Source organism: Camellia sinensis, chromosome 11 (assembly GCF_055761805.1).
Source record: "Camellia sinensis isolate YWXY chromosome 11, ASM5576180v1, whole genome shotgun sequence".
In the NCBI taxonomy this organism is placed as follows: domain Eukaryota; kingdom Viridiplantae; phylum Streptophyta; class Magnoliopsida; order Ericales; family Theaceae; genus Camellia; species Camellia sinensis.
In genome coordinates, this window is record NC_138971.1 from 78,734,190 (window position 1) to 79,310,905 (window position 576,716).

At 38.8% G+C, this 576,716-nt stretch overlaps 2 protein-coding genes, 4 long non-coding RNA genes and 1 pseudogene across 11 annotated transcripts; 5 read left to right on the forward strand and 2 right to left on the reverse strand.

The window, feature by feature from the left end:
- Positions 1-87,770: 87,770 nt before the first annotated feature.
- On the reverse strand, positions 87,771-88,457 carry LOC114262667 (uncharacterized). The gene has a single exon (XM_028203041.2). The coding sequence runs from the start codon at positions 88,455-88,457 to the stop codon at positions 87,771-87,773; it is 687 nt and encodes a 228-aa protein (XP_028058842.2).
- Positions 88,458-112,183: 23,726 nt separating this feature from the next.
- On the forward strand, positions 112,184-121,174 carry LOC114278116 (cytochrome P450 CYP749A22-like; annotated as a pseudogene). The gene is made up of 5 exons (XR_014344171.1): positions 112,184-112,522; positions 117,742-117,965; positions 118,078-118,295; positions 119,769-120,162; positions 120,631-121,174. The product of XR_014344171.1 is annotated as a cytochrome P450 CYP749A22-like (transcript).
- A 4,236-nt stretch (positions 121,175-125,410) lies between these two features.
- On the forward strand, positions 125,411-127,598 carry LOC145802017 (uncharacterized). Its single transcript, XR_014344172.1, has 3 exons — positions 125,411-125,488; positions 126,415-126,468; positions 127,235-127,598. It is a non-coding gene; the product is annotated as an uncharacterized LOC145802017 (long non-coding RNA).
- Positions 127,599-131,553: 3,955 nt separating this feature from the next.
- LOC145802018 (uncharacterized) lies at positions 131,554-406,557 on the forward strand. 2 transcript variants are annotated; one of them, XR_014344173.1, is made up of 3 exons: positions 131,554-131,625; positions 132,553-132,606; positions 406,314-406,557. It is a non-coding gene; the product is annotated as an uncharacterized LOC145802018 (long non-coding RNA). The 2 variants fall into 2 exon arrangements; XR_014344174.1 differs by lacking the exons at positions 131,554-131,625; positions 132,553-132,606 and adding an exon at positions 405,343-405,548.
- Positions 134,243-135,952, reverse strand: LOC114262673 (uncharacterized). The gene is made up of 3 exons (XR_003629441.2): positions 135,897-135,952; positions 134,807-134,920; positions 134,243-134,637 (listed from the first exon to the last, which is right to left on the reverse strand). It is a non-coding gene; the product is annotated as an uncharacterized LOC114262673 (long non-coding RNA).
- Positions 378,757-397,172, forward strand: LOC114261173 (putative inactive purple acid phosphatase 1). Of its 4 annotated transcripts, none has more exons than XM_082894185.1 (13): positions 378,757-378,900; positions 379,454-379,636; positions 379,944-380,035; positions 380,136-380,202; positions 380,324-380,446; positions 381,218-381,310; positions 382,418-382,547; positions 384,449-384,530; positions 385,154-385,286; positions 389,942-390,147; positions 390,250-390,375; positions 395,732-396,041; positions 396,682-397,172. In XM_082894185.1, the coding sequence occupies exons 2-13, from the start codon at positions 379,466-379,468 to the stop codon at positions 396,985-396,987; spliced, it is 1,839 nt and encodes a 612-aa protein (XP_082750311.1). In that variant the 5' UTR covers positions 378,757-378,900; positions 379,454-379,465; the 3' UTR covers positions 396,988-397,172. The 4 variants fall into 4 exon arrangements, with proteins under 4 accessions (XP_082750311.1, XP_082750310.1, XP_082750309.1 ...); XM_082894184.1 differs by having other exon boundaries at positions 378,817-378,993; XM_082894183.1 differs by lacking the exon at positions 378,757-378,900 and adding an exon at positions 379,040-379,181.
- On the forward strand, positions 399,323-400,469 carry LOC145803165 (uncharacterized). Its single transcript, XR_014345283.1, has 2 exons — positions 399,323-399,429; positions 400,195-400,469. It is a non-coding gene; the product is annotated as an uncharacterized LOC145803165 (long non-coding RNA).
- Positions 406,558-576,716: the final 170,159 nt, after the last annotated feature.

Here is a 576,716-nt window from a genome sequence, read left to right on the forward strand (position 1 = left end):
AACACGAACATCATTTGAGGACTGTTTTACAAATACTTCGGGAAAGAAAACTATTTGCTAAGTTAAAGAAATGTGAGTTTTGGTTGGATGAGGTTATTTTCTTAGGGCACGTGGTCAACAAGGAAGGAATTTCAGTGGACCCGCAGAAAATAGAAGCAATTGTGAATTGGCCTACACCAACTAATGTGACAGAAGTTCGCAGTTTCATGGGCTTAGCTGGGTACTACAGAAGGTTTGTAAAGGACTTTTCGAAATTAGCTGTGCCTCTTACCCAATTGACACGTAAAGGACAACCATTTGAGTGGAATAGTGAAAGAGAATCAGCCTTTCATGAATTGAAGACAAGATTGACCACTGCACCAATTTTGACACTACCTTCAGGTACGGAAAATTTTGTGATTTTCAGTGACGCATCTTATAAGGGTTTGGGTTGTGTGTTAATGCAGAACGGAAAGGTTATTGCTTACGCCTCCCGACAGTTGAGGCCACATGAGAAGAATTATCCAACACATGACCTAGAATTGGCCGCAGTTGTTTTTGCTTTGAAAATCTGGCGGCATTATTTGTATGGGGCAAAGTGTGAAGTCTACACAGATCATAAAAGCCTAAAATACTTCTTCACGCAGAAAGAGTTGAATATGCGTCAGAGAAGATGGCTGGAATTGATAAAAGATTACGACCTAGAAATTCAGTATCACCCCGGAAAAGCTAATACAGTGGCTGATGCCTTGAGCAGGAAATCAACAGGGAGTATGGCTTGCTTGCTTACTGAACAAAGGGAGATTTTGCAAGACTTTGAAAAGTCTGAAATTGAAGTGGTAGTGTGCGAACAGGGCGGATTGATAGCCGCTATTACAGCCGAGCCGGCAATTGTTGATGAAATCAAGCAAAAACAGAAAGAGGATGAGTTCCTCAGAAAGGTAATTGATGAATTTGAAGTCAGCCCAAAAGCAGAGTTCAGTATCGTGAATGGAATGTTGAAATTTCGAAACCGAATATGTGTTCCAGTTATTCCGGAGCTAAAGAAGAGGGTCTTAGACGAAGCCCACAGATCCGTATTTGCTATGCATCCGGGTAACAATAAAATGTATCGGGATTTGAAACAAACCTATTGGTGGCCTAAAATGAAGAAAGAGATTGCAGAACATGTGTCCAAGTGCCTTCAGTGTCAGCAAGTTAAGGCTGAACATCAGAAACCAGGCGGTCTACTTCAACCTCTCCCCATTCCTGAGTGGAAGTGGGAACATGTGACCATGGATTTCGTTGTTGGCCTACCTCGGACTTCCCGCGGTATGGATTCTGTTTGGGTTGTAGTTGATAGACTGACTAAATCTGCACATTTTCTGCCTGTCAAAACTACATTTACTGCTTACAGGTTGGCTACTATTTATGTTGATGAAATTGTCCGCTTACATGGAGTTCCAGTATCCATTGTGTCGGATAGAGATCCGAAGTTTGTATCTAGATTGTGGAAGAGTTTGCAGGAAGCTATGGGAACAGAACTAAGGTTCAGCACTGCATTCCACCCACAGACAGATGGGCAGTCAGAACGAACAATACAGACTTTGGAAGATATGCTTCGCATGTGTGCTTTGGATTTTCAGGGGAGTTGGGAAGATTACCTGCCTCTTGCAGAATTTACCTATAATAATAGCTTCCACTCCAGCATCGGTATGGCACCATACGAGGCTTTGTATGGTAGGAGGTGTAGATCACCTATTTGTTGGACAGAGGTCGGGGACAGAGCTTTGCTCGGGCCTGAAATTGTACAAGACACCTCTGAAAAGATCAAAACTATTCGGCAAAGGCTCAAAAACAGCTCAAGACCGACAGAAGAGTTATGCAGATGTCCGGAGAAGACCTCTTGAGTATGAGGTCGGCGACCATGTGTTCATCCGTGTTTCTCCAATGAAAGGCCAAGTCAGGTTTGGGAAAAAGGGCAAGTTGACGCCCCGTTATATTGGGCCGTTTCAAATTTTGGAGAAACTTGGTCCAGTTGCTTATAGAGTTGCTTTGCCACCGGGATTTGAGCAAATCCACAATGTGTTTCATGTGTCAATGTTGAGGGGTTACCTCCGAGACCCGTTGCATGTGATTGATTATCACCGGATTGCTATTGATGAAAATATGGAATATGCTGAATGGCCGGAAAGAATTGTTGACCGACAAGTGAAAGAATTGAGAAACAAATCCATTCCAATGGTGAAAGTGGAATGGAAGGAACACTATGGGACAGATGCTACATGGGAAAAAGAGGAGGAAATGCGTCTACGCTATCCACATTTGTTTTCCCGACGAAGGTAAGTTAAGTTTGGAGGACCAAACTTCCTAAAGGGGGGAAGACTATGACACCCCTGTTCCGTAGTATGTTAATTAGTCCTTAACATGATGTGATTATGTATTTTGATATGATTTTGTGTTCCACTATGTGAAAATATGTGGTTTGAAATTTTATCTGTTCATCGTAGGAATATCTGTTTGAGTAGTCTGTTTTGGAAATTTAATTGAGGGCCTTATCGGCCACGGAACCCGAAATTGATTACGCCATTGTGGTTGGCATAATTTTTAGGGCCTACGGTGAAATTTAATTGAAATTTGATTCTGGTCAATTTAAACTGATTAAATTGAGAAATTAAGTACCCCATTATTTTATATTAAAATATTTGTTAGTGGGGCTTGTTGTATATTTGTATTGCACTCTCCTTTAGCTCTCTTAAAACTCAAAATCTGAGTTAGACAATTGAGAGTGAGAGAGAGGCCGGCCATGGAGAGAAAAAGGGAGAGATTTGTGTAATTTGGGCTCAAGACTTGGGAATTTGAAGATCTAGCTCAAGATTTGGCTAGGGCTTGAGTGTTGAAGCTCTTAGGTAAGTGATTTCATGAAATCTTACTTGTAATTTGTAAGTTCAAGGGTTGTTTGTGATCAAGAACATGTAATGAGTTGATTTTTGTTGAGATTGAAGTCTTAGAACTCATGCATGTAAGAAATTACTTTGAATTTGCATGTTTGAGCTTGAAACACATGATTCATGTGGAGTTTTGGGTAAAGCTCATATTGTAGTCACCATTTGTACCATCTAAGTTGAGAATGATGAGCATCTCCCACATGCATGTACAAATCATGGGAGTATAAGTCTTGAATGTTGAATTTGAGCATGTTGATGATGGGTTTGAGACAATTTGGGACATGCATGTAGATAATTCATGTAATTGAGCTTCCTAATGTGGTAATCTGCATTAGTAGCATGTTAGCATGTGTAAATGTGTAATTTGAACCATTGCATGCAAGAAATGTAGATGGAAAACTGATTTGGAGCTCAAGAACACGATCTGGGAAACCCAGATTTTTGAGGTCCGCTCGAGCGGGGTAATGGCCGCTCGAGCGGGAAAATCGTGCTCCCAGCATTTTTGCAGAGTTGGATGCCCGCTCGAGCGGGACATTTCACGCTCGAGCGTGGATTTTTGTAGACGGACCTTCAGCTCGAGCGCATCTTTTGTGCAACCAGTACCTTGCAGGCCTTAAGGGTCCGCTCGAGCGGAGAATCTTACGCTCGAGCGGGGACCCTGTTTCCTGGAATTTTGTTCATGCATTTTGTGATTCGTTTTCCGTTCTCTTTCACTTGTAAGCACTCCTAGGCATGTGTTAAGCATTGTAAATGAGTTAATGAGATAAGAACAAAGCCTAAAGAGGAATATGTGGATTAAAGAACGAATTGAACTGTTAGTGACCCTTTTGTATTCATGAAATGTGTAGGGTCAAGCTCCAGGGCGCATCCACAAGCCGATCACTGTGAGTAACATCAATATTTGAAAACTTGTCAATGTCCAATTGTTATTCCCCTATAAATATTATGAGTTGTTAATTGGGATTGTGGACAAAAGTTTGACATGAATGAATGGGCCAAAGGCCGTTTGACATGAATGAATGGGCCAAAGGCCGTTTGACATAAATGAATGGGCCAAAGGCCGTTTGACATGAATGAATGGGCCAAAGGCCGTTTGACATGAATGAATGGGCCAAAGGCCGTTTGACATAAATGAATGGGCCAAAGGCCGTTTGACATAAATGAATGGGCCAAAGGCCGTTTGACATGAATGAATGGGCCAAAGGCCGTTTGACATGAATGAATGGGCCAAAGGCCGTTTGACATGAATGAATGGGCCAAAGGCCGTTTGACATGAATGAATGGGCCAAAGGCCGTTTGACATGAATGAATGGGCCGAAGGCCGTTTTGCCATGAATGGAAACCCGGATGGGCCAAAGGCCAGAATGTTTGGAACTACAGTTACTTGACTTGCATTTCGTATAGTTATATATATATTTTGCTGTTAAACAGAAGTATGAATTGGGCCCAAGGCCGTTTGGAGCATGTTGATCTACATATTGTTATGTAACTGTTATATTTGATATTATTCACTGGGCTATCGCTCACGCTCATTCATGTATTTGTAGGTGAGCCAAGGGAAGTCCAAACCCAGCCCCAGTGAAGTCTGCTAGGAACAACAGGAGTTTTGGGAGAGTCAGCCTTGTGCCTCGCGCATGAGACCATCCTTGCCCTTTTACTATGTACCTATGTTTTGTCTTGTTGGCAAGGACCCAGTGCATGTCTGTACATAGTCTGTTATAGGTTGACTCGTTTTGGACGATCCTGTCTGTAATGAATTTTGTGAAGCTGTACTTTTGATGTGAGTTATTAACGTATCTGAGTATGGTTTGTTTGATGTGCATATAAGCACGGCTCTATGGACAAAGTTTTTAATTTTGCTTCCGTTTGGCCCCCATTAACTCTGTTAAAATACGTTTAGGACAGTTTGAGGCCGTAGGTAATCTCATGATTACTGGCCGGTTACGTCCTTAACCCACGGGGGCGGGTTCGGGTCGTGACAGGAAGAGACTGCCTTTACTTGGTGCAACCACGGCCGCCCCAAGAGCATATTGAAGGTTGCGGGAACGTCCAAGACATGGAATTCAATATTGTGTTGTCCGGGACCAACCTGGGTCTGAATTTTGACAGTCCCCATCACTTCTCTGCTAGTATTATCATATGCTCTGATCACCTGAGCAGTCGGCACGAAGTCCGCGGGTTTCATCCCAATTGTATACGCTGTTCTGGCTGGGCAGACATTGATGGCGGACCCGGTATCAATAAGTACCACCGGTATCCACTTGCCTCTACATTCCACGGAAACATAGAGGGGTTTGTTGTGATTTGTGCCCTCAGGCGGTAGCTCTTTGTCTGAAAAGGTTAATGCCGGGGGACCTCCTCCCGAAAAAACTAGGCCCACCAGCTGTTCGGGCGTGGTGTCTATAGAAAGCTTGCCTTTGTCCATGGCTGAAAGGACAGCCTGTCTATATACTCGAGAAGCCATAAGCAGCCCCCAGATGGAGATGTCTGCTTGTATCTTCTTCAATTGTCTCAATACGGCCTCATCCTCGAGTTGCTTTTCTTTTTGCTTCTCTGCCTCCTTATCTTTTCCAGACGCCTCTGGTTGATCTAGGTGTGGAGGCTTGAAGTACCGTCCACTCCTAGTCATGTGATCGACTTCGCCGATATACCAGGTATCATCTGGTTGGTTACCCCCCCCCCCCCAATCCTCGTCTGTGTGGGCAAGACATAGATCGTCATCTTCCCACCACATTCCATCTGCAGCTGACAGGCACCTGTCCGGTTCCGGCATGACTGTTCCGATACTTGTAGTACCTTTTATTCCTATGCTCGCGGCATTCTCCATTTCTGTACTTGCGGCAGTCTCAACCCCCACGTGGGCTTTTGCTTTCCTGATTCTCTCGGAATCTCCGAATCTTTCCTGTTCTGACTGTGTCAATGCAGTAGATTGTTCAATAATCCCTGTACTCAAAATGCTCCATTCCCAAGCGAAACTCTTGACACCGGCGCTCTCCGGCGATGTACTCTGTTCTTCGACCTTCCCGGCTGTTACTGACATTCCTGCCCCTGCCGGGCCTTGTTCTGACTGAAAGTCTCCTACCCCATCTGGCTGATCGTCCAACCATCCCATGGCCTCTGTCGATTCCTCATAATCGAACCAGTTGACGGCTGACTCTCTTAGATCTTGGTTACTGTAAAACTGGAACTTGGCAAGATCCTCTTCCACAACCGTCAAATCATCCGTTCCCTGTCCTGGACTGTCCCATTGGATTGCACACAGCTCTCCTCCTGCTGGAAATTCCACATCTGGTCCATTCTGGCCCATCGGTAAAATGTAGTCACTCGGACTATAAGCATTTCCAACACCATTCCCAGATTCCGCAGACTCTGGCTCAACAACCCCCTTTTCCTTTGGAGTCTTCTCTCTCCTGCTCTTGATAGTCACCACCGCTGGCTCGGGTTGGGTTATGGAGACGTCCATCAGACACAAATCGGTGCAATCGCGAAGAAAAACCTCCGGCTTAGGCAGATAGGAGGGTGTGATATAAATACTAGGATCGTAGGGCACGACCCCAGTATGGATGAGATTGATTCTTTTGGGCGGTGGAGCATGGTTATGTGTGGGGAGAGGATTTGTAGTAACATTGGGTTTTTCAGGAGGTAAAATCACCCCATTATCAATGAGATCTTGAATCTCATGACGTAACCGAAAGCACAGATCGGTGTCGTGACCGTGCTGCTGGTGAAATGCACAATACTTGGCTGGGTTGTGGGCAGCGGGGAGTCTTTCTGGTAAGGGCCACGGCTCTAGGGGCTTCAGATGCCCTTTTCTGATCAAAACTCCCAAAGCTTTGGACAGCGGCATATAAAGCGGAGCGAAGGTTCTGGTATTTTTGAGAGGGTATTTGGCTGTTTGTGGGTTGCTTCCGAACGCACCGGAGAATGATGTGGTTGCCATAGTTCTCGGGGAAGGATTGGTGGTGACCATACTCACTTCGGAGGTCCTGGTAGTTGTAGCGCCACTCGGGCCTACATTAGTATTACGATTGAAAGTTCTGCGGGGTTGCTCCCGGTCATTATCAATCAAGCCTTGTTTTACGGCATCCTCAATCTGCACCCCCATTTCATGTAGATCAGAAAAGGTAGGGAAGGGGAGTACAATCATCTTTTGCATTAGCTTCGGCTGAAGATTGCGCACAATCATCCGAATCTGGTCTTTGTCCATGGGTCTTAAGGTCATCATCGAAGCCTTAGCCCGCTATCTGGTTACGAATTTTAAGAAGCTCTCCTTGGGTTCTTGCCTCGTTGTCTCGAGATCCCGGGTCGTGATCTCGATTTGTGTATTGTATGAGTACTGCAAGATGAAGGCCTCAGCCATCTCGTCCCAACTTCTCTTGACGTCATCCTCCAATTTGGCATACCATATGGCCGCTACACCCGACAGGGTCCGGCCAAATAGAGACAGCTTCTGCAGTCTAGTGAGGCCCATTGGCCTTAGGATGTCTGAAAATAGTCGCAGGTGCACCATGGGATCCCCGGATCTGTCAAAACGATCAATTTGTGGCATCTTAAACCGATCTGGCAGCGTCACTACTGCGTCGGTGTATCCGTCTTTAATATCCGGAATGGACTTCACACCTTGAGATTTCTTGAACAGCTTTTCAAGCTTGCTCATTTTTAATGCCACGGGGTCCACCTCGGACTCGAAGGGAGAATCCGATTGATTGATAGGAGTGGGTGCCTTGGATAGTTGAGGCAGAATCGGGGGTGGAGCCAGCCCCGTTGGGATGTATGTATCTTCTTGGACATTCCAGGCATTTGGCGTCTCTTCGGGTATCGGAACCCTTAGTAGGGGAGGGACTTACTGTGAAGCAGATGCTCCAGTTTGCTGCTACAATCTCACGATTAACTCCGCTTGCTCATTCATAACTGTGGCTTGTTGTTTGGCGAATTCTGCCTGTCGGACAGCATCCTGCTGCATTACTTTCATGCTTTCTTGGAGTTGGCGCACCATCTCTTCTAAACTAGCCATGCTGTTCTGTTCTGACTGAATTGTCGGTATAAGTTCCCTTTCTGTGGGTGAAACAGGATCCTGATCCCTACTGTACACAGGTGGGGTAGATAAAGCCCTCTGTACTGACTGTTAAACTGATGCCCTCTGCCTAGTTGTCCTCCGTTTGGTAACCGGGGGTAGAGAGTGGTACACTGGTTGTCCGTCTACCAGATCCTCAGATCGATGGAGCTGACAACCTCTAATCCAGAGTGCTTGGGGAATATCTACCGGGTTGGAAGCAATGATGCTAAACTACCTAGCAAAAAGATAAATAAAGCAGTAAATAAACTAACAATCGGACAGCACAACGGCATAAAATAAACACATACAACGCACAGTTAGGTATCCATAATACACAGTTGGTAAGCCGAACACACTGTTCCTCGACACTGATCACTGTTCCCCAGAATCACTGTTCCCAAAACTGAACCTGATACCCGCAGATAACTGATTCTCATAAACTGATACTGATGCCTTCAGGTCTAATACTCAATCTTGCAAACTGATATGTACGTTCCTGCAGAGCAACACTCTAAAAGCACATAGCAAGTAAAGAGAGCCAAAACACCCCTATGTTGGGGTAGGGTTTCCCTGTCCTATTTTGTCAGGAGCTAGGGTTCCACTATGCACGCAGCAGTTTTCAAACAACCTAACATCGGGTAAGCAGCCTGTCCTAACTTGGAATGGTCACTATGGATCCGAATATACACAAGGTCGAATGGTCGAAAAGGGTGCCCCGGTAAAACCGGGGTTTGTGTTCCCATACTGTCAGAGCCCATAACCGGTCAGCCTTATGGTCATGCCTTGACAAGACAAGCCTCCGGCAAACCGTTCAGGAATGGCAGATGGTAAACACTGTGTTCCTAGGCGCACCAATGCACATGCAATGCAAAGAGACACATAAATGAAATCAAAATAGGATATCACGAGTTCGAGTCAAGCTCTCTAAATCCCCAGCAGAGTCGCCATAAACTATAGACGCGCCCGCGTGGGGGGCCCTCGCTGCTACAGTTCGGACTCGATTTGTGTCACGGTTCTTAATCTGAACCAAAGAGTCCAAGTCCGGTAAATCGTTTTGAGAAACAGATTTTTTGAAAAGAAGTGCCAAACATGGACTGCTTTGCCAGATACAGAGTCGTCACCTAAATATTTTTAAAATGGAAAAATTTAGGAAACACTGACTCGGTGCCAAAGGCCACGTGTCCGTCATTGCCAAAGTTGCCTCGGCTCGGGAGCTTGGGTACGATTGGGGAAGGTCAGCTATGAGCACCCCCTCTCGCCCGATCCGAAGATCGGCCTCTACTAACCGTGATATCCATTTTTGAAAACATTATGTGTTCTTATTCCATTTATTAGCCTATAATTACTATGTTATGCGTACAGCACACAAGTATAGACTAGATCGCCTAATTTGGAAATAAGCATTGCATATCCGTTTATTTTGGAAAACGTTTTGGAATTTGCTACTCGCGAGTAGACTAAAATACGGATTTCAACGAGTTTTTTCCAACTCAAGCAATCCAACCTTCACCCACAGGCAATCAATTAGTAATATCACGTAAGCATTTAGCCGTATGGCAAATATACTGTCATGGCAACACTCACATGCATGCGGTATGCTAAAGCATAAATACTTACAATGTACTCCGTGCCAAAACAATAAACTAGTTAGCAAACATGCGTGATCCTAGTTCATGTCAAGTTGACTAATGCAACACATGCAAGATGCAATTAGAGTAGGCTCGGCTAACCTAAACATGGCATGTGAAATGCAACCAATTGATGCACGTATTCAATTTGGAATTGAAATACAAATGCAGTTAGCGTGATGTACCGAGCCCGGTGCATGCGGGACAAATGTATGGATGCACGCATGCATAGCATAAGGTATGCTAATCTTAAAGATGCCCAAGTCTACCATCAAAAGCGGGTAAATAAAAGGGAAGAAAGACGTGGGGTTGGAAGACATACACCCACTCACGCACACTTATTACACGATTGCCCTCACTCGGAGGGTACAAATAAATATTACAGTCTGAATAATAAATACATTAGTTATTACAGAATTTCTACTTAATTGATAGAAAGAATGCAAAAAAAGGAGAAAGGTGGCCACAGCCTCCGCCTCGGGATGCGCGAATGATGCATGCTCGAACCCGCCTTGCCCGGAAAGTCCGTACCATACCAAGGCTGCCTCTATTTACACTGCCCTGCTTCTCTGAAAAATGCCAAAGTTCTGAGACAGGTTTCTTGCATACTGCAGAATACCACCGGCTGGGGGAAATGCCCACCGGCCGTGTATAATTTCCATCGGCTGCTGTTGGAGTTATCGGCCATTAGACTATGGCCGGTCGGCATTGAATACTGACGGTCGGCAGAAACTTCCTGCAGAAGACAGTTTTGACAGCAACAGAGGACAGATAGTATATGGCATGGGATTTCAGGCACATGTGAGCATGGTCATGTTTCCCATCATGTGTTGAGCTCAAGGAAGCATGGCCCTCGATCCTCGAGCCATCAATGGTGCATGATAGCCCAAGAGATCAAGCTTGCCACTTGATGTAAAAATGCATGCAACACACAAATGAGGACCAAGACCCTATCATGCCGAAGTCAAGGGCCTCGATGACCGAGAGTCAAGGCGCATTACATCACTTATAGTATGAACGCTCCTTAACCCTCAAACTTGGTTTGACACCCCAAACCAAGTAATGCAATGCATGTTATGCAAACATGACTCAAAGATACAACATAAGATTGAAAATGCAAGGCATGCCAAATGCCATGCAACTAGTATGGCAAGTATGCAATGCTAGGCATGCAAGATGCAAATGCAATGCAAACATGGACAATTGAAGCAATAGGATCAACATGTTACAACACCTAATGAAGCAATTATGCAATGGACATGAGACAAGCATGCAATGGTGGACTTAAACCATAAAGGGGCAGACCTTAATCCACCCCAAAACAGTGGCCAAAAGTGCCCAAAAAGGTGGATAAACACTCATGCCAACAAGCAAGCCAATGGTCTTAAGGTTAAGGCACAAAAGGGGGCACTTTACTTCCACCAACATGACCACTCATGGCATGAATTAGACAAGCAAAAACAAAAACTTAGCATGCAAAAATGGACTCCAAAACCCACAATATGGCAGATAAAGTGGCTCCAATGAGATGCATGCATCAAGACTCATGTTTAGGCATAGAAGGGCATATCCTTAAAGCATGAAAGAGGTCACATATGCACACATACAAACATGATTCATGGACTGAAATACAATCCTAAATGATGCCAAATCATGAGGATGGTCATAGCTACGCATGCTAGAGGTCAATATGCTCAAAACTTACAAGCCAAAACACAAAGAGATGACACCAAACAAGGTGACCATGACTGAAATAAATGGCCAACAGACCTAAAACATGGTAAAGTAAGGCCAATACCTTCATGAAATTAGGCTAATACATGCAAGAACCATGACCTAAACATAAGATGCATTTCTAGGCCAAATGGAGGAATGTAAAGCAAGTATGTTAAGCATGCAAAAGGGCAAAAATCCGACCAAAAACAGAGATGGCATGTGACCTAGAGACACCAAAAAAAACTCTGAAATAGGGCCAAAATTAGTCAAGCATGCATGTTGCCCTTTAAGCCAAAAGGCAAGGAAATAAAGCAATGAAGGGAGAGGGGTGTCCCTCCCCTATACAAGACTTCAAACCACCTTCCTTACCACTGAAAATTCACTGGTTTTCAGTGGTGAGAAGACCAAAACACTCAAGCAAACAAGGCCTCACAAAGGAAGCACCAAAAGGGCCAAATAAGGCCTAACAGGGTGAGTTTGAACTCAAACCACAAAACAACCTTAATGAAAGTTCTTAAGCATGAAAATATAAGCCTTTTTTATGTTATGCACAAAAACTAAATCAGCAAGCAAGATAGGTAAAAGACTAGTGCAAGTTTGGGGAAACTAAAACAAAGTGCTTACCCTTGAAGCACACCTCAAGAACAGCCAATGCAGCCCTCTTCTTTTGATCAAAAACAATCCAAAAACTCAAGAATCAACCCTCAAAGCCCCTCAATCTCGGCGCAAGGTGTAATAGTGTGTGTGTTAGTGCAAAAGTAAGGTAAAAGTACACTTTTAGGCCATGAAACACACACAAGGGAGGAGAGAGAGGGAAATATTGAGAGAGAGTGTATCTATATGTATAAGCTCTGGTTTTTGCCTTCAAACTTTCTAACCTAGAACAAGGAGAAGACCTCTCCTCTTATAGAAGTCCCTCTTGCCAAGCTTACACAACAAGCTTGCTTAGAGGGAAATCCCTCCATACACGTGTATGGAGGGAAACAGAGTTGGTGCCAGCTATCACAGCTGGCACAAAATATCTACATAAAGTAGACGAACAGTAGTCGGCTACTCAAAATTGCCATTTTGACAAAAAGGAGTGCCGACCGGCAGCAAAGAATGCCGACCGGCAATAAACATTGCCGACGGCAACAAAACACCAGCCGGTGGCCTCTGGCCATGGCCGGTGGTGTGTGGGGATGCCTCACAAGGCATTCCCTGCCTTTCCAAAGCAAAACACAAGTGTTTTGGTGCAAAACCAGACACTAAACAGTCGAGTTCGGAGATCCTGAGGCAAGGCGCGCCAGCCGAGACCTCCGGGAACTCCAAACGAACACAAACATGGATGATCACCGGGTGTTCAAACAGTGACGTCCAAATCTTGAGGACGGTCAAAAATGGGGTGTCTACACAAGGCTTTATCAAAACTTTATAACATAACTTTATTAAAAATATCACTCACATAGTTCTTTCGAGTGAGGGGATCACAAGCAAGGATCCAAGGCTTACAAGCACATAATAAATTCCATTGAATGCATTTCAAGAAGACAAGGAGAAATGCTCAAACATGGGTATGAAATGCATTCTTAAAACAAGCTTTACATGACAAGAAAGGATCTCGGCATTTCTTTCAAAACTAGGTCAAGTCAAAGCAAAACATGCTAGAAGTTAAAACACTGTTTTGCATCTCGGGGAAAACATGCTGGATACCAACCAGGCCTTGGCCGAGGTCCCACACCCCGTGGCCAAGGTATAGTCCCAACGGCCACATTCGAGGAAATGAAGTCGGGAAAACCTGGGTTTCCCTTTGAAGAACATGAAGAACATGAAATGCTAAAATCATAACTTCTTTATTCAAAATCTGAGATTTCATGAAATGAGTTCGAAAACATGGACCTAGGTACCCATACTTGAAGATCTTACGAAAACAAACACAAAAACATGGATCTTGATACAAACTTTCGGATCAAAACATGGTTTTCTTTCAAGAACACAAGAACACCATTTTCTCTTTCTAAAACTGAATTTCAAAGCAATGCATGGCTCATGAATCATGCTAGATCATGCAATGTAGTCAGATGAACATAAGGAACAACAAGAGCAAAACAAGAATCTAACCTCAAAACACGAATCCAATAGTTCAAACTCTAAGGATCAAGCTTGGAAATCTATTCTCACTCTAAGAACTCTTCTTCTTCTTTTCCTAGAGTTCTATCTCTACCATGCGAAAGATACGACAAAATGATATGTTTTCTCTACTACCAGCTGACTTAACCCTCTGCTGGGACACGTGGCACCACCGGATTAGGTTTCCTCAAAAAGGTGATTGAAAGACAAGACATGAGCATGACAAAGCGTGTTCAACAAGTAAGGTGACATGAGCACTCCGGTAGGTAAGGACCTTGGATTAGGACAAGATTTGGCAAGTAAGGTCTCAATGATCTCGGCTAAGAAGGTTAACACTTGGCCTAGCTGTGCCACACCTCGGCCTAGATGTGCCACACCTCGGTCAAGGTCATACCAATCCAGGAACAAGATCACCAGGTGCAGGGATCAAAGATTTAGGATGTCTAGATGATAATATCTCGGCCTAGATGATACACATCTCGGCCTAGGTGATGCACACCTCGGCCTAGATGACGGCATCTCAGCCAATATGCCAGGGTGAAGGTGGAGGTCAGCCAAGGTAGTTCCAAGATGGTCCTAGGTGTAAAAGGTCCAAAGGCGTGACCTAGGCTTAAGATGACCTCGGCTACACACACCAAGCAAGGGACAAGACGTACAAACAATACTCAAGTCAAAACACATAGGTACAAAACAAGATGGAACCCTTACTTTAGGCAAAACAAGTCAAAACCACAAGTGCAAGCTTAACAAAACAAAGCATGCAGATGCACATGAACATGACTAAGACGAGGATGAGGGTCACTACAGTCTACCCTCCTTAAAGAAGTTTGGTCCCCAAACTTAAGTTACCTTGCCCCGAAAACAACTCCGGATGTTGGATTTTCATTTCTTCTTCCATTTCCCATGTAGCATCCTTGCCATAATGCTCTTTCCATTCAACTTTCACCATCAGTATTGACTTGTTCCTCAATTGCTTCACTTGCCTATCAAGAATCCGTATCGGCTTTTTCTCGTAACCCAAATCTTCATTAATCACAATCCCGAAGTAATTAATCACATGCAATGGATCCCGAATATACTTCCTCAACATCGAAATGTGAAACACATTGTGGACTTGACTTAATTCTGGCGGCAAAGCAAGTCTGTAAGCAATTGGGTTAACTCTTTCAAGGATTTCAAACGGTCCAATATAACGAGGTGCTAGTTTACCTTTCTTCCCAAATCTTGAAACTCCCTTCATCGGCGAAATCTTCAGGAATACATGACCCCCAACTTCAAATTCTAACTCTCTTCTCCTTTGGTCGGCGTAACTCTTATGTCGACTCTAAGCAGTCCTAATTCTTTGTCGGATAAGTTTAATCTTCTCAGTTGTCACTTGAATTAGTTTGGAACCGATTAAAGCTTTGTCTCCTACTTCGGTCCAACATATCGGCGATCTGCACTTCCTTCCATACAAAGCTTCATACGGCGCCATGCCAATGCTAGCTTGATAACTGTTGTTGTAGACGAATTCCACCAATGGCAAATGCACTTCCCAACTTCCCTTGAAGTCCAATACACATAGTCTGAGCATATCTTCAAGCGTCTGAATTGTTCTCTCTGTTTGCCCATCGGTCTGGGGATGAAAAGCTGTGCTAAACCTCAACTCGGTTCCCAAGGCTCCTTGTAGACTTGCCAAAATCTAGAAACAAACTTCGGATCTTGGTCTGATACAATAGACATCGGCACTCCATGAAGTCTTACGATCTCATTCATATACAACAAAGCGAGTTGATCGGCATTAAAGGTAGTCTTAACAGGCAAGAAGTGTGCTGACTTAGTTAACCTATCAACTACAACCCAAATTGAATCCATACTCCTCCGTGTCCTCGGCAAACCAACCACAAAATCCATGGAGATGTGTTCCCATTTCCACTCGGGAATTGACAAAGGTCGAAGAAGTCCTGCTGGCCTCTGATGCTCTGCTTTCTCTTGTTGACAATATAGGCACTGGGATACGAACTCGGCTATTTCTCTGTTCATATTTGGCCACCAAAAATTCTGCTTCACATCTTGATACATCTTGGTGTTTCCTGGATGTACTGCAAATCTAGAACCATGGGATTCCTGCAAAATTCTCCTTTTTAACTCTGGGACGTCGTCCACACACAACCTTCCTTCAAACTTAAGTACCTGCTTCTCAATGGTGTACCCTGACCTTGGCTTAGTGACAAACTCATCAATCACTTTCTTGAAGAATTCATCCTCCATCTGACTGGTCTTCACTTCCTCAATAATAGTCGGCTCCACTGAAATCATTGCCAAACATGCCGAACTCCCAACTAACTTCCTGCTCAAAGCGTCAGCTACCGAATTTGCTTTACCAGGATGATACTGGATCTGTATGTCGTAGTCTTTCAATAACTCAAGCCATCTTCTCTACCTCATATTTAATTCCTTCTAGGTTAACAAGTACTTCAAACTCTTGTGATTTGTGAAAACATGGCAAGAAGCTCCATACAAGTAATGGCGCCAAATTTTCAAGGCGAATACTACGGCTGCTAGTTCCAAATCATGGGTAGGATAATTCTTTTCATGGGGTTTCAACTGGCGAGACGCATATGCTATAACCTTACCCCCTTGCATTAATACACAACCTAAACCCTTATGTGAAGCATCACTATAAATCTGAAATTCTTCATTTCCTGATGGTAGTACAAGAACTGGTGTTGTGACTAACCTCGTCTTTAGCCCCCGGAAAGCTAATTCCCTATCCTCGGTCCATTCATACGCTACTCCCTTCAGAGTTAGTTGTGTCAATGGCACTGCAATCCTTGAGAAGTCCTTCACAAACTTTCTGTAATAACCTGCTAAACCCAGAAAACTACGAACCTCGAATACATTAGTCGGCCTCAGCCGATTCACAACGGCTTCAACTTTGCTAGGATCAACCGAAATACCTTCTTCATTGATCACATGCCCCAAAAATGAAATGCTGGAAAGCCAAAACTCACACTTGCTAAACTTGGCATACAACTTTCTGTCCCTCAAAATCTGTAAGGCAAGTCTCAGATGCTTCTCATGGTCAACTTCACTCTTGGAATAGATCAATATATCGTCAATGAAGACAACCACAAATTCGTCTAGGTAAGGCTTAAAGGCTCTATTCATCAAGTCCATGAATGTTGCAGGAGCATTAGTCACTCCAAAAGGCATTACCAAAAATTCGTAATGGCCATACCTAGTCCGAAAAACAGTCTTCTCAACATCTTTGGCTTTAACCTTGAGCTGATGGTAGCCCGACCTGAGATCAATTTTAGAAAAGACCCATGCTCCTTGTAGTTGATCAAGCAAATCGTCGATCCTCGGCAACGAGTACTTATTCTTAATGGTTATTTTATTCAGTTCTCTGTAATCAATGCAAAGATGAAGTGTACCATCCTTTTTCTTAACAAATAGAACTGGTGCTCCCCCAGGTGAAGTGCTCAGCCTGATGAAGCCCTTATCTAATAGCTCTTGTAATTGCAGCTTCAACTCTTTAAGCTCGGCTGGGGCCATTCTATAGGGTGTTTTGGAGACAGGCTGGGTTCCCGACATAACACCAACAGTAAAGTCTACTTCTTTATCAACTAAGTGGCCAGGCAAATCATTTGGAAAGACGTCGGGGAATTCATTAACAATTGGGATATCGGCCATTTCGATGTTTCCCTTCGGATTACTTAGTACACTACACAGATAACCTCGACAACCTTTTTGGATTAACTTATAAGCTTTCATGGATGAGATCAAGTAAGGTGGGGGTACTACTCCCTTACCCCGAAATGTAACCTCAGCTTGGTTTGGGGGTCTCAATATGACACTTTTGGAAACACAATTAATGGATGCATGATTTTCTACTAACCAATCCATTCCCAATATAACATCAAAATGAGCTATGTCCAACGACATCAAATCAACTAATAATTCAACATTCTTAATTATAACAACACATGCTCTATAAATGGATGTAATAGTCATAGTTCTTCTAGACAGAGTAGACACAGATAACACATAATCAAGGGGTTCTAATTCCCTATTCAACTTCTTGGCAAACTTAGTAGATACAAATGAATGTGTAGAACCTGAATTAATCAATATATATACATCTTCAGAGCAAATAGGAAGTATACCTGACACTACTGTCTCGGCACTCTGAGTGTCTCCTGGCACCAATGCAAAAACTCTGCCCTGTCTCATTTGTCCTTTCCCGACGTTACCTTTTTGCGCCGAACCTGAGGTGTTCCCATTCTTCTTACCATCGTCAGCCTTCACCTTCGGACAGTCTTTCACACGATGACCCGTTTCGCCACATTCAAAGCAAGCCCATGGCGCCCAACGACAGACCCCAAAATGTGGATCCCCACAACTCACACACGTTGGCTTAGCGTCACCTTCCTGATTTGAGTTGCTGGAACCGCCCGTGTTCGCTTTCCTCTTGGCATTAAACGGTACTCGACGATTCTCATAGTTCTGTCTCTTCCTCTGGTTCTCTGCTGAACTCTGGTATCGATTCAAGTTAGCTTCTGCTAGAATGGCCTTGTCTAACACTCCGACGTAAGTCTGCTTTCAAACGCAGTCCGCTTTCAAACTTCCTCGCTTTCCTATATTCATCATCGACCATATGAGGCGCATATCTCACCAACTCAGTAAAAGCACGGTCATATTCTGCTATTGTCTTGTTACCTTGTGTCAGAGTCTGAAACTCTGTGGTCTTATGATCTCGGACACTAAGGGGAAAATGCTTGTTGTAGAACAATTCCAAAAATCTAGCCAAGTCAACCATGGGTTACCTTCTCGAATCATCATCCACCATCTTCGAGCGTCGTCGTCCAACGTGAATGCTGCTAATGACACCTTCTGGGCGTCGGTGCTGGGAAAATCCTCGAACAACTTCTCCATTTCCAAAACCCATGCTTCGGCTTTCATCGGCTCTATACCCCCTTTGAATCTCGGCGGGTTCATCTTCTTGAACTCTTTGATTAAGGTTATCGTACTGTTCCCATATAAAGCTTGCTGTGGAGGCACTTGCGGCACTGGAGGAGGTGGATGTGGAGCTTCATGTCGGCCGTTTGTCTGCACGGCCTGAGTAGAGGTGGTGCTAGCGTCTTGCGGCTTAGGTTGCCTCAACTCATGGACCAAACCTTCGACCAATCTTTCTAATCTATCCAATCTGTCCTCAGAATGATCTCGGCCAACCGGAGGTCTACCCTTTCTCATGACGCTAGGAGTATGCAAAATATGACTTTGAAACAAAATGAGCAAATAAACATGTATGCAAGTAACAAATAATTATGCCGAGATGATACACACCTTGTCAAGTAGCAAGCAATATGATGCAATCCTAACATCATTCTAAGGGACATCCTATGCCTTTTAGGACTCAAAGTGTGTGAATAAACATACTATAAGGAACCCGTGCTCTGATACCAATCTGTCACGACCACATTCTGCCCCTAGTAGAATGGTGCCGTGATGGCCAGTAATCCGAGATTACCAAAGGCCAACTTACAAAGATTCACACCCAATCAGAGAATAAATATATGGGGCCTACATATGCAGAAGCAAATTTAAATCTAAATAGTCCATAAGAGCTGTGGATAGATCAAATGAAATGTCATACATCTTAACATGGTTTACAACTTGGATACAATTAAAATAAAGTACATATTACATCTTGATCAAAAGGCTTCTCAAGCTGACATATACAAAATGAACTACAATGACCAAGCCAAGAAGCATAATCTTCAAGATGCTACAAAAGTATGAATCCAAAACATCATGCAAAACACATTTAGGTGTCACCGCCTTCTTGCTCATCACCTACATATATATAAGGAGAGGGTGAGCTTGGATAATCAGTGAATGATATTAGGAATAAAGGTTTGCATGACTGATAATCAAGATCTGATCAAAACAATACATATCATAACTTGTACAAAATCAAGGGATGAACCAAGTTCATCTATCAAATCTTTCAAAGCTTCAAGGGATGCTTACTAGCATCAATATAATAAAAGGGATGACATTCCGGACAAACAAACCCACGCGGAAAACCGTCAGTGGCAAAACAAGGGTGCAGTCGCATTATAGTCCCTTGACACGAAGGACTTTCAAAACAAGGGTGCAGTTGCATTATAGTCCCCTGGCACTAAGGACTTTCAAAACAAGGGTGCAGTTGCATTATAGTCCCCTGGCACTAAGGACTTCCCAGAATGTCATCAAAACAATATAATACTAGATACAAAACTAGGGACAATCATTCATACTTGATCAAATACTTTTCCAAAACGAATCAAGGCTTTATCAAAACTTTATAACATAACTTTATTAAAAGTACCACTCACATAGTTCTTTCGGGTGAGGGGATCACAAGCAAGGATCCAAAGCCTACAAGAACATAATAAATTCCATTGAATGCATTTCAAGAAGACAAGGAGAAATGCTCAAATATGGGTATGAAATGCATTCTTAAAACAAGCTTTACATGACAAGAAAGGATCACGACATTTCTTTCAAAACTACGTCAAGTCAAAGCAAAACATGCTGGAAGTTAAAACATTGTTTTTCATCTAGGGGAAAACATGCTGGATACCAACCAGGTCTTGGCCGAGGTCCCACACCCCTTGGCCGAGGTATGGTCCCAGCGGCCACATTCGAGAAAATGAAGTCGGGAAAACCTGGGTTTCCCTTTGAAGAACATGAAGGACAAGAACATGAAGAACATGAAATGCTAAAATCATAACTTCTTTATTCAAAATATGAGATTTCATGGGATGAGTTCGAAAACATGGACCTGGGTACCCATACTTGAAGATCTTACGAAAACAAACACAAAAACATGGATCTTGATACAAACTTTCGGATCAAAATATGGTTTTCTTTCAAGAACACAAGAACATCATTTTCTCTTTGTAAAACCGAATTTCAAAACAATGCATGGCTCATGAAACATGCTAGATCGTGCAATGTAGTTAGATGAACATGAGGAACAACAAGAGCAAAACAAGAATCTAACCTCAAAACACGAATCCAACGATTCAAACTCAAAGGATCAAGCTTGGAAATCTATTCTCACTCTAAGAACTCTTCTTTTCTCTTCCTAGAGCTTCTCTCTCTACCATGCAAAAGATATGACAAAATGATATGTTCTCTCTACTGCCAGTAGACTTAACCGTCTGCTGGGACACGTGGCACCACCGAATTGGGTTTCCTCAAAAAGGTGATTGAAAGACAAGACATGAGCATGACAAAGGGTGTTCAATAAGTAAGGTGACATGGGCACTCCGACAGGTAAGGACCTCGGATTAGGACGAGACTTCAGCAAGTAAGGTGTCAATGATCTCTGCTAGGACGGTTAACACTTGGCCTAGCTGTGCCACACCTCAGCCTAGATGTGCTGCAGCTCGGTCTAGGTCATACCAATCCAAGAACAAGATCACTAGGTGCAGGGATCAAAGATTTAGGATGTCTAGATGATAACATCTCGGCCTAGATGATACACATCTCGACCTAGGTGATGCACACCTCGACCTAGATGATGGCATCTCAGCCAATATGCCAGAGTGAAGGTGGAGGTCAGCCAAGGTAGTTCCAAGATGGTCCTAGGTGTAAAAGGTCCAAAGGCATGACCTAGGCTTAAGATGACCTCGACTACACACACCAAGCAAGGGACAAGACGTACAAACAATACTCAAGTCAAAACACATAGGTACAAAACAAGATGGAACCCTTACTTTAGGCAAAACAAGTCAAAACCGCAAGTGCAAGCTTAACAGAACAAAACATGCAGATGCACATGAACATGACTAAGACGAGGATGAGGGTCACTACAGAGAGTGAGTGAGTTCATTCTATGGGGAGAGAAGGAGCTTTGTGAAGAAGAGAAATGAAGTTGAAGGAAATTAACTTGTAGAAGTTCAAATTCAATCTCTAGGTATGTAATTAACTCCAAAATTTTGAAGTTAAGACACCTAAAAGTTGAATTCATGAACCAATAAGGCTTATTAACTTGTAATTTGTTGTGTATTAACGAAATTGGAGGGACCATGGACCTAAATTATAGAAATTGGAAATTTAAGTTAGAATTCATCATTTTTTAGTTTGGTTTTCAAAATCCTTACATGCATGAAGTTCATACTTGTCGTTTTTCATAATTTTTCATAAGTTTGCACTCATTAGTTCATATTTGGACATTTTAAAAGAAATGGGTTGAAGTCTTCACATGCATGGCCAATTTAGGAAGTTTTGAGTTTGGTTTTCTGAATTGAAGAAGATTTTAGGCTTTTGACTTGTAATTGATCAAATATCCATGATTTACAAAGTGTTTTTAAGTGTTTATACCAGATATGCAAGATTTTATATTTTAGATTCATGTTTTGAAGCTAAAAATCCTATTTTGAAAACCCAGAATTTGATGTCATCACTCGAGCGATGAAGCTACCACTCGAGTGCACAATGACAGCTGTAAGTATTTTTGGAGAGCATTGCACATCGCTTGTGTGACGACCCCAACACATACATTATTTTTATGTATTTATTTGTATGAATTTAATTACGTAATTATAAGGTTAAGTGTGAATATATGTTTGTTTATGGAACACCTATTAGAATTGCTGAGTTAGAAACAGAAATTGACAGCCTTAACGGCTTAATTAACTTAAGCTAATCGCCTATATATATATATATATATGAGCTACACAAGATCAAATGAGCTCATAAACATAATTTGGCTAAGATTTTGAGAAAGAGAGAGGAAGGACTCAACACTTTAGAGAGAGAAAGGAGAAATTGAAGGGCATTGGTAAAGAACTTGAAGGATCAAGCTAGGATATACTTGAATTCACACTCTAGGTATGAGATTCTCTCCCAATTTTTGTAAATAAACATGTAGTACATGAGTTTAACAAGTTATAGACTCATTTACATGTAGTTTACAAAGATAAGCTATCGTTTCTATGAATTATGAAAGAAATGAACAAATTATATACATGCATGCGTAAATTCTTAACGCTGAGGTTGAATTTCATCAAGTCACCACGTGCATGGGTTGTAGACACATAATCTTGAAGAATTCTACATGGTTTCACATCTTTTATATCATTTTGTTGAACTTTGAAAAGAAGAGAATCAAATTCAAGACATGCAATGTTTATATCATGAAGTTCTAAGTTTGGTTTGAGAATTTGTTATGATTTTGAGTAATTGGTTTCAAATTGACTATGTTCTCATATTCTACAATGTTTTTCCATGTTTTTGTACCAAATATGCAAGTTTTGAACTTTTGAATTCATATTTTGAGCTTCAAACACAATTTTGTAAATTCCAGAAATCGACTAGTTTGCTCGAGCAATGGAAGTGTTGCTCGAGCATAAATTTCAAGCTCCCAGCAGTTTTCCAGACAATTGCAAGGTGGATCGAGCGACAAAGTGTGTGCTCGAGCGAACCCACATTTAGTCAGTACTTGGCTCGAGCAACTATCGAGCAACCATTGAGCATAAAAATTGAGCATCCGGTACTTTTGTAGCCTTTACAAACAGCTCGAGTGACCAAGTGTGCGCTCAAGTGACAAAATGTGCACTCAAGCGAAGACCCTGTTTTCAACAACTTTTAAAAAGCTTTCATAAGTGCATCATTGGATCCTCATGCTTATTTGAGCATTCTTAGACATTGATTCAGACAACAATAATGAGGAATCGATATAGAAACATGCAAGAAGCGAATTGAAATAAGATAGAACATTAAATCAAAAAGGAACCTCAATACATATTTGTTGTGTATTTTGTATAGGTGGATGTCCGAGGCCTAACATTGATAGTAACTTTATAAAGATATGTTCAAGTTATATTTATTTTCAAAACCGTTATTGTTTTCGGAATCGATATATGATTGATGGAATGGTTTATTGAAACGTTATTTTCTTATGAATTAATGAAGTTTCCTTTTGAAAATGTATTTGTGTCATTCTTTAGTGAAGCCCTTGCCTAGGGGAAACAATACCAAAGCCTATTGGCCCTCGCCTAAGGGAAACAATACCGTAGCCCATTGTATTAATTGAAACACAGAGATCTCTAATGTTAGATGCTCGTGGTCTCATTGAATATGAAATATTGAATGACCCATCATAGTCCCATTGATTGACCCATGTGCTCCCATTGTCATTGATGCATTTTTACTCTATTGGATGTACCACGTAAATTGATTAAAATGACTATTGATATCGAGATTCGAATAGAATTGGAGTTGATATTTGATATGTTACCGAACATCATTCTTATAACCTCTTTATTATGTTATTAGTCATGAGCCCTAGCTCACTATTTATATGTAGGTGAGCAAGCTGAGCATCAAGGTTAGGGAAAGCCCCGGGGTCTACCCTTTCGTTTATGATTTACTTTTATTTTGCTACTGGGGGTTGTTTAAATTTAAAGCTTTGGATATTTGGAACGTGTATTAAATGTTAAAATTTTATTGTGATAAATGAATGCTCATATGTAAAGAATGGATGTATAATTATGCTATGAGGATGTTTTCATATATGCAAAGCTCAATGGATCATCTTTATGCCATAAATTGGCTTCCGTTAAGCCCCGTAAATTATACTAAGATTTATTTTGTTTATAGAGGCTGTATGTAATCTAAAGATTATTGTTCGGTCATGACGCTAAATCTATAGAGGCGGGTTCAGGTCGTACCAACTTGAGCAACCCATAGGCCGCTCGAACAAACTCAGTTTTCATTACACTTGGTTCAAGTGACCGTCGGGCCTAGATTTCGAGCATCCAGTACTTTTGCAGGTTAACCATACTGCTCGAGTGACCAAAGGTCCGCTCGAACGAACGTCTTGTTTGTAGCAACTTTTGAAAAAGACTTTCATGTGCATATTTTCACTTCCATGTTCTTTTAGGCATTTTTAGGCATTGTTTAGACTTCATTAAGAAGGAATAGACTAGGAAATCATTTAAGAAATTGAATTAAGATACAATGTTTGTTTGGACATTGTGTTTCAATGTGTATTTGTTATGTATTTTGTGTTGGTTGGTCACTCGAAGGCTAATATTTGTTCAAGCCCACTGTGAGTAATATCTCTATAAAGATATGTTCGATATGTATTTGAAAATTGTTATGTGAATGATATTTTGAAATCTTATTTTTATATGAATGAATGAATGAATGTCTTTTTTGAAATGTATTCGTGACATCTTTTAGTGAGGCCCTTGCTTGGGGGATACAATACCATGGCCCTTCGATGTTAGACTTTATGGTGCTTTCATTTAGACCTTGATGGTCCCTTTGAGCCTTTTGACCCCTTTGTTACTCTATTGGATATACCGCGTATGATGTTTTGATAATGGATTTCGATATGACAAATGCTCTATTTGAATTCAATATATGATTCATTTGGAAATGTAAGACTTGTTTTATATTGTTATTGTGATAACCCTGGTCCGTATTATGCTAATTACTCTTAATTGTGATTGTGATTATGTGTTTGATATAATTTTGAGTGTCATTTATATGAATATATGTGGTTTTGAATTTCTATTTGTTCACCGTAGGAATACATGTTTAACTTACTGTTATAAACTGGAAATTGAAGGCCTTATCAGCCACAGAAACCGAAATTGATTACGCCATTGTGATCAGTGTAATTTTTAGAGCCTATGGTGAAATTTAATTGAAAATTGATTCGGATCAAATTAAATAGATTAAATTAATGAAATGGTGCTCAATTATTTAATATTAAAGAAATGTGATTAGGGGAGCTTATATAAAGGGCCAATTACACTCTCATTTTGTTGTTTGGAGCTCAAAAATCAGATTTTACACCTTAGAGTGAGAGAGGATCGGCTAGAGAGAGAGAGGGTGAAGGAAATTGAAGTTTTGATCTTGAAGCTTGAATAATTTGAAGACCAACTCAAGAATTAAGCATAAGCTTGGGAAGATTGAGCCTCTAGGTGAGTAAATTCATGGATTCTAGTTTGTAACTTTTTGAATTCAAAGTTGAATAATGATCAAGAACATGAATTGAATTGATTATGGTGAAATTGAGTTGGTTTTGTTGAATTAGAAGTCAATATACACATGCATGTGAGAAATTGCTATGAAATTGCATGTTTGAGCATAAAATGTATAATCGATGTGAGATTTTAGTTAAAGCTCATATTTTTTACCATCTCTTCATCATCTAAGTTGAGAATAGAAGTTGTGTTCCACATGCATGTACAATTCATAAGAGTATGAGTTTTGAATACATGAAATTGTTATGTTGGAAACAAGTTTGGTGTAATTTGGAGCATGCATGTAATTAATTCATGAAATTGAGCTTCATAATGTGATAAATTTGGTGTTGTATCATGTTAGTAAATGTATATGTGAAGTTTGAGTCATAATATGCAAGATATGTTGATTTGAATGTAAGTTTGAAGCTCAAGAACAATTATAGATTTTCCAGAATTTGGCATGTTCGCTCGAGCGGGGGAAAGCGCCGCTCGAGCAGGAAATACGAGCTCCTAGAACTTTTTGCAGACATGGATGTCCGCTCGACTGGAGAAGTTCACGCTCGAGTGGGGAGCTATGTAGAGTGACTTTCAGCTCGAGCATCCGAATTCACGCTCAAGCATAAAAATAAGGCAACCAGTACTTTTGCAGATTTAATAGGTCCGCTCAAGCGGGAGAGTCCACGCTAGAGCGGGGACCCCTGTTTCAAAAAATTTCTAAAAGTGTTCTGTGTTTCATTTTCCGTTATCTTTCACTTCTAAGTACTCTTAGGTATGCATTGAGCATTATGAATTAAAAAAATAAGAAAGAAGCCTAAGAGGGATGTATGAATTAAGAACGGACTGAATTGATTGTGGCCAATATGTGTTATGTAATGTGTAGGGTCAAGCTCAAGGGTGAATCCACCGGCAGAACACTATGAGTAATATCTTAATAAAGATATCTGAAGTATGTTATTTGTCCAATTGCTTACTTCCATATAAGTCTTGTAAGTTTGTTATATTGAATTGGGGACAAATATTTGTTATGCCATATGATTGGGCCAAAGGCCGTTGGATACAAATGACTGGGCCAAAGGCCGTCTGACATGAATAATAGTATGACATGACTAGATGGCCCAGAGGCCGTATGACATGAATGAATGGGCTAGGGGGCGTATGACATATGAATGAATGGGCCAGAGGCCGTATGACAAGAATGAATTGGGCCAAGGGCTGTTTGATACGAATGTTTGGGCCAAAGGCCGTCGGACAGGAACGGTAGATACGAATGAATTGGGCCCGAGGCCGTTTGATGTGTTTGGAACTGCGGTCACTTGACCAATATATATATATATATTAGATAGAAATGTGAATTGGGCCCAAGGCCGTCTGTTGTATATTGTTCTAATGTATCTTCTTTACTTGATATTATTCACTGGGCTTTCACTCACGCTCATTCATGAGTCTGTAGGTGAGCCAAGGGAGCTTCAAACCCAGCCTTAGTGAAGTTTGTGTGTAACAGTCGAGGTTTTGAAGAGTCAGCCCAAACGTCTCACGCACAAGACTTGTCTTCGCCTCTTTTGCTCTTTTGATATGGTTTTGGTTATATTGGCGAAAACATTGGATCGCTTTTGTATATAAATTTTGGGTTTGACCAACTTGGACTTAATGATCTTGTATGTACAGAACTTTGTTTTATTACTTATTTTGACGTGAGTTATTAACATGTATGTATATGGCTTGTTATTATGTGCCATGTAAGCACAGCTCTATGGAGAATTTGTCAAATTGCTTCCGTTTGGCCCCTTTACTCTGATGAGTTATGTCTGGTTTGGTTTGAGGCCATAGGTAATCCCTTGATTACTGGCTGGTTATGTCCTTAACCCATAGGGGCAGGTTCGGGTCATGACAGTTATGGACTTTATTCATTTACCTCTTTATTTTGGTATTACCCACTGAGCTCACCCGTTTTCTTTATTTATCTATAGGTGAGCATGAGGATCGTCATATTTAGAGTTGCGTCCGGGAGTCCACCCGTTTTGGGAAGCCGACCGAGAAGTGCCTCTATGATGGGGCATTACTTGGTCTCTAGCAGAGCCAAGCTTTTGTCAACCCCTTTTGTTTAGTCGTTTTGTTATTGTTATTTGAAGAACATGTTATATGTATGATGTTGAAGCAGAAGTTTAAGTTTATTGTGAATATTAATGTGGAATGGGTTTAAAGTTTCTTATGAAGATTATCATATAAGCACCGCTCAATGGACTTGTTTATTTATTGTTATTGCTTCCGCTAGTTCCCACTTATAACAATGGGCTATTTTGGGAAGATGGTTATAATTGGTTTTTTGGTTAAAAGCTGATTATAATTAGCTTTTTGTGAGAGAGGGAGGTGGGTTATAATCTGGGAAGTGGATTATAACCCAATTCCCAAAAGACCCCTATGTAATTTGATTTTGTCTTTGAGGCCGTAGGTAATCTATGATTATTGGCCGGTCATGACCTAGACCTCTAGGGGCGAGTTCGGGTCATGACAAGGTGGTACGCATTCTAGCACAAATATGAAATGACATTTGTAATTGTATATATGAATATGTGTGCATACATTTGTGTATATTATAATACAAGTTTATATAGATCATGGTAAGAACTAGAACAGATGAGTTGGAGGAGTCTACCTCATCACCTTGACAGAATGGAAAGAATGATTCAAGATATGGCATAAACCTTAAAGTATCAGCAACAATAATAGCAACAACCACCGCTGCCGCCACCAATGTATGTACCACCTCCGATACAAGATCATCAAGCAGATGATTGTACTATTGTACTCACTAAGGAGTTCAAGAAGATGAAATCACCCTTGTTCTATGGAGGAGTGGACCCACTAAAAGTCGAAGCTTGGGTCCTATGGATTGAAAAACTTTTTAAAGTGTTCCCATGTACAGAAGCATAGAAAGTTCTATTGGCTGCATTCACCCTAGAAGATGAAGCTAGAACATGGTGGATGTTAATTCAAGATTAAAACAAGGGCATTGATTGGGCCTAATTTCTAGAGATTTTCTATGAGAAATATTTTATGTAGTGCATTTGGGACAGAAAAGTGTTTGCATTTGAGAGGCTTAGACAAGGAAACTCGATAGTATCAAAGTATGAAGTACAATTTACCGAGCTGGTATGCTTTGCGCCACACATGATTAATACAGATTACAAGAAGGCTAGAAAGTTTGAAGGAGGGCTTCGTGATTTGACTCAGGAAAGGATCAATGTACTAAAACTATCGAAATATGTTGATGTTTTGGATAGGGCATTGATGTCAGAATCAAATATGGTTACTCTTAACTAGAATGTTCAATGGAGAGTCAAGAGACAAAATTTAAATACAAACAAAGGCATGACATCTTCAATGAATAAGAAGGCAAAATTAGGAACTTTAGCAATTGAAATTAGAGTAGTAATATAGCACCTACTTGTCCAGATTGTGGAAAAGAACACCGAGGTGTATTTTATCAAACTTCAGGGGCTTGTTTTCAGTGTGGAAAGATAGGTCATATGGCTAGGGATTGTTCGCAACCACGTCAAGGTGGTAATTAGGGTACTACAAGTTCAACCGGATCAGTTCCAATAGTGAAGCCCACTACAACATCTGGTGCAGGGAGAGAGAATCTTAGACAAGGGAGAGTTTTCGCACTCGTCCTTTGGGACACCCAAAATATAGAAGCTGATATTTCTAGTACACTTTCTATTTCTGGTGAAAATGCTTACATGTTAATTGATTCGGGATCCGCACATTCTTTTGTGTCCATGATGTTTGCTCACAAATTGAATAGACCGTTGGAATCTCTGGATTATACATTATGTGTTTCGTCACCATTGGGGAGGTTATATGTTGTGTTCATCTATATATCCTATATGTGAAATTCTGATTGGGAATTCCATCTTGTATGCTGATTTGTTACATTTAGACATCCATTTTAATGTTATTTTGGATATGGATTGGTTATCTAAATATCATGCAACTATCGATTGTGTATCTAAACCGGTGTTTTTTCGACCTTTGGGACAAAATGAGTTTTATTTTGAGGGTAAGGGTGTAATTCCTCAACTATACTTAATTTCTACAATGAAAGCTTGTAAGTTGATTAATAAGGGGTGTTAAGGGTACTTATGCAGTGTGTTGAGTCTTTAGACTATAGATGTTACCTTAGATAGTAATCTAGTAGTGAAGGACTTCCCGGATGTATTTTCGAAAGAATTACTAGAAAATTTGATTGATCGAAAAATAGAGTTTGTGATTGATGTGGTACCGAGTACGCAACCGATCTCTAAAGCTCCATATCGTATATCAACTGCTGAAATGAAAGAATTGAAAGTTCAATTGTATGAATTGCTTGATAAGGGGTCTATTCGTCCTAGCACATCACCGTGGGGCGTGCCACTTTGTTTGTGAAAAAGAAGGGTGGAACACTGTATTTGTGCATTAACTATCAACAGTTGAACAAGGTAACTATCAAAAAAAATACCCCTTTCCTTGAATTGGAGATTTGTTTGATCAGGTACAGGGAGCTCAAGTGTTCTCTAAGAATGATTTGAGATCTGGATATCATCACTTGAAAGTTAAAGCCAAGGTCATTGAGAAAATTGCTTTTCGAACTAGGTATGGAAATTATGAAGTCTTAGTCATGCCATTTGGAGTTACTAATGCACCTGCTGCTTTTATGGACTCAATGAATTGGATTCAAACCATTTTTGGATGAATTTGTGGTTATGTTCATAGATGACATTTTGATTTATTCTAAGAGTTAAAAAGGCCATGAATAGCATTTGAGAACAATTCTCCAAACACTTAGAGAGAAATAGTTATATGAGAAACTTAAGAAATGAATTTTCGCTACATGAAATTACTTTCCTGGGACATGTTATTAATAGACATGGTATATCCGTTGACCCATAGAAAATTGAGGCAATTGTGAATTGGTCTGCTCCAACTAATGTAACAGAGATTCAGAGTTTTATGTGTTTAGCATGTTACTATAGAAGATTTGTGAAAGATTTTTCAAAGATAACTGTGCGGCTCACTCAACTTACTCAGAAAGGAGAACCATTTGAATGGTCAGACCAAAGAAAGTCTACTTTTTAAGAGTTAAAGACAAGGCTAACCACGACATCGATTTTTGCATTGCCATCAGGTATAGAGGGATTTGTTAGATATAGTGACGCTTCTTACAACGGTTTGGGTTGTGTTTTAATGCAGAATGGTAAGGTAATTGCTTATGCATCTCAGCAATTGAAGCCACATGAAAAGAACTACCCAACACATGACCTAGAACTCGCTGCCGTTGTCTTTGCATTGAAAATTTGACGCTATTATATTTATAGGGAAAAATGTGAAGTATATACAGAACACAAAAGCCTAAAGAACTTATTCACTTAGAAGGAATTGAATATGCACCAAAGGAGATGGCTAGAGTTAATCAAAGACCACGAGTTGCAAATTTAATACCATTCGGGGAAAACCAACACTATAGTTGATGCACGGAGCACAAAGAAGGAAAAAATTTAGCATGTCTACTTATAGAACAGAAAGAGCTTTTGTTGGAATTGGAAAGGCTTGAAATTGAGGTTGTACATCATGAGCAAAATAGTATATTAGCCGCAATATCTGCACAATCGACAATCATAGAAGAAATCAAACAGAAACAAGTGGAAGATGAATTCCTCAAGAGAGTATGTGATGAGTTTGAAACCAAGCCAAGATTGGGATATAAAATAGAAGATCAAGTGTTGAAATTTCACGAAAGACTTTGTGTTCATAATATTCCCGAGTTGAAAAGAAGAATTTTGGAGGAAGCTCACAAATCGAAGTTTGCAATGCATCCTGGGAATACCAAAATGAATCAAGTTCTAAAGCAAGTGTATTGATGGCCTAATATGAAAAGGAAAATTGCTGATTTTAATTCTAAGTGTCTCCATTGTCAACAAGTCAAAGCAGAACACCAAAGACTAGCGGGACTACTTCAACCTCTCCTTATTCCAGAATGGAAATAGGAACATATTGCTATGGATTTTGTTGTGGGACTACCTCGGACACGTAGAGGTATGAATTCTATATGGGTTATTATGGATAGATTAACTAAATTTGCTCACTTTTTACCTGTTAAGATGTTCTATAATGCTAATAGACTTAATGAGATTGTACATTTTCATGGAGTACTAGTTTCTATTGGATCATATAGGGATTCCAAATTTGTTTCTAGATTTTGGTAAAGTCTTCAGAAAGCAATGGGAACAGAGTTGAGGTTTAGTACCACCTTTCATCCACAAACCGATGGGCAAACCAAGAGAACCATTCAAACTTTAGAAGATATGCTTCGTATGTGTGCATTGGAATTTCAAGGTAGTTGGGAAACTTACTTACCATTAGCAGAGTTTGCATATAATAATGGTTTCCAAGCTACTATTGGCATGGCACCATATAAGGCACTGTATGGAAGGAAGTGTAGGTCTCTAATTTGTTGGACAAAAGTTGGAGATAAAGCTTTGTATGGGCAAAACTTGTGCAAGCAACAACTGAAAGGATAAAGATCATATAGCTAATGCTCAAGACTACTCAGAGCTGACATAAAAGTTATACGGACCAGAGGAGAGGGAATTTAGAATATGAAGTGGGTGATCATGTATTCATTAGAGTCACATCGATGAAAGGGCAAACGAGGTTTGGTAGAAAAGGGAAATTGGCTCCTCGCTACATCGGACTATTTTCGATTCTAGAGAGACTCGACCCAGCTGCTTACCGAATAGCCTTACCACCGAGAATGGAACATGTACATAATGTGCTGCACGTGTCAATGCTTCAGGGTTATCTTCGAGATTCATTTCATATCATAGATTATCACCGAATAGCCTTAGATGATGATATGAAAAACGAAGAATGGTTGATTTAGATCATTAATTAACAAGTGAAGTAGTTAAGGAATAGATCAATTCCTACGGTGAAGGTGGAGTGGAAAGAACACTATGGAAGAAAAGCTACATGGGAGAAGGTGGATGAAATATGACAATGTTATCACATTTGTTTTCAAATGAAGGTAACTTAGGTTTAGAGGACCAAACTTTCTAAGGAAGAGAGATTGGCAAGACCTTAACATGCATATCATTATTGCATTTATATTATTATGTGAATTTGAATGTTTAAGTGCTTAATTTTGTTTATACCTGTTTGATTATGGAATATCTATTGGAATACATGATTTGAATAAAAAATTGAAGGCCTAAATGAAATCAACAACCCAAATTGACAAGTTGACTAAACTAATTTGAATATTTAGAACTTTTTAAGAAGTTTAATTAAAATTTGATTCAGATTAAAATTAATCAGAATTGAGTGGGGTTATTTAGCCTAAAGCTTACTTAATTAACTTATGTTAATCTATGCTAGATATATGTTAAGAGAAGGGAGCTACTCATATTTTGATATACAATTTGCTGGAAAAGAGTTATAGAGAGACTGAATTCATTTTAGAGGGAGATAAAGAGTTTTGTGAAGAGAAGAAGTGAAGTTGTAACACCCCAAACCCGAGTATGATCGGCTGTGGCCCACAAGGCCTAGGCCTAAGGCACATGTAAGCCTAAACACAAATCCATAATCACATTGAACAACTATACGATAGTCCAATAATAAATAACCAAAACTCAATCTAGTGATATGCCACAAGTATAAACAGCAAAACTAACCATAATCAATACCATCCAAACTTATGGGATATAAATAGCCCACATATCAAAATAATCCTCAATAATCCTAAATAAACCTCAATAAAAATAAAAATAAATATGCACAAACTTGACATAACAATCTTAAACAAAATAAATGAATGTCCTAGAGGTCCATGCAATTGACTCCCAACTGCACCATGAGTCCACTCTAAGTCCTAACACCTGGAAATGATAAACAGCTAAATCAGCTGATAGCTCAGTGAGTAGCAACATGGATAGTAAATACAGTTTCGAAAATAGGGTTCAATTCCAAAATAAGATATATATATCACAGAAACTAGATTGGCATACAGTTTTGATAAAGATAATTTATTCCAAAAAGAATGTTCCACATTTCAACAGTTAAAATGCTCATGTCTCTCAAGAAGATGATAAATGACATTTTCTAACACCAATAATTTTCTGGATACCAAGAATAACAAGTAACATGCCACAAATATCAAACCAAGAGTCATCATCGGGGTGGCAACTTGGGCCTTCTCTCTAAGACAATCCGATTTAAGATCACCTAGCCTAGCTTAGGTCTTTTCCTTATTATCATTGAGCACTAGAGTCATCATGGCCAAACCCGAATCTGCTCCTTAGTGGCCAGAGTCACCACACACAGTGAAATAATTTCCGTGGACTAAAATATACAGATTGTCCCGATAATCAATACAATTCAGTTTTGCAAAACATGATAGTTCACCATTATAAACATGAGTCCATAACAAATAGTTTACAGTATGCCAAGTTTACTCATGTTTTAGAATACTTTAGTTCCATTGATAATATAATAATTTATCAAAATAGTTTAGCCCTGAAACAACAATTTAATTTCCCAACAGTTTAGGGTAGGGGAACATTTATAAAAATATGTAGCACGCAACTGCTCACCTGAAGACAGAATAATGTAATGCCCGAATAGAGTATACGTCACTACTAATTTAAAAATACTAGAGAATAAGAAACTAAGCAACCCCAAACTAAAGCGCACTAACACGGCCCAACCCAACTCATCGTTACTCTTAAATATTACATAATCTCATGTTCTTCGAGGTCTAAAATCACCCAAGACATGGGTTCAAATCGAAACTTGATTAAAAGTAACTTCAAGATAAAACAGAATATTAAACAAGCTTTCCCGATTTATTCGCTAACTTTGAAAATTACAAAACCCACTCCATGACGTTCAAAAAATTCCAAAACCCTCCAGATATCAACTAATATATCCTAAGTTTCAAACCCAATTGGTTTTACTTGATTTTCTTATCAAAATGATTATTTGCCTTTTATTATATCCAATCAGGTCGCTTTTTGCAGTACTTTAAAGAAATTAATGATCCTCTTAGTGTACATGAGCAATCAATGCAAGGCTAAAAATCTAAGAAACTAGACTCGTAACCAGCTCTAAGATGCTAATTTGATAATTTCCGGATATATACCCAAAGAGAACGACACTTTCAAAGTTGTTGTTTTAAACCAGTTTTGTGGATAGATTTGAACGCACCAGTTAATATAGATTTTGACTCCCAAAAATTATGAGAAAACTCTTATATGCAATTCAATATGTAATTAATCTATAGAAAAACTTTCAGTTCAAAATTCATTCACTCCAGTCCATAAATTAGAAAATATCTAAATGAATAATCCATGCAGTTTAACGAACTCGACTACTGGAAGATCAAAAGATAAAATAAAAGTGAGAATAAACAATTGTCTTACCCACAGTGGTGATTACACAGAACCCAATACTAAATTCCTCTCTCTCCTTGTTGTTCGCCACAAACTTCGTCGCCTTTCTCTCAGTTATGGAGAGTTATGGTCTGATATTGTGAATATAAAACCCTAATAAGCTTCCTCACAAACATCCACTCCCATGTTTCTTTGTAATATTTAATTCTATTTTTTATTATCTTTTCACTAATTAAATTAAATGTAACTATTAGATTAATATATACTTAATAATTTGTTCCCTATTATTATTATTACTATTTTTTAACAATAAATCTTGACTCTAAATTAAAGACCTCCACCATAAATTTATATTAGGTTTAAAATTAATTAAATGACTATCTAATAATATTTAGTTTGCGCTTAGAGATTCACAATCAAAATATTTACGATTGTAAAATAATTATTACTTAATTATTTATTTGATTTGTATATTCGAGTTCTCATATTCTCCCCTTCTAAAAGAAAAGTTTCATCCTCGAAACTAACCTGAGTAAATCACGAGAATAGATGTAGGTACTTCTCACACATCTCGTCCTCGCGTTCCTAAGTTGCCTCTTCAACTAGATGACTAAGCTATAGTACCTTAACCAATTCAATGGCCTTTGTACGCAACATTTTCTGTTTCGAATCCAAAATCTGAACAGGCATCTCCTCATACGAAAAATCCTCTCTAATCTGAAGCGGCTCATAATCTATCACATGCGACGGATTGTGCAGATATTTTCTCAGCATAGACACGTGAAACACATTATGCACTTCTGCCAACATAGTGGGTAGAGCAACACAGTACATAACCTCACCAACATTCTTAAATACCTCAAATGGACCAATGTATCTAGGACTCAACAAACCTGATGACTCCTTTCCATGGTGATACTTTCAACAATACCCTATCCCTCACATGAAACTCTAAATCTCTCCTATGATGATCAACATAACTTTTTTGCCTATTCTAAGCAATCAATAATCTCTCTCTGATGGTGATAATTTTCTGTGTAGCATCCTCCACCAAATCATGTCACAACATTTTCCTCTCACCAACCTCATACCAACACAAAAGTGACCCACACTTCCTCTCATACAAAGCCTCATAAGGAGCTACTCCCAAACTAGAATGATAACTACTATTATACGCAAACTCCATGAGCGGCAAATAATCATCCCAATACCCTCTCCACTCCAAAGCATAAGCCCTCAACATATTCTCAAGGGTTTGAATAGTCCTCTCTTATTGCCTATCTGTCAGAGGGTGATAAGATGAACTAAAATTTAACCGAGTACCCATGGCTGATTGTAACACACCCCAAAACGTAGACACAAAATGAGGGTCCTGATCTGACACTATTGACACAGGTGCACCATGCAATCTAGCAATCTCCTTCACATACAACTGTGCAAATTGAGCTAGAGAATAGTTCATCCAAATTGCAATAAAATGTGCTAGCTTGGTTAATCTATCAACAACTACCCAAACTGCATTGTGATTACTACTAGTACGAGGTAATCCGCACACGAAGTCCATGGTAACATGATCCCACTTTCACTCTTGTATAGGTAAGGTTGTAGTTTCCTCGCGGGTTTCTGATGTTCTACTTTAACTTGTTGACACACCAAACACTGAGCCACAAATTCTGCAATATTTTTGCAATATCTCCCTTCATACCGTTCCACCAAAAATGTTCATGAAGATCCCGATACATATTAGTGCTTCCAGGATGAATGTTGTAACTAGAACTATGTGCCTCTGTCATAATCTCCATCTTCAAATCGCCTCTAGTAGGTATACAAACTCGACTACGGAATCTAAGCAACCCATCATCACTAACCACAAAGTCAACATTCTTGCCCTTTGCTATCTCTCCTTTAATATACTCACACTGGGGATCAATCTCCTGAGCTAAACAAATCCGTTCTCTCAATGTCGGCTGAACTGTCAATTGACTACAATAAGTCGTATCACAAGGCATAACAACCTCAAGCCTCAAACGTCTCATGTCTTCAACCAAACAACTCTCAATAGACAAAGTAGCTACATCTCCAACTGTGACATTCCTATTGAAGGCGTCTATCACCACATTTGCCTTCCCCGGATGAAACAAAATATTCACATCGTAATCTTTTAGCAACTCAAGCTATCTTCCTTGCCTCAAATTTAGTACCTTCTGTGTGAAATATACTTCAAAATCTTATGATCAGTGTAAATCTCGCATGACTCTCCATACAGATAATGTCGCCAGATCTTAAGAAAAAAATCACTGTTGCTAACTCCAAGTCGAGCGTAGGATAATTTCTCTCGTGTACTTTCAACCGTCGTGAAGCATAAGCAATCACCTTCCCATGTTGCATGAGCATACATCCTAAACCCTGTCGTGAATCATCGCTATAAATCACAAAACCACCCCCATCTGTAGGTAAGACAAGGATTGGAGCTGATGTCAACCTCTGCTTAAACTCTTGGAAGCTACACTCATAACCATTATTCCACTCAAACTTTACCCCTTTCTTGGGGAGATTGGTAAGTGGCAAAGCAATACGAGAGAATCCTTTCACAAACCATCTATAATATCCAACAAGCCCTAAAAAACTGTGTACCTCTGTCACAGAAGTAGGTAGTAATCAACAATTGCTGCCACCTTCGTGCTATCCACAGATACCCCATCTTTACTCACCACATGACCCAAAAAGGATACACTGCTCAACCAAAATTCACACTTCTTAGATTTTACATACAATCTATTCTCCCTAAGGATCTGAAGTACTACCCTCAAATGTTGCTTATGCTCCTCCTTGCTCCTCGAATAAATTAGGATGTCATCAATAAACACCACCACAAATCTATCCAGCTGGGGTTTAAATACTTTGTTCATCAAATCCATGAATGTAGCTGGTGCATTTGTGAGGCCAAAAGGCATCACCAAGAACTCATAATGCCCATAACGAGTTCTAAAAGTTGTCTTAGAAACTTCCTCATCCCTTACCTTCAATTAGTGGTAGCTTGACCTCAAGTCAATCTTAGAGAATACCTAAGCTCCTTGCAATTGGTCAAATAGGTCATCAATGCGTGGGAAAGGATATCTATTCTTCACTGTGACTTTGTTCAGTTCCCTATAATCAATACACAATCCCATAGACCCATCATTCTTCTTCACAGATAACACAAGTGCTTCCCAAGGTGAAACACTAGGCCTGATAAAACCTTTGTTTAGCAACTCCTATAGTTGAGTTTGTAACTCCCTCAACTCCAACGATGCCATTCTATAGGGCGCTTTAGAGATAGGAGTTGTATTGGAGACCAAGTCAATGGAAAATTTTACCTCACGATCTGGAGGAAGTCCAAGTAGATCCTCTGGGAAAAAAAAAAAATCAACACATTCACTCACTACAGGTAACTCCTCTAACTTCTGTCCTGGTTGTTCGATACTCACCACACATGCTAAGTAACCAAGACACCCTTTCCTCAACATTCAGTTAGCATGAAGGGAAGACATAAAATAGATAGAAGACCCTTTCCTATCTCCTTGAAAGAAAAACTCATATTGTCTTGGCATAGCAAAAACTACCATTTTTATAAAACAATCAATAGAGGCATGATACTACATCAACAAATCGATCTCCAAAATCATGTCAAAATCCTTCATCTCTAAGGAAATCAAATCCACTTGAAAAATCCTACCATACAAGTTTACCTCACAAGATCTACAGACATCTCGCAATATTATTATTTCTCCTAATGGAGTGGACACGGTAATACAAACATCCAAAGGCTCACAAGGAATAGACAATCCATGAAAATATCTAGGTGCCAACTCTTAACCTTCAAAATGAAATCAAGAAAAACTTAACACAAGCTTAAACAAAATGGACACAACCACACACTACTAAGGACTATAGGGACTCAGATCTCGTCTAAATGATGAAATACAAGATATGTAACTTGATAAACCACGGCTTTTATACCACAATTGTCACACCCTAAATTCGGGTACGATTGGCCGTGGCCCACAAGGTCTAAGCCCAAGGCACACATAAGCCTTAACACGAATCCATAATCACATTGAACAACTATACAATAGTCCAGTAATAAATAACCAAAACTCAATCCAGTGATATGCCACAAGTATAAACGACAAAACCAATCGTAATTAATACCATCCAAACTTATGGGATATAAACAGCCCACATATCAAAATAATCCTAAATAAATCTCAATAAAAATAAAAAGAAATATGCACAAACTTGACATAACAATTTAAAACAAAATAAATAAATGTCCTAGAGGTCCATGCAATTGAGTCCCTGGTACACCATGAGTCCACTCTAAGTCCTTCTAACACCTGGGAATGATAAAGAACTACGTCAGCTGATAGATCAGTGAGTAGCAACATGGATAGTAAATACAGTTTTGAAAACAGTGTTCAATTCCAAAATAAGATATATATATATATATATATCATAGAAACTAGATTGGCATACATTTTTGATAAAGATAATCTGTTTAAAAAAGAAGGTTCCACAATTCAACAGTTAAAATGCTCAGGTCTCTCAAGAACATGATAAATGACATTTTTCACTTAAAACAGATTAAAACATGAACACCAATAACTTTCTGGGTACCAAGAATAGCAAGTAACATACCACAAAGTTCTTAAGGCAATAAGCCCGTTGGACCCAATATCAAACCAAAAGTCACCCTCGGGGTGGCAACCCAGGCCTTTTCTCTAAGACGATCCGATTGAAGGTTACCTAGCCTAGCCTAAGTCTTTTCTATTTAATCATTGAGCACTAGGGTCATCACAGCCTAACCCAGTTCTATTCCCTAATGGCCAGAGTCACCATACACAATGGAATAATTTCCCTAGACTAAAATATATAGATGGTCCCAATAATCAATACAATTCAGTTTCGCAAAACATAGTAGTTCACCATTATAAACATGAGACCATAACAGATAGGTTACAGTATGCCAAGTTTATACATGTTTCAGAAATAATTTAATTCTATTGATAAGATAATAATTTGTCAAAACTGTTTAGTACTAAAGACAACAATTTAATTTTTCAACAGTTCAAGGAAGGGGAACATTTATAAAAATATGTAGCATGCAACTACTCACCTGAAAATGGAATAATGTAATCCTCGAATAGAGTATAAAAGTCCAACTAGTGCCCTGAACCAAGTATGAAAACTACATGTCACTACTAATTTAAAAATACTAAAGAATAAGAAACTAAGCAACCCCAAACTAAAGCATATTAACACGGCCCAACCCAACTCACCATTACTCTTAAATATTACCTAAGCTCATGTTCTTCGGTGTCTAAAATCACCAAAGACATGGGTTCAGATGGAAACTTAATTAAAAGTAATTTCAAGATAAAACAAAATTTTAAACAAGCTTTTCCAATCTGTTTACTAACTTTGAAAATTACAAAACCCACTCCATGCTGTTTAGAAACTTCCAAAACCCTCCAGATATCAACTAATATATCCTAAGTTTAAAACCCAACTGGTTTTACTTGATTTTCTCATCAAAATAATTATTTACAATTAATTATATCCAAGCGTGTCGCTTTCTGCAGCCCTTCAAAGAAATTAATGGTTCTCTTAGTATACACGAGCAATCAATGCGTGGCAAAAAATGTAAGAAACTAAACTTGTTAATATAGATTTTGACTCCCAAAAATCAGTCAATATAGATTTTGACTTCCAAAAATTATGAGAAAATTCTTATATGCAATTCAATATGTAATTAATTTATAGTAAAACTTTCAATTCAAAATTCATTCACACCAGCCACAAATTAAAAAAATACCTAAATGAATAACCCATGCGATTTCATGAACTTGACTATTGGAAGATCAAAAGATAAAATAAAAGTGAGAATAAACAATTGTCTTATCCACAGTGGTGATTACACAGAACCCAATACTAAATTCCTCTTTCTCTCCTTGATGTTGGCCACAACCTTCATCGCCTCTCTCTCAGTTATGGAGGCTTATGGTCTGATATAGTGAACATAAAACCCTAATAAGCTTCCTCACAAACATCCACTCCCACGTTTCTTTGTAATATTTAATTCTATTTTTTATTATCTTTTCACTAATTAAATTAAATATAACTATTAGATCAAAACATACTTAATAATTTGTTCCTTATTATTATTATTACTAGTTTTTAACAATAAATCTTGACTCTAAATTAAAGACTTCCACCATAAATTTATTTTAGGTTTAAATTAATTAAAAGACCCTCCAATAATATTTAGTTTGCACTTAGAGATTCACAAGCAAAATATTTGAGATTTAAAATAATTATTACTTAATTATTTATTTGATTTGTATATTCGGGTTCTCACAGAAGTTGAAGGAAATTAACTTGTAAAACTTCAAATTCAGGCTCTGGGTACGTAATTAACTTTAAATTCTTGAAGTTATGCTGCCTAAAGTTGAATTCATGAACCAATTAGGCTTATTAACATGTAATTTGTTGTGAATTAAGGAAATTGGAAATTTAAGTTAGAATTCATCATTTTTTTAGTTTGGTTTTAAAAACCCTTACATGCATGTAGTTCATACTTGTTGTTTTTCATAATTTTTCATGAGTTTACACTCATTAGTTCATATTTAGACATTTTGAAAGAAATGACTTGAAGTCTTTACAAGCATAGCTAGTTTATGAAGTTTTGAATTTGGTTTTGTGAATTGAAGAATATTTTGTGGTTTTGACTTGTAATTGATCAAATATCCATGATTTACAAAGTGTTTTTAAGTGTTTAAACCAGCCATGCAAGCTTTTACATTTTAGACTCAAGTTTTTAAGCTAAAAATCCTGTTTCGAAAATGCAAAATTCAGCCTCATCGCCTGGGCGATAAAGTTACTGCTTGAGCGCACAATGAGAGCTTCAAGTATTTTTACAAAGCATTGCACACTGCTCGAGCAACCAATAGTCCGCTCGAGCAAACTCAGTTTCATTGCACTTGGCTCAAGTGACCATCGGGTCTAAATTTCAAGCATCTAGTACTTTTGCAAACTAACCACACCGCTCAAGTGACCAAAGGTCTGCTCGAGCGAACATCCTAGTTTCAACAACTTTTGAAAAACACTTCCATGTGCATATTTTCGCTTCCATGTTCTTTTAGGCACTCTTCGGCATTGTTTAGACTTCACTAGGACGAAATAAGATAGGAACTCATTTAAGAAATTGAATTAAGATGTAATGTTTGTTTGGACATTGTGTTTCAATGTGTATTTACGACGTGTTTTGTATAGGTTGGTCACCTGAAGCCAAACATTTGTTCAAGCCCACTGTGAGTAATGTCTAGATAAAAATATGCTCGAAATGTATTTGAAAATTATTATATGAATGACATTTTGAAATCATATTTTTATATGAATGAATGAATGTCTTTTTTAAATGTATTCGTGGCATCCTTTAGTGAGGCCCTTGCTTGGGGGACACAATACCATGACCTTTCAATTATTGAATTTACAAAGATCTCTAATGTTAGATTCGAGTGGTCCCTTCGTTAGACCTTTATGGTGCCTTCATTTAGACCTTGATGGTCCCTTTACTAGACCTTGATGGTCCCTTTGATTTAGGTCTTTTGGCCCCTTCATTATTCTATTGAATGTACCACATATGATGTTTTGATAATGGATGTCGATATGGCAAATGCTCTATTTAAATTAGATAGATGATTCATTTGGAAATGTAAGCCATGTTTTATATTGTGATGGACTTCATTCGTTAACCTCTTTATTTTGGTATTACTCACTAGGCTCTAGTGCACCCCTCTCCCTTATATATATATATATATATATATATGTAGGTAAACATGTGGATTGTCAAGCTTAGAGTTGCTTTCAAGAGTCCATCTGTTTTGAGAAGCTAATTAAGAAGTGCCTCCATGATGGGGCGTTACTTGGTCTCTAGCGGAGACAAGCTTTTGTCAACCCTTTTTGTTTAGTCGTTTCGTTTTTGTTATTTGAAGAACATGTTATATGTATGATGTTAAAGTCAAAGTTTAAGTTTGTCGTGAATATTACTATGGAATGGGTTTAAAGTTTCTTATGAAGATTATAATATAAGCACTACTCAATGGACTTGTTTATTTATTGTTATTGCTTTCGCTAAGCCCCACTTATAACTATGTAATTTGATTTTGTCTTTGAGGTCATAGGTAATCTATGATTACTGGTCGGTCATGACCTAGACCTTTAGGGGCGGGTTTGTGTCATGACATTTACCTTGGTGTTACTCATTGGGCTTTAGCTCACCCCTTTTTCCCTATATATATGTAGGTGTGCAACATGAGGATTAGCCATAGAGTTTTTCTTTGGAGTTCACCCCCTTTCAGAAGCCATCGATGATGCACCTTCGAATCGAGGCTTTGCTTTTTCTTTTGTAAAAGTCAACTTTTCGTACTATGAACTAATGTATCGATGTTTGCACCTTGTACTTAGTATAATTATCCAAGTTCTTCTAATGCAATGGTTGTATGTTTTATCCATATCATTTATGCGTTGCTCAATGGACTAGATTGTTGTTTGTTTTTAGGCCCCATTATATTAAATATTTGTGATTTGTTAGGTTAGGCCGTATGTGATCTATGATTACTGGCCAATCACCGCTCTAACCTCTAAGGGCGAGTTAGGGTCGTGACACAAGAGTGCATTTGTTAAGCATTCAATTTTAGTTACTTGACATATTGTAATGTATATTTTCTCTTTGTAGGCGTTTGAGCTTATGATACTAAAATGTCTATTATTTTACAGTTTTTGAAAGCTCAATAGAACATACATTGAAGCCTAAATCAAGTCAAGGAGATGAAGTTTTGAAAGTTTGAAAGAGTGAACAATTGTGCGTTCTTGTGCACAAGCACAAAGTCTGAGTGCTCGAACACTTGAGTTACTGAAGAGAAAAAGATTATGCCTCTGTGTGCTGGAGCATAGACGTAGCGTGCTCAAGTATAACTTGTTATGAATTTTATTATTTTGAGAATTGTTTTTAGCACATAAAAAACTATTGTCGTTTCTTTTGAGAGGAGGATTTTGGAAAAGGGCGGAAGGGAGGGGGGGGAGGGGGCTCAAGTATTGAGGAGGCACAATAGAAAAGAAAGAGAAGGAGATCCAAACGTCATAGAGATTCAACCCAATCTTTGGGTTCCTCTGCCATGAGTGATAGACTCTCCATCAAGTAGGGTTGTGTATTTTCTTCATGGATTTGATTTATTATGATAATGATAGTATAACATTTATAATTTTTTAGTTTATTCAAATTCATACGAATATAAGTTTTGTGATTTTAAATACATACTTATACAATGGTATTTTTTTTTATTTTACATATATTGAAATCGTTTGATGAGTCATATCTACGGAAGATAAGGTGTGCCTATGACCATAGTATCGCATAGACGCTTTGTGTCAATCGATGATGATTCATGCCCGTGATTCAAATGCATGAATTTTCTTGAAGATACTATTAGAGCCTGTAGCCACAATACATCATTATCATTATAATAGTGATTTTTTATAATGCAAATTAATAAACCCTAATTAGGAGATTTGTGGTAGAGTTAATAACCTTATGACACACTTCCATACCTAACCTTAATTTTATATTGCTTTGTTTATTTTTAGTTTTTAATTTATTTAGTTATCATCATCTGAATAATTTTTGTTTAATTAGTCTAGGAATTAATCTAAAATTAGTGTACACTAAATTTCTTTATGCTCGTTGGAGTAATGCCCATCAAATATCAACAATTTTATAAAACAGTAGCTTATGGAAATAAAGATTTTATACAGTTCAAAACATGTTTTTTCAAGATCTTCAATCAAAATGGATCGTATCTTATCAAAAGCTTTAATCAAAGCATGTCCTGTTTTTAGCAAAAGCTTTGAACATTCCAACGCATGATAATACACATCTAACAGAGGCATATGAAACAAAACAAAGTTATAACCGGTCCGTACACCGATTGGACTATCCACCCGCAGGTGGTGAAGCAGATCTAAAACACTAGGCTATTAGCATATTAGGGTCTCCTAGTACTTAGGACTAATCCCAGGGTTCCATCTGTATACATTTGATATGAAAACATATAATATCCACTCATAATGAAATATTTCAATGTATAACAAACCATAACCCGTACTAGTACAAAATGCAAACCATTAAATGAAATATGGTTCAAGGCGATGCAATGCTATGCTATTCAGGTCTACTTCAAGTGTACTAGTCTATATTCAATTTCTTTCCTTTAATTATGCACTTTTAAGTCAAATTTCAATCTTATTCAACTTGATTTCAGGTCCCGATTGTATGAAATGAGGCCCGACGCGTCAAAGTGTTGAAAAGACGATGGAACAGGCTAGGTTGCACGTGCAAATTCAAGCAGTCCACACAAAGGGCTTGTAACAATGCTGAAAAATCAGGTTCGTTCGAGTGGTCTTTTATGTCATCCAGTACTTTGCTCTGTAGATTGAGATTTTGAGGGCTTGCGCATTTCATTCGAGTGTGGGAATTACTGCTTGAGTGATCTGCCCCTCACACGACTTGAGATACTGGGAGCCTTCATTCTCTACTCGAGCACAAGAGTAACCACTCTAGCAGTTTGTTCAAGATCAGTCACTTAAAAGTCACTTTTTCATCCAAACTTTTCACTGTTTGTCCCCCTTCTCTCTCTCGCTTTCCTCTATTTCCAAAAACACTAAGCTTTCAAGCCTAGATTTCATCTTCTTTTTCCAAAAATCTACCCCTGGTTCCTCAATCAAAAGCATAAAGCACGAAAAGATTGACATTTCGTACTGATTGGATCGCGTTATTGTCGAAATCACCTCTTTGGTTTTTTCTCATTCTCCTTTTCTCTTGAGGTAGGAATACTTTTAACTTAGTACATATATGGTTGATGCAAATATGTGGTATTTTTTTTTAATTATAATGATGTATGAGTAGAAGTTCTTGATGTAAAAAATGTTATAGCTTGATGATGGTGTTTTTACTCAAAATTTTACAAAGTTTTGTGTTTATTTACATAAAAACGAGATCATATTTGGTGATTTGAAAGTTTATGAGAAAAGAGAAGGAAAACCCTAAATTTTCTTTAAAACCCTAGTTTTGTAAATTGTTTTGAAAGAGGGTTTTGGTACAATTGAGTGTTGTAACATAAAAATTGAGTTTGTTATGATGTTTATGTATGTAAACATGTTGAATTGGTGTGATGTTCAAAACCTTGTTTGAATTGATGTTGAACACGGAATGTGTTGAGGTTAATGAAATTGAGTTCTTCTTAATTAAGAGTTTTATCACTATTTCTTGCAGAAATGAATTCAACTCTAGTTAAATCGGAACATTTGCAAACTCATGCATTACATTATCATTGACATGGTGTTTTGAAATGAAAAATGGTTATGATTTGGAAAGTGTGGAAACGTTGGAAAGGGGTAAATAGCTTATTAATCTGGTTAATAGAGTCAGGATTTGGGAAATGAGTTGTACCTATGTGGGGAGTCAAGGTGCACACTTGCCTTGTCTTGTGCTTGATGCAAGGCAAATGTGGGAAATGTTTTTGGGTATCCACTAGACCTGTGATATTGTGAGCCAGCAAATGTGGAAAAGATGTTTGTTTTAGGTCTCCATTGTGATAACCATACCATGCATAACTTAATTACGTTAATTTAACTATGTGGAATTTGAATTTGAATTATGTGTTTTGTGTTTAATTTGTAGGTATCTGTCTGATTGTGAAGTATCTATTAGGATTTATGTTCTAAATCAGAAATTGAAAGTCTAGACAAGTTCATAAACCAAAATTGGTTAGTTTAATTAGTTTGATAAAATATTTAGAGCCTTTCGGAAAATTTAATTAAAATTTGATTCAGTTTAGTAAAATTAAGATTTATTTAATTAGCTTTATGTCTTGATTAATTAGCTTAATGTTAAATTAAGTGTTTAAGATAATCTAATATATATATATAACACAAGAGAGGAGATTAGGAGAGTTTCTAATCATATTTGTGCTGGAGGAGTTTAGAGAGAAAGTGAGCTTTCTTTCTAGAGAGAGAGAAGCTAGAGAATTGAAGAATTAAGAAGAGAAGATCAAGATTTTTCTAGAACAAACTAAATTCAAGACTCTAGGTAAGAGTTTAATCCCGAAATTCATGTAATTAATTTAGTTAGCTAATGAATTCATGGAGAATTTGAGATTAAACACAAGAAATTAGGTTAAAGATATAGCGACCCCGGTCTTTTCCCACTTGATTATTGTATCCGGACTTAGGTTCCGTAGATTCTGTCATTGTATAATTGTTGTTGTTGTCCCTTATTTTCTCATTTGGAATTATAGGATGTGTTGGGCAGGTTTGTTTCAGGTAGGTTGGGTTTAGAAACCAAGTGTTGCTGTCCAGGTTTTTGGTTCTTCGCTCGAGCGAGGAGTTGTTCGCTCGAGCGAGTGGTTGCGTTTGATTTGGACCTGTAGCTGTGCATTCTTGGCTCGAGTGAGATTTTCCTGGCTCGAGCGAGTTAGTTCGTCCGTCGCTCGAGCAGTAGTTCCTTCGCTCGAGCGTGTGTCTTGTTGCAGACCTGAGGGTTTGAGTTCTTCGCTCGATCGAGCTTTCTTTCGCTCGAGCGAGCTTTTGAGTTGTTGGCTCGAGCAAGGCTTCCTTGGCTCGAGCGTAGTTTCTCTGTGTCTGGTCGCTCGAGCGACCAAGTCTTCGCTCGAGCGAGCCTGTCCAGTTTATATACGCAGCAGCGGGTTTTGATTAGTCTTTTCTTATTCTTTTTGGTTCTAAACCCTAGGTCTGACTTCTCTCCCTCAAAACTCATCTTCTCTTTAGGTGTTCATCTACTTCTAGTGTGAATCCATCTTAAGTTCTTTGTAAGAAAGATAGAGGGCGGCTTGGGCTTCATTCTAATCTGAACATTTGGTGATTTGGAGCACATTGGAATTTGGGCATTCATCTCTATCTTCTCCATTCGGGTTATTTTCTTCAAGGTAGGGATTTCCTACTCCATTTTATAGGTTTTGTTCTAAGCTTTGGTAATTTGATATGTTGGGGATACTTTGGTAAATTTTGGGAAAAACCCTAGTTGTATTATTGAATTAATTTGTATAAGTAATTCATGGAATTGGGAAAAGATGGTTAAATTCATGGAATTGAGGAATTCATTGGCTAAATAGCGTAATTGGGTAATTGGAATTATTTGTCTATTGAATTGTTGACATAGTTATTTTCAGTTTAGAAATAACTGTTTTGGGCTATCGGTGGAGGATAGTCGTGATTGTTGTAGACATTGCATGTGGATTAGGAATAACTGAAACTAATCACATTGGTTAAGTCATTAATTTTGACTATGGCATTGATACAGAAAATATGTGTATTGATTGAGCATTGCATTTGCATACATTGTTTTGTGTGTGGGAGGAGATAGGGGATGTACTCCACGGTTTAGGGAAAGATAGGGGATGGACCTCTAAACCGGATTTTGTTTGGGAGGAGATAGGGGATGGACTCCATTAGCATCACTTTTATGTGTGCTTATTTATATAGAAGTGTTTTATTGATACAGCACTAAAATGTGTATCAATTTGGAAGTATGAAGTGTTTGATTTGAGCTTGAGTCTCATTTGTTTGTTGATATTGGAAGGATGTGAATATGATATATGTGATTCACTGTTATAAGTTTGGCCAGGTTCTGAGCCATGTTGATAAAATTGGAAAGTAAAACGTATCTTTGGCAATAGTGTCATGAGACTGTAAAATGAAGTAATTGATTATTTTGGTTAACCATCTGTTGAATGCTATTGCTTTATTCATTGCTTATATGTGGTTTAGTATATTTCTACTGGGCTGTGGCTCACCCTTTATGGGAACATCATTTCAGGTTCAGGTGATAAACTACCTCCAAGGACTTAGCTTGGGAGGGTTTGGCTTCTGGATTGAAGAAGACTACCTTTAGTTAATAGTTTTTTTTATTTATTAGTACATGTAAACATTCAAGCCTAGGGCTTTTCTTGTATTGAGATTAGCACTCGTATTTTTGAATCCAAGTGTTGGCTTGGAAAGATGTAAGCCTGTAGGGCATTTTATTCGATGTTACATGTAATGCTCTATTTAGTAATACTCTGATGAATGAATTAGTAAATTATCTTCTTTAAATAATGCATGTCAATGATATATAATGGGTTATTTTTGAGGGCGTTACAACTTGGTATCAGAGCGTACCGGGTTTGAATACTTTGGGTACGTGGGACGTGATTAGCATCACATTAGATTCGTCTCGTTTGATAGAGACTTAGTATAATGTTATATGCTTATGTGATAACATGTTTATGTGATTATGTGGGTATGGAATGTAGTTTCTGGGATGTTGATTGGACCCTTGAGTTTCTAGTAGTCTTGTTGGAAAGGCACTTGATCACTGCTGCTTCCAACCGGAACTATAGTAACGCATTGGGGCTATCATTATCCGGGAATGAAATTCGTAGGTGCTTATGTGATTATGTGCTTACGTGGAATGTATTATTGTTGTCCATTGCATTAGGACGCGAGTGTTTAGCTTCGGCACATTTATTAATGTGCTAATGTCTCTGTTTCCTTTATTAGGATGTCAGGACGAGGACGAGGACGCGGTAGGCGTGGTAGGCCGGGTAGGCAGGAGGTGCCTGTGCCAGAGGAGATTCCGGCAGTTCAGGAGGGAATTGGCCAGGCTAATGTGGCCGAGCCAGTAGGCCAACAGGCTATGGGCGCTTTAGCTCGAGAGATAGCAGGAGCATTCAGGGAGTCAGTAGGCATTCTCAGAGCTGAGAATCAAGCTCAGGTTGTTGCTGCTGATGCAGGACCTTCCTTTCTGAAGAGGGAGTTCTTCCGGTCTAATCCGGATGAATTTGTGGGTGATCCAAAAGAGCCGCTTAAGGCAGATGAATGGCTCGAACAGACAACGAAGACGTTTGAGATGCTTGGCATCGAAGACGAGGGGTTGAGAGTGACCTTGGCATCTTTCCAGTTGAAGGGGGATGCAGGTCAGTGGTGGAAGTTTACTAAGGGGCGTATAGGAGGTACGTGGGAGGCTTTTGTGAATGCTTTCCAGGAGAAGTTCTTATCTCCAGCTGTCAGGGAGAAGCTGCGAGATCAGTTTTGTCAGCTTAAGCAGTCGAGTTCTTCAGTGGCCGAGTTTGAGGCTGCATTTACCAGTTTGTCCAGGTTTGCACCTGAGTTGGTGGCGTCTGAGGAACGCCGTTGTATTGAGTTTGAGAAGAAGTTGAGGCGTGGCCTCAAGCTGAGAGTTGGGGGAACTATGATTAGGGATTATGGGCGTATGGTTGATGCTGCAGCACACATGGAAATCATGATGCAGGAGGAGGAGGAAGGGCAGAAGGGCTCCAAGAGGAGTCAGGATGGTCAGAATGATGGTAGGAGACAGAAGGGTTTTAATCCCCAGCAGTCTCAGGGTAGCTTTTCTAGATCGACTTTTCCTGTACCGAGTGCTAGTTCGGGGAAAGGCAGTCAGGGGGACATTACCTGTTTCAAGTGTGGTCAGCTGGGCCACAAGTCTCCAGTTTGTCCTCAGAGGGGAGGAGTTCAGAGAGCAGCATCTTCTTCGGCTCGATCTCAGAGCCAGAGTCAGGGTAGAGGTCAGCCACTCTCGTGTTATCAGTGTGGTCAGCCAGGGCATATGAAGAGGTATTGCCCGCAGTTGGGTGGCACATCTGGTGCATTTGGTTTGAGGCCGATTTAGGGTCAGCAGCCAGCTCAGTCGGGTCAGACCTCGAAGGCCAATCAGGGAGGGGTTTCATCGTCTCAGTCGGTGCAGCAATCTTATGCTCCTAGGGTTGAGCAAGTTGATCAGAGGTCGTCTGGGCGCGTGTATGCTGTTACCGCGCAGGATCTTGTGCCAGCACCATCAGTTGTGAGAGGTACCTTCTTGTTTTGCAACTCGGTTGCTAATGTTTTGATTGATACGGGTGCATCTCATTCCTTTGTGTCTGCTGCATTTGCATCTGTTTTGGAGTTGGAGTTAGCACAGCTAGCATCTCCTATTTGTGTAGTGTCACCTCTTGGGGGTGAATTGATTTTGAAACAAGGCGTTAGGGGTTGTGATATAGAGGTTGATTATCATAGAATCCCATTTTCCTTTGTAGTTATGCCTATGAGGGGTTTCGATGTTATTTTGGGTATGGACTGGTTATCGTCATACCGGGCAGTTATTGATTGCTACCGCCAGAGGGTCACTTGTTGTACCGTGAGCGGAGAGTATTTTCATTTTCTGGGGGACCGGGTTGGTGATGTGTTGCCACCGGGGTATGTTCCACGAGGACGGTGTGAGCTTAGTGGTCTACTTGCTAACCTGTCGATTAGTGAGGATGTGGAGACTCAGATTGTGTTGCCAAGGGTGGTTTGTGAGTACTCGGACGTTTTTCCCGAGGATCTTGTTGGTTTGCCACCGCATCGAGAGATTGAGTTCTCTATTGACCTGGTGCCCGGCACGGCGCCGATTTCTATGGCACCTTACCGTTTTGCCCCAGCTGAGTTAGTTGAGTTGAAGATCCAACTCCAGGAGTTGCTAGATAAGGGCTTTATACGTCCTAGTGTTTCGCCGTGGGGAGCACCAGCTCTCTTTGTTAAAAAGAAAGGAGGCGCTTTGAGACTGTGTATAGATTACCGAAAATTGAATCGGGCTACGGTTAAGAATAAGTACCCTATGCCTCGTATAGATGATCTGTTTGACCAGTTGAAGGGTTCCCGTTGTTTCTCTAAAATAGACTTGAGATCAGGTTACCACCAGTTGAGGGTCAGAGAGGAGGATTTTTCGAAGACGGCATTCCATACGCGGTATGGCCATTATGAGTTTCTGGTGATGCCATTTGGACTCACCAATGCACCGGCAGTCTTTATGGACTTGATGAACCGGATCTTCCGGGAATTCTTGGATCGGTTTGTAGTCGTTTTTGTGGACGACATCCTTATCTATTCGCCTTCTGAGGAGGAGCATGAGTCACACTTGAGGGTGGTGCTTGAGTTACTTAGAGCCCATAGGCTGTATGCCAAGTTTGGGAAGTGTGAGTTCTGGCTGAGAGAAGTCAAATTCTTAGGCCATGTAGTATCCGGTGAAGGAGTGTCTGTTGATACATCCAAGGTAGAGGCAGTGCAGGATTGGGCACAACCTAAGAGTGTATTTGAGATCCGCAGTTTTCTGGGATTAGCTGGGTATTACCGTCGGTTTGTGAAAGATTTCTCCAGATTAGCATCACCGTTGACTAGACTGACTCGGAAGGGAGTCAAATTTGTATGGAGTGAGACTTGTGAAAAGTCGTTTCAGGAGTTGAAAGTTAGACTAACTACCGCTCCAGTATTGATTATTCCAGAGAGAGGGTTGGGTTATACAGTCTATTGTGACGCCTCACGAGAGGGTCTGGGTGGTGTGTTAATGCAAGAGGGGAAAGTAGTTGCCTATGGCTCACGTCAGTTGAAAATTCACGAGCAGAATTACCCTACACATGACTTAGAGTTAGCAGCTGTGATATTTGCCTTGAAGATTTGGAGGCATTATCTTTATGGTGAGAGGTTCGAGGTGTTCTCGGATCATAAGAGTTTGAAGTATTTGTTTACACAAAAAGACTTGAACTTGAGGCAGAGGAGGTGGATGGAGTTCATAGAGGATTATGACTTTGAGTTGCATTATCATCCGGGAAAGGCCAATGTGGTGGCCGATGCCCTTAGCAGGAAACCTGTTGGTGACATAGCTAGTATAGCCATTCGAGAATGGGAGATGTTGGGTGCACTTGGGGATTTTGATTTATTTCTGGGCGAATCCGTTGAGGCTGCGGCCTTGTTTTCTGTTGTTGTTCAGCCTACGCTTGTGACTCGAGTGTTAGAGGCTCAGAGAGGTGACCTTGAGGTAGAATCTCTCCGTGAGAAGATTTCCGGTGGAAAGGTTGAGAAAGGCTTGACGGTGTATCCTGACCTCAGTGTGAGATACCGAGACCGTCTGTTTGTGCTAGAGTCTTGCCGAGAGGAAGTACTCCGAGAGTTCCACCATTCACGCCTTGCGGTGCATCCGGGAGGCACTAAGATGTATCGGGATTTGGGTCGCCAGTTTTGGTGGCGGGGTATGAAGAGAGATGTGGCAGCTTTCGTATCTAAGTGCCTTACTTGCCAGCAAGTGAAGGCCGAGCATCAGAGGCCAGCCGGTTTGTTGCAACCCTTGCCTATTGCCGAGTGGAAGTGGGAGCATGTCACTATGGACTTCGTTGTAGGTCTTCCGAGGACTCAGCGGGGTAGTGATGCTATTTGGGTGGTCGTAGACCGATTGACTAAGTCGGCGCACTTTATTCCTATGCGCGTGAGAGATACGGTAAATCATCTTGCCGACTTGTATATTCGGGACATAGTGAGATTGCACGGGGTCCCAGTGACGATCGTCTCAGATAGAGATCCTCGTTTTACTGCCAGGTTGTGGCAGAGTTTGCAGAGTGCCTTAGGCACTAAGTTGACCTTTAGCACGGCTTATCATCCTCAGACTGATGGACAGTCCGAGCGTACTATTCAGATACTTGAGGATATGCTTCGGGGTTGTGTTCTAGACTTTAGTGGGTCGTGGGAGAGGCACTTGCCATTGGTGGAGTTTGCCTACAACAACAGTTTCCAGTCTAGTATCGGTATGGCACCATTTGAGGCCTTGTATGGCCGACCGTGTAGATCTCCTGTGTGTTGGGCTGAGGTGGGTGATGCACCTCTGTTGGGTCTAGAGTTGGTGAGAGAAACGACGGAGAAAGTTGAGCTTATCCGTAAGAGGCTTGTTACAGCACAGAGTCGTCAGAAATCGTATGCCGACCGTAGGAGGAGACCTTTGGTGTTTGAGGCAGGTGATCATGTCTTTCTGAAGATATCACCTAGACGGGGTTTGATGAGGTTTGGGAAGAGTGGGAAGTTGTCCCCTCGGTTCATTGGTCCGTTCGAGATCCTTGAGAGGATTGGCGAGGCTGCTTATCGTTTAGCTTTGCCGCCGCAGTTGTCCGGAGTACATGACGTGTTTCATGTGAGTATGCTTCGGAAGTATGAGCCGGATCCATCACATGTGTTGGATTGGAGCGATTTAGTGGTTGATGAGGATGTCTCGTATGAGGAGAGACCGGTTCGCGTATTGGATAGGCGCGATCAAGTTTTGCGAGGCAAGACCATCCCTTTGGTAAAAGTTTTGTGGAAACATCATGGAGTGGAGGAAGCCACTTGGGAGCGTGAATTGGAAGTCCGCGAAAAATACCCGGACATGTTTATCCATTTGTAATCTTGTATTTAGATTTTGTAATGTTGTTGAACTTAAGAGCTTTACATATGTCTTAAGTTGTAAAACGTTGAGTATGTTTTGGTAAATGGGTGTATCTTGAAACTTGCTTCATTATAGAAGTTTAGTATAGCATTGCATATGTTGATTACATTGCTGAGTGTGTTATATATATCATGCAATTGAATATGATATGGGGATTGTTAACATTGAAAGGAATAATGCATAATAATAACACAGGTTGAGATATATGTTGTGTTATATATTTAATATGAGATGCCTCTTGATAAAGAGATGAAATGACCAGTTTTGGGTCAAGATGTTTACTAATGAATTGTAAAAAAAAAATTTGTTTTCAAAAACTTATGCTTAATTTCGAGGACGAAATTCTTTGAAGGGGGGGAGGTTATAGCGACCCCGGTCTTTTCCCACTTGATTATTGTATCCGGACTTAGGTTCCGTAGATTCTGTCATTGTATAATTGTTGTTGTTGTCCCTTATTTTCTCATTTGGAATTATAGGATGTGTTGGGCAGGTTTGTTTCAGGTTGGTTGGGTTTAGAAACCAAGTGTTGCTGTCCAGGTTCTTGGTTCTTCGCTCGAGCGAGGAGTTGTTCGCTCGAGCGAGTGGTTGCGTTTGATTTGGACCTGTAGCTGTGCATTCTTGGCTCGAGCGAAATTTTCTTGGCTCGAGCGAGTTAGTTCGTCCATCGCTCGAGCAATAGTTCCTTCGCTCGAGCGTGTGTCTTGTTGCAGACCTGAGGGTTTGAGTTCTTCGCTCGATCGAGCTTTCTTTCGCTCGAGCGAGCTTTTGAGTTGTTGGTTTGAGCAAGGCTTCCTTGGCTCGAGCGTAGTTTCTCTGTGTCTGGTCGCTCGAGCGACCAAGTCTTCGCTCGAGCGAGCCTGTCCAGTTTATATACGCAGCAGCGGGTTTTGATCAGTCTTTTCTTATTCTTTTTGGTTCTAAACCCTAGGTCTGACTTCTCTCCCTCAAAACTCATCTTCTCTTTAGGTGTTCATCTACTTCTAGTGTGAATCCATCTTAAGTTCTTTGTAAGAAAGATAGAGGGCGGCTTGGGCTTCATTCTAATCTGAACATTTGGTGATTTGGAGCACATTGGAATTTGGGCATTCATCTCTATCTTCTCCATTCGGGTTATTTTCTTCAAGGTAGGGATTTCCTACTCCATTTTATAGGTTTTGTTCTAAGCTTTGGTAATTTGATATGTTGGGGATACTTTGGTAAATTTTGGGAAAAACCCTAGTTGTATTATTGAATTAATTTGTATAAGTAATTCATGGAATTGGGAAAAGATGGTTAAATTCATGGAATTGAGGAATTCATTGGCTAAATAGCGTAATTGGGTAATTGGAATTATTTGTCTATTGAATTGTTGACATAGTTATTTTCAGTTTAGAAATAACTGTTTTGGGCTATCGGTGGAGGATAGTCGTGATTGTTGTAGACATTGCATGTGGATTAGGAATAACTGAAACTAATCACATTGGTTAAGTCATTAATTTTGACTATGGCATTGATACAGAAAATATGTGTATTGATTGAGCATTGCATTTGCATACATTGTTTTGTGTGTGGGAGGAGATAGGGGATGTACTCCACGGTTTAGGGAAAGATAGGGGATGGACCTCTAAACCGGATTTTGTTTGGGAGGAGATAGGGGATGGACTCCATTAGCATCACTTTTATGTGTGCTTATTTATATAGAAGTGTTTTATTGATACAGCACTAAAATGTGTATCAATTTGGAAGTATGAAGTGTTTGATTTGAGCTTGAGTCTCATTTGTTTGTTGATATTGGAAGGATGTGAATATGATATATGTGATTCACTGTTATAAGTTTGGCCAGGTTCTGAGCCATGTTGATAAAATTGGAAAGTAAAACGTATCTTTGGCAATAGTGTCATGAGACTGTAAAATGAAGTAATTGATTATTTTGGTTAACCATCTGTTGAATGCTATTGCTTTATTCATTGCTTATATGTGGTTTAGTATATTTCTACTGGGCTGTGGCTCACCCTTTATGGGAACATCATTTTCAGGTTCAGGTGATAAACTACCTCCAAGGACTTAGCTTGGGAGGGTTTGGCTTCTGGATTGAAGAAGACTACCTTTAGTTAATAGTTTTTTTTATTTATTAGTACATGTAAACATTCAGGCCTAGGGATTTTCTTGTATTGAGATTAGAACTCGTATTTTTGAATCCAAGTGTTGGCTTGGAAAGATGTAAGCCTGTAGGGCATTTTATTCGATGTTACATGTAATGCTCTATTTAGTAATACTCTGATGAATGAATTAGTAAATTATCTTCTTTAAATAATGCATGTCAATGATATATAATGGGTTATTTTTGAGGGCGTTACAAAAGATGATAAAAATTAAGTTAGACATACATGCATGCATAAATATGTAGTGTTCCATCATTTTGAGCATGAATTCTATCATCTTTATTGAATTTGGGAGTTAAATTGAACATGCATCATTGATTTCTAAAGTTTTCAAGGTTTTACTTTATGAAATTATGAGTCAAGTTCATAATTTGAAAAAGAAGAAAATAATTTGAAAATCTTACATGCATGGAGTTTTTAATTTCAAATTTGTTAAATTGATAAAGTTTTGAGCAATAGTGTCATGACCTAAACCCATCCCTAGAGGTTTGGATCCTAACCAGCCGGTAATCATAAGATTACCTGCAGCTTCAAATAGAATACAAAATATTACATATAATGGGGCTGAAAGCGGAAGCAGAAATACAATAATTAAAGTCCATTGAGCAGTGCATAAATGATAAAGACAAACTCTCATTCATATCATTGAGCCCATACAGAGAACATATATAATAAGTACAAAGATAAACTTTCATACATTAGGTTCAAACATCCAAAACTCAACTTTACAAAAACAAAAACTTAACAAAGAAAATACAAAAGCCCCATCTCAGAGGCGTGACATCACAGGTTCACAAAAGGTAAATCCTCAAGCTGACTCTACGGTTGATCTCCACATTGACCACCTACATACATATAGGCGTAGCTTGACTTTTTTGCGCCCCCTTTTGGAAGTTGAAATAAGCCCTACAGTTCAGACTCCCACGGTTTTGAATCTAATCTCACAAGTGCAATATGAAATTGTTCCAAAGTCGGAAAATCTTTTGGAAAATCGATTTTGAATCAAAATGTCAAAAATGGACTACTTTGCCAGATACAGAGTCACCACCTAAATATTTTTTGAGAAATTTAGGAAACCTATGACTCGTGCCAAAAGCCACGTGTCCGTCATCACCAAGATTGTTTTGGCTCAGGAACTTGGGTACGAGAGGGGAAGGTCATGAATGAATTTGAGCACCCTCGCTTGCCCAATCAATGATCGGCCTATACTAATCATGATATGAATCTTATGTACATTATATGCTCTTATTCCGATTTATTATGCTAGCATTACTATGTGATGCGCACACACACAAGTATAGACTAAATTGCAAGAGTTGGAACATTTCGAGCCATGTTTGTTTTGAAAAATTGTTTCGAAAGATGTACCACTTGGAAAAGTGATTGCATATGAACACTACTCAAATTATTCCAATTCAAACAACAAACCTTCATCCACAAGCATTCAAACAATTATAGCACTCAAGCAATTAGCCTCATGGCAAGCATGCTAAACATGGCAACAATCACACTCATGCAATTATGCTAAAGCGAGTAAAGGCTCACTTAGTACTTCAAGCAAAAAAAGAAATGAGTTAGAAAAAAAAATGCATGATTCTTAACTATGCAATATAACTAATGCAACGTATACAAAAATGCAACTAATAGGCTCGGCTACTAATACGACATATGAATCAATTAAATAACATGCGGTCTAAGCACGTATTCAAAGGAGTATTTTAAACTAACAATGCAAGTTAGAATGATGAACCGAGCCTCGGTGCATGCAATACAAATTGATGCAAACATGAAGTATGCTAAACAAAACGTGATGCTGCTAAACTAACCATTATAAGCTAGTAAATAAAATGGAGAAAGACGTGTGGTTGGAAGACATACACATTATTACATTGCGCTCTCACAAAGGAGAATCCGAATGAACTAACTAGCTAACTAACTAAGCTAAGCTAATTATTACAAAACCAAATGAAATTAGCTAAACTACTTAACTAATCATTACAAACTGAATCAATTAACTCACCATTCTAGATAATCAAATTACAACACTTTACAAAATTAACTAGCTACAACTAATTAATTACAACAAATATTTAACCTAAATATTTAAACTTTAAACAAGCTTGGAATGCGAGGCATGCTCATGCACGTGCTTGCTTTCCACCCGAAAAAGCCACTATTTTGCTTCCGGAGAGCCTCTGTTGTATAATAGAACACTAACATTGTTGCCCACTTCCAGAATAACTCTATTTTGCCTCACAAACACACTGTTGAATTTTGCATCAGTGGCAGACCGGCCAGTGATGAGGGTTGCCGGCCACCAGTGATAGTTGGCTGACCATCAAAAGTGGTCTACCGGCCACCTGCCAGCCGTGGAAAGTGCCCTACCGGTCACTGCTGCCCAGTTCACCTTGCTGCAATAGAGGACAAATAAAGCATGCACAAGGTTTTCTCAAGGGTTGTCTGCACAACTCACCCCTCATTTTCATAAACAAATCAAAGGAGTGGTAAGCTTAAGCCATAAACTACCAACTCAAGCAATTTCATTGCATGATGGCTTGTGAACGAAAGGGTGCAAGTTCAATAAATGCAATGAAATGAGACTCTCAAAGCCACCTCCCTATCATGGAAGATCAAGGGAAATGGTGACCTTGGAAACTTGAATCATTTCATCACTAGTAAGTATGAAATGGCCCAAGTTCCATGTGTTCAATTAACATCTGATTGAACACAATACTTTTTATTATCTTGCACCTTTTTAGCTTCAATTTTATTACATCATTTTAGATTACCAACCATTCTTTAATGAATTAAGTCCAAATGGTGAGTTTAAGTCCTCTAATGGAAAGAGGGCTCAAACCAAGAGTTGTCTTGGGCATGAAAGAGACATCATACTGTTGGTAATGAACCCCCTAAGGGATTAAACCATTAAGCATGACACGTCAATCTTAGTAAATTCCTCAGTAAATCCTTAGTAAATTCCCAATAAATTCTCAGTAAATTACTCAGTAAATTCTTCATAAATTACTCATTAAATTACTCAGTAAATTCTTTGTAAATTTCCTATAAATTCTCAGTAAATTCTTAGTAAATTACTCAGTAATTTCTCGGAAAATTACTCATCAAATTCCCATTAAATTTTTAAAAATTACTCAGCAAATTACTGAGTAAATTATTCAGTAAATTCCCAGTAAATTACTGAGTAAATTACTCAACAAATTCTCAGTAAATTCTGAGTAAATTCTCAATAAATTACTAAGTAAATTCCCAGCAAATTGTAATTAAATTACTCAGTAAATTGTGAAGTAAATTACACTGTAAATTGTCAATAAATTACAAAGTAAATTCTCAGTAAATTACTCAGTAAATTCTCGGTAAGTTCCAAGTAAATTCTCTGTAAATTCTAAGTAAATTGCTCAGTAAATTACCAGTAAGTTCTCAGTAAATAACTCAGTAAATTCCCTGTAAGTTACTCAGTAAATTACTAGTAAATTCTCAAAAAATTACTCAATAAATTCTCTGTAAATTCTGAGTGATTTACTCAGTAAATTTTCACTAAATTACTCAGTAAATTCCCTGTAAATTCTTAGTGCATTTCTCAGTAAATTACTTTGTAAATTTGAAGGAAATTCTCAATAAATTCTCAGCAAGTTACTTAATAAATTCCCACTAAATTTTCAATAAATTCTCAGTAAATTCCTAGTAAATTTTTAGAAAATTACTCAGTAAATCTCACTAAGTTGCTCAGTAAATTCTCAGTACATTACTTAGTAAATTTTTAGTAAATTACTCAATAAATTCTCAGCAAATTACTCAATAAATTCACCCTAAATTCTAAGTAAGTTACTCAGCAAATTCTCCGCAAATTTCTCAGTAAATTCCCAGTAAATTACTTAGCAAATTCCTAGTTAATTCCCCGTAAATTGTCTGAAAATTGCACAGCATATTACTATGTAAATTGTCGGTACATTACTTAGTAAATTACTCAGTAAATTCCAAGAAAATTCTCAGTAAATTACTCGGAAAATTCTATGTAAATTACTCAGTAAATTTTCAGTAAACTCCATGTTAATTCCTAGTGAATTCCCAACAAACTGTGTAAAAATTACACAGTATATTACTAAGTAAATTGTCAGTACATTGCTCAATAAATTACTCTGCAAATTCCCAGTAAATTCTTAGTAAATTACTCAGTAAATTCCCAGTCAATTCTCAATAAATTTTTCGTAAATTATTCAGTAAATTCTTCATAAATTACTCAGTAAATTCAAGTAAATTCTTAGTATATTACTCAATAAGTTCTCAGTAAATTAGTTAGTTAATTCCCAGTAAATTCTCATTAAACTACACAGTAAATTACCCAATAAATTCCCCGTAAATTCTCAGTAAATTACTCTGAAAATTCTAAGTAAATTACTCATTAAATTCCCAGTAAATTATCAATAAACTCCCTATAAATTCTTAGTCAATTACTCAGTAAATTGTTTGAAAATTACACAGTATATTACTAAGTAAATTGTCAATACATTACTCGGTAAATTACTCAGTAAATTTCAAATAAATTCTCAGTAAATTACACAAAAAATTCAAAGTAAATTACCCTGTAAATTCTCAATAAATTTTCAGTAAACTCCATATTAGTTCCCAGTCAATTCCTAGTAAATTCTCTAAAAATTACACAGTATATTACTAAGTAAATTGTCAGTACGTTACTCAATAAATTACTCAGTAAATTTCAAGTAAATTATAAGTAAATCACTCTGAAAATTCTAAGTAAATTACTCAGTAAATTCTCAGTAAACTCCCTGTTAATTCCCAGTAAATTTTCTGAAAATTACACAGTATATTACTAAGTAAATTGTCAATACATTACTCAGTAAATTCCAAGTAAATTTTCAGTAAATTACTCGGTAAATTCTCAGCAAATTACTCAGTAAAGTACTAGTAAATTACTTAATAAATTCTCAGCAAATAACTCAGTAATTACTCAGTAAATTACCCAGTAAATTTATAGTACATTACTCAGCAAATTACTCTGTAAATTTCAAGTAATTCTCAGAAAATTAATCAGTAAATTGTTTTGTAAATTCTTCATAAATTACTCAGTAAATTCCCTGTAAATTCTCAGTAAATTACTCAGTAAATTATTCAGTAAATTCTCAGTAACTTCATAGTAATTTACCTACAAATTTCTCAGTAAATTACTAAGTAAACTCTCAATAAATTAGTCAGTAAAATCCCAGTAAATTCCTAGTAAATTCTCAATAAATTACTCAATAAATTATCTATAAATTCCCAGTAAATTAGTCAGTAAATTCTCAAAAAATTCCCTATAAATTTTCAGTTAATTCCTAGTAAATTACTCCAAAAATTCTCGGTAAATCATTCAATAAATTCCCAGTAAATTCTCAGTAAATTCCCAAAAAATTCTCAACAAATTGCTCAGTAAATTGTCTGTAAATAACTCAGTAAATTCTCAATAAATTATTCAGTAAATTCCCACCAAATTCACAATAAATTACTCGATAAATTCTCAGTACATTACTCAGTAAATTCTCAGCAAATTACTCAGTAAATTCTCATTAAATTACTGAGTAAATTTCCAGTAAATTACTCACTAAATTCTTTGCAAATTACTAATAATATTACTAAGTAAATTTTCATTTAATTCTCAGTACATTACGCAGTAAATTACTCAGTAAATTTCCAATAAATTCTCAGTAAATTACTCACTAAATTCTCTGTAATTACTAAGTATATTTTCATTAAATTCTCAGTAAATTACTCCGTACATTACGTAGTAAATTATCCAGTAAATTCTCCGTAAATTACTCAGTAAATTCTCAGAAAATTACTCAGTAAATTCCCAATAAATTCTCAGAAAATTACTCAGTAAATTCGTAGTAAATTACTCTGTAAATTACTCGGCAAATTACTCATCAAATTCTCAATAAATTACTCAGTACATTACTTTGAAAATTACTCAGTAAAATACAAAGTAAATTCTCAGGAAATTATTCAATAAAATCTTAGTAAATTACTCATTAAATTTCTTGAAAATTCTCAATAAATTCTTGGCAAATTACTCAATAAATTACTCAGTACATTACGTAGTAAATTACTTAGTAAATTTCCCGTAAAATTTCAGCAAATTACTCAGTAAATTCTGGATTAATTCCCAGTAAATTACTAAATAAATTCTCCGTAAATTACTCAGTAAATTTCTCGTAAATTCTCAGTAAATTCACAGTAAATTACTTTATAAATTACTCAGCAAATTACTCAATATATTCTCAATAAATTACTTTGTAAATTACTAAATAAATTCCTAGTAAATTACTTAGTAAATTTTCAGTAAATTCCTAGTAAATTCTGAGTAAATTACTCAGTATTTTACTAAGTAAATTTTTAGTAAATTCTCTGTAAATTACTCAGTACATTATGTAGTAAATTACTCAGTAAATTACTTAGTAAATTCTCTGCAAATTACTCAGTAAATTCCAAATAAATTCCCAGTAAATTACTCAGTAAATTCCTAATCAATTCCCAGTAAATTCACCGTAAATTACTCAGTAAATTCTTTGTAAATTACTCAATAAATTTAGAGTAAATTCTCAATAAATTCTCAGTAAATTACTTAGTAAATTGTCGGCAAATTACTCAGTTAATTCCCAGCAAATTTTCATTAAATTCTTGGTAAATTACTAAGTAAATTCCCTGTAAATTCTCAGAAAATTACTTTGTCAATTCTCAGTAAATTACTCAGTAAATTCCCAATAAGTTCTCAGTAAATTCCTTGTAAATTCTCAGTAAATTACTCAGTAAATTCCTAGGAAATTCTCAATATATTCCCTGTAAAGTACTTAGGAAATTACTTAGAAAATTCTCGGTAAATTAATTAGTAGATTCCCAGTAAATTCTTAGAAAATTCCCTGTAAATTCTCAGAAAATTATTCAGTAAATTCCCGGTAAATTCTCAGTAAATTCTTAGTAAATTACTCATTAAATTTCAATTAAATTCATAGTAAATTTCTCAGTACATTACTCAGTAAACTGCTCAATAAATTACTAAGCAAATCCTAGTAAATTACTTAGTAAATTACTCAGTAAATTCTAGTAAATTCACATTAAATTACCCAGTAAATTCTCAGTAAATTCGTAGTAAATTCTCAGTGAATTCCCAGAAAATTACTCAGTAAATTACTTTGTAAATTCAGAGTAAAGTAATCAGTACATTCCTTATAAATTCTCAGTAAATTTCTCTATAAATTCTCAGTATATTACTAAATAAATTCCCTATAAATTCTCAATAAATTATTAAGTAAATTCACAGAAAATTATCAGTAAATTACTTAGCAAATTCTCAACAAATTACTTAATATATTCTCAGTAAATTTTCAGTAAATTTTCAGTAAATTACATAGTAAATTTTCAATTAATTACTTTGTAAATCAATTAATAAATACCCAATAAATTCTCAGTAATTTACTCAGAAAATTATCGGTAAATTCCAAATAAATTCTAAATAAATTCCTTAGTAAATTACTTAGTAAATTCCCAGTAAATTCTTAATAAATTATTCAGTAAATTCTAATTAAAGTACTCAGTAACTTACTCAATAAATTCTCAGTAAATTACTCAGTAAATTCTCAGTAAATTACTCAGTAAATTCTCAGTAAATTCTCTATAAATTACTCAGTAAATTATCAATAAATTACTCAGTAAATTACTAAGTAAATTCTCAGGAAATTCCCAGTAAATTCTCAGTAAAATACTACGTAAATTCTTAGTAAACTTCAAGTAAATTCTCAGTAATTTACTTAGTAAATTATATGTAAATTCATAGTAAATTCCAAGTAAATTCTTAGGAAATTACTTAGTAAAATACTAAGTAAATTCTAAGTAAATTATTCTGTAAATTTTCAGTAAATTCTCAGTTAATTACTAAGTAAATTTCCAGTAAATTCTTAATAAATTCTCAGTAAATTCCCAGTAAATTAATCAGTAAATTACCAGTAAATTCTCAGTAAATTACTAAGTAAATTCCTAGTAAATTCTCAGTAAATTATTCAATAAATTCCCTACAAATTCTCAGTAAATTACTTAGTAAATAACGGAGTGAATTGCCAGTATATTCCTTGTAAATTCTTAGTAAATTACCAATTAAATTCTCAGTAAATTACTCAGTAAATTCACAGTAAACTACTCTATAAATTACTCAGCAAATTACGCAGTAAATTCTCAGTGAATTACACAATACATTACTCAGTAAATTATCCAGTAAATCCTTATTAAATTACTCAGTAAATTTCTGTAAATCCCTTAGACAATTACTTAGTAAATTCACAGAAAATTAGTCAGTACATTCCCAGTAAATTCTCAATAAATTACTCAGTAAATTCTCAATAAATTACTTAGTAAATTCATTGGAAATTTCCCGTCAATTCTCAGTACATTCCCAGCAAATTACTTAGAAAATTCCCAGTAAATTACTCAGTAAATTCCCAGTAAATTTTCAATAAATTACTAAAGAAATTCCTAGTAAATTCTCAGTAAATTCTTACTAAAGTACTCACTAAATTCCGAGTAAATTCTCAGTAATTTACTCAGTAAATTCTCAGTAAATTCCATGTAAATTTTTAGTTAATTACTAAGTAAGCTCTAAGGAAATTACTTAGTAAATCCTCAGTAAATTACACAGTAAATTCCTGGTAAAATCTCAATAAATTCTCAATAAATTACTCAGTAAATTCTCTGTAAATTCCCAATGAATTTCACGGTAAATTACTTAGTAAATTCCCAATAAATTACTCAGTAAATTCTCAGTAAATTATTCATTAAATTACTTAGTAAATAACTTAGTAAATTCTCAGTATATTCGTAGTAAATTCTCAATAAATTTCTAGGAAATTACTCAGTAATTCCCACTAAATTCGAAATAAATTACCCGACAAATTCTCAATAAATTACTTAATAAATTACTCAGTAAATTCCTTGTAAATTCTCAGAAAATTCCCAATAAAGTACTTAGTAAATTCACACTAAATTTTGAGTAAATTACTCACTAAATTTTCTGTAAATTACTTAGTATATTACTAAGTAAATTTTCATTATATTCTTAGTGAATTAATAAGTACATTTCGCAGTATGTTACGCGGTAAATTCTCAGTAAATATTAATTAAATTACTCAGTAAATTCTTTGTAAATTCCTCATAAATTCTAAGTAAATTCTAAGTACATTGCTCAGAAAATTCTCAGTAAATTCTTAGTAAATTACTCAGTAAGTTCCCAATAAATTTTCTCTAAATTACTTAGTAAATTCCCAGTAAATTCTCAATAAATTACAAAGTAAATTACTCAGTAAATTCTCATAAAATTATAAGTAAATTACTAAGTAAATCCCAGTAAATTCTAAGTAAATTACACAGTAAATTTCTCAGAAAATTACGAGTAAATTCTAAGTAAATTACTCAGTACATTCTTAGTAAATTACTCTGTGAATTCCTAGTAAATTCTCAGTAAATTATTCAGTAAATTTTCAGTAAATTCTCAGTAAATTCCACGTTAAATTCTAGTAAATTAACAAAAAATTACTAAGTAAATTACTCAGTAAATTACTAGTAAATTACTTGGTAAATTATCCGTAACTTACTTAGTAAATTTGCGCTAAATTCTCTATATAGTACTCAGTAAATTCTCAGTAAATTCCTTATAAATTCCCGATAAATTTTCCGTAAATTTTCAGTAAATTACTTAGTAAATTTGCAATAAAATCTCAGTAAATAACTCAATAAATTTCCAGTAAATTAAACAATAAATTACTCAGTAAATTCTATGTAAATTACTCAATAAACTTTCAGTAAATTCCTGGTAAATTCTTGGTAAATTTCGAGTGAACTACTCAGTAAATTGTTAGTAGATTACTCATTAAATTCCCAATAAATTACTGAGGAAATTCTCTGTACATTACTCAGAAATTACTTAGAAAATTCCCGGTAAATTTTTAAAAAATTCTCAGTAAATTATTCAATACATTACTCAGTAAATTCCCAGTATATTCTCAATAAATTGCTCAATAAATTACCCAGTAAATTCTCAGCAAGTTACTCAGAAAATTCCGAATAAATTTTAAAAAATTCTCAGTAAATTATTAGTACATCACTCAGTAAATTCCCAGTAAATTCTAAGAAAATTACTCAGTACATTCTCACTAAATTGCCAGTAAATTAGTCAGTACATTACTTAGTAAATTCGCAGTAAATTACTCAGTAAATTCCAGTACTTCAGTGGTAACTGTTGTTGTATGCAAATTCCACCAACGGTAGGTGAGTTTCCCAACTTCCTTTGAAGTCCAAGGCATACATCCGAAACATGTCTTCCAATGTTTGTATAGTTCTCTCAGATTGTCCATCGGTTTGAGGGTGGAAGGTTGTACTGAATTTCAATTCTATTCCCAAGGCCTCCTGCAGACTTCGCCAAAATCTTGATACGAACTTCGGATCTCTATCAGAAACGATTGAAACTGGAATACCATGTAGTTGCACAATTTCATCCACATATAAGGTGGCCAGCTTATCTGCATTGTATTGAGTCTTTACAGGGAGAAAATGAGCTGACTTGGTTAGTCTGTCAATGATAACCCATATAGAGTTCATACCCCGGGGAGTTCGCGGTAAACCCACAATAAAATCCATAGTTAAGTGTTCCCATTTCCATTCTGGAATTGAGAGGGGTTGTAGTAGGCCTGCCGGTCGTTGGTGCTCTGCTTTCACCCGTTGACAATGCAAACATTTTGAGACAAATTCTGCAATTTCCTTCTTCATTCCCGGCCACCAAAAATTCTACTTCAGATCATGGTACATTTTTGTGTTACCCGGATGCATTGCAAATTTGGAGCTATGCGCTTTCTCCATGATTCTCTTCTTGACTTCTGGTACATTGGGGACACACCACCTACCCTGGAATTTTACCATCGAATTTTCAGTTATGAACCCAGGCCTTGGTTTCGTTTCCATTTCGCCATAAATTTTCTGTAGAAATTCATCTTCCAGTTGCCGTTGCTTAATTTCCTCCAGAAGTATTAGTTGAATTGACACCATTGCCAGTACCGCATCATGGCCATGAAACACAATTTCCATATTCATTCTTTCCAAATCATGTAATAGCTCTTTCTGTCTTGTAAGTAAACTCGCTAAATTCCCTGTACCTTTTCAACTAAGGGCATTTGCAACCGTATTACCTTTACCGGGGTGGTAATCAATTTGTAGGTCATAGTCTTTAATAAGCTCTAACCACCATCTTTGTCGTATGTTCAGCTCTTTTTGAGTGAAAAAGTACTTAAGACTCTTATGATCAGTATAAACCTCACATCTAGCCCCATATAGATAGTGACGCCATATTTTCAAAGCAAAGACCACTGTAGCTAGCTCAAGGTTGTGTGTGGGGTAGTTCTTTTCATGGGGTTTAAGTTGATGAGAGGCGTATGCAATAACCCTCCCATTTTGCATAAGTACACAGCCCAAACCATTGTGGGAAGCGTCACTATAAATCTCAAATCCTTCATTACCAGATGGCAAGGCCAGAACAGGTGTTGTAGTTAATCTTGTCTTCAATTCCTGAAAGGCAAATTCCCGTTGCTCCGACCACTCAAATAATACACCTTTCTGGGTTAACTGAGTAAGCGGCACCATAATTTTGGAAAAGTCTTGAACAAACCGCCGGTAGTATCCAGCTAAACCCAGGAAACTACACACTTCTGACACATTTGTAGGCGTCGGCCACTTCACAATAGCTTCAATCTTGTGCAGATCAACGACATCACCCTCCTTTGTCACCACATGTCCCAAAAATCCTACTTCATGTAACCAAAATTCATATTTCTTTAATTTCACATACAGTTTCTTATCCCGAAGAGTTTGAAGAATTATCGATAGATGGTTCTCATGAGCTGCTACACTTGTTGAGTAGATAAGGATATCATCAATAAACACAACTACAAAGTCATCCAGGTAGGGCTTAAAAACTCGGTTCATCAAATCCATGAAGGCCGCTGGTGCATTAGTGACCCCGAATGGCATAACTAAAAAATCATAATGTCCATAACGGGTCCGGAAGGCAGTTTTCTTGACATCCTCAGCTTTAACCTTCAATTGGTGATACCCAGACCGCAAATCTATTTTAGAAAAGACTTGTGCACCTTGTAATTGGTCAAACAGATCATCGATCCTGGGCAAAGGATATTTATTCTTTATGGTTACTTTATTAAGCTCTCTATAATCCATGCATAGCCGAAGGGTCCTGTAAAAAGCCCGCGCGGGCCTCGCGCTACAGTTCGGATTCGATTTGTGTCACGGTTCTTAATCTGAACCAAAGAGTCCAAATCTGGCAAATCGTCTTGAGAAACAGATTTTTGAAAAAGTAGTGCCAAACATGGACTGCTTTGCCAGATGCAGAGTCGCCACCTAAATATTTTTAAAATGGGGAAATTTAGGAAACCCTGACTCGGTGCCGAAGGCCACGTGTCCGTCATCACCGGAGTTGTCTCGGCTCGGGAGCTTGGGTACGATCGGGGAAGGTCAGCTATGAGCACCCCCTTTCGCCCGGTCCGAAGACCGGCCTCTACTAACCGTGATATCCGTTTTTGAAAACTCTACATGTTCTTAAACCAATTATTAGCCTAGAATTACTATGTTATGCGCACGGCAAACAAGTATAGACTAGATTGCCTAATTTGGAAAGAAACGTTGCATATCCGTTCGGTTTGAAAATGCTTTGGAATTTGCTACTCGCAAGTAGGCTAAAAGACGGATTTCAACGAGTTTTTCCAACTCAAACAATCCAACCTTCACCCACAGGCATTCGAAACAGTTTAACACATAAGCATCTAGCCACATGTTAAGCATGCTGTCATGGCAACATTCACACTCATGCGATATGCTAAAGCGGAAATACTTACATAGTACTCCGTGCCAAAACAGAGAACTTGTTAGCAAACATGCATGATCCAAGTCCATGTTAAGTGCCTAATGCGTCGCATACAAAATGTCGCTAAGATAGGCTCGGCTAATCCTAGACATGTCATGTGAAAATGCACAATTATCACATATTCAATTTTTTTGATTTGAAGTACGAATGCAATTAGCATGATGTACCGAGCCTAATGCATGCAATACAAATGCATGGATGCACACATGCATATCATGAGGTATGCTAAATTAAACGTGCCCTAATCTACCACCGTAAGCAGGTAAATAAAAGGGCAGAAAGAAGTGGGGTTGGAAGACATACACACCACCCACACACACTTATTACAGATTTACCCTCACTCGGAGGGATCGAATAAATATTACAAATTAATTAACTACGCAAGCTAATTAATATTACAAATTAACTAATTTAATTAACAAATTAAATAAATTAATTAAAGCAGGAAAACGCCTCGGGAAGCGTGCCACCATGCATGGGCTGCCTCTGTTTTCCTTCTTTTCCTTCTCTGGAGGCTGTCAAAGCCTCAGGACTGATCCCTTGGACAGAGAGGATCACCACCGGCTGATTGAAATTGCCACCGGCAGTGTGGTATGGCCATCGGCACAAAATTGAATCTGTCGGCAGAGAAAATGGTGCCGGTCGGCACATTACACTGCCGGTCGGCAGAGTATTCCTGCAGAACCTGCAACTCACAGCAACAGAGGGCAAAACAAAGCATGGCAACACAATTCAAGGCATGTATGCACCAACCATGTCCCTTATCATTGTGATGACTCAAAGGGGCATGTGCCTCGATTCTCGGGCCACCAATCACGCATTTCCATGCATGATGGCCTAAAGAACCAAGTATGCAACTTTGATTTCAAATGCGATGCAAACCAATCAAACAAACAAGGCCCTATTCCTATCACCAATTCAAGGAACAAGGCATGCATGCAAGATGCAATGTGACCTAGGCATACAAGCTAGGAATGCAACATGACATGGCAAGGCACTTATGCAATCATGCAAGCATACATATGGCAATGCAAATGGATGGCAAGATGGACTTATACATGAATTAGGCAGCTCTAAAAAAGGCCTAAAACAGTAGCCAATGTGCTAAAAAGTGAGGGCTAAATGGCATGCACACACACATGTACATAAGGACCAACACTTAAGCATAAATCAAACAACATTCAAGCACACTTGAAAGAGAGAATCATGGACAATTAGTATGCATTATAAGTCTTGAAATCATGCTAATACATGGTGCCAAACCAAGCAACAAATCAGGCCAAAACATGCAACAAATAGTCCAAGTGTTCAAAGCAAACCAATGGGGGATTGAACTACACTTAGCAAGACCAAACATGGCATGCATTAAACAACTAAAAACAGATTTTTTGCATGTTAAAACAAAGCCAAGGGACTCCTTAGATGGCATCTAAGTGGCTCAAATACAAAGGCATACACCATGGCCAAAACATGGAGCATTGCAACACATGCTTCCAAAGCATTAAAGAGATATGCAAGGCAATCAAACAAGCATGGAAATGGGACTGAAATAGCATGTAGGATGATTCCAAATCATCAAAACAATGCAAAGATGCCATGCTACACATGCACATACTCAAGGCCAACAAGCCCAAATACAAAGGAGTTATATAATGCATGCCAAAATCAACCCAAATACTTATGGACAGATTTAAAACATGGCAAAATAAGCACATAATCTTCACAAATGCAAACCTAAAACATGCTCCAACAAAGGCTAACAACCTAGAACATGTCAAGGCACAAATAAGGCATTATATGGCAACTATGCTAAACATGCATGGAGTTCCAAAACCAACTTTAAATCATGTTATATTATGGATATATAAGCATGAAAAACAAACCAAACATGCTCAACACACACTCAAGCATAGGCTTCCTTAAGAGGCCAAAATATGCCCTTTTCAAGGACAACAAGGAGAGGGGGTGGCCCTCTCCTTCTTGGGACTTCAAAGCATCATCTTCACCACTGAAATCCCTCAAGATTTCAGTGGTGAAGAGACCTCAACACCAAAATCCCGGAGCTAGCACAAAATGGCTCAAAATGAGGCCTTTTGAGGCCTAAGGGTGGTCAACAACCATCAAACAACAAAACACTCTTAATAAACAATAAAGAGGGCCTAAAAACAGAACTTTTTTATGTTATACAATAATCACAAAAACAGCTCTAAGACAGGTGGAAAATCAATGCAAAAATGGGGGAAAAAAAAGGACTAGTTTCTTACCCTTGTAGTCCTCTTCAACAATGATGCTCCAATGGCCTCCTTGAGCTTGAATCCAACACCAAAATCTCAAAACAAACCCTTTAGAACCTCAGCTCCAAGAGGAAGGTGAAACACTAGGTGTTTGTGTGCAATAGTGAGACACAAAACACCTAGTGAACAAAATGAGAGGGAAAGAGAGATAGAAAGTGTATATCTAACCCTAACCCTAGAAAAACCAGAGCTCTCCTCTGTCTTTTTCTCTCCCAAAAATGTCTAAAAAGCTTCTTTTGCCTTAGAGAGAGCCTCTCTCTATATGCCTCTTGTAAAGCTTCCAAGACAAGCTTTGCAAGAGGGAGATCCCTCCATACACGTGTATGGAGGGGAGCAAAAGCATTACAGCTGTCTAAAAATATCTGCAAAAGCAGATGAACAGCAATCGGCCGGCCAAAAATGCCATCTTGGCCAAACAGAGTGCCGGTCGGCAACAAATAGTGCTGACCGGCAACAAAGAGTGCCGGCCGGAAAACTATATTGCCGGTGGCAACAAAAACCAGCCGGTGGCATCTAGCCACTGCCGGTGGTGGGTAGGGATGGTCTACAAGCCCTACCCTGCCTCTCAAAGGCAAGATGCAAGTGTTTGGTGCAAAACCAGACACTAAACGGTCGAATTCGGGGATCCTGAGGCAAGGCGCGCGAGCCGAGACCTCCGGGAACTCCAAACGAACACAAACAAGGATAATCACCGAGTGTTCAAACGGTGACGTCCAAGTCTTGAGGACGGTCAAAAATGGGGTGTCTACAGTTGCCCCTCTTTGACAGAACTCGAAAGTCATAACAATGAAGGGAGTGAATGTCAGAGCCCAGAGACGACCCATTTTTGACAAGGCCGAAGACTTAGACAAACATACAAGACAAATAAGATATGCGCCCGGAGGCAGGGGCAAGATGCAAGACAATGCACGAAGCCGAGCATAACTTATGATCATGCAAAGAAAGCTGTAATGAAGCAAACATGCGACAATTCTAAGCTAGCATACCAAACTACACTACAATGCAGAAAGGGATGTAAGAGAATTATGGAATCCTCAATACGTCTCACTCGGGAGATACAATACCTGTGCGGCTCGTCTGGTTGCACCAGCTTCAAATGAACCGTACATACAATATCGTGCCTGAAAAGAAAACAAACTTAACAGGTACAATATTGTTAGCGACATGCAAAGTAGCGTACTCGAAATGCGTGACAGCGCAAAGCAAGTGGGGAGCATGACAATGCTGTGAAGATACAAATAGGTACGTGGAGCAAGCGGTCTACGCAGGCGACAAAATTGATCATGAACATGCGGTCTACGCAGTTGAAACATGCGGTCTACGCAGGTGATAAAACTAAACATGCGGTATACGCGATCAAAACATGCGGTCTACGCAGATAATGAAACTAAACATGCGGTCTACGCAAGTAATGAAATTAAACATGCGGTCTACGCGATCAAAACATGCGGTCTATGCAAGTATTGAAATTAAGCATGCGGTCTACGCAATCAAAACATGCGGTCTACGCAGGTAATGGAATTAGCATGTGGTCTACGCAATCAAAACATGCGGTCTACGCAGGTAATGGAATTAAACATGCGGTCTACGCAATCAAAACATGCGGTCTACGCAGGTAATGGAATTAAACATGCGGTCTACGCAATCAAAACATGCGGTCTACGCAGGTAATGGAATTAAGCATGCGGTCTACGCAATCAAAACATGCGGTCTACGCAGGTAATGGAATTAAGCATGCGGTCTACGCAATCAAAACATGCGGTCTACGCAAATATTGGAATTAAGCATGCGGTCTACGCAATCAAAACATGCGGTCTACGCAAGTATTGTAATGAACATGCGGTCTACGCAATCAAAACATGCGGTCTACGCAGGTAATGGAATTAAACATGCGGTCTACGCAATCAAAACATGCGGTCTACGCAGGTAATGGAATTAAGCATGCGGTCTACGCAATCAAAACATGCGGTCTACGCAAGTATTGTAATGAACATGCGGTCTACGCAATCAAAACATGCGGTCTACGCAGGTAATGGAATTAAGCATGCGGTCTACGCAATCAAAACATGCGGTCTACGCAAGTATTGTAATGAACATGCGGTCTACGCAATCAAAACATGCGGTCTACGCAGGTAATGGAATTAAACATGCGGTCTACGCAATCAAAACATGCGGTCTACGCAAGTAATACATGCGGTCTACGCAGGTAAAGAATTGACATGCGGTCTACGCAAATAAAGAATTAACATGCGGTCTACGCAAGTAAAGAATTAACATGCGGTCTACGCAAGTAAAGAATTAACATGCGGTCTACGCAAATAAAGAGACGATTACAAACATGCGGTCTACGCAGGTAATGTAATGAGATGCGCAAAACCGCGCAACGGAATGCAATGCACAAAACAGTGCGACGATTTGAAATGCACAAAACAGTGCGACAGTTTGAAATGCACAAAACAGTGCGACAGTTTGAAATGAACAAAGCAGTGCGACAGTTTGAAATGCACAAAACAGTGCGATAGTTTGAAATGCACAAAACAGTGCGATAGTTTGAAATGCACAAAACAGTGCAATGCTAAGTGCGACATGCATGCCACACGGAATGTAAATGGGCTTAAATGCGCAACAACGCACGGATTCCGGGATGCATGACAATGCACGGAATGGAAATGCAATGATGATGCATGAGAAATGTGCATGACAATGCAAAGGGGTGCGTGTTGCAACGCATGTAACACGTGCATGACAATGCAAATGTGTGGCGCGCGACAGCGCGATGTAATGCATCGAAGTAGTGTGATGAACTTGTGCAACACACATGGGGTAACTTTTGAATTCAAAAGGATACAAAAAGGATACACCTTGTACGAATTTGAGTGCCACGCACTGGAGACACGGCCCGCGGTCAGAACGGAGGCCGGTTGAGCGTCGGAGATGCACTTTCTTGCACTTTCTTGAGCTATGAAGACCAAAAACAACTCAAATGGCCTAAACAAGGCTGTGGGAACCCCACCGGCCGAAAGATGAGGCCACCGGCTGGCCATCGGCACAAAAACAATTCCATCGGCATAAAAAAGTGCCGGCCGGCACAAAACATTGCCGACCGGCAAACAGTTGCTGGTGCGGGGTAGTTTTGACTTTTCACCTTGGGTGTTATAAAATAGGGCTTCAAGCCTTATTTTCTCATTCTTTGGCCGCCGAAAACTCTTGCTCTCTCTCTCTAGAGCCTTTTCCCTTCCCCGTTTCTCCGTTTCTTCGCGTTCTACGCCCGTTTCGTCGTCGGATTCGCGTTTCTCTTCGCGTTTCGGACGTTTTCCACCGATCACATTTTCGTTTCGGTGCCTCGTTTGGCGTTCTCGCCTCTTCGGGGTTCGTTCCCCTCACTTTCCTCTTCCTTTCCGTGCTCTTTCACATTCCGGCCTTCCCGGCCATTTCCGACCCTCTCGGGAGTTGACTTTTCAGTTGACTCTTCGTATTCTGACTCGGTTTTCCTTTTCCGGGCCATTTTCACACCATTCTCTACATGGCGGACGACATTCCACGTGGCGGGACTCCCCCGGACCACGAGATGGATCCCGGGGTCGAGCTCTTACCACTGAGCGAGCGCCCGTTCGACCCGGCGACCTACCGGCCGGCGATCCACGTTCTGCCCCCAGACGGCCTACGTCAGTTCCGGAGCTTTGAGAGGTATGCGGCGCCTGAGCTACTACTGCGTGAGCCTACCTCCCACCTTTCATTCGGCACTTCCGAGGTAACTCTCTTCTTTCTGCTTTACTTTCCGCAATGTAGGATACAAAACTACCATAGTTAGTTGTACTCTTTAACTGCTGAAATCTGATATGCCGTAGACCGTAGTTGACTGTAAACATACATACAACTGATATCTGCTTGAGACTGACACATGCACACACACTGCACTAGCCCCGAATTACCCAAACACACAGCACACACTGTATTTCACTGCATACACTGGCATCCAGTATTTATCTGAATCTGTTAGATTTGCACACACGCTACATCTGTTCTGAAACACCAAAACACGCTGACACAGCACACGTATTTTACTGTAAGCACACCGGCACCCGGTATTTGCCTGAATCTGACAAACTTGCATACATGCCATATCTGTCTTTTCAAAACTGCATTTTGAATGTTGTCTTGCAATTGTCATTTTCTGTTTGCAGGAGGGTTCCCATACCATTCGCGGGTATGGGAATACTGGTGCACGGGAGTGGTATGATGAGCTCCCTGATGCGGTCCAACGCATCGTGGACCGGGCGGGCTTCGGCACCTTCTGCCGAGGGCTCTCCAGGTTGTCCACATGCAGGCCTCTTCTTGCTGCTTTGGCAGAGAGGTGGTGGGACACCACCGATTCGTTCCACTTTTCTGCTGCAGGGGACATGACGATGACCCCTTATGACTTCTCGATGCTCACAGGCATCGGGGTAGGGGGGGATCCGATCCCTTTCGACACCGACATGGATGAGTGGACCGCCGCTCAGGTCCATTTACTGGGGGAGGCCCCACCACTAGCTCGTCCAGGTTTTGTGCGATACTCCTGGTTCGAGACACAGTTTAGGGTTCAGCCCGTTTTGGAGGAGGTGCAGATGACCCCAGAGGACGAGGAGAGGTATGCTCGCGGCTTCCTCATGTTCTTGTTCGGGACTACTATCTTCGCCGACCGGGCGAACACCGTGCCTCTCTGCCTTCTCAGCGCACTGGTGGACGTCCGGGATATCTTGCACTACGATTGGGGCGGCGCTGCTCTGGCCACCCTGTACGGATACATGAGCTCGGCTTCTCGTGGCAGCGGCCAGCTGCTTGGAGGCTACTGGCGGGCTTGGGAGGTACATTTCTTCTCCACTTTTTCATTCCTGTCTCGTACTTTCTGTACTCAGTACACTGCACACACTGTGGTCTGGTCTATACTTGTTGTATACTGTACACACGGCACACACATACATTCTGCTTTACACTGACTGTACACTGTTCACACTGTACACTGCACATAATACACTGCACAACACACGGCTCTGCGCTTTCTGCTTTATTCTGTGTATTCTGCTTTTTCTGATAGTCATACTGACATCTGTTTTGCAGCTGTGGGTTTACGCCTACTTTCCTAGACTTGCACCCGTACCAGTCGCGGAGCCTCCTCCGGCTGTCCCGTTTTCGAGTCGCTTTGACGGGAGATGCACCCGGCGACCACGGGAGACGTTCGGCTTCTTCCGCCGATATTTCGACACCATCACCCCCACGAAGGTATGCTTTACTTTCAGTTTATTTAGCTTCGCTTTCCCACTGCATATTTCAATAACAGTAGATAACAAACTGTCTGTCACTTTCAGATCACATGGCGGCCATGGGCCTCCTTGCCGTCGACGATGCGGGGTCGGTTCCCTGGTGCTGAGGAGACCTCGCGTTTCCGGATCTTGCTAGAGGGCCCGGTCTGTCGGGCTTGGTACCTGGGGGAGCGTTTTCTACGCCAAACCCGCGGGTTACCTGAGCAGATAGTCCCGGCTCACCCTCCTGCAGAGATGAGGGAGACCGAGGGGCTTACCACTGAGCAGCTGGATGATTACTCCATCGGCTGGGAGGAGGCCGGCTTCCGAGGCACCAGCGACTATCAGGAGTATGTGCGGACGTACCTGATGCGCCCCCTGAGCGGTCGTCGAGCAGAGGGGGCCAGGCCTGTGGCATCGGCGGCTGGGGCCGGAGCGGGAGCAGGGGCTGGATCTTCGAGGAGGGCCCGGGTTCGTGGTAGGGGCGGAGTGCGGGGAGGACGAGGAGCTGGCTGGCCTGCCCTGCCTGCTGTACTGACTTTCCAGGGGCAGGGTGGGTCGACCTATCAGATCCCCTTCGTCCCTCCACCGGCTGGTCATGAGTTCATTGATGTCCCCGACTTACCTCCGGTACGTTCTACTGCATTTTGTACAGTCATTCATTTCAGTTTACTTGATATTCCACAGAATACTAATGCATCTGATACTTTTACAGGCTTCTTCTGAGTACACCCGTCAGTCATTGGCGATGAATGCCTCGATGATGGGGATGCTCCAGCGGACTTTTGACCTCCTAGCCGTCTACAGCATACCGGTTTGTCCTTCTGACACTGGCCTCAAACCATTCATACACTGATTCGCGTAATCTGATGCACGGCACAACACCTGATACACTGATCTCACAGCATCTGACACACTGCATACACTGCATTCTGCACTGTACCCTACACTGATAAACTGCTCACGACATTCTCATACTGCACTTATACACCGCATTCTGCACTGATAGACTGCTCACTGCATTCTCATACTGTACTCATACACTGCATTCTGCATTGATAAACTGCTCACGGCATTCATACCCTCTACTCTGCATTGCATTCTGCACTGATAAACTGTCTACAGTATACTGATGCATTTCCTTTTCATGTACTTTTCAGCCTCCTTTTCAGATTCCCATGGCGGGAGGTGCTCCAGCTAGACCTTCTGTCCCTGCCCGGGGGAGAGATGAGGAGGGCCGGATATTTCCCCGTACCAGGGGAGGGCGTACTCACGTCGGGAGTAGCTCGCGAGCTCCAGTCCCGGACGATGACGACGACGACGACGAAGAGTCAGAGGCGGAGGGAGGGTCATCGGAGGAGGAGACCGGAGGCGATTCTAGCTCGGACTCTGACGACGACGCTGATGATGCTCCTGGACCCTCGTCCAGGAAGAGGACCAGGACAGACTGACGGCCCTTCGGAGTGCTTGACACAGATGCAGATTTTTGCTATCTTTTCTTTCTTTCTTGTACTTTTCTTTTTGGTTGGTAGATAGATTACCTTGTACTGCCGCAGGCAGATTTTGTTTCCAAAACTTGTACATTTGAAAAGATAGTTAAATGAAACGGACTTTTTATCTGAAAAAGTGTTTACATTTACACATTTCATGCATTGCATCGCATCTCATCATGTTACACCTCAATGTGAACGAAATTGATTGGTTGTCTGAAAATTGAACACTTGCACTTGTAATAATCAGATAACTAAACAGCCAACAGCAAAATAACCCAAGCAACCCACTGCCTGATTCTGGACACACAGCCCTTGCTTTACTGGGGATTAATCTGCACACAGCCCATAACACAGCATTCGATTCATTCTGCACACGGCAAATTCTCAAACAAACAGCCCAATCTGACAGGACGGACCTCAAAGATGGAACCGGTTGGAGTCAAAATGCGTTCAAATGTAGAGAATGGCACAGCATTCTGAGCATAAGCGATTTTTGAAATCGAATGAGGGTTTTTCAAACCGGGATATCGAGCCTACAACTGAACACAGCGGGGCGGACTCAAACAAAGAGGTACACGACCTAAACACAACGAGGCACGCTCGGGAGAGACTCAAAACAAAAGACGAGACCGTCAAATAAAAGAGACACGACACACAGACGCGTAAACGAAGGTGGGAGACCTCAGACCACGAGAAGCCAGTTTCTCTAGGCATTGTTTCCCACCCTTTCTCATTTGTGATCCTCACATCACTCGACTCTCAAGCTCGGATTTTCTCTCAAAACCCTTTTCCTCACTTTTCTCTCAACTTACACCTCTCTATTCTTCATATCTCTCATTTTTCATCCCTCCCCGGGGTGATTGATGGATAAACAGGAAGTTGCGGGTTCACGCCCGATGCCGTTAGCTCACAGCTATTTCTTCTGGCGGGTAGAGCGCTTTTCTGGCAAGTACGTCGATGACGGGGGAAAGACAGAACGCCTGGCTCAACTGTGCCCCTAGTTCATCATTTTAACCATTCTTTCGTTTTTGCCTTCTACTAAAACGGTTTTGATCAAAACGAGAGTCGGATTAACGTACTTGTTCAATTTTTGATTTGAAAAACATGCAAGTCAGGCTGCAAGCACTGAAAATTTTCCTTTTGGGTCCAAGACAATGGTCCGGTTTTGGAAAATGAAATAGTTTTCGAGAAAATAGTCAACCTCAGTAAAAATTTTCAAAAACTATTTTTCAAACAGCTGATGCTCAACAAGCATGTGACTTACTCTTCGAGATGTGCGACCTCGGATCGGAGGCAATGGAAAATTGCCCCTGGTTTGAAGGGGGGGTGTGAGGCAACGGAAAGTTGCCCCTAGTTTGAATGGCGTCTCACGACGGCTTGTAGCAACGGAAAGTTGCCCATTGTTTGGGATGGTGCCGCAGCAATCCGCAGACAGTCTTCATTGGCGGTGGCCGAACTCTTGGACACAGAGGTGACGAAGATGGTCATAACAGATATATGGACACAGTCACCTTGGAAGGTGTTGGCGACCAGACTTTGAGATGAAGTCGAAACCATTGCATGGACTGAGACGCTATGAAAGCGTTGGGGGCTGGACTTCATGATGAAGTTGCCTACGTATCCCAAACATGGGAATCAAGCCTCACGTAGTTCCGGTTAAGGTCCACTCGGGTATTTTAACCTTCACTTTTTTTTTTTTTTTTTTTTTTTAGGCTCTCACTTTTGCCAAGGCGCCCAATGCGGGTTTTCGACCTTGCGAGCTTCTTTTCATTTTCTTTTGTTCGTTTCTTTTTCTTTTCTTTTCTTCTTTTTTTTTTTTACTTTTTTTTCTTTTCTTTCTTCTCTTCTTTCTTTTTGTATTTTTCTCTTGCTCTAACTTTTGCCTGGGCCGCCCTTCCGGGTTTTCGGCCCAGCGAGCCTCTCAAAGGGTAAAAGTGTAGCAAGTCCATGCCAAATGGTTTTTTTCTTGGAATTGAAGCCTCTCTGTGTCCAGGAGAACGGCTGTTGAACTGATTTGCAGAAGAACCCTTCACGGTTGCTCAACGAGCTTCTTTCGGCGAGATCCTCTCCTTCTGACTTGGCTTTTGGTGCCTCTTGCTCGAGGGCTACTTCAAAACTGGCCACACGGGCCTTTCATGGCGTTTGTCCGTTGAACTTTCTGAATGTTCTGAACGGGTTCAAAGTCGGAGAACAAGTAGATTGAATCTTGAGGCTGAGAGCGATCCTAGGCTGTGCAATCTCAAGAGCGATTCCACACAGGTCTTCACAGGGCCGCGTAAAACATTTGTTTTTGAAAGTTTTTAAGAAAGCGACAAATCGCTCGCGCCGAAGATAGTGTGGGACCAATCTGGATCAGGCCAGGATCCTTCTCAGTACTCACGCCGACAAGCATGATTTCATTCATAAAAAGGCTTAGCACGCCTCTCTTTCTCTCAAAATGATCAAAATTTTTACAAAACCCGAGGAATTCCTTCCTCTTCGTTTTCATCACCGTAGTGTTCAAAAGGTTTGTTTTTTTGAAAATTTTAGGTTATTGCAATGAGTTTGGCACACAGGAGAGCAGGCGAGATGTACTGTCAGCCCAATCAAATTCTCTGGCACTTATGCTGAAAGCAAGCATGAAGTTGAGATAGCAACAGCTGTTTCAAACGGTTCTGTTGGTGCAACTAGCCCCTCGGCAGAAACAGACTCAAAACAAAAACAGATAATAATTACCAAACAAAACGGTGTTCGGGACAACAACCCCAGAATCACCAGGTATTATATACAACGGGGACTGACTCGATACAACCAGACAGACCCTTAAGCAAAAGACTGACTCAAGACAAAGAGACAGACTCAAAACAAAAGACTGACTCGATATCCAAGTCAGGATTTACAAAACTCGGTTTCACCGATGCCCAAAAATGCGTGCCAGACGCTTCACCCAAAATACCCCAAATGTTGCCCGCAGGCGGTTCACTTTACATACTCGCAGTATCTGAGCCCTCGAAATCCAACAACTGAGTGGTGACGGGCTTGCCCGAGGTGGGTGGTAGGATAACCTTGTTATCAATCAAATCCTGCACTTCATGACGAAGGCGGGAACATCCATCGGTACTGTGACCGGACTGTTGATGGTACGCGCAGTACAAGGTAGCATCATGAGTGGCGGGGAGATTCTTCGGGAGTGGCCGGGGCTCCAAAGGCTTAAGATGCCCATTCTTTGCCAATATTAGCAATGCCCTAGACAAAGGCATGTGGAGGTCGTGAAAGACCCTGCGCCCTCGGGGCAGGTACTTTGCAGTTTGAGGATTCTTGCCAGATGCGCTGGCGAAAGGATCAGCCGGCGCTGCCTTGGCTTTTTGAACCTTTCCCGGTGCAGGGTTGGGAACTACAGGAACTGTCTGGGCATGACGGGGCCCATCCCGGTTTTCTGCCTGGCTTGAACTGCCTTTGATCGGAGTGGGGAAAGCATCATCCACAGCTTTGGTCACTATTGCAGACGTTTGTTGCTTGCTCATTCCTCTGGCCTTCAAAGCCTCGACTGCCCACAGCAGTTGCTCAATGGGGTCGGCATCTATCTTTGCCTTATCTTTTCCTCTGGCCTCAGCCTGGTCAAGGGTCGGGGTTGGTGCTTGCATGTCGCAGCTATAGCCGGAAGCCACCTCTGGCTGGCTGAGCTCTATCACAATCCGCCCCAGTAGCGGGGGCTCCTGTGGTACAAAATTCCCGGCATACGGCGCCGCTGGCGGTGAAGCCGACATTCCATAGGCGAGGTCTGCCACAGACCTTTGGAGGTCACCTATCATCCCCATCAATTCAAAGGTGGTGGGCTCACGAGCCTGATATAACTGGGGAGCCCAAACCGGGTGCACAACGGGCGACCTGGGCGGGCATGACATGCTGATGCTGGCCTCACTCTGCGGAGCGGTCCCCTGTTCCAATGTAGCCGTCATAACCACAATTTCTTCTGAACTTTGTGCCGCCATAAATCTTGCCTCAGCAAGGGGGAGACACTGGCTATTCTGTATCAACTCTGCAACTCTCTGAACTGAAAGGAGAAACAAACAGCATTTCAGCCTCAATCGAATCAAATACGGGTGTGGCCGAACAACTGTACCCTACTGCTGATCACTGTTCCCAGAAATCACTGTTCCCAAAAACTGAACCCGATACCCGCAGATAACTAATTCTTGATAACTGATTCTCAACAATATGGATTTTGGTGCCCTCGGGCCTGATACTCAAACGTGCAAACTGGTATATGCATTCCTGTAGAGATACACTCTAAAAGCACATAGCAAGTAAAGAGAGCCAAAACACCCCTATGTTAGGGTAGGGTTTCCCTGTCCTATTTTGTCAGGAACTAGGGTTTCACTACGCACACAGCGGTTCTCAAACAACCTAACATCGGGTAAGCAACCTGTCCTAACTTGGAATGGTCACTATGGATTCCGAATATGCACTAGGTCGAATGGTCAAAAAGGGTGCCCCGGTAAACCGGGGTTTGTGTTCCCATGCTGTCAGAGCCCATAGCCGGTCAGCCTTATGGACATGCCTTGACAAGACAAGCCTCCGGCAAACCGTTCAGGAATGGCAGATGGCAAACACTGTGTTCCTAGGCGCACCAATGCACATGCAATGCAAAGAAACACATAAATGAAGTCAAAACAGGATATCACGAGTTCGAGTCAAACTCTCTAAATGTCCCCAGCGGAGTCGCCAGAAACTGTAACAAGCCCGCGCGGGCCTCGCGCTACAGTTCAGACTCGATTTGTGTCACGGTTCTTAATCTGAACCAAAGAGTCCAAATCTGGCAAATCATCTTGAGAAACAAATTTTTGAAAAAGTAGTGCCAAACATGGACTGCTTTGCCAGATGCAGAGTCGCCACCTAAATATTTTTAAAATGGGAAAATTTAGGAAACCCTAACTCGGTGCCGAAGGCCACGTGTCCGTCATCACCGGAGTTGTCTCGGCTCGGGAGCTTGGGTACGATCGGGGAAGGTCAGCTATGAGCACCCCCTTTCGCCCGGTCCGAAGACCGGCCTCTACTAACCGTGATATCCGTTTTTGAAAACTCTACATGTTCTTAAACCAATTATTAGCCTAGAATTACTATGTTATGCGCACGGCAAACAAGTATAGACTAGATTGCCTAATTTGGAAATAAACGTTGCATATCCGTTCGGTTTGAAAATGCTTTGGAATTTGCTACTCGCAAGTAGGCTAAAAGACGGATTTCAACGAGTTTTTCCAACTCAAACAATCCAACCTTCACCCACAGGCATTCGAAACAGTTTAACACATAAGCATCTAGCCACATGTTAAGCATGCTGTCATGGCAACATTCACACTCATGCGATATGCTAAAGCGGAAATACTTACATAGTACTCCGTGCCAAAACAGAGAACTTGTTAGCAAACATGCATGATCCAAGTCCATGTTAAGTGCCTAATGCGTCGCATACAAAATGTCGCTAAGATAGGCTCGGCTAATCCTAGACATGTCATGTGAAAATGCACAATTATCACATATTCAATTTTTTTGATTTGAAGTACGAATGCAATTAGCATGATGTACCGAGCCTAATGCATGCAATACAAATGCATGGATGCACACATGCATATCATGAGGTATGCTAAATTAAACGTGCCCTAATCTACCACCGTAAGCAGGTAAATAAAAGGGAAGAAAGAAGTGGGGTTGGAAGACATACACACCACCCACACACACTTATTACAGATTTACCCTCACTCGGAGGGATCGAATAAATATTACAAATTAATTAACTACGCAAGCTAATTAATATTACAAATTAACTAATTTAATTAACAAATTAAATAAATTAATTAAAGCAGGAAAACGCCTCGGGAAGCGCGCCACCATGCATGGGCTGCCTCTGTTTTCCTTCCTTTCCTTCTCTGGAGACTGTCAAAGCCTCAGGACTGATCCCTTGGACAGAGAGGATCACCACCGGCTGATTGAAATTGCCACCGGCAGTGTGGTATGGCCATCGGCACAAAATTGAATCTGTCGGCAGAGAAAATGGTGCCGGTCGGCACATTACACTGCCGGTCGGCAGAGTATTCCTGCAGAACCTGCAACTCACAGCAACAGAGGGCAAAACAAAGCATGGCAACACAATTCAAGGCATGTATGCACCAACCATGTCCCTTATCATTGTGATGACTCAAAGGGGCATGTGCCTCGATTCTCGGGCCACCAATCACGCATTTCCATGCATGATGGCCTAAAGAACCAAGTATGCAACTTTGATTTCAAATGCGATGCAAACCAATCAAACAAACAAGGCCCTATTCCTATCACCAATTCAAGGAACAAGGCATGCATGCAAGATGCAATGTGACCTAGGCATACAAGCTAGGAATGCAACATGACATGGCAAGGCACTTATGCAATCATGCAAGCATACATATGGCAATGCAAATGGATGGCAAGATGGACTTATACATGAATTAGGCAGCTCTAAAAAAGGCCTAAAACAGTAGCCAATGTGCTAAAAAGTGAGGGCTAAATGGCATGCACACGCACATGTACATAAGGACCAACACTTAAGCATAAATCAAACAACATTCAAGCACACTTGAAAGAGAGAATCATGGACAATTAGTATGCATTATAAGTCTTGAAATCATGCTAATACATGGTGCCAAACCAAGCAACAAATCAGGCCAAAACATGCAACAAATAGTCCAAGTGTTCAAAGCAAACCAATGGGGGATTGAACTACACTTAGCAAGACCAAACATGGCATGCATTAAACAACTAAAAACAGATTTTTAGCATGTTAAAACAAAGCCAAGGGACTCCTTAGATGGCATCTAAGTGGCTCAAATACAAAGGCATACACCATGGCCAAAACATGGAGCATTGCAACACATGCTTCCAAAGCATTAAAGAGATATGCAAGGCAATCAAACAAGCATGGAAATGGGACTGAAATAGCATGTAGGATGATTCCAAATCATCAAAACAATGCAAAGATGCCATGCTACACATGCACATACTCAAGGCCAACAAGCCCAAATACAAAGGAGCTATATAATGCATGCCAAAATCAACCCAAATACTTATGGACAGATCTAAAACATGGCAAAATAAGCACATAATCTTCACAAATGCAAACCTAAAACATGCTCCAACAAAGGCTAACAACCTAGAACATGTCAAGGCACAAATAAGGCATTATATGGCAACTATGCTAAACATGCATGGAGTTCCAAAACCAACTTTAAATCATGTTATATTATGGATATATAAGCATGAAAAACAAACCAAACATGCTCAACACACACTCAAGCATAGGCTTCCTTAAGAGGCCAAAATATGCCCTTTTCAAGGACAACAAGGAGAGGGGGTGGCCCTCTCCTTCTTGGGACTTCAAAGCATCATCTTCACCACTAAAATCCCTCAAGATTTCAGTGGTGAAGAGACCTCAACACCAAAATCCCGGAGCTAGCACAAAATGGCTCAAAATGAGGCCTTTTGAGGCCTAAGGGTGGTCAACAACCCTCAAACAACAAAACACTCTTAATAAACAATAAAGAGGGCCTAAAAAAAGAACTTTTTTATGTTATACAATAATCACAAAAACAGCTCTAAGACAGGTGGAAAATCAATGCAAAAATGGGGAAAAAAAAGGACTAGTTTCTTACCCTTGTAGTCCTCTTCAACAATGATGCTCCAATGGCCTCCTTGAGCTTGAATCCAACACCAAAATCTCAAAACAAACCCTTTAGAACCTCAGCTCCAAGAGGAAGGTGAAACACTTGGTGTTTGTGTGCAATAGTGAGACACAAAACACCTAGTGAACAAAATGAGAGGGAAAGAGAGATAGAAAGTGTATATCTAACCCTAACCCTAGAAAAACCAGAGCTCTCCTCTGTATTTTTCTCTCCCAAAAATGTCTAAAAAGCTTCTTTTGCCTTAGAGAGAGCCTCTCTCTATATGCCTCTTGTAAAGCTTCCAAGACAAGCTTTGCAAGAGGGAGATCCCTCCATACACGTGTATGGAGGGGAGCAAAAGCAATACAGCTGTCTAAAAATATCTGCAAAAGCAGATGAACAGCAATCGGCCGGCCAAAAATGCCATCTTGGCCAAAAAGTGTGCCGGTCGGCAACAAATAGTGCTGACCGGCAACAAAGAGTGCCGGCCGGCAAACTATATTGCCGGTGGCAACAAAAACCAGCCGGTGGCATCTAGCCACTGCCGGTGGTGGGTAGGGATGGTCTACAAGCCCTACCCTGCCTCTCAAAGGCAAGATGCAAGTGTTTGGTGCAAAACCAGACACTAAACGGTCGAATTCGGGGATCCTGAGGCAAGGCGCGCGAGCCGAGACCTCCGGGAACTCCAAACGAACACAAACAAGGATAATCACTGAGTGTTCAAACGGTGATGTCCAAGTCTTGAGGACCGTCAAAAATGGGGTGTCTACAGGTCCCGTCTCTCTTTTTCACAAAAAGGACTGGTGCGCCCCATGGGGAAGTGCTTGAATGAATGAATCCTTTATCAAGCAGGTCTTGTAGTTGAATTTTCAACTCCTTCATTTCAGCGGGAGACATTCTATAAGGGGTTTTAGAAATGGGCTGAGTTCCTGGCATTATATCAATTGTAAACTTAATTTCACAATCAATTAGCTCTCCCGATAATTCATCTGGAAAAACATTCGAAAAATCCCACACAATTGGAATTGCATTAATGCCTCCATTCACTAGTTGTTCAGCCACGATACTACACAAATACCCTTGACTACCCTTCTGGAGTAACTTACATGCCTTTATTGCAGAAATCAGGGAGGGTGGGGAAACTACCCTCTGGTCCTTAAAAACAAACTCAGATTGTCCTGGGAGTTGGAACATAACTTGCTTCGAGACACAATCTCTAGTCACGGGATACTTACTTAACCAATCCATCCCAAAATTATGTCAAAATAAGCCATATCAAGAGGCAACAAGTTGGCATCTACCCAAACATCCCTGATTAGGATTTCACATGCAAAATAAATAGATGCACATACCATGGACTCCCCTGAAGGTGAAGATACACACAAAACATAAGGTAATGGTTCCATTGGCCTACTCAAGTAACTAGCAAATGCTTTTGATACAAAGGAATGGGTAGAGCCCGAGTCAAATAACACATGTGCAAAATGACCATTAACGAAAAATGTGCCTTATACCACAACCTTGGTATTTTGTACGTCGCCCAGAACTAGCTGAAATACCCTTCCTTGTTTGGTGGTGTCTGTAGCGTTGGAGGGTTTCGTGGCTGCCTTTGTAGCTGGGGTAGGGGTTGATCCAACTGAACTTGCGGTGGTTCTATTTCCATTTTTTCGACTCTTTTATGGACACTCTCTGGCCAAATGACCTGTCTTGCCACACTTAAAGCATGCTCCCGTTACCCGATAACAAATTCCACGGTGTCTCTTCCCATAATCCGAACAAATTGTTGCAGAATCACGGGTAGAAGCAGATGGACTAGAAGTTCCTGAATTCAACTTCTTACTTGGCGGTGTCACCGAGCCCCTTGAGGTTTGGATATTTTGTCTTTTCCCTCTCCATTTCGAGACTCGACTTTGAGCGACAACATTACCTTCCGCAATCACTACCCTTTCCAACACATCGACATACGTAGGTAGTTTCAACACATTAATTTGGTCGAGAATAGCAGTCCGTAACCCACCTTCAAACTTTCTTGCCTTCTTGTAGTCCGTATACACCATATGTGGTGCGAAACGGGCCAATTCAGCAAATTGAGCCTCATACTCTACAACAGTCCTGTTCCCCTGCCTCAAGGTCTCAAAGTCAGTCACCTTCTTATCTCGCATACTTTGAGGAAAATACTTGTCGTAAAACAGTTCCAAAAATCTATCCCATGTTAATCCTTGATGTACAGTTTTCGTGAGCATCCACCATCTTCGTGCCTCATCTTCAAGAGTGAAGGCAGCAAGTTGCACTTTTTGAGCTTCAGTACAAGGAAAAGCCTCAAATAACTTTTCTATACCCAACACCCATGCTTCTGCTTTCATTGGTTCAATTCCTCATTTGAACGAAGGCGGCTTCATCTTTTTGAATTCCTTCGTGAGTGTAATTGTATGATCCTCAGCTTGATAATCTTCCATACCTGGCGGTGGTACAGGTATGGGTGGTGGTGGTTGTTGCTGTTGCTGTTGCTGCCTCAAAGTTTCTTCCATCTCCATAATCATCCTTTCCATTCTATCCAAGCTTACGGAGGTAGGATCTTCCGGATCATCGATTCTGATTCTCACCATGATCTACATAATGGTTAGTTATAATACATACAGAAATGCACAAGTAGGCATGGATCATGATCTTTACCAATATGTATATATATCCATGATTACTGCATATGCACCGAAAGTCACATGAAAGTATGACTTAAATCTTTACTAGACGCCTTAAAGCTCAATGAACTCGTGCGTGAGGTAGCAACTCGTGCTCTGATACCAACTGTCATAATCCAAACCTGCCCTTAAAAGTTTGGACATGACCGGCCTAACTCGAGGCCTAAACTTCGTTCGTTAAATGTTACTCAATCTCGGGGCCTGAACGGAAGCAAAATAATAGAAGAATAATATTCATTGAGCTGTGTCTAAATACCAGGATCATGTCGCACTACTATACATACATAACATTCCATGCACCATTTATATTACTGAACACAAAAGGGATCAACTCGGAAGTTAAGTGTTAACAGTATCTAGAGATACACATCCATTGGTCCTAACATTATAATAAATATGCCATCATAGGGATCCTCAAAATTATAACAAAAGAGTCACTTCAGGTGGCTCATCAAAACGGTTTCAGCTACAGGCTTCTGGGCTGACCTAGGGTTGACCCGCAAGCTGGTTACCTGCAAAACATTTAGGAAAGTAGAGTGAGCAAGGCTCAGTGAATGGTAGTAATACAAATAAATCAAAAGTACGAACATGGTTAACAATGCATATTCACAAATCATAATCTTTCTCATTTTTCCTTTCCTGAACGACCTCGAGCCCACATAAGACAGAACGGCCTTAGGCCCATCATAATACGAAACGGCCTTAGGCCCAACAGAATGCAGAACGGCCTTAGGCCCAACAAAATATAGAACGGCCTTAGGCCCATCATAGTGTAGAACGGCCTTAGGCCCAATAGAATACAGAACGACCTTAGGCCCATCATAATGCAGAACGGCCTTAGGCCCAATAAGATAGTAAATCGAATGACCTCAGGTCCACATTTCACATGTCAAGGTTCAAACATACATCAAACCTACCGTATATAACATAAAGTGCTCACAAAAGTGAAGAATGTTTCGGGTAACATATATATGCACAAAACGTGAATAGAGCATCATACTACGCTACTACCACTCATTGTTATGTGGGTGAACGCTGGGTCCCTCTTATGGATGCCCTACACAGCACATAAATCGTAAGTACATTACCTTTTCATAATTGCCTTTTATTTCTCATTATTCGATTCGCTATGTTTCGTAATTAAAGGCATTATAGGAGCATCAAACGGACATAATAACATGTTCAGAGAGTCGAGAAGAGCGAAAGAAAATTACAGAATTTTCAAACTTGGGCCGCACGTGCCTTTTTAGCAGTGTAGTTCAACCATTCTCCCCTGTTTTCTGCACGTGTGGCTATGATCCCCGCACGTGTGGCCGTGCCTCCCACACGGCCATGGGCCCCCGAACATGCTGTCATTTCCTCTATTTTTCAGTCCTAAACTTCAACAATTCCAAGTTCACAAGGGGTAGTCTCATAGCCAAAAGCAAGGTAGATTTACACTAAAATCATAGCATATAAACATATAAACACGGAATTCTAGCCCTTTGGCCTTTACACCTCAAAAGTTTCATGATTCCCTCACTCACACTTTGAAAATATACATGTATAATGTCTACCTTTCCATTTATGTGAATTCAAACACTCAAAAGAGCTAGAGTAAGCAAAACATAGAGAAATCAAGTGACTAAGTTTCCCATCATACATGTTCAAGAGATACATGGTCATTTATGAGATTCAATTACTCTCAATCATAACCCTAGCTTTCATGGAGGAAGAATACTTCAAGTCAAAACTTAATTCCAACCAACTGAAGAGGAATGAAGAGTTTACTAATGATCTGTACTCACCTTAAGTTGGATTCTTCAATTGTTCCTAGCAAGTTCTTCAACCTCCAAATCTTATTGACTCTCCCCTTCTCCTTTTTCCTTTCTCTCTTCTTCAAGGTTCTCAAGATTTTCTACTTAACATATATATGTATATAAAGAGATGAGTTCAAAGAGGGGTTTATATAACACATAAGTAAGTCGTTAATTTCTAGACTTGCCAAACAAGCCCTAGCGAATCAGAAAAAATAAATTCTCAATTAAACCTGCCAAGTATCTTTAAAAATTCCCACTAGCATATGCACATGCTCAATTTCAGTTTATCGTGCCTCTACGGCTTTTAGCTTTCAAGTTAACATTTTAATTTTAACAGATGTGTTCCAATAATCAACAGATAGAAAACATGATTAAACAATTCACACATGTAAACATAACTTTGCATGAAATTTTCACATTAAACATGTAATTTTTCATAGAACTAGGGATGTAAAGCATATAAGAGGGTCGGGTCATTACAGTTACCCTGTCCTAGTTTCGTCAGGAGCTAGGGTTTTCACTATGCAAACAAGGTGTTTCGCACAATCCTATACTCGGGTAAGCATCATGTCCTAGTTTGGAACAGTCTCTATGGTTTTTGATATGCAACTAGGCCGATTGGTAAAAAAAAAGGGTACCTCAGCAAGACTACCTAATATACCTATCACACCTAACACCGAGAAGTGAAATGAGGATCAAACGGTACAGCGGTAGTCCAGATCCAAGGGTTGTGTTCCCATCGTAGCAGAGCCCGCAACCGGTCAGCCTTTTGGCAAGCTTTTCCAAGCAAGCCTCCGGCAAACCATTCAGGAATAATAGATGGCAAACACTGTGACTCGCCTTTTTTCGCGCCCCCTTTCGGACGGTTTGAAATGAAGGCCTCACAGTTCGGACTCCCACGATTTTGAATCTAGTCTCACAAGTGCAATGTGAAATTGATAAACACCAAGAGTCGAAATCCGGCAAATCTTTTTGAAAAATCAATTTTAAATCAAATAATGCCAAAATTGGACTGCTTTTCCAGATACAGAGTCGTCACCTAAATATTTTTTGTTTTGGAAAAATTTAGGAAACCCTGACTCATGCCAAAGGCCACGTGTCTGTCATCACCAAAGTTTCCTCAGCTCAGTAACTTAGGTACGAGAGGGGAAGGTCTTGAATTGAGCACCCCCGCACGCCCGATCACAGATTGGCTTCTACTAATCGTGATATGATCTTTTATAAACATTATATGCTTTTGTCCCGGTTATTAAGCTAGCTTTACTATGTGATGCACACAAGCAAATATAGACTAGTTTGCTTAAGTTGGAACAATTCAACTCATGTTTGTTTGCAAAATTGGTTTGAATTTGCCACCTCAAGTGGGCTTAAAAGATTGATGATTTGCCACCAAACATAGTGGGCTTAAAACATGATTTGCCACTCAACAAAGTGGGCTTAAAACACGCATTCATTGAATCATTCCAATTCAAACAACAAGCCTTCATCCACAGGCATTCATGCAGTTTAGCATATAAGCACATAGCCTCATGGCAAGCATGCTAGACATGGCAACATAGCAATCACACTCATGCAAGTATGCTAAAGCTTAAAAACCCACCTAGTACTCCAAGCCAAAACAGAAACTAGGTAGAAAGATGCATGATCCTAACTATGTTAAGTGTTTAATGCAACACATGCAATATGCAATTAATAGGCTTGGCTACTAATATGGCATATGATTGATTTGAACAACATGCAATTAAACACGGATTCAAAGAAGTATTGAAATAACAATGCAGTTTGAATGATGCGCCGAGCCTCGGTGCATGCAATACAAGATGAATGGATGCAAGCATAAGGCATGCTAATTGAAACATGTCCCTAATCTAACCATCAAAAGCGATTAAATAAAAAGGAGAAAGACGTGGGGTTGGAAGACATACACACACGCACGCACGCACACTTATTACAACATTACTCCCTCGCGAAGGAGGGTCCAAATGAATAAGAGCTAAGCTAATCTAAGCTAAGCTAGTCTAATTATGCTAAGTAAACTAATTATTACAAATCAAATGAATAACTAGTTAAGCTAATTACTAATTATTACAACACTTTAACTAACTAGCAAACTAATTAATTAATTTACAACACAAACTAAGCACGAACTAAGCATGTAAGACATTAATCTATGTTGCCACTACTCTGTCTCGGGAAGTGGAAGATGCACATGCTCGGTTTTCGCCTCGAAAAGACCTCTGTCTTGCTGTTGAAAGCCTTTGTTTGCAGGGTTGAGCATTTCCAGAACCTTTTTGCTTTATCTTTCCAAATCTTTGCTAAGATTTACATCAGTGGCTTGTCGGCCATGGATGGATATTGCTGGCCATCTGCCGGCCAAAAAGGTGTACTACCGGCCAGAAATGATACACTGCCAGCCACTGATGCATTGGCTCACCATGCTGCAACAATGCACAAACAGAGCAAAAAGAGGATTTTTCCAACGATTTGTTTGTACTGTATCCCTCCTTATCATCTCAAAATCTCAAAGGAGTAACACATTTGGATCCAACACCACCAATCAAGCAACTTCATTGCATGATGGCCAAAGATCCAAGTTGTACAATTTTGATAAATGCACAAACATGACCAACAAGACCACCACCCTATCATGCATGATCAAGGGCAATGGAGACCTAGGAAAGTGGCACATTTTATCACTATTGAGTATGAAATGTCCCATTTTCCTTGTGTTCAAATTAACGTTCGATTTGAACACATGCAATGCAACACAAAGACATGCTTATCTCGTCACTTTTGCTTGTTAACTTTTGTTAGACTTATTTATTTTGATGATTTATTTAATTATGTTTTAATTTGTTTGGAAGAGAAAAATAGAATCAAAATTTCTTTTGATGATTTATTTGAAAGAGAAAAATAGAATTAACATTTATTTTGATGATTTTATGTTTTAATAAAATCAAAATTTATTTTGTCCCATTATTTCTCACCTAAACCTTTATCCTAAATGTTGTTAGAATGTATTTAATATTTGATTAAATCAGGAGTTCAAACAGCCCAAAACAAAGGTTCAAACAGTCCAGCACAGCAACAAGCCAAAAGGTTCAAAAGGTTCAAGTGGAAGATATTCAAATTTCTAATGATGGACTACAACGGCTATAAATGACTATAAATTCAAATGGCTACAACGACTATAAACGGCTATAATTTTCATTATATATACCAAAGCCTTTAATGTAAACAAGTTACAAAAAAAACTTGAAAATATTCTTTGATCTATAATCACTCACATCGGTGACCTCTGATTTGCCAAGAGAATGGAAGTTTATTCATAATCATCCTAAGGATTTAATCCTAGGTGACTCTACAAAAGGTATTGAAACTCGCTCTTCATTTAGAAACATTTGTAGTAACTTGGCTTTTCTCTCACAGATTGAGCCTAAAAACTTTCAAGAAGCTGAATTCGATGAACATTGGATGATAGCTATGCATGAAGAGCTTAACCATTTTGAGAGAAACAAAGTATGGGAATTTGTGCCAAAACCTAAAGATCATACCATTATCAGTAGCAAATGGATCTTTCGAAACAAGCTTGATGAATCTGGCACAATTATAAGAAACAAGGCTAGAATTGTTGCACAAGGATACAATCAAGAAGAAGGTATTGATTTCGATGAAACCTTTGCTCCGGTTGCTAGATTAGAAGCCATTCGTATGTTACTTGCATTTGCATGTTTTAGAGATTTCAAGCTTTATCAAATGGAAGTAAAAAGTGTCTTTCTTAATGGTTTTATAAATGAGGAAGTTTATGTTAAACAACCCCCAGGTTTTGAAGATCATGCTTTTCCAAATCATGTTTTTAAACTATCAAAAGCTTTATTTGGTTTGAAACAAGCACCTCGTGCATGGTATGAACGATTAAGTAAATTTTTTATTGAAAATAATTTTTCTAGAGGAACGATTGACACAACACTTTTTGTTAAAACTAAAAATGATGATTTACTTATTGTGCAAATACATGTGGATGACATTATATTTGGTGCTACTAATGAAACCTTGTGTAAGGAATTTGCTAAGTGTATGCAAGGTGAGTTTGAGATGAGTATGATGGGGGAGCTAAATTATTTCCTTGAACTTCAAATCAAACAATGCAAGGAATAAATTTTTATCAACAAAGCTAAGCATACAAAAGAACTACTCAAAAAGTTTGGTATGTATGACTCAAAAATAGTTGGAACACCTATGAGCACATCCATTAAGCTAGACAAGGATAAAAAAGGTAAGTCCATTGATCAAACAAAATATCGAGGTATGATCGGCTCACTTCTTTATTTAACTCCAAGTAGACCCGATATTATGTTTGGTGTTTATATGTGTGCTAGATATCAATCAAATCCTAAGGAATCACATCTCAGTGCTGTTAAAAGAATTTTTAGATATCTTGTTGGTACTCAAAATTTGGGACTGTTTTAGCCTAGAGATGTTGCATTTGATTAAATTAGTTACTCGGATGACAACTTTGTCGGATGCAAACTTGATAGAAAAAACACCAGTGGCACTTGTCACTTTCTTGGTAACTCATTAGTATCTTGGTTTAGCAAAAAGCAAAATTTTGTTGCTTTATCAACGGCCGAAGCTGAATATATAGCTTCCGGAAGTTGTTGTGCCCAAATACTTTGGGTGAAACAACAATTGGAGGACTTTGATTTTTATTATGATCATATCCCTATTAAATGTGATAATACTAGTGCCACCAATTTAAGCAAAAATCCGGTTCAACACTCACGAACAAAACATATTGAAATTTGACATCATTTTTTAAGAGATCAAGTTCAAAAAGGGGATATTGTACTTGAATTTGTAAACCACGACAAGCAATTGGTGGATATTTTCACAAAACCCCTAAGCAAGGATCGCTTCAATTTTATTTGTGGCGAGCTTGTAATGTCGATTTCTACTTAAAAAGTTCTGTTATGACTGTGAAACTTGAATTTTTGTTAAAATGATATATGTGTATTGCTACATTGACATGAAAACATTTATATCAGTTGAATATTTTCAAGTCCTTCATACATTTATTCTCCTTAACAATTTACTATTCTTAATTGTGTAATTTTTTTTTTTGTTCTACATCTTGAGGTAAAGTTAACTTTGCATACATGGATTTTTTTTTAAACCCTCATGGTATTTTTTTTTCATTACCATTCTAGTAACACTAACATCCCATTAAGTTTAATTTCTGCTGGCATTATTTTATTTTAATTTTTTTTATTTTGTTATTAGGCTTAATTTCTTTTATTTTTATTTTTTTCTCATTCTGCTTTTTAATTTCATTTTTCAGTACTTAAACATAAAACTAAAACAAATCAAAATACAAATATTTACATTAAAAAAAAAACACCCTTCATATTTTTTACGGCCACACACCGATCAAAATAAACATACAAAAAAAAAAAAAACCCTTTATTTTTTCTGGCCATATGCTGATCTTACTTACACGCCTCTTCCATCGTTTTCTTCTTCTTTTTATCACCTTGGGTGACCCTTGACACCCATGCCCCTGCGCTTTCGTCGAGAGCAACGACTCCCCACTGACTATCAAAGGCCAAGAACGACGTTGCTCCAAATCGGGCCATGGAGGTGGTCTTCCGTTTAAGCTCTTTATTTTCGGCCTTCAGTGCGCCTATTTCTGCTCGCGCATTCTTATGCATGCGCTGGAGCAGAGAGAGTTGGGCGTTGACCTAATGGAGCTCACTCGTCCTGTTCTGCAATTGGTGAGCCAATTTTGTGACTGTCGCCACCGTCTCCATGCAAGACGTCAGTGTGAAATGATTGGTTTCTATGTCAGATTGAGCTGCCATGATTTGCTCAATCGACATCATATGAAGGTTAGGAAAAGGAATGACAGGAAGAGTAGGAGTAGAGGCACTTGGTCCAGTAGAGCTTATGGGATTGTTCAGGTCCAAAAATAGTGTGAGGGGACGGGATGAGGAAGCCATGGTTTAGAGGTGAGAGGTGTAAAAGAAATGAGTTGCTATAGCGATCCCGGTTGTCCCTTTACTGTTCTGTTGTGTTCCGGACTCGGTTCCGTGAAGTTGGTAGTGGTATCTATCTTGTTGCCGTCCTTTAATTCCCCTTGATTGAGTTTTAGGATGTTTTGAGCAGGGTTGTTACAGGTTGGTTAGGCCTTGGTTTCAATTCCTTGTTGTCCAGTTTTTAGGCGATCTGCTCGAGCGGGTCTTCTTGCGCTCGAGCGGGGATTGCACACCTCCAGTATTTCGTGTTCCTGCAAAACTTTTGCAGATGTGATTTTTACGCTCGAGCGGGTTTGTTTACGCTCGAGCGGTGGCGCTCGAGTGGGTAGTACTTTCGGGGTATAAGTTCTGGGCGGTGGAAATCTACGCTCGAGCGGACTGGTTTTCACGCTCGAGCGGAAATGCTTTATCCTTGTGTCTTGGCGCTCGAGCGGACTGGTTTTCACGCTCGAGCGGAAAATGCTTTATCCTTGTGTCTTGGCGCTCGAGCAGGCCTTATTGTGCTCGAGCGTGTCCAGATTTTTGTTCTTGGCGCTCGAGCGTTGTGTTCTCCGCTCGAGCGGGTCATACGTATATGAGTTGTCCACTGGGTGATTTTAAATCACTTTTTGCCTTTCTTTCTCTCTCCTACTTTTTCTAAAAACCATTTTGAGAGCCTCTCTCTCTAGAAACTCCCTTCTCTCTAGGGTTTGATCTAGTTAGAGTGTCCTCCTTCTCTTCGGCCTTTGTAAAAGTTGTGTTGATAGTCGAGGGCGTCGTTTTGATCCGAAAATCTTGGTCTTTGGAGCACTTTGGTTTTGGTCTCTTCTCCATCCAAGCTCTAACTTCGAGGTAGGAATATCCTACTCCTCTTTATGAGCTTTGTCTTTAAATTTTTGCATTTTGATATGTTGGGGGTTGTTGGGTGATTTTGAGAGAGTTTGGGCCTTTGTGTAATTTTTACAAAAGTTGGAGCTTTGGCTATATAAAACCTAGATGCATGTTTAGCATGAAAAGGTGAAATTAATGTTGAAACACTTGTGGAAATGGAACCTAAGGGTTGTAATGTTAATTATGGAATATGTCCTAATTACATTGGTTAATTAATTTGTATAATTAATTATGAGAAATGAGGAATTGATTTTGGAAAGGCTTGGGATTAAATGGGTGTAGTTGGATTATTTATCGCTCACCTAGTTGAAATGTTGATTATATATCCATTGTTGCATTTATTTTCTGTATAGAAATAACTGTTTTGGGCTATCGGTGGAGGATAGTCTTGATTGTTGTAGACAATGCATGATGATTAGGCAAACTGAAACTAATCATTGGAATGTGTCATTGAGTATGACGATTGAAAGAATACATTAAATTATGTGTTGTGTGATGATGTGTATAATTATTGTTTATATGCATTGTGTTGTGTTGGAGGAGATAGGGGATGTACTCCACGGTTTAGGGGAAGATAGGGGATGGACCTCTAAACCAGATGTTGTTGGGAGGAGATAGGAGATGGACTCCATAGATAGAGCTCATATGCTTATCTAGTAATGTGTTGACAGAGCTCATATGCTTGTCATTGGAAGTGTGATAGTTCTTTTATGCATATCTGTGGAAGTGATGATATAGCTTGTATGCTTATCTGTTGGTGTGTGTGATATAGCTAGTATGCTTATCTGTTATGAAATGGGAAAGTGCTTAATATGAGTTATTGTCTCATATAAGTTGTTTGACCCGATTCTGAGCCATGGTTATAAATTGAGAATTGAAAGGAATTGAAAAATGGATTGTAACATGGACTTGTATGTCATGAAACCGTAAAGTGTGATAAGGGAAAGTATCAGTGTTGTCCATCTATCAACTACTAATCTTTTAGCCATTGTTCATGTTTGGTTTAGTATATCTCTACTGGGCTGTGGCTCACCCTATATGGGAATATCATTTTCAGGTACAGGTAGTATGCCACCTCCAAGGACTTAGCTTGGGAGGCTAGAGGCGGACACACTTTTGTTGTCTTATTTCTTTTGATGTATTACATGTAAATTCAAGCCAAGGGCTTAATATGTAATTGAGTTAGTACTTTCTTTTGTAACCAAGTGTTAACTTGGAAAGCTGTAAGCCCGTAGGGTTTGCTTTTGTTGTTAACATGTAATACTTTTGTAATGAAGTACTCTGATGAATAGAAGAATGTGAAGCTTTTGTATATCAATGCATGTCTATATTAATGGGTTTAATGTTGTTTTTTTTAGGGCGTTACAGTTGCAGAGAAATAGAAGAGAACAGACTGAGGTTTGGCCTCCTCCGTTCAGTTTTTTTTGTCTCTCAATGAGGAAGAAGAACAGAAGAGAGTGGTGAAGAAGAGATAGAAGAGAGTGAGGTGAAGAAGAAGAAGCAGATGAGTGTGATTAAGAAGAAGGCTGAAGAGAAGAAGACAAGGAGGAAGAGATAACCGAGGCGAGCGCCAATCGAGGAGAGCTGCTTTTGTCGGTTGGCTGACGCAAAAGCGAGGCCGCGTGTTCGACACAATTTTCAACAAAAAAGAGAAGCGCAGGCGATTCATATATATATATATGTATATATATGTTTTGATTATCTATTTTTTGATGCCATTTATCACTATCATTTTCCTCCTCCTCCAGATTCTGACCCATGATTTCCTTTTGATAATGTCACAGGGGGAGAAATTATATGACGTTATGTATTATTTAGAAATGAATTCAGGGAGCATGACTTGAGGGGGAGCCTTTCTTACTCCCAAATCAAATCAAAATATCATTGTGTGCTATCATTAAAAAGGGGGAGATTGTTAGAATTATTTATTTTGATGATTTATTTAATTATGTTTAATTTATTTGAAAGAGAAAAATAGAATCAACATTTATTTTGATGATTTTATGTTTTAATAAAATCAAATTTTATTTTGTCCCATTATTTCTCACCTAAACCTTTATCCTAAATGTTATTAAAATGTATTTAATATTTGATTAAATCAGGAGTTCAAACAACCCAAAACAAAGGTTCAAACAGGCACAGCAGCAGGCCAAAAGGTTCAAAAAGTTCAAGTGGAAGATATTCAAATTTGTAATTATGGAGAGGAAGAAATTCAAATTAGTAATGAGGAAGTACAATGGCTATAAACGGCTATAAATTCAAATGGCTACAACGGCTATAAACGGCTATAATTTTCATTATATATACCAAAGCCTCTAATATAAACAAGTTACAAAAAAAAACTTGAAAATATTCTTTGATCTATAATCACTCACATCTATTCTCAGAAATTATACACTGAGCCTTATAGCTTTAAGCCCATCTTTCCTGTGTGAGGTTTATAGAAAAATCAGAGCTTTATTTTTATATCTATCTTTGGGAGATAATTCTTGTAGCTTTTGTGAAAGCAAAAACACTTTATTTTCAACCTTGTAAGAGTGTAGTACACTCAGTGTTCTTGACTTAGAAAGTCAGTGTAAAATCTGTGGATGATTGCTCCATCTGTGAAAAGGTTGCTAGCACCCTGTGAAAGCTAGAGTATAGTGAAAAATCTCAAGTAAAGCTTGAGGAGTGCACGTAGGCCGAGTTGAAGCCGAACCACTATAAATTTATTTGCCTCTCTCTCCCTTATCTCTTTATTTTATTTTAAATTGCCATAGCTATATTTCACATTTTTACTGTGCTAAAATCATTAACTAACATAGTTGTTAAGACATTTGTTTTAATTATTTTTACTTCATTAATTATATTTATCTATTGTGCTAGTCATAATTTTTGTTAGGGTATTATTAATTTTAATTATAAAAACCTAATTCACCCTCCTCTTAGGTTGTCTTTTGGGTAACAACTTTGTTTACACATTTTAATTACCAAATCATTTTTTAATCAAATTATCCATTGGTGAGTATCCTCTAAGGTGAAGGAAGTGTCAACCAAGGGATAGTGTAAGGCAAGAGAGAGATCATGCCTTTGATAATGAACCCTCAAAGAGGATTAAACCATTGAACATGGCCTCAATCTCAAGCTTAAAGGATCCCAAGTTTGAAACAACCCTCAAAAGCAAAATGAAAGAGTGAAGCAAAAATGGAGGTTGCAGAGATTTAGGTGCTGAAATTGAGTGATAAAAGCACTAAAAACATGTAGCCAAATCATACCAATGATGTTTAAAGCCTTAAAACAGCAAGCTAGTGCAAGGATTTACACTACAACTACACAAAACAAAGTTCAAATGAACCAAACAGCCCAAAACAGAGCTAAAGCAGGCTATTTCAGAGGCTAAAACATGCTGGACTTAAGCTAAGTTAAGCTAGAAAAGCATGCTAACATGTAAGGCTAACTAAGCATCCAAACAAGACACAAGGAGGGAAGGCTAACCCATCTAATTTTGGACTTCAAAATGAAATTTTTGCCACTGAAAAGCCTCTGAAATTTGGTGGTTAAAAGAGCCAAAAAAGTTGATTTGAAAGTGGTGAACACGGGCACAAAATCTTTACAAACAAAGAAGCAAGAAGGATGAACCAGTCCTTAACTGAAAATGGCCTCAAACCACCACTTTTAAGCCACAAAAACAGAGTTTTTTACAGGCCAAAAATAGCCCAAAAATAGTGGAAAGTGATAGGAAAACAATTGTGCAAACACAAGCTTAAAAGGAAAGTGTTATACCACTTGAAGCCAAGACACAATTAAGGCAATAAATCAAGCGAAGACCACCCTCTAGAGCTCAAAGAGGGTCCCCAGTAACCTCAGCCCAAAGATAAGCAACTTTGGTTAAGGGTTGATAGGCAAACTTGAAGTGTATGTAGGCTAATTTGCACAAACTTGCAAGAGAGAGAGAGAGAGAGAGAGAGAGAGAGAGAGAGAGAAATGTAGGGAGAGAGACTCCCAAAATTTTTCTAACATTGAAAACCATAGAGAATGTCCTCTATATATAGAAATATATGGCTTCAGGTCGAAAACATCAACAAATGGACAGCTGGAGCAGACTGGAGACAGCTGGAGGTAAATATCTGCAAGAAATTTGATTTTTAACACCAATGGCCGGAAAAACTCATCCATGGCCGGAAAACCTCATCAATGGCTGTCACATGGCCGAAAAACCTCCCCCATGGTGGGCACATGGCCGGAAAACCTCATTCAGTGGCTGGCTAGAAAATCTACTTTTTGGGCCCGACTTCAAATGGGAATATCTCCTTCATTTGCACTCCTTTGCATGTCATTCTTGAGTCTAAATTGAAGTCCCAGAAGTCTACTTTCAAATGGTGGAAGCCTCACATCAAAATTCCAAGTGTGCAAAAAGATATGCCTATTTTAGTGAAGACTGCTCAGTTTTGGTCCTAATCGGATTGATGCCTAACTTCTCTGAAATTAGTTTTCTTCCCTCCTCTCCTATTTTCTTCAACTCCAAATCTCTAAATAAGGTGTTTTGAAAGATTTTTCAAAGAGTTCACCTCTCTTTCATTTATTTCCACTTTGTCCTTGCTTGGTTTACCGAAAAGCGCAACCTTTAACGAAATACGAGCCTCGGAACATCGTAGAGATATTTGGAAAAAATATTTTGAAAGAGAGGGTTTTAAGGTCTAAAATAATTTTGGTAAAAAATAGCTTTGGTCCAAAAATGGGGTGTAAGGTTGGGATTTGGAGCTCTTCTTGCCGAAGAAATCGAACCTTTGCATAACATAGTCTTCATCCTCAAGCAATCAACCTGAGGCCCCCAAGTCTTAAGGGCGGTCAAAAATGGGGTGTCTACAAATGGTACCCGTATCAATTTCCGAATGGAGGTAACTTAAGTTTGGAGGACCAAACTTATTAAGGGGAAAGACTATAACAACCCCGGCCTTCGTACTATTTTTCCATAATATTTTATTGAGCACATATGCTTGATTATGTGTTTATTTGATGTTTATCTGTTTTTTGGTGAAATATTTGTTTAAATGTCAACGTGTAATGAAAAATTGAAAGCTCGAACAGGTTCAGAAACAGAAATTGATTACTTGAATAGACTAGTTGGAATTTTTAAAACCATATGGTAAGTTTAATTAAAATTTTATTCGGATCAGCATAATTGGAATAAATTAATTGTAATTGTTTAGAAGTAAGTTCAATTGATTAGACTTAATCAAGATTAATTAGCTAAGCCTAATCACCCTATATATAAATGTTAAACATACTTAAGCTTCATTTTTTGACATGAAATTGTGCTGAGAATTAAGAGTTAGAGAGAGAATTCAACATTGTAGAGAGATAGGAGAAGAATTCAAGACAAGCCAAGAGAGATTGTAGAGAATAAGCTTAGTCAAGGCCAATTCAAGCTCTAGGTAAGATTCTTATCCTTAAGTTAATAAGTTAATCCATGTAGGAAGATGAAATCACCACTTTGTAGGGCCAACTGCATGTACATGAAAGATATGAGCATGAATCATCAAGAGTTTAGTGAATTTCAATGAAATGTGTACATGCATGCATAATCTTTCATCTTTTGAACTTGATTTTGTCAAATTCACACATGAATAGGACTCACTCAACTTATTTCTTAGAATTCTTCAAGTTTTGCACTCAACATTCCATATATTCATGGTTTTTGAAAGAAAAGAGTTGAGTTAATTCCATGCATGTCAAGAACATGATGTTTTGAGATTTCTTTTGAAGAATTGAAAGAGAATTTGAAGTTATGGTTTCATACTTTCCAAAGGTACAGGTTTTATAAAGTGTTTCCAAGTGTTCCAGACCAACCATAAGAGTTTTGATCATGAAAACATTATTTTTGGACTTCAAACTCAAATTTGAAAAACCCAGAATTCGTACAATTCACTTGAGTGAAGGAACCATGGCTCGAGCGAACTTCAAAGGCATCTAGTAATTTTTCAAACATTTGGCCATCGGCTCAAGTGACAAAGTGTGCACTCGAGCGAACCCACTTTTGCTACTTGGCTCGAGCGACTATCGAGCGATCATTGAGCATAAAAATAAAATAACCAATAGTTTTTCAGTCTTTGCAGATGCTCGAGCGACCAAGTGTATGCTCGAGCGAACCCTTTGCTTACTGTTGGACAGCTTGAGCAACCTAGTGTGTGCTTGAGCGAATAACCTGTTTTCAACAAAATTTGCCCAACACATTTAAGTCCATTGTTGCATTCTCATGCTCATTTAGGCATTCTTAGGCCTCATTTGAACATCCATAAGAGAGGAACAACCTAGAACCAACCTAGAAAAACGCGTAAAGGATATGAATTAAGACACGTTACTTGTTTTGGATGTGTACTTCAATTTGTACTCATGTTATGTGTTTGTTTAGATGGTTAACCAAGGTCTACCATCAGTACCCGTCCATTGTGAGTAGTACTTATATAAAGATATGTTGTAAAATTATGCTTTGATATACCGCAAGTTCATTATTTTGAAATGTTATTTTGTTACATTGAATGATTGTCCCTTTCAAAATGTAATTGTGGCATCCTTAGTGTAGCCCTCACCTAGGGGTACCAATACCATGGCCCACGACCCTCGTCTAAGGAAAACAATACCTTGGCCGATGGCACTTGCCCGGGTAAAACAATACCGCAGCCTATAGCCCTCCCTCGAAGGAAACAATATCGCGGTCTATATTATATAGCCCTTACCTGGGGGATACAATATCGTGGCCCATTGTGACAAAGATCTCTGAAGAAGACCCAAGGGGTCCTTATGTGTGTTTAACCTATATGGTCCCATCGTACAGTATTGGATGTACCACATATGAATATGATTTGTGAACTTTGATATGATGAGCAATCGTTTATGATATGATTCGAACTCATGTGATATGGTTTTGTACAATGATAGACATCATTCATTTAACCTCGTTATACTTGTACTACTCACTGGGCTTTAGCTTACCCCTTTCCCCTATATATATGTAGGTGAGCAAATGGAGTATCAAGCATAAGGCAACCTTGGGAGTCCACCCTTTTGTCAGCCGTTTTGGAGTGCCTCCGTGATGGGGCGAACTTGGTCTTATAAGGAGCCAAATGTGTGTCTTCTTTGTGAACCATGGAATGTGTTTTAGTTCTTTTGTTTCTTTGTTTACTTCCTTTTGTTTGGAACTTGATTGGATGGATAAGCTGTATTATGTTAAGATGCTATGATGTATTTTTGGATCCGTATCTATGAAAGAATTAGAGTCTTAATTTTGAATGATTTTCATGTATGCACCATCCAATTGACATGCTTGTATTTTAATATTAGTTCTGCAGTGCCCCTTTACTTATATTAATTATCATATTTTTTTGTGATCCCGGAGGTAATCTAAGATTTCTGGCCGATGATGGCCTAAACCTTAAGGGGCAGGTTTGGGTCGTGACAGTTAATACCTGAGTAAACCTTAGCCGGAACTATGTATGGCCTGATTCATATCTGTGGGATACATAGGCAACTTCATATTGAAGATCAGCCCTAATCATTTATCAACTCACTCATCCTCGTCCATGTTTGATTGGTGTATCTTTATTTGACTCAGCTATCCTATCTGTGTTTGATTGACTCATCTCGTTCAATTCACTTGTCCTATTTCTCCTTCATGACGGGTTCAGTTGCAAGACAGATTCAGTTGTGCAACTTAAGGGTTCATTTCATGTTGGTCGGGTAGTGGTCATTTTCAAAAATAGATTTTGAGGATTTTTAATGAAGTTGATTGATTTTCTCAATAAATATTCTATTTTTGCGAAGCTTGGACCATTCTTTAAACCAAAAAGGGAAAATTTTCAATACTCGCAGCCTGACTTACATGATTTCAAAATGGAGAAGTGGAACAAGCATGCTAAGCAAACTTTCATGTTAATTAAAATCTTTTTAGTAGAAAAAAAAAAGAAAAAAAAAGGGCAAAGTGATTAACTAGGGGCACATTCAAGTTAGGTTTCCTATCTTTTCCCTGCACTCTCGAGTCCTCGTTACCAAGGTCACATTAACTTGAACTTTTTATTTAAGTCGAGCACTCCTGAAAAACGCACAGTAGTTGTCTCCGATAAGGTCCTATAGTCGGGTGGTCTACTGAGTGGTCAGCTGTTGATGTTTTGTTTTGTGTCCATATTATTCCGACAAGCGTAAAAGGGTGTGTTTAGGATGGTTTTTGTTTTGTTTTCCTTTCCTGGAATTATTTTTTTGATATGGTCAGAGATAGGCTCAATATTTAATTCAGAACTCATTGAAATGTAACTATTTTCAATTTCAAAATTCAAAACAAAATGGTTTTCATGCTCAACAGCCATTCATTCCATTCGGATTTGCAAAACAAAACTCTTTCTATTAAATGTCAGGGATCAAACCCCGATCAAAGTGGTACAGAAGAGAGATGAAGCTATAAGTGCCCACTACCAAGCCAAAAAAAAAAAAAAAACCAAAAAAATAAAAATAAAAAATAAAGATCGAGAAATGCTCTTGGATCACTGGTGACAGCTTCAAACCAATGTCATTTGCAGATGGCTTCATTATTGGACTCTCCGTCAGTTGCCTCACCACATCTTCACTCCTTGGAAGCTCTTAAAGACTTTGCTTCAACATTTGCAGAGCTTCCAAAAGAGATGACTCCTTGCCGTCCATCAAATGAGGAGCACCAAGGAGCTCTGAATCGAGCTGCAGAGCTTGTTTGTCGTGTCAACTCTGTATTTCACTTTTCAGTTGGTTAATCTCCTTTTAGGCATCTTGAAACATGCTGTGGAAAACAGAAAGTTGTGCTTTAAATTGTTGCACCTCATTTGTCTTGCTATGCAGCCAGCGAGAAAAATTGGAGACCATAGTTACGGTCTCCACATAAGATTTTAATGTATAAGAGTTAGCATCATTGTCAAATTACACTACCATAAATTGCTCAACTGACAGTGCAGGAAAACTAAAAACAAGGGCTAGGATAGGTACAAGGGCAAGGGCACTCTATCGAGGCTCAGAGGAGTTGGCGTCAGTAATCTCTATCAGGGATTCATTAAGGTTTGGAACAAGGGAAAGAGTACGGTAGGAAGAGACCATGTCAGAGAAGAGTAATGCCAAAGGGAGAAGTGGCAGAGTAATGGCAGAGAAAGTTTTGTTTAGCAGCCTTCTGCTCTGTCTCCCTTGCAAGCTGGGGTTAAGAAGAAGACAAAAGCGAAGAACAAGACAATGGAGAGATCGAGGCAATCGTTAAAGATAAGGGTAGGTCTAGCTCTGTCGGTCAGGCGCCGTGATTGTTGAAATTGTGTGCCAGACACGACAATCAAAGAAGACGATTGGGAGAGAGAGAAACTATAACAGAGGAGAGAGAGAAATATGTATATTATGTATATGTATACCGTATGTATATATTGTGTATATATGTATGTGCATCTATATGTTATGTATATGTACATATGCATGTGTCTGTATGTATGTGTGTATTTGTATGTCTGTCTGAATATGTATAGGTATCTCTATGTATTTGTATTTGTATTTGTATATGTATATGTATGTATATGTATCTGTATATACATATGCATGTATATTTTGTATGTATATGCATATGTCTGTATATATTTTCTATGTGTAGTATACTATTGTATGTTGTATATATACTGATGTATTTGTGCATCACTTAAATACGGTTAAAACCTTCCCCCTCTCCGTATGAGATACTGTTAGGTATGTCTGTTGATTACACCACCTTTTCTCCTTTCACGTGAAATGTGTTAGGCTTTGAAGCTCACTCAGTTAAAACCTTTCCCCTTCTCCGTATGACACACAGTTAGGTATGCTTGTTGGTTACATTACATTTTCTCCTTTCAAGTGAAACGTGTTAGGATTTCAAGTTTACTCGGTTAAAACTTTTCTCCTCTCCGTATGAGATATAGTCAGGAACGCATGTTGGTTACACCACCTCATCTCCTTTCACATGAAACGTGTTAGGAAGTTTACTCGGTTAAAACATTCCCTATTTTCGTATGAAATACGATTAGGTACGCCTGTTAGTTACATCACCTTTTCTCATTTCTCTTGAAACGTGTTAAGATTTCAAGTTTACTCGGTTAAAACCTTCTCCCTCTCCTTACGAGATACGGTTAGGTATGGCTATTAGTTACACCACATTTCCTCCTTTTGCGTGAAATGTGTTAGGATTTGATAAGTTTTTTTATAGGACCATATCTTGTATAAATCTTCCAAATAAGACTTATAAATAATTTACCCTAAATATTTTTCCTGTTCACTCCTCTATTTTTAACTGAAAATAATTAAGATTGGATTTTCATTATGTTTTGTTGGATTCAATTTATGATTTGTTAAATACAGATATAATTATGTTTTGATGGATTCAAAGAATGTTTTGGTTTTTAACTTTTGTTTGGCGAACGAAAAATATACTTTATGAAATAAATAAAAAAATAATTTTCATAATTATATCATCCGCAATAAAAGAGTTTGATTACCAATTTATTTTGAAATTTTTTTTGAAGAATTAATTAATATGAATACGATGTATGTGATGGATTCCACCGCCCTAGTATTTTATTTATTTGATTAAATTCTTTTTAGTATTTACAATTTTTTATATATATTTATTCTATTAAAAATCAAGAATTTGTTCAACTAGATTAAGTCATTTATTTTAAGATTGATTGATTATTTTTAACCATCAAATCCCTGTGAGTTCGACCTTGTTCTTGCCCTGTTTATACTCTAATTTCAATTGTTTACTAAATAATAGTAATACTAAATTTGTCTTTAATATTTTTTTTTACTAGATTACATAAAAAATCTATAAAAATTAAATAATGAAATTGAATAAAATATCAATTAAATAAAATACAAAGAAAAATTTACAATAAAACACCAATAAAACATCTACCAAAATCTATTTAAAAAATTAAATAAATAGGCATCAATACAAATTAAATAAATTTATTTTATTTTATTTTTTAATTCAGATTTCTATATTTTATTTTACTAAATACAATAGATAATAAAATTAAATACTTGGAGGGAAAATTTGTCATTTTATAACTTAATCCCATGGGATTCCAATCCCACAATTTTTATCCCACATCTCCCTAAAACACAATAGTCGAACATATATGGGATTCATAGTTTGGTGGGACTTCTAATCCGACCTAAAAATTCTCAACTAACTAATGAACTCCATAGTAGATTAGATATGGAGTCCAATCCCCCCCCCCCTTGCCAATCCTTCCAAACAAACACCACCCGACATTAGTGCATTATGATGGAAGAGTTGAGAGAGAATGATGACAAACGATAACGGATAGTAGGCAAATGGCTGAAGGTAGCGGGGGAGAAGGAGAAATGGGGAAGTAGTGGTGGGTGGCGAGGGAGATGGACCAGGGGAGAAGGAAAGGTTGTGTGAGGTGGTTGGTGGAGGAAGGGCCAGAGTTAGGGATTTTCGGATTAGGTTTTTACATTGATTTGGGAAAGAAAAAGAAGTTAGGGGTATGTTTATCATTTGGCATTGTATTTTGATTTAGACTTATTTATTTATCTTTTAATGTCAACTCTCAACTTAAGTGCGCGTGGTGCAAATTTTGTCAATTTTGTTAGAATTAGTAACAATAGAGATGTAAAACGTAAAATGTGCCTAGGTATTTTTTAAACATTGGGGGAGGTGAAGTGTTTTGAGCTCATATAATAAGGAGGTTAAAATAAAATTTTCAAATATATATTAATGTTTAAACAAAGATAAACATACGAAGAGTAAGTGTGAGTGTCGAAACCTCTAAGTAGAAAAAAATTCACAATGTTAATTTTTTTTTTGGTTGAAATAATTAAATAAATATTTTAAAATTGGTACATGGTTGGATTAGGAAAGAAATTGTTAGTTTAATTTGTGAAAATTTTATATGAATAAAAAACTTAATTAGATAATAAATAAGCAAATGAAGTGGGCCAAATTTGGATAGCCTTGTGACGGGATATGTGTAACCATCAAGTAGAAAACTAAGTAAATGAAGTGGGCCAAATTTGGTATTTAAAAAATATAAAACTATATTGAATGACACATAGGTAGGCAAACTTATTATCTTACCTACTTTATAGGTGTAACCAGTAAGTAGGTGGAACCATCAAGTAGAAAAATAAGTAAATGAAGTGGGCCAGCCAAATTTGATATTTAAAAAATATTAAACTATATTGAATGGCACATAGGTAGGTAAACTTATTATCTTTCTATTATCTTGCGTACTTAGGTGTCACCATAAAGTAGGAGACATCAAATAATAGGGGTAACCATTATTTTTTAATATTAGGGCTCATTGAGCTTTCATAATTTACTTTTGAATTTTTTTAACGGAATTGTTTCAGACTCCCACTGGGTGACTCCAGGACTCTCAATGGGGTCTGATTGACCAGTAATATTTTATTTTATTTTATTTTTTTTCCTTCCAATAATCAACCCCACGTGGTGTGGGGGTGGGAGGCAAGTGGGGGTTCCAATCACGGTTCTTTTTGTAAATAGAAATTAATTTGATAAAAATAAACACAAAAGAAGATATTTTTAAATTTTTAAAAAATAATATCAAGCATGTAAGAAAATATTTGTTTTTTTTTTCTTTCAAATTTTTCACCCAACAAGTTGTCAGGTTTATTTTGAGAAAACATATTTTAAAAGTCAACCAAAGAGCCTTGCGTGATCTTTTACTTTTTAGGGGTTGTTTGGAATGTTCTAAATAAGTATACTTTTTGATTTTTATAAAATATAAATTGAGTTTAAAGTGATGTGAAAGAGAGATAATGCGACTTAAATAAAATGATGTGATTTAAATAAAATAATAACTTTTTTAATTTTTTAACTTTTTTAAAGATACCAAACTTAACCTTAAACTACGATGGCGTGTATGATTGACGAAATCAAATAGTGCCTGCAGGTCAACTAAACAAATGAAGCCAATGTGTTTCACAAACAACTTATGCACCGCACCGTTTGGTAAGCATTTGAAATTATAGTTTCGCCAATTGATTTAAATACGTTATTTATTTTGAGTTTCTAAATCATAATTGTACATTCATTTCTCAAAACTTAATTTAAAACATAATCATTAATTTTCAAAACTCATAACCAAACACATAATTCAAAACTCAATTCAAATTAATATTTTAAATTTTAAAATATTTTAATTTTGTTAAGATTTTAAATATTTTAATATTTAAATATGTTACAATTTTTTTAATTTTTTAATTTTTTGAATATTTTTAAATATTTTAATTTCAAAATATTATGATTTTAATTTTTTAAATTTTAAAATATTTTATAAAAATAAATTCAAACTCTATTTTATAAAAATATTTTTAAATATTTTAATTTTTTTTGTTATGTATTTGGTTATGATTTGAGTGTAGAGTTGTGAAAGTAGTATGGAGTTTCGAATTATGTGTTTGGTTATGAGTTTTAAAAATAATTTCTTAATTGAGTTTTGTTTTATGTGTTTGGTTACGATTTGAGTGTAGAACTGTTTTTAAATTTAAAATATTAACATTTTAAATTATTTAAATTTTTTGAATATTTATTTAAATTTTTTACTTATTAAATTTTCTAGATTATTTAAATTATTTAAATATTTGTGATTTAAATTTTTTGAATATTTATTTTGAAAAAAAATTATTTCCTTTGTAGTATTTTCAATTAAAAAATTGATTAATATTATTTTCTGTTAATAATAAATTTTTTTAATTGAATTTTAAAAAGAGTTTGGTTATGTGAGTGTTGATCAGAATTTTCAATAGCGTGAAAGTAGTGTGTTTTGTTATGAATTATAACAATTTGAATTAAGTTTTGAAAACTTTTTCCAAAACTCATAACCAAATAAATTTTCTTACTTCACATGTCAAATCAAACTTTCAAAACTCAATTTCACACTCAATTCAAAACTCAATTCAACAATCTACTTAAAAATCATAACCAAATAAATTTTCTACACTCAAATTATAATTTCACAACTCACAAACTCAAAATATAACTTATACGCTCAAATCATATTTACAAAATTTTACCAAACGCAACCTTAGTTTTTGCATCTATGTCAACTTAATGATTCCCAATGCATTTATGTCAAATATGCCTGCAGGCCAACTAAAATGAAGCCAAGCAGTGTGTTTGGTTTGAATTTTTGGATTAAATTTTTTGAAAATTAATTTTTTTAGTTTTTATGTTTTTTTATTTTTAGTGAATATTTTTAAAATTTTAAACATTTTTTTTTTACTTTTTTAGATACACATTACTTAGATGTATCTAAAAAGTAAAAAAAATATGAAAAAATATTTTAAAAAATTAATAAATACATAAAAATACAAAAAATGTAGTGAATTCTTGTATTTTTTTTTTGTATTTTTATATTTTTGGTATTTAGTGAATTTTTAAAATATTTTTTTATAATTTTTTTACTTTTTAAATGTATTTATGTTAAGTGTGTCTAAAAAATAAAAAAATTATTTAAAATATTAAAAAAATTTAATAAAAATAAAAAAATACAAAAAATAAAAAAGTAACATCTTTAAAAAGTATTTTTTGAAATGTAAAAACATACGATATGTTTCACAAAACAACTTAGTTTTTGTATCTATATCAACTTAATGATTACCAATGCATTTATATATATATATATATATAAACACCGACCTTGAAATCGTCAGTTGAGTGTTGGGGGGAAGGAACATAAGGCTGTGATTGTGGAGGTAGCCATGGTAGCCTTCCTTTTAACTAGTCTCTGCGTTTTCTTCCCTTTGGCTATATTCATAATAAAGTTCCTGCACAAGGTATGGTGGACTCCGATCCGGGTACAATATATGATGGGTTTGCAGGGAATCAAAGGCCCTTCTTATAGCTTCCTTCATGGAAGCACCAAGCAGATCATGAACATGAGAAAGGAATCCTTCGCCACTGCAATGGACTTATCACATCATATATTCCCAAGAATTATGCCTCACATTGATGCATGGATCCAGCTATATGGTAAAACTTCTGTTAGTATTTTCCGTCGCAGAACTTTCTTTTTTCTTTTTTTCTTCGATAAAGAAGTATAGGAGGGGGAGACCAATGAAGAACAATTGAATCTTTTATTATTTCTTTATGATCAGATACATTGTATATTTATACAGATACCATGTAACAAACTTCCAACAAACTATAACAAACTATAACAAACTCTAACTAACTTTGAGTTAACTAACTCTAATTACTAACTAACCTGGGTTCAACAAACTAACTACTGAACTAACTATCTTGAGGTCTTGGGCTTGCTGCAGAGCTATCTGGTGCAGAGAGAGTCTTATGGGACTGCTGCAGAGAGACTGTTGCAGAGAGAGTCTTATCATCCCCCTGCAAGCGGATGGGAGGAGAAGTGACCAGCAGCTTGGACTGAAGGTATTGAAACCGAGCAACAGACAGTGGTTTGGTGAAGATATCTGCAATTTGCTCAGCAGAGGGTATGTAGTAAAGAAGAAGCTTCTTGGAAGCAATTTTGTCACGAATAAAGTGACAATCGACTTCGATATGTTTGGACCTTGTGTGAAACACAGGATTGGAGGCTAAGGCAATGGCAGATAAGTTGTCACACCAAAGAATGGGAGTGGTTACAATAGGGAGAGAAAGATCATGAAGAAGCATTTGTAACCAACTAAGTTCAGCCGTAGCATGAGCAAGAGAACGATACTCGGCTTCGGTGCTGGAGCGGGACACAGTAGGCTGCTTTTTAGCAAACCAAGAGATGATGTTAGAACCGAGGAAAACACAGTAGCCAGAGGTAGATTTGCGATCAACAGTGTCACCAGCCCAACTGGAATCAGAAAAGGCCTGAAGCTCAAACGAACTAGGATGAAAAGTCAAGCCATGAGAAAGGGAACTTTGAACAAACCGAAGAATGCGTTTAAGCAGAGTAAAGTGAGCATTAGTAGGTGCATGCATGTATTGACAAGCTTGATTGACAGCGAAAGACAGATCTGGACGAGTAAGAGTTAGATACTGTAAAGCACCTACCAAACTTCTGTATAACTGAGGCTGATGAAAAGGAAGATTTGCAGCAGGAGTATCAACAAGTTTTATTGACATAGGAGTAGGACAGGGTTTACAAGAGGTCATTCCAGCTTTAAGAAGAATATCAGAGGCATATTTAGATTGAGACAGAAAATAAGAGTCACCCACTGCTTGAATAGAAATACCCAAGAAATAAGAAAGATCACCCAATTCTTTCATGGCAAAAGCAGAGTGCATCTGGTGAATGAGAGCTTGAAGATGAGAGGGACAATTACCAGTAAGTAAAATGTCGTTGACATACACCAGAAGAACTGTTATGGTAGTGGAAGTCTTGTGAATAAAGAGAGAGTTATCACAATGACTATTGACAAACCCGTGAGATAATAAGAACTTGGAGAAAGTAGAATACCAAGCGCGAGGAGCCTGTTTGAGGCCATAAAGAGCTTTCTGAAGCTTGCATACATGATGAGGAGAGGAAGAGCTAACAAAACCTGGGGGTTGAGTCATATATACTTCCTCATCCAAAGTGCCATGAAGAAATGCATTGCTGATATCAAGTTGCTTTAATGGCCAATGATAATGTAAAGCCATACAAAGCAAAACCCGGATAGTGGGATGTTTAGCCACAGGGCTAAAAGTTTCAGTATAATCAAGGCCCTCTTGCTGTAAAAATCCCTTAGCAACCAACCGAGCTTTATATCGGGCAATAGAACCATCACTATTGCGTTTGATTCGAAAAACCCACTTACAACCAATAGCCTTCTTAGTAGAGGGAAGAGGGACAAGAGACCAAGTACCTTGAGTAAGTAAGGCATTTTATTCTTCAAGCATAGCTGAATGCCACAGAGGGGAAGCAAGAGCTTGTTGATGAGAGGAAGGTTCAATGTCTGAAAAGGAAGGAGTAGTACAAGCGACAAGACCCTTAGTTTTAGATCTGGTAAGCATAGGATGAGAATTAGTAGAAGAAGGTAAAGGAGGTAAATGAATAAAAAGAGAATCAATTGGAATAGGGTGAGAAGATGCAATAGGGTGTGAGGAAGGATTAGATAAAGGTGGAGCAGACAGTTGGTCAGCAGAAAAGGGCTGAGAAACTGGAGAAAGAACAGCAGCAGTGCTGGGAGAAGAACAAACCAGAGGAGCTGGAGAGGATGCAGGCAGAGGAGCTGGTGAGGAACATGGTTGAGGAACTGAGGAAGGAATAACAAAAGGTCTGTGAGAAGAACAGAAAGGAGGAGCACCAAAGGAAGAAGGCAAAGAGGCTGCTGGTGAACAAGGTGGAAGAGTAGCAACAGCAGATCGGGAGGAAGGTGGAGCAGGAGTAGATGGAGGCCAAAAGAAAGAATGAAGATGAGATAAAGATTGAGTAGGAGCAGATGAAGAGGTAGAAAAAGGAAAAACATTTTCATGAAATTCAACATGTCGAGTAATATAGACTTGACCCGTGGTCATGTCCATACAACGATAGCCTTTATAGGAAGAGTGATAGCCAAGAAAAACACATAAAGAAGATCGAGGCTGCAACTTAGAATGAGTGTAAGGTCTTAACCAAGGAAAGCATTGGCAGCCAAAGACCTTCAAAAAAGAATAATCAGGTAAGACATGATAAAGGAGCTCAAGAGGAGATTTGTTAGACAATTTTACACTGGGCAGTCTATTAATGAGATGAATGGCAGTAGCAACTGCATCAAACCAGAATGTAGTGGGAACAGAAGAATGATGAAGCAATGCAATAGTAGTCTCAACAATGTGTCTATGTTTACGTTCAGAGACACCATTTTGTGGGGGAGTATAAGGACAAGATAGTTGATGGACTATTCCTTGAGCTTTTAAGAATTTAGTCATGGAAGAGTTCACAAATTCAGTGCCACCATCAGTTCTTAAGACTTGAAGTTTAGTAGAAAATTGAGTCTCAACATAGGCTTTAAATTCTAAAAATTTGGAGAAAACTTCACTTTTGTAACATAGAGGATAAAGCCAAGTAAAGCGACTATAATCATCAATGAAAAGCACATAATACTTGTATTCAGATGAAGTAGAATGAAAAGGTCCCCATACATCACTATGAATGAGAGAAAATGGATTATGCACAGTAGAATTTGACAGTTTAAAGGGAAGTCTATGACTCTTAGCCATACTACAATGTGTACAAGAACTAAGATCAGACTTTGTTTTATTAAAAGAAAAAGGCAAATGCTTCTTTAAAACAGTAAACTTCAATGAAGATGGATGGCCCAATCGTTTGTGCCAAGTATCTGCAGAAGCACAGGCAGAAGTCTTTGTTAAGAAGGCAGTAGATGAGACTGAAGAAGGATGCTTAGCAGTAAGATGATGAGAAGAAGACAACAGAGATGGAAAGTGATACAGGCCATTAGCATTATATCCCTTGTGCAAAATGGCCTTGGTGGTCTTGTCCTGAACCACAAAGGAAGAAGCATCAAAAGTAATAGTGCAGTTATTATCTTTGGTGAGTTGATGAACAGAGAGAAGATTGGAAGAGATGGGAGCATGAAGAAGTTTATTTAGTTTGAAATAAAAATGAGGAGTAGGAAGGAGTCCTTTACCTGTGTGATGAATAGGAATAGAAGTGCCATTTCCAACCATAATCTGATCAGAACCAGTATAGGCTTGTGATATGTTGAGATTGGAGAGATCATTAATAATATGATCAGAGGCAGCCGAATCAAGGTACCAGGGAGCAGTCTCAGATAGAGAAGGAGAAGGAACAGAAGTAACATAGGCTCTTGGTGAAGGATAAACAGAAGAGAGTTCAGAAACAGACTGTGATGAAGAAGTCGGAGCAGAAGCATGTGGAGAAACAGTCTGATGAAAGTTCATATCTAGTCTGTGCCAACAATCAATAGCCGTATGATTACCTTTGCCACAAATTTGACAAAGTTTAGCAGATGAATAGAATCGACCTCTACCTCGAGAATTATGTCGGCCAGTACCACGAAAAGAGCCTCGATAGCCTCCTCTCTGATTTCGAAAAGAAGCTCGTCCTCCTCTTGAAGAAAAAGATCCACTGGTGGACACATAGGCAACTGTGTTTTCATGAGATTGTAATTTTTTCTGTTTGAAGTCTATATGAAGAGACTCAGAACACAAAAGAGACGATAAGTCTACCATGGAAATAGGCTCAATTCGAGCACGGACAGCAGTTTTAAGAGCATCAAACTCATCCGGCAAGCCATTCAAAGTGATCAGTACCAAATCTTCATCATCCATAGGTGATGAAGCAAGAGCTAATTTATCAGCAAGTTCTTTGATTTGAAGCAAATATTCTTCAATTGATTTGGAGCCTTTGGTTAACTGAGTCAATTGATTCTTGATTTTATGGATGTGAGAACGAGACACCATGGTGAACCGATTGCAAAGAGCAGTCCAGACCTCGAAACTGTGTTGCAGATGAAGAACAGAGGAAAAAATTGTAGGTGTAAGAGTAGCAGTTATACAACTGAGCAGATGAGCATCAGTCTTGTTCCAAATGACTCGATCTGGATTCAAAACTTCAACACCATTAGAGTTGGTGATCATCAATGAAGGACATGGAACTGATCCAATTGCAAAGTCTAACAGCTCTGTAGCTCGTAGAACATTCTGAAATTGACTTCGCCATATAAGAAAATTGGTAGAATCGAGTTTAACAGTGATAAAAGAATTCAGATTGGAAATCAAGAGATTAAGATTTGCAGGTAAAGAAGAAGAAGATGAAGAAGATGATGAAGTAGCCATATATGGATATATGGATTGAAACTATGCTCGTAGGAGCTGTATGGAAGCTCTGATACCATGAAGAACAATTGAATCTTTTATTATTTCTTTATGATCAGATACATTGTATATTTATACAGATACCATGTAACAAACTTCCAACAAACTATAACAAACTATAACAAACTCTAACTAACTTTGAGTTAACTAACTCTAATTACTAACTAACCTGGGTTCAACAAACTAACTACTGAACTAACTATCTTGAGGTCTTGAGCTTGCTGCAGAGCTATCTGGTGCAGAGAGAGTCTTATGGGACTGCTGCAGAGAGACTGTTGCAGAGAGAGTCTTATCAACCAACGCTACTGGACTTAACCATAAGAGTCCCTGCTAGCTTTAGAGCTTCGACAAGTTATAATATCTTTGGTAATACTTATCAATAATCAAGTTCGTTACTTTTATTTTAATTTTGGTTATATTTGGAGCAGGTGAAAATTATCTTCAATGGCGTGGTCCTCAACCTCAATTAGTTGTCACTGAAACTCAGCTGATTAAGGAGATATTGAACAACAAAGATGGAGCCTTTGTTAAAACGAAGCCTAGTAGTTACGGTAAGAAGCTAATTGGAGATGGGATTGTAGTAACTCGAGGTGAAAAATGGTCCAAGTTACGTAAAATCTCCAACTATGCTTTCCATGCGGAGAACTTGAAGGTAATTCTTCTTTTTACATCATCGAATTTTCTGTTCGTGAAGGATGATTAGTTATGAGGTATGCTGTAGATATTGTACCAACAATTTCAGAGAAGGGCTCGTGTGTGTGCAGGAAATGGTCCCAGCAATGACAGCAAGTGTGGAAACCATGCTAGAAAGATGGAGACATCGTGAAGGAAAGGCAATTGAAGTATACGAAGAGTTCAAGTTGCTAACATCAGAAATTATTTCACGAACAGCTTTTGAAAGTAGTTACTTGGAAGGGAAGAATATATTTGACATGTTGATTAAGTTGAGCACAATCATATCAAGGAATGAATTCAAGATTCGCTTTCCTGGCATCGGGTACACTCCTCTTCTTGAATTTCAATCCTCTCTATTTAGTAGGATTAATAAGTTAAGAGAAATGTTAGAGATCATGAAAATTTTGTCATGAAAAGGATCATGAAAAATTTGTGACCCTTAGATTACTTTGATTACTGTGTGGTGCTTTATTGTAAGTGTAATCCAAAGGTCACAAATCTTTCATGACCATTTTCATGAAAAACTTTTCATGATACCTAGCATTGCTGATAAGTTAAGGCTCAAAGCATAAGAAAGCATGAGAGTATCAAGAATCCTAACTAGTTTACATGAACTACGATCCTTGGGATTCCCCTAGTAGCATTTACTTGCACTATAATATATAAGAGTTTTAGGTACCGAACTTTTTTGTTTTGAAAAGTGAAAATTTTGGTAAAAAAAAACTTTAGAAGACAAATTATTGTCATCATGAGAGTCGTCACTAACGCTTCATTTATTTTGGCAGAAAAGATTTTCTACAAAAAAAATTTCAAAAAACATTTTCTATAGAAAACTCTTTCGAAAAATGCTTTCCACATAAAAACTTTTTTTAATGTTTGGTTGCGTTCTTGAAATTAATATACTAGTTGTTACATTAGTGGTGGTGGTAGTGGCGGCAGTAAGGTGGAGGCAAAAGTGGAGGTGTTGGAGATAGTGGTGGTGGTAGTGATGCAGCGGTGGTGGCGGCAGTGGCAGTAGTAGTGTGGTGGTAGTAATGTGGTAGAGATGGTAGTGGTGGTGGCTATGGGATAGTGGAGGTTGTGGCGGTGACTATACTGATGGTGGTGGAGGTAATGGTAATAGTGGTAATGTGGTGGCAATAATAAAATTTAAGTTTGGAAAACGTTTTTTGTCTTTTAAAAGTGAAAAACATTTTATATCCAAATATGATTATTTTTCCATTGGTCATAGGAAATATTTTCCGTTGACTTTTGTTTTCTATTGTACCATACAACAAAAAATGCGGAAAATATTTTTCTAAAAAACATTTTTGTCTAAACAAACGAAGCTTAAAAGATCATCCCAAAAAGTTAATAAAAAAACCTTTTGCAACAAAATTTTGAAAATGTCGCTAGTAAGTATACTTTTAGGAACAAAATACTTTAGTGTGAAAATGATTACTTTTTTTTTTTTCTTTCTTTCTAAAATTTTGGTCACAAAAGAACAATAATTCATCACTAAATGTCTAATTTCATCACTAAAAATATAAAAATGACACTGCCAGCAACTATAATATTTTATTCGTAAAAAGTCTGTTTCTAAAACCTTAATTTGTTGTAGGGGTGGCATCAAACATGTCTCTTTTACTTGTCAATTAATCAATTCCAAATTTGCTGAAAATTTGTGAAGTCAAATGATGACAATGAGTTGGTATCAAAAGTCCTAACTAGTTTACATGGTCTAGGATCTTTGGGGCACCCTTGCTAACAACTACTTGGCATCAGACATGCCAACTAATCAATTTCCAATTTGCAAGAAATTTGTGAAATCAAACGATGATACTGAGTCAGATAGAATAGAACACGTAATTCGAGACTTAATCATAACGATGATACAAAAAAGAGAAGAGAAAGTGGTGCAAGGAAAATCGGACAACTACGGGAGTGACTTTCTTGGATCACTTATAAAGTTTTACCATGATGCTGATGATAACAGTAATATTTCAATTGACACTGTGATAGACGAATGCAAGATATTCTGCATTGCTGGACAAGAAACCACTAATGGCTTACTAGCTTGGAGCATTTTTCTCCTAGCAATCCATTCAGATTGGCAAGAGAAAGCAAGGAAGGAGGTGCTTGAATTGTTTGGCCAACAAAACCCAAGTCCAGAAGGCATCGCAAGATTGAAGAGTGTAAGCAATTTCAACTCTCTAATCATCATCCATTAATGTATGCATATTATCATTTCATATCAAATGCAGACGATATCAATACTAAACTTCTAAGAAAACACAAAACACTTCTATCTTAGAGGCACCTGACAAAACTCGTGAAGTCAATTGCTGGACTAGCCTAGAGTGGTTAGTCTTCTACGTAGAAATTGGCCATGCGTTTTACATGTTATCATAGTTAGGTCATTCCTATGCCAAGATGGGGATGTCCCATATTGGATAAAGATGATGTCCATAATGGACTTATAAGATGACGCAAAATGAGTCTATCTTATAGGCTCTTTTTGGGCCTGGATCCTAAAGGGAGAAATTCGTGAGGCTGTTGTTGGGTTGGGATATAGAAAAACATTTTTTTAGGTACAGTTGGGTCGTAAATCTGACAATGCGAAATAAGATTAAGTTTCTAATCATTTATTTTTTTTCTTGTAGATGAGCATGATCTTAAATGAAACTCTAAGGTTGTATAATCCAGCAGCCAATATGTAGAGAAAAGTTGAGAGGGAAGTCAGATTGGGAAAGCTTGTTCTTCCAGCCAATATGGATGTCTATATTCCATCTCTAGCACTCCACCATGACCCTAATATATGGGGAAAAGATGCTCACCTTTTCAAGCCAGAGAGATTTGCCGAAGGGGTGGCTAAAGCAACTAATAACAACACAACAGCATTCATTCCATTTGGTTTAGGACCTCGAATGTGTGTGGGTTTGAACTTCGCAGCAGCTGAAACCAAGATAGCACTCTCAATGATTCTGTAACGCTATACATTCACCCTCTCGCCAACTTATGTTCACTCACCAATGCAAATGCTTACTATTCGCCCAAAACATGGAATTGAAGTCATATTCCATGCATTGTAAATTTCAGTTGTAGCTTTTCCCTTATCAATGTGAGCAAACTCGTAAACTATTGACAATATATGCTTTCCGTTGAAATAAATTTCAGAATGGACAAAAAATATCTGATATTGTGGAAGGGGCGATCCTTTTAATCTGTCCATTGCTTGGTTGTTCTCTTAAACATCTAGTGTTCTCAATAATATATATATATATATATATAACATTTTTATATCATAAAGGAGAACACAATATGCTAAATAGGACAAACCATTATTGAGGCATGGGTTGGGACACTTGAGACAATAGATTTGTCTTCATTTTTTTACCTCTCGAAAGTTTTGCTTCATCCTCCTCCAAGCTTTGCAAAATCATACCAATGAAGTTGACATTAGTCTTTTGGTTCTTATTGACTAGTTGAGTCACTCCTAAATGTTAATCAAGCAAAACATATGTCGTGGTCCAAATATATGTGAGCAAAATGAAGCTAAATTTTTGTGTGGAATATTGTGGAAATAAATTACAAAAAAGGAGAAACAATGCAACAATTTTTCCACTCACTTCTAAACACACACAAAGGCCACATGAGATGTTAAGATTGAATAGTGACACTCTTACGCTTTTGGTGAATATTGGCCATCAATCAATATAGTAAAGCTTGATTTTGGCGGTATATTTGGAGTATTGATCAACATAGTAAGGCTTGTAATGGATAACACTTTCTATGTATAGCTTTGAATTTGCTAGCTTTGTTAGATCAACGATTCTATAAAAAATTTATGCAAAAAGAAAATACACGTACTAAAAAAAACACTTTTTGCGACCGCTATAGACCGTCGCAAATAATAAAAATACAGTCGCAAAAGACCTTTTGCGACTGTCCATGCGACGGTAAATGGGGGTCGGGAATGTAGGAGTGGCAAATACTTTTTGCGACGGCAAAGCAACGGTCGCAAAATTATTCGCGACCGCTATTTTGTCGTCGCAAAAAATGAAGAAAAATGCTAACATATTTTTTGGCGACCATCTTGTTACCATCGCAAAAAAAAAAAAAAAAAAAAAAAGAAAACAAGAAACATAATAGTGTAACGTTAAGCATTTTAGGAATAGCAATGACAAGAATTCAAACAGTATAATATTATAGTTTAATCAGGCATTTCATTTGAGTCTCAAAATTGGAGCCGTATATAAAAGTTATTACAACTAAAAACTTGAAAAAAAATTCTTTTATGACATTCTAGACATTAAAACACATTTGGGACTGCACAATTTCATATTAAAACACAGGATCCTTCTTCATATTAAAAGCCCAAAACCCAAAGGATGTGAAAATAACAATTTGCTAAAGAGAATTTCCTCTTCTTGATTGCCAACATGGTTCTTCGCTCGCAAATTTTGATCTGGAAGTCACTAAACTTGTCCGAGTTCATAAACATAAGGCCATTCTTCTTCGAGTCTAAACAATAGCCCAATAAAGCATATTAGAAAATTACAGAGTCAAAAGAGCATATCAATGCTATGAAAATTGTGAGGATCTCTTGAAGCGATTTTCTTTGCACACAAACAGATATTCCAAATCCACTTACAATTACAACTTTCCTAGTATCAAATTCAGTATGGAAAGCAGATGTGAAACAATTGAAGAAAACCAGACTAATAACAAACTATATAAATCCAAAAAATCAATCTCTGAGACACAAACAACGAGTCCCACATCGAAACAATATGAGAAAAAAGTGTCACTCATAAAATTTTATGGATGACATGCAGGTTCCAAAAACAGTCAGATGAAGGTAAACTAACAAGGGTGCAGGATGTTTCTAACCATGGACAGACAAATGACATATGGTAGTAGAAAGTATAACCAAAATAAAAAAAAAAAAGCGAGAAAAAAAACATATAAAACAGAGAAAAATCAGGGAAACAATTCTCTCAAGCACTAAACTTCCAAAGGTGCTATCACAAACAAGGATATATTTGATATAAAAACAAGCTTCAAGTCACAACAGTACAATCAAGGTCTGGCTTGGAAGTCATTCTCCTAGAAAACTAATTAGAGCACATGCCATAATTTTTTATTACTATGGCATTTTAGCATCATTATCCTGATAAGTATATCACAAGAGAACCAATAAAGGACTGTAAACCTGGAGGCTATGGCATCCCTCCAAGCACAGGAGCTCATAATGAATGTCCAAGCAATCAAAAAGGGTCCATACAACTGAAAAATCCACTAGTAGATCGGATAACTTGCAATGCTAATTCAGAACCCTGTCAATTACCAATGAATCAAACCACCATTTATTGATTTACCATATAAATTAACCAAATTTATGTAGGTTCAGAATTTATTTCACACATAACCCAAGTAACATAGGAAAAGAACATACCACTATCATCGAACCATAATGGAAATGAGTGGGAGAGAGACAAATATAAGAGCTGCCAATAGACTTGCAGAAATAGCAAATTTCCATTGAATGAAGATCAAACATTTGAAAAGTCACCATTCCATATTACAAAACAAGTTCATAAACATTTATCATCCGTTAATTGTAAAAACTTAAGATTGAACATTATGAAAATCAAAATGGACAACCACAAAGTTAATACATAATCCATCCTAAAGAAAACAAACACTAACATCTGGGTGTGACATATTTGTACATACAGATTTTTTGTTTTTGTCCTAGAAGAGTAAGAAGATAGAGAAACAAAAATTGAGAAAATGACTGTATATATATACACTCACAATTTGTCTATATATATGCATGGCTTTGATGACTCTGTTAATATACTCAGAGAGACTAACATTATGCGTTCCATCCTCAAAACTTCTTTTCATCCCAAATTTATCCTATAAGGAATTTAAATATATCTAGCATATTTAAGTTAAATATATCTAGCATATTTAAATACATCCATCAGTTTCATAGATGAACCAAGATTTAAAACACAAAACAAAAATGATGTCATGTACACCTATCCTATGAGGTCCAAGAACCTTCAATTATTCAAGATACTACTCACTTTGCATCAAGGATAATTATGAATGCATAAAACAAATTAATAGGGCTTCAATCCTGAAGTAAATTAATACATAAACAAATTAATACATAAATCTAGTCCAAGAACCTTCAATTATTCAAGATACTACTCAGTTTGCGTCAATGATAATTATTTAGGATTGAAGTCCTATTAATTTAGAATCTAAACAACCCATGTTTAGACAAATGAGAACTCCAAGGCCAGATCTAGAGGATAAACAAATTTTTTTCAAATTCAACATACCACATGGACAACCGCTTTTAGCCATTTAAAGACTATGACCCTTCTATCAAAATTTCACTGGTACAACAATCTTCCTCAATTTACAGGGATGAAAATTATGCATTACCTGTGTATTGTTTTAACACTCATCATCAGAACAGAAAGATGCCCAGTGCTGAATTCCTCTTGCTCATTCTTGACCCGTCACAGGCAGTTTCAAACAAATTTTATATCATAAAAGGAGCATGAAGGCAAAAACTACAGCTACTAAAAAATGTACACAATAACTTAAAAAGTCTATTTTAGCAAGAAGATGAAAAATGATGGGTAGGTCAAATTATACATACATATATATATAGCCCTCCACGTGCAAAATTATATTACAGTAATTAAAACAAAATGCTTCGTACAAATAAAAAATTTAATCAGAAGACACATTCAATGCACACTTCACAATAAAGCATACATTGACACCCCATCCCCTCTTTTCATTATTTTCTGTAAACAAATCATGTATTATTTAGTCAATAATTCATCAAACCAAAGGCAATATAAACCATATACTTTGGAAAAATCATGCTGCAGGCCTAGTTAAAATTGACCTTCAACTCAAACCTAGTTGAGCACACATTGGGTTCCCCAAAAAAGTGAAAAACAGAAAGTACAAAGAAGGGGATGACAGAAACATTGTGAGAACCCAAATATAAAAATTAAGTAAATAATTAAATAATAACAATAATAATATTACAATCTCAAATATTTTGATGGTGAATCTTAAAGTGCAAATTAAATATTTGGAGGGTCTTTTAATTAATTTTAAAACTTAAAATAAATTTATGGTGAAAGTTTTCAATTTAAAAGCAAGATTTATTATTTTAAAAAATAAATAAATAAATAAATTAAATTAAATTAAGTGACAAATTAGTAAGCATATTTTGATCTAATAGTAGTTGTATTTTATTTAAATTAATGGAGAGATAAAATAAAATAAAATAAAACAAAGAACATTTTTGTCTAGAGTCATTTATGTTATGTATAACAAAGAAAAGAAAAGAAAAACCCCAGGTTCCTAATACATTTTATAGCAGCAGCCACAGCAGCCACAGGAAGAAAGAAGTTGAGAGAAAAGAAGAAAAAAAAAAAAAAAAAGGGGATTGCAAACAAGGAGTAATTTTTGGGTGTGGTAGGTCTTCATCTTTCTTCTTTTCTTTGTTTTTGTTCTTTATCCTTACTCTATTATTATTTAGTTCATTGATAGAGAGGTTGTAGATTTATGTATTTTGTATATATGTATACTGTTAAGAAATCTAAGGAGTTAAATTCATGTATAAAGAATCAGTGTGAATCTTAGTTCAAAAATTCTGCACATAATCGCAAACTTTTAAAATCAAGAAACAATATCAAACGGATGAATTTTAATCTGAAATTTTTACAGTAGATCAATTACATATTGAATTGCATATCTGAATTTTTTCATAATTTTTGGGAGTCAAAATTCATATAAATTGAGGTATCCAAATCTGTCCAGGAAACCAGTCCAAAACAGTAAATTCGGGAGTGTTGTTCTCTTGGGGTATAAATCCAAAAATTATCAAATTAGTGTCATTAGAACCAGTTACGAGTCTAGTTTCGTATGTTTTTGGCCTTGCATTGATTGCTCGTGTATATTAAGAGAACCGTCAATTTCTTTAAAGTGCTGCAGAAAACGATCTGTTTGGATATAATAAATTGTAGATAATTATTTTGATAAGAAAATCAAGTGAAACAAATTGAGTTTAAAACTTAGGATATATTAGTTGATATCTGGAGGTTTTTGGAATTTTTCGAATAGCGTGGAGTGGGTTTTGTAATTTTCAAAGTTAGGGAATAGATTGAGAAAATTTGTTTAAAACTCTGTTTTATCTCAAAGTGACATTTAATTAAGTTTCAACCGGAACCCATGTCTTGGGTGATTTTAAACCTTGAAGAACATGAACTTAGGTAATATTTAAGAGTAACGGTGAGTTGGGTTGAGCCGTGTTAGTGCGCTTTAGTTTGAGGTTACTTAGTTCCTATTTTTTTTAGTATTTTTAAATTAGTTGTGACGTGTAGTTTTTATACTTGGTTCAGGGCACTAGTTGGACTTTTACACTCTATACGAGGATTATATTATTTCGTTTTCAGGTGAGTAGTTTCATGCTACGTATTTTTATAAATGTTCCCCTACCCTGAACTGTTGAAAAATTAAATTGTTGTTTCATGATTAAACTGTTTTGATAAATTATTATATTATCAATTGAATGAAATTATTTCTGAAACATGTGTGAACTTGGCATACTGTAAACTATTTGTTTTGGTCTCATGTTTATAATGATGAACTACCATGTTTTGCGAAACTGATGTGTATTGATTATTGGGACCATGTGTGTATTTAGTCCAGGGAAATTATTCCACTGTGTGTGGTGACTCTGGGCACTAGGGAACAGATCTGGGTTGGACTGTGATGACTCTAGTGCTCAACGATTGTAAGGAAAAGACCTTTATAAACAACTAGGTGACCTTCAATCGGATCGTCTTTGAGAAAAGGCCCAGGTGCCACCCTGAGGATGACTCTTAGTTCGGTATTGGATGCAACGGGGCTTATAGCCTTGAGAACTGTGTGGCAGATTATTTGTTTTTCTTGGTACCCAGAAAATTATTGGTGTTCATGTTATAATCTGTTTTAAGTGGAAAATGTTGTTTATCATGTTCTTGCGAGACATGAGTATTTTAAGTGTTGAATTGTGGAACCTTCGTTTTGAAACAGATTGTATTTACCAAACTGTATGCCAATCTAGTTTCTGTGATATACATCTTATTTTTGAATTGAACCCTGTTTTCAAAACTGTATTTACTATCCATGTTGCTACTCACTGAGCTATCAGCTGACTTAGTTGTTTACCATTTCCAGGTGTTAGAAGGACTTAGAGTGGACTCATGGCGTAGCGGGGATTCAATTGCATGGACCTCTAGGGCATTCCTTTAGTTTAGAGTGTTATGTCAAGTTTGTGCATATTTATATTTATTCTTATCGAAGTTCATTTAGGATTATTTTTTATATGTGGGTTGTTTATATCCCATAAGTTTGGATGGTTTTTTATTACGGTTGATTTTGCGGTTTATAATTGTGACATGTTTGGATTGAGTTTTGGTTATTTATTATTGGACTATTGTTCAGTTGTTCAATGTGATTGGATTCGTGTTTAGGCTTACGTGTGCCTTGGGCTAAGTCCCTGTGGGCCACGGCCGGTCATGCCCGGATTTGGGGTGTGACAATTGTGGCATCAGAGCTATAGATTTGTCAAGTTACATACCTTGCATTTCATCATTTAGAAAAGGTTCGAGTCCCTATTGTACTTAGTAGTGTTTGGTTAAATTAGTTTTGTTTAAGCTTTTGTTGAATCGTTCTTGATTTCATTTTGAAGGTTAAGAGTTGGCACCTAGATATCTACACTGATTGTCTATTCCTAGTGAGCCTTTGATGTTTGTTTTACCTTGTCTACTCCATTAGGTGGAACAGTAGTATTGGGAGAAACAATGGTGTTAGGGGATGATTGTAGATCTTGTGAGATAGAGATGAATGATAGAATTTTTTCAGTAGATTTGACTTCTTTAGAGATGAAGGATTTTTATGTGATTTCGGGGATGGATTGGTTGACCAAGCATCATACCTCTGCTGATTATTTTAGAAAGATGGTAGTTTTTGCTATGTTGGGACAACTTGAGTTTTTCTTTTAGGGAGATAAGAAAGGGTCTTCTATCTGTTTTACTTCTTCCCTTTAGGCTAACCGAATCTTGAGAAAAAGGTATCATGGTTACTTAGCTTGTGTGGTGAGTATTGAACTGCCATAATGGAAGTTAGAGGAGTTGCCTGTAGTGAGTGATTGTGTTGATGTTTTTCTAAAGGATCGACCTAGACTTCCTCTAGATCGTGAGGTAGAATTTTCCATTAACTTGGTCCCTGACACAACACTTATTTCTAAAGCACCCTATAGAATGGCGCCGTTGGAGTTGAGGGAGTTACAAACTCAGTTATAGGAGTTGTTAGACAAAGGTTTTATTAGGCCTAGCATGTCACCTTGGGGAGCACCTGTGTTATTTGTGAAGAAGAATGATGGGTCTATGAGATTGTGTATTGATTATGTGGGAACCGAACAAAGTCACAATGAGACATAGGTGTCCTTTGCCATGTATTGATGACCTATTTGACCAATTGCAGGGAGCTTAGATATTCTCTAAGATGGACTTGAGGTCAAGCTATCACCAGTTGAAAGTAAGGGATGAGGATGTTCCTAAGACCGCTTTTAGAACCCGTTATAAGCATTATGAGTTCTTGGTGATACCTTTTGGTCTCACAAATGCACCAGCCACATTCATGGATTTAATGAACAGAGTATTTAAACCCCAACTGGATACAATTTGTGGTAGTGTTTATTGATGATATCCTAATTTATTCGAGGAGTAAAGAGGAGCATGAGCAGTATTTGAGGGTAGTATTTTAGATCCTTAGGGAGAAGAGACTGTATGCAAAATTTAAGAAGTGTGAATTCTGGTTGAGCAGTGTATCCTTTTTGGGTCATGTAGTGAGTAAAGATGGGGTATCTGTGGATAGCACGAAGGTGACAGCAATTGTTGATTGGCCACGACCTACTTCTGTGACGGAGGTACGTAGCTTTCTAGGGCTTACTAGGTACTACAGACGGTTTGTGGAAGGATTCTCCTGTATTGCTTTGCCACTTACCAATCTCACCAGGAAAGGGGTAAAGTTTGAGTGGAATGATGATTGTGAGCGTAGTTTCCAAGAGTTTAAACAGAGATTGACATCAGCTCCAATCCTTGCCTTACGTATAGATGGAGGTGGTTTTGTGATTTATAGTGATGCTTCACGACAGGGTTTAGGATGTGTGCTCATGCAGCATGGGAAGGTGATTGCTTATCCATCACGATAGTTGAAAATACATGAGAGAAACTATCCTACGCACGACTTGGAGTTAGCAGCAGTGATTTTTTCTCTTAAGATCTGGCGGCATAATTTGTATGGAGAGTCATGTGAGATTTACAGTAATCATAAGAGTTTGAAGTATATTTTCACACAGAAGGAACTAAATTTGAGGCAAAGAAGATGGCTTGAGTTACTAAAAGATTACGATGTGAATATTTTATACCATCCGGGGAAGGCAAATGTGGTTGCAGATGCCTTGAGTAGGAAGGTCACAGTTGGAGATGTAGTTGCTTTGTCTATTGAGAGTTGCTTGGTGGAAGACATGAGACGTTTGAGGCTTGAGGTTGTTACACCTGGTAATAGGGTTTATTGTAACAGTTCAGCCAACCTTGAGAGAACGGATTCGTTTAGCACAGGAGATTGACCCCCAGTGTGAGCGTATTAAAAGAGAGATGGCAGAGGGTAAACACGTAGACTTTGTGGTTAGTGATGATGGGTTGCTTAGATTCCGTAGCCGAATTTGTGTTCCTGCTAGTGGTGATTTGAGGAAGGAGATTATAACGGAGGCACATAGTTCTAGTTACAGCATTCATCCTGTAAGCGCACTAAGATGTATTGGGATCTTCATGAAAATTTTTGGTGGAATGGTATGAAGGGAGATATTGCAGAATTTGTGGCTCAGTGTTTGGTGTGTCAACAGGTTAAAGTAGAACATCAGAAACCTGCGGGGAAACTACAACCCTTGCCTATACCGGAGGGGAAGTGGGATCATGTTACCATGGACTTCGTGTGCGGATTACCTCGTACTAGTAGTAATCACAATGCAGTTTGGGTAGTTGTTGATAGATTAACCAAGTCAGCACATTTTATTGCAGTACGGATGACTTATTCTCTAGCTCGATTTGCACAGTTGTATGTGAAGGAGATTGTTAGATTGCATGGGGCACCAGTGTCAATAGTGTTAGATCGGGACCCTTGTTTTGTGTCTAAGTTTTGGGGTGCGTTACAATCAGCTATGGGTACTCGGTTAAAATTTAGTTCAGCTTATCACCCTCAGACAGATGGGCAATCGGAGAGGACTATTCAAACTCTTGAGGATATGTTGAGGGCTTGTGCTTTGGAGTGGAGAGGTAATCGGGATGATTATTTGCCACTTATGGAGTTTGCATATAATAATAGTTATCATTCTAGTTTGGGAGTAGCCCCTTATGAGGCTTTGTATGGAAGGAAGTGTAGGTCTCCTTTGCGTTGGTATGAGGTTGCTGAAAGGCAAATGTTGGGACCTGATTTGGTGGAGGATGCTACACAGAAAATTATCACCATCAGAGAGAGATTATTGACAGCTCAAAGTGGACAAAAAAGTTATGCTGATCATCGTAGGAGAGACTTAGAGTTTCATGTGGGGGATATGGTATTCTTGAAAGTATCACCATGGAAAGGAGTGATCAGGTTTGGAAAGAAAGGAAAGTTGAGTCCTAGATACATTGGTCCATTTGAGGTATTGGAGAAGGTTGGTGAGGTTGTGTACCGTGTTGTTCTACCCCCTAGGTTGGCAGGAGTGCATAATGTGTTTCACGTGTCTATGCTGAGGAAATATGTGCATAGTTCGTCGCATGTGATAGATTATGAGCCACTTCAGATTAGAGAGGATTTTTCGTATGAGGAGATGCTTGTTCAGATTTTGGATTCAAAAGAGAAAAGGTTGCGTACAAAGGTCCTTAAATTGGTTAAGGTACTGTGGCGTAATCATCTAGTTGAAGAGGCGACTTGGGAATGCGAGGACGAGATGCGCGAGAAGTACCCACATCTATTCTCATGATTTATTCAGGTTAGTTTCGAGGACGAAACTTTTTTTTAGTGAGGGAGAATGTGAGAACCCAAATATAAAAATTAAGTAAATAATTAAATAATAACAATAATAATATTACAATCTCAAATATTTTGATGGTGAATCTTAAAGTGCAAATTAAATATTTTGAGGGTCTTTTAATTAATTTTAAAACCTAAAATAAATTTATGGTGAAAGTCTTCAATTTAAAGGCAAGATTTATTATTTTAATAAATAAATAAATAAATAAATAAATAAAATTAAGTGTCAAATTAGTAAGCATATTTTGATCTAATAGTAGTTGTATTTTATTTAAATTAATGGAGAGATAAAATAAAATAAAATAAAACACAGAACATTTTTGTCTAGAGTCATTTATGTTATGTATAACAAAGAAAAGAAAAGAAAGACCCTAGGTTCCTATTACATTTTATAGCAACAGCCACAGCAGCCACGGGAAGAAAGAAGTTGAGAGAAAAGAAGAAAAAAAAAAAAAAGGGGGATTGCAAACAAGGAGTAATTTTTGGGTGTGGTAGGTCTTCATCTTTCTTCTTTTCTTTATTTTTGTTCTTTATCCTTACTCTATTATTATTTAGTTCATTAATGGAGAGGTTGTAGATTTATGTATTTTGTATATATGTATACTGTTAAGAAATCTAAGGAGTTAAATTCATGTATAAAGAATCGTTGTGAATCTTAGTCCAAAAATTCTGCACATAATCGCAAACTTTTAAAATCAAGAAACCATATCAAACGGATGAATTTTAATCTGAAATATTTACAGTAGATCAATTACATATCGAATTGCATATTTGAATTTTTTTCATAATTTTTGGGAGTCAAAATTCATATAAATTGAGGTATCCAAATCTGTCCAGGAAACCAGTCCAAAATAGTAAATTCGGGAGTGTTGTTCTCTTTGGGTATAAATCAAAAAATTATCAAATTAGTGTCATTAGAACCGGTTACGAGTCTAGTTTCGTAGGTTTTTGGCCCTGAATTGATTGCTCGTGTATATTAAGAGAACCGTCAATTTCTTTAAAATGCTGCAGAAAACAACCTGTTTGGATATAATAAATTGTAGATAATTATTTTGATAAGAAAATCAAGTGAAACCAATTGAGTTTAAAACTTAGGATATATTAGTTGATATCTGGAGGTTTTTGGAATTTTTCGAATAGCGTGGAGTGGGTTTTGTAATTTTCAAAGTTAGGGAATAGATTGAGAAAATTTGTTTAAAACTCTGTTTTATCTCAAAGTGACATTTAATTAAGTTTCAACCGGAACCCATGTCTTGGGTGATTTTAAACCTTGAAGAACATGAACTTAGGTAATATTTAAGAGTAACGGTGAGTTGGGTTGAGCCGTGTTAGTGCGCTTTAGTTTGAGGTTACTTAGTTCCTATTTTTTTTAGTATTTTTAAATTAGTTGTGACGTGTAGTTTTTATACTTGGTTCAGGGCACTAGTTGGACTTTTACACTCTATACGAGGATTATATTATTTCGTTTTCAGGTGAGTAGTTTCATGCTACGTATTTTTATAAATGTTCCCCTACCCTGAACTGTTGAAAAATTAAATTGTTGTTTCATGATTAAACTGTTTTGATAAATTATTATATTATCAATTGAATGAAATTATTTCTGAAACATGTGTGAACTTGGCATACTGTAAACTATTTGTTTTGGTCTCATGTTTATAATGATGAACTACCATGTTTTGCGAAACTGATGTGTATTGATTATTGGGACCATGTGTGTATTTAGTCCAGGGAAATTATTCCACTGTGTGTGGTGACTCTGGGCACTAGGGAACAGATCTGGGTTGGACTGTGATGACTCTAGTGCTCAACGATTGTAAGGAAAAGACCTTTATAAACAACTAGGTGACCTTCAATCGGATCGTCTTTGAGAAAAGGCCCAGGTGCCACCCTGAGGATGACTCTTAGTTCGGTATTGGATGCAACGGGGCTTATAGCCTTGAGAACTGTGTGGCAGATTATTTGTTTTTCTTGGTACCCAGAAAATTATTGGTGTTCATGTTATAATCTGTTTTAAGTGGAAAATGTTGTTTATCATGTTCTTGCGAGACATGAGTATTTTAAGTGTTGAATTGTGGAACCTTCGTTTTGAAACAGATTGTATTTACCAAACTGTATGCCAATCTAGTTTCTGTGATATACATCTTATTTTTGAATTGAACCCTGTTTTCAAAACTGTATTTACTATCCATGTTGCTACTCACTGAGCTATCTGCTGACTTAGTTGTTTACCATTTCCAAGTGTTAGAAGGACTTAGAGTGGACTCATGGCGTAGCGGGGATTCAATTGCATGGACCTCTAGGGCATTCCTTTAGTTTAGAGTGTTATGTCAAGTTTGTGCATATTTATATTTATTCTTATCGAAGTTCATTTAGGATTATTTTTGATATGTGGGTTGTTTATATCCCATAAGTTTGGATGGTTTTTTATTACAGTTGATTTTGACGTTTATAATTGTGACATGTTTGGATTGAGTTTTGGTTATTTATTATTGGACTATTGTTCAGTTGTTCAATGTGATTGGATTCGTGTTTAGGCTTACGTGTGCCTTGGGCTAAGTCCCTGTGGGCCACGGCCGGTCATGCCCGGATTTGGGGTGTGACAAACATCTTCCTCAAAAACATAAACACAACATATATCCAAATATCAAGCTTTGTGAACCAATGAGATGGAGTTGGGAGAGCAAGTGCTTGCAAAAATGACTATTCTCAATTGGAAAAAAAAAAAGAGTATTGATACATTGCAAGCATAAGGAAAGATGAAAACATTACTACTACTAGGCAAATAACTGTAAATAAGACAAATAATCATCTAAGGAATGAAATTGCAAATAATAATAATAACCATGACAACTTACAGTGGCATTCTCATCCATTGGATGACTGTAAAAAAAACAAAATGCAATTAGTAACTTGCACCCAAGTTAACCATAGAAAAATGATACAGTAACAAAGGTAACACAATTCTCATTCAAAACATAATAGAGCATCCCAAGTACAATAATATATCCTTGTTATGGTCATACATTCTGCCTTTATTTGAAAACTTCTTTTTTTTTTTCTTTTTTTTTTGTACTTAGCATAAATTACCTTGTAAAATAATGCCATTTTCACATCAAACAACAAATTTCAAGAAAAGGTTATGCTAATGGCCCTATGATTGTCATTTAAGGTGGAGATAATGAGCAAATAATCAGAATTCCAAATCAAACCACATTTTCTCAAAGGAATTTCTATACACTTTTCAAAAGGCACATATTGAAAACCACATATTCTTAAACCACATATTACTTCTGAGCTTCATCAAACTAAATTGATATTGAAAACCGTAGAGAGAACTTGAAATCAAAATTAAATAGAGCAATATAGAAATCACTATTGAGTTCTCCAATTAATGTTTATCATCTAAGTAAACCAGAGTAAGACAGTAAACCATACTTGAGTGCAAACCATAATAAACCTTACTTGGGTGCAAGTAGTTCCTACACAAGTCCCAGAACTCATCTCTGTCACACGACACAAATAAATGAGAAACAAATTAACAATATTTATGACAAAGACGTGGTTGTTCTGGATTCTAAATTAACAATGTTTATGACAAAGAAAGAAATAACATACAAGATGACAATGGTAAAAGGAAAACAGGGACAGAGATTGGTAAAGTTATAGTCAGACCTGACTCGAGGAAGTGTGAATAAGGAATAACCCTTAACATCAGTTTGCATGTCAAGCACAATCACTGCTAATCGTGTTAATCCCAGTGCCTCCATATCAATCAACTTCTTGATCCTAAAACAAATTTGAGATTTTACAAAATCATTTTATACAACTTAACAGGTTTAATGAACCCAAATGAAAAGGACTAAAAAAATAAAGATAAATGATATTTCACATGTCACCACAACAGCATAATCGACAAAGTAAATTGAAATGCGAATCCTGCTAATTAAGGAGAAAGAAAATCATGAATTAGATCTGCATAATGGAATGGAGAAGATCCATTCCAAAAACACAAATGAACAAAAAATAACAAGTTTTTTGTTTGGGTGAACAAGGAAATAAATGTACAGGAAGTAAAAAGGATGAGAGTAAGTTGGCCCCTATGGATCAAGTCCTATAAAAAGAGGTTTTCCCCTCCTTGAGCAGCAAGCTATTTTCAAAAGATATACAGTTTCTCTATACACCAGAGGCTCTCCTCCCTCGGTGTCACTCTATCTCTAAGATTGCTTCAGCTCCCTCCCTCTCCAACTACAAAGGGCAAGCGCCAGCTTAGTGACTACTATGATTTTCAGAGGACTCACAGTCAGTCACATCATCGATGACCGCTCACAATGCAAAACCAAACACAGGAGTAGTAAACTAAACTAAAAAGAAGTTGAAAGTTATATACAAGGCAACATGATACAACTTGATTGCATAAAGACTTAGAAAAACTCAAGGATGAAGATAAGAAAATACCAAATGAAGAAACCTAAATTTGGCATGTAGGTTTGATAAGAAAGGGTAAGAGAATCACACCCTAGTGCACTGCTTGCAGCACTATCAATTTATTACTCTCACTTCTTTTTAACCTTATTCCAACTAAAATACATTGCCTTATAAATTTAGCTCCCAAAACAAAGACTAGTTTACCAACCTATCTCAAAGACCCAAAAATAATCAAGGACCTTGACAGACTAAATAGGTAACCTTCCAACCAAAGATGCCTTACAGAGCCAGTGCCTTGACAAAATATCAAATAAAAAAATAGACTAAGATCACTTACCTGCTTGGTGTCCCACTAGCAATATTAACACGGTTCTTTAAAAAGGACACCTACATCAAATTAAATGGAATAATGATAAATAAATACATACGTTCTAAATCTACTATAATTTAATGAATAGAAAGTAAAAGAGAATGAAGAGGATAGTTCAGAAGTTGTATTCAAATAATACTTTCTTTTTGGTGTACGTCAAAATAGCACAATTACAAGTTCATGAAGGCCTACAGAAAATAAATCAATGAGTCATATTGTTGAAAATGTTTTTTTTTTTCTTTTTCTTTTCTTCTTCGTATTTAGGCAACCCAATGACTAAAGAAAAAAATATACTAACACTGAAAATCTCCATCACCAAAATTGTTCACTCTCACATTTATTTGCAATTTTTAATAATCGTAACAGTGTTGCTCTCCATTATTCAAAATTTTAATGATAATTTAAGTTGCCATAGTACACCATTTAAATAAGGGAAGGATTAAAAAAATATTTACAAAAATATGATAAACATTGTAAATATTAATAATTAAAATCATTATTTTTTTAAAAATATTTTTTCCTAATCTCACTAATGAACACTTCACCCTTTTAAATATCTCAATAATTTCCCTTTTATATGCAAATTTTATATCAATTTCCATCAATTAAGAAGCAGTATAATGTAAGTCATTCAAATGTTAAACACGTTGGTGGTGCAAAATCTAGTCATTCCACAACATGCAGCTTCTAAAGACTCATCACCAAACCATTATTAAAAATAAATAACCAATTCCTCTTCTTCAAATCCATTACTTATTCCAAACTCTCTTGTAAGTAAGTGGGAACATTGTGCGCTAGATACAATCTTTTAACAAGTGCACGTTTATCACCAACAATTAAAAATAGATAAAATAACTACTTTTTTTTAAATAAAAAAAAAAACATAAATCTTAGTCTCTAGAAACAAGATAATGGCCAACAATCACAAGAATTTCCAATGGAATGTCTTTTCAAAATTTTCACAATGCCTTTCATATAAACCAGATGATTCATTAGCGTGGGGTACAGATTTTAAGCTAACTGTTCAAAGAAAATATTTCTATGATGATGATGTTGATAATAGTTTTAATTAACTGTGAATCTCAACACAGTCAAAGCAGGGCACTATCAAAACGCTAGCAACAAATTATTGCTAACTGACTTCACTAGGATACTAATTTCGCCAACTCGTCAGTTTTGCATCAATCAAATAATAAATTGGAGCATGCACAACCATTTCGTACATACTTTTTGCTATCATGAAATAAATTCAATTTCATATCGAAAATAGAACAGCTAAGGAAATCAAAATTTATGAGAAGAAGGTTATACATACATACATACATACATACATACATACATACATATATATATATATATATATATATATATCTTCAAATACGAATTACAGTGAGGAAAAATCAATAAATTGGCGAAACCAAAGCTTGTACCTGTAGTAGATTGATTCAAACCAAAGCTTGTTTCAAGAATCAGACTACCTGGTGGAAAAATCAATAGATTGACGAAAAAGTGATCGAATTACAGTGAGTTCAGATGAAGAAGTTGAATACGAATTACAGTGAGTTCACTGAGTTCAAGTGATCGAAGTAAAGAGATGAATAAGTCGACATACGAATGAATGATTCGAAGTGACTCACTGAGACGAGAGAGAGAGAGAGAGAGAGAGAGAGAGTTCATACCGTTGGAGATCTCTTCTTCAAACGGCCATGGTGATCTATAGAGAGAAATCGAGAAAGGGAAATCAGATTTGGGGAAAATGAGAGTCTAGGGCAAGTTTTACATGATCAAATTTAGGGGAAATGAAGAAAAATATAAATTGGGCTGAGTGGGTTTCCAATAGTGGGCTCGCAAGCCTTTCCTTAGGTTGATTTGAATTGCAAATAATTTTTTTTTGCGATGGTCAAATAATCAGTCGCAAAAAAATAGACGCAAAAAGTTAGTTTTCTAGCAGGACGCACAGTATTGTATTTTAATTTATGTAGTACAATCCCTCATATGCAACTCATTGTGCTTATAGAAAGAGAAAAAATATTTGATGTTTTAGAGCAATATTCTATACTAATAAAAACGTACACCTTGGGATAAACATTTATGTAAAGTACCAGGCCCATTGACATGCACCAATCGCATTGTTGCAACAAGCAATTATAGCACTACGTAGCTTTGCTCATAACATCTCCTGGAAAGGTAACTTTTTGAACATGCAAATTAACTAAACAATGTGCAAAAATGCACAGAAGAACGTGTACTTTGTTATCATGTAAAAGTTTAGTAACACCTTACAAACTAACAAATCTTATAAAGTTTTTTTACTTGAGTTGTCAAATGAATCCCATTTCAAAGAATAAATAGGTTGCATATCATAGTCATGCCATGACCCTATTTCACCCCCAAACGGAATGGTATGGTAACCGACCAATAGTCATAGACTATCGAAGGCCTAACTAAACAAAACAAGTTAGAGTCTTGTAATAATTGGGGGTAAGATTTGTTTTAAATTGTGGAAGCCGTTTGTTTATTTGGAACATCCATCAAGGGCAGTGCATGCCTGTACGAAACAAAACGTGCAACATTTTTTATTACATTATTTAATTTTCTTGAAGAAGTATATATTTTCTACGAGGGCATCTTTTCCAAAGCTAAGTACAACTTCATGAGCATACTAAATACAACTTCTTCTTCACTAACATATACATATAACTTCAAGAGGCAAAACCTTCCATTACAAGTCTTTTTCACCAACATATACATATGGGAAATGGGTGAGCTAAAACACAATGAATAGTACTATAATAAAGTAGGAAGATGAATGTATATTGGTATGTGCTTGAATGGTTACATTTAAGCCTTCAATTGTGATAATCACACCTTGCATATCATTTTGCATTAATTTAATTATAGAAAATTTTAATTATTATTATTATTTTTTTGTTTTTGTTTTTTGCATTGTATGTGGTGTGATTTGTATGTGATTTATTTGATAGGTGATTTTGATTTGAATTAGGAATTGATAACCCATAAGACTCAGAAATCTTTGAGTGATAAGTCTAATTGATTCAGTTTAGTGTGAAGAATCTAATGGGAACTTAATTAAAAATTTAAGTGAGATTAGTATTAATTAAGAATGATTAAATTGTAATTAATAGATTAATTAAGTTAAGTGTTAATCATGATTAAGTAGAGATTAATTAAGCTAATACATGATTAGAGCCTTAAATTAATCCTAATCTAATTCTATTCAATATATAAGTTAAGGAGTGAGAAGTTGAGTGCATTATATGCATTTTGTTGGAGAAAACTTAAGAGAAACAGTGAGAGTGTAACGCCCCAAGTTTCTAACCCAAATGATAAGACAACAATCATGGCTCTTTCAAGGAAAACTGAATATAAATCTCCAAACTTACATTACATGATACAATAGTTCTTCATGCAATAATACATTAATCCAACAACAAGTAAATAAACAAATAAATACTCCCAAGGGTTTACCAGCTTCCAAGGTTTGAGCCTGGTTACACAAAACGGTTGTTCAAACCCACACAAACACAGCCCTTGGCTTATACAAAGAGTCACAGCAAAATGAGAGCATTGCACTCCCAGCACACATACTTTCACGCCCCTAGTTAGGTGGGATCACCACATCTTTTCCTGAACAAAAATCTCGTAGGGTAAGCATAAAGCCCAATAGGAAATTCTTAACAAAGTATATACATTTTATATAAGCCTCAAGAGATGAAATGCACATGCCATGTTATGCCCTTTTTGAAGATAAATCACATTTTTATCTTTTGAAAACCATCATGCTCAATGATATCATGCAATTTCAATTGTTCAAAACTTAACAATTTATTTCAAGGGCAGTAAATACGACTCTAGTAATCCCAAGGTCGGTGTCTACAAGTAGACTATACAAGTACTACCAAATTGTCATTTTTACCAGTATTAACCGGAAGGCTCGACACCTACCCACGCGGGTTTTCGGTCTTTCACCCCGGGTTCTCAGGCCAACTTATTCAATATCATTTACACCACCTATCAAGACTTACCAACGTATTTACCCCAAAACCATTCCATGAAAACTTGTTTCTCAACATTCTTTTATCAATGTAAGTTTTCAAATCAACTTTCAAAGTTTAATGTAATCAAATGAATTGATATGCCAATTTCACAAGATGAATATAAATACTTTTATTCCAATTCATCATCCAAGGAATAACACAATTCCCTCTTCTCAAGTATCCTCGACAATTAGTTATTTCAAGACTATTTCAACATTTTGAACAATAATTTTCAAAATGAACAACAATTCTCATATTCCTTGAAATTCATCATTTATATAAATATAAATAAGAAATTTTTCAAAACATTCATTTATTTTGACACACAAAATAAATATAACAATATCATTCATGGATTTTCAGTCTCCTTTAAAAAAAATCCCCAAATTCTAAGGTTTCTCACTAAAACTATACAACTTAAATCTTTTGAAAGAAAACTTTCCAAAATCATCTTTTCTTCAATCAAAGAAGATCAAAACCCATAAGATCATTTTAAAAGAACAAGCGACAAACCCACTTTCAAAATCGCTCAACTTCTTGAATCAACAATCAATTTTCAAAGCTATCGAAAGATGTTTCGAAAATCATACAGATCTTGCAAAAATATATATATATATATATATATATAACTCTAAGAAAATCCCTACCTCAAGTTTTGAAGAAGAAATGAGATGAAACCCCCAAAATCAACGGTGTCGAAACTCGATCTTCACTGCACACAACGAAGCCCTCGAGAAGTTTACCAATTTTGATAAAGAACTTATGGCAGAACTCTAATGGATCTTGTGAAATCAAGGTTTTGATCCAATTTGGTGTAGGGAAATGTAGAGAGAAGGGAGAGCAAAGGGGTTTTAAAAAGAGAGAGACATACAAAAATGATCTGAAATATTAGATTCACGAACTGATATAACATGGTCCGCTCAAGCATGGAAAGCCCGCTCGAGCGTCAAATACACTTTCCCAGTACTTTTGCAGACAGGTCAAACTTCTGGAACCAAACATTCTCTGCTCGAGCGCATAAATGGCCGCTCGAGCGGAAAAGCAATTTCTAATGCATTTTGCATTTTTGCTTCGGGGTCGTTGCCCCACAACCCTGCCAGGGCGTTGCCCTAGGACCCGCCAAGGGGCGTTGTCCCTTGGACCCCCGTGAGCTGACCAAGCAGCTCGATCCCTGACATACTCAGCGAAGTGGCAAAACTGGGATCACTATAGAGAGAGCTCAATTCTTGTGCTGGAAATTGAGAGCTTGTGACGTAGAGTTCAAGACTTAGAAGACTAGGGAGAAGAAGAAGTGAAGAGAAGAGAGGAGAATCAAGAATTCAACAAGTTAAGGTAAATTTTTAACTCAATTCATGTTAATAATTCACTTCACACTTGAATTCAGGAAGAGATTATGAACAATTGCATGTATTTATGAATGAATGAAAGAAAAAAGATGATGAACTTGAGCTAGGATTATGAACTATGGAGTTAATTTGGAAATTTGATCATTTAGGGTTTGATTTTTGTTTTATTGCGTGAATTGAGTTCATTTTCACATGCATGAGAGTTCATAACATGTAATTTTCAGAAACTTCATGAGTTCATACTATCAATTTCGTGTTTTGAAAACCAAAGAGGAGAAGAGTTGAAAAACATAACATGCATGGAGTTTTGATTTAGGTTTTGGGAAATTGAAGAAGTTTTTGAGCAAATGATTTGAAATTCATCATGTCTATATGATTTCTAGTGTATTTACAAGTTTTTGGACAAGCCATGTAAGACCCCAAGTTTTGAATTTGCATTTTGGAAACCATTTTTGACAAATTTTGAAAACAAAATTTTCACAGACCGCTCGTGCGAACAATTGAAACAACTAGAATTTATTTTGCAGACTTGAACTTTTGAGAACTTACGTTCAGCACTCGAGAGGTGAAGAGACCACTTGAGCGGATTACCCTATTCAACATGTTTTGAAGTATATCTTTTTTTTCAAATTTTATGTATTTATTTTTTTTTCAAACATCTTAGGCATGAATCAAATCTAATTAAGAGGTAATTAAGTTAGGAACCAACATGAGTGAATCAATTAGAAAAGAAAAGTGAGAATTCGTATTAATGTTTGGGTACGTGTGTATGTAGGTCGAACTTTCGTAGAGGATGACTGGAGACAACCGCACTATGAGTTATATGTTTGTAAAGTTTTGTTTGAAAGTGTATTTTGAAAAAAGCTTTGAGAATAATGTTTTATGAAATCCTTTTTTTTTGTATAAATGAATGAATGCCCTTTGTGTTAAATGTGTTCGTGGCATCTTTTAGTGAGTCCTTGCCATTGGGGGAATGTATATGTGCCATGGCCATTTGATTATCAGAGATCTCTGCTTTGCCGACCTTTGAGGTTGTTCGTTTCGTTTTGCCGATCAGATGGTCATTTCGTTTTGCCGACCTAATGGTCATTTGTTTTTCTCTATTGGATGTACCACATATCATGTTTTGAGAATGGAATTCATTTATGATAAAGGATATACATTGTAAATAAGATATGTGCTTCTAAGATTATGTTTGGACTTCATTCATTAAACTATTTTACTGTGACGAATGCAACATGCATATCATTATTGCATTTATATTATTATGTGAATTTGAATGTAATATATGTTAGAATACCGAGGCTTAAATGAAATCAAAAACCGAAATTGACAAGTTGAATAGACTAATTTGAATATTTAGAACGTTTTGAGAAGTTTAATGAAAATTTGATTCAGATTAAAATTAGTTAGAATTGAGTGGGATTAGTTAGCCTTGAGTTTACTTAATTAACTTAAGCTAATCTAACCTATATATATATATATATATATGTTAATAGAAAGGAGCTACTCATATTTTGATATACAATTTGCTGGAAAAGAATTATAGAGAGAGAGAGAGAGAGAGAGAGAGAGAGAGAGTTCATTCTAGAGGGAGAGAAGGAGCTTTATGAAGAGGAGAAATGAAGTTGAAGAAAATTAACTTGTAGAAGTTCAAATTCAAGCTCTAGGTACGTAATTAACTCTAAATTTTTGAATTTAAGACACCTAAAAGTTGAATTCACGAACCAATAAGGCTTATTACCTTGTAATTTTTTGTGAATTAAGGAAATTGGAGGGACCATGAACTTAAATTAAAGAAATTGGAAAATTAAGTTAGAATTCATCATTTTTTAGTTTGGTTTTCAAAACCCTTACATGCATGAAGTTCATACTCGTTGTTTGTTTATAATTTTTCATAAGTTTATACTCATTAGTTCATATTTAGACATTTTGAAAGAAATGAGTTGAAGTCTTCACATGCATGGCTAATTTAGGAAGTTTTGAGTTTGGTTTTGTGAATTGAAGAAGATTTTAGGCTTTTGATTTCTAATTGATCAAATTCCATGATTTACAAAGTGCTTTTAAGTGTTTGTACCAACTATGCAAGCTTTTATATTTTAGATTCATGTTTTGAAGGTAAAAATCCGGTTTTGAAAACCCAAAATTCGACATCATCACTCGAGTGATGAAGTTAGCGCTCGAGCGCACAATGATAACTTTCAGTATTTTTGCAGAGCATTGGACATCGCTTGTGTGATGACCCCAAGACGTACATTATTTTTATATATTTATTTGTATGAGTTTAATTGCTTAATTATATGGATAAGTGTGAATATCTTTTTGTTTATGGAATACCTGTTAGAATTGTGACTTAGAGACAGAAATTGAGAGCCTTAATGGCTTCAGAAATCGAAATTGACTTCCCCAATAGGCTAATTAGAATATTTAGGATTTTATTTGCAACATTAATTGAAATTTGATTCAGAAAAAATAATTAGAATTAATCAAAAATAAGTGGGATTAATTGGTCCTAAGTAAGCTTAATTAACTTAAGGTAATCACCTATATATATATATATATATATGAGCTACACAAGCTCAAATGAGCTCATAAACATAATTTGGCTGAGATTTTGAGAAAGGGAGAGGAAGAACTCAACACATTAGAGAGACAAAAGAGAAATTGAAGGGAATTGGTAAAGAACTTGAAGGAGCAAGCTAGGATATACTTGAATTCGCACTGTAGGTATGAGATTCTCACTCAATCTTTGTAAATAAACATGTAGTACATGAGTTTAACAAGTTATAGGCTCATTTACATGTAGTTGAGAAATATAAGCTAGCGTTTCCATGATTTATGAAAGAAATGAACAAATCATATACATGCATGCATAAATTCTTAACCTTGAGGTTGAATTTCATCAAAGTCACCCCATGCATGGGTTGTAGACACATTATCTTGAAGAATTCTACATGGTTTCACATCTTTTATATCATTTTGTTGAATTTTGAAAAGAAGAGAATCAAATTCAAGACATTCATAGTTTATAGCATGAAGTTCTAAGTTTGGTTTGAGAATTTGTTATGATTTTGAGTAATTGGTTTCCAATTGACTATGTTCTCACATTCTACAATGTTTTTCCATGTTTTTGTACCAAACATGCAAGTTTTGAACTTTTGAATTCATGTTTTGAGCTTCAAACACAATTCTGGAAATTTTAGAAATCGACCAGTTTGCTCGAGCGATGGAAGTGTTCCTCGAGCGTAAATTTCAAGCTCCCAACAGTTTGGCAGACAATTGCATGGTGGCTCAAGCGACAAAGTGTGCACTCGAGCGAACCCTCATTTATTCAGTACTTGGCTTGAGCGACAAAGTGTGCACTTGAGCGAACCCACATTTTCTCAGAACTTGGGTCGAGCGACCGTTGAGTGTAAAAATTGAGTATCCAGTACTTTTGCAGTCTTTACAGATGGCTCGAGTGACCAAGTGTGCGCTCAAGAGAGCCCTTTGCATATGGATAGACCGCTCGAGCGACAAAATGTGTGCTCAAGCGAACACCCTATTTTCAACAAATTTTAAAAAGCTTTCACAAGTGCATCATTGCATCCTTATGCTTAATTGAGCCTTCTTAAACATTGATTAAGATATCAATAATGAGGAATTGATATAGAAACATGCAAGAAGTGAATTGAAATAAGATAGAACGTTAAATCAAAAAGGAACCTCAACGCATATTTGTTGTGTATTTTGTATAGGTGTATGTTCAAGGCCTAACATTGATAAACCTACAGTGAGTAGTAACTTTATAAAGACAAGTTCAAGTTATATTTATTTTCGAAACCGTTATTGTTTTCAAAATCGATATATGATTGATGAAATGGTTTATTGAAATGCTATTTACTTATGAATGAATGAAGTTCCTTTTTGAAAATGTATTTGTGGCATCTTTTAGTAAGGCCCTTGCCTAAGGGAAACAATATCAAGGCCCATTGGCCCTCGCCCAGGGGAAACAATACCGTGGCCCATTGGATTAATTGAAACACAAAGATCTTTGATGTTAGACCCTTGTGGTCAGATTGAATATGGAATATTGAATGACCCATCGTGGTCCCATGGATTGACCCTTATGCTCCCATTGTCATTGATGTATAGTTACCCTATTGAGTGTACCACGTAAATTGATTGAAATGGATATTGATATCGAGATTCAAATAGAATTAGAATTGATATTTGATATGTTACCGAACTTCATTCATATAACCTCCTTATTCTATTATTCCTCACTGGGCCCTAGCTCACTATTTATATATAGGTGAGCAAGCTGAGCATCAAGGTCAGAGAAAGACCTGGGGTTTACCTTTTTGTCAGCCTTTTGATGAGCTTCCAGAATGAAGCAATCAGTGGCTTGAGCGGAGCCAAGCAAGTCAAAACCCCTTTTGTTTATGATTTACTTTTGTTTTGCTACTCGGGGTTGTTTAAATTTTAAAGCTTTGGATATTTGGAACGTGTATTAAATGTTAAAAGTCTATTGTGATAAATGAATGCTCATATGTAAGAATGGATGTATAATTATGCTATGAGGATGTTTTAGCATACGTAGAGCTCAATGGATCATCTTTATACCATAAATTTGCTTCCGCTAAGCCCCATAAATTATTCTAAGATTGATTTTGTTTATAGAGGATGAATGTAATCTAAGATTACTGGCCAATCATGATGCTAAACCTATAAGGGCGGGTTCGGGTCGTAACAACTTGAGCGACCAATAGGCTGCTCAAGCAAACTCAGTTTTCATTACACTTGGCTCGAGTGACCGTCGAGCCTAGATTTCGAGCATCTAGTACTTTTGCAGGTTGATCACACCGCTCGAGTGACCAAAGGTCTACTCGAGCGAACACCCTGTTTGTAGCAACTTTTGAAAAAGACTTTCATGTGCATATTTTTAATTCCATGTTCTTTTAGGCATTCTTAGGCATTGTTTAGACTTCATTAAGAAGGAGTAGACTAGGAACTCATTTATGAAATTGAATTAAGATACAATTTTGTTTCGATATTGTGTTTCAATGTGTATTTGTTATGTATTTTGTGTTAGTTGGTCACCCGAAGGCAAATATTTGTTCAAGCCCACTGTGAGTAATATCTCTATAAAGATATGTTCGAAATGTATTTGAAAATTGTTATATGAATGACATTTTGAAATATTATTTTTATATGAATGAATGAATGTCCTTTTTGAAATGTATTCGTGGCATCTTTTAGTGAGGCCCTTGCATGGGGAACACAATACCATGGCCCTTCGATTATTGGATTTACAGAGATCTCTGATGTTAGACTCTATGGTCCTTTCATTTAGACCTTGATGGTCCCTTTTGCTAGACCTTGATGGTCCCTTTGAGCCTTTTGGCCCCTTTGTTACTCCACCACGTATGATGTTTTAGGAATGGATGTCGATATGACAAATGCTCTATTTGAATTCGATATATTATTCATTTGGAAATGTAAAACATGTTTTATATTGTGATGGGCTTCATTCATTAATCTCTTTATTTTGGTATTACTCACTAGGCTCTAGCTTATCTCTCTTCTTTATTTATATGTAGGTGAGCATGGGGATCGTCAAGCTTGGAGTTGCGTCAGGAAGTCCACCCGGGCATTACTTGGTCTCTAGCGGAGCCAAGCTTTTGTCAACCCTTTTGTTTGGTTGTTTTGTTGTTGTTATTTGAAGAACATGTTATATGTATGATGTTAAAGCAGAAGTTTAAGTTTATTGTGAATATTACTATGGAATGGGTTTAAAGTTTCTTATGAAGATTATCATGTAAGCACCACTCAATGGACTTGTTAATTTATTGTTATTGCTTCCTCTAGTCCCCACTTATAACTATGTAATTTGATTTTGTCTTTGAGGCCGTAGGTAATCTATAATTACTGGCCGGTCGAGTTCTGGTCATGATAGGATGGTATGCATTCTAGCACAAATATGAAATGACTTTTGTAATTGTATATGTGAATATGTGTGCATACATTTGTGTATATTATAATACAAGTTTATATAGATCATGGTAAGAACAAGAACATAAGAGTTGGAGGAGTTTACCTCCTCACCTTGACAAAATGAAAAGAATGATTCAAGATATGGCAGAAACCTTAAAGTATTAGCAACAACGACACCAACAACCGTCACCACCACCAATGCATGTACCACCTCTAATACAAGATCATCAAGCAGATGACCATACTATTGCACTCACTAAGGAGTTCAAGAAGATGAAACCATCCTTGTTCTATGGAGGAGTGGACCCACTAATAGCTGAAGCTTGGGTTCTAGGGATTGAATTTTTTTTTAAAGTGTTCCCATGTATGGAAGCGCAAAAAGTTCTATCGGCTGCATTCACCCTAGAAGATGAACCTAGAACATAGTGGATGCTAATTCAAGAATAAAACAAGGGCATTGATTGGGCCTGATTTCTAGAGATTTTCTATGAGAAATATTTTTCGTAGTGCATTCGGGACAAAAAAGTGTCCGAATTTGAGAGGCTTAGACAAGAAAACCTGATAGTATTGAAGTACGAAGTACAATTTACTGAGCTGGTATGCTTTGCGCCATACATGATTGATACAGATTACAAGAAGGCTAGAAAGTTTGAAGGAGGGCTTCGTGATTCGATTCAGGAAAGGATCAATGCACTAAAACTATCGAAATATGTTGATGTTTTGGATAGGACATTGATGTCAAAATCAAATATGGTTGCTCGTAACTAGAATGTTCAATGGAGAGGCAAGAGATAGAATTTAAATGCAAACAAAGGCATGACATCTTCAACGAATAAGAAGGCAAAATTGGCAACTGTAGCAATTGAAATCAGAGTAGTAATTCAGCACCTACTTGTCACGACCCAAACCCGCCCCTAAAAGTTTGGTCCATGACCGGCCTGTACGTAGGCCTCAACACAGAAATTTTAGAATAATATTTAACCACATACGGGGCCTTAAGCGGAAGCAATATCAATAAAAGGCAACATCCATTGAGCTTGTGCATATATGATGGTTTAATTAATTTAGCATTTACATACATTCCCATAACTACATATACAATCACAGAATTATGCAGATCTCACACAAACTTAAATAAGACTCCAAAATTACATAACTCCCAGTAATCAAAATTAAGGCCTCAACACGGAGGCGTACCCCAGGCGGCTTGGCAAACAGGTTGACCCCAATACAATTATAGTGTCAATCCCTGATGGCTCACCTACATAAACATACATAAAAACAGAGTGAGCAAGGCTCAATGAATAATAGTACGTGATAATCCAATAACTAACTTGAATCACAAGGTATATAAATGTAGAGAACTTATAGTTAATCTGATTCTGTACTAATTTCAGAACGACCTTAGGCCCAGTCTTTAAACAGAATGGCTTTAAGCCCTTGAATAGAGTGGCATTAAGCCCTTAAACAGATTGGCATTAAGCCCTTTTCATGCATGTATGAAATCAAGAGGTGGCTCACACGGATTCTAGAGGTTACTCACATTGCAGCACTTAGTTCCATGCAGCACTTTGTTTCATACTAACAGATCATACAGAATGGCCATAGGCCCAGATGTCACAGTTTGGCCATAGGCCTCCCACATGTCACAGATCGGCCGTAGGCCTCTTAACTTTCACAGAACGACCATAGGCCTCAGTTCATATATGTATGGACTCAAGAGGTGGCTCGTACGGATTCTAGAGGTGACTCGTATATCAGCACTTAGTTCCGTACAGCACTTTGTTCCATACTAGAAATCCTTAGGTCTTAAAGACCGAATCATCCATATGGTATCACAGTATAGCATAACATACATGAACCACGGTATTATTACCCCCGGGCAAGGGCCATAAGACCACGGTATTTTTACCCCCGGGTAAGGGCCTTGTTCCAAGGATGCCATGAATACTTATATATATGTGGACAATCACTCATTGATTCAAAACGTAACATATCAAAAAATAGAGCATTTCTTGTCATATCATGTCACTATAGTACACTTAACAAAGACAAAATAATTCACATTCTAACGTGGGTCGCATAATGACGTTAAACCTTTGTATTCATGTCATAGGTTCTGAACGACCTTAGGTCCATATGTAACACAACAGAATAATTTTAGATTCACACAGATACCATTGCTCAAGGATGAACATAAGTTCTATCTATTCTTTAAGAAGTAACATAGTATGCTGATAACTAATAGAGGGTTAATATCCATTATTGACAGAACAGAATGATTCCCAAGTCATACCGATGTACGCAAATCTTTCAGCGTTCACATTGATTTCCAATCGTCATAAATGTTCGTGTAACACTTACAAGGAACAGAGCGTTAGTAACAATAATTATCAATGGTAAATAAAATGTACATTTCCGTACTATTACTCACAGTGGTAGGTCTCTGAAGCTGTGGAACGATGTCCTCGTCTTGACCTACAAACATAATGCACATAACAGAATATGAGAATAAAACCAATCTCTTTCTTATTCTTTTATCAGTAGCCATGGTAGTTCTAGACTCATTAGTCCACCATAGGTTATGATCCATGCCTCAAGATAAGAGGAAGCGATAGGAGAAAGGTTCAGACGAAGAAACGGTACAAAATCGATAGACAGAAGGTGAGAAACTCTCACTAATTTGGGCATAACTATTTCCGTATTTAGAATTTGGTAGTGAGACCACCACCATTGGAAACTAGACTTCCGGGGCTTCATTTTAGGCTCAAGAATCACTCAAAATAGAGTCCAGATGCAAAAGATATGCTTGTTCAAAGTTGGCTAAACAGAGCTGTCTCCCCGCACGTGTGGGAAACAGGGCCGCACGTGCGGGAGAACGTGCTTTTTTAGCGGATTCAATTTTGGTTTTGGTACTATAGCGCCACACGTGCGGCTCTGGGCAATTTGGAGTCCGAAAATGGCTCTTTTTGCTCCAACACTTGCTTCTTCCATTCTAAGCTTAGTTTCTAATATAAATCACTTAAAAACATGTAAAATTGCCCCATAACATGATAATTCAACATCAACCAAATGTATTTTCATTTCAAACAAATCAATCTTTTCTTCAAGGTTCAAGATTCATGCTTAATCTTTCATAATCTTCAAGGGTCTTAGAACACAACCCACAACCCACAAATTCACTTAATTCTTGCTTGATTTTATTCTTTGGACAATTCTAAAGTGCATTTCATATGGTATTCATAAGATTGAGCCCTAATCATAAACAAACCATAGAACCTAAGGTCTCATTCCTTATATTGAATTCAATTAAATACATGCTTAGAACCTTAACTTAAATGGTCTCAAATCTTTCCATATCATTATGATTTCATGAAATTAATGTCTTAAATACAAGGATTCAAGATAAATTATCATACCTTAGTTCAATCTTGGTCTTTTTCTCAATTCTCCTCCATTTCCTCAAGCCTCCATGGTTAATTCCCCTTCTCTTTCTTCAATACCCTTTAATCATCTCCAAACCCCCATGATTGTTGAGTTGTTTTTTCCTTCAAGAATCTTGGTCTCTTTCCCTCTTTCTCTCTCACGTTTCTCTTCTCTTCTACCTTAGATATTTTTGGCTCAAATATCTTGAGTTCCCAACGCACATAACATGCCTCCATATATATAAATATACACACACTTAAGCTTTTCACCATAAGGAGGCCAAACACGCCCTTACGAATCGCACAAAATTAAATTTCAATTAAACTTCCCAGGTGACTCTAAAAATTGAGCTGATCATAAATATGTCATCTGTTCTGATTTCTGAAGCCTCTAAGGCCTTCAATTGGCAGTATTAAGTTAACCACCCAAACGTACATTAACGAATCAGACAAGTTGGATTTCCAATTAATTTTCCCAAATAGGTCTAAAAATTCCCATTAACATACCCAAGTACTCAATTGTGATTTTTGAACCTATAAAGGTCGGTAATTTCAATTTTAAAGCCGTGACCCAACAGATAATTCTTTCATTCAAACAGATATCATTAAATTAAAAAGGCATTAACGCACAAGGGCGTAAGGGTAATTTCAGATACGGATTTTGGGGTCGTTACACTACTTGTCCAGATTATGGAAAGAAACACCGAGGTGTATGTTATCAGACTTCAAGGGGCTTGTTTTTAGTGTGGAAAGGTAGGTCATATGGCTAGGGATTGTTAGCAACCACATCAAGGTGGTAATCGGGGTACTACAAGTTCAACCGGATCAGTTCCAATAGTGAAGCCCACTACAACATCTGGTGCCGGGAGAGAGAATCTTAGACAAGGGAGAGTTTTCGCACTCGTCCCATGGGACACCCAAAATGTAGAAGCTGTTGTTTCTAGTTAAAATTCTTACATGTTAATTGATTTGAGATCCACACATTCTTTTGTGTCCATGATGTTTGGTCACAAATTGAATAGATCATTGGAATCTCTGGATTATACATTATGTGTTTCATCACTATCGAAGAGGTTCTATGTTGTGTTCATCTGTATATCCTATATGTGAAATTCTGATTGGGAATTCCATCTTGTATGCTGATTTGTTACCTTTAGACATGACTCATTTTGATGTTATTTTGGGTATGGATTGGTTATACAAATATCATGCAACTATCGATTGTGTATCTAAACGAGTGTTTTTTTGACCGCTGGAACAAAATGAGTTTTATTTTGAGGGTAAGGGTGTAATTCCTCCACTATACTTAATTTCTGCAATGAAAGCTTGTAAGTTGATTAATAAGGGGTGTCAAGGGTACTTATGTAGTGTGTTAAGTGTTTAGACTATAGATGCTACCTCAGATAGTATTCCAGCAGTGAGGGACTTCCCAGATGTATTTTCGGAAGAATTACCAGAAAATTTGATTGATCGAAAAATGGAGTTTGTGATTGATGTGGTACTAAGTACGCAACCGATCTCTAAAGCTCCATATTGTATGTCAACTACTGAAATGAAAGAATTGAAAGTTCAATTGTATGAATTGCTTGATAAGGGGTTTATTCGTCCTAGTACATCACCGTGGGACGCACCAGTTTGTTTGTGAAAAAGAAGGATGGAACACTCCATTTGTGCATTGACTATCAAGAGTTGAACAAGGTAACTATCAAGAAAAAATACCCTTCGCCTGTAATTCGTGATTTGTTTGATCAAGTACAGGGAGCTCAAGTGCTCTCCAAGAATGATTTGAGATCTGGATATCATCAGCTGAAAGTTAAAGGAGATGGCTAGAGTTAATCAAAGACTACGAGTTGCAAATCTAATACCATTTGGGGAAAGCCAACACCGTAGTTGATGTACGGAGCACAAAGAAGGAAAAAATTTAGCATGCCTACTTATAGAGCAGAAAGACCTTTTGTTGGAATTGGAAAGGCTTGAAATTGAGGTTGTACATCATGGGCAAAATGATATATTAGCCGCAATATCTGAACAACCGACAACGATAGAAGAAATCAAACAGAAACAAGTGAAAGATGAATTCCTTAAGAGAGTATGTGATGAGTTTGAAACCAAGCCAAGACCGCGGTATACAATTGAAGATCAAGTGTTGAAATTTCAAGGAAGACTTTGTGTTCCTAATGTTCCAGAGTTGAAAAGAAGAATTTTGGAGGAAGCTCACAAATCAAAGTTTGCAATGCATCTGGGAAATACCAAAATGTATCAAGATCTAAAGCAATTATATTGGAGGCCTAATATGAAGAGGAAATTGCTGATTTTAATTCTAAGTGTCTCCATTGTCAACAAGTCAAAGCAGAACACCGAAGACTAGCGGGACTATTTCAACCTCTCCTTTATTCCGGAATGGAAATAGGAACATATTGCTATGGATTTTGTTGTGGGCTACCTCGGACACCAAGAGGTATGAATTCTATATGGGTTATTGTGGATAGATTAACTAAATCTGCTCACTTTTTACCTGTTAAGATGTTCTATAATGCTAATAGACTTAATGAGATTGTACATTTGCAAGGAGTACTAGTTTCTATTGGATCATATAGGGATTCCAAATTTGTTTCTAGATTTTGGCAAAGTCTTCAGAAAGCAATGGGAATAAAGTTGAGGTTTAGTACCACCTTTCATCCACAAATCGATGGGCAAACCAAGAGAACTATTCAAACTTTAGAAGATATGGTTCGTATGTGTGCTTTAGAATTTCAAGGTAGTTGGGAAACTTATTTACCATTAGCAGAGTTTACATACAATAATGGTTTCCAAGCTAGTATTGGCATGGCACCATATAAGGCACTGTATGGAAGGAAGTGTAGGTCTCTGATTTGTTGGACAAAAGTCGGAGATAGAGCTTTGTATGGACCAAACTTGTGCAAGCAACAACTAAAAAGATAAAGATCATATAGCTAAGGCTCAAGACTGCTCAGAGTCGACATAAAAGTTATGTGGATCAGAGGAGAAGGAATTTAGAATATGAAGTGGCTGATCATGTATTCATAAGAGACACACTAATGAAAGGGCAAATGAGGTTTGGTAGAAAAGGGAAATTGGCTCCTCGCTACATTGGACTATTTTAGATTCTAGAGAGACTTGGCCCAGTTGCTTACCGAATAGCCTTACCACCGGGAATGGAACATGTATATAACATGTTTCATATGTCAATGCTTCGGGGTTATCTTTGGGATCCATTTCATATCATAGATTATCACCGTATAGCTTTTGATGATGATATGAAATACGAAGAATGGTTGATTCAGATCATTAATCAACAAGTGAAGTAGTTAAGGAATAGATCAATTCCTACGGTGAAAGTGGAGTGGAAAGAACACTATGGAAGGAAAGCTACATGGGAGAAGAAGGATGAAATGCGACAACGTTATCCACATTTGTTTTCAAATTAAGGTAACTTAAGTTTAGAGGACCAAACTTTCTAAGGGGGAGAGACTGGGACGACCCTAACATGCATATCATTATTGCATTTATATTATTATGTGAATTTGAATGTTTATGTGCTTAATTTTGCTTATACATGTTTGATTATGGAATATCTATTGGAATACCTAATTTGAATAAAAAATTGAAGGCCTAATGAAATCAAAAACCAAAATTGACAAGTTAACTAAGCTAATTTGAATATTTAGAACTTTTTAAGAAGTTTAATAAACATTTGATTCAGATTAAATTAATTAGAATTGAGTGGGGTTATTTAGTCGAAAGCTTACTTAATTTACTTATGTTAATCTAAGCTAGATATATGTTAAGAGAAGAGAGCTACTCATATTTTGATATACAATTTGCTGGAAAAGAGTCATAGAGAGATTGAATTCATTCCAGAGGGAGATAAAGAATTTTGTGAAGAGAAGAAGTGAAGTTGTCACACCCTAAACTCGGGTTATGATAGGCCGTGGCCCACAGGGCCTAAGCCCAAGGCACATATAAGCGTAAACACGAATCCATAATCACATTGAACAACTATACAATAGTCCAGTAATAAATAACACAAAACTCAATCCAATGATATGCCACAAGTATAAACGGCAAAACCAATCGTAATCAATACCATCCAAACTTATGGGATATAAACAGCCCACATATCAAAATAATCCTAAATAAACCTCAATAAAAATAAAAAGAAATATGCACAAACTTGACATAACCATCTAAAACAAAATAAATGAATGTCCAAGAGGTCCATGCAATTGAGTCTCTACTATGCCATGAGTCCACTCTAAGTCCTTCTAACACCTGGAAATGATAAACAACTAAGTCAGTTGATAGCTCAGTGAGTAGCAACATGGATAGTAAATACAGTTTTGAAAACAGGATTAGAAACTAGATTGGCATACAGTTTTGATAAAGATAATTTGTTTCAAAAGGAAGGTTCGACAGTTCAATAGTTAAAATACTCATGTCTCTCAAGAACATGATAAATGACATTTTTCACTTAAAACAGATTATAACATGAACACCAATAATTTTATGGGTACTAAGAATAACAAGTAACATGCCATAAAGTTCTCAAGAAAATAAGCCCGTTGGATCCAATATCAAACCAAGAGTCATCCTCGGGGTGGCAACCCGAGCCTTTTCTATAAGACGATCCGATTGAAGGTCACCTAGCCTAGCCTACGCTTTTTCCTTACAATCGTTGAGAGCTAGAGTCATCACGGCCCAACTCGGATCTGTTCCCTAGTGGCTAGATTCACCACACACAGTGGAATAATTTTCCTGGACTAAAATATACAGATGGTCTAGATAATCAATACAATTCAGTTTCACAAAACATGGTAGTTCACCATTATAAACATGAGACCATAACAAATAGTTTACAGTATGTCAAGTTTACACATGTTTCAGAAACAATTTAATTCCATTGATAATATAATAATTTATCAAAACAATTTAGTCCTGAAACAACAATATAATTTTCCAACAGTTCAGGGTAGGGGAACATTTATAAAAAACATGTAGAATGCAACTACTCACCTGAAAATGGAATAATGTAATTCTCGAATAGAGTATAAAAGTCCAACTAGTGCCTTGAACCAAGTATGAAAACTACACGTCACTACTAATTTAAAAAATACTAAAGAATAAGAAACTAAGTAACCCCAAACTAAAGCACACTAACATGGACCAACCCAACTCACCGTTACTCTTAAATATTACCTAAGCTCATGTTCTTCGAGGTCTAAATTCACCTAAGACATGGGTTCAAATCGAAACTTAATTAAAATAAACTTCAAGATAAAATAGAATTTTAAACAAGCTTTCCTAATCTATTCGCTAAATTTGAAAATTACAAAACCCATTCCATGCTATTCAAAAAATTCCAAAACCCTTCAGATATCAACTAATATATCCTAAATTTGAAATCCGATTGGGTTTACTTGATTTGCTTATCAAAATAATTATTTACAATTAATTATATCCAAATAGGTCACTTTCTGCAGCACTTTAAAGAAATTAATGGTTCTCTTAGTATACACGAGCAATCAATACAAGGCCAAAAATGTAAGAAACTACACTTGTAACTGGTTCTAATGATGCTAATTTGATAATTTTCAGATATATATCCAAGGAGAATGACACTTTAGAAGTTACTATTTTAAACCAGTTTTCTGGACAAATTTGAACGCATATAGATTTTGACTTCCAAAAATTATGAGAAAATTCTGATATGCAATTCAATATGTAATTAATCTACAATAAAACTTTAAGTTCAAAATTCATTCACACCAGCCCATAAATTAAAGGGGTACTTACGTGTAAGTCCGAATAAGTGGACTTATTGTCTAATAGGTCTTATGAGAAAAATTTGTCATAAAAAAAAAGTCGCTAATAGTAAGTTAGTGACAATTTGAAAAAATCATGACAAAAAAAAAAGTCACTAATTGTCAATTTTTAGCAACATATATAAAAAATTATTTTAAGCAATAATTTTACAAAAACTTATTTTCAATAGGACTTGATGGGAATTAAACCCAACAATTAGGACCTAGTGGTAGTTTACCCTTAAATTAAAAAAATACCCAAATGAATAATCCATGCAGTTTCACGAACTCGACTACTGGAAGATCAAAAGATAAAATAAAAGTGAGAATAAACAATTGTCTTACCCACAGTGGTGATTACATAGAACCCAATACTAAATTCCTCTTTCTCTCCTTGTTCGTGACAAACTTTGTCACCTCTCTCTCAATTATGGAGACTTATAGTCTGATATAGTGAACATAAAAGCCTAATAAGCTTCTTCACAAACATCCACTCCCACGATTCTTATAATATTTAATTATATTTTTTATTATCTTTTCACTAATTAAATTAAATATAACTATTAGATCAAAATATACTTAATAATTTGTTCCCTATTATTATTATTACTGTTTTTTAACAATAAATCTTGACTCTAAATTAAAGATTTCCACCATAAATTTATTTTAAGTTGAAAATTAATTAAAAGACCCTCCAATAATACTTAGTTTGCACTTAGAAATTCACAAGCAAAATATTTGAGATTGTAAAATAATTATTACTTAATTATTTATTTGATTTGTATATTCGGATTCTTACATTCTCCCCCCTTAAAAGAGAAGTTTCATCCTCGAAGCTGACTTAAGTAAATCATGAGAATAGATGCGGGTACTTTTCGCGCATCTCGTCCTCGTGTTCCCAAGTCGCCTTTGTATGCAACATTTTCTCTTTCGAATCCAAAATTTGAACAGGCATTGTAACGCCCTCAAAATAAACCCATAACATCATACATTCACGACAAACAAAAGAGATTTCATGTTACAATCATCAAAGTATTCTTACAAAAGGTATTATACGTAGACAACAAAAGTAAATGCCCTAAAGGTTTACAACTTTCCAAGTCAACACTTGGTTACAAAAAGAGAGTACTAGCTCTACACAAAATAAGCCCTTGGCTTGATATACATGTAATACAACAAAAATAACAAAAAAAGAGTCCAACAGCCTCAAGCCTCCCAAGCTATGTCCGTGGAGGTGGCATAACACCTATACCTGAAAATGATGTCTCATATAGGGTGAGCCAACGCCCAGTAGAGATATGCTAAACATAATATGAGCAAAAACTAAAACATTAGCATTTGATAAATGTTTAACTCATATATGCCAACTTATAGCACATTTCAATTCCATGACAAATATGTCCATGTTTCATTCCATTTTCCATTACTTATCCGGTTCTCAATTTATGAATAAGGCTCAGAACCTGGCCAATAATTTAATGAGACTACAGCTGATATCAACAATACTTCCGTAATTCACAATAGATACACATATTTGCTGTATTAATAACACATTTAAACACTTCCATACTTCACAATAGATACACATATTCGCTATATCAACACTTCAATAGATACACATATTTGCTGTATCAATGGAGTACATCCCTTATCTCCTCCCAAACAATGTCCGGTTTAGGAGTCCATTCCCTATCTTCCCCTAAACCGTGGAGTACATCCCTTATCTCCTCTCACACAACATAATGTATATAAGCATCTATCATATACATGTTCAATCAACACACAAATTTGATGTATTATTCCATTCATCATAATCAATGCCATACAACCGATTAATTTTAATTCGCCTAATCATCATGCAATGTCTACAACAATCAAAACTATCCTCCACCGATAGCCCAAAGCAATTATTTCTAAACAGACAATAATTATATCAATAGATAATTTATCAACATTTTCAAAGGTGAGTGATTAAGGAAACCAACTCCACCATTCTACCTTATAATGAGCCAATTTCATTATTTTCACTGAATTTCATATTCCCATAATAAATGTCATTAGTTACACTAATGACCCAAATATACCCAAACATGGCATTTTCCCCATTTTCCCAACATTGACCTAAAGGTCCAAATATTATCAACAACCTCAATAACCTCCTTTTTAGACCCAAGACACAAATGTTTGAATCAAAAGAATAAAACCCCTCTTTTCAATATAACACATCTCAAACCCTAACTTCCCAAATCAAACCATTTATACAAAAAGCTCAACATTTAGGTTAAAGCTCATAAAAATGAGTAGTTATCCCCACCTCAAAAGATGAGACCAAATGGAGAAGTTGAAGAAAACTCGAAGTGCTCCAAACCAAGGGATTTTCGGATGGATAGGTAGCCCACACCAAGCTCTACACGTTTTACAAAGGGACAAGGGTAGAAGATCACTCAAACTAGATCAAACCTTAGAGAGAAGGTGAAATGTAGTGAGAGAAGCTCTCAAAAGAGGTTTTGGAAAGGTAAGAGAGAGAGTGAGAGTGTAAAAAGTGATTTAAAATAACACAGTCCTGATCTGATATACGACTAGTCCGCTCGTGCGGAGAATAGGACGCTCGAGCGTCAAGCACAAAAACTGAACCTGCTCGAGCACAAAAATACCCGCTCGAGCATCAAGACACAACTGCAAAACACACCCGCTCGAGCACAAAGAGAAACCCGCTCGAGCGTAGATTACCGTCTCCTAGTATTTTTTACAGACAAAGAACACCCACTCGAGCGCAAGGGTACCCCCTCGAGCGCGACCCGCTCGAGCGTAAGGAAAATCGCTGGAGCGTGAAAAACACATCTGCAGCACTTTTGCGGACGGACAAACTACTGAAGGTGTGCAACCTCCACTCAAGTGCGAAGTGATCCGCTCGAGCGGACCACCAAAAATTGGGGCAACAAGAAATGGGACCAAAGCTCAACCAACCTATTCGAAACACGCCCAAGACATTTCTAAACTCCAATCCAAAGCATTAAAGGACGGAAATGAAATACAAACAACCACAACTATCAACGGAACCGAGTCCGGAATACAGTAAATAAGGAAGGAAAAACCGGGATCGCTATAACCTCCCCCCCTTAAGGAATTTCGTCCCCGAAATTAAGTACAAGTTTTCCTCAATAACATTACCAACCAACATTCGACAACCTAACCCATTACCAGTCATCCCATCTCTTTTCAAGTGGCAAATCACAATATATAACTCATTATGCATTTTTAACATGCTTTCCTTGAAATTCAACAAATTTCAATACATAATCCACAATTCAATTTCGCATTCAATGCCAATAACATATTTGCATTTCTAAAACAAAATTAACATATGCAATGTTAAAATAAACTTCCATTTCAAGGCAAGTTCCATAATACTTCCACAAATCAAAACATATACAATGTTTTACAACTTAAGACATATTCCATGCTCTCAAAGTTCATCAATATTACAAAATTCCCAATACATGATTACACATCAACAAACATATCCGGATATTTTTCACGGACCTCCAACTCACGTTCCCAAGTGGCTTCTTCCACTCATTGATGTTTCCACAAAACCTTTACTAAGGGAATGGTCTTGCCTCGCAAGACTTGATCCCGCCTATCCAAGACCCGCACCGGTCTCTTCTCATACGAGTCATCCTCGTCAACCTCTAAGTCGGTCCAATCTAATACATGCGATGGATTCAGCTCGTACTTCTGAAGCATACTTACATGAAACACGTCATGCACCCCGGACAACTGTGGCGGTAAAGCTAAACAGTAAGCAACCTCCCCAATCCTCTCAAGGATCTCAAAGGGACCAATAAACCGAGGGGACAACTTCTCACTCTTCCCAAACCTCATCAAACCCGGCGAAGGTGATATTTTTAGAAAGACGTGAGCCATAGGCTACCACTTTCCCCTCTTGCATCAACACACAACCCAAACCCCTCTCGTGAGGCATCACAATAAACCGCATAACCCAAACCTCTCTCCAGAATAATCAAAACCGGAGCGGTGGTCAATCTAATTTTCAACTCTTGGAACAACTTTTCACAAGTCTCACTCCATACAAATCTGACCCCTTTCCACATCAATCTGGTCAACGATGAAGCTAGCCTGGAGAAATCTTTCACAAACCGGCGGTAATACCTAGCTAATCCCAGAAAACTGCGGATCTCAAAAACACTCTTAGGCTGTGCCCAATCCTGCACTGCCTCAATCTTGGATGTATCAACAGACAACCCTTCCCCGGAAACCACATGGCCTAAGAATTTGACCTCTCCTAGCCAGAATTCACACTTCCCAAACTTGGCATACAGCTTATGGGCTTTAAGCAACTCAAGCACCACTCTCAAGTGTTCCTCATCCTCCTCCTCCGAAGGTGAATAAATCAAGATGTCGTCTACGAAAACGACTACAAAATGATCTACGAATTCCCAGAATATCCGGTTCATCAAGTCCATAAACACTGCCGGTGCATTGGTGAGCCCAAAAGGCATCACCAGAAACTCATAGTGGCCATACTGCGTACGGAATGCCGTCTTCGGAATATCATCCTCCCTGACCCTCAGCTGATAGTAACCCTATCTCAAGTCTGTCTTAGAAAAACAACGGGATCCCTTCAATTGAAACAGATCATCTATACGAGGCATAGGGTACTTATTCTTAACCGTAGCCCAATTCAATTTCTGGTAATCGATACAAAGTCTCAAGGCACCATCTTTCTTTTTAGTAAAGAGGGTCGGTGCTCCCCACGGCGAAACACTAGGACGAATGAAGCCCTTATCCAGCAACTCCTGGAGTTGAATCTTCAACTCACTCAACTCGGCTGGGGTGAAACGGTAAGGTGCCATAGAAATCGGCGCCGTGCCGAGCACTAAGTCAATAGAGAACTCGATCTCTCGATGTAGTGGCAAACTCACAAGATCCTCGGGAAAAAACGTCCGAATACTCACAAACCACTCTTAGCAATACAGTTTGGGTCTCATCACACTCACCAGTCATAAAGCTAGCGAGAAGACCACTAAGCTCACTCCTCCCATGCAGATCATACACCGATGGCAACACACTACCAACCCGATCCCCCAAGAAATGGAAACAATCCCCGCTCAAGGTATATACTGTGACCCGCTGGCGGTAACAATCAATAACTGCCCGGTATGACGATAGCTAGTCCATACCTAAAATAACATCAAAACCCGACATAGCCATAACTACAAATGAAAATGGAAGTCGGCGGTCGGCGACCTCTATATCGCACCCTCTACACCCTTGTTTCAAAATTAACTCACCCCTGACAGGTGATACAACACAAATAGGAGATGCTAACTACGCCAACTCTAACCCCAAAACAGATGCAAATGCAGCAGATATAAAGGAATGACATGCACCCATATCAATCAACACATTGGCAACCGAGTTGTAAAACAAAAAGGTACCTCTGACAACAGATGGAGCCGGTACTAGATCCTGCATGGTAACAGCATACACACGCTCTGTAGGCCCCTGATCTACCTGCTCACCTCTCGGAGCAAAAGACTGCTGCACAGATTAGGACGACGAAGCCCCCTGATTGGACCTCGAGGCCTAAACTGACTGAACTGGCTGAAAACTCTGCCTCGACCCAGATGCACCAGATGTGCCACTCAACTGCGGGCAAAACCTCTTCAGGTGCCCCGCCTGACCACACTGGTAACAAGAAAGCGACTGGTCTCTGCCCTGACTCTGGCTCTGAGGTTGAGCCGAAGATGAAGCTGCTCTCTGACCTCCTCCCCTCTGCCGGCACGCTGGAGACTTGTGTCCCAGCTGACCACATTTGTAACAGGTGATGTCTCCCTGACTGCCTCTCCTAGAGCCTGTACTCGGCACTGGAAAGGTCGATCTTGCAAAAGCACCCTGGGACTGCTAACTGCTGAGCGTTAGGACCCCTCTGCCTCCTACCGTCCCCCTGACTATCTTGACTCCTCTTGGAGCCCCTCTGTCTCTCCTCCTCCTCCTGCATCATAATCTCCATATGGGCCGCAGCATCCACAAGGCGCCCATAGTCCTGGGTCATAGAACCCCCAACTCTCATCTTGAGGCCATGCCTCAACTTTCTCTCAAACTCGATACAACGACGTTCCTCAGACGCCACAAGCTTAGGTACGAACCTGGATAAGCTAGTAAATGTGGTCTCAAACTCGGCCACTGATAAACTCAGCTGCTTGAGATGACAAAACTGGTCCCTCAGCTTCTCCCTGACAGCTGGGGATAAGAACTCCTCCTGGAAAGCATCTACAAAAGCCTCCCATGTACCACCAACACGACCTCTCATGAACTTCCACCACTAACCCGCATCCCCCTTAAGTTGGAAAGATGCCAAGGTCACCTTCAATGCCCCATCTTTGATGCCAAGCATCTCAAACGTCTTTGTCATCTGCTCCAGCCACTCATCAGCCTTAAGTGGCTCCTTAGGATCGCCAACAAACTCATCCGGATTAGACCGGAAGAACTCCCTCTTCAGAAAGGAAGGCCCTGCATCAACAACCTGAGCCCTACTGACCTACTAGCTCGGCCGCATTGGCCTGACCAACACCCTTCTGCTGCGCCGGAACCTCATCCGGTATAGGCATCTCCTGCCTACCTCGCCTACCACGTCTACCATCTCGTCCTCGTCCTGACATCCTAATAAAGGTAACGAAGACATTAGCACATTCACAAATGTGCCGAAGCTATAACACTCGCGTCCTAAAACATTGGACAACTGTAATTCATTCCACGTAAGCACATAATCACATAAGCACCAACGAATTTCATTTCTGGATAATGATAGTCCTGAGGCGTTACTAGAGTTCCGGTTAGAAACAGCATTGATCAAGTGTTTTTCCAACAAGACTCACAGAAACCCAAGGATCTAATCAACATCCTAGAAACTAAATCCCATACCCAAATAGTCACATAAACATGTTATCACATAAGCATATAACACTACATCTAAGTCTCTATCAAGCGAGACAAACCCATTGTGGTACTAACCACTTCCCGCGTACCCAAAGTATTCGAACTTGGTACGCTCTGATACCAAGTTGTAACGCCCTCAAAATAAACCCATAATATCATACATTCATGATAAAGAAAAGAGATTTCACATTACAATCATCAAAGTATTCTTACAAAATGTATTACAAAAGTAAATACCCTAAAGGCATACAACTTTCCAAGTCAACACTTGGTTACAAAAAGAGAGTACTAGCTCTACGCAAAATAAGCCCTTGGCTTGATATACATGTAATACAACAAAAATAACAAAAAAAGAGTTCGACAACCTCAAGCCTCCCAAGCTACGTCCTTGGAGGTAGCATAACACTTGTACCTGAAAATGATGTCCCATATAGGGTGAGCCAATGCCCAATAGAGATATGCTAAACATAATATGAGCAAAAACTAAAACATTAGAATTTGATAACTGTTTAACTCATATATGCCAACTTATAACATATTTCAATTCCATGACAAATATGTCCATGTTTCATTCCATTTTCCATTACTTATCCAGTTCTTAATTTATGAATAAGGCTCAGAACTTGGCCAATAATTTAATGAGACTACAGCTCATATCAACAATACTTCCATAATTCACAACAAATACACATATTTGATGTATCAATAACATATTTAAACACTTCCATACTTCGCAATAGATACACATATTTACTGTATCAACATTTCAATAGATACACATATTTGCTGTATCAATGGAGTACATCCCCTATCTCCTCCCAAACAATATCCGGTTTAGGAGTCCATCCCCTATCTTTCCCTAAACCGTGGAGTACATCCCCTATCTCCTCCCACACAACACAGCGTATATAAGCATCTATCATATACATGTTCAATCAATACACAAATTTGATGTATTATTTCATTCATCATAATCAATGTCATACAACCGATTAGTTTTAATTCGCCTAATCATCATGCAATGTCTACAACAATCAAGACTATCCTCCACCGATAGCCCAAAGCAATTATTTCTAAACAGACAATAATTATATCAATAGATAATTTATCAACATTTTCAAAGGTGAGTGATTAAGGAATCCAACTCCACCATTCTACCTTATAATGAGCCAATTTCATTATTTCCACTCAATTTCATATTCCCATAATAAATGTCATTAGTTACACTAATGACCCAAATATACCCAAACATGGCATTTTCCCCCTTTTCCCAACATTGACCTAAAGGTCCAAATATTATCAACAACCTCAATAACCTCCTTTATAGACCCAAGACACAAATGCTTGAATCAAAATAATAAAACCCCTCTTTCTGATATAACACATCTCAAACCCTAACTTCCCAAATCAAACCATTTATACAAAAAGCTCAACATTTAGGTTAAAGCTCACAAAAATGAGTAGTTATCCCCACCTCAAAAGATGAGACCAAATGGAGAAGTTGAAGAAAACTTGAAGTGCTCCAAACCAAGGGATTTTTGGATGGATAGGTAGCCCACACCAAGCTCTACACTTTTTACAAAGGGACAAGGGTGGAAGATCACTCAAACTAGATCAAACCTTAGAGAAAAGGTGAGATGTAGTGAGAGAAGCTCTCAAAAGAGGTTTTGGAAAAGTAAGAGAGAGAGTGAGAGTGTAAAAAGTGATTTAAAATAGCACAGTCCAGATCTGATATACGACTAGTCCGCTCGAGCGGAGAATTGGATGCTCGAGCATTAAGCACAAAAACTGAACTCGCTCGAGCGCAAAAATACCGGCTCGAGCGTCAAGACACAACTGCAAAACACACCTGCTCGAGCGCATAGAGAAACCCACTCGAGTGTAGATTACCCTCTCCCAGTATTTTTTACAGACAAAGAACATCCGCTCGAGCGCAAGGGTACCCACTCGAGCGTAAGGAAAATCGCTCGAGCGTGAAAAACACATCTGCAGCACTTTTGCTGACGGACAAACTACTGAAGGGATGCAACCTCCACTCGAGTGCGAAGGGATCTGCTCGAGCGGACCACCAAAAATCTGGGCAACAAGAAATGGGACCAAAGCTCAACCAACCTGTTCAAAACAGACCCAAGATATTTGTAAACTCCAATCCAAAGCATTAAAGGATGGAAATGAAATACTGACAACCACAACTATCAACAGAACCGAGTCCGAAATACAGTAAATAAGGAAGGAAAAACCGGGATCGCTATAGGCATCTCCTCATACGAAAAATCCTCTCTAATTTGAAGCGGCTCATAATCTATCACATGCGACGAACTGTACACATATTTCCTCAGCATAGACACGTAAAACACATTATGCACTCTTACCAACCTAGGGGGTAGAGCAACACAGTACGTAACCTCACCAACATTCTCCAATACCTCAAATGGACCAATGTATCTCGGACTCAACTTTCCTTTTTTTCCGAACCTGATGGCTCCTTTCCATGGTGATACTTTCAAGAATACCATATCCTCCATATAAAACTCTAAATCTCTCTTACGATGACCAGCATAATTTTTTTGCCTACTCTGAGCAGTCAATAATCTCTCTCTGATGGTGATAATTTTCTATGGAGCATCCTTCACCAAATCATGTCCCAACATTTGCCTCTCACCAACCTCATGCCAACACAAAGGAAACCTACGCTTCCTCCCATACAAAGCCTCATAAGGAGCTACTCCCAAACTAGAATGATAACTATTATTATACGCAAACTCCATAAGTGGCAAATAATCATCCCAATTTCCTTTCAACACCAAAGCACAGGCCTGCAACATATCCTCAAGGGTTTGAAGAGTCCTCTCCGATTGCCCATCTATCTGGGGGTGATAAGCTAAACTAAAATTTAACTGAGTACCCATAGCTGACTGTAACGCACCCCAGAAGTTAGACACAAAACGAGGGTCCCTATTTGACACTAGTGTCATAGGTGCACCATGCAATCTAATAATCTCCTTCACATACAACTGTGCAAATCGAGCTAGAGAATAGTTTATCCAAACTGCAATAAAATGTGCTGACTTCATTAATCTATCAACAACTACCCAAGCTGTATTGTGATTACTACTAGTACGAGGTAATCCGCACACGAAGTCCATGGTAACACGATCCCACTTCCAGTGTGGTATAGGTAAGGGTTGTAGTTTCCCCGCGAGTTTCTGATGTTCAACTTTAACCTGTTGACACACCAAACACTGAGCCACAAATTCTGCAATATCTCCCTTCATATCAATCCACCAAAAATGTTCATGAAGATCCCGATACATCTTAGTGCTTCCAAGATGAATGTTGTAACTAGAACTACGTGCCTCTGTCATAATCTCCTTCCTCAAATCGCCACTAGTAGGTACACAAACTCGGCTACAAAATTTAAGCAACCCATCATCACTAACCATAAAGTCTACATGCTTATCCTCTGCTATATCTCCTTTAATGCGTTCACACTAGGGGTCAATCTCTTGAGCTAAACGAATTCGTTCTCTCAAGGTCGGTTGAACTGTCAATTGACTATAATAAGCCCTATCACCAAGCGTAACAACCTCAAGCCTCAAACATCTCATATGTTACACCAAACAATTCTCAATAGACAAAGCAGCTACATCTCCAACTGTGACCTTCCTACTCAAGGCATCTGCCGCCACATTTGCCTTCCTCGGATGATACAAAATATTCATGTCGTAATCTTTTAGCAACTCAAGTCATCCTCTTTGCCTCAAATTTAGTTCCTTTTGTGTGAAAATATACTTCAAACTCTTATGATTAGTGTAAGTCTCACATGACTCTCCATACAAATAATGTTGCCAGATCTTAAGAGCAAAAATCATTATTGCTAACGCTAAGTCGTGTGTAGGATAATTTCTCTCATGTACTTTCAACTGTCGTGAAGCATAAGCAATCACCTTCCCATACTGCATGAGCGCACATCCTAAACCTTATCATGAAGCATAACTATAAATTACAAAACCACCCCCATCTGTAAGTAAGGCAAGGATTGGAGATGATGTCAACCTTTGGTTAATTTCTTGGAAGCTACGCTCACAATCATCACTCCACTCAAACTTTACCCCATTCTTGGTGAGATTGGTAAGTGGCAAAGAAATACGGGAGAATCCTTCCACAAACCGTCTGTAATATCCATCAAGCCCTAAAAAGCTGCATACCTCTGTCACAGAAGTAGGTCGTGGCCAATTAATAATTGCTGCCACCTTTGTGCTATCCATAGATACCCTAACTTTACTCACCACATGACCCAAAAAGGATACACTACTCAACCAGAATTCACACTTCTTAAATTTTGCATACAATCTCTTCTCCCTAAGGATTTGAAGTACTACCCTCAAATGCTACTCATGCTCCTCCTTACTCGAATAAATTAGGATGTCATCAATAAACACCACCACAAATTTATCCAACTGGGGTTTAAATACTTTGTTCATCAAATCCATGAACGCGGCTGGGCATTTGTGAGACCAAAAGGCATCACCAAGAACTCATAATGCCCATGACGAGTTCTAAAAGCTGTCTTAGGAACATCCTCATCTCTTACCTTCAATTGGTGGTAGTCTGACCTCAAGTGAATCTCAGAGAATGCCTGAGCACCTTGCAATTGGTCAAATAGGTCATCAATGTGTAGCAAAGGATACCTATTCTTCACTGTGACTTTGTTCAGTTCCCTATAATCAAGACACAATCTCATAGACCCATTCTTCTTCTTCACAAACAACACAGGTGATTCCCAAGGTGAAACAATAGTCCTGATAAAACATTTGTCTAGCAACTCCTATAACTGAGTTTGTAACTCCCTCAACTCCAACGAAGCCATTCTACAGGGCGCTTTAGAGATAGGTGTTGTATTGGAGACCAAGTCAATGGAAAATTCTACCTCACGATCTAGAAGAAGTCTAGGTAGATCCTCTTGAAAAAAACATCAATACATTCACTCACTACAAGTAACTCCTCTAACTTCTATCCTGGCTGTTCGATACTCACCACACAAACTAAGTAACCAACACATCCTTTCCTCAACATTCGGTTAGCCTGAAGGGAAGAGATAAAATAGATAGAAGACCCTTTCCTATCTCCTTGAAAGAAAAACTCATATTGTCTTGGCATAGCAAAAACTACCATTTTTCTAAAACAATCAATAGAGACATGATACTACATCAACAAATCCATCCCCAGAATCACGTCAAAATCCTTCATCTCTAAGGAAATCAGCTCCACTTGAAAAATCCAACCATCCAAGTTTACCTCACAAGATCAACAAACATCTCCCAATACTATTGATTCTCCTAATGAAGTAGACACGGTAATACAAACATCCAAAGGCTAACAAAGAATAGACAATCCATGAAGATATCTGGGTGCCAACTCTTAACCTTCAAAATAAAATCAAGAAAAACTCAACACAAGCTTAAACAAAACTAAGTCAACCACACACTACTAAGGACTATAGGGACTCGGACCTCGTCTAAATAATGAAATGCAAGATATGTAACTTGATAAACTACGGCTCTGATACCACAATTGTTATAGCGACCCCGGTCTTTTCCCATTCGGTTGTTGTATCCGGACTTATGTTCTGTAGACCCCGTTGTTATATAATTGTTGTTGTTGTCCTTTAATTTCTTATTTTTGAGTTATAGGATATGTTGGGCAGGTTTGAAATAGGTTGGTTGTGTTTGGAAACCAAGGGTTGATGTCCATTTAATTCCAACTAGTGTCTATTAAATTTTCATGATGGTTCATTCAATTTCAATTAGTGATCCATTCATATTCCATTAGTGGGATTTTATGACAAACTTGTCCATTCATATTTCTAACTAGTGTTCATTTAATGCTAGTTAGTGTTCATTTAATTTCAATTAGTGTTCATTTAATTTTAACTTGTCTTTTCATTTTCCAATTAATGGGCTTTAATAACAACCTTTCAATATCACTTTTTCATCTCCCTTTTGATTTCAAAACCCTAGAACCATCTTCTCTCTCTCCCTACACACCTTTTCTCTAGGTTTTCATCTCCCTCTAGTGTAAATCTATACTAAGTCCTTTGTAAGAAAGGTAGAGTGGGTTGAGGGCTTCATTTTAATCTGAAAGTTTGGCGATTTGGAGCACTTTGGTTTTTGGCCTTCATCTTCTCCATTCGGGTTATTTACTTCAAGGTAGGGATTTCCTACTCCATATTATAGGTTTTGTCCTAAGTTTTGGTATTTTGATATATTAGGGGTTGTTTGTTAATTTTGGGAAAAACTCTAATTGTTGTAATAAATTAATTTGTATAATTAATTTACGAAAAATTGGGGAATTTAGTTGAGTTCATGAAATTGAGGAATTTATTAATTAAATGGTGTGGTTGATTTGTTTAATCACTCACCTATGAAAATGTTGGAATTATATTAGTTGATTCATTTATTTCCTGTTTAGAAATAACTGTTTTGGGCTATCGGTGGAGGATAGTCGTGATTGTTGTAGACATTGCATGTGGATTAGGAAAAACTGAAACTAATCACATTGGTTAAGTCGTCGATTTTGACTGTTGAATTAATACAGAAAATACGTGTATTGATTGTGTGTTTTATATGCCAAGTGTTTAATACATTGTATATGCATTTTGTTTGGGGGGAGATAGGGGATGTACTCCACGGTTTAGGGGAAGATAGGGGATGGACCTCTAAACCGGATTTTGTTTGGGAGGAGATAGGGGATGGACTCCATTAGCACCACTATATGTGTGCTTATTGATTTATGGAAGTGTTTTTGCATGTTGTTGATACAGCACTAAAATGTGTATCAATCGGGAAGTATGGAAGTGTTTTGGTATGAGCCTTAGTCTCATTTGTTTTGTTGATATTGAAAGAAATGTTAATGTGATATTTAGTTCACTGTTATAATTTGGCCAGGTTTTGAGCCATATTGATATAAATGGAAAGTTGAACAAATAATGGAAAATGAAACGTGTCATCGACATTAATGTCCTGAAACTGTATGTTGGGAAAGTGAATAGTTGTGTTAACCATCTATTGAATACTATTGCTTTATTCAATGCTTATATTTGGTTTAGTATGTTTCTACTGGGCTGTGGCTCACCCTATACGGGAACATAATTTTCAGGTTCAGGTGATATGCTACCTCCAAGGACTTAGCTTGGAAGGAGTTGGAGTTGAAGACTCTGTTTAGTTTAGTTGTTATTTATTTTATTTGATATTACATGTAAACAATCAAGCCAAGGGCTTAATTTGTAGTTGAGTTAGTACTCACATTTTGTGTCCAAGTGTTGGCTTGGAAAGATGTAAGCCCGTAGGGCATTTACTTTTGATGTTACATGTAATGCTTTTCAAGAAGAATACTCTGATGAATGGTAAAATGGTTGGTTTTCTTTTATTAATGCATGTCAATGTTATATATTATGGGTTTATTTTGAGGGCGTTACAATTGTCACATCCCAAACCCGGATATGACCGGCTGTGGCCCACAGGGCCTAACCCCAAGGCACACGTAAGCCTAAACACGAATCCATAATCACATTGAACAACTGTACAATAGTCCAGGAATAAATAACCAAAACTCAAACCAGTGATATGCCATAAGTATAAACGGCAAAACCAACCAGAATCAATACCATCCAAACTTATGGGATATAAACTGCCTACATATCAAAATAATCCTAAATAAACCTCAATAAAAATAAAAATAAATATGCACAAACTTGACATAACGATCTAAAACAAAATAAATGAATGTCCTAGAGGTCCATGCAATTGAGTCCCCATTACGCCATGAGTCCACTCTAAGTTCTTCTAACACCTGGAAATGATAAACAACTAAGTCAGTTGATAGTTCAGTGAGTAGCAACATACATAGTAAATACAATTTTGAAAATAGGGTTCAATTCCAAAATAAGATATATATCACAGAAACTAGATTGGCATACAGTTTTGATAAAGATAATCTGTTTAAAAAAGAGTCATCCTTGGGGTGGCAACTCGAGCCCTTTCTCTAAACAATCCGATCGAAGGTCACCTAGCCTACCCTAGGTCTTTTCCTTACAATCGTTGAGCACTAGAGTCATCGGGGCCCAATCCGGATCTGTTCCCTAGTGGCCAGAGTCACCACACATAGTGGAATAATTTTCCCGGACTAAAATATACAGATGGTCCCGATAATCAATACAATTTAGTTTCACAAAACATGGTAGTTCACCATTATAAACATGAGACCATAAAAAATAATTTACAGTATGCCAAGTTTACATATGTTTTAGAAATAATTTAATTCCAGTGAGAATATAATAATTTATGAAAATAGTTTAGTCCTAAAACAATAATTTAATTTTCCAACGATTCAGGGTAGAGGAACATTTATACAAATATGTAGCATGCAGCTACTCACCTGAAAATGACATAATGCAATCCTCGAATAAAGTATTAAAGTCCAACTAGTGCCCTAAACTAAGTATGAAAATTACGCGTCACTACTAATTTAAAAATACTAATGAATAAGAAACTAAGCAACCCAAACTAAAGCGCACTAACATGGCCCAACCCAACTCACCGTTACTCTTAAATATTACCTAAGCTCATGTTCTTCAAGGTCTAAAATCACCCATGACATGGGTTCAAATTGAACCTTAATTAAAAGTAAGTTCAAGATAAAACAGAATTTTAAACAAGTTTTTCCAATCTATTCGCTAACTTTTGAAAATTACAAAACCCACTTCACGCTGTTCAAAAAATTCCAAAACCCTCCATATATCAACTAATATATCCTAAGTTTAAAATCCAATTAGTTTTACTTGATTTTCTTATCAAAATAATTATTTACAATTAATTATATCCAAACAAGTAAGTTTCTGCAGCACTTTAAAGAAATTAATTGTTCTCTTAGGACACATGAGCAATCAATGCAAGGCTAAAAAAGTAAGAAACTAGACTCGTAACTGGTTCTAATGATGCTAATTTGATATTTTTCTGATATATACCCAAAGAGAATGACACTTTCGAATTTACTGCTTGAAATCAATTTTCTGGATAGATTTGAACGCACCAGTTAATATAGATTTTGACTCCCGAAAATTATGAGAAAATTCTGATATGTAGCTCAATATGTAATTAATCTACAGTAAAACTTTCAGTTCAAAATTCATTCACACCAGCCCATAAATTAAAAAATACCTAAATGAATAATCCATGCGGTTTCACGAATTTAACTACTGGAAGATCAAAAGATAAAATAAAACTGAGAATAAACAATTGTCTTACCCACAGTGGTGATTACACAGAACCTAATACTAAATTCCTCTTTTTCTCCTTGTTGTTCGCCACAAACTTCGTCCCGCTCTCTTAGTTATAGAGACTTATGGTCTGATATAGTGAACATAAAACCCTAATAAGCTTCCTCACAAACATCCACTCCAACGTTTCTTCATATTATTTAATTCTATTTTTTTATTATCTTTTCACTAATTAAATTAAATATAACTATTAGATGAAAATATACTTAATAATTTATTCCCTATTATTATTATTATTATTACTATTTTTTAATAGTAAATCTTGATTCTAAATTATAGACTTTCACCATAAATTTATTTTATGTTTAAAATTAATTAAAAGACCCTCAAATAATATTTAGTTTGCACTTAGAGATTCACAAGTAAAATATTTGAGATTGTAAAATAATTATTACTTAATTATTTATTTGATTTGTATATTCGGGTTCTCATAGAAGTTGAAGGAAATTAACTTGTAGAACTTCAAATTCAAGCTTTGGGTACGTAATTAACTTTAAATTCTTGAAGTTATGTTGCCTAAAGTTGAATTCATGAACCAATTAGGCTTATTAACATGTAATTTGTTGTGAATTAAGGAAATTGGAAATTTAAGTTATAATTCATCATTTTTGAGTTTGGTTTGCAAAACCCTTACATGCATGAAGTTCATACTTATTGTTTTTCATAATTTTTCGTGAGTTTACACTCATTAGTTCATATTTAGATATTTTGAAAGAAATGACTTGAAGTCTTTACAAGCATGGCTAATTTATGAAGTTTTGAATTTAGTTTTGTGAATTGAACAATATTTTGGGGTTTTGACTTGTAATTGATCAAATATCCATGATTTACAAAGTGTTTTTAAGTGTTTGAACCTACCATGCAAGCTTTTACATTTTAGACTCATGTTTTTAAGCTAAAAATCCTATTTTGAAAACGCATAATTCGGCCTCATCGCTTGAGCGATAAAGTTACTGCTCGAGCACACAATGAGAGCTTCTCGCATTTTTGCAGAGCATTGTACACAGCTCGAGCGACCAATAGTCCACTCGAGCAAACTCAATTTCATTGCACTTGGCAAGAGGGACTGTTAAGTCTAAATTTCGAGCATCCAGTACTTTTGTAGACTAACCACATCGCTGAAGTGACCAAAGGTCCGCTCGAGCGAACACCCTGGTTTTAGTAACTTTTGAAAAACACTTCCATGTGCATATTTTCATTTCCATGTTCTTTTAGGTATTCTTCATCATTTTTTAGACTTCATTAAGAAGGAATAAGCTAGGAACTCATTTAAGAAATTGAATTAAGATGTAATGTTTGTTTAGACATTGTGTTTCAATGTGTATTTACTATGTGTTTTGTATAGGTTGGTCACCCGAAGCCAAACATTTGTTCAAGCCCACTCTGAGTAATGTCTCTATAAAAATATGTTTGAAATGTATTTGAAAATTGTTATATGAATCATATTTTGAAATCTTATTTTTATATGAATGAATGAATGTCTTTTTTGAAATGTATTCATGGCATCCTTTAGCGAGGCCCTTGCCTGGGGGACACAATACCATGGCCCTTCGATTATTGAATTTATAGAGATCTCTAATGTTAGACTTGAGTGGTCCCTTCATCACACCTTTATGGTTCCTTCATTTAGACCTTCATGGTGCCTTTACTAGACCTTGATAGTCCCTTTGATTTAGGTCTTTTGGCCCCTTCATTATTCTATTGGATGTACCACGTATGATGTTTTGATAATGGATGTCGATATGGCAAATGCTCTGTTTCAATTAGATATATGATTCATTTGGAAATGTAAGACATGTTTTATATTGTGATGAACTTCATTCATTAACCTCTTTATTTTGGTATTACTCACTGGGCTCTAGCTCACCTCTCTTCCTTATATATGTGTAGGTAAGCATGCAGATTGTCAAGCTTAGAGTTGCTTTCAAGAGTCCACCTATTTTGAGAAGCTAATAGAGAAGTGCCTCCGTAATAGGGAGTTACTTGGTCTCTAGTGGAGCCAAGCTTTTGTCAATCGTTTTTGTTTAGTCGTTTTGTTTTTGTTATTAGAAGAACATGTTATATGTATAACGTTAAAGTCAAAGTTTAAGTTTGTTGTGAATATTACTATGGAATGGGTTTAAAGTTTCTTATGAATATTATCATATAAGCACGGCTCAATGGACTTGTTTATTTATTATTATTGCTTTCACTAAGCTCCACTTATAACCATGTAATTTGATTTTGTCTTTGAGGCCATAGGTAATCTATGATTACTGGCCAGTCATGACCTAGACCTCTAGATGTGGGTTCATGTCGTGACATTTACCTTGGTGTTGCTCCTTGGGCCTTAGCTCACCCTCTTTTCCTATATATATGTAGGTGTGCAACGTGAGGATCAGCCATAGAGTTTTGTTTTGGAGTTCACCCCTTTTGAGAAGCCATCGATGATGCGCCTCCGAGTTGAGGCTTTGCTTTTGTTTTTGTAAAATTCAAGTTTTCGTACTGTGAACTAATGTATGGATGTTTGCTCCTTGTACTTAGTATAATTATCTAAGTTCCTGTAATGCAATGGTTGTATGTTTTATCCATATCATTTATGCATTGCTCAATGGACTAGGTGCCCCATTATATTAAATATTTGTGATTTGTCAGGTTAGGCCGTATGTAATCTGTAACACCCCAAAAATTAGGCAGGGTATATCTATTTATGCTACAAAACCCACCTGATAGACAAACACATATGTATAGCTAACTATTCTATACATCCATTTCCGTTAAATCTCACATGCCAAATACATGCTATTCACATCTCAATGCCCCAGTTCCAATCCCAAACATACATTTTACAACAAGTATGAAATGGAAGCCAAACAGATAATTAGTGGCCTATAGGCTTACAAATTTATACAAGAATATTCTTGGTTACACAAAATGGAGTTTCAACTCAACTCAAGTACAGCCCTGGGCTTACATTCAACAAATAACAATAAAACAAAAATGAAGCCACAGCTCCAAGTCCTTCCAAGTCAATGCCTTGGCGAAGGCATAGCACCTGTACTTGTAATGGTTTCCCTTATAGGATGAGCCGCAGCCCAGTAGAGACATATTACACAACATATGGACCATGATAAGACTAAAGAAGAGTATGCTCATGCCATGCTCATGATAAAACAGTTTATCTCTTTTTTTTTTTTATAAAGCATCCAATGCTAAGATGCAACAACAGATATAAAATCATTTCCATTTTAAACCATATATGTTACATGAATACAGCCCCTTGTGAATCTCAAGGTGAGTGTCTGCAAGTAGGCCCTAATGCACTACCACTGTCATTTTCACCAGTAAGTAGGAAGGCTCGACAACTAGCCGCGCGGTTCTACACCCCATACCCAGATTCACCAAGTATTCATCTTTTCGCAAACAGATATATTTCCAAACATTTCTCAAAAGCAAATGCATTTCTAATGAAATGAATGTAATGCAATGTTCAATGCAACAAATGAGGAATGTGGTTCAATTTACCTAAGTCTCATGCATTTCTACAACCATCATGGCTATCCTCCGCCAATAGCCCAAAACATATATTTTTAAACAGATATTTAAACAATTAAATTCTAAAAATTATGATAAATACAATCTATTCCACATGTCATCAAATATGAACAACTACACTAGTTTTCATATCACAATCACGTCCGGTAACCTCTCAAGGTCCATTTCTAACCGTGTCGGTTTTATTCCAACGGATACATTAAGAAAAATAATACCGTTAATACCCAAGAAAACATCATTTTCTTTCCAAACTCATTCTCCAAGCATTATTCTACTATGGCATCGACATCCTATTTTGATCGAAAGCCCCAAAAGTTAAACGTAATTCCTTTGTTTTCTTTAAAAATGCTTTTTTGGCCACAAACTGGTAAAAATTTCAAAACCAATCGAATTGAAGTCCGTTTTTGTTCAAATTTAAAACGTAACTCTTTCATAACCTTACAAACATATTCCAAGTTTACACTTCCACAATTTGGGCATCAACTTTTTATTTTTCTCAAAATTTCTCTTTTTAAGCAATTAAATCACAAATTTTTCAAAAATTCTAATTAAATTATATACAACTCTAAGCTCCCTATAATCAAGTAAAAGTGCATAAATAAGTGTAGGAAAAATCCCTACCTCAAGCTAAAAGAGGAAACAAGCAAAAATTCAAATTTTCAATTTTTTCGAATTTCGATCTTTACCGGTCAAAATGTCCCGCTCGCCAAGCTCTTCATTTTGGCCTCAAGAACTAGGGTCAAAAACTCAATGGTTCTTGCTAGATCAAGAAAATAATTAAGGGTTTGTGGTGGTGTTTAGAGAAAGATGAGAGAAATGAGGGAGTAGAGAGAGAGAGAGAGAGAGAGAGAGAGATATGTTCTTTGCCAAGAACAAAGAGGAAACAATTAAAAGCAAGGGGCACGTGGGCTCTCTCATCATTATTATACTTTATTTTATTAAATTAAAACATCTATGAATCTACATATGTATATATATATATATATATATCAATTAAAAGTATATTTTAACATCATTAATGATAAAAAGATATAATATTTTCTCACCACAAAATATATTTCGTTTAATGGTACACACCATAAAATCAACTATCATATATTTATTATAATCCTATATAATAAATAATAACAATTCCAAGGTGGTTATTACCAATCACATTTTAAAAAGACCAAACAGTTAAACATGAGTCATTAAACAAACTCAATTTAAATTAAATCTAAGTCATGGGTCTCACCCATAAGTCAAATATGGTCCAATTATATACCAAAATAGACCCAACAAATTTATCTCAAATCATGGTCCGAACACCCAAAACTCAATTTTAAATTCTACTATAAATTAAACTGAACACCAATCAGTCCGTTAATTTTCATAAAATAAATACTGATCATTAAATTCTAAAATTTTTATCCAACGTGCTAGACTCATAAGGGAACAACATATAAAAAGTTCATAATTTTCTGAGATCGGGAAATTTTTTTAAAAAATACAAAATCAAACTATTTTCGCACAAAATTTACACGGCAATCAAATTCAAAAATTTGCTCAATTAAATTATGCGCTGGCTATTTAAAAAAAAAAATTGGGTCATTACATAATCTATGATTACTGGCCAATCACTGCTCTAACCTCTAGGGGCGAGTTAGGGTCGTGACACAAAAGTGCATTTGTTAAGCATTCAATTTTAGTTACTTGACGTATTGTAATGTATTTTTGCTCTTTGTAGGCATTTGAGCTCATGATATTAAAATGTCTATTAATTTACAGTTTTTGGAAGCTTAATAGAACATATATTGAAGCCTAAATCAAGTCAAGGAGATGAAGTTTTGAAAGTTTGAAAGAGTGAACAATTGTGCATTCTTGTGCTCAAGCACAAAGTCTGAGTGCTCGAACACTTAAGTTACTGAAGAGAAAAAGATTATGCCTCTGTGTGTTGGAGCACAGACGTAACGTGCTCGAGTATAACCTATTATGAATTTTATTATTTTAAGGATTGTTTTTAGCACATATAAAACTATTGTGGTTTCTTTTGAGAGGGGGATTTTGGAAAATGGGGGAAAGGGGGAAGGGGGGGAGGGGGCTCAAGTATTGAGGAGGCACAATAGAGAAGAAAGAGAAGGAGATCCAAACAGATTTTCATAGAGATTCAACCCAAGCTTTGGGTTCCTCTGCCATGAGTGATAGACTCTCCATCTTAGGGTTTGATGAAACACCCATCAAGTAGCTAGGGTTTTGTATTTTCTTCATGGATTTGATTTATTATGATGATGATAGTATAACATTTATAAATTTTTAGTGCAATGATGTTCTTTATTCAAATTCATACGAATTTAATTTTCGTGATTTTAAATACATAGTTATACAATGATATATATATATATATATATTTACATATATTCAAATCATCTGATGAGTCATATCTATGGAAGATAAGGTGTGCCTATGACCATAGTTTACAATAGATGCTTTGTGTCAATTGATGATGATTCATGCCCGTGATTCGAATGTATGAATTTTCTTGAAGATACTATTGGAGCCTGTAGCCACAGTACATCATTATCATTATAATAGTGATTTTTTATAATGTAAATTAATAAGCCCTAGTTAGGAGATTTGTGGTAGAGTTAATAACCCTAAGACACATTTCCATACCTAACCTTAATTTTATATTGCTTTGTTTATTTTTAGTTTTTAATTTATTTAGTTATCATCATCTGAATAATTTTTGTTCAATTAGTCTAGGAATTAATCTAAAATTAGTGTACACTAAGTTTCTTTATCCTCGTTGGAGTGATACTTAGTCTTAACAACTATTCTTTAGAGTAGAAGTTTCTAGTTAGTTTTTAATATTTATTTTTGATATGAAAAATGGCCCATCAAATATCAACAATTTTATAAAATAGTAGCTTATGGTAATAGAGATTTTCTACAGTTCAAAACATGTTTTTTCAAGATCTTCAATCAAAATGTATCACATCTTCTCAAACGCTTTAATCAAAGCATGTCCTATTTTTAGCAAAAGCTTTGAACATTCTAAAGCATGATAATAGACATCTAACAGAGCCATATGTAACAAAATGAAGTTATAACCGGTCCGTACACTGATTAGACTATCCACCCGCAGGTGGTGAAGCAGATCTAAAACACTAGGCTATTAGCATGTTAGGGTCTCCTTGTATACATTTGATATAAAAACATATGATATCCATTCATAATGAAATATTTCAATGCATAACAAAGCATAACCCATACTGGTACAAAATGCAAACCATTAAATGAAATACGGTTCAAGGTGATGCAATGCTACACTATTCTGGTCTACTTCGAGTGTACTAGTCTATATTCAATTTCTTTCCTTTAACTATGCACTTTTAAGTCAAATTTCAATCTTATTCAAGTTAATTTCAGGTCCCGATTGTGCGAAATAAGGCCCGATGCATCAAAGTATTGAAAAGATGATGGAACAGGCTGGGTTGTACGTGCAGATTCAAGCAGTCCCCAAAAAGGGCTTGTAACAATGCTGAAAAATCGGGTTCGTTCGAGTGGTCATTTAGGTCATCCAGTACTTTGCTCTGTGGATTGAGATTTTGAGAGCTTGCACATTTCGCTCGAGTGTGGAAATTGCTACTTGAGCAATCTGCCCCTCATACGACCTGAGATACTGGGAGTCTTCATTCTTTGCTTGAGCACAAGAGTAACCGCTCTAGCAGTTTGTTCAACATCAGTCACTTAAAAGTCATTTTTTCATCCAAACTTTTCACTTTTTGTCCTCATTTCTCTCTCTCTCTCTCTCTCTCTCTCTATCTCTCTCATTCTCCAAAAACACTAAGCTTTCAACCCTAGATTTCATCTTCTTTTACCAAAAATCTACCCCTAGTTCCTCAAGTAAAAGCATAGAGCACAAAAAGATTGACATTTTGTAGTGATTGGATCGCGTTATTGTCGGAATCACCTCTTTGGTTTTTTTTTCTCATTCTCCCTTTCTCTTGAGGTAGTAATACTTTTAACTTAGTATATATATCGTTGATACGAATATGTGGTACTTTTTAGTTATAATGATGTATGAGTAGAAGTTCTTGATGTAAAAGATGTTATAGCTTGATGAAAAGTTTTGAGTTTAATTACATAAAAAAGGAAATTATATTTGGTGATTTGAAAGTTTATGAGAAAAGAGGAGGAAAACCCCAAATTTTCTTAAAGACCCTAGTTTTGTAAATTGTTTTGAAAGAGGGTTTTGGTACAATTGAGTGTTGTAACATAAAAATTGAGTCTGTTATGACGTTTATGTATGTAAACATGTTGAATTGGTGTGATGTTCAAAACTTGTTTGAATTGATGTTGAACATGGAATGTGTTAAGGTTAATGAAATTGAGTTCTTCTTAATTAAGAGTTTTATCACTATTTCTTGTAGAAATGAATTCAACTCTAGTTAAATTGGAACATTTGCAAACTCATTCATTACATTATCATTGACATGGTTTTTTGAAATGGAAAATGGATATGATTTGGAAAGTGTGGAAATGTTGGAAAGGGGGTAAATAGCTTAGTAATCTGGGTAATAGAGTCAGGATTTGGGAATTGAGTTGTACCTACACGGGGAGTCAATGTGCACAATTGCCCTGTCTTGTGCTTGATGCCGGGCAAATATGGGAAATGTTTTTTTGGTATCCACTAGCCCTGCGATATTGTGAGCCAGCAAAAGTGGAAAAGATGTTTGTTTTAGGTCTCCATTGTGATAACCACACCATGCATATCATAATTACATTAATTTAATTATGTGGAATTTGAATTTGAATTATGTGTTTTGTGTTTAATGTGTATGTATCTATCTGATTTGTGAAGTATCTGTTAGGATTTCTGTTCTAAATTAGAAATTGAAAGTCTAAATGAGTTCAGAAACTGAAATTGGCTAGTTTTATTAGTCTGATAAAATATTTAGAGCCTTTTGGAAAGTTTAATTAAAATTTGATTCAATTTAGTAAAATTAAGATTGATTTAATTAGCCTTAAGTCTTAATTAATTAGCCTAATGTTAAATTAAGTGTTTAAGGTAATCTAGTATATATATAACATAAGAGAGGAGATTAGGAGAGTTCCTAATCATATTTGCGCTGGAGGAGTTTTTAGAGAGAAAGTGAGTTTTCATTCTAGAAAGAGAGAAGCTAGAGAATTGAAGAATTAAGAAGAGAATATCAAGATTTTTCTAGAACAAGCTAAATTTAAGACTCTAGGTAAGAGTTTAATCCCTAAATTCATGTAATTAATTTAGCTAGCTAATGAATTCGTGGAGAATTTGAGATTAAACACAAGAAATTAGGTTACAGATGATAAAAATTAAGTTAGACATACATGCATGCATAAATATGTAGTGTTCCATCATTTTGAGCATGAATTCTATCATCTTTATTGAATTTGGGAGTTAAATTGAACATGCATCATTGATTTCTAAAGTTTTCAAGGTTTTACTTTATGAAATTATGAGTCAAGTTCATAATTTGAAAAATAAGAAAAGAGTTTGAAAATCTTACATGCATGGAGTTTTTAATTTCAAATTTGTTAAGTTGATGAAGTTTTGAGCAATAGTGTCATGACCCAAACCCACCCCTAGAGGTTTGGATCCTAACCATCTAGTAATCATAAGATTACCTACAACTTCAAATAGAATACAAAATATTTAATATAATGGGGCCGGAAGCAGAAGCAAAAATACAGTAATTAAAGTCCATTGTGCAGTCCATAAATGATAAAGACAAACTCTCATTCATATCATTGAGCCCATACATAGAATTATATAATAAACACAAAGATAAACTTTCATACATTAGGTTCAAACATCCAAAACTCAACTTTACAAAAAGAAAAACTTAACAAAGAAAATACAAAAGCCCTATCTCAGAGGCATGACATCATAGGTTCACAAAAGGTAACTCCTCAAGCTGACTCTACGGTTGATCTCCACTTTGATCACCTACATACATATAGGGGAAAAGGGGTGAGTTACTGCTCAATGAGTAATAATAAATAAGGAGTTAACGAATGAGTTTGAATTTTTAGAAAAACAACTTATCATAGTGGACATATCTTTCAGAAATAAATCATTCATAAATTAGATGAATTATGTAAATCATATATCTAAACTTGACAGAATGACCTCGGGTCCAATACAAAGTAGAATGACTTCTAGTCCAAGTTATAACAAAATGACCTCTGGTCCAATTTATAAAAATGACCTTTGTTCCAAATAGAACGACCTCTGGTCCAATTTATGCAAAATGACCTTTGTTCCAAATAGAACGACCTCTGGTCCAACATATATACATATATAACAACTGTTCAGAACCACCTTAGGTCCAACATATAGTAGATAAAAACATAACAACCTTAGGTCCAACGTACCATTCTTGGAGAATTTATCTAAGATTGCCATAAAAATTGTCAAATAGAAACTCATTCATTCGGAACAAACATAATTTCAAAAAACAAAACATATCATAATGTTTCAAAGTAACTAGTGAAGAACATATCATTACAAAATTATTACTCATAGATAGCTTGATCTTGTGAAGTCTCTCGAGCAAATGACCTACACATCATATTCATATGAATTCGATAAAATTGGAAACGTTCATTGACTTATAATTTTCCTTACTTATTCAGATTAAGTCAAATGGGATTTTAAGTGTCTTTTAATTTCCTGGTAGGTCTCATAAAGTACAAAAGAGTGTTTGGAAGGTCAAAAAGGTCGAAAGAAAGTCAAACTACACTCCCCTATTTTTCGCATGTGCGGAAGCTCCTAGCCGCATGTACAATTCAAGTAGTGGCAACAACTCTGTTTTGGCTTAACGACCGCATGTGTGGGGCTCATAGTCGCATGTGCGGTTCTGGGCAAAGTTGTGCAGTCCCAAAATTTTCAAAGTGTAAGCCTTTGAAACTCATTTTTATGACCAAAACTCATGCAATATACCATCAAAACATGAAAACATATAACAATTATGATCAATCGTCAACTTATTTGAACCAAAACTTCTTTTAATTTCAAAATAAAACTCTTAAATTTCATGGACTCATGATTTCCAAAACTTTCTTCAAAATCATTTACATACTCAATTGCATGTAATTTATTACATTCAATTCATGTATAACTTCAAGATCAAAATTGACAATTAAAAGAATTAGAACTTATATTTTCCAACCTAGCTCAATCCTACATTCAAAACCCAATTTCTATCACATTATATGATTAATCTTCAAATTACTTCTTGAATTCAAGTGATGGATGAGTTATCTTACAAGATTTTGATTTGTATTTCTTACCTTAAGCTTGAATTCTTAAATAAACTTAAAGAATCCTTCAATTTCCCTTCTTCTCTTGTTGTTCTTCCTTAGGCTCTCTTCATAGTCTTCTCTAGCAAAATGGTTTGGTAAGTTCTCTCTAACTCTAGAATTTTCTCATATACATCATGTTTTACTTTAATTGACTTGGATTAGGTTAATTGCTAATTAGACTTAATTAATCATGATTAGAGCTTAATCTAATTATTTGACTTAAGCCTCGTTTGGCATGCAACAGTTTTAGCCTAAAAGTCAAAAAGTTATTAAAAAAACTAGAAAGCCTATAACCTATACCAAAAATTCAAAGATTCCCTTTTCTCTCTACTTTTTTCATATCTTTTCATAAAAAACCAAAAAATCATTCCAAACATACTAGCTTTTTTTACCTCATACTTTAGCCAAAAAGCCAAAAAATTACTAAAATAGTTTGTTTCCAAATGAGGCCTTAATCACAATAGCTTAATCTATTATTCTTAATTTATATTATTTTGAATCAAATTTTTAATTAAGCTCTCATAAGGTGCTAAATATTCAATTAAGTTGATTAAGCTCGTCACTTAAAGATTTCTAAGTTATATAGACATTCAATTTCTGATTTGAAACATAACACCTAAAAGATAATTCCTACACACATACAAATCACAACATATATTAACATCAAAATTAAAATTTCCTACAATTAAATGAATGCAAACATGATATGGGTGGTTGGGTTATTATAATCTCTCTCCCTTAGAAAGTTTGGTCCTCCAAACTAATGTTACCTTGAGTCGAAAATAATTCTAGATATCGTTGTCTTATTTCATCTTCTCTTTCCCAAGTGGCTTCTTTTCCGTAATGTTCTTTCCATTCAACCTTCACCATAGGAATTTATTTGTTTCTCAATTGTTTGACTTGTTGATTGATAATCTGAATTGGCTTTTCCTCATCATCTATATCATCATCATGTAATGCCCCAATTTTCATGCCCAAATGGTAATACAATAGTCATGGCTCTTTAAAGTAAAACGGATAATAAATCCTCATACATGCCTTACATGATGTAAATAGTCTTAATGCGATAATACAATTAATCCAACAATAATTAATTAAAAAACAAATACCCCCAAGGGTTTATAAGTTTCCGAGGCTTGAGCCTGGTTATACAAAACGGTTATTCAAACCCACACATATAAAGCCCTTGGCTTGCAATCAAAGTCAAAGCAAATGATCACATTATGCTCTCTCCACACACTTCCACACCTTCAGTTAGGCGGAATCACCACATCTTTTCCTGCACGAAAATCCGATAGGGTGAGCATAAAGCCCAGTAGAGAATTCTTAACAAAGCATATACATTTTACACAAGTCTCAAGTGATGGAATGCTTAAGCCATGCCGTGCCATGCCTTTTGAAAGTAAAACACAACTTCATCTTTTGAAAACCAACATGTTTAATGATGTCATGCCATTTCAACTGCTCAACATTTATCAAATTTTATTCGAGGGGCGGTAAGTACAACTCTGGTAATCCCTATGTACTGTGTCCGCAAGTAGACTATATTAGTACTACCAATTTGTCATTTTTACTAGTATCAACTGGAGGGCTCGACACCCCCATAATCTGTCATTTTTATCAGTAGTAACTGGAAGGATCGACACCTATTCTCTACACTACCTTTCAAGACTTATCACCGTATTTACCCCAAAACCATTTCATGAAAACTTGATTCTCAACATTCCTTTCTCAATGCAAGTTTTCAAATCAACTTTCAAAGTTCAATGTAATCAAATGAATTGATATGCCAATGTAACAATAATCAATACGATGCAACAATTCTTCCATTTCCAATTCTTCCACACAATGCTACCATTGTGATCAAAATTTCCATTTCTCCTTTCCATGCAATTTCACAAGATGAACAAATATACAATTATTTCAATTCATCCGAGGAATAATACATCTTCCATATTTCGAGCATTTTCAACAAATTAGCTATTTCAAGACTAAATCAACATTTTGAATAACCATTTTCAAAATGATCAACAACTCTCACATTTCTCAAAATTTATCATTTATACAATATAAACAAGAAATTTTCCAAACATCACTTATTTTGGGCATTCAAAATAAATATAACAATATCAACCATGGATTTTCAACTTCTTTTAAAAGTCCCCAATTTCTAGGTTTTCTCACCAAAACCATCCATCTTCAAACATTTGAGAAAATCTCACCAAAATCCCCTTTCTTCAATCAACATAGTTCAAAACCCTCAATTTCTACTTTTAAGGAAACAAGAAAGTAAACTCACTTTCAAAATTTACTCATCTTCTTAAATCAACTACCCATTTTCAAAGCAATTCAACGAATGACTTCAAAATCATCTAGATCATGCAAAAACATATATATAACTCAAAGAAAATCCCTACCTCAAGTTTGAAGAAGGAATGAGTTGAAAATCCCAAAATCAACGACGATGAAACTCGATCTCCACTGCACACAACGTAACTCTCGCCTAGACAATCAACTTTGATGAAGAACTTTGATCTAAATCCCAATGGATTTGGAGAAATCAAAGATCTTGCGAGGTTTTTGATAGGAAATGTAGAGAGAAGGGAGAGGAAATGTTTTTAGAGAGAGAGAGATACACAAAAGTCACACTCAATCAACCCAAAAGATGAGAAAAGAGAAAAAAAAATTCGGATCCACCTACCTCCCACACTTGCGGAGCCTATTCCCGCACGTGCGGCGCGTGCTCCCTCACGTGCGGCCCTCCTCCCTCCGCACCTCAGCCGCACCTACTTATTTAGCAATGTGCTGCACACCTCGCCCCTAAAATCCGCAAGTACGGCCTAACCTCCCGCACGTGCGGCTCCTATCCCGCACGTGCAGCCCTGGTCCTCAACCCGAAAATGTCTCGACTCAACTCCCGATCCTCTAGGCTTGACCTCGTACACTCCGAGACGTGTGAAACTTGACATGGAAGCAAACAAGGACTAACCTTTTGAGAACAAATTCTAAACACAACAAACTCCAATGAACAATAATGCCCAAGTGGAACTCGTCACCTAACAAGGTAAACCAAAAGGTAAACAAAAGGAACAAAAAACGCACAACGAAACCGGTTGTCACACATCAAGTGTTATCCGGTGATAATTAATAACATGAAAAGGATCCTCGAAGGTAGTCTCGTAACATCGATACATGGAAGACATTATGCATTTGCTCCATTCCCGGCAGTAAATCTATTTGATATGCAAATGGACCCAATCTTTCCTAAATTTGAAATGGTCTTATGTACTGTGGTGACAATTTCCCCTTTTTTTTCCAAAACTTGTTTGTCCTTTCATTGGAATCACTTTGATAAATACATGATTGCCAACCTCATATTCTAAATCCCTTATTCTTCGATCAACATGCTTTTCTGACAACTTTAAGCAGTTTTTAACCTTTGCTAAATCATCATGATTTTCTTAGTTGTAACTTGCACAATTTCTAGCATAAGTAAAGCCCTATTCCCAACTTCTGTCTAACAAACTGGAGACCTACATTTTCTTCCATACAAAGCTTCATATAGTGTCGTACCAATAAAAGTGTGGAGACTATTGTTGTAAGAAAATTCCTCCAAAGGTAAATAAGTTTCCCAAGTTCCTTGAAAATCCAAAATACACATTCGGAGCATATTTTCTAAAGTTTGTATAGTCCTTTCTAATTGCCCATGCAATCGAATAATCTCATTTATATATGTAGTAGCAAGTCTATTTGTAATATAAAAAGATCTCATAGGTAAAAAATAAGCAGATTTAGTCAACCTATCCACAATAACCCATATAGAATTGATACCTCAAGGTGTTCAAGGTAATCCAACAACAAAATTCATAGTTATGTGCTCCCATTTCGATTCCGGAATAGGGAGAGACAGAAGTAACCTTGCTTGTCTTTGATGCTCCACTTTAACTTGTTGACATTGAAACATTTGGAAATGAATTCTACAATGTCTTTCTTCATGTTAGGCCACCAAAAAGCTTGCTTCAGATCTTGATACATTTTGATGTTTCTTGGACACATAGCGAACTTAGACTTGTGGACTTCCTCCGTGATTCTTCTTTTAATTTCTAGGATATTTGGAACACATAATCTTCCTTGAAACTTCAATACTTGATCTTCAAAAGTAAATCCCGGTCTTGGTTTCGATTACATTTCATCACATATTTTCTTGAAAAAGTCATCACCCACTTGCCTTCATTTGATTTCTTTAATGATAGCTGGTTGTGCTGAAATTGTGACTAACACTCCATCTTGTTCACGTAGTACAATTTCCATTTCTAATCTTTCCAAATCATCTAAAAATTCTTTTTTCCATGTAAGCAAACAAGCTAAATTCCCCATTGATTTTTTGCTAAGTGTATCAGCTATAGTATTGGCTTTCCTTAGATGATAATGAATATGTAGATCATAATATTTAATTAATTCCAACCACCTCTTTTGTTGCATGTTCAACTCCTTTTGAGTAAAGAAATATTTTAAGCTCTCGTGGTCGATGTAGACTTCATGTGACAACCCCGTCATGTATTATGCCTTTAATTCTTAATTATGCATATGTTTCGGTGCTAAGTGTGAATTTGAATGTTCATAATGTGATTAATGTGGTTTCTAACTTTATATCTATTAATCGTAGGAATATCTATTCTGAAAGGCCTTAATGGCGTTAGAAACCGAAATTGGTTAGTTTATTGAGATCGGCATAATTTTTAGAACCTAATGGGACGTTAGATTAAAATTTGATTTAGATTAAATTAATTAAACTAAGTTTTGTTTGGTTAAGTCTTAAGGTGAATTAACTAGCTTAATCCCTAATTGGTGCATTAAATTAATCAAGCCTATATATGTATTAATTGAGGTGATTAGGCTCATTCTACACTCAAAAATCTAAGAAAAAGAGCTTTAGAGAGAAAGAGAACTCAAGTTTTAGAGAGAGAAGAGCTTGCACTTGAAGAATTTGCTAAGAGGCTTGCATATTGTGAAGTAAAAGCTCAAGAACTTGCTAAATTGAGCTCAATTGAAGACCTTAGGTAAGCATTTGAACCTTAATTTATGAGATTAAGTCACCAAAAATGTGAATTTAAGAAGGATTATTAGATTGAATACAAGAATTGAGTTAAGATTGTTGGAATTAAAATCAATTCATACATGCATGCATAGTTTTGTTGAATTTCATCATTTTTTAGCATGATTTTGTCATCCGTGTTGAATTTAGAAGATAAATTGTGCATGCATGCATGATTCACAAGGTTTTGAAAGTGAATTTCATGTTTTATAAGCATTGGGTAAAGAATTTGAAGTTTGATCATACATACATGATCATTTGAGTTGAATTCATGAAGTTTGGCTAAGAGGCTTGGAAATTGGTCTTGAATCCATGTTTATAGAAGAGTTTAAAGTGTTTGTGAAGTTGTAAACAAGCCATGCAAGATTTTGATTTGAAAACACAAGTTTTGGAAGTTCAATTATGTTCTGGAAATTCAAGAATTCTGCCTCACTGCTCGAGCGAACAATCTGTCGCTCGAGCACACATTTCATGCATCTAGTAGTTTTGCAAAGTTTCGCAGTTGGCTCGAGCGACCAAGTTACCGCTCGAGCGACTGCCTTTTATTTTGCACCTTGGCTCGAGTGAACATCAAGCCTAGATTTGGACCATCCAATACTTTTGCAGACCAAGTGGTTCGCTCGAGCAACCAATGTTGCGCTTGAGTGAAGTACTCTATTTTAGCATATTGTGAAAAGACATATTCTGATCACGTGTCCATTCTCATTCCTTTCTAAGCATTCTTGGGCATGAATTGAGCATCCTAAATCCTAAGAGAATTAAATAAGTTAAAGAACAATTCGGTTAAACAATATGATCCAATGTGTATACGTTTATGAATTGTGCAAGATCATCTGCGAGGACGAGTTAACAACCAAATCACTGTGAGTAATATCTTAGTAAGGATATTTTCTTACTTACTCTATTTTCTGAATGTCCTAATGTGGTAAGCTTTTTTGAAACTGTGATTTTGCAAGTATGAATGAGTTTCTATCTGTCTAATCAATATGATATCTGTAAATGTGAACCACACTTAACAAGACCAAACATAGCATGAATTCAATGACCCAAAACAGAGTTTTAGCACATAAAACAAAGCCCAAAAGATTACTTAGATGGCATCTAAATGACTTGAATTTAAAAGCATGCACAATGACCAAAACATGGAGCATGCAACACAAGCCTTTGACACATCAAAGGGACTATGAAATGCAAGCATACAAGCATACTAAGTGGACTGAAATGACATGGAAAATGGTCCCAACCCACTAAATCAAAGCAAATAATGCATGCTATACACTCACACCCTTAAGGCCAACAAGCCAAAATGCAAAGGGGCTATACAATGCATGCCAAAGTCGACCCACACAACTAAGGACAGACCTTAATCATGGCAAAATAAACATGGAAGCATCACAAAGCCAAGCCTAAAACATGCTAGAGCAATGGTTTACAACCTATGGCATGTTAAGGCAACAAAATGGCATTACAAGGCATGTATGCTAAGCAAGCATGGTGTACCAAAACCAACTCAAAACAATGCTATTTCATGGAAAAATAAGCATAAATAACAGCTAAGGCATGGTCAACAAGAGCCTAAGCTAGGTGCTCCCTCAAGAGGCAAAAATGGTCCTTTTCAAGGACAACAAGGAGAGGGGGTGGCCCTCTCCTTCTTAGGACTTCAAGGCACCATCCTTACCACTAAAATCCCTCAAGATTTTAGTGGTGAGGAGGCCCAAACACCAAAGTCCTGGAGCTCACACAAAATAGCACAAAACAAGGGCCAAACAAGGCTTAAGAGGGGTCAAACAATCCCAAAGCTTAAAAAACTCTTAACAAACTATTTAGAGGCCTTAAAAACAGAACTTTTATGTGTTATATGCAAAGCCAAAAAACAGTTGCAAGATAGGTAAAAGTGGTGTGCAAAAATGGGGTAAAAAGGGCTAGTTTCTTACCCTTGAAGTCCTCCTTCACAAATGATGATCTTGTTGACTCCTTGAGCTCAAATCCAGTCAAGAACACCAAGAACAACCCTCTAGTCCCTCAACAACCAAGAGAAGGTGTAACACTATGTGTTTGTGTGCAATAGTATGGACAAACACACACTAGACACACAAAAGAGAGAGATATAGAGATAGGGAATATGTATCAACCCTAACCCTAATCTAGAACTCCCTCTGAAATTTTTGTAACCCTAATGCCAAGAGAGGAGCCCTCTTCTTATAGGCAACTCCCTCTTGTAAGGCTTCCAAAACAAGCCATCCAAGAGGGAAATCCCTCCATACACGTGTATGGAGGGGAGCAGAGTGGGTGCCAGCTATCACAGCTGGCACAAAATATCTACTAAAAGTAGATGAACAGTGATCGGCCACTCAAAATTGCCATTTTGACAAAATAAATGGCCGACCGGCAACAAAGAGTGCCGACCGGCAATATACATTGCCAATGGCATAAAATCACTGGCCGGTGGCCTCAAGCCATGGCCGGTGATGCGTGGAGATGCCTCACAAGGCATTCCCTGCCCCTCCAAGGCAAAACACAAGTGTTTGGTGCAAAACCAGACACAACACGGTCGAGTCGAGAGATCTTGAGGCAAGGCGCGCAACCGAGACCTCCGGGAACTCAAGACGAACACAAACAAGGGTAATCACCAAGTGTTCCAATGGTGACGTCTAAGTCTTGAGGACGGTCAAAAATGGGGTGTCTACAGTTGCCCCTCTTTGACAGAACTCGAAAGTCATAACAATGACAGGAGTGAATGCCAAAGCCCAGAGACGACCCATTTTTGACAAGGCCGAAGACTTAGACAAACATGCAAGACAAACAAGATATGCGCCCGAAGGCAGGGGCAAAATGCAAGACAATGCGCAGAGCCGGACATAACTTATGATCATGCAAAGAAAGCTGTAATGAAGCACACATGCAACAGTTTTAAGCTAGCATATACCAATGCAACTACATTACAAATGCAGAAAGGATGTAAGAGAATTATGCAATTCTCGATACGTCTCGCTCGGAGGATACAATACCTGTGCGGCTCGTCTGGTTGCACCAGCTTCAAACGAACCGTACATACAATATCGTGCCTGCAAAGAAAGCAAACTTAACAGGTACAATGTTATTAGCAACATGAATGACAATGCAAAAATGAATGCAAAATGATATGCAATATATACAAAACTATGTATGAACAATGCAAATAAAAATGCAATGCAATTGAAAGAATGCAAACTATATGCAAAGCAATTGAAAGAATGCAAACTATATGCAAAGCAATTGAATCATGGTCCAATCATGAGCGGTTCGAAACCACACCTATGTCAAATAGATTGATGGAGGTAACAAGTCCGTCTACCATAGAACGATCAACAGAACTATGAGTAATGTAGACGGACACAAGAACAAGTATTGGGGGGGAATGACAAAGGTGGGGAAACGACCCGCTGGGGAAAGGACTACGATCCTAATGTTGGATGCAAAAATTACACTACAATGAAAATGCTGGGAAAAATGGCAATGGATAAGGCACGCGGGCCAAACCAAATCTTGCCTAGGAAAGGCATGTACACATACAAGCCGTGTCTAACATAGAACGGTCTACTGAACTATATTTCGATGTGAAAAGTATGGGCACATACCAGACCAAGCTCAACATGGAAAGGCGCAAGCCATAGGCGGAGGTGATGCAGTGAATGCATGCAAGCTACAATGCAATATCTACAAATATACAATGGAATGGAAATAGATACAATGGATATGGCACGCGGGCCAAACCAAATCTTGCCTAGGAAAGGCATGTACACATACAAGCCGTGTCTAACACAGAACGGTCTACTAAACTATGTTTCGACGTGAAAAGTTTGGGCACATACCAGACCAAGCTCAATCATGGAAAGGCGCGAGCCATAGATGGAAGGTGATGCAGTGAATGCATGTAAGCTACAATGCAATGTACACTATATTACAATGATGCATGACAATGCAACTATTTACGATGGTGCATGACAATGCAATTATATATATATTTTGTTTGTTTTTTTCGAAATGCAAATGATGTATGAAACGCATGTTGCATGGAATGCGCGACAACACGCTGCTTTTGAGATGCACGTGAACTTGAATATGCGACGACGCGAGTCGCTTGAAATACATGTATAATGAAACTTATCAAAAGTCATTCGGGCACGACAAACACCGAAGGACTTGCACCTTCAGAGGATTTAGGGTCTCCTAGACCGTGGCGATTCTCGACATGTCCCACTCGGAGTATACCATACCTGTCCGGTTCGTCGGGTTGCACCAACCTTAAATGAACCGTACATACAATATCGTGCCTGCAAAGAAAACAAACTTAAAAGGTACAATGTGATTAACAACACGTATATTAATGTACTTAGAAATGCGTGACAACGCAAAGCAAGTGGGAAGCATAACAATGCTGTGAAGGCACAGACATGTAAGTGGAGCACGCGGTCTACGTAGGCAACGAAATTGATCATAAGCATGCGGTCTACGCAAGCAATGAAATTGGTTTCAAACATGCGGTCTACGCAAGAAAAACATGCGGTCTACGCAAGTAATGAAATTGGTTTCAAACGTGCGGTCTACGCAAGTAGAACATGCGGTCTACGCAAGTAATGGATTTGAACACAAGAATGCGGTCCATGCAAGCAGAATATGCGGTCTACACAGGCAAAACATGCGGTCTACGCAAGTAAAACATGCGGTCTACGCAAGCAAAACATGCGGTCTACGCAGGCAAAACATGCGGTCCACGCAAGCAAAACATGCGGTCTACGCAAGTAATGAAATTGATTGCAAACATGCGGTCTACGCAAGTAACGTAATTAATTATAAACATGCGGTCTACGCAAGCAAAACATGCGGTCTACGCAAGTAATGAAATTGGTTTCAAACATGCGGTCTACGCAAGTAGAACATGCGGTCTATGCAAGCAAAACATGCGGTCTACGCAAGTAAAACATACGGTCTACGCAAGCAAAACATGCGGTCTACGCAAGTAATGAAATTGATTGCAAACATGCGGTCTATGCAAGCAAAACACGCGGTCCACGCAAGTAATGAAATTTATTACAAACATACGGTCTACGCAAGCAAAACATGCGGTCTACACAAGTAAAACATGCGGTCTACGCAAGTAATGAAGTTGATTGCAAACATGCGGTCTACGCAAGCAAAACATGCAGTCTACGCAAGTAATGAAATTTATTACAAACATGCGGTCTACACAAGCAAAAAACGCGGTCTACGCAAGTAATGAAATTGATTACAAACATGCGGTCTACGCAAGCAAAACATGCGGTCTACGCAAGTAATGAAATTGATTGCAAACATGCGGTCTACGCAAGCAGAACATGCAGTCTACGCAAGTAAAACATGCGGTCTATGCAAGCAAAACATGTGGTCTACGCAAGGAATGAAATTGATTGCAAACATGCGGTCTACGCAAGCAGAACATGCGGTCTACGCAGGTAAAACATGCGGTCTACGCAAGCAAAACATGCGGTCTACGCAAGTAATGAAGTTGATTGCAAACATGCGGTCTACGCAAATAAAACATGCGGTCTACGCAAGTAATGAAATTGATTACAAACATGCGGTCTACGCAAGTAACGTAATTAATTATAAACATGCGGTTTACGCAAGTAAAACATGCGGTCTATGCAAGCAAAACATGCGGTCTACGCAAGTTATGAAATTGATTCGTTGTCTGAAAATTGAACACTTGCATTGTAATAATCAGATAACGAACGAGTCAACAGAAAAACAAACCATACCAACCACTGCACATTCTGAACATTCGGCTCATACTCTACTGGGGATTAATCTACATACACTCATAACACAACGCTTGGTTCATTTTGCACACAGCGGATCCTGAACAAATAGCCCACATTTGACAAGATGGACCATGAAGGTCGAATCCACTGAAGTTGAAGCACACTCAGATGCGATCTGAAAACCCAGAAGCTTCGAAGAGGCCCGTGTTTTCCTGTTCACACTTATCGGGGGTGGACCCTACAGTTTGTATGAAAGAACCAAAGCATGTTTTTGCACAAATGTGGAGAATGGCACAGCATTCTGAGCACAAAACGATTAATCTTTGAAAATGAGAAAAGGGTTCCCAACCGGGTATTGAGCCTACAACTAAACATAGCATACTATGACTCAACAAAAGGTACACGACCTAAACACATCGAGTAACACTCAGAAAAGACTCAAAACCAAGGTTGAGGTAAACAAAAGACACGACATACAGACGCGTTAACGGAGACGGGGGACCTCAGATCACGAGGAGCCAGTTTCTCTGGGTATTGTTTCCCACCCTTTTCTCATTTGTGATTCTCACATCACTCTGGCACTCAAGCTCGGTTTTTCTCTCAAAACCCTTTGGCTCGCTTTTTCTCTCAACTTACACCTCTCTATTCTTTATTCTCTCATTTTTATCCCTCCCCGGGGTGTTTGATGAATGAATAGGAAGTTGTGGGTTCATGCCCGACATGGTTAGCTCACGGCTGTTTCTTCCAGTGGTGCTTGGTCGATGCCCCAGGTAAGGGAATATAGTACCTTGATCTCTTCGGATTCGTGCTTCGCACTTGGTTCGATACCTCATTGCCCGGAGGTTGAGAGAGCTTTTAGCCCTTTAATGACAGCTTGAGTTTTGCCCTTCTGGGCAAGTATGCTGGCGATGGGGGAAAGACAGGAAGCCTGACTCAACCGTGCCCATAGTTCATCATTTTGACCATTTTTTATTTTGGTTTTCTATTAAAACAATTTTGACCAATGTGAGAGTTAGATTAACACACTTGTTCGATTTTTGATCTGAAAACCATGCAGGTCAGGCTATGAGCACTGAAAATTTTCCTTTTTTGGGTCCCTGAAAATGGTCCAAGTTTTGAAAAATAAAATAATTTTCGAGAAAACTAGTCAACCTCAGTAAAAATTCTCAAAAACTATTTTTGCAAACGACCGGTGCTAAACAAGCGTGGAACCTACCCTCGAGATGCGCAACCTCGGATCGAAGGCAATAGAAAATTGCCCCTGGCTTGGAAGGGGTGGATGGCAACAGAAAGTTGCCCCTGGTTTGAACGGCATCATCATGGCAACGGAAAGTTGCCCCTTGTCTGGATGACGCCGTAGCATTTGGTAAACAGTCTTCGTCAGTGATGATTGCAAACGAACTCTCGGATGCTGAGAAGACGGAGATGGTCAAAACCAATATATGGACACAGTCACTTTGAAAGTGCGTAGGACTGGACTTCACGGTGAAGCTGCCTAGATACTTCAAACATGGGAATCAAGGATGATTAAAAACCATTGCATGGACTTAGTCGCTATGAAAGCGTTGGGGGCTGGACTTCAGGACAAAGTTGCCTACGTATCCCAAACATGGGAATCAAGCCTTACGTAGTTCCGATTAAGGTGCACTCAGGTATTTTAACCTTTACTTTTTAGGCTCTAACTTTTGCCAAGGTGCCCGATGCGGGTTTTCGACCTTGCGAGCTTCTTTTCATTTTATTTTTTTGTATCTTTTCATTCTCTCTTCTTTTTTTTCTTTCTTTTTTCTTTTCTTTTGCATTATTTTTTTTCTTTTTTTTTATTTTTCTCTTGCTCTAACTTTTTCCTGGGTCGCCCTTCTGAGTTTTCGGCCCAACGAGCCTCTCAAAGGGTAAAAGTGTAACAAGTCCATGCCAAATGGTTTTAGGGTTTTGAAGCCATCCGTATCTAGGGGAGTGGCTGTTGTATTGATTTACTGAAGGATCCATCTTCGGCTCTTCGAGCATATCTGACATTTTTGCCCCTAGTTTGAGGGGGGGCTTCTGATCTAGCTTTACAAGCTTCCTTTGATCTGATCTTCTTGATCTGACTTTGGTGCCTCTTGTTCGAGGGCTGCTTCAAAATGGCCACACAGGCCTTACATGGCGGTTGACCGTTGAACGTTCTGAACGGGTCCAAGGTTCAAAACAAACAGGTCGAATCTTGAGGCTGAGAGCGATCCTAGGCTGCACAATCTCAAGAGCGATTCCACACAAGCCTTCACAGGGCCGCGCAAAACATTTGTTTTTGAAAGTTTTCAAGAAAGCGACAAATCGCCCGCGCCAAAGATGGTGTGGAACTGGTCTGGATCAAGCCAGGGTCCTTCCCAGTACTCACACTAACAAGCATGATTTCATTCATTAAGGGCTTGGCATGCCTCTCTTTCTCTCAATTGATCAAATTTTTACAAAACCGGAGGAATTCCTTCCTCTTCGTTTTTATCACAATGTTTCGAAAAAAGTTTTGAAGAACTTAGGTCAATGCAATAATTCTCAAGGGACAGAAGGGCAGGTAGAATGCAGGGCCGTTCCATTCAAAACCTCTGGCATAACTAGCCCAAAACAAACAATAGGCACGGAAACATGATAGTCGCAGCTATTTCATTCAGGTTTCTCGGATGTAACTGGCTCCACGGCAGAGACAGACTCAAAAAGAAAGCAAAAAGGTTAAATACAAAAACGGTGTTCGAGGCAACAATCCCAGAATCACTCGACATCCTATACAACAGGACTGACTCGGCACCACAAGATAGACACAAAAAACAAAAAGACTGACTCAAAGCAAAGAGGCAGACTCAAAAACAAAACAGAGAACTGACTTAAAACCCAAGCCAGAAGCTACAAAACTACATTTACAAATGCTCAAAAGTGCGTTCCAGACGCCACATCTGAAATACACCGAGCGCCGCCCGCAGGTGGTCCAACCCCTGATCACATATCTGCAGTATCCTCAAAGTCCAACAGCTCGGTGGTAACAGACTTCGCTGAGGTAGGTGGAAGAATGACCTCATTATCGATCAGATCCTACACTTCATGGTGAAGGCGGAAACAGTTGTCGGTGGCGTGACCGGTCTGTTGGTGGTACGCGCAGTACAAAGCAGCATCATGTGTGAGAGGGAGATTTTTCGGGAGAGGCCGAGTTTCAAGGGGTTTGAGGTGCCCCCTTTCGGCAAGAATCTGAAGTGCCTTAGACAGAGGCATGTAGAGAGCATGAAAGATCCTGCGCCCTCGGGGCAGGTACTTTGAAGTCTGAGTATTCTTACTAGACGCACTAGCAAAAGGGTCGGCAGGCACTGCTTTAGTTTTCTGATCTTTCCCAGGTGCAAGGTTGGTAATAGGAGGAACTGTTCTGGCATGACGGGGCCTATCCCGATTTTCTGACTGACTTGAACTACCCTCAAGTGGAGTGGGGAAAGCATCCTCCACAGTTTTTGCCACAACTGCGGATATCTGTTGATTGTTCATCCCCTCGATTTTCAAAGCCTCGGCTGACCGCAGCAGTTGTTCAATGGGATCGGCATCTGCCTTCATTTTGTTCTTGCCTCTCGCCTCGGCCTGATCAAGGGTTTGGGTTGCTACATCAGAGCGAAGCCCCGTTGTTGCTGACACGTCGTTGCTATAGCTGGAAGCAACCTCTGGCTGGCTGAGCTCTATCACAATCCGCCCTAGTAGCGAGGGCTCCTGTGGTATGAAATTCCCAGCATACGGTGCCGCTGGCGGTAAAGCCGACATTCCATAGGCCAGATCGGCCACTGATCTCTGGAGGTCACCAATCATTCCCATCAGCTCGAATGTAGTGAGCTCGCGAGCCTGATACAACTGGGGGGTCCAGATCGGGTGCGTGGATGCGATACATCAACATTGGTTTCATCCCGCAGGGTGATCCCTTGATCTAGCGTTGCTGTCATAACCACAATCTCTTCTGAATTCTGCGTCATCATAAGTCCTGCCTCAGCAAGGGGGAACACTAGCTATTCTGTATCAATTCTTTGGACACTCTGAACTGAAAGGAAAAACAAGCAGCATTTCAGCCCAAACAGATCAATCACAGGTGTAGCCGAACAACTACACTCTACTACTGATCACTGTTCCCCAGAATCACTGTTCCCAAAACTGAACTTGATACCCGCATATAACTGATTTCTCAACAACACTGATACTGGTGCCCTCGGGCCCGATACTCAAACTTGCAAACTGATATGTACGTTCCTGTAGAGGTGCACTCTAAAAGCACATAGCAGATAAGTGAGAGCCAAAACACCCCTATGTTGGGGTAGGGTTTCCCTGTCCTATTTTGTCAAGAGCTAGGGTTTTACTATGCACGCAGCAGTTTTCAAACAACCTAACATCGGGTAAGCAACCTGTCCTAGTTTGGAATGGTCACTATGGATTTCGATATGCACTAGGCCGAATGGTCGAAAAGGGTGCCCCGGTAAAACCGGGGTTTGTGTTCCCATACTGTCAGACCACAACCGGTCAGCCTTATGGTCATGCCTTGACAAGACAAGCCTCTAGCAAACCATTCAGGAATGGCAGATGGCAAACACGGTGTCCTAGGCGCACCGATGCACATGCAATGCAAAGAGACACATAAATGGAATCAAAACAGGAAATCACGAGTTCGAGTCAAGCTCTCTAAAAATCCCCAGCAGAGTCGCCAGAAACTGTAGACGTGCCTGCGTGAGGGCCTCGCTACAGTTCGGACTCGATTTGTGTCACGGTTCTTAATCTGAACCAAAGAGTCCAAATCCGGCAAATCGTTTTGAGAAACAGATTTTTTGAAAAGAAGTGCCAAACATGGACTGCTTTGCCAGATACAGAGTCGCCACCTAAATATTTTATTTTAGGGAATTTAGGAAACCCTGACTCGGTGCCAAAGGCCACGTGTCCGTCATCACCAAAGTTGCCTCGGCTCGGGAACTTGGGTACGATTGGGGAAGGTCAGCTATGAGCACCGCCTCTCGCCCGATCAAAGATCGGCCTCTACTAACCGTGATATCTTGTTTTGAAAACATTATGTGCTCTTATCTCGACTATTAGCCTAGAATTACTATGTTATGCGCACAGCACAAAAGTATAGACTAGATTGCCTAATTTGGAAATAAGCATTGCATATTCGTTTGTTTTGGAAAAATGTTATGGAATTTGCTACTCGCAAGTAGGCTAAGACACGGATTTCAATGAGCTATTTCCAACTCAGACAATCCAACCTTCACCCACAGGCATTCAAGCAGTTATATCATATAAGCAGCTAGCCTCATGATAATCATGCTATCATGGCAACACTCACACGCATGCAAGGATGCTAAAGCATAAATACTTACATCGTACTCCGTGCCAAAACAAAGAACTCATTAGCAATCAATGCATGATCCAAGTCCATGTTTAAATGCCTAATGCAACGCATACGGAATGTCACTATAGTAGGCTCGGCTAGTCTATAAATGACATGTGAAAATGGCAAGTAGCATGTATTCAAGTTGGATTTGAAATACTAATGTAGTTAGCATGATGCGCCGAGCCCGGTGCATGCAATACTGATGAATGATGCACGCATGCATAGCATAAGGTATAGCGACCCCGGTCTTTTCCCATTTGATTATTGTATCAGGACTTAGGTTCCGTAGATTCTGTCATCGTATAATTGTTGTTGTTGTCCCTTATTTTCTCATTTGGAACTATAGGATGTGTTGGACAGGTTTGTTTTAGGTTGGTTGGGTTTAGAAACCAAGTGTTGCTGTCCAGAATTTTGGATCTTCGCTCGAGCAAGGAGTTTGTCGCTCGAGCGAGCTGTTGTTTTTGGTTCTTCGCTCGAGCCGGGGTTTGGTAGCTCGAGCGAGAGTTTGCGTCTGGTTTGGACCTGTAGCTTTGCATTCTTGGCTTGAGCGAGCTTTTCTTCGCTCGAGCGAGTTAGTTCGTTCTTCGCTCGAGCGATAGTTCTTTCGCTCGAGCGTGTGTCTGGTTACAGACCTGAGGGTTTGAGTTCTTCGCTCGATCGAGTTTTCTTTTGCTCGAGCGAGCTTTTGGGTTGTTGGCTCGAGCAAGGCTTCCTTGGCTTGAGCGTAGTTTCTCTGTGTCTGGTCGCTCGAGCGACCAAGTCTTCGCTCGAGCGAGCCTGTCCAGTTTATATACGCAGCAGCGGGTTTTGATCAGTCTTTTTCATCTTCTTTTTGATTCCAAACCCTAGGTTCGACTTCTCTCTCTCCCTACTCACCTTCTTTCTTAGGTTTGATCTATTTAGAGTGTGTTTCTACCCTAGTTGCTTTATTAAAAAGATAGAGGGAGTCGAGGGCTTTCATTTAATCTGAACATTTGGCGATTTGGAGCACATTGGTATTTGGGCACTCATCTCTGTCTTCACCATTTGGGTTGTTTTCTTCGAGGTAGGGATTTCCTACTCCATTTTATAGGTTTTGTTCTAAGTTCTAGTATTTTGATATGTTGGGGATACTTTGGTAAATTTTGGGAAAAACCCCAGTTGTATTATTAAATTAATTCGTATAATTAATTCATGGAATTGGGGAAATATGGTTAAATTCATGGAATTGAGGAATTCATTGATTAAGAGGTGTAGTTGGGTAATTTAAATCACACACCCATTGAATTGTTGATATATTTATTTTCAGTCTAGAAATAACTGTTTTGGGCTATCGGTGGAGGATAGCTGTGATTGTTGTAGACACTGCATGTGGATTAGGGATAACTGAAACCAATCATTGATTAAGTCGTCAATTTTGACTGTTGAACTAATACAGACATTATGTGTATTGATTGTGTGCTGTATATGTTATGTGTTTACATACATTGTTTTGTGTGGGAGGAGATAGGGGATGTACTCCACGGTTTAGGGGAAGATAGGGGATGGACCTCTAAACCGGATTTTGTTTGGGAGGAGATAGGGGATGGACTCCATTAGCATCACTTTTATGTGTGCTTATTTATATAGAAGTGTTTTATTGATACAGCACTAAAATGTGTATCAATCTGGAAGTATGAAGTGTTTTGATTTGAGCTTGAGTCTCATTTGTTTGTTGACATTGGAAGAATGTGAATATGATATATATAAGTCACTGTTGTAAGTTTGGCCAGGTTCTGAGCCATATTGATAAAGTTGGAAAGTAAAACGTGTCTTAGACAATAGTGTCATGAGACTGTAAAATGAAGTAATTGATTATCTTGGTTAACCATATGTTGAATGCTATTGCTTTATTCATTGCTTATATGTGGTTTAGTATATTTCTACTGGGCTGTGGCTCACCCTTTATGGGAACATCATTTTCAGGTTCAGGTGATAAGCTACCTCCAAGGACTTAGCTTGGAAGGACTTGGATTCTGAAGACTATTTTCAGTTGTTTGCTTTTATTTGTTAGTACATGTAAACACTCAAGCCTAGGGCTTTATTTGTAATTGAGTTAGAACTCATACTTTTGTGTCCAAGTGTCGGCTTGGAAAGATGTAAGCCGGTAGGGCATTTACTTTGATGTTACATGTAATGCTTTTGTTTAGTAAGACTCTGATGGTTATTATAATGAATTATTAAAGGGTTTTCTTTAAATAATGCATGTCAATGATATATATAATGGGTTAATTCTGAGGACGTTACAACTTGGTATCAGAGCGTACCGGGTTTGAATACTTTGGGTACGTGGGAAGTGATTAGTATCACATTGGGTTCGTCTCGTTTGATAGAGACTTAGTGTAATGTTATATGCTTATGTGATAACATGCTTATGTGATTATGTGGGTATGGAATGTAGTTTCTAGGATGTTGATTGGACCTTTGAATTTCTAGTAGTCTTGTTGTAAAGGCACTCGATCACTGCTGCTTCCAACCGGAACTATAGTAACACATTGGGACTATCATTATCCGGGAATGAAATTCGTAGGTGCTTATGTGATTATGTGCTTACGTGGAATGAATTATTGTTGTCCCATGCATTAGGACGCGAGTGTTTAGCTTCGGCACATTTATTAATGTGCTAACGTCTTTGTTTCCTTCATTAGGATGTCAGGACGAGGACGGGGACGTGGTAGGCGTGGTAGGCCGGGTAGGCAGGAGGTGCCTGTGCCAGAGGAGATTCCGGCAGTTCAGGAGGGAATTGGCCAGGCCAATGTGGCCGAGCCAGTAGGCCAGCAGGCTATGGGCGCTCTAGCCCGAGAGATAGCAGGGGCATTCAGGGAGTCAGTAGGCATTCTCAGAGCTGAGAATCAAGCTCGGGATGTTGCTACCGATCCAGGACCTTCCTTTCTGAAGAGGGAGTTCTTCCGGTCTAATCCAGATGAATTTGTGGTTGATCCCAAAGAGCCGCTTAAGGCAGATGAATGGCTCGAACAGACAACGAAGACGTTTGAGATGCTTGGCATCGAAGACGAGGGGTTGAAAGTGACCTTGGCATCTTTCCAGTTGAAGGGGGATGCGGGTCAATGGTGGAAGTTTACTAAGGGTCGTATAGGAGGCACGTAGGAAGCTTTTGTGAATGCTTTCCAGGAGAAGTTCTTATCTCCAGCAGTCAGGGAGAAGCTGCGAGACCAGTTTTGTCAGCTTAAGCAGTCGAGTTCTTCAGTGGCCGAGTTTGAGGCTGCATTTACTAGCTTGTCCAGGTTTGCACCTGAGTTGGTGGCGTCTGAAGAACGCCGTTGTATTGAGTTTGAGAAGAAGTTGAGGCGTGGCCTCAAGCTGAGAGTTGGGGGAACTATGATTCGGGATTATGGGCATATGGTTGATGCTGCAGCCCACATGGAAATTATGATGCAGGAGGAGGAGGAAGGACAGAAGGGCTCCAAGAGGAGTTAGGATGGTCAGAGTGATGGTAGGAGACAGAAGGGTTTTAATCCTCAGCAGTCTCAGGGTAGCTTTTCTAGATCGACTTTTCCTGTGCCGAGTGCTAGTTCGAGGAAAGGCAGTCAGGGAGACATTACCTATTTCAAGTGTGGCCAGCAGGGCCACAAGTCTCCAGTTTGTCCTCAGAGGGGAGGAGTGCAGAGAGCAGCATCATCTTCGGCTCGATCTCAGAGCCAGAGTCAGGGTAGAGGCCAGCCACTCTCGTGTTATCAATGTGGTCAGCCAGGGCATATGAAGAGGTATTGCCCGCAGTTGGGTGGCACACCTGGTGCATCTGGTTTGAGGCCGATTCAGGGTCAGCAGCCAACTCAGTCGGGTCAGGCCTCGAGGGCCAATCAGGGGGCTTCATCGTCCCAGTCGGTACAGCAATCTTATGCTCCTAGGGTGAGCAGGTTGATCAGAGGTCGTCTGGGCGCGTGTATGCTGTTACCGCGCAGGATCTTGTGCCGGCACCATCAGTTGTGAGAGGTACCTTCTTGTTTTGCAACTCGGTTGCTAATGTTTTGATTGATACGGGTGCATCTCATTCCTTTGTGTCTGCTGCATTTGCATCTGTTTTGGAGTTGGAGTTAGCACAGTTAGCATCTCCTATTTGTGTAGTGTCACCTCTTGGGGGTGAATTGATCTTGAAACAAGGTGTTAGGGGTTGTGATATAGAGGTTGATTATCATAGAATCCCATTTTCCTTTGTAGTTATGCCTATGAGGGGTTTTGATGTTATTTTGGGTATGGACTGGTTATCGTCATATCGGGCAGTTATTGATTGCTACCGCCAGAGGGTCACTTGTTGTACTGTGAGCGGAGAGTATTTTCATTTTCTGGGGGACCGGGTTGGTAATGTGTTGCCACCGGGGTATGTTCCGCGAGGACGAAGTGAGCTTAGTGGTCTACTTGCTAACCTTTCGATTAGTGAGGATGATGAGACTCAGATTGTGTTGCCAAGGGTGGTTCGTGAGTATTCGGACGTCTTTCCTGAGGATCTTGTTGGTTTGCCACCACATCGGGAGGTTGAGTTCTCTATTGACCTAGTGCCCGGCACGGCGCCGATTTCTATGTCACCTTATCGTTTTGCCCCAGCCGAGTTAGTTGAGTTGAAGATTCAGCTCCAGGAGTTGCTAGATAAGGGCTTTATACATCCTAGTGTTTCACCGTGGGGAGCACCGGCTCTCTTTGTTAAAAAGAAAGGTGGTGCTTTGAGACTTTGTATAGATTATCAGAAGTTAAATCGGGCTACGATTAAGAATAAGTACCCTATGCCTCGTATAGATGATCTGTTCGATCAGTTGAAGGGTTCCCGTTGTTTCTCGAAGATAGATTTGAGATCGGGTTATCATCAGTTAAGAGTCAGGGAGGAGGATATTCCAAAGACGGCATTCCGTACGCGGTATGGCCACTATGAGTTTCTGGTGATGCCATTTGGGCTCACCAATGCACCGGCAGTTTTTATGGATTTGATGAACCGAATATTCCGGGAATTTTTAGATCGTTTTGTAGTCGTCTTTGTGGACGATGTCCTTATCTATTCACCTTCTGAGGAGAAGCACAAGGAACACTTGAGAGTGGTGCTTGAGTTACTTAGAGTCCATAAGCTTTATGCCAAGTTTGGGAAGTGTGAGTTCTGGCTAGAAGAGGTCAAGTTCTTAGGCCATGTAGTTTCTGGGGAAGGAGTGTCTGTTGATACATCCAAGACTGAGGCAGTGCAAGATTGGGCACAGCCTAAGAGTGTGTTTGAGATCCGCAGTTTTCTGGGGTTAGCTGGGTATTATCGTCGGTTTGTGAAAAATTTCTCCAGATTAGCTTCGCCTTTGACTAGATTGACTCGGAAGGGAGTCAAATTTATATGGAGTGAGACTTGTGAAAAGTCGTTCCAGGAGTTGAAAGTTAGACTGACCACCGCCCCAGTCTTGATTATTCCAGAGAGAGGGTTGGGTTATGCAGTCTATTGTGACGCCTCACGAGAGGGTCTGGGTTGTGTATTAATGCAAGAAGGGAAAGTAGTTGCCTTTGGCTCACGTCAGTTGAAAATTCACGAGCAGAATTACCCTACGCATGATCTAGAGTTAGCAGCTGTGATATTTGCCTTGAAGATTTGTAGGCATTATCTTTATGGTGAGAGATTTGAGGTATTCTCGGATCATAAGAGTCTAAATTATTTGTTTACACAGAAAGACTTGAACTTGAGGCAGAGGAGGTGGATGGAGTTCATAGAGGATTATGACTTTGAATTGCATTATCATCCGGGAAAGGCCAATGTGGTGGCCGATGCCCTTAGCAGGAAACCTGTTGGTGGCATAGCTAGTATAGCCATCCGAGAATGGGAGATGTTGGGTGCACTTGGGGAGTTTAATTTCCTTCTGGGCGAATCTGTTGAGGCTGCGGCCTTGTTTTCTATTGTTGCACAGCCTACACTTGTGAGTCGAGTGTTAGAGGCTCAAGGGGGTGACCTTGAGGTAGAATCCCTCCGTGAGAAGATTTCCAGTGGGAAGGTTGAGAAAGGTTTGACGGTGTATCCCGACCTCAGTTTGAGATACCGAGACCATCTGTTTGTGCTGGAGTCTTGCCGAGAGGAGGTACTCCGAGAGTTCCATCATTCACGCCTTGCGGTGCATCCGGGAGGCACTAAGATGTATCGGGATTTGGGTCGCCAGTTTTGGTGGCGGGGAATGAAGAGAGATGTGGCAGCTTTCGTATCTAAGTGCCTTACTTGTCAGCAAGTGAAAGCCGAACATCGGAGGCCAGCGGGTTTGTTGCAACCCTTGCCTATTACCGAGTGGAAGTGGGAACACGTCACTATGGACTTCGTTGTGGGTCTTCCGAGGACTCAGCGGGGCAGTGATGCTATTTGGGTAGTTGTGGACCGGTTGACTAAGTCGGCGCACTTCATTCCTTTGCGCGTGAGAGATTCGGTAGATCATCTTGCCAACTTGTACATTCGGGACATAGTGAGGTTACACGGGGTTCCAGTGACGATCGTCTCAGATAGAGATCCTCGTTTTACTGCCAGGTTGTGGCAGAGTTTGCAGAGTGCCTTAGGCACTAAGTTGACCTTTAGCATGGCTTATCATCCTCAGACTGACGGGCTGTCCGAGCGTACTATTCAGATCCTTGAGGATATGCTTCGGGGTTGTGTTCTAGACTTTAGTGGATCGTGGGAGAGGCACTTACCGTTGGTGGAGTTTGCCTACAACAACAGTTTCCAGTCTAGTATCGGTATGGCACCATTCGAGGCCTTGTATGGTCGACCGTGTAGATCTCCTGTTTGTTGGGCCGAGGTGGGTGATGCACCTCTGTTGAGTCTGGAGTTGGTGAGGGAAACGACGGAGAAAGTTGAGCTTATCCGTAAGAGGCTTGTTACAGCACAGTGTCGTTAGAAATCTTATGCCGACCGTAAGAGGAGACCTTTGGTGTTTGAGGTGGGTGATCATGTCTTTCTGAAGATATCACCTAGACGGGGTTTGATGAGGTTTGGGAAGAGCGGGAAGTTGTCCCCTCGGTTCATTGGTCCGTTTGAGATCCTTGAGAGGATTGGCGAGGCTGCTTGTCGTTTAGCTTTACCGCCGCAGCTGTCCGGAGTACATGACGTGTTTCATGTGAGTATGCTTCGGAAGTATGAGCCGGATCCATCACACGTGTTGGATTGGACCGATTTAGTGGTTGATGAGGATGTCTCGTATGAGGAGAGACCGGTTCGGGTCTTGGATAGGCGGGATCAAGTTTTGCGATGCAAAACCATCCCTTTGGTCAAAGTTTTGTGGAAACATCACGGAGTGGAAGAAGCCACTTGGGAACGTGAATTGGAAGTCCGCCAGAAATATCCGGACATGTTTGTTGATTAGTAATCTTATAATTAGATTCTGTTATATTGTTGAACTTAAGAGCTTTATATATGTCTTAACTTGTAAAACATTGAGTTTGTATTGATAAATGGGTGTATCTTGAAACTTGCTTAGTGTAACATTGCATCTGTTGAGTACATTGGTGAATGGGTGGTATATATCATGCGATTGAATATGATATGGGAATTGTTAACATTGAAAGGAATAATGCATAATAATGATACAGGTTGAGATATATGTTGTTTTATATATATAATGTGAGATGCCTCTTGATAAAGAGATGAAATGACTAGTTTTGGGTCAAGATGTTTACTAGTGAATTGTCAAAAAAAAAAAGAAGAGGAATCTGTTTTCAAAAACTTATGCTTAATTTCGGGGACGAAATTCTTTGAAGGGGGGAGGTTATAGCGACCCCGGTCTTTTCCCATTTGATTATTGTATCCGGACTTAGGTTCCGTAGATTCTGTCATCGTATAATTGTTGTTGTTGTCCCTTATTTTCTCATTTGGAACTATAGGATGTGTTGGACAGGTTTGTTTCAGGTTGGTTGGGTTTAGAAACCAAGTGTTGCTGTCCAGAATTTTGGATCTTCGCTCGAGCGAGGAGTTTGTCGCTCGAGCGAGCTGTTGTTTTTGGTTCTTCGCTCGAGCCGGGGTTTGGTAGCTCGAGCGAGAGTTTGCGTCTGGTTTGGACCTGTAGCTTTGCATTCTTGGCTCGAGCGAACTTTTCTTCGCTCGAGCGAGTTAGTTCGTTCTTCGCTCGAGCGTATGTCTGGTTACAGACCTGAGGGTTTGAGTTCTTCGCTCGATCGAGTTTTCTTTCGCTCGAGCGAGCTTTTGGGTTGTTGGCTCGAGCAAGGCTTCCTTGGCTCGAGCGTAGTTTCTCTGTGTCTGGTCGCTCGAGCGACCAAGTCTTCGCTCGAGCGAGCCTGTCCAGTTTATATACGCAGCAGCGGGTTTTGATCAGTCTTTTTCATCTTCTTTTTGATTCCAAACCCTAGGTTCGACTTCTCTCTCTCCCTACTCACCTTCTTTCTTAGGTTTGATCTATTTAGAGTGTGTTTCTACCCTAGTTGCTTTATTAAAAAGATAGAGGGAGTCGAGGGCTTTCATTTAATCTGAACATTTGGCGATTTGGAGCAAATTGGTATTTGGGCACTCATCTCTGTCTTCACCATTTGGGTTGTTTTCTTCGAGGTAGGGATTTCCTACTCCATTTTATAGGTTTTGTTCTAAGTTCTAGTATTTTGATATGTTGGGGATACTTTGGTAAATTTTGGGAAAAACCCTAGTTGTATTATTAAATTAATTCGTATAATTAGTTCATGGAATTGGGGAAATATGGTTAAATTCATGGAATTGAGGAATTCATTGATTAAGAGGTGTAGTTGGGTAATTTAAATCACACACCCATTGAATTGTTGATATATTTATTTTCAGTCTAGAAATAACTGTTTTGGGCTATCGGTGGAGGATAGTTGTGATGGTTGTAGACACTGCATGTGGATTAGGGATAACTGAAACCAATCATTGATTAAGTCGTCAATTTTGACTGTTGAACTAATACAGACATTATGTGTATTGATTGTGTGCTGTATATGTTATGTGTTTACATACATTGTTTTGTGTGGGAGGAGATAGGGGATGTACTCCACGGTTTAGGGGAAGATAGGGGATGGACCTCTAAACCGGATTTTGTTTGGGAGGAGATAGGGGATAGACTCCATTAGCATTACTTTTATGTGTGCTTATTTATATAGAAGTGTTTTATTGATACAATACTAAAATGTGTATCAATCTGGAAGTATGAAGTGTTTTGATTTGAGCTTGAGTCTCATTTGTTTGTTGACATTGGAAGAATGTGACTATGATATATATAATTCACTGTTGTAAGTTTGGCCAGGTTCTGAGCCATATTGATAATGTTGGAAAGTAAAACGTGTCTTAGACAATAGTGTCATGAGACTGTAAAATGAAGTAATTGATTATCTTGGTTAACCATCTGTTGAATGCTATTGCTTTATTCATTGCTTATATGTGGTTTAGTATATTTCTACTGGGCTGTGGCTCACCCATTATGGGAACATCATTTTCAGGTTCAGGTGATAAGCTACCTCCAAGGACTTAGCTTGGAAGGACTTGGATTCTGAAGACTATTTTCAGTTGTTTGCTTTTATTTGTTAGTACATGTAAACACTCAAGCCTAGAGCTTTATTTGTAATTGAGTTAGAACTCATACTTTTGTGTCCAAGTGTCGGCTTGGAAAGATGTAAGCCGGTAGGGCATTTACTTTGATGTTACATGTAATGCTTTTGTTTAGTAAGACTCTGATGGTTATTATAATGAATTATTAAAGGGTTTTCTTTAAATAATGCATGTCAATGATATATATAATGGGTTAATTCTGAGGGCGTTACATAAGGTATGCTAAATTAAACATGACCTATTAATGACCATCAAAGCAGGTAAGTAAAAGGGAGAAAGAAGTGGGGGTTGGAAGACATGCAAACACTCACCCACACTTATTACAAATTCGCCCTCGCTCGGAGGGACCGAAAGAATAGTACAAATTAACTAACTCGCAAGCTAATTAATTATTACAAATTACCTAATTAATTAACAAATTAACTAAGCTTAGAAAAGCAAGAAAAAGGTCCTCGAGAAGAGGGATCAATGCACGCGTGCTCGGGTCTTGCTCGGAAGTCCACTGCCATGCGTCAGCTGCCTCTGTTTTCCCTGTTTTGCCCCTCTGAAAACTGCCAAGGTCTCAAAATTGCTTCCCTGGACAGTGGGAGACACCACCGGCTGAGGAGAATGGCCACCGGCAGTAAGATGTGATCATCGGCTGTTGATGAAGCTATCGGCCACGGATTGATTACCGGTCGGCACTCTGTGCAGTTGATCGGCAAAAAGTTCCTGCAGAATCTGTTTGACAGCAGCAGAGGACAGAGCTTTGCATGGCAATGCAATTCAAGCAATGTATGCACCAACCGTATCCCTTATCATGTTTATGACTCAAAGGGACATGGTTCTTGGTTCTCGGACCATCAATCGCGCATTTCAATGCGTGATGGCCAAAGAGACCAAGTTGTGCATGTTGATTTCAAATGCAATGCAAACCAACAAACAAAGGCCCAACTCCCATCACTAAATCAAGGAACAATGCATGCATGCTAGATGGAGTGCAACCTAGGCATGTGAACTAGCATGCAACATGGGTATACAATGCATTTATGCAAGTATGCAAGCAAACATGCAAGGTAAGCATGCAAACAAGCAAAGAGATGGACTTAAACATGATTAGGCAATTCTCAAACAAGCCTAAATCAGTGGCCAAACTGCTCAAACATGGAGGCCAACACACGCGCACACATGCACATGTTAAAGGGCTAATACTTAAGCACAAAAGGGAAACTCTCAAGCACACTTGAAAGAGGCATAACATGGACAATTAGCATGTAAATTAAGCTTTGAAAATCATGCAAGAACATGGTGCCAAACCAACTCAAACAATGCAATCAAGGTATGCAAGCAAAGTCCAAGATTCAAAGAAAGCTAAAGGGGTATTGAACCACACTTAACAAGACCAAACATGGCATGAATTCAATGACCCAAAATAGAGTTTTAGCACATAAAACAAAGCCCAAAAGATTACTTAGATGGCATCTAAATGACTTGAATTTAAAAGCATGCACAATTGTAGACAGCGCCCGCGGGCCTCAATGCTACAGTTCGGACTCAATTTGTGTCACGGTTCTTAATTTGAACCAAAGAGTCCAAATCTGGCAAATCGTTTTGAGAAAACAGATTTTTGAAAAAAGTAGTGCCAAACATGGACTGCTTTGCCAGATACAGAGTCGCCACCTAAATATTTTTTAAATGGGGAAATTTAGGAAACCCTGACTCGGTGCCGAAGGCCACATGTCCGTCATCACCGGAGTTGTCTCGGCTCGGGAGCTTGGGTACGATCGGGGAAGGTCAGCTATGAGCACCCCCTTTCGCCCGGTCCGAAGACCGGCCTCTACTAACCATGATATCCAATTTTGAAAACGCTATGTGTTCTTATTCCATTTATTAGCCTAGAATTACTATGTTATGCGCGCAGCAAACAAGTATAGACTAGATTGTCTAATTTGGAAATAAACATTGCATATCCGTTTGGTTTGAAAATGCTTTGGAATTTGCTACTCGCAAGTAGGCTAAAATACGGATTTCAACGAGTTTTTTCCAACTCAAACAATCCGGCCTTCACCCACAGGCATTCAAGCAGTTATAACACATAAGCATCTAGCCACATGTTAAACATGCTGTCATGGTAACATTCACACTCATGCGATATGCTAAAGCGGAAATACTTACATAGTACTCCGTGCCAAGACAAAGAACTTGTTAGCAAACATGCATGATCCAAGTCCATGTTAAGTGCCTAATGCATCGCATACAAAATATTGCTAGAATAGGCTCGGCTATCCTAAACATGTCATGTGAAAATGCACAATTAACACATATTCAGTTCGGAATTGAAGTACTGATGCAGTTAGCGTGATGTACCGAGCCTAATGCATTTTATACAAATGCATGGATGCACACATGCATAGCATAAGGTATGCTAAATTAAACATGCCCTAATACTAACCATTAAAGCGGGTAAGTAAAAGGGAAGAAAGAAGTGAGGTTGGAAGACATACACACCACCCACACACACTTATTACAGATTTGCCCTCGCTCGGAGGGACCGAATAAATATTACAAATTAATTAACTACGCAAGCTAATTAAATATTACAAATTAATTAATTAACAAATTAACTAATTTAGGAAAACAGTAAAATGTCTCGAGAAGCGCGCCGCCATGCGCAAGCTGCCTCTGTTTTCCTCCCTTTCCTCCTCTGGAGGTTGTCAAAACCTCAGGACTACATCCTTGGACAGAGGGGATCATCACCGGCTAGATGAAATTTCCACCGGCAGTGTTGTATGGCCATCGGCACAAAGTTGAAGCTGTCGGCAGAGAAAATAGTGCCGGTCGGCACATTACACTGCCGGTCGGCAGAGTATTCCTGCAGAACCTGCAACTCACAGCAACAGAGGGCAAAACAAGGCATGGCAGCACAATTCAAGGCATGTATGCACCAACCATGTCTCTTATCATTGTAATGACTCAAAGGGACATGTGCCTCGGTTCTCGGACCACCAATCACGCATTTCCATGCATGATGGTCCAAGGAACCAAGCATGCAACTTTGGTTTCAAATGCATGCAAACCAATCAAACAAATTAGGCCCAATTCCTATCACCAATTCAAAGAACAAGGCATGCATGCAAAATGCAATGCAACCTAGGCATACAAGCTAGGAATGCAACATGGCATGGCAATTAACTCATGCAAGCATACAAGCATGCATATGGCAATACAAATAAGTGCAAAGATGGACTTAAACATGAATTAGGCAGCTCTAAAATAGGCCTAAAACAGTAGCCAAAAGTGCTATAAAATGAAGGCTAAATGGCATGCACACACGCATGCACATGAGGGCCAACACTTAAGCATGAATCAAACAACATTCAAGCACACTTGAAAGGAGGAGTCATGGACTAATTAGCATGCAACATGAGCCCTAAAATTATGTTATAAAATGATGCCAAATCAAGTTATAAATTAAGCCAAAACATGCAAAGAGTAGTCCAAGTGTTCAAGGCAAATCAATAATGCATTGAACTACACTTATCATGATCAAACATGGCATGCATTAAACAACTAAAAACAGATTTTTAGCATGTTAAAACAAGGCCAAAGGACTCCTTAGATGGCATCTAAGTGGCCCAAATACAAAGGCATACACCATGGCCAAAACATGGAGCATTGCAACACATGCTTCCAAAGCGTTAAAGAGGCATGCAAGGCAATCAAACAAGCATGGAAATGGGACTGAAATAGCATGTGGGATGATTCCAAATCACCAAAACAATGCAAAGATGGCATGCTACACATGCACATACACAAGGCCAACAAGCCCAAATACAAAGGAGCTATATAATGCATGCAAAGATCGACCCAAACGATTATGGACAGAGCTAAAACATGGCAAAATAAGCACATAATCTTCACAAATGCAAGCCTAAAACATGCTCCAACAAAGGCTAACAACCTAGAACATGTTAAGGCACAAATAAGGCATTACATGGCAACTATGCTAAACATGCATGGAGTTCCAAAACCAACTTGAAATCATGTTATATCATGGATATATAAGCATGAAAAACAAACCAAATATGCTCAACACACACTCAAGCATAGGCTTCCTTAAGAGGCCAAAATAGGTCCTCTTCAAGGACAACAAGGAGAGGGGGTGGCCCTCTCCTTCTTGGGACTTCAAAGCATCATCTTCACCACTGAAATCCCTCAAGATTTCAGTGGTGAAGAGACCTCAACACCAAAATCCCGGAGCTAACACAAAATGGCTCAAAATGAGGCCTTTTGAGGCCTAAGGGTGGTCAACAACCCTCAAACAACAAAACACTCTTAATAAACAATAAAGAGGGCTTAAAAATAGAACTTTTTTATGTTATACAATAATCACAAAAACAGCTCTAAGACTAGTAGAAAATCAATGCAAAAAAGGGGAAAAAAAGGACTAGTTTCTCACCCTTGATGCCTTCTTCAACAAAGATGCTCCAATGGCCTCCTTGAGCTTGAATCCAAGACAAAAACTTCAAAACACACTCTTTGGAACCTCAGCTCCAAGAGGAAGGTGAAACACTAGGTGTTTGTGTGCAATAATGAGACGCAAAACACCTAGTATGCAAAATGAGAGGAAAAGAGAGATAGGTTGTGTATGTCTAACCCTAACCCTAGAAAACCAGAGCTCTCCTCTGTCTTCTCTCCTCAAAAATGTCTAAAAAGCTCTCCCCTTTGCCTTAGAGAGAGTTCCTCTCTATATGCCTCTTGTAAAGCTTACAAGACAAGCTTTGCAAGAGGGAGATCCCTCCATACACATGTATGGAGGGGAGCAAAAGCTATACAGCTGTCCAAAAATATCTGCAAAAGCAGATGAACAGCAATCGGCCGGCAAAAAATGCCATCTTGGCCAAACAAAGTGCCGACCGGCACAAAATAGTGCTGACCGGCAATAAAGAGTGCCGGCCGGCAAACTATATTGCCGGTGGCAGCAAAAACCAGCCGGTGGCATCTAGCCACTGCCGGTGATGGGTGGGGATGGTCTACAAGCCCCACCCTGCCCTTCCAAGGCAGGATGCAAGTGTTTGGTGCAAAACCAGACACTAAAAGGTCAAGTTCGGAGATCCTGAGACAAGGCGCGCGAGCCGAGGCCTCCGGGAACTCCAAACGAACACAAACAAGGATAATCACCGAGTGTTCAAACAGTGACGTCCAAGTCTTGAGGACGGTCAAAAATGGGGTGTCTACAGTTGCCCCTCTTTGACAGAACTCGAAAGTCATAACAATGACGGGAGTGAATGTCAAAGCCCAGAGACGACCCATTTTTGACAAGGCCGAAGACTCAGACAAACATACAAGACAAACAAGATATGCGCCCGAAGGCAGGGGCAAAATGCAAGACAATGCACGAAGCCGAGCATAACTTATGATCATGCAAAGAAAGCTGTAATGAAGCAAACATGCGACAATTTTAAGCTAGCATACCAAACTACACTACAATGCAGAAAGGATGTAAGAGAATTATGCAATTCTCAATGCGTCTCACTCGGGAGATACAATACCTGTGCGGCTCGTCTGGTTACACCAGCTTCAAATGAACCGTACATACAATATCGTGCCTGAAAAGAAAACAAACTTAACAGGTACAATATTGTTAGCAACATGCATGACAATGCAAAATGGATGCAAAACGAAATGCAATATATACAAAACAATGTACAAACAATGCAAATGAAGATGCAATGTAATTGAAACAATGCAAGCTACATGCAAATCATTTGGATCGTGATCCAATCACAAACGGTTCGAAACCACACCTATGTCAAATAGATTGATGGAGATAACAAGTCTGTCTACCATAGAACGGTCAACTGAACTATGAGTATTGTAGACAGACGCAAGAACAAGCATTGGGTGGAATTGACATAAGTGGGGAAACAACCCGCTGGAGGAAGGGCTACGATCCTAATGCCGGATGCAAAAATTACACTACAATGTAATGGATGGATATGGCACGCAGGCCAAACCAAATCTTGCCTAGGAAAGGCATGCATACATACAAGCCATGTGTAACACAGAAAAGGTGCCGCAACCCTCAACCAACATATCAACGTGGAATCGGCGCGATACACATACAGAACTGTGTTTTAACATGAAAAGTAAGGGCACATACCGGACCAAGCTCAACCTGGAAAGGCGCAAGCCATAGGCGGAAGGTGATGCAATGAATGCATGCAATCTACAATGCAATATCTACAAATATGCAATGGAATGGATATGGATACAATGGATATGGCACGCAAGCCAAACCAAATCTTGCCTAGGAAAGGCATGCACACGTACGAGTCATGTGTAACACAGAAAAGGTGCCGCAACCCTCAACCAACATATCAGCGTGGAATCGGCGCGATACACATGCAGAACTGTGTTTTAACATGAAATGTAAGGACACATACCAGACCAAGCTCAACCTGGAAAGGCGCAAGCCATAGATGGAAGGCGATGCAATGAATGCATGCAAACTACAATGCAAGTGCATGACAATGCACTATGATGCAATGACTATGATTGCAACTTTCCCTATCTTACCAACAGGGTGATATACTAGGTTGGTTCAGTATCCAGAACTGAGGCGTAGACATGCCGTCTCAACCTATGGGGCTTCCATACAGATTTCAAGCCAAGGGTAAACCTCTGGGTATTTAAACCAGACTTTAGTCTCGGAACTCCCGAACCTTTGCGTTCTAGGCATAAGCCGTTCGAACTCTAGTTTCCACCGTCCCAGTTGGTCTTCTAGGAACTCATCGCAAGCACAGACTGGTGGCTTTACCAGACCACCGAAAAGTCGTTCGGGCACGACAAACACCGAAGGAATTGCACCTTCAGGGGATTTAAGGTCTCCTAGACCGGACGTGTTTAAGGTCTCGCCAGACCATGCGTGTTTAAGGTCTCGCCAGACCGGAATGCAAAATGTATGCATGACAATGCATGTTTTTGTTTGTTTTTTTTTGAAATGCAAATGATGCAAGTGAAATGCAAGTTGCATGAGATGCGCGACAACACGCGGCTTAAGATATGTACAAAGCAATAGTGTGCACACCAATGCAATAAAGGTCTTGCACCTTCCAAGGATTTAAGGTCTCCTAGACCGTACGTGTTTAAGGTCTCGCCAGACCATGCGTGTTTAAGGTCTCGCCAGACCACGGGGGTATTTACAAGACGCGTGACAATGCGCTGAAGGTTTCGCACCTCCAAAGGATTTAAGGTCTCCTAGACCGTGCGTGTTTAAGGTCTCGCCAGACCGTGCGTGTTTAAGGTCTCGCCAGACCACGTGTTGCACGATGGTATGATGTGCAAGATAGCGCTATGCGCGAGTGCACAGGACAGTGCGATGGAATGCATGCAAAATGCAATGAGATGCGCAAAACAGCGCGAACAATTTTGAAATGCACAAAACAGTGCAATGCGCAGAACAGCGCGAACAATTCAATGCACAAAACAGTGCGATGCGCAAAACAGCGCGAACAATACAATGCACAAAACAGTGCGATGCGCAAAACAGCGCGAACAATACAATGCACAAAACAGTGCGATGCGCAAAACAGCGCGAACAATACAATGCACAAAACAGTGCGATGCGCAGAACAACGCGAACAATTTTGAAATGCACAAAACAGTGCGATGCGCAGAACAGCGTGAACAATACAATGAAATGCACAAAAAAGTGTGATGCGCAGAACAGCGCGAACAATTTTGAAATGCACAAAACAGTGCGATGCGCAGAACAGCGCGAACAATACAATGCACAAAACAGTGCGATGCCAAGTGTGACATGCATGCCACACGGAGTGTAAATGGGCTTGAATGCGCAACAACGCACGTATTCCGGAATGCATGACAATGCAAGGAATGGAAATGCAATGATGATGCATGAGAAATGTGCACGACAATGCAAAGGGGTGCGTGTTGCAACGCATGTAACACGTGCATAACAATGCAAATGTGCGGCGCACAACAGTGCGATGTAATGCACCGAAGTAGTGTGATGAACTTGTGCAACACACATGGGGCAACTTTTGAATTCAAAAGGATACAAAAAGGATACACCTTGCATGAATTCGAGTGCCACGCACTGGAGACACGGCCTGCGGTCAAAACGGAGGTCGGTTGAGCGTCGGAGATGCACTTTCTTGCACTTTCTTGAGCTATGAAGACCACAAACTTCTCAAATGGCCTAAACAAGGCTGTGGGAACCCCACCGGCCGAAAGATGAGGCCACCGGCTGGCCATCGGCACAAAAACAATTCCATCGACACAAAAAAGTGCCGGCCGGCACAAAACATTGCCGACCGGCAAACAGTTGCTGGTACGGGGCAGTTTTGTCTTTTCACCTTGGGTGTTATAAAATAGGGCTTCAAGCCCTATTCCTTCACTTCTCCACCGCCGAAATCCCTTCCTTTCTCTCTCTAGGGTATTTCTCTCTCATTTTTCGCCCGTTTCTTCGCGTTCTACGCCCGTTTCGTCGTTGGATTCGCGATCCTCTTCGCGTTTCGGACATTTTCCACCGATCACATTCTCGTTTCGGTGCCTCGTTCGGCGTTCTCGCCTTTTCGGGGTTTGTTCCCCTCAATTTCCTCTTCATTTCCGTGCCTCTTCACGTTCCGGCCTCCCCGGCCATTTCCGACCCTCTCGGGAGTTGACTTTTCGGTTGACTCTTCATATTCCGGCTCGGTTTTCCCTTTTCCGGCCATTTTCACACCATTCTATACATGGCGGACGACATTCCACGTGGCGGGACTCCCCCGGACCACGAGATGGATCCCGGGGTCGAGGTCTTACCACTGAGCGAGCGCCCGTTCGACCCGGCGACCTACCGGCCGGCGATTCACGTTCTGCCCCCAGACGGCCTGCGTCAGTTCCGGAGCTTTGAGAGGTACGCGGCCCCTGAGCTACTGCTGCGTGAGCCTACCTCCCACCTTTCATTTGGCACTCCCGAGGTAACTCTTCATCTTCTGCTTTACTTTCTGCAATGTACGATACAAAACTGCCATAGTTAGCTGTATTCTTCAATTGCTGAAATCTGATATGCCGTAGACCGTAGTTGACTGTAAACATACATACAACTGATATCTGCTTGAGACTGACACATGCACACACACTGCACTAGCCCTGAATCACCCAAACACACGGCACACACTGTATTTCACTGCACACACACTGGTACCCAGTATTTATCTGAATCCGTTAGATTTGCACACACGCTACATCTGTTCTAAAACACCTAAACACGCTGACACAGCACACGTATTTTACTGTAAGCACACCGGCACCCGGTATTTGCCTGAATCTGACAAACTTGCATACATGCCATATCTGTCTTTTCAAAACTGCATTTTGAATGTTGTCTTGCCATTGTCATTTTCTGTTTGCAGGAGGGTTCCCATACCATTCGCGGGTATGGGAATACTGGTGCGCGGGAGTGGTATGACGAGCTCCCTGATGCGGTCCAGCGCATCGTGGACCGAGCGGGCTTCGGCACCTTCTGCCGAGGGCTCTCTAGGCTCTCCACATGCAGACCTCTCCTTGCCGCTCTGGCGGAGAGATGGTGGGACACCACCGATTCGTTACACTTTTCTGCTGCGGGGGATATGACGATGACCCCTTATGACTTCTCGATGCTCACAGGCATCGGGGTAGGGGGTGATCCGATCCCCTTCGACACTAACATGGATGAGTGGACCGCCGCTCAGGTCCATCTACTGGGGGAGGCGCCACCGCTAGCTCGTCCAGGCTTCGTCCGATACTCCTGGTTCGAGGCACAGTTCAGGGTCCAGCCCGCATTGGGGGAGGAGACTCAGATGACCGAGGAGGACGTGGAGAGGTATGCCCGCGGCTTCCTCATGTTCCTGTTCGGGACTACTATCTTCGCCGACCGGGCGAACACCGTGCCTCTCTGCCTTCTCAGCGCACTGGTGGACGTCCGAGACATCTTGCACTACGACTGGGGCGGCGCTGCTCTGGCCACCCTGTACGGCTATATGAGCTCGGCTTCTCGCGGCAGCGGCCAGCTGCTCGGAGGTTACTGGCGGGCTTGGGAGGTACATTTCTTCTCCGCTTTTCATTTCTGTCCGATATTCTCTGTACTCTGTACACTGCGTACACTGCGGTCTGCTTTACACTTGTTGTATACTGTACACACGGCACACACATACATTCTGCTTTACACTGACTGTACACTGCTCACACTGTACACTGCACACAATACACTGCACAACACACGGCTCTACCATTTCTGCTTCATTCTGTGTATCCTGCTTTATCTGATGGTCATACTGACATCTGTTTTGCAGCTGTGGGTTTACGCCTACTTCCCTAGGCTTGCACCCGTACCAGTCGCGGAGCCTCCTCCGGCTGTCCCGTTCTCGAGTCGCTTCGACGGGAGATGCACCCGGCGACCACGGGAGACATTCGGTTTCTTCCGCCGATATTTCGACACCATCACCCCCACAGAGGTATGCTTTACTTTCAGTTCGTTTAGCTTCGCTTTCCCACTGCATGTTTCAATAACAGTAGATAACAAACTGTCTATTACTTTCAGATCACATGGCGGCCATGGGCTTCCTTGCCATCGGCGATGCGGGGTCGGTTCCCTGGTGCTGAGGAGACCTCGCGTTTCCGGATCTTGCTAGAGGGCCCGGTCTGTCGGGCTTGGTACCTGGGGGAGCGTTTTCTACGCCAGACCCGCGGGTTACCTGAGCAGATAGTCCCGGCTCACCCTCCTGCAGACATGAGGGAGACCGAGGGGCTGACCACTGAACAGCTGGATGATTACTCCATCGGCTGGGAGGAGGCCGGCTTCCGAGGCACCGGCGACTATCAGGAGTACGTGCGGACGTACCTGATGCGACCTTTGAGCGGCCGTCGAGCAGAGGGGGCCAGGCCTGTGGCATCGGCGGCTGGGGCCGGAGCGGGAGCAGGGGCTGGATCTTCGAGGAGGGCCTGAGTCCGTGGCAGGGGCGGAGTGCGGGGTGGACGAGGAGCTGGCTGGCCTGCCCTGCCCGCTGTACTGACTTTCCAGGGGTAGGGTGGGGCGACCTATCAGATCCCCTTCGCCCCTCCACCGGCTGGTCACGAGTTCGTTGACGTCCCCGACTTACCGCCGGTATGTTCTACTGCATTTTGTACAGTCATTTCATTTCAGTTTGATATTCCACAGAATATTGATGCATCTGATACTTTTGCAGGCTTCTTCTGAGTACACCTGTCAGTCGTTGGCGATGAATGCCTCGATGATGGGGATGCTCCAGCGAACTTTTGACCTCCTAGCCGTCTACAGCATACCGGTATGTCCTTCTGACACTGGCCTCAAACCATTCATACACTGATTCACATAATCTGATGCACGGCACAACACGTGATACACTGATCTCACAGCATCTGACACACTACATACACTGCATTCTGCACTGTACTCTATACTGATAAACTGCTCACGGCATTCTCATACTGCACTCATACATTGCATTCTGCACTGATAAACTGCTCATGGCATTCATACACTGTACTCACACACTGCATTCTGCATTGCTAAACTGCTCACGGCATTCATACACTGTACTCGACGTTGCATTCTGCACTGATAAACTGTCTACAGTATACTGATGCATTTCACTTTTGTGTACTTTTTCAGCCTCCTTTCCAGATTCCTATGGCAGGAGGTGCTCCAGCTAGACCTTCTGTCCCTGCTCGGGGGAGAGATGAGGAGGGCAGGATATTTCCCCGTACCAGGGGAGGGCGTACTCATGTCGGGAGTAGCTCGCGAGCTCCAGTCTCGGACGATGACGACGACGAGGATTCAGAGGCGGAGGCAGGGTCATCGGAGGAGGAGACCGGAGACGGTTCTAGCTCGGGCTCTGATGACGACGCTGATGATGCTCCTGGACCCTCGTCCAGGAAGAGGACTAGGACGGACTGACAGCCCTTGGAGTGCTCGGCAGAGATGCGGATTTTTGCTATCTTCTTCTTTCTTTCTTGTACTTTTCTTTTTTGGTTGGTAGATAGATTACCTTGTACTGCCGCAGGCAGATTTTTGTTTCCAAAACTTGTACATTTGAAAAGATAGTTAAATGAAACGGACTTCTTATCTGGAAAAAGTGTTTACATTTACACATTTCATGCATTGCATCGCATCTCATCATGTTACACCTCAATGTAAATGAAATTGATTGGTTGTCTGAAAATTAAACGCTTGCACTGTAATAATCAGATAACTAAAACAGCCGACGGCGAAATAACCCAAGCAACTCACTGCCTGATTCTGGACACACAGCCCTTACTCTGTTGGGGATTGATTTGCATTCAGCCCATAACACAGCATTCGATTCATTCTGCACACGGCAATTTCTGAACAAACAGCCCAATCTGACAAGACGGCCTCAAAGGTGGAACCGGTTGAAGTTGAAACACGCTCGAATGTAGAGAATGGCACAGCATTCTTGAGCATAAATGATTTTTGAAATTGAATGAGTTTTTTTCAAACCAGGATATCGAGCCTACGACTGAACACAGCGGGGAAGACTCAAATATAGGTACACGACCTAAACACAACGAGACACGCTCGGGAGAGACTCAAAACAAAAGACGAGACCGTCAAATGAAAGAGACACGACACACAGACGCGTAAACGAAGATGGGAGACCTCGGACCACGAGGAGCCAGTTCAATCTGGGTATTGTTTCCCACCCTTTCTGATTTGTGATTCTCACATCACTCAACTCTCAAGCTCGGATTTTCTCTCGAAACCCTTTTCCTCGCTTTTCTCTCAACTTACACCTCTCTATTCTTCATTCTCTCATTTTCCATCCCTCCCCGGGGTGATTGATGGATAAATAGAAAGGTGTGGGTTCATGCTCAACACCGTTAGCTCACGGCTATTTCTTCTGGCGGGTAGAGCGCCCTCCTGGCAAGTACGTCGATGACGGGGGAAAGACAGAACGCCTGGCTCAACTGTGCCCCTAGTTCATCATTTTAACCATTCTTTCGTTTTTGCTTTCTACTAAAACGGTTTTGATCAAAATGAGAGTCAGATTAACGTACTTGTTCAATTTTTGATTTGAAAAACATGCAAGTCAGGCAGCAAGCACTGAAAATTTTCCTTTTGGATCCAAGACAATGGTCCGGTTTTGGAAAACGAAATAGTTTTCGAGAAAATAGTCAACCTCAGTAAAAATTTTCAAAAACTATTTTTTCAAACAGCTGATGCTTAACAAGTATAGAACTTACCCTTCGAGATGCGCAACCTCGGATCGGAGGCAATGGAAAATTGCCCCTGGTTTGAAGGGGGGCGGGAGGCAACGGAAAGTTGCCCCTGGTTTGAATGGCGGCTCACGGCGGCTGGTGGCAACGGAAAGTTGCCCCTTGTTTGGGATGGTGCCGTAGCAATCCGCAGACAGTCTTCATTGGCGGTGGTCGAGCTCTTGGACACAGCGATGACGAAGACGGTCACAACACATATATGGACACAATCACCTTGAAGGGTGTTGGCCACTGGACTTTGGGATGAAATCGAAACCATTGCATGGACTGAGACGCTTATGAAAGCGTTGGGGGCTGGACTTCATGATGAAGTTGCCTACGTATCCCAAACATGGGAATCAAGCCTTACGTAGTTCCGGTTAAGGTACACTCGGGTATTTTAACCTTCACTTTGTTTGGCTATCATTTTTGCCAAGGCGCCCAATGCGGGTTTTCGACCTTGCAAGCTTCTTTTCATTTTCTAGTTTTTTCTTTTTCATTTCTTTTTCTTCTTTCTTCTTTTTTTTTTTGCATTTTTTGTCTTTTTCTTTTCTTCTTTTTTGTATTTTTCTCTTCTTCTTTTTTTTGTATTTTTCTCTTGCTCTAACTTTTGCCTGGGCCGCCCTTCCGGGTTTTCGGCCCAGCGAGCCTCTCAAAGGGTAAAAAGTGTAGCAAGTCCATGCCAAATGGTTTTTTTTTGGAATTGAAGCCTCTCTGTGTCCAGGAGAACGGCTGTTGCACTGATTTGCAGAAGAATCCATCACGGTTGCTCCACGAGCTTCTTCCGGCGAGATCTACTCCTTCCGATTCGGCTTTGGTGCCTCTTGCTCGAGGGCTGCTTCAAAACTGGCCACACGGGCCTTTTCTGGCGGTTGACTGTTGAATGTTCCGGATGAGTTCGAGGTTCAAGACAACAGGTCGAATCTTGAGGCTGAGAGCGATCCTAGGCTGCACAATCTCAAGAGCGATTCCACACAGGTCTTCGCAGGGCCGCGTAAAACATTTGTTTTTGAAAGTTTTTTAAGAAAGCGACAAATCGCTCGCGCTGAAGATAGTGTGGAACCAATCTGGATTAGGCCAGGATCCTTCTCAGTACTCACGCCGACAAGCATGATTTCATTCATAAAAAGGCTTAGCACGCCTCTCTTTCTCTCAAAATGATCAAAATTTTGCAAAACCCGAGGAATTCCTTCCTCTTCGTTTTCATCACCGCAGTGTTCAAAAAGGTTTGTTTTTTTGAAAAACTTAGGTTAATGCAATGAGTTTGGGCACACAGGAGAGCAGGCGAGATGTACTGTCAGCCCATTCGAATTCTCCGCCACTTATGATGAAAGCAAGCATGAAGGTTGAGACAGCAACAACTGTTTTGATCGGCTTTGTTGGTGCAACTGGCCCCTCGGCAGAAACAGACTCAAAACAAAACAGATAATAATTACAAAACAAAATGGTGTTCGGGACAACAACCCCAGAATCACCAGGTATTATATACAACGGGGACTGACTCGATACAACAAGACAGACCCTTAAGCAAAAAAGACTGACTCAAAACAAAGAGACAGACTCAAAAACAAAAGACTGACTCGACATCCGAGCCAGGATTTACAAAACTCGGTTTCACCGATGCTCAAAAATGCGTGCCAGACGCTTTATCCAAAATGTACCAAATGTTGCCCGCAGGCGGTTCACTTTACATACTCGCAGTATCTGAGCCCTCGAAATCCAACAACTGAGTGGTGACGGGCTTGCCCGAGGTGGGTGGTAGGATAACCTTGTTATCAATCAAATCCTGCACTTCATGACGAAGACGGGAACATCCATCGGTACTGTGACCGGACTGTTGATGGTACGCGCAGTACAAGGTAGCATCATGAGTGGCGGGGAGATTCTTCGGGAGTGGCCGGGACTCCAAAGGCTTAAGATGCCCATTCTTCGCCAATATCAGCAATGCCCTAGACAAAGGCATGTGGAGGTCATGAAAAACCCTGCGCCCTCGGGGCAGGTACTTTGTATTTTGAGGATTCTTGCCAGACGCGCTGGCGAAAGGATCAGTTGGCGCTGCCTTGGCTTTTTGAACCTTTCCCGGTGCAGGGTTGGGAACTACTGGAATTGTCTGGGCATGACGGGGCCCATCCCGGTTTTCTGTCTGGCTTGAACTGCCCTTGGTCGGAGCGGGGAAAGCATCATCCACAGCTTTGGTCACTATTGTAGATGTTTGTTGCTTGTTCATCCCTCTGGCCTTCAAAGCCTCGACTGCCCACAGCAGTTGCTCAATAGGGTCGGCGTCTACCTTTGCCTTGTCCTTTCCCCTGGCCTCAGCCTGATCGAGGGTCTGGGTTGGTGCTGACATGTCGTGGCTATAGCCGGAAGCCGCCTCTGGCTGGCTGAGCTCTATCACAATCCGCCCCAGTAGCGGGGGCTCCCGTGGTACAAAATTCCCGGCGTACGGCGCCGCTGGCGGTGAAGCCGACATTCCATAGGCGAGGTCTGCCACAGACCTTTGGAGATCGCCTATCATCCCCATCAATTCGAAGGTGGTGGGCTCACGAGCCTGGTATAACTGGGGAGCCCAAACCGGGTGCACAACGGGCGACCTGGGCGGGTATGACATACTGATGCTGGCCTTACTCTGCGGAGTGGTTCCCTGCTCCGGTGCGGCTGTCATAACCACAATTTCTTCTGAACTTTGTGTCGCCATAAATCTTGCCTCAGCAAAGGGGAGACACTGGCTGTTCTGTATCAACTCTGCCACTCTCTGAACTGAAAGGAAAAAACAGACAGCATTTCAGCCCAAACTGATCAAACACGGGTGTAGCCACACAACTGTACCCTACTGCTGATCACTGTTCCCAAATTTCTGTTCCCAAAATACTGAATCTGATACCCGCGGATAACTGATTCCTGATAACTGATTCTCAACAATACTGATTCTGGCGCCTTCAGGCCCGATACTCAAACTCGTAAACTGGTATATGCGTTCCTGTAGAGATACACTCTAAAAGCACATAGCAAGTAAAGAGAACAAAACACCCCTATGTTGGGGTAGGGTTTCCCTATCCTATTTTGTCAGGAACTAGGGTTTCACTACGCACACAGCGGTTTCAAACAACCTATCGGGTAAGCAACCTGTCCTAGCTTGGAATGGTCACTATGGATCCGAATATGCACTAGGTCGAATGGTCAAAAGGGTGCCCCGGTAAACCGGGGTTTGTGTTCCCATGCTCTCAGAGCCCATAGCCGGTCAGCCTTATGGACATGTCTTGACAAGACAAGCCTCCGGCAAACCGTTCAGGAATGGCAGATGGCAAACACTGTGTTCCTAGGCGCACCAATGCACATGCAATGCAAAGAAACACATAAACGAGATCAAACAGGATATCACGAGTTCGAGTCAAGCTCTCTAAAATTCCCCAGCAGAGTCGCCAGAAACTGTAGACAGCGCCCGCGGGCCTCAATGCTACAGTTCGGACTCAATTTGTGTCACGGTTCTTAATCTGAACCAAAGAGTCCAAATCTGGCAAATCGTTTTGAGAAAACAGATTTTTGAAAAAAGTAGTGCCAAACATGGACTGCTTTGCCAGATACAGAGTCGCCACCTAAATATTTTTTAAATGGGGAAATTTAGGAAACCCTGACTCGGTGCCGAAGGCCACATGTCCGTCATCACCGGAGTTGTCTCGGCTCGGGAGCTTGGGTACGATCGGGGAAGGTCAGCTATGAGCACCCCCTTTCGCCCGGTCCGAAGACCGGCCTCTACTAACCATGATATCCAATTTTGAAAACGCTATGTGTTCTTATTCCATTTATTAGCCTAGAATTACTATGTTATGCGCGCAGCAAACAAGTATAGACTAGATTGTCTAATTTGGAAATAAACATTGCATATCCGTTTGGTTTGAAAATGCTTTGGAATTTGCTACTCGCAAGTAGGCTAAAATACGGATTTCAACGAGTTTTTTCCAACTCAAACAATCCGGCCTTCACCCACAGGCATTCAAGCAGTTATAACACATAAGCATCTAGCCACATGTTAAACATGCTGTCATGGTAACATTCACACTCATGCGATATGCTAAAGCGGAAATACTTACATAGTACTCCGTGCCAAGACAAAGAACTTGTTAGAAAACATGCATGATCCAAGTCCATGTTAAGTGCCTAATGCATCGCATACAAAATGTTGCTAGAATAGGCTCGGCTATCCTAAACATGTCATGTGAAAATGCACAATTAACACATATTCAGTTCGGAATTGAAGTACTGATGCAGTTAGCGTGATGTACCGAGCCTAATGCATGTAATACAAATGCATGGATGCACACATGCATAGCATAAGGTATGCTAAATTAAACGTGCCCTAATACTAACCATTAAAGCGGGTAAGTAAAAGGGAAGAAAGAAGTGAGGTTGGAAGACATACACACCACCCACACACACTTATTACAGATTTGCCCTCGCTCGGAGGGACCGAATAAATATTACAAATTAATTAACTACGCAAGCTAATTAAATATTACAAATTAATTAATTAACAAATTAACTAATTTAGGAAAACAGTAAAACGTCTCGAGAAACGCGCCGCCATGCGCAAGCTGCCTCTGTTTTCCTCCCTTTCCTCCTCTGGAGGTTGTCAAAACCTCAGGACTACATCCTTGGACAGAGGGGATCATCACCGGCTAGATGAAATTTCCACCGGCAGTGTTGTATGGCCATCGGCACAAAGTTGAAGCTGTCGGCAGAGAAAATAGTGCCGGTCGGCACATTACACTGCCGGTCGGCAGAGTATTCCTGCAGAACCTGCAACTCACAGCAACAGAGGGCAAAACAAGGCATGGCAGCACAATTCAAGGCATGTATGCACCAACCATGTCTCTTATCATTGTAATGACTCAAAGGGACATGTGCCTCAGTTCTCGGACCACCAATCACGCATTTCCATGCATGATGGTCCAAGGAACCAAGCATGCAACTTTGGTTTCAAATGCATGCAAACCAATCAAACAAATTAGGCCCAATTCCTATCACCAATTCAAGGAACAAGGCATGCATGCAAAATGCAATGCAACCTAGGCATACAAGCTAGGAATGCAACATGGCATGGCAATTAACTCATGCAAGCATACAAGCATGCATATGGCAATACAAATAAGTGCAAAGATGGACTTAAACATGAATTAGGCAGCTCTAAAATAGGCCTAAAACAGTAGCCAAAAGTGCTATAAAATGAAGGCTAAATGGCATGCACACACGCATGCACATGAGGGCCAACACTTAAGCATGAATCAAACAACATTCAAGCACACTTGAAAGGAGGAGTCATGGACTAATTAGCATGCAACATGAGCCCTAAAATTATGTTATAAAATGATGCCAAATCAAGTTATAAATTAAGCCAAAACATGCAAAGAGTAGTCCAAGTGTTCAAGGCAAATCAATAATGCATTGAACTACACTTATCATGATCAAACATGGCATGCATTAAACAACTAAAAACAGATTTTTAGCATGTTAAAACAAGGCCAAAGGACTCCTTAGATGGCATCTAAGTGGCCCAAATACAAAGGCATACACCATGGCCAAAACATGGAGCATTGCAACACATGCTTCCAAAGCGTTAAAGAGGCATGCAAGGCAATCAAACAAGCATGGAAATGGGACTGAAATAGCATGTGGGATGATTCCAAATCACCAAAACAATGCAAAGATGGCATGCTACACATGCACATACACAAGGCCAACAAGCCCAAATACAAAGGAGCTATATAATGCATGCAAAGATCGACCCAAACGATTATGGACAGAGCTAAAACATGGCAAAATAAGCACATAATCTTCACAAATGCAAGCCTAAAACATGCTCCAACAAAGGCTAACAACCTAGAACATGTTAAGGCACAAATAAGGCATTACATGGCAACTATGCTAAACATGCATGGAGTTCCAAAACCAACTTGAAATCATGTTATATCATGGATATATAAGCATGAAAAACAAACCAAATATGCTCAACACACACTCAAGCATAGGCTTCCTTAAGAGGCCAAAATAGGTCCTCTTCAAGGACAACAAGGAGAGGGGGTGGCCCTCTCCTTCTTGGGACTTCAAAGCATCATCTTCACCACTGAAATCCCTCAAGATTTCAGTGGTGAAGAGACCTCAACACCAAAATCCCGGAGCTAACACAAAATGGCTCAAAATGAGGCCTTTTGAGGCCTAAGGGTGGTCAACAACCCTCAAACAACAAAACACTCTTAATAAACAATAAAGATGGCTTAAAAATAGAACTTTTTTATGTTATACAATAATCACAAAAACAGCTCTAAGACTAGTAGAAAATCAATGCAAAAAAGGGGGAAAAAAGGACTAGTTTCTCACCCTTGATGCCTTCTTCAACAAAGATGCTCCAATGGCCTCCTTGAGCTTGAATCCAAGACAAAAACTTCAAAACACACTCTTTGGAACCTCAGCTCCAAGAGGAAGGTGAAACACTAGGTGTTTGTGTGCAATAATGAGACACAAAACACCTAGTATGCAAAATGAGAGGAAAAGAGAGATAGGTTGTGTATGTCTAACCCTAACCCTAGAAAACCAGAGCTCTCCTCTGTCTTCTCTCCTCAACAATGTCTAAAAAGCTCTCCCCTTTGCCTTAGAGAGAGTTCCTCTCTATATGCCTCTTGTAAAGCTTACAAGACAAGCTTTGCAAGAGGGAGATCCCTCCATACACGTGTATGGAGGGGAGCAAAAGCTATACAGCTGTCCAAAAATATCTGCAAAAGCAGATGAACAGCAATCGGCCGGCAAAAAATGCCATCTTCGCCAAACAAAGTGCCGACCGGCACAAAATAGTGCTGACCGGCAACAAAGAGTGCCGGCCGGCAAACTATATTGCCGGTGGCAGCAAAAACCAGCCGGTGGCATCTAGCCACTGCCGGTGATGGGTGGGGATGGTCTACAAGCCCCACCCTGCCCTTCCAAGGCAGGATGCAAGTGTTTGGTGCAAAACCAGACACTAAAAGGTCAAGTTCGGAGATCATGAGACAAGGCGCGCGAGCCGAGGCCTCCGGGAACTCCAAACGAACACAAACAAGGATAATCACCGAGTGTTCAAACAGTGACATCCAAGTCTTGAGGACGGTCAAAAATGGGGTGTCTACAACAATGACCAAAACATGGAGCATGCAACACAAGCCTTTGACACATCAAAGGGACTATGAAATGCAAGCATACAATCATACTAAGTGGACTGAAATGACATGGAAAATGGTCCCAACCAACTAAATCAAAGCAAGTAATGCATGCTATACACTCACACCCTTAAGGCCAACAAGCCAAAATGCAAAGGGGCTATACAATGCATGCCAAAGTCGACCCAAACAACTAAGGACAGACCTTAATCATGGCAAAATAAACATGAAAGTGTCACAAAGCCAAGCCTAAAACATGCTAGAACAATGGTTTACAACCTAAGGCATGTTAAGGCAACAAAATGGCATTACAAGGCATGTATGCTAAGCAAGCATGGTGTACCAAAACCAACTCAAAACAATGCTATTTCATGGCAAAATAAGCATAAATAACAGCTAAGGCATGGTCAACAAGAGCCTAAGCTAGGTGCTCCCTCAAGAGGCAAAAATGGTCCTTTTCAAGGACAACAAGGAGATGGGGTGGCCCTCTCCTTCTTGGGACTTCAAGGTACCATCCTTACCACTGAAATCCCTAAAGATTTCAGTGGTGAGGAGGCCCAAACACCAAAGTCCCAGAGCTCACACAAAATAGCACAAAACAAGGGCCAAACAAGGCTTAAGAGGGGTCAAACAACCCCAAAGCTTAAAACACTCTTAACAAACTATTTAGAGGCCTTAAAAACAGAACTTTTATGTGTTATATGTAAAGCCAAAAAACAGTTGCAAGATAGGTAAAAGTGGTGTGCAAAAATGGAGTAAAAAGGGCTAGTTTCTTACCCTTGAAGTCCTCCTTCACAAATGATGATCTTGTTGCCTCCTTGAGCTCAAATCCAGTCAAGAACACCAAGAACAACCCTCTGGTCCCTCAACAACCAAGAGAAGGTGTAACACTATGTGTTTGTATGCAATAGTATGGACAAACACACACTAGACACACACAAGAGAGAGATATAGAGATAGGGAATATGTATCAACCCTAACCCTAATCTAGAACTCCCTCTGAAATTTTTGTAACCCTAATGCCAAGAGAGGAGCCCTCTTCTTATAGGCAACTCCCTCTTGTAAGGCTTCCAAAACAAGCCATCCAAGAGGGAAATCCCTCCATACACGTGTATGGAGGGGAGCAGAGTGGGTGCCAGCTATCACAGCTGGCACAAAATATCTACTAAAAGTAGATGAACAGTGATCAGCCACTCAAAATTTCCATTTTGGCAAAATAAATGGCCGACCGGCAACAAAGAGTGCCGACCGGCAATATACATTGCCGATGGCATAAAATCACTGGCTGGTGGCCTCAAGCCATGGCCGGTGATGCGTGGGGATGCCTCACAAGGCATTCCCTACCCCTCCAAAGCAAAACACAAGTGTTTGGTGCAAAACTAGACACAACACGGTCGAGTTGAGAGATCCTGAGGCAAGGCGCGCAACCGAGACCTCCGGGAACTCAAGACGAACACAAACAAGGGTAATCACCAAGTGTTCCAATGGTGACGTCCAAGTTTTGAGGACGGTCAAAAATGGGGTGTCTACAGGCGTGCTGGGACTCAAAAGGAGCTTAGCTTTGTCATCCCTTCTGTCTTACATTCTTTTGTTTTGTTGTTTGAGAAGACTTTCTTTGATTTGAATGGATATTATGTAAAGGACTTAACTGAATATGGTGTATGTATATATATAGCTTGTATGGAGTTAAAGTTTTAATTAATTACGAATTTGGCATGCATGCACTGCTCACTGGTCTTAGTTATATTACATATTGGTTCCTTTAAGTCCCGTTATATATTATGATTAATTTTGCCTTTAAGGCCATAGGTAATCTAGGATTACTGGCCAGTCATGACACCTAAACCTCTAGGGGTGGGTTTGGGTCTTGACCTCTAGTATTAGAGCACGAGTTATATCTCACTCACTTGTCCTTTGAGCAATAAGATGTCTAGAAAAGACTTAAGGATTGTATTCATATGCATTTGAATATCAGAATGAGATGACTTTTGTAATTATGTATATGTATATATGCATGCATTTATTTATTATAATACAAGTTTTATATAGATAATGTTGAGAACAAGAGTGGATGAATAAGAGGAGTCAACCTCCTTAAGACTTGATCGAATGGAAAGAATGATGCATGATATGGATGACAGCTTAAGACCGCAACAACAATGGTAGCAACAACAACCACCCCACCTTTACCTCTATTGCTTATACCACCACTGGTACAAGACCATCAATCAAATGACCGAACCATTGCCCTCACCAAGGAATTTTAAAAAATGAAGCCAACTTTGTTTCATGGAGGATTAGATCCACTCAAGGCTGAAGCTTGGGTCTTGAGGATCGAGAAGTTGTTTGAAGTGTTCCCGTGCACGGAAACACAGAAGGTTCTATTAGCTCCATTCACTCTAGAGGATGAAACAAGGAGATGGTGGATGTTAGTTTGTGATGATAATAAGGGAATTGATTGGGCTCAATTTCTAGAGATTTTTTGCGAGAAGTACATCCCACAGTGTGTCCGGGATAGAAAAGTATCTGAGTTTGAGAAACTAAAGAAGAGGAACAAGAAATTGGCTAAATACAAAGCCTAATTTATAGAATTGGCACGTTTTGCGCCACATATGGTTGACATAGATCACAAAAAGGCTAGGAAGTTTGAGGGAGGCCTTCGTGATTCAATCCTAGAGAGAATTAACCTACTTAAATTGCCAAAATGTGTTGATGTACTGGATAGAGCACTGATGTCAGAAGCAAATATAGCCACTCATTACCAGAATTTTGAATGGAGAGAAAAACGACAAAATTTCAATAAGGGACTTCTAGTAATTCAGGTTCAAATTAGAGTGACAACTCAGTACCCACTTGCACTATATAAGAAAGAAGCAACGGGGTGTTATTAGTACTATGGGAGCTTGCTTTTAGTGTGGGGAGGTTGGGCATATGGCAAGAGATTGTACACAACCTTGACAAGACAGTAACCAAGGCGCTACAAGTTTGACTGGGTCAATCCCAATAGTGAGATCAAATGCAACACCTATCACAACAAGAAATTATCTAAGGCAAGGAAGAGTCTTCACACTCAATCCAGGGGATACTCAAAACACGAAGGCTATAGTTTCAAGTACACTTTCTGTTTATGGCCAAGCTGCATATGTATTGATTGATTCGAGATCCACATACTCTTTTGTTTCTATGGTATTTGCTAGTAAATTGAATAGACCCATGGAATCCTTAAGACACATATTATGTGCTGCATGACCAATGGGGGGATCTATGTTGTGTTCATCGGTTTATTCTACATGTGAATTAATGCTTGGAAATGCCATCTTATATGCTGATATGTTACCCCTTGATATGATACACTTTAATTTTATTTTGGATATGGGCTGACTATCTAAATACCATGAAATTATTAATTATACTTCTAAACGAGTGATATTTCGACCTCCGAGTCAGGATGAATTTTATTTTGAGGGTAAGGGTGTAGTTCCTCCACAATATCTAATATCTATGATGAAAACCTGTAAACTGATTAGTAAGGGATGTCAAGGGTACTTGTGTAGTGTAATAAATGATCAAACCATGGACATCACCTTGGATAGTATTCCAGTAGTAAGAGATTTTCCTAATGTGTTTTCGGAAGAATTACCTGGACAATTGATTGATAGGAAAATTGAATTTGTGATTGATGCAGTACCGGGTACTCAACCCGTATCTAAAACTCCATATCGTATGTCTACCACTTAAATGAAAGAACTGAAAGTTCAGTTGCAGGAATTACTTGATAAGGGGTTTATTCGGCCAAGTACATCGTCATGGGCTCACTGGGAACTCAGCAAGGTAACCATTAAGAATAAATATCCTTTGTCTTGGATTGATGATTTGTTTGATCAGTTACAGGGGGCTCAGATATTTTTAAAGGTTGATTTGAGATCGAGATATCATCAGTTAAAGGTTAAAGCTAAGGATATAGAGAAGATTGCTTTCCAAACCAGGTATGGATATTATGAATTCCTAGTCATGCCTTTCAGAGTCACCGATGAACCTACAACTATTTAATGAATCAAATCTTTAAACCTTTCTTGGATGACTTTGTTGTGCTGTTTATTGATGACATTTTGATCTATTCGAGAAGTAAAGATGACCATGAACAACATTTGGGAATAATTCTATAGACACTTAGGGAGAAATAACTATATGGGAAATTTAAATGGAATTTTGGTTAGATGAGCATGTTATTAACAACATGGTATTTCAGTTAACCTGAAGAGAATTGAAGCAATTATAGATTGGCCTACTCCAACTAATGTAATAGAGGCCCGAATTTATACGGGATTGGCAAGTTATAATCAGAGATTCATCAAACATTTCTCAAAGACTGTTGTACCATTAACTCAACTAACCAGGAACAGGGAACCATTTGAATGGACAGACCAAAGGGAATATGCATTCCAAGAGTTGAAAGCAAGTCTGACCACAACACCAATGGCTCAACAAGCCACACCGGCAACAAACCAAATCATGAAATTTACACAACAATTGATTATAAAACCCTTACTAGTATAAACCATTAAGTGATTCTTTTATCCACATCGATAACCCACATCAACAAAACATGATCTAATCCCTTAAGCATAACAAAATTTTGGCAAAACGACTCTCCAGAATATCAAGACACCATACTTTATTGGTGATAACCCAACTTCAACGAACTATCTCCATCGCCTAATGCACAATGCATCCCAAGGCCAAAATAACTATCACTACTCCGAGACCTTAACAAAACGAAATAATAACTCTTCAAAAGCACTAACCGCCAACTCTTATGAAACATAATGCAATCATGCCAAACACACTACTCGAAAATTCACAGCCACAACTTTAATTGCCCAACCAAGCAATTTCTGTATTATTTTTACCTATCCACTCTATTTCTTTCACTCGACAAACTGACTAACAGTTTAGGCAAACTTGTCTACATCCACCCACACATTTTCACTCCAACATAGAATTTACCCAAACGCTCACACAATGCACTTCGAGTCCACATAGAATTCATCAAGACTAGATACACATTCTAACAACACTAAGGTACTCCCAACAAAAGTTAACTCAAAGCCACTCTCATTCTTTAAAACCCAAGCCATGACACTAACTCCAAAGTTACAACACGATTCTACACCACACTAATATTACGATAATCCACGAGATCAAACCCAAATTGAACAATTCTTACTATACCAACTAACTTACCGACAAGTATTAATAGCGCTATTGAGGCTAATTAATAGAATATTTTATCTCTCACCCAAGAAGCATCTCGAACCAATCACAATGAGACACCTGTAAAGATTAACACTGAAACGACTCTAAAATTCCTGAATTGTTAATAAATTGATTAACCTCAAATTACAATAAAATCTCTCCAAAGAAATTCCATGTGCATCCCTTGCCAAAAAAAATAATTCTACACATCTGATTCAGAATTCTAATTAAAATAATATTTTCAGTACTTCAATCCAATCAGTAAGAAATTTGCTCCAAACCTGAAAAATAAACAATTTAACTCGAGAAGTAATCCACCACAGCTTACTAAGGTACAAAGAAAATAAAATTGCATCATCACAACTGCTCATTTCACAAATAACAACACCAATTACCATATTAAACCCACTATAAAAGGCATACACAACTCAAGACAAAAGGTTACACCAACAAATACTAGTTTTAGTTACATTGAAATCTTCTATGAAGTCTCTAGCCAACTCACCTTCACCTAAACTTTAAAAGATACAACCACAAGTTATAAAGCCTCTCAGTCACTCTAAGAAATTTTCTATGTCAACAATAGTCATTCCATAACAATTTCCAAGGCTAACGAAGTAACGAAAGCACTTCATACCAATTTATTCCTCAATGAGGAGTCTGCCGAATAACTTCTTCTAAAGTAATATCACCACAAAACACAATGAAACAAAATTAAAATAAGGAATCATCCTCTATTAGGCAAAACTAAATACATTTTAATTAAGAAAACACTTACTACTTAAGGTCAAATACACTCAAATTGAACTCAATGGTAATATTAGACCAACATACCAACAACACGAATTCTCACCACTTATAGCAAAATGACGGATCAATATAAGGGATTCACAACTCTTACGCCAAGGATACAAAACAATCTTATAGCTAAAGGACAAGGGATACAAAATAATCTCCATTTCCATTACATGAACCATGCCATCACGATGCACACCAAATTTAACCCAAAACACTCCCATATACCTTCCATCTTCACAATTTCTAACGCATACATAAAAGTAACTATAAAAGTTAACATCAATCACTCTCGATGAGTCAAGCATAAATTCTCATGGAAATACTCAAATTACCACCATACTAATTATCCTAAAGCACCTAATTTAGAATTATAATATCCTCACAAAGTAATCTTAAAAAAATTTCCTCTAAAAACATTGGTTGCTAACACAACTCCACAACATCCATCACATCATGTCCCTCAACACTCATTTATTGTACTTAAGAATATCAACAACCAACTCTAAGACAATGGACTCCACCAATCTCGAAGGCACTTGGAACTCGCCTACATGTTCTAAAATATCGACTCACGAATCAATGTTGTTACTACTAATAATCCCATCAAATGGTGTAACCCAAATCAAATTTAATCTCATTCCAATCTATTTCAAAATTATTTATCTCATTTGCCCTCTTAGGATTTGCAGCAAAATTATGAATAAATAAACTCTCTAAGAAACACATCTCTTACTACACGATATAATTTCTATCATGCTAAGACTACGTTTATTCCCAAACACATACAAAATAATTGGCCTAGGGCCCATCACTACCCTCACAAGTAGTCCATCAAGCAAGTGAAACAATCCAACTATAACTAACTTTGTCTATCCCAATAAAATTTAGAACTAGTTTTACGTGTTCTAATGTCAACAATCCAAAGCGTATTATCTTGGATTACTTTAAGCATTATTAAGGTTGCAACCAAACCAAACTATTAGAATAAGGTTAATCTCTAACTCACTCTACTTCTAAGTTTTTTTTCATCCAGTCCACTTCTACAAACTTGATATAAAATTGAAAAAATAATTAACTCCTCATAACAACAAACCAATTGCTACACAACACAAACTCTAAGAGACAGAATTTAGCTCAGAAGTAAGTACTCCACACTAGTTCTAACACGCTGCATACAGCTTAAACATAAACCTACACATGTATCTACTTCACATAAGGCAAACCATATATGCAAACATAGTCATATAGAGCACATACGAGATACCCCTCCAAGATATTTACTCGTTCCACAAACATTCAAAGACTTCCAAATTGAAACAGCATTAATCAGGTGCTTTTCAAAAAGGACCTCAAAGAATTTCATGGACGTAAATCACATCTTAGGAGTTTAACCCTATACCCACATAGTCACATAAACATGTTATCACATAGCATATAAGACATGCAACATTTCTGACTAGCGAAATGAACCCATTGTGATAAAAACTACTTCCCGTGAGCCCCAAGTATTCAAACCCGGTAGCTCTGATACCAAGTTGTAACCCCTCGAAAATTGGGCAGGGTATATCTATTTATGCTACGAAACCCACCTAATAGACAAACACATATGTATAGCTAACTATTCCATAATTTCATTTCCATTAAATCTCAAATGTCAAATACATGCTATTCACATCTCAATGCTCCAATTCCAATCCCAAGCATACATTTTACAACAATTATGAAATGGAAGCCAAACAGATAATAAGTGCCTTACAAGTTTACAAATTTATCCAAGAATATTCTTGGTTACACAAAATGGAGTTTCAACTCAACGCAAGTACAGCCCTGGGATTACATTCAACAAATAACAATAAAACAAAAATGAAGCCTCGGCTCTGAGTCCTCCCAAGTCAATGCCTTGGCAGAGGCATAGCACCTGTACCTGAAATGGTTTCCCTTATAGGGTGAGCCACAGCCCAGTAGAGACATACTACACAACATATGGACCATGACAAGACTAAAGAGGAGTATGCTCATGCTATGCTCATGATAAAATAGTTTATCTCTTTTTCTTTTTTTTTTATAAAGCATGCAATGCTAAGATGCAACAACAGATATAAAATCATTTCCATTTTAAACCATATATGTTACATGAATACAACCCCTGTGAATCTCTAGGTAAGTGTCTGCAAGTAGGCCCTGATGCACTACCACTGTCATTTTTACCAGTAAACCGGAAGGCTCGACACCTAACCGCGCGGTTCTACACCTCCTACCCAGATTCACTAAGTATTCATATTTTCGCAAACAGATACATTTCCAAACATTTCTCTAAAGCAGATACATTTCCAATGAAATGAATGTAATGCAATGTCCAATGCAACAAATGAGGAAAGTGGTTCAATTTACCTAAGTCTCCTGTATTTCTATAACTATCATGGCTATCCTCCACCGATAGCGCAAAACAGATATTTCTAAATAGATATTTAAACAATTAAATTCTAAAAATTTTGATAAATACAATCTATTCCACATCCCATCAAATATAAACAACTACACTAGTTTTCATATCACAATCACGTCCGGTAACCTCTCAAGGTCCATTTCTAACCAGTCGATTTTATTCTAACGGATAAATTAAGCAAAATAATGTCGTTAATGCCCAAGAAAACATCATTTTCTTTCCAAACTCATTCTCCAAGCATTATTCAACTATGACATCTTATTTTGATCGAAAGCCCCAAAAGTTAAATGTAATTCCTTTGTTTTCTTTAAAAATGCTCTTTTGGCCACAAACCGGTAAAAATTTCAAAACCAATCGAATCAAACTCCGCTTTTTGTTCAAATTTAAAATATAACTCTTTCATATCCTTAAAAACATATTCTAAGTTTACACTTTCACAATTTGGGCATCACCTTTTTTATTTTTCTCAAAATTTCTCTATTAAGCAATTAAATCACAAATTTTTCAAAAATTCTAATTAAATTGTATACAACTCTAAGCTCCCCTATAATCAAGTAAAAGTGCATAAAGAAGTGTAGGAAAAATCCCTACCTCAAGTTAGAAGAGGAAACAAGCAAAAATCCAAATTTTCGATTTTGTCAAAATTCGATCTCCACCGGTCAAAATGTTGCTCTCGCCAAGCTCTTCATTTTGGCCTCAAGAACAAGGGTCAAAAACTCAATGGATCTTGCTAAATCAAGAAAAGAATTAAGGGTTTGTGGTGGTGTTTAGAGAAAGATGAGAGAAATGAGGGAATAGAAAGGGAGAGAGAGAGAGAGAGAGAGAGAGATGTTCTCTGCCAAGAACAAAGAGGAAACAATTAAAAGCAAGGGGGAATGGGGGTAGCCCCACGTGGGCTCTCTCATCATTATTATACTTTATTTTATTATATTAAAACATCTATGAATCTACATATGTGTATATATATATAACATCATTAATAATAAATAGATATAATATTTTCTCACCACAAAATATATTTCATTTAATGGTACACACCATAAAATAAACTATCAAATATTTATTATAATCCTATATAATAAATAATAACAACTCCTAAGGTGGTTATTACCAATCACATTTTAAAAGGACCAAACAGTTAAATGTGAGTCATTAAACAAACTCAATTTAAATTAAATCTAAGTCATGGGTCTCACCCATAAGTCAAATATGGTCCAATTATATACCGAAATAGACCCAACAAATTTATCTCAAATCATGGTCCGAGCACCCAAAACTCAATTTTAAATTCTGCTATAAATTAAACTGAACACCAATCAGTCAGTGAATTTTCATAAAATAAATACTGATCATTAAATTCTAAAATTTTTATCAAACGTGCTAGCCTCATATGGGAACAACATATAAAAAGTTCATAATTTTCTGAGATCGGAAACTATTTTTAAAAAATACAAAACCAAACTGTTTTTGCACAGAATTTACACAGCAATCAAATTCGAAAATTTGCTCAATTAAATTCTGTGATGGTTATTTAAAAAAAAAAAAATTGGGTCCTTACAACCTACCCTCCTTAAAGAAATTTCGTCCTCGAAATTAAGCTCAAGTAATGTAATATATTCTACAGTCACCCACAAACTCACCCAAGTACTTACTAATGCATCAACCAAATTTCTTTGCCTACTACATGAGCCACAACAAGTCACACCGGTAACAAACCAAATCATGACATTTGCACAACAATTGATTATAAATCCCTTACTTGTATAAACCATTAAGTGATTCTTTTATCCACATCGATAACCCACATCAACAAAATATGATTTAATAATTTAAGCATAACAAAATTTTGGCAAAATGACTCTCCAGAATACCAAGACACCATACTTTATTGGTGATAACCCAACTTCAACGAACTATCTCCATCGCCTAATGCACAATGCATCCCAAGGCCAAAATAACTATCACTACTCCGAGACCTTAACAAAACGGAATAATAACTCTTCAAAAGCACTAACCACCAACTCTTATGAAACAGAATGTAATCATGCTAAAAACACTACTCGAAAATTCTCAACCACAACTTTAATTGCCCAACCAAGCAATTTCTATATTATTTTTACCTATCCACTCTATTTCTTTCACTCGACAAACGGACTAACAGTTTAGGCAAACTTGTCTACATCCACCTACACATTTTCACTCTAACATAGAATTTACCCAAACGCTCACACAATGCACTTTGAGTCCACATAGAATTCATCAAGACTAGATACACATTCTAACAACACTAAGGTACTCCCAACAAAAGTTAACTCAAAGCCACTCTCATTCTTTAAAACACAAGCCATGACACTAACTCCAAAGTTACAACACGATTCTACATCACACTAATATTACGATAATCCACGAGATCAAACCCAAATTGAACAATTCTTACTATACCAACTAACTTACCGACAAGTATTAATACCGCTATTGAGGCTAATTAACAGAATATTTTATCTCTCACCCTAGAAGCATCCCGAATCAATCACAATGAGACACCTGTAAAGATTAACACTGAAACAACTCTAAAATTCCTGAATTGTTAATAAATTGATTAACCTTAAATTACAATAAAATCTCTCCAAGGAAATTCCATGTGCATCCCTTGCCAAAAGAAATAATTCTACACTTCTGATTCAGAATTCTAATTAAAATAATCTTTTCAGTACTTCAATCCAATCAATACGAAATTTGATCCACAGCTGAAAAATAAACAATTTAACTCGAGAAGTAATCCACCACAGCTTACTAAGATAAAAAGAAAATAAAATTGAATCCTCATAACTGCTCATGTCACAAATAACAACACCAATTACCATATTAAACCCACCACAAAAAGCCTACACAACTCAAGACAAAAGGTTACACCGAAAAATACTAGTTTTAGTTACTTTGAAATCTTCTATGAAGTCTCTAGCCAACTCACCTCCACCTAAACTTTAAAAGATACAACCACAAGTTATAAACCTCTCATTCACTCTAAGAAATTTTCTATGTCAACAATAGTCATTCCATAACAATTTCCAAGGCTAACAAAGTAACAAAAGAACTTCATACCAATTTATTACTCAACGAGAGGTCTGCCGAATAACTTCTGCTAAAGTAATATCACCGCAAAACAAGATGAAACAAAATTGAAATAAGGAATCATAGTCTATTAGGCAAAACTAAATACATTTTAATTAAGAAAACACTTACTACTTAAGGTCAAATACACTCAAATTGAACTCAATGGTAATATTAGACCAACATACCAACAACACGAACTCTCACCACTTATAGCAAAACGAAGGATCGATATAAGGGATTCACAACTCTTACACCAAGGATACAAAATAATCTTATAGCTAAAGGACAAGAGATACAAAATAATCTCCATTTTCGTTACATGAACCACGCCATCACGACGCACACCAAATTTTACCCAAAACACTCTCATATACCTTCCATCTTCACAATTTCTAACTCATACATAAAAGTAACTGTAAAAGTTTACATCAATCACTCTCGATGGGTCAAGCATAAATTCCCATGGAAATACTCAAATTACCACCATACTAATTATCCTAAAGTACCTAATTTAAAATTATAATATCCTTACAAAGTAATCTTAAAAAAATTTCCTCTAAAAACATTAGTTGCTAACACAGATCCACAACATCCATCACATCATGTTCCTCAACACTCATTTATTGCACTCAAGAATATCAACAACTAACTCTAAGACAATAGACTCCACCAATCTCGAAGGCACTCGGAACTCGCCTACATGTTCTAAAATATTGACTCACGAGTCAATGTTGTTACTATTAATAATCCCATCAAATGGCGTAACCCAAATCAAATTTAATCTCATTCCAATCTATCTCAAAAATATTTATCTCATTTACCCTCTTAGGATTTGCAGCAAAATTATGAATAAAACAAACTCTCTAAGAAACACATCTCTTACTACACGATATAATTTCTATCATGCTAAGACTACGTTTATTCCCAAACACATACAAATAATTGGCCTAGGGCCCATCACTACCCTCACAAGTAGTCCATCAAGCAAGTGAAACAATCCAACTATAACTAACTTTATCTATCCCAAGAAAATTTAGAACTAGTTTTACGTGTTCTAATGTCAACAATCCAAAGCGTATTATCTTGGATTACTTTAATAATTATTAAAGTGACAACCAAACCAAACTATTAGAATAAGGTTAATCTCTAACTCACTCTACTTCTAAGTTTTTTTTTCATCTAGTCCACTTCTACAAACTTGATATAAAATTGAAAAAATAATTAACTCCTCATAACAACAAACCAGTCGCTACACAACACACTCTACTATTTTAAGGTCACATTTACACCCACAATCATACAAATCGGTTAATCTACGCTTTAAGACTAATTCCACAACATCTTGACCAATCATCACGGCCATATTACTCTAGCTTACACCTTCTTTCTGGGGAAAAGGTATCCTCCTACATGAGAACATCGCAACCACCCCAAGTGCCTCTATTACGGCCTCTCCCGCTTTATAACATCTTATATAAGGGACAGAATTTAGCTCAGAAGTAAGTACTCCACACTAGTTCTAACACGCTGCATACGGCTTAAACATAAACCTACACATGTATCTACATCACATAAGGCAAACCATATAAGCACATAGTCACGTAGAGCACATACGAGTTACCCCTCCAAGATATGGACTCGTTCCACAAACATTAAAAGACTTCCAAATAGAAATAGCATTGATCAAGTGCTTTTCAAAAAGGACCTCAAAGAATTTCATGGACGCAAATCACATCTCAGAAGTTTAACCTAACACCCACATAGTCATATAAGCATGTTATCACATAGCATATAAGACACGCAACATTTCTGACTAGCGAAATGAACCCATTGTGATAAAAACTACTTCCCGTGAGCCCCAAGTATTCAAACCCGGTAGCTTTGATACCAAGTTGTAACGCCACGAAAATTGGGCAGGGTATATCTATTTATGCTACAAAACCCACCTAATAGACAAACACATATGTATAGCTAACTATTCCATACATCCATTTCCATTAAATCCCAAATGCCAAATACATACTATTCACATCTCAATGCCCCAGTTCCAATCCCAAGCATACATTTTACAACAAGTATGAAATGAAAGCCAAATAGATAATAAGTGCCCTACAGCTGACAAATTTATCCAAGAACATTCTTGATTACACAAAATGGAGTTTCAACTCAACGCAAATACAGACCTGGGCTTACATTCAACAAATTACAATAAAACAAAAATGAAGCCTCAACTCCGAGTCCTCCCAAGTCAATGCCTTGGCAGAGGCATAGCACCTGTACCTGAAATGGTTTCCCTAATAGGGTAAGCCACAGCCCAATGGAGACATACTACACAACATATGGACCATGACAAGACTAGAGAGGAGTATGCTCATGCCATGCTCATGATAAAACAATTTATCATTGTTAACAAGATTGACTTCTGCACCGGTGTTAACATTGTCCATAGGTACGAAAGACTTTGTGATTTATAGTGCTGCTTCTTATAAAGGTTTGAGATGTGTATTAATGCAGAATGGAAGAATGATTGCTTATGCCTCCCGACAATTAAGACCACATGAGAAGAACCACCCGACACATGACCTAGAATTGGTCGCAGTTGTGTTTGCTTTGAAAATCTGAATCATTACTTGTATCGGGCAAAATGTGAAGTCTACAGGATCACAAAAGTTTGAAGTATTTCTTTACTCAGAAAGAGTTGAATATGCGGCAGAGAAGATGGCTTGAACTAATAAAAGATTATGACCTTCAGATTCAATATCACCCCGGGAAGGCCAATACAGTTGCTGATGCTTTGAGCAGAAAATCGACGGGGAGCCTAGCTTGCCTACTCACTAAACAGAAGGAGATCTTGCAAGATTTTGAAAAAGCCGGGATTAAAGTTGTGTTACCTGAACAAGCTGGGGTAATGGCTGCCATTTCTGCTAAACCAACAATAATTAATGAAATCAAGCAAAGGCAAAAAGAGGATAACTTCCTCAAGAAAAAAATTAATGATTTTGAATTAAACTCGAAACCAAAATTCAGTATTGAGAATGAAGCGTTATGATTTCAAAGCTGAATGTGTGTCCCGAACATTCTTGAACTAAAGGAAAGAATCCTTGATGAAGCTCACAAGTCGGTGTTTGTTATGCATCCAGGCAATAACAAAATGTATCGAGATCTAAAGCAAAGCTATTAGTGGCCCAAAATGAAGAAAGAAATTCAAAACTATGTGTCTAAGTGCCTTCAGTGTCAACAAGTTAAGGCTGAGCACCAAAAACCAGGTGGTTTGCTTCAACCTTTCCCTATTCTGGAATGGAAGTGGGAACAAGTGACCATGGATTTCGTTATTGGCCTACCTCGATCTTCTAGAGGTATGGACTCTATTTGGGTCATGGTTAATAGATTGACTAAATCTGCACATTTCTACCTGTAAAGACCACTTTTGATGCTTATAGATTGGCTACTATATATGTTGATGAGTTTGTTCGTTTACATGGGGTTCCGGTATCCATTGTTCCGGATAAAGATCCAAAATTTGTATCTAGATTGTGGAAAAGCTTGCAGAGAGCAATGGGAATAGAACTAAGGTTCAGTATCGCGTTCCATCCACAAACAGGCAGGCAATCAGAATGAACCATACAAACCTTGGAAGACATGCTCAGAATGTGTGCTTTAGATTTTCAAGGGAGCTGGGAAAATTATTTACCACTAGCTGAATTTGCATACAATAACATCTTCCATTCCAGCATCAGTATGGCACGGTATGAAGCATTGTATGGCAGGAAGTGTAGATCACTAATTTGTTGGACATAAGTTGGAGATAGAGCTTTACTTGGACCCAAAATTGTGCAAGACACTTCCGAGAAGAATTATGCTAATGTACGAAGAAAGCCTCCGGAGTATGAGATTGGCAATCACGTATTTATTCGTGTGATTCCAACAAAATAGAACTGGTGAACCCCACGGCAAAGTACTAGGTCAGATAAATCCCTTATCAAGCAAATCTTGTAACTAAACCATCAATTCTTTTATTTCAGTTATTGACATTCTATATGCGATCTTTGAGATAGGTTGGGTATTCGGCATAACTTCAATAGTAAATTCGATTTCTCAATCAACCAATTCCCCTGGCAATTCCTTCGAAAACACATTTGGGAATTCTGTAACTATTGCAATATCATCTAACATAGTATCCATAGATTGAACAATTAAAATACTATATAGATAAGCCTAGTATCCCCCCTTAAGTAATCTACATGCTTTCATTGCCGACATAAAATAGGGCGGAGATACTACACCATTACCCTCAAACAAAATTTATCTTGTCCCGGAGGTCTAAACAAAACTTATTTTGTCACACAATCAATGGTAGCACAATATCTTGACAACCAATCCAATCCCAAAATTACTTCAAAATGTCTCATGTCAACAGGTAATAAATCCACATATAATGTAGCATTCTTAACAATAATTTCACAAGTACGATACACAAAAGTACACAAAACAGATTCCCCAGATGGAGTAGATACACATAACACATAAGGCAGTGATTCCATAGGTGTATTCAGTCTATGTGCAAATATAGTAGATACAAAATAATGTGTCAAACCCGAGTCAATTAGCACATAAGCATCTTGATTGCAAAATAAAAAGAGTACCTGAGACAATGGCCTCGGTATTTTGTGTATCCCCTGGGATGAGTGCAAAAACTCTCCCTTGTTAGAGTGTATCTCTTGTAGCAGCAAGTCTTGCAGTGTTTTCTAGCATGGGAACTGATCCAGTCGAACTAGCAGATAGTCTTCCACTTCTTTGTTCAATTTGTGGGGCAATCTTTGACCATGTGCCCTGTCTTACCACATCTAAAGCATACCCTAGAAGTACGGTAGTAGACTCCCCGATGTTTCACATTCATTACATGTTGGTGCAGAATCTCTTGTAAAGTTGGAAGCACTAGATGTTCCCAGATTTTTCTTCTTTGAAGATATGGATCCCTTATTCGAATAAGAGCCATGCCTCTTCTCTTTTCCATTCAAATGGTTAGTTGTGTGAAGTGATATTTGATTCAAACATTAAAGCCCTGTCTAAAGCATCCACATACTTCGACAATTTCATAACATTCACTTTTTTTTACATTGCACCTTGAAGTCTACCTTCAAATTTCCTCGCCTTCTTATAATCTGTATCGACCATGTATGGTGCGAACCTGGCCAACTCAGTAAACTATGCCTCATATTCGGCTACTGTTTGATTTCCTTGCTTGAACCTTTCAAATTCAGATACATTCTAATCTTGGATGCAATGAGGAAAGTACTTCTTGTAGAAGATCTCAAGAAATCATGCCCAACTAATTCCCACATTCTGATCCTAGACTAACATCTACCATCTCATCTATGGGCTTTACCTTCCAAGGTAAAGGCCGCTAACAGAACTTTCTGTGAATTAGTGCACAGAAATACGTCGACTAGCTTTTCAACACCAAGAACCCAAGCCTCAGCTTTTAGAGGATCAACTCCTCTCTAGAACAATGGAGGTTTCATCTTTTTAAACTCTTTAGTTAAAGCAATTGTGCAGTCATCCGCTTGATTTTCTTGTAGCGGAGTAGTACAGGCATTGGTGAAGGTGGGGCAGTTGTTATTGTTATTGCCTTAGCGACTCATCCATATCCTTATCATTCTTTCCATTCTATCCAAATGAGCAGTAGAAGACCCTTCTGTCTCATCATGATCTATATGAACTTGTATTATAATAAACACAGAAAGTTTGCACATATACACATAGGCACAACAGTTCATATTTCACATATTTACATAATCTTAATACACACAAGCATACATTTTTCAAATGATTGCACTCTTAAGTCTTATCTAGACACCTTATTGCTCATTTGGACAAGTGTGTGCGAGTTATTAACTTGTGCTCTGATACCGCTTTGTCACAACCCGAACCCGTCCCTAGAGGTTTGGATCATAACTGACTAGTAATCATGAGATTACCTACAGTCTCAAACTGAAGTTCAAATCATAATTAAATATATGGACCCAAAAATGGAAGCAGAATATTTTAAATTATCCAATGAGCTATGCGTATATGGCATAAACAAAAACAAATCTTATATGTTAATAACTCATATTCAAACATATACAAGTAGATATTACATATCCAAAAATCATTCAAGAGTACATATCATCATCTTCCAACACTTAAAGAATTAAATACAAAACATGGTCAAACATGACCAACAAAAACGAAAAAGACAAAAGCCTCATTTGAGAGGCACTCTTGGCTGACTTCACAAAACATGGTAATCTTCCATAGGTTCACTAGAGTTGGATGTCCTGCCACTTACCTACATACATATATAACGGATTGAGCTAAAGCCCGGTGAATAACATTAGATTAAAGAGGTTACATGAATGAGTTCTATTATTTAATATAGTTATTCTCATAGTCAAATTCTTGTCATAGAGATTGACCTTGGTTCCAAAACTTGACAGAACAGTCTCTGGGCCATCATATCATAGATGTGTTGAACAGAATAGATCATACTTGGCGGATAATGACCATTTGGTCAATACATAACAGATATTCAAGCTTATCAGATATTCGGAACGACCTTGGGCCCATCTTACAAATATAACTAATGACCTTGGGTCCATTTCACATACTTGTACTTATTCATTTCCATTAATAGATATCATGTTGTTCGAACAGATATAAGGCTCATTCATACTTTCAAAATCAAAAGTTCATAAGACTTACTATGTTGGAACAATCAAAAAATAGAACATAAGCAAATATCTTTACTACGATATTACTCACAGCGATCAAGTTGTTGATACGTCTCCATGGATCAACTTACACAATTCATAAACATATAAATATATTGAAGCACATTGCTCAATCAGATCATACTTTTCTTAAACAATTTCCTTTATGTCCACTTCTCACTTATTAAGTCAATCATGAGGCTTAATTCATGCCTAAGAATGCTCAAAAAGAAGTGAGAACAAAGGTATGATCAGAACATAACTTTTCAAAATATGCTAAAACAAGACAGTTCGCTCGAGTGCACTATTGGTCGCTCGAGCAGACCACATGGTTTACAAAAGTACTGGATGGTCAAAATGTAGGCTTAATGATCATTCGATCCAATTGCAAAATGAATTGAGTTTGCTTGAGTGAACTCTTTATCGCTCGAGCGGTCTGCAAAACTCTGTAAAACTTTTGGATGCATGAAATGTGCACTCGATGGTCTCTAGAGCCAAATGCAATGAAGGTCGCTCGAGCAGACACTTGGTCGCTCAAGCAATGTGCAATATTTTGCAAAAATACTTGGAGGTCTCATTATGTGCTCAAGCGATGAGATCGAATTCTAGATTTTCAAACATGAAGAAAAATTATCCAAACTTAATCCCAAAATCGAAAACTCTTGCATGGTTGGTACATAGTCTTGTAAGAACTTAGAAAAACATGAATATGTAACCAATTTGAAGTCAACAACTCAAAACTCCATGAATTCTTCAAAATTGAAACTCAAATCTTCATGTATGTATGAATTGTTTACAAATTCTTTTCCACAAATCTCAAAACACGAATTTGAACTTTAAAACATTGTGAATCATGGATACATGAATGTTACAACTCTCAATTTAAAATTGGATGAGAAAAATCATGCTAAAAATGATGGAACTCAAAATCATGCATGCACGTATGCTAGCTTTCAAATTCATCAACTTCTGACTCAATTCTTGTGTTTAATCTCATAATCTTCTTGAATTCATAACTTGGATTTTTAAATTCATGAATTGATGATCAAACTCTTACCTAGAGTCTTCAATTGCACTAATTCTTGCAAAAACTTGAGTTCTTCTTCTCAATTCTCCAATCTTCTAGCCAAATCTTCAAGTTCTTCACCTCTCTCTCTCTCTCTAAATTGATCTCACTCTCTCTCTAGAATGCTGCAACAAATTTTCTTGAGCTCAAAATGATTAAGTCTCTAACTTATCACATATATATATACATGGTAATGAGCTTAGACTAATTGAGCAAGCTTAAGGTTAACTAATCTCACTTAATTCTAATTGATTTTATCTAATTAATTTAATCTAGATCAAATTTTAATCAAACTTCTGAATAGATTCTAAAAATTATGCCATCCTAATTAAACTTGTTAATTTTGATTTCTGAAATCATTAAGGCCTTCAATTTCAAATTTAAAGCAGAAATCACAACAGATAATTCATCAATGAACAAATATGCATACAAATACACATCAAACACACAATTAACTTTCAAAATTCAATGAATATAAATATACTACGTGATGGGGTTGTCACAGTTAAAGTGTCTAGAAAAGGCTTAAGGATGGATTCATTTGAAAAGTATATGCTTGTATGCATTAAGATTTTGCAAATACGAGAATATGTGAATCAAGAATTGTTATGCCTATGTATATATGTTCTGTGTCTATTATGATATGAGTTTATATAGATCATGGTGAGAACAAGGGCTGATGAAATAGAAAAGTTTTCTATTTCCTGTTTAGATAGGATAAAAGGAATGATTCAAGATATGGCCGAAGCGCTAAGGAAACAACAGCAACAACCGCCATTGTAACACCCTGAAATATATTTCACATAAACATACAACAACCAAGCATAGCCAAATACCATAGAATCTTCTTTCTCATTGAACTAAGGATTCAAATTACAAACCCCAAGGTTTACACACTAATGACAATTCAAGTCCATTATCTAGTTCAATAAGCTAGAAGACAACTCAAAAGACATTGCCATAAAGGCATACAAAAGTTGAAGATGGCACCATATACAACAAAATAAATTCTAAATGTTCGACACGTGGCGTTAAGTCATCACGATTATTATCCTTGAGCCACAATTCCTAACCAAAAACAAAATATAAGCTCCAAGTCACTGCTATGGTGGCACGTCACCAGTTCTTGAAAAGTCAGATAAGGTTGAGCTATATGCCTAGTAGAGATACATTTAACAAGGTATCTAATCATTTGAAAACATACATGGCACAATTATAATTTAGAAAAATAATAATTTAGGATTTAAGTTTGAACATTTAAAAGAAATAAAACAAATATGCTCATTGCAAGAAAACCTTTATGAATTCAGGGCAGTAAACAAGTCATGAATCCATTGTAGGAGTCCCAACACATATACATATATAAATTTGTAATAGAAATTATCCCCACATTTATCGACTACAATACGACAGGACATGGGCACCCAAAATCATCCACTTTTCCACTTTTGCTGACTATTATACAACAGGACCAGTGGACACCCAAAAATATTTTGCCACATTTGTTCGGCAATATGCACAGTCAGGGCAGTCTCCCCGCGTAGGTATCAACATACAACATAACCTTTCCAAAACCTAACTCTCTACCCGGACTCATACTCAATTTACCTCCCCTTGAAATATTTTTCAAAGAACAAAGATCCAAGAGCAAATAAAGCAAACAAAGTAGTAAAAGTTACAATCTCATCTAAGCTCAAATCACAATTCCAACTCAATAATTTTGCCATCCATAAATTCCACCCATCAATCATCATAAAATCTTAAGTATTAAGGGTAAATTTGATCATAATACCATTCTTTGTCAAAATCAAAATTAGGGTTTTTATAATTTTGGGATTTTTTACACTATTTTCATATATAAATAATTTTTTCAACCTCAATGTCCATATTTTATGAGAAATTGGGTGAAACTCAAACAGTAGTCAAATGAAAATTTCCCTTTTTGTCAAACACACAAACTTGATTTCACTTAGTCATTAATCATGACTTATATTTACAATCATACCACATAATCATCTTCAAATCAAAGAGATACTAAGTTAAAAGTAACCCTACCTCAAGAAAAAGAGCAAGAAAGCAAGATTCCTAGAAGAATCCTTCGCAAAACCAAGATCCAATCGGTAGAAGAACAAGATCTTATGTGTACTCTTTTTACAAATGATTTGGACTTAGATCTTATAGAAATAAGGGATATTTGGGTTAAGAACCCTAGGGTTTTCGGAAGAGAAGAGAAAAGGAAGAAGAGGGAAGGGAAAAGGTGAAGAAATGATCTAAAAGTGCCTTTTAAAATACTGATTTCACGCAGACCGCTTAAGCAGTCTTTTCATCGCTCGAGTGGTGAACAACATCTCTTAGTACATTTGTCTGCAAAATGAGATACTGGGAGCCCTGCATCTTTGCTCGAACGACCATTAGTTCACTCAAGCGGTCTACCTTGACCTGTAAAACTACTAGATGCTCTCAATCTTTGCTTGAGTGGTCCTTCCACCGCTCAAGCGATCACCTGGAACTAGATGTCACAATCTCTCTGCGTTAGGAAATTTCATCCCTAAAATAACGTCAACTCTTAATACGATAACAAATACAGCAACAGTAGTGTACTCATTAATCTTTAACAACCCCCAATAGACAATTGATTAATTCTAAAGTAAGGAAAGAGAAGGATTAGAAAATATGAGTCACATCCAATTTATCATATACATGGAGAGAACAATGAAATAATCACATCATAGATTCGTAAATAAGTTTGGGTATTTCTCACGGACCTTGGCTTCACGTTCCCAAGTTGTTTCTTCCATCTCATGATGGCGCCACAACACTTTGACTAGTGGAATGGTCTTACCCCTTAATACTTGCTCCCGTGTATTAAAAATTTGGATCGGTCTTTCTTCATATGATATGTCTTCATCAACTTCAATCTTTATCCAAACTAATACATGAGAGGGATCAGGCTCATATTTGCGAAGCATTGATACATGGAACACATTGTGCACCCCGAAGGCTTGAGGTGGTAAGGCAAGACGGTAAGCAATTTCTCCTATTTGCTCAATAATGTCAAAAGGGCCAATAAATCAAAGGAGATAATTTTTCACTTTTATCAAATCTCATCAATCCTTTCCTCAAAGCGATCTTCAAAAACACATGGTCTCCTACTTCAAAAGATAACAGTCGTCGCCTTCGATCGGCATAGCTTTTCTGACGGATTTGGACTGTGACCAATCTTCTTCTAATAAGAGCTACTTTCTCCGTAGTCTCACAAACTAACTCGAGCCCAAGAATAGGTGAGTCCCCTACTTCCGCCCAACATAAAGGTAATCTACAGGGACATCCATAAAGAGCTTCGAAAGGCGCCATCTCAATACTAGATTGATAACTGTTGTTATAAGCAAACTCGATCAACGGTAAGTCTCTTTCCTAAGACCCTTTGAAATCTAACACACATGCTCTCAACATATCTTCTAAGATTTGTATGGTATGCTTAGATTGCCCATCGGTCTGAGGATGGTAAGTTGTACTGAAATTCAATTGAGTACCTAAAGCACTCTGAAGACTTTGCCATAGTCTAGCTGTAAAACAAGGGTCTCTATTGGACACTATGCTTACTGGGACTCCATGGAGGCGAATAATTTCATGGATGTAAAGTCCAGCTAAATACTCTATAGAGTCCCCCACACTTATCGCGAGAAAGTGAGCTTACTTGGTAAGTCGGTCTACAATCGCCCATATCGCGTCATTACCACTTTGTGTTCTTGGAAAACCCATAACAAAGTCCATATTGACATGTTCCCATTTCCATTCGGCAATTGGAAGAGGTTATAGTAATCTCGCCGGTCTCTGATGTTCAGCCTTGACTTGTTGGCAGGTTAAACATTTGGACACAAATAATGCTACATCCTTTTTCATACCCCATCAACAGAATTGTTAACTAAGGTCATGATACATTTTGGTGCCTCCTGGATACACTGCAAGACATGAGTGATGGAATTCCCGCAAAACTCCATCCCTCATGAATCCAAGTACAAATAACCGGTCAAAATAACAAGCACTAGAGTCATTATAACTTCTCTTCTTTTCCTTTGGAGATTCTCTTTCGAATTGACTCCACTTTTGGATCATGTAGTTGTGTTTCCCTTACTCGTACAACAAGTGTGGGTTGTGCAACGGTTGCAAATAAGACAGCCTGCTCAGAAGACTCATGAAGTTGTAAATCAAATTCACTAATATCTCTCATCATCATCCATTCCCCTACCGCTAGGCTGGTGTAGACACCCCATTTTTGACCGACCTTGAGACTCAGACGTCACCGATTGAGCGCTTGGTGATGTTGCATATCGTGCTCGTTCAGAAGTTTCAGAGTCTTGGCCGCGAGCCTTGCCTCCGGACTTCCGGACTCTTTCATGCTTTGCCTCGGTTTGCGAACCAGGCTCTGTTTTCTCTGTTTTCTCTTCGCAAAGGGAGGGAGAGGTCCCGTAGATCATCTCTCAGTAGCTGTAGGCTACATTTCATGGTTGTAGGCCATTTTGCCCGTTTGGAGTCTGTTTTCTGATTTTTCGGAGTCGTTGACCGTGTGCCTCGGTTCGGGACCGCTTAACCACCTCCGTTTGCCCCGGTTTTTCGCACACATCTTATTTGCTCCCTTTTGAGGGACACTGTGGTCCGAGAGAGCAACTTCGTGGTCAGATACCACTCCCGGTGCCTAACAGTCATTTTTCGGGACCTCGAGCTGCTCGTTTCGGTCCCCGAACCTTCATTCTGCATCGGTTTGGGTTCATTTTTGGCAAGGACCTCTATTTCATTGGTAAGAAGGCCATAGAAGGGTGGAAGGCCAGTAATTTTTCTGTCAGCCAGCTTTATCCCTTCGTCGCCCTCCGTCGCCCGTTTTTCCTCACTTCAGAGCCAATGTTGACCATCCTTGGGCCCTTTTCTTGAACCCCAAACCTCATATTTGTGATGTACACATCTAGGAGGCCACCAATATTTGGTGGCCGGCCAGTAATTGTTGTTGACCCTTTTGAACCCCTTTGAAAAGTGGGTTGTTCTCTCTCCTAGTTCACTTTTTCCAGTATTTAACCACAGGGTTGTGTTGTGCACACATCAGAGGCTCTCTTTCTGTGGTGGCCGGCCACTAATCACACTTGAACCTTTTGACCCTTGGCCGGCCGGCCATGGGAGGTAGCCGGCCGGCCACCTGCAACCTAGATAAGCAGCCGGCAAAAATCCTTACATCAGCTACAGTGCAGATATGCATCTGTTTTCCCCCCAAATTCTGTATCCGGGGCGGCTGCTTTTTGGGGGAAAACTTGATGGTTTTCCCTACATTTTTTCCCCCCTTTTTGTCTATATAACAAGAGCCCCAGCTCTGATTTTAGGGTTACAAAATTCCCCCCCAAGCCCTTGCCTTGTATCTCTCTTTCTCTATACTCCCAAGCACTAAACCTCTTAAGTCCTACACCCTTCTCTACTACACCACCTAGCCCCACCCTTCCATCCTTCATTCCAGCAGCTGGAGGTTGTTCTTCAGAGCCTAGGAGTGCTGCAACTCAAGCCAAGAGGCTGTCAAGACTTGGTCTACAAGGGTGAGCTCCTTTTTCCCCTTTTCTACCCTTTTCTTGATCTATTTGTAAGCCATACTTGCTTGCTATTTTGGGCTCCGACCCTAACTAGAACTAGGCTTATTTTGATCCATTTTTCATGTTTTTTTAAGGGTCTCTCACTGTTTGAGGCCTCCTTGTTGCACTTACTTCATTATCCCTCTTGTATGCCATTGTCTTGTGTAGTATTTTTGGCCTATGAATAAACTGTTTTGAGCTCTGTCATGAACTGAAAAGTGGCTTATTTTGAGCCATTATTCAACATTGTTGAAGGGCTCATTGCTATTTGAGGCTTTCATTTATCACTTGCCATTATATTTCTCTTTTGGCCATATTTTTGCATGATTTGTTAGCCTCTTTTGCTTCTGTTTTTGGGCTGTAGTCCGAACTACAAATGGACTTATTTTGACCCCCTATTCATGTTTCATTAAGGGTCTTTCATGGTTTGAGGCATCCTTTATACACTTTGCATTATATCTCTCTTTTTGGCCTCATTTTGCATAGCATCTTAGGCTTGCATGCATACTGTTTTGGGTCCGTCCATCAACTGTAAAGTGAAATATTTTTGGTCCCTATTCAATATTGTTGAAGGGCCCCTCTGTGTTTGAGGCCAGCAACCACCACTTGCTCCTTTGTCTCTCTTTTGGCCCATTTCTTGCATGAGAGCTTAGCCATACCTGTGTTGGTTTTTGTGATTTGTTGTATACTGTAAAATATCATATTTTGGGCCCCTCTTAAACTTTGTTGAGGGTCCTCATCTGTTTGAGGTCAGAAGCTGTGAGTTACTTCTTTATCTCACATTTAGGGCCATTTTTGCATGCTAGTTTTTCCCTATTTGTGTTTACTGTTTGGCCTTGCTTAGAACTGTAAATGTGCTTATTTTTGGGCTTTCTTGACTCTGTCTTTACATTCCATGTTCAAATAGTGCATATTTTGCATAGCTATAGGCCAATGCATAGGCCTAGTTTTGTATTTCGGTTTCATTCCATGCATCGGGTACTATATCACCATGATTCGGGGCTGTTTTTCATCATATTCCAGCACTAAAATTTTGTATGTTTGCATATCATGTTTCATACCTTGCCATGTCTTGTTAGAGTGGCATTTTGTGCCTTAGGGTCGGTCCTCGATTTGCGTGCGTGCGTGCACGCATCTCGAGTGTCTCATTTTCATCTCATGGCCTCTTATGTGAATGTGACTGAGGTCCACTCATGTTGGTGTAAGCCCATATTGCATTGTGTATGCCATTTCATTTCATAGCATCGTGTATGCTAGGTTGTATGTTAGCGCATTTGTGTATGCCATGTTACCTCGTACATTGTGTACGCCATTTCATAGCATTGTGCATGCTAGGTTGTCTATTAGTTGCATTTCATGCATATCATGCATATTGCATTGTGCTTGGGATAGGAGTTAGCCCGAGCACTGGAAACGAGGTACGTTTCGTACTCCGAGTGACGGAACGTGTCTCAATTCCAAGTCACCGACACTCTGGATTATCCATGATGGAGTTAGGTCTTATTGTGTTTATATGTGCATTCATTCTATATTGAGTTGTACAATTCGACCCCTCGGCCATCATGCATCGATATGCGTGATTGGTGGCACGAGGATCGAGGCATGCATACATTTGTGAAAATACATTTCTATGCCCATTTCCTGCTCTCTGCTGCAGCAAATCAAGAATTAGCAACCTTCCGAAGCTTGGAGCGCTTTCCAAGAGTTATTGCAAAACAGAGGCTAATTGGGGCATCCCAGTGGATTTCCGCGCAAGGCAGCCCAGACATGCATCATCCATCATCTGAAGAAGAGTCAAGGCAGTCCCTGGCTTGTATGCTAGTTTATTATTTTTCTTAGTTAATTTGTAAATTAATTAGAAATTTGTTTATTTGGACTGTATTATTTGGACTGTACTATTTATTCGGACCCTCTGCGCGAGGGCATAACTGTAATAAGCGTGCGTGTGTGTGATGCATGTCTTCCAACCCCACGTCTTTCTCCCTTTTATTTATCCGCTTATGATGGTTAGATTAGGGCATGTTTCAATTAGCATACAGTATGATAGCATGTTTGCATTCATTCATCTGTTTTGCATGCACCGGGCTCAGCGCATCATACTAACTGCATTTGTATTTCAAATTCAAAGTTGAATACTTGTTAGCTGTTGCATCTCATATGCCATGTTTAGAATAGACGAGCCTGCTATAGTTGCATTTTGCATGTGTTGCATTAGGCATCTCTGTATAATTAGGATCATGCATAGATTTCTAATGAGCTTCTGTTTTGACTTGGAGTACTCGGTGAGTTTTATGCTTTAGCATCCTTGCATGTGTGTGAGTGACTGCCATGATAGCATGCTTACCATGAGGCTATATGCTTATGTGATATAACTGCCTGAATGCCTGTGGGTGAAGGTTGGGTTATTTGAACTGGGACAAATCATTGACTGTGAGTTTTAAGCCCACTAGATAGTGGCAAAACCATCTTTTCTAAGCCCACCTGAGGGTGGCAAAATCTGCATTTTAAGCCTACTTGCAAGTAGCAAACCATCTTTCAAAAAAACAAACATGAAATGTTTTGTTCCAATTCAGGCGATCCAGTCTATACTTGTATGTTGTGCGCATCACATAGTAAATCTAGGCTAATAACCAAAATAAGAACGCATAATGTTTTCAAAAATAGATATCATGGTTAGTAGAGGCCGATCTTTGATTGGGCGAGCGGGGGTGCTCACGAAGTGACCTTCCCCAATCGTACCCAAGTTCCCGAGCCGAGGCAACTTTGGTGATGATGGACACGTGGCCTTAGGCAAACGAGTCAGGGTTTCCTAAATTTCCCAAAATAAAATATTTAGGTGGCGACTCTGTATCTGGAAAAGCCGTCCATGTTTGGCACTTCTTTTCTAAAAATCTGTTTTCTCAAAACGATTTACCGGATTTGGACTCTTTGGTTCAGATTAAGAACCGTGACAATTTTAGAGTCCTGAGCTGTAGTGAGCCCAATATCGAACGGAACGGGGGAGCTCGTCCCTCCCGGGGCGTTCGGGGACGTCTACAGTTTCTGGCGACTCTGCTGGGGATTTAGAGAACTTGACACGAACTCATGATATCTTGTTTTGACTACACTTGTGTGTTTCTTTGCATTGCATTTGCATTGGTGCGCCTAGGACACCGTGTTTGCCATCTGCTATTCCTGAACGGTTTGCCGGAGGCTTGTCTTGTCAAGACATGACCATAAGGCTGACCGGTTGTGGGCTCTGCCAGTATGGGAACCCAAACCCCGGTTTTACCGGGGCACCCTTTTTGACCATTCGACCTAGTGCATATTCGGATCCATAGTGACCATTCCAAACTAGGACAGGTTGGTTACCCGTTTATAGGTTGTTTGAAACCGCTGCGTGTGTAGTGAAACCCTAGTTCCTGACAAAATAGGACAGGGAAACCCTACCCCAACATAGGGGTGTTTTGGCTCTCACTTATCTGTTATGTGCTTTAGAGTGCGTCTCTACAGGGAATGCATGTATCAATGTATGAGTTTGGGCATCAGGCCTGCGGGCATCAGTCAGTATTTGAGAATCAATTATCTGTGGGTATCAGAGATTCAGTTTTGGGGGCAGTGATTCAGGGATAATAATCAGTGTTGGAGGACAGTGTGTATTCAGCTTATCGACTGTGTGTTGTTATGCCCGGCTGTGTGTCATGCATTTACTTTAAGCTGTTATGCTGTCCGTTTATCTGTTTATTTATTTCCTTATTGCTTTATTTATCTTTTTATTAGGGCAGTTCTAGCACAATTGCTTCCAACCCAGTAGATATTCCCCAAGCACTTTGGACACGAGGTCGTCGACTCAATCGATCTGAGGATCTAATTGACGGACAGCCAGTGTTCCATTCTCTACCCCCCGTTGTCAGAAGAAAACCGAGAAAGCACAGTGTGTCAGAACAGAGGTCGCCAGAACAGTGGGTTACTCCATCAGAGGACAATAGAACTGAGGTCTCGATTGTTGCTATAGAAATAGACATACCAATTAGTCGGATGGATCAGCAAAATACATCAGGGATGGAAGCCCTAATGCGCCAAATGCAGAAGAGCATGAGGCAAATGCAGGAGGATGCCGCCCGTCAAGCGGAGTTCTCCAAACAGCTGGCCGCAATCATGGCCCAGCAGGCCGAGCTAATTATCAGATGCAACAGCAGAATGCGGCATCTGCTTCACATCGAGTCCCTCCTCCGCCAGGGGCTCCATTACCCGAGCAGGCACCTACTGTCCAGAATGCTCTTCCAAACACCCAGAACACCGTGCCAAATATCCAAAACATACAAGAGGACACGAACCTTTCAACGGGGCCAGCTCCGCCCCCGCTTCCACCTCAACTGTCTAAAACCCATACACCCAACCACTCAGACTTCCCCTTCGAGTTTGAAATAGATCATACAGCTCTGAAACTGAGCAAGCTTGAGAAGCTCTTCAAGAAATCACAAGGGGTAAAGGCTATTCCGGATATCGAGGATGGATATACCGACGTGGCCGTAACATTGCCCGATAGGTTCAAGATGCCGCAAATTGACCGCTTTGACGGGTCCGGGGACCCCATGGTCCATCTTCGGCTATTCTCAGACATCCTGCGGCCAATGGGCCTAACACAACCACAAAAGCTTTCGCTGTTCGGCCGAACCCTGTCGGGTGTGGCCGCCATCTGGTACACGAAGTTAGAGGATGAGGTAAAAAGAAGCTGGGATGAAATGGCTGAGGCCTTTGTTGCACAGTACTCGTACAATACTCAGATTGAGATTACAACTCGTGATCTCGAAACGACAAGGCAGGAGCACAAGGAAACTTTCTCAGATTTTGTAACTCGATGGAGGGCAAAGGCGTCGATGATGACTTTGAGGCCCACTGATAAGGACCAAATCCGGATGATTGTGCGCAATCTCCAACCAAAGTTGATGCAGAAAATGATTGTACTTCCCTTCCCCACTTTCTCGGATCTACATGAGATGGGGGTACAAATCGAAGACGTGATGAAGCAAGGTCTGATTGACCAGGACAGGGAGCAACCCTGGAGAACATTCAACCGTAACAACAATGCAGGCCCGAGTGGCGCTGCAACCACAAGAGCTTCGGAGGTCAGCATGGTCACCACCATTCCCCCTCCCCTTCCAAGGCCCATGGCAGCCACACCCTTCTCCGGTGCATCCGGAAGTAATACTCAAACCTCTAAATACCAGCCCAAAGGCCAAAGAACCTTCACCCCACTATACATGCCTTTGTCTAAGGCTCTGGGGGTCTTGATCAGAAAGGGGCATCTAAAACCCCTAGAGCCGAGGCCATTGCCGAATCCACTCCCTCCCTCTCACAACCCGGCCAAGTACTGTGCATATCACCAGCAGCACGGTCATGATACTGACCAATGTTTCAGGCTGCGTCACGAGATTCAAGACCTTGTTGACAAAAATGTGATTTTGCCACCAGAAAAAACCCAACGTCACAACCAACCCCCTCCCTACACACAACCAAACTCCACCTCCCAAAAGAGTCAATCTTATCCAGACTGGGGTCGTGTCTTACGATCCTAGCATCTATATTACTCCTACCCATCTACCTAAGCCGGAGGTGTTCCTTCCTGACTGCACTGATTTCTTGTGTATGTTGGACATCTCTACAACCCAACCAGAGCCGACGGTGGTGACCATCGAAGATGGGGCAGGGCAGACTTCGGGAAAGAATGAGATTATTGAGTCTGGAATTGAACAGAGTCTTGCTGGGGGAGCCTACAATCCAAGTGAGTACATCTTGCCAACAGGCCAGATTGGGCTGGGTATAGAATTGCCAGGAAAGGAAGAACTGTGCATGATCTGGGGGGATGGATTTGGGCAAGGGGCAGATGATCTAACAGTTGTAGAGGAGGACTTTGCCAACCTGTAATTTTTCGTTGACCAAGAATCAAGGGACGCGGCAGTCAACTGGTTTGACTATGAGGAATCGGCAGAGGCCACTGGATGGCTCGATGATCAACCAGATGTGGTGGGAGAATCCCAACCAGAATAGGGCCCGGCAGGGGCGAGAGTATCAGCTGTGGCCGGAAGGGCCGAAAGTCAGGTTACATTGCCGGAGAGCGCCGGCACGAAGAATTTCGCTCAGGATGGAAGCATTGTGAAGGCGAGGAAAGTTGAACAACAAACTACACTGACGCAGGTGGAACAACAGGGTTCTGAGAGAACTGGGAAAGCCAAAATCCATGAGGGGATCGGATGTGCTGCGGGCACAAGAACAGAGGATGCTGTGGGCATGCAGACTGAAGGTGCTGTGAGTACAAACATGTCTGAACCAGACAGGTGTCTTTTGAATGCCAGCGGAATGTGGTGGGAAGACGATGACTTATGTCTTGCCCACACAGATGAAGACTGGGGAAGCAGCCAACCGGACGACACTTGGTACCTCGATGAGGTGGATCACATGACAAGAAGCGGGCGGTACTTCAAGCCCCCGCACCTAGACCAACCCGAGGCATCCGGGAAAGATAAAGAAGCAGAGAAACAAAAGGAAAAGCAGATCGAAGAGGAAGCTGTGTTGAAACAGCTAAAGAAGATACAAGCAGACATCTCCATCTGGGGACTGCTTATGGCGTCGCGAGTACATAGACAAGCTATCTTATCTGCTATGGACAAGTCCAAACTCTCCATAGATACTACACCAGAACAGCTGGTTGGGCTGGTTTTTCCGGGAGGAGGTTCCCCGGCATTAACCTTTTCGGACAAAAAACTACCGCCTGAGGGAACAAATCACAACAAACCCCTCTACATTTCTGTGGAATGTAGAGACAAGTGGATACCGGTGGTACTTGTTGATACCGGGTCCGCCATTAATGTCTGCCCAACCAGAACGGCGTATGCAATCGGGTTGAAGCCCGCGGACTTCGTACCGACTACTCAAGTGATCAGAGCATACGATAACACTAGCAGGGAAGTGATGGGGACTGTCAAAATTCAGACTCAGGTTGGTCCAGGACAACACAACATTGAATTCCATCTCTTGGACGTTCCCGCAACCTTCAACCAACTTTTGGGGTGACCGTGGTTGCACCAGGTCAAGGCAGTCTCTTCCACTTTACATCAGATGTTGAAGTACCCTCATGGGAAGGGGGTGGCTATTGTCTTCGGGAATTCATCAATCCATCTGCTGCCGGAAGTGTCCACACCAGTCTTGGAAATCGAGCATGGCACTGAGGATGTGTTCATATCAGGGTTCACTTTGGCTAAGGCTCGAGTAGTGCAGAATATTATGGCTGTGAATGAGGGGGTGTACATTAATGCTCAATCCGTCTACCTCATGAACAAGCTACAACACATCCCCGGAATGGGATTGGGAAGGAGCGGCCGGAAGGGCGTCTCAGCATTGGCCGGAGTGCCACATAACCCTCGCACCTTTGGATTGGGTTATCTGCCCACCAAAGAGGACTGGGTGAGGAAGGGTAAAGAGATGGCCGGAAGAGTCAGAGCAAAGAAGGCTGGGAAGCCTTTTGAGTTAATGCATCGGCCCATTCAGGGTACCCTAAACGGACGTTTCGTCCGGGAGGGGGAAGACTTTCCGTTTTGCGGCTTCCCAGAACCATGGCTGAACGCGGAGAGGAAGCGCGTGCCTGGTTTCGAGATCTTCTTCGACCTGCAACTACCCGGGGATGACATTGCCAAAGAGCAGACAGACCCATCAGCTGAGGTTAGGCAGTGTAAGGCAGTGGATTCCGAGAGCACCGAACTTGAGATGGGGGTAGCGCTGGCGTGTCTACTTTCAGATCCTTCGATCGACCAAAAGTGCTTGGGAGATAACTCCTCGATTTCCATGATTGGGGATGAAACAGCTGCGGGCTTTCCAGCGACTATTTTGGATGCATCTATCGCACCCTCTCTCACTTGGCAGTACGAGGAGGGATTTTTGTCCAACAACACCGGGTCAGGTAGTGAGCCGGAATCTGATTCCACCGAGTCCTGTGAGTCGGAATCAGGTTCCAGCTCGACTGACTCTGAGTCTGGTAATCCTGGGGATGATAACCCGGATGCCACAGTTGTGTCCAGGTCGTCTTTTTCTTTCTCATTTGAGTCTGTTGTAATCGAGAACTCGAACGATTTGGATAAGCTTAATGAGAATCAAGTAACTGTGGTTTCTGAGTACTTTTCTGTGCCCTTAATTTATTGCATAAACTCAGACTCTCAAAATTTTGATGAAAACGACGAGGAAGAAATTCCTCCGATTTTGCAACGTTTAATTGAGCAAGAGCAGGAGAGATTTGTCAAACCCTTAACGGATGAAATCATTACCGTGAACATTGGTACTAAGGAGGACCCGCGGCTGGTCCAGATCGGGTCCACGCTGTCTTCAGAGGAACGCGAGCGTTTAGTCGCTTTACTAAAAGATTTCAAAGATTTTTTCGCGTGGTCCTACGAAGACATGCCTGGGATCAATCCTGAGATTGTACAGCACCGGATCCCCCTTGACCCCGAAACCCAACCTGTTAAGCAGAAACTCAGAAGGATCCGCCTGGACTGGGCTCTCAAGATTAAGGAAGAGGTCACCAAGCAGATCGATGCAGGCTTCCTGCTGGTATCCAAATACCCGACTTGGTTGGCCAACATCGTTCCAGTGCCGAAGAAGGATGGCAGGATCCGGGTATGCGTGGATTTCAGGGATTTGAACAGAGCTAGTCCGAAGGACGACTTTCCCTTACCGCATATTGATGAGTTGGTGGATTTCACAGTAGGGCATGCTTTGCTTTCATTCATGGATGGCTTCTCAGGGTACAATCAGATAGTGATGGCACCAGAAGATAGAGAAAAGACTGCATTCACCACCCCGTGGGGAACATATTGCTACAGAGTAATGCCGTTTGGGTTGAAGAATGCCGGAGCTACTTATCAACGGGCCGCGACCACGATATTGCACGACATGATCCACAAAGAGGTTGAGGTGTACGTGGACGACATGATTGTCAAGTCCAAAGAAAGAGAGGGCCACTACACCACCTTGCAAAAGTTCTTTCAAAGGATCAGGGAATTCCGGTTGCGGCTAAACCCTCAGAAATATACGTTCGGTGTTACAGCGGGAAAAATGCTGGGATTTCTTATTACACAAAGGGGCATCGAGGTCGACCCTTCAAAAATCAAGGCCATCTTAGAAATGCCACCACCAAGGACTGAAAATGAGGTGCAAGGCTTTCTGGGTAAAGAGCAATTCATAAGACGGTTTATCTCAAAATTAACCTTGACTTGTGAACCACTTTTTGGTCTCCTGAAGAAAGGCAAGAAATTCCAATGGGACAGCCGATGCCAAGCTGCTTTTGAACAAATCAAGAAATATTTACAAAACCCGCCCGTGTTGTCACCGCCAGAGCCGGGGAAACCGTTGATATTGTACCTCTCAGTGACTGAGACCACAATGGGCTGCATGCTCGCACAAGAATCAGAGGATAAGGTGGAGAGGGCCATCTACTATCTGAGCAAGAAGATGTTGGACTACGAGACCCGCTACACTCCGCTCGAGAAGGCTTGCTTAGCTTTGGTATGGGCTACTAGGAAGCTGCGGCACTACTTGTTAGCTCACTCCGTAATGTTGGTTTCACGACTAGATCCCATCAAATACCTTTTCGAGAAACCGGCACTTACGGGTAGGCTAGCTCGTTGGCTGCTGTTGCTATCCGAATTCGATCTGAAATAGGTAACACGCAAGTCAGTCAAAGGAAGAGCAGTGACAGAGTTCTTGGCCGACCATCCAGTCGAAGAAGGTGAAGCAGTGGAGTACTTATTCCCAGATGAAGCCATTTTGCACATCGACGACGAATATTGGACGATGTACTTTGACGGAGCATCAAATCAATACGGGTATGGGATAGGAGTGTTGCTGATAGCACCCGACAATTCCCGTATCCCTCTAGCCTTCAAACTCTGGTTCAAAGTCTCGAACAACGAAGCAGAGTATGAGGCATGCATTGCCGGTCTAGAAGCGGCCTTGGAACTAGGGGCAAGACGTTTGGACGTCATCGGAGATTCGAACCTTGTTGTATCTCAGGCAAACGGAGACTGGAAAGTCAAAGAAGAAAAGATGATGATGTACCACCAGACCTTGGACTTGTTAATTCCTCGGTTTGAAACGCTAAACTTTGCTCATCTTCCAAGAGAGAACAACAGGTTCGCAGACTCTTTAGCAACTCTATCTTCCATGATAGACATCCCGTTTGGAATCCGGATGCGTCCAGTTGTCATTGACCAGAAATTTGCGCCAGCCTATGAGTCGATCGCTGCTATAGATGAGGTTCACGACGAAAACCCCTGGTATTATGACATTTGGAATTTCTTGGAAAAGGAAGCATACCCGCCAGGGGTAAATGCCAAGGATAAAAGGGCAATTAGAAGAATGACCGTTCAGTTCATCATCTGTGGGGGTAAGCTGTATAAGAGAGGTCATCTGGGAATGCACAAGCTATGTGTTGAAGTCAAAGAATCGAAGCGCCTGATGGAGGCCATCCATGGAGGAGAATGCGGTGCGCATATGAACGGAGTAATGCTAGCACGGAAGATCCTCAGACAGGGTTACTACTGGTCCACCATGGAGGAGGATTGTATTAGTTTTGTTCGGCGATGCCACAAGTGTCAGATTCATGCAAACCGCATGAACATCCCGCCGTCGAAGCTGTACAACATGACTTCGCCATGGCCTTTTTCAGTTTGGGGAATCGATGTGATCGAGGCTGTCACTCCGAAGGGATCAAATGGGCATGAGTTCATCCTGGTTGTGATAGATTATTTCACGAAGTGGGTCGAGGCCCAATCGTATGCGGTGTTGAAGGCGTCACACATTGCAAAGTTTATCAGAAACAACATCATTTGTCGCTATGGGGTCCCGAACGAGATCGTTTCAGATAATGGTTCCCACTTCAAGAAGGAAGTGATTGACTTGTTGGAGAAATACAATGTGGCTTTTCATAAGTCATCTACATACCGGCCGCAAACCAACGAAGCGGTCGAGGCCGCCAACAAGAATATCAAACACATACTGCAGAAGATGGTGGAAACCTACCGGGATTGGCCAGATAAGCTGCCATTTGCTCTCTGGGGCTACAGGACTTCAATCAGAACTTCTACTGGAGCGACTCCGTATTCATTAGTTTATGGGATGGAGGCCGTTCTACCTATCGAGATTGAGGTTCTGTCATTACGAGTATTGGCTGAGTGTCAAATAGCCGAAGTAGATTGGCAGCAGAGCAGATTTGAGGAACTCATGCTTTTTGACGAGAGAAGACTGAAAGCACTGTACCATGTTCAAGGCTATCAGCACAGAATTGCCCGGGCTTTCAACAAGAAAGTTAAGTCCAGGAATCTAAAGGAAGGAGATTTGGTGCTCAAGGACAACCGAGCTCCCATCCACGACCCAAGGGGCAAGTTCAAACCCAATTGGACTGGTCCCTACATCATCAAAGATATCTGGTCAGGTGGAGCTGTGGTTCTGATGGATCTAGATGGCCTAGAGTTCTCCCAACCGATCAACATGGACAAGTTGAAGAAATATTACCCCTGAGAGGCTCGCTAGGCCGAAAACCCGAAAGGGCGACCTAGGCAAAAGTTAGGGCACAAAAAATTGGAAAATATAAAAACTGAGATCGCAAGGTTGAAAACCCGCAAAGGGCGACCTTGGCAAAAGTTAGAGCGTAAAAGTAGAGTGAAAATACCCGAGTGAACATAAGCCTGAACTACGTAAGGCTTGATTCCCATCTTTGGGATACGTAGGCAACTTCACCCTGAAGTTCAGCCATAAACGTTTCCCCGATCAACTTTGTCCATTTTGACCATCTCGGTCATCTTTATCCATCAGCATTTATCGTGATCTCCGGTGCAGTGCTATTCAGACTAGGGGCAACTTTCCGTTGCCACGACGGTGCAGCGTTATCCAAACTAGGGGCAACTTTCCGTTGCCATACGGTGCTGCGGTACTCTTCAGACTAGGGGCAACTTTCCAGTTGCAAGGATCCGGGGTTGTGCACCTCAGTGACAGATCTTAGGCGTATCCAGTTCTGATCCATATCGAAAATAGTTTTGAAAAGTTTTAACAAAAGTTGACTTTGTTCAAATTAATCTCTTTACAACTTAGACCATTTTTGGACCAAAGCAGAAAATGTTCAGTACCACAACCTTCAATTTCATTGATTTCAAAATAGAGTTCTCCTACTCTTGCATACAATCGAAGTTGCTTTTTATTACATTCATAAAGAAAACTTGAAAGTACTATTAAAGCAATAAATCCGGGGCATAGTCAAGTCAAGTATCTCTGCGCCCCCTCCCAGAGCTGGTCGAAGCCTCTGATTCCAAGCTAGGCCCAACCTGTGCCTCCTTGTTGAGCCAATCCAAGCACTCGTCAGACAAAGTGCAACTGAAAGTGGGAGCAGGAGCCAGAAGCTCTCTAGTCCTCCATGCTGTGGCATATCGGGCAAGCTGTGCACCCCGGATCGGGAAAGCAGCCGGGTACTCAATCCCCTCTGGTGGGCAAATCTGATCATGACCAAACTGGCGCAGGAACCGGAACGGAAAGTAGAACACACAGTGGGTCAGACCAATCAACTGGATCCTGATCAGCCGGGACATGCTATAGCTCATTGCCGGGAGATTGAGCCAAGGACAACGCCAGGCAACGCGATCTGTGGACAAATTGCACATCCAGTCAAACCACCATCTTTCATCGGGGGCATTGACTAGGCGCTGTCGAAAGAAATAGCGTCGAGCTGAGTAGGCCGGGCAAGAGTCCACAACCTGTAATTTGTCCATTAACCATACCTGGGGAGGGATGAAAAATGAGAGAATAAAGAATAGAGAGATGTACGATGAGAGAAAAGCGAGAAAAGGGTTTTTGTGAGAAAAACCGAGCCTGAGGGCCGAGTGATGTGAGCAAATACATATGTAAGATTGGGTGGGAAGCATTACCTGCAGCAGCAGTGGACTCCCAGCAAACCTAGTCGTCTCCCGGCGATAGACAGAATCCAAGCCCATCAGCGTCTCGGCCAAGGTCATGGCGATGCAGCTCTTTCCTTCTCTCAACCCTTGAGCAACTTCAATCAGACGAATGCTAGATCCGCCAAAGCCCGGGGAAAGTAGAAAGTGAGACAGCAGACACAAGCAAAGGGCGTGCTGCCGGAAACCTTACCAATAATGGTTGTGGCGATCACCGGCGTCAGAAAAGCGATGAATCAAACCAAGGATATCCAGTTCACCATTACAGATCAGAGACCGAGCATCATGCGCGGTGAGTCCACACATCCGCCCTAAAGCCTGGGCATGGCCGAAGCGGAACTGGGGCAAGATCTCTTCATGACATTCAGACTCCATCAAAACATGAAAATCTTCAAAAGTCGGACATACCTCTTGACCGCCGAAGCTAAAGACATGCGTCACTGGGTTCCAAAACCTCGCCGCGGCATGGAGGAAAGAGAGATGTAGCGAGGTGCGGCTCGGCGTGAATAGTGCATTCAAGCCAAAACCCCGGAAGTTCAACTTTTCTGAGCCATCTAGAGAAGCGATCCAAGCTGTGAGATTTTCAACGAGAAACGCCTCCATTCTTGTGCAAAACTAAGATGAATTGAATCAAAACACGAAGCTAAGGCTTTTAAAGAGGAAAAGACACTACTCAGCGGGACAAGTGTCAAAAATTGGGCGGCTGCAGAGTTAAGTGGCCGGCCGGCCATTTCTTGCTTCAAAACTGGCCGGTGGCCCCCTCTCTGCAATAAACCTGGCCGGCCGGGTCCCAAAAGTGGCCGGCCATGCTCCAATGTATGTCTTTGGCCCTGTTTTACCCTTTGGGGGAAAGTTTCAAGCATTTCCATGCAACGGATGTGTCGAAGGCCTCTATTTCCCTCCGTTTCGGATGCGCTCCGTTGCCCAGATCGTCCGAAGTACACTTCATTTTGTTAAGTTTTGTTTATCGAGTTGTTGTTTTGTTTATCGAGTTGTCGTTTTGCTTATCGAGTTGTTTGTCGAGCTGTCGTGTTTCGTGTTTTGAGTTGTTACTCTTTGTTTAAGCTTTTTGTTTGAGTCTTGTTTATCGAGTTGTCAACATTATTGTATTTTGTTTATCGAGTTGTAAACTTGCTAAGGTTTTGTTATATCTTAGAAAGTTAGGTTGTTGCGTCGGTTCACTACCAGACTGGGCAAAATGCACAATACACATTTCCATTCAATCTCATTATGATGTAGAATGAGGCGATATGATGCTAAACGTTTAAAATACAATACTTTTTTCAAAAGCTGTTTCATCCCATCATGCCTCGCTTGTTACAACATTTTACAGACTAAGGCACAAGTTTTACAGAGAATAAAACTGCCCGATAATGTACAATGTGCTACAACTACTAGCAAAAAGATAAATAAAACAGGAAACAGCCGCATCTGTGCTCTCAAGAGCAGTAATAAGAGGCCCTCTTCGTCCTCTTCTGCGGGATAGACTCTCCGCCACCATCGCCATCGTCCTCATCTGAATCGGAGCCGTCATCCTCGAGATCCCCCTCAGCCTCGCCTCCACTCCCGAAACCAAGACCGGAGCCGTCCTCTTCATCAGCAGATGTCTCTGACTGACGGTCTGCAACCTCCTCCTCCTCATCCTCACCAGGCTCCTCCTCCACAATATGTGCTCTGCGTCTGGGAGATGACCCCTCCCCTCGGAAAGGCCTGGATGGCCCAGCTCCGTGAAAAGGCCTGGATGGCCCAGCTTCGTGAAAAGGCCTGGATGGCCCAACTCCCCGAGAAGGCCCAGATGGCCCGACCTGCGGCTGATCATATACCGGGGGCATCTGAAAATAAAGAGTTCAATTCAAATACATCAGTCCAAATGTGTACATCAGATGCAGATACGAGAAAACTACATGAAGTGGGTACACACACAGTGCATAAATGAGGTGTGTGTAAGATGCGCTCTACATAAGTAGCCTATCAATGCAGTAGAAATCAGCATGTCATCAGAAGTATGAAAAATGCCAGAAAACTAAAGAGTACCTGGAAACCCATGACGGACAGCTGCGCCTCTCTCCGTAAGACCATGCCCTCAAGTGAGGCCACCAATCCGATCACCCCCTCCATGTACTCTCTGGGTGGCTGCAGATACGAGCTCATAATCATCAGTGAATAAAGGAATGTCAAAGTATTTGAATGATAGATGAAAAACAGTGGGGCATACCGGTGAGTCGGGATCAATGACGTATCGATGGTCAGGCATGGGAGGCTCTATCGGAATCGTATAGGAGGCCCCGTACCGCCATCCTGTCAACTCGGTCGGCATGTCTGGCCATCTCGGATGAGGAAAAGTCAGAGAAATCGGGGGAACCGATCCACCCCCACCTCTAGATATACCAGCTCTGCTGGTGGAAGGGGCGTCTACAGCCCGAGCCCGGGCCTAGCTCGAAGATGGCATACCAGCGGGCCTCATCATCGGAGTGCGAACTCCCGTCAATGGAGGCATCAGGTATGTGTGACGGTAAGTGGCGTAGTCCCCCTCCTCAATATATAGCAAAGCGTCAGTACCCAACATAGCATTAACGACATCCCGGGAAATGAGCACATCAGCAATCCGCATGTCGGCTGGGGGTGCTGAGGGAGGATCCTGAGAAGTGTACCCCCAAACCTGACGCAATAAGCGCTCCCCCAAAAAGAAGGCCCTACCAACTGGCCCTTCGAATAGGAGCCTGTACCGGGAAGCACCCCACCCTCCAACAAACTAGAATCGGAGACCCTCACCTAAGGGCGCCCACGGCTGCCAGGTAATCTGCAGATAACAGGTGTATAAACCAAGCAAAAATCGAAGATGTACAGGACAAATCAAAGATGAAAACAGAAAGAACTGAAAGTTCTGAAGTACCTCCGATGGGCGCACTGTGTCGAAATACTGTCGCAGGTCAAGGAGAGACTCCCGAGGTCTTGGCCGATGCCGACCTTCAAACACCAGTGAGTACGGGGTCATGAGAGGCGCCGCCACCATCAACTCTGGGGCCAATGTCGGGAAGTATGCATAGACCCACAACTGTAGAAAACAAAGCAGAATGTGAAATGCTGAGGGCAAAATGCACGATACAGAGTATAAAGTGCGCCGTGTGTGCGTGTAACAACCCTCATACTGTTTGCCGATTAATGACTGATTGATTACCGATAAACATTGATTACCGTTAAAACTGAACTGATCGTGACTGATAATTGGACTGGTAAAAGTACTGAACTGACTGACTAAAATTGGAAACCGAATTGATTGAGTATATGTTAGCTGAATTGCATTCTATCTGTCTGACTGTATGATTATCTGTTCATGCTTATATGTTTAAACTGCTAATTGAAGGCCTTATCGGCGGCCGAACTGGGAATTGATTAATGTTTTATGATCTTCATAATTAATGTGATTTTATGGTGTATTTACCTAAAAACTGATTAGGTATGACTAAATTAGATTAAATTAAGCTAATTAAAGAGTTGAACTTAATTACCATTTTGCCACCCTTAGTGGCCCACTCAATATAACATATTTGAGCCTCAATATACACTTAGGCAACATTTTGCTCAGCCATTTTCTTGCTCTAGCCGACCAAGAGAGGGAGAGAGTGAGAGAACTTGGAATTCATCTTGAAGAATTGCTTGGATTGAAGTGTAGATTTCACATTGAGCTTCCCTATCCTAAATACAAGACTTAAGGTAGCTCCATTGTCTTCTTGTTCATGTTTTGAGTGGATTCTTGCATGGTTCATGTCATATTGATGGAGTTTAGAGCCAATCATGGGTTAGATGTTGAATTGAAGCTTGATTGTTGCATGCATGTTGCCATTCTTGAGTTTTGAGGTTGTAAGTTCAAGTTTCCTCACATGCATGTCCATAATTTTGTAATGGTCCATGATTTCATCATGTTTTGGAAACAATTAGCTCCTTAGAGCATCAAATTGAAGCTTTGAAATTGGTTTGAGATCATGCATGTTGCATGTTCATATTGTTCTTGAAATTGGTTTGAAATTGGGTTTGAATAAAACACCCTTGGGCTTTGATTTCTCAAATTGAGTTTTGAATCATGTTTAACTATGAGTTTACATGTGTTTTCTGGAAATGTAGCCCAAGAGGTCGAGTTTTGATGCTTTTGAACTTGGTTTTGAGCTTGGAGGTGCAATCTGGGTTTTCCAGATTTCGCACTTCCGCTCGAGCGGGGGAAATGCCGCTCGAGCGTGGAATCCGAGCATCCAGCATCTCTCTGCACTGTTTTACAGTCCGCTCGAGCGGAGGATTAGGCGCTCGAGCGGAGTCTTGTCTCAAGCTCGAGCGGGCGTCGAGCGGAGATTTCACCCATCCAGTACTTTTACAGTACGCTCGAGCGGGTAAGTTTACGCTCGAGCGTGTACCTTTGTTGCATGTCCGCTCGAGCGGGGAAACATGCGCTCGAGCGGGACTCTGTTTTTCTGAAAATGCTTTTAAATGTGCATTTTTGCGTCCTCATCCCATCCTAGGCATTCTTAGGCCTAGTTTAAGACATCTTGATGAGGATATCGTTGTAGAACACACCAAGGCAAATTAGGGATTAAGTTATGATATTTCCCAACTGTGTAGCTTAGTGTGTTCAACCTGTGAACTGTGTAGGGTTGGCGACTGGGGAGACACGCTCTAGCATGCCGTAGCCCAAACTCTGTGAGTAACAATTGTGTAAAGATATGTTCAACTGATATCTTTTGAATACTGAACTGAACTGTTTACTGAACTGGTATTACTGAATGAATGTATGTCCTTTATTTCTGAACTGTACTGTGGCATCCTTAGTACCTACTGTTTACTGTTACTGTTACTGTTACAGAGATCTCTGTCGGTTCCCTCGTGGAACCACTACTGTTTACTGACTGATGGCCATCATTACTGTTCGGTCTTTCAAGACCTACTGTTACTGTTATGCTAATGGATGTACCACATATGACTGTTTACTGTACTGAACAACTGAAACACTGATTGAATTGAACTGTTTTCATTACTGTAAGGACATTCATTCTAAACCCCTTTACGCTTTATGTTATTCACTGGGCTTTAGCTCACTGCTCATATATATATGTAGGTGTACAGGCACCAGATCGGAGCTAGGAGCGTCAGGGTAACTCCAGTTTTGTCAAGCCAGCCTTTGTGTCTCACTGCGAGGTTCCGAGTTGCCATGCTATGGCTTGGGGGTGTTTTGTTTGTTTTTCCCCCGCCTGTCTTCATACTGTCTAACTGTTCTGCATAGACTGAATGTTTACCGTACTGTTATCAAGGGATTAGGTCCCTGTACTGTGTGACTGTAAATTCTGTATAGACTGTACTGTTTGTGTATGTATGAATGCATGAAAAATCTTTTTGGCATACAGACTGTCACAGCTCATTGGACATTGTTTAATTACTGTATTGGCTTCCGCCAGGCCCTGTACTCTGTTTTACTGTATTACTGTTAAGCAGGCCTTCGGTAATCTCGGATTACTGGCCGGTTACGGTGCTAAACCCATAGGGCCGGGTTTGGGTCGTGACAGAGTGGTATCAGAGCGATACTTAACCACGAGTTATACCGCACACACGTGTCCAAATGAGCTATAGGGTGTCCTAGAAACATAATTAGAGCATCTCATGAGCATGATAAGTGTGTGGTTATTGTATGACTGAGTTTTGACTAAATACATGCTAACGTGTTAAACTGTTAAACAAATGACTGCTTATGTTTAAAACTGTTGTAACTGCTTATAGTGAAAATGGATAATGCAAATGAACCCGAATCCTCAGCTACTGAGGCAAGAATGGAAAGAATGGAAAGAATGATGGAACTGATAACTGCTAGACTTGATCAACAAAACCAACAGCCCCCACCTCCTCCTCCTCCGGTACAGCCGGAACCTAATGTGAATGTGAATGATGGGGATATAATTGCTCTGACCCAGAAGTTCAGCAAAATGAAACCGCCATCCTTTCAGGGAGGCCTTGAACCGTTAAAAGCTGAAGCTTGGGTTCTGGAAACAGAAAAATTATTTGAAGTGTTTCCGTGCTCAGAAGCGAATAAAGTATTGTTAGCTACCTTCACCCTACAAGAAGAAGCTAGAAGGTGGTGGATGTTGATCCGCGACACAAATACTGTTATGACTTGGGCTCAGTTCAAGGAGTCCTTCTTTGAAAAATATTTCCCACAGTGTGTCAGGGATAGGAAAGTGACTGAATTCGAACAGCTGAAGCAGGGCACAATGTCCGTTGCGGAATATGAAACAAAATTTACTGAGCTTGCCCGTTATGCACCGCATATGGTGGATACTGAGTATAAGAAGGCCAGAAAATTTGAAGGCGGCCTTAATGTTGCAATCCTTGACCGAATAAATGTCTTGAAACTACCGGCTTTTGTGGGTGTTCTCGACCGAGCGTTGATGGCCGAGTCGAACATTGCAGCAGTGAAACAATCTGAAACACCAACAACTGAATGGCATGGTAAAAGGCAGGGTTTCAAATTTAAGAAAGGCAAGCACAACCCAGCCAACAAGAAACAGAATACGGGGTCAACGACTAGCCCCAGCCAAGGGAGTGGGTTCATTCCACCCTGCTCTGTATGTGGTAACAAGCATAAAGGGGTTTGTCACAAATTATCTGGAGCCTGTTACAGGTGTGGTAAGGTGGGCCACATGGTTAAAGATTGTCCTTCTGCTCCTCAGGGCACTAGCAAAGCTGCAGCCAGCGGCGCAGCATCAAACGCTCCACCAAAACCGAACCCTAAAGCTACCGGGAAAGAGCCTGTGAGGCAATGCCGAGTGTTCGCACTAGTACCGGGAGATGTGCAGAATACCGAGACCGTTGTGTCAGGTATTCTCTCTATCTGTACTCAAAATGCATATGTACTGATTGATTCGGGGTCTACGCATTCATATGTGTCGCATGCCTTTTCACGAAAATTGAATAGACCCTTGGAACCCATGAACTATCTGTTAGCTGTATCATCACCCATAGGAGGATCTATGACCTGTGCATATATGTATCCTGCTTGTGAAATTATTGTTGAAGATGCACATCTGTTTATCGATTTACTGCCATTGAACATTGACCATTTTGATGTTATATTGGGGATGGACTGGTTAACGAAATATCATGCCACCATAGACTGTGTAACGAAACAAGTAGTTTTCCGTCCACCTGGTTTACCTGAATTCGTGTTTAATGGGGTTGGAGTAGTACCTCCCCCGTATCTGATTTCATCTGTGAAAGCTGGTAAACTGATTAGAAAGGGATGTAAAGGGTATCTGTGTTCTGTATTGACTGTGCCTATTGATGATAATACTAATGTGGACTGTATCCCTATAGTCAGAGAATTCCCAGATGTATTTCCAGATAATCTGCCAGGGGGTTTGATTGACAGGGAGATTGAATTTACTGTTGACGTGATTCCCGGAACACAACCAGTTTCTAAAGCTCCTTACAGAATGGCTCCAACTGAACTGAGGGAGTTGAAAGTGCAATTGCAAGAACTGTTAGACAAGAAGTTTATCAGACCTAGTACCTCACCATGGGGTGCACCAGTTCTGTTTGTAAAGAAGAAAGACGGCTCACTGAGACTGTGCATTGATTACCGTGAATTGAACAAGGTAACTGTGAAAAATAAATACCCATTGCCACGTATTGATGATTTATTTGATCAGTTACAGGGTGCACAAGTGTTTTCCAAGATTGATCTCAGATCGGGATACCATCAACTGAAGGTTAAACCGAAAGACATTGATAAAACTGCTTTTAGAACGAGGTATGGACACTACGAATTTTTGGTTATGCCTTTCGGAGTCACGAATGCCCCTGCTGCCTTTATGGACCTCATGAACAGAATTTTTAAACCATACCTTGACGACTTTATTGTTGTATTTATTGATGATATATTGATTTACTCCAAAAGTGTAGAACAACATGAACATCATCTGACACTTGCCCTGCAAACCTTAAGAGAACAGAAACTGTATGCTAAACTGTCTAAATGTGAATTTTGGCTTGACCATGTTATGTTTTTGGGGCATGTTGTTAGCAAAGATGGGATTTCTGTTGATCCGCAGAAAATTGAAGCTGTAGTGAACTGGCCTAGACCAACAAATGTGACTGAAGTCCGAAGCTTTTTGGGTTTGGCTGGATATTACAGAAGATTTGTCAGAGATTTCTCCAAAATTGCTTTACCATTGACTCAACTGACTCAGAAGGGGACACCATTTGACTGGACTGACCAAAGGGAATCTGCCTTCCAGGAGTTGAAAACTCGATTAGTGACTGCACCGGTTCTTACCTTACCTTCAGGTACGGATGGTTATACTGTATTTAGTGATGCTTCTCATAAGGGTCTGGGGTGTGTTTTAATGCAGAATGGGAGAGTTATTGCTTATGCTTCCCGACAACTGAGACCACATGGAAAGAACTACCCGACCCATGATCTGGAACTTGCTGCAGTAGTATTTGCACTCAAAATCTGGCGTCACTATCTGTACGGGGTGACATGTGAAGTATACACCGACCATAAGAGTTTAAAATATTTCTTCACACAGAAAGAACTGAACATGAGACAGAGGAGATAGCTAGAACTGATTAAAGACTACGACCTACAGATTTTGTACCATCCGGGAAAAGCCAATACCGTTGCCGATGCATTGAGCCGGAAATCGATTGGCAACTTAGCATGTTTGCTTACCGAACAAAAAGAGTTGCTTTGTGACCTTGAAAAATCTGAAATTGAAATTGTTTTGAGAGAACAAGGTGGAATCTTAGCTGCTATTTCTGCTCAACCGGCACTGATTGAAGAGGTTAAAGAAAAACAGCAACTGGATGATTTCTTGAAGAAGATCATCGAGGAAATAGAATCCAAACCGAGACCGGGATTCAAATTTGAGAACAATGTACTGAAATTTCATGAAAGACTGTGTGTACCGAATAACACTGAACTGAAAAGAAGAGTTCTGCAAGAGGGCCACAACTCAAGATTTTCTATCCACCCGGGGAATACGAAAATGTACCAAGATCTGAAACAGAATTTCTGGTGGCCGGGAATGAAGAAAGAAATTGCTGATTTTGTATCCAAATGTCTTCATTGCCAACAGGTCAAAGCGGAACATCAACGACCCGCTGGGTTATTGCAACCCCTACCCATACCAGAATGGAAATGGGAGCATATCACGATGGATTTTATCGTTGGGTTACCTCGCTCCAGGAAAGGTATGGATTCAATTTGGGTTATTGTTGATAGACTGACTAAATCTGCTCACTTCTTACCTGTCAAGACAATTTATAATGCGGACAAATTGGCTGTTATCTATATTGATGAAATTGTTAGACTGCATGGAGTGCCTGTGTCTATTGTTTCTGACAGGGATTCGAAGTTTACATCGAGGTTTTGGCAAAGCCTACAAACTGCACTGGGTACTGAACTGAGACTGAGTAGTGCCTATCATCCTCAGACAGATGGCCAATCAGAAAGGACCATCCAAACTCTGGAGGATTTACTGAGAATGTGTGTCCTTGATTTTCAGGGAGACTGGGAAAGTCATCTGCCATTGGTTGAATTCGCCTACAACAATAGCTACCATTCGAGTATTGGTATGGCGCCTTTCGAGGCATTGTATGGCAGAAAATGTAGATCTCCGATTTGCTGGGCAGAAGTCGGAGATGGGCCTTTGCTTGGGCCCGAGATTGTGTATGAAACGACTGAGAAAGTGAAACTGATATAACAGAGACTGAAAACTGCACAGAGTAGACAGAAAAACTATGCAGATGTTAGAAGACGAGACAGAGAGTATGAAGTGGGTGATCACGTGTTTATGAAAGTGACACCAATGAAAGGCCAGACTCGTTTTGGAGTCAAAGGCAAGTTAGCACCAAGATACGTCGGACCGTATGAGATTACTGAGAAAATTAATCCGGTGGCGTATCAAGTTGCGCTCCCTCCTGAAATAGAGCATATGCATAACGTCTTCCACATTTCCATGTTGAGAGACTACCTCCGGGATCCCTTCCATGTGATTGAGCCTACTCGGATAGTGTTGAGTGATGACTACACTTACGAGGAATGGCCTATACAGATTGTAAACCGACGGATCAAGAAACTGAGAAACAAAGAGATCCCACTAGTAAAAGTTGACTGGCAGAACCACGGTGGCGTGTATGCCACTTGGGAAAGGGAAGATGACATGGCTAAACGATATCCTGAACTGTTCCCACTGAACCCTGTTTTCTTCCAGAATGAAGGTAACTCGAGTTTAGAGGACTAAACTCTCTATAAGGAGGGGAGACTGTAACAACCCTCATACTGTTTGCCGATTAATGACTGATTGATTACCGATAAACATTGATTACCGTTAAAACTGAACTGATCGTGACTGATAATTGGACTGGTAAAAGTACTGAACTGACTGACTAAAATTGGAAACCGAATTGATTGAGTATATGTTAGCTGAATTGCATTCTATCTGTCTGACTGTATGATTATCTGTTCATGCTTATATGTTTAAACTGCTAATTGAAGGCCTTATCGGCGGCCGAACTGGGAATTGATTAATGTTTTATGATCTTCATAATTAATGTGATTTTATGGTGTATTTACCTGAAAACTGATTAGGTATGACTAAATTAGATTAAATTAAGCTAATTAAAGAGTTGGACTTAATTACCATTTTGCCACCCTTAGTGGCCCACTCAATATAACATATTTGAGCCTCAATATACACTTAGGCAACATTTTGCTCAGCCATTTTCTTGCTCTAGCCGACCAAGAGAGGGAGAGAGTGAGAGAACTTGGAATTCATCTTGAAGAATTGCTTGGATTGAAGTGTAGATTTCACATTGAGCTTCCCTATCCTAAATACAAGACTTAAGGTAGCTCCATTGTCTTCTTGTTCATGTTTTGAGTGGATTCTTGCATGGTTCATGTCATATTGATGGAGTTTAGAGCCAATCATGGGTTAGATGTTGAATTGAAGCTTGATTGTTGCATGCATGTTGCCATTCTTGAGTTTTGAGGTTGTAAGTTCATGTTTCCTCACATGCATGTCCATAATTTTGTAATGGTCCATGATTTCATCATGTTTTGGAAACAATTAGCTCCTTAGAGCATCAAATTGAAGCTTTGAAATTGGTTTGAGATCATGCATGTTGCATGTTCATATTGTTCTTGAAATTGGTTTGAAATTGGGTTTGAATAAAACACCCTTGGGCTTTGATTTCTCAAATTGAGTTTTGAATCATGTTTAACTATGAGTTTACATGTGTTTTCTGGAAATTTAGCCCAAGAGGTCGAGTTTTGATGCTTTTGAACTTGGTTTTGAGCTTGGAGGTGCAATCTGGGTTTTCCAGATTTCGCACTTCCGCTCGAGCGGGGGAAATGCCGCTCGAGCGTGGAATCCGAGCATCCAGCATCTCTCTGCACTGTTTTACAGTCCGCTCGAGCGGAGGATTGGGCGCTCGAGCGGAGTCTTGTCTCAAGCTCAAGCGGGCCTCGAGCGGAGATTTCACCCATCCAGTACTTTTACGGTACGCTCGAGCGGGTAAGTTTACGCTCGAGCGTGTACCTTTGTTGCATGTCCGCTCAAGCGGGGAAACATGCGCTCGAGCGGGACTCTGTTTTTCTGAAAATGCTTTTAAATGTGCATTTTTGCATCCTCATCCCATCCTAGGCATTCTTAGGCCTAGTTTAAGACATCTTGATGAGGATATCGTTGTAGAACACACCAAGGCAAATTAGGGATTAAGTTATGATATTTCCCAACTGTGTAGCTTAGTGTGTTCAACCTGTGAACTGTGTAGGGTTGGCGACAAGGGAGACACGCTCTAGCATACCGTAGCCCAAACTTTGTGAGTAACAATTGTGTAAAGATATGTTCAACTGATATCTTTTGAATACTGAACTGAACTGTTTACTGAACTGGTATTACTGAATGAATGTATGTCCTTTATTTCTGAACTGTACTGTGGCATCCTTAGTACCTACTGTTTACTGTTACTGTTACTGTTACAGAGATCTCTGTCGGTTCCCTCGTGGAACCACTACTGTTTACTGATTGATGGCCATCATTACTATTCGGTCTTTCAAGACCTACTGTTACTGTTATGCTAATGGATGTACCACATATGACTGTTTACTGTACTGAACAACTGAAACACTGATTGAATTGAACTGTTTTCATTACTGTAAGGACATTCATTCTAAACCCCTTTACGCTTTATGTTATTCACTGGGCTTTAGCTCACTGCTCATATATATATGTAGGTGTACAGGCACCAGATCGGAGCTAGGAGCGTCAGGGTAACTCCAGTTTTGTCAAGCCAGCCTTTGTGTCTCACTGCGAGGTTCCGAGTTGCCATGCTATGGCTTGGGGGTGTTTTGTTTGTTTTTCCCCCGCCTGTCTTCATACTGTCTAACTGTTCTGTATAGACTGAATGTTTACCGTACTGTTATCAAGGGATTAGGTCCCTGTACTGTGTGACTGTAAATTCTGTATAGACTGTACTGTTTGTGTATGTATGAATGCATGAAAAATCTTTTTGGCATACAGACTGTCACAGCTCATTGGACATTGTTTAATTACTGTATTGGCTTCCGCCAGGCCCTGTACTCTGTTTTACTGTATTACTGTTAAGCAGGCCTTCGGTAATCTCGGATTACTGGCCGGTTACGGTGCTAAACCCATAGGGCCGGGTTTGGGTCGTGACAGAGTGGTATCAGAGCGATACTTAACCACGAGTTATACCGCACACACGTGTCCAAATGAGCTATAGGGTGTCCTAGAAACATAATTAGGGCATCTCATGAGCATGATAAGTGTGTGGTTATTGTATGACTGAGTTTTGACTAAATACATGCTAACGTGTTAAACTGTTAAACAAATGACTGCTTATGTTTAAAACTGTTGTAACTGCTTATAGTGAAAATGGATAATGCAAATGAACCCGAATCCTCAGCTACTGAGGCAAGAATGGAAAGAATGGAAAGAATGATGGAACTGATAACTGCTAGACTTGATCAACAAAACCAATAGCCCCCACCTCCTCCTCCTCCGGTACAGCCGGAACCTAATGTGAATGTGAATGATGGGGATATAATTGCTCTGACCCAGAAGTTCAGCAAAATGAAACCGCCATCCTTTCAGGGAGGCCTTGAACCGTTAAAAGCTGAAGCTTGGGTTCTGGAAACAGAAAAATTATTTGAAGTGTTTCCGTGCTCAGAAGCGAATAAAGTATTGTTAGCTACCTTCACCCTACAAGAAGAAGCTAGAAGGTGGTGGATGTTGATCCGCGACACAAATACTGTTATGACTTGGGCTCAGTTCAAGGAGTCCTTCTTTGAAAAATATTTCCCACAGTGTGTCAGGGATAGGAAAGTGACTGAATTCGAACAGCTGAAGCAGGGCACAATGTCCGTTGCGGAATATGAAACAAAATTTACTGAGCTTGCCCGTTATGCACCGCATATGGTGGATACTGAGTATAAGAAGGCCAGAAAATTTGAAGGCGGCCTTAATGTTGCAATCCTTGACCGAATAAATGTCTTGAAACTACCGACTTTTGTGGGTGTTCTCGACCGAGCGTTGATGGCCGAGTCGAACATTGCAGCAGTGAAACAATCTGAAACACCAACAACTAAATGGCATGGTAAAAGGCAGGGTTTCAAATTTAAGAAAGGCAAGCACAACCCAGCCAACAAGAAACAGAATACGGGGTCAACGACTAGCCCCAGCCAAGGGAGTGGGTTCATTCCACCCTGCTCTGTATGTGGTAACAAGCATAAAGGGGTTTGTCACAAATTATCTGGAGCCTGTTACAGGTGTGGTAAGGTGGGCCACATGGTTAAAGATTGTCCTTCTGCTCCTCAGGGCACTAGCAAAGCTGCAGCCAGCGGCGCAGCATCAAACGCTCCACCAAAACCGAACCCTAAAGCTACCGGGAAAGAGCCTGTGAGGCAAGGCCGAGTGTTCGCACTAGTACCGGGAGATGTGCAGAATACCGAGACCGTTGTGTCAGGTATTCTCTCTATCTGTACTCAAAATGCATATGTACTGATTGATTCGGGGTCTACGCATTCATATGTGTCGCATGCCTTTTCACGAAAATTGAATAGACCCTTGGAACCCATGAACTATCTGTTAGCTGTATCATCACCCGTAGGAGGATCTATGACCTGTGCATATATGTATCCTGCTTGTGAAATTATTGTTGAAGATGCACATCTGTTTATCGATTTACTGCCATTGAACATTGACCATTTTGATGTTATATTGGGGATGGACTGGTTAACGAAATATCATGCCACCATAGACTGTGTAACGAAACAAGTAGTTTTCCGTCCACCTGGTTTACCTGAATTCGTGTTTAATGGGGTTGGAGTAGTACCTCCCCCGTATCTGATTTCATCTGTGAAAGCTGGTAAACTGATTAGAAAGGGATGTAAAGGGTATCTGTGTTCTGTATTGACTATGCCTATTGATGATAATACTAATGTGGACTGTATCCCTATAGTCAGAGAATTCCCAGATGTATTTCCAGATAATCTGCCAGGGGGTTTGATTGACAGGGAGATTGAATTTACTGTTGACGTGATTCCCGGAACACAACCAGTTTCTAAAGCTCCTTACAGAATGGCTCCAACTGAACTGAGGGAGTTGAAAGTGCAATTGCAAGAACTGTTAGACAAGAAGTTTATCAGACCTAGTACCTCACCATGGGGTGCACCAGTTCTGTTTGTAAAGAAGAAAGACGGCTCACTGAGACTGTGCATTGATTACCGTGAATTGAACAAGGTAACTGTGAAAAATAAATACCCATTGCCACGTATTGATGATTTATTTGATCAGTTACAGGGTGCACAAGTGTTTTCCAAGATTGATCTCAGATCGGGATACCATCAACTGAAGGTTAAACCGGAAGACATTGATAAAACTGCTTTTAGAACGAGGTATGGACACTACGAATTTTTGGTTATGCCTTTCGGAGTCACGAATGCCCCTGCTGCCTTTATGGACCTCATGAACAGAATTTTTAAACCATACCTTGACGACTTTATTGTTGTATTTATTGATGATATATTGATTTACTCCAAAAGTGTAGAACAACATGAACATCATCTGACACTTGCCCTGCAAACCTTAAGAGAACAGAAACTGTATGCTAAACTGTCTAAATGTGAATTTTGGCTTGACCATGTTATGTTTTTGGGGCATGTTGTTAGCAAAGATGGGATTTCTGTTGATCCGCAGAAAATTGAAGCTGTAGTGAACTGGCCTAGACCAACAAATGTGACTGAAGTCCGAAGCTTTTTGGGTTTGGCTGGATATTACAGAAGATTTGTCAGAGATTTCTCCAAAATTGCTTTACCATTGACTCAACTGACTCAGAAGGGGACACCATTTGACTGGACTGACCAAAGGGAATCTGCCTTCCAGGAGTTGAAAACTCGATTAGTGACTGCACCGGTTCTTACCTTACCTTCAGGTACGGATGGTTATACTGTATTTAGTGATGCTTCTCATAAGGGTCTGGGGTGTGTTTTAATGCAGAATGGGAGAGTTATTGCTTATGCTTCCCGACAACTGAGACCACATGGAAAGAACTACCCGACCCATGATCTGGAACTTGCTGCAGTAGTATTTGCACTCAAAATCTGGCGTCACTATCTGTACGGGGTGACATGTGAAGTATACACCGACCATAAGAGTTTGAAATATTTCTTCACACAGAAAGAACTGAACATGAGACAGCGGAGATGGCTAGAACTGATTAAAGACTACGACCTACAGATTTTGTACCATCCGGGAAAAGCCAATACCGTTGCTGATGCATTGAGCCGGAAATCGATTGGCAACTTAGCATGTTTGCTTACCGAACAAAAAGAGTTGCTTTGTGACCTTGAAAAATCTGAAATTGAAATTGTTTTGAGAGAACAAGGTGGAATCTTAGCTGCTATTTCTGCTCAACCGGCACTGATTGAAGAGGTTAAAGAAAAACAGCAACTGGATGATTTCTTGAAGAAGATCATCGAGGAAATAGAATCCAAACCGAGACCGGGATTCAAATTTGAGAACAATGTACTGAAATTTCATGAAAGACTGTGTGTACCGAATAACACTGAACTGAAAAGAAGAGTTCTGCAAGAGGGCCACAACTCAAGATTTTCTATCCACCCGGGGAATACGAAAATGTACCAAGATCTGAAACAGAATTTCTGGTGGCCGGGAATGAAGAAAGAAATTGCTGATTTTGTATCCAAATGTCTTCATTGCCAACAGGTCAAAGCGGAACATCAACGACCCGCTGGGTTATTGCAACCCCTACCCATACCAGAATGAAAATGGGAGCATATCACGATGGATTTTATCGTTGGGTTACCTCGCTCCAGGAAAGGTATGGATTCAATTTGGGTTATTGTTGATAGACTGACTAAATCTGCTCACTTCTTACCTGTCAAGACAATTTATAATGCGGACAAATTGGCTGTTATCTATATTGATGAAATTGTTAGACTGCATGGAGTGCCTGTGTCTATTGTTTCTGACAGGGATTCGAAGTTTACATCGAGGTTTTGGCAAAGCCTACAAACTGCACTGGGTACTGAACTGAGACTGAGTAGTGCCTATCATCCTCAGACAGATGGCCAATCAGAAAGGACCATCCAAACTCTGGAGGATTTACTGAGAATGTGTGTCCTTGATTTTCAGGGAGACTGGGAAAGTCATCTGCCATTGGTTGAATTCGCCTACAACAATAGCTACCATTCGAGTATTGGTATGGCGCCTTTCGAGGCATTGTATGGCAGAAAATGTAGATCTCCGATTTGCTGGGCAGAAGTCGGAGATGGGCCTTTGCTTGGGCCCGAGATTGTGTATGAACCGACTGAGAAAGTGAAACTGATACAACAGAGACTGAAAACTGCACAAAGTAGACAGAAAAACTATGCAGATGTTAGAAGACGAGACAGAGAGTATGAAGTGGGTGATCACGTGTTTGTGAAAGTGACACCAATGAAAGGCCAGACTCGTTTTGGAGTCAAAGGCAAGTTAGCACCAAGATACGTCGGACCGTATGAGATTTGTGACGACCCAGAATTTTTCCCTCCGCTCAAGCGAAAGAGTTAACGCTCGAGCGGACTTTTGGGGGTTCCCAGTAATTGTGCAGACGGCTTGAGATTCTGGGAGTTGTGATTTCCCGCTCGAGCGGGGGAGTAGACGCTCGAACGGATTGTTTTGTTGGTCTGCACGCTCGAGCGCAAGGTTGGGCGCTCGAGCGGGTCGTCTGGTTAAGTTTGCTTCTGAGGCATGTGGGCTCATTTTTGATGTTCTTCTTCGTGTATTTGGAATGTTTTTACCTTATTTTGGGGTATTGATTGAGATGATAATATGATGGTAAAGTAAGATTGGACCAAAAACTTTAATTTGAATAATTCGTTTACGACCAACCTTCACTCATTTGCCCTTTTATTTTTCCACACTTTGAATTTGGATGTGAGGTTAGAACCATTGGAAAGCTTATTTCCGGAGCTTCAATTTGGACACAAGAACGACCTAAAACGGAGTCCGGATGGGAGAGTTACGCATGTTTGAAGTTTCAGAATCTGTGCTGGGAGCAGGTCCGCTCGAGCGGGAATAGGGACGCTCGAGCGGAAATAGCGGGTACAGCAGCTTAAAAACGGGATTTTGAGATCATTTCTTTTGTTTTCCTTTCCTCTCTTGATCCCTCTTGCCCTAAGTCCGAAAACCCTAGGGTTTTGATCCCCAAATACCTCCATTTCCCTTAGGTTTGAGCAAGATCTTCCACCAAGAAGTGAAGAAGGCAAGAAGATGAACATTTTCAACCGATTGGAATTTCGAGATTTTGGTGGATTTTTCTCAAAGCTTTGCTCCCTGCTTGGTTCTTGAGGTAGGGGTCCTTGTTCTCTTACAATACTTGCATTCATGGATGGATTTGTGGTATTTTGAGTATATAAATACAAAATCTATGGTTTTGAGCATTTTGTGTCAACTTGAGATTTGGGGTTTTATGGTTTGTGATGTTGGGAGTTAATTGTTGGGTTTAAATGATGGATTGTGAATCCTAGGTGTAGAATTATTGGGAAAATTGGAATTAAAAGTGGTGATTTAAGAAGTTTGAATTTTTGCTAAAAATCATCATTGTCCTTGAAACCCTAGGTTGATTAATGATGAAAACCAATGAATTGGTCCAAATTGAAAGTAGAGTAATGAAATTGAGATATTGAATTAGATGTGTTCAAGTTTAATTGGAATTTGGAAATGTTTGGAAATTATGTTTTAAATTTACGAATGAACTTTGTTATAAATGTTGGAATTCATGCTATCATGAAAAGGAAAAATTAGAGAAATAATCTATTAAGGATATGGATGACATAAACTCGATTTTGGAATGTTAAAATGAGATTCAAGGGTTTATTTTGAATTACGTTGAATTGTAAATGGTGTTAATGAACTAAATGATGTTGTACTATGATGGATTATGTTTGGATTACGTGATTTGTGTAGGGTTAGCTTCAAGGGCGGACCACGCACCTGAGTACTGTGAGTAATAGTACTTTGATGTACCCTTAACCATTTATCGTTATTGATGTTAAATATTCATCGTAAGAATTATGTTGACATAAATGTTATAAATGCTATGTGAGAAACACTGTGATGTTATGGAAACTTCAAAAGAGTTTATGAAGTTATGTATGTTATATGAGAAACATTATGGAATTATGAAAACATCAAAGGAACTTGTGAATGTGTGAACCCCTCAGGCCAAGGGCCCAACTGTGAAATTGTGAAACCAATAAAGTCATCTATAATCTAACGAAAATGTACTTACTTTTCGTTACTAATTATCAGGAATGTCCTGTTAACCTTACGTTAATTATGTCAACTCATGGGAATGATGTAACAGTTACCATTAGGACTATGTTAATTACAAGGCAAGGCAACTATGTTAACATATAAGAATGATTAAACAAGGCTGTATGCTATTGATAAGAGAGCACGTAAAGTAAGTCATTTACCCAAAAGAATTTATGTTCATTCTAGAAGAATGGATTCTGAGTAAATATAAGAGTAGCTGCATGTATCCAGATGAATTGAAGTTAATTTGATATGTTGCTTATGAATTGGAAGTGATCCGTAATCTACGATATAAGTGCAAAGTTTAGCATCATTATGTGACCCTCATGAGAATGTGAATTAGTCTCTCATTGTTAAGCGTACGATAATGACACGACACAACAAGAAATCCTCTAGTTATGATATGTTCCGTTTGAATTAATGAATGATGTTGAAGTATGTTTCAGGCATGTTTCCAGTATATTACAAGTTCAAGTATGTTCAGGTATGTTTCAAGTATATGTTACAAGTTTAAGTCTGTCACAAGTTTATGTATGTTACAAGTTTATGTTGTTACAAGTTGATGTATGTTACGAGTTTATGTTGTTACAAGTTGATGTATGTTACAAGTTTATGTTGTTACAAGTTCTTTGTTTTAAGGGCTTTCATGCCAACTTTTTAAGGGCTTCATACCAATCTTTCAAGGGCTTCATGCCATATGTTACAAGGGCTTTATGCCATATGTTTCAAGGGCCTTAGTGCCATATGTTACAAGGGCTTTATGCCATATGTTTCAAGGGCCTTAGTGCCATATGTTACAAGGGCTTTATGCCATATGTTTCAAGGGCCTTAGTGCCACAAGTTTTAAGGGCTTATAGCCACCATGTTTCAAGGGCCTCGTGCCACCATGTTTCAAGGGCTTATAGCCACCATGTTTCAAGGGCCTCGTGCCACCATGTTTCAAGGGCTTATAGCCACCATGTTTCAAGGGCCTCGTGCCACCATGTTTCAAGAGCTTATAGCCACCATGTTTATGTTGCAAGATTGAACTTAAGGCTGTTCTATATATATATTTCTAGGCCAAAAGGCTGTTCTGTTATATATATATATATATATGCATTTCTGGGCCTATGGCCATTTTGTATCTGCAGACCTATGGAAGTTCTGTACATACTGGGTTTAAAACTACTCTGTTAAGAAAACTGAATTCATGGCTGTTTTGAAATGATTATGGAATGAAGTTAATCATATGTCTCTGCAGTCTTATGCCTTACTATTCAGGTTACACTTTACATTATTTATGTACTATTATTCATTGAGTTTCACTCATTCTGTATTTTTTCTGTTTCTGTAGGTGATCAACTGGGAAGCCAGTCCTAACCCTTAACACTCGTCTCTCTCTTGTCAACCTCGATGTGTCCAGGCACTAACCGAAGCCTGTGTATTTGTTATTGAGTTTTTCGGGTTTATGCTTCGGTTGTCTTTCATTAATATGCTTTGTTATATGCCCAATTATGGGCTGAGTCAATGTATGTGTATGTATGTTTCTGTATATTATTTACTTTTATGATACTGTGATCCTGGCATGATAGTGGTAGCTCAATGGAATAGATTTTTGTTTATCAGGTGCTTCCGTTCAGGCCCCATAGGTTATATTTATCAGGTTTTATGTCCATTTTTTTGAGGTGGTCATGCCCAAACTTTTAGGGGCGGGTCTAGGGCGTGACAAGTGGTATTAGAGCACGAGTTGCCATCTCACACACGAATCCATTGAGCTTTAGGATGTCTAGAAAGATTTAGGCATCATGCATGATATTCTACAAGTACATGAAAAGAAAAGAATGATGGCAACGTTAACTGTCTGTTGCTAACTCTGATGACTACAACCCATATCTGTTGTATGTCCTTTTATTGCCTCTGCTTATCTTATATAGGCAGGTGAAGAATGCAAGACATGCAATGTGAATATTGCACTGCGGAAACATGTTAAGGATTTGAGCTGATCGGCAAGAACTAAATGAAATTTGTATTATTGGTTCATGGTTATCTGTAGAAATAATGATAATATGGTTGGGTTTTTAGCATTGGCTTAATTGCAACATCAAGGGAATGATATATAAGTTATTTTAATTTCTGACAAATTCTGATAAGAAATTATTGATGGTGCCTAATGAGTATGGTTTCTGCGTAATTGGGATTTGATTGTGGGAATCTGTACTCTGTACTGTACTCCGTATTCTGACTTCTGTAACCTGTAATTTGAAACCTGAAATCTGGAATTTGTACTCTGTTTTGTTTACGTTTCATCTGTAGTCTGTAATCGGGATTTTTTTATAAGAAATGGCTGAAGGACATGAAGGACCCCACCTATCTTACATGTCTGTTTATATGACACCCGTAAAAAGGTAGTTAAGGACTACCGTGAAACCAAATTAAATGAGTGGGATCTGATAATTGCCGCAAAGATAGTTTACCTTATATGTTTTTATGGTTCATATCCAAACTTAGGATATTCTGAATAATGTCTCTCATGGCGCACTTACAGGAAATTGCAAAGTATAATGCTGGTTTTGATATTACTGTAACTGTTAGATTTAGAATATGGTCCTCCTTACGTTATTGTATGTGGAAATAATACTATGTTGGGATTCTGAAAGAGATATGAAATATTTAATATGATAAGTTTTCTGAATAAGTTCCCCAAAATGTACGAAATTTTGAATGCTCAAGATATGACAGATTTTCTGACAAAGTTTAAATAAGCTTACTGCTATGGGGAAATAGTCCATTGTCTGATATCTTTGAAAGGTCTGATAAGTTTCTGACAATCTGTATTTGATTTCGCTAATAATTTACCTTGAACATGTAATTCCTTGATATGGGGGTTGAGTTGTTATTTGGAGTCTGTTAGAAATCTGATTTGGTCCGATAAGTCTAATTATGATAGTGAGCAAGAGCCACAAAGTCATTGATTTAGAACTTGTTTGTGAACCTAAAGAGGTTGAACTAGGTATGACAGCCTATGAGTCACATGTGATCAAATACTTGAGTAAACCCATTTCTGAATGTCCTTAAGATGTTATAGTATTTGGAAGGTATGACCTTTGGGTCAATAAATTGAAATATACGAGGATTGTGAATAATGAGATGATGCTTTGGTGTGTTAATGGGAATTTTTAGAACTATTGGGGAAAAGTATTTGAAATTGAGGTTTGGGCATTCACTAGACGTGGTCCGCTTAGTTGTTAATTGAGAAGTTGTTATGGACTTTGGGACTATAAATGGCTCCTTGTCGTTGAGTTTCTGATACATGTATGTTGATCGAAAGTATTTGTGATCCTTTCCTATCTCAAGTGTGGATCTAGTTTTGGAACATTACAAAATGTGTTTCCATTTATGTCTGAACTGTCTTCTATTTGGTTTTCTTCAATTTCGAGGACGAAATTTTTTCAAGGAGGGAAGGATGTGACGACCCAGAATTTTTACCTCCGCTCAAGCGAAAGAGTTAACGCTCGAGCGGACTTTTGGGGGTTCCCAGTAATTGTGCAGACGGCTTGAGATTCTGGGAGTTGTGATTTACCGCTCGAGCGGGGGAGTAGACGCTCGAACGGATTGCTTTGTTGGTCTGCACGCTCGAGCGCAAGGTTGGGCGCTCGAGCGGGTCGTCTGGTTAAGTTTGCTTCTGAGGCATGTGGGCTCATTTTTGATGTTCTTCTTCGTGTATTTGGAATGTTTTTACCTTATTTTGGGGTATTGATTGAGATGATAATATGATGGTAAAGTAAGATTGGACCAAAAACTTTAATTTGAATAATTCGTTTACGACCAACCTTCACTCATTTGCCCTTTTATTTTTCCACACTTTGAATTTGGATGTGAGGTTAGAACCATTGGAAAGCTTATTTCCGGAGCTTCAATTTGGACACAAGAACGACCTAAAACGGAGTCCGGATGGGAGAGTTACGCATGTTTGAAGTTTCAGAATCTGTGCTGGGAGCAGGTCCGCTCGAGCGGGAATAGGGACGCTCGAGCGGAAATAGCGGGTACAGCAGCTTAAAAACGGGATTTTGAGATCATTTCTTTTGTTTTCCTTTCCTCTCTTGATCCCTCTTGCCCTAAGTCCGAAAACCCTAGGGTTTTGATCCCCAAATACCTCCATTTCCCTTAGGTTTGAGCAAGATCTTCCACCAAGAAGTGAAGAAGGCAAGAAGATGAACATTTTCAACCGATTGGAATTTCGAGATTTTGGTGGATTTTTCTCAAAGCTTTGCTCCCTGCTTGGTTCTTGAGGTAGGGGTCCTTGTTCTCTTACAATACTTGCATTCATGGATGGATTTGTGGTATTTTGAGTATATAAATACAAAATCTATGGTTTTGAGCATTTTGTGTCAACTTGAGATTTGGGGTTTTATGGTTTGTGATGTTGGGAGTTAATTGTTGGGTTTAAATGATGGATTGTGAATCCTAGGTGTAGAATTATTGGGAAAATTGGAATTAAAAGTGGTGATTTAAGAAGTTTGAATTTTTGCTAAAAATCATCATTGTCCTTGAAACCCTAGGTTGATTAATGATGAAAACCAATGAATTGGTCCAAATTGAAAGTAGAGTAATGAAATTGAGATATTGAATTAGATGTGTTCAAGTTTAATTGGAATTTGGAAATGTTTGGAAATTATGTTTTAAATTTGCGAATGAACTTTGTTATAAATGTTGGAATTCATGCTATCATGAAAAGGAAAAATTAGAGAAATAATCTATTAAGGATATGGATGACATAAACTCGATTTTGGAATGTTAAAATGAGATTCAAGGGTTTATTTTGAATTACGTTGAATTGTAAATGGTGTTAATGAACTAAATGATGTTGTACTATGATGGATTATGTTTGGATTACGTGATTTGTGTAGGGTTAGCTTCAAGGGCGGACCACGCACCTGAATACTGTGAGTAATAGTACTTTGATGTACCCTTAACCATTTATCGTTATTGATGTTAAATATTCGTCGTAAGAATTATGTTGACATAAATGTTATAAATGCTATGTGAGAAACACTGTGATGTTATGGAAACTTCAAAAGAGTTTATGAAGTTATGTATGTTATATGAGAAACATTATGGAATTATGAAAACATCAAAGGAACTTGTGAATGTGTGAACCCCTCAGGCCAAGGGCCCAACTGTGAAATTGTGAAACCAATAAAGTCATCTATAATCTAACGAAAATGTACTTACTTTTCGTTACTAATTATCAGGAATGTCCTGTTAACCTTACGTTAATTATGTCAACTCATGGGAATGATGTAACAGTTACCATTAGGACTATGTTAATTACAAGGCAAGGCAACTATGTTAACATATAAGAATGATTAAACAAGGCTGTATGCTATTGATAAGAGAGCACGTAAAGTAAGTCATTTACCCAAAAGAATTTATGTTCATTCTAGAAGAATGGATTCTGAGTAAATATAAGAGTAGCTGCATGTATCCAGATGAATTGAAGTTAATTTGATATGTTGCTTATGAATTGGAAGTGATCCGTAATCTACGATATAAGTGCAAAGTTTAGCATCATTATGTGACCCTCATGAGAATGTGAATTAGTCTCTCATTGTTAAGCGTACGATAATGACACGACACAACAAGAAATCCTCTAGTTATGATATGTTCCGTTTGAATTAATGAATGATGTTGAAGTATGTTTCAGGCATGTTTCTAGTATATTACAAGTTCAAGTATGTTCAGGTATGTTTCAAGTATATGTTACAAGTTTAAGTCTGTCACAAGTTTATGTATGTTACAAGTTTATGTTGTTACAAGTTGATGTATGTTACGAGTTTATGTTGTTACAAGTTGATGTATGTTACAAGTTTATGTTGTTACAAGTTTATGTATGTTACAAGTTCTTTGTTTTAAGGGCTTTCATGCCAACTTTTTAAGGGCTTCATACCAATCTTTCAAGGGCTTCATGCCATATGTTACAAGGGCTTTATGCCATATGTTTCAAGGGCCTTAGTGCCATATGTTACAAGGGCTTTATGCCATATGTTTCAAGGGCCTTAGTGCCATATGTTACAAGGGCTTTATGCCATATGTTTCAAGGGCCTTAGTGCCACAAGTTTTAAGGGCTTATAGCCACCATGTTTCAAGGGCCTCGTGCCACCATGTTTCAAGGGCTTATAGCCACCATGTTTCAAGGGCCTCGTGCCACCATGTTTCAAGAGCTTATAGCCACCATGTTTATGTTGCAAGATTGAACTTAAGGCTGTTCTATATATATATTTCTAGGCCAAAAGGCTGTTCTGTTATATATATATATATATATATATGCATTTCTGGGCCTATGGCCATTTTGTATCTGCAGACCTATGGAAGTTCTGTACATACTGGGTTTAAAACTACTCTGTTAAGAAAACTGAATTCATGGCTGTTTTGAAATGATTATGGAATGAAGTTAATCATATGTCTCTGCAGTCTTATGCCTTACTATTCAGGTTACACTTTACATTATTTATGTACTATTATTCATTGAGTTTCACTCATTCTGTATTTTGTCTGTTTCTGTAGGTGATCAACTGGGAAGCCAGTCCTAACCCTTAACACTCGTCTCTCTCTTGTCAACCTCGATGTGTCCAGGCACTAACCGAAGCCTGTGTATTTGTTATTGAGTTTTTCGGGTTTATGCTTCGGTTGTCTTTCATTAATATGCTTTGTTATATGCCCAATTATGGGCTGAGTCAATGTATGTGTATGTATGTTTCTGTATATTATTTACTTTTATGATACTGTGATCCTGGCATGATAGTGGTAGCTCAATGGAATAGATTTTTGTTTATCAGGTGCTTCCGTTCAGGCCCCATAGGTTATATTTATCAGGTTTTATGTCCATTTTTTTGAGGTGGTCATGCCCAAGCTTTTAGGGGCGGGTCTAGGGCGTGACAAGATTACTGAGAAAATTAATCCGGTGGCGTATCAAGTTGCGCTCCCTCCTGAAATGGAGCATATGCATAACGTCTTCCACATTTCCATGTTGAGAGACTACCTCCGGGATCCCTTCCATGTGATTGAGCCTACTCGGATAGTGTTGAGTGATGACTACACTTACGAGGAATGGCCTATACAGATTGTAAACCGACGGATCAAGAAACTGAGGAACAAAGAGATCCCGCTAGTAAAAGTTGACTGGCAGAACCACGGTGGCGTGTATGCCACTTGGGAAAGGGAAGATGACATGGCTAAACGATATCCTGAACTGTTCCCACTGAACCCTGTTTTCTTCCAGAATGAAGGTAACTCGAGTTTAGAGGACTAAACTCTCTATAAGGAGGGGAGACTGTAACAACCCTCATACTGTTTGCCGATTAATGACTGATTGATTACCGATAAACATTGATTACCGTTAAAACTGAACTGATCGTGACTGATAATTGGACTGGTAAAAGTACTGAACTGACTGACTAAAATTGGAAACCGAATTGATTGAGTATATGTTAGCTGAATTGCATTCTATCTGTCTGACTGTATGATTATCTGTTCATGCTTATATGTTTAAACTGCTAATTGAAGGCCTTATCGGCGGCCGAACTGGGAATTGATTAATGTTTTATGATCTTCATAATTAATGTGATTTTATGGTGTATTTACCTAAAAACTGATTAGGTATGACTAAATTAGATTAAATTAAGCTAATTAAAGAGTTGGACTTAATTACCATTTTGCCACCCTTAGTGGCCCACTCAATATAACATATTTGAGCCTCAATATACACTTAGGCAACATTTTGCTCAGCCATTTTCTTGCTCTAGCCGACCAAGAGAGGGAGAGAGTGAGAGAACTTGGAATTCATCTTGAAGAATTGCTTGGATTGAAGTGTAGATTTCACATTGAGCTTCCCTATCCTAAATACAAGACTTAAGGTAGCTCCATTGTCTTCTTGTTCATGTTTTGAGTGGATTCTTGCATGGTTCATGTCATATTGATGGAGTTTAGAGCCAATCATGGGTTAGATGTTGAATTGAAGCTTGATTGTTGCATGCATGTTGCCATTCTTGAGTTTTGAGGTTGTAAGTTCATGTTTCCTCACATGCATGTCCATAATTTTGTAATGGTCCATGATTTCATCATGTTTTGGAAACAATTAGCTCCTTAGAGCATCAAATTGAAGCTTTGAAATTGGTTTGAGATCATGCATGTTGCATGTTCATATTGTTCTTGAAATTGGTTTGAAATTGGGTTTGAATAAAACACCCTTGGGCTTTGATTTCTCAAATTGAGTTTTGAATCATGTTTAACTATGAGTTTACATGTGTTTTCTGGGAATTTAGCCCAAGAGGTCGAGTTTTGATGCTTTTGAACTTGGTTTTGAGCTTGGAGGTGCAATCTGGGTTTTCCAGATTTCGCACTTCCGCTCGAGCGGGGGAAATGCCGCTCGAGCGTGGAATCCGAGCATCCAGCATCTCTCTGCACTGTTTTACAGTCCGCTCGAGCGGAGGATTGGGCGCTCGAGCGAAGTCTTGTCTCAAGCTCGAGCGGGCCTCGAGCGGAGATTTCACCCATCCAGTACTTTTACAGTACGCTCGAGCGGGTAAGTTTACGCTCGAGCGTGTACCTTTGTTGCATGTCCGCTCGGGCGGGACTCTGTTTTTCTGAAAATGCTTTTAAATGTGCATTTTTGCATCCTCATCCCATCCTAGGCATTCTTAGGCCTAGTTTAAGACATCTTGATGAGGATATCGTTGTAGAACACACCAAGGCAAATTAGGGATTAAGTTATGATATTTCCCAACTGTGTAGCTTAGTGTGTTCAACCTGTGAACTGTGTAGGGTTGGCGACTGGGGAGACACGCTCTAGCATACCGTAGCCCAAACTCTGTGAGTAACAATTGTGTAAAGATATGTTCAACTAATATCTTTTGAATACTGAACTGAACTGTTTACTGAACTGGTATTACTGAATGAATGTATGTCCTTTATTTCTGAACTGTACTGTGGCATCCTTAGTACCTACTGTTTACTGTTACTGTTACTGTTACAGAGATCTCTGTCGGTTCCCTCGTGGAACCACTACTGTTTACTGACTGATGGCCATCATTACTGTTCGGTCTTTCAAGACCTACTGTTACTGTTATGCTAATGGATGTACCACATATGACTGTTTACTGTACTGAACAACTGAAATACTGATTGAATTGAACTGTTTTCATTACTGTAAGGACATTCATTCTAAACCCCTTTACGCTTTATGTTATTCACTGGGCTTTAGCTCACTACTCATATATATATGTAGGTGTACAGGCACCAGATCGGAGCTAGGAGCGTCAGGGTAACTCCAGTTTTGTCAAGCCAGCCTTTGTGCCTCACTGCGAGGTTCCGAGTTGCCATGCTATGGCTTCGGGGTGTTTTTTTTGTTTTTCCCCCGCCTGTCTTCATACTGTCTAACTGTTCTGTATAGACTGAATGTTTACCGTACTGTTATCAAGGGATTAGGTCCCTGTACTGTGTGACTGTAAATTCTGTATAGACTGTACTGTTTGTGTATGTATGAATGCATGAAAAATCTTTTTGGCATACAGACTGTCACAGCTCATTGGACATTGTTTAATTACTGCATTGGCTTCCGCCAGGCCCTGTACTCTGTTTTACTGTATTACTGTTAAGCAGGCCTTCGGTAATCTCGGATTACTGGCCAGTTACGGTGCTAAACCCATAGGGCCGGGTTTGGGTCGTGACAGTGCGATGTGCAAGTAATGAGGAGCAGAAATGTAAATCAAAAGGGCAGAAAGTACCTCCCAGGCTCTCCAGTAGCCGCCAAGTCCCCCCGTCCGCGGGAAGTCGCGCTCATATAGCAATAAAGGGTGGCCAAGCCGGCACCACTCCAGTCATACCGCCTGACCTGTGACAGGTCCACCAAAGCACTCAGTAGATAGAGCCCTACAGTGTTCCCTCTATCAGCAAACAGAGTGGTCCCGAAGAGGAACATCAAGAAGCCGCGGGCATACTGCGCCGCCTCATCAAGAGTCCCGGGCTCCATCTCCACCCGCCGGAAATGGGAGGAGAACCAGGTATATCGAACTCTCCCCAAAGCTCTGTCAACAGGCAGGCGAGCCCCCGGCAGATATATCCAAGCGGCCTCCCACTCGCCCATGTCCTCATCATATGGGATCGCCCAGCCTTCCACATCAAGGCCAGTCAATACAACGAAGTCAAAAAGGGTCATGGTCATGTCCCCAGTGGCAGAGAAATGGAAAGAGTTGGTGGTGTCCCACCATCTCTCCACCAGGGCGGCCATCATCGTCCTCCTAGCAGGACAACGAGATAGCCCAGCACAGAAGGGCCCAAACCCCGTCAAGTCGACCAAATCCCGAACAGCCTCCGGGAGCTCAGCATACCAGTCTCTCGCCGCAGTAGAGCCGTACCCCCGCACGGTGCGAGAAGTCACCTACATTCAGAATGAACACATGTTTCAGCATGAAATGAATAAAGCTGCGTGCAAATAAAATGAATAGGCTGCGTGCAAAGTAAAGTAAGTGTGTCCTGTGTGTTCACCATCAATTTGGGCTGTGTGTTTAGAAAATCAAACGTTTTGGGTTGTGTGTTCAATTCTCAATCAATCTGGGCTGTGTGTTCAAAAAAACCGATTTGGGCTGTGTGTTCAAAAGATTAGTGATTTGGGTTGCGTGTTCAACTCTCAATCAGTGTGTGCTACGTGTTCACCATCGATCTGGGCTGTGTGTTCAGAAAATCAATTTGGGTTGTGTGTTCAGAAAATCAGTGTTTTGGGCTGCGTGTTCAAATTCTCAATCAGTGTGTGCTGCGTGTTCACTTTCAAATTAGGCTGTGTGTTCAGAAAAATCAAGTTGGGCTGTGTGTTCAAAAGGGTTAGTGATTTGGGTTGCGTGTTCAACTCTCAATCAGTGTGTGCTGCGTGTTCACCATCGATCTGGGCTGTGCGTTCAGAAAATCAATTTGGGCTGTGTGTTCAGAATATCAATTTGGGCTGCGTGTTCAAATCTCAATCAGTTTGGGCTGTGTGTTCAAAAAATCAATTTGGGCTGTGTGTTCAGAATATCAATTTGGGCTGCGTGTTCAGAAAATCAATTTGGGTTGTGTGTTCAGGATATCAGTGTTTGGGCTGTGTGTTCAAATTCTCGATCAGTGTGTGCTGCGTGTTCACTTTCAAATTGGGCTGTGTGTTCAGAAAAATCAAGTTGGGCTATGTGTTCGAAAGGGTTAGTGATTTGGGCTGCGTGTTCAACTCTCAATCAGTGTGTGCTGCGTGTTCACCATCGATCTGGGCTGTGCGTTCAGAAAATCAATTTGGGCTGTGTGTTCAGAATATCAATTTGGGCTACGTGTTCAAATCTCAATCAGTCTGGGCTATGTGTTCAGAAAATCAATTTGGGCTGTGTGTTCAGAATATCAATTTGGGCTGCGTGTTCAAATCTCAATCAGTCTGGGCTGTGTGTTCAGAAAATCAATTTGGGCTGTGTGTTCAGGATATCAGTGTTTGGGCTGCGTGTTCAACTCTCAATCAGTGTGTGCTGCGTGTTCACCTTCAAATTGGACTGTGTGTTCAGAAAATCAGTGTTTGGGCTGCGTGTTCAACTCTCAATCAGTGTGCGCTGCGTGTTCACCTTCAAATTGGACTGTGTGTTCAGAAAATCAGTGTTTGGGCTGCGTGTTAAACTCTCAATTAGTGTGTGCTGCGTGTTCACCTTCAAATTGGACTATGTGTTCAGAGAATCAGTGTTTGGGCTGCGTGTTCAACTCTCAATCAGTCTGGGCTGTGTGTTCAGAATATCAAATCGGACTGTGTGTTCAGAAAATCAGTGTTTGGGCTGCATGTTCAACTCTCAATCAGTGTGTGCTGCGTGTTCACTTTCAAATTGGACTGTGTGTTCAGAAAATTAGTGTTTGGGTTGCGTGTTCAACTCTCAATCAGTGTGGGCTGCGGGTTCACAATCAATTCGAACTGTGTGTTCACCATCAATTTGGGCTGCACGTTCAAATCTCAATCAGTGTGTGCTGCATGTTCACCATCAATTTGGGTTGTGTGTTCAGAAAATCAGTGTGTTGGGCTGCGTGTTCAACCCTCAACCGATGTGTGCTGTGTGTTCACAATCAATTTATGGACTGAGTGTTCAGAAATTCAAGTAATTGAACCGTGTGTTCAGAGTGCAAACAGAATGCAAGAAAAATTCGTAATATGTTACGGAAAAGGTAGGAATGAAGTAAATACCTCTCGTGCCTCATGGGAGAGATGATACTCAGGCTCCCGCAAGAGGAGATCCCCGGGTGCTCTCGCGTCGAACTCGGTGAAATGATGAAAAACCGCCCGCAGGGAGAACATGTACTGGTGGATCATACCTCTCGGGGATGAAGGGGCGAACCCTCGGAGGCAGAGACATGATGTCAAGCTTGCCTTCGGCGCCTGGAGAACCTCCGCCGTCGGGAAATTGACCCGCCATTTCAAGAAATCTGCAAAAAGGGGCAAAAATGAGCAAAAATGAGCCAAAATTGGAAAAACTCAACAAAAGTCAACTCTCGAGAAATGAAAAAGTCAACAAAAGTCAACTCCTGAGAAAATCTTCCAAATATTAAGACAAACTCACCTCAAGTGGCGAAAATGAGAAAAGAAGCCCCGAAACCAAAATTTAATCGGTTCAAAGTGCTTGAAACTGAAAGATTTCGCGAAAACAACTTGCGTGGGGCGTTGGAAAAAGCGTATGGAGCCCAGATCTGAGGGAGAAAATGGTTTGGGAAGCTAGAAAGGAAGATTTCGGAGCTACACTTATGAGCCCGAAGTGTTTGGGTGGATGTATTTAAAGAAAAGAGGCCGAAAGGACAAAACTGCCCCCGGATTAGGCAAAGTGGCAGGCCGGCCACTTTTTCTGGCAGGCCGGCCATTTACTTTTCAAAAAATGGCCGGTGGCCTCCCTCTCCCAATAAAACTGGCCGGTGGTGTTCCCCACATGCCCTCCAAGGTCCCTGCAAATTTTGAGGAAGATTGGAGTCCTCGAGACCTAAAAAAGTACAAGAGAAGTGCACTTTCTGTCGCGAAATCGCTCCGCCAGAACTTCAGCTTCAACTTCCAATGCATGTCTCATCGTTTACTCATCGAAAGTGAGATGTATCCTTTTGAAACATGTTGTAACCTCTCCGGGAGACGGACCGAGGCCCGCAATCGAGTCACCCTCGCCGAAACGCGTGTTTCTTCCCGCATTGCGATGCACTTTTTTGTCAACACCGCAATTGTCTGCATTCGATATCACATTGAACAGTATGTTGTTAGATGTTGTGCTTGTTGAGTTTATTTATTTTACAGGCACGATATTGTATGTACGGTTCATTTGAGGCTGGTGCGACCAGACGAATCGCGTAGGTATCGTATCTTCTCCGTGTGAGATATGACGAGGATTGAATAATTCTCTGCATTCTTAACTGCATGAAATGTAGTTGTTGCTTTGCATTCTTGCTTAAAACTGTTGCATCTATTTGCGAATACTTGCTTCATTACAGCTTGCTGCATTTGCACGATCATTGAGTTACCTTTGGCTTCTTGCATTTTCGGTTGCATTTCGCCCCTGCCTGTGGGCATGCCTGCGGGCACATCTGTGTTATTTTGTATGTTTGTCTAAGTCTTCGGCCTTGTCAAAAACGGGTCGTCTTTGGGCTTTGACATTCACTCCCGTCACTTATGACTTTCGAGTTCTGTCAAAGAGGGGCAACTGTAGACACCCCATTTTTGACCGACCTTGAGACTCAGACGTCACCGATTGAGCGCTTGGTGATGTTGCATATCGTGCTCGTTCAGAAGTTTCAGAGTCTTGGCCGCGAGCCTTGCCTCCGGACTTCCGGACTCTTTCATGCTTTGCCTCGGTTTGCGAACCAAGCTCTGTTTTCTCTGTTTTCTCTTCGCGAAGGGAGGGAGAGGTCCCGTAGATCATCTCTCAGTGGCCGTAGGCTACGTTTCGTGGTCGTAGGCCATTTTGCCCGTTTGGAGTCCGTTTTTCGGTTTTTCAGAGCCGTTAGTCGTGTGCCTTAGTTCGGGACCGCTTAACCACCTCCGTTTGCCCTGATTTTTGGCACACATCTTATTTGCTCCCTTTTGAGGGACACTGTGGTCCGAGAGACCTACTTCGTGGTCGGATACCACTCTCGGTGCCTAACAGTCATTTTTCGGGACCTCGAGCTGCGCGTTTCGGTCCCCGAACCTTCATTCTGCATCGGTTTGGGTTCATTTTTGGCAGGGACCTCTGTTTCATTGGTAAGAAGGCCGTAGAAGGGTGGGAGGCCAGTAATTGTTCTGTCAGCCAGCTTTATCCCTTCGTCGCCCTCCGTCGCCCGTTTTTCCTCACTTCAGAGCCAATGTTGACCATCCTTGGGCCCTTTTCTTGAACCCCAAACCTCATATTTGTGATGTACACATCTGGGAGGCCACCAATATTTGGTGGCCGGCCAGTAATTGTTGTTGCCCCTTTTGAACCCCTTTGAAAAGTGGGTTGTTCTCTCTCTTGGTTCACTTTTTTCAGTGTTTAACCACAGGGTTGTGTTGTGCATACATCAGAGGCTCTCTTTCTGTGGTGGCCAGCCACTAATCACACTTGAACCTTTTGACCCTTGGCCGACCGGCCATGGGAGGTAGCCGGCCGACCACCTGCAACCTAGATAAGCAGCCGGCCAGAATCCTTACATCAGCTACAGTGCAGATATGCATCTGTTTTCCCCCTAGATTCTGTATCCGGGGGGGCTGCTTTTTGGGGGAAAACTTGATGGTTTTCCCTCCATTTTTTCCCCCCTTTTTTCCCTCCTTTCTGTCTATATAACAGGAGCCCCAGCTCTGATTTTAGGGTTACAAAATTCCCCCCCAAGCCCTTGCCTTGTATCTCTCTTTTTCTATACTCCCAAGCACTAAACCTCTTAAGTCCTACACCCTTCTCTACTACACCACCTAGCCCCACCCTTCCATCCTTCATTCCAGCAACTGGAGGTTGTTCTTCAGAGCCTATGAGTGCTGCAACTCAAGCCAAGAGGCTGTCAAGACTTGGTCTACAAGGGTGAGCTCTTTTTTCCCCTTTTCTACCCTTTTCTTGATCTATTTGTAAGCCATACTTGCTTGCTGTTTTGGGCTCCGACCCTAACTGGAACTAGGCTTATTTTGAGCCATTTTTCATGTTTGTTTTAGAGCCTCTCACTGTTTGAGGCCTCCTTGTTTCACTTACTTCATTATCCCTCTTATATGCCATTGTCTTGTGTAGTATTTTTGGCCTATGAATAAACTGTTTTGAGCTCTATCATAAACTGAAAAGTGGCTTATTTTGAGGCCTTCTTCAACATTGTTGAAGGGCTCATTGCTGTTTGAGGCTTTCATTTATCACTTGCCTTTATATTTCTCTTTTGGTCATATTTTTGCATGATTTGTTAGCCTCTTTTGCTTCTGTTTTTGGGCTGTGGTCCGAGCTACAAATGGCCTTATTTTGACCCCCTATTCATGTTTCATTAAGGGTATTTCATGGTTTGAGACATCCTTTATACACTTTGCATTATATCTCTCTTTTTGGCCTCATTTTGCATAGCATCTTAGGCTTGCATGCATACTATTTTGGGTCCGGCCATCAACTGTAAATTGAAATATTTTTGGCCTCTCTTCAACATTGTTGAAGGGCCCCTTTGTGTTTGAGGCCATAAACCACCACTTGCTCCTTTGTCCCTCTTTTGGCCCATTTCTTGCATGAGAGCTTAGCCATACCTGTGTTGGTTTTTGTGATTTGTTGTATACTGTAAAATATCATATTTTGGGTCCCTCTTCAACTTTGTTGGAGAGTCCTCATCTGTTTGAGGTCAGCAGCTGTGAGTTGCTTCTTTATCTCACATTTAGGGCCATTTTTGCATGCTAGTTTTGCCCTATTTGTGTTTACTGTTTGGCCTTGTTTAGAACTGTAAATGTGCTTATTTTTGGGCTGTCTTGACTCTGTCTTTACATTCCATGTTCAAATAGTGCATTTTTTGCATAGCTATAGGCCAATGCATAGGCCTAGTTTTGTATTTCGGTTTCATTCCATGCATCGGGTACTATATCGCAATGATTCGGGGCTGTTTTTCATCATATTCCAGTGCTGAAATTTTGCATGTTTGCATATCATGTTTCATACCTTGCCATGTCTTGTTAGAGTGGCATTTTGTGCCTTAGGGTCGGTCCTCGGTTTGCGTGCGTGCGTGCACGCATCTCGAGTGTCTCATTTTCATCTCATGGCCTCTTATGTGAGTGTGACTGAGGTCCACTCATGTTGGTGTAAGCCCATATTGCATTGTGTATGCCATTTCATTTCATAGCATTGTGTATGCTAGGTTGTATGTTAGCGCATTTGTGTATGCCATGTTACCTCGTGCATTGTGTATGCCATTTCATAGCATTGTGCATGCTAGGTTGTCTATTAGTTGCATTTCATGCATATCATGCATATTGCATTGTGCTTGGGATTGGAGTTAGCCCAAGCACGGGAAACGAGGTACGTTTCGTACTCCGAGTGACGGAACGTGTCTCAATTCCAAGTCACTGACACTCCGGATTATCCATGATGGAGTTAGGTCTTATTGTGTTTATATGTGCATTCATTCTATATTGAGTTGCACAATTCGACCCCTCGGCCATCATGCATCGATATGCGTGATTGGTGGCACGAGGATCGAGGCATGCATACATTTGTGAAAATACATTACTATGCCCCTTTCCTGCTCTCTGCTGCAGCAAATCAAGAATTAGCAACCTTCCGACGCTTGGCGCGCTTTCCAAGAGTTATTGCAAAACAGAGGCTAATTAGGGCATCCCAGTGGATTTCCGCGCAAGGCAGCCCAGACATGCATCATCCATCATCTGAAGAAGAGTCAAGGCAGTCCCTGGCTTGCATGCCAGTTTATTATTTTTCTTAGTTAATTTGTAAATTAATTAGGAATTTATTTATTTGGACTGTACTATTTATTCAGACCCTCTGCGCGAGGGCATAACTGTAATAAGTGTGCGTGTGTGTGATGCATGTCTTCCAACCCCACGTCTTTCTCCCTTTTATTTATCCGCTTATGATGGTTAGATTAGGGCATGTTTCAATTAGCATACAGTATGATAGCATGTTTGCATTCATTCATCTGTTTTGCATGCACCAAGCTTAGCGCATCATACTAACTGCATTTGTATTTCAAATTCAAAGTTGAGTACTTGTTAGCTGTTGCATCTCATATGCCATGTTTAGAATAGCCGAGCCTGCTATAGTTGCATTTTGCATGTGTTGCATTAGGCATCTCTGTATAATTAGGATCATGCATAGATTTCTAATGAGCTTCTGTTTTGGCTTGGAGTACTCGGTGAGCTTTATGCTTTAACATCCTTGCATGTGTGTGAGTGACTGCCATGATAGCATGCTTACCATGAGGCTATATGCTTATGTGATATAACTGCCTGAATGCCTGTGGGTGAAGGTTGGGTTATTTGAACTGGAACAAATCATTGACTGTGAGTTTTAAGCCCACTAGATAGTGGCAAAACCATCTTTTCTAAGCCCACCTGAGGGTGGCAAAATCTGCATTTTAAGCCTACTTGCGAGTAGCAAACCATCTTTCAAAAAAACAAACATGAAATGTTTTGTTCCAATTCAGGCGATCCAGTCTATACTTGTATGCTGTGCGCATCACATAGTAAATCTAGGCTAATAACCGAAATAAGAACGCATAATGTTTTCAAAAATAGATATCATGGTTAGTAGAGGCCGATCATTCATCGGGCGAGCGGGGGTGCTCACGAAGTGACCTTCCCCAATCGTACCCAAGTTCCCGAGCCGAGGCAACTTTGGTGATGACGGACACGTGGCCTTAGGCAAACGAGTCAGGGTTTCCTAAATTTCCCAAAATAAAATATTTAGGTGGCGACTCTGTATCTGGCAAAGCAGTCTATGTTTGGCACTTCTTTTCTAAAAATCTGTTTTCTCAAAATGATTTGTCGGATTTGGACTCTTTGGTTCAAATTAAGAACCGTGACAATTTTAGAGTCCTGAGCTGTAGTGTGCCCAATATCGAACGGAACGGGGGAGCTCGTCCCTCCCGGGGCATTCGGGGACGTCTACAGCTACTTACAGATTTTCTACTTAATGCATCTGCCACATCATTGGCTTTTCTGATATGATAATATATCTCAAAGTCGTAATCCTCCAAAAATTCAATCCATCTTTGTTGATGCAAGTTCAAGTCCTTTTGAGAGAATAGGTACTTATGGCTCTTATGATCGAAAAATACTTCACATTTCTCACCATATAAATAATGTCTCCAAAGTTTCAAAGCAAAAACAACTGCGGCGAGCTCAAGATCATGTGTTGGGTAGTTCTTCTCGTGAGTTTTAAATTGGCGCAAACCATAAGCACCACCCTACTTTCTTACATTAAAACACACCCCAACCCTTCCTTAGAGGTGTCACGATACACAGTATACCCTAAGCCACGTTCTAGAATGATAAGAATAGGGGCAGTAGTCAATCTAAGTTTTGGTTGCTGAAAGAATTTCTCACAAGCTTCAGTCCAAATGAACTTTACTCCCTTACGAGTCAGTCTCGTCAAGAGTGATGCTATGGAAGAGAAATACTTTACAAATCGACGGCAGTAACCTGCTAAACCCAAGAAACTACGAATTGCGGAAGCATTTTTGGGTTGTTTCCAATTCCATACTGCTTCTATCTTTGAAGAATCCACCATAACCCCATCTCCGGAGACTACATGGCTCAAGAACTTTACTTTTGGAAGCCAAAACTCACACTTCTCATATTTTGCATATAAGCTATGTTCTCTGAGGATTTGTTGCGGAGATGCCCTTCATGCTCTTCTTTAGAAGGCAAATAGACAAGAATGTCGTCCACTAAAATGACCACAAATTTATCAAGAAACTCTAGGAAGATTCGGTTCATCAGGTCTATAAATGTAGCTAGTGCGTTAGTTAAACCAAAGGGCATAACCAACCATATCTGGTACAAAAAGCCATCTTGGGAATATCTTCCTCTCTAACGTGTATCTGATGATAACCTGACCTCAAATCTATCTTCGAGAAGCAATGTAAATCTCTGAGTTGGTCAAAAAGATCATCTATTCTAATTAAGGGATACTTATTCTTAATCGTTAATTGATTCAATTTGCGATAGTCTATGCATAATTTCAATGACCCATCTTTTTTCTTAGAAAACAAGGTTGAAGCTTCCCAAGGTGAGGTACTAGGGCATATGAAGCCCTTACCTAGCAACTCCTGCAACTATTCCTTCAAAGCAACCAATTCAGTTGGAGCAAATCTATAAGGCGACAAAAAGATAGGTGTTGTACCCGGTGTCAAGTCTATAAAGAATTCGACCTCCCAATGAGGAGGTAACTTGGTGAGATCTTCGGGAAAAACATCGGGATACTCGCAAATTACCCTAGGAAACCCATCCTGAACCATACTACCACCTCGGTTATCTAAAAAGTCTGCCAGGAGAGATCTAAATTCAGCCCAACCACTTGGGTAGTACAATGAGAGTAATGATCTATTGCCCCTATCCCCCAAAAAATGTAAAACAATCACCGCTTGATGTGCATACCGTAACTCTCCCACGATAACAATCGATAATAGCTCGATAAGAAGACAACCAGTCCATGCCAAGAATAACATCAAAATCTGACATATCTAACAATACAAAACTAAAAGGAAGTTGTCGTCCAGTGACCTCAATGATACACCCACGACATCCTTGACACAAGACAACTTTACTTCCAATAGGTGATTTCACCGTAAGTGGAGACTCTAGTTGTTCACTTTCTAACCCCAACAAGGATGCAAATGCAGTTGCTATAAATGAATGAGATGCCCCGGTATCTATCAACACACTGGCCCAGGTATTGAAGATAAGATAATTACCTCTCACAACAGACGATCCTAAAGATTGCTCTGATGCAATGATGGCATACACCCTTCCTTGTGATCTCTGCTCTTCTACATCACCTATTTGAACATAAGTCTACTATGCCAATTGTGCAGATGTGGCTCCATATACTGCCCTAGATACTTGGCCCGACTGGGCCGGTTGTTAAGATTGTCTCCATCCTTGGCCTATCTAGAAACCTCTTGACTGGCGAGACCCTGTTACGCTTGTTGACCCTGCTTTCTGTGGACAAAACTTCTTTAAATGTTCTGGTTGACCGCATTGGTAACAAGATGGAGACTGGCCCCTATTCTGAAACTGGCGCAGAGAATGAGCAGATTGAGATTGTAGTCCACCCTTCTGTCTGCACTCCGCAGCTTTGTGACCCAGCTAGCCACATCTATAACATGCACCATGAATTCAACCCTTGCTCCCTGAATTTCCACCCATCATCGAGTCAAAAGATTTGGTCTACTGTGGGGGTGACTGAAATGATGATGATGAATCCTTACACTTTTTAGAAGAGCCAGAGTCGCCTCTGGACTCAGAATGTCTATCCCTCTTCAATTTCTGCCTTGCCTCCTCTACCTCCATCATGATTTCCACGTGTGTTGCAGCTTCCACTAGACGGTCGTAATCACGAATCATATTGCCTACCACTTTCATTAAAATTTTCAGCCTCAGCCGCTTCTCAAATTTTAGGCATCAATATTCTTTCGTTGCTACTAGTTCAAGTGCAAAATAAGATAAGCTTGTAAATGTGGATTCAAACTCGGCCACAGGTGTATCAAGCTGTCTTAACTCTTCAAGCTGCTTCCTCAGTCACTCCTTAGCAGTGGAAGGGAGAAACTTTTCTTGGAATGTGTGTATGAAAGGATCCCAAGTGTGCTCAACTCTGTTCTTGACATACTTCCACCATTGTCCAGCCTTCCCTTTCAATTAATAAGCCGCCAATGCTACCCACAACTCATCCTTACATATATCCAAAATCTCAAATGATTTGACAATTTGTTCCAACCACTCATCTGCCTTCATCGGGTTGGGCCCACCACTAAACTCAAGAAGTTTGGAACGAAAGAACTCATTTTCATAAAGGAAGATCTAGTTTCCCCTTCGATTGTCCCAGCCGTTTGCTCAACTCTAAGTACCTCCGTGGACTCTCTGAGAGCCCCTGCTAGGGATGGCAATAGATAACCTATCCAATGGATATCCATAGAGACTCGACCCAAATACCTGGGGTTTCTCTATTTTTTCTACCCGTTGGGTTGGGTAGGTGATATTCTTTAAATCCCTGTCGGGGATGGGTTAGGGATAAGTACCCGTCCATTTCCCCATATCCTTGTCTACAACTAGGATTTTCGTTCTCACTCTCTCTCATTCTCTCACTCCAAATTTCTCAAATTATTCAAGCTTACTGGGATTCATGTCTTTGTAATAAATTTTCTTACGAACCAAACAATTTTTCCATGCAATCAATTATTCAAAATCAAAATAAAATACAAAATAGACAATAAGGCATAGTAATTGACAAACCAAACCACATGGAAAGAAAAGAAAACAAACCAAACATTGAAATTAAATTAAAAGTAATAATAAATTTCATAAATGAATCAAAATACAGAGACCAATCATGTATTCACATTTTCTCCAAATCCTTGCATTCCAATAATCTTCTATCTCAAGAAAACCAAAAGGAAAATAAAATAGATTTATATATAAGTCAAATATTTAAGAAACAATAATAATAAGAAAATCAATGAAACATGTACTGTTGATGATGATCTATGCTTCTCTGATCAATCATCTTAACACTATTTGTTCTCTTTCCTTCCATGGCATCGAAATGAGATCTTTTGATCATCATAACCTTAAACTCCTCAAAATTGATTGTTCCATAGCCATCGCAATCGACTCCACTGATCATTTTCCTACACTCATCGATCGGGCATTCCTCTGAAGCACGTTCATCAATTCCTCAACAGAGATCAATCCATTTACACGTCAAGCTCGATTCTCTTCCTTCACAAGCCTTATCTCTCTGTATCTACAACTTTACTTTCTCTACAAGGGATTAACAGTATAATCGTGGGTTTGGTTGCTGATAATGCATATCTCTCTCTCTCTCTCTCTCTCTCTCTCTCTCTCTCTCTCTCTCCTCTTCTTTCTTCCTTTACAAACCCGAAACCTTCATTCTCTCCTCCTTTACAAATCCAGAACCCTTGTCCTTATTGTTAGATTATACTAGGGATTGTGGATGATCTTGATCTGGGAGTTTTTTTTATTGGATTATTCTTTTTTTTTAATATTTTAATTTGATTATATGGGACAAAACTTGACTTATGGTAGTCCATACTGACATTTTTTTTTTTTTTTGCTTTTTTTTTTCGAGAGGGGGTGTTACTAAACACTTGTTTGGTTGTCTTAAGATTGTAAATTTGATTACTTAAAATAAGCTTTTTAATTAATTAATTAATATGAATTTGATTTTGTTGTTGAATCAAAAAAATAAAAAATAAAAAGTTAATGTGTATTTGGCTTTGGCTATGAACCTTGAAAAAAAAAATGGTCAAGTTAGGGTGGGAAAAACCCAAACCCATTAGGAGATGGAGAGGATAGTCCCCATGGGGGATAAGAAATGGAGAATGGGGAAATACTATAATAGGGGAATGGGGATGGAGAATTAATATCTGCCTCCATTACCCCTTATTGCCATCCCTAAACCCTACCATCTCCCTGGCCAAGGCCTCCATTGCATCTTGCACCGGTGGGAGGGGTATGTTGTTTTGATCAACTCCTTCTTCTTGTGAAGGGATCTCCGGTTGGGCTAGAATGTTCTAGCCTTCCCGGCGGGGTCTGCCACGACCTCGAACACCCTTGGACATCCTGCTCACGATTTACTTTCCACACTTAAATGTCCCACTCAAAATCTATATACATTACACACATTCCAAACACGTGTCTATACATGCACCTACATTCACGTAAAACAAACCACGGTGACGCATAATCACTTAAAGCACATACGAGTCACCCTCATAGGATACCAACTAGTTCCACGGCAATCAAGGACCTCCAAGTGGAAAGTGCATTGATCAGGTGTCTTTCCAAAAGGATCTCGATGACTACAATGGATATTAGCCATATCTTAGAAGTTTAACCCCATACCCATATAACCACATAAACACACAATGCATAAACAATACAAAAGCATCCCCTTCTTATTTTTCTAAACCCATTGCGACATAAGTCAGGTCCCACAAGGCCAAGATATCCAAACCTAGTCGGCTATGATACCAATTTGTAACACCCTGAAATATATTTCACATAAACATAGAACAACCAAGCATAGCCAAATAGCACAGAATCTTCTTTCTCATTAAACTAATGTAACGCCCTGAAAATTGGGCAGGGTATATCTATTTATGCAACAAAACCCACCTGATAAACAAACACAAATATATATATATATATAGCTAACTATTCCATACATCCATTTTCATTAAATCCCAAATGCCAAATACATGATGTTCACATCTCAATGCCCCAGGTCGAATCCCAAGCATGCATTTTACAACTAGTATGAAATGGAAACCAAATAGATAATAAGTGCCCTACAGGCTTATAAATTTATCCAAGAACATTCTTGGTTACACAAAATGGAGTTTCAACTCAACGCAAATACAGCCCTGAGCTTACATTCAACAAGTAACCATAAAACAAAAATGAAGCCTCAGCTCCGAGTCCTCTCAAGTCAATGCCTTGGCAGAGGCATATCACATGTACCTGAAATGGTTTCCCTTATAGGGTGAGCCACAGCCCAGTAGAGATATACTACACAACATATGGACCATGACAAGACTAAAGAGGAGTAAGCTCAAGCCATGCTCATGATAAAACAGTTTATCTCTCGTTTTATAAAGCATGCAATTCTGAGATGCAACAACAAATATAAAGCCATTTCCATTTTAAACCATATCTGCTACATGAATACAGGCACTGTGAATCTCTAGGAGAATGTCTGCAAGTAGGCCCGGATGCACTGCCACTGTCATTTTTACCAGTAAACTGGAAGGCTCGACACCTAATCGCGCAGTTCTACAGCCCCACCTAGATTCACCATGCGATATTCCTGTTCCGTAATATGTTAATTGATCCTTAATATGAGTATGATTATGTGTTTAATATGATTTTGTGTGCCATTATGTGAAAATATGTGGTTTTGAATTTCTATCTGTTCACCGTAGGAATATCTATTTGATTATCTGCTTTGGAAATTAAATTGAAGGCCCTATCGGCCACCGAAACCGAAATTGGTCACGCCATTGTGATTGGCATAATTTTTAAAGCCTACGGTGAAGTTTAATTGAAAAATTGATTCAGATCAGAATTTATTGATTTAATTGATGAATTAGTGCCCAATTACTTTATTATTATTATATTGGAATTAGTGGGATTTGTTGTAATGGGGCACTACACCCTCAAATTCCCTCTTTAGTTTATTTTGGCTGATTTTTTACTCTAAGAGTAGAGAGAGGGTCGGCTAGAGAGGGTGAGAGAAGAAGAATTGTGTTTGGCTCAAGTTTGTGAAGAATTGGAGGATCAAACTCAAGAATTTGCTATAGATTGGAAGAATAGAGCCTCTAGGTAAGTGAATTTATGAATTGTAAGTTATCATATTGTGAATTCAAGTTTGAATAATGGTCAAGAACATGGATTAAATTGATTATGAGGAAATTGAGTTGATTTTGTTGTATTTGAAGTCATTAGAGGCATGCATGCAGGAAATTGCTATAAATTTCCATGTTTAAGCATAAATTGTGTAATCCATGATGAATCTTGTTCGAAATCCATGTATTTGATCATCTCTTCACCAATTAAATTGAGAATAATGAATATCTCTCACATGCAAGTGTAGATCATGGAGGTGTGAGCTTTGCATGTTTGAATTTGATGTGTTGGTGATGAGTTTGGGTTAATTTGAGGCATGCATGTGATTAAATTGTGAAATTGAGCTTCATTGTGTTGTAATTTGGTGTTTATATCGTGTTAGAATATGTGTATGTGAAGTTTGAGCCAAAATCTTGCATTTGAAACCTTTGAACATCAAGTTGAAGCTCAAGAACATGTTCTGGATTTTCCAGAATTTTGATGTCCGCTCGAGCAGGGAAACTACCGCTCGAGCGTGAAATTCGTGTTCCCAGTATTTTCTGCAGACATGGTTTTCGCTCGAGCGGGTAAGTTTACGCTCGAGCGGGGAGCCATGTAAAGAGGCCTTCCGCTCGAGCGCCAGAGTTCGCGATCAAGCAGAATTTTGATGCATCCAGTACTTTTGCAGGCCTCAAGGGTCCGCTCGCGCGGGGAAGTCCACGCTCGAGTGGGGACCCTGCATTCTGAAATTTTGAAAAGACATCCTGTATTTCGTTTTCTATTCTCTTTCACTTCTGAGTACTCTTAGGCATGCATTGAGCATTGTAATTGAGTTAAAGATATAAGAATGAAGCCTAAAGAGGAATATGTGAATTTAGAACGGATCGAATTATTTGTGACCCTTTTGTGTTCATGAAATGTGTAAGGTCGAGCTCCAGGGAAAATCAACCAACCGATCACTGTGAGTAGTATCGATATTTTGAAGTCGTCATTTGTCCAATTGCTTATTTCCTTATAAGCCTTATAAGTTTACTAGTTTGAATTACGGACAAATGTTTGATATGAATAAATGAATGGGCCAGAGGCCAGTTTGACATGAATGAATGGTCCAGAGGCCAGTTTGACATGAATGAACGGGCCAGAGGCCAGTTTGACATCAATGAATGGGCCAGAGGCCAGTTTGACATGAAAATCTGAATGGGCCAAAGGCCAGTTTGACAAATGGAAGATAAATGGGCCAAAGGCCAGTATGTTTGGAATCATAGTCACTTGACTTAAATTGTGTATATATATATATATGTCAAATAGAAATATGAATTGGGCCCAAGGCCGTTTGAAGCATGTTGTTATACGTACCGTTTGTATAACTCCTTTATTTGATATTATTCACTAGGCTATCGCTCACGCTCATTCATGTATTTGTAGGTGAGCCAAGAGAAGTCCAAACCCAGTCCCAGTGAAGTATGTGTGGAACAACAAAGGTTTTGAAGAGTCAGCCCTTGCGTATCACGCACGAGACTCGTCTTCGCCATTTTGTCATTTTGTTTTATGTTGTCATGTTGGCGAAGCCTTTGAACATGTCTGTATATAGTTTTCATGGGTTGACTTAGTTTTGGATGATCCTGTCTGTATAGAATTTTATGGTACTGTACTTCTGTTGTGAGTTATTAATGTACATATGTATGGTTTGTTATGACGTGCCACGTAAGCACAACTGGACAAAGTTTTAAATTGCTTTCGTTTGACCCCCGTTAACTCTGTTAAAATACGTTTGGTTTGGTTTGAGGCCGTAGGTAATCTCATGATTACTGGCCGATTATGTCCTTAACTATCACGACCCAAACCCGCCCCTATGGGTTTTGCACCGTAAACCGGCCAGTAATCCGAGATTACCGAAGGCCTACTTAACAGTAAAACAGTAATACAGAGTACAGGGGTTGGAGGAAGCCAAAACAGTAATTAAAAGATGTCCAATGAGTTGTGACAGTCTGTATACAAAAAGACTTTTCATAACATATTCACATTCAGAACAAAAACAGTATATACACATATCATATACAGTCATTCAGGTTAGGGACCAAGTCCCTACCATAACAGTACAATAACAGTCTATACATTAGATACAAAACAGAGACAGAAAAGGGGGATCTAAAACGCCCCAAAGCAGACTTAACTTGGCAGCACTTGGAACCTCAAGGTGAGGCACGATGGTTGGCTTGACAAAACAAGAGCTAATCCGGCGCTCCTAACTCTGGTCTGGTGCTTGAACACCTACATATGTATATAAACAGTAAGCTAAAGCCCAGTGAATAACATATGCGTAAAGAGATTAAGAATGAATGTCCTTTCAGTATTGAAAACAGTCATTTATCAGTACAAAAGTCATTCAGTTTGTGGCTCATAATTCATGCCATAACAGTCATTCAGAAACTATAATAGTCATATGTGGTACATCCAATAGCAAAACAGTACAGTAGGCCTTAACAGACCGAGCAATCAATGATGGCCATCATATCAGTAAACAGTAGTGGTTCTATACATGGGAACCGACAGAGATCTCTGCAACAGTAGCAGTAACAGTTCAGTAGCAGTAAATTGCTATGGATGTCACGAATACAGTTCACAAATAGGACAAACATTCATTCAGTAAATAGTGTCATTTCATAAAGCAGTACAATCATTTGTTCAGAAGATAATCTCAATTGAACATATCTTTACAACATTGTTACTCACAGAGCACTAGGCTATAAGTAGCTAGAGCGTCCTCGGATGCCAACCCTACAGTTACAGAATGAACACACACTAAGCTACACAGTTGGAAAAATAATAACTTAATCCCTAAATTGTCTCTGTGTGGTTCTACATCAATATCCTCATTAAGATGCCTTAAACTAGGCCTAGGAATACCTAGGATGGAATGAGGATGCAAAAATGCACTTTAAAACACTTTTCAGAATTTTCAGAAAACAGGGGTCCCGCTCGAGCGTGGATTTCTACGCTCGAGCGGACATGCAGACAAAGGATCCCTGCTCGAGCGTCACTTTCCACGCTCGAGCAGACTGCAAAACATGACAAAAGTACTGGATGCACGAAATTCACGCTCGATACCCGCTCGAGTGTGAGACACAAGTCCTCGCTCGAGCGTGCATTCGCCCGCTCGAGCAGACTGTAAACACATGCAAAGTGCTGGATACACGCATTTCCCGCTCAAGCGTCACTTTACCCGCTCGAGCGGACTACATGAACACAGGTTGTACGCTCGAGCGTGGAATCCCCCGCTCGAGCGTGAGTCCAAATTCTGGAAATCGCAGATTTGAACCTCAAGCTTAAAACTCAACTCTACTGCATCAAAACTCAACCTCTTGGGCCCATTTTCTGGAAAAACACTTTAAACCCATAATATGACATGTTTCAAAGATCAATTTGAGAAACCAAAGCCCAAAGGTAGTTCAATTAAACACAATTTCCAAATAAACATCAAGAACAACACTCAAATGTAACATGCAAGAGCTCAACCAAATTCAAAGCTTCAATGCAAGCTCAATTGAGTCTAAACTTCCAAAAACATGATGAATTCATGGATTATAGCAATAATATAAACATGCATGCAATAATTTCCATGAAAACAACTCTAAATTTCAAGATATGCACATGCATGCATGATCTAGCTCTCAATTCAACAATTTAAGCCATAACTTGGCTCTAAACTTCAACAATCCTCTAAACCATGCATGAGCCAACCCAAAATATGAACAAGTAGGTAAATTCCCTACCTTAAGTCTCCAATTTCAAGTGAGGGTGTCATGACCCGAACCCGCTCCTATGGGTTAAGGACATAACCAGCCAGTAATCCTGAGATTACCTACGGCCTCAGACCCAAAACAACATGACTTGTCAGAGTAAAGGGGGCCAAACGGAAGCAAAAATTTAAAACTTTGTCCATAGAGCCGTGCTTATATGCACCTCAAACAAACCATACTCAAATACGTTAATAACCCACATCAAAAGTACAGTCTCACAAAATTCATTACAGACAGGATCATCCAAAACGAGTCAACCTATAACCGACTATATACAGACATACACTAGGCCCTTGCCAATAAGACAAAACATAAGTACATAATAAAAGGCAAGGATGGTCTCATGCGTGAGGCACAAGGCTGACTCTCCAAAACTCATGTTGTTCCTAGCAGACTTCACTGGGGCTGGGTTTGTGCTTCTCTTGGCTCACCTACAAACACATGAATAAGCGTGAGCGATAGCCCAGTGAATAATATCAAGTATGACAGTTACATAACAATATGTAGAACAACATGCCCCAAACGGCCTTGGGCCCAATTCATGTTTCTACTTAACATATAAACACTTATACAGAATTTAGATCAAGTGACTGTAGTTCCAACATACTGGCCTCTGGCCCATTCAGGTTTCCATTCCTGTCAAAACGGCCTTCGGCCCACTCATTTATGTCAAAATGGCCTTTGGCCCATTTATTTATGTCAAAACGGCCTTTGGCCCATACATTCGTGTCAAAACGGCCTTCGGCCCGCTCATTCATGTCAGAACGACCTTCGGTCCATTCGTTTACATCAAAACGACCTTCGGTCTATTCATTTACATCAAAACGACCTTCGGTCCATTCATTTCTTTCATGTCAGACTTTTGTCCACAATCCCAATTAACAATTCATAAAGTTTATAAGGGAATAAACAATTGGACATCGACAAGCTTTCAAATATTGATATTACTCACAGTGATCGGCTTGTGGATTTGCCCTGGAGCTTGACCCTACACATTTCATGAACACAAGAGGGTCACTAACAGTTCAATTCGTTCTTTGATTCACATATTCCTCTTTAGGCTTTATTCTTATCTTATTAACTTATTTACAATGCTTAGCATATGCCTAAGAGTGCTTACAGGTGAAAGAGAACGGAAAACGAAATACAGAATGCAAAAACAAAATTCCAGAAAAACAGGGTCCTCGCTCGAGCGTCAACTTCCCCGTTCGAGCGGACCCTTAAGGCCTGCAAAAGTACTGGTTGCATGAAAAATGCGCTCGAGCGTGAAATGGGCACTCGAGCAAAAGGCCTGTCCACAAAGGCTCCTGCTCGAGCGTGAAGTATCCCGCTTGAGCGGACACCAACTCTGCAAAAAGTGCTGGGGGCACGATTTTACCGCTCGAGCGTCTATTCCTCCGCTCGAGCGGACATAAAAAATCTAGGTTTTCCAGATTGAGCTCTTGAGGTCCAATTCGAATTTCAACCAAAAAAACATGCATGTTATGGCTCAAATCTCAAATACACACATACTAACGTGGCACCAATGTAAGATTATAACATTGTGGAGCTCAATTTCTTGATTTATCCACATGCATGTCCCAAAACATGTCAAACTCAACATCAACATAACAAACTCATGCATTCAAGCTCATATCTTCTCAAATTGTACATGCATGTGATGAATTAGCCACATTCTCTACTTACATAACACAAAGGGTGATCAAGACATGAGTTTCCTTTAACATTTCACATGGATTATACACATTTGTGCTCAAACATGCAATATCAAGGTGATTTCCTACATGCATGCACATATTAAGCTTCAATTCAACAAATACAACCCAATTTCATTTCAATCTTACTCTTGATCACCAAATTAGTTTGAGCACACAAAAATTACAAACTATAATCCAAGAATTACTCACCTAGGAGCTTGACCCTCACAATCTATGATTAAATCTTGAATTAGACTTCCAACCTCCAAGTTTCAAGACCACAATTGCACAATCCCTCTTTCTCCCTCTATATAGTCGGCTCTCTCTCTCAAATTGAGTCCAAGAATCAGTCAAAATGAGCTAAAGGAGAGAAATGAGGTGTAGTGCTCAAATACATCAAGTCCCACTAAGTCAATATAATAATAATAAGGCAATTGGGCACTAATCCACCAATTTAATCAATTTAATCTAACCCGAATCAATTTCTAATTAAATTTCACCATAGGCTCTAAAAATTATGCCAATCACGATGGCGTAATCAATTTCGGGTTCTGTGGCCGATAAGGCCCTCAATTTAATTTTCAGAGCGGATTATTCAAACAGATGTTCATACGGTAAACAGATAAAGTTCCAAAATCACATATATCCACATAATGGCACACAAAATCATATCAAAACATATAATTACATACGTATTAGGGACCAATTAACATAATACAGGACAGGGGTATCACAGTCTTCCCCCATTTAGTAACTTTGGTCCTCCAAACTTAATTTACCTTCGTCGAGGAACAAATGTGGATAGCATAGACGCATTTCCTCCTCTTTTTCCCATGTAACATCTGTCTCATAGTGTTCCTTCCATTCCACTTTCACCATTGGAATGGATTTGTTTCTCAATTCTTTCACTTGTTGGTCAACAATTCTTTCCGGCCATTCAGCATATTTCATATTTTCATCAATAGCAACCCGGTGATAATCAATCACATGCAACGGGTCTCGGAGGTAACCCCTCAACATTGACACATGGAACACATTATGGATTTGCTCAAATCCCGGTGGCAAGGCAACTCTATAAGCAACTGGACCGAGTCTCTCCAAAATCTGGAACGGCCCAATATAACGGGGCGACAATTTGCCCTTTTTCCCAAATCTGACTTGGCCTTTCATCGAAGAGATACAGATGAACACATGGTCACCGACCTCATACTCAAGAGGTCTTCTCCGAACATCTGCATAGTTCTTTTGTCGGTCCTGAGCCGTTTTGAGCCTTTGACGAATAGTCTTGATTTGCTCAGAAGCATCCTGCACAATTTATGGCCCAAGCAAAGTTCTATCCCCGACCTCTATCCAACAAATAAGTGATCTACACCTCCTACCATACAAAGCCTCGTATGGTGCCATACCGATGCTGGAGTGGAAGCTGTTATTGTAAGCAAACTCTGCAAGCGGCAAATAGTCTTCCCAGCTCCCCTGAAAGTCCAAAGCACACATGCGAAGCATATCTTCCAAAGTTTGTATCGTTCGTTATGACTGCCCATCTGTCTGTGGGTGGAATGCAGTACTAAGCCTTAGTTCTGTTCCCATAGCTTCCTGCAAACTCTTCCACAATCTAGATACAAATTTTGGATCTCTATCTGACACGATAGATACCAGAACTCCGTGTAAACGGACAATTTCATCAACGTAAATAGTAGCCAATCTATAAGCAGTAAATGTAGTTTTGACAGGCAAAAAATGTGTAGATTTAGTCAGTCTGTCAACTATAACCCAAACAGAATCCATACCTCGAGAAGTCCGAGGTAGGCCAACGACGAAATCCATAGTCACATGTTCCCACTTCCATTCAGGAATAGGGAGAGGTTGAAGTAAATCGCCTGGTTTCTGATGTTCAGCCTTAACTTGCTGACACTGAAGGCACTTGGACACATATTCTGCAATCTCTCTCTTCATTTTAGGCCACCAATAGGTTTGTTTCAAATCTTGATACATCTTATTGTTGCCCGGATGCATAGTAAACACGGATCTGTGGGCTTCATCTAAAATCCTCTTTTTTAGTTCCAGAATATCTGGGACACACATTCGGTTCCAGAATTTCAATATTTCATTCTCAATACTGAATTCTGCTTTCGGGCTTGCCTCAAATTCGTCAATCACTTTCTTGAGGAGCTCATCCTCTTTCTATTTCTGTTTGATTTCATCAATGATCGCCGGCTCGGCTGTAATAGCGGCTATCAATCCGCCCTGTTCACACATTACCACTTCGATTTCAAACTTCTCAAAATCTTGCAAGATCTCTTTCTGTTCGGTAAGCAACCAAGCCATACTCCCCGTTGATTTTCTACATAATGCATCAGCTATTGTGTTGGCTTTCCCAGGGTGATACTGAATCTCCAGATCGTAGTCTTTTATCAGTTCCAGCCATCTTCTCTTACGCATATTCAACTCTTTCTGCGTGAAAAAATATTTCAGGCTCTTATGATCCGTGTAAACTTCACATTTCGCTCCATACAGATAATGCCGCCAAATTTTCAAGGCAAAAACAACTGCGGCCAGTTCTAGGTCGTGCGTTGGATAGTTCTTCTCGTATGGCCTCAACTGTCAGGAGGCATAAGCAATAACCTTTCCGTTCTGCATTAACACACAACCCAAACCCTTATAAGATGCATCACTGAAAATTACGAAATTTTCTGTACCTGAAAGTAATGTCAAAATTGGTGCAGTAGTTAATCTCGTCTTCAATTCATGAAAGGCTGATTCTCTTTCTCTATTCCACTCAAATGGTTGTCCTTTACGTGTCAATTGGGTAAGAGGTACTGCTAATTTCGAAAAGTCCTTCACAAACCTCCTGTAATACCCAGCTAAGCCCATGAAACTGCGAACTTCTATCACATTGGTCGGTGTAGGCCAATTCACAATTGCCTCTATCTTCTGCGGGGCCACTGAAATTCCTTCCTTGTTGATCACGTGCCCTAAGAAAACAACCTCATCCAACCAAAACTTACATTTCTTTAATTTAGCAAATAGTTTTCTTTCTCGAAGTATTTGTAAACAATCCTCAAATGATGTTCATGTTCAAGTCTATCTTTAGAGTATATCAAAATATCATCGATGAAGACTACAACAAACTCATCAAGGTAGGTTTTAAAAAATTCTATTCATTAAGTCCATAAATGCTGCCGGAGCATTAGTCACTCCAAACGACATAACAAGAAACTCAAAATGACCATACCTCGTTCTGAATGCGATTTTCTCAACATCCTCTGCCTTAACTTTCAGCTGATGATACCTGGATCTCAAATCAATCTTAGAAAACACCTGTGATCCCTGCAACTGGACAAATAAGTCGTCAATACGGGGTAAGGGATATTTGTTCTTTATCGTTACCTTGTTCAACTCCCGGTAATCAATGCACAGGCACAAAGTACCATCCTTCTTCTTTACAAATAACACTGGTGCACCCCAAGGCTAAGTGCTAGGCCGGATAAACCCTTTATCAAGAAGGTCTTGCAACTGTTCCTTTAGTTCTTTCATTTCGGCAGTAGCCATTCTGTAGGGAGTTTTAGAAATAGGCTAGGTGCCTGGCACAGTTTCAATGGTAAACTCGATCTCCTTGTCTACCAATTCCCCTGGTAATTCATTCGGAAACACATCCAGAAATTCTCTAACAATAGGAATATTATTCAATTCAGCATTCTCAGATTGTTCAGGCAACACATAGCACAAATAACCCTGGCACCCTTTCCTAATCAGTTTACATGCTTTCATTGCGGATATCAAATAAGGTGGAGACACTACCCCATTACCCACAAACACAATCTCTTTCTGTTCTGGTGGTTTAAATATAACCCTTTTTGTCACACAATCTATGGTAGCACAATATTTGGTCAACCAATCCATGCCCAAAATTACATCAAAATGTCTAAAGTTCAAGGGCAACAAATCTACATATAGGGTAGCATCTTCGACGTGCATGTCACAAAACCGATATGTATATTCACATAACACAGATTCCCCCGATGGAGCAGATACACATAACAAATATGGTAATAACTCTAGGGGTCTATTCAGTCTAGATGCAAACATGTATGTCACAAATGAGTGTGTTGATCCAGAATCAATTAATACAAAAGCATCCTGATTACATATCGAAATAGTACCTGAGACAACGGCATTGGCATTCCGTGTATCGCCTGGAACAAGCGCAAAAACTCTCCCCTGTCTCACTGTGTAATAACCCGACATTCATATCTGTTTCTAGTATATTTTCGATCTGTTATTCTGTGCATTTACTTGCTTTCTGTGAAAAGTGATTTATATCTGTGGCATTTTTATTAGTGTATTTGGAACCTCCCTATTTTATTTTGGGCTATTGATTGTGGTGGTAATATGATGGTAAAGTAAGATTGGATCAAAAACTTTAATTTGAATAATTCGTTTACGACCAACCGTCACTCTTTTGCCCTTTTCTTGTTCCACACTTGGAATTTGGATGTGAGGTTAGAACCATTGGAAAGCTTATTTTCGGGGCGTCAATTTGGGCACAAGAATGACCTAAAACGGAGTCCGGATGAGAGAGTTACGCTTGTTTGAAGTTTTCATATCTGTGCTGGAAGCAGAACCGCACGTGCGGGAAATGAGGCGCACGTGCGGCGATGTGCGGGGCAGCAGCTCAAAAACGTGATTTTTGAGTCATTTCTTAGATTTTCTTTTCCTCTCTTCTTCTTCCCTCTTCCATGTCCGAAACCCTAGCTCCCAAAACCTTGATTTCCTCCACTTTTCTCAACAAATTAACCATGAATCTTGCATCAAGGGTGGAGAATAAGAGGAGATCACCACTTTCTACCGAATGGAATTCCGAAATTTTTGAGGTATGTTGGGGTATGTTGGGGTTCTATTATGAGGTTTAGAGTATGGTTTATGGGTTATGGACCTAGGGTGCCTAATAAATGAGAAGATTTGGAATAAAAAGTAATGGGTTAAGAAGATTTAAAATTGTATTTGAAATTTGTAGATTTCTTAGAAACCCTAGGTTGATTTTTGATGATAATCCATGATTTGGCCCAAATTGATAGTTGAATCATGAAAGTGATAGGTTGAATTAGATGTGCTCAAGTTTAATTGGAATTTGGTTATGTTTGAAAATTATGTTTAAATTTTGCGATTGAACTTTGTTAAATGCATTGTAAATTATGTTTAAATAAAAGGGAAATTGGGGGAAAAGATTTATTGATAATGTGGATGATATAAATTCGATTATGGAATGTTGAAATGGAATTTAAGAATTCCTTTTGAGATATGTTGAATTGTGATGATTATGTGGGATGATATTAACTATGTTGATATTAATTTTTGTGACCTAAAATGTGAAGTTTTCAAGAATGGGTTTAATCCCAAATCATTTTACTAAATATTTGTAGGCTTGCTTAGTTATTAAACCAAGAGAATGATTTAATAGGATTTCTTATGGGGATAGGGAAATGTTTGGTTTTTGGTGAAAACACTAGAAATTTAAGGAGTTTTGGGGAACATGGAAATGTTCATAAAAATCCTTTCTTTCTTTGAGTAGAAGATGAATGGGTGTAAATTCCATAATGTGTTTTGTAAGACTAGTAATCTTATATATATATATATATATATTGAGTTGGAGAAGTAGGTTTGAAACTTCATGCTGCAAAATATTGTTTACTCTGTTTTACGTGCTTAACCCTCTGGTATTTCTGGAATTTGTGTTTGATGCCTTACTGTATAAGTTGTGTACACGTGTAGGGTATAACCTGAGAAGGACGAGCACTCCGTTATAGCACTGTGAGTAATAGTACTCTAATGCACATTATTTACCGTTAATAATGATTCTTATTAACATCTTGTTCCCCGTGGTCAATTAAGTTAACATGTATGTGGAACGAGAATTAGTGTGAACTTATGTAAACATTGAAGGATTTGGCACACACTAACATGATACAGATATCTACCTAGAGTGGATCATCAGAATGAATAATTGGATATGACTACAGGTTGTTTGTACGTTAAATAACCATTATGAAATTATGTTAAATATTAGATGAACCTCTAAATGATTCAATCCAGAGAAAGAATTGAATGTCGATAACACGATTATGTGACCCACGTTATGATGTGAATGGCTCCACTCTTATTAATGTAATGGAGCATTTACCTTCTGTTTATTGTTAATAGTGTTGTTCTATTATTGTGGGACAATTATGTCACCTTATGAGAAACCATGGGAAAATCTAAGAGCATTACTGGGTACTACGTTCTGTTTATTATTGATAATGGATACTACCACACTGTTATCTGTAAGTCAGTTGTATGGATTTATAACGAACAAGGGGAATTTAAGTGTATTACGAGATTATGGTATCTGCATATCTCTGGACTCGTTTAATATGTAATAACATTCTGTTATCTGTGAACTAGAGGTAGTAATTCATGACAAACAAATGGGATGTGACTGCATTATGAAGTTCAATCTAGTAATAGTTGTTATTAGCACTCTGTTGAACGTAACGTAACTATGTTACCTCATGTGAATAATTGGAAGGAACTATGTGCTTCTGTATGATTTATAAGGCCGAGAGCCACTTGTGAAATATGAATCTATGAGGCCGAGGGCTAGCTTGTGAAATTATGAATATTTGTGAAATTAGGAACTTATGAGGCCAAGGGCCGACTTGTGAATCTATGAACTTATGAGGCAAAAGGCCGACTTGTGAATCTATGAACTTATGAGGCCAAGGGCCGACTTGTGAATCTATGAACTTATGAGGCAAAAGGCCGACTTGTGAATCTATGAACTTATGAGGCCATGGGCCGACTTGTGAATCTATGAACTTATGAGGCAAAAGGCCAACTTGTGAATTTGTGAACTTATGAGGCCGAGGGCCAACTTGTGAATTTGTGAACTTATGAGGCCGAGGACCAACTTGTGAAAATATGAATCTATGAGGCCGAGGGCCAACGTGTGGAACTATGAATTCAAAGGGCCAAGGGCCAAGTTGTGAAATTATGAATCTCAATTATGAATCTATAAAGCCAAAGGCTAATTGTGAATATGTGAACCCACTAGGCCAAGGGTTAGTCTGTGAATTTGTGAACCAACAAGACCGTTCTGACATTAGTACGGAATCAGATTAACTACCTGTCTTTTATATTATATAAACTCTGATTTGCATTATAATTCAAGTTGAACATTGAGTTATTCACGTACTATTATTCACTGAGGTTATCTCACTATGTATTTTGTCTGATTCCGTAGGTCCTGCATTTGGAGGTCAGCCTCAACTTTTAATGCTCGTCTTCCTTGTTAGCCTCTGTGTGTCCAAGCATTTGGGTGAAGCCTACCCGTTTGGTGAAGTTTTGGCTTAGATTCTGATTGTCCATAATATGTTGTAACTTCTAATTTTTTTTTTATTATACGCCCAAACACGGGCGGGGTTGTATATGTGTATGTAACTATTATTATCTGTCTATTTGTGATCCTGGCATGATAGTGGTAGCTCAATGGATGTAGCTCTTTCCTTGCATGTTATTATATAAAATTTATGCTTCCACTCAGGCCCCATATGTTATATATAACAGGTTAAGTGTCCGTTTTTTGAAATGGTCATGCCCAAACTTCTAGGGGCGGGTTTGGGGCGTGACACACTGTGTCCCCTGTAGTGGCAGATCTCAAAGTATTTCCCAACTTTGGAACTGATGCAATTGAACTAGCTGCGAGTTTCTCACTGTTCTGATTACATTCTCGGGCTATGTGCCCTTGCTTTCCACATTTGAAACAGGCTCTTGATGCACGGTAACAGACTCCACGGTGCCTTTTGCTACAAATGTTGCACATGGGAGCTGTGTCTCGGAAAGAACTTGAAGTAGTTGAGGAGCCCGTGTTTTGCTTTTTCAGAAATTTCTTCTTCGGAAAGAAGCCCTGTCTTTTGTTGCCCTTCCATTCTGTTGTTGGCTTAGCTTGTCTAGCTATGTTGGCCTCTGATATGATGGCCCTGTCTAGTACCCCAATGTAGGTCTCCAACTTCAAGACATTCACTCTCTCTAGGATGTCACTTCGGAGCCCACCTTCAAAATGTCTTTCCTTCTTATAGTCGGTGTCAATTACATGTAGTGCAAACCTGGCCAATTCAGTGAATTTGGCCTCATACTCAGCTACAGTCATGCTGTCTTGCTTGAGTTCCATGAACTCTGCCACTTTCATATCCCGGACACACTGCGAGAAGTACTTGTCATAGAAGATTTCTAAAAATTTTACCCAGTCAACATCTATGTGGTTTTCTCGCATCAACATCCACCACCTTCTCGCTTCGTCTTCTAGCATAAAGGTGGCTAGAAGCACTTTCTGTGTATCCGAGCACGGAAACACTTCAAACAGTTTTTCGATCCCAAGAACCCAAGCCTCAGCTTTCAAAGGATCTAGTCCGCCATGGAACTGTGGTGGTTTCATTTTCTTGAATTCCTTAGTGAGAGCTATTATCCGGTCGTCATTTTGATTATCTGGCATGGGTGGTACCGGAGGTGGAGGTGGCGAGTGTGGTTGCTGCCACTGTTGTTACCACTCCTGTTGCTGTCTCAAAGCTTCAACCATTTCTTCGATCAGTCTTTCCATTCTGTCCAGTCTGGCAGTAGAAGATTCCTCTATCTCATCACCGCTGGTTCTCACCATCTGATTAAACTTGCATTATATTTTACACAAAAGATACACAAGTGTGCATATACTAAGAAGCACATATTCCCAGATAGTTGTAATGCAAGTAGTTCACAACTTACAACATACAATTGTTCATATCAAAACATTTAAGCATATAATCAATGCTTTCGAATTCGTATTTAACACATGAATGCATCCTAGATCTTATCTAGATGCTTATTGCTCATTTTGGACAGTGTGTGGGTTATTAACTCGTGCTCTGATACCACTCTGTCATGACCCGAACCCGCCGCTATGGGTTAAGGACATAACCGGTCAGTAATCCTGTGATTACCTACGGCCTCAGACCCAAAACAACATGACTTGTCAGAGTAAAGGGGGCCAAACGGAAGCAAAAATTTAAAACTTTGTCCATAGAGTCGTGCTTATATGCACCTCAAACAAACCATACTCAGATACGTTAATAACCCACATCAAAAGTACAGTCTCACAAAATTCATTATAGACATGATCATCCAAAACGAGTCAACCTATAACCGACTATATACAGACATACACTAGGCCCTTGCCAATAAGACAAAACATAAGTACATAATAAAAGGCAAGGATGGTCTCATGCGTGAGGCACAAGGCTGACTCTCCAAAACTCATGTTGTTCCTAGCAGACTTCACTGGGGCTGGGTTTGTGCTTCTCTTGGCTCACCTACAAACACATGAATAAGCATGAGCGATAGCCCAGTGAATAATATCAAGTATGACAGTTACATAACAATATGTAGAACAACATGCCCCAAACGGCCTTGGGCCCAATTCATGTTTCTACTTAACATATAAACACTTATACAGAATTTAGATCAAGTGACTGTAGTTCCAACATACTGGCCTCTGGCCCATTCAGGTTTCCATTCCTGTCAAAACGGCCTTCGGCCCACTCATTTATGTCAAAATGGCCTTTGGCCCATTCATTTCTGTCAAAACGGCCTTTGGCCCATACATTCGTGTCAAAACGGCCTTCGGCCCGCTCATTCATGTCAGAACGACCTTCGGTCCACTCGTTTACATCAAAAAGACCTTCGGTCCATTCATTTACATCAAAACGACCTTCGGTCCATTCATTTACATCAAACAACCTTCGGTCCATTCATTTACATCAAAACGACCTTCGGTCCATTCATTTACATCAAACAACCTTCGGTCCATTCATTTACATCAAAACGACCTTCGGTCCATTCATTTCTTTCATGTCAGACTTTTGTCCACAATCCCAATTAACAATTCATAAAGTTTATAAGGGAATAAACAATTGGACATCGACAAGCTTTCAAATATTGATATTACTCACAGTGATCGGCTTGTGGATTTGCCCTGGAGCTTGACCCTACACATTTCATGAACACAAGAGGGTCACTAACAGTTCAATTCATTCTTTGATTCACATATTCCTCTTTAGGCTTTATTCTTATCTTATTAACTTATTTACAATGCTTAGCATATGCCGAAGAGTGCTTACAGGTGAAAGAGAATGGAAAATGAAATACAGAATGCAAAAACAAAATTCCAGAAAAACAGGGTCCTCGCTCGAGCGTCAACTTCCCCGTTCGAGCGGACCCTTAAGGCCTGCAAAAGTACTGGTTGCATGAAAAATGCGCTTGAGCGTGAAATGGGCACTCGAGCGAAAGGCCTATCCACAAAGGCTCCTGCTCGAGCGTGAAGTATCCCGCTCGAGCGGACACCAACTCTGCAAAAAGTGCTGGGGCCACGATTTTACCGCTCGAGCGTCTATTCCTCCGCTCGAGCGGACATCAAAAATCTGGGTTTTCCAGATTGAGCTCTTGAGCTCCAATTCGAATTTCAACCAACAAAACATGCATGTTATGGCTCAAATCTCAAATACACACATACTAACGTGGCACCAACGTAAGATTATAACATTATGGAGCTCAATTTCTTGATTTATCCACGTGCATGTCCCAAAACATGTCAAACTCAACATCAACATAACAAACTCATGCATTCAAGCTCATATCTTCTCAAATTGTATATGCATGTGATGAATTAGCCACATTGTCTACTTACATAACACAAAGGGTGATCAAGACATGAGTTTCCTTTAACATTTCACATGGATTATACACATTTGTGCTCAAACATGCAATATCAAGGTGATTTCCTACATGCATGCACATATTAAGCTTCAATTCAACAAATACAACCCAATTTCATTTCAATCTTACTCTTGATCACCAAATTAGTTTGAGCACACAAAAATTACAAACTATAATCCAAGAATTACTCACCTAGGAGCTTGACCCTCACAATCTATGATTAAATCTTGAATTAGACTTCCAACCTCCAAGTTTCAAGACCACAATTGCACAATCCCTCTTTCTCACTCTCTATAGTCGGCTCTCTCTCTCAAATTGAGTCCAAGAATCAGTAAAAATGAGCTAAAGGAGAGAAATGAGGTGTAGTGCTCAAATACATCAAGTCCCACTAAGTCAATATAATAATAATAAGGCAATTGGGCACTAATCCACCAATTTAATCAATTTAATCTAACCCGAATCAATTTCTAATTAAATTTCACCGTAGGCTCTAAAAATTATGCCAATCACGATGGCGTAATCAATTTCGGGTTCTGTGGCCGATAAGGCCCTCAATTTAATTTTCAGAGCGGATTATTCAAACAGATGTTCATACGGTAAACAAATAAAGTTCCAAAATCACATATATCCACGTAATGGCACACAAAATCATATCAAAACATATAATTACATACGTATTAGGGACCAATTAACATAATACAGGACAGGGGTATCATAGTGGGACTCTAATTTTGCAATCTCGTCTTCAAGTCTTCTAAATTCAAGCAAGGTTTCTAGTTGAACCCAATTTCTCCAACACTCTAACTCTCTCACGTTTTGGTCTCAAATGGCTGAGGAAAAGTGGTAAAGCTAACATAAAGAAATCAAATAATGGCTCATGGAATAATCCACTAAGTGGCATTTTGGTGAATAGGTCTAACTTATGTGATTTAACACTATTTAATCCAATTTAATCATACCGAATCAATTTTCAATTAAATATACCATAAAATCACATAAATTCTAATTAGCACAAAACACTAAGCAATTTCATATTCGGCCGCCGATAAGGCCTTCAATTTGCAGTTTAAAACATAAAACACGAACAAATAATTTAACAGTCAAACAAGTAGACATGCATTTAAACTAACACACCCAATCAATTAACTCAAAATTTCAATCAATTCAATTACTTGTCATGATCAGTCTCAGTTTAGCAGTAATCAGTGGTGTTATCAGTAAACAGTAGTGAGGGTTGTCACATTAACCCATGGGGGGGGTTCGGATCATGACAGAGTGGTATCAGAGCACGAGTTAATAACTCACACACTTGTCCAAAAGAGCAATAAGCGTCTAGAAAAGATCTAGGATGCATTCATGTGATAAGTCTGAATTTGAAAGCATCAAGAATATGCTTAAATGTTTTGATACAAACAATTATGTGTTATAAGTTGTGATTTGCTTGCATTGCAAATTATCTGAATATGTATGCTCTTTAGTATATGCATACTTGTGAATCTTTTGCGTGAAAAATAATGCAAGTTTAATCATATGGTGAGAACAAGAGGTGATGAAATAGAGGAATCCTCTACTGCCAGAACAGACAGAATGGAAACTGATATAAGAAATGGCAGAAACTTTAAGGCAGCAACAGGAGTGGCAACAACAGTGGCAGCAACCACAGCCGCCACCTCCACCTCCGGTACCGCCCATACCATATAATCTGAATGATGATCGAATAATAGCACTCACCAAAGAGTTCAAGAAAATAAAACCACCACAGTTCCACGGGGGATTAGATCCGTTGAAAGCCGAAGCATGGGTCCTCGACATTGAGAAACTGTTTGAAGTGTTCTCCTGTTCAGAGACACAGAAAGTGCTTCTAGCCACTTTTATGCTAGAAGACGAGGCAAGAAGATGGTGGATGTTAATGTGAGAAAATCATAAAGATGTTGACTGGGTGAAATTTTTGGAGATTTTCTATGACAAGTACTTTCCGCAGTGTGTTCGGGATAGGAAAGTAGCAGAGTTCATGAAACTAAGACAAGACAGTATGACCGTAGCTGAGTATGAGGCCAAATTCACCGAATTGGCCGGGTTTGCACCACATGTAATTGATACTGACTATAAGAAGGCGAGACACTTTGAAGGTGGGCTCCAAAGTGACATTTTAGAAAGAGTGAATGTCTTGAAGCTGGAGACTTACATTGGGGTGCTAGACAGGGCCATCATATCAGAGGCTAACATAGCTAGACAGGTTAAGCCACCAACAGAGTGGAAAGGCAATAAAAGACAAGGCTTCTTTTCAAAGAAGAAATTTCTTAAAAAGCAAAACACGGGCTCCTCAAGTACTTCGAATTCTTCCCGAGACGCATCTCGCATGTGCAATATTTGCAGCAAAAGGCACTGTGGGGTTTGTTACCGTGTGTTAGGGGCCTGTTTCAAGTGTGGTAAACAAGGGCACATGGCCCGAGATTGTAATCAGAACAGTGGGAAGCTAGCTGCTAGCTCAACTGCATCGATTCCGAAGCCAGGAAATACTTTGAGACCTGCTATCACCGGGGATACTGTGAGACAACGGAGAATTTTTGCGTTTGTTTCGGGCGATACACGGAATGCCAATGCAGTTGTCTCAAGTACTATTTCTATATGTAATCAGGATGCTTTTGTGTTAATTAACTCCGGATCCACACACTCTTTTGTGACATATGCATTTGCATCTAGACTGAATGGACCCTTAAAATTACTGCCATATCTACTATGTGTGTCTGCTCCATCTGGGGAATCTGTATTGTATGAATCTATAAACCGATTTTGTGATATGCGTGTTGAGGATGCTATCCTATATGTGGATTTGTTGCCCTTAAATTTTAGACATTTTGATGTAATTTTGGGCATGGATTGGTTGACCAAATATTGTGCCACTATTGATTGTGTGACAAAACGGGTTGTATTTAAACCACCAGAACAGAAAAAGATTGTGTTTGTGGGTAATGGGGTAGTACCTCCACCTTATTTGATATCTGCAATGAAAGCATGTAAACTGATCAGGAAAGGGTGTCAGGGTTATTTGTGTTATGTGTTGTCTGAACAATCTACGAATGTTGAATTGAATGATATCCTTATTGTTAGAGAATTTCCAGATGTGTTTCCAAATGAATTATTGTAGACACCCCATTTTTTACCGTCCTCAAGACTTGGACGTCACCGTTTGAACACTCGGTGATCATCCTTGTTTGTGTTCGTCTTGAGTTCCGGGAGGTCTCGGCTACGCACCTTGCCTAAGGATCTCTCGACTCGACTGTTTTGTGTTTGGTCTTGCACCAAACACTTGTGTTTTTGCTTTGGAGGGCAGGGAATGCCTTGTTGGCCATCTCCACACTCCACCGGCCATGGCTTGAGGCCACCGGCTATGTCTTGTTGCCATCGGCCAAATGTTTGGCTGACTGGCACTCTAGATGGTCGACCGACCATCTGTTTTGGTCAAATTGCATTTTTGACTGGCCAACCATTGTTCATCTGCTTTTGCATATATTTTTATGCCAGCTGTGCTAGCTGGCATACACTTTGTTCCCCTCCATACACGTGTATGGAGGGATCTCCCTCTTGACGAGCTTACTTGAGAAGCTTTGCAAGAGGGAAGCTCTATAAGAGGAGGCCTCTTCTCCCTCCATTAGGGTTACAAAAAAAAAACCAGAGGAGTTCTGATATTAGGGTTAGGTCATAGTGTCTCTATCCTATCTCTATATTTCTCTCTCTATTTTGCCTTGTGTGTGTTTTGTCTTACTTTTGTGCACAAACACCTAGTTCTACACCTTCTCTTGGTTGCTGAGGGGCCAGAGGGTTGTTCTTGGTGTTCTTGACTGGTTTTGAGCTTTGAGAACCAACTGGAGCATCATTCTTGAAGAAGGTCAACAAGGGTAAGAACTTTCCCCTTTTTACCCCATATTTGCATAGTCTTTTTGCCTATCTTGCAACTGTTTTTAGACTTTGTGTATAACATATAAAAGCCTTGTTTTTTCCTTCTCTAAATAGTTGTTTAAGGGTGTTTTAAGCTTTGGGGTTGTTTAACCCCTCTTAAGCCTTGTTGGGCTCTATTTTTGTGCCATTTTGGTGAGCTCCGAGACCACCTTGTTTGGCCCTTCTCACCACTGAAATCTTGAGGGATTTCAGTGGTGAGGATGGTGGTTTAGGGCCCTAAGAAGGAGAGGGTACCCCCTCTCCTTGTTGTCCTTAAAAAGGGCCATTTTTACCTCATGTGTGAGCACCTAGTTTAGGTCCATGTTGGCCATACCTTAACTGTTATTTGGTAATATTTTGCCATATATTACCTCTGTTTCATGTTGGTTTAAACACACCTTGCATGCCTTGCATACATGTCTTGTAATGCCATCATTTTGCCTTAACATGTAGTTAGCATGTAGATTACCATGCTCACTTGTTTTGGCCAAGCTTTGTGAAGCTTTTAGACTCGTTTTGCCATGCTTAAGGTCTAATGTAGGTTGTCTTAGCCATGCCTGCCATGCTTCATATAGCCCCTTTGCATTTTAGCTTGTTGGCTTTAAGTGTATGAACCATGAGCATGCATTACTTGCACCATTTTTAGTGGTTTAGCACCACTTATCATGTCATTTCAGTCCACTTAACATGCTCGCATGCTTGCATTTAATGCTCCTTTGATGCTTTAAGAGGTTGTGTTGTACACTCCATGTTTAAGCACTTGTGCATGCCTCCATGTATAGATCATTTAGATGCCATCTAAGTGGTTTTTGGGGCTTGCCTTAACATGATTTGGGACTGATTTGATTCATTTTGATCATTTGCTTCATATGTCACATGATCAAGATTTAAGCCCTTTGGCTTGTCTTGGATTTTGGGTGTTATTTGCATGCCATGTCTATCTTGTTTACTTGGTTTGGCACCATTCTTAACATGATTTTCAAAGCTTAATGTGCATGCTATATGTCCATGTTTGCATCCTCTCAAGTGTGCTTGAGAGTTGCTCTTCAATGCCTAAGTGTTGGTCCTTGTGTGCATGCATGCTTGCATGTTATTTGGTCATCATTCTCTTAGCATTTGGCCACTGTTTTGGGCCTAGTATAAGGTTGTCCAAATCAGTTTAAGACCACCCCTTGCATGTTGATGCATGCTCACCTTGTGTGTTGTTGCATACTTGTGTGTGGTTGCATGCTTGAACATCCACATTGTATCTTGTATGCTTGTTGATTAGCATTGATGCCTCATACCTTGCATGCTTGCTTGCATAGGTTGCATGCCTAATATGCATTGTGCATTGCTAGTGCCTATGCTCATGTTGCATACTTAGTCCACATATCTAGGTTGCATTGCATTGGCATGCATGCCTTGCCTCTTGATCAAGTGATAGAGGTTGGGCCTCTTTGTTTGATTATGTGCATTGCATTTCATTTGATATCAAAGTGCATACTTGGTTTCTTGGGCCATCACGCATTGAAATGCGCGATTGATGGTCCGAGAATCGAGAACCATGTCCCTTTGAGTCATAAACATGATAGGGAATGTGTTGGTGCACACATTTTCTTGAAATGCATTGCCATGCCCTGTGTTGTCCTCTGCTGCTGTCGAAATAGGATTCTGCAAGAAGCTTTGGCTGGCCGGCCATCTATACTGCCGACCGACCAAATATGGATGGCCGAGAGCCCAACAAATGGTCGATGACCATCTTGCTATGGCCGGTGATGATTTATCTTAGCCGGTGGTGATCCATAATGTCCAGAGAGTGTTCCTTGAGAATTGTGCCATTTTTAGAGGAGAAAAACAGTGGAAACAGAGGCAACTTGTGCATGGTGGTGGGTTTCCGAGCGGAACCAAGCACGCATGCATTGGGCCCTCTTCCCGAGGCTACTTTTACTGTCTTATTAGATTAGTTAATTTGCTTAACTAGTTTAATTTATCTGTAATAATTAATTAGCTTGTACGTTAATTAATTGTATTATTCTTTTGGTCCCTCCGAGCGAGGGCGAACTTGTAATAAGTGTGGGTGCGTGTGTGCATGTTTTCCAATCCCCACTTCTTTCTCCCTTTTACTTACCTGCTTTGATGGTTAGTATTAGGACATATTTGATTTAACATACCTTATGCTATGCATGCGTGCATCATTCATCAGTATTGCATGCACCGGGCTCGGCGCATCATGCTAACTGCATAAGTATTTCAAATCTAACTTGAATACGTGCATCAAATGGTTGCATTTCACATGCCATCCTAGGATTAGCCGAGCCTATCCTAATTGCATTCTGTATGCGTCGCATTAGGCACTTAACATGAACTAGGATCATGCATATGATTACTAACTAGTTCATTGTTTTGGCACGGAGTACTAGGTGAGCATTTATGCTTTAGCATCTCGCATGAGTGTGAATGTTAACATGACAGCATGCTTACCATGAGGCTACTTGCTTATATGATATAACTGCTTGAGTGCTTGTGGATGGAGGTTGAATTACCTAAATTGGAATAATGCACTAAAACTGTGAGTTTTAAGCCCACTAGATAGTGGCAAAACCATCTTTTCTAAAGCCCACTTGAGGGTGGCAAAATCTGCATTTTAGCCTACTCGCGAGTAGCAAACCATTTTCAAAACAAACATGCAATGTTTCATTCCAATTTAGGCGATTTGGTCTATACTTGTTTGCTGTGCGCATAACGTAGTAATTCTAGGCTAATAACCGGAATAGGAACACATAATGCTTTCAAAACAAGATATCACGGTTAGTAGAGGCTGATCTTTGATCGGGCGAGAGGGGGTACTCATAGCTGACCTTCCCCAATCGTACCCAAGTTCCCGAGCCGAGGAAACTTTGGTGATGACGGACACGTAGCCTTTGGCACCGAGTCAGGGTTTCCTAAATTTCCCAAAATAAAATATTTAGGCGACTCTGTATCTAGCAAAACAGTCCATGTTTGGCACTTCTTTTCTAAAAATCTGTTTTTCTCAAAACGATTTGCCGGATTTGGACTCTTTGGTTCAGATTAAGAACCGTGACAATTCGAGAGTCCGAACTGTAGTGAGCCCAATATGAACAGAACGGGACTCATCCTCCTGGGGCATTCGGGGACGTCTACAATTACCAGGGGAATTGGTAGATAGGGAAATAGAGTTTACTATTGAAACTGTGCCAGGCACCCAGCCCATTTCTAAAACTCCCTACAGAATGGCTACTGCTGAAATGAAAGAACTGAAAGAACAGTTGCAACACCTACTTGACAAGGGGTTTATTCGACCTAGCACTTCGCCTTGGGGTGCACCAGTATTATTTGTGAAAAAGAAGGATGGAACCCTACGCCTATGTATCGATTATCGGGAATTGAACAAGGTAACAATAAAGAACAAATATCCCCTACCCCGTATTGATGACTTATTTGACCAGTTGCAGGGATCAAAGGTGTTTTCTAAGATTGATTTGAGGTCCAGGTATCATCAGTTGAAAGTTTAGGCAGAAGATGTTGAGAAAACCGCATTCAGAATGAGGTATGGACATTTTGAGTTTCTTGTTATGCCATTTGGAGTGACTAATGTTCTGGCAGCATTTATGGACTTAATGAACCGAATCTTTAAAACCTACCTTGACAAAGTTGTTATGGTTTTTATCGACGACATTTTGATATATTCTAAAAATAGACTTGAACATGAACATCATTTGAGAACTGTCCTACAATTACTTCAGGAAAGGAAATTATTTGCTAAATTAAAGAAATGTGAGTATTGGTTGGATGAAGTTGTTTTCTTAGGACATGTGATCAACAAGGAAGGAATTTCAACGAACCCGCAGAAAATAGAGGTAATTGTGAATTGGCCTACACAGACAAATGTAACAGAAGTCCGTAGTTTCATGGGCTTAGTTGGGTATTACAAGAGGTTTGTGAAAGACTTTTCAAAGATAGCAGTGCCACTTACCCAGTTGACACGCAAGGGGCAATCATTTGAATGGAATGACGAAAGGGAGTCTGCCTTTCATGAATTGAAGACAAGACTGACCACTGCACCAGTTTTGACACTACCATCAGGTATGGAGAATTTTGTGATTTTCAGTGATGCATCTTATAAAGGTTTGGGTTGTGTATTAATGCAGAACGGAAAGGTTATTGCTTATGCCTCCCGATAGTTAAGACTGCACGAGAAAAACTACCCAACGCATGACTTAGAATTGGCCACAGTTGTTTTCGCTTTGAAAATCTGGCAGCATTATCTGTATGGAGCAAAGTGTGAAGTCTACACGGATCACAAAAGTCTGAAATACTTCTTCACGTAGAAGGAGTTGAATATGCGATAGAGGAGATGGCTGGAACTGATAAAAGATTATGATCTAGAGATTCAGTATCACCCCGGAAAAGCTAACACAGTTGCTGATGCCTTGAGCAGAAAATCAACGGGGAGCATGGCTTGTTTGCTTACTGAACAGAGAGAGATTTTGCAAGATTTTGAGAAGTCTGAAATCGAAGTGGTAATGTGTGAACAGGGCGGATTGATAGCCGCTATTACAGCCGAGCCAGCAATCATTAATGAAATCAAGCAGAAGCAGAAACATGATGAATTCCTTAAGAAAGTGATTGATGAATTTGAGACAAGTCTGAAGGCAGAGTTCAGTATTGAAAATGAAGTGTTGAAATTTCGAAACAGAATGTGTGTCCCAGATATTCCGGAACTAAAGAAGAGGGTTTTAGATAAAGCCCACAGATCCGTATTTGCTATGCATCTGGGTAATAATAAAATGTATCAGGATTTGAAACAGACCTATTTGTGGCCTAAAATGAAGAAAGAAATTGCAGAATATGTGTCCAAGTGTCTTCAATGTCAGCAAGTCAAAGCTGAACATCAGAAACCAGGCGGTCTACTTCAACCTTTCCCTATTCCTGAATGGAAGTGGGAGCATGTGACTATGGATTTCGTTGTTGGCCTACCTCAGACTTCACGAGGTATGGATTCTATTTGGGTTGTAGTTGATAGACTGACTAAATCTGAACATTTTCTACCAGTTAGAACCACGTTTAAGTCTACCATTTACGTTGATGAGATTGTCCGTTTACACGGAGTTTCGATATCCATTGTGTCGGATAGAGATCCGAAATTTGTATCTAGATTGTGGAAGAGTTTGCAGGAAGCTATGGGGACAGAACTAAGATTCAGTACTGCTTTCCACCCACAGACCGATGGGCAATCAAAACGAACAATACAGACTTTGGAAGATATGCTTCGGATGTGTGCTTTGGACTTTCAGCGGAGTTGGGAAGACTATTTGCCACTTGCAGAATTTGCATACAATAACAACTTCCACTCCAGCGTTGGTATGGCACCATACGAGGCTTTGTATGGTAGAAGGTGTAGATCACCTATTTGTTGGACAGAAGTCGGGGATAGAGCTTTACTTGGGCTTGAAATTGTGTAAGACACTTCTAAGAAAATCAAGATCATTCGGCAAAGGCTCAAAACAGCTCAGGACCGACAAAAGAATTATGCAAATGTTCGGAGAAGACCTCTTGAGTATGAGGTTGGTGACCATGTGTTTATTCGTGTGTCCCCAATGAAAGGCCAAGTCAGGTTTAGAAGAAGGGCAAGTTGTCGCCCCGTTACATCGGGTCGTTTCAGATGTTGGAAAGGCTTGGTCCAGTTGCTTATAGAGTTGCTTTGCCACCGGGATTTGAACAAATCCATAATGTGTTTCATGTGTCGATGTTGAGGGGTTACCTCTGAGACCCGTTTCATGTGATTGATTATCACCGGTAGCCATTGATGAAAATATGGAATACGCCGAATGGCCGGAACGAATTGTCGACCAGCAAGTGAAACAGTTGAGGAGCAAGTCCATCACAATGGTGAAAGTGGAATGGAAAGAACACTATGGGACGGATGCTACATAGGAAATAGAAGAGGAAATGCGACTACGCTACCCACATTTGTTTCCCGACGAAGGTAAAATAAGTTTGGAGGAACAAACTTCCTAAAGGGGGGAAGACTGTGATATTCCTGTTCCGTAATATGTTAATTGGTCCTTAATATGAGTATGATTATGTGTTTAATATGATTTTGTGTGCCATTATGTGAAAATATGTGGTTTTGAAATTCTATCTATTCACCGTAGGAATATCTGTTTGATTATCTGCTTTGGAAATTAAATTGAAGGCCCTATCGGCCACCGAAACCGAAATTGGTCGCGCCATTGTGATTGGCATAATTTTTAGAGCCTACGGTGAAGTTTAATTAAAAAATTGATTCAGATCAGAATTTATTGATTTAATTGATGAATTAGTGCCCAATTACTTTATTATTATTATATTGGAATTAGTGAGATTTGTTGTAATGGGGCACTACACCCTCAAATTCCCTCTTTAGTTTATTTTGGCTGATTTTTTACTCTAAGAGTAGAGAGAGGGTCGGCTAGAGAGGGTGAGAGAAGAAGAATTGTGTTTGGCTCAAGTTTGTGAAGAATTGGAGGATCAAACTCAAGAATTTGCTATAGATTGGAAGAATTAAGCCTCTAGGTAAGTGAATTTATGAATTGTAAGTTATCATCTTGTGAATTCAAGTTTGAATAATGGTCAAGAACATGGATTAAATTGATTATGAGGAAATTGAGTTGATTTTGTTGTATTTGAAGTCATTAGAGGCATGCATGTAGGAAATTGCTATAAATTTCCATGTTTAAGCATAAATTGTGTAATCCATGATGAATCTTGTTTGAAATCCATGTATTTGATCATCTCTTCACCAATTAAATTGAGAATAATGAATATCTCTCACATGCAAGTGTAGATCATGGAGGTGTGAGCTTTGCATGTTTGAATTTGATGTGTTGGTGATGAGTTTGGGTTAATTTGAGGCATACATGTGATTAAATTGTGAAATTGAGCTTCATTGTGTTGTAATTTGGTGTTTATATCATGTTAGAATATGTATATGTGAAGTTTGAGCCAAAATCATGCATTTGGAACCTTTGAACATCAAGTTGAAGCTCAAGAACATGTTCTGGATTTTCCAGAATCTTGATGTCTGCTCGAGCGGGGAAACCGCCGCTCGAGCGTGAAATTCGTGTTCCCAATATTTTCTGCAGACATGGTTTCTGCTCGAGCGGGTAAGTTTACGCTCGATCGGGGAGCCATGTAGAGAGGCCTTCCGCTCGAGCGCCAGAGTTCGTGATCGAGTGTAATTTTGATGCATCCAGTACTTTTGCCGACCTCAAGGGTCCGCTCGAGCGGGGAAGTCCACGCTCGAGCGTGGACCCTGCTTTCTGAAATTTAGAAAAGACATCCTGTGTTTCGTTTTCTGTTCTCTTTCACTTCTGAGTACTCTTAGGCATGCATTGAGCATTGTAATTGAGTTAAAGAGATAAGAATGAAGCCTAGAGAGGAATATGTGAATTTAGAACGGATCGAATTGTTTGTGACCCTTTTGTGTTCACGGAATGTGTAGGGTCGAGCTCCATGGCAAATTAACCAACCGTTCACTGTGAGTAATATCGATATTTTGAAGTCATTATTTGTCCAATTGCTTATTTCCTTATAAGACTTATAAGTTTGCTAGTTTGAATTACGGACAACTATTTGATATGAATAAATGAATGGGTCAGAGGCCAGTTTGACATCAATGAATCGGCCAGAGGCCAGTTTGACATCAATGAATAGGCCAGAGGCCAGTTTGACATGGACGAATGGGCCAAAGGCCAGTTTCACATGAAAATCTGAATGAGCCAAAGGCTAGTTTGACAAATGGAAGATAAATGGGCCAAAGGCCAGTATGTTTGGAACCATAGTCACTTGACTTAAATTGTGTATATATATATGTTAAATAGAAATATAAATTGAGCCCAAGGCCGTTTGAAGCATGTTGTTCTACGTACCGTTTGTATAAGTCCTTTATTTGATATTATTCACTGGGCTATCGCTCACGCTCATTCATATGTTTGTAGGTGAGCCAAGAGAAGTCCAAACCCAGCCCCAGTGAAGTATGTGTGGAACAACAAAGGTTTTGAAGAGTCAGCCCTTGCGTCTCACGCACGAGACTCGCCTTCGCCTTTTTGTCATTTTGTTTTATGTTGTCATGTTGGCAAAGCCTTTGAACATGTCTGTATATAGTTTTCATGGGTTGACTTAGTTTTGGATGATCCTGTCTGTACAGAACTTTATAGTACTGTACTTCTGTTATGAGTTATTAATGTACATATGTATGGTTTGTTATGACATGCCATGTAAGCACAGCTCTATGGACAAAGTTTTAAATTGCTTCCGTTTGGCCCCCGTTAATTCTGTTAAAATATGTTTGGTTTGGTTTGAGGCCGTAGGTAATCTCATGATTACTGGCTGGTTATGTCCTTAACCCATGGGGACGAGTTCGGGTCATGACACACCAAGTATTCATCTTTTCGCAAACAGATACACTTCCAAACATTTATCAAAAACAGATACATTTCCAATGAAATGAATGTAATGCCATGTCCAATGCAACAAATGAGGAATGTGGTTCAATTTACCTAAGTCTCATGCATTTCTACAACAATCATGGCTATCCTCCACTGATTGCCCAAAACAGATATTTCTAAACACATATTTAAACAATTAAATTCTAAAAATTCTAATAAATACAATCTATTCCACATCTCATCAAATATGAACAACTACACTAGTTTTCATATCACAATCACATCCGGTAATCTCTCATGGTTCATTTCTAACCGTGTCGGTTTTATTCCAACAAATACATTAAGCAAAATAATACCGTTAATGCCCAAGAAAATATTATTTTCTTTCCAAACTCATTCTCCAAGGATTATTCAACTATGACATCCTATTTTGATCTAAAGCCCCAAAAGTTAAACATAATTCCTTTATTTTCTTTAAAAATGCTATTTTGGCCGCAAACTGGTAAGAATTTCAAAACCGATCGAGTCAAAGTCCGATTTTGTTTAAATTTAAAATATAGTTCTTTTATAACCTTACAAACATGTTCTAAGTTTACACTTTCGCAATTTGGGTATCAACTCTTTATTTTTCTCAAAATTTCTCTTTTAAGCAATTAAATCACAAATTTTTCAAAAATTCTAATTAAATTATATACAACTCTAAGCTCCATATAATCAAGTAAAAGTGCATAAAGAAGTGTAGGAAAAATCCCTACCTCAAGCCAAGAAGCTTTCAAATTTTTCGGGGACAGAAATTAAACTTTTTTGGAGCCAAACGACGCCTTTTCCGCCCTCTACGTTTTGATCCAAAGCACTAGGGGTCAAAAATGGGTTACACTAGATCAAACCCAAGAAAAACCAACATTGGAACCACTTTTTCTCTTCTTCTCACGGCAAGAACTCCCAAAGTTTGACAGAAATTCCATTTGGTCACTTTTATAGATATTTCCTAAACAAATATCAAACTATATATATATACACCTATATATACATTTATCAATTAAAAATACATCTCAACATCTTTAATGACAAAAGTAAATATAATATTCTCCCACCACAAAATATATTTAGTTTAATGGTACACACCATAAATATTCACAACTCTTTTATGGTAATTAAATAATAATAATAAAAAAACCACAACAATATTACATGGTTACTAACGAGTCAGGATTCAATCAATTGGGTCCAAAATGAATGGATTTTAATAATTTAGAATAAATCCCCAACTGAGATTAAAATATAAATTCAATTTTATTCAACTCGTTACAACTTTCCCCCCTTAAGGAATTTCGTCCCCGAAATTTAAACTAGATAACCTTGCTCAATCAAAATCAATTATAACCGTAGAAAATGCAAACATAGCATGATAACACAACCTCCCAATTAAACATAAGAAATTCACCCTATTTCATAACGTATACAATGTACATTATAATATTACAACTCTCAAACATCAATAAAAAGGTCTGGATACTTCTCACGGACTTCAGCCTCACGTTTCCAAGTCGCCTCTTCAATCCCTTGGTGTCTCCACAACATTTTCACCATGGGACAAATACGAACAAAAGATACACAGACACATACGGACAAATACGGAGATAATACACAGATACGTGCGTATACACAGACACATTTGGAGAATATGCCGTTACTGACAAGGAATATTCTATCTATGGACGTCAGCGAGCATATGCCGTTACTACGACAGAATATTCCGTTAGCTGACGTCATCGCGCATAAGCAAAACACACAAAAAAGAAAGAAAACACGAATGCAAGGATATGGGGTTTCGAACCCCCAATCTCAAGCTTAGGCTCTAGCCCAAACCACTGAGCCAAATCACTAAGCCAAGTTACTCTTGTGACAAAAATAGTCGAATAAATGTATATAATATATAAATATACAACATATATACATATATGTATACAACTTTCCCGCTTCTCTCTCTTTCTTCGAAAATCGCGTTTGACGCGCAGCCTTGCTTTTGCGTCAGCTGGCCGACAAAAGCAGACCTCCTCGATTTGTAAGCTCGCCTCGGCTCTCTCTTTCTCTTTGTATTTTTCTCTTCTGTCTTCTTTTTCATCGGCTGGCCGACAAAAGCTACCCTCCTCAATTCTCTTCCATCTCCTTTTTCTAACTTTTTTTTTTTGCCTCGACTCTCTCTCCTTCTTTATCTTCTTCTCTTCCGTCTTCTTCTTCTTCATCACTCCTTTTCGTCTACTTAATCACTCTCTTCTCCTTTTTCTTCCTCATTTCCCTTGAGAGAGACAGAACATCGAGACTGAGCGGAGAAGGAAAGCTACCCCAAAACTCTGTCTATTCTCTGTTATTTCTCTGTGACTCCTTTATTTCTTTTTACACTTCTCACAACACATGGCCTCATCTCGTCCCCTCACTCTCTTTTCGGACCTCAATGATCCAAGCTCTCCTAGACCCAGTGCCCCTGCTCCTACTCTTTCTAACCTGGACCGAGTGCCCCTGCTCTTACTCTCCCTAACCTTCCTGACCAGAGTGCCCCTACTGCTACTCTTCTTAACTTTCCCATGATGTCAGTTGAGGAAATCATGGCCACTCAATCTGACATTGAAGCCAACCACTTCACACTGAGATCTTGCATGGAGATAGTGACTGCAGTTACCAAATTGTCTCACCAGCTACAAAATAAAACCAGGGAGGTACACCAATTGAACGCTCAGCTCTCTCTGCTCTAGCGCGTGTACAAGGATGCACGGGCAGAGATTTGCGCACTGAAGGCAGAGAATAAAGAGCTGAAATGGAAGACCACCGTCATGGCCCGATTCAGAACACCTTCGTACTTCGCCTTTGACAGCCAGCAGGGAGTCAACTCTCTCGGCGGTCCTGTACGCACTGAGGCAGGGCCTTCAAGGATCTCCCAAGATGACAAAAAGAGAAAGAGCTTGGCGGGAGAGTCGAGTAAGTGAAGTCGGAAGTGGCCGTCATAAAAAAAAAAAAAAAAAGCAAGATCCCTCTCTTTCTTTCTTTTTTGTTGGTTGTCTCTGCAATCAGGGATGTCATCATCCCCTGACTTTAATAAAATCAGTTTCATTTTTTTTTTTTTTTTTGCATATCAATGGCGTAACTGGCATAAAACAATTTTATTTGACTAAATTTGAGAATGATTGAATTTTGAACTTTAAACTGGACATTGATTACATACTGACCTGAATCAAAATCATGGTTTAACAAAATAAAAATGAAGCAAAACAATCCAAACACACTTATATACATTGACTGGTATTAACGAAAGAAAAATCGTGTAAATCAATACATTGGCAATAGAATTACAGAACAAGAAGGTACCTCTCACAACCGAAGGTGCTGGCACTAATTCTAGCGTGGTAACAGCATACACACGTCCAGTAGGTCTCTGATCCACCTGCTCCCATCTCGGAGCATAAACCAGATGTACAGACTGAGCCGAAGAGGCTCCCGAATGGGCCCTCGAGGCTTGTGCCAACTGTGTTGGCTGGTGACTCTAAGTCTGCCTCGATCCAGATGTACCAGGTGTGCCATCCAACTATGGACAGTACCTCTTCATGTGTCCTGCCTGTCCACACTGAAAGCAAGTCAAAGACTGCCCCCTCCCCTGACTCTGGCTCGGTGGGCGAATTGAAGACGGAGCATACTGCTATCCTCCCCCCTTCTGTGGGCAAAAAAAGGATTTGTGACCTAACTGGCCACACTTGAAACAAGAAAATCCTCCTTGGCCACCTCCCCCTGCCCCTGAACTCGACACTGGAAAAGTGGACCTAGACTGTGCCCCATGAGACTGTTGTGGTGTAAAACCCTTCTGCCTCTTGCTGTCTCGGGCCTCACCCTGCATCTACTGGCCTCTCTGCCTGAAACCACTCATCTCCTTCTCTCAAGCTCCTAACCGGGTTTCCATATGTGTCATTGCCTCGACAAGATGACTATACTCCCTCATCATAGACCCGCCCACATAATAGGCAAGCTCATCTTTCAATCGAGTCTCAAACTCGATACAACAGCACTCTTTTGTCACCATAAGCTCAGGAGCAAATCTAGACAGACTAGAAAAAGTGGCCTCGAACTCCGCTACCGGTGTGCCAAGTTGCTGTTTGAGGTTTTTGAACTGTTCCCTCAACCTCTCTCTGATAGTAGTAGGCAGATACTTCTCCTGAAAGGTGTTGACAAAGGCCTCTCAGGTCACCCCAATATGTCCTCGCACATATTTCCACCACTGACCCGCTTCTTCCTTCAGCTGAAAGGATGCCAAGATCACTTTCAGAGCGTTATCCTCAATGTCTAGCATCTTGAACGTCTTAACCGTCTGCTCTAGCCACTCATTAGCCTTCAGCAGCTCCTTAGGATCTCCCACAAAAACCTCCAGATTGGTCTAAAAGAATCCCTTTTTAGCAGGAGTGGTCCTGTCTCTGTAACTGGGGCTGCTAGGGCCTGTGCTAGGTCCTCAGCCCTCAGTATGTTCAGTGCCCTTGCTATCTCTCGTGCCAAAGCACCCATGGCCTGTTGTCCAGTTGGCTTAGCCACATTTGCCTACCCTGTCTCCTCCTCCTGCGCCGGAATCTCATCCGATATCTACATCACATGCCTCCTGGGCCTACCATGCCTACCACTACCCCTTCCACATCCTGACATCCTAATAAAGGTAACACTCGAGATTGGCACAGTCACAATTGTGCCGAAGCTAACTCACTAACGTCCTAAAGCAATGGACAACAGTTAATTCATTCCACATAAGTACATAGTCACATAAGCACATACAAATTTTCTTTCTAGATAATGATTATCACATGACGTTGCTAGAGTTCCAATCAGAAATAGCAACGATCAAGTGCTCTTCTGACTGGACTTCTAAGAACTCACAGACCCAATCAACATCTCATAAATCAAACCCCATACCCATATAATCACATAGCACCTCACCATACAAATATCTCGATCAAGCGAGATAAACCCACGGTGGTACTAACCACTCCCCATGTACCCAAAGTATTTGAACTCGATACGCTCTGATACCAGGTTGTAACGCCCTGAAAATTGGACAGGGTATATCTATTTATACAGCAAAACCCACTTGATAGAAAAACACATATATATAGCTAACTATTCCATACGTCTATTTCCATTAAATCCCAAATGCCAAATACATGATGTTCACATCTCAATGTCCCAGTTCCAATCCCAAGCATGCATTTTACAACAAGTATGAAATGGAAACCAAACAGATAATAAGTACCCTACAGGCTTATAAATTTATCCAAGAACATTCTTAGTTACACAAAATGAAGTTTCAACTCAACGCAAATACAACCCTGGACTTACATTCAACAAGTAACCATAAAACAAAAATGAAGCCTCAGCACCAAGTCCTCCCAAGTCAATGCCTTGGTGGAGGCCTATCACATGTACCTGAAATGGTTTCCCTTATAGGGTGAGCCACAGCCTAGTAGAGATATACTACACAACATATGGACCATGACAAGACTAAAGAGGAGTATGCTCATGTCATGCTCATGATAAAACAGTTTATCTCTCTTTTTATAAAACATGCAATTCTGAGATGCAACAACAGATAGAAAGCCATTCTATTTTAAACCATATCTGTTACATGAATACAAGCTCTGTAAATCTCTAGGTGAGTGTTTGCCAGTAGGCCCTAATGCACTACCACTGTCATTTTTACCAGTAAACAGGAAGGCTCGACACCTAATCGCGCGGTTCTACGCCCCTACCCAGATTTACCAAGTATTCATCTTTTCGCAAACAGATACATTTCCAAACGTTTATCAAAAACAGATACATTTCCAATCAAAATGAATGTAATGTCATGTCCAATGCAACAAATAAGGAATGTGGTTCAATTTACCTCTAAGTCTCATGCATTTCTACAACAATCATGGCTATCCTCCACCGATAGCCCAAAATAGATATTTCTAAACAAATATTTAAACAATTAAATTCTAAAAATTCTGATAAATATAATCTATTTCACATCTCATCAAATATAAACAGCTACACTAGTTTTCATATCACAATCACGTCCGGTAACCTCTCATGGTCCATTTCTAACCGTGTAGGTTTTATTCCAACAAATACATTAAGCAAAATAATACCGTTAATGCCCAAGAAAACATCATTTTCTTTCCAAACTCATTCTCCAAGCATTATTCAACTATGACATCCTATTTTGATCAAAAGCCCCAAAAGTTAAACATAATTCCTTTATTTTCTTTAAAAAATGCTATTTTGGTCGCAAACCAGTAAAAATTTCAAAACCGATCGAGTCAAAGTCTGTTTTTGTTCAAATTTAAAACATAGTTCTTTCATAACCTTACAAACATATTCCAAGTTTATACTTTTGCAATTGGGGCATCAACTCTTTATTTTTCTCAAAATTTCTCTTTTAAGCAATTAAATCACAAATTTTCTAAAAATTCTAATTAAATTATATACAACTCTAAGCTCCATGTAATCAAGTAAAAGTGCATAAATAAGTGTAGGAAAAATCCCTACCTCGAGGCAAGAAGCTTTCAAATTTTCGGCGACAAAAATTAAATTTTTTTGGGGCCAAACGACGCCTTTTATGCCCTCTACGTTTTGATCCAAAGCACTAGGGGTCAAAAATAGCTTACACTAGATCAAACCCATGAAAAAACAACATTGGAACCACTTTTTCTCTTCTTCTCACGGCAAGAGCTCCCAAAGTTTGACAAAAATTCCATTTGGTCAATTTTATAGATATTTCCTAAACAAATATCTAACTATATTATATATACACCTATATATACATATATCAATTAAAAATACATTTCAACATCTTTAATGACAAAAGTAACTGTAATATTCTCTCACCACAAAATATATTTCGTTTCATGGTGTAGACACCCCATTTTTGACCGTCCTCAAGACTTGGATGTCACTATTTGAACACACGGTGATCTTCCATGATTGTGTTCGTTTGGAGTTCCCGGAAGTCTCGGCTCGTGCGCCTTACCTCAGGATCCCCGAACTTGACTGTTTAGTGTCTGGTTTTGCGCCGAACACTTTTGTTTTGCCTTAGAGGGGCAGGGAATGCCTTGTGAGACATCCCCATACACCACCGGCAGTGGCTGGAGGCCACCGGCTGGTCTTTTTCTTCCATCGGCAATTTTGTTTGCCGGTCGGCACACTTTATTGCTGGTCGGCATAATATGTTGCCGGTCGGCACTGTTTTTTGCCGGAATAGCTTTTTTGGGCAGCCGACCACTGTTCCTCCACTTTATGGAGATATTTTGTGCCAGCTGTGATAGCTGGCACCAACTCCTTTCCCCTCCATACACGTGTATGGAGGGATTTCCCTCTAGCCAAGCTTGTTGAATAAGCTTTGCAAGAGGGATCCTTATAAGAGAGAGGCTTTCCTCTTGGTTCTAGGTTAGAAAAACAGAAGCAAAATCAGCCTTTAGAGATATAGATACATATTATCTCTATACCTCTCTCCCTCTCCCTTCTTGTGTGTGTTTCTTGGCCCAAAAGGTGTGTTTTACCTTACTTTTGCACCATTACACACACCATTACACCTTAGTCCGAGATTGAGGGACTTGGGGGAGTTGTTTCTTGAGTTTTGGACTGGTTTTGATCCAAAGAAGGAGGTTAGGCCATTTGTTCTTCAAGGGTTCTTCAAGGGTGAGCATCTTCCCTTTTATTCCCCAAACTTGCATTGGTTTTCTACCTATTTTGTTTATTGTTTTGGCTCTTGTGTATAACATAAAAAAGGCTCATATTTTCCTGCTCTAACACTTTCATTAAGGTCACTTTGTGGTTAGATTGCAAACTCACCCTCATAGGCCTTGTTTGGCCTATTTTGGTGCCATTTTGATAAGGTTTGGTTCACTTCAGCATTTTGATCTTTTGATCACCAAAAATCAGTGTATTTTAGTGTCAAAAAAGTTGGTTTGAAGTCTTGCATAGGGGAGGGACACCCCTCTCCCTTTATGGTTTTGTTTCCTTGCTTTTTGGGCTCAAAAGGATAGCATGTGTGCTTGTTGTTTCTTGGCTTCATTTCAGTACTTTTTTGGGCATCTTAGGTCTTACATAATCTCTGTTTTTGGTCGGATTTGGGCCCTCTTGTATGCTTGTAATACTTGCTTTGTATTGCTCCATCTTGCTTAGAAATACATCCCATGATTAGGCCATGATTTTTGTGTGTGTTGGCTTGGTTCCATGAAGCATTTAGCATTGTTTTTCCATGCTTAAAATCTGTTGGTTATCAACTTGGTCATGTTTGGCATATTTGTTATGGTTGCTATGTATTTTGGCTTGTGAGCCCTCAAGTATATGAGTCATAAGTGCTTTGGTTGGTCTACTTTGATGAGTAGAGGTTGTTTGCCATGCCATTTTAGTCCAAAAATCATGCCTACATGTGTGCATGCATGGTCTTTTCCATATCTTGAGGTTGTGTCTTCCTATGCCTAAGAATGAGCCTTGGTGTATTTGTTTCATGGGGTTTATTTTAGTTGCCATATTAGGAGTTTTTGGGGTCCTATCTTGCATGCATAAATTCTGTTTTTACTTGTTTTAATCATGCCATGAATGGCCATGTTGGTGGGGGTAAGTTGTCTCCTTTAGTGCCTTAGCTTTGGGACCATAAGTTTGCTTGTTAACATGAGTTGATTGTCTATCATTTTAAGCGCTTTTGGCCACTGTTTTGAGAAGGGTGAGGGCCTGCCCCTTTGCCACTTCAAGCCCTCTTGCATGCTTGCTCCATGTTTGTCGCATATTTGTTCCATTAAGCTTTGTAGCACATCAATTCCATGGTCAATTTGCTCCATGTTTGCATCATGTTTGTATCTTGTGTGCTTGGTATCATACATTTTTGTCATGATAGTTGCATATTGCTTGTTGTGTTTTCCACCTTGGTGGCATGGCACATTTGAGGCTTGTGAGCATTACATGCATTGCATTTACTTGGTTTGGGGTGTCAAACCAAGTGCGGGAGTCAAGGACCATTCATACTTCAAGTGATGTAATGTGCCTTGATCCCCGGTCATCGGGACCTTTGACTCCTACTTGATAAGGCCCCGGTTTTCATGTTGTTTGTTGCGTGCATTTTCATATCAAATGGCAAATTCGATCCTTTGACCCACCATGTACCATTGATGGTTCAAGGATCGAAAGTCATGCTTCTTTGAGTTCAAAATATGATAAGAAGTAGGACCATGCTTACATGTGTCCAAAAACTCCATGCTATGCACTGTCTATTTTCTGTTTGCTGTCAGATTGTCTTCTGCAGGAAGTTTCTGCCGACCGGCAGAATTTAGTGCCGACCGGCACTATCTGGAGTGCCGACGGATCCGATAAAGTGCCGATGAGAATTTTGAAGTGCCGGTGGCAATTCTGTCTGGCCGGTGGTGCTCTGCAGGATGCAGAGAGCTTGTCCCAGTACTTTGGAAATTTTCAGAAAGACAAGGCAGTACAAACAGAGGCGACAAGAGTATAGTACGGGTTTTCCGGGCAGGACGGATTCGAGCATGCATCATCCGCGCGCCCCGAGGCAGAGGCTGTGGCCACCCTCTTCATTCTTTTGCTTCCCTTTTTTTAATTAATTAGGAAATTTTGTAATAATTTTATTTGTTCATTATTTTGGGACTGTAATATTAATTCGAACCCTCTGAATGAGGGTAAACATGTAATAAGTGTGGGTGAGTGTGTGTATGTCTTCCAATCCCCATTTCTTTCTTCCCTTTTATTTACCAGCTTATGATGGTAGATTAGGGCATTTTTGAAATTAGCATACCTTATGATATGCATGCGTGCATTCATGCATCTGTTAACATGCACCGGGCTCGGTACATCATGCTAACCGCATTCGTATTTTCAAATTCCAAAATTGAATACATGAATTCGTTGGTTGCATATCGTATGCCATATCTAGGTTAACCGAGCCTGCCTAGATCGCATTTTGCATGTGATGCATTAGCCACTTTTAACATGAACTAGGACATGCATGTTTGCTAACTAGTTTACTGTTTTGGCACGGAGTACGATGTAAGTATTTTTGCTTTAGCATCCAGCATGCGTGTGAGTGTTGCCATGACAGTATACTTGCCATGCGGCTAAGTGCTTACATGAGATAAATTGCTTGAATGCCTGTGGGTGGAGGTCAAATTGCTTAAATTGGGATAATGCGTTAAAACTGCGATTTTTAAGCCCCCTAGATAGTGGCAAAACCATCTTTTCCAAAAGCCCACTTGAAGGTGGCAAAACCTGCATTTTAGCCTACTTACGAGTAGCAAACCATTTTCAAAACGAACATAAAATGTTTTATTTCCAATTTGGGCGATTCGGTCTATACTTGTTTGCTGCGTGCATAACATAGTAATTCTAGGCTAACAATTGGTTTAAGAACGCATAACGTTTTCAAAATTGGATATCACGGTTAGTAGAGGCCGGTCTTCGGACCGGGCGAAAGGGGGTGCTCATAGCTGACCTTCCCCGATCGTACCCAAGCTCCCGAGCCGAGACAACTCCGGTGATGACGGACATGTGGCCTTCGGCACCGAGTCAGGGTTTCCTAAATTTCCCCATTTAAAAAAAAAATATTTAGGTGGCGACTCTGTATCTGGCAAAGCAGTCCATGTTTGGCACTACTTTCTCAAAAAATCTGTTTCTCAAAACAATTTGCCAGATTTGGACTCTTTGGTTCAGATTAAGAACCGTGACACAAATCGAGTCCGAACTGTAGCACGAGGCCCACGCGGGCGCTGTTACAGTTTCTGGCGACTCTGCTGGGGAAATTTAGAGAGCTTGACTCGAACTCGTGATATCCTGTTTTGATTTCGCTTATGTGTTTCTTTGCATTGCATGTGCATTGGTGCGCCTAGGAACACAGTGTTTGCCATCTGCCATTCCTGAACGGTTTGCCGGAGGCTTGTCTTGTCAAGGCATGTCCATAAGGCTGACCGGCTGTGGGCTCTGACAGTATGGGAACACAAACCCCGGTTTTACCGGGGCACCCTTTTTGACCATTCGACCTAGTGCATATTCGGAACCATAGTGACCATTCCAAGCTAGGACAGGTTGCTTACCCGATGCTAAGTTGTTTGAAACCGCTGCGTGCGTAGTAAAACCCTAGCTCCTGACAAAATAGGACAGGGAAACCCTACCCCAACATAGGGGTGTTTTGGCTCTCTTTACTTGCTATGTGCTTTCAAAATGTATTTCTGCAGGGAAATGAACACATCAGTTTGTAAGTTTGGGCATCAGGCCTGAGGGCATCAGTATCAGTTTTAAGAGAATCGGTTATCTGCGGGTATCAGGGTTCAGTATTGGGAATAGAGATTTTGAGAACAGTGATCGGTATCGGGGAACCGTGTGCTCGGCTTATCGACTATGTGTTTTGAAAATCCAACTGTATATTATTTATTTATTTTATGCTGTTGCGCTGTCCGGTTGTTGGTTTATTTATTGCTTTATTTATCTTTTTGCTAGGTAGTTTAGCATCATTGCGTCTAACCCAGTAGACATTCCCCAAGCACTCTGGATCAGAGGTCGCCGGCTCCATCGATCTGAGGATCTGATAGAAGGACAACCAGTGTACCATTCTCTACCCCCGGTTACTAAACGGAAAGCAACTAGGCAGAGGATATCGGTTCAGCAGTCGGTACAAAGGGCTTCGTCTACCCCACCTGTGTACAGTAGGGATCAGGATCCCGTTTCACCCACAGAGAGGGAACGCATACCAGCAATTCAACCAGAGCAGAACAGTATGGCTAGCTTAGAGGAGATGGTGCGCCAACTTCAGGAAAGCATGAAAGTGATGTAGCAAGATGCTGCCCGCCAGGCAGAATTTGCCAGGCAACAGGCTACCGTTATGAGTGAGCAAGCGGATTTAATTGGGAGATTGCAACAACAAACTGGGGCATCACCTTCGCAGCAAACCCCTCCTCCATTAAGGGTTCCAATACCCGAAGAAACACCAAACGCCCGGAATGTCCAAGAAGATACAGACATCCCAACGGGGCCGGCTCCACCCCCGATTCCGCCTCAACAATCCAAGGCACCCACTCCCATTAATGTATCGGATTCTCCCTTTGAGTCTGAGATAGACCCCATGACTTTAAAAATGCACAAGCTTGAAAAGCTGTTCAAGAAATCTCAAGGTGCGAAGTCCATTCCGGACATTGGAGATGGGTACATCGACACAGCCGTGACGCTGCCAGATTTAAGATGCCCCAAATTGATCGTTTTGACGGGTCTGAGGATCCCATGGTACACCTGCGACTGTTTTCAGACGTCCTAAGGCCAATGGGCCTCACCAGATTGCAGAAACTATCTTTATTCGGCCGGACCTTGTCAGGTGTGGCGTCCGCATGGTATGCCAAGTTGGGGGACGACGTCAAGAGAAACTGGGACGAGATGGCTGAGGCCTTCATCCTGCAGTACTCGTATAACACACAAATCGAGATCACGACCCGGGATCTCGAGACAACGAGGCAAGAACCCAAGGAAAGCTTCTCAGAGTTTGTAACTAGATGGCGGGCTAAGGCTTCAATGATGACCTTGAGACCCACAGACAAAGACCAGATTCGGATGATTGTGTGCAATCTTCAGCCGAAGCTAATGCAAAAGATGATTGTAGTCCCCTTTCCCACCTTTGCTGATTTGCATGAAATGGGGGTGCAGATCGAGGACGCCTTGAGACAAGGTTAGATTGATAATGATCGGGATCAACCCCGCAGAAATTTCAATCGTAGTACTAATACAGGCCCGAGTGGCGCTACGACTGCCAGGACCTCCGAAGTGAGTATGGTCACCACTAACCCTTCCCCGAGAAATACAGCAGCCACACCATTCTCCGGCGCGTCCGGAAGCAACTCGCAAGCAGCCAAATACCCTCCCAGAAACACCAGAACCTTCGCTCCACTTTATATGCCCCTGTCCAAAGCTTTGGGGGTTTTGATCAGAAAAGGGCATCTGAAGCCCCTAGAGCCGCGGCCCTTACCTGAAAGACTAACCGCCACCCACAACCCAGCCAAATATTGTGCGTTCCACCAGCAGCATGGTCATGACACTGACCTATGCTTTCGTTTACGTCATGAGATCCAAGATCTCATTGATAATGGGGTGATTCTCCCCCCTGAGAAACCTAATGTTACCACAAATCCTCTCCCCGCACATAACCAAGTTCCACCACCCAAAAGAGTCAACTTCATCTACACTAGGGTCGCATTCTACGATCCCAGTATCTACATCACACCTTCCTACCTGCCTAAACCTAAAGTTTTCCTCCCCGATTGCACCGATTTGTGCATGACGGACATCTCCATAACCCAACCCAAGCCAGTGGTGGTGACCATCGAGAACAGGAAAGAGGTTGTCAAACCAGGGTCCGTGGAGCCTGAGAATGATGTTGGGAATGCTTACAGTCCGAATAACTACATTTCACCGGTGGGCCAGAATAGACCAAATGTCGAATTTCCAGTCGGGGGAGAGCTGTGTGTAATCCGAGGGGACAATTTAGGACAGGGAATGGATGATTTGACAGCCGTGGAAAAGGATGTTGTCAAGTCCCAATTTCATGATGACCAAGACTCAGCCATCAACTGGTATGATAATGAAGAATCAGCAGAGGCCACGGGGTGGTTAGACGATCAGCCGGATGTAATAGGGGAGTCCCAATCAGAACAAGGCCCGGCAGGGGCAGGAATGTCAACAACGCCTGGGAGTGTCGAAAAGCAGAATACATCGCCGGAGAGCGCCGGTGTCGAGAGTTTCGCTCGGGAATGGAGCATTTTAAGTACAGGGATCAGTGAGCAATCTACTGCATTGACACAGTCAGAACAAGAAAGATTCGAGGATTCTGAGAGGATCAGAAAAGCAAAAGGCCACGTAGGGGTCGAAACCGCCGCAAGTACGGAAATGGAGGATGCTGTGAACATAGGGATAAAAGGTACTGTGAGTATCGGGACGGTTGTGCCAGAACCAGACAGATGCTTGTCAGTCGCAGATGGTATGTGGTGGGAAGACGACGATCTATGTCTTGCCCACACGGACGAGGATTGGAAAGGTAACCAACCAGATGATACCTGGTATATCGGCGAAGTCGATCACATGACTAGGAGTGGACGGTATTTCAAGCCTCCACACCTAGATCAGCCGGAAGCGTCTGGGAAAGATAATGAAGCAGAGAAACAAAAGGAGAAGCAACTCGAAGATGAGGCCGTATTGAGACAATTGAAAAAGATACAAGCAGACATCTCCATCTGGGGACTGCTTATGGCTTCTCGAGTACATAGACAAGCCGTCCTTACAGCCATGGACAAGGCCAAGCTGTCCATAGACACCACGCCCGAACAGCTGGTGGGATTAGTCTTTTCAGGAGGAAATTCCCCAGCATTGAGTTTTTCTGACAAAGAACTGCCACCCGAGGGTGCGAACCATAACAAGCCGCTCTACATCTCTGTCGAGTGCAGAGATAAATGGATACCTGTGGTACTTGTCGACACGGGATCCGCTATCAATGTCTGCCCGGCAAGGACAGCTTATGCGATTGGTTTGAAAGTCGCGGATTTTATACCAACGGCCCAGGTGATTCGGGCGTATGATAACACAAGCCGGGAGGTAATGGGGACAGTTAAGATTCAAACAAAGGTTGGGCCCGGACAGCACGAGATAGATTTCCATGTCTTGGAGGTTCCTGCAACGTTCAACTTGCTTTTGGGACGGCCGTGGCTGCATCAGGTAAAGGCGGTCTCCTCTACCTTACATCAAGTGGTGAAATACCCCTATGGGAAGGGAGTAGCCATTGTTTTTGGAAATTCATCAATTCATCCACCACCAGAGGTGTCTACGCCTGTTCTAGAAATTGAGCATGGCATAGAAGATGTGTTCATATCAGGTTTTACCTTGGCCGAGGCTCGGGTTGTACAGAACATCATGGCAGCTAACGAAGGGGTGTATGTCAGTGCCCAAGCAGTTTATCTCATGAACAAACTCCAGCACATCCCCGGGATGGGATTAGGCAAGAGCGGTAGGAAAGGTGCCGCAGCATCGACCGAAGTGCCACATAACCCCCACACCTTTGGTTTGGGCTACCTACCCACCAAAGAGGATTGGATAAGGAAAGGAAAGGAAATGGCCGGAAGGGCCAGGGCGAAACAGATGGGGAAGCCCTTTGACTTGATGCACCAGCCCATTCGGGGGACCCTGAACGGACGTTTCGTCCGGGAGGGGGAGGACTTTCCGTTCTGTGGCTTCCCGGAGCCGTGGCTCAATGCGGAGATGAAGCGCGTACCGGGATTTGAAATTTTCTTTGATTTACAGTTACCTGAGGATGACATCGCCGAAGGGCAGGCAGATCTATCGGCTGAGGCCGAGCAAAGTAAGGAGGTACAGTCCGAGGACGCTGAAAATGAAATGGGGGCAGCGCTGGCATGTCTGCTGTCAGATCCTCCGATCGAACAGAGGTGCTTGGGGGATAGCTCCTCGGTATGTGTGATTGGGAATGAAGCGGCTGCGGGCCTACCATCAGCTATTTTGGATGCATCCATCGCACCTTCTCTCATCTGGCAATATGAAGAAGGCTTTCTATCAAGCAGCACCGGGTCAGGTAGTGAGCCGGAATCTGATTCTACCGAATCTTGTACGTCGGAATCAGATTCCAGCTCAACTGAGTCTGAGTCCGGTATTCCCGGGGGTGATAACCCGGATACCACCGTCCTGTCTAGGTCGTCTTTTTCATTTTCTTTTGAGTCTGTTGTAACGGAAGAATCCGACGGCTCGAAAGTATTTAATGAGAACGACGTGGATGTGGTTTCGGAGTATTTTTCTGTGCCTTTGATTTATTGCTTAAATCAGGATTTTCAAAATTTTGATGAAAACGACGAGGAAGAAATTCCTCCGGTTTTGCAACGGTTAATTGATCAAGAGCAGGAAAGATTTGTTAAACCTTTAATGGATGAAATCACTACTGTGAATGTTGGTACTGAGAAGGACCCGCGGCTGGTCCAGATCGGGTCCACGTTGTCTTCTGAGGAACGCGAGCGCTTAATCGCTTAGTTAAAAGATTTCAAAGATGTTTTCGCGTGGTCCTACGAAGACATGCCTGGAATCGATCCTGAGATTGTACAGCACCGGATCCCTCTTGATCCCGAGGCCCGACCTATCAAACAGAAGCTCAGGAGGCTCCGCCCTGATTGGGCCATTAAGATCAAGGAAGAGGTCACCAAGCAGATTGACGCAGGCTTCCTGTTGGTGTCTGAGTATCCGACTTGGTTGGCCAACATTGTTCCTGTGCCGAAGAAAGACGGCAGAATTCGGGTCTGTGTAGACTTCAGAGACTTGAACAGGGCCAGTCCGAAGGACGACTTTCCCTTGCCACACATCGATGAACTGGTAGATTTCACGGCAGGACATGCCTTGCTTTCGTTTATGGATGGTTTCTCAGGCTATAATCAGATAGTAATGGCGCCCGAGGATCGGGAGAAAACTGCATTCACTACCCCATGGGGTACATATTGTTATCGAGTGATGCCATTTGGGCTGAAAAACGCGGGAGCTACCTATCAGCGGGCAGTAACTACGATATTGCATGATATGATCCATAAAGAGGTCGAGGTGTATGTGGACGACATGATTGTCAAGTCCAAAGAAAGAGAGGGCCACTACACCGCTTTACAAAAGTTTTTTCAAAGGATCAGAGAATTTCGGCTGCGGCTAAATCCCCAGAAGTGTACTTTTGGTGTTACAGCAGGAAAGATGCTAGGGTTTCTGATAACGCAAAGGGGCATCGAGGTCGACCCTTCCAAAATCAAGGCCATCTTAGAAATGCCACCACCAAGGACTGAAAAGGAGGTGCGAGGCTTTCTAGGTAAAGTGCAATTCATAAGGCGGTTTATCTCTAAACTAACCTTGACTTGTGAACCACTTTTTGGCCTCCTGAAGAAAGGAAAGAAATTCCAATGGGACGGCCGATGTCAAGCAGCTTTTGAGCAGATCAAAGAGTATCTACAGAACCCGCCTGTATTGTCACCGCCAGAACCGGGGAGACCGCTGATATTGTATCTTTCGGTAACTGAGACCACCATGGGCTGCATGCTCGCACAGGAGTCAGAAGACAAAGTGGAAAGGGCTATCTACTATCTGAGCAAGAAGATGCTGGATTACGAGACCCGCTATACACCACTGGAGAAGGCTTGTTTGGCCTTGGTATGGGCTACCCGGAAGCTGCGGCACTACCTGTTAGCTCACTCTGTAATGTTGGTTTCACGTTTGGATCCCATCAAATATCTTTTCGAGAAACCAGCACTTACAGGTAGGCTAGCTCGTTGGTTGCTATTGCTTTCCGAATTTGACTTGAAGTATGTAACACGCAAGTCGGTGAAAGGGAGAGCGGTAGCGAAGTTCCTTGCCGACCACCCGGTTGAGGGGGATGAAGCGGTTGAGTACCTATTCCCAGATGAAGCGATTCTGCATATCGAGGATGAAACTTGGACGATGTACTTTGACGGAGCGTCAAACCAGTATGGGTATGGGATAGGGGTGTTGCTGATAGCGCCTGACGATTCCCGTATCCCTTTGGCATTCAAGCTCCAGTTCAGAGTCTCGAACAATGAGGCAGAGTATGAGGCATGTATTGCTGGTCTGGAAGCAGCCCTAGAGCTAGGGGTAAGACGGCTGGACGTCATTGGGGACTCGAATCTTGTTGTATCTCAAGCAAAAGGAGACTGGAAGGTCAAGGAGGAAAGGATGATAATTTACCACCAAACCTTGGATTTGTTAATTCCTCGGTTCGAGAAACTAAATTTCACCCACCTCGTAAGAGAGAACAACAGGTTTGCAGATTCGTTAGCAACTCTATCTTCCATGATAGACATCCCGTCGGGAGTCCGGATGCGTCCAGTCATCATTGATCAGAAGTTTGCGCCAGCATACGAGTCGGTTTCCGCCATAGATGAGGCCCAAGACGACAACCCCTGGTATTACGATATTTGGAACTTCTTGGAAAAGGAGACGTATCCGATAGGGGCAAGCGTTAAGGATAAAAGGGCCATTAGAAGAATGGCTATTCAGTTCATCATCTGCGGAGGTAAGCTGTACAAAAGAGGTCATCTGGGAATGCATAAGCTCTGTGTAGAAACTGAAGAGTCGAAGCGCCTAATGGAGGCCATCCATGGAGGAGAGTGCGGTGCACACATGAATGGAGTGATGTTGGCCAGAAAGATCCTTAGGCAGGGTTACTACTGGTCGACCATGGAAGAGGATTGTATCGGCTTTGTTCGGCGATGCCACAAATGCCAGATCCATGCGAACCGTATGAATATCCCACCATCCAAGTTGTACAACATGACTTCCCCGTGGCCGTTCTCCGTGTGGGGGATTGATGTGATCGGAGCTGTTACCCCGAAGGGATCGAACGGACATGAGTATATCCTCGTAACGATAGATTATTTCACGAAGTGGGTCGAGGCCCAATCATACGCGGTGTTGAAAGCGTCGCACGTCGCAAAGTTCATCAGGAACAACATCATTTGTCGCTACGGGGTGCCAAATGAGATCATCTCGGATAATGGATCCCACTTTAAGAAAGAAGTGGTCGACTTGTTGGAAAAGTATAACGTGGCTTTTCATAAGTCATCTACGTATCGGCCGCAAACCAATGGAGCAGTTGAGGCCGCCAACAAGAACATCAAGCATATACTGCGAAAAATGGTGGAGACCTATCGAGATTGGCCAGATAAGTTTTCGTTCGCTCTGTGGGGCTACAGGACTTCGATTAGAACCTCCACCGGAGCAACTCCATATTCGTTAGTGTATGGAATGGAGGCTGTTCTACCTATTGAAATTGAAGTTCCGTCTTTACGGGTATTGGCCGAATGTCAGATAGCTGAGGCAGATTGGCAGCAGAGCAGGTTCGAGGAACTAATGCTCTTTGATGAAAGAAGACTGAAAGCACTGTACCACGTTCAGAGTTATCAGCGCAGGATTGCTCGGGCTTTTAACAAGAAGGTTAAGTCCAGAAATCTAAAGGAAGGGGATTTGGTACTCAAAGACAACCGAACTCCCATCCACGACCCGAGGGGCAAGTTCAGACCCAATTGGACTGGTCCCTACATCGTCAAAACTATCTGGTCAGGCGGAGCTGTGGTTCTGATGGACTTAGATGGCTTAGAATTCTCTCAACCGATCAATATGGACAAGTTGAAGAAATACTACCCTTGAGAGGCTCGCTAGGCCGAAAACCCGAAAGGGCGACCTAGGCAAAAGTTAGAGCACAAAAAAAAATTAGAAAATATAAAAACTGAGCTCGCAAGGTTGAAAACCCGCAAAGGGCGGCCTTGGCAAAAGTTAGAGCGCAAAAGGAGAGTGAAAATACTCGAGCGAACCTAAACCGGAACTACGTAAGGCTTGATTCCCATGTTTGGGATACGTAGGCAGCTTCATCCTGAAGTTCAGCCATAACACTTCCCCGATCAACTTTGCCCATTTGATCATCTCAGCCATCTTTTAGTCCATCAGCATTCGTTGGAATCTCCGGTGCAGTGCCACTCAGACTAGGGGCAACTTTCCGTTACTATGCAGTGCTACGAGGTTCTTCAGACTAGGGGCAACTTTCCAGTTGCAGGAATCTGGGGTTGTGCATCTCAAGCGACAGATCTCAGGCGTGTCCAGTTCTGATCCACATCAAAAATGTTTTTGAAAAGTTTTAATATAAGCTGACTTCGTTCAAATAATCTTTTTACAACTTCGACCATTTTCGGACCAAAGTGGAAAATTCTTAGTACCAGAACTTTCAATTTCATTGATTTCAAAACAAAGTTCTCCTGCTCTTACAAACAATTGAAGTTGCTTTTTTATTACATTCAGGAAAGAAAACTTGAAAGTACTAATAAAGCAATAAATCTAGGGCATGGTCAAATCAGGTGTTCCTGTGCCCCCTCCCAGAGCTGGTCGAAGCCTCTGATGCCAAGCTGGGCCTGATCTGTGCTTCTTCATTGAGCCAATCTATGCACTCGTCAGATAAAGTGCAACTGAAAGTAGGAGTGGGGGCCAGGAGTTCTCTCATCCTCCACGCAGTGGCCTGCCAGGCAAGCTGCGCACCCCGGGCTGGGAATGTAGCAGGATACTCTATCCCCTCTGGCGGGCAGATCTGATCATGGCCAAATTGGCGTCGAATCCGAAATGGGAAATAGAATACACAATGAGTGAGACCAACCAGTTGAATTCCAGTTTGTCGAGGCATGTTGTAACTCATTGCCGGAAGGTTCAACCAAGGGCACCGCCAAGCAATACGGTCTGCGGACAAGTGGCACATCCAAGCGAACCACCATTCCTCATCCAAGGCATTGACCAGACGATGCCGGAAGAAGTAGCCGCGAGCTGAATATGCTGGGCAGGAGTCCACAACCTGCAATTTATCCATCAACCACACCTGGGGAGGGATTGAAAAATGAGAGATTAAAGAATAGAGAGATGTACGAGGAGAGAAAAGTGAGAATGGGGTTTTGTGAGAAAAGACTGAGCTCGAGGGCCGAGCGATGTGAGCGATACAGAAATGCGAGATTGGGTGGGAAATATTACCTGTAACAGTAGTGGACTCCCTGCCAACCTAGTCGTCTCATGACGGTAAAAGGCGTCTAAGCCCATTAGTGTCTCGGCCAGAACCATGGTGATACAGCTCTTGCCCTCTCTCAAGCCTCGAGCAACCTCAATCAGCCGGACACTAGCCCCTCCAGAGCCCGAAATGAACAGGAAATGAGACAGCATGCACAAGCAGAGGGCATGTCGCCGGAAGCCTGGCCAGTGATGGTTGCTGCGATTACCAGCATCAGAAAATCGATTGGCCAAACTCGGAATGTCTAACATCCCATCGTCCGTCAAAGACAGAGCATCGCGCATGCTGAGTCCACACATGCGCCTAAAGATTGGACATGGCCAAAATTAAGTTGGGGTAGGAGCTCCTCGTTGCGCTCGGACTCCATTAAGGCTCGGAAATCTTCAAAGGTAGGACACATCTCTTGCCCGGCGAAGCTAAAGACATGTGTCACCGGATTCCAAAATCTTGCCGCGGCGTGAAGAAACGGGAGATGCAACGGGGTACGACCCAGAGTGAATAGTGCATTTATGCCGAAACCCCGGAAATTCACCTTTTCCGAGCCATCCAAGCTAGCAATCCAAGCTGTGAGATTTTGAGCAAGAAACTCTTCCATTGGAGCAAATCAGTGTGAAAATGAGGAAAACTACGAAGCTGAGATCTTTTGTAGGAGATAAGGTTGAGTGGGGGGGACAGGTGTCAACATTCTGGTGGTTCCCCTCGTTTAGTGCCGACCGGCCAGAAATATATGCCGACCGGCATAAAAATATGCCGACCGGCCATTTCAGTTTGCCGACAAAACAGACATACGGCCGGTAGCCACTCCTTGCAGCCGGTGGTTCCTACACCGTGCCGGTGGGCTTCCTCCCTGGTCTCCTGAGCTGTTTATGCTAAGAATTGGGGAACTTCACCACCTCCAAATCCCCCCCGGCGATAAACTCTTGCGAAGTCACGCCCGTCTGCTTATCGAGTTTTGAACATTTGCTTATCGAGTTGTATTTCGCTCTCTTGTAGCTCTCGGTTCGTTTATCGAGTTGTATTCACACTTGTTTGGTTGTGTCATAGCTTTGTTTTGCTTATCGAGTTGTAAGTCGGTTCACTACCTGATTATTACGATGACGAATTTCCAAAATGAGTTCAATTTCGTTCACATTGTGGTGTGAAACCCTACGATGCGATGCACAGAAGATCCACAAATGCAACACCTTTTGAATAAAACGATTAGTTTCATTCCCCATCACATGTTTTGCAAAGTGTATGAATTTTGAGAAAGAAAATAAACCTGCCTGAGGCAGTGCAATGTGCTTAAACTACTAGTAAAAAAGGGAAATAAAACGTAGAATGGCAGGGTAGCCAAGTATCAGAACTGATACCGGTGAAACTCCCCTTGCGGTTAACGCACCTTCCGCGTCTTTGTTCGGGTCAGCCGCGTTGGACGCCCTCACAATACGGGAAGTCACACCTTTGAAACGTGAACCTTTGAGTTGACCTCAGGCCACAACTTCTGCAAGCAACGCTCGATGCATGCGAAGAATGTCCCGCCCCGTATCCTTTTCATGCTTTGTGAGCCCCGCAAATTATTTCGATTATGCTGTGTAATAGTACGTTCCTTTACTTGCGTAGACCGCATGTCTTGATTGCGTAGACCGCATGTTTAATTCCATTACCTGCGTAGACCGCATGTTTTACCTGCGTAGACCGCATGTTTAATTCCATTACCTGCGTAGACCGCATGTTTTGATTGCGTAGACCGCATGTTTAATTCCATTACCTGCGTAGACCGCATGTTTTGATTGCGTAGACCGCATGTTTAATTCCATTACCTGCGTAGACCGCATGTTTTGATTGCGTAGACCGCATGTTTAATTCCATTACTTGCGTAGACCGCATGTTTTGATTGCGTAGACCGCATGTTTAATTCCGTTACCTGCGTAGACCGCATGTTTTACCTGCGTAGACCGCATGTTTAATTCCATTACCTGCGTAGACCGCATGTTCTGATTGCGTAGACTGCATGTTTAATTCCATTACCTGCGTAGACCGCATGTTTAATTCCATTACTTGCGTAGACCGCATGTTTAATTCCGTTACCTGCGTAGACCGCATGTGTTAAATACGTAGATCGCTTGTTTGTTTCGTCACCTGCGTAGACCGCATGCTTATGATCAATTTCGTCGCCTGCGTAGACCGCTTGCTCCGCTTGCCTAGTTGTATTTCAAAATGCATTGTCATGCTCTCTACTTACTTTGCGCTGTCACGCATTTCGAGTACACCACTATTCTTGCATTGTCATGCATGTCGCTAACAATATTGTACCTGTTAAGTTTGTTTTCTTTGCAGGCACGATATTGTATGTACGGTTCATTTGAAGCTGGTGCAACCAGACGAGCCGCACAGGTATTGTATCTCCCGAGTGAGACGTATTGAGAATTCCATAATTCTCTTACATCCTTTCTGCATTGTAGTGTAGTTTGGTATGCTAGCTTAAAACTGTCGCATGTTTGCTTCATTACAGCTTTCTTTGCATGATCATAAGTTATGCTCGGCTTCGCGCATTGTCTTGCATTTTGCCCCCGCCTTCGGGCGCATATCTTATTTGTCTTGTATGTTTGTCTAAGTCTTCGGCCTTGTCAAAAATGGGTCGTCTCTGGGCTTTGACATTCACTCCCGTCATTGTTATGACTTTTGAGTTCTGTCAAAGAGGGGCAACTGTAGACACCCCATTTTTGACCGTCCTCAAGACTTGGATGTCACTGTTTGAACACACGGTGATCTTCCATGATTGTGTTCGTTTGGAGTTCCCGGAAGTCTCGGCTCGCGCGCCTTACCTCAGGATCCCCGAACTTGACTGTTTAGTGTCTGGTTTTGCGCCGAACACTTTTGTTTTGCCTTAGAGGGGCAGGGAATGCCTTGTGAGACATCCCCATACACCACCGGCAGTGGCTGGAGGCCACCGGTTGGTCTTTTTCTTCCATCGGCAATTTTGTTTGCCGGTCGGCACACTTTATTGCCGGTCGGCATAATATGTTGCCGGTCGGCACTGTTTTTTGCCGGAATAGCTTTTTTGGGCAGCCGACCACTGTTCCTCCACTTTATGGAGATATTTTGTGCCAGCTGTGATAGCTGGCACCAACTCCTTTCCCCTCCATACACGTGTATGGAGGGATTTCCCTCTAGCCAAGCTTGTTGAATAAGCTTTGCAAGAGGGATCCTTATAAGAGAGAGGCTTTCCTCTTGGTTCTAGGTTAGAAAAACAGAAGCAAAATCAGCCTTTAGAGATATAGATACATATTATCTCTATACCTCTCTCCCTCTCCCTTCTTGTGTGTGTTTCTTGGCCCAAAAGGTGTGTTTTACCTTACTTTTGCACCATTACACACACCATTACACCTTAGTCCGAGATTGAGGGACTTGGGGGAGTTGTTTCTTGAGTTTTGGACTGGTTTTGATCCAAAGAAGGAGGTTAGGCCATTTGTTCTTCAAGGGTTCTTCAAGGGTGAGCATCTTCCCTTTTATTCCCCAAACTTGCATTGGTTTTCTACCTATTTTGTTTATTGTTTTGGCTCTTGTGTGTAACATAAAAAAGGCTCATATTTTCCTGCTCTAACACTTTCATTAAGGTCACTTTGTGGTTAGATTGCAAACTCACCCTCATAGGCCTTGTTTGGCCTATTTTGGTGCCATTTTGATAAGGTTTGGTTCACTTCAGCATTTTGATCTTTTGATCACCAAAAATCAGTGTATTTTAGTGTCAAAAAAGTTGGTTTGAAGTCTTGCATAGGGAAGGGACACCCCTCTCCCTTTATGGTTTTGTTTCCTTGCTTTTTGGGCTCAAAAGGATAGCATGTGTGCTTGTTGTTTCTTGGCTTCATTTCAGTACTTTTTTGGGCATCTTAGGTCTTACATAATCTCTGTTTTTGGTCGGATTTGGGCCCTCTTGTATGCTTGTAATACTTGCTTTGTATTGCTCCATCTTGCTTAGAAATACATCCCATGATTAGGCCATGATTTTTGTGTGTGTTGGCTTGGTTCCATGAAGCATTTAGCATTGTTTTTCCATGCTTAAAATCTGTTGGTTATCAACTTGGTCATGTTTGGCATATTTGTTATGGTTGCTATGTATTTTGGCTTGTGAGCCCTCAAGTATATGAGTCATAAGTGCTTTGGTTGGTCTACTTTGATGAGTAGAGGTTGTTTGCCATGCCATTTTAGTCCAAAAATCATGCCTACATGTGTGCATGCATGGTCTTTTCCATATCTTGAGGTTGTGTCTTCCTATGCCTAAGAATGAGCCTTGGTGTATTTGTTTCATGGGGTTTATTTTAGTTGCCATATTAGGAGTTTTTGGGGTCCTATCTTGCATGCATAAATTCTGTTTTTACTTGTTTTAATCATGCCATGAATGGCCATGTTGGTGGGGGTAAGTTGTCTCCTTTAGTGCCTTAGCTTTGGGACCATAAGTTTGCTTGTTAACATGAGTTGATTGTCTATCATTTTAAGCGCTTTTGGCCACTGTTTTGAGAAGGGTGAGGGCCTGCCCCTTTGCCACTTCAAGCCCTCTTGCATGCTTGCTCCATGTTTGTCGCATATTTGTTCCATTAAGCTTTGTAGCACATCAATTCCATGGTCAATTTGCTCCATGTTTGCATCATGTTTGTATCTTGTGTGCTTGGTATCATACATTTTTGTCATGATAGTTGCATATTGCTTGTTGTGTTTTCCACCTTGGTGGCATGACACATTTGAGGCTTGTGAGCATTACATGCATTGCATTTACTTGGTTTGGGGTGTCAAACCAAGTGCGGGAGTCAAGGACCATTCATACTTCAAGTGATGTAATGTGCCTTGATCCCCAGTCATCGGGACCTTTGACTCCTACTTGATAAGGCCCCGGTTTTCATGTTGTTTGTTGCATGCATTTTCATATCAAATGGCAAATTCGATCCTTTGACCCACCATGTACCATTGATGGTTCAAGGATCGAAAGTCATGCTTCTTTGAGTTCAAAATATGATAAGAAGTAGGACCATGCTTACATGTGTCCAAAAACTCCATGCTATGCACTGTCTATTTTCTGTTTGCTGTCAGATTGTCTTCTGCAGGAAGTTTCTGCCGACCGGCAGAATTTAGTGCCGACCGGCACTATCTGGAGTGCCGATGGATCCGATAAAGTGCCGATGAGAATTTTGAAGTGCCGGTGGCAATTCTGTCTGGCCGGTGGTGCTCTGCAGGATGCAGAGAGCTTGTCCCAGTACTTTGGAAATTTTCAGAAAGACAAGGCAGTACAAACAGAGGCGACAAGAGTATAGTACGGGTTTTCCGGGCAGGACGGATTCGAGCATGCATCATCCGCGCGCCCCGAGGCAGAGGCTGTGGCCACCCTCTTCATTCTTTTGCTTCCCTTTTTTTAATTAATTAGGAAATTTTGTAATAATTTTATTTGTTCATTATTTTGGGACTGTAATATTAATTCGAACCCTCTGAATGAGGGTAAACATGTAATAAGTGTGGGTGAGTGTGTGTATGTCTTCCAATCCCCATTTCTTTCTTCCATTTTATTTACCAGCTTATGATGGTAGATTAGGGCATTTTTGAAATTAGCATACCTTATGATATGCATGCGTGCATTCATGCATCTGTTAACATGCACCGGGCTCGGTACATCATGCTAACCGCATTCGTATTTTCAAATTCCAAAATTGAATACATGAATTCGTTGGTTGCATATCGTATGCCATATCTAGGTTAACCGAGCCTGCCTAGATCGCATTTTGCATGTGATGCATTAGCCACTTTTAACATGAACTAGGACATGCATGTTTGCTAACTAGTTTACTGTTTTGGCACGGAGTACGATGTAAGTATTTTTGCTTTAGCATCCAGCATGCGTGTGAGTGTTGCCATGACAGTATACTTGCCATGCGGCTAAGTGCTTACATGAGATAAATTGCTTGAATGCCTGTAGGTGGAGGTCAAATTGCTTAAATTGGGATAATGCGTTAAAACTGCGATTTTTAAGCCCCCTAGATAGTGGCAAAACCATCTTTTCCAAAAGCCCACTTGAAGGTGGCAAAACCTGCATTTTAGCCTACTTACGAGTAGCAAACCATTTTCAAAACGAACATAAAATGTTTTATTTCCAATTTGGGCGATTCGGTCTATACTTGTTTGTTGCGCGCATAACATAGTAATTCTAGGCTAACAATTGGTTTAAGAACACATAACGTTTTCAAAATTGGATATCACGGTTAGTAGAGGCCGGTCTTCGGACCGGGCGAAAGGGGGTGCTCATAGCTGACCTTCCCCGATCGTACCCAAGCTCCCGAGCCGAGACAACTCCGGTGATGACGGACATGTGGCCTTCGGCACCGAGTCAGGGTTTCCTAAATTTCCCCATTTAAAAAAAAAAATATTTAGGTGGCGACTCTGTATCTGGCAAAGCAGTCCATGTTTGGCACTACTTTCTCAAAAAATCTGTTTCTCAAAACAATTTGCCAGATTTGGACTCTTTGGTTCAGATTAAGAACCGTGACACAAATCGAGTCCGAACTGTAGCACGAGGCCCACGCGGGCGCTGTTACACATGGTACACACCACAAATATTCACAACTCTTTTATGGTAATTAAATAATAATAACAAAACCACAACAATATTACATGATTACTAACGGGTCACGATTCAATCAATTGGGTCCAAAATGAATGAAGTTTAATAATTTAAAATAAATCCCCAACTGAGATTAAAATATAAATTAAATTTGATTCAACTTGTTATAACTAAGGTTTCGAATTACAAACCATAAGCTTTACACACTAATGACAATTCAAGTCCATTATCTAGTTCAATAAGCTAGAAGACAATTCAAAAGACATTGCCATAGAGGCATACAAAAGTTGAAGATGGCACCATATACAACAAAATAAACTCTAAATGTTCGACACACGGCTTTAAGTCTTCACAATTAATTGTCCTTGGGCCACAGTTTCCAACCAAAAACAAAATGTAAACTCCGAGTCACTACTGTGGTGGCATGTCACCAGTTCTTGAAAAATCAAATAGGGTTGAGCCATATACCCAGCAGAGATACATTTAACAAGGTATCTAATCATTTGAAAATGTACATGGCACAATTATAATTCAGAAAAATAATAATTAAGGATTTAAGTTTGAACATTTAAAATAAATAAATAAAACAAATATTCTCATTGCAAGGAAACCTTTGTCAATACAAAGGAGTAAACAAGTCATGAATCCCTTGTAGGAGTCCTTACACATATACATATATACATTTGTAATAGAAACTATCCCTACATTTACCGACTATAATGCAGCAGGACATGGGCGCCCAAAATCATCCATTCTTCCATTTTTGTTGACTATTATACGGTAGGACTAGTGGACACCCAAAAACATTTTCCTACATTCGTCCAACGATAGGCACAGACAGGGCAATTGGGTACCTTGACTCCCTGCGTGGGTACCAGCATACAACATAACCTTTCCAAAACCCAACTCTCTACCCGGACTCATACACAATTTACCTCCCCTTGAAATATTTTTCAAAGAACAAAGATCCAAGAACAAATAAAGCAAACAAAGTAGTAAAAGTTACAATCTCATCTAAGGTCAAATCATAGTTCCAACTCAATAATTTTACCATCCATAAATTCCACCCATCAATCATCATAAAATCTTAAGTACTAAGGGTAAATTTGCTCATAATACCATTCTTTGTCAAAATCAAAATTAGGGTTTTAATAATTTTGGGTTTTTTTTACTCTGTTTTCATATATAAATAATTTTGTCAACCTCAATGTCCATATTTTATGAGAAATTGGGTGAAACTCAAACAGTAGTCAAATGAAAATTTCCTTTTTTGTCAAACACACAAACTTGATTTCACTTAGTCATTCAATCATGACTTATATTTACAATCATACCACATAATCATCTTCAAATCAAAGAGTTACTAAGTTAAAAGTAACCCTACCTTAAGAAAAAGAGCAAGAAAGCAAGATTTCTAGAAGAATCCTTTGCAAAACCAAGATCGAATCGGTAGAAAAACAAGATCTTTAGGTGTACTCTTTTTACAAGTGATTCGGGCTTAGATTTTATAGAAATAAGGGATATTTGGGTTAAGAACCCTAGGGTTTTCGGAAGAGAAGAGAAAAGGAAGAAGAGGGAAGGAAAAAGGTGAAGAAATGATCTAAAAGTGCCTTCTTAAAATATTGATTTCGCACAGACCGCTCGAGCAGTCTTTTCATCGCTCGAGCGATGAAAGGCATCTCTTGGTACTTTTGTTTGCAAAACGAGATACTGGGAGCCCTGCATCTTCGCTCGAGCGACCATTAGTTTGCTCAAGCGGTCTACCCTGACCTACAAAACTACTAGATGCTCTCAATCTTCACTCGAGTGATGCTTTCACTGCTCGAGCGCTCACCTAGAACAAAATTCATAGCCACCACCACCACTGATGCCTATACCACCTCCTGTGCAAGATCATCAAGCAGATGATCAAACCATTGCTTTGCCTAAGAGTTTAAAAAGATGAAACCGCCATTGTTTTGGGGAGAAGTTGATCCTCTAAAAGCTAAGGCTTGGTTTCTTGGCGTTGAGAAGTTGTTTGAAGTATTTTTGTGCACTAATGCACAAAAGGTTCAGTTAGCAACCTTTACTTTGGAAGGCGAAGCCCGTAGATGATGGATGTTAATCAAGGATGAGAATGTAGGATTTAGTTTGGCACGGTTTGTTGAGATCTTCTATGAAAAGTACTTCCCTCAATGCATCCAAGATTGGAAAATATCTGAGTTTGAGCAAGAAGAACTTACTCGGAAAAGAGAACCATTTGAATAGACTGATGAAAGAGAGTTTGCATTTCAAGAACTAAAAACAAGCTAACTACAATACCGATTTTGACATTACTATTAGGTGTGGAAGGTTTTGTAATTTATATAGATGCTTTATATAAGGGTTTGGGTTGTATGCTTATGCAGAATGGGAAAATGATAACTTATGCATCTTGACAATTGAAGCCTCATGAAAAGAACTATTTGACCCATAACTTGGAGTTACTAGTTGTGATTGTTTTAAAGATTTGGTGCCACTACCTTAGAAAGATTTGAAATTAAGTGATGTTTCATGAACAAGAAGAGTGTTAGTCGAAATTTTAGCACAACTAGAAAACATTGAAGATGTTAAGCAAAAGCAAGTGGAGGATGAATTCCTCAAGAAAGTGTTTGATGAGATAGAATCAAATACAAGACTAGGATTTAGTGTTGACAATCAAGTGTTGAGATTTTAGGGAAGATTGTGTGTTCCTAATATTTTCGACCTTAAAAGAAGAGTCATGGAAGAAGCTCATAAGTTCAAGTTTACTATGCATTCAAGCAACACTAAAATGTACCAAGATCTGAAGAAAACGTATTGGTGGCCTAACATTAAGAGAGAAATTGTTGAATTTGTGTCTAGATGTCTGCAATGTCTTCAACCTCTCGCTATTCCGGAATGGAAATAGGAGCATATAACTATGGACTTTATTGTTGGACTACCTCGGACAACTAAAGGTATGAATTCCATTTGGGTTATCAGGTGATATATTGACTAAATTTTCTCATTTTCTTCCTGTGAGATCTTTCTATAATGCTTATAGACTTGCTACCATTTATATTGATAAGATTATTCATTTGCATGGAGTTTTGGTATCTATTGTTTCAGATAGGGATACTAAGTTTGTGGCCAGATTTTGGTAAAGTCTTGAAAAAGCGATGGGAACAGATTTGAGATTTAGTACCGCCTTTCATCCGCAAACTGATGGATAGTCTGAAAGAACCATTCCAACCTTGGAAGATATGCTTCGGATGTGTGCTTTAGATTTTTAGGGAAGTTGGGAAACCTATTTGTCATTGGCGAAATTTGCATATAATAATAGTTTCCACGCTAGCATTGGAATGGCACCATATGAAGCTCTAAATGGTAGAAAATGTAGGTCCTCAATTTGTTGGGTAGAAGTTTGGGGATAGAGTTTTGCTTGGTTTTGAAATTGCATAAACAACTACCAAAAATATTAAGATCATTCAGCAAAGGCTTAAAATTGCATAAAGCCAATAGAAGAGTTATGTAGATCAGAGAAGAAGGGCTTCAGAGTATGATGTTGATAATCACGTGTTTATTAGGGTGACTCCAACAAAAGGTCAGTCAAGGTTTAGAAAGAAAGGCAAATTATCACCTCTATATATTAGACCGTTTCAGATTTTGGAAAGACATGGTCCAGCTAAATACCGAATAGCTTTAGCACTAGAAATGGAACAAATGCACAATGTGTTTCATGTGTCGATGTTGAGAGGTTACCTTCGGGATCTATTTCACGTTATTGATTATCACCGGATAGCTTTTGACAAAAATATGTAATATGAAGAGAGATCGATGCAAATTATCGACCGACAAGTAAGATAATTGAGGACTAGAGCTGTGACAACCCTGTTACATATTATGCTTTTAATTCTTTAATTATACATGTGCTTATGTGCTATGTGTGAATTTGCATGTTAATTATGTCATTAATGTGGCTTTTGACTTCATATCTATTGATTGCATGAATATCTATTATGATTTCTGTTATAATCTAAAAATTGAAGGCCTTAATGGCGACAAAAATCGAAATTGGTTAGTTTATTGAGATCGGCATAATTTTTAGAGCCTATTGGAAAGTTTGATTAAAATTTGATTTAGAATAAATTAATTAGATTAAATCAATTAAATTAAGCTTTTGATTAATTAACTTAAGTTCAATTAAATAGCTTAATCCTTGATTAGTGTATTAAGTTAATTAATCTATATATATATATATGTTAAGTGATGAGATTAGTTCATTTTCTTGAGCTCAAATTCTGAAATTTACATTCTAGAGAGAGAGAGAGAGAGAGAGAGAGAGGAAGAGGCTTGATTCTTGAAGAATTTGGCTAGAGGCTTGAAGAATTGAAGAAGACAACTCATGTTCTTGCTAGGATTAGTGTCATTGAAGATTCTAGGTAGGTGTTTACACCTTAATTCTTGAGTTTAAACCATCAAATATGTGAATTCATGAGGATTATGTAATTGAAGGAAAGAAATGAGCTAAAGATGACGAATTTAGAGCCAATTCATACACGCATGCATAGTTTAGTTGAGTTTTATGATTTTTAGCATGATTCATGTCATTTAAACTTGAATTGAAGGTTATATCATCCACGTATCCATGATTTATAAAGTTTTAAAGTTGCATGTTTTTGAAGCTTTGGAAAAGAGTTTGGAAACAATTGATACATGCATGGGAGTTTTCGTTTCAATTATGAAGTTTTAAGCTTCAATTTTGCGAAATCATGAAGTTTTTATTCAGTATTAGCAATGTATTCATGTTTTGGTTGCATCATGCATGAATCCATACTTTGAACATGTGCTTAAAGCTCAACTCTATTGTGGAAATTCTAGAATTCTGCCTCATCGCTCGAGCGAACAATTTATTGCTTGAGCCCATATTTTATGCATCTAGTATTTTTGCAGACATTTGTAGTTGGCTCGAGCAACCGTCTTTTATTTTACCCCTTGGCTCGAGCGAACGTCGAGCCTAGATTTGGACCGTCTAGTACTTTTGCAGACCAATTGGTTTGCTTGCTCGACCAATGTTATGTTCGAGTGAAGTGCTCTGTTTTAGCTAATTTTGAAAAGACATATTCTGATCACGTGTGTGCATTCTCATTCCTTTCTAAGTATTCTTAGGCATGAATTGAGCGTCCTAAATGAATTAAAGAGTTAGAATGAATAAGTCAGAAAATGACTTGACTAAATAATATTATCCAATGTGTGTATATTTATGAATTATGTAGGATCATCCACGAGGATGAGTTAACAACCAAATCACTATGAGTAATATCTTAGTAAAGATATTTTCTTACTTGCTCTATTTTCTTAATGTCTTAATGTGGTAAGCTTTTCTGAAGCTGTGATTTTGCAAGTATGAATGAGTTTTTATCTGTCTAATCAACATGATATCTGTAAATGTGATTGATTTGACATGGATGTATATAATGAACGTAAGGTCATTCTGTACATTTGACAAGATGAACTCAATGTCGTTCTGAACATCTGATCAATTTAATTATCTATTAAGAGTTGGCCGAATGGTTATTATACAGCTGTAAATGATTGGACCCGAGGTCGTTCCATTATGATATGATCAATTCCGTTCTGTACATCTGTTATACGTTGGACCGGAGGTCATTCTATTATCTGTTAGGCCCAAGGTCATTATGTTATGAATTGCTTATGATATTGAGATGTTTATGTCATTTACTAGAACTCATTTAAATAACCCCTTTACTCTGATATTATTCACTGGGCATCAGCTCACTTCGTTATATATATGTATGTAGGTGAGCAGTAGGATATCCAGCCTTAGCCCTAGTGAACCTATGCAAAATACCAAGTTTTTGTGGAGTCAGCAAAGGACGCCTCATGCACAAGGCTTTTGTCTTTTGATTTTCTGTTTTTTTTTATTGGTCATGCTTGATCACGTCTGTACACAAGTTTGGTGATTATATATTAATGGCATATGTATGATCTTGGACATGTGAAACTTCTTATGTATATATGAGTGTGAATTATTAATATAAATTAGATGTCTTTGATATGCCGTATATGCACAACTCATTGGACAAAATTTCATTAGCCTCTGCTTCTAGCCCAATATAATTAAATATTTGATTTCTGTCTGAGGCTGTAGGTAATCTTATGATTATTGGTCAGTTATGATCCAAACCTCTGGAGGCGGGTTCGGGTCTTAACAAGAGCAATTCCTATGGTTAAATAGAATGGAATGAACATTATGGCACATAAGCCACTTAGGAGAAAGAAGATGATGTGAGGCAAAGATATCCCAAACTGTTTTCAATACAAGGTAACGTAAATTTGGAGGACCAAACTTCTTAAGAAGGGAAGGGTAATACTGTGATAACCCCACCTTGTAACATACTTACATTTATTTAATTTTGAATACTCATTATGTGTTTGGCGTTTAATTTGCATGTATCTGTTTGATTTGTGAATTATCTATTATGATTTCTATTCTGAATTTGAAATTGAAAGCTTTAATGAATTCATAAACCAAAATTGACAAGTTTAATTGGACTATCATAATTTTTAGAGCCTTTTGGGAAGTTTGATTAAAATTTGATTCATTTAGTATATAGCGATCCCGATTTTGTCCCATCTTTTTTTGGTGTTCCGGGCTCGGGTTGGTATGGTTTTAAACGGTGTTACTTATCTTAGTTCCCTGTATTCCTCTCATGTTTGTATCGGGTTGTACCGTATCTTTCATGTTTTGCCACTTCGCTGACTATGACGGGGATCGAGCTGTCCAGTAAGCTCGCGGGGGTCCAGGGGGCAGCACCCTTTGGTGGGTCCTAGGGCAGCGCCTTGGCGGGGTTGAGGGGCAGCGCCCCCGAAGCAAAAATGCAAAATGCATTAGAAGTTTCTTGTCCACTGAAGCGGCCATTTATGCGCTCGAGTGGACCATGTTATACTAGTTCGTGAATTTGATATTTCATATCACTTTTGTATATCTCTCTCTTTAAAAACCCTTTCATCTCCCTTCTCTCTACATTTCCCTACGCCAAATTGGATCAAAACCTTGATTTCTCAAGATCCATTAGAGTTCTGTCATAGGTTCTTCATCAAAGTTGGTTAACTTCTCGAGGGCTTCATTGTGTGTGGTAAAGATCGAGTTTCGACACCATTGATTTTGAGGGTTTCATCTTATTTCTTCTTCAAAACATGAGGTAAGGATTTTCTTAAAGTTATATATATATATATATATATATATTTTTGCAAGATCTAGATGATTTTCGAAATCATCTTTCGATAGCTTTGAAAATTGATTGTTGATTCAAGAAGTTGAGAGATTTTGAAAGTGGGTTTGTCTCTTGTTCTTTTAAAATGATCTTATGAGTTTTGATCTTCGTTGATTGAAGAAAAGATGATTTTAGAAAGTTTTCTTTCAAAAGATTTGAGTTGTATAGTTTTGGTGAGAAAACCTAGAATTTGGAGATTTTTTAAAAGAAACTGAAAATCCATGAATGATATTGTTATATTTATTTTGTGTATCAAAATAAATGAATGTTTGGAAAATTTCTTATTTATATTTATATAAATGATGAATTTTAGGGAATATCAAAATTGTTGTTCAATTTGGAAATTATTGTTCAAAACGTTGAAGTACTCTTGAAATGACTAATTGTTGAGGATATTGGAGAAGAGGGAATTGTGTTATTCCTTGGATGATGAATTGGAATAAAACATTTATATTCATCTTATGTTATTGGCATATCAATTCATTTGATTACATTAAATTTTGAAAGTTGATTTGAAAATTTGCATTGAGAAAAGAATGTTGAGAAGCAAGTTTTCATGAAATAGTTTTGGGATAAATACGTTGGTAAGTCTTGATAGGTGGTGCAGATGATATTGAATAAGTTGGCTTGAGAGTCCAGGGTGAAAGACTGAAAACCCGCGTGGATAGGTGTTGAGCCTTCTGGTTAATATCGGTAATAATGACAAATTGGTAGTACTTGTATAGTCTATTTGCAGACCCCGACCTAGGGATTACCAGAGTCGTATTTACCGCCCTTGAAATAAATTGTTAAGTTTTGAACAATTAAAATTGCATGATATCATTGAGCATGATGGTTTTCAAAAGATGAAAATGTGATTTATCTTCAAAAAGGACATAGCATGGCATGTGCATTTCATCTCTTGAGACTTGTATAAAATGTATATACTTTGTTAAGAATTTCCTACTGGGTTTTATGTTCACCCTACAGGATTTTTGTGTAGGAAAAGATGTGGTGATCCCACCTAACTAGGGGCGTGGAAGAATGTGTGTTGGGAGTACAATGCTCTCATTTTACTGTGACTCTGTGTGTAAGCCAATGGCTATATGTGTGTGGGTTTGAATAACTGTTTTGTGTAACCAGGCTCAAGCCTTGGAAACTTGTAAACCCTTGGGGGTATTTATTTGTTTATTTACTTGTTGTCGGATTAATGTATTGTTGCATGAAGGACTATTGTATCATGTAATGTAAGTTTAAAGATTTATATTCGGTTTTCCTTAAAGGAGCCATGATTGTTGTTTATCATTTGGGATAGAAATTTGGAGAGTTACATAGTAAATTAAGTTTTGCTTAATTAACCTTAATTCTAATTAATTAATCTAACATCTAATTAGCACCATAAACTAATCTAGGCTATATATATGTTATGTTTAAGCTAATCACATGAGTTACATACAAAAATCTGCTAGAAAGTGTAGAGAGAGAGAGAGAGAGAGAGAGAGAGAGAGAGAGAGTTCATCCTGAGAGAGAGTTCATTCTTGTATAGAGGGGGACAACTTGAGAACTTGGAATTTGGCTAGAGAATATGAGAATTGAGAAGAAGAACTCATGATTTTGTTAAAACAAGCTAATTACAAGACTCTAGTTAAGAGTTTGATCCTTAATTCATGAATTGAAGTCACCTAGCGTATGAATTTAAGAAGAATTTGAGATTAAACACAAGATAATAGCTTAAAGATGATGAATTTGAAATGAAATGGAAGTTGATTAAGAAGATTAATCATGGATTAAATCTCATTTGGTTGAAATAGAACTAGATGGATGGGTTGGTACAAGACAAATCTCCAAGTTTTGGGGTACTAGGCTTACTTTTTCCTTAAATCCATGAATCTTGTTCTAAAGTACACCATAAATCTCTCCAAGGGGGGTGACTCCCCGTGTGATCCTTTGACCTAGGGTTTTTATCTTTTTTTTTTTTTTGGGTACAATTATATTCATAATTGATATAACAATAGGATGTACAGATATGTACAAAACTAGTGAGTTTAGGATTTAAATGCAATAATAATGGAACATGAGGGCATGAGCTAAATTTATGGACTAAAACACCTATTTCAAATATAGAATTAATTATATAAAAAAAAGATAGAAAAGGTGATTCAGGTTGCACTACAACTCTTTGAAAAGAAATGTGAATAATTTGATGAAAACCGCGATAACCAAGAATTAGGGTTTTAATCTCAAGTAAACCATTAAAATTTTATTGTATTAATTCAAGAGCTAGAGTTTTAACAGAGCTTACAAAAGGTAGGGATCTCACATAAAAATCTAAAAGACAAGATTGAAATGTTACTCTCTTCCATGGGTCTAAATTTTGCTAATAATAGGTTTACAATAAAATTGAATAACTTAAAATTAAATGTATTTTCACTATTCATACAATTTTCACAATCAATTTTTTCCTTAAATGCATCTTCGAAATCTGATTTCATCATACAATTGCAACTTGTAGTTGCAATTTTGAAATCACATCGCAACTTCAAGATATAGGCCTTGTTTGGTTTGTGTTTCTCAAAAAATTTTGAGAAAAAATCTATACAAATAAGTTTTCAAAGTAATCAAACCAAACAAATTTTTCCAAAAAAATGTCCCAAAACTTGTTTGGTTTACAAGTTTTCCAAACAAATCTCTCTCTCATACACATCAAATCAATCACTTTTTCCAAAACTCTATCTCAAAATAATTTTTCAAAACATCTTTTGAAAAAAATCAAACCAAACAACTTTTCGTACTTTTTATCTCTAAAACTTATCTCTCAAACTCAAACCAAACATACCCATAATTTTTCTATGCCATTTGTCAACAATCACTAAGGGGACATGTCAACATGAAATTACAGGTTGAAGATCTACTTTCATATCTTGAAATTGGAACTTGAACTTGCGATTTCATAAAAACGGTTAGTTTAATAAATAGTTTCAAAAGTGGGTTAATTTCATAAAGAGTTTCACATTTTAGAATGTTTAAAAAAAAAAGAAAACTCAACTTCATATGTAGTAATATTATAAATTCAGACTTAGCTACTCTAAAATTATTCATAATTATTATTTTATGATTCAAATTTATTTTATACATAAATCCTACACTAGATAAACTTTAATTCCAACAACACATTCTAACTAGAGATAAATTTAGAGTAATTAAGTGAGGTATTGGTATGTGATTCAAAGTCATGGACTTTGAGATCCCGAAATTAGTCAAAATGTGTATAAGTTAACTAGGATATGAAAAAGGGCATCGCTTCTGTCCAGTCCTTAATCGGATTGGACCGTGCTGTTGGTCCCGTGGGGCCCACCACGGGTCCCGCTTTGATAATATGAACCGTTCAATGTGTAGAACTCGTTGAGTACTATATGCCTATAAAAAATCACGTTAATCGGATATCGAGAGCTATGTGATCAAATCAGTTTTGTATAAAAAAATGGACGTTGAATAAATTAACGGTTGACAAAAATCTGTTTTGATCACATAGCTATCGATATCCGATCAACGTGATTTTTTACAGGCATATAATACTCGACGAGTTCTATATATTGCACGGTTCAAATTATCAAAACGGGACCTGTGGTGGGCCTCTAAGGGCCCAACAGCGCCGTCCAATCCGATTAAGGACTGGACAGAAGCCATTCCCTATGAAAAAATTGATTCAAAATTGTGTAGAAAATTCTCACTTAGGCCAAGTTTGGCAAGTCCAGAATAAGTTAAAAAGTCAAAAAGCTACTCAAAAAGTTAAAAAGTTAACACTATTCACTAAAAGCCAACAATCTCGGCTGCACAACTCCCAATTCTAATTTTCTCTTACAAATCAATTTTTATAACTTTTTATTACACATTTTTTTATAAAAAGTCAAAAAGTTAACCCAAACATCTATATTTTCTTCCTCAATTTTTTAGTTCAAAAAGACAAAAAGTACACTTGTTTATGACACCCCAAACAACCTCTTAATAGCTAACATTATCATACTTTAGTCACTTGAATGAGTTAGTTGTTTCGATTATTATTTTAACAAAAAGTTTTAGAATTAGTTGCATTTGAAGAGTATTAAGAAACTTTATATATATATATATTTATATTTTGTATGAATAGATAAAATAAAAAATAATTTTAAAGTATATAGATAAAAAAATAAATTAAGCAAAATAATAATAAAAAAAACTTGAGTATAGTCAAAGTTACTCTAACGTGGTGCAAGTAATTTGCTAATTCCAAAGTACCGTCACTTCCTTTCCTATAATTTGCTGATTTTCGAAGAGCAACATCACGAGCTTTCCTCGTAGTACAAATCGTCCCTTTTCTCTCATCCCAACTTTCCTATATAGGTCAGTTCGATGCCCTCTCTCTCTCTCTCTCTCCCTCTCTCCCCTTGAATACTGTTTCGTGAGCTCATTTCAGTTCATAGAGATACACATTTGGTAATCTTCAGTTCATTTGGACTTGTGTTGATCACTTTGTTAACCAAGGTTTCTTTTATTTTTGTGTGTATACATATATGTATGTCTATGCAATGTGGTTTCTGATTGTTGGATAATTTTGTGGGTGATTGGCAATGCTTTGCACTAAGATTCCCAACGATGGACATCATTGGTTTCTAATTTTGTGGGTAATTTACCTTTTTATTTTATTTTATATTTTTTTTGGACCAGAAAGATCTTAGACCTAAAATGTTTAGACTAAGAAAAATTTCAAATTTAGAGTACTAGTTTGTAGCGTTTAATGGCAATGCAAGTTCAGATTTTGATTCGTTCTGATATGTTATGAGAGCTGGTAGTAGCTTTTTTACTCTCCATTTGCGTTCCTATGAATACTGTTCTTAATTTACTTATCAAAAAATGGATAATGGTTCTTAAGCAGCTCTTTTCAAATTGTATTCAGATATTGGGTGAGATGAGACTTTCTGGGTGGATTTTCTTGGCAATTTCCTGGGCATTGGTGAGCCTTGAAGGTGCAGCTTCTCATCGAGATCAGCCTCTTTCTAGAATTGCTATTGATAGAGCAGTAGTTGCTCCAGAGGATCGGGCTTTTGTTAAAGCCTCGCCTTCGATTCTTGGATTAGGAGTAAGCTTCCGATGCCCTCTGACAGACTTCAGATGACCGTGCTTTTGCCATTGATAGACTTCATTCGTCAAAGTTTAGTTCACTGATGGAGAAAGAAAGACACGGTTGCAATAAATTTTTCTAGTGATGCACTTATTGTGCCTCTTTTTCCTAATTCACAGTGGTTAAATTTTTTTATAGATCCTGAATTTTCATTTTCTACCTAGGACTATTGGATGCAAGGTTCACACAAAGAAAGCTAGAAAAAAGAAAAAGAAAAAAAGAGGGGCTAATTTTATACTAATAAGATGATTCTTCTCTGTTCTAGGACCAAAACACTGAATGGGTGACTTTAGAATATAGCATTCCAAACCCATCAATTGGTGACTGGGTTGGTGTATTTTCTCCTGCCAATTTCAGGTAAATTGAATGCCTTTGTATGTTATAATTTATTTATTTCATTATTTATTTTTAAATTTAATGTGATCTCAAAGGAAATATTTGTATTTCGTGCTTTCAGTGCTTCCACCTGTCTTCCGGAAAATCCAAGAACTGGTCCTCCGTTCTTGTGCACGGCACCTATTAAGGTTTTGTGCTGTGCTGCTTTTCTATGAAATTCTTCTATGGATTCTTAGGCTGCTGCCATCCTGTTTAACTCAACAAAAGTGGCTGCAAAATTTGAAATTCACTATATCACTTCTTGTGCAGTATCAATATGCAAATTATACCAATCCCAAGTATAAAGACAATGGAAAAGGGATGCTGAAGCTTCAATTGATCAAGCAAAGATCGGACTTCTCTTTTGTTCTATTTTCAGGCGGATTATCAAATGTATGTTTGCCTTGCTCACCATTACCCTGAAATCTGCATGGTTCTATTGGCTGTTAAGTTTTCACAAATGGGGCAAGGATAGAGAAGCCCTCAGTTTTACTTGTTGACTTGTTAATTGTTATGTTTGACATTTTTTTAGTTGATTGGTTAGTTGGCCACAAACTGTTTGATAATTCACCTTGTTTGGTTTCAATTTCCTGAATTAAATTTCTGAAAATTGAGTTTTTTGTTTTTCCTTTTTTTCTGTTTTAGTGAATTTTTTTTTAATATTTTAAGGGTTTTTTATTTTTTATTTTATTTACTTTTAACTGCCACCAGATAGATTCTAAAGGCTGCCAAACTTCTCCCAAACTGGAAAATTTTTGGAAAATCTTCACAACTCAATTCAATGTGTGTTTTTTAAAAGAATTTTTTTTAGGTCGTCTCTCAAGTTGCTTGAACTAAAGTTTTCCAATTGAAAATTATGTATAGTTGATTCAGAATAAGTGTTTTATCTTTTGGTCTCATTTCTCCAAGAACAATAGGGAGAGTGATGATGCCACATTTCCTTGTATCTAAGATGGGAGCTACTCAATTCATTGTTTGTTATGATTATCTATGGCAAACCTAACTCTGTCTTTTATTCATATATATTATTCCTTTTTTATTTATTTTTTCTTGTGTCTTTTTCTCTCTTATTTGATTCTTTTATGAAAATTGTGTTTCCTCTTGCATGCTAGCCATTTGTGACCTCTGTTACAATTTAATTCTGCTAGCTTCTTTATGAAACAGCCGAAGCTGGTGGCAGTGTCAAATACAATTACTTTTGCAAATCCAAACTCACCAGTTTACCCGCGTTTGGCACAAGGAAAGATGTGGAATGAGGTAAGTCTACTTTTGCTGTTAGTTTAGTCCCTAGGGTTTTTATATGATACTTAATGAAAGTAAGGGAGAATATATATCAGATAGCTAAGCGTTTGTTTGGTATCGATTTCATTTTCAATGTTTTTATTTTTCTTGTCTTTTGGAAAAAATCGATGAAAAGTTCGAAAACACTAATCATTTTCCTATTTGTTTTTCAATTTCTTGTGAAAACAATTTTGAAAATTTAGAAAACAGTTTTAAAATGTTTCCATAAAGGCGGTGTTATTAGGAAATTTTCCCAAAAACAGTTTGCCAAACTTCCTACCTCCCTGTTTTCAATGTGTTTTAAGTATTGCGTCAAACAGTAACTTTTTTAATCTATTCCTATGTTTGAATTCTTGAGTTCTGAGGTGTGTGAGAGCCAACCCATACCATTCATCCAACAGATCATTGATCCCACCTCTTCTAAAGCAAAAAAAATTCAATTGTTGGCAGAATTGTGCCTTCCCAATACATGCCTAGGACACTCTTTAAGGTTATTTGTTATCTATGAAGCATGGGTATGGGCACGGGTAGTACGATATGGGTACGTCGATACGATCAAATCCAAAAAAAGTGTACGGGTACGGTTTGGAAAGTTTGTAAAAAGTATTTATTTTTAATTTGGAGTAATGCAAAATTTGATTAAATAGTTTAATTTGTTAACATCCAACCTACAATTAACATTTAATGCTAAAAGTAAAGGTATAAATCAAAATTAAATGTCATCATATTAAATAAGTTACAAACCATAGCTTAATTTTAAAATCGTGCTAAGCATTACACTAAAAATAAAAAAGAAGTCTAGTGGAAGCAATTTTATCTTTGTAGTAGAAGAAAATATTGTTTCAATTGAGGTACGGTATACTGGGCACATTTGGGTAAGCCAAAAATTAAGAAGAAAAAATTTGAATATGTGTTTCGTGTACTCGATACGTATGCAGAAGTATCATACTAAGTATCACACGCCAGAAGTATCCAGTATGGGTATGGCGGCATGTTTGTCGAAGTATCCGTGCTTCATAGTTTGTCCTCTTTATATCAGGCTTGCATTTTCTTGAGAAAATGATGCTCTTTTAATATACTCAGATGACAGTGACTTGGACAAGTGGATATGGAATCAATGAAGCAGAACCTTTTGTTGAATGGGGTCCACAAGGAGGAGAACAAAGGCAATCCCCAGCTGGAACATTGACTTTTGACCGCAACAGCATGTGCGGTGCGTAATACTTTTTTCTTTTAATTTTTCTTGTAAGCTATACTTGGTTATGGATTGAAGTGTATGAATTTTTTACTATAAATCAAACTTATTTGGGTAACATGTTTTCACAAAATTTTCAAAAGTTGGATGTCAAATGGAATAGTTTGACCTCAACAAATCCAAAAAAAAATAAAAAATAAAAATAAAAAAAGAGATAAATGAACAATATGAATATCTTTTTTTTTTTTGGAGCCCATGTAATGGCCCAAGTGGTCACGAAGAGGCAACGTAAGTCCCAAGAGTGTGAGATTTCAAGTTCGAGTTTACGGAGAGACGTTGGCTTGCATTGTAAGCTAACTCTACTAACATACTAAACGCTATGTTGTGCCCAAAAAAGAAAATTTTAGTTTTATTTTTTATTTTTAAAGATTTGATTAAAATTAAAACTAAAACTAAAACAAAAAATATGTTTGGTATACACATGTTTTAAAAACAAGTGAAAGGGGTGACTGGCGGGAGGTGGTGGCCGAAGATGGTTGTCAACGGTCAGAGATTGTGCTAAGAGGTGGTTATCGGTTGCCAGGGTTGGTTTCTAGTCACCAATGGTGGGAAATGGTCGGCGGTTGCCAAATGTGATTGCTAGTTGCAGGCAGTAATGGCCTAATTTCTGATCGTTGGAGATGGCAGTCAACCACCAGATATGGCGATTGAAGATCATGGCCAAAGATGGTTGCCGGTTGTGAGATGTGGTGGTCGGAGAAAGTCATTGGCGATTGTGGCTGGAGGTTAGTGGTGGCCGGATGTGGTGGCAAGTGGCGATGAGCAATGGGTGGTGGCTGGAGGGGATGGGAGGAGGAAGGAATGAAAACTTTTTTCATAAACAAGTGAACCAATTTTTTGTGATTACAAAAATATAGTAAATTTTGTAAATTGTTTACAAGTTTTAAAATATGAAGTTTTGTTTCTAGTTTTAAAATTTTTTGTAAATATAAACGTTATGAAATAGGCCCTTTATATGGTGTACATCTCTGTTTCATATATTTATAATGCATATCGTTGAACAACAGTATTTTTAGATGTGTAATGTAATGCTCATTGTAGATTTTAAAATTATAAAAAAACAGTGTGCACACTTGATGGGTGTGATTGAATTCAAAATGTGAAAATTAAAACATTTTATAAATCTGAAAAAACCAACAGTTGAGAGGTTTTACAAAAAAAAAAAAAAAAACCCTGAATTTTGGCATAACTGCCAATGTACTGTATATTTACCCATGTAACTTCTATAGGGGTATTTTTGGAAAAGCCGAAAAATGGAGACATCAACACCAACTCCATGCTGGTCCATGTCCGTATCTGCAAATCATATATTTGAATAAAAATGCCATAAAATTATAATGATTTTGAGTACATGTTATATTCATTGTTTTGTTATGTCCAAAATTTAAAGGATTTAGTAACCCTAAGGGATTGTCCTGGTGGTAAGGCCTTGGGTCTTAGGAGTGTGCTCCCTAAGGTTCAGAGATTGAAACTTGTTAGGTGCTAACAATTCCTTGGGGCTATCGGATTGGGAAAAAACCCTTGAACTAATCGTGGTGCACTTGCGTAAACTCCTTGCTGAGGGCTTGTACTCCCTTGGGGATTAGTCGGGCTTTGATTTGGACACCCCAATACCAATAAAAAAAATAAAAATAAATAAATAAAGGATTTAGTGGTTTTCATTTATATGTTCCCATAAATCGGATATAATAACAGCATAAAAGGTCATTTAGCACCCCCTTCTGGTTTATGGGAAGCAGAATGGGTATTCTAGGGAACCTTTTTTGTTTGTTTACTTTATTAACTTGGTTTAAATTAACCGAATGATTTCACAGCTGACTTATTGGGTAGGTAATTCATTTTGTATCGTCTACATACAGATGCTCCAGCAAGAACAGTGGGGTGGCGTGATCCTGGATTCATACATACTAGTTTTCTGAAGGAGTTGTGGCCTAATTCAGTGTATGTCAGATCTTATGCTTGCGTATGATAATATTTTGAACCTGTCAAGAGTCATCAAATCTCTTGGTACTTTCATGACCCAACCCTTTGTGAACCCTTTGCTCCTACTTCCATTTCTTAAAATCAATTCCAAATTTCCCGCCTTTATTAATTGAAACCTTTATGTGTTATATTTTATGAATAGAAGTGAAAGCAAGTTGAATTTTTTTATCCCAAGTGTAACAGGTCATCCTTGCTACCTGTGGAGTTAATTCAACTGATGATTGAAACTTACATATCAACTGTAATGCTCAGAGAATCTCAGATTTATAGTTATGTGTTTTATACCTGAAGTCCTGAATGTAATGATCCTGATTAAATCATAAAAGGTATATATAATGTGTTATTAATTTGGAGATTCATACATTAACCAAGTTGTTGTACCTTTAACATATGTTCTTTCCTTTCCATTTCTTTCCTATTGATGGTTTTCTTGAAAGGTTAAATCCAGATTGTAAGCTAGATGAGTTGCATTGAAGATAGAAAGTGCTACTCTACTCAATGGGTTACCAAGGAGTTTTGCTGTCAGTTCTTCAGTTTTACTTGCAATTTAACACCAGATATGTTTCACATCAATTATGCAGATATACTTACAGGCTGGGGCATAGATTGTTCAATGGTACATACATTTGGAGTCCACATTACCAATTTAGGGCGTCTCCTTATCCTGGTCAAAACTCTCCACAACGAGTAGTGATCTTTGGAGATATGGGAAAGGTTTGAGAACTCACGTGACAAACTCTACTATGCATGCTGAAACATATCATTTCATATATATCTAAGTTCTAAATATGACATTGTTTTTAAAATATCTATCCCCATAAACCTATATAGGCATTTAAGACACCAAACATGTAACTACATGGTAGCTGTTAGAATGTGTTAGAATATTTCCTATTTTATTCTGTTGAATATTCAGTATTCTTATTTTATGCCTTATGGCACTCCTGTAATTCTAGTGATGATTTAGCCTCCGTTTGGGAAGTGGGTTGGCTTTTTGGCTACCTGGGGCTAAAAAGCCTGGTTTGGGAAAGACTTTTTGGCTTTTTGGTTTTTTTGACTTTTTTTGTAAGAGAGGAGTGTAATGATTATGGGTTGGATTTGATGTTTTGTTTTTTGTGGCTAAAATAGCCTATTTTTTTTTTTGTGGCTATTTTAGCCCCTAACCCACCAAAACCAACTTCCCAAACTATGCCTTAATATAAAAAGGGATGAGATACCACTCATACCTCTAACTTTTCTCTTCTAAAAAATAACATGGTATAAAAGCCACTCTAAAACCCTAGAAATCACAACCCTATAGCCACCTCCACACCACCACCGCATCACCACACCAGCCGAAATCCACACCACACCAAATGTCATCCCCTTAGGGTTCCGACAGTACCAGTCATAGTCTCCTAGGGCCCCGACAGGCCTAGTTGCAGCCTCCTAGGGCTTCGCCAGCACCCTAGGGCTCGTCGGAGCCCCCCTTTTTCCAACCCAGGTCTGTTGGCAGCAGGCTTGGAGATTCAGTCGGGTGGGTTTTCCACCCTTCTTAGGCTGCCGACAGCCACTCAGGACCTTTTTGGTTCAGTCGGCTTTCTGGTTCAAGTCGACTCTTCCTTCTCTTTGGTTCAGTCGACTCTCTCTCCTCAGTCGACTGTGTTGGCTCTGTCTTGGGTCTGGGTTGAAGTTCCTTATTCGGTAATCTCATGTAATTTTGTCTTCTCTCTGCTTTGTTTTTTTCTGTCAAAGGAAAAAAAAAATGTTCTCTTAAATTACTTTTTTTTGTTCTGTTTGGTATATTTCCCCCATCTTCCAGGTTTGTGATTAAACTAGTGTTTGTTGTGAGGGTTCTTTAGTAGAGTATTCATGGCAGAATTGACTCGTGAGTATACTACTTCACATGCTTCTTAGGGCGTGAATCCTGGTTTGCCTACTACTATGACTGATTCCCTCAATCCTAGCCAGAAAATCACCACCTCTCTCTTTAATGGTCAAAATTATCTAGCGTGGTCGCGGAGTTTGACTATATTTTTGAAGAGCAAAGGGAAGCTGGGATATGTTGATGGGTGCGTTCAGGCTCCCAGTTCCACAGATCCAGGTTATGATCATTGGGAGATTACCAACTCTTATCATGGGCTGGTTGATACATTCCATGGTTCCGGAGATTGGTGAGGGATACTTGTTTATGGACACAGCACAGGATATTTGGGAGGCTGTGGCCGCTTAGTATTCCCGCAAAGGCAATTTTTCCCAAACTTTGGAGTTGTGATGCTCAATTGACCGTTCCGTCCAAGGTAAGATGACTATCCTCCAGTATTTTACTTTCCTTAGTAATGGGTGGAAGAGACTTGATCATCTTCAGGGCTACAAGCCTGTCTGTCCCATTAATTCTGCTAGGTATCAAAAATTTGTTGAACAAGTGCGGGTCTTCAAGTTTTTGGAAGGTCTGAATGTGGAGTTTGATCCTGTTAGGAGTCGTGTGCTGGGTATGGATGTGCTTCCTTCTCTCCAAGAAGCGTTTGCTTATATGCAAAATGAGGAGAGTCGTCGTTCTGTTATGCTTCCGCCTGCCTGCCCTAGTTTCTACACCCTCTCGAGATGGGAATCGTGGTTCTCGTCCTCCTTTTGAGAATGATACCCTTTTTAGTGACTATTGTCGTCGTGCTCGCCACACCTGTGAGACTTGTTGGAAGTTGCATAGGCCGCCATCTGGGGGTCGTGGAGATCGTTCTGCGTCTCGAGGGGATCGCTCGGGTCAGTCTAGAATGCTCGGGTTCATCATTCTGATACAGTTGAGCCACAGTCCCCTGCTCCGGTTGTTTCCTCTGCTGATATCTCTGGGTTTTCTACTTCTGAGTTGGAGGTTGCTCTTCACCACTTGTTAGACCGTCGGGCATCTGGTTCATCTTCAGGTAACTTTGCCCATTCATGTAACTTAGCTTCTTCTACAAGTGCTTTCCTATCTCATCAACTGTTGCCTTGGATTATCGATTCTAGTGCTTCCGACTATATGTCTGGGTCTTCTGATTTGTTATCCGCTTATACCCCTTCTTCAGGACAGGATAAAGTTAGAATTGCTGATGGTACCATTTCTTCTGTGTCAGGAAAAGGTGTAATTCATGCCACTGCTTCCCTGCCTTTGTCTTCTGATTTGTAATATATTTGGCTCCTAATTGACCCACTCTTAAAGGTTATCAAATGCTCATCTCTCTTCTTATACATAGTATTGGCAACCACTAGGTCAGAAGTCAACACAAAATCTAAAATACTTTCTCCAGCCTCATTTCTATCACCAAAACCATACCCACTATGCACTCTCTCATACCCTAGTTTATCTACTCCTACATGGCCATTGAAATCACCACCTATAACTAGGTTTTCTTCTACGGGTATCTCCTGTAGTACCTCATCCATTTGGTCCCAAAAAACTCTCTTAGTTTGATTATCTAATCCTACTTGGGGGGCATATGCACTAATAACGTTCACTATATTCTCACCAATAACACGTTTAATGAACATAATCCTATCGTCTTTCCTAATGACAACAATTACATTTTTTATAAGACTCTTGGCAAGTATTATTCTTACCCCATTCTTGTGTCTATCATTGCCACTATAATATAGCTTAAAACCGGTATCCTCTATTTCTCTAGTTTTCTCACCCGTCCACTTAGTTTCTTGTACGCAAGTTATATTAATTCTTCTCCTAATCATGATATCCACCAATTCCATAGTCTTACCAGTTAAAGTTCTTATATTCCATGTGGCTATCCTAAATCTATAACCTTGGATTAGTTGCTTTATCCACGCTCGTCCATAAAAAAGGCGAAAACCTTTGCTCATTCTTCACTGCACCTAGGCGTTGATGCGGCGCCCCTTGCTCACTTTTCGAAACACCCCGAGGTAGGCGCAACGCGTCACTTAAGGGGAACAACTTAGTATTTAATCGATTCAAAGTATTAGGCTTCATGTCATGAAGGATCCGAATGGCTTTTTTACATGTTGGTTGTCGGCTACCTAACACACAATCCTTCTCCTTTATCCGAGCTTGGGACTAGCGGAGTTGTTAAGCAACCCCAGCCGAGTTTTTTCAAACTTGTTTATAATTTTTGTTTTAAAAAAAACATTGAAAAAAAAAAATCAAAAAACTCAACTAAATTTTTGTATAATTTATTTTTTATGCAACATAGTTACCAAAGTGTCATTTTTCCATCCAAAATTGGACAGTACTTTGTTTGGGGAGTAGATTGAGAAAAATTACAAACATTAAGGGCCAAAGTAGGAGGAAGGAATACTTTAAGGGCAACCAAAGTGGGAAAGTTTTTAAACTTAGGGGGAACGTTTAATTTACCCATTTTCATGCCATGTTGTCGCTGTCCACGTGGCGCCACGTGGCATTTTCTGTCCAAAATTAGATGGAAGTTTGTTTTGGGAGTAAATTGGAAAAAATTTCAAATGTTAAGCGCCAAAGTGGGAAAAAAATATTTTAAGGATGAGAGTGGGAAAACCCTAAAACTTTGATGTAGAATGATTAGGGCAACAACAAATCTGGGCTTTGGGGGCTGATTTTAATTGGATTTTATGGCAATAAAAATATAGGGGACAAGTAGGGTTTGTTTTGGGTAATAAATGGTTTAACCATGAAAGCTGAAATTTTGGGGCTGTGAACAGTGAACAGTACTTTAGGCTGTTAAAAGTGCAGGAAATAAAAGAGGGAAAGGACAAGAAAAAGATAGGTCTAGGTATCACACTTAGATTCTATAGAAATCACACCTAAGGTTAGGGTTGCATCACACAAACCCAAACAAGTTTCAAAGCTCTCAAAATTCTATAAAATATCAACTCTATTGAAGTATAAGCTATCGCTTTATATAGAATTTGGAAACTTCCTATACCAACTAGAACCAAAAAAAGAAACTATTATAATATCTTTGACTTTCAAAATCATTTCAAGGCCAAATAAGAAATATAAATAAAATCCAATTAAATAACTTGACTTACAAGATGATCCATGGGCGACCCCCTACAACCCATGACAATAATAATGAAAATTACTAAAATACCCTTCATCTAAAATTCCTAGAAAACATAAAAATAGTCATAAAATAAGACTAATAATACTAGACACATAATTATATAAGATTCCTAATAATTTCTCTTTGAAATCATGCCAACGTCTAAATATTATCACTTCTTTGAATTTAGTCTTCCTTGAGCTTCTTATGCTCTGCATCAAACTTAAGGGGGCAAAGTGTAATTTACCCAAAATAGTTATATGTTTCTTTGTGTGTAAAAGTACTTAATGTCCAGGCTTTAAGTTTACTAATAAGTGCTAATACTTAGCTGCAGTTTTAAAGTATTCTTTTCCATTTTCCACCTTGCAGGATGAGGCTGATGGCTCTAATGAATATAATAATTTCCAGCATGGCTCTCTTAACACTACTAAGCAACTCATTAGAGACTTGGAGAACATAGATATAGTGTTTCACATTGGAGATATTTGCTATGCAAATGGCTATCTTTCGCAGTGGGATCAATTTACTGCACAAATTGAGCCAATTGCCTCAACTGTGCCTTACATGGTTGCGAGGTTTGTTGGAACTTTTTGCAAAAATTGTTAGAGCATATAAATACTGAACTGGATGATTTTGGTGGAGCATATATTGTGTTGGTTGATGATTTATCTGTGCAGCGGTAATCATGAGCGTGATTGGCCGGGAACAGGTTCCTTCTATGGGAACATGGATTCAGGAGGAGAGTGTGGTGTCTTAGCCGAGACGATGTTCTATGTTCCTGCTGAGAACAGGGATAAATTCTGGTATGGGACACATTATAATAACAACTAGTTAGATAGTTGTTTTAATTTTAATTTTTTGTTTAATATGCACATATATAGGCATATATGTTTAAAGATTTTACTTTCTCACATTTTGCCTTCCACCACTTGATAGTACTCTCTCTAAATTCTACATTTAAGTAGAGAACATAAATGTAGGCCATCTTAAATATAAATGTAGGCCATCTTAAATGATTTATGTGAATTCTGTAGAATCGTTGAATGCATGAACTACAGTAATATCGCAAATATTTGAACAACTTCCGATGTAGGATGGTGTATTTATTGTTATTAATTTCAGAAGGGCAGCACAGGCGCAATTTGGTTAGGGGGTCCAGCTTTTCTGCAGTTGGGAGAGAGGACTGGACCCCAACAGTGTGCTTTGGTGTGCCCTACTCGGGCTACATCGATATTCTGAGCTGTTTATTTTTATTTTCTTTTCTTCTGTGGAGATGATCCATGAAAAAAATTAAGATTGATTTGATAATTGTATGAGTTGAATTTTGTAATAAGGAAATAAAGTTGAATATCGAGAGAGAATAGAAACAAAAAAGATGAAAGAAAATGTTCTAAGAACACAAATGATTAATGTAGTTTGGCCAATATTGACTTGTGTCCATGCACACAAAGCTCTATGGGTTACATTTTTTCTATTTTTTTTGGGTAAGTCATAAATAAAACAATCAAATATACATGTGTACAAGAGGCATACCCCAGGAAACAACATGTCAATACAATTTCCAACACCACCCCACTAAAATAGTTAGGAGGGATATCAAACAAAGCACAATAGTTATCATAATGTGTTGCCAATGTATTATGCCCCTAGGAGCGATATGTTGGCAACAATAACAAATGATACATAAACCTAAGTTTTGCTCATTCCACCACCAAACTAACAACTGAAACAACAAACAAGACCAATGGGCACATCGTCTGTAAGAACAAGCGCAACCAACCATACCCCACGAATTGTCCTCGCAACCCCTAGTCTCTACAACGACTAATAAAGAGTCTCGATTCCCCATAGCAATGACCCGCTGATAAAGAGCCTCAATTCCCCATAGCAGTGACCCTCTCAATCACTCTCAAGTCATGTCGGAAGTGGCATAAGAACATCACCTATCTGTCACATGAAGCTGCATGGTCAATTTTAGGAATACAATGAACTGATCTGAAATAGCAGACAAGGCCTACGGTACTCAAAAACAAACACCACCTCATAGCCAGGACATGCCATGACATAGAAGAAAGAATCTAGCCCCATGGAGGAATCCTAGCAAGCACAACATCTATAAACAGTGAGTGTCCGCCAAACCATGCCAACTGCCCTCACATCTCTCAGTCTCTCCCACGGCTAATCAAAGAGCCTCAATTCCCCATAATAGTGACTATCAAGCCATGCTGGAAGTGGCCTCTGAACAAACCAGATTGAAATCCCTTCAATTAATGAATTGAGAGAAATCAAAGATAGCAAAAATCATGATAATCACAAATCATGAGATCTTCATATATTCTAATATTTTCCGTATCTTTAAGAATATGCTCTTATCTTCAATACTCACCCTTCAAGTTGGAACACAGAACATTTGAAGTGATGTGTCCAACTTGAACTTGAACTTGAAAATAGGATGATCATCACAAACAGTTACAATGAAGTTGTCAAAAAACGGCAACAATTGTGATTTCTCCCCTCAATAACGACTTGGAAGAACCTAGGTAAGGAATCAACATCTTGCAATAAAGAAATGTGCATGGAATCAACTTCATGCAGACACAATACACACATAATCAACATTGTGCAAATAGAGATTATTCTCTCCCTAAATGACAAATTGAGGGAGAAGCAACAAGAAATAGCAACAACTGAACCTTAACAAGCTTCAAGAACACCAAAAAACAGCCAATCTAGAGACCAAAGCAACACCCAGGGAAGGGTTTCCAAATACAGGGGTTCATAAGCCCAATCAGCACCCAAACAAGGGTTTTCAAGCCCAAATAAAACAAAGGGCATCAACAGAAGCAGCAAGAGAGACAGTTGTCGTGAAGAAAACCAGCCGGCAACCAAGGATGGCTTGGCAAGCTGAAGCCTATCAACAAACCATGACCACAAAACCACTCTAGGGATCAAATCAACACCTAGAGAACATGTACCTCAAAAGAAATCAATTGGGTAGGACATCCAAGCACAAAACCACCAAAATTGAACAATAATGAGTGCTGGAAAGCAACAAGGCAGTAAACAAACTAGGAGGAACTCCTTCCTTTGCCAAGTTGACACCCAAGGAAGAAAAACCAATGAAGAAATCAAATGGGAGAGAGCAGGAGAGCAGAATGAAATAGGGCCAAAAAAAGGTCTGAAAATACGTCAAAATTCGGAAGGGTGGGATCAGATGCTTCGATACCAAGTTGAATTTTGTAATAAGAAAATAAAGTTGAATATGCAGAGATAATAGAGACAGAAAAGATAAAAGAAAGAACACAAATGGTTAATGTGGTTCGGCCAATATTGACCTACATCCACACACACAAAACTCCATGGGCTCCATCTTTCATTCATTCACTTGATTATCTTGATTACATGGAACACCATAAAAATAGAATAAGAGATACAATCAAGGGGGAATATGAAAAACATGGAGAGTAGGAAAAACAAGTTTTTTTTTTTCACAATCCAATGCATAATTCACTTGTACATCCATTACTTTGTAATTATTTATCCTACACCATGTTTTTGATATTTCCCCTACAATCAGATCCCTTCAGTTCAGGGATTAAGAGAAATTAAAGTTAGGAAAAATCATGATAAGCACAAATCATGAAATCTCCATATATTCTAATATCTTTAAAATCTTTAATAATATAATTTTATCTTCAACAGTATGCACATGATTCCATCAAATTTGTCTTTAAAAAATAACAATAAAATAAAAATAAAAATGAATGGCAAGTATATTTTGAAAATAGACCATCCATCTTTTATTCATGGATAATGTATACACAGGCACCTAAAAACTGAATGACTCAAATCATTGACATGGACCTCGTATAGGTCCCATAGACGCATATTGTTTTGGTCCTGTCATAACTGGAAAGAAGTTGGACCATTGGTTAAAATTAACTGATTTTTTTTTTTTTTTTTTTTTTTTTTTTTTTTTTTGGGAATTGGTATGGAACTATATTAAAGTTGTTCACTATGGATGTTAATTTTACATTTAGTTAATCCTTTAACCTGTAGCCATTTGATAATACCTATATTGTACATACACAAATATGCTTGGCTATTCATTAAACAGACTGTATATCATCAATATTTGGATCAACACCCCAGGTAGAATAGTTTAGTTATTGCTTTGCCTATTGCAGAAGCACGATGCATACTTATTGGGAACTTCTAAATGCACCCGCTAAATTCCTCAGTACATCCACTTCATGCATCACAATTCTTGGACCATATGCATAAACTCTTGTACCTTAAAGATGATGTGGTTCTACTGAGAAATTTGGTGGGTGCAATTATAGGCTCCCATACTTAGCATCATCTTTTATCTCAAGATCATTATTTAATAAATTACACCGACACCCCTTGTATACTTGTGAAATAACACCGTCACCCCCTTTATTCTATTAAATATCACTCCCCTCCCTTCTTTTTGATATTAGAGTATCAATCTCATCCATCCGTGAGTCAACCGTTTGTTGACCAACGAAAATTGCTAATCCCAACAAATATATTTCATGCCTCCACTTTCAATGACCACCCAGCAGCTCCTTCCACTCTCATCCTTCATTCTAGCTGAAGGAAAAAAATTCTAAGAAACGAAAAAATTAAAAGAAGAATTAGCCATCCACAACTCCCACCACTCCCATCCTCTAGTCTATTCACCCCCCCCCCCCAAAAAAAAAGAAAAAAAAAATTAAAAGAAGAATGAGATGAGTTGATCAATCAGAACAAATTAGAACAAAAATTAAAAGAAGAATTAACTTAAGGCATTTCATTAGATAACTAAAAGCATACTTACAGCTTGAATTGAATGTAAATGATCATGTAGACTATAATAAAAACAAAGACATTTTGCGGTTCACACATTTTATCAAACAATAAATTGGCAAAGAAAAATGAAAGAACACTTAAATTATTGTTGAAAGTGTATCATGAAAATTATACAATGTGAAACAGAGTGGTGCATTGTAATGGCAAAGGCATGTGAAGGAGGTCCTTCAAGCATCTTCAAAACTCATGGCCTTCACTAGCCCCTTCCTCCATCAGAAACCACCTTAACCCACCACGACACCTCCACGCCCATAGTTCAACCATCCACAACCCAAACCACCAGCCCCTCCATACCCACAATTCCACACTCTTCAACTCCCACTGCTCCAAACCCAGTCCTATCCCCATCCCAACAACCCAAAATGAACCGAATTATACACAATTTAACAAGAACCTACAAAATCATACATATAAATCAAACCATATTTCGGTGGTTTACAGAGAATATGGTAAAGAAGAGAGAGATGGTGGGTCTGTGGCTCATGGTGGACAATGAGCTTCCATGGACGATGGGTTCACTGTGATTGCATGGACGACTGCGGAAATCCTCATTGGGGCTGCGTTGGGTTGCGCTGGTGGTGGATGATAAGGCTACGCGGCTGTGACAAACACAGTTGCAGATGAGAAGAAGGTGACTGTGGATGGGATGCTGACAATCATTGCTGACAGAAAATCAGTAGAGCAATTGTCGGCAATCATGCTTGCAGATGAGATGGATGACTAGTCTGGTTTAGACGAATGGCTACAGCAATTGTTCGTTGGCCTGATTTAGGACAAATATAAGAAAGAGGGAAAGAGAGAGAAGAATAAAGAGAATGGTCCATGATGGAGTTGTGAGGTAGTGGGAATGGTGGTTCAGGTTCAGAAGGTGAGTTGTGTCATATTAATGAAGAGAAAAATAGAGAGAGAAGAAAGAAAAGGGCTGCAAAAGTGTATGGGAGGGTGGGATATTATGATCATTTTATCATGTCATTTAACTGAGTTCTCTGACAAGGGAGGTCAGGGTGATTTTGGATAATAAAGAGGTGACAGTGTGATTTCAGAATTATATAAGGGGTGTCACTGTATTTTACCCTATTTAATATCTTTAAAAACTACTTCACACTCTTGCTCATGTTTGTTGTGTCCACAGATTTTCTTCTTGGCCATAGAAAATTAATTTTGAAATGATTTATATGTAAAATTAATAAGCGTCCAACCTCAGTGCACATTCCACCAAATTTCCTTCGTTTCTAGATTTACAAGGAACTACTGGCTCAAGTGCTATTATGTTCTTGCTGCCAGGTATTCCACTGATTATGGCATGTTTCGATTCTGCATAGCTGATACAGAACACGATTGGAGAGAGGGAACGGAGCAATTTAACTTCATTCAGCACTGTCTGGCATCCGTTGATAGACAAAAACAACCGTGGCTGATCTTCCTTGCGCATCGAGTATTGGGTTATTCTTCTGCTGATTGGTATGCTGATGAAGGATCCTTCGAGGAACCAATGGGGAGGGAGAGTCTTCAGAAACTTTGGCAGAAGTACAAGGTTGACATAGCCATCTATGGCCATGTGCATAACTATGAGAGGACATGTCCCATTTACCAGGTATTCTTAACTACACATCAAATGATTGAATGCTCTGTTTATATATATATAGATATTTTTCCTGGAACCACTCTAAAGAAAAGTTGGCTCTCATCTTTTGTTCCATCTAACTTCCTAAACACCCTGAAAGTGGAAATGTCTTTTGGACAATTTTTAAGTTTGCTTGCTTATACTTGCTACTAGCCTACAACTCTGATTGCTTTCTTGGGAGAATGACTTTGTATGACCAGAAAAATGGTGTTCTGGAGGTGTAGAGGGAAAAGATTGATATAAGACAAAAGCTTCACTAAAATAATTTCTTCGGATGCACAAATGTTATGTTTCCAGTAGCTGAAAACATGTGTTACTTTATGTTTTGGCAAGGTGTGCCATGGTTCAGGTTCTACCAAAGAAAGGATAAAACTGAAAGGGAAAAGGAAGTTCAAGAAATTTGCTATTAGAAATAACTAAAGAAATGATTATTGAGAAATCATAGCAGAATATTTTGTCTTTCTCACAACATCAGGGGTTTGTTAAGCTTTCACTTAATACGGAATAAATAAAATATTTCAGATGTTGATTTAAATAAAATCAACTTGTTCTACTCTCTTACAAGTTATAACTAACATTTTGGTGGTGGTATTTGTTTTTGTTGCTACAGAACATTTGCACGAATGAAGAGAAGCACTATTATAAGGGCAGCTTGAATGGGACAATTCATATAGTTGCTGGGGGCGGTGGAGCAAGCCTTGCGGACTTCACTAGCCTTCAAACCAAGTGGAGTGTCTTCAAAGACCATGATTATGGATTCGTAAAACTCACTGCATTCGACCATTCAAACCTTTTGTTGGAGTACAAGAAAAGCAGGGATGGGAATGTTTACGACTCATTCAGAATATCACGGGATTATAGAGACATCCTGGCCTGCACTGTGGACAGTTGCCCGAGTACAACACTGGCATCTTGAGTTTTAAATGCCCTTCCCTTCCTTGCACACTGAATGTTAATTTCACAACTTGGTCATGTGTAGTGTGATCTATGCAAACAATTGTTAGGTAATTACATAGTGGACACAAGTTTGTCAAGGTTAACCATCATGTTGCATACAATATGAACATATAAAGCGTGTAGATCACGACAGATTTACTGGCATTTAGCCAATGCTTCACTTGGCTCTGGACAGGTGTAGAGCGTGTAGACCTTAGACTTTTAAGTTGTAACATAACAATGGCTATATTAGGGTTATTAGGGGGCATTTCCCTAAATAAGCCAAAATAATAAAGGAATTCCTAAACTAAGCCTAGTTTTGGAAGAATTTCCAAAATGAGCTAACTCGCGTTTCACAATCGTGAGTTCAACACTTTTCCACCCCTGTCGTGCGAAACCTGCCAAATTTGAAACTCGCTGTTACGAAACGCGAGTTTAATTAAATTTTTTTTCCTTTGAACTCGCTTTTTACAAGAACGATTTCATCCCAAAAAATTTTTGTGCTGAACTCGCTTTTTGAAACCACGAATTCATCAAAGAATAGATTTCTTCTGAACTCGTTGTTCATAACCACGAGTTTATGATGAACTCGCTATTTGTAACCACGATTTTAGGGTAAATATTTTTTCTTTAAGTGAAATCGTGGTTCACAACCACGATTTTAGAACTTATATTTAACCCCCCCAGTCCCGTGTTTTGCATTCATGCTTTCTCCTTCTCCCTCTGCTGTCTCTCTCTCGCTCTTCGCGAGTTCAACACTCTGTTCTCTCTCGAGCTACCTGCTCTCTCTCTTTGGAGCTCCCTGCTCTCTCTCTCTCGAGCTCCCTCTGATTGATTCAGTACTGTCTCTCTCTCTCATTGGTATGGCTTCTATCATCTACTTTACTGTGAATAAATTAGATTTAGAGTTTATATTTGTGAATATATTTGTGTTTGTGAAAATATGAATAAATTATGTGAGAACCCGAATATAAATATTAAGTAAATAATTAGATAATAATAATATTACAATCTCAAATATTTTGGTGGTGAATTCTAATGTGCAAATTAAATATTATTGGAGGATCTTTTAATTAATTTTAAACCTAAAATAAATTTATGGTAAAAGCATTTAATTTAGAGGCAAGATTTATTGTAAAAAAATTAAATAGAGAAGAGGGTGTGACTGGAACTCTACACCACAAAATTTATAAGTTAGGCTCTTACCATTTGAGTTGCATGTAACTTATATATGTATTTTGTATATTTATCTATTTATTTGACCTAAGTGTGCCCACCACTAGTATAAAATAAAATAAACACAAACCCTAACTCTTGTTATAATTGTTTTCCACAACACTAGCAGCCCTTGCAGCCGTGGGTTTATGAAGGAAAGAAAGGGGTTTTTTAATCATCAAGATTATTGTTGTAGCCAAGAAGGAGAGCTTTGGGTGTGTTGTGTTGTGTGGCCTCCTATGTTTTCTTCTCTTCTTTCTTTGTTCTTTATCCTAATAATATTGTTATTTAATTCATTGATGGAGAGGTTGTAGGTTTATGTATTGTGTATATAGATATTCTATTAAGAAACTTGAGGAGCTAAATTTATGCGTAAAGATTGGGTGTAATTTTCAGTCCAAAAATTCTGTGCAAAGTCACAAATTTTAAAAATCAAGAAACCATATCAAACGGATGAATTTCGAACTGAAATTTTTACAGTAGATTAATTACATATTGAATTGCATATCTGAATTGTTTCATAATTTTTGGGATTCAAAATCCATATAAATGGAGGTATTCAAGTCTGTCCAGGAAACCAGTCCGAAACAGTAAATTCGGGAGTGTTGTTCTCTTTGGGTATAAATCCAAAAATTATCAAATTAGTGTCATTAGAACCAGTTATGAGTTTAGTTTCGTACGTTTTTGGTCTTGCATTGATTGCTCGTGTATATTAAGAGAACCGTCAATTTCTTTAAAGTGCTGCAGAAAACAACCTGTTTGGATATAATAAATTGTAGATAATTATTTTGATAAGCAAATCAAGTGAAACTAATTGGGTTTGAAACTTAGGATATATTAGATCATATCTGGAGGTTTTCGGAATTTTTTGAATAGTGTGGAGTGGGTTTTGTAATTTTCAAAGTTAGCGAATAGATTGGAAAAACTTGTTTAAAACACTATTTTATCTTAAAGTTATTTTTAGTTAAGTTTCGATCGGAACCTATGTCTTAGGTGATTTTAGACCTTGAAGAACATGAACTTAGGTAATATTTAAGAGTAACGGTGAGTTGGGTTGAGCCGTATTAGTGCGCTTTAGTTTGGGGTTACTTAGTTCGTATTCTTTAGTATTTTTAAATTAGTAGTGACGTGTAGTTTTTTATACTTGGTTCAGGGCACTAGTTGGACTTTCATACTTTATTCGAGGATTATACTATTTCGTTTTCAGGTGAGTAGTTTCATGCTACGTATTTTTATAAATGTTCTCTTACCCTGAACTATTGGAAAATTAAATTGTTGTTTTAAGACTAAACTGTTTTGATAAAGTATTATATTATCAATAGAATCAAATTATTTCTGAAACATGTGTGAACTTGGCATACTGTAAACTATTTGTTTTGGTCTCATGTTTATAATGATGAACTACCATGTTTTGCAAAACTGATGTGTATTGATTATTGGGACCATGTGTGTATTTAGTCCAGGGAAATTATTCCACTGTATGTGGTGACTCTGGCCACTAGGGAACAGATCCGGGTTGGGCCGTGATGACTCTAGTGCTCAACGATTGTAAGGAAAAGACCTTTAAAAACAACTAGGTGACCTTCAATCGGATCGTCTTTGAGAAAAGGCCCAGGTGCCACCCTGAGGATGACTCTTAGTTCGGTATTGGATCCAACGGGACTTATAGCCTGAGAACTGTGTGGCAGATTATTTGTTTTTATTGGTACCCAGAAAATTATTGGTGTTCATTTTATAATCTGTTTTAAGTGAAAAATGTTATTTATCATGTTCTTGCGAGACATGAGTATTTTAAGTGTTGAACTGTGGAACCTTCTTTTTGAAACAGATTGTATTTACCAAACTGTATGCCAATCTAGTTTCTGTGATATATATCTTATTTTGGAATTGAACCCTGTTTTCAAAACTGTATTTACTATCCATGTTGCTACTCACTGAGCTATCAGCTGACTTAGTTGTTTACCATTTCCAGGTGTTAGAAGGACTTAAAGTGGACTCATGGCGTAGCGGGGACTCAATTGCATGGACCTCTAGGGCATTCCTTTAGTTTAGAGTGTTATGTCAAGTTTGTGCATATTTATATTTATTGTTATCGAAGTTCATTTATGATTATTTTTGATATGTGGGTTGTTTATATCCCATAAGTTTGGATGGTTTTTGATTACGGTTGATTTTGCCGTTTATAATTGTGACATGTCTGGATTGAGTTTTGGTTATTTATTATTGGACTATTGTTCAGTTGTTCAATGTGATTGGATTCGTGTTTAGGCTTACGTGTGCCTTAGGCTAAGTCCCTGTGGGCCACGGTCGGTCATGCCCGGATTTGGGGTGTGACAATTGTGGTATCAGAGCTGTAGATTTATCGAGTTACATATCTTGCATTTCATCATTTAGACGAGGTCCGAGTCCTTATAGTCCTTAGTAGTGTTTGGTTAAGTTAGTTTTGTTTAAACTTGTGTTGACTCTTTCTTGATTTCAGTTTGAGGTTAAGTGTTGGTACCTAGATATTTACACGGATTTTTGATTATTTGTGAGCCTTTGATGTTTGTATTACCATGTGTAATCCATGAGGAGAAACAGTAGTGTTGAGAGATGTCTGTAGATCTTGTCAGATAAAGATGGATGGTAGGATTTTTCTAGTGGATTTGATTTCTTTAGAGATGAAGGATTTTGATGTGATTTTGGAGATGGATTTGTTGACGAAGCATCATGCTTCTATTGATTGTTTTAGAATGGGAGTAGTTTTTGCTATGCTGGGACAACTTGAGTTTTTCTTCCAGGGGAATAGGAAAGGGTCTTCTATCTGTTTTACTTCTTCCTTTTAGGCTAATCGAATGTTAAGTAAAGGGTGTAATGATTATTTAGCTTGTGTGGTGAGTATTGAACTGTCAGAATAGAAGTTAGAGGAGTTGCCTGTAGTGAGTGATTGTGTTGATGTTTTTCCAAAGGATTTACCTGGACTTTCTCTAGATCGCGAGGTAGAATTTTTCATTAACTTGGTCCCAACACAACACTTACTTCTAAAGTCCCCTATATAATGGCACCATTGGAGTTGAGGGAGTTTCAAACTTAGTTATAGAAGTTGTTAGAGAAATGTTTTATTAAGCCTAGTGTTTCAACTTGGGGAGCACATGTGTTGTTTGTGAAGAAGAATGATGGGTCTATGAGGTTGTGTATTGATTGTTCAGAACCGAACAAAGTCACAGTGAAGAATATGTATCCTTTGCCACGTATTGTTGACCTATTTGACCAATTGTAGGGAGTTCAAGTATTCTCTAAGATTGACTTGAGGTTAGGCTATCACCAGTTGAAAGTAAAGGATGAGGATGTTCCTAAGATTGCTTTTAGAACCCGTTATAAGCATTATGAGTTCTTGGTGATACCTTTTGGTTTCACAAATGCACCAATCGCATTCATGGATTTGATGAACAGAGTATTTAAACCCCAACTGGATAAATTTTTGGTAGTGTTTATTGATGACATCCTAATTTATTCGAGGAGTAAAGCAGTGCATAAACAATATTTGAGGGTAGTATTTCAGATCCTTAGAGAGAAGAGACTGTATTCAAAATTTAAGAAGTGTGAATTCTAGTTGAGCAGTGTATCCTTTTTGGGTCATGTGGGAGTAAAGGTGGGATATTTGTGGATAGCACGAAGGTAGCAGCAATTGTTGATTGGCCACGACCTACTTCGGTGATGGAGGTACATAGCTTCTAGGGCTTGCTGGATATTATAGACAGTTTGTGGAAGGATTCTGCTGTATTGCTTTGCCATTTATAAACCTCATTAGGAAAGAGGTAAAGTTTGAGTGGAATGATGATTGTGAGTGTAGCTTCTAAGAGTTTAAACAAAGGTTGATATTAGCTCCAATCCTTGCCTTATCTACTGATGGTGGTGGTTTTGTGATTTATAGTGATGCTTCATGACAAGGTTTAGGATGTGTGCCCATGCAGCATAGGAAGGAGATTACTTATACGTCACAACAGTTGAAAGTACATGAGATAAATTATCCTACGCACGACTTGGAGTTAGCAACAATGATTTTCGCTCTTAAGATCTAGCGACATTATTTGTATGGAGAGTCATGTGAGATTTACACTGATCATAAGAGTTTGAAGTATATTTTCACACAGAAAGAACTAAATTTGAGGCAAGGAAGATGGCTTGAGTTGTTAAAAGATTTTGATGTAAATATTTTGTATCATCCAGGGAAGGCAAATACGGTAGCAGATGCCTTGAGTAGGAAGGTCGCAGTTGGAGATGTAGCAGCTTTTTCTATTGAGAGTTGTTTGGTGGAAGACATGAGACGTTTGAGGCTTGAGGTTGTTACGCCTGGTGATAGGGCTTATTGTAGTCAATTGACAATTCAGCCAACCTTGAGAGAACGGATTCGTTTAACACGAGAGATTGACCCCCCAGTGTGAGCATATTAAAGGAGAGATGACAGAGGGTAAGAATGTAGACTTTGTGGTTAGTGATGACGGGTTGCTTAGATTTCGTAGCCGAATTTGTGTTTCTGTTGGTGGTGATTTGAGGAAGGAGATTATGGTAGAGGCACATAGTTCTAGTTATAGTTATAGCATTCATCTTGGAAGTACTAAGATGTATCGGGATCTTTATGAACATTTTTGATGGAATGGTATAAAGGGAGATATTGCAGAATTTGTGGCTCAGTGTTTGGTGTGTCAACAGGTTAAAGTAGAACATCAGAAACCTGCGGGAAAACTACAACCCTTACTTATACTAGAGTGGAAGTGAGATCATATTACCATGGATTTTGTGTGCGGATTACCTCGTACTAGTAGTAATCACGATGCAGTTTGGGTTGTTGTTGATAGATTAACCAAGTCAGCACATTTTATTGCAGTTCGGATGAACTATTCTCTAGCTCGATTTGCACAGTTGTATGTGAAGGAGATTGTTAGATTGCATGGTGCACCTGTGTCAATAGTGTCAGATCGAGACCCTCGTTTTGTGTCTAAGTTTTGGGGTGCCTTACAATCAGCTATGGGTACTCGGTTAAATTTTAGTTCAGCTTATCACCCTCAGACAGATGGGCAATCAAAGAGGACTATTCAAACCCTTGAGGATATGTTGAGGGCTTATGCGTTGGAGTGGAGAGGTAATTGGGATGATTATTTGCCGTTTATGGAGTCTGCACATAATAATAGTTATCATTCTAGTTTGGGAGTAGCCCCTTATGAGGCATTGTATGGGAGGAAGTGTAGGTCTCTTTTGTGTTGGTATGAGGTTGGTAAGAGGCAAATGTTGGGACTTGATTTGATGGAGGATGCTACACAGAAAATTATCATCATTAGAGAGAGATTATTGACTGCTCAGAGTAAACAAAAAAGTTATACTGATCATTGTAGGAGAGATTTAGAGTTTCATGTGGGGGATATGATATTCTTGAAAGTATCACCATGGAAAGGAGTCATCAGGTTTGGAAAGGAAGGAAAGTTGAGTTCTAGATACATTGGACCATTTGAGGTATTAGAGAAGGTTAGTGAGGTTGTGTACCGTGTTGTTTTACCCCCTAGGTTGGCAGGAGTGCATAATATGTTTCACGTGTCTATGTTGAGAATATATGTGCACAGCCTGTCGCATGTGATAGATTATGAGCCGCTTCAGATTAGAGAGGATTTTTCGTATGAGGAGATACCTGTTCAGATTTTGGGTTCGAAAGAGAAAATGTTGCGTACAAAGGTCATTAAATTGGTTAAGGTACTGTGGCGTAATCATCTAGTTGAAGAGGCGACTTGGGAATGTGAGGACGAGATGCACGAGAAGTACCCACATCTATTCTCATGATTTACTCAGGTTAGTTTCGAGGACGAAACTTTTTTTAGGAGGGGAGAATGTGAGAACCCGAATATAAAAATTAAGTAAACAATTAGATAATAATAATATTACAATCTCAAATATTTTGGTGGTGAATTCTAATGTGCAAATTAAATATTATTGGAGGATCTTTTAATTAATTTTAAACCTAAAATAAATTTATGGTAAAAGCATTTAATTTAGAGGCAAGATTTATTGTAAAAAAATTAAATAGAGAAGAGGGTGTGACTGGAACTCTACACCACAAAATTTATAAGTTAGGCTCTTACCATTTGAGTTGCATGTAACTTATATATGTATTTTGTATATTTATCTATTTATTTGACCTAAGTGTGCCCACCACTAGTATAAAATAAAATAAACACAAACCCTAACTCTTGTTATAATTGTTTTCCACAACACTAGCAGCCCTTGCAGCCGTGGGTTTATGAAGGAAAGAAAGGGGTTTTTCAATCATCAAGATTATTGTTGTAGCCAAGAAGGAGAGCTTTGGGTGTGTTGTGTTGTGTGGCCTCCTAGGTTTTCTTCTCTTCTTTCTTTGTTCTTTATCCTAATAATATTGTTATTTAATTCATTGATGGAGAGGTTGTAGGTTTATGTATTGTGTATATAGATATTCTATTAAGAAACTTGAGGAGCTAAATTTATGCGTAAAGATTGGGTGTAATTTTCAGTCCAAAAATTTTGTGCAAAGTCACAAATTTTAAAAATCAAGAAACCATATCAAACGGATGAATTTCGAACTGAAATTTTTACAGTAGATTAATTACATATTGAATTGCATATCTGAATTGTTTCATAATTTTTGGGATTCAAAATCCATATAAATTGAGGTATTCAAGTCTGTCCAGGAAACCAGTCCGAAACAGTAAATTCGGGAGTGTTGTTCTCTTTGGGTATAAATCCAAAAATTATCAAATTAGTGTCATTAGAACCGGTTATGAGTTTAGTTTCGTACGTTTTTGGTCTTGCATTGATTGCTCGTGTATATTAAGAGAACCGTCAATTTCTTTAAAGTGCTGCAGAAAACAACCTGTTTGGATATAATAAATTGTAGATAATTATTTTGACAAGCAAATCAAGTGAAACCAATTGGGTTTGAAACTTAGGATATATTAGATCATATCTGGAGGTTTTTGGAATTTTTTGAATAGCGTGGAGTGGGTTTTGTAATTTTCAAAGTTAGCGAATAGATTGGAAAAACTTGTTTAAAACACTATTTTATCTTAAAGTTATATTTAGTTAAGTTTCGATCGGAACCTATGTCTTAGGTGATTTTAGACCTTGAAGAACATGAACTTAGGTAATATTTAAGAGTAACGGTGAGTTGGGTTGAGCCGTGTTAGTGCGCTTTAGTTTGGGGTTACTTAGTTCGTATTCTTTAGTATTTTTAAATTAGTAGTGACGTGTAGTTTTTTATACTTGGTTCAGGGCACTAGTTGGACTTTCATACTTTATTCGAGGATTATACTATTTCGTTTTCAGGTGAGTAGTTTCATGCTACGTATTTTTATAAATGTTCCCTTACCCTGAACTATTGGAAAATTAAATTGTTGTTTTAAGACTAAACTGTTTTGATAAATTATTATATTATCAATAGAATCAAATTATTTCTGAAACATGTGTGAACTTGGCATACTGTAAACTATTTGTTTTGGTCTCATGTTTATAATGATGAACTACCATGTTTTGCAAAACTGATGTGTATTGATTATTGGGACCATGTGTGTATTTAGTCCAGGGAAATTATTCCACTGTGTGTGGTGACTCTGGCCACTAGGGAACAGATCCGGGTTGGGCCGTGATGACTCTAGTGCTCAACGATTGTAAGGAAAAGACCTTTAAAAACAACTAGGTGACCTTCAATCGGATCGTCTTTGAGAAAAGGCCCAGGTGCCACCCTGAGGATGACTCTTAGTTCGGTATTGGATCCAACGGGGCTTATAGCCTGAGAACTGTGTGGCAGATTATTTGTTTTTATTGGTACCCAGAAAATTATTGGTGTTCATTTTATAATCTGTTTTAAGTGAAAAATGTTGTTTATCATGTTCTTGCGAGACATGAGTATTTTAAGTGTTGAACTGTGGAACCTTCTTTTTTAAACAGATTGTATTTACCAAACTGTATGCCAATCTAGTTTTTGTGATATATATCTTATTTTGGAATTGAACCCTGTTTTCAAAACTGTATTTACTATCCATGTTGCTACTCACTGAGCTATCAGCTGACTTAGTTGTTTACCATTTCCAGGTGTTAGAAGGACTTAGAGTGGACTCATGGCGTAGCGGGGACTCAATTGCATGGACCTCTAGGGCATTCCTTTAGTTTAGAGTGTTATGTCAAGTTTGTGCATATTTATATTTATTGTTATCGAAGTTCATTTAGGATTATTTTTGATATGTGGGTTGTTTATATCCCATAAGTTTGGATGGTTTTTGATTACGGTTGATTTTGCCATTTATAATTGTGACATGTCTGGATTGAGTTTTGGTTATTTATTATTGGACTATTGTTCAGTTTTTCAATGTGATTGGATTCGTGTTTAGGCTTACGTGTGCCTTGGGCTAAGTCCCTGTGGGCCACGGCCGGTCATGCCCGGATTTGGGGTGTGAAAAATTAGGGTTAGGGTTCATGAATGTGGGGTTAGGGTTAGGGTTTATATTTGTGAATAAATTAGGGTTAGGGTTCATAAATGTGGGGTTAGGGTTAGGGTTTATATTCGTGAATAAAATGTTGTGAAATCAGAAATAATAAATTAGGGTTACGGTTTATATTTGTGAAATTTTAAGTATAGATAATTTGTTGAATGTGAATGTTGAATGTGTTGAATTTTAATTATAGATAATTTGTTGAATTTGTTTAATTATAGATAATTTGCTGAATTTTAATTATAGATAATCTGTTGAATGTGAAATCTTTTGCTATAGATAATTTGTTGTTGAATTTGTTGAATGTGTTTGTTGAATTTTAATTATGGATAATCTGTTCAATGTGAAATCTTAAATTTTAAATTAGGGTTAGGGTTAGGGTTAGGGTTAGGGTTTATATTTGTGAAATCTGTTTAGAAATCTGTTGAGCGTGAATATTGAATGGTTTATATTTATCTTAAATTGTTTATAATTGTGAAATCTGTTGAATGTGAAATCAGATTTGTATTGAATGTGAAATCAGATTTCTGTTCAATGTGACATCTGTTGAATGTGAAATCTGTTGAATGTTGCATCTGTTTAGCAAAATTTAAATATTATGTTTGAAATAAGAAAATGAGGGTTATGGTTTTGTATTGAATGTGAAATCAGAAATGAGGGTTTTGGTTTTGAATTAGGGTTTTGAATTGATGAATGTGAAATCATTTTTCAATTAACGGTTTTAAATTGTGAAATCAGAAATGAAGGTTATGGTTTCAGAAATTAGGGGTTAAGAAATTTATGATAAGTTAAAATTTTTAAATAATGTTATATAATTTTTTTTAGGAACAAATAATTTTTACGTACTGAATAGATAATTATCTATAATAATAATAATTACATAAGAAAGAGAAACGTTAATTTGGTTGTAAAAATTATTATTAATTAGGTGATGTGGAGTAGTAATAACTTAAAATTAATAAAGTAACAAAAATAATTTTGTTCTAACTTTCAATTTTTTAAGTAAGAATAAGAAATTGAAAAGTAAGGAACAAAATTTGTGATAAGAAATTGCTATGGAATTTTCTCATCATTTTGGCCAGGAACAAAAATATATATATATATATATATTTTGGAGATAGGAATATGGCAAAATAGAAAAGTCAGATACTTGAATTTTATGTCGGTGTAGGCCTGCTTAATATTTTCTATGGGTGACCCTTTAAGTAGTACACTAAAACTTTATTAACAAATTAAAAATCTAACTACTTAGAATGTTGACTCAAAAATAAAAAATAAAAGAAAACTTTAAAATATGCCATTGATGCCACATGCTCCTACGATAAGAAAAATTGGTTTGACTAAATTTATGCACTAAATTCAAATGTAATCGTGGTTAAATATAAAAAGCAAAGTTTACTTGAATTTCTTGCCCCATTTACGGTTGAATTTCATTTTCGAGTTTTTCCTCCTTAAAATTCATGACATTTCCTTTTATAAATTTGATATAAATAAATGACTTTTTAGAAGTGATCTACAAAAAATTGATATAAACATTAGAGGTCGAATAATTTGATCCACAAAAAATTAGAAGTCAAAACATTACTTTTTACCTCTTTGCCAAAAGAGGCCTTCCAAGTCGTCATGGAAAATGCTATTATGAAAACATTTGATATAAAAAAAATAAATAAATAAATTTGTTTAGGAATTATGTTTGAAAAAATTAAAATATTTGATTTATAAAATGAGTCATTCTCGATAATTTTTAGCCACTTGAATTATCCAATTGACTTATTCTCTATGCGCCTGCATTATGTTTATTCAATTAAGTTATAACTTTTTATGATAGTCGAATGTCTGAATCAGTTTACGTATTTATCAACTAATCTTACAATCCACACCAAACGTCCATTCCACGTAAATCCGACAAATCTCAATTCATGAAACATACTGAGAGTTCAACTTGAGATCTGAAAGGAGCATACCTAATTTCTAACACATAATGAGAGCTCTTTAATATTAATGAAACTCAAGTTTGACTCGCTTCAGGTCGATAATTTTTTGGTTATGTTATTTCCCTAAGTTATTTCCTACATTATTTCGGATGAGGTTATTTCCCTAAGTTAGGGAATAATGTCATAGGAAATAACCTATCAAATAACTTTGTCATTAAGGTCCCTATTGGCAGAGGGAATAATGTCAATAAAAGTAACTTCTCTTTAATTGTCCACAAATCTCACTAATTTGACCACCAGTTATAAAAAATGACGTGAACAATGTTTGAAATTAAAATTAAGTACAAGTCATACAAAATCAGTCGAGTTATTTGAACTCAATGAAAAAAATAATAATTTCATAGAAAAAGTTACACTATGATTTAAGATTTTTGTATGACTTGTCCAGTTTTGTCCAATCGCACTGAATAAATACAATACTTCATACAAATTATAGTATAAAATTATATGAACAGAAAAATAAAAGAAGAATCTTCGTAATGTCTTCATACTCAAAATTATTGATATATCTGTCTAGGTTACAAATCACGCTTTTAAGGAAATTTTATTTATACAAAATTTTTGAAGTAATTATTTTTTTAAAGTAAATCTAATTAAGAAAATTTGATTTATACATAACCATGTTGTGGTTAAGTAATTCTTTCTATCTTCAGAAAACGTGGTTGCAAACCACGGTTTTACTGTTGACCCGTGGATAATAATTAGTTCTAAGCAAAATGTAAAAATTCAACAAAGAATTCAAAATCAGCACTCTCTTTGTCTGACACAGACACCCACAACACTCACACTTACATCAAACATATAGGCTTTTTAATATATATAAATTTTATTTTGTATAATTCATAACAATATTTTATTATATATATATATAATAATAATTGATAATAGCAAATAATAATCAACTATATAAAATGATTATTTTTTTACTTTAATTCTTAAAATGTAAATTTTTTTTTGACACCCCTGAGGTTTATTTGAAAAAAAAAATTCATTGGAAAAAAATAAAAATAATTTGAAAAATAAATTATTTAAAAAGATAAATTAAATTAAAAAAAAATTAATTGTTCTGAATTTTATAAAATAAAATTTATATATATTAAAAATTATATATGTTTCATGTGAGTGCAAGTGTTGTTGGTGTCTGTGTCAGACAGAGAGATAGAGAGAGTGAGTGTCAGTGTCTGTGACAAATAAGAGGGAGTGCTGGTTTTGAATTTTTGTTCAAAATGTGTTTTGAAAACACGTTTTTACACATTTTACTTACAAGCGTAGTCACAAATATGTATAAATCAAATTTCTTTATGTATAAATCAAGTTTACCAACACTTTATAATTTATATAAGGTCACAACCTAGGGCCATTTCCCAAAATAAGTCAAAATACTAATTCAATTCCCAAACTAACCCTAGTTTTGAAAGAATTCCCAAAATAAGCTAACTCGCGGTTCACAACCACGATTTCAACATTTCTGGGCCTGTCCCGAGTGGAATTTGGAAAATCTTAAAATCGTGGTTACAAAACGCGATTTTGATTAAGAAACCGCGATTACAAAACGCGCTGTTAATTAAAAAAAATTTATTATGAACTCGCTGTTTTGAACCACGATTTTAGCCAAAAAAAATTTTCTTCTGAACTCGCTGTTGTAAACCACGATTTTAGTCCAAAAAAATTTTGTTCTGAACGTGCTGCTATAAACCACGATTTTAGCCAAAAATATTTTTCTTCTGAACTCGCTATTATAAACCATGACTTTATCCCAAAAAAAAAAAAAAAAAGACTTGTGTACTCAAAACATATATATTAAAATGTGAACAAAGCATCACTTATGTTGTTGGTAGCTGAAGTGGTAGTGCAATGGTGATGCCGAGGTAGTTGTTTGAAAATTGAGTTTTTTGAAAATTGAGAAAGAGTTGGCGTGGTTTGAACCCACGCCTCTGCCTGGGCGTCACCATTGCACTACCACTTGAGCTACCAACAACATAAGTGATGTTCTGATCACATTTTAAGATATATGTTTTGAGTACACAAGTCCTTTTTTTTTTGGGATAAAATCGTGGTTTATAACAGCGAGTTCAGAAGAAAATTTTTTTTGGCTTAAATCGTGGTTTATAACAGCGAGTTCAGAACAAAATTTTTTTTGGCTAAAATCGTGGATATGTGCATACCTGATGAGAAGTATCGACCATACATATGATACACTTATCTAGGTGTCAAGTGTCTGATATGGTTACTTGATTTGTTTTCAAGAATCCATGTAACACAGACATTTTTGATAAATTTTAAATTACAAATTCAGAAGTAAAATATCAAGTCCTTATAAAATTAAGATGTTCATCACACAAATAAAATTATATTTATTTAATGATTACAAATGTTGTTACTTTCTAATTTATACAAAATTAATCCAAAATTAATAAAGCTATTTTTTTACCTAAAATTTAGCTGAATTACATTTAATGTGCACAAGAGCATGATCTTAATCATAATAAGTAATGTAAAAAGCATAGCATAAGAGGATGATGTTAATTTTTTCATAAGTTGTAAGATGTATTTCTTATAAAGCTAAAAAATCTAAACCATTATCATTATTTTAACTCATATCTTAATTAAAAAATCAATAATGAATGTTGGATTATAATTGATGATTACTTAAATAAAGTTTTTGCATCACAAGTAATTGTATTTGAATGAGTATAATTTCATATAATTCTTTTACAAGTACAAGGAGATATAAGTATATTGTTGCTATTTTAATGTTTTTTGTCTTAATTGAAGCAAGTATATGGAGACTGTTCCAATTATTTTCTACTGGGGGGGAAACATAATTCGGGATCCTGATGAAGGCGTAGCATATGATGCTGAGCCGAAAGGGATATATGCGGTGCAAATTGGCACCACGCTGAGCAATTTGGAGGAGATGTTTACGTCAAAGGTGGCAAGTTACGGGGAAAGTGTCCGATTGACCTTCAAATGTAGATATCCTTATCGCTAGTGGCAAGCACACAGCAAATACAAGATATTACCGCTCAATGACGATGAGGCGTTGAACACCGTATTAAGTATCGGTGCAAGTTTTCAAGCACCAAATTGTTTGGAAGTCTACATTGATAAAGAGATTATACACAATATCCCGAACATGACACATATGGATTCTCGTCCGTTCACTACATTGCTGACGCATGGGATTGACACAACAGCATTTCAGTCTCCTATGTATGAATCAGATCAATGTTATCCATTGGGCTACACACAACAGTCATTTCAGGGCCATGGTGTAGAATCAAGTTCACGTGGTGGCTATGGTTATGAATTTGACAGTAACACACAAGATGTGCCGACATGCAGCCATCATACCACTCCGGTTGAAGTTACTGGTAATATAGCTGAAATAGTGAACGAGGTGCAGTTTGCTGACAGTGACATGTACGGTCCTGATGTCGCCCTAAACGATGATGACAATGAAATGTGTGAGGAAGAAAATGTATTAGGCGGATCAGATGATGATGATGATGAGGAATATGATGCCCAGGCTCCCGTTGAACCTGAAAATGCCCCCATTCCACCTAGAGTTGAAATCCCTTTCTATGACAACATTCACATGGGTGGTGATTTTGACATTAGTACCCGTGATGTCGTTCCCCGTAACCGGATCTGGAGTGCTGAAAATCCAGAGTTGGACAGAGAAATGGTTTTTGTTGATAAGAAGCAACTTCTATATGCTGTGAAATTGTACCATGCAACAAATAATCGAGAGTATAAGGTCGTAACCTCCAAGCGAAACCTTTGGGTGTCTGCTTGCAAGCACGACTGCAGTTGGTGGTTACGTGCATCTCTTAGTAGGAAACATGGTCTTTTTGAAATAAAGCAGTACAGGGGTCCTCGCCATTGTTTATACCCACGAATGAACAGGGACCACACTAATATTAGCTCTAGTTACATTGCTTCTCATATTTTGGGACAAGTTGCGGTTAGTATAAAAAATAAATGTTTACATATACATACATATTTGTTTGTTTATAGTGTTCACATCTAGATAATCCAACTCATATTTGATTGTCGTATGTAGAATGAACCTGATATGCCAATTAAGAATGTCATCGAAGATATAAAAAAGACCATGAACTATAGTATATCATACAAGAAGGTGTGGCATGCAAGGGCAAAGGCAATTAAAATGGTATTCGGTGATTGAGATGAATCATACAGGCAATTGCCTAAATTCATGCATGCATTACAGACATCTAATCCTGGCACCATCGTGACATGGAAGCATAGATATACCGGGCATGCAACCATTATACCCGTCTTCCACTTTGTTTTCTGGTCTTTCAAACCCATCATCGATGGCTTTAGATATTGTAGGCCTGTTATAACTATAGATGGTACATTCTTATACGGTAAATACACTAGTGTGTTACTTGTAGCAACGATTGTCACTGCCAATGGCAAAATATTACCGCTTGCATTCGCTGTTGTCGACAGGGAGAGTTTGGAGTCTTGGTCGTTCTTCATTCAAAATATCAAGGAACATATTGTCATGGACCGACAGGGAGTGACTTTGATATCTGATCGAGCTGAGAGTATTTTAGCTGCTGTGAGGCGGCATTGGCTGAATCCCTCGCTCTAATTTGTTGGATATCATCGGCACTGCCTTCGACATGTTTGCAGTAACTTTAACACACATTTCAGAAATAAGGAGCTCAAACAACTTCTGTGGAAAGCAGGGAGTGCTGATCAACGACGAAAGTGTAATGGTTACTTAGATCAGATACAGGCTATTAACCAAGAAGCCATCGATTGGGTCCACAAGATGAATCCTGAGGACTGGGCCCTTGCATATGACGGTGGATATCGCTGGGGGGTATTGACCAGTAATGATGCAGAGTGCTTCAACAACGTCTTGAAAGGTGCAAGGAACTTACCTATTTCAGCTATGGTTGAATTCACATTTCGACGACTCGTCAAATATTTTGACGAGATGGGAGCCCAAGCTGAAACAGATGTACGCAATGACTTCCAATACCCTAGAGAGATGCAAAGAACTATGGAGGAGGGTATCGCAAGGGGAAATACTTTCAAGCTGATATCGTATGACGGGTTAGTTTGTAATGTGAAAAAATTGTTATTATTATGTTTTTAAGTTAATTACATCTAAAAACATGAACTTGATTAGTTTGTTTCAATATTATCTTATAGGCCCCGCCATGTATTTGAGGTGCAAACATCTTTTCGCCGTGGATGAGGTCGCAATAGACAGATTGTACGGATGAATCAACCCACGTGCAGTTGTGGGAAATATGAGATAAGACACTATCCATGTTCTCATATGCTCACTGTAATGTCTGAATGCGGTGACAATCCATTCCAGTACGTTGATCCAGTATACAGGCTTCCTGTATACATGAGGGTTTGGGAAACTAAATTCAACCCAATACCGCATGAAGATTATTGGGATGATCCGCTGTGGACCTTAATGCCTAATGACCTTCGTCTACAAGAAGTAAAACGGGGTCGTACATCTATGGCTCGTATTCCGAATGAGATGGATATATCAGACAGGCGTTTGACAGCTCGTTGCAGTGAGTGCCACCAGACAGGTCATGACAGGCGAACATGTCTGGCGCGACTTGGTCGATGAAGACTATGTAATACTTACATGTTGTAATATATCATTTTGAAATTCTTCATTTGTAATAGATCATTTAATTATGTATTTTTAAATTCTTTATTTGTAAATGGGGTCGTACATTTGAAGTGTGTATTACAAAATGTGTACTTGAGTCAAAAATGTGTAATGCAAAATTGAAAATGTGTACAATTTATTCAAACTTTTATAATTTATTGAAAATGTGTACTAGTTTTTCACGGAGTATTTGATTCGAAATGTGTATTACAATATTCTATACTTAATCACGTAGTTCTTCTACCATTTCAAAATTTCATATTTTTGAATAAATTAAATATCGAATGCTGCAATCATTGTTCACATTTTATAATTTAAAAAATTTACAAATTTTAAAAAAATTAACCTATTATAAATTAAAATTTTAAAAATTGGAATGCTGCGGTCATTGTTCACAATTACAAAATTTTATATGTATTTTGCAAAATTTATAATTTATTCAAACTTTTAGCATTAAAAAATAAATATTTCAGTTTTGTCAAATATGCCATAAATGTAATCATTAATTTCGAATTGCTTCCATGTAAGTGGCACATAAATTTGTCTTTTTCTCGAACCCATAACATTTACTTCATTGTATTTTACATCGTTCAGTACAAAATCAATAATTACAGTTTTCTCTGTTATTATGTTATGATTAAATGAGCTTTTGATATGGATCAATAATTTCAGTTGTACAGGCTTCATGGCACATGTACCTGAGGAGGTTCCACTGTTCAGACAGGCACATCGGGCTGACAGTATGTGGGACCGTCCGGTATGCAATAACGTTTGTTGCACTTTACGGCTACAATTAAAATACATTGCATTTTGTTGTATATTTCGGGATAATGTTATTATTTGAACTGGTAATTCTGTTGTGCAGGATGAGGCACACACCGTGTTGACATGCTGTCAGGCAGATTCTAGATTGTGGGAGCATCCGTTGGACCATAGAGTCTTGCAGTATCTATTACGCGTGGGATTCTATGGTGTGTATCGTATCGGGCACATTCGACTGGACCACGCACTCATCACTGCTCTCGTTGAGAGGTGGCACACAAAGACTCATACATTCCATTTCCCGATCGGGGAGGCCACTGTCACGTTGCAGAACGTATCCGTCCTATATGGTCTTCGGATTGATGGCCGAGCAGTTACTAGAGTTGACTCTTCTCTCGCGACGGGGCAGTGGATAGCCCTATGTGCTGAGCTATTGGGAGTAGCACCTACACCAACAGATTTACAGCCAGGTAGAGTAAGGGTGAGGTGGCTGGCCGAGCACTTTGCTCATCTTCCAGATCATGCTCCAGATGAGTTGGTACAGCAGCATACCCGAGCATATATTCTGTGGCTTATTGGGGGGTACTTCTCCCTGATAAGTCACAGAACCTGGTCAAGCTGATGTACTTGCCATTGCTGAGAGACATTGAGGAGATTGGGCAGTACAGCTGGGGTAGCGCGGCTCTGGCATGGTTGTATAGGATGCTATGTCGAGCAGCTCAGGTGGGTACGAGGGAGATTGGAGGACCACTTGTGTTGCTACAGGTTAGTAACAATTTTATTACATGTCAATTCATATTTATAGCCATATATCAGTATTGTAATTGTGTTCAAACTATTGCAGATTTGGGCATGGGAGAGATTGATTCGCATTGCCCCGTCTAGGCGGCAACCGGTTGGTCCTGGTGAGCTTCCTATGGGTGAGGGGGACATGCAGTTGCCCACCGGACCGCGAGGTAGCCGGTGGAGGGTTGACATGGGCCACGAGATCGTCTCGACCCACGTAGTGGTAGTTTATAGAGACCAGCTGGACCGGATGATCGAGGGCGAGGTATGAACTTTTTTGATTGCGTTTTAGTTGTCTTCTTCATTGTATATGTTTTGAGTTCACGAGAAAAATTTAAATTATTTGTCATCATTGTAGTTTATCTGGCAGCCTTACGCTGGGGTCCTCGATACGCTCCCCGACTACTGCCGACTGGGTCAGGAGATATGGATGGCGAGAGTGCCACTTATTTGTTTTGACGTGGTTGAATGGCATCTCCTCCATCGTGTCCTCCGACAGTTTGGTCGGGTGCCGTCCGTGCCGGATCGGTTCGACACTGAGTGGCAGTTGCACGTCACTGATAGGTGTGGCCGAGCTAGCACTGACTGGCGTCTCTTTTATATGCGATATATACAGTTGTGGGATACCCGCCGGGACAGTATTGTACAGGCTGACTACAGCGATGAGGTGATCCCCTCTTCCAACCCTTACATGTTGTAGTATCGGCGACATACACACCTACTAGTCGGGAATCCGAGCCACGTGTCTGAGTCTGGATATCAGGGAGTTGGCCCTTATCTTGAGGCATTGTTGAGTATCATATTATGTGTCAGATAATTATTAAAATCATACTTGATTTACTTTCAGTGAACTGTAGCCTAATAATACGTCTGAATGTTTGTTCAGGTGGCTGGAGCTGGGAGGTCGTTTCACTTGGCTGAGGACGCCCATTTGAGACGTGATGCACAGCATGCCTTGGAGGCCGTTGCAGAGATCCGGGAGTTATTGTACCAGGCATTCCAGCTTGCCCATCGGGGAGATCGTTTGCATTTCGGCCACTACGGTGTACACACTTCAGCAGCTACTCCAGACACATCAGCGCCGTCCACGTCAGCGCCTTCCACTTCAGCGCCTGCCACATCAGCTCCTTCGACACTGCCTTCGACCCCACCACATACTACCCCATACATATCTACAGATTCCCTTGACGTACTTCTTACGCAGCATACTGGCATACCTTATGTGCCTGACCCTGATTAGACACCGCCCCGATACATGCATGACGTTGTTACCCCACCCACCCAGTTACCACCACCAGACAGTTCGACCACGACCATGAGTACACATGATGCAGTTCTCACTGACATCTCCCACGTTGACGCTGAAGGCCATATTGAGCCCCCCCCAGAGCGCGCGGGAGAGGCCGAGGTTTTGGTCGTGGCGGACGTCGCGGCAGAGGTCGGGGTGCGGGCAGAGGCAGAGTTCAAGCTCCAGCTGCAGATCCTGATACAGTTGCACCAGATGATGGAGTTTCACAGCTCACAGTAGTATCCGATCTTCCGCCACAGCCAGGATCAGGGGCAGCACATGCAGTAGAGGGGGAGTCACAGTCACAGGCTCCACAGGAGCCAGATATTCAGAGAGTCTACCGCAGGAGACCGAGGAGAGAGGTCCACGGTCGGGGTTGTGGGACTGGGGGCAGGTTAGGGCATTAGCGGGTGTGATGTGGAGTGTATAGTTTTTTTTATTTATAGTTTTTGTTATAGTTTTTGTATATTAAACTTGTACAGATGATGTAAATGTGTCATACTTATTTCTTCGAAAAATATAATTTCACAATTTTTTATTATTACTTGTTTTGATGATTTCCATAAAAATTAAAACGAAAACAGGAAAAAAAAATGATAAGAATTGATAGGATTTTATGATTAAATGAGATTGGAGGACCACTTGTGTTGCTACAGGTTTGTAAAAATTTTATACAACAAAAATCTGGGAAAAAAATGTGAACATTGCATAATGGATAGTTGTGGGGAGCAATATGAACAAAAAGGAAACAAAATAAATATCGAAACAAACACAAGTATTTCAACTATCAATCGATATTAACTCATACCTTGTTCATTAAGTATCATTATTATATTCCACATCAATAATGCATGAAATCATGAAAGTCTAGTTCAAGTAGCGTTCTTCAAAATAACAATAACGGAGAGAAAGTAAAGGTAGAATTACAATAAATTTTCGAAAACAATTGAAATATCTCCCTTCATTGATAACATAAGTCGTGGATAAGCATTAAAAATTGCATGCATTACAGAAATGGTTTGGGCGTTCATCCAAACAATTTCATTTACTATCATCATCATCTGACATCTTAATATCAGATTCATACATAACATCCATGCTCCAGGCGTAGTACTGGTGTGCATCATCCATTAACCCATCTTCGGCACGCTCATTTGCGGTCTTCATTAGTCCGGACCTTTGCAAACGTTGGGTCATGCGATTAACCTCATCACGGATACGTTGCAATGCCCTTTGCAACAACTGTGGAGTGTCAGTTGGCATACGCATGGCTAACCGGCGAGGAAATTTAAGATTTACTTCACGACATAGCTCAACGAGAACGTTTGCTCGAGTTTTGCGAAATTCCCACTCAGCTCTCATGGTATTGACGGTGGCACGTGAGTAACGCAGATTTGGATTCATTAGGTATTCAAATTCATCTCCATCTGCAACCCAATAGCGACCCATTGCTGAATATAGATCAACCACCGTATATCTCATGATGATATCGCTCGAAATAGCTGTAAAACTTTTGTTATGGTATGATGCGATATTTATACCATATATACACATGGTAGCTGTATGTATGAAATTATTGTAATCAACTATGCATCAGAGTTGTCACGTCAACTTTTATGACCTGAACAACTATGCATCAACTTGATAGGAGTTGTCACTTCGATTTTTATGAATTGCATAATTTATTGTTATTCCAAAACAAAAAGTAAAAACATAAAAAAATAATAATAAAATAAAAACCAAGCTGATCAACCTACTAAACGTCTGAAGTAGTCAAATTTCTCTGCCTGAAATTGTTTTTAAAAAATAAATGTGAAATTACAATTTCAAAATCTTTAAAATATTTTTAAATTCTTTGAAATATTTATTCAGAAATTTGTTTTACTTTTTAGGTGTATTGACATATTTATTAATTTATTGTTATTTTGTTATGAAACCCCCTCAAAATTTTAATAGATTGCATAATTCACAAGGGCGCAGTAGGTATGGTACGATAATAAATTGTAGCTCGGCGCGGTGATACGTCCAACATTTGTCAGTGATGCTCACCAATTACTTGAACCGGTGTAATAATTTGGATGCTTAGTTTTTTCCTCAGATGCTATGTGACTTTGTACATCGATGCAGTGATGCATCTGACTTTGTGCAGCGATACAGTGATGCATGTAACTTTGTGCAGAGATGCAGTGATGCATGTCGCTTTATGCAGTGATGCAGTAATGCATGTGACTTTCTGACTTTGCCATGCTTATATAGTTTGTCACTTTTTTCCTCACATTACGTGATGCATGTGACTTTCTGCAACGCAAGTAAATGTTTTATTTTTTTTATCACATTGCAGAATATACAAAAAGAAATAAAAAATGCAAACAGGAGAAAATAGGATGACTGTGAAGTTCATTAAGTGAAAATAAAATAAAATATAGGTTGTTTATGAAGAAAGAAAATTTAAGGATTTAATTTCATTTATAATTTTTTGAAAATATCAATTTGTACTGAAATCGTCAATTCCAAGTCACTACTTACTGTATTAAAAAAGTAAGCATGAAAAAATCGTTTCATGGGGCGATGTGACAACTCACTGCATATTGTTTTATTTGACAACTCACTGCTCCAATATGAAGGGATTGCAGTGTCATCCTCTGTCCTACAATGATGACTTTATCTGACAACCACGTCCGTGACTATATCACAGGTACACAAAGTCACGGGTACTCAGGATTGTATGAAATGAAAAGCTAAAAAATAATATCACGGGTATCACTTCTTCCATAGTGCCCCAGCATGCATTATCGTCACTAGATCATCTCTAGTTAACCCTCAGTATGATGTCTATAAATAGCGACAACCCCAGTATGATGTTTGTTCAAGTCATAACAATAGTAATATATCTACAATTACTATTATTATTTATTTGTTTCTTTTAGGAACAATGTCTTCAAGAGGTGCAGGAAGTTCACGCCAACAAAGAAATCCGAAAGTGTGGCTGCTACCTCCATTTAGTTATGACTACAAGAGCGAAAAGTACTCGAGTCCGAAGGATTATTATGCTGGTATCCGAGCAGAATGGGCGTTCAGGGTAACGGAGCAAGAAGGATTGTTTAATGATCTACGTAACTTTGGGGCACCGGTACCTCATCGTCGTTCATTAACCATGGCTAGACGAAATGTCAGTGACTATGAAAAAGCAGTTAGTAGAATTAAGAAGGAGAACAACAGAATGTTGATGCGAAGATGTCGACATTTCATGCTTCAGCTAGCCACCGAAATGGCAGAAGCAAGCAACAGAGATTTGAAAGTGATTGAGCGAAATAATGTCTTAAACAATGAAAAATATCTCTCTGACTACTACATGTCAGATGAGGAATGAGAAATCAAACACCTTTATCTTTCATATATATTTGTATGTTGTCTGGAGTGTAAGACAATGTTGTTGTTTATCTAACGTACGGATGTATTTGAAGTATTTGTTTAATGAACCTGAAGTTTATGAAATAACTACATTTATAACAGCACATTTATTAGTTCATGACTTTCTTTATTGAATTGCAATGAGTTAATGAATGTTCTGGATTAACAAATGGATTACTGTATATTGAATTATGTGAATACTTAAAACACATAAAACAGAACAGGTAGCTCGGTGAAAAGCTTCCCTTAACTGGGCTCGTGAAATAGAGATCCTGTACGTAAAGAATTTCAATCTCCATCGGGAAAGAAGAAAGAGTCGCCTTCAAATTCCTGGAAGTCCAGTCAAAATGATGACTCTAGTAAGCAATTTAAAACCCAATTGGTTTACCTCAACACCAATTTGATATATGTGTGATTCTCAATTCAAAAAGTCACATGGCAACAGTGAATTCACTGATTTACCCTACAGTGAGCATGCCCTTATTTTGTGGGTATATGCAGATGGACTGTCAGGTCATGTGATTTGGTACACACACTTTGGTTTTCTCAATTTTTTGCTCGACTTTTTTATTACACCGACAACTCATTTCTTATTAATATATGTGCGATTCTCAATTCTGGATTAATAAATGGATTATTGTATGTTGAATTATGTGAATACTTAAAACACATCAAACAGAATAGGTAGCTCGGTGAAAAGCTTCCCTTAACTGGGGCTGGTGAAATAGGGATCAATTTACAAAGAACTTCAATCTCCATTAGGAAAGAAGAAAGAGTCACCTTCCAATTCTTGAAAGTCCAGTAAAAATGATGACTCTGGTAATGAATGAGGGGTTGACAGAAAACTAAACTCGGTGAAACGAACTACCGCCTTCAATAACACATAAAACAGAACAGGTAGGTCGGTGAAAAGCTTCCCATAACTGGGCCTCGTCAAATAGGAATCCTCTACGTAAAGAATTTCAATCTCCATCAGGAAAGAAGAAAGAGTCGCATTCCAATTCCTGGAAGTCCAGTAAAAATGATGACTCTGGTAAGGAATGGGGGGTTGACAGAAAACTAAATTTCGGGGGCTGGACAAACAAGCTCAAAGCCAAGCGGTTGGTCCAGTTAGAGGACTAATAAAGTTCAGACAAACGAACTACCGCTTTCAATAACACATAAAACAGAACAGGTAGCTCAGTGAAAAGTTTCCCTTAACTGCGCCTCGTCAAATAGGGATCCTCTACGTAAAAAATTTCAATCTCCATCAGGAAAGAAGAAAGAGTCGCCTTCCAATTCTTGTAAGTCCAGTACAAATGATGACTCTGGTAAGGAATGAGGGGTTGACAGAAAACTAAACTTCAGGGCCTGGACAAACAAGCTCAAACCCAAGTGGTTGGTCCAGTTGGGGGACTAAGTTTAAAACTCAATTGGAATTGTGTAGAAACTAGAAATTGACGATTCTCTTAGTATAGAAACTAGAATTGTAACCAGTTCTAATGACGCTGATTTGTTATTTTTCGGATTTATACCCAAAGAGAACAACACTTCTGAAATTACTGTGTAACACCAGTTTTCCAGACAGATTTTAATGCACCAGTTTTCTGGACAGATTTGAATGCACCATGATATTCACAAACATTGGTGGCCAAGTACTCCTACCTAACCCACGTTTCACTCACAAGGTCCACCATTATTTTAAAATTGGTTTCAAAAGTTGAGATTGTAAATGTTTCCCAAAATATTACAAATCGAATAATCAAAAGTTGATTTTAAAATAATTCCAAATGACAACAAAAATTCAAATAGTCATACTTTTCCCGTTGATAGAAATAGTAGATCATAACAACAAATGATGCATAGCTAAGTGAAACACAACATTGCCTACATAAGCTTCATTTTTTCAAACATTGAGTAGTCAAATCGTGGAGAGACTTGTCAGTATATGCAGATGGATTGTGAAGTCATGTGACCTGGTGCACAGGCTTTGGTTTTCTCGATATTTTGCTCGATTATTTGATACACAATGACAACTCATCTCTTATTGATATATGTGGGATTCTCAATTCAGAAAGTCACATGGCAATAGTGAATTCACTGATTTACCTTACAGTCAGCATGCCCTTATTTTGTGGGTATATGCAGATGGATTGTCAAGTCATGTGAATTTGTGCACAGGCTTTGGTTTTCTTGATTTTTTGCTCGATTTTTTTATTACAGTGATAACTCATCTCTACTTGATATATGTGGGATTCTCAATTCAGAAAGTCACATGGCAACAGTGAATTCACTGCTTTACCTTACAGTGAGCATGCCCTTATTTTGTGGGTATATACAGATGGATTGTCAAGTCATGTGACTTGGTGCACAGACTTTGGTTTTCTCAATTTTCTGCTCGACTTTTTTATTACAATGACAACTCATTTCTTATTAATTTATGTGCGATTCTCAATTCAGAAAGTCACATGGCAACAGTGAATTCACTGATTTACCTTACAGTGAGCATGCCCTTATTTTGTGGGTATATGCAGATGGATTGTCAAGTCATGTGACTTGGTGCACAGACTTTGGTTTTCTCAATTTTTTGCTCAACTTTTTTATTACAATGACAACTCATTTCTTATTAATATATGTGCAATTCTCAATTCAGAAAGTCACATGGCAACAGTGAATTCACTGATTTACCTTACAGTGAGCATGCCCTTATTTTGTCGGTATATGCAGATGGATTGTCAAGTCATGTGACTTGGTGCACAATATTTCATTTTTTCTGGTTTTTCATTCTACTGACAACTCATACCTTGTTCGTTTATGTGGGATTGTCATGCAGGGCCATATTTCTAAAGATGTTCATAACCAACTATAAAAACGACTAAAGGTGAAGACACAACCTTACAACTCATTTCGCCCTACGAAATTATCATTCATTTGTTTTAAAAAATTAGCATGGCTACATGGTTCATGGGAGGGAGTGGGAATCGCAGAGGTGGTAGGAACTTGCAAAGGGGTGACAGTTCACGACGAGGAGGGGGAAGGGGAAGTGGCGATGCTGAAGATGAAACACCATTTGCTTCGTTAGATGCCTCTTGTGCTTATCATGATAGGTTTGGGAAGCGACATTTTGTCATGCCCAAGTACTATCGAGATCCATGTGGTTTGGTGGAGGAACCATCAGATAATCAAACAGGATATGGTTTAGCAAACGCTAGACTTCTGAAGTGGCCCGCACTATTTATAGAGCGAGTCCAAATGGAAAGATTATGTCGGGAAAATCGATTGAAGGTACCAAAAGCACGTTCTGTTGAGATCCAAAAGGGAGATCCTGATAATATTGATCGACTATGTGAAAGACTACAACGTGAGATTTCTCAAATGAACCGTAGGTTAGCCCGCGATATGCAGCTATACATAGTTAAGAAGGATGCCCAGAAGAACAAAACAGAACCAAATGATGCGGCTATCAAGGGTATCATGGAGGATCCTCAGCTTGTCTCTGATGCTGAGCTTTCGGATTGTTCAGACTCTGAGCCACCTACCGATTTAAGCGCGAATTAGGTGTTAATGTCTACACTTCGACAATATTAGGTCATGCATTAATATGTAATGTCTGTGTTAGAGTAAGTGTTTCCGTAATGAGTTGGTCAGATTGTCTGGCTAATATTTGTCTGTCTAACTGTTATGTTTATCCATGTATTGTGTGTTCAGTTCATGGTGTCCACAATGTATTGTTGTTCGAGACTTATGTTTGTACTACTTATGTATTTTTGTGGGAGACTTATGTGTTTTTTCCTCAAGGTTTTATGAATTACATTATCAGCTTCTAACCCAAAACAAAGACAACAGAAAAAAAAATTTATTTAAATGAAAATGGCTTTACTAAAGCCAAAACTAATTTCTGAATAACACATTCTAACCCAAAACAAAGAGAAGAGAAAAAAATAAAAAATATCAAAGTTTACATGAAAACGGCTTTAGTAAAGCGAGAATAAATTCATGAATTACATTATCAGCTTCTAACCCAAAACAAAGACAACAGAAAAAAAAAATTATTTAAATGAAAACGGCTTTAGTAAAGCCAAAACCAATTTCTGAATAACACATTCTAACCCAAAACAAAGACAAGAGAAAAAAAATAAAAAATAACAAAGTTTACATGAAAACGACTTTGGTAAAGCGAGAAGAAATTTATGAATTACATTATCAACTTCTAACCCAAAACAAAGACAACAGAAAAAAATATATATTATTTACATGAAAACGGCTTTAGTAAAGCCAAAACAAAATTCTGAATAACACATTCTAACCCAAAACAAAGACAAGAGAAAAAAATAAAAAATAAAAAACTTTACATGAAAATGGCTTTAGTAAAGTGAAAAAAAATTTATGAATTACATTATCACCTTCTAACCCAAAATAAAAACAAAAGAAAAAATATATATATTTAAATGAAAACAGATTTATTAAAGCCCAAACAAATTACTGAATAACACCTTCTAACGCAAAACAGAGAAATAATAATTAAAAAAAAAATTGACTTCAAAACGGCTTTACTAAAGCTCAAAAAATTTATGAATTACATTATTACCTTCTAACCCAAAACAAACACAAGAAAAAACAAAATAAATTTACTTTAGTCAAACAAAATAAAAAAATGCTGAATTACACATTCTAACCCAAAATAAAGACAAAAGGAAAGAAAAAAAAATTAATATGAGAACGGTTTTAGTAAAAGAATTTTAACCAAAAAAATTATTCTGAAATATATTATCACCAAAACAATGACAACATAAACAAAAGAACGAAAATTTTTTCTTTAAAATTCAGTAAAATTGAAATTAAAAAAAAATTACGCTAAAAGCGCGGTTCATAAAAAAATTTGGCAAAAAACCGTGGTAAAAGAAATTTTTTTTTTTCATAAAACGTGGGTTTTGATGAACTCGTGGTTACAAAGAGCGAGTTCGTTAGAATTTTTTTTTGATAAAATCATGTTTACAAACAGCGAGTTCAGAACAAAAATCCTTTCTGCTAAACTCGTGCTTTCAAAAAGCGAGTTCAACAAAATCGTGCTTGTGAAAAGCGAGTTCAAAAGAAAAAAAATTAATCGAACTCGCGTTTTCTAACAGCGAGTTCTTAATTAAACTCGCTTTTCGTAACAGTGAGTTTCAAATTTGGCAGGTTTCGTGCGATAGGGGTGGAAAAGTGTTGAACTCGCGATTGTGAACCGCGAGTTAGCTCATTTCGGGAATTCTTTCGAAACTAGGCTTAGTTTGGAAATTCTCTTATTATTTTGGCTTATTTAGGGAAATGCCCCGGTTATTAGGATGAGTTGGATTAGTAGTAGAAAAGAGAATATATACACGCACACACACACACACATATATATGTATAGGGTAATAGAGTATGTAAGCTATTTCATTTGTGAATTCGGCATAACTCAATATTATGGGAGTAATAACTAAATAATTAAAAAAGAAAGAGTTGTAATTAAACATGACATAAGGTATAATTAAAAAACAATTGGATCATAACTAATATTATAATGAGCCATAACTAATAACAAAATAGGTCATAACAAAAAATAGCAAAGGCGTAGCAACAAGGGGTGTGTGTACCGTATGCACCTTTGGTTACGATCTCTGTCTTTGGTTATAACCTACTATGGAATTAATTATGATAGATTGTGATGTTAATTATGACATTATTTTGGTTATGATCCAAGTTTTGTTTAGTTTTATTTCATTTGATATTTGTTTATAATTTATATATATATATATATTTTTTTGTGTGTGACTCTTGTAAATATCATATTTACTTTCTCCCTCCTTATAAAATTGAGTTATGACATTTGTAATAATCAAATTTACAAATGTCATGACTTTGCATATGGTACACACCCATAGCATTACCTTATATTTGAACATTTGTTTAGGACAGTGCAAGAAACCTAATTTTTTTGCCCAATCCATATTAATATGACAGCTAGTCTTTTAATTTCATGTAAAAAAAATATAAAAAATTTTGTAGTAATTATAAATATATATATATATATATATAGACATAAAAGTTTCATCATAACCAAATACATAGGAGAAAATAAAATTTTATTTCATTCCACTTTTTATTACTGTTACTCGTGTTCTATCAAATGAACCCTGGAGTTTCTCTATTGTGCTAGATGATGGGCGGGCTTCATTTAGATTGAATTTTGATTTTTTAAAATTGATTTTTGAAAGTTTTTTATTTTATTTTTTTGTTTTTTATTTTGAGAAAAGATAAAATATTATAGAATATGAAAAGCAACAAACAGTAGTTGGCTCTTATGGAAGGCAATCTTAGCAGCTACATGTGCTACTTCCACTACCTTCCTAGTAGCCTTGGATATACATACATAACCTCCCAATCTGCCGTGTCGACCTTTTTAAACTTCTGAATAAACACTTGACAATCCGTAAGGATAGTGATAGCCTTGACATGCTGTTGGACACACCATTGCAAAGCTTGAAAACATGCTTTTACTTCAGTCATTAACGCAGAGAGGGCCATCGAAGTGTATTGTTTGTACGCAACAACATTACCACTACTATCCAAAGCAACCCATCCAACTCTAGCTTGTTTTGTGTGCTTCATCCATACTCCATCAATCAAAATCCTATCAAAACACGGATCTGGCAGCCAAAACATATTGTTAACAGCAGTAAAAGCATTATCTGAATTACAAGAAGGGCTGCTAGATGAATTAATCCATCCCTGAAGTTTTCAGCATTCTTGATCATTGGGACACCACACTTGTTGATTGATATTTTGAATAGCCTGATGTGGATTATCAACCACCCCCTCGTAAACAACTTTGTTTCTTTGATCCTAGAGACCCCACCAGACTTCAATTGATTCTACCACTGCTTCCTCATTTGGAGCATCCTAAACCAATTTTCCAGCCATACTTGGACTAACACAACTTCACCAATATTAAAATCCAGACCCAACCGAGAGCCCATCCAGACATATTGAGAGTATGGACATTGAAAACAAAAATGCTCAACAGATTCCTCATTTGCTAAACATCATGGGCAACTAAGATCAGTCTCTACTCGATGATGAAAGTTACAAAGACCTTAACTGGAAAAATTCTATATAAAATTTTCCAAATAAAAAAGAGCCCATTTAGGGGGGAGATTAAAATTCCAAAGTTGTTTCTAGCAGTCTGTAGACACCCCATTTTGACCGTCCTTAAGACTTCGGCTTTAATCCAAACACTCGATGATGAAAGTTATATTGTGCAAATTCTTCGAATCTTCAACAAAAGAATTCAGTTTCGAGCTTCAAAACCAAGCCTTCCACCACATTAGGACTAAAACCCTTTTTTAGCCTGACCACTCAATGAGCAGTAGGGCCAAAATAATTGGCTGGCTTGCCAATTTATGAGCAGGTGTAATGACCCCAAAATGAATATTATGATTACATTAATTTAATTATGTGTTTAATTTTAATTGTGATATGTGCCACGTGTGAATTGAATGCTAATTATGTGTTTTGTAAGAGTTTTGAATCAAAATCTGCTCTGAATCCTGCTAAAATTTGAAATTGAGAGCTGTAAAGGGGACATAAACCAAAATTGATTACTTTATTATGATCAGCGTAATTTTTAGAGTCTATTATGAAATTTAATTAAAAATTGATTCAGATCGAATTAATTAGATACCCAGTAAATTCTCAATAAATTTTCAGTAAATTACTCCGTAAATTCTAACTAAATTACTCAGTATATTCTCAGTAAATTCTAACTAAATTACTTAGTAAATTACAAAATAAATTCTCAGCAAATTACTCAGTACCTTACTTAGTAAATTCTTAGTAAATTTTTAGTAAATTACTCAGTAAATTGCTCAGTAAATTACTCAGTACCTTACTCAGTAAATTCTCAGTAAATTTTCAGTAAATTACTCAATAAATTGTTCAGTAAATTTTTAGTAAATTACTCAGTCAATTCTCAGTAAATTCCCAGTAAATTCTTAGTAAATTACTTAGTACATTACAAAGTAATTATCCAGTAAATTCCTAGTAAATTGCTCAATAAATTCTCAATAAATTACTCAGTAAATTCCCTATAAATTATTAGTAAATTACTTAGTAAATTTTCAGTAAATTACCAGTAAACTCTCAGTAAATTCTCCGTAAATTACTCAGTAAATTCCTAGTAAATTATTTAGAAAATTCCGAGTAAATTCTCATTAAATTACTCAGTAAATTCCAGTAAATTACTTAGTAAACTCCCAGTAAATTCTCAGTAAATTCCCTGTAAATTACTCAGTAAATTCCCTGTAAATTACTTTGTAAATTACTCTAGAAATTCTTAGCAAATTACTCAGTAAATTCTCAGTAGATTACTCAGTAAATTCCCAGTAAATTCTCAATAAATTACTCAGCAAATTCCTAGTAAATTCTAAGTAAATTCTCAGTAAATCACTCAGCAAATTCCAAGTAAATTCTCAGTAAATTACAAATAAATTCCCAATAAATTCTTAGTTAATTACTCGGTAAATTTCCAGAAAATTACTCAGTAAATTCTCAGTAAATTTTCAGTTAATTCTCTGTAAATTACTCAATAAATTCCCAGTAAATTTTCAGTAAATCACTCAGTAAATTCTAAGTAAATTACTCAGTAAATTCCCCCCAGTAAATTATTTTGTAAATTCTCAGAAATTACTCGGTAAATTACTCAGTAAACTCTCAGTAAATTACTTAATAAATTCTCATTAAATTCTTAGTAAATTCTGAGTAAATTTTCAATAAATTCCCAGTAAATTCTCAATAAATTCTCTGTAAATTACTCAGTAAATTCACAGCAAATTCTAAATAAATTACTAAGTAAATTCTCAGTAAATTACTTCGTAAATTCCCAGTAAATTCTCAATAAATTCTCAATAAATTACTTAATAAATTCTAAGTAAATTCTCAGAAAATTTTCAGTAAATTCCTATGAAATTCTCAGTAAATTCCCAGTAAATTTTCAGTATATTACTCAGTAAATTCTCGGTAAACTATTTAGTATAATCCTAGTAAATTCTCAGTAAATAACTGAAAATTACTTGTAAATTTCCAATAAATTTTCAGTAAATCCTCTGTAAATTACTCAGCAAATTCCCAGTAAATTACTCAATAATTACTCAGTTAATTCCCAATAACTTATTAAGTAAATACCCAGTAAATTCTCAATAAATTACTCAGTAAATTTCTAATAAATTCTCAGTAAATTACTCAAAAAATTACTCAGTACATTACTCAGGAAATTACTAAGTAAATCTCCCAATAAAATTCTTGTAAATTCTCTGTAAATTCTCAATAAATCACTCAGTAACTTATTAGTAAATTCCTAGTAAATTATTTGTACATTACTCAGTAAATTGTCACTAAATTCCTAGTAAATTCCCAATAAATTACTCAGTAAATTTTCAGTAAAGTCCTTGTAAATTCTCAAAAAAATACCCAGTAAATTCTCAGTAAATTACTCAATAAATTTTCAGTAAATTCCTCAATAATTCCCAATAAATTCTCATTAAATTACTCAGTAAATTCCCCATAAATTCTAAGTAAATTCTAACTAAGTTACTCAGTAAATTACTAAGTAAATTCTCAATAAATTACTCAGTACATTACTCAAAAAATTCCCAATAATATTTATTTAATTCTCAGTAAATCGCTCAGTAAATTCTCAGTAAATTACTTAATATATTACTCAGTAAAATCTCAACAAATTAGTCATTAAATTTCCAGTAAATTCTCAGTAAATTGCTCAATAAATTATCAGTAAATTACTCAATAAATTCCCAATAAATTCTCAGCAAATTACTTAGTAAATTATTCAGTAAATTCCTAGTAAGTTCTCAGGAAATTACCCAGTAAATTTCCAGTAATTCTCAGAAAATTACTCAGTAAATTCTAAGTAAATTACTCAGTAAATTCTCAGTAATTACTCAATAAATTACTCGGTAAACTCTCATTAAATTACTCAGTAAATTCCTGCTAAATTCTCATTAAATTCTCAGTAAATTACTCCGTAAATTTCAATAAATTTCAATAAATTTCTCAGTGAATTCTCAATAAATTATCTATAAATTATTCAATAAATTCTCAGAGAATTACTTAGTAAATTCTCCGTAAATTCTCAATAAATTATTTAGTAAATTCCTAGTGAATTCTCAATAAATTACTGAGTAAATTACCAGTAAATTACTCATTAAATTCTCAATAAATTACTCAGTAAATTACTCAGTGAATTCTCAATAAATTACTCAGTGAATTTTCAATAAATTGCTTAGGAACTTACTCAGTATATTCTCAGTAAAGTACCCAGTAAATTTCTAATAAATTCTCAGTAAATTACTTAGTAAATTCTCAGTAAATTACTCAGTAAATTCTCAATCAATTACTCTATAAATTCTCAGTAAATTCACAGTAAATTCTTAGTTAATTACTTTATAAATTCTCAGTATACTACATAGCAAATTACTCAGTAAATTCTATGTAAATTCAGAATAAATTACTCAATAAATTCATAGTAAATTCTCAGAAAATTACTCAGTAAATTCTAAGTAATTTACTTAGTAAATTACTAATAAAGTCTTAATAAATTACTTAGTAAATTCTTAGTAAATTAGTTAGTATATTGTAAGTAAATTCCAGTAAATTTTCAACAAATTCTCAGTAAATTCCAGTAAATTTCTCAGTAAATCTGTAAATTACTCAGGAAATTTGTGATAACCTTGTTCCGTATTATGCTAATTGATCTTAATTATGATTTTGATTATGTGTTTAATATGATTTTGACTGTCATTTATATGAATATATGTGGTTTTGAATTTCTATCTGTTCACCGTAGGGAAAATCTGTTTGATTTTCTGCTTTAGAATTTAAATTGAAGGCCTTATCGGCCACAGAAACCGAAATTGATTACACCATTGTGATTAGCGTAATTTTTAGAGCCTATGGTGAAATTTAATTGAAAATTTATTCGGATCAAAATAATTAGATGCAAAACGATTAAATTAGACTCAATTACTTAGTTTTAATCATTTGATTAGGCCAACATATATATATATATATATATGACTTATTTACATTTTTAGCATTGCTTTTGAGCTCATTTCTCCCCTTGGCTGAGATTACACTCCAGAGAGAGAGAGAGTGTCGAATTTAGAGAGAGAGGGAGCTCAAGATAGAGAATTGATCAAGAAGCTTGGTGATCTTGAAGATTAACTCAAGATTTAACTACATTTGTGAAGATTGGAGCCTTTAGGTGAGTAATTTGATATGAATTCATGTATTTGAGTTGTAATCATATGAACTCAAGATAAATTGAGTTGATTTTGATGAATTTGAAGTCAATGAATGCATGCATGTAAGAAATTACCATGAATTTGTATAATCTAACATGTAACATGTTAATTATGAAAAATTGAGTGTTGGATCATACATGCAAGCATGGTTTTGTTGAGCTTCATGAGTATAAACATCACTTGTGTCATTTGAAATGGTATTGGAGTCTATATTACACATGCATGTATAATTCATGAAGTTATGGAGTTTGGTGATATGTACATTGAAGTTTAATCATGAAGCTATGTGTTTTGTGAGCTAATTTGAGAATTAAATCACGATTTTGAACAATTGGCCTCATATTGGTTATGTTCTCATATTATGTGATGTGTTTCTATGTAATTGTGTCCAAAACTTGAGTTTTGAAACCTTGGACATTGAGTTTGAACTTCAATAACAATTCTGAAAATTCCAGAATTTGGCGTGTCCGCTCGAGCGGGGACATAGCCGCTCGAGCGTGAAATATTAGTTCCCAAAACTTTTGTAGTCATTGATGTCCGCTCGAGCGGGAAGGGTTATGCTCAAGCGTCTGTACACATAATTTTGACTCTCAGCTTGAGCGTCCAAAGTTGAGCTTGAGCGCAAAAATGAGGCAACAAGCACTTTTGCAGACCAAAGGGGTCCGCTTGAGCGGGAAGCCCTGTTTCAGAGAAATTTTATAAGTGTATTATATGACTTGTTTTCCGTTCTCTTTCACTTCTAAGCACTCTTAGGCATGCATTGAGCATTGTGAATGAATTAAGAGAAAAGATAAGAAAGGGGCCTAAGAAGAATGAGTAAATTAAGAACGGATTGAATTGCTTGTGACCCATTATGTGTTATGATTTATGTAGGGTCGAGCACAAGGACAAACCCACCGGCAGAACACTGTGAGTAATATCTTAGAAAAGATATTTAAAGTATATCGTTTGTCCAATGGTTTACTCTTATTTGAGTTTCATAAGCTTGCTGATTTGAACGGTGGACAATATTTGTTATGCCATGTGATTGGGCCAAAGGCCGTTTGATACAAACGAATGGGCCAAAGGCCGTTTGACATAAACGATTGGGCCAAAGGCCGTTGGACATGAATGATTGGGCCAAAGGCCGTTGGACACGAATGATTGGGCCAAAGGCCGTTGGACATGAGTGATTGAGCCAAAGGCCATCGGACATGAATGATTGGGCCAAAGGCCGTCAAACATGAATGAAATGGGCTAGAGGCCATTTGATATGCTCGGGTTTGAAGCCATCTAATATACTAGATAAAACCATAAATGGGCCTAAGGCCATCTGATTATGTATATCTGTTTTGAACTTCATTCATGTATCTTCTTTATTTGATATTATTCACTAGGTTTTCGCTCATTCTCATTCATGTGTATGTAGGTGAGCCAAGAGATGTCCAAACCCAGTCTCGGTGAAGCATGTGAGAAATAGTCAAGTTTTGAGGAGTCAGCCTAAACGTCTCACGCACGAGACTTGTTTTTGCCCTTTTGTTCTTTTGTTATGTTATAAATTTTGCAATGTTGGCAAAAACGTTGGATCACTTTTGTATATAAGTTTTGGCTTGGCTGACTAAGACTTTAATGATCCTGTGTGTATGAAATTTTAACTTATTTTCCTTTTGGTGTGAGTTATTAACCAATACATATATTTGATGTTTGGATGTGCCATGTAAGCACAGCTCTATGGACAATTTTTACGTTTGCTTCCGTTTGGCCCCTTAACTCTGATGATATATGTTTATTTGGTTTGAGGCCATAGGTAATCCCTGGATTATTGGTCGGTTATGACCTTAATCCATAGGGGCAGGTTCGGGTCATGACAGAGTGGTATCAGAGCACGAGTTAATAACTCATACACTTGTCCAAATGAGCAATAGACATCTAGAAAAGATCTAGGATGCATTCATGTGATGAATATGAATCTGCAAGCATTAAGAACATGCTGGAATGCTTCAAGATGAATGATTATGTGCTATATGCTTATGATTTACTTGCATTACAAATTATTTGAATATGTGTGTTCTTTAGTATATGCATACTTGTGAACCTTTTGTATAAAGAATAATGCAAGTCTAATCAAATGGTAAGAACAAGAGGTGATGAAATAGAGGAGTCTTCTACTGCCAAAATGGATAGAATGCAAAGATTGATACAAGAAATGGCAAAAACATTGAGGCAGCAACAATAGTGGCAACCACCACATCCTCCGCCTCCTCCTCCAATACCACCTATCCAAGATATTCAGAATGATGACCGAATAATAGCTCTCACCAAAGAGTTTAAGAAAATGAAACTGCCACAATTTCATGGGGGATTGGATCCGTTAAAGGCTGAAGCATGGGTCCTTGGCATAGAGAAACTGTTTGAAGTGTTTCCTTGCCTAGAAACACAGAAAGTATTGCTAGCCACTTTTACTCTTGAAGATGAGGCAAGAAGGTGGTGGATGCTAATGCGTGAAAACCATAAAGATATTGGTTGGGCACGGTTCTTGGAAATTTTCTATGACAAATACTTTCCACAGTGTGTCCATGACAGAAAAGTATCGGAATTTATGGAACTTAAACAAAACAGTATGACAATAGCTGAGTATGAAGCCAAGTTTATTGAATTGGCTAGATTTGCACCACATGTGGTTGACATTGACTACATGAAAGCAAGACATTTTGAAGGAGGACTTCAAGATGATATCTTAGAAAGGGTGAATGTTCTCAAACTGAAGACCTATATTGAAGTGCTGGACCGGGCCATAATATCAGAAGCTAACATAGCCAGACAGGCCAAATCAACAACTGACTAGAAGGGTAGTAAAAGGCAAGGCTTCTTTTCGAAAAAGAAATTTTCAAAGAAGTAGAATACGAGCTCCTCAAGTACTTCTAATTCTTCCCGAGACACATCTCCAATATGCAATGTTTGTAGTAAAAGGCATCGCGGAGTTTGTTACCGTGTGTCAGGAGCTTGTTTTAAGTGTAACAAAACGAGTTGCATTTAAACCACCGGAACAGGAAAAAATTGTGTTTGTGGGTAACGGGGTAGTGCCTCTACCTTATTTGATATCTGCAATGAAAGCATGTAAATTGATCAGGAAAGGATGCCAGGGTTATTTGTGTTGTGTGCTATCTGAACAATCTGTGAATGTTGAATTGAACAGTATCCCTATTGTTAAAGAATTTCCAAATGTGTTTCCAAATGAATTACCAGGGGAATTAGTAAACAGGGAGATAGAGTTCACCATTGAAGTTGTGCCAGGCACTCAGCCTATTTCAAAAACTCCCTACAGAATGGCTACTGCTGAAATGAAAGAACAGTTGCAAGACCTGCTTGACAGGGGGTTTATTCGACCTGGCACTTCACCATGGGGTTGTAGACGCGCCCTTGGGCTTTATGCTACTACAGTTCGAACTCCAATGTCACTGTTCTGAATCTAATCCCGCAAAGTGCAATGCGAGACCGATAAATCACCAAAGAGTCCAAATTCGGCAAATCGTTTTGGAAAACTGATTTTTAAGAAAGAAGTGCCAAACATGGACTGCTTTGCTAGATACAAAGTCGCCACCTAAATATTTATTTTGGGAGAATTTAGGAAACCCTGACTCGTTGCCTAAGGCCACGTGTCCGTCATCACCAAAGTTGCCTCGGCTCGGGAACTTGGGTACAAGAGGGGAAGGTCATCTATGAGCACCCCCGCTCCCCCGATCAAAGATCAGCCTGTACTAAACATGATATCTTGTTTTTGAAAACACATGCGTTCTTATTCCGATTAATTAGCTAATCTTACTACGTGATGCGCACAACAAACAAGTATAGACTAGACCGCCTAATTTGGAACAAAGCATCGCATATTTGTTTGTTTGGAAATGGTTTGAAGTTTGCTACTCGCAAGTAGGCTAAAACACGAATTTCAATGAATCGTTCCAATTCAAGTAATCCAACCTTCACCCACAGGCATTCAGGCAATTGTGTCACATAAGCAATTAGCCTCATGGCAAGCATGCTGTCATGCATACATGCAAGATGCTAAAGCATAAACACTCACAGTGTATTCCGAGCCAAAACAAGAAACTAGTTAGAAATCATGCATGATCCTAGTTCATGTTAAAATGGCTAATGCATCGCATGTAAAGTGCAACTAGAATAGGCTCGACTAATCTAAAATGGCATATGAGATGCAACAATTCGATACATGTATTCAACTTGGAATCGAAATACAATGCAGTTAGTATGATGCGCCGAGCCCGGTGCATGCAATACAGATGAATGATGCAAACATGCATAGCATAAGGATGCTAAATGAAATATGCCCTAAAACTAACCATCGTAAGCGGGTAAGTAAAAAGGAGAAAGACGTGGGTTGGAAGACATGCATCACACACACGCACGCTTATTACATAATTGGCTCTCTTGACTGAGGGTCCAAAAGAATAATACAAATCATCTAATTAACTAACTAACAAGCTAATTAATTAATTACACAACCAAATCGAAATAAATAACTATTCTAAGTTATTAAAACATTGAAATGGCCTCTAGAGGAGGGATGAATGCATGCTCGGACGGCTTCGCTTGGAAATCCATCGCCATGCTTCATGTTGCCTCTGTTTGCACTGCTCTGTGCCTCTGAAAACTGTGCCAACTTCTGTGACACTTCTAAACCATCTTGTGTACACTGTGGGAGGTCATCAACCAAAAGATAGGGCCATTGGCCACGGGAAATTGGTCATCGACTAAATATAAGGCTCTCGGCCAAATGCTGTTAGCCGATCGGCACTGAATATGGTCGATCGGCCATCTCTTCCTGCTAAATGCTTTTTTTGCTGCAACAGAGGACAGACAGAGCATTGCAATACATTTGCAAGACAATGTTTGCACAGCCACACCCCTTATCATGTTTGAGACTCAAAGGAGTGCAGTTCTCGACCCTCGGACCATCAATAACGTATTTCGATGCATGATGGCCAAAGAGGCCAAGTGTGCATTTCAATATCAAATGAAATGCACAAAACACATAAGGGGCCCCAACCTCTATCATGCTTGGTCAAGAGGTAAGAGAATGCACACATAATGCAATGCAACCTAAGCATGCAAGCAAGCATGCAAACAACTCAAGCATGATACAAATCTAATGCAACATGAGCATGCAAGCATACAATATGCAATAGGCATACAACCTAAATATGCAAACATGCATAGCATGCAACAACATGCAAAATGAAACAAGCATGCAACAACATGGTAAGATGGACTTAAACCAAGATGGGCTACTCTCAAACATGCCCAAATCAGTGGCCAAAGTGCTATGGAAATGAAGACAAAGGTACATACAAACATGCATGCCAATTGGCCTATCACTTACGCATAGGAGGGCAACTTTCAAGAACACTTAAAAGGGGACAAATATGGACATGTGACAAATATGGTAAGCTCTGAAATCATGCATGGAAAGGGGCCAAACCAACCAAACAAAGCAAGCAAGTCATGCAAAAAGACTCAAGGCTCAAGGCTAGCCAAGGGGGTCAAACCACGACTATGCAAGACAAACCCCAAAGGGCCAAGGGGACCTAAAACAGTCCCAAGAAAGGTCCAAACAAGACCAAAAACATGCTCGAAACTAGCCAACACAAGCTAGAACACAATGCCAAAAGCGTGAGGCATGCAAGGCTACAAAAGGGGTGTTACACTACACCTATCAAAACCAAACATGGCATGACTTAAACCAATAAAATCAAAGTTATGGCATGTCAAAGTAAGCCCAAAAACCCACTTAGATGGCATCCCAAAGACCTAAACATGATGGCACACACAATGACTCATTCATGAGGCATAAAACATCAACCCTTTAAAGCATTAAAGGAGTGATAAGTACAAGTATATGAGCATACTATATGGACTGAAATAACATAACAAGTGATGCCTAATCACTAAAATGGCCCAAGTAAAGCATGCTAGTGACTTGGACACTCAAAGCTAACAAGCTAGATTGCATGGTAGCTATACAAAGCATGGCATACATGATCAAGACAATGAAAAATAGAGCTTTAGCATGTTAAAACAAGGTTAAAAGCTTCTTAGAGTTGAGCCGAAATCATGCTAGAATGACATGTTACAACATGATGCATATTAAGGCAAATAAGGGGATTGCAAGACAAGTATATGGAGCATATAAGAGGCCATTAAACCAACTTGAAACAGAGGCATATCATGGAAAAATAACATCAAATACTTGCTAAAATGGAGCTAAAACAAGCCAAGCAAACATGCTACCAATATAAGCTATTTATACTAACATTCAAGACAACAAGGAGAGGGGATGACCCTCTCCTATTTAAGACTTCAAAACTACCTTTCCACCACTGAAAATCCTTTGGATTTCAGTGGTAGAAAGGTCATGCAAAGCTAAGAACAAGGGCCAAAAGGGATGGCCTAAAACAAGGCTTAACAAGGCCTTGGAGGAGGTAAACAACCCCAAACCAAAAAGTGACCTCAAACAAAGGTCTAAAGCAAGTAAAAATAGAACTTTTATCAATTAAGAGCTAAGCTTAAAACAATAAGCAAGAAGGGCTAAAAGCTTAAGCAAGAATGGGGTATTAAAAGCAAGTTTGCTCACCTTTGTAGAACCTCTTCAATAACAAAGCTCCAGCAACTTTTCCAAGCTTAAACCACTCCAAGAACTCTGAAGCTAACTCTCTAGTGCCTCAGCAACAAGAGGATGGTGTATTGCTAGGTGCTCTAGTGCAAAAGTAAGACAAAATCACACTTTAAGGCACAAATACACACACAAATCAAGAGAGAGAGGGAGATATAGAGATAGATAGATACAACTTTTCTAATCCTATTTTTTTCAGAACCTCTGAGAAGGGAGGAGGGCCTCCCTTCTTATAGAAATCCAAATTCAAAGCTTCCTAAGCAAGCTAAGCAAAGGGACAAATCCCTCCATACACGTGTATGGAGAGGGTGAATTGTGCATGCCAGCTGTGACAGCTGGCATAAAATATCTACATAAAGCAGATGAACAGGGCTCGGCCAGAAAACATGGCCGATCGACCAACATAAGTTCCAATCGACTAAAAAGAGTGCCGATTGGCCAACACTTTTGGCTGATGGCAAGAAAACAAGGCCGATGGCTTCATGACTTGGCCGATGGGTTGAGGGGATGGCCAACAAGCCACCCTCTTCCGTCAGAAGCAAAAACACAAGTCCTTGGTCCACAACCAAGCACAAAATAGACAAGTTGAGAGATCTTGAGGCAAGGCACGCGGCCGAGACCTCTGGGAACTCAAAACGAACACGAGCATGGATGATCATCGAGTGTTCAAATGATGACGTCCAAGTCTTGAGGACGGTCAAAAATGGGGTGTCTATAGGGGTGTACCAGTGTTGTTTGTGAAAAAGAAAGACGGAACCTTGTGCTTGTGTATTGACTATGGAGAATTGAACAAGGTGACAATAAAGAATAAATATCCCTCACCTCACATTGATGATTTGTTTGACCAGTTGTAGGGATCACAAGTGTTTTCCAAAATTGATTTGAGATCCGGATACCACTAGTTGAAGGTAAAAGCAGAGGATGTTAAGAAAACTACGCTTCGAACAAGGTATGGCCATTATGAATTTCTTGTTATGCTATTTGGGGTGACTAATGCTCCTGCAGCTTTTATGGACCTAATGAACCGAACTTTTAAGACCTACCTTGATGAATTTGTTGTGGTTTTTATTGATGATATTTTGATATACTCAAGGGATAGACTTGAACATGAACAACATCTGAGGACTGTTTTGCAAACACTAAGAGAAAAGAAATTATTTGCCAAACTAAAGAAATATGAATTTTGGTTGGATGAAGTTATCTTTTTAGGTCATGTTATCAACAAGGAGGGGATTTCAGTGGACCCACGGAAGATAGAGGCAATTGTGAATTGGCCTGCACCAACAAATGTAACAGAAGTCCGCAGTTTCATAGGCTTAGCTGGGTACTACAGAAGGTTTGTGAAAGACTTTTCAAAAATAGTTGTGCCTCTTACCTACCTGACACACAAAGGGCAACTGTTTGAATGGAAGGATAAAAGAGAATCTGCCTTTCATGAACTGAAAATGAGACAGACCACCGCACCAGTTCTAACATTACCATTAGGTATGGAAAACTTTGTGATTTTCAGTGATGCATCTTATAAAGGCTTGGATTGTGTATTAATGCAAAATGGAAGGGTGATTGGCTATGCCTCTCGACAGTTGAGGCCACATGAGAAGAATTACCCAACACATGATTTAGAATTGGCCGCAATTGTATTCACTTTGAAAATCTGGCGGCATTACTTGTATGGGGCAAAATGCGAAGTCTACACGGATCTGAAGTACTTCTTTACACAGAAAGATCTAAATATGTGACAGAGAAGATGGCTTGAATTAATAAAAGACTATGACCTTTAGATTCAGTAACACCATGGGAAGGCCAATATAGTTGTTGATGCCTTGAGTAGAAAATCGATGGGGAGTTTGGCTTGTTTACTTACTGAACAGAAAGAAATCTTGCAAGATTTTGAGAAGTCCGGGATTGAAGTGGTATTGTGTGAACAGGGCGGATTGATAGCCGCCATTTCAGCCGAACCAGCAATCATTGATGAGATTAAACAGAAACAAAAAGAGGATGAATTCCTCAAGAAAATAATCGATGAATTTGAGACATGTCCGAAAGCAGAATTTAGCATTGAGAGTGAAGTATTGAGATTTCGAAATCGAATGTGTGCCTCAGATATTCTGGAACTAAAAAAGAGAGTTCTAGATGAAGCTCATAAATCAGTGTTTGCTATGCATCCGGGTAATAACAAAATGTATCGGGATTTGAAACAAAGCTATTGGTGGCCTAAAATGAAGAAAGAAATTGCAGAGTATGTGTCCAAATGCCTTCAATGTCAGCAAGTTAAAGCTGAACATCAGAAATTGAGCGGTCTATTTCAGACTCTCCCTATTCCGGAATGGAAATGAAAGCATGTAACCATCGATTTCGTTGTTGGTCTACCTCGAACTCCTCGAGGTATGGATTCTATTTGGATTGTAGTTGATAGATTGACTAAATCTACACATTTTCTGCCTGTTAAAACTACATTTGATGCTTATAGACTGGCTACTATATATGTTGATGAGATTGTTCGTTTGCATGGAGTTCCGGTATCTATTGTATTGAATAGAGATACGAAATTTGTATCTAGATTGTGGAAAAGTCTACAAAGAACAATGGGAAGAGAATTGAGATTCAGTACTGCATTCCATCTACAAACAGATGGGCAATCCGAACGGACCATACAGACTTTAGAAGACATGCTCAGAATGTGTGCTTTAGATTTTGAAGGGAGTTGGGAAGATTATTTGCCACTAGTAGAGTTTGCATACAATAACAGCTTCCACTCCAGCATCGGTATAGCACCATACGAGGCTTTGTATGGTAGGAAGTGTAGATCACCAATTTGTTGGACAGAGGTCAGAGATAGGGCCTTACTTGGGCCCGAAATTGTTCAAAATACTTCTGAGAAGATTAAAGTTATCCAACAAAGGCTCAAAACAGCCCAGAGTCGACAAAAGAATTGTGCAGATGTTCGAAGAAGACCTCTTGAATACAAGGTTGGCGATCATGTATTTATTCGTGTGACTCCGATGAAGGGCCAAGTACGGTTCGGTAAGAAAGGAAAATTGTTGCCCCGTTACATTGGGCCGTTTCAAATTCTAGAAAAGCCAATTGCCTATCGAGTCGCTTTGCCACTGGGATTTGAACAAGTGCATAATGTGTTTCATGTGTCAATGTTGAGGGGTTATCTTCGAGATCCATTTCATGTGATTGATTACCACCGGATAGCTCTTGATGAAAATATGGAATACGCAGAATGGTCGGAATGAATCGTTGACCGGCAAGTGAAACAATTGAGGAGCAAGTCCATCCCGATGGTGAAAGTAGAATGGAAAGAACACTTAGGGACGGATGCTACATGGGAAAAAGAGGACGAAATGAGACTACGCTATCCACATTTGTTTCCCGAAGAAGGTAAAATAAGTTTGGAGGACCAAACTTCCTAAAGGAGGGAAGATTGTGATAACCCTGTTCCGTATTATGCTAATTGATCTTAATTATGATTGTGATTATGTGTTTAATATGATTTTGAGTGCCATTTATATGAATATATGTGGTTTTGAATTTCTATATGTTTACCATAGGGAAAATTTATTTGATTTTCTGCTTTAGAATTTAAATTGAAGGCCTTATCGGCCACAGAAACCGAAATTGATTACGCCATTGTGATTAGCGTAATTTTTAGAGCCTACAGTGAAATTTAATTGAAAATTTTTCGGATCAAAATAATTAGATGCAGAACGATTAAATTAGGCTGAATTACTTAGCTTTAATCATTTGATTAGGCCAACATATATATATGGCTTATTTACGTTTTTTAGCATTGCTTTTGAGCTCATTTCTCCCCTAGGTTGAGATTACACTCTAGAGAGAGAGAGAGAGAGAGTGCCGAATTTAGAGAGAGAGGGAGCTCAAGATAGAGAATTGATCAAGGAGTTGGGTGATCTTGAAGATTAACTCAAGATTTAACTACATTTGTGAAGATTGGAGCCTTTAGGTGAGTAATTTGATATGAATTCATGTATTTGAGTTGTAATCATATGAACTCAAGATAAATTGAGTTGATTTTGATGAATTTGAAGTCAATGAATGCATGCATGTAAGAAATCACCATGAATTTGTATAATCTAACATGTAGCATGTTAATTATGAAAAATTGAGTGTTGGATCATACATGCAAGCATGGTTTTGTTGAGCTTCATGAGTATAAACATCACTTGTGTCATTTGAAATGGTATTGGAGTCTATATTACACATGCATGTATAATTCATGAAGTTATGGAGTTTGGTGATATGTACATTGAAGTTTAATCATGAAGCTATGTGTTTTGTGAGCTAATTTGAGAATTAGATCATGATTTTGTACAATTGGCCTCATATTGGTTATGTTCTCATATTATGTGATGTGTTTCTATGTAATTGTGTCCAAAACTTGAGTTTTGAAACCTTGGACATTGAGTTTGAACCTCAAGAACAATTCTGGAAATTCCAAAATTTGGCGTGTCTGCTCGAGCGGGGACATAGCCGCTCGAGCGTGAAATATTAGTTCCCAGAACTTTTGTAGTCATTGATGTCTGCTCGAGCGGGAAGGATTACACTCGAGCGTCTGTACACGTAATTTTGACTCTCAGCTCAAGCATCCAAAGTTGAGCTCGAGCGCAAAAATGAGGCAACGAGCACTTTTGCAAACCAAAGGGGTCCGCTTGAGCGGATAAATCCGCGCTCGAGCGGGAAGCCCTGTTTCAGAAATTTTATAAGTGTATTATATGACTTGTTTTCCGTTCTCTTTCACTTCTAAGCACTCTTAGGCATGCATTGAGCATTGTGAATGAATTAAGAGAGAAGATAAGAAAGGGGCCTAAGAGGAATGAGTAAATTAAGAACGGATTGAATTGCTTGTGACCCATTATGTGTTATGATTTATGTAGGGACGAGCACAAGGACGAATCCACCGACAAAACACTGTGAGTAATATCTTAGAAAAGATATTTAAAGTATATCGTTTGTCCAATGGTTTACTCTTATTTGAGTTTCATAAGCTTGCTGGTTTGAATGGTGGACAATATTTGTTATGCCATGTGATTGGGCCAAAGGTCCGTTTGATACGAACGACTGGGCCAAAGGCCGTTTGACATAAACGATTGGGCCGAAGGCCGTTAGACATGAGTGATTGGGCCAAAGGCCGTCGAACATGAATAATTGGGCCAAAGGCCGTTGGACATGAATGAAATGGACTAGAGGCCGTTTGATGTGCTCGGGTTTGAAGCAATCTAATATACTAGATAAAGCCATAAATGGGCCCAAGGCCGTCTGATTATGTATATCTGTTTCGAACTTCATTCATGTATCTTCTTCATTTGATATTATTCACTGGGCTTTCACTCACTCTCCTTCATGTGTATGTAGGTGAGCTAAGAGATGTCCAAACCTAGCCCTGGTGAAGTATGTGAGAAACAGTCAAGTTTTGAGGAGTCAACTCAAACGTCTCACGCACGAGACTCATTTTTGTCCTTTTGTTCTTTTGTTATGTTATAAATTTTGCAATGTTGGCGAAAACGTTGGATCAATTTTGTATATAAGTTTTGGCTTGGCTAACTAAGACTTGAATGATCCTGTGTGTATGAAACTTTAAGTTATTTTCCTTTTGGTGTGAGTTATTAACGAATACATATATTTGATGTTTTGATGTGCCATGTAAGCACAGCTTTATGGACAAGTTTTAAGTTTGCTGTCGTTTGGCCCCCTAACTCTGATGATATATGTTTGTTTGGTTTGAGGCTGTAGGTAATCCCTGGATTACTGGTCGGTTATGACCTTAATCCATAGGGGTGGGTTCGGGTCATGACAAAATTACTAAGTAAATTCCTAGTAAATTACTCAGCACATTACACTGTAAATTACCCAGTAATTTACTAAGTAAATTCACAGAAAATTACTCAGCAAATTTTCTGTAAATTACTCAGTAAATTTCAAGAAAATTCTCAGTAAATTACTCTGTAAATTTCCAGTAAATTCATATTAAATTACTCAGTAAATTCTCACTAAATTACTCAGCAGATTCCAATAAATTCATATTAAATTACTTAGTAAATTCTCCGAAAATTACTCAATAAATTTTTAGTAAATTCTCAATAAATTACTCATGAAATTCGCAGTAAATTACTCAGTAAATTCTCTATAAATTACTCAGTAAATTCCCAGTTAATTCTCATTAAATTCTAAGTAAATTACTCAATAAATTCTCGAAAAGTTACTCAACAAATTCTTATTATATTACTCAATAAATTCTAATCAATTCTCAGTAAATTCTCTGTAAATTACTTAGTAAATTCTTCGTAAATTACTCAGTAAATTTCTAGTAAATTCTCATTAAATTACCAGTAAATTCTCAGAAAATTACTCAGTTAATTCCTAGAAAATTCTCATTAAATTACTCAGTAATTTCTCAGTAACTTAATCGGTATACTCCTAGTAAATTCTCACTAAATTAATTAGTATATTCCGTGTAAATTCTCCATAAATTTCTCAACAAATTATCAGTAAATTACCCAGTAATTCTCCGTAAATTACTTAGTAAATTCTCAGCAAATTACACAGTAACTTCTAAGTAAATTTCTCAGTAAATTCTAAATAAATTACTCAGTAAATTTACAGTAAATTTTTAATAAATTAAACAATAAATTATTCTGTAAGTTCACAGTAAATTACTCAGTAAATTCTCAGTAAATTAATCAGTAAAGTCCAAGTAAGTTCGCAATAAATTCCAAATAAATTCTCAGTAAATTCTAAGAAAATTCTCAGTAAATTACTCAGTAAATTCATATTAAATTACTCAACAAATTCTCCGTAAATTCTCCGTAAATTACTTAGTAAATTCAAAATAAATTCTAAATAAATTCCTAGAAAATTACTCCGTAAATTCTCAGTAAATTAAAAAGTACATTCCCTGTAAATTCTCAATAAATTTCCCTATAAATTCTCAACAAATTACACAATAAATTTCCAGTAAATTACTCAGTAAATTACTCAGTAAATTCCCAGTAAATTCTCAGTATATTACTCAAAAAATTACATAGTAAATTCTCATTAAATTTCGAGTAAATTTCTCAGTAAATTACTCAGCAAATTCCCAATAAATTCTCAATAAATTACTCAGTAAATTCTAATTAAATTACTCAGTAAATTACTCAACAAATTCACAGTAAATTCCCCGTAAGTTGTCTTTAAATTATTCAGTATATTACACAATAAATTCTCTGTAGATTCTCAGTAAATTCCTAATAAATTCTCTGTAAATTACTTAGTAAAATATTCAGTAAATTCTCAGTAAAGTGCGTAATAAGTTCTAACTAAATTGTCAGTAAAGTACTCGGTAAATTCTTAGTAAATTCTCAGAAATTTACTCAGTGAATTCCTAGTAAATTTCAAGTAAATTCTCAGTAAATTCCCAGTAAATTACTCACTAAATTTTCAGTAAATTCTCAATAAATTACTTAGTAAATTATCCGTAAATTCCGAGTAAATTACTCAGTAAATTATCCGTAAATTCCGAGTAAATTACTTAGGAAATTCTCAGTAAATTACTTGGAAACTTCTTAGTAAATTACTAAGTATATTACTCAGTAAATTCTTAGTATATTACTCCATAAATTTTCATTAAATGGCTTAGTAAATTCTCAGTAAATTACTTAGTACATTACTTAGTAAATTCTCCGTAAATTACTCAGTAAATTCCCTGTAAATTCTTAGTAAATTACACAATAAATTACCAGTAAATTCTTAGTAAATTACTTCTTAAATTCTTCGTAAATTACTCAGTAAATTCCCAGTAAATTTTAAGTAAATTACTTAGTTAATTCTCAGTAAATTCTGATTAAATTACTTAGTAAATTCTCACTAAATTCCTAGAAAATTTTCAGAAAAATCTTAGCAAATTACTCTGTAAATTCTTGGTAAATTACTTTGAAAATTTCATGTAAATTCTCAGTAAATTCCCTGTAAATTCTTAGTAAATCACCTGTAAATTCTCAGTAAATTACTCAATAAATTCCCCATAAATTCCCTGTAAATTAGTCTATAATTGTTCAGTAAATTAATTAGTAAATTTCCTGTAAATTCTAAGTAAATTTCTCAGTAAATTACCCCTTAAATTCCTAATAAATTATGTGTAAATTAATTAGTAAATTCTCAGTAAATTACGGAGTAAATTCCTAGTAAAATTCTGAGAGTATTCTCAATAGATTAGCTAGTAAATTCTCAGTAAATTACTAAGTAAATTACCACTAAATTAATAGAAAATTACTAAGTAAATTCTCAGAAAATTGTTAGTAAATCACTCAGTTAATTCCCAATAAATTCTTAGTAAACTACTCAGTAAATTCCAAGTAAATTCTCAGTAAATTACTTATTAAATTATTCAATAAATTCCCAGTAAATTCTCAATAAATTACTGAATAAATTCCAAGTAAATTCTCAGTACATTCTCATTAAATTGTCATTAAATTCCACAAAAATTCTCAGTAAATTCCAAGTAAATTCTCAGTACATTCTCAGTAAATTACTCAGTACACTATTCAGTAAATTACATAGTAAATTCCCAGTAAATTACTTGGTAAACTCCCAGTAAATTACTCAGTAAATTCCTAGAAAATTCTTAGTAAATTTTCAGTAAATTCCAAGTAAATTCTCCGTAAATTCTCAATTAATTACTTAGTAAATTCCAGGTAAATTCTCAGTAAACTTTCGGTAAATTCTCAGTAAATTACTTAGTAAATTCTCAGTATATTACTTTGTAAATTCTCAGTAAATTCACAGTAAATTACTCAGTAAATTCTCAGCAAATTACTCAGTAAATTCCAAATAAATTCTCAGTAAATTACTCAGTAAATTCCCAGCAAATTATCATTAAATTGCTAAATAAATTCTCAGTAAATTACTTAGTACATTACTCATTAAATTTCGAGTAAATTCTCAGCAAATTACTCAGTAAATTCCTAGTAAATTATCAGTAAATTACTTAGTAAGTTCTTAGTAAATCACTCGATAAATTCCAAATAAATTCTCAGTAAATTACTCTGTAAATTTCCAAAAAAATCTTAGTAATTACTTAGTAAATTTCCAGAAAATTCTCTGCAGATTACTTAGTAAATTCCTAATAAATTATCCAGTAAATTTCTAGTAAATTCTCAAGAAATTATTCAGTAAATTCCCCGTAAATTACTCTGTAAATTTTTAGTTAATTGTTCAGTAAATTCCCAGTAAATTTTTAGTAAATTACTTAGGAAATTTTCAGTAACTTACTCAGTAAATTATCGGTAACTTACTCAGTAAATTATCGGTAACTTACTCAGCAAATTCTCAATACCTTGCTCAGTAAATTCCTAGTAAATTCTCAGTAAAGTACTCAGTAAATTCCTAGTAAATTCTCAATAAATTTTCAGTAAAGAACTCAGTAAATTCCCAATAAATTACTCAGTAAAATACTTAGTAAATTCTAAGTAAATTACTCAGTAAATTCCAAGAAAATTCTCAACAAATTACTTAACAAATTACTCAGTAAATTATCAGAAACTAAGTACATTCTCAGTAACTTACTCAGTAAATTCCGAGTAAATTCTCAGTAAAGTACTCAGAAAATTCCAAATAATTCTCAGTAAATTCCCAGTAAATTTCAAGTAAATTCTACATAAATTCTCAGTAAATTACGCAGTAAATTACTAAGTAGATTACTAGAAATTTTTAGTAAATCACTCAGTAAATTACTCAGTAAATTCTGGGTAACTTAATTAGTAAATTCTCAATAAATTACTCAGTAAATTCGCAGTAAATTATTCAGTGAATTCGAAAAAAATTCTTAGTAAATTACTCAGTAAATTCACAGTAAATTACTAAGTAAATTCTCAGTAAAGTACTCAGTAAATTCCAAGTAAATTCCCTGTAAATTCCAATTAAATTCTTTGTAAATTCTTAGAAAATTACTCAGTAAATTGTCAATAAATTACTTAGTAAATTCCTAGTAAATTACCCAGTAAATTACTTAGTAAATTCTCAAGATATTACTCTGTAAATTCTCGGTACATTATTCAATAAATTACTCAGCAAATCCCAAATAAAATCTAAGTACATTACTTAGTAAATTCCCAGTAAATTATCAGTAAATTGCTCAGTACATTGCTCAGTAAATTACTCAATAAATTTCAAAAAAATTCTCAGTAAATTACTCAGTAAAATCTCAATAAATTACTCAGTAAAATCTCAGTAAATTCTTAGTAAATTCCAAATAAATTCTTAGTAAATTAATCAGTAAATTTCAGTAAATTACTCAATAAATTCCCACTAAATTCTCTGCAAATTACTTAGTAAATTCTCCGTAAATTACTCTGTAAATTCCCAATAACTTCCCAGAAAATTATAAGTAAATTACTCAGTAAATTACTATTAAATTCTCATAAAATTACTCAGTAAATTAAATTCCCAGGAAATTCTATGTAAATTTTCAGTAGATTACTCATTAAATTCTTAGTAAATTAGTTAGTAAATTTCCCGTAAATTACTCAGTATATTCCAAGAAAATTCTCAGTAAATTCCATATAAATTACTCAGTATATTATTTTGTAAATTCTCAGTACATTATTCAGTAAATTACTCAGTAAACTCCAAGTAAATTTTCAGTAAATTACTCAATAAATTCCAAATAAATTCTCAGTAAATTTCCAGTAAATTCTCAATAAATTGCTCAGTAAATTCTTAGTAAATTACTCAGTACTTTACTCAATAAATTACTCAGTAAATTACTCAGTAAATTCCTAGTAAATTTTCAGTAAGTTACTTTGTAAATTCTACGTAAATCACTAAGTAAATTCCAAATTGATTCTCATAAAATTACTCAGTAAATTCTCAGTAAATTCTGAGTAAATTACTCAGTAAATTCCCAGACAATTCTATGCAAATTACTCATTAAATTCTCCGTAAATTGCTTACTAAATTCCCAGCAAATTATCAGTAAATTACTTAGTAAATTCCCAGTAAATTATCAGTAAATTACTCAGTAAATTAGACATTAAATTCCCATTAAATTACTCAATAAACTCCTAGGAAATTCTCAGTAAATTACTCATTAAATTCTCAGTAAATTACTCAGTAAATTCCTCGTAAATTACTCAGTAAATTCTCAGTCAATTACACAGTAAATTATTCAGTAAATTCTCAGTAAATTACTAAGTAAATTTTATTAAATTGTTCAGTAAATTCCCAGTAAATTCAGAGTAAATTACACAGAAAATTACTCAGTAAATTCTCAATAACTTACTCAGAACATTTCGGTAACTTACTCTGTAAATTCTCAGTAACTTGCTTAGTAAATTCCCAGTAAATTCTCTGTAAAGTACTCTGTAAATTCCGAGTTAATTCCCAGTAAATTCCAATTAAATTCTCAGAAATTACTCAGTAAATTCCTAGTAAATTTTCAGTACATAACTTAGTACATTCATAGTAAATGACTTTGTAAATTATTAAGTAAATTCTCAGTAAATTACTCAGCAAATTCCCAGTAAATATCCATAAAATTCTCAATAAATTACACAGCAAATTACTAAGTAAATTCCTCCGTAAATTCTCATTAAATTACTCAGTAAATTCTTAATAAATTCTATGTAAATTACTTAGTAAATTCTTAGTAATTTTTTTAGTAAATTCTCAGCAAACTTTCAGTAAATTACTTAGTAAATTCTAAGTAAAGCACAAGTAAATTCCCAATAAATTTCCAATAAATTCTCTGTAAATTACTCAGTAACTTACTCAGTAAATTCTCAGTAAAGTACTTAGTAAATTCCTAGTAAATTTCGAGTAAATTATCAGTAAATTACTCAATAATTTATCAGTATATTACTTAATACATTATTTAGTAAATTACTCAGTAAATTCTATGTAAATTACTCAGAAAATTTCCTGTAAATTCTCAGTAAATTTCTTAATAAATTACTAAGTAAATTTTCTGTAAATTCTCATTAAATTACTCATTAAATTCATAGTAAATTACTCAATAAATTACTTTGTAAATTCTTAGTATATTTCTCAGTAAATTTCATGTAATTCTCAATAAATTCTCAGTAAATTAAACAGTAAATTCTAGGTAAGTTCCTCAGTAAATTCCCAGTAAATTACTCAGGAAATTTCCAGTAAATTCTCAATAAATTAGTCATTAAATTCTATGTAAATTACCTAGTAAATTCCCCTTAAATTCTCTATAAATTCTAACTAAATTACTAAGTAAATTCCCATAAAATTCTCAGTAAATTCTAACCAAATTACTAAAAAATTCTTAATAAATTCCCAGTAAATTCTAACTAAATTACTTAGTAAATTACTAAGTAAATTCTCAGTAAACTACTCAGTAAATTTCCCGTAAATTTTTCGTAAATTACTCTGTAAATTACTCATTAAATTCTCAGTAAATTACTCAGTAAATTACTTTGTAAATTCTTAGCAAATTACCCACTAAATTTCCAGTAAATTCTCAGTAAATTACTCATTAAATTTCTAGTAAATTCTCAAGAAATTTCTCAGTAAATTACTCAATAAATTCTCAATAAATTACTTAGTACATTACTCAAAAAATAACTCAATAAATTGCCAGTAAATTCTCAGTGAATTGCTCAGTAAATTACTCATTAAATTTCTAGTAAATTCTTTGTAAATTTCTCAATAAATTCTTAGTTAATTACTCTGTAAATTACTAAGTAAATTCTCAGTAAATTCTCTATAAATTACTCAGTAAATTCCCAATAAATTACTCAATAAATTCTCTATAAATTACTCAGTAAATTCTCAGCAAATTACTCAGTAAATTCTCAGTACATTACTTAGTAAATTCCAAGTAAATTCTAAGTAAATTACTCAGTAAATTCCAAATAAATTCTAAGTAAATTGCTCAGTACATTACTCAGTAAATTCTTTGTAAATTACCAGTAAATTCTCCGTAAATTACTTAGTAAATTCTCAGCAAATTACTCAGTACATTGCTTAATAAATTCCAAGTAAATTCTGAGTAAATTACTCAGTAAATTCCAAGGAAATTTTAAGTAAATTACTCAGTAAATTCTTTGTAAATTACCAGTAAATTCTCCGTAAATTACTTAGTAAATTCTCCATAAATTACTCAGTAAATTACACAGTAAATTCTCATTAAATTCTCAGTAAATTACTCAGTAAATTCTCAATAAATTACATAGTAAATGTAATAACCCAACCCTCGTATAGGTTATCTGATATATTTTCAGTCTTTCTTTTGAGCTTTTAAATGTTTACTGTAAAATCCCATGAGAAATTACGGCTGAGTAAGTGAACTCCATGTGTAAGGATGTCTATCTGTTGAACAAGCAAAGTATCTGTTACATCTAGAATGTTTGAATCAAGAATTGGAAGTCGTAACGGCTTAATTATCTGAAATTGATTATATATCTGTGATCAGCATAATTTTTAAGTAATATTAAGCATGTTTATGAAATTTCAATTTCGGAATGATTAAACGATTGGATTTTGTCCTATATGCATTTATATATAAATATATTAAGCCAAGTCCTCTTAAGCTTGATCAAACACTTGATATATCTCCTGGAGAGGAAAAAAAACACGAAAGAAGAGAAAAAGGGAACAAAGGGAAAGTTCAACTAGGAAGGAAAGTGAGAGTAAATTAGAAGGATCTTGGAGATTTGTGAAGCCAAGGTATGCCAAATTTATTTTACATAAACTTTATCTTAACTATGTGTGAGAATTCTCCTTTCAATTATGAGGAAGGGTTGTCAATTTTATATGGAAATTACTAGGGTTGTAATGAAGAGTTATGTGTGATTTTTATGTGATTAACAAGTTATGATCATCAATTGAGTATTTTGGGATCTAACTTAAGTGTTGTGTAAGAATTCTACTTTAATCTTTGATTTCCATGTCAAACCCATGAAGTTATATCTATTTAATGTGTTATGTTGAGGAATTTAAATTAAGGGATGAAAGTTGAAAGAATAGTGACTTGATCAAGTTTTTAATCATGTTTATCTTGTGATGTTCAAATGATAATTCATGTTATAGTGAAGTTGGGTCCATAGTTTGCATGAATTTCATCTTGAATTGCATGTAAAATGAAGTGGTGATTCTAAACTTTGAGTTAAAATCGAGCTGCCCCAAAATAGGGACACGGCCACTTGAGCGGAGGCCTTGGGCGCTCGAGCGGAGAAGGAAGGAAAAAATGGATTTTGGCTACTGCAGTTGGGCCGCTCGAGCGGTGAGGGGGGACCGCACGTGCGGTGCATGGCCGGTCGACCGGAGGGTCCGGCCGCACGTGCGGCCCAGGTCCGAAAAACTGATCTCTTCTGTTTTGCATGCTCAACTCTCTGGTATTTTTAAAATATTTTTCTGATGATCCTAAGATGGTTATAAATTCATGTGAAGTGTCATGACTCAGGAAATGATTTCTTAATGATTTAAGAAGGAAGGGAAACTAATTTGCAAGCTATGATTGTGTGCAGGGCACACTCCGAGAGGAAGCAACACGTCATCTCAACGTTGTGAGTAGTAGTACTTCGATGTACCTTTAACCGTTTATCGTTATTGACGTTAAATCTTCGTCGTAAGAATTATGTTGACATATATGTTATGCATGCTACGTGAGATACACTGTGACATTATGGAAACTTCAAAAGGGTTTGTGAAGTTATGTATGCTATGTGAGAAACATTATGAAATTGTGAAAACATCAAAAGAACTTGTGAAATATGAAGTTATGTGGCCAAGGGCCATTTGTGAAGATCAAACCTATGAGGCCAAGGGCCGACTTGTGACTTATGAAGCTATGAGGCCAAGGGCCAAACTTGTGAACTTGTGAATCCAAAGCGTCGAAGGCCGATGTGATAAGTTGTGAATCTATGAAACCTAAAGGCTATTGTGAATGTGTGAACCCCTCAGGCCATGGGCCGAACTGTGAAATTGTGAAACCGATAAAGTCATCTATAATCTAATGAAAATGTGCTTACTTTTCGTTACTATTTATCAGGAATGTCCTGTTAACTTTACGTTAATTATGTCAACTCATGGGAATGATGTAACGGTTACCATTAAGACTCGGTTAATTACAAGGCTAGGTAACTATGTTAACATATAAGAACGATTAAACAAAGGTGTATGCTACTGATTAATAAAGCATGTGAATTAAGTCATTTACCCAAAAGAATTTATGTTCATTCCTGGAGAACGGATTCTGAGTAAATATAAGAGTAGCTATGTGTATCCATATGAGTTTGAAGTTATTTTGCTATGTTGCTTATAAATTGGAAGTTATTCAGAATCTGCGATATAAGTCCAAAGTTTAGCATTATTGTGTGACCCTCATGAGAATGTGAATTAGTCTCTCATTGGTAAGCGTACGAGAATGATATGATACAACAAGAAATGCTCTAGTTATGATATGTTCCGTTTGAATTAATGAATGATGTTCAAGTATGTTTCAGGCATGTTTCCAGTATGTTACAAGTTCAAGTATGTTCAGGTATGTTTCAAGTATATGTTACAAGTTTAAATATGTTACAAGGTCAAACAAGTTTCAAGGGCTTTATGCCAATCTTTCAAGGGCTTTATGCCACATGTTTCAAGGGCCTTAGTGCCATATGTTACAAGGGCTTTATGCCACAAGTTTCAAGGGCTTATAGCCACCATGTTTCAAGGGCCTCGTGCCATATGTTTCAAGGGCCTCGTGCCACATGTTTCAAGGGCCTCGTGCCACCACGTTTCAAGGGCTTATAGCCATTATGTTTATGTTGCAGGATTGGGCCTAAGGCCGTCATGTACTTAGCACAGAATCAGACTAACTATACGAACTTTGCATTTTTATATGCATTGATATGTATTATGTTTCAAGTTAAGCGTCATTTTAATTACGTATTACTATTCACTGAGCCCGGCTCACTCTCTGTTATGTCTGTTTCTGTAGGTCACCAATCAGGTGGTCAGTCCTAGCCAAGACGCCCGCTTTCTTGTGTAAACTTTCATATGTCCAGGCACTGTATAAGCCATTTATTTTGTTAAGTTGTTAAGATGTTGACTTGCTTATGGGTGTCCATCTATTTGATGTATATAACTTTCATGTTTGTTTTTGTATACGCCCAATCATAGGGCAGGGACTGTAAATATGTATGCATATGCTCCGGGATATAGTTTGGAACTTTATCTATCCACTATAATGCATGTGATGAATGAGATCCTGGCAAGTAGAAGTAGCTCAATGGAGTTTATATGTTTCATTATTTCCATTTTTTTTTTTCGTGCTTCCGATAAGGCCCCGTATGTTATGTTACCAGGTTACATGTCTGTTTCTGAATAGGTCATGCCCAAACTTTTAGGGGCGGGTTTGGGGCGTGACAGTAAATTCTCATTAAATTACTCAATAAATTACTCAGAAAATTTTCAGTAAATTCTCAGCAAATTACATAGTAAATTATTCAGTAAATTCCTAATAAATTCTCAGTAAATTCCCAGTAAATTCTCAGTAAATACTCTGTAAATTACTCAATAAATTCTCAGTAAATTGTTCAGTAAATTCTCAATAAAATCTCAGTTAATTATTCAGTAAATTCTCAGTAACATACTCTGTAATGTAACGCCCCCATTTTCATGCCCAAATGGTAATACAATAATCATGGCTCTTTAAAGTAAAACTGATAATAAATCCTCATACTTGCATCACATGATGTAAGTAGTCTTCATGCGATAATACCATTAATCCAACAACAATTAATTAAACAACAAATACCCCTAAGGGTTTACAAGTTTCCAAGGCTTGAGCCTGGTTACACAAAGTGGTTATTCAAACCCACACATATAAAGCCCTTGGCTTACAATCAGAGCCAGCAAATGAGCACATCATGCTCTCTGCGCATACACTTCCATGCCTTCAGTTAAGCAGAAACACCACATTCTTTCTTGCACAAAAATCCCATAGGGTGAGCATAAAGCCCAGTAGGAAATTCTTAACAAAGTATATACATTCTATACAAGTCTCGTGAAATGGAATGCTTATGCCATGCCATGCCTCTTTTGAAAGTAAACACACCTTCATCTTTTGAAAACCAACATGCTCAATGATGTCATGCCATTTCAACTGCTCAACATTTATCAAATTTTCTTTGAGGGGCGGTAAATACAACTCTGGTAATCCCTAGGTCGATGTCTGCAAGTAAACTATACAAGTACTACCAATTTGTCATTTTTACCGGTATCATCTGGAAGGCTCGACACCTATCATTTGTCATTTTTACCAGATACAACTGGAAGGCTCGACACCTATCATTTGTCATTTTTACCAGATACAACTGGAAGGCTTGACACCTATCTACACCACCTGTCCAGACTTACCACTGTATTTATTCCAAAACTATTTCATGAAAACTCATTTCACAACATTCTCTTCTCAATGCAAGTTTTTAAATCAACTTTCAAAGTTTAATGTAATCAAATGATTTGATATGCCAATGCAAAAATTCTTCCATTACCAATTTCTCCCACACAATATTACCATTGTGATCAAAATTCTCATTTGTCCTTTCCATGCAATTTCACAAGATAAATAAATATGCATTTATTTCAATTCATCCGAAGAATGACACATCTTCCATATTTCAAACATTTTCAACAAATTAGCCACTTCAAGACTAATTAACATTTTGAATAACAATTTTCAAAATGAACAACAACCCTCACACTTCTCAAAATTTATCATTTATACAATATAAATAAGAAATTTTCCAAATCTCACTTATTTTGGGCATTCAAACTAAATATAACAATATCAACCATGGATTTTCAACATCTTTTAAAAAAATTCTCAAATTCTAAATTTTCTCACCAAAACCATCCATCTTCAAACATTTGGGAAAAATCTCACCAAAATCCTCTTTCTTCAACCAACATAGTTCAAAACCCTCAATTTCTATTTTTAAGAAAAACAAGAAAGTAAACCCACTTTAAAAAATTACTCATCTTCTTGAATCAACTACCTATTTTCAAAGCAAATCAAAGGATGATTTCAAAATCATCTAGATTTTGCAAAAACATATATATAACTCAAAGAAAATCCCTACCTCAAGTTTGAAGAAGAAAAGAGTTGAAACCCCCAAAATCAACGACGATGAAACTCGATCTCCACCGCACACAACAAAGCCCTCGAGAAGTTACACAACTTTGACGAAGGAACTATGGGCAAAATCTCAATGGATTTGGAGAAATCAAAGAGAGAAGATGATTTCTAGAGAGAGAGGCTCTAGATCTGGGTTTTGAAAACTTTTAGAGAGAGAGAGGATTGCAAAAAGTGATCTGAAATGTCACTTTCGTGAACTGATAAATCGTGGTCCGCTCGAGCGGAGAGTTAGACGCTCTAGCGTCAGACACATAAATTCAACCAGCTCGAGTGCAACACTTGCCGCTTGAGCGCCAAGACACAACAGCAAGGCACAACCCGCTCGAGCGTAGAATACACTCGTCCAGTAGTTTATAGATTTCAGACAGCCGCTCGAGCGCCAGAGGGGCAGCTCGAGCTCAGACCTGCTCGAGCGTAAGAAGGACCGCTCGAGCACGAAAAACACTTCCGCAGTATTTCTTTCGCAGACGCACAAAGTACTAGAGGATTGCAAACCCCGCTCAAGCGCAATAAGGCCTGCTCAAGTGAAACACCAAAATTCTGGGCAACAAGGTTCTAAACCAACAATCAACCAACCTGTTCTAAACATGCCCAAGACATTCCAAAACTCGAATTCAAAGAGTAAGAGGAGGAAAAGGCATAATCAACGACATTAAATCACAAGACCCGAGTTCAAAATGCCATAAGAGACGAGTCAAAACTAGGGTCGCTATATGTAACTTCTCAATAACTTGCTTAGTAAATTTTCACTAAATTCTTAGTAAAGTACTCAGTAAATTTTCAGTAAATTCCTAGTAAATTCTGTGTAAATTCTCAGTAAATTTTTCAATAATTCCTAGTAAATTTTCAATAAATAACTTAGTAAATTCTCAGTAAATTACTCATAAAATTTCCAATAAATTACTCAGTAAAATACTCAGTAAATTCCCAATAAATTACTTAACACAATACTCTGTAAATTACTCAGTAAATTATTGAGCAAATTCTCAATAAATTCTTAGTAAATCAATCCATGAATCACTGAGTGAAATCTCAGTAAATTATTTAGTATATTCTCCGTAAATTCTCAATATATTACACAATAAATTTTTGGTAAATTACTTAGTAAATTCCTAATAAATTCTCAGTAAATTACTTAGTAAATTCCCTGAAAATTCTCCGTAAAGTACTCAGTAAATTCTCAGTAAGTTACTCAGTACATTTCTCAAAAAATTACTTAGTAAATTCCTAGTAAATTCTCAGTAAATTCCCAATAAATTCTCAAAAAAGTACTAAGTAAATTCCCAAAACATTTCTAGTAAAATTTTCAATAAATTACTCAGTACATTATTCACAAAATCATTTAATAAATTACTCAGTAAATTCTCAGTATATCACTAATTAAATTACTTAGAAAATTCTTAGTAAATTCCAAGTAAATTCTCTGTAAATTACGTAGTAAATTCTCAGTAGTTCCCAGTAAATTCTCAGTAAGTTCCTCAGTAAATCCCTAATAAATTCTCAGTACATTCTCAGTAAACTTTCAATAAATTACTAAGTAAATTCTCTGTAAATTACTCAGTACATTACTCAGTAAATTCCTAGTAAATTTTCAGTAAATTACTCGGTAAATTCTCAGAAAATTGCTCAGTATATTCTCAGCAAATTATTCAATAAATTCCCAGTAAGTTCCAAGTAAATTACTCAGAAAAATCTCAGTAAATTCCCAATAAATTCTCAGTAAATTACATAGAAAATTCTCTTTAAATTGCTCAATAAATTCTTAATAAATTACTTAGTACATTACTCAGTAATTTCCTAGTAAATTCTCAGTGAATTACTCAATACATTCTCCGTAAATTACTCAGTGCATTACTCAGTAAATTCTCAGTAAATTACTTAGTAAATTCTCAGTAAATTCTAAGTAAATTCCTAGTAAATTCTCCGTAAATTACTCAGCAAATGCACAGTAAATTCCAAGTAAATTATCAGTAAATTACATAGTGAATTCCCAGTAAATTTTCAGTAAATTCTAAGTAAATTACTCTGTAAATTCCCTATAAATTCTCAGTAAATTCCCGGTAAATTACTCAGTAAATTCTTAATAAATGAAGTAGTAAATTCCTTGCAAATTCTCAGTAAATTTATTAGCAAATTCTATGTAAATTACCCAGTAAATTCACTGTAAATTCTTAGTAAATTATTCGGTAAATTACTCTGTAAATTCTCAACAAATAACTCAGTAAATTCCCAATAAATTTTTAGTAAATTACTCCGTAAATTCTCACAAAACTCTTAGTAAATTACTCAATAAATTCCCCATAAATTCTCTATAAAATACCAAGTAAATCACTTAGTAAATTCCCAGTAAATTACTCATTAAATTTTCAGTAAATTCTTAGTGAATTACTCAGTAAATTCCCCTAAGTAAATTATTTTGTAAATTCTCAGTAAATTACTAAATAAATTCTCAGTAAATTACTAATAAATTCTCAGTAAATTACTTAGTAAATTCCCAGTAAATTCTCAATAAATTACTCAGTAAATTCTCAGTAAATTACTCAGTAAATTCTCCGTAAATTCTCAGTAAATTATCGAGAAATTCTCAGCACGTTCCTAGAAAAATCTTAGTAAATTACTCAGCAAATTATTTAGTACATTCCCATTAAATTTTCAGTAAATAATTGAGTAAATTCCCAGTAAATTACTCAGTAAATTCTCATTAAATTTCTAAGTAAATTCTCACTAAATTACTCCGTAAATTCTTCAGTAAATTTCCTAGTAAATTCTCAATGCAGTACTCAGTAATTCCCAGTAAATTCAAAGTAAATTACTCAGTACATTACTCCGTAAATTACTAAGTAAATTTTCTTGTAAATTCTCAACAAATTACTCAGTAAATTCCCAGTAAATTTCTAGTAATTATAAATAAATTACTCAGTACATTATTCAGTAAATTTTCAGAAAATTACTTAGTAAATTACTCAGTAAAGTCCCAATAACTTTTCAGTAAATTACTCAATAAATTCCCAGTAAATTCTTAGTAAATTACTCCGTAAATTCCACGTAAATTGTTAATAAATTGCTCACTATATTCCAAGCAAATTCTCAATGAATTAGTTAGAAAATTCTAGTAAATTATCAGTAAATTACTCAGTAAATTCCCAATAAATTGTCAGTAAGTTCCTTAGAAAATTCTCTATAAATTATTCAGTAAATTCCTAGAAAATTACTTAGTAAATTCAAAGTAAATTCTCAATAAATTACTCAATAAATTCTAATTATGTTATCAAGTAAATTACTCAGTAAATTCACTATAAATTCTTAATAAATTCTAACTACATTGCTCAGTAAATTCCAATTACATTCTCAATAAATTCCAACTAAGTTACTCAGTAAATTTTTAAGTAAATTCCCAGTATATTACTCATTAAATTCTCAGTACATTACTTAGTAAATTCCCAGTAAATTAGGAATAAATTCTCAGCAAATTACTCAGTGAATTCCAAATAAATTCTCAGTAAATTACTTAGTAAATTCTCAGTAAATTACGCAATACATTACTCAGTAAATTCCTAGTAAATTCTCAATAAATTACTCAGGAAAATCTCAACAAATTACTCAGCAAATTCCTATTAAATTCTCAATAAATCACTCAGTAAATTCCTAGCAAATTCTTAGTAAATTACTTAGTAAATTCTCAGTAAATTCTCCGTAAATTGCACAGTAAATTCCCATTAAATTCTCATTAAATTACATAGTAAATTCTCAGTAAATTCCTAGAAAATTCTTAATAAATTCTCAGTGAATTACTCAGTAAATTATTTAGTACATTCCCTGTAAATTCTCAGTAAATAATTGAGTAAATTACCAGTAAATTACTCAGAAAATTCTCAGAAAATTCTTAGTAAATTATTTGGTAAATTCTCAATAACTTACTTAGTAAATTCCTAATAAATTCTCAATATAGTACTCAGTAAATTCTAAATAAATTACTCAGTACATTACTCCATAAATTGCTAACTAAATTCTTAACAAATTACTTAAAAAATTCCTAGTAAATTTCTAGTAATTATCAATAAATTACTTAGTATATTATTCAGTAAATTACTCAGTAAATTCTCAGAAAATTACTTAGTAAATTACTCAGTAAATTCCTGATAATTGTTAGTAAATTACTCACTATATTCCAAGCAAATTCTCAGTAAATTACTTAATAAATTCTTAGTAAATTCCTAATAAATTCTCAGTAAATTCCTCAGTAAATTCCTAATAAATTCTCTGTAAATTACTTAGTAAATTTCTACAAAATTACTCAATAAATTCAAAGTAAATTCTCAACAAATTACTTAGTAAATTCTAATTAAGTTAGCAAGTAAATTACTCAATAAATTCACTATAATTTCTTAGTAAATTCTAACTAAGTTACTCAGTAAATTTTTAAGTAAATTCCCAGTAAATTACTCAGTAAATTTCCAGTAAATTCTCAGTACATTACTCAGTAAATTCCTAGTAAATTAGCAATAAATTCTCAGCAAATTACTCAGTGAATTCCAAATAAATTCCCAGTATATTAATCAGTAAATTCTCAGTAAATTACGCAGTACATTACTTTGTAAATTCGTAGCAAATTACTCAGTAAAATCTCAGCAAATTACTCAGTAAATTTCAAGTAAATTATCAATAAATCACTCAGTAAATTCCAAATAAATTCTCAATAAATCACTCAGTAAATTCCAAATAAATTGTCAGCAAATTACTCAGTAAATTCCAAATAAATTCTCAATAAATCACTCAGTAAATTCCAAATAAATTATCAGTAAATTACTCAGTAAATTCCTAGCAAATTCCTATTAAATTACTCAGTAAATTCCCATTAAATTCTCAAAAAATTCTCCGTAAATTACTTAGTAAATTCTCAGAAAATTCTCTGTAAATTACTTAGTAAATTCTCAGTAAATTACTCAGTTAATTCTCAGTAAATTACACAGTAAATTCTCATTAAATTACACAGTAAATCCTCAGTAAATTACTTAGTAAATTCCCAGGAAATTCTCAATAAATTCATAGTAAATTACTCAGTAAATTCCTCGTAAATTACTCAGTAAATTCCCAGTAAATTCTCAGTAAATTGTTCAGTAAATTCCCTGTAAATTTTCAGTACAATACACAGTAAATTACACAGTAAGTTCTCAACAAATTACTCAGTTAATTCTCCATAAATTACTCATTAAATTTTCAGTAAATTACTCAGTAAATTTCCCATAAATTACTCAGTAAATTCGTCGTAAATTACTCAGTAAATTCCCAATTAATTCTCAGTAACTTACTCAGTTAATTCCCAATAAATTCTCTTTAAATTATTTAATATATTCTTAGTAAATTCTTAGTAAATTCTAAGTAAATTACTCAGTACATTCCCAGTAAATTGTCAGAAAATTCCCTATAAATTACCCAGTAAATTTTTCAGTAAATTCTCTGTAAATTAATTAGTAATTTTTCTGTAAATTCTAAGTAAATTTCTTAGTAAATTACCAGGTAAATTCCTAGTAAATTCTGAGTAAATTCTTTGTAAATTACTAAGTAAATTAACAGTAAATTCCCAATAAATTAGTCAGTAAATTCTTAGTAAATTACTGAGTAATTTCCAAGTAAATTCCCAGTAAATTACTTAGTAAATTCCCTGAAAATTCTAAGTAAATTACTCAGTAAATCACTCAATAAAGTATTCAGTAAATTCCTAGTAAATTTTTGGTAAATTACTGAGTAAATTACTCAGTAAATTACAGGGTAAATTCTCACTAAATTCTCAGTAATTTCTCTGTAAATTACTCAGTAAATTCTGAGTATATTCTTAGTAAATCACTCAATACATTACTCAATAAATTACTTAGTAAATTCCCAGTAAATTACTTAGTAAATTACCACTAAATTCTTAGTAAATTACTCAGTAAATTCCCAGAAAATTGTTAATAAATTACCCAGTAACTTCTCAGCAAATTACTCTGTAAATAACTAAGTACATTCTCAGTAACTTACTCGGTAAATTTCGAGTAAATTCTCAGTAAAGTACTCAGAAAATTCCAAGTAATTTCTAAGTAAATTCACAGTAAATTCTCCATAAATTCTTAGTAAATTACTAAGTAAATTCTCAGTAAATTAATAATTAGATTTGCAGAAATTCTTAGTAAATTACTCATTAAATTCTCGGTAAGTTAGTTAGTAAAATCCCTATAAATTCTTAGTAAATTACTTGGTAAATTCTCAGTAAATTATTCAGTAAATTCGCAAAAAAACTTCGTAAATTACTCTGTAAATTCAGAGTAAATTACTAAGTAAATTCTCAGTAAAGTACTCAGTAAATTCCCTGTAATTCCAATTAAATTCTCCGTAAATTCTCAGAGAATTACTTAGTAAATTCCCAGTAAATTACTCAGTAAATTCTTAGTATATTACTTTGTAAATTCTCCGTACATTACTTAGTAAATTACTTATCAAATTCCAAATAAAATCTAACTAAATTACTTAGTAAATTCTCAGTAAATTGCTTACTACATTACTCAGTAAATTTTCAAAAAATTCTCAGAAAATTACTCAGTAAAATCTTAGCAAATTACTCAGTAAATTCCTTGTAAATTCTTAGTAAATCACTCAGTAAATTCCAAATAAATTCTCAGTAAATTAATTAGTAAATTTCCAGTAAATTCTGAGTAAATTACTGAATAAATTCTCAGTAAATTTTTTGCAATTTATGTAGCGACCCTCACCTTACTCTTGTCATACTTGCATACATTCATGCATGATCTTGTCTTGTTATGTTGTTTTGAAGGTTTTGCCTTGCCTTGTTTTGTTTAAGTATTGCTTGCTTGACTTGTTCCTTGCTCGGTGTGTAGCCGAAGTAATCTTGAGCTTAGTTCACGTTTGAACCTTTGTACCTAGAGCTGTTTTGGAGCCATTTGGTTGATTCCACCTTCACCTCGGGCTTGTTGCCGAGATGTTTTGTACTTAGTGATCCTTGTCCTTGGGCAGGTATGGCCTAGACCGAGGTGTGGCACACCCCGGCCAAGGTGTGGCACAGCTTAGTCAAGCGTCGTCCTCCCTTGCCGATGTCTTTGTTACCCTGTTGCCGAAGCTTTGACTTCAGCCGATGTCATTACTTGCCGATGTGTCTTGCCTTAGCTTGTTGCATACGCTTTGTCTTGGACTTGTCTTATCAATCAATCACCTTTTGAGTTGAACCAACCCGATAGCGCCGCGTGTCCGAGCTGATTGTTAAGACAGCCGGCAGACCTAGAGGCAAATCATTTTTTTTCTCTCCAATCTTTGCCTTTAGAGAGAGAAGCTCTAGAGAGAAGGAGGAGAAGTTCTTGAGTGAGAATAGATCTTCCAAGCTTGATCTTGAGGTTTGAACCGTTGGATTCGAGTTTTGAGGTTAGAATCTTAACCTACTCTTGTTGCTCTTATTGATCATCTAGCTGCATTGCATGATCGAATCTGTTTTGCATGCCATGCATCGATTTGAAGTTGGTTTTGGAAGAGAAAGATAGTATTCATGTGTTCTTAAAGAAAGTCTCGTTTTGATCCGAAAGTTTGGAGCAAAAATCATATTTTTGTGTTTGTCCTTGCATGACCTTCTTGTATGGGTACCCAGGTCCATGTTTTGAACTCATGGCATGAAATCTCTGGTTTTTGTAACGAGTGATGATCTTAGCATTTCATCTTCTTCATGATCATGTTCATCATATTCTTCGTGTTCTTCGAAGGGAAACCCAGGTTTTTCCTGACTTTGTTTTTGAACGAGGCCATCGGGACCACACCTCGGCAAGGAGGTGTGGGACCTCGGCAGAAACCTGGTTGGTACCTAGTGTGTTTTCATGGAACGGGAGTAGTGTTTAAACTCCCAGCATGTTTCGCCTTGTCATTGATTTGGATCTGGTGAGAATGTCGGGATCATTTACATGCATATAAAGCTTGTTTTGAGAATGAGATTGCCATGTGATTGTAGGTCTTTGATCTTTGCCTTGAGCCTACACCCGAGGAGATCTAGGTGAGTGGTATTTTTAATAAAGCTATGTTATACTGCTTTGTTAAATCTTGCTTTGCTTTGTTTTGATAAAAGTATTTGTTAAGCATGAATGAATAGCCTGGTTGATGTATCAAGTATAAGCTTTGTTTTGATGTCACCTTTCAAAAGTCCCTTGTACTGGAGGACTCTAAACTTTCGCAGTACTGAGTATGAAAGTCCCTTGTGTTGGAGGACTCTAAACTTTCGCGGCACTAAGCATAAAAGGATACGGTCCTTTCTTGGAAAGACTCTTGTGTTAAAGCGGGCTCCGGGCCTAAGTAACACAAGACCATCGTGCTAAAAAGGGCTACGGGCTTAAGTAACACAAGCCCCTTGTGCTGGAGGACTATAAACTTTCGCAGTACCTTTGACTAATTGATTACGGATCGTACAGCCTTTGTTTTTCCACTGACGGCTTACCGCGTGGAACTGTTGTTCGGAAAGCTGGATTTGTATTTTGCCGATGTCAGTAAGCATCCCTTGAGACTTGTAAGACTTAGATGAATACGGTTCATCAAAAGCTTGATTTGTGTTTTGCCGATGTTAATAAGCATCCCTTGAGACTTGTAAGACTTAATAGATGAATACGGTTCATCAAAAGCTTGATTTGTGTTTTGCCGATGTTAGTAAGCATTCCTTGAGACTTGTAAGACCTTGATAGATGAATACGGTTCATCCTTTGTTTTGATAAAGTTTTGTTGTGTTTTTGCTTTGAAATGATCTCGGCTAAGATTTGTATGGTTTTGGCATGTTTTTGTTTTGAAGGATCTCGGCTATATTCATGCAAACCTTTATTACTAGTACCATTCACTGAGTATCCGAGCTCACCCTCTCTATATATATGTAGGTGATGAGCAGGACGTTGGCGACGCCTAGATGTGTTTTTGAAAGCTTGTTTTGGACCTATGATTATGTCGGCTTTGTTTTGTATTCATGTCGGCGATGTCATTTCTTTCATGTCGGCGAGTCTTGAAAATCATGCTTCTTGGCTTGTACTCACTGTCATTTTGTATATGTCGGCTTGAGAAGCCTGTTGATCAAGATGTAATACGTATTTTGCTTTGTTGTATTCAAGTTGTAAAGATATATGCTTTTTCATTAGACTTATGCACTGCTCTTATGGACCACTTGTATTATGCTTTATTGCTTCTGCATTTGTGAGCCCCTTTATCATTCTCTGATTGTGTTAAATTTTTGAAAGTTGGCCTTCGGTAATTACGGATTACTAGCCATCACGGCACCAAACTACTAGGGGCGGTTTGGGGTCGTGACAGAATGGTATCGGAGCACAAGTTCCTCAGTATACGTTATTCACACACCTTGAGTCCTAAAGAGCATAGGATTTCCCTTAGAAAGATGTTAGGATTGCATCATGGTGCTTGCTATTTGAATGAGGTGTGCATTGTCTTGACATACCTATTTGTTACTTGTCTACGTGGTTATTTGCTTATTTGTTTTTAAGTCACACTTTGCATGCTCATAGCATCATGAGGAGAGGTAAACCTCCAATTGGCCGGAATCAGCCCGAAGACAGATTGGACAGACTGGAAAGATTAGTTGAAGGTTTGGCCCGCGAGTTGAGGCAAACCAGACAGCAGTACGCTAGTGCTACGTCGACTCAAGCCGAGCAGACCAACGGCCGAAATGTAGTTCCGCCTCCACCTCCTCCAGCGCCGTAAGTCCCTCCGCAGCCAGCCTTATATGGGGATGGGATGACAGCTTTGATCAGGGAGTTCAAGAAAATGAAACCACCAAGATTCTCCAGGGGCATAGAGCCGACGAAGGCTGAGGCGTGGGTTTTGGAAATGGAAAAGTTGTTCGAGATCTTTCCTAGCACCGACGCTCAGAAGGTGACGTTAGCAGCATTCACGTTAGATGATGACGCTCGCAGATGGTGGGTGATGGTTCGAGAAAGTAATCCAGACTTGACCTGGACCCGATTCCTAGAGTTGTTCTACAACAAACACTTCCGCCTAAGTGTTCGAAACCGCAAGGCTACCGAATTTCAGACCTTGGCGCAAGGCAACCGAACAGTGGTGGAATACGACCGCACTTTTACTGAATTGGTGAGGTTTGCACCTCACATAGCCAACGATGAATACATGAAGGCTAGAAAGTTCGAGAGTGGGCTTCGCGGACCGATTCAGGATAGGGTTAGCTTGCTCAATATGCCGACTTACACCGAGGTGTTGGACAAAGCCATTCTGGCCGAAGCTAACTTAAACCGATACCAGAGCTCGGGGGAGAACCAGCGGAAGAGACAGAACTATGACAATCGCCAAGCACAGTTGGGTACCAAGAGGAGGACGAACATGAGTAGTTCTAGTAACCTACGACAGGAAGGTAATGCTAAACCGACGTGTTCGGATTGTGGGAAGCAACATTTCGGGGTCTGTCGCCGGACATCTGGAGCCTGTTATGAATGTGGCGAAATAGGTCATTATATGAGAGACTGCCCTAAGACAAAGGCTGATAACAACAAGAAGGGCGAGAATACCTCGGGTTTTGTCCAGAGGGGTAATGTTGGAAGAGGACAGATGAGACAGGGCAGAGCATTTGCGCTAGTACCAGGAGACACTCAGAATGCTGAAACAGTGGTGTCAGGTATGCTCCTAATCTGCTCCCAAGGTGCTTATGTGTTGATTGATTCGGGTTCAACGCATTCGTTTGTATCCGCTAAATTTGCCGAGAAGATTAATAGAGAACTAGAGCCCCTCGATTATGTGTTATCTGTGTCTACTCCGTCTGGGAGATCTATGGTTGTTGTATCCATTTATAGAGCATGTGTTGTCGTGATTGAAAATGTTGAATTGCTAGTAGATTTAATGCCTCTAGATATAACTCCTTTTGATGTTATACTGGGAATGGATTGGTTAGCCGCTAATCATGCAACCATAAATTGTGTTTCGAAACACTGAAACCCCCAAACCTAGCCGAGGTTGTTTTCCAGGGTAAAGGGATAGTGTCCCCACCTTACTTGATTTCGTCCATTAAGGCCTACAAGTTAATTCAGAAAGGGTGTCGAGGCTACTTGTGTAGTATACTGAGCGATCAGAATGGAGACGTTAATTTAGCCGACATCCCAGTTGTTAACGAATTCCCCGACGTCTTCCCAAACGAATTGCCTGGCCACTTAGTCGATAGAGAGTTAGAGTTTACTGTTGATATCATGTCGGGAATACAGCCGATCTCCAAAACGCCCTATAGGATGGCCCCTGCTGAACTTGGAGAATTGAAACTGCAATTACAGGAATTGTTGGATAAGGGATTTATTAGGCCGAGCACTTCACCATGGGGAGCACCTGTTTTATTTGTTAAGAAAAAGGATGGCACACTCCGCCTTTGCATTGATTATAGAGAACTTAATAAAGTCACTATCAAGAACAAGTACCCATTACCTAGGATTGATGATCTGCTTGACCAATTACAAGGAGCACGAGTCTTTTCTAAGATCGACCTTAGGTCTGGTTACCACCAGCTTAAAGTTAAAGCCGAAGATGTTGAGAAGACCGCTTTTCGAACAAGATATGGCCACTACGAGTTTTTAGTAATGCCTTTTGGGGTGACCAATGCCCCTGCTGCATTTATGGATTTAATGAACAAAGTCTTCAAGCCGCATTTAGATGAGTTTGTAGTTGTCTTCATTGATGACATATTGATCTATTCCAAGAGTAAAACTGAACATGAAAATCATTTAAGACTTGCCTTACAGATTTTGAGAGACCGAAAATTGTATGCTAAGTTTAACAAGTGTGAATTTTGGCTTCCTACTATCTCATTTTTGGGTCATGTGATTAGTGAAGAGGGTATCTCAGTTGATCCTAGCAAAATTGAAGCCGTAGTAAATTGGCCAAGGCCGACTAATGTATCCGAGATTCGTAGTTTTCTGGGCTTGGCAGGTTATTACAGGAAGTTTGTGAAGGATTTCTCAAGGATTGCAATTCCATTGACACAATTGACTAAGAAGGGGACACCGTATGAATGGACTAAAGATCGGGAGTCAGCTTTCCAGGAACTGAAGACGAGTTAGTTACAGCACCAGTACTCGTACTTGCATCGAGTAAGGAAGAGTTTCATATCTATAGTGATGCTTCACACAAGGGCTTGGGTTGTGTGTTAATGCAAGGGGGTAAGGTTATAGCTTATGCATCTCGTCAGTTGAAACCCCACGAGAAGAACTATCCTACCCATGATTCGGAATTAGCGGCCGTGGTATTTGCTTTGAAGATTTGGCGTCACTATTTGTATGGAGCTTCTTGTCAGGTTTTTACAGATCATAAGAGTTTAAAGTACCTGTTCACACAGAAAGAATTGAATTTGAGGCAGAGAAGATGGCTCGAGTTGTTGAAAGACTATGATATGCAAATTCAGTATCACCCAGGTAAAGCTAACAGCGTGGCCGACGCCTTGAGCAGGAAGACAGATGGAAATTTGGCGTGTTTGACCATGATAGCAGTGGAGCCGACTATTGTTGATAAGGTAAGGACAAGACAGTTGGAGGATAAATTCTTCAAGAAGATAGCCGAGGAAATTGTCACAAAGCCGAGACCAGGATATACCATCGAAAATCAAGTGCTCAAGTTTGAAGGAAGGTTATGTGTAGCCGACATCCCCGAGTTGAAAAGGAGAATTTTGCAGGAAGCTCACGGTTCCAAGTTTGCTGCTCATCCAGGGAACACTAAGATGTATCAGGATGTGAAACAGACGTTCTGGTGGCCAAACATGAAAAGAGAAATAGCCGAATTCGTGTCCCAGTGTTTGCATTGTCAACAAGTAAAAGCAGAACATCAAAGACCGGCAGGACTCCTTCAACCTTTGCCGATTCCTGAGTGGAAATGGGAACACATCTCCATGGATTTTGTGACTGGTTTGCCGAAGACACCGAAAGGTATGGATTCGATTTGGGTTGTTGTTAATAGATTAACCAAGTCAGCACACTTTCTACCTGTTAAGACTACCTTCAGCGCCGATCAACTTGCCTTGCTATATGTGAACGAGATTGTTAGACTTCATGGAGTGCCGATGTCAATTGTGTCAGACCGAGATCCCAAATTTGTTTCTAGATTTTGGCAGAGTCTACAGAGGGCTTTTGGAGCCGAGCTGGATTTAGTACAGCTTTTCATCCCCAGACGGATGGGCAGTTAGAGAGGACAATTCAGACACTTGAAGATATGCTTAGATTTTGTGTATTGGACTTCCTAGGAAGTTGGGGAACGCATTTGCCCTTAGTGGAATTTGCTTACAACAACAGTTATCAAGCTAGCATTGGCATGGCGCCGTATGAAGCTTTGTACGGAAGAAAGTGTAGGTCGCCGATATGTTGGACCGAAGTTGGAGACAGAGCTCTGCTTGGTCCCGAATTGATTCAAGTAACAACAGAGAAGATTAAACTTATCCAACAGAGGATTAAGACTGCCCAGAGCCGACAAAAGAGCTACGCCGACCAGAGAAGGAATGAGTTAAAATTCGAAGTTGGGGATCATGTATTCCTGAAAGTTTCACCAATGAAAGGAGTTTCCAGATTTGGGAGGAAAGGTAAGTTAGCACCTCGTTATATTGGGCCATTTGAAATTCTTGACAAGGTTAACTCCGTTGCCTACAGACTTGCTTTGCCGCCAGATTTAAGCCAAGTACACAATGTGTTTCATGTTTCTATGTTGAGGAAGTACATCTGAGATCCACTACATATGATCGATCATTCTGGGATTACGATTAATGAGGATTTAGGCTACGAGGAGAAACCAATGAGAATTATTGACAGACAAGTTAGGCAGTTGAGAAACAAATCAATACCAATGGTAAAGGTCGAATGGAAGGAGCATTGTGGCACAGAAGCCACATGGGAAAAGGAAGAGGATGTGAGAATCCGTTATCCGGAGTTGTTTATAGAGCAAGGTAATTTAAGTTTGGGGACCAAACTTCTTTAAGGGGGGTAGGCTGTAGTGACCCTCACCTTACTCTTGTCATACTTGCATACATTCATGCATGATCTTGTCTTGTTATGTTGTTTTGAAGGTTTTGCCTTGCCTTGTTTTGTTTAAGTATTGCTTGCTTGACTTGTTCCTTGCTCGGTGTGTAGCCGAAGTAATCTTGAGCTTAGTTCACCTTTGAACCTTTGTACCTAGAGCTGTTTTGGAGCCATTTGGTTGATTCCACCTTCACCTCGGGCTTGTTGCCGAGATGTTTTGTACTTAGTGATCCTTGTCCTTGGGCAGGTATGGCCTAGACCGAGGTGTGGCACACCCCGGCCAAGGTGTGGCACAACTTAGTCAAGCGTCGTCCTCCCTTGCCGATGTCTTTGTTACCCTGTTGCCGAAGCTTTGACTTCAGCCAATGTCATTACTTGCCGATGTGTCTTGCCTTAGCTTGTTGCATACGCTTTGTCTTGGACTTGTCTTATCAATCAATCACCTTTTGAGTTGAACCAACCCGATAGCGCCGCGTGTCCGAGCTGATTGTTAAGACAGCCGGCAGACCTAGAGGCAAATCATTTTTTTTTCTCTCCAATCTTTGCCTTTAGAGAGAGAAGCTCTAGAGAGAAGGAGGAGAAGTTCTTGAGTGAGAATAGATCTTCCAAGCTTGATCTTCGAGGTTTGAACCGTTGGATTTGAGTTTTGAGGTTAGAATCTTAACCTACTCTTGTTGCTCTTATTGATCATCTAGCTGCATTGCATGATCGAATCTGTTTTGCATGCCATGCATCGATTTGAAGTTGGTTTTGGAAGAGAAAGATAGTATTCATGTGTTCTTAAAGAAAGTCTCGTTTTGATCCGAAAGTTTGGAGCAAAAATCATATTTTTGTGTTTGTCCTTGCATGACCTTCTTGTATGGGTACCTAGGTCCATGTTTTGAACTCATGGCATGAAATCTCTGGTTTTTGTAACGAGTGATGATCTTAGCATTTCATCTTCTTCATGATCATGTTCATCATATTCTTCGTGTTCTTCGAAGGGAAACCCAGGTTTTTCCCGACTTTGTTTTTGAACGAGGCCATCGGGACCACACCTCGGCAAGGAGGTGTGGGACCTCGGCAGAAACCTGGTTGGTACCTAGTGTGTTTTCATGGAACGGGAGTAGTGTTTAAACTCCCAGCATGTTTCGCCTTGTCATTGATTTGGATCTGGTGAGAATGCCGGGATCATTTACATGCATATAAAGCTTGTTTTGAGAATGAGATTGCCATGTGATTGTAGGTCTTTGATCTTTGCCTTGAGCCTACACCCGAGGAGATCTAGGTGAGTGGTATTTTTAATAAAGCTATGTTATACTGCTTTGTTAAATCTTGCTTTGCTTTGTTTTGATAAAAGTATTTGTTAAGCATGAATGAATAGCCTGGTTGATGTATCAAGTATAAGCTTTGTTTTGATGTCACCTTTCAAAAGTCCCTTGTACTGGAGGACTCTAAACTTTCGCAGTACTGAGTATGAAAGTCCCTTGTGCTGGAGGACTCTAAACTTTCGCGGCACTAAGCATAAAAGGATACGGTCCTTTCTTGGAAAGACTCTTGTGTTAAAGCGGGCTACGGGCCTAAGTAACACAATACCATCGTGCTAAAAAGGGCTACGGGCTTAAGTAACATAAGTCCCTTGTACTGGAGGACTATAAACTTTCGCAGTACCTTTGACTAATTGATTATGGATCGTACAGCCTTTGTTTTGCCACTGATGGCTTACCGCGTGGAACTGTTGTTCGGAAAGCTGGATTTGTATTTTGCCGATGTCAGTAAGCATCCCTTGAGACTTGTAAGACTTAATAGATGAATACGGTTCATCAAAAGCTTGATTTGTGTTTTGCCGATGTTAGTAAGCATCCCTTGAGACTTGTAAGACTTAATAGATGAATACGGTTCATCAAAAGCTTGATTTGTGTTTTGCCGATGTTAGTAAGCATCCCTTGAGACTTGTAAGACCTTGATAGATGAATACGGTTCATCCCTTGTTTTGATAAAGTTTTGTTGTGTTTTTGCTTTGAAAAGATCTCGGCTAAGATTCGTATGGTTTTGGCATGTTTTTGTTTTGAAGGATCTCGGCTATATTCATGCAAACCTTTATTACTAGTACCATTCACTGAGTATCCGAGCTCACCCTCTCTATATATATGTAGGTGATGAGCAGGACGTCGGCGACGCCTAGATGTGTTTTTGAAAGCTTGTTTTGGACCTATGATTATGTCGGCTTTGTTTTGTATTCACGTCGGCGATGTCATTTCTTTCATGTCGGCGAGTCTTGAAAATCATGCTTCTTGGCTTGTACTCACTGTCATTTTGTATATGTCGGCTTGAGAAGCCTGTTGATCAAGATGTAATACGTATTTTGCTTTGTTGTATTCAAGTTGCAAAGATATATGCTATTTCATTAGACTTATGCACTGCTCTTATGGACCACTTGTATTATGCTTTATTGCTTCCGCATTTGTGAGCCCCTTTTATCATTCTCTGATTGTGTTAAATTTTTGAAAGTTGGCCTTCGGTAATTACGGATTACTGGCCATCACGGCACCAAACTACTAGGGGCGGTTTGGGGTCGTGACAATTTACTTAATAAATTCTCCGTAAATTATTCTGTAAATTCCCATTAAATTCCCAGAAAATTAAAAGTAAATTACTTAATAAATTACACAATAAATTCCCATTAAATTCTCATTAAATTACTCTGTAAATTCTCAGTAAATTCCCAGGAAATTCTATGTATATTCTCGATAGATTACTCATTAAATTCTCAGTAAATTCCCTGTAAATTACTCAGTATATTATTTTGTAAATTCTCAGTACATTATTCAGTAAATTAATTAGTAAATTTCGAGTAAATTCTCAACAAACTACTCAAGAAATTCTAGATAAATTCTCAGTAAATTACTCAGTAAATTCTCAGTAAATTACTTAGTACATTACTCAATAAATTACTCAGTAAATTACTCTATAAAATCTCAGCAAATTACTCAGTAAATTCCTAGTAAATTTTCAGTAAGTTACTCAGTAAATTCTACGTAAATCACTAAGTAAATTCAAAATTGATTCTCATAAAATTACTCAGTAAATTCCCTGTAAATTCTTAATAAATTACTCAGTAAATTCCCAGTAAATTTTCCGCAAATTACTTAGTAAATTCTCTGTAAATTAATTAGTAAATTCCCAGCAAATTATCGGTAAATTACTTAGTAAACGTTCCATCTGTTCCTGAATAGCTTCTTTCAAAAGGGCTTCCACTTCCTCGGTGAATGTTTTGGTAGAAGATAGGATTTCTTGGAACTGAGGTTTATTATTTTTTAAGTAAGTACGTAACTCAACAAGAAATTTCCTTACCTGTCCAATTTCTAATGAATCAAGATAACTATTTGTTCTGGTATAAATAGTCATTATCTGTTCTTCCACCATAAGAGGAGCTGATTGGGATTGTTTGAGCAATTCACGTAATTGTTGACCTCTTGCCAATTGATTCTGCGTAGCTTTATCGAGATTAGAAGCGAATTGTGCAAAGGCTTCTAATTCTGCGAATTGTGCCAGTTTCAATTTTAATTTACTGGTTACTTGTTTCATAGCTTTAATTTGAGCTGCAGATCCTACTTTGGAAACGGAGATACCCACATTAATAGCAGGTCTGATTCTAGCATTGAATAGATCAGCGGATAAGAATATTTGTCCATCAGTAATGGAAATTACATTAGTAGGAATATAAGCCGAAACATCTCCCGATTGAGTCTTAACTATTGGTAAAGCGGTCATACTTCCTTCACCTAAAGGAGAACTTGATTTAGCGGCTCTTTCCAAAAGGCGTGAATACAAATAAAAAACATCCCCTGGATAAGCTTCACGACCAGGTGGTCTTCGTAATAGAAGAGACATTTGGCGACAAGCTTGTGCTTGTTTGGATGGATCATCATAAATGATTAAAGTACGTCGTTCCCGGTACATAAAATATTCAGCCAAAGCGGCTCCTGTATAAGGAGTGAGATATTGGGGGTGTTTGTTTTAGCTTTTCAGAACCAACTTATGGCTTTTAGCTTTGAAAAAGTTATTTTGAACTGTTTGGTTAAACTTATTTCAAACAGCTTCTGATTCTAACAGCTTATTTTAACTCAAAAAAGTTGATTCTGAGAAGCTGCTCGCCCCTTGCTTCTGATTATCAGCTTCTGCTGTGGACATGCTAATTTATGATTATACTCTTAAATTTTTTTATTTTTTATTTTTTTAAAAATAGAAAAAGACTCAAATGGACTATAGATTATTATTTTTATTTTTTATGAGAAATGTAGACAAACAAAAAATAAAAATTAATTGAAAAAGCTATTTCACAGCTTATTTAACAAACACTACTCAGCAACTTAAATCTATAATCCAACAGCTACACCAAACAGATTAATAATTTCTGATTAAAGTCATAATCTATAATCTGTTAAGCTATAATCTATAAGCTGTTTTAACAGCTATACCAAACGGGGCCAATGTAACAGGGGAATCCGCCGTTTCGGCTACTACAATAGTGTAACAACCCTCACCTTACTCTTGTCATACTTGCATACATTCATGCATGGCTTTGCCTTGTTGTGTTGATTTGAAGTTTTGCTTGCCTTGTTTTGTTAGTATTGCTTGCGTGATTTTGTTCCTTGTCCGGTGTGAGTGTGGCCGAGGTCATCATGAGCTTAGTTCGCCTTTGAACCTTTGTACTTGGAACTGTTTTGAGATCTTGGTCAACCCCCACCTTCACCTCGGGCATTTATCGCCGAGTTGTTTTTCACTTAGTGAACCTTGTCCGCAGCAGGTATGGCCTAGGCCGAGATGTGGCACACCCCGGCCAAGGTGTGGCACAGCTTAGTCAAGCGTCGTCCTCCCTAGCCGATGTCTTTGTTATCCTGTGGCCGGACCCTTGATTTGAGCCGATGTCACTTCTTGCCGATGTGTCTTACCCAGCTTGTTGCATACGCTTTGTCAGAGACTTGTCTTATCAATCAATCACCTTTTTGAGTTGAGCCAACCCGGTAGCACCACGTGTCCGAGCTAGTTGTTAAGACAGCCGGCAGACTTAGAACAAATCATTTTTTTTTGGTCTCAAATCTTTGTTTTAGAGAGAGAAGCTCTAGAGAGGAGGAAGAGAAGTTCTTGAGTGAGAGCAAGTCTTCCAAGCTTGATCTTCGTGGTTTGAACCGTTGGATTCGAGTTTTGAGGTTAAAATCTTGATCTACTTTGATGGTTGTTATCGATTATCTAGCTGCTTTGCATGATCGGACCTGTTTTGCATGTCATGCACCGATTTGAAGTTGGTTTTGAAAAGAGAAAAATGGTTTTCATATGTTCTTGAGGAGAGCCCCGTTTTGATCCAAAAGTTTGAAACAAGAATCGTGTTTTTGTGTTTATTCTTGCATGACCTTCTTGTATGGGTACCCAGGTCCATGTTTTGGAACTCATGGCATGAAATCTTTGATTTTGTAACAAGTTTTGATCTCGCATTCATCTTTCTCATGATCATGTTCATCATATTCTTCATATGCTTCGAAGGGAAAACCCAGGTTTTCCCGACCTTGCTTTTGGTTGAGGCCTTCAGGACCACACCTCAGCATAGACCTGGATGGTACCCAGTGTGTTTCCATGAGACGGGAGCGGTGTTTAAACTCCCAGCGTGTTTTGCTTTGTTATCGACTTGGATCTTGCAAGGATGCCGAGATCATCTGCATGCATATAAAGCTTGTTTTGAGAATGTGATTTGCAATGTGATTGTAGGTCCTTGATATTTGCTTTGAGCCTATACCTGAAGAACTAGGTGAATGGTATTTCTAATAAAGCTATGTTACACTTGTTTTTAATGAATCTTGCTTTGTTTTGTTTTGACGAAAGTATTTGCTAAGCATGAATGAATAGCCTGTTTTGATGTGTCAAAAATAAGCCTTGTTTTGATGTACTTCTTGGAAAGTCCCTTGTGCTGAAGGACTCTAAACTTTCGCAGTACTAAGTATAAAAGGATACGGTCCTTGTTAAATCGGGCTACGGGCCTAAGTAACGCGAGTCCCTTGTGCTGGAGGACTCTAAACTTTCGCAGTACTAAGTATAAAAGGATACGGTCCTTGTTAAATCGGGCTACGGGCCTAAGTAACACAAGTCCCTTGTGCTGGAGGACTCTAAACTTTCGCGGTACCATTGAATGATGAATACGGTTCATCCCTTGTTTTGCCGATGTCAGTGAGCAGTCCTTGATACTTGTAAGCATTGATTGATGAATACGGTTCATCCCTTGTTTTGCCGATGTCAGTGAGCAGTCCTTGATACTTGTAAGCATTGATTGATGAATACGGTTCATCCCTTGTTTTGCCGATGTCAGTGAGCAGTCCTTGATACTTGTAAGCATTGATTGATGAATACGGTTCATCCCTTGTTTTGCCGATGTCAGTAAGCATCCCTGGATATTTGAAATGTTCGAATGATGAATACGGTTCATCCCTTGTTTTGCCGATGTCAGTAAGCATCCCTTGATATTTGAAATCTTCGAATGATGAATACGGTTCATCCCTTGTTTTGCCGATGTCAGTAAGCATTCCTTGGTACTTGAATGTTTGATTGATGAATACGGTTCATCCCATGTCTTGATAATGTTTGATGCGTTTTGTTTTAAGGACTTCGGCTATATTCATGCAAAACCTTTATTATTAGTACCATTCACTGAGTATTTGTGCTCACCCCTCTATATATATATGTAGGTGATGAGCAGGACGGCGGCGACGCCTAGACTGTTTGAAAGCTTGTTTTGGATTCGTGCTTATGTCGGCTTTGTTTTGTATTTACGTCGACGATGCCTTTCATTGCATGTCGGCAAATCTTGAAAATCATGCTTCTTGACTTGTACTTATTGTATTTGTATATGTCGGCTCGAGAAGCCTTTTGATCAAGATGTAACATATATTTTGCTTGGTTGTATTCAAGTTGTAAAGAGGAATGACATTGCATTTGATCTATGCACAGCTCTTATGGACCACTTGTATTTTTGATTTATTACTTCCGCATTTGTGAGCCCCGTTTATTATACTCTGATTGTGTTAAGTTTTTGAAAATTGGCCTTCGGTAATTACGGATTACTGGCCATCACGGCACCAAACTACTAGGGGCGGTTTGGGGTCGTGACAAATAGTGTATTCCATCGCTCCCCTTTCTTGGAAAGTAGTCACTACCTGAGCCACAGAAGATGCTTTTTGACCAATAGCTACATAAACGCATATTACATTTTGTCCTTGTTGAATTATTAGTAAATTAGACAGTAAATTCCCATTAAATTACTCAGTAAACTCGCAGGAAATTTTTAGTAAATTACTCATTAAATTCTCAGTAAATTCGCAGTAAATTCTCAGTCAATTACATAGTAAATTCAGTAAATTCCTAGTAAATTACTAAGTAAATTCCAAGTCAATTCTCAGTAAATTACTCTGTAAATTACACAATAAATTTTCAGTAAATTGTTTAGTAAATTCCCAGTAAATTCTGAGTAAATTACACATAAAATTACTCAGTAAATTCTCAATAACTTACTTAGTAAATTCTCAGTAACTTTCTCAATAAATTTTTAATAAATTTTCTGTAAAGTACTCAGTAAATTCTGAGTTAATTCCTAGTAAATTCTCAGTAATTTACTCAGTAAATTTTCAGTACATAACTTAGTAAATTCCTAGTAAATTACTTTGTAACTTACTAAGTAAATTCTCCGTAAATTACTCAGTAAATTCTCAGTAAATATCTTGAAAATTCTCAACAAATTACTTTGTAAATTACTTAGTATATTGCCAGTAAATTCTCAATAAATTACTCTGTAAATTACTCAGTACATTACTCTGTAAAATACACAGCAAATTACTAAGTAAATTTCCTGTAAACTACTCTATAAATTCTCATTAAATTACTTAGTAAATTTTCAATAAATTTTATGTAAATTACTCATTAAATTCTTAGTAATTTTTCAATAAATTTTATGTAAATTACTCAGTAAATTCTTAGTAATTTTTTTAGTATATTGTTAGTAAATCCTCAGTAAATTACTAAGTATATTACTAGTAAATTCCCAGTAAATTTTCAAAAAATTCTCAGTAAATTACTCAATAAATTTTCAGTAATTTACTCAGCAAATTCTAAGTAAAGCACAAGTAAATTCCCAATAATTCTTTGTAAATTACTTAGTAAATTAATCAAAAAATTACTCAGTAAATTTTTAGCAAATTACTCAGTAACTTACTCAGTAAATTCTCAGTAAAGTACTCAACAAATTCCCAGTAAATTTCTAGTAAATTATCAGTAAATTATTCAGTAATTTCTCAGTATATTACTTAATACATTATTCAGTAAATTCTATGTAAATTACTTAGAAAATTCCCATATATTCCCAGTAAATTTCTTAATAAATTACTCAGTAAATTTTCTATAAATTCCCAATAAATTCTCATTAAATTACTTAGTAAATTCATAGTAAATTACTCAGTAAATTCTTAGTTTATTTCTCAGTAAATTCTCAGTAAAATTTCAAGTAATTCTCAATAAATTCTCAGTAAATTAAATAGTAAATTCTCGGTAAGTTCCTTAGTAAATTCCCAGTAAATTTCCAGTAAATTCTCAAAAAATTACTTATTAAATTCTAAGTAAATTACCTCGTAAATTCTAACTAAATTAGTAAGTAAATTCTGATTAAATTCTCAATAAATTCCCTATAAATTACTCATCAAATTCTTAGTAAATTACTTAGTAAATTCTCAATAAATTACTTTTTAAATTCTTAGCAAATTACTCACTAAATTCAAAGTAAATTCTTAGAAAATTACTTATTAAATTTCTAGTAAATTCTCAAGAAATTTCTCAGTAAATTGCTCAAAAAATTACTTAGTACATTACTCAGAAAATAACTCAATAAATTCCCCGAAAATTCTCCAAAAATTACTCAGTAAATTTTCAGTGAATTGCTTAGTAAATTCTCAATAAATTTCCAATAAATTTTTTGTAAATATCACTGTAAGTTCTTAGTTAATTACCTTGTAAATTCTCAGTAAAGTCTCCGTAAATTACTCAGTAAATTCCCAGTAAATTACTCAATAAATTCTTAATAAATTCTCAGTATATTACTCAGTAAATTCTCAGTACATTACTTAATAAATTCCAAGTAAATTATAAGTAAATTACTTAGTAAATGCTCAGCAAATTACTCTATAAATTCCAAATAAATTCTAAATAAATTACCCAGTAAATTCACTGTAAATTCTTAGTAAATTACTCGGAAATTAACTCTGTAGATTCTCAGTAAATTCCCAGTAAATTTTTGATAAATTTTCAGTAAATTACTCAGTAAATTCTCAATAAACTCTCAGTAAATTACTCAGTAAATTCCCCATAAATTCTCTGTAAAATACCAAGTAAATCACTCAGTAAATTCCCAATAAATTCTGAGTAAATTACTCATTAAATTCTCAGAAAATTACTCAGTAAATTCCCCTTAGTAAATTATTTTGAAAATTCTCAGTAAATTACTCAATAAACTCTCAGTAAATTCTCAATAAATTCCCAATAAATTCTCAGTAAATTCTCAGCAAATTCTCAATAATTTCTAAGTAAATTCTCAATAAATTCTCAATAAATTACTCCATAAATTCCTAATAAATTACTTAGTAAATTTCAGTAAATTCTCAGTAAATTACCAGTTAATTCTCAGTAAATTACTCAGTAAATTCCCACGAAATTCTCAAAAAATTTCCAGTAAATTCTCAATAAATTACCTAGTAAATTATCCGGTAAATTATTTAGTACATTCAATTAAATTCTCAGTAAATAACTGAGTAAATTCCCAGTAAATTACTTAGTAAATTCCTATTAAATTTCTAAGTAAATTCCCAAACAATTCTCAGCAAATTACTCAGTAAATTCTCAGTAACTTACCCAGTAAATTCATAGTAAATTCTCAATACAGTGCTCAGTAAATTCTAAGTAATTACTCAGTACATTACTACGTAAATTACAAAGTAAATTTTCTTGTAAATTCCCAATAAATTACTCAGTAAATTCCTTGTAAATTTCCAGTAATTATCAATAAATTACTCAGTACATTATTCAGAAAATTACTTAGTAAAATACTCAGCAAAGTCCCTGTAAATTCTCAGTAAATTACTTAGTAAATTCCCAGTAAATTCTCAGTAAATTACTGGTAAATTGTTACCAAATTACTCACTATATTCCAAGCAAATTCTCAGTAAATTAGTCAGTAAATTCTCAATAAATTACTCAAGAGATTCCCAGTAAATTCTCAGTAAGTTCCTCAGTAAATTCCCAATGATTTTTTTTGTAAATTACTCAGTAAATTGAAAGTAAATTCTCAATAAATTACTCAGTAAATTCTAATTAAGTTAGCAAGTGAATTACTCAGTAAATTCACTATAAATTCTCAGTAAATTCTAACTACATTGCTCAGTAAATTCCAATTAAATTCTCAGTAAATTCTTACTAAGTTACTCAGAAAATTTTTAAATAAATTCTCAGTAATTTACTCAGTACATTACTAAGTAAATTACTTAGTAAATTCAATGTAAATTTTCAGTAAATTACTTAGTAAATTGCTCGGTAAATTCTCAGTAAATTACTCAGTAAATTCCTAGTAAATTCTTCGTAAATTACTCAGTAAATTCTCAGCAAATTAGTTAGTAAATTCCCAGTAAATTACTCAGTTAATTCCCAGTAAATTCTTAGCAAACTACTCACTAAATTCTGAGCAAATTCTAAGTAAATTCCCAGTAAATTACTCAATAAATTACCATTAAATTGTTTGTAAATTACTCAATAAATTCCTAGTAAATTCCCATAAATTATTTTGTAAAGTCTCAGTAAATTCTTAGTAAACTACTCAGCAAACTCTGAGTAAATTATGTAGTAAATTCTCAATAAATTACTCAGTAAATTTCCAATAAATTTTTTTTTTTGTAAATTACTCAGCAAATTCCTTGTAAATTACTCAGTAAATTCTAAATAAATTCTCAGTAAATTACTCAATAAATTATCAGTAAATTCTCAGTAAATTCCTACGAAATTCTCAGTAAATTACTCTGTAAATTCCCAGGAAATTTAAAACAAATTCTCAGAAAATTCTGAGTAAATTACTTAGTAACTTGTTTAGTAAATTCCCAGGAAAATTTCAGAAACTTACTGAGTAAATGACTAGTAAATTCCCAGTAAATTTCACAATAAATTCTTAGTAAATTCTCAGTAAATTCTTAGGAAAGTACCCAGTAAATTCTTAGTAAATTACTTTGTAATTACTAGTAAATTACTTAGTAAATTCCAAGTAAATTTTCAGTAAATTCTAAGTAAATTTTTTATTGAATTCTAAGTATATTACTTAGAGAATTCTCAGTAACTTACTCAGTACATTACTTTGTAAATTACTTGCTAAATTCACAGTAAATCACTCAGTAAATTACTCAGTAAATTATAAGTAAATTACTCAGTAAATTACTCAGTAAATTACCCGTAAACTCTTAGTAAGTTCCTCTGTAAATTACCAGTAAATTCTCAGCAAATTACTCTGCAAATTCCCAAGAAATTACTCAGTCAAGTCCCATTAAATTCTCAATAAATTACTCAGTAAATTTTCAGTAAATGCCCAGTAAATTCTTATTAAATTCTAACTAAATTACTTAGTAAATTAAAATAAATTCTCAGTAAATTACTGAGTAAATTCTCCATACATTCTCAGTAAATAAATTACTCAGTAAATTCCCTGTAAATTCTCACTAAATTACTCAGTAAATTCTCCGTAAATTACTCAGTAAACTCCAAGAAAATTACTCAGTAAATTGCTCAATAAATCCCCTGTAAATTCTTAGTAAATTACTCGAAAACTCTTTGTAAAGTACTCTTTAAATTCCCAGCAAATTCCAAGTTAATTCTTCGTAAATTACTTAGTAAATACCCAGTAATTCTCAGTAAATTACTTATTAAATTCTCAGCAAATTACTCAATAAATTCTCAGCAAATTACTCAATAAATTCTCAGTAAATTACCAGTAAATTCTCAATAAATTTTCAGTAAATTGCTCAGTAAATTCTGAGAAAATTACTCATTAAATTCGGAGTAAATTCTCAGTATATTCTTCAGTAAATTCTCAATAAATCACTCCGTAAATTCTCAGTAAATTCACCGTAAATTCTCAATAAAGTCCCAAAAAATTACTCAGTAAATTACTCTGTAAATTCCTAGTAAATTAATCAGTACATTCTCTATAAATTCTCAATAAATTTCTCTGTGAATTCCCTGTAAATTCTCAGTAAATGACTCAATAAATTGTTCAGTAAATTCTCAATAAATTCTTTTTAACTTACTCAGTAAATTCTACGTAAATTCTCAATAAAATACTTTGTAAATTTCCAGTAAATTCCCATTAAATTACTTAATAAACTACTCAGTAAATTCTCAACAAATTCTTAGTAAATTACTTAAGTAAATTCTCAGTAAATTACTTAATAAATTCTCTTTAAATTACTCAGTAAATTCCAAGTAAATTCTCAGCAAAGTACTCAGTAAATTCCCAGAAAATTCTCGGTAAATTCCCAGTGAATTCTCATAAAATTTCTCAGTTAATTCTCAGTAAATTACTCAATAACTTAGTAAATTCCCTATAAATTCTCAGTAAAGTACTCTGTAAATTCCCAGTAAATTTTCGATAAATTCTCAGTAAATTACTCGGTACATTACTCAGTAAATTAGTTAGCAAATTCGTAGTAAATTACTCATTAAATTACTAAGTAAATTCTCAGTAAATTACTCAATAAGTTCCCAGTAAATTCTTTGTAAATTCTGAGTAAATTGCTCAGTAATTTCTGAGTAAATTCTCAATAAATTCTCAGAAAATCACTCTATAAATTCTCTGAAAATTACTCAGTAAATTCGTAGTAAATTCTCAATAAAATCTCAGTAAATTACTTCGTAAATTCCTAGTAAATTAATCAGTACATTCCCTGCAAATTCTCAATAAATTTTTCTGTATATTCCCTGTAAATTCTCAATAAATTACTCTATAAATGACTTAGTAAACTATTCAGTAAATTCTCAGTAACTTACTCAGTAAATTTCTAGTAAATTCTCAGTAATTTACTCAGTAAATTCCAAGTAAATTCTCTGTAAATTCTCAGAAAATTATTTAGTGAATTCCCAATAAATTCTAAGTAAATTCCCAGAAAATTCAGAGTAAATTACTCAGTAAATTATTCAGTAAATTCCCAGTAACTTCTTAATAAATTACTCAGTAAATTCTCAGTAAAGTCTCTGTCAATTCCAAGTAAACTACGCAGTAAATTCTTAGTAAATTACTCTATAAATTACGCAGTAAAATCTCAGCAAATTTCATAGTAATTTCCAAGTAAATTCTCAAGAAATTACTCAGTAAATTATTTAGTATATTCTCAGTAATTTATTAAGTACATTACTTAGTAAATTACTCAGAAAATTTTCAGTAAATTCTCAAAAAATTACTAAGAAAATTCTCACTAAATTGCTCAATAAATTCATAATAAATTACTTAGTACATTCCTAGTAAATTCTCAGTAAATTACTCCATAAATTCCCAACAAATTCTCACTAAATGACTCCGTAAATTCCCAGTAAATTCTTAGTAAATTCCTCAGTAAATTCTTAGTAAATTCCTCAGTAAATTCTCAGTAAATTACTAAGTAAATTCTCAGTAAATTCTCAAAAAATTACTAAGTAAATTCCTAGTAAATTACTCAGGAAATTACTCAGTAAATTCTCAGTAAATTACTAAGTTAATTGTGATACCCCTGTTCCGCAATGCGTTAATTGGCCCTTAATATGAATTTGATTATATGTTTGATATGATTTGGTGTGCCATTATGTGATATATGTGATTCTAGAATTCTATCTGTCCACCGTAGGAATATCTGTTTGAATAATCTGCTTTGGAATTAAATTGAGGGCCTTACCGGCCACAGAACTCAAAATTGATTACGCCATTGTGGTTGGCATAATTTTTAGAGCCTACGGTGAAATTTAATTGAAAATTGATTCTGGTCAATTTAAACTGATTAAATTGATAAATTAAGTACCCCATTATTTTATATTAAAATATTTGTTAGTGGGGCTTGTTGTATATTTGCATTGCACTCTCCTTTAGCTCTCTCAAAAACTCAAAATCTGAGTTAGACAATTGAGAGTGAGAGAGAGGCCGGCTATAGAGAGAGAAAGGAAGAGACTTGAGCAACTTTTGGCTTTAGCTTGGGAATTTGAAGATTTAAGTCAAGAATTGACTAGAGTTTGGAAGATTAAAGCTCCTAGGTGAGTAACCAACCCCTAACTCACGAATTTGAGTTGTGATTTCGTGAATTGAAGATTAATTTGTGATCTAGACCATGAAAGGAGTTGGTTTTGATGAATTTGAAGACTATATATGCATGCATGTATGTATTGTTTTGAATTTGCATATTTGAGCTTGAATTACATGACTCATGTTGCAATTTTGGTTGAAATCCATGTATTTGACCATCTTTTCATCATATGAGATGAGGATGAAGGTTATATGTCACATGCATGTACAATCCATGGAAGTAGAAGCTTTGAATGCATGAAATGGTTACATTGGTAATGAGTTGGTGGAAAATGAGCCATGCATGTAGATAAATTGTGAAATTGAGCTTCAATATGTTATAATTCTATGTTTGTACCATGTTAATACATGATTATGTGAAGTTTGGACCGAAATCATGCATTTACAGCCTTTGAATGTCGAGATGAAGCTCAAGAACTCAATCTGGAAAACCCAGATTTTCGATGTCCGCTCGAGCGGGTGAATTGCCGCTTGAGCGGATAAATCGAGCTCCCAGCATTTTCTACAGACATGGTTCCCGCTCGAGCGGGGAAGTTGACGCTCGAGCGGAGAGCTATGTAGACAGGCAGTTCGCTCGAGCGGCCGAGTTCACGCTCGAGCTGGAATAGAAGGCAACCAGTACTTTCGCAGACCTAAGGGTCCGCTCGAGCGGGGAAGTCCACGCTCGAGCGGGGACCCTATTTTCTGAAATCCTGTTTTTGCATTTTGTGTTCTGTTTTCCGTTCTCTTTCACTTGCAAGCACTCTTAGGCATATGTTAAGCATTGTAAATGAGTTAATGAGATAATAATAAAGCTTAAAGAGGAATATGTGAATTAAAGAACGGATTGAACTGTTAATGACCCTTTTGTGTTCATGAAACGTGTAGGGTCAAGCTCCAGGGCAAGTCCACAAGCCGATCACTGTGAGTAATATCGATATTTGAATGCTTGTGAATGTCCAATTGTCTATTCTCTTATAAGCTTTATGAATTGCTAATTGGGATTATGGACGTAAGTCTGATATGAATAAACATAAATGGACCCAAGGTCGTTTTGATAAACATAAATAGACCAAAGGTCGTTTTGATAAACATAAATGGACCAAAGGTCATTCTGATGAACATAAATGGACCAAATGTCGTTTTGATGAACATAAATGGACCAAAGGTCGTTTTGATAAACATAAATGGACCAAAGGTCATTCTGATAGAAATGAGTGGACCGAAGGTCGTTTTGATATGAATGAGTGGGCCGAAGGCCGTTTTGACAGAAATGAATGGACCGAAGGTCGTTTTGATAGAAATAAGTGGACCGAAGGTCGTTTTGACATATATGAATGGACCTAAGGTCGTTTTGACATGAATGAGTGGGTCGAAGGCCGTTTTGACATAAATGTATGGGCCGAAGGCCGTTTTGACGTAAACGAATGGGCCGAAGGCCATTTTGATAGAAATGAATGGGCCGAAGGCCGTTTTGACGTAAATGAACGGGCCGAAGGCCGTTTTGACATGAATGGAAATCTAAATGGGCCAAAGGCCAGAATGTTTGGAACTATAGTCACTTGATTTGAATTTCGTATAGTTATATATCTGTTAAATAGAAATAGGAATTGGGCCTAAGGCCGTTTAGAACATGTTGTTCTACATTGTTATGTAACTTCTGTATTTGATTTGATATTATTCACTGGGCTTTCGCTCACGCTCATTCATGTGTTTGTAGGTGAGCCAAGAGAAGTCCAGACCCAGTCTCAGTGAAGTTTGTATGGAACAACTAAGGTTTTGAGAGAGTCAGCCCTTGTGTTTCACGCACGAGACCCGTCTTCGCCCTTTTGTTATGTATTTGCATTTTGTCAGGTTGGCGAAGTTTTGTATATGTCTGCTTACAGTTTTTATGGGTTGACTTAGTTTTGGATGATCCTGTCTGTACAGAACCTACGTCGCTATGTTTCTATTGTGAGTTATTAACGTACATATGTATGGTTTGTTTTGATGTGCCATGTAAGCACAGCTCTATGGACAAAGTTTTAAATTTTGCTTCCCTTTTGGCCCCTTTACTCTGATGTGTTAAGTCTGTTTTGGTTTGAGGCCGTAGGTAATCTTAGGATTACTGGCCGGTCACGTCCTTAACCCATGGGGGCGGGTTCGGGTCGTGACATTAATTCCACGAAAATTACTCAGTAAATTCTTAATAAATTTTCAATAAATTACTCAGTAAATTCCAAAAAAAATCTCAGTAAAGTACTGACTAAATTCTTAGTAAATTACTAAGTAAATTCTCAGTAAATTCACATTAAATTACTTAGTAAATTTCCAGTAAATTACTAAGTAAATTTTTAGTAAATTACTCAGTAAATTAGCAGTAAATTTCTCAGCAAATTCCCCGTAAATTACTCAGTAAATTCCCAGTAAACTCTGAGAAAATTACTCAGTAAATTCGTCGTAGATTACTCAATAAATTCCAAGTCAATTCCTAGTAAATTCTCCGTAAATTTCTCAGCAAATTCTTTGTAAATTACTCCGTAAATTCCCAGTAAATTCTCAACAAACTACTCAGTAAATTCTTAATAAATTACTCAGTTAAATTTCCAATAAATTCTCATTAAATTACTTAGTAAATTCTCAGTAAATTTCCAGTAAATTCTCATTAAATTTCTCAGTAAATTTTCCATAAATTTCGTGTAAAATCTCAGTAAATTATTTAGTAAATTACTCAGTAAATTCTTAGTAAATTATTCGGTAAATTATTCAGTATATTCTCAGTAAATTACTCAATACATAACTCAGTAAATTCCCAGAAAATTCTAAGTAAATTCTCACTAAATTGTTCAGTAAATTCTTATTTAATTACTCAGTACATTCCCAGTAAATTCTCAGTAAATTACTCCGTAAATTCTCAGTAAATTCTCAATAAATTCTCAGTGAATTATTCGGTAAATTTCCAGTAAATTCTTAGTAAATTAATCTGTAAATTACTAGTAACTTCTCAATATATTACTCAGAAAATTCTCTGTAAATTAGTTAGTAAATTCCCAGTATATTCTCAATAAATTCCAAGAAAATTCTCAGTAAATTACTCACTAAATTCTTAGTAAATTACTGAATAAATTCAAAGTAAATTCTCCATAAATTACTCAGTAAATTCTCAGTAAAATACTCAATAAATTCGTAGTAAATTTTTAGTAAATTCTTTGTAAATTATTCACTGAATTGTTCATAAATTACTCAGTAAATTCCTTGTAAATTCTCAGTAAATTTCCAGTAAGCTTTTTAGTAAACTACTCAGTAAATTCTCACTAAATTACTCAGTTAATTCCCAATAAATTCTAATTAAAATACTCAGTAAATTACTCTATAATTTCTCAGTAAATTCCTGAGAAATTGCTCAGTAAATTCTCAGTAAATTAATTAGTAAATTCCCTGTAAATTCTAAATAAATATCTCAACAAATTCTCCGTAAATTACCTTGTAAATTCTCAATAAATTACTCCATAAATTCCTATTAAATTCTCAGTGAATTACTCTGTAAATTACCAGAAAATTCTTAGTAAATTAATTTGTAAATCACTAAGAACATTACTATGTAAATTACTCCCTAAATTACTAAGTAAATTCTTAGTCAATTACTTAGTTAATTCTCTGTAAATTACTCAGTAAAATCCTATTAAATTCTTAGTAAATTACTTAGTAAATTCTCTGTAAATTACTCAGTAAATTCCCAGTAAATTACACACTAAATTCTCAGTAAATTTGCAACAAATTCACATTAAATTACTAAGTAAATTACGCAATAAATTCGAAGTAAATTCTCCTTAAATTACTCAGTAAATTCCCAGTCAATTCTCAATAAAATACTAAATAAATTCCTGGTAAATTCTTAATAAATTACTCAGTAAATTCCCAATCAAGTCTCAGTAAATTCTCCGTAAATTACTAAGTGTTTTGTTCGTAAATTACTCACTAAATTACTCAGCAAATTCTCAATAAACTACTCAGTAAATTCTCACTAAATTACTTAGTTAATTCCCAGTAAATTCTCATTAAATTACTCAGTAAATTCTCAGTAAATTAGTTAGTAAATTCACAGTAAATTCTCATTAAATTATTCAGTAAATTCTTAATAAATTTCTAATAAATTCTCAGTAAATTACTTTGTAAATTCTCAGTAAATTCTCAATAAAATCCTTTTAAATTCTCAATAAATTACTCAGTAAATTCTAGTAAATTCTCAGTAAATTAATTAGTAAATTCCCAGTAAATTCTTAGTAAATTTCTCAGCAAAATTTTCATTAATTATCCAATAAATTCTCAGTAAATTACTCCGTAAATTCCCAATAAATTCTCAGCAAATTACTCCACAAATTCCCAGTGAATGCCTCAGTAAATTACTAATTAAATTCCCAGTATATTCTCAACAAATTCTCAGTAAATTCCCAGTAAATTCATAGTAAATTACTCTATAAATTACTCAGCAAATCACTGAGTAAATTCTCATTAAATTACTCAGTACATTACTCTGTAAATTAGTCAGTAATTTACTAAGTAAATTCCCCAAAAATTATTCAGTATGTTCTTTGTAAATTACATAGTAAATTCTCAGTAAATTCTCAGTAAATTACTTCGTAAATTACTCAGCAAATTCTAAGTAAATTCTCATAAATTTCAAGAAAAATCTCAGTAAATTCGCAATAAATTCTTAATAAATTTCCAGTAAATTACTCCGTAAATTCTCAAAAAATTGATCAGTACATTCCCTGTAAATTTTCAGTAAATTTTTCTTTAAATTCTAAGTAAATTACACTGTAAATTGCTAGTAAATTACTCGGTAAATTACTAAGTAAATTCCCAGTAAATTGTGATTAAAAAAAATTAGTAAATTATTCAAAAAATTCTCAGTAAATTATTAAGTAAATTCTTAGTAAATTACTCAGCAAATTCTCAGTAAATTACTCAATATATTGCTAGTAAAATTTCAATAAATTCTCAATTAATTACTTAGTAAATCACTCGATAAATTCTCAGTAAATTCTTAGTATATTACACAATATATTGCTTAGTAAATTATCAGTAAATTACAAGTAAAATCTTAGTAAATTCTCAGTAAAATCTCCGTAAATTACGAGTAAATTACTTAGTGAAATCCCTATAATTTCTCAGTAAATTACTCAGTAAATTCTCTATAAATTAATCAGTACAATACTCACTAAGTTGCATAGAAAATTTCAAAAAAATTCTCCGTAAATTACTCAATAAATTCGCAATCAATTCTCCGTAAATTACTCAATAAATTTCCTGTAAATTCTTAGTAAATTCCTAGAAAATTCTCAGTTAATCACCCAATAAATGCTCAGTAAATTACTCAGTTAATTCCTAGGAAATTCTCTTTAAATTCGATAGTAAATTCTCAGTAAAATTTCAATATATTCTTAGTAAATTCTCAACAAATTACTCTGTAAATTCCCTGTAAATTCTCCATAAATTACTCAAAAAATTAATTAGTAAGTTCCCTATAAATTCTAAGTAAATTTCTCAGTAAATTATCCAGAAAATTACTCAATAAATTCCCAGTAAATTCTCAATAAATTACTTAGTAAATTACTAAGTAAATTCCTAGTAAATTCTCAGTAAATTATTTAGTAAACTCCCAAAAAATTCTCAGTAAATTATACAGTAAATTCCCAATAATAAATTCTCAGTAAATTACTTAGTAAATTCCCAGTTAATTCCCACTAAATTCTCAGTAAATTTCCCAATAAATTCTCAGTAAATTACTCAGTAAATTCTCAATAAACTCTCCGAAAATTCTTAGTAAATGCTAAACAAATTACTCAATAAATTCCCAATTCTCAGTAAATTACTAAGTAAATTCTCTGTAAATTACTCAGTAAATTCCAAGTAATTCTTAGGAAAGTACTCAGTAAATTTTGAGTAAATTCCCAGTAAATTCTCTGTAAATTACTCAGTGGATTCTTAGTAAATTACTCAGAGAATTCTCAATAACTTACTCAGTAAATTCCCAGTAAATTCTCAGTAAATTATTCTGTAAATTCTCAATATATTACTCAGTAAATTACTCAATAAATTTCAAGAAAATTCTTAATAAATTACTCAGTAAATTCTCTGTAAATTACTTAATAAATTTCCAGTAAATTCTCAGTAAGTTCCTATGTAAATTCCCAGTATATTCTCAGTAAGTTCCTATGTAAATTCTAAGTAAATTCTGAGTAAATTACTCAGTAAATTCCCATTAAATTCTAAATAAATTATTTATTAAATTCTCATTAAATTACTCAGTAAATTCTAACTAAATTAATCAGTAAATTCCCAGTAAATTACTCAGTGTATTACTTAGTAAATTCTCAGTACATTCTCAGTAAATTACTAAGTACATGACTCAATAAATTACACAGTAAATTCCCAGTAAATTACTCAGCAGATTGCCAGTAAATTACTCAATAAATTGTCAGTAAATTACTCAATAGATTCTTAGTAACTTACTTAATAAATTTCTCAATAAATTCTCAGTAAATTTCTCAATAAATTCTCAGTAAATTCCCAGCAAATTCTCAATAAATTCTTAGTAAATAACTCAGAAAATTTCTCTGTAAATTCCCTGTAAATTCTTAGTAAATTACTCAGTAAATTGTTCAGTAAATTCGAAGTAAATTACTAAGTAAATTCTCAGTAAATTCTTAGTAAATTCCCAGTAAATTCACAGAAAATTGCTCAGTAAATTCTCAGTAAATTACTAAGAAAATTACTAAGAAAATTCTCTATAAATTACTTAGTAAATTCAAAGTAAATTATTCAGTAAATTCCCAATAAATTCTCTTTAAATTACTTAGTAAATTCCCAGTAAATTATTCTGTAAATTACTCTAGTAAATTCTCAGTAAATTACCGAGTAAATTCCCAATAAATTATTCAGTATATTCTCAGAAAGTACTCCGTACATTACTCCGTAAATTACTCAGTAAATTTCTAATAAATTCTCACTAAATTGCTCAGTAAATTACTCAGTACATTCCCAGTGAATTCGCAGTAAATCACACCATAAATTCCCAGTATTCTCAATAAATTACTTAGTAAATTCCTTAGTAAATTCTCTGTAAATAACTAAGTAAATCCCAATTAAATTTTGAATAAATTCTGTGTAGATTGCTCAGTAAATTCCCAGTAAATTCTTAGTAAATTACTTTGTAAATTACTCAGCAAATTTGTCACGACCCCAAACCGCCCCTAGTAGGATGGTGCCGTGATGGCCAGTAATCCGAGATTACTGAAGGCCAACTTTCAAAATTCACACACAAACAGAGTATAAATATATGGGGCTCACAAGTACGGAAGCAATACATACAAATTAGATTAGTCCATGAGAGCTGTGCGTAAGTCAAATGAAATGGCAAACATCTTCACATGGGTTACAACTTAGTACAAATGAAGTAAAGTACATATTTGTAGACACCCCATTTTTGACCGTCCTCAAGACTTGGACGTCATCGTTTGAACACTCGGTGATTATCCATGTTTGTGTTCGTTTGGAGTTCCCGGAGGTCTCGGCTACGTGCCTTGCCTCAGGATCTCCGAACTTGACCGTTTTGTGTCTGGTTTTGCACCAAACACTTGTGTTTTGCCTTGGAAGGGCAGGGAATGCCTTGTAAGGCATCCCCACACACCACCGGCAGTGGCTAGAGGCCACCGGCTGGTTTTTGCTGCCATCGGCACTTTTTGTTGCCGGTCGGCACTCTTTGTTGCCGGTCGGCACTCAATTTTGTCAAAATGACATTTTTGGCCGGCCGACTACTGTGCATCTGCTTTTTCAGATATTTTGTCACAGCTGTCTTGCTTTTTGCTCCCTACGTGTATGGAGGGATCTCTCTCTTTAGAAGCTTGTCTTGTAAGCTTTACAAGACAAGAAGCTCTATAAGAGAGAGCCTTGTCTCTTGGCTTTAGGGTTAGAGACTTGAGAGACTTTAGATATTTTTAGACAGCCATTTTTAGGGTTTTGAGTTCTAGGGTTAGAAACCATACACTTTCTATCTCTATATCTCCCTCTTGTGTGTGCTAAATTGTGTTTGTGTCTTACTATTGCACACAAACACATAGTGTTTCACCTTCACTTAGCTACTGAGGTTCTAAGAGGTTGGTTTTGAAGTTTTGGAGCTGTTTTCAACCTAGAAGGAGCTGTTGGAGCACCATTGTTGAAGGGGTCTTCAAGGGTAACAATTTTGCCTCTTTATTTCCCAATCTTGCATTGTATTTTTTACCTGTCTTAAAATTGTTTTTGAGCTTGGTGTATAATACAAAAAAAGTTCTATTTTTAGGCCCTCTTGATTGTTCATTAAGAGTGTTTTGTGGTTTGGGGGTGTTTGACCCCTCTTAGGCCTTGAAAGGCCCCATTTTATGCTTTTTTTGAGCAAGTTTCGAGACTTTGGTGTTTGGGCCTCTTCACCACTGAAATCTTGAGGGATTTCAGTGGTGGAGATGGTGCCTTGAAGTCTCCAAAAGGGGAGGGCCACCCCCTCTCCTTGTTGTCCTTGAAAGGGACCCCTTTTGGCCTCTTGAGAGAGCATCATGTTAGAATGTGTATTGATCATGTCTTGGATATTTTCCATGCTTATTATGCCATGATATAACCTTGTTGTGTGTTGGTTTTGGTACACCATGCATGCTTAGCATACCTACCATGTAATGCCATGCTATTGCCTTAATATGCCTTAGATAGTTAGCCTTTGTTTTAGCATGTTTTAGGCTTAGACTTGTGAAGGTTTTGTGCTTACTTTGCCATGTTTAAGGTCTGTCCTAGGTTGTTTGGGTCGGCCATGGCATGCATTATATACCCCCTTTGCATTTTGGCTTGTTGGCCTCAAGTGTGTGAGTATATAGCATGCATCACTTGCTTTATTCTAATGATTTGGCATAATTTATGGCATAATTTCAGACCTTATAGCATGCTTGCATGCTTACTTTGGATACTTCTTTGAAGCTTTGGAAGCTTGTGTTTCATGCTTCATGTTTATGCCATTGTGTATGCCTCTAAGATTAGGTCATTTGGATGCCATCTAAGTGGTTCTTGAGGCTTACTTTTGCATGATTTGGGGCTGTTTTGATTCAATTTGGTCATTTGCATCATGAGTCATATGGTCATGTTTTAGGTCCTTAGGTTTGGACTCATGCATAGCTTGCATTGGTAGGTTAATTTGACATCATTTCCTACATGTTTTCAAGGCTTATAATGCATGTCATATGTCCATGATCATTCCCTTCTAAGTGTGCTTAGAAGTAGTCTTTTGATGCTTAAGCATTTAGGCCTCCAACATGTGCATGTGTGTATGTGTTTAGTCCTTTATTTTGGTCACTTTGGCCATTGTTTTAGGCCTAATTAGAGTTGCCTAAATTATGTATAAGTCCACCTCTCCATCAATTTGCATTGCCTCATGTTTGCTTGTATGCCTGCATAAGTGTCTTTGCCATGCCATGTTGCATTCTTAGCTTGCATGTCTAGGTTGCATTGCATCTTGCATGCATGCCTTATTCCTTGACTTGGTGATAGGAATTGGGCCTTGGTTTGTTTGTTTGGTTTGCATTTCCTTTGACATGAAAGTTGCACACTTGATCCTTTGGGCCATCATGCATCGAAATGCGTAATTGGTGGTCCGGGAATCGAGACACATGTCCTTTTGAGTTACAAACATGATAGGGGACATGATTAGTGCATACATTGCTTGAATTGTATTTCCATGCAAGTTCTGTCCTCTGCTGCTGTGAGTTGCAGGTTCTGCAGGCATTCTTTGCCGACCGGCAGTGTAAATTGCTGACCGACAATTATTCTTCTGCCGATAGCTTCATTTTGTGCCGGTGACCACAATTTGCTGCCGGTGGTGACTCTACTCAGCCGGTGGTGATTCCCAGTATCCAGAGAAGCATCCTTGAGACTTTGGTAGTCTTCAGAGGGGCAGAGCAGGGAAAACAAAGGCAGACTATGCATGGCGGTGCAATTCCGAGCAAGACCTGAGCACGCGCTGCATCTGGCTCTCCTCCCGAGGCGGTTTACTGCTTTTCCTAGCTTAATTAGTTTGTTAGCTGATTAGGCAATTTGTAATATTTAATTAGCTTGCATAGTTAATTAATTTGTATTATTTATTTGGTCCCTCCGGGCAAGGGCAAATCTGTAATAAGTGTGGGTGAGTGGTGTGTATGTCTTCCAATCCCCACTTCTTTCTTCCCTTTTATTTACCTGCTTATGATGGTAGACTAGGGCATTTTTAAAATTAGCATACCTTATGCAATGCATGCGTGCATTCATACATTTGCTTTGCAAGCACCGGACTCGGCGCATCATTCTAACTACATCTGTATTTCAAATTCTGAATTGAATACATGTTAGTTGTGCATTTCCACATGTCATTCATAGACTAGCCGAGCCTACTCTAGTGACATTTTGTATGCCAATCATTAGGCACTTAACATGGACTTGGATCATGCATTGATTGCTGACATGTTCCTGTTTTTGGCACGGAAGACGATGTAAGTATTTATGCTTTAGCATCTCGCATGCGTGTGAATGTTGCCATGACAGTATGTTTGCCATGCGGCTAGATGCTTATGTGTTATAAACTGTTTGAACGCCTGTGGGTGAAGGTTGGATTGTTTGAGTTGGAAAAAATCGTTGAAATCCGTGTTTTAGCCTACTTGCGAGTAGCAAATTCCAAAGCGCTTTTCAAAACAAACGGATATGCAATGCTTGTTTCCAAATTAGGCAATCTAGTCTATACTTGTTTGCTGTGCGCATAATATAGTAATTCTAGGCTAATAAATGGAATAAGAACACATAAAGTTTTCAAAAATGGATATCACGGTTAGTAGAGGCCAATCTTCGGATCGGGCGAGAGGGGGTGCTTATAGCTGACCTTCCCCGATCGTACCCAAGCTCCCGAGCCGAGATGACTCCGGTGATGACGGACATGTGGCCTTCAGCACTGAGTCAGGGTTTCCTAAATTCCCCCATAAAAAAAATTTAGGTGGCGACTCTGTATCAGGCAAAGCAGTCCATGTTTGGCACTGCTTTTCAAAATCTGTTTCTCAAAACGATTTGCCAGATTTGGACTCTTTGGTTCAAGATTAAGAACCGTGACACAATTTGAGAGTCCGAACTGTAGTGACCCCATTAATGAATGGAACGGGAGCTCACCCTCCCGGGGCGTTCGGGGACGTCTACAATATTACATCTTGATCAAAAGGCTTCTTAAGCCGACGTGTGCAAAATACAAGTATCACAAGTTGAGAAGCATAATTTTCAAGAATGCCGACATGAATACAAGTCAAGCCGACATAACAAAATCCAAAACAAGCTTGCGAATCACATCTAGGCATCACCGCCTTCTTGTTCATCACCTACATATATATAGAGAGGGTGAACTTGGATACTCAGTGAATTATATAAATAATAAAGGATTTGCATGAATAATAGCCGAAGTCTTTTCGAAACAATACATATCAAAACTTTATATAACAAATGACGGACCTCATCCATCTAACAAATCTTCAAAGCTTCAAGGAATGCTTACTAGCATCAACATATTACAAATGATGACATTTCGGACAAACAAACCCACGCGGTAAACCGTCAGTGGCAAAACAAGACAAAGCAAGGGAGATATCTCAACAAGATGTGCAGTTGCATTATAGTCCCCTGGCACTAAGGACTTTCAAAACAAGATGTGCAGTTGCATTATAGTCCCTTGACACTAAGGACTTTCAAAACAAGATGTGCAGTTGCATTATAGTCCCCTGACACTAAGGACTTTCCGAGAATATCATCAAAACAAGATAATGCTTGATATACAAAGTAGGGACAATCATTCATGCTTAACAAATACTTTTCAAAACAAAGTAAAGCAAAGCTCATCAAAACATTGATAACATAGCTTTATTAAAAATACCACTCACTTAGTTCTCCAACGTCGGGGTCAAGGCAAAAGTTTGAGTCTTACAAACACATGACAAAGTCTATTGAATGTACTTTCAAACAAGATTCACATGCAAACGGATGATCTCGGCATTCATCAAAACTAAGTTAAATCAAAACAAAACACTGTTGTTCATCTTGGGAAAAACATGTTGGGCACCAACCAGGTCTTGGCCGAGGTCCCACGCTTTCTCGCCGAGGTGTGGTTCCGACGGCCTCATTTAAAAGTGAAGTCGGGAAAATCTGGGTTTCCCTTCGAGGAACATGAAGAACATGAAGATGGAGAAGACGAAGAACATGCACGCTCAAATCATAACTTGTTATTACAGAATCTGGGATTTCATGCTATGAGTTCGAAAACATGGACCTAGGTACCCATACTCAAAGATCTTAAGAAAACAAACACAAAGACATGGTCCTTGATACAAACTCTCGGATCAAAACAAGACTTTTCTTCAATAATACATGAACACCATTTTCTCTTTCTAAAACCAACTTTAAATCAATGCATGGCATGCAGAACAGATTCGATCGTGCAATGCAGCTAGATGATCAATAAGAACAACAAGAGTAGATTAAGATTCTAACCTCAAAACTTGGATCTAACGGTTCAAACTCCAACGATCAAGCTTGGAATTCTACCCTCTCACTCAAAACTCCTCCTTCTCCTTCCTAGAGCCTCTCTCTGTCACGACCCCAAACCGCCCCTAGTAGTTTGGTGCCGTGATGGCCAGTAATCCGTAATTACCGAAGGCCAACTTTTCAAAACTTAACACAATCAGAGTATGGATATAGGGGGCTCACAAATGCGGAAGCAATAAATCAAATACGAGTGGTCCATAAGAGCTGTGCGTAGATCAAAGCAATGCCAAACATTCCAATTAACTTTACAACTTAAATACAACAAGGTAAAAATACATGTTACATCTTGATCAAAAGGCTTCTCGAGCCGACATAAACAAAAGTACAGCTAATACAAGTCAAGAAGCATGATTTTCAAGATTTGCCGACATGCAAAGCAGGGCATCGCCGACGTAAATACAAAAGTAAAGCCGACATAAGCACGAATCTAAACCAAGCATCCAAAACGATCTAGGCGTCGTCGCCGTCCTGCTCATCACCTACATATATATAGAGGGGTGAGTACAAATACTCAGTGAATGGTACTAATAATAAAGGTTTTGCATGAATATAGCCGAGGTCCTTCAAAACGAAACACATCAAACTTTAGCAAGACGAGGGATGAACCGTATTCATCAATCAAATATTACAAGTATCCAAAGATGTTTACTGACATAGGCAAAACAAGGGATGAACCGTATTCATCATTCAAGTATCATAGCAACGGCGAAGCAAGGGATGAACCGTATTCATCATTCAAGTATCATAACATCAGCGAAGCAAGGGATGAACCGTATTCATCATTCAAGTATCATAACATCGGCGAAGCAAGGGATGAACCGTATTCATCATTCAAGTATCATAACATCGGCGAAGCAAGGGATGAACCGTATTCATCATTCAAGTATCATAACATCGGCGAAGCAAGGGATGAACCGTATTCATCATTCAAGTATCATGGGCTGTACGATCTGTAATCGTTTGGTCAAAAGTATTGCGAAAGTTTAGAGTCCTCCAATACAAGGGACTTGTGTACTTGGTACCGCGAAAGTTTAGAGTCCTCCAGTACAAGGGACTTGTGTTACTTAGGCCCGTAGCCCGATTTAACAAGGACCGTATCCTTTTATACTTAGTACTGCAAAAGTTTAGAGTCCTCCAGCACAAGGGACTTTCCGAGGATAACAATCAAACAAGGCTATTTATTCATGCTTAGCAAATACCCACGTCAAAACAAACAAAACAAGATTTATCAAAAGCAAGTGTAACATAGCTTTATTAGAAATACCACTCACCTAGTTCTTCAGGTGTAGACTCAAAGCAAATATCAAGGACCTACAATCACATGGCAAGTCACATTCTCAAAGCAAGCTCTATATACATGCAAATGATCTTGGCATTCTTGCCAGATCCAAGTCAAAGACAAAGCAAAACAAGCTGGGAGCTTAATCACTGCTCCCGTTTCTCGAAAACACAATGGGTACCGTCCAGGACTAAGCCGAGGTCCCGTTAAACAAAGTCAGGAAAAAACCTGGTTTTCCTTTGAAGAATATGAAGAACATGATCATTTGAAAGATGGATGCAAGCTCACAACTTGTTACAAAAATCTGAGTTTTCATGCCAAGAGTTCAAAATATATGGACCTGGGTACCCGTTCAAGAAAGTCATGCAAGAACAGACACAAAACATGGTTTTCGTTCCAACTTTCGGATCAAAACGAGATTTTCTTCAAGAACACATGAAAAACCATTTTCTCTTACCAAAACCAACTTCAAAACGATGCATGACATTCAACACAAATCCGATCATGCAATGCAGCTAGATAATCCATAACAACATTCAAAGTAGATCAAGAATCTTACCCCAAAGCTCGAATCTAACGGTTTAAGCCACGAAGATCAAGCTTGGAAAACTACTCTCACTCAAGAACTCTTCTTCCTCCTCTCTAGAGCTTCTCTCTCTAAAACAAAGATTTGAGACAAGAAAATGATTTGTTTCAAGGTCTGTCGGCTGCCTTAACAATCAGCTCGGACACGTGGCGTTATCGGGTTGGTTCAGCTCCAAAAAGGTGATTGATAGACAAGACAAGTCTCTGACAAAGCGTATGCAGCAAGCTCGGGTAAGACACATCGGCAACAAGATGACATCGGCTCCAATCAAGGATCCAGCAACGGGATAGAAAAACATCGGCTGGGGAGGACGACACTTGACTAAGCTGTGCCACACCTTGGCCGGGGTGTGCCACATCTCGGCCTAGGCCATACCTGCCTGCGGAAAAGGTTCACAAGGTGCGAAGCATCTCGGCAATGAATGCCCGAGGTGAAGATGGGGTTGAACAAGATCTCAAAATAGTTCTAAGTACAAGGTTCAAAGGCGGACTAAGCTCAAGATGACCTCGGCTACGCACACACACACACACTAAGCGAGGAACAAAATCAAGCAAGCAACTTTAAGCAAATCAAGGCAAGACAAAACCTTCAAATCAAAATAACAAGGCAGGTTCATGCAGGAATGTATGCAACTATGATAAGAATAAGGTGAGTGTTGTTACATCCTACCCCCCTTAGGGAAGTTTGGTCCCCAAACTTAGATTACCTTGCTCTATGAACAACTCTGGATAACGGATTCTCACATCCTCTTCCTTTTCCCACGTGACTTCTGTGCCATAATGCTCCTTCCATTCGACCTTTACCATCGGTATCGATCTGTTCCTCAATTGCCTCACTTGTCGGTCAATAATCCTCATTGGCTTCTCCTCGTAGCCCAAATCTTCATTAACTGTGATCTCGGAATGATCAATTACATGTAGTGGATCTCGGATGTATTTTCTCAACATCGAAACATGAAACACATTATGGACTTGGCTCAAATTTGGCGGTAAAGCAAGTCTGTAGGCAACGGGGTTAATTCTCTCAAGAATTTCAAATGGCCCGATATAGCGAGGTGCTAACTTACCTTTCCTTCCAAATCTGGAAACCCCTTTCATTGGTGAGACCTTCAGGAATACATGATTCCCAACTTCGAACTCAATCTCATTCCTTCTCTGATCGGCGTAGCTCTTTTGTCGGCTCTGGGCAGTTCTAATCCTCTGTTGGATAAGTTTAATCTTTTCTGTTGTCACTTGAATCAATTCGGGACCAAGCAGAGTTCTGTCTCCGACTTCGGTCCAACATATCGGCGACCTACATTTTCTTCCATACAAGGCTTCATACGGCGCCATGCCAATGCTAGCTTGATAACTGTTATTGTAAGCGAATTCCACTAAGGGCAAGTGTGTTCCCCAACTTCCTTGGAAGTCCAATACACAAAGTCTAAGCATATCTTCAAGTGTTTGAATTGTCCTCTCAGTTTGCCCATATGTCTGGGGATGGAAGGCTGTACTAAATCTCAGCTCGGCTCCAAAAGCCCTCTGTAGACTCTGCCAAAATCTAGAAACAAATTTAGGATCTCGGTCTGAAACAATTGACATCGGCACTCCATGAAGTCTGACAATCTCGTTCACGTATAGCAAGGCAAGTTGATTGGCGTTGAAGGTAGTCTTAACGGGTAGAAAGTGTGCTGACTTAGTTAACCTATCCACAACAACCCAAATTGAATCCATACCCTTAGGAGTTTTCGGCAAACCAATCACAAAATCCATGGAGATGTGCTCCCATTTCCACTCAGGAATCGGCAAAGGTTGAAGAAGTCCTGCTGGTCTTTGATGTTCTGCTTTCACTTGCTGACAATGTAAACACTGGGACACGAATTCGGCTATTTCTCTCTTCATATTTGGCCACCAGAAGGTCTGCTTCACATCTTGATACATTTTGGTGTTCCCTGGATGGACAGCAAAATTAGAACCATGAGCTTCCCACAAAATCTTTTTCTTCAGCTCTGGGATGTCGGCCACGCATAACCTTCCTTCAAACCTGAGTACTTGGTTCTCGATGGTATACCCTGGTCTCGGCCTTGTGTCAATCTCCTCGGCTATTTTCTTGAGGAAGTTATCCTCCATTTGTCTTGTCTTTACTTCATTAACAATAGTCGGCTCCGCTGTCATCATGGTCAAGCACGCCAAATTTCCATCTGACTTTCTGCTCAAAGCGTCGGCTACACTGTTGGCTTTTCCCGGGTGATATTGAATTTGCATATCATAGTCTTTCAACAACTCAAGCCACCGTCTCTGTCTCAAATTCAATTCCTTCTGAGTGAATAGATACTTTAAGGTCTTATGATCTGTAAAAACCTGACAAGTAGCTCCATACAAATAGTGACGCCAAATCTTTAAAGCAAATACCACGGCCGCCAATTCTAAGTCATGGGTAGGATAGTTTTTCTCATGAGGTTTCAACTGACGAGATGCATAAGCTATAACCTTACCCTTTTGCATTAATACACAACCCAAACCCTTATGCGATGCATCACTATAGACATGAAATTCTTCGTTACCTGATGGTAGTACAAGTACTGGTGCTGTAATTAACCTCGTCTTCAGTTCCTGGAAGGCTGACTCCCGATCTTTAGTCCATTCGTACAGTGTTCCCTTCTTAGTCAATTGCGTTAACGGAATTGCAATCCTTGAGAAATCTTTCACAAACTTTCTGTAATAACCTGCCAAACCCAGAAAACTACGAATCTCAGACACATTAGTCGGCCTCGGCCAATTTACTACGGCTTCAACTTTGCTAGGTTCTACTGAAATACCCTCTTCGTTAATCACATGACCCAAAAATGAGATGGTAGAAAGCCAAAACTCACATTTATTAAACTTAGCATACAATTTCCGTTCTCTCAAAATCTGTAAGGCAAGTCTCAAATGGTTTTCATGTTCAACATCACTCTTGGAATAGATCAATATATCATCAATGAAAACAACTACAAATTCATCTAAATATGGTTTGAAGATTCTGTTCATTAAATCCATGAATGCAGCAGGGGCATTGGTCACTCCAAAAGGCATTACTAAAAACTCGTAGTGGCCATATCTTGTTCGAAAAGCAGTCTTCTCAACATCTTCGGCTTTAACTTTAAGCTGATGGTAACCAGACCGAAGGTCGATCTTAGAAAAGACTCGTGCTCCTTGTAACTGATCAAGCAAATCATCAATTCTAGGTAGCGGGTACTTGTTCTTAATGGTGACTTTATTAAGTTCTCTATAGTCAATACAAAGACGGAGTGTGCCATCCTTCTTCTTAACAAATAAAACAGGTGCTCCCCATGGTGAAGTGCTCGGCCTAATAAATCCCTTATCTAACAACTCTTGCAATTGCAGTTTCAATTCTCTAAGTTCAGCGGGGGCCATCCTATAAGGTGTTTTGGAGATCGGCTGCGTTCCCGATATGATGTCAACAGTAAACTCTATTTCTCTATCGGTCAAGTGGCCAGGCAATTCGTCTGGAAAGACGTCGGGAAAATCATTAACAATCGGGATGTCGGCTAAGTTAATATTTCCATTCTGATCACTCAGTATACTACACAAGTAACCTCGACACCCCTTCTGAATTAACTTACAGGCCTTAATGGACGAAATCAAGTATGGTGGGGGCACTATCCCTTTACCCTGGAAAATAACCTCGGCTAGGTTTGGGGGTCTCAGTGTGACACTTTTCGAAACACAATTAATAGATGCATCGTTTGCAACTAACCAGTCCATTCCCAGTATAATATCAAAATGAGCTAGGTCTAGAGGCATTAGATCTACTAGCAATTCAACATTCTCAATCACAACAACACATGCTCTGTAAATGGATGCAACAAACATAGATCTCCCAGATGGAGTAGATACAGACAACACATAATCAAGGGGCTCTAGTTCTCTATTAATTTTCTCGGCAAACTTAGTAGATATAAACGAATGAGTAGAACCCGAGTCAATCAACACATAGGCATCTTGGGAGCAAATTAGTAACATACCTGACACCACTGCCTCAGCATTCTGAGTGTCTCCTGGTACCAATGCAAACACTCTGCCCTGTCTCATCTGTCCTTTCCCAGCATTTCCCTTCTAAACGGAACCCGAGGTATTCTCTCCTTTCTTGTTGTTATCAGCCTTTGTTTTGGGGCAATCCCTCACATAATGGCCCATCTCGCCACATTCATAACAGGCTCCAGACGTCCGTCGACAGATCCCGAAATGCTGTTTCCCACAATCCGAACACACCGGTTTAGCACTCCCTTCATGCCTTACGTTACTAGTACTGCCCATGTTCGTTCTCTTCTTGGTGCCCAGCTGTCCTCGGCGATTGTCATAGTTCTGCCTCTTTCGCTGGTTTTCTCCCGAGCTCTGGTATCGGTTCAGATTAGCTTCGGCCTGAATGGCTTTGTCCAATACTTCGGCATAGGTCGGCATATCAAGCAAGTTGACCCGGTCTTGAATCGGTCCACGAAGCCCACACTCAAACTTCCTGGCCTTCATATATTCATCGTTGGTCATGTGAGGTACAAACCTTACCAATTCAGTGAAAGCGCGGTCATATTCCGCCACTGTTCTGTTGCCTTGCGTCAGAGTATGAAATTCGGTAGCCTTGCGGTTTCGCACACTTAAGGGAAAATGTTTCTTGTAGAACAACTCTAAGAATCGGGTCCAGGTCAAATCTGGATTGCTCCCTCTAACCATCATCCACCACCTGCGGGCGTCATCATCTAATGTGAATGCTGCCAACGTCACTTTTTGAGCGTCAGTGCTAGGGAAGATCTCGAACAACTTTTCCATTTCCAAAACCCATGCCTCAGCCTTCATCGGCTCTATACCCCCAGAGAACCTCGGTGGTCTCATTTTCTTGAACTCCCTGATCAAAGCTATCGTGCCATCCCCATATAAGGCAGGCTGCGGGGGAACTTGTGGCACTGGCGGAGGCGGAGCTACATTCCGGCCGTTGGTCTGCTCGGCCTGAGTCGACGTAGCACTCGCGAACTGTTGTCTAGTTTGCCTCAACTCGCGGGCCAAACCTCCGACTAATCTTTCCAATCTGTCCATTCTGTCTTCGGGCTGATCTCGACCAAGCGGTGGTCTACCTCTCCTCATGATGCTATGAGTATGCAAGGTATGACTTTAAAACAATTAAGCAAATAACCACATAGGCAAGTAGCAAATAAGTATATCGAGACAATGCACACTTCACTCAAACAACAAATACCATGATGCAACCCTATCATCTTTCTAGGGAAACCCTATGCTCTTCAGGACTCAAAGTGTGTGCATAGCGTATACCGAGAAACTTGTGCTCTGATACCATTCTGTCACGACCCCAAACCGCCCCTAGTAGTTTGGTGCCGTGATGGCCAGTAATCCGTAATTACCGAAGGCCAACTTTTCAAAACTTAACACAATCAGAGTATGGATATAGGGGGCTCACAAATGCGGAAGCAATAAATCAAATACGAGTGGTCCATAAGAGCTGTGCGTAGATCAAAGCAATGCCAAACATTCCAATTAACTTTACAACTTAAATACAACAAGGTAAAAATACATGTTACATCTTGATCAAAAGGCTTCTCGAGCCGACATAAACAAAAGTACAGCTAATACAAGTCAAGAAGCATGATTTTCAAGATTTGCCGACATGCAAAGCAGGGCATCGCCGACGTAAATACAAAAGTAAAGCCGACATAAGCACGAATCTAAACCAAGCATCCAAAACGATCTAGGCGTCGCCGCCGTCCTGCTCATCACCTACATATATATAGAGGGGTGAGTACAAATACTCAGTGAATGGTACTAATAATAAAGGTTTTGCATGAATATAGCCGAGGTCCTTCAAAACGAAACACATCAAACTTTAGCAAGACGAGGGATGAACCGTATTTATCAATCAAATATTACAAGTATCTAAAGATGTTTACTGACATAGGCAAAACAAGGGATGAACCGTATTCATCATTCAAGTATCATAACATCGGCGAAGCAAGGGATGAACCGTATTCATCATTCAAGTATCATAACATCGGCGAAGCAAGGGATGAACCGTATTCATCATTCAAGTATCATAACATCGGCGAAGCAAGGGATGAACCGTATTCATCATTCAAGTATCATGGGCTGTACGATCCGTAATCGTTTGGTCAAAAGTATTGCGAAAGTTTAGAGTCCTCCAATACAAGGGACTTGTGCACTTGGTACCGCGAAAGTTTAGAGTCCTCCAGTACAAGGGACTTGTGTTACTTAGGCCCGTAGCCCGATTTAACAAGGACCGTATCCTTTTATACTTAGTACTGCAAAAGTTTAGAGTCCTCCAGCACAAGGGACTTTCCGAGGATAACAATCAAACAAGGCTATTTATTCATGCTTAGCAAATACCCACGTCAAAACAAACAAAACAAGATTTATCAAAAGCAAGTGTAACATAGCTTTATTAGAAATACCACTCACCTAGTTCTTCAGGTGTAGACTCAAAGCAAATATCAAGGACCTACAATCACATGGCAAGTCACATTCTCAAAGCAAGCTCTATATACATGCAAATGATCTTGGCATTCTTGCCAGATCCAAGTCAAAGACAAAGCAAAACAAGCTGGGAGCTTAATCACTGCTCCCGTTTCTCGAAAACACAATGGGTACCGTCCAGGACTAAGCCGAGGTCCCGTTAAACAAAGTCAGGAAAAAACCTGGTTTTCCTTTGAAGAATATGAAGAACATGATCATTTGAAAGATGGATGCAAGCTCACAACTTGTTACAAAAATCTGAGTTTTCATGCCAAGAGTTCAAAATATATGGACCTGGGTACCCGTTCAAGAAAGTCATGCAAGAACAGACACAAAACATGGTTTTCGTTCCAACTTTCGGATCAAAACGAGATTTTTTTCAAGAGCACATGAAAAACCATTTTCTCTTACAAAAACCAACTTCAAAACGATGCATGACATTCAACACAAATCCGATCATGCAATGCAGCTAGATAATCCATAACAACATTCAAAGTAGATCAAGAATCTTACCCCAAAGCTCGAATCCAACGGTTCAAGCCACGAAGATCAAGCTTGGAAAACTACTCTCACTCAAGAACTCTTCTTCCTCCTCTCTAGAGCTTCTCTCTCTAAAACAAAGATTTGAGACAAGAAAATGATTTGTTTCAAGGTCTGTCGGCTGCCTTAACAATCAGCTCGGACACGTGGCGTTATCGGGTTGGTTCAGCTCCAAAAAGGTGATTGATAGACAAGACAAGTCTCTGACAAAGCGTATGCAGCAAGCTCGGGTAAGACACATCGGCAACAAGATGACATCGGCTCCAATCAAGGATCCAGCAACGGGATAGAAAAACATCGGCTGGGGAGGACGACACTTGACTAAGCTGTGCCACACCTTGGCCGGGGTGTGCCACATCTCGGCCTAGGCCATACCTGCCTGCGGACAAGGTTCACAAGGTGCGAAGCATCTCGGCAATGAATGCTCGAGGTGAAGATGGGGTTGAACAAGATCTCAAAATAGTTCTAAGTACAAGGTTCAAAGGCGGACTAAGCTCAAGATGACCTCGGCTACGCACACACACACACACTAAGCGAGGAACAAAATCAAGCAAGCAACTTTAAGCAAATCAAGGCAAGACAAAACCTTCAAATCAAAATAACAAGGCAGGTTCATGCAGGAATGTATGCAAGTATGATAAGAATAAGGTGAGTGTTGTTACACTCTCTCTAAAAGACAAGATTTGATACAAAAATGATATGTTTCTCTCGACAGTCACTGACTTAACCCTCTGCTGGGACACGTGGCATCGGCTGATTGGCTCTACTCAAAAAGGTGACTGACTAACAAGACAAGACCATGACAAAGTGTGTTCAACAAGCTAGACGGCAAGAGCACTCTAGCAAGTGATGATCTCGGCTAAGGGCAAAACTTCGCCAAGTAGGGTGACAATGACATCGACTTGGAAGGATGACACTTGACTAAGCTGTGCCACACCTTGGCCTAGATGTGCCACACCTCGGTCTAGGTCATACCATTCCAGGAACAAAATCACTAAGTGCAAGGATCAAGGATCTAGAACGTCTAGATAATAACATCTCAGCCCAGATGATGCACATCTCGGCCTAGGTGACGCACACCTCGGCCTAGATGATGACATCTTAGCCAATATGCCAGGGTGAAGATGGAGGTCAACCGAAGTGGTTCCAAGATAGTTTTAAATGTGGGAAGGTTCCAAGGTGTCTAGGCTTAAGATGACCTTGGCAACACACTAGGCAAGAACAAGGCACGCAAGCAACACTTAAGCAAAACAAGACAAGATTTGCAAATGTAACATAACAAGGCAAGATCACACATAAATGTATACAAGTATGACTAAGTTGGAGTGAGGGTCATTACATCTTACCCCCTTAAAGAAGTTTGGTCCCCAAACTTGAGTTACCTTGTTCCAAAAACAATTATGGATGTCGAACTTTTATTTCCTCTTCCATTTCCCATGTAGCATCCTTACTGTAATGCTCCTTCCAGTCAACTTTCACCATTGGTATCGACTTACTTCTCAACTGTTTCACCTGCCTATCGATAATCCGTATCGGCTTCTCTTCGTAGCCTAAATCCTCATTAACTACAATCCTGAAATAGTCGATCACATGCAGTGGATCTCGAATATACTTCCTCAACATCGAAATATGAAACACGTTATGGACTTGGCTCAATTCTGGCAGCAAAGCAAGTCTGTAGGCAGCGAGGTTAACCTTCTCAAGAACTTCAAAAGGCCCGATGTAACGGGCTGCTAACTTATCCTTCTTCCTATATCTTGTAACTCCTTTCATCGGCGAAATCTTTAGGAATACATGATCCCCGACTTCAAATTCCAACTCTCTTCTTCTCTGGTCGGCATAACTCTTCTGTCGACTCTGAGCGGTTTTGATTCTTTGTTGAACGAGCTTAATCTTCTCGGTTGTTACTTGAATTAACTCGGGACCAAGCAGAGCTTTGTCTCCTACCTCGGTCCAACATATCGACGACCTGGACTTTCTTCCATACAGTGCTTCATACGGCGCCATGCTAATGCTAGCTTGATAACTGTTGTTGTAGGTAAATTCCACCAATGGCAAATGTACTCCCCAACTTCCTTAGAGGTCTAATACACATAGTCTAAGCATATCTTCAAGTGTCTGAATCGTTCTCTTATTTGCCCATCAGTCTGGGGGTGAAAAGCTGTGCTAAACCTCAACTCGGCTCCGAAAGCTCTTTGTAGGCTCTGCCAAAATCTGGAAACAAACTTCGGATCTCGGTCCGACACAATTGACATCGGCACTCCATGAAGTCTAACAATCTCATTCACATACAACAAATCAAGTTTATCGGCGTTGAAGGTGGTCTTAACAGGCCAGAAATGTGCTGACTTAGTTAGTTTATCCACGATAACCCAAATTGAATCCATACCCTTCTGCGTCTTCGGCAAACCAACCACAAAGTCTATGGAGATGTGTTCCCATTTCCACTCAGGAATCGGTAAAGGTTGAAGAAGTCCTGCTGGCCTTTGATGTTCAGCTTTCACTTGTTGACAATACAGACACTGGGACACGAACTCGGCTATTTCTCCTTTCATATTCGGCCACCAAAACGTTTGCTTCACATCCTGATACATCTTGGTGTTCCCTGGATGGACAGCAAACTTGGAACCATGAGCTTCCTGCAAAATTTTTCTTTTCAACTCTGGGATGTCGGCCACGCACAATCTTCCTTCAAACTTGAGCACTTGGTTTTCTATGGTGTACCCTGATCTCGGCTTTGTGATAATCTCATCGGCTACCTTCTTGAAGAATTCATCCTCCATCTGTCTTGTCTTTACTTCCTCAACAGTAGTCGGCTCCATTGAGATCGTGGTCAGACATGCCAAATTTCCAACCATCTTTCTGCTCAAAGCGTCGGCTACGGTGTTAGCTTTACCTGGATGATATTGAATTTGCATATCGTAATCTTTCAACAACTCAAGCCATCTCCTCTGTCTCATATTCAATTCTTTCTGAGTGAAAAAGTACTTCAAACTTTTATGATCTGTAAAAATCTGACAAGAAGCCCCATACAAGTAGTGGCGCCAAATCTTTAAAGCAAATACTACGGCTGCTAGTTCTAAATCATGGGTGGGATAGTTCTTTTCATGTGGCGTCAATTGACGAGAGGCATATGCTATGACCTTACCCCATTGCATTAATACACAACCCAGACCCTTATGCGAAGCATCACTATAAACATGAAACTCTTTATTACCTAATGGTAGTACAAGAACTGGTGCTGCGACTAACCTCGTCTTCAACTCTTGGAAGGCTGCTTCCCTATCCTCAGTCCATTCGTAAGCCGCTCCCTTCTTAGTCAGTTGTGTCAACGGAATTGCAATCCTTGAGAAATCCTTCACGAACTTCCTGTAATAACCTGCCAATCCCAGAAAACTATGAATCTCGGACACATTAGTTGGCCTCGGCCAATTCACAATGGCTTCGATTTTACTAGGATCAACCGAATTACCATCTTCATCAATTACATGCCCCAAAAATGAAATAGTGAAAAGCCAAAACTCACACTTGTTAAACTTAGCATACAATTTCCGATCCCTCAAAGTCCGTAAGGTAAGCCTCAAATGATCCTCGTGTTCAGCTTTACTCTTAGAGTAGATCAATATATCATCGATGAAGACAACCACAAACTCATCTAGATATGGCTTAAAGACTCTGTTCATCAAATCCATAAATGCTGTAGGGGCATTGGTCACTCCAAAAGGTATTACTAAAAACTCGTAGTGGCCATACCTCGTCCGAAAAGCGGTCTTCTCAACATCCTCGGCTTTAACCTTAAGCTGATGGTAGCCCGACCTAAGGTCAATTTTGGAAAAGACTCGCACTCCTTGCAACTGATCAAACAAATTATCTATCCTCGGTAACGGGTACTTATTCTTAATGGTTACTTTATTTAGTTCCCGGTAATCAATACAAAGACGAAGTGTACCATTCTTCTTTTTAACAAACAAGACGGGTGCTCCCCAAGGTGAAGTGCTCGGCCTAACAAAACCCTTATCTAGCAACTCTTGTAGTTGAAGTTTCAATTCCTTAAGCCCGGTGGGGGCCATCCTATAGGGTGCTTTAGAGATAGGCTGGGTTCTCGACATGACGTCAACAGTGAACTCTACCTCTCTATCAACTAAGTGACCCGGCAAATCATTTGGAAAGACGTCGGGGAACTCATTAACGACGGGGACGTCGACTAACTCAACACTTCCATTCAGATTACTTAGTACACTACACAAATAACCATGGCACCCTTTTTGGATCAACCTATAGGCTTTCATGGATGAGACTAAGTAAGGTGGGGACACTACTCCTTTACCCTGAAACGTGACCTCGGTTAGGTTTGGGGGTTTTAACGTGACACTTTTAGAAACACAATTTATGGATACGTGATTTGCCACTAACCAATCCATCCCCAATATAACATCAAAATGAGTTATGTCCAATGGCATTAAATCAGCTAACAATTCAACATTCCCAATCACAACAACACATGCTCAATAGATGGATGCAACATTCATAGATCTCCCAGATGGAGTAGATACAGATAACACATAATCAAGGGGTTCTAGTTTCCTATTAATCTTCTCGGCAAACTTAGTAGAAACGAATGAATGCGTAGAACCCGAATCAATCAATATATATGCATTTTGAGAGCAAATTGGGAGTATACCTGACACCACTGTCTCAGCATTCTGAGTGTCTCCTGGTACTAGTGCAAAAACTTTGCCTTGCCTCATCTGTCATTTTCCAACGTTACCTTTCTGTACGGAACCCGAGGTATTCTCATCTTTCTTACTATCATCAGCCCTTGTTTTAAGACAGTCCTTCACAAAATGACCTATTTTATCGCATTCATAACAAGCTCCAGACGCCCGACGACAGACCTCGAAATGTGGTTTCCCATAACTTGAACATGTCGGCTTAGTACCACTTTCCTGCCTTGGGTTGCTTGAACTGCCAACATTCGCTTTCTTCTTGGTACCAAATTGTGCTCGGCGATTGTCAAAATTCTGTCTCTTCCTCTGGCTCTCTCCTGAACTCTGGTATCTGTTCAAGTTAGCTTCGGCCAGAATGGCTTTATCTAATACTCCGGCGTAAGTCGACATGTTGAGCATGTTAACTCGGTCTTGTATCGGTCCACGAAGCCCACTTTCAAACTTCCTAGCCTTCATATATTCATCGTTGACCATGTGGGGTGCATACCTCGCCAACTCGGTAAAGGCACGGTCATATTCAGCCACTGTTCTATTACCTTGTGTCAAAGTCTGAAATTCAGTAGTCTTGCGATCTCGAACACTTAGGGGAAAGTGCTTGGTGTAAAACAACTCCAAAAATCGGGTCCAGGTCAAGTCTGGATTGCCTTCTCGAACCATTATCCACCATCTGCGAGCGTCGTCATCTAGTGTAAACGCTGCTAATGTCACCTTCTGGGTGTCGGTGCTGGGAAAGATCTCGAACAGCTTTTCCATTTCCAAAACCCACGCCTCGGCCTTCATTGGCTCTATACCCCCTTGGAATCTCGGTGGCTTCATTTTCTTGAACTCTCTAATCAACGCTATTGTGCCATCTCCATATAAGGCTGGCTGTGGAAGTACTTGTGGTACTGGAGAAGGTGGAGGTGGAGGTGGAGGCAGAACTGTATTTCGGCCGTTTGTCTGTTCGGCCTGAGTCGAAGCAGCACTAGCGTACTGCTGTCTTGTTTGCCTTAACTCGCGGGCCAAACCTTCAACTAACCTTTCCAGTCTGTCTAATCTGTCCTCGGACTGATCTCGGTCAACGGGAGGTCTACCTCTCCTCATGATGCTATGAGTATGCAAAATGTGACTTTAAAACAAAATGAACAAATAAACACGTATGCAAGTAACAATTAAGCATGCTGAGACGATGCACACCTTGTTCAAGAAGCAAGCAATATGATGCAATCCTAACATCTTTCTAAGGGAAAATCCTATGCTCTTTAGGACTCAAAGTGTGTGAATAACGTATACTAAGGAACTTGTGCTCTGATACCATTCTGTTACGACCCCAAACCGCCCCTAGTAGGATGGTGCCGTGATGGCCAGTAATCTGAGATTACCGAAGGCCAACTTTCAAAATTCACACACAAACAGAGTATAAATATATGGGGCTCACAAGTACGGAAGCAATACATACAAATTAGATTAGTCCATGAGAGCTGTGCGTAAGTCAAATGAAATGGCAAACATCTTCACGTGGGTTACAACTTAGTACAAATGAAGTAAAGTACATATTACATCTTGATCAAAAGGCTTCTCAAGCCGACGTGTGCAAAATACAAGTATTACAAGTTGAGAAGCATAATTTTCAAGACTGCCGACGTGAATACAAGTCAAGCCGACATAACAAAATCCAAAACAAGCTCGCGAATCACATCTAGGCGTCACCGCCTTCTTGCTCATCACCTACATATATATAGAGAGGGTGAGCTTGGATACTCAGTGAATGATATAAATAATAAAGGGTTTGCAAGAATAATAGCCAAAGTCTTTTCGAAACAATACATATCAAAACTTTATATAACAAGGGACGGACCTCATCCATCTAACAAATCTTCAAAGCTTCAAGGGATGCTTACTAGCATCAACATATTACAAATGATGACATTTCGGACAAACAAACCCACGCGATAAACCGTCAATGGCAAAACAAGACAAAGCAAGGGAGATATCTCAACAAGATGTGCAGTTGCATTATAGTCCCCTGGCATTAAGGACTTTCAAAACAAGATGTGCAGTTGCATTATAGTCCCCTGACACTAAGGATTTTCAAAACAAGATGTGCAGTTGCATTATAGTCCCCTGACACTAAGGATTTTCAAAACAAGATGTGCAGTTGCATTATAGTCCCCTGACACTAAAGACTTTCCGAGAATGTCATCAAAACAAGATAATGCTTGATATACAAAGTAGGGACAATCATTCATGCTTAACAAATACTTTTCAAAACAAAGTAAAGCAAAGCTCATCAAAACATTGATAATATAGCTTTATTAAAAATACCACTCACTTAGTTCTCCAACGTCGGGGTCCAGGCAAAAGTCCGAGTCTTACAAACACATGGCAAAGTCTATTGAACCTACTTTCAAACAAGATTCACATGCAAACGGATGATCTCGGCATTCATCAAAACTAAGTTAAATAAAAACAAAACACTGTTTTTTATCTCGAGAAAAACATGTTGGGCACCAACCAGGTCTTGGCCGAGGTCCCACACTTTCTCGCCGATGTGTGGTTCCGACGGCCTCATTTAAAAGTGAAGTCGGGAAAATCTGGGTTTCCCTTCGATGAACATGAAGAACATGAAGATGGAGAAGACGAAGAACATGCACGCTCAAATCATAACTTGTTATTACAGAATTTGGGATTTCATGCTATGAGTTCGAAAACATGGACTTGGGTACCTATACTCAAAGATCTTAAGAAAACAAACATAAAGACATGGTCCTTGATACAAACTCTTGGATCAAAACAAGACTTTTCTTCAATAATACATGAACACCATTTTCTCATTCTAAAACCAACTTTAAATCAATGCATGGCATGTAGAACAGATTTGATCGTGCAATGCAGCTAGATGATCAATAAGAACAACAAGAGTAGATTAAGATTCTAACCTCAAAACTTGGATCTAACGGTTCAAACTCCAACGATCAAGCTTGGAAGTCTACCCTCCCACTCAAAACTCCTCCTTCTCCTTCCTAGAGCCTCTCTCTCTAAAAGACAAGATATGATACAAAAATGATATGTTTCTCTCGACAGTCACTGACTTAACCCTCTGCTGGGACACGTGGCATCGGCTGATTGGCTCTACTAAAAAAGGTGACTGACTGACAAGACAAGACCATGACAAAGTGTGTTCAAAAAGCTAGATGGCAAGAGCACTCCGGCAAGTGATGATCTCGGCTAAAGGCAATGCTTCGGCAAGTAGGGTGACAACGACATCGGCTTGGAAGGACAACACTTGACTAAGCTGTGCCACACCTTGGCCTAGATGTGCCACACCTCGGTCTAGGTCATACCATTCCAGGAACAAAATCACTAAGTGCAAGGATCAAGGATCTAGAACGTCTAGATAACAACATCTCGGCCCAAATGATGCACATCTCGGCCTAGGTGACGCACACCTCGGCCTAGATGATGACATCTCGGCCAATATGCCAGGGTGAAGATGGTGGTCAACCGAAGTGGTTCCAAGATAGTACTAAGTGTGGGAAGGTTCCAAGGTGTCTAGGCTTAAGATGACCTCGACAACACACCAGGCAAGAACAAGGCACGCAAGCAACACTTAAGCAAAACAAGACAAGATTTGCAAATGTAACATAACAAGGCAAGATCACACATAAATGTATGCAAGTATGACTAAGTTGAAGTGAGGGTCGTTATAAAATTACTCAGTAAATTCTCGGTAAATTACATAGTACATTACTCGGTAAATTACTTACTAAATTTTCAGTAAATTACTCAGTAAATTCCTAGTAAATTTTCAGTAAATTACTCTGTAAATTTTCAATAAATTACTCAGTAAATTCACATTAAATTACTTAGTAAATTAGTCAGTAAATTCGCAATAAATTACACAAAAAATTCTCAATAAATTACTCAGTAAATTCCCAGTAAATTCTTATTAAATTACTCAATAAATTCCAAGTCAATTCTCAGTTAATTATCCGTAAATTACTCGGTAAATTCTTCGTAAATTACTCAGTTAAGTCCCAGTAAATTCACATTAAATTACTCAGTATATTCTCCGTAAATTACTAAGTAAATTCCCAGTAAATTCTCATTAAATTACTCAGTAAATTCTCCATGAATTTTGATTAAATTACATAGTAAATTCTTTGTAAATTACTCCGTAAATTACTCAGTAAATTAGTTAGAAAATTTTTAGAAAATTACACAGTAAATTCTAGTTAAATTACTAAGAAAATTATTCAGTATATTCTCAATAAATTACTCAGTAAATTACTAAGCAAATTCCCAGTAAATTTTTAATAAATTACTCATTAAATTGGTTAGTAAATTCTTAGTAAAATTACTCAGTACATTATTCAGTACATTCCCAGTAAATTACTCAGTAAATTACTAAGTAAATTGCCAGTAAATTCTCAATAAATTATCAGTAAATTACTCAGTAAATTCTCAGTAAATTACTCAGTAAATTACTCAACAAATTACGCAGTAAATTCTCAGTAAATTACTCAGTACATTACTCTGTTATTTCTCCGTAAATTACTCAGTAAATTCCCAGTCAATTCTCAGTAAATTTCCCGTAAATTGTTCGTAAATTACTCAGTAAATTCTCAATATATTACTCAGTTAATTCCCAATAAATTCTAATTAAATTACGCAGTAAATTCTCAGTAAATTATTTAGAAAATTCGAAGTAAATTCTCATTAAATTACTCTCTCAATTCTCGGTAAATTACTAAGTAAATTTCGAGTAAATTCTCAGTAAATTCTAATTAAATTACTAAGTCAATTCTTCGTAAATTCTAAGTAAATTACTCAATAAATTCTCTGTAAATTATTACGTAAATTTCTAATAAATTTTCAACAAATTACTTAGTAAATTCTTAGCAAATAACTTAGTAAATTATTTAGTATATTCTCATTAAATTACTCAGTACAATACTTTGTAAATTACTCAATAAATTCCAAGTAAATTCTCATAAATTACTCAGCAAATTCTTAGTAAATTACTCAGTACTTTACTTAGTGCATTCCCAGTAAATTCTCGGAATATTACTCTGTAAAATCACAGTAAATTCTAATTAAATTACTCAGTAAATTTTTAGTAAATTCTAAGTAAATTACCAGTAAATTCTTAGTAAATTACTCTATAAATTACTCAGTAAATTCCCAGTAAATTACCCAGTACATTACTCTGTATTACTAAGTAAATTACTCAGTAAATCACTCAGTAAATTCTCCATAAATTACTCAACAAATTTCAAGAAAATTCTAAGTAAATTACTCACTAAATTCTCAGTAAATTCACATTAAATTACTTAGTAAATTCTCAGTAAATTTCTGGTAAATTACTCAGTAAATTTCCAGTCAATTCTCAGTAAATTTTCCATAAATTTCTAAGTAAATTCGCAGTAAATTTTCACTAAACTACTCAGTAAATTCTTAGTAAATTACTTAGTTAATACCCAATAAATTCTTATTAAATTACGTAGTAAATTCTCAGTAAGTTCTGAATAAATTCCTAGTAAATTTGCATTAAAATTACTCAGTAAATTCTCATTAAATTACACAGTAAATTTCCAGTAAATTCTCGATAAATTACTATGTAAATTCTTAGTAAATTCCATGTAAATTCTTAGTAAATTCCATGTAAATTACTCAGTAAATAACTCAGTAAATTCTCCGTAAATTAATTAGTAAATTCCTTGTAAATTTCTTAGCAAATTCTCAATAAATTACCCAGTAAGTTCTCAGAAAATTACTCCATTAATTCCCAGTAAATTCTCAGTAAATTACACAATAAATTCTCAATAAATCACTCAGTAAGTTCCCAATAGATTCTAAGTAAATTCTCACTAAATTCCTCAGTAAATTGTCACTAAATTACTAAGTAAATTCCAAGTAAATTCTCAATATATTCTCAGTAAATTCTAAGTAAATTACTCCATAAATTGTTCTATAAATTCACAGTAAATTACTATGTAATTACTCAACAAATTACTCATTACATTACTCTATAAATTACTCAGTAAGTTCTCTGTAAATTATTTAGTAAATTTCCAGTAATTTATCAGTAAATTACTCAGTAAATTTTTCATAAATTACTTAGTTTATTCCCATTAAATTCTCAGAAAATTTCTAGTAAATTCTCAGTAAATTTTAAGTAAATTCTCAATAAATTACTTAGTAAATTCCTCCTAAATTCTTTGTAAATTACTTAGTAAGTTCTCGATAAATTACTGAGTAAATTCTCAGTAAATTACTCCGTAAATTCTCAGTAAATTAATCAGTACATTCCCTGTAAATTCTTAGTAAATCTTTCTTTAAAATCTTAGTAAATTACCCAGTAAATTGCCAGTAAATTACTTGGTAAAATACTCAGTAAATTCCAAGCAAATTCTCATTAAATTAAACAGTAAATTACTCAATAAATTCTCCGTAAATTATTAAGTAAATTTGCAGTAAATTCTCTGTAAATTACTCACCAAATTCTCAGTAAACTACTCAACAAATTCCTAATAAATTCTCAGTAAATTACTTAGTATATTACTCAATAAATTCTTAATATATTCTCAGTAAATTACTAAGTACATTATTCAGTAAATTCCCAGTAAATTCTTAGTAAATTCCAAGCAAATTCCTAGTAAATTACTCAGTAACTTACTCAGTAAATTTCCAGCAAATTCTCAGTAAAGTACTCTGTAAATTCCCAGTAAATTCTTAGTAATTTACTCAGCAAATTCCAAGTAAATTCCCAGTAAATTCCAAGTAAATTCTCCATAAATTCTTAGTAAATTACTCTTTAAATTCCTAATAATTTCTCAGTAAATTACTCAGTAAATTTATAATAAATTCTCAGCAAATTACATAGTAAATTACTCAACAAATTCTCAGTAAATTCCTAGTAAATTCTCAATAAATTCTCAATAAATTACTTAGTAAATTCTCCATAAATTCTGAGTAAATTATTTAGTTAATTCTCAGTAAATGTGTAATACCCCTGTTTCGGAATATGTTAATTGGTCCTTAATATGAGTATTGGTGTGCCATTATGTGGTTTTAAATTTCTATCTGTCCACCGTAGGAATATCTGTTTGATTATCTGCTTTGGAAATTAAATTAAAGGCCTTATCGGCCACAGGACCCGAAATTGATTACGCCATTGTGATTGGCATAATTTTTAGAACCTACGGTGGAATCTAATTGAAAATTGATTCGGGTCAGATTAAATTGATTAAATTGATTAATTAGTGCCCAATTGCCTTATATTAAAGTAATGTGTGAGTGAGAGCTTGTAAGGGACTTTATACACTCAAACTCCCTCTGTAGTTCTTATTTTTGGCTGATAAGAACTCTAAGAAAAGGGGAGAGAGGGTCGGCTATGGGAGATTAATGAGAGAATTGTGCAATTTTGGTCTTAAGGCTTGGAGAATTGAAGTCCAACTCTAAATTAGACCATAGATTAAGAAGATTGAGCTCTTAGGTAAGTGATTGATTATGAATTCATGAGTTTGAACTTGTAATTTTGTGGATTAAAGATTAATTGGTGATCAAGAACAAGAGTTGTGCTCTAATTGATGAATTTGAAGTTGAAATGCACATGCATGTATAGGATCACCATGATTTTGCATAAACAAACATGTATTAAGTTGAATGTGGAAATATGAGTGTTAAATCCTACATGCAAGCATGTTTTTGTTGTGTTCCATGAGAATGAACACCATTTGCATTAATTGGAATAGAAATGAAGTCAAGATTAGCATGCATGTTTGAATAATTAAAGATAGGAGCTTTGAATGCATGAATGCATATGATAGAATTGAACTTGAATTAAATTGAGCCATGCATGTGCTTGATTCATGAAATTGAGCCCCATGATGATGTGTTTTGGTGTTTATACCATGTTAATACAAGAATATGTGAAATTGGAGCCATAGTATGCAAGAAACATTGGTTGAATGTCGAATTTGGACTCAAGAACACAATTTGGGAAACCTAGAATTTTGATGCCTGCTCGAGCGGGGTAATGACCGCTTGAGCGGGAAAAACGTGCTCCCAGTACTTTTTGCAGACTTGGTATCCGCTCGAGCGGGGGAGTCCACGCTCGAGCGGGGGAGCTATTTAGACAGGCCTTCCGCTCGAGCGTCCTATTACACGCTCGAGTGTATTTTTCATGCAACCAGTACTTTTGCAGGCCTTAAGGGTCCGCTCGAGCGGGAAGTCCACGCTCGAGCGGGGACCCTGTTTTCTGAAAATCTGAAAATGCATTTTTTGTTCTATTTTTCCGTTCTCTTTCACTTCTAAACACTCTTAGGCATACATTGAGCATTGTAATTGAATTAAATAGATAAGAATGAAGCCTAAAGAGGAATATGTGAATTAAAGAACGGATTGAATTATTTGTGACCCATATGTGCTATGTGATGTGTAGGGTCAAGCTTCATGGCAAATTCACAAGCCGATCATAGTGAGTAATATCTGAAATATGTTGTTATCCAATTGCTCACTTCTATGTAAGTTTTGTAAAGTTCATTAATTTTGAATGGTGGACACAGTTTAACATGATAAGTTTGAAAGGCTTAAATGCCAGTTTGATACGATAAGTTTGAAAGGCTTAAATGCCAGTTTGATACGATAAGTTTGAAAGGCTTAAATGCCAGTAGGATATGACAAGTTTGAAAGGCTTAAATGCCAGTAGGATATGACAAGTTTGAAAGGCTTAAATGCCAGTTTGATACGAAAGGCCTATGAGCCAGTTTGATATGAAAAGCCTATGAGCCAGTTTGATATGAAAGACCTATGAGCCAGTTTGATACGAAAGGCCTATGAGGCAGTTTGATACGAAAGGCCTATGAGGCGGTTTGATATGAAAGGCCTATGAGCCAGTTTGAGATAAATGTGGGCCGAAGGCCGTTTGACATAAATATGGGCCGAAGGCCGTTTGACATAAATGTGGGCCGAAGGCCGATGGACATGAATGAATTGGGCCCGAGGCCGTATGATGTGTTTGGAATCTCAGTTACTTAACTTACATATGTTTATGTATGTATGTATTAGTTAGAAATGCAAATTGGGCCAAGGCCGTTCGATGTATATTGTTCCAATGTATATTCATTACTTGATATTATTCACTGGGCTATCGCTCACGCTCATTCATGTGTTTGTAGGTGAGCTAAGAGAGGCCCAAACCCCGCCCCAGTAAAGCCAGTGTGGAACAACTAAGGTTTGGAGAGTCAGCCTTTGCGTCTCACGTACGAGACACATCTTCGCCCTTTTGCCATTCTATGTAATTTTGTCATGTTGGTGAAGCCTTTGTACATGTCTGTATATAGTTCCCATGGGTTGACTTAGTTTTGGATGATCCTGTTGTATGGAAATTTTTGGTACTATAATTTTGTTGTGAGTTATTAATATATTTATGTCTGGAATGTTATGACGTGCATGTAAGCACAACTCTATGGACAAAGTTTTAAATTGCTTCCGTTCGGCCCCTTTTACTCTGATGAGTTTTGTCTTATTTGTTTTGAGGCCGTAGGTAATCTCATGATTACTGGCCGGTTATGGCCTTAACCCATAGGGGCGGGTTCGGGTCGTGACAAAATGACTCAATAAATTCTTACAAAATTACTTAATAAATTCGTAGTAAAATCTCACTAAATTCCTAGTAAATTAATCAGTACATTCCCTGTAAATTCTCAGTAAATTTCTCGGTAAATTCCCTGTAAATTCTCAATAAATGGTTCAGTAAATTCTCAGTAAACTACTTAGTAAATTCCAAGTAAATTCTCAATAATTTATTCAGTAAATTCTCTTTAAATTCTAAGTAAATTCTTCATAAATTCTTAGAAAATTCGTAGTAAATTCTCAGTAAATAACTCAGTAAATTCCTAGTAAATTACTCGATAAATTACTAAGTAAATTCTTAGTAAATTCCCAGTAAATTTTTCGTAAATTACTCAGTAAATTGCTGGAAAATTCTTAGTAAATTATTCTACAAATACTCAGTAAATTGCAAAGTAAATTCACAGTAACTTACTCAGTTAATTCCCAGTAAATTCTTAGTAAAGTACTCAGTAAATTCCAAGTAAATTCTCAGTAAATTCTTAGAAATTTCCAGTAAATTCCAGGTAAAGTCTCTGTAAATTCTCAGTAAATTACTCACTAAATTCCCAGAAAATTTGTAGTAAATTACTCAATAAATTACTCTCGTTAACTCACTCAGTAAATTCTCAGTAAATTACTCGATAAATTACTTAGTAAATGCTCAGTAAATTACTTAGAGAATTCTCAGTAAATTACTCAATAAATTCCCAATAAATTCTCAATAAGTACTCAGTAAACCCCTAGTAGATTTTCAATAAATCCTCAGTAAATTATTTAGTAAATTACTCAGTAATTTCCAAGTAAATTATCAGTAAATTCTAAGTACATTACTCAATAAATTCCTAGTAAATTCTCATTACATTCCCATTTAATTCTCAGCAAATTACTTAGTAAATTACTCAGTAAATTGCCTGTAAGTTACTTAGTAAATTACATAGTAAATTTTCTGTAAATTGCTCAGTAGATTTTTAGTAAATTACCCAATAAATTCTCAGTAAATTACTCAGAAAATTCTCAATAACTTACTCAGTAAATTCTCGGTAAATTCTCAGTGAAGTACTCTGTAAATTCTAAGTAAATTCTTAGTAAATTCCCCGTAAATTTTAAGTAAATTCTTAGTAAATTACTCAATAAATTACCAAGTAAGTTCTCAGTAAATTACTCTGTAAATTTCAAATAAATTCTCATTAAGTTTCCATTAAATTCTCATTAAATTAGCCAATAAATTCTCCGTAAATTTCGAGTAAATTACTTAGTAAATTCTCAGTATATTCTTAGAAAATTACTTTGTAAATTTCCAGTAAATTAATCAATACATTCCCTTTAAATTCTTAGTAAGTTTCTTTGTAAATTCCCTGTAAATTCCCAGTAAATGTGTCACGCCCCAAACTCGCCCCTAAAAGTTTGGGCATGACCCACTCAAAAACGGACACTTAACCTGGTATACATTACATACGGGGCCTGAACGGAAGCATTAAGTAATAATAAAATAACATGAAATAAAAAGAACTATATCCATTGAGCGACCACTATCATGCTAGGATCACCAACAGTGCATCAAATGATAAATATTTACATACACATATACAAAGCCCGCCCCTTGTTGGGCGTATAACAAAAACATTGAAAACTTAACATATAATAGACAATCAGAGTGCAAGCTAAAACTTAGCAAAGTTCCCAAGAAATGATCAGGCTTCACCCAAATGCCTAGACACACAAAGTTGGGTGAAAGGTAGGCGAGCATCGAGGGTTAAGGCTGACCTCCAGACTTGCTACCTATAGAAACAAACAACATACAGAGTGAGACAATCTCAGTGAATAATAGTACTTAAACAATTCAATGCTTAACTTGAATTATGATACGTATCAATGCTTATATAAATAAAGAGAGCATATGATTAATTTCATTCTATCTTAAGTTTAGAATGGTCTTGTCGGTTCACAATTCACAGATCGGCCCTCGGCCCAATGGTTCACACATTCACACATGGGCCCTCGGCCTAGTGGATTCTTAACTTCACAAATCGGCCCTTGGCCTCATAGATTCACAACTTCACAAATATTCATAATTTCACAAATTGGCCCTTAAACAGAACGGCATTAAGCCCAGAATGACATATAGCCATAAACAGAACGACATTAAGCCCAGAATGGCATATAGCCATAAACAGAACGGCTTTAAGTCCAGAATGGCATATAGCCATAAACAGAACGACATTAAGCCCAGAATGGCATATAACCCTTTTCATGTACATATGAACTCAAGAGGTGGCTCGTACGGATTCTAGAGGTGGCTCCCACCAAAGTGTAGCACTTAGCTCCGTCCAGCACTTTGTTTCATACTAACAGATCAGACAGAACGGCCATAGGCCTCATAACTTTCACAGAACGGCCATAGGCCTCATAACTTTCACATCGGCTTTAAGCCCAATTTATATATGTATGGACTCAAGAGGTGGCTCGTATGGATTCTAGAGGTGGCTCCCACCAAAGTGTAGCACTTAGCTCCGTACAGCACTTTGTTCCATATCAGAAATACATAATGACCTCTGGCCTAATAGTTCATACAGAAGCACATAGTTCCTTCTCATTATTTACATGAGTTAACATAGTTACGTTACGTTCAACAGAGTGCTAATAGCAGCTATTAACAGATTGAACTTTATAATGCATTCACATCCCATTTGTTTGCCGTGAATTCATGCCACTAGTTCATAGATAACAGAATGTTCATATTAACTAGTAACATGGTCGTCTCGTAAATAGCAATGCATAACGTTAATGAGGATCAAAGGCGAATGTACCATTAATAGAGGCATATATGTCATTCCATTACATTTAATAAGGATAGACCAATTTACATGCTAACGTGGTCACATCGTAACATTAAACCTTTGCATACATGTCTTAGGATCTGTACGATCTAGGTTTCATAGGCGACATATTCATTATTGACAAAATAGAATGATTGCAAACTCATACCGATATGTGCCAATCTTTCAACATTCACATTGATTTCCAATCGTCATAACTATTCGTATAACACTTACGAGGAACAGAACGTTAGTGACAATAATTATCAATGGTAGATAAAATGTACATTTCAGTACTATTACTCACAGTGTTGAGATGACGTGTTACTTCCTCTCGGAGTGTGTCTTGCACACACGCAAAACTTGCACATTAGTTCCCTTTTCTTTGTTAAATCATTTCCTGAATCTTTACACTTTGCATGAATTTACAACCATCTTAAGTTCATCAGAAAAATATTCTAAAAATACCAGAGAGTCAAGCTTGCAAAACTACGCGAACCACTTTTCCAGCCCAGGCCGCACATGCGGCCGGACCCTCCGCTCGAGCGGCTATGCATCACACTGTAACAAGCCCGCGGGGGACCTCGCTACAGCTCGGACTCGACTTTGTAGTCACGGTTCTAAGTCTGAACCAAAGAGTCCAAATCCGGCAAATCGTTTTGAGAAAAACAGATTTTTGAAAGAAGTGCCAAACATGGACTGCTTTGCCAGATACAGAGTCGCCACCTAAATATTTTTTAATGGGAAATTTAGGAAACCCTGACTCGGTGCCAAAGGCCACGTGTCCGTCATCACCAAAGTTGCCTCGGCTCGGGAACTTGGGTACGATTGGGAAAGGTCACTTCGTGAGCACCCCCGCTCGCCCGGTCAAAGACCGGCCTCTACTAACCATGATATCAATTTTTGAAAACATTGTATGTTCTTATTCCGGTTATTAGCCTAGGTTACTATGTGATGCTCGCAGCATATAAATATAGACTGGGTCGTCCGAATTGGAACAAAACATTTCATGCTTGTTTATTTGAAAATGGTTTGATGGTGCTACCCGCAGGTAGGCTAAGGCACGGATTTGCCACCCTCAGGTGGGCTTTTGGAAAAGATGGTTTTGCCACTATCTAGTGGGCTTAAAACAAACATTTGATGAATTGTCCCAATTCAAATAACCCAACCTTCACCCACAGGCATTCAGGCAGTTATATCACATAAGCACATAGCCTCATGGTAAGTATGCTATCATGGCAATCACTCACACGCATGCAAGGATGCTAAAGCATAAAACTTACCGAGTACTCCAAGCCAAAATAGGAATTTATTAGAAATCATGCATGATCCTAAGTATACAAAAATGCCTAATGCAACACATGCAAAATGCAACTATAGCAGGCTCGGCTATTCTAAGATGGCATATGAAATGCTACAACTATCATGTATTCAATTTGGAATTGAAAGTACAATGCAGTTAGTATGATGCGCCGAGCCCGGTGCATGCAATACAGATGAATGATGCAAACATGCTGTCATACTGTATGCTAATTTAAACATGCCCTAATCTAACCATCATAAGCAGGTAAATAAAAGGGAGAAAGACGTGGGGTTGGAAGACATACAACACACTCACGCACACTTATTACAGTTATGCCCTCACTCGGAGGGGCGCATGCAATACAGATGAATGATGCAAACATGCTGTCATACTGTATGCTAATTTAAACATGCCCTAATCTAACCATCATAAGCAGGTAAATAAAAGGGAGAAAGACGTGGGGTTGGAAGACATACAACACACTCACGCACACTTATTACAGTTATGCCCTCGCTCAGAGGGTCCGAATAAATATACAGTCCCAATATTACAGTCCCGAATAAAAGAATATTACAGTCCAAAATATTACAGAATCCTAATTAATTAATGAATTAACTAAGAAAGCAGATAAAACTGGCATGCAAGCCAGGGACTGCCTTGCTTCTGATGGATGATGCATGTCCAGATTGTCTTGCGCGGAAATCCACCGGGATGCCCCAATTAGCCTCTGTTTACACCTGTTCTTGAAATGCGTGCCAAGCCCCGAAAAGTTGCTGATTCTTCATTTTGCTGCAACAGAGAGCAGGAAAGGGGCATAGCAATGTATTTGCACAGATATATGCATGTCTCGATCCTCGTGCCACCAATCACGCATACCGAGGCATGATGGCCGAGGAGTCGAAATGCACAACTCAATATAGGAAGAATGCACATGAAACTACAGCTAAAACCTAACTCCATCATGGATAATCCGGAGTGTCGGTGACTGGGGAATTGAGACACATTCCGTCACTCGGAGTACGAAATGCACCTCGTTTCCCGTGCCCGGGCTAACTCCTATCCCGGACACCATGCAATATGCATGACATGCAACTAAGATGCAATCCTAACATACACCATGCTATGGAATGACATGCCTCGAAATGCGTGCACGCGGGCACGCAAACTGAGAAAATACATGAATGCAATGAAAATGAGATGCCTCGAAATGCGTGCACACGGGCACGCAAACCGAGGCAATGGTAAATGCAATGAAAATGAGATGCCTCGAAATGCGTGCACACGGGCACGCAAAACGAGGCGATGGCAAAATGCTATGAAAATGAGGTGCTTCGAAATGCGTGCACACAGGCACGCAAACCGAGGCAATGGTAAAATGCTATGAAAATGAGGTGCCTCGAAATGCGTGCACACGGGCACGTAAACCGAGGCGATGGTAAAATGCTAATGACATGGAAATGACAAATGGGCTTATACCAACATGAGTGAGCCTCAGCCACACTCACATAGGATGCCGGCGGATAAAAATAGAGTGCCTCGAAATGCGTGCACACGGGCACGCAAACCGAGGCGATGACAAAATATGATGAAATGACATGGAAATGACAAATGGGCTTATACCAACATGAGTGAGCCTCAGCCACACTCACATAGGATGCCGGCAGATAAAAATGGAGTGCCTCGAAATGCGTGCACACGGGCACGCAAACCGAGGCGATGACAAAATATGATGAAATGACATGGAAATGATAAATGGGCTTATACCAACATGAGTGAGCCTTAGCCACACTCACATAGGATGCCGGCGGATAAAAATAGAGTGCCTCGAAATGCGTGCACACGGGCACACAAACCGAGGCGATGACAAAATATGATGAAATGACATGGAAATGACAAATGGGCTTATACCAACATGAGTGAGCCTCAGCCACACTCACATAGGATGCCGGCGGATAAAAATGGAGTGCCTCGAAATGCGTGCACATGGGCACGCAAACCGAGGCGATGACAAAATATGATGAAATGACATGGAAATGATAGCAATCATTCTAACAGAATTTCAGCAGTAAAATATGGGGGAAAACAGTCCCGAAATGAGGCGAAATGACATGAAATGCATGGAATTGTCCCGAAATGCAACATTAGGCACCCGAAATGGCCTATAGCTATGCCAAACATGCACAATATGGACATGCAATGCAAAGACAGAAGCTAGAAAGTCCCAAAAAAGGCACTTTCACAGTTATAAACATGGCCAAACCGCAAGCATAGGTATGGCAAAAATGGCATGCAAGAATAGAGGCCAAGAGAGGAGTAATGAAGCAAGTGATATAAGAAAAACCCAAACTGAAACATTTCCTTCTACAACACTGAAGAGGGACCAAAAATATGAATATTTACAGTATATGGCAGCCTCAAAATCAGTATACAAACATGATAGAAATGTGATGCAAAATAAGGCTCAAAAGTGGCTATAACATGAGGTATACAAAATAATCACCAAACATCCAAAGACCCTTAATAAAACATGTAGAATGGACCAAAATAAGCACTTTTCTAGAACTGTAAAATGGCCAAAAACAAAAGCATGGTAGGCTAACTAAACATGCAAGAATGGGGAATAAAAGAGGGATATAACATGAAGTGACCTATGGAAGCCCCAAACCATGAAAGGACCTAAATGAAACATGAAGTATGGACAAAAATAAGAACTTTTTCAGAACTGTAAAATGGCCAAAAACAAAAGCATGGTAGGCTAACTAAACATGCAAGAATGGGGAAGAAAAGAGGAGTATAAAGGTAGGTAAAACATGGAAGCCCCAAATGGTGTTGAGCCCTTCTTCAATGTTGAAGAGGGGCTAAAAATAGGCCTAATATCAGTTTGCAACATGCTCGAAAATAAATTTCTCATGGGTCAAAAATAGCATGCAAAATTATGACATACAAGAGGATCAATGAAGCAAGTGTGTCATGGAGGGCTCAAACAGGGTTGAGCCCTTAATGAAAAGTGAATATGAGCTCAAAAGAGGGCCCTTTTCAGTTAGGTCCGGAGCTTGAAACAAAAAGCAAGTGAGGCTTACAAATAGATCAAGAAAAAGGGTCAAAAGGGTAAAAGCATTACTTACCCTTGAAGACTCAAACTTTTGTTGCTTCTTGGATGAATTTGCAGCTTCTTTGACCTTTGAAAAACCTTCATTGTTGCTGGAAATGAAGTGGTGGTGGTAGAGCTTGGTGGTGTAGAAGGAATGATGGTTAGGGACTTAGGGTTTTTCAAAGAATTGAGAAGGATGAAGATGGAGTTGTGTATGGAGGCTTGAAGGAGAATTTTTCTAACCTCTCTAATGCATGTTGGCAGCTGGTTATATGGACCAAAAGGAGGGTGTAAAGGTGGGGCATAAAGGAGAGCCAAATTCCCCCAAAAGGGTCCCCCGGATGTAGATATTTTTGGGAGAAAACCAAGGCACAGCTGGAATGCACTCAACCTGAAGAAGCAGGCCGGCCTATCACTTTTGCTCCAGGTGGCCGGCCGGCCACTTAACATAGCCGGCCGGCTAGATCAAAGAAAAAAACGGCCGGCCGGCCAGAAAAAGTGGCCGGCCACCTCCTAAGATGAAGCCCCAGAAGTTAGCTTTCCAATGGCGCAAACCTTGCATTAAAATTCCTCCTGTAGAAAACGTTATGCCCCTTTCCGTGAAGCCGCGCAGATTCAGTCCAAGCGGACTTAAACCAACCACATCTCTCCCCCCCGGACTTGGACTTGGGAGATTCTTGAGTGCAAAATGAAGCCCCGGAAGTAAGCTTTCCAATGGTGGTGGCCTCATATCTTAATTCCTCTTGTGCAAAGAGTTACGCCCGTTTCGGTGAAGCCGCGCAGCTTTTTCTCCTTCCCGGATTCATGCTGAACCACTTTTGACCAAAAAGAAGTTGGCTTTTCGGCAAAATTACTGGCCTCCCACCAACTTTTGGTGTCCTCCCATGTGTGTAGATCACATATATGTGGTTTGGGGTTGGCAACAGTGACTCCAGGGTGTTCAACATTGCATTTGAAGAGGAGGGGCAAAAATGGAAAGAAAAATTAATGGCCGGCCATAAACTTTTAGGATCCTCCCAAGTGTGTAGATCACAAATATGTGGTTGAAAGTTGGCAACACTAACCCCAGGGTGTTCAACATTGGCCCAGAAGAGAGGGGTAAAAAAGTAATTTTACAATTACTGGCCGGCCATGGGTTTTTAGGGTCCTCCCAGGTGTGTAGATCACAAATATGTGGTTGAAAGTTGGCAACACTAACCCCAGGGTGTTCAACATTGGCCCGGAAGTTAGAAAAACGGGCGCCGGGAGGCTCCGGAGGAGAGATAACTGGTTGCTGCAACAATTACTAGCCTCCCACCCTTCAGTGACCTTTCTGGTGATAAAACAGAGGTACCTGCCAAAAATGAACGAAAACCGATGCAAAACGAATGCTCGGGGGCCAAAACACGCAGTTCGGGGCCCCGGAAACTGCCCGTTAAACACCGAAAGTGGCGTTCGGCCACGAAGTGGGTTTCTCAGACACCAGTGTCCCTCAAAAGGGAGAAAATAAGATGTATGCCAAAAATCGGAGCAAAAGGAGATGGTTAAGCGGTCCCGAACTGAGGCACACGGCCTGACGGCCCCGAAAACCGGAAACCGGACTCCGAAATGGGAAAAAATGGCCTACGGCCACCAAATGTAGCCTACGGACATTGAGAGATAGTCTACGGGACCTCTCCCTTCCCTCAGGAAAAGAAACAAAGAAAATCGAGTCTGGTTCGCAAACCGAGGCAAGGCACAGAAGAGGGTTCGGAAGTCCGGAAGCGGGGCTCACGGCCGCGACTCTGAAACTTCTGAATGAGCACATTATGCAATATCACCAAGTGCTCAACTGGTGACGTCTGAGTCTCAAGGTCGGTCAAAAATGGGGTGTCTACACACACGTGCGGTCCTCCCCCTCCGCTCGAGCGGCCGTAGACAGTATGCCTTCCCAGTTTTTTCTTCTTTGGCCGCACGTGCGGCCATGACCTCCGTACGTGCGGTGGTGACCCCTGTTTTGGGGCAGCTCGCTTCCAAACCAAATTTCAACATCACCAAGTCAATTTATATGCAAACCAAGATGCAGTTCATGCAATATATTAACCTAATATCACCATATCATGAATTGGAACTTGAGCAACACAAAATACACATGATTAGAAGCTTAATCAAGTCACAACTTTTTCAATTTCCATCCTTGAATTCAAGTTCAAATAAAATCTACCTTGGCCAATACATAGAAATGATTCCACTTAGATGAATTTCACACAAGAATAAAGCTTAAAAATCACCTAAAAACATAATCACAATCCATGTGGACATGAACTAGATCTTAACTTCATAACCCATAAACAAAACTTGATTTTACATACATAGCCATGTTCATATCTTGTTGTTCAAGTATATCAAGGAGGAATAAAATATAAATTCCCTTACAAGGTTCAAAGCAACACATCAACAACATGAAGAAACACTTCTTCGATTCTTTGGGTGCCATACACACACATACACAACCTTAATTTGTTTGATATCTAAGAAATTCTTTACCCCTTAACAAGAGAGGAGTTAATGAAAGTAAATCACCCATACCTTGAGCTTCAATTTCTCTCCAAACCCTTCTAATTTTGCCCTAACTCACCTCCTTGTTGCTTTCCCCTTTTCTTCCTTCTTCCCTTATTTTCTTACCCTCTCCAGGAGATAGCCACGAAATGAATCCCCAAATCAAGTGTTTGAAGGCAAATACATCGATAGATATAAAGGTAAATAGGACGAAATCCAATTGTTTAATCATTCCCAAATTGAAATTTCGTAAACATGCTTAATATTACATAAAAATTATGCTGATCATAGATATATAATCAATTTCAGGTAATTAAGCTGTTAAGGCCTCCAATTTCTGATTCAAATGTGTCAATAGTGATAGATAATGTTCTTGTGAAACAGATAGACATCCTAAAACATCAAGTTCGTTTACTTAATCTTAATTTCTCGTCAGATTTCACAGCAAGCATTTAAAAGCACAAAATAAGGACAGAACATATATAAGAAAACATGTGCGAGGGTCGGGTTATTACAAAATGGTTCAGTAAATTCTCAGCAACTTACTCAGTAAATTCCTAGCAAATTCCCAGTAAATTCTCAGTAAATAACAAAGTAAATTCCCAGAGAATTGCTCAGTAAATTTCCAGTAAATTATCAGTAAATAACAAAGTAAATTCCCAGAGAATTGCTCAGTAAATTAGTAAGTAAATTCTCAATAAACTACTCAGTAAATTCTGAGTAAATTCTTCGTAAATTACGAGTAAATTACTCAGTAAATTCTCAGAAAATTACTCAGTAAATTTCCAGTAAATTCTCAGTAAATTACTCTATAAATTACTCAGTAAATTCTTAATAAATTACTCATGAAATTCTTGACAAATTACAAAGTAAATTGCTAATAAATTCTCCGTAAGTTACTCAGTAAATTATTCAGTGTACTCTTAGTAAATTACTTAGTACATTACTCCGTAAATGACTCATTAAAATCCCAGTAAATTCTTATTAAATTGCTTAGTAAATTCTTAGTATATTACTCAGTACATTCCCAGAAAATTACTCAGTAAATTACTAAGTAAATTCCCAGTAAATTCTCAGTAAATTACTCAGTAAATTCCCTGTAAATTTTTAGTAAACTACTCTGTGAATTACTCAGCAAATTACTTAGTAAATTCTCAGTAAATTTTTAGTAAATTCTTAGTAAATCACTCAGTAAATTACTTAGCAAATTAATCAGTAAATTCTCAATAAATTACTCATTACATTACTTTGTAAATTACTCAGTAAATTACTAAGTAAATTCTCAATAAATTACTCAGTTAGTTCTCCGTAAATTACTCAGTAAATTCGTAATAATTTCAAAGTAAATTGCCCAGTTAATTCCCAGTACATTCTTAGTAAATTACTCAATAAATTTTTCTTGTAATTCTTAGTAAATTACTCAGTAAATTTCTAGTTAATTCTCGGTAAATTACTATGTAAATTCGCAATAAATTACTCGGTAAATTCCTAGTAAATTCCCTATAAATTACTCAGCAAATTACCAGTAAATTCTCAGTAAATTACTCAGTAAATTCCTAATAAATTCTCAACAAATTACTCTGTAAATTATCATTAAATTGCTCAGTAAATTCTTAGTAAATTACACAGTACTCAATGCATTCCTAGTAAATTCTCAGTAAATTACTCCGTAATTTCCCTATAAATTCTAAGTAAATTACTCAGTAAATTCTCAGTAAATTACTCAGAACATTACTCTGTAAATTACTTAGTTAATTTTGCGTAAATTCCTCAGTAAATTCACAGTAAATTACTCAGTAAATTCTGAGTAAATTCCCAGTAAATTCTCGTTAAATAAGTCCGAAAATTCTCAGTAAATTCTCAGTAAATTACCAGTAAATTCTCAGTTAATACTCAGTAAATTTTCAGTAAATTTCTTAGCAAATTCTCAGTAAATTACCCAGTAAATTCCCAATAAATTCTAAAAAAATTACTCATTAAATTCCTAGTAAATTCCCAGTAAATTACTTAGTAAATTCTCACTAAATTTCTCAATAAATTCATAGTAAATTCTTAGTAAATTAATTATTAAATTACCGAGTAAATTCCTAGTGAATTCTCAAAAAATTACTCCGTAAATTCCTGGTAAATTTCCAGTAAATTCTCAAAAAATTACTCAGTAAATTCTAAGTAAATTCTTACTAAATTCCTCAGTAAATTACCAGGTAAATTCCCAATAAATTCTAATTAAATTCTTAGTAAATTCCTAGTAAATTTGTCATGACCCGAACTTGCCCCTATGGATTAAGATCATAACCGGCCAGTAATCAACAGATTACTTGCGGCCTCAAACCAAATAAAACATATATCATCAGAGTTAAGGGGCCAAACGGAAGCAAACTTAAAAATTGTCCATAGAGTTGTGCTTATATGGCACATCAAAACATCAAACATATGTATTCATTAATAACTCACACCAAAAGGAAAATAACTTAAGGTTTTATACACATAGGACCATTCAAGTCTTAGTCAGTCAAGCCAAAACTTATGTACAAAGGTGATCCAACGTTTTCGCCAACATTGCAAAATTTAAACATAACAAAAGAACAGAAGGGCGAAAGCAAGTCTCGTGCGTGAGACGTTTGGGCTGACTCCTCAAAACTTCGACTGTTTCTCACATACTTCAATGAGGCTGGGTTGGGACATCTCTTGGCTCACCTACAGACATGTGAATGAGAGTGAGGGAAAGCCCAGTGAATAATATCAAATAAAAAAGGTGCATGAACGTAATTTGAAATAGATACATCGGACGGCCTTGGGCCCAATTCATTCGTATCAAACGACCTTTGGCCCAATCATTCATATTCGACGGCCTTTGGCCCAATCATTCATATCAAACAGCCTTTTGTAGACACCCCATTTTTGACCGACCTTAAGACTCAGACGTCACCGATTGAGCGCTTGGTGATGTTACATAATGTGCTCGTTCAGAAGTTTTAGAGTCGCGGCCGTGAGCCCTGCCTCCGGACTTCCGAACCCTTTTCTGTGCCTTGTCTCGGTTTGCGAACCAGACTCGATTTTCTCTGTTTCTTTTCCTGAGGGGAGGGAGAGGTCCTGTAGACCATCTCTCAGTGGCCGTAGGCTACATTTGGTGGCCGTAGGCCATTTTGCCCATTTCGGAGTCCGGTTCCCGGTTTTCGGAGTCGTCAGGCCGTGTGCCTCGGTTCGGGACCGCTTAACCATCTCCTATTGCTCTGATTTTTGGCATACGTCTTATTTAATCCCTTTTGAGGGACACTGGGGTCTGAGAAACCCACTTCGTGGCCGAACGCCACTTTCGGTGTTTAACAGCCCATTTTCGGGACCCCGAACTGCGTGTTTTGGCTCCCGAACATTCGTTTTGCAACGGTTTTCGTTCATTTTTGGCAGGTACCTCTGTTTTATCACTGGAGAGGTCACTGAAGGGTGGGAGGCCAGCAATTGTTGCAGCAGCCAGTTATCTCTCCTCCGGAGCCTCCCGGCGCCCGTTTTTCCAACTTCCGGGCTAATGTTGAACACCCTAGGGTTAGTGTTGCCAACTTTCAACCACATATCTGTGATCTACACACCTGGGAGGCCACTAAAAGTTGGTGGCCGGCCATTAAGGTTACCTGACCCTTTTGACCCCTTTCTTTCGAGCTAATGTTGAACCCCTTGGACCTTTTTTCTCAAACTTTGAACCACATATTTGTGATGTACACACATGAGAGGACCCTAAAAGTTCATGGCCGGCCAGTAATTCAACTTGACCCTTTTGACCCCCTCTTTCCGAGCCAATGTTGAACCCCTTGGACCCACTTTCTTGAACTTTCAACCACATGGTTGTGTTGTACACACATAGGAGTACCTCCCCAGTAGCTGGCCGGCCAGAAAATCTCATTGAACCTTTTGACCCCTAGCCGGCCGGCTAGGTGGTGTGGCCGGCCGGCCACCTGCAGCAAAAGTATTAGGCCGGCCGTGTTCCTTGCACTGTGCACTTTACAGCTGTGGGGCAATATCCCCCAGATATTATCTGTATCCGGGGGATATTTTGTGGGGGAGTTTTGCTCTCCTTTTCCCCCACCTTTACACCCCCTTTTGAACCCTTATAACCAGCTGATGGCCTCCTTTGTTGGGGTTAGAAAAACTCTCCTTCAAGCTTCCATAGCCAACTCCATCTCCATCCTTCTCAATTCTTCAAAAAAACCTAAGCCCCTAACCATCATTCCTTCTACACCACCAAGCTCTACCACCACCATCTCATTTCCAGCAGCAAGGAAAGTTTCCCAAAGGCCAAAGAAGCTGCAAATCCATCCAAGAAGCAACAAAAGTTTGAGTCTTCAAGGGTAAGTAACATTTTTACCCTTTTGACCCTTTTTCTTGATCTATTTCTAAGCCTCACTTCCTTTTGGTTTCAAGATCCAGCCCTAACTGAAAAGGGCCATATTTTGAGCTCATATTCACTTTTCATTAAGGGCTCAACCCTGTTTGAGCCCTCCATAATACACTTGCTTCATTGATCCTCTTATGTGTCATGATTTTGCATGCTATTTTTGGCCCATGAGCAATCTGTTTTTGAGCATGTTATAAACTGATATAAGGCTTATTTTGAGCCCCTCTTCAACATTGGAGAAGGGCTCAACATTGTTTTGTGCTTCCATGTGTCACTTGTAGTTATATCCCTTATTTGGCCCTATTTTTTGCATAAATTGGTAGCCCCCTTTGCTTCTGTTTTTGGATCTTGGTCCGAACTGAAATTGGCCTTATTTTGGCCTATACTTCATGTTTCATTCACACTTTTTTTCTGTTTGGTGATTATTTTGTATACTTCATGTTATAGCACTTTTTGAGCCTAATTTTGCATCACATTTCTATCATGTTTGTATAATGATTTCAGGCTTGTCATATACTGTAAATGTTCATATTTTTGGTCCCTCTTCAGTGTTGTAGAATGAAATTTTTCAGTTTGGGTTTTGCTTGTATCACTTGCTTCATTACCCCTCTTTTGGCCCCTATTCTTGCATGCTATTTTTACCATACCTATGCTTGCTGTTTGGCCATGTTTATAACTGTGAAAGTGTATCTTTTGGGACTGTCTAGCTTCTGTCTTTGCATTGCATGTCCATATTGTGCATGTTTGGCATAGCTATAGGCCATTTCGGGTGCCTAATGTTGCATTTCGGGACATTTCCTTGCATTTCATGTCATTTCGCTTCATTTCGGGACTGTTTTCCCCCATATTTTAGTGCTGAAATTCCATTAGTATGCTTGCATATCATTTTTGCCACATTTCATCACATTTTATCATTGCCTCGGTTTGCATGCCAGTGTGCACGCATTTCGAGGCACTTCATTTTCTGCCATCGGCATCTTATGTGAGTGTGTCTGAGGCTCTCTCATGTTAGTATAAGTCCATGTTGCATTTTCCATGTCATTCGCATCGCTTTTGCATCGCCTCAGTTTGCGTGCCAGTGTGCACGCATTTCGAGGCACTTCATTTTCTGCCATCGGCATCTTATGTGAGTGTGGCTGAGGCTCTCTCATGTTAGTATAAGTCGATGTTGCATTTTTCATGTCATTCGCATCGCTTTTGCATCGCCTCGGTTTGCGTGCCAGTGTGCACGCATTTCGAGGCACTTCATTTTCTGCCATCGGCATCTTATGTGAGTGTGGCTGAGGCTCTCTCATGTTAGTATAAGTCCATGTTGCATTTTCCATGTCATTCGCATCGCTTTTGCATCGCCTCGGTTCGCGTGCCAGTGTGCACGCATTTCGAGGCACTTCATTTTCTGCCATCGGCATCTTATGTGAGTGTGGCTGAGGCTCTCTCATGTTAGTATAAGTCCATTTGTCATTTCCATGTCATTTGCATTGCGTATGCCACCGCTTCGGTTTGCGTGCCAGTGTGCACGCATTTCGAGGTACTTCATTTTCTGCCATCGGCATCTTATGTGAGTGTGGCTGAGGCTCTCTCATGTTAGTATAAGTCCATTTGTCATTTCCATGTCATTTGCATTGCGTATGCCACCGCTTCGGTTTGCGTGCCAGTGTGCACGCATTTCGAGGCACTTCATTTTATCCGCCGACATCCTATGTGAGTGTGGCTGAGGCTCACTCATGTTGGTATAAGCCCATTTGTCATTTCCATGTTGCATTACATTTTGCCACCGCCTCAGTTTGCGTGCCCGTGTGCACGCATTTCGAGGCACCTCATTTTTATCCGCCGGCATCCTATGTGAGTTTGGCTGAGGCTCACTCATGTTGGTATAAGCCCATTTGTCATTTCCATGTTGCATTACATTTTGCCATCGCCTCGGTTTGCGTGCCCGTGTGCACGCATTTCGAGGCACCTCATTTTTTATCCGACGGCATCTTATGTGAGTGTGGCTGAGGCTCACTCATGTTGGTACAAGTCCATTTGTCATTTCCATGTCATTTCATCATGTTTTGTCATCGCCTCGGTTTGCGTGCCCGCGTGCACGTATTTCGAGGCACCTCATTTTCACAGTATTTTATCATCGCCTCGGTTTGCGTACCCGCGTGCACGCATTTCGAGACACATATCATTGCCTCGGTTTGCGTGCCCGCGTGCATGCATTTCGAGACACGTATCATCGCCTCGGTTTGCGTGCCCTCGTGCACGCATTTCGAGCCACATATCATCGCCTCGGTTTGCGTGCCCGCGTGCACGTATTTCGAGGCACCTCATTTTCCATAGCATTGTACATGTTAGGATTGTATCCTAATTGCATTTCATGCATTTCATGCATTATTGCATCGTGTCTGGGATAGGAGTTAGCCTGGGCGCGGGAAACGAGGTACATTTCGTACTCCGAGTGACGGAATGTGTCTCAATTCCCCAGTCACCGACACTCCGGATTATCCATGATGGAGTTAGGTTTTAGCTGTAGTTTCATGTGCATTCATCCCATATTGAGTCATGCATTTCGACTCCTCGGCCATCATGCCTCGGTAGGCATGATTGGTGGCACGAGGATCGAGACATGCATATATTTGTGCAAATACATTGCTATGCCCCTTTCCTGCTCTCTGTTGCAGCAAAATCAGGAATCAGCAACTTTCCGGGACTTGGCACGCATTTCAAGAACAGATGTAAACAGAGGCTAATTGGGGCATTCCGGTGGATTTCCGCGCAAGACAATCCGGACATGCATCATCCATCAGAAGCAAGGCGGTCCCTGGCTTGCATGCCAGTTTTATCTGCTTTCTTAGTTAATTCATTAATTAATTAGAATTCTGTAATATTTTGGACTGTAATATTCTTTTATTTGGGACTGTAATATTTGGACTGTATATTTATTCGGACCCTCCGCGCGAGGGCATAACTGTAATAAGTGTGCGTGAGTGTGTTGTATGTCTTCCAACCCCGCGTCTTTCTTCCCTTTTATTTTTCCGCTTATGATGGTTAGATTAGGGCATATTTAAATTAGCATACAGTATGACAGCATGTTTGCATTCATTCATCTGTATTACATGCACCGGGCTCGGCGCATCATACTAACTGCATTGTACTTTCAATTCCAAATTGAATACATGATAGTTGTAGCATTTCATATACCATCTTAGAATAGCCGAGCCTGCTATAAATTGCATTTTGCATGTGTTGCATTAGGCATTTCTGTATAATTAGGATCATGCATGATTTCTAATAAGTGTCTATTTTGGCTTGGAGTACTCGGTAAGCTTTATGCTTTAGCATCCTTGCATGCGTGTGAGTGACTGCCATGAATAGCATGCTTACCATGAGGCTATGTGCTTATCTGATATAACTCCATGAATGCCTGTGGGTGAAGGTTGGGTTATCTGAATTGGAATAAATCATCAAATGTTTCAAGCCTACCTGTGGGTAGCAAACCATTTTCAAAAACAAACATGAAACGTTTCGTTCCAATTCAGGCGATCCAGTCTATAATTGTATGTTGTGCGCATCACATAGTAACCTAGGCTAGTAAACCGGAATAAGAACTCGCAATGTTTTCAAAAATTGATATCATGGTTAGTAGAGGCCGGTCTATGACCGGGCGAGCGGGGGTGCTCACGAAGTGACCTTCCCCAATCGTACCCAAGTTCCCGAGCCGAGGCAACTTTGGTGATGACGGACACGTGGCCTTCTGGCACCGAGTCAGGGTTTCCTAAATTTCCCAAAATAAATATTTAGGTGGCGACTCTGTATCTGGCAAAGCAGTCCATGTTTGGCACTACTTTTTCAAAAATCAGTTTCTCAAAATGATTTGCCGGATTTGGACTCTTTGGTTCAGATTAAGAACCGTGACATTTCAAGAGTCCGAGCTGTAGTAACCCCCAAACGAACAGAACGGGAGCTCAACCCTCCCGGGGCGTTCGGGGGACGTCTACACCTTTGGCCCAATCATTCATGTCCACCAGTCTTTGGCCCAATCATTCATATCAAACGGCCTTTGGCCTAATCATTCATGTCCAACGGCCTTTGGCCCAATCATTCACATCAAACGGCCTTTGGCCCAATCATTCATGTCCAACGGTCTTTGGCCCAAGCATTCATATCAAACGGCCTTTGGCCCAAACATAAGACATAACGGATATTTGTCCCCGATCCAAATTGACAAACTTACGAAACTCAATAGAAGTAAATAATTGGACAAATAGCATATTTCAAAATGTCTTTACTAAGATATTACTCACGGTGATCCGTTGGATGGTTTGCCCTTGTTCTTGACCCTACACATTTCATAAACATAATGGGTCACAAGCGATTCAATCCGTTCCTAATTCATATATTCTTCTTAGGCCTCTTTCATATCTTCTTAATCCATTCACAATGCTTAATGCATGCCTAAGAGTGCTTAGAAATGAAAGAGAATGGAAAATGAAACATAGAACATCTTTTCAAAATTTCTGAAACAGGGCTCCCCGCTCGAGCGTGGTTTCCGCCGCTCGAGCAGACCCCTTTGGTCTGCAAAAGTACTGGTTGCCTCTTTTTTATGCTTGAGCGTGACTTTAGACGCTCGAGCTGAAAAGTAAAAACACGCGTTTGGACGCTCGAGCGTAACTCTTCCCGCTCGAGCAGAAATGTCGAATTTTGGAATTTCCAGAATTGTCTTTGAAGTTCAAACTCAATGTCCAAGGGTTCAAAACTCAAGTTTTGGACACAAAAAACATAGAAACACATTACATATTATGGGAACATAACCAATATGAAGCTAATTGTTCAAAATCATGATCTAATTCTCAAATTAATCAACATTTCTCTTGTATGATCAAACCCATGCATTCAAACCTCATACAAGCTTCATATCTCCATGAATCAAGCATGCATGTTAATTTTTTACTCCAATTCCATTTCAAATGGCACTAGTGATGTTTATACACATGAAGCTCAACAAAACCATGCTTGCATGTATGATCCAACACTCAATTTTTCATAATTAACATGCTACATGTTAGATTATACAAATTCATGGTAATTCTATGCATGCACGTTCATTCTAACTTCATATTCAACTCAATTCACACTTTTGATTACAATCTAACATCAAATTCTCAAAATTACAACCTCAACTAATGAATCAATGCTAAAATACTCACCTTGGAGTTCCAAGCTCCCAATTTCTAGCTAGTTTTTGGAGTTAAGCTTCCAAATTCACAAACTTTGAGCCAAAATGCATAATTCTCCCTATTCCACTCTCTAGAATCGGCCCTCTCTCTCTAGAGTGTGATTTTTAGATTTTTGAGCTCATAAGTAATGAGCTTGAGTGCAATTAAGCTCTTATATACACACCCTTAATCTAGTTTCATTAACACTAGTTAATTGTGCACCATTAAATCAATTTAATCTAATTAATCTGATCCGAATCAATTTTTAATTAAATTCACCGTAGGCTTTAAAAATTATGCCAATCACAATGGTGTAGTCAATTTCGGTTTCTGTGGCCGATAAGGCCTTCGATTTAAATTCTAAACAGAAAATCAAACAGATTTTCCTACGGTGAACAGATAGAAATTCAAAACCACATATATTCATATAAATGGCACTCAAAATCATATTAAATACATAATCACAATCATAATTAAGATCAATTAGCATAATACAGAACAGGGTTATCACAATCTTCCCCCCTTTAGGAAGTTTAGTCCTCCAAACTTATTTTATCTTCGTCAGGAAACAAACGTGGTTGGCGTAGTCGCATTTCATCCTCTTTTCCCATGTAGCGTCCGTCCTATAGTGTTCTTTCCATTCTACCGTCATGTAGACGCGCCCGAACATCCCGGGGAAATCCTGTTTTGTTCATTGGGCTCACTACAGTTCGGACTCAATGTCACGGTTCTGAATCTAATCTCACAAAGTGCAATGCAAGATCGATAAATCACCAAAGAGTCCAAATCTGGCAAATTGTTTTGAAAAATTGATTTTTAGAAAGAAGTGCCAAACATGGACTGTTTTGCCAGATACAGAGTCGCCACCTAAATGTTTTTATTTTGGGAAATTTAGGAAACCCTGACTCGCACCTAAGGCCACGTGTCCGTCATCACCAAAGTTGCCTCGGCTCGGGAACTTGGGTACGAGAGGGGAAGGTCACGCAATGAGCACCCCCGCTCGCCCGATCAAAGATCGGCCACTACTAAACATGATATCTTGTTTTTGAAAACACGTGCATTCTTATTCCGGTTATTAGCCTAGAATTACTATGTTATGCGCACGTCAAACAAGTATAGACTGGATCGCCTAAGTTGGAACAAAAACATCTCATGTTTGTTTTTGAAAGCGGTTTGCTACTCGCAAGTAGGCTAAAATGCGGGTTTTGCCACCCTCAAGTGGGCTTAGAAAACATGGTGTTTTGCCACTCTCAAGTGGGCTTAAAACTCGCAATCAATGAATTGTTCCAACTCAAGTAATCCAACCTTCACCCACAGGCATTCAGGCAGTTATATCACATAAGCAGTTAGTCTCATGGCAAGCATGCTATCATGGCAGTCACTCACACACATGCAAGGATGCTAAAGCATAAACACTTACCGAGTACTCCAAGTCAAAATAAAAGCTATGTTAGAAATCAATGCATGATCCTAGCTATGTCAAGGATGCCTAATGCAACACATACAAAATGCAACTAAGATAGGCTCGGCTATTCTAAAATGTCATGTGAAATGCAATTTGATACATGTATTCAAATAGGAATTGAAATACAATGCAGTTAGTATGATGCGCCGAGCCCAGTGCATGCAAGACAGATGAATGGATGCAAACATGCGAGCATAAGGATGCTTAATTGAGACATGCCCTAAAACTAACCATCGTAAGCTGGTAAATAAAAGGGAGGAAGAAATGGGGGTTGGAAGACATGCATCACACACACGCATACTTATTTACAACATTGTCCTCTCGGAGGAGGGTCCGAATAAATAATACAGAACCAGCTAGCTAATCTAAGCTAATCTAATTAAACTAGTTATTACACGACGAAATGAATAACAAGTTACAACTACTTATTACACAACATTAACTAAGTAAGCAATCTAAATGAGCATGCAAACTAAATGAATGTAGGCTGCCCTAGCTCTACTTTGAATGACAAAGGATGCATGCATGCTTGAATTGCCTTGTTCGGAAATCCCTCGTGACGCCCCGACTTGCCTCTGTTTGCAATTGACCTTAGAACACTGCACAAAGCTCCAGAGAGATGAAACTCCACCTTGGGAATCTGTGAGAAGGTTGCCGACCAGTTATTGGCTTTGGAGACCACCTGCCGACCACTTTTTGTAGTGAAAACCAGAAAAAGTGGTCAGCCTACCACTTTATCTGGTCGGCCGACCAGTTTTTGCTGCTGGTTTCTAGTTTTCTGCAACAGAGGGCAAGAAAGGGGCATGGCAAAGTATTGGCAACACATGCGTGCAGAACCATGCTCCCTATCATTACATGAGCTCAAGGGAGTATAGTTCTCGATCCTCAGGCCATCAATCACGCATCTCGATGCATGATGGCCGAGGAGTCGAATTGCACGACTCAATGTGAAATGAATGCGCATACAAGAACCTAAAGCCAACAACTCCGTCATGGGTAGTCAAGAGTGTCGGCGACCGGGAATCAAGGCACGTTTCATCATTACAAGCATGAAACTTCCCTCGTTCCCTGTGTTTGGACTAACCCCTATTCCAAACACAATGCAACAAACAAGGCATGCACCAATTCAACTCTAGCATGCAATCTTAATGCAATGCGACTAAGTCATGCAAACATGCAAGGGATAACATGCAAATAGCATACACAATGCTATGAACTAACAATGGAATACTCAATGCACATGACACTTAGCATACACAATACATGTAGAAACTAACATACACAATGAGATGAACAAGGCATGCACAATTGAATGATCAATCATGCGACAACATGGCATACTCAATGCTATGAACTACAATGGCATACTCAATGCAAAATGGACTTAAACCAAAATGGATGGGCCTCAGCCACACCTAAATCAGTGGCCAATAGATGATGGAAATAAGGCATCAAAACACATACGATCATGCATAATGCAACAGCCCCAAGTCTAAGGCACAAAACACAACTTTCCAAATGCATTGAAAGGATGAAATATGGAGTGCAATGACACATGTTTCAGCTCTGAAATGGCATACAAAATGACTTCAAATTATGCAAACAACTCATGTAATGCATGTTGAATGGCTCAATCATCGAAACTAGTGAAGTGTATTACACTATAGGCATGCAAGGCAATGCTCAAATAGCCAAACCAACTCCAAACAGACCCTATGCAGGCCCAAAATAGTAGAAAAATGAGTTGGGATGATGGCTTGAAAGGCACAAAAATGAAGCTCATGCGATGGCTCACAAAATAGGGTATAAAAGCACAACTCTCAAGGGCACTTAAAGAGTGGAAAATATAAAAATATGACAGCCCTATATGCTCTGAAATATCATGCTCAATGATGCCAAAACATGAAAATACCTCAAGTTAAGCATGCAAGCGACTTCAAAACTCGAAGCTAGTCAAGGCTATTACACTACAAGCATGCATGGCAAGCATCTTTCGACCAAGAGGCCTCAAAACAGAGCTAAGGCAGCCCAAAATATGAACAAAACCAGGTTGGAGCATGGCCAAAATATGCTAGAATAGAGGGCCAAAACATCATGCAATCGAAGCTAGTAAACATGATTTACACTACAAGCATATGAAGCATGTGAGAGGCTACCAAACCATCCAAAAACAGAGTCATGGCATGCCAAATGATGACCAAAAACCCACTGAAATATGACCAATACATGCAAGAATGACATGCTACTTTGATAAGCCACAAAAGGGATTACTCTACACATGCAAGAGGCAAACCCAAGGTGACCAAACCAGCCATAGACAGAGTCTAGGCAGGCCCTAAAAGTCACCAAAAATTGCCTGAACCGAGCCTTGAAAATATGAAAACATATGCTCCTTTGATAGGCCAAAAATGCAAGCAAACAAGACCAAAAGAGAGAGGATCACCCCTCTCTGATTTAGGGCCTCAAAACAAACTTTTTATCACTGAAAATCCTTTGGATTTCAGTGGTTCTAAGGCCAAGAAAAGTTGTTTTGAAAGGCCTTAGAAGATGGCTCAAAAGCTATACAAGTCAAGGAGCAAAAGGGAGGAAACACCTCCAAGCCAAACAAGGCATAAACCAACACTTTGAGGACTGAAAAAAAGAGTTTTCTTCAGTTCAAAACCAAGCCAAAAATAGTTTAAAAGGGTGGCAAAACAAGCATGCAAGAATGGCCAAGATAGTGTACAAAAATGAGCTTAAAAGAGGGGGATGCTTACCCTTGCAGCACAGCTGCAAAAAAACCACTTTTCTGAGCCAAACAACCTTTAATCAGCCCAAAAATCAGTTCCAAAAGACCTCAGCCCATGGATATGCAACTTTGATGAAGGATGCCTAGGCCAACTAGTTATATTTCTCTACTTCTATGCCCTTCTATGCACAAAAGGGGAAGAGAGAGTGAACTATAAAGAGAGAGGCAGAGATTTAGGTTTGAAAATTCTAGAGAGAGAGGACTTTTTAGAGAGAGAGGCTCCCAAACTTGCTCAAGAAGTTCTCCCTTTGCAAAATGAGAGATATGGCTCATATATAGCAAAAAGCAAGAGTTGGTTCGAAAAATCTGTTTATGGAACAGCTGGAGGTTGTGGAAGACAGCTGGAGGGAAAATATCTTCAAAAAATTTGAGTTTGGGACCTGCCAGCCACTTTTTTGGTCGGCCGACCACTTTTCTAGTTGGCCAGCTACTTTTTCTGGTCAGCCGACCACTTTTCTACTTTCCAGGTCCAACTTCAAATGGGCATAACTCCTTCATCTGGACTCCTTTTCAGGTCATTCTCATGTCCAAATTGAAGCCCCGGAAGTAATCTTTCCAATGGTGGCAGCCTTGCATCAAAATTCCAACTGTGAAAAAAGTTATTCCTATTTTGGTGAAGCTGCTCAGTTTCGATCCTTCTCGAATTCATGCCAAACTTCTCCCAAACTAGTTTTCTTCTCTCCTTTCTCATTTTCTTCAACTTCAAACCCCTAAACAAGGTGTTTTGAAATGTTTTTCAAAGATTTCATCTCTCTTTCATTCATTTCCACTTTGTCTTTGCTCAGTTTATCGAAAGGCGCAACATTTAACAAAATGCGAGCGTCGGAATATCGTAGGAACTTTGTTTCAAAAATGTTTTGAAAGAGAGGGTTTTAAAGTCTAAAAACCATTCAAAATAGCTTTGGTCCAAAATGGGGTGTGAGGTTAGGATTTGACTCTCCTCTTGCCAAAGGAATTGAACCTTTGCACTGCACAACTTTCAACACCAAGTAAACCATCAGTAACGGCGCCCAAGTCTTAAGGACGGTCAAAAATGGGGTGTCTACACTTCATCATCGGGATAGACTTGCTCCTCAATTGTTTCACTTGCCGGTCAACGATTCGTTCCGGCCATTCCGCGTATTCCATATTTTCATCAAGAGCTACCCGGTGGTAATCAATCACATGAAATGGATCTCGAAGATAACCCCTCAACATTGATACATGGAATACATTATGGATTTGTTCGAATCCCGGTGGCAAAATGACTCGATAAGCAACTGGACCAAGCATTTCCAGAATTTGGAACGACCCAATATAACGGGGCGACAATTTTCCTTTCTTACCAAACCTTACTTGGCCCTTCATCGGAGTCATGCGAATAAACACATGGTCACCAACCTCGTATTCAAGTGGTCTTCTCTGAATATCTGCATAATTCTTTTGCCGACTCTCAGCTGTCTTGAGCCTTTGTTGAATAGTTTTGATCTTTTCAGAAGTATCTTGCACAATTTCAAGCCCAAGTAAAGCCCTATCCCCCGACTTTTGTCCAACAAATTGGTGATCTACACCTTCTACCATACAAAGCCTCGTAAGGTGCCATACCGATGCTGGAGTGGAAGTTGTTATTGTATGCAAACTCTGCTAGTGGCAAATAATCTTCCCAACTCCCTTGAAAATCTAAAGCACACATTCTGAGCATGTCTTCTAAGGTCTGTATGGTCCGTTCTAATTGACCATCTGTTTTTGGATGGAATGTAGTATTGAATCTCAATTCTGTTCCCATTGCTCTTTGTAGACTTTTCCACAATCTTGATACAAATTTCAGATCTCTATTCGACGTAATAGATACTGGAACTCTATGTAAACGAACAATCTCATCAATATATATAGTAGCCAGTCTATAGGCATCAAATGTAATTTTAACAGGTAGAAAATGTGCAGTCAGTCTATTGACTACAACCCAAATAGAATCCATACCTCGAGGAGTTTGAGGTAGACCAACAATGAAATCCATGGTTACATGCTCCCATTTCCATTCCAGAATAGGGAGAGGTTGAAGTAGACCACCCGGTTTCTGATGTTCAGCTTTAACTTGCTGACATTGAAGGCATTTGGACACATACTCTGCAATTTTTTTCTTCATTTTGGGCCACCAATAGCTTTGTTTCAAATCCTGATACATTTTGTTATTACCCGGATGCATAACAAACACTGATTTATGAGCTTCATCTAGAACTCTTTTCTTTAGTTCCGAAATATCTGAGACACACATTCGGTTTCGAAATCTCAACACTTCACTTTCAATGCTGAACTTTGCTTTTGGACTTGTCTCAAATTCATCAATCACTTTCTTGAGGAATTTATCATCTTTTTGTTTATGTTTAATCTCATCAATTGCTGGTTCGGCTGAAATGGCGGCTATCAATCCGCCCTGTTCACACAATACCACTTCAATCCCGGACTTCTCAAAATCTTGCAAGATTTCTTTCTGTTCACTAAGTAAACAAGCCAAACTCCCCATCGATTTTCTGCTCAAGGCATCAACAACTGTATTGGCCTTCCCAGGGTGATACTGAATCTAAAGGTCACAGTATTTTATCAGTTCAAGCCACCTTCTCTGTCGCATATTTAACTCTTTCTGAGTGAAGAAGTACTTTAGACTCTTATGATCTGTGTAAACTTCACATTTTGCCCCATACAAATAATGCCGCCAGATTTTCAAAGCAAATACAACTGCGGCCAATTCTAAATCATGTGTTGGGTAGTTTTTCTCATGTGGCCTCAACTGTCGAGAAACGTAGGCAATCACTTTTCCATTCTGCATTAGTACACAACCCAAACCTTAATAAGATGCATCACTGAAAATCACAAAGTTTTTCGTACCTGATGGTAGCGTCAAAACTGATGCAGTGGTCAGTCTCGTTTTCAGTTCATGAAAGGCAGTTTCCCTTTCGTCATTCCATTCAAACAGTTGCCCTTTGCGTGTCAGTTGGGTAAAAGGCACAACTATTTTTGAAAATCTTTCACAAACCTTCTGTAGTACCCAGCTAAGCCCATGAAACTGCGGACTTCTGTTACATTCGTCGGTGCAGGCCAATTCACAATTGCCTCTATCTTCTGTGGGTCTACTAAAATCCCCTCCTTGTTGATAACATGCCCTAAAAAGATAACTTCATCCAATAAAAATTCACATTTCTTTAGTTTGACAAATAATTTCTTTTCTCTAAGTGTTTGCAAAATAGTCCTCAGATGGTGTTCATGTTCAAGTCTACTCTTTAAATATATAAAGATATCATCAATAAAAACCACAACAAAGTCATCAAGGTAGGTCTTAAAAATTCGGTTCATTAGGTCCATAAATGCTGTAGGAGCATTAATCACCCCAAATGGCATAACAAGAAATTCATAATAGCCATACCTTGTTCGAAACGTAGTTTTCTCAACATCCTCTACTTTTACCTTCAACTGGTGGTATCTGGATCTCAAATCAATTTTGAAAAACACTTGCGATCCCTGCAACTGGTCAAACAAATCATCAATGCAAGGCAAGGGATATTTATTCTTTATTGTCAACTTGTTCAATTCTTGATAGTCAATACACAAGCGGAAGGTTCCGTCTTTCTTTTTCACAAATAACACCAGTGCACTCCATGGTGAAGTACTAGGTCGAATAAACCCTTTTCCAAGTAGGTCTTGCAATTGTTCTTTCAATTCTTTCATTTCAGTAGTAGCCATTCTGTAGGGAGTTTTAGAAATAGGCTGAGTGCTTGGCACAATTTCAATAGTAAACTTTATCTGCCTGTCCACTAATTCCCCTGGTAATTCATTTGGAAACACATCTGGAAATTCTTTAACAATAGGGATACTGCTCAATTCAACATTCATAGATTGTTTAGATAGCACACAACACAAGTAACCCTGGCACCCTTTCCTGATCAATTTACATGCTTTCATTGCAGATATCAAGTAAGGTGGAGGCACTACCCTGTTACCCACAAACACAATTTCTTCTTGTTCTTGTGGTCTAAATATAACCCGTTTTGTTACACAATCAATGGTGGCACAATATTTAGTTAACCAATCCATGCCCAGAATTACATCAAAATGTCTAAAGTCCAAGGGCAACAAATCTACATACAGAATAGCATTCCCAATACGCATGTCACAAAATCGATATACAGAGGTACACAACACTGATTCCCCAGATGGAGCAGATACACAGAGCAAATATGGCAATGATTCTAGAGGTCTACTCAGTCTAGATGCAAATGCACAAGTTACGAAAGAGTGTGTTGATCCGGAATCAATTAATACAAAAGCATCCTGATTACATATAAAGATAGTACCTGAGACAACGGCTTCAGCATTCCGTGTATCACTTGGAACAAGCGCAAAAACTCTTCCTTGCCTCACGGTATCTCCGGTGGTAGTAGATCTCGTAGTGTTTCCTGGTTTTGGGATCGATGCAATTGAGCTAGCAGCTAACTTTCCACTGTTCTGATTACAATCTCTGGCCATAAGCCCGTTTTTCCACACTTAAAACAAGCTCCTGACACACGGTAACAAACTCCGCGATGCCTTTTACTACAAATATTGCACATTGGAGATGTATCTCGGGAAGAATTTGAAGTACTTGAGGAGCCCATATTCTGCTTCTTTGAAAATTTCTTTTTCGAAAAGAAGCCTTGCATTTTACTACCCTTCTAGTCAGTTGTTGATTTGGCCTATCTGGCTATGTTAGCTTCTGATATTATGGCCCGGTCCAGCACCTTAATATAAGTTTCCAGCTTGAGAACATTCACTTTTTCTAGGATATCATCTCGAAGTCCCCCTTCAAAATGTCTCGCTTTCTTGTAGTCGGTGTTAACCACGTGTGGTGCAAATCTGGCCAATTCAGTGAACTTGGCCTCATACTCAGCTACTGTCATACTGTTTTGTTTAAGTTCCATGAATTCTGACACTTTCCTGTCACGGACACATTGTGGGAAATATTTGTCGTAGAAAATCTCCAAAAATTGTGCCCAACCAATATCCTTATTGTTCTCACGCATTAACATCCACCATCTTCTTGCCTCATCTTCAAACAGTTTTTCAATGCCAAGGACCCATGCTTCGGCCTTTAGCGGATCCAATCCGCAATGGAACTGTGGCGGTTTCATTTTCTTAAACTCTTTGGTGAGAGCTATTATTCGGTCATCATTCTGAATATCTTGGACATGTGGTACTGGAGGAAGAGGCGGAGGATGTGGTTGTTGCCACTGTTGTTGTTGCCTCAATGTTTCTGCCATCTCCTGAATCAATCTTTCCATCCTATCCATTCGAGCAGTAGAAGACTCCTCTATCTCATCACCTCTTGTTCTCACTATCTGATTAGACTTGCATTATTCTTTACACAAAAGGTTCACAAGTATGCATATACCAAGGAGCATACATATTCAAATAATTCACAATGCAAGTAAATCACAAACATATCGCACATAAACAGTCATCTTGAAGCATTTAAGCATGTTCTCGATGCTTTCAATTCATACTTATCACATGAATGCATCCTAGACCTTTTCTAAATGCTAATTGCTCTTTTGGATAAGTGTGTGAGTTATTAACTCATGCTCTAATGCCACTCTGTTATGACCCGAACCCGGCCCTATGGATTAAGGTCATAACCGGCCAGTAATCAAGGGATTAACTACGGTCTCAAACCAAATAAAACATATATCATTAGAGTTAAGGGGCCAAACAGAAGCAAACTTAAAAATTGTCCATAGAGCTATGCTTACATGACACATCAAAACATCAAACATATGTATTCATTAATAACTCACACCAAAAGGAAAATAACTTAAGGTTTTATACACACAGGACCATTCAAGTCTTAGTCAGTCAAGCCAAAACTTATGTACAAAGGTGATCTAACGTTTTCGCCAACATTGCAAAATTTAAGCATAACAAAAGAACAAAAGGGCGAAAACAAGTCTCGTGCGTGAGACGTTTGCGCTGACTCCTCAAAACTTTGACTGTTTCTCACATACTTCACTGAGGTTAGGTTGGGACATCTCTTGGCTCACCTACAGGCATATGAATGAGAGTGAGGGAAAGCTTAGTGAATAATATCAAATAAAAAAGATGCATGAACGTAATTTGAAACAAATACATCGGACGTCCTTGGGCCCAATTCATTCGTATCAAACGACCTTTGGCCCAATCATTCATGTCCTACGGCTTTTGGCCCAATCATTCATATCAAACAGCCTTTGGCCTAATCATTCACATCAAATGGCCTTTGGCCCAATCATTCACATCAAACGGCCTTTGGCCCAATCATTCATGTCCAACGGCCTTTGGCCCAAGCATTTTGTAGACCGCCCCAAGAACTCTCTGAACTCCGCACTACGAAGGCGTGAAATCCATTTTGTTCTCTAGCAACTACAGCTCGGACTCAATGTCACGGTTCTGAATCTAATCTCACAAAGTGCAATGCGAGACCGATAAATCACCAAGGAGTCCAAATCCGGCAAATCGTTTTGGAAAACTGATTTTTATAAAGAAGTGTCAAACGTGGACTGCTTTGCCAGATATAGAGTCGCCACCTAAATATTTTATTTTGGGGATTTAGGAAACCCTAACTCATGCCTAAGGCCACGTGTCCATCATCACCAAAGTTGCCTCGGCTCGGGAACTTGGGTACGAGAGGGGAAGGTCATGCAATGAGCACCCCCGCTCGCCCGATCAAAGATCGGCCTTTACTAACATGATATTTTGTTTTTGAAAACACATGTGTTATTATTCCGGTTATTAACCTAGAATTACTATGTGATGCGCACAACATATAAGTATAGACTAGATTGCCTAAGTTGGAACAAAACATTAATGATTTGAAGTTTGCTACTTGCAAGTAGGCTAAAATGAGGATTTTGGTGAATTGTTCCAATTCAAGCAATCCAACCTTCACCCACAGGCATTCAGGCAGTTATATCAAATGAGCAGTTAGCCTCATGAAAAGCATGCTAAACATGGCAATCAATAACACACATGCAGTATGCTAAAGCATAAACACTCACAGTGTACTCCGAGCCAAAATAGAGAACTAGTTAGAAATCATGCATGATCCTAGTTCATGTTAAGATGTCTAATGCAACACATGCAAAAATGCAACTCAGATAGGCCCGGCTATTCTAAGATGTCATGTGAAATGCAACTTGATAACATGCTGTTGAACACGTATTCAAGTAAAGGTATTGAAATACAATACAGTTAGTATGATGCGCCGAGCCCGGTGCATGCAATACAGATGAATGAATGCACACATGCAAGCATAAGGTATGCTAAACAAAATATGTCCTAGAACTAACCATCGTAAGCGGTTAAGTAAAAGGGAGAAAGAAATGAGGGTTGGAAGACATGCATCACACACACACTTATTACAACAATTGGCCCTCTCGACGGAGGGTCCGAATAAGAAGCTAACTAGCTAATCTAAGCTAATTAAACTAATTATTACAAGACAGAATTAATTAACTAACAAGCTAACTAATTAAGCACAAAAGGAAGCTAATTAACTAACAAGTTAACTAACTAGTTATTACAACACAAATAAGCAGCTAAACGCATTAACTACTTAAATACAGAACCAAAGCATAAACTAGCGAAGGAAAGTAGTAAAGCAATGTCCTCAGAGGGAGAAGAGTATGCATGCCCGTTTGCCTCGTTCGGAAATCCGTTGCGATGCCCCAACTTGCCTTTGTTTGCAGTTGTTCTCAGAACCTTGCATCAAGCTCTAGAAAGCTTCTAACTCACCTTGGGAACCTGTGGGAGGGCTGCCGACCAGTTGTTGATGCTTCCAGCCACTGGCTGACCACTTTTTGTTGCTGCAGACCAGAAAAAGTGGTCGGCCATCTAGTTTTTCTGGCTGGCCGGCCAGTTTTTGCTGCACTTCTCCAGTTTGCTGCAACAGAGAGCAAGAAGGGGCATGGCAATGTATTTGCAAGATATGTGTGCACAACCACCCTCCCTATCATTTCATAAGCTCAAGGGAGTGCGGTTCTCGACCCTCGGGCCACCAATCGTGCATCTCGATGCATGATGGCAGAGAAGCCAAATTGCACAATTCAATGTGAAATGAATACACACATAAACACATAAAGCCTAAAACTCTATCATGTATAATCAAGAGCGTCGGCGACCAGGAATTAAGGCACGTTTCATCACTTCAAGTATGAAACGCCTCTCGTTTCCCGTGTTTGGACTAACACCTATTCCAAACAAAATGCAACCAATAACATGGCATTCACAATGCAATGCAACATGGCATACTCAATGCAAACAACAACATAACATGCACGATGCGATGTAACATGGCATACACAATGCTCAATGGACTTAAACCGAATGTGGGTAAACCTGAGCCATGCCCAAAACAGTGGCCATAATGCTAAAATGAAGTCATGAAGAGCATATACAAGCATGCGCATGCAATGGCCCATTGACTAGGCATAAGAGCACAACTCTCAAGAGTGCTCAAGGAGCGACAAATATGGAAGTGTAACAACACTATAAGCTCTGAAACTAAGTAAGAAATGATGCGAAATCATTCAAACAACACAAGTATATAGCATGCAAAGCTCCTAAAGCATTAGAGCTAGCAAAGAGGACTATAAAGGGGACATGCAATACATGGCACAAAGACATGAACCAATCATGGACAGAGCTCAAATAGGTCTAAAAAAATACCATAACATGCTGAGATGGGAGCTCAAGGACCTAGGCAAGATGGCATACATGCTAGGCCACAAATGAGGCAACAATGCACAACTCTTAAACCTCAATTAGAGAGTGATATGCATGAGAATATGACAATGTTACATGCTCTGAAATCAAGTATTAAATGATGCCAAATCATCCAAATAGCTCCAAGATAGCATGCAAGAGGCATCAAAACACAAGGCTAACAAGGCCAATTGCACTACAGCTACGCAATTCGTGAAGCATATGGCAAATACAACCCAAAAAAGTCCTAGAGCATGTCAAAATGAAGCTAAAACATGTATGGAAGGAAACCAAAATAAACTAACATGAAGGGCCAAAACATGGATCATGCAAGGGCAATATGGGAGGATTACACTACACCTATCAAGACTAAGCATGGGATGGCTTCGCCAACAAAAATCAGAGTTATATCATGGCAAAATAACCCCAAAAACACATTGAAATGATAGCTCACAAGCTTAGGCATGAAGGCATACGCAATGGCTCATGTTTAAGGCATAAAGGGTAAACCCTCCAACGCATTGAATGAGTGACAAATGCAAGTGTATGACCATGAAACATGCACTGAAATATCATAACAAATGATGCTAAATCATTCAAATAGGCCAAGCAATGCATGCTAGTGGACTCGATATACAAAGCTAACAAGCTAGACTGCACTATAGCTATACAAAGCATGGCATGTATGACCAAAAAAATACAAATCAGAGCTAGAGCATGCTAAAACATGGACAAAAAGTCTTAGAGTTAAGCCAAAATCATGTTAAAATGATTGTCTAAAGCATGGTACACAATAGGCTAGTTCATGGAATTGCACTACAAGTGCATGGAGCATGCAAGGGCCAACCAAACCAAACCTTAACAGAGGTATGACATGGTAAAACAACACCAAGAACATGCTGAAATGGACTCAAAACAAGCTAGAAAGACATGCTACTTCATGAAGCATACAAGACTAGTTTGTGAGGATTACACTACAAGTGTATAAGGCACACATGAGGTGACAAAACCAAGTCAAAATAGTGGTATGCCATGCTGAAATAACCCCAAATACAAGCTAAGATGGAGCCAACATAAGTTTAACAAACATGCTCAAACATGAGGCATATGAAGCAAGTATTCAAGACACAAGGAGAGGGGATGTCCCTCTCCTATTTGGGACCTCAAAACCATCTCTTCACCACTGAAAATCCTCTAGATTTCAGTGGTGAGAAGGCCATGCAAAGGCTAAAATAAGAGCCTAAAAGGATGGCTCAAAACAAGGCCTAATAAGGGGTAGACCACCCCCAACACAAAAGTGACCTTAAACAAACATTTTAAGGATTGAAAAACAGAACTTTTTGCAGTAGGAAGTTAAGTCTAAAACACCATGCAAATAGGTCTAAAAGCTTAAGCAAAGATAAGGGTTTAAAGGATTAGAAGCTCACCCTGAAGAACACCTTCAAAGCTGTAACTCCAGCAGCTATTTCTGACCAAAACCAGTCCAAAAACTTTAAAAACAACCTCAAAGTGCCTCAGCAACAAAAGGGTGGTGTTTCACTATGTGTTTGTGTGCAAAAGTGTGAAGAATAGTCACTTTAAGGTACAAAACAAGAGAGAAATGGAGGATTATAGAGATAGATGATATGTATAGCTCAAGGATGAAATTCTGAACCTAAGGCATGAGGGAGGAGGCTCCCTTATAAAGGAAAACAAAGTTCAAGCTTGTTGAACACACTAAGAGCTCTAAGCAATCCCTCCATACACGTGTATGGAGGATGCTTTATGTGCCTTCCAGCTGGCACAGCTAGTAAGAAAAGATCTTCAAAAAGGTGCTGGAAAGCTGCTGACTAGTTGAAGTGGTCGGCCAGCTACTTTTACTGGTCGGCTAGCTACTTTTTTTGGTCGGCCATGACAAAAAGTGGTCTCCCGGAAAGAAAAGTTGTCTTCCAGAAAGAAAAGTGGTCTCCTATGGTGGAAAGGTGGTCTACAACATGAAAGCAAGCTAATGGCATGGTGGGAGACCACTTTTTCCAGCTGCAAACCACTTGTAGACCACCAAAAGTGGTCTACAGGGAAGCAAACTGGCTGGGGGGGAAGAAAAGTGGTTTACGGGGAGAGAAACTAGTCTCCCACCCTGTAGATGCGCCCTCGAATGCCCCAGGAGGATGAGTCCCCCCCGTTCTGTTTATATTGGGTTCACTACAGTTCAGGACTCTCAAATTGTCATGGTTCTTAATCTGAACCAAAGAGTCCAAATCCGGCAAATCGTTTTGAGAAACAGATTTTTGAAAAGAAGTGCCAAACATGGACTGCTTTGCCAGATACAGAGTCGCCACCTAAATATTTTTTATGGGGGAATTTAGGAAACCCTGACTCGGTTCCGAAGGCCACATGTCCGTCATCACCAAAGTTGCCTCGGCTCGGGAGCTTGGGTATGATTGGGGAAGGTCAGCTATGAGCACCCCCTCTCGGCCGATTCGAAGATCAGCCTCTACTAACCGTGATATCCATTTTTGAAAACGTTATGTATTCTTATTCTAGTTTATTAGCCTAGAATTACTATGTGATGCGCATAGCATACAAGTATAGACTGGATTGCCCAAGTTGGAATAAAACATCGCATATCCGTTTGTTTGAAAATAGATTGAAGTTTGCTACTTGCAAGTAGGCTAAAACACGGGTTCCAACGAATTATTCCAATTCAAGCAACCCAACCTTCACCCACAGGCATTCAGGCAGTTATATCACATAAGCACATAACCTCATGGTAAGCATGCTATCATGGCAAGCACTCACACAGATGCGGTATGCTAAAGCATAAAAGCTTACCTAGTACTCCGAGCCAAAGAAAGAAGCTAATTAGAAATCATGCATGAATCCTAAATATGTTGAGATGCCTAATGCAACACATGTAAGAATGCAGCTAATATAGGCTCGGCTATTCTAAGATTGCATGTGATGATGCTACAACTAACATGTATTCAAGTTAGATTTGAAATACTTATGCAGTTAGTATGATGCGCCGAGCCTGGTGCATGCAAGACTAATGAATGATGCACGCATGCATAGCATAAGGTATGCTAAAGTAAACATGTCCTAATACTAACCATCAAAGCAGGTAAGTAAAAGGGAGAAAGAAGTGGGGGTTGGAAGACATGCACACACGCATCCACACTTATTACAAATTCACCCTCGTTCGGAGGGACCAAAAGAATAATACAAATTAATTAACCTACAAGCTAATTAATTATTACAGACCACCTAATTAATTAAGCAAATTAACTAAGCTAAGAAAGCAGTAAAGGCCTCGGGAAGAGGATCCAATGCACGCGTGCTCGGGTTTGCTCAGAAATCCAACGCCATGCACAAGTTTGCCTCTGCTTTGACTGTTCTGCTTCTCTGAAAATTGCATAACTCCCAATGTTGCTTCTCTAAGTGTTGTGGAACACCACCAACTGAGTGGGATCATCATCGGCCATTTTGAAGTGGTCATCGACCACCCATTGAGCTCTCGGCCAAGTATATTTGGTCGGTCGGCAGTATATATGGCCGGCCGGCCAAAACTTCCTGCAGAAACCTGTTTGACAGCAGCAGAGGGCAGGCAAGGCATGGCAATGTATTTCAAGCAAATGTATGCACCAACATATCCCCTATCATGTTTATGACTCAAAGGGACACGGTTCTCGATTCTCGGACCATTAATCGCGCATTTCAATGCATGATGGCTCAAGAAACCAAGTATGCACTTTGATTTTAAATGAAATGCAATGCAAATAAGCAAATAAGCAAACAAAGGGGCTTTCAACCTCTATCATGGCTTGATCAAGAGGTGAAAGATGCATGCAAATGCAATGCAACCTAAGTATGTTAACTAGGCATGCAACATGAGCATATGGGAAGCATGCAAGTTAAATGAGCATACAAGGCACAATGTCAACACACAAGCATGCAAAACATATGGCATGTTAAGCAACCAAAACAAGGAGAAGAATACGTGCCAAATGCAACATCATTTCAACATGCAACAACATGTCATAAGCTAAGCATGCAACAACATGCCAAAGGGTGGACTTAAACTAAATTAGGCAGCCCTTAAACAAGCCTAAAACAGTGGCTAATGCTATGGAAATGATAACCCATACACACACACACACATGCATGCAAGTGGGCTAACACTTGAACATCAAATAAGCAACCTTTAAGCACACTTAAAGGAAGACAAACATGGGCATATGGCATGTATCATAAGCTCTGAAATTGCATGAAAGAGAGGTTCCAAACCAAGTAATCAAAACAAGCAAAGCATGCAATAATGGTCAAAGTACTTAAGGCAAGTTAAGGAGGTATTGAACTACCCTTAGCAAAACCAAACATGGCATGAATTAAATGATCAAACAAGAGTTTTAACATATTAAAACAAAGCCTAAAGACCACTTAGATGGCATCTAAATGACTTAAATTCAAGGGCATGCACAATGACCAAACATGGAGCATAAGGCACAACCTCATAAGGCATCAAAGAGGCATCAAAGGCAAGCATACAAGCATGTCATGAGGACTGAAATGATGCTATAAGTAGTATCAAACCACTGAAACAAGACAAGTAAAGCATGCCATATACTCACACACCTAAGGCTAACAAGCCAAAATGCAAGGTAGCTATACTAAGCATCTGATGGTGGACCAAAACAACCAAAAATAGAGCTTAAGCATGCTAAAATCAACACAAAAGCTTCACAAAGCTTGGCCAAAATCATGCTAAAATAAGGGTAAAAACCTAAAGCATGTTAAGGCCTAAACATGGCATTACAAGGCATGTATGCTAAGCAAGCATGGTGTACCTAAACCAAATGAAAACCAAGCTATATTATGACATAATAAGCACAAAAAATCAGTTAAAGCATGGTCAACACATACTTAAACTAGATGCTCCCTCAAGAGGCAAAAATAGCCCTTTTCAAGGACAACAAGGAGAGGGGGTGGCCCTCTTCTTCCTAGGACCTCAAGGTACCATCCTCACCTATGAAATCCCTCAAGATTTCAGTGGTGAGGAGGCCCAAACACCATGGTCCCAGAGCTCAACCAAAATGGCACAAAACAAAGGCCAAACAAGCCTTAAGAGGGGTCAAACAACCTCAAAGCTTAAAACACCCTTAACAAACTATTTAGAGCAGACAAAAACAAGAATTTTATATGTTATATGCTAAGCTCAAAAATAGATGCAAGATAGGCTAAAAGAGCTTTGCGAAAATGGGGTAAAAAGGGACAAAAGTCTTACCCTTGTAGGCCTTATTCAAGAACAATGTTCTAGCAGCTCTTTTGGTTCCAAACCAGTCCAAAAGCTTCAAGGAAAGACCTCTGGTACCTCAGCCACTAAGAAAAGGTGTGATGGTGGGTGTTTGTGCACAAAAGTAAGACTAAAAACACACACTAAAAACAAGAGAGAGAGAGAGAGAGATATAGAGATGAGGGATATATGTAAACCCTAACCCTAAAGCTCAAGCTCTAAAAAAAGTTGTCTAAGTTTCCTCTCCCCTTCTCCCTTTGTTCTTATTATATTTCTTCTCTTTTTTTTTTTTAGAGAGAGCTTGATTGATATAGATATATATCAATCTGCAGCTCCTCAGAACACCCATGTCCAGGTATGTGCTGGGGTATGGCCTAGAATGACAGCTGCCAGCTGTCTACAGAGATATCTGTTGAAAACCACACTTGGCCGACCGGCCATAAAAGTGGTCGATCGGTAGTCAAACTGGCCGGCCGGCCATCACATTTGGCCGATGGCAACAAAACACAGCCGGTGGCCTCAAGCCATGGCCGGTGGAATCTGGGGATGTCCCAAAAGCCATTCCCTATCCTCCAAAGCAAAAACACAAGTGTTTGGTGCAAAACCAGACACAAAACGGTCGAGTCGAGAGATCCTGAGGCAAGGCGCGTAGCCGAGGCCTCCGGGAACTCAAGATGAACACAAACAAAGATGATCATCGAGTATTCAAACGGTGACGTCCAAGTCTTGAGGACGGTCAAAAATGGGGTGTCTACACACCCTTATTCCACCCTCCAAGCAAGGAAAACAAGGTGGTGGCATGGTGACCTACCACTTTTTCCAGCAGCAAACCACTTGTAGACCACCAAAAGTGGTCTACAGGGAAGAAAACTGGCTGGCGGGGAAGAAAAGTGGTTTACGGGGAGAGAAACTGGTCTCCCACCTTTATTCCACCCTCCAAGCAAGGAAAACAAGGTTTGTGCCAAAAACAAACCAAAAAGGATGCAAGACAAGAGTCCGGGGGTCAAGGCTGTAGACACCCCATTTTTGACAGCCCATAAGACTTGGGCGTTACTGATGGTTTACTTGGTGATAAAAGGTGTGCAGGGCAAAGACCTAGTTTCTTCGGCAAGGGGAGAGACAAGTCTCAAATTCACACCCCATTTTGGACCAAAGCTATTTTGGATGGTTTTTAGACCTTAAAACCCTCTCTTTCAAAACTTTTTTGAAATAAAGTTTCTGCGTTGTTTCGAGGCTCGCATTTTGTCAAACGTTGCGCTTTTCGGTAAACCGAGCAGGGACGAAGTGGAAATGAATGAAAGAGAGATGAAATCTTTGAAAAATCTTTCAAAACACCTTGCTTAGGGGTTTGAAGTTGAAGAAAGGAGGGGAAGAGAGAAGAAACCAAGTTGGGTGAGAAGGCAAGCACGAATCTGGGTAGAAGGGAGTCGAGCAGTCCTCGCTGAATCGGGCTTATTAATCTGCATACTTGGATTTTAGCTATGGGGCCACCACCGTCGGAAATCTAACTTCCGGGGCTTCATTTTTCACTCAAGAATCTCTTAAAGCCAAGTCCGGGTGGGGGAGATATGATCAGTTGAAGTTGGACATCATCCCGGTTGGATTGAATCTGCGCGGTTTCACCAAAAAGGGCATACCTTTTTGCACAGGAGGAATTTTAATGCAAGGTTTGTGGCATTGGAAAGATAACTTCCGGGGCATCAATTTCAACACCCACCGGCCTTTTTTTGACCTTGGAAGCATCTATCGGCAATCTATTTAGCCGACCGGAAATTTATTGTGCCGACCGGCCATTTATTTTGGCCGACGACCTCCTTTTCTGGCCGATTTGACCTTTTTGCACCTTCCAGGCATGGTGCATGCTAGCTGTGCCAGCTGGGATGCGCAAACCCTGCTCCCCGTGCATATATGGGGCTATTTTGCCCCTTTGACCACCTTTGACCCCTCTTTTTGCACCCTTTGCTCAAGGCTTCTTGAGGAAGCTTTGATCCCTTGTCTTGGCTTCCTCAAGAAGCTTAGCCAGCTGTCTTAGCTTCCTCTAGAAGCCTTGACCTCCTTTGCACCTTTCGGCCCCTTTTACTTAGCTTCTTTGAGAAGCTTAAACCATTTCCCTTTGCCTATATAAGAAACCCATCCTCCTCCATTGTTTTGGTTCAGCAAAAACCAGACCTAGGGCATATATATCTGATATATATACACCCTCTCTCTATATATCTCCCTCTCTCTCATCCTTTGTGTGTGTTTAAGAGCCTTAAAGTGTGTTTTGACCATAGTATTGCACCAACACACACACCATTACACCACACTTTGACTTGAGAGGCCTTGAGGGTTTGTTCTTGGAGTTTTAAGCTGGTTTTGATCACAAGAAGAGGTCTGACCTTGCTGTTCATCAAAGGTTCTTCAAGGGTAACTTCTTTGCTTTAGTTTCCCCAATTTTGCACACTTTTAGCCTGTCTTGCTTTTTGTTTTGAGCTTAGTGTACAACTGAAAAAAGTCTTGTTTTTAGCTCCTTTTCAAGTTTGTTTAGAACACTTTTGCGTTTGGGGTTGTCTACCCCCTCTTAGGCCTTGTTTGGCCTCTTTTTTGTGCATTTTTAGTGAGCTTTGGGACCACCTTGTTTGGGCCTCCTCACCATTGAAATCTTGAGGGATTTTAGTGGTGAGGATGGTGGTTTAAGGTCCTAAGAAGGAGAGGGCCATCCCCTCTCCTTGTTGTCTTGTTTGATGTCCTTTTTGGCCTTACAAAGGGGCCTATATTTGCACACTTCTTGATCTCGGTTCAGGCTTTTTTCAGTGGGTTTAAGGACCCCCATAAGCCATTTCCAGAGTTGTTTGGGTCATATTGAATGTCTATCTTGCATGTGCTTAATAACTCCTTGCATGGCCCTCTAAAGTAACTCATCATTTTTGCATGCCATGGTTGCGTATCAGTGGTTATTTGGGCCTATTTTCACATGTTCTATTCACTAATTTTTGATGGTTTGGTGAGATTCCATGTGCATCATGCACTTGCTTTGTATTCCTCTATTTTGCCTAGAAATGCATCTTGCCTTTGGACCACCATGCTTGCATATTTTGGCTTAGCTTTGTGAAGTTTTTGGTCATGTTTTAACATGCTTAAGGTCTGTCTTGGGTCTTTAGATTCACATTTTCCATGTTTAGTATAGCCCCTTTGCATTTTGGCTTGTTGGCCTTAAGTATGTGAGGGTATAGCATGTGTTACTTGCTTTATTTCAGTGGTTTAGCACCATTTGTAGCATCATTTTAGTCCCTTTAGCATGCTTGTATGCTTGCCTTGGATGCTTCCTTGATGCCTTATGAGCTTGTGTTGTATGCTCCTTGAAAGTGCATTTGTGCATGCTTTTGAATTCAAGCCATTTAGATGCCATCTAAGTGGTCTTTTGAGCTTTGTTTTATGTGCTAGAACTCTGTTTTTGGTCATTAAATTCATGCCATTCTTGTTCTTGTTAAGTGTGGTTAAATACTTCATTAGCTTGCCTTGAATGCTTGGGCCATTTGTTGCATGTTTAGCCTATCTCATTTGCTCGGTTTGGCACCATGTTCTTGCATGATTTTCAGAACTTAATGCATGTCCCATGTCCATGATTATTCCCTTTTAAGTGTGCTTAAAGGATGCTCTTTGATGCTTAAGTGTTTAGGCCTTAACATGTGCATGTGTGTATGTGTGTTTGGTCCCATCTTCTTAAGTTTTGGCCACTGATTTTGGTATGCTTGCGAGCTATCCATGTTAGTTTAAGTCCATCATCGCATGTTGTTGCATGCCATGTTTACTTACATGTTTAGGTTGCGCGCCTAGTATACATTGCTCATTTGCATGTTCATGTTGCATACTTAGCCTCCATGCCTAGGTTGCATTTCATTGAGCATGCATCCCTTGCCTCTTGATCGATCATGATAGGGGTTGGGGCCCTTTGATGTGTTTTGTGCTTGCATTTCATTTGATATCAAAGTTGCAAAACTTGGCCTCTTAGGCCACCATGCATAATTGATGGCCCGAGGGTCGAGGGTCATGCTCCCTTGAGTCCCTTGCATGATAGGGAGTGTGCTCGCGCATACATGTGCTTGAAATTCTATGCCATGCACTGTCTGTCCTTGTTGCTGTCAAAAACCAGCTTCTGCAGGAGGTTTCTGCCGACCGGTACTGAAGAATGCCGACCGGCAAAGGATATGAGGCCGATGGACTTGAAAGCAGCCGATGGAAATTTCCTATGGCCGGTGGCCATTTCACTTAGCCGGTGGTGTTATGCAGTTCTCATTGAAGATACCCTGAGACTTTGGCAATTTTCAGAGGAGCAGGGCAGCATTAACATAGGCAGCAGTGGCATGGTATGGGTTTCTGGGAAAAATGGATCGAGCATGCATCATTCGCTCATTCCGAGGCACGGCTGCGGGCACCTTCTGTCTGCATTTATTTTGTTAATTAATTAAGGGTTTGTAATAATTAATTAGCTAGGATAGTTGATTTGTTATTCGGACTGTATTATTCTTTCGGTCCCTCCGAGCGAGGGAAAATTTGTAATAAGTGTGGGTGCGTGTGTGCATGTCTTCCAACCCCACGTCTTTCTTCCCTTTTATTTACCCGCTTATGATGGTAGACTAGGGCATATTTAAATTAGCATACCTTATGCTATGCGTGCGTGCATTCATACATTTGTCTTGCATGCACTGGGCTCGGTACATCATGCTAACTGCACTCGTATTTCAATTCCAAGTTGAGTATTTGTTAGTTGCAGCATTTCACATGCCATGTTTAGGATAGCCGAGCCTGTTTAGATTGCATCTTTGCATGTGTTGCATTAGCCATTTCAAATATGAACTAGGATCATGCATGTGATTACTAACTGGTTTCTGTTTTGGCTTGGAGTACTAGGTGAGCTTTTATGCTTTAGCATGCCGCATGCGTGTGAGTGTTGCCATAATTGCATGATTACCATGAGGCTAGCTGCTTATGTGATATAACTATTTGAATGCCTGTGGATGAAGGTCGAATTGCCTAAATTAGGATAGTTCATTAAAACTGCGAGTTTTAAGCCCACTCGATAGTGGAAAACCATTTTTCCTAAAAGTCCACTTGAGGGTGGCAAAACCTGCATTTTAGCCTACTTGCGAGTAGCAAACCATTTTCAAAACAAACATGCTATGTTTTGTTACAATTTAGGTGATTTGGTCTATACTTGTTTGTTGTGCGCATAACATAGTAATTCTAGGCTAATAACCAGAATAAGAACACATAACGTTTTCAAAATCGGATATCATGGTTAGTAGAGGCCGATCCTCGGATCGGGCGAGAGGGGGTGCTCATAGCTGACCTTCCCCAATCGTACCCAAGCTCCCGAGCCGAGGCAACTTTGGTGATGACGGACACGTGGCCTTTGGCACCGAGTCAGGGTTTCCTAAATTCCCCCATAAAAAAAATATTTAGGTGGCGACTCTGTATCTGGCAAAGCAGTCTATGTTTGGCACTTCTTTTCAAAAATCTGTTTCTCAAAACGATTTGCCAGATTTGGACTCTTTGGTTCAGATTTAGAACCACAAACAAAATCGAGTCCGAACTGTAGCGGGGCCCCACGCGGGCGCGTCTACAGTTTTTGGCTACTCTGTTGGGGATTTTAGAGAGCTTGACTCGAACTCGTGATATCCCGTTTTGATTACACTTATGTGTCTCTTTGCATTGCATGTGCATTGGTGCGCCTAGGACACCGTGTTTGCCATCTGCCATTCCTGAACGGTTTGCCAGAGGCTTGTCTTGTCAAGGCATGACCATAAGGCTGACCGGTTATGGGCTCTGACAGTACAGGAACACAAACCCCGGTTTTACCGCGGCACCCTTTTTCACCATTCGACCTAGTGCATATTCGGAATCCATAGTGACCATTCCAAACTAGGACAGGTTGCTTACCCGATGCTAAGTTGTTTGAAACCGCTGCGTGCGTAGTGAAACCCTAGTTCCTAACAAAATAGGACAGGGAAACCCTACCCCAACATAGGGGTGTTTTGGCTCTCTCTTACTTGCTATGTGCTTTTAGAGTGTATCTCTACAGGAACGCATATACCAGTTTGCAAGTCTGGGTATCAGGCCTGTGGGCATCAGCATCAGTATTTGGGGAATCAGTTTTACCCGAGGGTATCAGTTTACAGGCAGATATTTGGGAAACAGTGATCAGTATTGAGTACAGTCATCCTAGTATGCTCAAATCCGTTCCAGTAAAATTGTGCTGAGATGCTGTCTGTTTTCTCTTTTGCTAGGTAGTCCTGGAACTATAGCTTTAGAAGGCTCTAATATCCCCCGGGTACATTGGACTAGTGTTGATAGACTTTGTTAGGTCAGAAATTCAATTCAAGGGCAACCAGTGTTCTTTCGCTGAGGCAAGGCAAAGAAAGGCCAGTCAGGGCTCACCGGTTCATCTGATCCGTCAGTCGCCAGTCACATCACCTTTGTTCAGACTCAGCAGACCATGATGGCCCAGGGTTCAGAAGAATTTGTGGCCGTGATAGCAGCGTTAAATCAGGGAACTGCCATGTAGGCTGAGACCAGTATTGAAATGCAGCATCCATCTGGGGCATCTGCCTCACATCCAGCTTTGGGACCCCAGCCAAACTTTGATCCACTTCCGCCAGTTGAAGATTTACAGTGTCCGATCCTCGAGAAAGGTTGACTCAAGCTCAAGTGGTCAGACCCCTGGTGCAGCCTAATGAGAGGCTTTATTCCCTTGATGTTAATGAGCTCAATCCGACTGCAGTGAAGATTGTGAACCTTGAGAAGCAATTCAAAAAGGCACAGGGCCTTAACTCCATTCCCGACATTGAGGATGGGCACGCTGAGGCTACCGTACGGCTCCTAGACAGATTCAAAATGCCATATATTGACCGTTTCGACGGGTCTGGAGATCGAATGGTACATATCCGACTTTTCTTGGATGTCTTAAAGCCGATGGGACTGACTAAGCCACAGAAACTCTCTCTGTATGGAAGAACCCTGTCGGGTGTAGCAGCCACTTGGTACGCTAAGTTGGAAGATAAAGTGAAGCAAGACTGGGAAGAATTGGCTGAGGCCTTTGTTGATCAGTATTCCTACAATACCCAAGTTGAAATGACCATGCAAGAGCTCGAAACGACCCGCCAGAACCCAACAGAGCCTTTTGTGGAATTTGTTGCAAGGTGGAGGGCAAAGGCAACACAGATGACAGATCGCCCTTCTGAGAAGGATCAAGTGCAAATGATGGTGCGAAACCTCGAGCATGATATGTTGCAAAAGTTAATAGTCGCTCCACTATTCACTTTCAAAAGTTTGCATGAACTGGGGGTTCAGGTCGAGAATGCGTTCAACAGCGGGATCATTCCCAGAACAAATGAAGCGACAAGGAGGGCGATTGCAGGAAGCACCAATGCTGGTAGTAGCACTATTCCCAAACCCGCCGAAATCAATACAGTCGCCACAGCCAACCCTTTTGCCAAACCAAGCCTACAAACAGCCGGCCCAGCCCGAGCTCAGGGCAGAACTTTCACTCCCCTCTATATGAGCTTGACTAGCGCACTAAAAGCCTTGATGGAAAGAGGGCATCTCAAACCCCTCGATCCTCAACCTCTGTCTGACCCACTTCCAGCCAGACATAATCCCTCCAAGTACTGTATGTACCATCAGCAGTGCGGTCATGGCACCGACCGTTGCTACTGCCTTCGTTATGAGATCCAAAATCTCATTGACAACCGGACGATAGCTCCACTTTCAGCCCCCAATGATCAAGTACCTCATCCACATCTTAACCTAATCCACACACTGGCCGTCCCTTACGACCCCAGCGCATACATCACCCCAGTCCATCTACCCAAGCCTAATGTGTTTATCCCAGAGAGCCTGAACTTATGCATGATGGGTGCATCTGAACCGTAATCATCTCAAACCCATGAACCCACTACTTCTGAGCTGATGCGAATGATCGAAGATCTTCAGAGAATTGTGGTAGATCTGGCCTTTGGGGTTTTGGCCCTATCATTAACCACATCACGTACCAGGGAGTTCATATCTAAAGACTTCCCAACTTCGGGACGAGTTGCATTAGAAGAAGGCCAATCTCTTGACAAAGTGGAAGCGACTGGTAAGAACAAAGTAGGGGCAGGCAATGGTCCCCATGAACACCTTCGGTGGGATATTGAGGCTTTGAAAGCTGAGGGACTGAACAAATTGCAAGTCCTCGCAGTTGTTACAAAAACTGTGGATGACACTTTCGCCACACAGAATGAGAGCAGTCTGAATCAAGGGGCAAGCAAGGAGAAAGGCCTTTGTACGAGGAATGTTCCTTTCAGCCCTAATCCCGTGCTCGAAAACGATCAGCAAACCCAGTCAACGCTTGCCAATCCCTTTGCTGGTGCATCCAGCAAAACTCCACAAACCTCAAAACACCCACCTCGAGGCCAGAGGGTGTTCGCACCACTGTACATGTCTCTATTAGCGGCCTTTAGGATCCTGATTAGAGAGGGGGATTTGAAACCCTTGGAGCCGCGACCACTGCCAGATAGACTTCCTCACTCCCATGATCCGACCAAGTACTGTGCCTTTCATCAGCAAGTCGGCCATGTCACTGATGGTTGTCTCCGTCTTCGCCATGAAATACAAGATCTGATTGACAATAAGGTCATCGTCGCACCAACTCAGCAAAGTCTATCGTCATTGGATCAGTGAACTTGGGGGATAATGTGAATATGTGATCGAGGGATGAACCAGCTGCGGGTGGCGCTCGATTTACTCCAGATGTGGCATATGGCACACACTGTTTGAGCATTTGCGAATGCTAGTTTTTGACTTGGGTACTTAGGTCAGTTTTTGCTGTGTTGTTTTGAGTCTGTCTCTTTGTTTTGAGTCAGTCTTTTTGTTTCGGGTCTGTCTTGTTGTATCGAGTCAGTCCTGTTTTGTTAGAGTCAGGTGATTCCGAGGGTGTTACCTCGGGCATCACTATTTTGTTTTGTGTCTGTCTTTTCGCTTTCTTTTGAGTCTGTTTCTGCCATGGAGCCAGTTACACCAACAGTTATGAATGAAATAGCAATGGTTTTTCATGCTTTTGTGCTTGCTTCTGCCTTGTGCCAGTTGTGCCAGAAAGTTTGAATGAAACGGTAATACTTTTTTCCTACTCTTCTGCACCCCAAAATCATTGCATTGACCTAAGTTTTTCAAAACTTTTTGAACACTGCGGTTAAACAAAGAGGAAGGAATTCCTTGGATTTTTCAAAATTTGATCATTTGAGAGAAAGAGAGGCATGCTAAGCCTTTAATGATTGAGATCATGCTTGTTAATGTGAGTACTGAGAAGGATCCTGGCTTGATCCAGATTGGTCTCACACTGTCTTCAGCACGAGCGACTAATCGCTTTCTTAAAAGATTTCAAAAAAAAATCTTTTGCCCAATCCTGAGAAGACCTGTGTGGAATCGCTCTTGAGATTGTGCAGCCTAGGATCGCTCTCAGCCTCGAGACTTGACCCCTCATTTTCAAACCTTGGACTTAAATTCAGAATGGTCAATGGTCAACCATCAAAGGAGGCCTGTGTGGCCATATTTAAAGCAGCCCTCAAACTAGGGGCAAGAAAAGTCAGATCAAGGGGATCAGATGTCGCCAAAAGAAGCTTGCAAAGCTAGATCAGAAGTATCCCTGGAACTAGGGGCAAAAATGTCAGATGTGCTCGAAGAGCCGAAGATGGATCCTTCTGCAAATCAATACAACAGCCACTCTCCTGGATACTGATGGCTTCAAAACCCTAAAACCATTTGGCATGGACTTGTTACACTTTTACCCTTTGAGAGGCTCGCTGGGCCGAAAACCCGGAAGGGCGACCCAGGCAAAAGTTAGAGCAAGAGAAAAATACAAAAAAATGCAAAAGAAAAGAAAAAAAAAGAAAGAAAAGAAACAAAAAATGCAAAAAAAGAAGAGAAAAAGAAATAAAAAAAATGAAAAGAAAAGAAGAACAAAGCTCGCAAGGTCGAAAACCCACAACGGGCGCCTTGGCAAAAGTTAGAGCCTAAAAAGGAGAGGTTAATACCCGAGTGTACCTTAACCCCAAACTACGTAAGGCTTGATTCCCATCCTTGGGATACGTAGGCAACTTCATTCTGAAGTCCAGCCCTAAAACACTTCAAATTCAACTGTGTCCATGTGATGGTTTTAGTCATCTTTGTCTTTTCTGTATCCGGGAGTTCGGTTGCAATCATCGCTCTGAGGACTGATTACAATACACTACGGTGCCATTCAGACAAGGGGCAACTTTCCGTTGCCATTCAATGCACCGCGGTGTCATTCAAACAAGGGGCAACTTTCCGTTGCCATGCAGCTCTCTTCGAGCAAGTGGGCAATTTTCCTCCAAATCCAAGGTTGTGCATCTCAAGAGTAGGTTCCATTCTTGTTGAGCATTGGCCGTTTGCAAAATTAGTTTTTGAGAATTTTTATTGAGGTTGACTGATCTCTCGAAAATTATTCTATCTTTTCCAAAACTGGACCATTTCTTGGACCCAAAAAGGGAAAATTTTCAGTGCTCATAACCTAACTTGCATGATTTTCAAATCAAAAATTGAACAAGTATGTTAATCTGACTCTCATATTGGTGAAAATTATTTCAGTAGAAAGCAAAAACAAAAATGGTCAAAATAATGAACTAGAGGCACAGTTGAGACAGGCTTCTTGTCTTTCTCTCGTTGTCAATGCATCTGCCAGAAAGGGCACTCTACCTGCCAGAAAAGGGCACCACTGAAGCTGACCGCAAAAGGGCAGAAGGCTCTCACATCCTCCACGCAACGAGGTATCAAGCCAAGTGCGAAGCACGAACGGGAACTGATCAAGATATTCCACTCCTTTGTTTGGACAGATCTAATCACGTCAGTAAGAGCATCGTCAACCAATGTTGATTGCAGATCTGCTGCACATCCAGCCGCATCGCAACCCCCTCTGTGGAAGAAAGTTCACTGTTGTGAGCAGAAGAAGAGAATCTAGCAAAATGCTCGGGGCAAGAACCCGCAACTTCCTGTTTATTCATCAACCACCCTGGGGAAGGATGAAAAATGAGAGATTAAAGAATAGAGAGATGTGCGTTGAGAGAAAAAGTGAGGAAAATGGCTTTTTCAGAAAAACAGAGCCTGAGGGCCGAGCGATGTGAGAATCACAAATGAGAAAGGGTGGGAAACAATACCCGGGGAAACAGGCTCCATGTGCACATTTGAGTCTTGTGTTTTATTTTGTCTGTCTCGATTCTTGTTTTGAGTTGCTTCGAGTGTTACTCAATGTGTTTAGGTTGTTTACCTTTGTTTTTCCCTTGTCGAGTCGTTTTGGCTGTGGCCAGCCGTCGGCTCAATACCAGGTTAAGAACTCATTTCTCAATTTCCAAAAAATCATCTTGTGCTCAGAGTGCTATGCCATTCTCCACATTTGTGCAAAACAGTATTTGTTCTTTCATAAAACTGCAGGGTCCACCCCCGATAAGTGTGAACAGTAGAACAAGGACCTATCTGAAGCTATATAGGTTCCGGACTGCAAAGCAAAAGAAAAGAGGGAAAATCTGGAGCATCTTAGGGTGTTCCGGCTTTGGCAAGATCCGAGACTGCATTTCAGGTGCACCTTCCCAGACCTCGCCATTTCTCTGGAGTATGAGTGTATCTCGACCCCAAGTGTAAGCCTGCTTCAAGTCAGAATGGCAATTAAAGCAGCAGCAGATGTTATCTCTTGCCAACATAAACAGGGGGTGCCCTTTTTGGGTTGAGTGTGTTACAAAGTCCTCCGAAAGGTAAATCGGAGACACCAGAGTACATGTTTGATGCCCTTCCATTGCATAGAATGTGCACTTTCATATACACTTCTGTTACATGCATGCCGCGCATCGTTATGATTCATGCATAGAATATGCTTGCTTTCGATTCTGCATAGAATTTGCTTTCAATATTGCATAGAATACGCTCCTGTTTCTTGCATAGAAAATGCTTGTATCTTTTGCATAGAAAATGCACTCTTTCATACTTGCATAGAAAACGCACCTCATTTGCATAGAACATGCATTCACTCGCACTATTTTGTGCATTGCAAATCAATCGCGCTGTTTAGCGTATCGCACTGTTTAGTGCATTTCAAATCACTCACGTTGTTTAGCGTATCGCACTGTCTTGTGCATTTCAAAATCAATCACGCTGTTTAGCGTATTGCACTGTCTTGTGCATTTCAAAATCAATCGCGCTGTTTAGCGTATCACACTGTCTTGTGCATTTCAAAATCACTCGCGCTATTTTGCGTATTGCACTGTTTTGTGCAGCTATATTCGCGCTATTTTGCGCACCTCAATCGCACTATTTTGTGCAGTTTATCATTTGCGCTATTTTGCGCATTGCACTGTTTTGTGCAGTTTACATTCGTGCTGTTTTGCGCACCTCAATCGCACTGTTTTGTGCAGTTTATCATTCGCGCTATTTTGCGCATTGCACTATTTTGTGCAGTTTACATTCGTGCTATTTTGCGCACCTCAATCGCACTGTTTTGTGCAGTTTATCATTCGCGCTATTTTGCGCATTGTACTGTTTTGTGCAGTTTACATTCGTGCTATTTTGCGCATTGCACTGTTTTGTGCAGTTTACATTCGTGCTATTTTGCGCACCTCAATCGCACTATTCTGTGCAGTTTATCATTCGCGCTATTTTGCGCATTGTACTGTTCTGTGCAGTTTATCATTCGCGCTATTTTGCGCATTGCACTGTTTTGTGCAGTTTACATTCGTGCTATTTTGCGCATCGCACTGTTTTGTGCAGTTTACATTTCGCGCTATTTTACGCACCTCCATCGCACTTTCTTGTGCATTTCAAATCACTCGCACTGTCTTGTGCATTTGAAATCACTCGCGCTTTCTTGCACATCGCACTGTTTTGTGCACCTTACTTGCATTTTGCAGGCATCCTATCGCGCTATCTTGCGTACCTCACTTGTACTTGTTAGTACATTGCATTGTTTTGAATACAAACCGGCATCGCGTAGCGTATAAGTCCAATTGTCAAAGTCTTCTTTCATATCATTTGCATCCTGCCCCTGAACTACGCTGGTTTGATTCCTTGCAAAGGGATACGTAGGCAGCCTGCGGGCACAACCATTCATTCATTTGTATTTTGTTTTGTTTGTCCAAGTCTTCGGCCTTGTCAAAAATAGGTCGTCTCTGGGCTTTGACATTCACTCCCGTCATTCTTATGACTTCCGAGTTCTGTCAAAGAGGGGCAATTGTAGACACCTCATTTTTGACAGCCCATAAGACTTGGGCGTTACTGATGGTTTACTTGGTGATAAAAGGTGTGCAGGGCAAAGACCTAGTTTCTTCGGCAAGGGGAGAGACAAGTCTCAAATTCACACCCCGTTTTGGACCAAAGCTATTTTGGATGGTTTTTAGACCTTAAAACCCTCTCTTTCAAAACTTTTTTGAAATAAAGTTTCTGCGTTGTTCCGAGACTCGCATTTTGTCAAACGTTGCGCTTTTCGGTAAACTGAGCAGGGACGAAGTGGAAATGAATGAAAGAGAGATGAAATCTTTGAAAAATCTTTCAAAACACCTTGCTTAGGGGTTTGAAGTTGAAGAAAGGAGGGGAAGAGAGAAGAAACCAAGTTGGAGGAGAAGACAAGCATGAATCTGGGTAGAAGGGAGTCGAGCAGTCCTCGCTGAATCGGGCTTATTAATCTGCATACTTGGATTTTAGCTATGGGGCCACCACCATCGGAAAGCTAACTTTTGGGGCTTCATTTTTCACTCAAGAATCTCTTAAAGCCAAGTCCGGGTGGGGGAGATATGATCAGTTGAAGTTGGGCATCATCCCGGTTGGATTGAATCTGCGCAGCTTCACCAAAAAGGGCATAACTTTTTACACAGGATGAATTTTAATACAAGGTTTACGGCATTAGAAAGATAACTTCCGGGGCTTCAATTTGGACACCCACTAGCCTTTTTTTGACCTTGGTAGAATCTATCGGTAATCTATTTAGCCGACCGGCAATTTATTGTGCCGACCGACCATTTATTTTGGCCGACGACCTCCTTTTCTGGCCGGTTTGACCTTTTTGCACCTTCCAGGCATGGTGCATGCCAGCTGTGCCAGCTGGGATGCACAGACCCTACTCCCCGTGCATATATGTGGCTATTTTGCCCCTTTGACCACCTTTGACCCCTCTTTTTGCACCCTTTGCTCAAGGCTTCTTGAGGAAGCTTTGATCCCTTGTCTTGGCTTCCTCAAGAAGCTTGGCCAGCTGTCTTAGCTTCCTCTAGAAGCCTTGACCTCCTTTTCACCTTTGGCCCCTTTTACTTAGCTTCTTTGAGAAGCTTAAACCATTTCCCTTTGCCTATATAAGAAACCCATCCTCCTCCATTGTTTTGGTTCAGCAAAAACCAGACCTAGGGCATATATATCTGATATATATACACCCTCTCTCTATATATCTCCCTCTCTCTCATTCTTTGTGTGTGTTTAAGAGCCTTAAAGTGTGTTTTGACCATAGTATTGCACCAACACACACACCATTACACCACACTTTGACTTGAGAGGCCTTGAGGGTTTGTTCTTGGAGTTTTAAGCTAGTTTTGATCACAAGAAGAGGTCTGACCTTGCTGTTCATCAAAGGTTCTTCAAGGGTAACTTCTTTGCTTTAGTTTCCCCAATTTTGTACACACTTTTAGCCTGTCTTGCTTTCTGTTTTGAGCTTAGTGTATAACTGAAAAAAGTCTTGTTTTTAGCTCCTTTTCAAGTTTGTTTGAGAACACTTTTGCGTTTGGGGTTGTCTACCCCCTCTTAGGCCTTGTTTGGCCTCTTTTTTGTGCATTTTTAGTGAGCTCCGGGACCACCTTGTTTGGGCCTCCTCGCCACTGAAATCTTGAGGGATTTCAGTGGTGAGGATAGTGGTTTAAGGTCCTAAGAAGGAGAGGGTCATCCCCTCTCCTTGTTGTCTTGTTTGATGTCCTTTTTGGCCTTACAAAGGGGCCTATATTTTCACACTTCTTGAGCTCGGTTCAGGCATTTTTCAGTGGGTTTTAGGACCCCCATAAGCCATTTCCAGAGTTTTTTTTGTCATATTGAATGTCTATCTTGCATGTGCTTAATAACTCCTTCCATGGCCCTCTAAAGTAACTCATCATTTTTGCATGCCATGGTTGCGTATCAGTGGTTATTTGGGCCTATTTTCACATGTTTTATTCACTAATTTTTGATGGTTTGGTGAGATTCCATCTGCATCATACACTTGCTTTGTATTCCTCTATTTTGCCTAGAAATGCATCTTGCCTTTGGACCACCATGCTTGCATATTTTGGCTTAGCTTTGTGAAGTTTTTGGTCATGTTTTAACATGCTTAAGGTCTGTCTTGGGTCTTTAGATTCACATTTTCCATGTTTAGTATAGCCCCTTTGCATTTTGGCTTGTTGGCCTTAAATATGTGAGGGTATAGCATGTGTTACTTGCTTTATTTCAGTGGTTTAGCACCATTTGTAGCATCATGTCAGTCCCTTTAGCATGCTTGTATGCTTGCCTTGGATGCTTCCTTGATGCCTTATGAGCTTGTGTTGTATGCTCCTTGAAAGTGCATTTGTGCATGCTTTTGAATTCAAGCCATTTAGATGCCATCTAAGTGGCCTTTTGAGCTTTGTTTTAGGTGCTAAAACTCTGTTTTTGGTCATTAAATTCATGCCATGCTTGGTCTTGTTAAGTGTGGTTAAATACTTCATTAGCTTACCTTGAATGCTTGGGCCATTTGTTGCATGTTTAGCATATCTCGTTTGCTCGGTTTGGCACCATGTTCTTGCATGATTTTCAGAACTTAATGCATGTCCCATGTCCATGATTATTCCCTTTTAAGTGTGCTTAAAGGATGCTCTTTTATGCTTAAGTGTTTAGGCCTTAACATGTGCATGTGTGTATGTGTGTTTGGTCCCATCTTCTTAAGTTTTGGCCACTGATTTTGGCATGCTTGCGAGCAATCCATGTTAGTTTAAGTCCATCATCGCATGTTGTTGCATGCCATGTTTACTTACATGTTTAGGTTGCGCGCCTAGTAGACATTGCTCATTTGCATGTTCATGTTGCATACTTAGCCTCCATGCCTAGGTTGCATTTCATTGAGCATGCATCCCTTGCCTCTTGATCGATCATGATAGGGGTTGGGGCCCTTTGATGTGTTTTGTGCTTGCATTTCATTTGATATCAAAGTTGCAAAACTTGGCCTCTTAGGCCACCATGCATAATTGATGGCCCGAGGGTCGAGGGTCATGCTCCCTTGAGTCCCTTGCATGATAGGGAGTGTGCCCGCGCATACATGTGCTTGAAATTCTATGCCATGCACTGTCTGTCCTTGTTGCTCTCAAAAAACCAGCTTCTGCAGGAAGTTTCTGCCGACCGGCACTGAAGAATGCCGACCGACAAAGGATATGAGGCCGATGGACTTGAAAGCAGCCGATGGAAATTTCCCATGGCCGGTGGTCATTTCACTTAGCCGGTGGTGTTATGCAGTTCTCATTGAAGATACCCTGAGACTTTGGCAATTTTCAGAGGAGCAGGGCAGCATTAACATAGGCAGCAGTGGCATGGTATGGGTTTCCGGGCAAAATGGACCGAGCATGCATCATTCGCACATTCCGAGGCACGACTGCGGCCACCTTCTATCTGCATTTATTTTGTTAATTAATTAAAGGTCTGTAATAATTAATTAGCTAGGATAGTTGATTTGTTATTCGGACTGTATTATTCTTTCGGTCCCTCCGAGCGAGGGCAAATTTGTAATAAGTGTGGGTGCGTGTGTGCATGTCTTCCAACCCCACGTTTTTCTTCCCTTTTATTTACCCGCTTATGATGGTAGACTAGGGCATATTTAAATTAGCATACCTTATGCTATGCATGCGTGCATTCATACATTTGTCTTGCATGCACTGGGCTCGGTACATCATGCTAACTGCACTCGTATTTCAATTCCAAGTTGAGTATTTGTTAGTTGCAGCATTTCACATGCCATGTTTAGGATAGCCGAGCCTGTTTAGATTGCATCTTTGCATGTGTTGCATTAGTCGTTTCAAATATGAACTAGGATCATGCATGTGATTACTAACTGGTTTCTGTTTTGGCTTGGAGTACTAGGTGAGCTTTTATGCTTTAGCATGCCGCATGCGTGTGAGTGTTGCCATAATTGCATGATTACCATGAGGCTAGCTGCTTATGTGATATAACTGCTTGAATGCCTGTGGATGAAGGTCGAATTGCCTAAATTAGGATAGTTCATTAAAACTGCGAGTTTTAAGCCCACTCGATAGTGGAAAACCATTTTTCCTAAAAGTCCACTTGAGGGTGGCAAAACCTGCATTTTAGCCTACTTGCGAGTAGCAAACCATTTTCAAAACAAACATGCTATGTTTTGTTCCAATTTAGGTGATTTGGTCTATACTTGTTTGCTGTGCGCATAACATAGTAATTCTAGGCTAATAACCGGAATAAGAACACATAACGTTTTCAAAATCGGATATCATGGTTAGTAGAGGCCGATCCTCGGATCGGGCGAGAGGGGGTGCTCATAGCTGACCTTCCCCAATCGTACCCAAGCTCCCGAGCCGAGGCAACTTTGGTGATGACGGACACGTGGCCTTTGGCACCGAGTCAGGGTTTCCTAAATTCCCCCATAAAAAAAATATTTAGGTGGTGACTCTGTATCTGGCAAAGCAGTCCATGTTTGGCACTTCTTTTCAAAAATCTGTTTCTCAAAACGATTTGCCGGATTTGGACTCTTTGGTTCAGATTTAGAACCACAAACAAAATCGAGTCCGAACTATAGCGGGGCCCCACGCGGGCGCGTCTACAAAGGCGCGTAGCCGAGAGACCCGAAAACTAGTCTACGAGCACCAAAAGTGGTCAGCGACCCCAAAAGTGGTCTCCCAGTCCACAGTGTCCCTCTAGGCAGAGGCAACAAGGCATGGTTCGAAAACCAAGCCAAATGGAGAACATTAAGCAGTCTCGAGACAAGGCGCGCGACCGAAGTCTTCGAAAATTAGAAACTAGTCTCCAAGCGGGAAAAGTGGTCTACGACCACAAAGAGGTGGTCTACAAGACCTCTCCCTCCCTCCAGGGAAGAGAAACAAGGCTTGGTCCACAAATCGAGCCA

Coding starts and splice junctions, on each gene's coding strand:
- LOC114262667 (XM_028203041.2), bottom strand. CDS start 88,457: ATGAAAGCAGAAGCATGGGTGTTGGGTATAGAAAAGTTATTTGAGGCT.
- LOC114261173 (XM_082894183.1), top strand. CDS start 379,128: ATGCTTTGCACTAAGATTCCCAACGATGGACATCATTGGTTTCTAATT. Junction 385,287..389,941: donor TCTTTGGAGATATGGGAAAG/GTTTGAGAACTC, acceptor TCCACCTTGCAG/GATGAGGCTGATGGCTCTAA. Junction 390,148..390,249: donor GTGCCTTACATGGTTGCGAG/GTTTGTTGGAAC, acceptor TTATCTGTGCAG/CGGTAATCATGAGCGTGATT.